Genomic DNA, 576,716 nt, shown 5'->3' on the forward strand with positions numbered 1-576,716 from the left:
GAGTGTGTAGGGGGAGAGTGGTCAGAGGGGGAGGAGTGGTGAGGGGAGAGTGGTTGAGGGGAGAGAGTGTGTGAGGGGGAGAGTGGTGAGGGACGAGAGTGGTGAGGGGGAGAGTGGTGAGGGAGCGAGTGGTGAGGGGGAGAGGGAGAGTGGTGAGGGGGAGGAGTGGTGAGGGGGAGAGTGAGGGAGAGTGGTGGAGGGGGAGAGTGGTGGGGAGAGTGGTGAGGGGGAGAGTGGTGAGGGGGAGAGTGGTGAGGGGGAGAGTGGTGAGGGGGAGAGTGGTGGTGAGGGGGAGAGTGGTGAGGGAGAGTGGTGGTGAGGGGGAGAGTGGTGAGGGGGAGAGTGGTGAGGGGGAGAGCGGTGGTGAGGGGGAGAGTGGTGAGGGGGAGAGTGGTGAGGGGGAGTGGGGGGAGAGAGTGGTGAGGGGGAGAGTGGTGAGGGGGAGAGTGGTGAGGAGAGTGGGAGGGAGAGTGGTGAGGGGGGGAGAGTGGTGAGGGGAGAGAGTGGTGAGGGGGAGAGTGGTGAGGAGAGAGGGTGAGGGGAGAGTGGTGAGGGAGAGAGAGTGGTGAGGGGGGGAGAGTGGGGGGGGAGAGTGGTGAGGGGGGAGGTGGGGGAGGTGGGGGGAGAGTGGTGAGGGGAGTGGTGAGGAGAGTGTGTGAGGGGAGAGAGTGGTGAGGGGGGAGAGTGGTGAGGGGGAGAGTGGTGAGGGGAGAGAGTGGTGAGGGGGAGAGTGGTGAGGGGAGAGTGGTGAGGGGGAGACCTGCGTGAGTGGTGAGGGGGAGAGTGGTGAGGGAAAGGAGTGGTGAGGGGGAGAGTGGTGAGGGGTGAGTGGTGGAGGGGGAGAGTGGTGAGGGAGAGAGTGGTGAGGGAGAGAGTGGTGAGGGGGGAGAGTGGGAGGGGGGAGATGTGGTGAGGGGGAGAGTGGTGAGGGAGAGAGTGGTGAGGGGAGGAGTGGTGAGGGGGAGAGATTGGTGAGGGGGAGAGGTGGTGAGGGAAGAGTGGTGAGGGGGAGAGTGGTGAGGGGTGAGGGTGAGGGGGGAGAGTGGTGAGGAGGGGAGATTGGTGAGGGAGAGAGTGGTGAGGGGGAGAGTGGTGAGGGAGAGAGTGGTGAGGGGGAGAGTGGTGAGGGGGAGAGTGGTTGCAGGGGGAGTGGTGAGGGGGGAGAGTGGTGAGGGAGAGAGTGGTGAGGGGGAGAGTGGGAGGAGCGGGGTGAGGGAGAGAGTGGTGAGGGGAGAGAGTGGTGAGGGGGAGGAGAGTGGTGAGGGGATGAGTGGTGAGGGGAGAGTGGTGAGGGGGAGAGTGGTGAGGGGAGAGTGGTGAGGGGGAGAGTGGTGAGGGAGAGAGTGATGAGGGGGAGAGTGGTGAGGGGGAGAGTGGTGAGGGGGAGAGTGGTGAGGGGAGGAGAGTGGTGAGGGAGAGAGTGGTGAGGGGGAGATTGGTGAGGGGAGAGTGGTGAGGGGGAGAGTGGTGAGGGGAGGAGTGGTGAGGGGGAGAGTGGTGAGGGGGAGAGTGGTGAGGGGGAGGAGTGGTGAGGGGGAGGGAGAGTGGTGAGGGGGAGAGTGTGAGGGAGAGTGGGTGAGGGGAGAGTGGTGAGGGGGAGAGTGGTGAGGGGGAGAGTGGTGAGGGGGAGAGTGGTGAGGGGGAGAGTGGTGAGGGGGAGGAGTGGTGAGTGAGGGGGAGAGTGGTTGAGGGGTAGAGTGGTTGAGGGGAGTAGAGTGGTGAGGGGAGAGTGGGAGAGAGTGGTGAGGGGGAGAGTGGTGAGGGGGAGAGTGGTGAGGGAGAGAGTGGTGAGGGGGAGAGTGGTGAGGGAGAGTGGTGAGGGGGGAGAGTGTGTGAGGGGAGGAGGTGGTGAGGGGGAGAGTGGTGAGGGGGGAGAGTGGTGAGGGGGGAGAGTGGTGAGGGAGAGAGTGGTGAGGGGGAGAGTGGTGAGGGAGGTGTGAGGTAGGAGAGTGGTGAGGGAGGAGAGTGGTGAGGGGAGAGAGTGGTGAGGGGGAGAGTGGTGAGGGGAGAGTGGTGAGGGAGAGAGTGGTGAGGGGGAGGGAGAGTGGTGAGGGAGGGAGAGTGGTGCGGGGGAGAGTGGTTGAGGGGGAGAGTGGTTGAGGGGAGAGAGTGGTGAGGGGAGAGAGTGGTGAGGGGAGAGAGTGGTGAGGGAGAGAGTGGTGAGGGGGGGGAGAGTGGTGAGGGGGGAGAGAGTGGTGAGGGGTGAGAAGTGGTGAGGGGAAGAGTGGTGAGGGGGAGAGTGGTGAGGGGGCGAGTGGTGGGGGTGAGAGTGGTGAGGGAGAGAGTGGTGAGGGGGAGAGTGGTGAGGGGGAGAGTGGTTGAGGAGAGAAGTGGTGAGGGGGAGATTGGTGAGGGAGAGAGTGGTGAGGGGGAGAGTGGTGAGGGGGAGAATCGTGAGGGGGAGAGTGGGAGGGAGGAGTGGTGAGATGGGGGAGAGTGGTGAGGAGGGAGAGTGGTGAGGGGGGGAGAGTGGTGAGGGGGAGAGTGGTGAGGGGGAGGGAGAGTGGTGAGGGGGAGAGTGGTGAGGGGGAGAGTGGTGAGGGGGGAGAGTGGTGAGGGGGAAGAGTGGTGAAGGAGAGATGAGTGGTGAGGGGGGAGAGTGGTGAGGGGGAGAGTGGTGAGGGGGAGAGTGGTGAGGGAGAGAGAGTGGTGAGGGAGGAGAGTGGTGAGGGGAGAGTGGTGAGGGAGCGAGTGGTGGGGGAGAGTGGTGAGGGGGAGAGTGGTGAGGGGGAGAGTGGTGAGGGAAAGAGTGGTGAGGGGGAGAGTGGTGAGGGGTGAGTGGTGAGGGAGAGAGTGGTGAGGGGGAGAGAGTGGTGAGGGGGAGAGTGGTGAGGGAGAGAGTGGTGAGGGGGAGAGTGGTGAGGGAGAGAGTGGTGAGGGGGAGAGTGGTGAGGGGGAGAGAGTCGTGAGGGGGAGAGTGGTGAGGGAGAGAGTGGTGAGGGGGAGAGTGGTGAGGGGGAGAGTGGTGAGGGGGAGAGTGGTGAGGGGGAGAGTGGTGAGGGAGAGAGTGGTGAGGGGGAGAGTGGTGAGGGGGAGAGTGGTGAGGGGGAGAGTGGTGAGGGGAGAGAGTGGTGAGGGGAGAGTGGTGAGGGGGGAGAGTGGTGAGGGGGAGAGTGGTGAGGGTGAGCGTGGGAGGGGGAGAGTGGTGAGGGGGAGAGTGATGAGGGGGAGAGTGGTGAGGGGGAGAGTGGTGAGGGGGAGAGTGGTGAGGGGGAGAGTGGTGAGGGGGAGAGTGGTGAGGGAAAGAGTGGTGAGGGGGGAGAGTGGTGAGGGGGAGAGTGGTGAGGGATGAGAGTGGTGAGGGGGCGAGAGTGGTGAGGGAGAGTGGTGGTGAGGGAGAGAGTGGTGAGGGGGAGAGTGGTGAGGGGAGAGTGGTGAGGGAGAGAGTGGTGAGGGGGGAGAGTGGTGAGGGAGAGAGTGGTGAGGGAGAGAGTGGTGAGGGAGAGAGTGGTGAGGGATGAGTGGTGGTGAGGGGAGGGAGAGTGGTGAGGGGGAGAGAGGTGAGGGGGAGAGTGGTGAGGGAGAGAGTGGTGAGGGGGAGAGTGGTGAGGGAGAGAGTGGTGAGGGATGAGAGTGGTGAGGGGGAGAGTGGTGAGGGGAGAGTGGTTGGTGAGGGAGATGTGGTGGTGAGGGGGAGAGTGTGTGAGGGGGGAGAGTGAGAGTGGTGAGGGAGAGAGTGGTGAGGGAGAGAGTGGTGAGGGGGGAGAGTGGTGAGTGAGAGTGGTGGTGAGGGGGAGAGTGGTGAGGGGGAGAGTGGTGAGGGGGAGAGTGGTGAGGGAGAGAGTGATGAGGGAGAGAGTGGTGAGGGGGAGAGTGGTGAGGGAGAGAGTGGTGAGGGAGAGAGTGGTGAGGGGGAGAGTGGTGAGGGGGAGAGTGGTGAGGGAGAGAGTGGTGAGGGAGAGAGTGGTTGAGGGGGAGAGTGGTGAGGGAGAGAGTGGTGAGGGAGAGAGTGGTGAGGGAGAGAGTGGTGAGGGGGAGAGTGGTGAGGGAGAGTGGTGGTGAGGGAGAGTGGTGGTGAGGGGGAGAGTGGTGAGGGGGAGAGTGGTGAGGGAGAGAGTGGTGAGGGAGAGAGTGGTGAGGGGGAGAGTGGTGAGGGAGAGTGGTGGTGAGGGGGGAGAGTGGTGAGGGGGAGAGTGGTGAGGGGGAGAGTGGTGAGGGAGAGAGTGGTGAGGGGGAGAGTGGTGAGGGAGGAGAGTGGTGAGGGAGAGAGTGGTGAGGGGGGAGTGGTGAGGGAGAGTGGTGAGGGAGAGAGTGGTGAGGGAGAGAGTGGTGAGGGGAGAGTGGTGGTGAGGGAGAGTGGTGGTGAGGGGAGAGTGGTGAGGGGGAGAGTGGTGAGGGGGAGAGTGGTGAGGGAGAGAGTGGTGAGGGAGAGAGTGGTGAGGGGGAGAGTGGTGAGGGAGAGTGGTGGTGAGGGGGAGAGTGGTGAGGGGGGAGAGTGGTGAGGGGGAGAGTGGTGAGGGAGAGAGTGGTGAGGGGGAGAGTGGTGAGGGAGAGAGTGGTGAGGGAGAGAGTGGTGAGGGGGAGAGTGGTGAGGGGGGAGAGTGGTGAGGGAGAGAGTGGTGAGGGAGAGAGTGGTGAGGGGGGAGAGTGGTGGGAGGAGAGAGTGGTGAGGGAGAGAGTGGTGAGGGAGAGAGTGGTGAGGGAGAGAGTGGTGAGAGAGAGTGGTGGTGAGGGAGAGTGGTGGTGAGGGGGAGAGTGGTGAGGGGGAGAGTGGTGAGGGGGAGAGTGGCGAGGGAGAGAGTGGTGAGGGAGAGAGTGGTGAGGGGGAGTGGTGGTGAGGGAGAGTGGTGAGGGGGAGAGGGGTGAGGGGGAGAGTGGTGAGGGGGAGAGTGGTGAGGGGGAGAGTGGTGAGGGGGAGAGTGGTGAGGGGGAGAGTGGTGAGCGGGAGAGTGGTGAGGGGGAGAGTGGTGAGGGGAGGAGAGTGGTGAGGGGGAGAGTGGTGAGGGGGAGAGTGGTGAGGGAGAGAGTGGTGAGGGAGAGAGTGGTGAGGGGGAGAGTGGTGAGGGAGAGAGTGGTGAGGGAGAGAGTGGTGAGGGAGAGAGTGGTGAGGGGGAGAGTGGTGAGGGAGAGTGGTGGTGAGGGGGAGAGTGGTGAGGGGGAGAGTGGTGAGGGGGAGAGTGGTGAGGGGGAGAGTGGTGAGGGGGAGAGTGGTGAGGGAGAGAGTGGTGAGGGGAGAGTGGTGAGGGAGAGAGTGGTGAGGGAGAGAGTGGTGAGGGGAGAGTGGTGAGGGGGAGAGTGGTGAGGGAGAGAGTGGTGAGGGAGAGAGTGGTGAGGGGAGAGAGTGGTGAGGGAGAGAGTGGTGAGGGAGAGAGTGGTGAGGGAGAGAGTGGTGAGGGAGGAGAGTGGTGAGAGAGAGTGGTGGTGAGGGAGAGTGGTGGTGAGGGGGGAGAGTGGTGAGGGGGAGAGTGGTGAGGGGGAGAGTGGTGAGGGAGAGAGTGGTGAGGGAGAGAGTGGTGAGGGGGAGTGGTGGTGAGGGAGAGTGGTGGTGAGGGGGAGAGTGGTGAGGGGGAGAGTGGTGAGGGGGAGAGTGGTGAGGGGGAGAGTGGTGAGGGGGAGAGTGGTGAGGGGGAGAGTGGTGAGGGGGAGAGTGGTGAGCGGGAGAGTGGTGAGGGGGAGAGTGGTGAGGGGGGAGAGTGGTGAGGGGGAGAGAGTGGTGAGGGGGAGAGTGGTGAGGGAGAGAGTGGTGAGGGAGAGAGTGGTGAGGGGGAGAGTGGTGAGGGAGAGAGTGGTGAGGGAGAGAGTGGTGAGGGATAGAGTGTTGAGGGAGAGAGTGGTGAGGGGGAGAGTGTTGAGGGAGAGTGGTGGTGAGGGAGAGTGGTGGTGAGGGGAGAGGAGTGGTGAGGGGGAGAGTGGTGAGGGGGAGAGTGGTGAGGGATGAGAGTGGTTGAGGGAGAGAGTGGTGAGGGGGAGAGTGGTGAGGGAGAGAGTGGTGAGGGAGAGCGTGGTGAGGGGGAGGAGTGGTCAGGGGAGAGTGGAGTGGTGAGGGGGAGAGTGGTGAGGGAGAGAGTGGTGAGGGAGAGAGTGGTGAGGGGGGAGAGTGGTGAGGGGGAGAGTGGTGAGGGAGAGTGGTGGTGAGGGGGAGAGTGGTGAGGGGGAGAGTGGTGAGGGGGAGAGTGGTGAGGGAGAGAGTGGTGAGGGGGAGAGTGGTGAGGGAGAGTGGTGGTGAGGGGGAGAGTGGTGAGGGGGAGTGGTGAGGGGGGAGAGTGGTGAGTGGTGAGGGGAGAGTGGTGAGGGGAGCGTGGTGAGGGGGAGAGTGGTGAGCGGGAGAGTGGTGAGGGGGAGAGTGGTGAGGGGGAGAGTGGTGAGGGGGAGAGTGGTGAGGGGGAGAGTGGTGAGGGGGAGGGTGAGTGGTGATTGGTGAGGGTGAGGGTGAGTGGGGAGGGTGAGTGGCGGTTGTTAGTGGTGATTAGTGAGGGGTGAGTGGTGAGGGTTAGTGGTGAGCATGAGTGGTGAGTGTTGAGCGTGAGTGGTGAGGGTGAGTGGTGATTGTTGAGGGTGTGATTGGTGAGGATGAGTGGTGAGTAGTGAGGGTGAGTGGTGAGGGTGAGTGGTGAGTGGTGAAGGTGAGTGGCGGTTGTGAATGGTGATTAGTGAGGGGTGAGTGGTGAGGGTGAGCGTGAGTGGTTAGGGTGAGTGGTGAGGGTGAGCAGTGAGGGTGAGCAGTGAGGGTGAATGGTGATTGGTGAGGGTGTGATTGGTGAGGATGAGTGGTGAGTGGTCAGGGTGAGTGGTGAGGGTGAGTGGTGAGCGGTGAGGGTGAGTGTTGAGGGTGAGTGGTGAGTGGTTAGGGTGAGTAGTGAGGGTGAGTGGTGAGCGTGAGTGGTGAGTGGTGAGCGTGACTGGTGAGGGAGAGTGGTGAGGGAGAGTGGTGAGGGAGAGTGGTGAGGGTGAGTAGTGAGTGGTGAGGGTGAGTGGTGATTGGTGAGGGTGAGTGGTGAGGGTGAGTGGGGAGGGTGAGTGGCGGTTGTTAGTGGTGATTAGTGAGGGATGAATGGTGAGGGTGAGCGTGAGTGGTGAGGTTGAGTGGTGAGCAGTGAGGGTGAGTGGTGATTGGTGAGGGTGTGATTGGTGAGGATGAGTGGTGAGGGTGAGTAGTGAGGGTGAGTGGTTGTTGTGAGGGTGAGTGGTTGTTGTGAGGGTGCGTGGTGAGGGTGAGTCGTAAGAGTGAGTGGTGAGGGTGAGTGACGGTTGTGAGAGGTGATTAGTGAGTGGTGAGGGTGAGTGGTGAGGGTTAGTGGTGAGGGTGAGTGGCGGTTGTGAGTGGTGATTAGTGAGGGGTGAGTGGTGAGGGTGAGCGTGAGTGGTGAGGGTGAGTGGTGAGGGTGAGCGGTGAGGGTGAGCAGTGAGGGTGAGTGGTGATTGGTGAGGATGTGATTGGTGAGGATGAGTGGTGAGTGGTCAGGGTGAGTGGTGATTGGTGAGGGTGAGTGCTGAGCGGTGAGGGTGAGTGGTTGTTGTGAGGGGTGAGTGGTGAATGGTGAGAGTGAGTGGTGAGGGTGAGTTGTGAGGGTGAGTGGTGATTGTTGAGGGTGTGATTGGTGAGGATGAGTGGTGAGTAGTGAGGGTGAGTGGTCACGGTGAGTGGTGAGGGTGAGTGTTGAGGGTGAGTGGTGAGGGTGAGTGGCGGTTATGAGTGGTGATTAGTGAGGGGTGAGTGGTGAGGGTGAGCGTGAGTGGTGAGGGTGAGCAGTGCGGGTGAGTGGTGATTGGTGAGGGTGTGATTGGTGAAGATGAGTGGTCAGGGTGAGTGGTGAGGGTGAGTGGTTGTTGTGAGGGTGAGTGGTGAGGATAAGTGGTGAGGGTGAGTGGCGGTTGTGAGTGGTGATGGGTGAGTGGTGAGCGGTGAGGGGTGAGTGGTGAGGGTGAGTGGTGAGGGTGAGTGGTGAGGGTGAGTGCTGAGTGGTGAGGGTGAGTGGTGAGAGAGTGGTTAGTTTTGAGGGTGAGTGGTGAGGTTGAGTGGTGAGGGTGAGTGGTGGTTGTGACGGTGAGTGGTGAGGGTGAGTGGTGAGGGTGAGTGGTGAGGCTGAATGGTGAGGGTGAATGGTGAGAGTGAGTGGTGAGTGGTGAGGGAGAGTGGCGAGTGAGAGTGGTGAGGGTTAGTGGTGAGAGTTAGTGGTGAGAGTGAGTGGTGAGGGTGAGTGGTGATTGGTGAGTGGTGAGGGTGAGTGGTGAGGGTGAGTGGTGAGGGTGAGTGGTGAGGGAGATTGGTGAGGGAGGTTGGTGAGTGGTGAGTTGTGAGGGTGAATGGTGAATAGTGAGTGGGAGTGGTGAGTGGTGAGGATGAGTGGTAAGGGTGAGTTGTGAGTGGTGAATGGTGAGGGTGAATGATGAGTACAGTCAATATGCACTGCTGTTATCATACCAGGTACCACCACCACAATATGTACTCCTCTCATCATAGCAGATACCACCACAGCAGTATGCACTGCTGTAATCATAGCAGGTACCACCACAGTCAGTATGCACTGCTGTCATCATAATAGGTACCAACACAGCAGTATGCACTGCTGTAGTGATAGCAGGTACGACCTCAGTCGGTATACACTGCTGTAGCGATAGTAGATACTGCTATCGAGTTGGTAGATACCGCTATAGTAAATACTAAAACAGTCAGTATATACCACTACAGTCAGTCAATACTGCTACAGTCAGTATATACTACTATACAGTCAGTACATATTGCTACGGTGAGTAGCTACTAGAGTCAGTAGATACTATTATAGAGTGAGTAGATACTGCTATAGATTTTGTAGTTACTACTATAGTCAGTGGATACACTATAGAGTCAGCAGATACTATACAGTTAGTCGTTACGAGTATATAGTCGGTAGATACTACTGTAGGCCCAGTAAATACTACTATGGTCAGTAGTTATTACAGTCACTAAATACTACTACACAGTCAGTAGCTACTACTGGCTCAGTAGATACTACGGTACAGTCAGTAGATACTACTACAGAGTCAATAGATACCACTTCCTCTGTTGTATGTAAGGTGTTGTTAGTATATATACCTACGAGGGGTAAAGATATTTTTTGAGGGGGGGGGGGGGAGACCACAATTTTCGGAAACATTTTGACATCAACTATTTACCCCACACTTTCTACAACTTTTTGGACTTGTGAAAGCCTCTTATATATTTGTTGGTGGAAAAATGTACAAACAGCCCACCGGGCTTTGACAATACCTTAGTATCTGTGTATATATATGTAAGGTTTTTAAGAAAGATATTTTTCACCCGGGCAAAGCCGGGTACTTCCGCTAGTGAGATATAAAAGTGCACGTCAAGCCATAAGGCTCGAATCCAGTGAGCCCAGCCCTGCATGTCATGCTGGATACACACCACTGTGCAAAAACAATGCATTGTTTTTGATGATTTTGTATAAGTAAATAGTAAACAGATTTTGTACACTATGTTGAACCCCACCGACGATATTTCATGCAGCTGTGGTCCTAAGAATAGATGCCCCCAGAATTCTAAAGCAGACTTCCACAATTGCAATATATGCACAACCAGCTGAACACGACCTAGCTTCTAGGTAAGGCCACTCTGTGGAAGGATACACTTTTTACGGAGACAGCAGATTGCAATAACTCTATCATCAAAGCATGTTATATGCTGTAAATGTTATTTGATGTAAATTGGATGGATAAATATAGTTTGCGAGCCATTTCAAAGTGGTAGGCCTCATGTGGCTGTGGGCTATATGAAACAAAGTGATATGGGTCATCTATGGCCTACGGGTGCCAAAAGGTCCCCCTCTCCTGCTTGGAGAAAATGCTACGATGTCAGACGTGTGATCAGTCCTCCGGCCTTATCGCAAATGTTATCCTTTTGTATTTTTTTCGAATGTCATCACTTGTCTTGAACTATTTATAGGTTGTGTCGAAAGCTAAGAATTATGGTGAAGTAAGCAGCTTTGTTTATGTTATTACTCAATGCAATTACTGTTGAGCAAAATTTATGGACTGTAAATAGCTCCGACTCAATTAAATGCATTCCATGGTGAACTTTAAATGCAAGCCTCCATATGCCCCACCCTGCATGTAATTAAGCCTTGCTTATGCATCCGATGCTCCACACCATCACTCATTGCAAATGAGGAATGGCATGTCCAGATGTGCTATTGTGGAATATTGAATCTAACTAAACACGGCTTGAAGAAGTGAATACTAACAATGCATCTTAAATGTCATAAAATTGACAAAAATACTGTTTAGCACGAGAAGGAGGTGACTAATTCCATTGGCAGGACATTGATCCAGTCCTACTAAGGTCTTGAATATGAGCCACAAGTGGCTACTTGAGATGAAAGATAAAGGTTCGGAGATGTGACATTTGTTTAGTCTCAGCTCAGTCACCAACGGGTGTAGAAAACAGCAAAGAAGTGTGCCATTGAACCTCTTGTTTATCCCCATTGTGAAAGCTCACAAATCAAAAATTATTACTCACGCACATGGTGAAAGAGCACAGTCAGCTGGCAGGAAGAACCAATTATGAGACACTGAATAAGGCTGATGATTTCACTTCCGGGTCATGTACACGTTCTATACGTGGTTTCACATTCTGCAGAGGGCATCTAAATTTAAAACGCTTTGCCCTGTAATTATACATGAGCGATTGATCATTTGGATTGAGTTACTAAAGAAGGCAAAGGAAACACATTTGAAATCTAACATTAAAAAAATAGTTCACTGAAAAAACATGGATACCATGGATTTAGTTTAGCTTCGCCAAGAATAAAATCCGATTCTAAGTTACGGAGTTGTTGCTTCCTTTTCAATAGAAGAAAAAGGGATGACTCAATGACAACAGAGAAGCAAATTTATGCCTGTGCTTTTCACTGCGTGCATTCAATGGTTGGTTTCATGCCAAATTTGAAAACATTAGCATAGTGTTCCAAAAGGGAGAAAAAATGGCCTCTTGCTGAACAAGCTGTGTGAATAACAAATGGAACCACAGGAGTAATTATATTAAAAATAAAACATATGCTCCAGTGTTTTGAAGGGAAGGTGTATTGTTCTTCAATAACAAAATCCTATTTTGCAATGAGAAACATTTTCTACGACCTCTTAATAAGTATTTGTCTGCATGCAGGTATCGAAGAATGATGTGCTCTAACTGCTGAAAATTAGATTTAACTCGAATGCAATTGCATGGTTATTCACTATGCAATGCTCTGAACTTCAAACCTCATGCTGCCTGCTTTTGAACTAAATGCACATATAGTTATGTTTTTTTTTAATGTTGTACTTAATTTATATATATAATTTTATAAAAAATACTTTTATTTAAGCACAAGTGTAAAAAAGACACATTTCCTCTGCGAGGCTTGATGTCTTTTTTCATCACATTTATTATTAAACAGCAGTTGCAATTCATGTACGGGGAATAATGTTCCATCTCGGCGATAATAGGCTACATGGACACAAATGTATTTTCCTCAATCATGAAGTTCGGTGCAAAAGCACGACCTAATCAAACGGATGCATCTTCGCTCATTTCAAGGTAGCAGCAGTAAACAACATGCATCAAGGCAGATACAGTGCTATTACACGGATGATTGAGTGAGCATTACATTGCCTGGAACACCCATGCCGTGCTCTATAGCTCTAACCATCATAATTTTAAGTCTGCATAAGCAACTTACCATAAAATACAATATTTGTCCTATGTGACTGCTGAAAGTGCAGGTTTATGCAGAATCGAAATGTCAAAATTCATAGGATATTTATTTTATATATCCAACTGAAATTGCAACAAGATATTTTGAAGTGAGGATAACCACAAAAACCAAGCCATGGTCAATTTATATCGAGATCAGACATTGGCACCGGCTGGCTAATCTCATCTCAGTTTTCCCTGAAAAAGCACGCAGCCGGTAATCGCAATTGCAATGAGCACGGTTCAACCAAAATAATGACCCGCGGAGATTACCTGCTCGGGGTCATACTTGGAAAGGATTCCACCCTCCCGGAACTCCCCAAGGACATCCTTCACTTTCTTGTTGGTATCTGTGGGAGACAACAGAAGACACTCAGCAACACACTGGTTGACACAGAGGCTATCTCCGTTCTTTTTGAAGCAAAGCAAGGGAAAAAGGTAATAATTCTCCCAGTCAGTTTTTGTTGCTTCTTTGGTCACATTGAAGGGGCGCCCCTCAAATTCTTGCTGGAGATTTTGTAAAAAAAAAAGATTTAAAGCACCTGGCCTTTGTACAATGTGAAGGTCTTGAGGGAATTCTGGATGCTGACCATATTTGTAAGGAGTTATAACTTCACTCCTTGATATTACTGCACGCCCTCCTATTATGCATTACATTCATACAGACAACAACAACAACACTCAGACATATTCTTTTTAAGCCTCGAGGAATAAAAACCTTGTGGCACACAAGTGCATGCTAAAGTGGAATGTAAGCTACTTTCACCTTGAGAATGTAAAATCAATGTTATGTGACCGGAGATCACAAAGGTGAAACTACAGCTCAGGTCTGACAAATAGATATTGTATCGTAATGTGTTCTCAGCTGGATTTATGAAAAATAATTCATTGATTGTGTAGCATGGACTTCTGAGACCCACTTTAAACTGAAAATGCCAATTATTTTCCCTTGTCATTTGAAAAATATTTTTTCTTGGTGGAACAGTTTGAATGTAGATAATTAACATGCAGCCTAAATATTAAACAATGCACACAGTATTCGGCATTATTGATCAATTACAGAATGTATGTGTGCCTTGTCTCACAAAAGGCATGTGAATACAAGAAACTATGTCGGCATTGGCAGTTTGAATGTTTAATGAAAACACCACATGACTTATGCAACATCAATTCTGGTTCATGTCCCCAAATTCTGAAACGCCTGGTTAAACATGTGATTCATATTTAATTTTAAATCGACCAGTAGCAGAAAACATAGCAAGTTAAATGTATTTTACAAAAATGATAAAAGGAGATGGATAAAACTTGGCTTATTTTTGTTATTCACTTGACAATAATCAATGGCTAAAACATGCCACTAATGTAAAGACCATTAGGTGTAAGCAACACAATCACGAATGAGTGTTTCAAAGTTATAGTTCATAGACCAAAACATTATTCCAATTATCCAATTCGTTTGTATGCTCACGACGTTTCGGCCACAACGCAAGCTGCTTGCGTTGTGGCCGAACGTCGTGAGAATTATTTTATTATGTTTTATTTTTATTATTTTATTTCTTCCCTTCTACGTGACTTTACCGAAAGAACCAAAAAGATGAATCCCTGCAGTCACGAAAGCTTTAAATCGAAATATTGTATTGTTAATGTAAAAAAATACAATCCTTTAAACAGTTGATGGCTGGTAATTTGAATACAGGATATGCATGTCTATAGCCATTGCCTTGATAATATGCACACACTGAACAGCCCATTAGAGTGCATGTTTACTTCTGTCAATGACTATGCAAAGGCAATATTGAGTAGAAGCATCATAATTAAATTAGAACAATGGGTGCTTGGGGCATTTCCTTGTTTTGCCTGCCACAGAAATCGATCTGTTTGCATACCGTATATTGGCAAGATTTGAATCTTCCATTGGAAAATAAACATAAATCAATTAATATTGGAAACATGCAAGTGGTGTCATATATTACGAACATTTCTACGAGGAAAACTAATTCCAATTGTTTACAAACAAGCAACATCATTATTTTGTAATTTAAACAGATGGCATGCAGTTAGATTGCACTATATATACACACACACACAAGTCTGGGGATTGTGAGGTGGGGAAGGAAGCGTGGATGAACTCCCACTACACTCACAAATACCGTTACATCATTCACACCGCACAAGTGAATGGTACATTTTTGCTACAATTGACAAGATTTTCAAGTTTCCTCCCAACTTTCATGTGACAATGCATTGCTGCAAAGACCATCTCGTACCTTGGGAAAGTGTACCCTTGTGAGAACACCAAAATCCACATGAGCAGGATTACACCCCCCATTGCACAGTTGTGACCCATTTTACCACTGATGACGCGATCACCCAGTGGACATTCCGTTGCCTCCACTCTACCACCAACCTGCCAATTCAGTCAGCCGTGTGGAACTGCCCCCGAATTTGGGGGGACCCCCCTTCAACTTAAAAAGTAAAATGGCAGTAGAGAGATGTTTTGAGACAAGAGAACAGAGATGCAGACAAGATAGAGAATAATAATTGACGTTTAATGTTAATCATCTTGCTATGTCTGTTAGGATTTTCATTTGAGCTGATATTTGATGCATTCCAACATTTTTTTATGACTGTGTAGCTCCTTGAGCAACTTGGGCCCTTACATGCTTGCTAATGGTTGCCCGAGCCCTTAGCCCCTGCCTCTACTGGTACATCCAACATTGGTCATAATGCTTTTTTTCTCTCCATGATGGCGTACAGTGAAAGCTGATCATAAAAGATAACTTATTATTCCTGGGTTTAATTCCCTTGTGGGTGCACATAAATATCCCAAACACACTTTGTGCAGAATAAATAGGTCACTTAATGTGAGTGGTAGAGCCAACATAACTATCCAAAAAAGGTACTCACTCGATGAATAAAATCGCACTTTTCCAAGTAATGGTGCAGCGGATACAATAAAGCCATGAGAAACAGTATGCAGAGTTTTCATAAAGAACACAATAACAGAACGCATTACAATTGTAATGGTTCGTTAGAGGCGCACACACTGTTATAGGGAGGCAACAGTATTTATGAACACAACTTGTAATTAGACTACACATAGGGTGGTGACCACCGACCTATCGCTAACACTGACACTCGGATAACAACTGGCGTGGCCAAGTCAGGAGGGCTACTGCTTGGCCACGCTGACTTGAGGCTTCTCTTCACTTCTTCATGAGGCATCTTCATCCCGGACCCGAGCAGCCCCGCTCAAGGTGCGGGGCCCCCTTATATGCGCCTCGGCGTGGCCAGGCCACACCCAGGCCACGCCCACCTTCTCGAACCCTCGAGAAGGCTCTGCTCCTGGCCACGTGGCCCCCAAGGTCCCCCCTGGGGCCCCCACCTTGATCCGGTCACGTGTCCGGCCGGGTTCATACAGAGTGCCACGGCCTCACACAACCCCCCGTGGCACTGACCGACAGCCTCCAGACACCCCGATCCGGCCGTGACGTCATTCCCACACACACACATACGTAGTGACGTCATGTGTGTGTACAGACTCGCACGGTTGTGACGTAACAAGTCACTACACAATGATAGTTTAGTCAAATAAAACTATCTAAACTGATTGCAATTGAAAAAACTCTAACATCCGATCCCAAAAAAATATATAAATACATTATGGTTTTATTCATCCGTGATCCTTATTAAGAGGTCAGAAGTGTGGCTAGCTCCTGGTTCAGGGTACATGTATATATATGCCCCTTGTTGGGCTTGCATGGTGCTGTCTATATATTGTTTTACCATGTGTACACGTGTGGGTATGGCCCTTTCTGTTAATCCACATCTGACTGAGCCCCCCCCCCCCCTCCACCGCGTGGCTTGTGGGGGTTGTTTGATCATACTTCACCGTGCTGGTCAGTGATGGCAGGGGAGCCATGACTGGTTCAGATATCACTTGATACGAATGTTACCCATGACCAGGGAATTGAACTCGGGTGTGCAGGTGGCCGAGTTCACAGCGCAGTGTACTAATCACTGTGCCACCAGATACTGGTCAGTGTGGGTTGGCGAAGGCAGGGAACATAGACACGGGGGCAAAGTATAGTATGATATTTTTCTTTACTGCCTTCTAATGCCTGTGTAGGGGTTATTACGGTAGAAACGGCGGACAACAAACACAGGGCTGTCGGCACTCACATACACGGGGGGTCACACCGACGTCCGCATCAGTTATTGCCCACGCCCCCAGCCCTCGGAGGCGATCCCTATAAAAGGTGGAACCCAAAGAGCTCGAGTTCAGTTCGACACGAAGCTGACCAGTGAAGATCCAAGACTCGGAGATTAGGCCCTGGGACTCCCCGGTCTCGCCGTCTTTATAAGGGCCGAGCCGGGTAAGCCAGTGGCGCGGCCCAAGAGCTTCCAGACCGCTGCCCTTATCAGGGCAAGGCTGGTTAGCTGGTGCCGAGATCTGTGCTTGCCAGGGCCAGATCAGTCAGCCTCCCGTAGCCCAGTAGAGGAGGACTGGGGGACAGGACAGAGGGCTTAGTACTAGGGTGGGTTTCCCATAGTACGGGTGAAGGGGCCGATACCCCTTCAACTATTGTGCCTGTCCCTGGGTTAATAAACAGTGTGTCTCAACTTCGACATCGTCTCCTCCTCTACTTACTACATCTGGTGTTGGAAGTGGGCCAAGCATGGATACGAGACGGAAGACTCGTGCCCAAGACCCAGGAGAGGATGACGACGAGGGAGGGGCAGTGCAAGACATCGCCGCCGACGTACCTGCACAACAGCTGCCGGCTCCGACATCGGCGGGGTCGTCGGAGAGGGCCGGGACGTCGACTGACGAGTTGGCGTTGGCTCACTCGCGGCTGGCGGAGCTCTTGTATGCAGCGGCCGCTATGCTGGAACAAATAACTCGCCTGGGGCCGGGAGGAGCGACGCGGCGGGAAGATGGACAACGCCCGCCAGAAACTCCCGCCTTTACAACAGCGGGGCGACTCGAAATTCCCGCCACGAAGACAGTAGGGGCGAAGGGAGGAGTCCCAGCTCGTCACGCGGGGGACAGTGCCCAGCCAGCAGCCGCCACGTCATCGGCGGAGGCGGGTCGCGGTGGCGGCCTATCAGGGGTTGCAACGTCACCACCAGCGGACGCCAGCACCGACCAAGCCCCGACCAACACGTCACTGACGGCGCGACACCCATTAGAGTCCGCCATTACTCATACAGTACGGGGACGCGCTACGGATGCTGCAAGAGGATCGGAGACGGAGCCGACATTCCAGCAACGCCTGCCGGCCCTGCAGGTATTTGTTGCAAGCGACGGCGATTGGGGGGGGTTCCAGCGCCGGTTCTTGGCCCACCAAGAGATGGCAGGCTGGTCGGACAACGAGGCGATGTGTGCTCTCCCGGCGTTACTGGACGGCGACGCCCTGGGCACCCTCACTGCTGCACCCAAGTCGGCTCGCTCCACCATTCAGTCGGCGCTGCAGCTGCTGGCCACCGTTTATGGGCCGCCCTCCGATTGTCGCCAGCTCTTCTATGAACGGCAGAAGGGTGACAAGGAATCGCCACTCGCTTATCGCACGGCCCTGCTGTCATTGGCGAATGACGCTTTCCCGCGTATGGATGAAGAGGGGATCGATGCGATGGTGGCCGAGAAAATTTTGCTGCTGGCTGACGATTTGGACTTCACCATCTTAGCGCAGGACGATGCGGATATGTCATCACTGCGGGCTGCAAGGCACATTCACGCCAATCTCATCTCCCAGCGGAGGAAGGCGAACAAAGCAGCTGCACGACACACCGTGGCGGCGACCTCTTCCGGAATGGAGGGAGCCTTCGCTGCGGATCGTTCTGCAGGATGGCGATCTGCCGAGCGACCGGCTCGGGACGTTCCAAGCCACCGAGACCAGCCCAAGTCCTCTGGAACGCTCGTCGTCTGCTATAATTGTGGCCTCCGGGGCCACGTGGCGTCCGGATGCCGGGCTCCTTGACAGCGCGGTGCGAGACCTGGAGCTGCGGATGGCCCTCCTCACAAGCCTTCGCAACATCCTCGGGCAAGTCATGGCACCCCACATGTTCGGCCTGCACACACACCCACTTTCCTATCACAAGGTCCGACACACGATTCTCGGGGTTTGGGTGCTGGTGCGTCGGGTCGCGGCATGTCGGGGAGGGCGCTCCAACCGGGCCAATGGTCCGAGTTGGCTCACCGAGTTGTGGCTGCATCGGCGGGGTCGTCCGTTGTCGCGGGGCATATTGACGGGGTGGAGGTACGGCTATTGGTCGATACGGGAGCTTCGGCAACTATCATTTCGGATTTGATTTATAATATCCTGCCCGTTCAGAGTCGCCCGTTGCTCCCTGTCGATATACCGTTTTACGCTGCGAATGGGGGCTCGTTGGGTATTATCGGTCAAATTCGAGCGCAAATTTCGATAGGGGACATTAAACTATCTGGCCCGGTGTTCGTCTCCTCCTCGCTGGCTATTCCGTGCCTGTTGGGGACAGACTTTTTGGCCAAATTGCCCATCAAAATTCTGATTGACCAGCAATGCATCGAGCTTCCATCGGGCCGACATATGACGTTCCTACCTGCCACCCCTGCCTTGCGTGTTGCCTGTGCTACGGTACAGGCGCTTGTTGCTCGGACGGTGCATGTACCCCCGGGGGCACAGATGTTGGTACCCCTGCGCTTGCGTCGACCGTTCGATAAAGGGGTCTCTGACCGGGGCGTTATTTTGGGACCATCTAGAGCCGGGGTGAGTGGGCCAGATCTGGTGACGGCCCAGACTATTGTTAAAGGGGATGGGGACCCGTTTATCGCGGTCCTCAATGTCGGGACACGGACGGCAGTGGTTTCGCAAGGTACCGTGTTCGCACATGCGGTTTCGGTACCTGCGGAAACGCCGATCATTGGCCAGGTGGCCACCGATTCTCAAACGCGATTAGCCTCAGACGCTGACGAGGGTTGGCTGGATGCGTTGTGTGCTGAGTCACCTGACCTGTCCGACGCACAACGTGCTAGATTACGCGCCTTATTGCGAGAATTTTCCGACGTCTTCAGTAAACACAAATACGATATCGGATGTACCAAATTGCTACGCCACCATATTGACACCGGTGACAACGCTCCTATCCGCCAAAATCCTTTTCGGTTAAGTCCCGCCAAAAAGGATCATGTCAAATCGGCTGTAGATGACATGTTGAAATCGGACATCATTTCTCCCTCGACCAGCCCTTGGGGTGCACCCATAGTGTTAGTTAAAAAGCACGACGGGTCCCTAAGGTTCTGCATTGATTTCCGGCGATTAAATAAGATCTCGGTGGCCGATGCTTATCCGCTTCCTCGAATGGACGAATCGCTGGATGCCCTCGCGGGATCGCGATTCTTTTCCACTTTGGATTTGCTCTCAGGATTTTGGCAACTTCCCTTGGACGACGAATCTAGGCCCAAAACAGCTTTCCGAACGCCGCACGGCCTCTTCCAATTCAATCGCTTACCCATGGGATTACACTCTGCTCCCGCGACGTTCCAGCGCCTGATGGAATTGGTCCTCGCTGGCTTGCAATGGGAGGTGTGTTTGATTTACCTGGATGACGTTATCGTATTCAGTAAGACGTTCGAGGAACACCTTGATAGGCTTCGGGCCGTCTTTCTCAAGATGCGCGCTGCTAATTTGAAATTCAAGCCACAAAAGTGCCATTTGCTGCGCGAATCTGTTAAATATTTGGGTCACATCGTCGGCCGGTCAGGTATCTCAACCGATCCCGCCAAAACGCGTTGTGTCAGCTCCTGGCCTATTCCCACCTCGGTGGGGGAGGTTAGAAGCTTCATCGGCTTTGCTTCATATTACCGCCGGTTTGTTGCGGACTTTGCTTCCATCGCTAAGCCACTACATGCCTTGATGTCAAAAGGGGTCAAATTTCATTGGGGGCCGGTGGAGAACGCCGCTTTTGTCTCTCTTCGGGATGCCCTGGTGGGGGCCCCGCCATTAAGCTACCCCGATTTTTCCATGCCGTTCGTGCTCGACACGGACGCAAGCAATACCGGGATTGGAGGCGTGCTGTCACAAATTGTGGGTGGCGTGGAGCGCGTTGTGGCTTATGGTAGTAGAGTACTGTCCCCGGCCGAGCAGCGGTACTGCGTCACCCGCCGCGAACTGTTGGCTATCGTGTTCTTTATCCAACAGTACCGGCCATATCTGTACGGCCGGCATTTCACCGTCCGTACAGATCATGCAGCGTTGCAGTATGCCCTACGAATTAACCAGCCATCGGGGCAGTTGTCCCGATGGCTCGAGATCATGCAGGATTTCGATTTTGAGACAACTTACCGGAAAGGGATTCGCCACACCAATGCCGATGCCCTATCACGCCTGCCGATCGCCCCGGATTGCACTTGTTTCTTGGGTTCGGGCCGTTGCAAATCGGCAAGTGACGGCCAGGATCGGGTTCTTGCGGCCGCAGTTGATACTCCTTCGGACGCTGGTCCTATTTCGGAGGGTGGGAGTGATTCCCTACTTGGCTTGTCGAGTGCTGAGTGGGGTCGCCTCCAAATGGAGGATGTGACCCTCCTGGCACTACGTCGCGCGGAAGGATCAGGTCAAGGGAAGTCGGGCGTTGACTTATGGGGGTGGTGCCAGGGCTTACTCATGCATTGGGACGGGACGATCCGCCGTCACAGGCTGGTGGTGCCTTCCACGTTGAGGGGTAGGGCTGTATGGGCTGCTCATGTACGGCTCCTGCACCTGGGTACCCTCAAAACACTTGCCATGCTCCAGCTTAACTACTTTTGGCCGGGCATGGCAAGAGACGTGGACGATCTGCTGCGGTCCTGTACCCAGTGTGCACAACGGAAGCCGCCGGCGAAGGGAGCCAGTCCACCGCTCCAGTCCATTTCGGTCACCCGGGTTAACGAGCTGGTCGCCCTTGATATTTTGGGACCGTTTCCTTCCACGCCGAGGGGTAATAAGTACCTGCTGGTTGGCGTGGAATATTTCACGCGATGGCCTATGGCTTGGCCCCTCGCCAACCAGTCCGCAGCGGCCGTTGCGGAGGCTTTTGTTCAGGGCTACGTCCTCGACAAGGGCGCTCCGGAACGGTTGTTGACCGATCAGGGAAAGAATTTCACTAGTACCCTTTTACACGAGGTATGTGGCCTTCTGGGTACAAAGAAAGTTCGTACCTCGCCTTACCATCCACAAACGGATGGGATGGTGGAACGCTTGCATAGGACTCTTACGTCCATGCTATCCCACCAGGTATCTGAGTCCCAAAACGATTGGGATCTACGGATCGGGGGAGTCCTGGCGGCATACAGGATGGCTCCTCACGCGGCGACCGGGTTCTCGCCATTTTTTTTATGTATGATCGCGAGGTTGACCCGCCTGTCGCGACTCAGCTGATGATTGCCGCGCCTCATGCTAAGTCGAAAATCGCCGACCATGTTAAATTTAACATCCTTCGCTTGGCGGAGGCACGGCAGGCAGCCATGCAAAACTCTGACTCTCGCCAGAAACAAAACGAGAGATTGCGGTCGCGCCGGACTCACACGCACGAATGGCACCCGGGCGACCGAGCATGGTTGCACTGCCCCCAGGTGCCATTGGCCACCTCGGCTAAGTTGTTGCGACCATGGAGGGGCCCCGTTGAAATTGTGCAGGTTGTGCGGCCTCAATGTGTGCGCATTAAGTGGGGAAAGCGTCGGTGGTTTGTGCACCCTTCACGGTTAAAGCCATTTTTTGCTCCGCACGCTTCCTCCCACGTAAATGGCCGAACATGTGGGGAGTCCTCTGACTCCGGGGGGGCGGGATCGATGCCAGCCTCTGATCCACTAATGACTGTCCCGTCTTCAGGAGCCCCAGGACTGAAGCCCTCTTGGCTGCCAGCCTCCCCCGTGGGGGGCGGCGCTGGCACGTCCGGGAAACCGGACGACCAGGCACCTGCTGATGCGACACCTGCCACCGACTCTACCAAGCCGGCCCCTTGTGACGGGCCCGCTGCACGGACTCGCGCCAAAACGCGCCGGTTGTTATGATTAGCTTTCCGCGCGTGTTCCGTTGCTGCGGAACCCGCTCATTGTATATATGTTTTTTTTATGGTTGTATGTGTGTGTAATAACGATGACCACGCTATCTGCTTGTTGCTTGCTGTCCATGTAAGTGTGTGCGTGTGTTGGGAATGGACGGAGAGTCTGCTGTGGTTGCTGAGTTTCAAAGGGAGTGTGTGCGCTGCTGCGTGGAGTTGTTATCTTGATGGTAAAGTTAATTATTAACGTGGGAGCGTCGGGTATCCTGTGCTGTACCATCTCGTGGGTCACCGTGCGCGATGGGCTTAATTGAAATAAAAAGAAAAACAATTTTTTTTTGGGCTGTATTGTGCTGCGAGGTGCTGTGTGCGATGCGGTCGTTGCATGAGAGGGAATAACTGTGTTGTGGTTGAAAAGTTACGACGGGATTGATGGTGTGTTGGTCGCCTGCAGATTTTCTTGCTATTGTGCTTCAATGTACGCGTGTGATCGCGATATGCTGATTGCATGTGCTGTTATACCGTTCTGTATATGTGTTGCGGTTCTGGGTGGGGTTTTTTTTTTTTAGGGAACCATCGGTTGATGTTACGCTTGTTCTTGTTATTGTTACTGTTACGAGGCACACGTGTATTGACGGTGTTAATCTTTATTCTTGGGGGTTGAGGGATTGTTGCAGCCGGGACGGCTGCGAGCTGTACAGGGGGGGGTGATGTAGGGGTTATTACGGGAGAAACGGCGGACAACAAACACAGGGCTGTCGGCACTCACATACACGGGGGGTCACACCGACGTCCGCATCAGTTATTGCCCACGCCCCCAGCCCTCGGAGGCGATCCCTATAAAAGGTGGAACCCAAAGAGCTCGAGTTCAGTTCGACACGAAGCTGACCAGTGAAGATCCAAGACTCGGAGATTAGGCCCTGGGACTCCCCGGTCTCGCCGTCCTTATAAGGGCCGAGCCGGGTAAGCCAGTGGCGCGGCCCAAGAGTTTCCAGACCGCTGCCCTTATCAGGGCAAGGCTGGTTAGCTGGTGCCGAGATCTGTGCTTGCCAGGGCCAGATCAGTCAGCCTCCCGTAGCCCAGTAGAGGAGGACTGGGGGACAGGACAGAGGGCTTAGTACTAGGGTGGGTTTCCCATAGTACGGGTGAAGGGGCCGATACCTGTCCCGGAGTTAATAAACAGTGTGTCCCAACTTCGACATCGTCTCCTCCTCTACTTACTACATCTGGAATGTAGCTGGCAGCAACCTCCGACACCTGATTAATGCACGGTGGTCACCAACTGAGCACCATCTCGGCTCAAGACCACTGAGGTTCCGAGATCCGATGAGATCGGATGCAATCTGGGTGATTTGATGATTGTTTTACTATGCAATGATTTTGTATGTTTTGTCTTGACTCGTGCTTGCACATTTTATTTTACGTGAATTTCTACTGATTATAGAATATTCACCCTTTGCGGGTACCGTCAGAGAAACCGCCATATTAATACAGTTTTTGTTTAGTAAGTTAACTTCATTGATCTAAACATGTACTTTGCCTACTGAACTTAAAAAGCATACTTCTCAGTAAGTCCTGGAGATGTCAATGACACAGTTAAATGTGATCGTATTGTCACCAGCACATTCTAATTTGTTATTGTTTAGTGTCTCGCTTTGCAAAACCCTCTGAAAAAAGAATCCCATGGAACTCAGTGAGGCTCTTCCTTTGGTAAACAAGTGTAATAATATCATAGTAATGATATCTTGACATTGCATGGTGAACCAACTGCCCCACCTCCACTTCTTGACTACAAGCCCATGATAACCAGCTGCTGTAAATATTGGGGCTTGTCCGCTTCTTTGGCAAAGTAGCAGTCTTTGCCAAATGAGCTCGTCTGAATAACATTTAACTCAATGCAACAGCAAAGCAAAGTGTAATGACGACCTAATACAGCTAACAAAGAGGAATCTTACACTGTAAGGGATGTTCACTGACACATTTAACATTTCAGTGTTTAACGAAATACGGAAAGCAAATAAATGTAGCATTCAGTACACAACTATTTGATTATTTGTTGATTCATGGCAATCATCAGCCAATTGATATTTCCCAGTAAAATGTACAATACTGAATTTAAAATGGTCAACCTCAGACAGGTTTCGACTGAATTCAATCTCATCAGCAAGTTAAATATGTTAAACCAGTGTTATATGGGAAGTCTGAACGCTGTGGGTGATAGTTACTAATATTTAAACAATTTGTCTATCGTCCGTTCTAAAACTCATATTCGCCCGGTATCATTCGTTTAAACAAGGCACTCCATTCACAGGGTCACGAGCAATGGGAGACATCGCTCACCAATTAGCTTGATGATGTTACAGGGAAATTGACATGTGTGTGCTACGTCCGTGCAGACAGCAAATCCACACATTTATTCAGCGCGAGCACAGCACTCGCCTTAATGCTGTTCACAAACTGGATGGGGCAATTGTCCTACCTTCCGCACTCGGCTTTCAAGCAGGGTCAGCGGTGACGGTTTGATTTCGATAACCCAGCGGGGAATTGCTGTGGGTTTAGTACCACCAGTACAATCTGCACACAGTGAATGCAGCCTAATGCTACACACTCACTCATGGGAAATGCTCGATAAAAAAAAACTAAAAAGGCATTTATTGTATATTTTTTTTCCTCTGCTTGTGTTCTGCATGAAATATATTGAAATTATAATAATAATAAGCATGATGTTTATGTGCGTTGTGTGTTGGAACAAAGATCCGTGGTTAAAGCAAATGAATGTTCGCATTGGTGGTAGACTTTGTAGGGTGAATGAATTATCGAATTTTCCCGCATATAACCCGCGGGGTATACCACTTTTTTCAAACAAAACAAAATATTTTACACGTGTGACATGTCATAACTCGTTTAATGTTTTCATGGTAGGACTATCCACTACGCAACACTTACCTTTGACTAAAGCACTGCTGTTATGATTTTAATGTAAACTTCGTATTAATATGATGGAATTAAGCTGCGGTAACGACGTTCAATATATGAATGCATGCGGGGTATATGGAGGTGCGGGCTATCTGAAATTTGTTTTACACAAAACGCTATTTTTGCGGGGTATATGCGGCTGCGGGCTATATGCGTGAAAATACGGTAAGTGTACAGGTCAGTTGTGAATCTATTTCCCCACAACGCACGTGAGAATGAAAAATGTCATATTTATTTGTGTTTTGGGTTTCATATTTGTATGAACATTTTTCATCAGTGTGTGTGAAATTACAGATGCCATGCATGGACACAAATGCCGTCCCGCCTCAAGGTGCTTCGGAAGTCACATCAGGTGGGGCTGAAAGAGTTGATTTAGTCTGTATCGGCACGCTGTCACACTTTACATTAAAAATACCCCCTGCAACTGGTACACGGACATAGGACTACCCAACTGGGATTTCTCAAACACACATCTCAGCACCCCCTCTTGCCTATTAACACATTAGAACTCCAGTGCTTACATTAAACTACTCAGTTGGGTTTGGTGGGCCCCATGCTTGCAAAATAATTGACGTGCCAATACTGACCAAAAAGCATCGGCAGCTCCATGGTTGAGGAGGGGTTGACAGACATACACAATCGCATACGCCCACTTGTTATCTCAAAAGTGCACTGTGCACCATTTAATCCACTGTGTCAGCACACATTTTGCTATTGTGTGCATTTGCCTGAGACATTATTCACTCGCCATTTATATTTCTTAACCCCTTGTGCCCTTCATTCAGTCAAATTGTCCTGTATCTCAATGAAGCCTATGAGTAGTGCTAAATTCTTCTTGGTTCTTTCGGTAAAGTCATGTAGAAGGGAAATAATAAAAAAATAAAAATAAAACATAATAAAATAATTCTCACGACGTATTGGCCACAACGCAGGCAGCCGTCCTCAGTTGAAGAACAGGTCTGTCGGAAAGACAGCGTCTGAATAATATGACTTTGAAACCCCCCGCCCACCTCCTACGCATTCCACAAGTAGTGACTAATCCCATATCTGAATTTCCCATAAATATGCTAAATTCCTCTTGATAAGCAAATTATTTTGTCAAGGCGCTCTTCCCCCTCCAACCCAGCTTAAATATACGCTGCCAAGCCTTTGTGGTGTTCATTCAGACGCTGTCTTTCCGACAGACCTGTTCTTCACCTGAGGACGGCTGCTTGCGTTGTGGCCAAAACGTCGTGAGAATTATTTTATTATGTTTTATTTTTATTATTTTATTATTTCCCTTCTACGTGACTTTACCGAAATAACCAAGAAGATGAATCCCTGCAGTCACGAAAGCTTTAAATCGAAATTTAGTGCTCAATTCTGTCAGTGGCCCTAGGCTTGTAGTGGAAATTCAACATTTCCAAGGTTTCGATTTAAAGTTTTCGTGACTGCAGGGATTCATCTTCTTGGTTCTTTCGGTAAAGTCACGTAGAAGGGAAGTAATAAAATAATAAAAATAAAACATAGTAAAATATTTTATTATGTTTTTCGGTAAAGTCACGTAGAATGGAAGTAATAAAATAATAAAAATAAAACAAATAAAACATAATAAAATATTTTATTATGTTTTTCGGTAAAGTCACGTAGAAGGGAAAAATAAAACAAATAAAACATTATTATGTAATAAAAATAAAACAAATAAAACATAATAAAATATTTTATTATGTTTTATTTTTATTATTTTATTACTTCCCTTCTACGTGACTTTACCGACAGAACCAAGAAGATTTCCAAGGTTGTGTGCAAAGCCTCCACAGGATTTAAACCGTTGAGTTACCAGAAAGTAATAATGGGATATTCATTCTAGATCGAAATTCAGTGTGTCCTTCAATAGAAGGGCACTATATACTGGACAAGCAACCATTTGCAGAATGAATTCAACTAAGCAAAAACGCTATGCCTTGCTTGCCTTGCTTAAACTTGATCTTGCTTGGAAGAAAACAAGGACATTTATCAAACAGCCTTGTGTACAATTTGGCTATTTACAACGACTGTACATTACATTGAGGTCTTTCGCATTTTGTGTGTGAGGTATTTAAAAGCTATATATGAAATAATTTCTTCATCAAATCCATGTTTAAGTAGAGGCAAACATTTAAAATAGAAAAAAATTTCTGTCACCGCCTTTGAGAGGCCCAATGAAACCATGGGGCAGGCATCACTTTGTCTGAAATTTAAGATACGCTTTTGAACTTCTGCACTCCTTGGGAATTTCACACGATGCCCTTCTACTTTACCCCGTTGTTTAAATGCCACTGAGAGAACAGGACTTATGACTGCACATTAACAGTAGTGGGGTGAGTTCAAACACATTTACACAGTACATATAACAATTCCAACAGTAAATGTTACATCTGTGTTTACTTTATATGGGCTTGAATTGTGTTTTTATTAAGTCACTTAATTGATTTTACAACATAGTTAGATCATGCAAAACGTGGATTAAAGGGTGCTTATATTGAGGATATTTCCTACGAAATAGCTAGGTGGCTCTAGTAGCTGAAGAATGTGTTAAAATATTCAGCCAGTTACCCATGAGATCCTAAATTCAAGTCTCGAGTGGGTGAAATATATAAAAATGGCATGACCTTTTGATCTCAGAGACTTCTCATGCACAGTGAGTTTTATTATATCCACCCACTCACAAAGGCCTAACTGGGTGGCACCGTGTTGGAGCCCTTGACCTGCACTTGGAAGGGCACATTTTCAAATCTCGGTCAAAGGCCAAGAAATCCCATCATCTTCTTGGTTCTTTCGGTAAAGTCACGTAGAAGGGAAGTAATAAAATAATAAAAATAAAACATAATAAAATAATATGTTTTATGTTTTATTTTTATTATTTTATTACTTCCCTTTTACGTGACTTTACCGAAAGAACCAAGAAGATGAATCCCTGCAGTCACGAAAGCTTTAAATCGAAATCACATCATCTTTACATGGTCACTAAAATAAATATCACTTTGTTGGAAGTCAGCAACTGCTCTTATATGGAAAGACTCACTGCCATGGGAATGTGCAATGTTCACCACTAGCTCAGGACTGCCAACAGAGATGAGCATCATGCCGTGCTTGTTTCGGCACGGAGACACTATGACTTTTGAAATGGATAGTGGAATGTGGCCTCATGTTATGAATAATGTCTGAGTGATTACAATCACTTCATGCTTCAGCAACTGGCTTCTTTGGTGATCACTAGGCCACAAACTTCAGACCAAACAGCAGATAAATATAATCAGTGCTGTCGCACACGGGGACTCATTTCGAGCCAGAAAGTTAATATTTTTTCTGATAAGGAGTTTCAATAAATTACAAGAAAAAATCTGTATTTGTGCGCCCAACATATTGACGTAATAAATAAGCGACTCAATGAATGGAAGATAAGCGTGCGTTTGCTTGTGAATGCGTGTGACTGAGGCAAGATGGTGCAATCTTTAGTACAATGCACTACGAACCTGATTACCTGGGTTCAATACCCATCTATGAATATGACTAGTAGCATGTAGTATCTGAATCTGTCCTGGACTTTCCCTAAGTTCATTCAGCCTTGAACAAATAGAGTAACACCCTTATTTACGCCCTGCCGCTTTATTAATTTTCGCCATAACGTGCTCAAATTATTGATACCAAATCCCATTTAACGTACTATGTACCTCGCCATCACGTACTCGAGATTTACAAACTTTGCCACTCAGCCCTAATTTTTTAACGTTTCACGGAGAACATTCAGATGCCAGATAGTGCCCAAGCGTTTGCGTCCCTCACTAGCTATAGTCTCTTTCATGTGTACTCTTAATATTTTTTCCCCAAATACTGTATTTATGGTAACTATTTTTTTTCAAGTATAAACTATTTGTAGATCATAAACTAATAATAATACCTACAGTATAATAGACAAGGTCATATATCTTAATATATCAAGAACATACACTTATTTGTTTAAACCGATGGTTGAACAGTATACATGCGCAATGGGTGACTGAGCATCCCTCTGTTTAGGTTCTGTACCACATTATGGATCCACCAAAAATGCTTCGATTTAAGAACTTTCGATTTATGTTGTGGTTTTCTGAAACACATCCTGGCTATAAACCTGTACATGGTAGATTTTTTAAAATCAGCACTGAGGAAACAAAGTTGTGGTCGTGGACACCCCTCTATAGCTGCCCTTAATAGGTGCTCACTCAGAGAGCACTTGCCCCAGCAGTCCACAGAAAGTTTGTTGTGAGTAAACTGTATTCGGGAGAAAATGCTTCGACAGTATTTTAGACTAACTTGGCAGACCCTTGTCTTTATGTGTGTGCTTGGGGACGCATAACAAATACAAATAAATAAATAATCACATGTTTTGGTTAAACAACCTAAAAATACTCTGTTAAATGCAATTCCCTTATAAGTACATCTATTTTTAGATAATTTCACAACTCTTTCCTTTAGGATGCAAGCAGTTTCTCACCAACACGAGACTGAACATGCAGATCTAAACGGGATAAGTTATGTATTTATAGTCAATACTCCCATTTGAAAGTTGAACACGACTTGGAGGTCTCTACAGATTTTGGCAAAAAAAAATACACAACAGAATGGCCGAATTACAATGCAAGACCGCATGTTAACAGTTTATCAATCTGTTTATACAGTACTCTCCCTGTGTTAAAGTTTTCAAAGTCCAGTATAGGAGTCGTCAGGCTACGTGGAAGGTTGAATGCAGCATGGTGACCAGATGCACACGCAGACTACATTGCACAAGCAAGCTACATTGCACAAGCAGGCTACATTGCACGAGCAGGCTATATTGTGAGGCCCCTCAGACGGGCTCAGGCAGGTGTAGACAAGAAAGACATCCAAACCTCTGCACTTATACCGTGGGAAGCTGCTCAAAGCACATACACGGGCAATGCACACCTGCCGTTGTGTCCACCTGTCACCAACACATTTGGCAATGCTTCCATACATTACATGGAATTGTACCTTACAGACTTTTATCATTTTTAAACGTGAGTAAACATCTATTTTGTGTGTACTTTAAATAAATAAAAAACTGGAAAATATTCTTTGCCTACAAGTGGTGCAGGACCAGCTTTAGTTTTAAAATATACATTATTATATCTTGACTTAAAGCTTTCGTGACTGCAGGAATTCATATTCTTTGGGTGTTTCGGTAAAGCCACATAGATATAAAAAATTAAAAAATATCACGACGTTTCGATCGCAACGCAAGCAATCGTCATCAAGTGAAAAAAATTGCGAGAGAGCTGCTGAGGCAGGTTGTTATAAAGCAGCGGTCGAGAACCTATGGCTCGCGAGCCATATATGGCTCTTCCGGTGACGGCATATGGCTCCCAGATAATTTTGAGTTGAAAAAAATTAAATTAAAAATCAGTTTGGAACTGATTTTAAAATACTTGTGATATTGCTTAATAATACTGTGTCATTTTAAAGTAAACAGAAATTAGTTTTGAAGATAAATGTCACGGGTCACGGGGCCTCAACGCCTGCATGAAGCTCAACCTCAACACGTACGAACCAGACTACAAGGCCATCAGCAAAACCATGCAGCACCAGAAGTCGCATTAAAAGTAAGACATATTTAATTTATTATACGTTAAAAATACTATATGGCTCTCAATGCAATATATTTAGAAATATTTGGCTTTTATGGCTCTCCCAGTCAAAAAGGTTCCCAACCCCTGTTATAAAGGTTTCAGATGGGTGTAGCCCAAGGGTCATAAGTCAAGTGGGCGGGGCTAGTGATGACATTTGCATGTAAATGTAAGATCGCAGAGATCTGGGCTGAGGTATTGGTCCTACCGTGTTTCATATCTGAAACACGGTAGGACCAATACCTCAGCCAGAACCGGCCCTAGACCTTTGGGGGCCCTAAGCAAAATTTTATTTGGAGGCCCCTTTGATGTATGATTTTTTTCACCCACTAGCTAGCAGTGACTCTAGGGGGCCCTCTGCTGGCCACGGGGCCCTTTGCAATTGCAAGCGTCGCTTAGTGGCTGGGCCGGCTCTGACCTCAGCCGTGACTGATCATTGTTCTAATGCTGTGGGCATACACGAAATAGATTTTTCCAAGATGAAGGTACTCTGCAAACCCACTGGCTATCAACAAAGATTCGTTCATGAAGCCATCCAGATCTATAAACACAGACACAATTTCAACTGAGAAGATGGGTACAAACTGAGCAATCATTGGAAGGACGTTATTAATCAGGTTAAGTCATAACTGGCTGTGATGTTTAGTAGTTATTTTAGACTCTCTGGTGTTACATTAACAGGTTAAATGCCTTTGCATTAACAGGTTAAATGCTTCACTAACATATTTGTTCGTTTTCCTTGATGTGGCGGTGGCTCTCCAATCTTACATTGACATGCAAATGTCATCACTAGCCCCACCCACTACGCTTATGACCCTTGGGCTACACCCATCTCAAACCTTTATAACAGCGGTCGGGAACATATGGCTCGCGAGCCATATATGGCTCTTCCGGTGACGGCATATGGCTCCCAGACAATTTTGAGTTGAAAAAAATAATAATAAATAATGAAATCAGTTTGGAACTGATTTTAAAATACTTGTGATATTGCTTAATAATACTGTGCCTTTTTAAAGTAAACAGAAATTAGTTTTGAAGATAAATTTCACGGGTCACGGGTCCGTGACCAGAAGTCGCATTAAAAGTAAGACATATTTAATTTATTATACGTTAAAAATACTACAGTAAAACCTTGGATTGCGAGCATAATTCGTTCCGGAAACGTGCTTGTAATCCAAAGCACTCGTATATCAAGGCACTCGTATATCAGTTGTGATCACGTGACGCTCAGCAGACAAAGCATATACACGTACTACTCGTATTGCAAGACCTCGCTCGTTGATCAAATTCAGATTTATTTATTTTTAAATTGCTCGTCTTGCAAAACACTCGCAGACAAAGTTACTCGTAATCCAAGGTTTTACTGTATATGGCTCTCAATGAAAGATATTTAGAAATATTTGGCTTTTATAGCTCTCCCAGTCAAAAAGGTTCCCGACCCCTGCTTTGTAACACCCTGCCTCAGCAGCTCTCTCGCTATTTTTTCACCTGATGACAATTACTTGCAGTGCGATCGAAACGTCGTGATATTTTTATTATTTTTTCTATCTATGTGGCTTTACCGAAAGACCCAAAGAATATACATCATGTTCGTGTATACAACCCATAGATACAAATACAGAAATATCTGTTTCCACAAATAATTAACATTACAGGGTGAAAGCAAAAATAAGCAGACAAAAAAAACACACACAACTCACATTCAGTGTATGTTTGGAGCTGGGAGAACTCGGCAGGGCTCAGCGTTGTCCATTTATCTTGACTCATCTTGCTATCTCCTTTCAACACTGTCCACATAAATTGAAGGTGGCGTGATTACACTGCACATACAATGTCCATCGTGTCGTCAAGAAGCTATGCTCAGGAGCAGCCCGCCGATAGCGCCACTCAATGCAGACTTGACTTGAAAACCCCCACGGTTCTTCGTGAACCGCTCCCTTTCACCGAAGAAACCACAACCACCCCCGGTGAGCAGAGGGGATATTGACGTCGATTCAATGCTTTCGCCGCAAGGAACCCTCCACCGACGATTTTCTGTCCAGAAACTCCCTTCCTCTGGTCATCCACGCACCGAATGCAGACTCTAAAGAGACAAGAGGGGGAAGGAGGGAGGTACGGGGTGGGTGGGGGCGTTGGGTTTGAGGAAGAGGGAGAGATACGTAATGACATAGCAATGAAAAAAAGGGAATGAATTACTAATGAAGGCTGCTCACAACAATATGCAGCAGAGGAGGAGCCACTGGGATCCCCCCCCCCACCCATCCAGAAATACCGCTGGGGTTTATTTACAGAAAATATGATCAGTAAAATAAATCAATTGAATTACATCGACATTGTAAATATATTTCACACCGTGCTTAGGTCAATACACCTTTGTTACAGATGATACATTAGCCTTCCTTTTTAAACCCTATTTTTAAATCTATGCGACATATATCCAATGCTTATTCCATATCGTATAACCATCGGTCTTCACGTACTGTGTATGCGATGTGTGGCTTGGACATGTGCTTACATATGCAGCGTAATTATATATAGATATACAACCAACATAAACACTGATAAGAGATGGTAAAGGAGTTTGACACGAACAATCCCAACGCAATAATTTAGTGTCTTAAATTGACGAGGCCAGACTCATCACGAATCGTCAGCACATCATCCCTTGAGGGATCAATAAACAAAATACTAAACAGTGGTTGTCACGTACTATCAAATAATATAAACCGCTGGCTCAGTGCAGATATTACCGAGGTAAGTACTACCACGTGTTTGTTGACACACAAGGGGAAACCGCGTTGATTGTAAATAAGAAAATAAACACACGCCAATTATGGATACCTTAATCAATCTGTCGAGTAACAAAGTAAGGATGGCGAGGTTCAGGTGCTTCACAACACAAGCTGTACAATAGGAGGAGGAGGAGGGCTTTTATTGGCTGTTTGCTCACAAATGAAGCTTGATGGCGCGAAGGGGCAAGTGTTGTCTAAACATTACATGCTTAAAATAACCGGGGCTCCTCTGCCAAGCACGGCTCGTGTGTCGCTAAAATATTTACAAAGTGCAACATTTCCATGGCCATTGCTTACAACTGCAGGTGATACAGACAAATATGTTTTGGTATATTTGGTATATGCTTATACTTCAACATTCTTCTCCATCAGACAAACGTTCCATATGGTTGATGCATTATGAAGGTATACAATACCACCAATACGGTTCTAAATTAAATCCAAAGTCAGTTATTGTACCTCTGGTACAAAAATATAAAAAAATGGCAGTCCACATACAGCAAGTTCAATAACCACATTCCTGCCACTTGATTAAAACGCCAATGATAACATGAAGTATGAAATAATGATAAACATTTTAAGTCAAGTTCTGTGAACCCCCGAGGTGTCAGATAATACTCACTCATCGCATCGTGTTGAAGCAGGGCATAGTTATGTTATAATTAAATATATGGCTTCACTCACTGCTCTAAATGAACAATTTTCTGTCTGAACATGCAGCTGCAACTCTTAAAGCTCTAACATGCATAAACTGGGTGCTGACCATATCACTGACAGCCCAGAAGAGTCAGTTTATTGTACTGGAGTCTAATAGGTCATCATTTACTCTTGAAATTATAATATACTAGCTTTACTACCCGGCTTCGCCCGGGACTTGGATTCACCATGGCCCGGCCGCCTTTGTCTCCCCAGTGGCGATGTTCACACACTACACCAGTTACTCGTTTGAGGCCGAGCCGACCTAGGGGAGGCCCAGGACCGGTTCAAATAATCGTTACCGGTGGTGGCCGTGAGCGGGATTCGAACTCGGGTCGCCGGGTTCGTAGCGCAGCGCGCTAACCGCTACACTACAATGAGTTACGCTTGCACGTGCGCGGGTGACATGACAGATGTGACGTCACAGCTCACTTGGCGTGCAAAAAATATATGCATTATTGCGCCCCCCCCCCCCCCCAAAAAAAATACCAAAGTCTATTTTTATAATTTTTACATGGTGTCCAGTCTGAAAAGTACCCACATGGCAAATGTCAAGTTTGTTGCATTTCAGGAAGTACGCTAAACATTTTGAAAGGACACACATATTCACAAATTTCCCTTTTATATAGATATAATACATACAAATACATAAAATAAGGGGACAGTCAAATATCTCACCAGCCTTCTATAAAAAATGTAAATGTCCCCTTGGAAGGATCTGTTGGGACCTGTTTGTATTCTGCTACGCTAACGCTGCACTAATATACCATCCACATCACAGAGATGCTCCACTTCAAGGTGTTCATCCCCTCTTTCCAGCCTCAAGTCTCTGCTGCGCTCTAGGTAAGTCAATCATAAGGCAATCACTGTTCACTTCACAGAACGTGGTAATAATTGTATCAAAATGGGATGAAGTTCATTATTGACTAATCTAACTACTATACCACCACAGCAGATACTGACATGAACAAATAATGGTAACACACAAAACTCGACTATCCACAGTGATATGAGGGACCAAGATCGTGGATCCTATTTTCCACGAGAATATCTGCAAATTTACTCCTCTAACCATGGAGTAGAAAATTGTAGAAAAACCCTGCGCATAATATGAATAATTGCATCCCTATCGTTCGCTGTGCATTATGGGTAACATTTCTCGGGCTGCAGGTAAGATGAGTTCTGTTAAAATATATATTTCAGAAGAGTTAAAAAAAAAACATTTCACAGCTTTGTCCATCTAATGCTGGATGAAAGCATTCCCACACTGTCAGCCATGCTGGTCAGTGCAGTAATTGAAAGGGGCAGCATAGGACCTGTTCAGATATCACTCATGCTAGTAATCGAAATAAGGTCACTGGGATAACAGCACAGAGCATTAACTATTGTTTCACTACTCTACCACGATTTATGTTATTATCTCAGTGTCAGGTGGAGGAGCGTCTTAACATTATAACTTTGGTCAGATCACAGATCATTGTGTGGCCCAACCCAATAATTTATCTTGAATCGATTGATGATTTAATTGAATTGTAACATTCCATCGAATTGCAAGGCAAGGAGGCGGGATGGGAAATCACTACGGCATACTGACTACAGGAAACTGCAAAGGAAGCAATTCCTCATTTCCAATTTGCTGATATATAAATGTCCAGATTGGGTACTGTGGAGGTTCCCAATGTGCATAGGACATTTGAGTGGGGACTTAATCATAGAGGCTTGAGAATGAGATGAGGCCATTCAATGCATCAGGCACTGTGTTCTGCAGATCAAAACATGGATGGGTATGGATAACAATCATTCAAATAGTGTCCAGACCAGTGGTGAGAAAACTGATATTTACGAAAATCTAAGAAAACGGTAAATTATATTTACTGCTCAGCACATTTTACGACACCACATTTAACGCAGCTCTATGCATCGACTCAATCAGAAGGTACGGATGGCACAGTTTTTAATGCAGCACACTTTGAAACATTATTTCGATTGTATGAAACCTCACGAGAATCTTCAACGTATGCATAACATGTTTTAAATTCATTCTATTCTATAAGATGTAATGATCTGTGTCGCATTTTATGCGTAGGTATTAAAATGTAGCAAATTATTTGGGCGGTGCTGCGTTGGCAGTGGTGCACAAGCACAAATAACAAAAAAACTCAGCACGTTTGTTAATAAAAAATATATAAAAGGTATATAAAATATTGGATTCAAATGGAGGATCATCCTTTTTCAAAAGCTTTACCAAAAACAATGATGAAAAGGCGGGTGGTGTGACATAATTCCCATACCTGTACCACATGTTTCGGCTCAAGAGAAACGTATGCTAAATGAGGTAAGTGCGTGTGTGGATGGTTTGAAACACGAGCGGAGAACATAGACAACGGTTAACCTTATTTGACAGGCTTTGGAATAAACGTGTTCATTTAATTACACGTAGCATTTCAACAGGAAATACGTTTTACATACTTATGGACAAGGCCACTGAAACGGGAGCAAAAGGGAAGATTGGTCCTGGGCCACATACAATAGAGGGCTCCACAACTACCTTGTGTTTTATTGTTCTGGCCGACCAGACCTGAACCTCTGGACTCAGCCTTCCAGGAATCTGTGGCCAGCCCTGCTTATGAAAATAAACCTGGAGACCACTTTTCAGGGACAAGGTCCAGTATGCATATTGTTAATGTTTAAAATAATACAATGATCACATGAGGAAGTAATACGTGTGCTGCAAATAAATGAACACGATTATAGCAGCATATAACAAAATATGAAAAGGTGTTTGATTACTTCAGGTTAAACATTACCAGTGGCGGCTCCTGCAAAATCTCTCAGGGGGGGCAAATGTCTCGATGATTGATAAGGTCCACCCATGCAATGGATAAATTAACAGCTTAAGCATGTAAAGGCAACTTCACTTCTTTAATATTAATGAAAAATAAAGTGACTCTTACAATACATCTTGTTTGTTTCTATACTCACTATTACTACAATCCACTCAGTTTATTTTATTAAAGATTCCACTAGGTGGCGACAAATAATATTGTTGGATGAAACGTGCTTACGTATGATGACGTAAGCACGTTAGTGCAAGCCCTCCCGGAAGCCATAGAGAATGCATTGCAGCGCCCGCCGTTCGAAAAAAAACATCTTTGAATGTAAGTCTATGGGAACACTCTGGGCGATTCTCAGCCGGAGTGAAATCGCCCAAAAAGAGGCGGTACTCCACAGAACGTGACATGACGCTGATTGGACTATATCCAGAGGCACAGTAACGGCTCGCGAAACTCTGTGGTTGAATGACATTGGTGGTGCGTCGCCCAATCGCCCTAATGAAGAAACCGCCCCTGATTACATTACCACATGAATCTTATAGTTCTACAGGCATACCCACACACACGTAGAAACGTCATACCAATGGGGCTGTACATTAAAGGAATGATGATAAATATGCCTCATTAAATTAAACAATGCAAGCAGACTTTAAAGAACAAAACGTATATTTGAATAGCTGGCATCTCTATGTTTGTCTCTAGGTCTTGTGGGATAGGCTCCGGATTTCCTGCGAAATTCGTGAGACCTCTTTAAACTCTGCATTGCAGCCCCCCTTTTAATGTGTGTGTGTTGCTCATTTTTATTTAGCAAAGCAGCAAAGGTGGACCAAGCATTTAACTCAAAACAGCAAGATTATGGCTGCAGTTTAGTTGTGATTTCTACCACATAAGTGAACAGAGGGCATCCACATTATATTAAGCAAAACTTATCTAATTTGTCTATGTATGTTGAACTTCTTTCGGAACATACGGAGCCAACCATGATAATCGTTACTCCTTCTTAAATCCCGTATAATTGCTGATTATAAACCTGGGTATTGTGTTGGGAAGAGGAAATACAAACACAAAATTGCTAAGATTGGGTTTGAATGACTTGCTTTCAAATGTTAATAAATGGCAACACTAGAGCATGTTGAGAGTTTACTACAATTATAATGCATGAGAGCTCATCAGCAGGCCTGTAAACATAATTGAAAATCATAATTATGGTATGGTATGATACGACACAAACACATGTCACGTAGACATTTACCCAAAGTATCCATAAGTAAATATACAAATTAATCAGAATTCAAGATGGTGAGAAGTAACATGTAATTCACAGATTGCTAAACAGAAGGCGCGCTAATGAGCATCACTTCACCTCAATGTGTACAATAATTTGTAATCAGCACAACCACTAAACACGTGACAGCCATAAGAGGCTAACATCATGGCACACGCTGAGAAGTATGCCCAATGGAGGGGACAGTAACAGAGAAATGTGTCGTGTAATGTAGTGAAACCAAATTATCACCACCTTCTCACAATCGTTGCAAGTGAATATTTAAAAAAAAACATGTTAAAGTTGAATTGGATTAAGGAAGGTATAAACATGCATAGAATAAAATAGCTAATTCCATGACCGTGGTACCATTACTGTAATCATATCAACAATATGATTATCTGCATGAGGAACACTGAAATGTGTGACTAACAACAAGAATATTGATGAAAAATAGACATTACATGAAAATACAACAAAAAAATACTACCATTGTCCAGGGTCATTATAAGAATAAGTAACTGACTATGTTGACCTGGGGAAAACACAGAGCAAAGTGGAAGTGAGCTTTTTTTTTCTCTTCAAACCTGAACTCTCTCTTTAAGAGAAAAATCATTCAACTGTTTAGGCAATAGCATACTAGTTTTTCCCAGGGCGGTCACCACAACCTTCTTAATTCATCCATAACATGGCACGGAGAAGTATTTGCAATGCTGCGACAAAGAAGATATATTACCAACGCCCACAGTTTCTGTTGCCTCCATGAGCATGTACACTTGTTTTGTTACGATATGCGGTAATCGCATTATTCTCCAACGTGGACTCTGCCCATACTTGCACAGTTTCAGGCACACCCACTCCCCTGTGGTCACTGCATCGTTGAGCTGTTACGCGATCAATTAACACGAACTGACAATTCTTATGGGAGCACCAAGCATCGGTCAATCAAAAGAAGGAGCAATCCATTGTGCTGCATCTCAGTCTTTGGTTTTTGGGGCATGGGTCACTGGTTGCTGAAACATTAACCCTAACATGACCACATGGATGGCACACTTATTGCCAAGGTGCTCAGGTTTGGAGTCAAACAAGTAACCCTATTCACTTAAATAAACAGTGACATCTGCTCAATGGAACATGAAGATAATGAACCCAAAAAAGTGTCAAGTTACAAAACATTATATTTTAAACACATAAATCAGAGGGGTTACATTTGAACTTCTATTTTGTAATATTATTTTAAAGGTTTAAAACTGTCAAAATGTGGTTGTGTAAATAATGATGACAAATGACAGCCAAAAAAAAAACATACCATAACTTTTTGGAATATTGCACTTAATGCTATTAATATTATAAAGTAATGCTAATACTGCCGTAAATAATTTAGGTAATTGTGTAAGGTTCGTGCCTTTCTGTTATTGTTGTTCGGTGTAGTGTTTCTTGGCTGAGCTCAAAGCCATCAATTGTTTGGTTTCATTCATTTTCTTCACTTGCACAAACCGGCTGATAAATGATCCAAGTCAATAATAATACTGAAATTAATTACACTGAATTAGGTCACAATGGAAAATAGCCAACGTGTTTATTACCAAGATTGAATTGAAACATATGTATATTTAAAGTTAACATTCACTGCATGATACATTTAAAACGTACGGCCTCAACATATTGATTACGTGTTGTAGTCCTACTTCACCTTAGTTGACTGCACATAACAGTCTATACAATTTACATATAAACTAAAGTTCCCTGTTGTACCATGTGCATTCAAATGTCCACAACGATATCACAGGGTTGGGATAATCGCATGAATCCCAGTGGGCACTGATCGTTCAGTGTTTACAAATGAATAACTTACATACTCTTATCGGGAGCTGTTTACAATGAACAAGTGTATCATAATAAAAGTAAATGCCGATAAAAATAAAACCTTTGTTGCAACAGTTGTAAGACGTTTGGGGAGAAAATAGCCGTGGCGGCATGCGGAGGTCGCGATGTTGCCAAAAGTGGCCATGAATGCCTTCGCAGGAGACATGCGTTGGCTTGCCGAGCAGATTCCTGTACGACCGAAAGCCAAACAAAGATTCTATCAAGTTGAAAAGTTTATTCTTTGAAACGATGCGTTACTATTTCGATCTTTGACACTATGTACCAAATATCAATGTGAATATCTAAGACAAATATATGTAAATATACAATAGTGATTTTTTATGTTTTGGGGCGCATGCTAAAGTTCAGAATGTACAAAATAAACCCGTTATAGCCGATATTTCACTTGAATATCTTCATCCAATCATATTTCTCTTCATGTCTATGCTATGTTTGTATTTCTTGGCAACCAGTTCAGCTCCTTGAAGTGTCACTAAAATACAATGAAACTCTGGCACAGGTTGAATAAATGCTACATGGTATGTATTCGACTATTTAATTCAGACTGATGTCTCCACATTTGACTGTCAACATAAGTATGGCCATTGTTGAAATATTTCATTTGACTCTTATAAAATATGCATTTTATCATTTGAGTAGAGTGATTAAATTTGGCCAATTGCACGCACTTGACATCAGTGATGCATTTCAATGGCAATTCTGGCCACCTGGAATTGGTCTGAATCGCGATTTTGGTCTGCTTGAGCCAGCAATGTTTAGATAATCTAAGCATAACTGAAGCTTCACTAAGTTACATGTGCGCAATGGAATCCCATTCCGCTGCACACATCGTCCATGTCAGAAAGCCTGTTAGAGTTCAATTCAAATGAATTAAAGTTTTAAAATGGAACTCATCCATAGGATAATCATCTTTCAGAAACATTATGACTTTTGAACTCAAGACTCTATCGAGACCTTCAGATTCGGGCAGCTCTCATTCAGCGTGGAACTGTTCAACTCCAATATGATTCGTGCAGAAGTCTGCCAGTGGTATAAGGTGCATGCTGCATTAACTCGGGCTGCTTCGAAGACAGCATATAACAAACATTCCTTCTTACAGCTATGAGCAGATCCTTGTTCGGTCCTAGAAAATGCAAACATTGCACTTGCTTTATCCTTGCTAGAAGCATTACTCCAGATCGTTCTCAATTATTTTGGACTCATCGTTTTGAACAAGTCGAACATAAATCATGAATTCCCATGAGAGATATAACTGATGCTGCATTATTATTATTGTTTATAGCCACTGCAGCCTGTCATTATGGGTGGGTTTTTTTTTGTTATTGCTGAAATTACGCCTTCACTAAGCGAATTGAATGTATATTGACTTTAAAAAAAGGAGCTTAGCGCTCGATGTTAGAGCACAGCAGTGTGTTAACAGTGTATTTGTTTGCAATCTGCTGACACCAATGCATTTCAGTTGGGCGCCCCGCCGCCACCACGATTGACTCACAGATGAGCGTACACAGCAGCTGTGCGACTGAACATTCACGAGGATTGTTCAGCTGCAGATGGGCGGGGCACCAAGGAACGTACAGGTGAGTCAGAAAGGTCCCAGGCTCCGCGTTACAGTCCTCTACAATGTTCTTCGCCGAAGGCAGTCTCGTCCATTGACAGACGCAACAACAAAAAATGCAGCCGGCTTGCGTTGTCCTCTTCTGAAGGTGTGGATAAAGCAATGAGTCGTTTATTGACCAAGTGTCGAATGAATCACTGTTCACGGCAGTTGTATGATATCACATGGTACATCGGCACAGTGAAATTATAATCATATATCACTGTAGCCAAAATGTTAAGGATGACAAAGATTTGTTTTTAAGTCTTCCAAATTGCAAGCGTGTCTTTTTGTTTAGTTTTCACTAAACATGCTCAATGGAGAGCTGCATGACTGTTTGGGGAGAACAAAGTTGAAATCCATAAACAAATCCTGGGTTAAAAGCACTGGATTTGTTTATGGTTTAACTGCCTCAGCCTTTAAATGTCTCTGTTAAAGGCTTCAGTGTTAACTGTCTGAGGCTGAAATCCAATCACTGTACAAGTCAATGAGTGTTTTGTCTGTGTGCAATAACACGTTAAACTGTCCGTATTATTGCCGCTTGTTAATTTATTACGGGTGATAGTTGCATTATAACGCCAACTGAAGTGTATCTGTTTAAAACAGCAATAGTTCCCCTGACCGCTGCTCTAGCGCCGGTAAACATACCTGACCCAGGTCACTCAGTAGTCGATCTCAATGCAATAAGTAACATTTAAAAATACTTCTTTTTGAAAACACGCTTTAATGAAATGTACCGTACGAGTAATGGAAAAACTCCACGACTCGAGAAAGTGTCCCCGAAACTTGCCATAACGTAAGGGTGCCGTGATGATTTAGAGCCAACGTCAGTTGAGCGTGGACAATTAGACCCAAGCCGTAAAATAACATATAAAAAATAATGTTTAAAAATATTTTTTTAATGATAGAATATAGTATTGTCATCAATATGACATTAGTATACCAAATTTGCAGTCGATACCACATTGGGAAGTGGGTTAAAATTAATTACAAGATTTGAGGATACAACGACAACAGAATGAGTTAAATATACTGGTAGGAACCTCCTGGTTACACCAGCCCACAGGGGATTATTGTGTCCGTCCGTCGTGCAGGGAGAGGCTGGGTGGGGAGAGAGGGGCTGGGTGGGGAGTGGAGGGTGGGGAGGGGATGGGTGGGGAGGGTGGGGCTGGGTGGGGGGTGGGAGGGGTGGGGCTGGGTGGGGAGGGGAGGGGCTGGTCACCCCGTGGTGCCCTTATAAAACTCAACGTTTAACCTACTCACGCCGGCTTGTGCCCGCCCTCACAGTCGGGCATATTTGCGGAATACACCACGCTGCCGTTGACCCTGGCCATTGACCGAGCAACCCAACGTTCCTACCAGCTCCCTCCGCAGGAATGTGTTAAAAGCGTGTAATAGAAAATCCACACCTTCACAAACGAGGGTGTGCCCCTATGGGGTGGAGTGTGTCTACACGTCAAGTGTATCCTGTCCACGCGTTCGTTCTCCACGCACGATATTGGGGGGGGGGGGGGGGGGGGAATTCGCCGGACCGGTGGTGTGTTGCACTCGAGTGCCACGCACACGTTGCGGCGATTTCTCAATCCACTCATGGATGAATGATTCCTCGCACTCTGTGTTTTCGTAACGGGAGTTATTTGATCATACTTCCCCCAAAAGACGCCAGGGCAGGTGGGTGAAGGCAGGGAGCATACAAGTCCGATTGTACAATATAGTATGGTTGCCGTACCTCGCCTCTGCTGGAGATGTACCATGTTGCACATGGTTTGTGTGCACGTGTCGATGTACGTATACTGCACAGATGATGTTTGGGTTAGATTTTATGCAAGTGTGTGGTCGTGTTAACACGTTAAATTGAATTTGCACTGCCTTAAATGCATTTACAGAAGTCCACAAAAACACCCAATGAAAATGTGGTGTATTTAACTACCTACAGCATCACAACTGGCCATTGTGAGAACACGTCATTATTACACTCTTAAATAACTCCAGTCATTCGAATTCTAGACTCATTTACACGTAAGAGATGTATGACATCTGCAACAAAACTGGCCACTTCTGACAATGCCACATACATTGCACCTCACCCACCCTCAATTCGACATATTTCGTGGTGCATGAACAAAATCCAACCCATCCTTTGCAGAATAATTAGGATAACTTTAGGCTCTCAACCATACTCGTTCCCAAGGGTCCAGTAAAAAAAAACCACGCAGACAATACTGTTTATTCTTACCGATCTGTCACAGTATTTTTGTCATATATTCAGTCACGTGGATGGCCATGCCCCATTATTAGTGAAGTAGACGAACCTGCTGTACTGCATTGGAATCAGCCTTAGCCTCACAAAAAGCACGTCATTTTCTAATTCTCCACTCAAACACGGCACTGCAAGGGGTGCACAGAACTACAGTAATCCATGAGAAAAGAAATAACAATCACAAATAATGAAATCACATCTTACAGCTCGTTTTAACCCACTGCTCAAGAATGAAGGGCGTGCCGATGCCGTATCAGTCATGGAGGGGTTGTTCCACCACACTTCATTCACCACGTTGGCGAGCGTCGGTTCGAGAAGGTGCGATGGAACCAGGTCTGGTCCAGTTGTCACTGGCCACTGCTATTCGCCGTGGCCGGGAATCTAACTCAGGTCCCCGGACTCGTAGGTCCGTATGCTAACCACCGTGTGGCACCGCTTCACCAAGCAACACAAAGCGTGCTCCAAGCAGATCCCATTATCCACAGCTATTCCCAGAAACTATCTCCTGCCAGATGTAACTTGGCTAAAACAATGAATTTGCCACTAGCTCTGGGTCACTCCTCTTATCTGTGAAAAACAAAAATGCAAATAGAGAAAATCCAGTGCTTTCAGATCGCCACTTATTGGAAAAGATGAATTTGCTGACGTTTGGGGGGGGGGGACTCATCTGTGAAATGCATGTACAGTAATATAAAGAGTCCATCCATGTGTAGTGACATCGGGGATGTCACTGTATGGTGCCGGCCCGGGAGAATTGTGGCGTGCGATGTTCCTACGTCACGGACAGCACCGTGTGGGTTGCTGTGTGAGGCCGGATCTAGCACAGCACCAGCCCTAGCGGGGCTTGGTGAGCGCTGGCATCGCGTGGGCACCACGCATAGCGTGTAGTGCGGGCTCCCACAAGGGGGAGCGGGAGAGTGTCAGCCCAGAGGCAGGGTTGCCCCAGGCCATGGCACTCTGGTTGACCCCGTAGACACGTGATCTGGAGTGTCCACAGAGAAGGCCCCAGGTGAGGGGGCTAGGGGGTTATCACGTGTCCGGGGAGAGCTCTCGAGAGGGATCGAGAGGGAGCTAGAATGCTCGAGAAGGCGGGCGGGGCCGAGGGCAGAGTCGGCCCCGACCCCCGAGGATATAAGGTGGGTCCCTGAGAGGGACCAGAGTCTCTTCGTTCTCCAAGCTGGAAGCTCTCCATCTACAAGCTGGAAGCTCTACGTCTACAAGCTGGAAGCTCTTCGTTCTGCAAGCTGGAAGCTCTACATCTACAAGCTGGAAGCTCTACGTCTACAAGCTGGAAGCTCTACGTCTACAAGCTGGAAGCTCTACGTCTACAAGCTGGAAGCTCTACGTCTACAAGCTGGAAGCTCCACGTCTACAAGCTGGAAGCTCTACGTCTACAAGCTGGAAGCTCTACGTCTACAAGCTGGAAGCTCTACGTCTACAAGCTGGAAGCTCCACGTCTACAAGCTGGAAGCTCTCCATCTCCAAGCTGGAAGCTCTACGTCTACAAGCTGGAAGCTCTACGTCTACAAGCTGGAAGCTCTCCGTCTACAAGCTGGAAGCTCTACGTCTACAAGCTGGAAGCTCTACGTCTACAAGCTGGAAGCTCTACGTCTACAAGCTGGAAGCTCTACATCTACAAGCTGGAAGCTCTACATCCTACGAGGCATCAACACGTGGCTGGGGACCTGAGTGAGGGTCCGACCCTTCGTAGCTGTAACTCCTACGTATAGAGTAGTTAGCTGGGTGGTCACCACCCCAGGCTGTATCTGGTAAAGAAGCAGTTACCCCTTTGTATATACGTGTTACAATAAATGTGTTGCCTCTAAAAAATAACGTCTGCGACTCAGTTGGACTCACTACACATGGATATTTGCTGCGGACTGAAAACGCCACGGATAATAGGAGTCATGCTTAATAGGGCTGTGGATATGAGAAACTTCATTCAATTAACTTGCAGTTTACCTAGAGACTCTGAATCCACCTACCCTAAGAATAAATTAGAATGTGTTTTCTTAGAATATCTACATCACATAAATGTGTATTTGAGTATTATTAGGATTCTTGCTTGCTCAATTCACTTGAAGACGTAGTAAATGCTGTATGTTACATCCTAAGACACATAACCAGATATATATCTTAATCAATGGATTAACCAGAAGCACACGTTTTTTACGTGGGCACATAAGGAAGTAGTGTATTCTCCCAACTCAGCCAAGTCGTATCCTCAAGAGGAGGGCAGCAAAAGCACTTCCAGGATGTCCTGAAGGCCAACATTAAGCACTACAATATCAACACCAGCTCGTGGAAGACTATTGCCCAGGATCGTCCCAAATGAAGGAAGAATCTGCTGCAAGGATCTAAGCATTTCGGAACCCGACAACGACGAGAACAAGAGGGGGGGGGGGGGGGGGAAGCGAGAGCGGCAGAAACCCAGGGGCCACCCATCCCACCCAGACCCACAGATAAGACAATGGTGGAAGACAATCATCCTCGACTGCACAGGGTTGCCGAAGAAGAATAAGAAGATGCGGTAGTAGTGAGCAACCCCAGTAGTCTGGGGTTTAATTCCTGGCCGTGAGCATTGCAAGTGGCAAATCATATTGGAACTTTGCCTGAGTGTTCAACGAATCCAGTATGTGAGTGCTGCGATGACAAAGGGCACTCAGCAGTGCATGGGTCTGGTCACACCTCAAACCCTCGTGTGCCAAAACCGGCTCTAATTGGAGCTGTAGGTTCCCAAACAGCCTACAGAACTAAAACTTTGATCTATGTGTGTTGCGCATCTTTTGTATTGCACCCATTGCCAGTACTCCGTGTATTTACAAATCCCTCAATGTGTCTTGGAGTGATGTGGCGATGTGGTGTGAGGCTTTACATCAGTAGGGAAGGTGTGGAAAACTGCTGCTGCTGATTCATCCACCTCCTGCGCTGCAACACAGTGGGCAGATGAAAACCAAATGACAGCTTTTTATCACAAAATCAATACCCTGACAGGGTTGTTATAATGCTATTAGCTGTCCACAAACGTCATATTCAATATTATATAATCTGAAAGTGTAAAAGATCAGGAAAAGACCAAAAAGATTAGATGTAATGCTAAATACCCCCAGCAATTGGATGAATTGTCACAATTCATGGTCATAAATTGATCCCCGATTTTTTTTATTGTGGTCAGTGTAATATCCATTATACATATATAAATAACAATAATATAAATATCAATTATAGTCGTAATTTGTAGCCCTTTTGGTGGTACAAAGCTGGATGAAGGCGTCCTCACACCATATTGGTCATGAGGGTGATTTAACGATACCTCACCACGCTGGTCAATACAGATTGGTGAACCGGTCCAGATATCACTCCCCACTGATGTTAACTGTGGCCACAATTCAACAGGCGTATTAATAGCACAGTCAACTGACCACCGCGCCACCACTCCGCCTCCTTCCCCACTGTATATATGCAAACCAAAAACATTGATTCTTCACGAGCGATTTGGTAGCGTATCGTGCACTTAAAATGTTGCACGAATAAGTAAATCTTTGTATCACTGCTAAACTTGCTCGCAGTGTGAGATTGTGTCTATATTTGAATCCTGAGAATAGAGGGGGGGGGGGGTAGTCGGCAGCGGTAGAGTTCCCCCCCAGATCACACGACATTGTAGTCTACAGGCCGGATGCTTGACAAAGTAGAAGCATGCGTAGCTATTGTATGTTACTTGATTATGCATTATCTGGGAAACATTTTAAAGTGGGCACACTTTTCAAGGGGGTAGTGCCCTGGCTCAAAAGTTTAAGCGGGCACCTGCCCAGGTTTAAGTGTACGCTCTGCCATCAGTGTGTGGCATATACCAAAAACTAACGTTTATGGTAAATGTTAGTCACTTTACAGTGTGGTTTGGGACAGTTTTAAAGCTCATGGAGGACTGAACGAAATGCTCGTTTCTACTCTTGGGTTCTTTCGGTAAAGTCACGTAGGTGAAAATAAAAACAATAAAAATGAAATGAAAATAACAAAATTTAGTTATTTTAATTTATATTTAGTTATTTTTATTTAAATTTTTATTGTAACAAAATTTTCTTATTTGCATTTTTATTTTATTTTTATTATTTTTATTTTCACCTACGTGACTTTACCGAAAGAACCAAAGAGGATGGATCCTTGCAGTCACGAAAACTTCAAATCTAGAATGCTCGTCTCTATTGGAAGTCCAGAACTAAAGATGGAATTCCATGTTCATCTGGTAGGGGCCAGTTGTTCCACAGGCCAACCCTTGTTAAATTCCCATAAAATATTGCCCATATGCGGTACTTACTCTATGCCGGCTGTTATTTGGGGGCCAATAGTGGAAAAATAAGCATAGCACAGTATTGCATAAACATCTCTTCATATGTTAACGTTGAAGAAGTGTGTTATATTTTTAGTAATTTACCACGTATTGTTTGTTACGATGGTTGTGTCACCGGACACCCACAGCAAATATTGTCAGTCTACATTTCTTTCTTTGTTACCACTTTGAACACGCAATTAAAAAAAATCATAAAATATATAACGTGAAGGCTGGATCGCTATGTGTAATGTGCTTATCGGTCGAACGGGATTTGAAGAAAACGTTTGCACATGCCACTGACTGGCTTTTGTGGGAAATTTTACGACTCCCAGTTAGCTCATTCAATTAATCTAAATGTCGTTTAAGTCACGTACTCACCTTCTTGTAGTCATAAAACGGTTCACTCGATGCAAACTGGCTCGGTAGTAAAACATGAAAATAAAACGAAGTACAGACACCCAGTCCTATGAGGCCCTAGCAAAGGCTTATTTTTTTAATCACGATTCTGGAGTAAAGTGATATATCTTCTTGGTTCTTTCGGTAAAGTCACGTAGAAGGGAAGTAATAAAATAATAAAAATAAAACATAATAAAATAATTCTCACGACGTTTCGGCTACAACGCAAGCAGCCGTCTTCAGGTGAAGAATGAGACACTGCCAGACACTCACCTGAAGACGGCTGCTTGCGTTGTAGCCGAAACGTCGTGAGAATTATTTTATTATGTTTTATTTTTATTATTTTATTACTTCCCTTTTACATGACTTTACCGAAAAAACCAAGAAGATGAATCCCTGCAGTCACGAAAGCTTTAAATCGAAATTTAAAGTGATATAATTTTCAAGAATGTTTTAAAATAGTATGAAATCGATTTAACAAATGTCGACTGTATATATCATTGCATGGAGGCCATGAGCCTATAGGTAATGGTTTTAAGACTTCATATTTAAGTAAAAAATACAAAAATACCCTTAGCTACTCAACAGACCATATCAGTAGTCTACGTGGCATCTCCATTTGTCTCTCCCCATCTCTGTATCTCTGCATCTCCCTTTATCTGCACACCCCCCCCCTTTTTCTCTCCGTATCACCTTCTCTCTCTCTTTATCTACATCTCTCTCAATATCTTGTGAGACAGAGAGAAAGATAAGTATGAAGTACTTTCAACATGAATTGTTGGTGGCAACTTTCATTAAAAAGGTGTGCCACAGCACATTGGAACATGTGAAAAAAGGTGACATCAAAGATGTACAATTACATACTACAGTATATCACATTTTTATTGTAAAATCTGTAGGCCTGTCATATTTTTGACAGGTCGATCAAAGTGCCTATTTATTTCACTAAAATTATTTGATGATATTGCAATAAAATTGTCAAGTCCATAAATATGTTTATATACAAGTTTCGATTAAAAACAGGAGAAACAAATGTTTTTTAAAGCCCACAAAGAATCCGTTACCGATTTAACAGGCACATACTTGGCTTTGAAACCTACATAATGCTATCTATAGAATGTGGAGCATAGAATGGAATTCTGAGGTCACGAAATTCAGTGCAAGGCACAGCAGCTGTGTTTACACGATGAGTCCCCTCAATTCTCACAATTTTAGAAGAAAATGACAAAAACCTATCAAGAAATAAACAAAGATATGCAATATAATGATACAGAAATAAAACTGATATGATGGTTCCCAAGCCCATATTACATCTAAATGAGAAACATCAATGTATTTTAGTTTACGAGATTACCATATTGAATTAAGTTCAGAAACCGCTCTGTTGCAATTTAATAAGCTGTATTCGTAGTTTAAAAGGTATTGCATGATGACAGTGCTCTTTAACTGCATAATCAACAGTGTTCTCTCATTTAAATGCGTGTTTATGCTCCTGTCACAACTTGTTTCCAGATTGAGACGCTCTGATTATAACAATTATCTCACATCTCAAGCATTTTCAAGCTTCATTTAACAATTTAACTAGGACAAGAAGATGATTAGTGCTGTCAACTTACCGGAAAACAATTCAAATGGGTATAACCATGTCACCCTGCTCATGTGTGCAACAACACATGAACAACACATGAGCAACACTGCTATTTCCATGTTGATGGCAATATGTTAATGATTTCATGGAATGTGTTTTAGGCCATTCATGTTGTTGAATTTACTCTTACACAGTCTAGCACAATGCATATGTGGATTCATATAATGTTGCACATGGAATATAAATAGCTACTGATACGATGGTTGTATTATTGGTCCTATGCCATTCAAGGGTTGATAAGCATATCAGAGGAATGAAAATGACGTTGATAGTCTGGTTAAAACCATGCTTACTAGATATGACAGAGTTGATTCATAGTTTAATAACGAGATGGTGCTATGCACATTGTCGTTAAGGACACCATTGCCAAGTTATTATTTTAACATGACATTTTTGGAATAGGTGCAAATGTCTATGTAATGTGCATATGAAGTATATACAGCTTTTACTGTGCACGAACAAATTCACGAAACCAATTTCAATGAAGTTGCATAATACTCACTTTCTTATTATTGTAATGGCACTTAATTCATGCTCGTACAGCTCACAGTAAAATATACATGTTCACCAATTACAGTCATCCTTTGGAAATGCAATAGACGCATACAGTAGTAATGATGCCGATATATGCCAAGATGTTAGTGATTGAGTGGAAAGCCTGCTTTCGCAAATTAAATGTAATTGAGCTCACCTGGTGAATGTAAACACCCCCGATTGGCCCAGCTTTGGAATGATTTCCATGAACTCCCAGAGTCCCACAGCTACTTGAGAAGTGTGCTGAGGTAGCCAGCGAGTGCATTTGGGGTTCCCACCTCTCAAATACCAAAAATTGGGAGATATCATGGGAATAATAATAATATCTCACACGACCAAATGTGGAGAGCACTGCATGTAAATGCATCGTCTTGAGTGGTGTATTAATGGTTACACTCCTGACAAAAACTGGACCTGTTAATGTCCCGGGAAAACTTATGAGATTTCCAGGAACAACGACCTCAAAAAGAGGACATCCTGAGAAAACCAGGACAGGTGGCAGCAACCTGCATGTGTGTACCCACAATGCCAGATGTCACCACTCTTGCTTGGGAAACAGACTATAACCCTCACATAGATTGACTTAAAATTCAAACAGTTATCAGAATACATTTACGTATTTATATAAAATAATGGTGAGGGGTAGGGAGTTTGGCTATACTATGCTCAAGCACATTTTACCGCAGTTTTTCAATTTAGCAATTAGGGTTATGGCACAGTCGGTTTCCTGAAACGCCCACCCCAATTGTATTTTGTCTTTGATCCCTCGTCGTCTTTGGCTTGGTTTGCAATTTTTGAATGTGCTGTCATTTGTAGCACCGTCCATGCTGATGTTCCACTGGTGCTGGGAGCTGTCATTACCTCTGCATATTTGATGCGTCCTATTTGTCATGAAAACCAGACCAAAAAGACTCCTCCATTGATTTTCTAAAGGTTAATTGTACCACCTGTTTACCTGCACATATATTAACTTCGCATTGTGTTGCATTTATCACATTATTGTTTATATATTTTACTTCATGTAAGCTATGGATAACACATCTGTACAAAAACACTTCAATGATATATTTACCAGGTCTCATTCAACTTTGTGAATATTAAATTGCCCTATCCAGTGGATGACTAAGGATATACATTTTTTGCCAAGCTACTGCCAAAATGACTATGTTAAACATCCATATAATAAATAGGCTCATTATATTTTCCCAAAAAACAAAACGTGAATGTTATTTTTAAAGGCTTTTTAAAATGGCATTCAAGAGACTTGCAGACACCTGCAAATTCAACAGAAACAAAATGAAATGTATATTGTGCATATTACACCACGCACATTACACGTGTAAATAAACAATGGACACTGTAGGATCTAAAGCAATATACAGTTATACATACTGTATACATGAATAACATATTTGCCCGATTTCAGTGGGAGCAAGTTGCCTAAGCCATACTGTACATGGTATTTAAAATGAATGGGGTGGTGTGTTAATGTCTATAAAGGGACTTGTATAAATGCTCAAATACGCACGGCAGGAAGGAGTGCTACTTGTAAGAAATGTTATCTGAAACACTAAAACCCCTAGTCTCTGGTGTCCCATACGTCACTCAGCGCTGCCATTAGAGTCGGGCTGTAAGTGAGATGCCGCTTCTCAGTTGTGCATCATGGAAACTATTTTAACGTACGGTTTGTAAACAAGGACATACAAATATATATTAAACTATACTGTAGTACATTAAACGTAATCTCCATGAGTCACGTTCTTTTGTTCTGGAAAAGTTGAGAAACATATACTTGCACAATAAAGGCATAATCTGGTTAGTTTCATACTTCTAGATTTGAAGCTTTCGTGACTGCAAGGATTCATGTTCTTAGGTTTTTTTCGGTAAAGTCACGTAGGTAAAAAAATAAAATTAATAAAAGTAAAAAAAATTACGACGTTTCGGAGGCAACACAAGCTTCCGTCTTCAGGTGGAACCGTCTCACTTGATACAGCAATCGTGCTGTGACGGTTCCACCTGAAGACGGAAGCTTGTGTTGCCTCCGAAACGTCGTGATTTTTATTTTACTTTTATTAATTTTATTTTTTTACCTACATGACTTTACCGAAAAAAACCTAAGAATATAGTTTCATACTTGTTTACCCAGGAAAGTCTCCCTGATGCTCAATACAATTTTCCAGGAGGGTGCTGCAGGTTATCCCAGTAGGGAGCGATGTTGCAACGTGTAATCCCAATCGATTAATTCGCCGGTATTTTTTCAACTTTGGGATGTATTGCCAATGCATTATTTTCAGCTTTGGAAGCATGCCCGTGCAGAACATGGGGAAAACGTGCAAACTCCACACAAAAAGGCACCAGAGTTGAGAATCGAACCCAGGACTGTCAAGCAAAAATGTCCCCAATGTGTCATCCGGTCGCCCAAGGCGTAAACGCCAAATCACAAACGAGAAACGAGTTTTCGCAAAGCAGCTGAAAATAATAAAAATAAACATTTTGAACAGCAACCACGTTCGTTTACGTTCAACGAGACGATGTATTTGACAAGATAAATTCAAACATCGCAGCCCTTATCGGCCATCGGCTGTCTGACACCGTTCACCGGTGCCCAATGAAGAGGGTTTACGGTAACATTTCAGGGAACACTGCAAACTTTACAAAACAATACATGTTTACATTCTCCACGTGAGGTGACAGCGGTAGGGGTTTCTCCTAACACCTTCGCTTCGTTGTCCTCTACAACAACAACAACAAAAACCCCGTCTTGTCCTCACAATTCACAGATTAAAACACAGCAATCAATGCGCCACCAAAAATGTCATTGAGCAGCATCGTCCATTCCACCGCTTCGCACACCTACAACCGGCGTTTCTCAATCACAATTTAAATTAAGCTTCGTTTATTCTCTCTCTCTCTCACTCACATGTAAGGTATAAAGTACCGCATTTATCGCGCTACGGCAATGCAATGTCAGAGCGTCGTCCCGTGCGTCTGCTCGCAATAAACGTGGGCAGCGTGCACTTCAATTGCACCGTTGCAGAAATGCAACCCGAGGAGAGGTTTGTGGTCAGACACGGGACACGTGAAAGCTACGAGGATTCTAACGCTCGCGGACGTACACAGGAGGGGAAACAGATGGAAGGGAATGGATGAGAGAGGGGGGGAGGGAGTGAAAGAAGAAGAGGAATGGGAGAGAGAGAGAGAGATGAAAAAAACTCCACTCACCAACGATGGCACGGGAGACCAAAGAGCCGGAGAGCAGCACTCCAGCGAAGGTAAGAAACCCCCAACGGGGGGATGCGAATCTCCACCGGCGACGTCACACTGGGGCGGAGCACGTGGGAGCCCTTTAAACGGCCAAGTCTTAAGGATGACACGCGGCCAAGCGCAGAGCGAAGCGCTGCAACAGACCACAACAAAATTAACCCGTAAAAACAACGTTTTTCACTATAAATCCTTTATATGCGTGGCATCGGTTTTATTTTATTATTCATTTCTGTTTTTCTTGAGTAAGAATTTCATTTTTATCACATTGGTATTTTAAATAAAATATGGAATTTATTTTTTCCTAAAAAGTGGAAAACTTTGGGGAAAAATTTTCACGACAATAAATTGTCACGCACAACGAGTCTGTGTGCAAAATGTCAGCTCGATCGGATCACGGGAAGTGGGTTAAAAAACGACCGAAAGATTTGCACGGTCGTAAGCGCGCAAGCAAGCAAGTGAACTTAATATAAAGGATTTAAAAATTAACCCGTAAAAACAAAGTTTTTCACTATAAATCCTTTATATGCGTGGCGGCTAGAGTCCTCTCGTCCTCTGGCTTGAGATGGCTGCCACCTATGGGTCAGATGATTGTCTGCCAGTATTAAGCAATTGGTAACTAAATATTTAATTAGTTTTCCCTAAACAGTGTAAAATTTAGGAAAAAAATTTTCACGAAAATAAATTGTCACGCACAACGAGTCTGTGTGCAAAATGTCAGCTCGATCGGATCACGGGAAGTGGGTTAAAAAACGACCGAAAGATTTGCACAGTCGTAAGCGCGCAAGCAAGCAAGCAAGTGAACTTAATATAAAGGATTTAAAAAGCACCACCGTTCTCCCAAATGCTAGTCCATCCCTTTCGGAATGTGAGCGATTGAATGAACACGTGGTAAGGCGTCGACGCGGGCGACGGTCCATTCTGCGTCGTCGTGCGAAAGTTCACGGCGATGTCGCACGCGCGCTCTAAGTTTCATTGAGAGTGTTCTAGTCTTCACAAGTATAGCGGGTGAATAAAGAAGTAAAATATTTTTTTTACGTATAATACCAAAGAAAATTGTGAAAATGTAAACAATTACAATGTTTAGATGTTTATTTATAGCGTACAGTTAGTGGCAAGACATCAATAATATCAATTGTTTTTATAACAATACATTTTCCTTTAATTGTGTAGAACTGTAGATGAATGGCACTATAATAATATCGAATTATATTGAAAAATATGCAACAGATTAGTCAGTCCTTTTTATCTCAAAACCAAGGCCGTAATTATAATATATTAGGGGGGGGGCACATCCCCCCAATAATCAAAAATGCTCAATGTCCCCCCCCCCAATATATTGCTATCAAATAATTGCTATGCTATGTAAATAAAAACAACAATTTGCTGAACCTTGGCCACAATATCTGGACTTGTCTTCATATAAATCAATGCGTAGTTTTCTGTTTATATGATTGTGGTTATGGTTGTACTTTATTACTCCCTAATCTCTGTCATTACATACAATGAAACAAGAAATGGTAAAAAAAAAGTAAAAACAGAGCAAAGTAATACAATACACCATTAGACATTATCGTAAAAAATAAAGTCCATCCCATGTGTTAGTGATTTTTTTAAATATTTTAGACAGGGAATGAGTTTTAAAATTTATATATTTTTCTGGGTTGGGACCCCCAGACACCCTGTAAGATTTGGTCCCCCCCCCAATGTTGACTCCATGGCTACGGCCTTGCTCAAACCTGATACAAATTCGCTCAGATGGCCAGGTTAATGAATACAAAAAAACGAATTCAAAGTTGTCTGTGGCACAGTGACATTGTGGAAGCCTCTGTCATGCACATTGGCGGAGGACATTGTTTCCTCGCCAGCGGTGTCACCTTTCAAGGAGGTGCACGATGGGAGTAACAGGACATACAAAGAGTGGATCGTGTGTGTGAATTGGCTCGCGCAGTGTGAGTGCTAATAACAACGGGCTTGTTTACATTGTTATTATGTAAGGGGCCGTCCATAAATGACGTCACTCGATTTTGGACGATTTTACCCCCCCCCCCCCCCGTCGTCATACGGCGTCAGACCCCCCCCCTCAAATATGACGTCACAAAGCTCTGCCCCCCCCCCCCAAAAAAAATAAAACATGCTTCAAATCGCTTTCAACTATTGTCATTGTAGTGCGTATTTAATGTGGCGCTGCACTCTGATGTTGTAGGAGAAAACATTTACTAAAAAGTCTATTTAATTAAGTAGAACGTGTTGTCTATATTTATTTAAAGTTGCGCATTTTGATGTGACGTCACATTTCTCAACCCCCCCCCTCCTCGTCACACATCGTCACAAATGTCTGACCCCCCCCCCCCCTAGGTGCGTGACGTCATTTATGGACGGCCCTTGATTATCCGTGCATGCGTGGATTATCTGGGTTTTTGAGAAACAGCGTTTGTAAAGAAACATATATTTGTTGAGCCCTGGTTTAATTATCAGTTGCTTCTCACTCATTGAGAGCCACTAAGTCGGTGACAATGTGACCACACACACGGATGCAAGTAAATTGAATCCTTTCGGAAACAATACAAATAACACGTGTTTTATATCTTCACAACAGCAGCGTAATGAGCCTGGGGGCAGGGGGTGCCTTGCCCCCCTTCCCACCCCTGGTGGTCAAAGCTATGAATTGGGGCCCTCTTGACAATCACCATGAGAGACAAACCAAATGTTAGGGCCCTACCTGAACGATTGCCGCACCCGCTGACATGATAATGAATGTAGTCACGACGCTACCGCTTTACACTCACTGCATTGACAACCGTCTCTCCTCTCATCTTGCCCATAACTGCACAGCCACTCACCTTCAGTTGCAATGCAGAAATTTGAGCACACCATCATCATTGCCAAAAGACAACGTGCGTCTATTATCGCACGCTCGGTGAATCACTTGTGCCAGTGGTGCTCTACGTTATAAAAAGAAAAATTACCCATAGATCCCATCATGTTGTAAAATTTAATGGTAAATTATAATCTGTAAAACCGTCGCGGGACCCCATCTTCCAAGTGAAAGAGGGCCCAATTAGTGCATTTTCTATTTAAACCAATGTCTAATTAAACTTATTTTAGTGCAATAATTTGAACAAAAGCCGAGGGAAGGAAAGAAAATCAATTTTCTTTGTAAATACAACTAAATCTCATTAAATTGTGAGCATCAACACAGTTATATTTTTGCCTCTAATCACTAACTTGGTGTTTGCGGTGATTTTTCACATATATTCCAAACGTTGGGTAAAAACTAAAGTAACTTGAGAATAATATACCTTTGCATTGCCATACAAAACGAGTAAACGTGCACAAATCAACTATGTATGCAAGACTGAAGTGGTTATCCGGGCACACCTGATTGTTATCTTGCATTTAAAAGGGGAATTTTCCTTTGATAAACTACAGAAAGCGGTGGCGCAGGCAAAATCCACGCTTTTGCTAAAGAAAAGCTGAAATAACTCATATTTGCAAGCATCCTTAAGGCCCACCCACATAGACCGGATTTCCCTGACTCGATCACCCCACCCCGCAGTCCGGGCCCAACAACAAATAGGCAGTGATGACGTCAGGCTTGTGAGAACCATCCGTCACATTTGACTTGTTGGGGAATCACCGTGGCTCCGTTGCTACAATATTAAACATCTCTCTACTCTGCAGTCACCTTATCCTGGCTTTTGACGGCTGCAGTGTAAACGCTGGAGCATAACACAAGTTAAACAAGTCGGATGGATTTTTGCCACCATCACCCCCCAGTTACTTCCTTGAATTGGCTAAAAATATAAAAAGATGTGTATTGCTGCAAGGTAAACTGTACAAGCCTACAACATACCGTAGAATGTATATGCGCGGTCTGCATATTTTGAAAAATGTCTATATACGTGATTTGCCACGTCATACCTATCAACTACAGCGACATTTTGTTCGTGCTTGATATTTTATTTCTATATTTGTACAGCCATTGCAGCAGTAGCAATGTATTTTACTCTACACAGTACATTATACACCTGATTAAAGACCCATATGTTTTCAGTTTCATGTATTAGGTGTAGCCCTGTAAGCCATGAGGCTCTTGACTTGGGTGCAACCGCAACAAACAAAACACGAACAAAGAACATCTTAACGTGACGAAGCGCAACAGAAGCATCCAAGGAAAAAACAGTAAAATCTTCCAAAAAAAAGCACCGTATATCAACGCTGTGTGCAAAAATCCCAATGGGATGCAAGTCGAACAATAACAACCATAAGACAATTTAGATAAAGTTATCAGGCTAACTCCGTACTTCAACAAACAAACATGGCTTAACCATACGTTTTCGAATATCACCAAAATAAAGCTATAAAAGCAATGTAACAGCGATCATAGGAACTGTGATTCAAATTGAACAATAAACGATATACATAACATGTCCGACTAAACTTTGCAGCCATAGCTGGCAGCATGAGTCACTCCATAACAGCAGGAGTATCAGCAGGAATATCAACATTTTTCAATGCACCTTTAAAGATCAGCACACTATAATTGAAGCTCAAGAGCATACTTTGCAGCGGACATCCGGAGCGGTGCATTTGATTTCAGGCCACTCTGCATAGCAGTGGCAGCGGGGGGGGGGGGGGTGTTTGGAGTGTCACTCCATCACATACGGAAAGTTTTCCCTGGCATCCTGGTTTCCTGTTCATAACCAAATCACCGACAATCTACCCCATCTTATCAGATCCCGGAAGCTAAACAGAAAAAAACAGGTGACCACTATGCAAAAAACACGTGTTGTAGGCTACTCTGATGAGACATTGTCAGCAGTGCAACAACATCTCTCACTGCTCAAACAGATATGCTCACTCCCGTCACCAACCCGAGCTGACCAATATGATCAAATAAATACATCCCATGTCCCAGATAAGAGGGAGGGGCCCTCATCCAGGAGTAGATGAACACATTTTTTTTACTGTACATGTATAATAATCATGATAAACTCTGGTTTCTATTGCACAATTCGCACATGACCTCAAAGCGCTTTGCATAAAGCCTAAGTTTTGGACAAAGCCTGTAGTAAAAACAGGTGTGTACATATCTAATACACTTTCTAGTACACCATATGAAAACAGTTGTTGCCGAAGATTTCCGCAATAGATAAAATACACCCGAGTGACACAAGCAGAAATGTCAAGTTTCTGAGATCTCGTCGAATCACAGAAGCTAAGCAGAGTTGGGAATGCAGTTTTCGGCACTCCGCACTTTGGATGGTGACGGTTTGCCAGGTGTTGTAGCATACCTGTCAACCCCTTATCGGTGCCTACCTTATTACAGACCAATTCAGATCTTATTGGTCACCCCGTGCCCTTATAAATCTCAACGTTCATCCTACAAAGTCCCATCAGAAGGGATAAACACAAAACAATAGTGTAGATATTTGTGCCCGTATAGAAACGGCTGTACGCCATTTCGACCTGAAAACTAAATTTCCCTGCACAAGAATACGGGGTAAACCGTATGAGTTGACAGGTATGTTGTAGGCGAGCGGCTGCAGCGTAGTAGGTGGTGGCAGTGCTGATCGTCACTCCATCACATACGGCAAGTTTACCCTGGCATTCTCGTTTTCCTCCCACATGAATCCCAACACTCAATAATGGCAGTCACCAAACATCCCAAGGCAGCAGCCTCATAAAAAATAAATAAGTTTGAGGCTTTCCTGGGTAAATCATCAACATTCCTCTTATCATATTTTGGAAATTTTGGGAAAATTCTATTTGTCTCTGAGAGGGGAAACATTTGTTTGTATTTACCATGTACTATACTGTCCTCAAAAACATTCGAGCATACACATTACATACCATCATGATACAGTATTTGTAAGGTATAAACCATACCTTACAAGTGCAGTATTTAAAAAAATAACATGGCATTCCTTTATTTTTATGTTAAAGGTTATTGAACAGTTAATTGTGCATTATTTGAGACAGTGAATATAAATGGCAATGCTTTTCTACGTGTGCACAATAATGGTAATTACATCGAGGCTACTTTGTCATTTGCCAATCACTGCTGCTGAACAATAACAGCGTTCTTGGAACAGTGGAGAAACATTCGACCCCAGGCGTGCACGAGCAGTAACCAAGTAACAATAAATAAAGCAGTTGTCAGTGGGGTTTGGCATAATTTTATTTTACGACCAAGAGGACCAGAGCCTCTGCATGTGGAGTGTTAATTGAAGGATGGTGCCGAGGTTGCACTTCGAGTGCCGCGTTTTCCAGTAAAGTCGACGTTCGCGATGCAACTCTGTGCACGCGAGGAATGAAAGTAAAGTCACGTGAACATAAGTGATCATTTGTACATTACATGGGCTTACATTTTGGCCATCTTTTCGAAGTAAAATAGTATAATAGTATGATCTTCAGACTAGTGGTTATCATTTGTCCAGTTTTACAGATATTGCAAAGACAAACAGAAAATGACAGGCTTGAGCAGCGTTCAGATATCTGACGTGAAAAATACTCACAGACAGTGCTTCCATCACACATTCCTTAACATGTTGTCAAGGTAGATGAAATATCTTGACATACAGGGCAGATGATACATTTTCCACCAATTTCTCTTTCGTGATCATTTTTTTCTTCCTCTGCATTTGACCAGGTTTCCATTACAAAAAAACATTCATTGCCTGAATTATCACCTGCTAAAATGCATAATTAAACCTGTACTACAAATACTTGCATATAACAATGTCATTTATACACCCTCACTGAGTTGCAAGCCTCTTTTCAAGAACCCCTTCATCGTCTTGGTTCTTTCGGTAAAGTCACGTAGAAGGGAAATAATAAAATAATAATAAAACATAATAAAATAAAATTTTCACGACGTTTCGGCCACAACACAAGCAGCCGTCCTCAGGTGAAGAACAGGGCTGTCGGAAAGACAGCGTCCGAATGACATGACATTCGGACGCTGTCTTTCCGACGGCTGCTTGCGTTGTGGCCGAAACGTCGTGAGAATTTAATTTTATTATGTTATATATTTTTTATTTCATTATTTCCCTTCGACGTGACTTTACCGAAAGAACCAATAAGATGAATCCCTGTAGTCACGAAAGCTTTAAATCAAAATCTCTTTTCAAGAAGTTCCTGCATTATGATGTTTTGACAAAGTCTTAAATATAAATTTGCATGTGGGAAGAATCCGGAGTATATATTTGTTTATCTCAATAAGACATTGTATTAATACACATTGTTTGGAGGATAGATTGCTCATGAGTCAGAGATCTGAGCCAGCACTGCTGAGACCCTGTGTTCGAATCTGGGCAGCCACCTGTGATGAAACCGGCCTCTAAAGTGTGGCAAGTTGATTTTATAAACTCAGTAACCAGTTATACATTTGAATTGTCCACTTAATTTGGCTAATTTTAGCTCTGATATAATTATGTTTTTGATTGCTATGTGCCAAATATTTATCTGTTGAAAGCCAAGTGGGAAAGTGGCTTTCTTCGTGTGTGGAAGAGAGATTAGAAGGATGTCACAGATATCTCCTTCAATGTACAATATTCACCTCTTTGCGAGAATCCCAAATGAATTCTTCACCTTTTGATACGATGCCAATAGCACACTGGGAATAACATTTGGTATTTTTACATAACACGATTCATCTTATCATGGTAATCTCAACATCAAGTAAATATACAATTAACAGCGTTTCTGTCTGATCGTTTTATCTAACAAACCATGTAAAATTCTGCAAATATATCTGAATAAGAGTTTAATGCAATACATTGTGTGAGCAGGTATCAGCAATTAAAAGTTTCTATTCGTGTTCCATTTTTTTTCATCAAACACAACAAAAGGGCAAATTGTGCAGGAGGTGACCAGTTCGAGAAACAAGGAAGTATGGTACTGTATATGGAAAAAACCCACTTTGTTTTCTTTATGTTGCGACATCGCGCTATGAACAGGGCTACCTGAATTCAGTGACTAACAATGGCTAACGTGAGTGCCGAATCATATTTCTAGATTTGAAGCTTTCGTGACTGCAAGGATTCATATTCTTAGGTTGTTTCGGTAAAGTCACGTAGGTAAAAAAATTAAATTAATAAAAGTAAAATAAAAATAAAAATCACCACGTTTCGGAGGCAACACAAGCTTCCGTCTTCAGGTGGAACAGATAGGTGGAATTCCTCCCCGTAGAGGGTATTAATTCTAGATTTGAAGCTTTCGTGACTGCAAGGATTCATATTCTTAGGTTTTTTTCGTTAATGTCACGTCGTGATTTTTATTTTTTATTTACTTTGATTAATTTAAATTTTTACCTACGTGACTTTACCGAAAAAACCTAAGAATATGCTGAATCATATCTCAACCGGTCCTGGGGATCCTCTTCACCAACCAACGTAGAGCAGAATAATTGAGTATCTCAAGGTAATCCCCATGACTGAGACGGCATGGGGAAGGAAGCGTTCATCCAGCAGTGAATTGATATTTTTTTTAATAAATTCCAGAATGCTGTGGTATCGGCAATGATAATGCATTGGAATGTTTACAGAACGTCTGTCAATTCACTGCTGTATGAAGGGGTCCCCATGCCTCTTGGTAATAGAAGATGTTTGACCATATGATACTATAGTGGGTCAGCGAGTTTCGATTTAAAGCTTTCGTGACTGCAGGGATTCATCTTCCTGGTGCTTTCGGTAAAGTCACATAGAAGGGAAATAATAAAATAAAATAAATATAACATAATAAAATAAAATTCTCACGTTTCGGCCACAAGGCAAGCAGCCGTCGGAAAGACAGCGTCCGAATGTCATGTCATTCGGACGCTGTCTTTCCAACAGCCATGTCATGTCATTCGGACGCTGTCTTTCCGACAGACCTGTTCTTCACCTGAGGACGGCTGCTTGCGTTGTGGCCGAAACGTCGTGAGAATTCTTTTATTATGTTTTATTATTATTTTATTGTTTCCCTTCTACGTGACTTTACCGAAAGAACCAAGAAGGGTCAGCGAGTGTTGGTGAAGTGGGTGTTGTCCAGGACCGATTCAGATATCCCTCAACACTGATGTTAACCGTGGCAGGAAATCAACCTCCGATCACAGCGTTCATAATCCAGTCTGCTCACCGACTGCACCAGCACTGCTAAAGCACAGCACAGTTTCATATTGTTTCAACACAACGAATGGTAATTGTTGCAAGTGTGAGCTGCAGGGCATAAAAGTTAGTGAAGGCATTACAATGGCAATTATTGATGCATACAAAATATCAATTACGTGTAAGATCACGTGTTATTTAACCATGATCATAAATAATCATTCCTCAGATTAGACTGAAACTTGTTTAGTATAACATTTTACGAGAGGCGTTTCAGCACGCAATTAATTGTACAATGCATAGGCTCTAATAATTGAGAACTGAATTGAATAATGATCATTTATACTTCAACAATGCAGAGAGATTCTAATATTTTTAATCTAAGATTAGCTAACAAATTAATGTTTTGTGAATAATAAATATCCATAAAACATAAGACATACGAGCAATTTGGACCGCAGTCCCTGGGTAGGCACCAGTAATCACCAGCAGCTATGACTAATGTACCCAGAATGCATCACACTGTTTTTTGCTCCCAGTATTTAACATAATTACAGCAGTAGGGCTAAACACAAGTACTGTATTCTGCTCGCAGAAGAATACAAAATTGGATATTTCTCACATTGTTTTCCTAGTACTGTAATTATAATGATTAAACTTCATGCTATTCGTTTCAAATTAAATATATTTCTTAATGAATTTGGCTAATTTTCAATTAAATCCACATTAGCAACATTTGTTTCACTGTCATAATGTCTTTAAAACATACACGCAAGAAAGCAAATGATTACAGTGTCGGTAAATTAACATACATTGTAGGTATAAATAAAATAAAACAAATCACGACGTTTCGATCGCAACACAAGCAAACCTTATCAGGTGGAACAACCACAGCAATAAAATGCTGAAGTAGTCGAGAGAGCTGCCGTGGCAAGAGGTTATATAGTTAAGAAAGGGGGGAGACAAGGGGAGAGAGAGGGGGGGTAGGGGAAGGGGGGGGGGCGTGAGCGTTAGGGGAGAGAGGACGTGAGGATGGGGGAGTGGGCGGGGCTAGAAGTGGAAGCTGAGTGTGGGACACGGGGGGGGAGGGGAATTGTACTAGTAACCACAACCAGTAAAGGCATTACCTGGTTAATAACATCCTTCCAATGGTTGTTCAATTTGAATCCATCTTCTTGGTTGAAGTTATGTCTATGTTTATATATCTGGATGGCTTCATGAACAAACCTTTGATAGTTGCCCGAAGGTTTGCAGAGCACCTTGGTCTCGGAAAAAAACAATATCATGTGAGCCCATAGCGTTATAGCAATGGTCAGCCACGGCGGAGGTATTGGTTCTGCCGTGTTTCAGATCTGCCTTGTGTTCACGAACACGGTCCGATACATGTCATTTCGTTTCCCCAATGTAACTGCTACCGTAGGTACAAATCAGTTTGTGAACTCCATGGTATTGCATGTCAGGAATGACCTCCTTCACAGATGAGATTAGATCACGGATTTTGTGTACTGTACTGAATCGGACCTGGATCTTGTGTTTTAGATTTTGGAAATCTTTTTGGTATGGTAAAGTGATGTTTTTGATTGGCTTCTCAGGGGATTGTTTCTCCATGGTTGTAGAAACAGCTTTGCGAATAATGCAGTCCAAATAACAAAAAATATCAATAAACTACGTTATTATTTTTTATTTTCTTTCAACCTATCTATGTGACTTTACCGAAAGACCCAAATAATATGAAAAAAACGAATTTAACTTGCGCTACCTGCACGCCCCATAACCACATTGCACAATGCCACCTTCAGCGTCCATCCAAACTCGTCAATAGCTCCTGCTGAATGCACAAATTAAACGCTTGCAAAGACTCGAGGGATTTTGTTTGCAATTACTCCATACTGCACCGGTAAAGTAAAATTGCTTTCAAACCACCCCAATCTCGTCTTTTTACCACGTATGATTACCACGTATGATTGCATTACAACATGTGCCAATATCCACCCGTGTCAAAGACAGCCCATGTGCGAAGTGGGATCAATGAGCACACAGCCTAACAAGATTAATGTAGTCTCTATACTGCCTGGGTGGAAGCAAGGTGGGGTGAGGGCATAACTTGTCAGCGCTCTCTGTCACTCCAACTGATTGGGCGCCAAGAGCTATAAAGGACAACTTAGTGGATGCTCCCCCCTTCAATCTGCCACGTACCACTGATCTTTTATAGCCTCCCAAAGCACGATGGCATTCTCTACTGAATTGCATCAGGCCAAAGCACTATAACTCGAGGCATTTGTGTCCTTCTATTATCAAAACCACCAGGACACAATCCAGCCTTCATTTTGGAATAAGATGCAAAGCACACAACAGCATTCGTCGTGTGGCCTGTCTCCTGCTGTATGGGTGACATCATGCATTGGGAAGCTTCAAAATAGCTTGCACAAGCAAATCGAGAAATGTAAAGTGTAAAGGCCAATGGCCACTTTCAAAATAGATAGCAGCATTACTGGAATAGTACCATGGCAGTTACTTTTAATATGAAGCCAATACACATATGCACTGACATCAATTACGATATTAGACATGAGAAATCAAAGCTTTGCAGTTGATGTAGCCTGCTGGCACGGTGTCGAGCTCGAGTTGCAGCAAAACAAAATCTCAAAAATGAAATGTAGCAGTGTGTGGTGTGAGATGTAAATGTCGCTGTCTTACCACTACGGCGTTTGTTGGTATGGCTCGTCTGAGCATGAAGCCTGGACACCACAGCGTTACAGTGCACAAGCAGCTGGTGGAGAATGTAGATGAACCACACAATCCAGTTCTCAACAGGAGATCTCAGGGGCTGGCCTGCATGATATTCAGGGAAGGGAAGGGCTGGGAAGACACGCACAGGTGGGGGGGGAAAGTTGGCATGAGGAAATGAGAAAACCACAAAACGGTAGTTTCCACAGATATAAGATAAACACATATACACTGTAACCCTTTTTTGATTGATATCATTGATGCCCAAGGAGCTCCGCAGTAACGTGGGTTTTTCTCAATTTTTATTTAAAAATACATTGCCATTTCTTGAAAAATGCAACAGCTCTGGTTTTTCTAAAACATCAGGCTCAGCACTCACGACAAATATTTTTTTATGAATCTCGAAATATTTTGTGTAACAACGCCACTAGTGTAATAAAAGATGTGGGTGTATATGTGCCTAAAAACACACGTTATTCTGTATTATAACCCTGTGGTTACGCTTAGATTTATCATGAATATCTTATTATGCCGCTGATAAACTTACATTTTGGTTGCTCAAAAAAATTTCTTTTTACGTGACATTTGTGTTGAGTAGAAAAACGCCACAGGAATTTTCCACAACAACGGAACGGACTAAAAATAACACAGAATTGCACGTGAACTCTAAACTCTTAAATACTGCCACGTGGCCAAGCCTTCACAAACAGGAACGTTTGCATTTCGTTTTCTCATGCGAAAGGCCTCACCACTGAGTACCTATGCACAAAATAGCAGAGGTGGGACAAAGTCATTGTTATGCAAGTCCAAGTCGAGTCTCAAGTCATCAAATTCATGACTCGAGTCTGACTCGAGTCCAAGTCACATGACTCGAGTCCACACCTCAGAGGTGGGACAAAGTCATTGTTATGCAAGTCCAAGTCGAGTCTCAAGTCATCAAATTCATGACTCGAGTCTGACTCGAGTCCAAGTCACATGACTCGAGTCCACACCTCAGAGGTGGGACAAAGTCATTGTTATGCAAGTCCAAGTCGAGTCTCAAGTCATCAAATTCATGACTCGAGTCTGACTCGAGTCCAAGTCACATGACTCGAGTCCACACCTCTGCAAAATAGTAATAATTACCTATGACAAATATAACACAAAATCAGTAAAGTAAAGTTTTTAGGATAATTTATAATTCTAATGTATTGGTTATTGTACACATGTAACCAATACTTTTTAAAATAATTTCACAGCAAATGTATTTGAGAATGGTACTTTTTAATGTGCCCGATCATCTGTTACCTAGGTCATATACGTGCTTTATATTTCATGTGGGTGTTATGTTACTACTTTTAATAGCATACATGTGGCCAGCGAATATGAATAATTGATTAGGCAAGCAAGGATACGGGAAAGAATTGCTGGGTAATTAAAGGTTACACGGCATCATATTTGGTATATTTATTTTTCCACGCTTTCAAACATTAACGCTGCTAGGTTTGGTAATACGAGTATTACATTCCTTGGGAAATATTTTTTGTAATTTCAGAATTATACATTTTAGTTTCCCTCAAATATTTATAACCATCATGACTCTGACTAAACTGCAATGTATTGAACAGAAAATCATTCTGCATTGAGAGCTTGAAAACAAATAGCACGGACATTCGTAATATTGCCTCTTATCCTCTTGAATTTCAGGAATATCTAAATCAGTGCAGCTTGCAGATAGTCATGAGGGAACACTTATCAGCTTTTAACTGAACTACAGAAGGGTTTCTCTTTTCTCCATTTTGTTTATGCTGATATGCTGGCTGCACAAAATGGCACGATTACGTGGACCAGATGAACCACACATCCTTCCAAACTACAGGGTTGACATCCATCCCGCACCCAGAAGCTGAACCAGGCGCAGGAAAGCATATCCGTAGTGACGTACACACAAATCACATTATACGTTGAGAAAATTACGCCGTTTTAAAAGCATGACATTCGATATTTATTTGTGAATGTGGCATGCAAACATATCGTATTGCGATGCTCTGACCCACAGCACGCAGCAAAACATTTAGGCACGTCCGCAACATAATGTTATTAAAGTGCCAATGTTTACAATACAATACAACGAAATACAATCTCATAAAAACCTGAGCTACGAATGACAATAATATACTAAAGAGTACAGACAAGTGTAACACCGTGGATGGCGAAAAATATATCTACAAAAAATATTACGCTCCAAAAACACGTCCCAGAGAACTAAAATATTCCATCGAATCCCAGACACATGAATGAAAAATATAATATCGTGCTTTACAGTTACAAATATGAAAATACTGTACTCTAAAATACACATTAACATACTATAACTTAAAGCGTATGCTAAAACAATGAGTCATATTTGGATTGTGGGTTAGGTCACGACGATGCATATTCCAGATCAGAGAAAAAAAATAACCTTCTCTTTGCACGTACAAATGTTCTCTGAATATTATGGGTAAATACATACGTATACCATTACTGCATCGTGCACGCGGCGACGAAGACATTTCAATTGCACTTTGCTACCTTTGGGGGATGAAATACTTGTGCGACAACATTTATGTTTTCAAGACAGCAACAATCTCACGAGCACAACTCTTGCGTGGGGTGTTTCCGTGGCATTGAAAAGCCACGCACATAACAAGCCACCTCGTTCCTGGTTTCAAGACCGCGCATGCCTCACACGTGGCCTTTAAAATTCCAGCAGTTAAAAGGGAAATGTTCTATTTCAACGTGAACCGAGTGCATACCACCACAATGTGCGCACAACTCACAGTGCGTGCTTGCTTGAGACAACAGTTTCTTAAAGTAATGTTGCAGTTTAAAGCGCGTTGCTGCTGTAAATGGGTCGTAATTATGATTGATTTATTGGCACGCCGACTCTACACGGCAATGCACGAGAAGAGTTTCTTAATGAAAGGAGTGCTGAAGTCGTTCCAACGTAGGGGATTGAAAGTTTCCCTTCGCTCATTAAATGCCGGTTTGGACAACTGCAATCACGGAGAGTGCACTACATGGCTTCGTTGTGTGCAGCAGAGGACTGTCCAGCTACACCCATCGTTGTACTGTAGTGTGCTTCCACGTCTATGCTCCCCACATTCACTAAGCTGCAATGGACCAACGTGGTATAAAGTGTGGTCATCAAATAACCCCCACGACCCTAACAGCATGAGAAAGGCCCTTATCCAGCAGTGGTACAAGGGCTGTACATGTGTAGTGAGTCCAACTGCGTCACAGACGTTGTTCGTTTTCGAGGCAACACGTGTATTTGTAACACCGTACCACAAAGGGGTAACTGCCCCTTAACCAGATACAACCTAGGGTGGTGACCACCCAGCGAACTACACTATACAGAGGAGTTACTGCCACGAAGGGTCGGACCCTCACTCGGGTCTCCGACCACGTGGTCTGGTCCCTCTCAGGGACCCGCCTTATATCCCTCTACGGTCGGGGCCGCTCCACCCTCGGCCCCGCCCGCCTTCCCGAACATTCTCGATCCTTCTCAAGAGCTCTCCCCGGACACGTGATCACCCACTAGCCCCCCCCCCACCCACCTGGGACCCCTGTATGGACATTCCCAATCACGTGTATACGGGGTCAACCAGAGTGCCAAGGCCCGGGGCAACCCTGCCCCTGGGCTCACACTCACCCTCCCCTCCTCGGGGGAACCCCCACCACACGCTGTGCGTGGTGCCCGCACTATCCCAGCGCTCACCAAGCCCCGCTAGGGCTGGTACTACACACAGCCACCCACACCGTGCTGTCCACGATGTAGGAACATTGAACGGCACGACCCTTCCGGGCCGGTACCATACAGTGACATCCCTGATGTCAATACACATGTTAGCTACATTTGCTACATACAGTACATGCTTATGCTAATAGCAAACATACACGTACTGAAAACTCAACACATTTGTCAATAACGCTGCCTTAAAAGGGAAATATATAAAGGTAACGTCATGGGTAATGGCCATTGATAGCAAATAAATAGAGGCCAGAGAGAGTGTGGATAAGAGTAGGAGACATGGAGTGGATTGGCAGACTTTCGTATTTTTTTCTGAAGGTCCAATAGTCAGGACACAGGGTTATTATTATATTATAAATTCGAACTAATCACCTAACAAAATTTCAAAACTGACTGCCACTAACATTAATGCGTGTGTAGCGAGCAACTTCCGACACACATCTAGTAGAAGGCTTAAACTTCGTAACGCGGCTACAGCCAGGCTGTCAAAACACGCAGCCCATCTCTGTGCTGCGATACGCTGGCTGGTTGACGGATCCAGAAGGGGTTAGCACTTAGGGTTGTGGTTTAATTGTGTCTGTGAAAAATTAATGTTGGATAAAATGCGGCTGTTGATGGTGGTAATGACACCAATCCATAAATAGGAAACAAACAGCAAATAATTCTCATTTTGAGCACAGCTTTCATGCATTTTGCACTTAGTTTTATTTATATTTGCCTCTGGAGAGGGGGTCACTTTGAAAATAAACATTATTACTGTGTATGTGTGCGGTAAGCTACTAGCTCTCCAGAGTACATAAGCAGCTTACCACCATCCACAGGAGTAATCTTTTTATTACTATTAATCCATACAAAACCCACCATAAAAATACATACGGGTATTGGTGCCTTAGTCAATCATGTCGCACGAGTGCTACTGGTAAATTTGTGGAAAGCACACCAGAGCTTTGCCGTTTGAAGTTTTAATAATGGAAACCAGTGGGGGAAAACTTGGCATTTGGCAAACGCAGAATAAGAAAGGGTGTGCCTTTTTAAAACATCGTAAACGATTAAAACTGAGAATTAAATTGTATTAAATGAATTCTTGAAAGATATGCGGTTCATCTTCTGTTGAAAGCTATGGGCGTGCAGAGGCACATTATGTGCAATTTTTTTTTACAAGAATTCTCGCTGCAAAAGGACAAGCCCAGACTGGCAAGTCTACTCGCAGAGTTACAGCATTCATAAGCAGTAAAATACAGACCTTATACCTCTGAGATCCCTTAAAGTGACCTCTGATTCAAACCGTAGAGGGCATCACTTTCCCCACCTACTCTGCATATGAGAGCACAGTAATGTATGTCACAGTCAAACCAATCTTTTACTCTTTCAGAGAGTTGGAATTTGCCTCCATTAAGTGCCGAACCAAATTTAATGTAATGGTGTTTTTTGTGCAATCAACAGTGACCAGGCTGAGCCCATGAACTTGAAAACCCGGTTTAATCTGTATTCAAACTCAGGGCCTTAACAGTGGCAGCTCAGTACTCTGGTCTCTCAGCCACCAGGCTATACCTAAGAATAGATTTGGTTTACAATGTGGTGATGCAGTAACCTCTAGTGGATAGACAGCTCTCATGAAAGCATTACATTCAACACGTATAAGTTGAAAAATACGCAATCTTACATACATGATCAATTGCTTGTGTCATGCACAAGCTTAAGAGTCGATATTAGATGAATTAATTGACGCAATTGATTGGAAAATACTTTTGGAAAAAATACATGACAATTTTTTACCTTGACGATTATAAAGTACTGTACTGATGAATATAAATGTGATATCACAATTTACATTTCAAGTAGGAATCCTTGTATCTGCGTAGATGTGAAGAGAGGCTATTTGCAGATCTTTTTTTCCGAGAAAATCGCTGCCCATATCTGCGCGGACACCTCCGCATGAACGCAGACAATCGGATGAATGTTTTGCTATCCGTGAAATAGCTGCGGAGAATCGTTGGCAGCAGAACATTTATCCAGCCACGGACGAAATGCGAATAATAGCAACATTTTGGCACGCTACTCCTCTTATTAGCCACAAACTGGTCCCAGGTAACAGAAGGAATCCATCCCACACCTTTATAGGAATTTACCGAGACAGATTCCACCCGCGTGTAAGAGAAACGGTAAATAATAGCACAGATAACATGATTCCCACGGTATACAGCACTTCAACAGTACAGTGTATGGCGTCAATTACCCTACATTGCAGCACTTGTTAAATCCATGACAAATGTCCATCATGTGATTGGTGCCGATGGTTTTGGTATTGTTGGCTGTGAAATATAATATATTTGTCTAATTTTGAATAGAATGGGTGAAAACAGGCCATTCGTAACTTTCTCAAAGCCTTTCCATTTGCGTACAGACCTTTGTCACGTAACTTATTTTATCTGTCACGCAAAATACCTGCACATTTATGAAGGACAAACATACACTGCACGATGGGTGTGCTTGTGTTCTGAACTACATACTCTGCCATGTTATTAGGAAGCCACTGCAGCTATGCACTTTGAAATCTAGATTGAAAACTCATTTCTTTAGAACTGCTTTTTGTGTTGAGTTTGTTATCCTTCCCCGCACCTTCAAATTAGCACGGTTGGTTTCGTACTGCGCGAAAAAGAAGTCCAAAATATTGTACATACATACACGTTCTTTACCAAGAAACTACTCCCACACTCGATCAATGCACCATCAGGGCTTAGTTAAGATCAATCAATTCATGCTCAGAAGATCTTACAAACACTGTAACATTTTGTATGAATGGGCTCTAACCTATTTCCCAGTACTGTAAAAGTGTTACGTACAATAATTCATGTATAGTGTTTTTAAAGTTAAGCACAACCCATCCGTGCATCTTTGTAAAGTCACCAGTGACTAAGCTGTGATCATATAAATCACTGCCAGTGAGAATTGTGTTTGACACAATGTGCACATCCAACTGCATTCCTCTGTATCCTAGGGCCTAGAGGGATCCAACTCAGAATTAAAGCGGAATAATACATCACGACGTTTCGATCGCAAGACAAGCGGTCGTCCTCAGGCGGAAAAAAATAATTCAGCAGTGGAACTGCTGAACCAGCGAGAGAGCTGTTACAACAAGAGGTTATATATGTGGTGAAGAGCAAGCAGGCGGGGTCTGAGCTGGAAAGGAATTCCATCCCCGGACGCAAGCACGTCAGTTGTGTTAATGGGAGAGATTAGGGAGAGAGAGATTAGGGAGAGAGATTAGCATGAAATGAGCTTCCGTCGCCGCATAAGAGTATCGTCCCCACATTTGCGCGCAACAGCAGTGTTAATGGGAGATTAGCACTCTGGTGATGTGAGAGATTAGGAAGAGAGATTAAGTGGATTAGCAAGTTAATGTCATGTCTATGTGTAATACAAGCTGCGGCGCTGCCAACTGCGCTGTGAGAGGCAAGCACGTCCACGCAAGAGAATCACCGCAACGGTGGTCGCGCCAGTGAGACACACAGCCCATCACACAGCAGCCAGAACCATCGATACATCGAGGCTAAGGGAAAAGAGTGGCCATGTTAGTGAGACCCCAGCCCGTTAATGCAGAGGCACCCAACAGGAGATAACAGCCAAACGGCAGGGAAGAATGGAGGCACCACAGCAAGTTACGACTCTGCTTGGTTAATAACGTCCTTCCAATGATTGCTCAGCTTATACCTATCTTCTCGGTTGAATTTGTCTCTGTGATTATATATCTGAATGGCTTCATGGACAAATCTTTGATGGTAGCCTGAAGGTTTGCAGAGTACCTTGGTCTCGGAAAAAAACAATATTGTGCGAGCCCACTGCGTTATAACAGTGATCAGCCACGGCAGAGGTATTGGTTCTGCCGTGTTTCAAATCTGCCTTGTGTTCGCGAACACGGTCCGAGACATGTCGTTTCGTTTCCCCAATGTAACTGCTGCCGCAGACACAATTTAGTTTGTAGACACCAGGGTATTGCATGTCAGGAATGACATCTTTCACAGATGGGATCAAATCACGGATTTTGTGTACTGTATTGAATCGGACCTGGATCTTGTGTTTGTTTAAGATTTTGGAAATCTTTTTGGTAATACCTGCTATATATGGCAATGTGATGGTTTTGATTGGGTACTCAGATGGTTGTCTCCCCATGATTGGGGATACAGCTTTGCGGATTGTGTGGTCTGAGTATCCATTAATCTTGAGGGCTTGGTGTACGTGCTCCAGTTCACTGGCTAGGTGGCGCTGGTCGGAGATGAGGGAGTTCTTCTGGGCTGGATGGTGGTGGGAGTCAGGCTTTAGACAGGAATCCGTGTGGGTGGCTTTCCTGTAGACGGATTGTCCCAACGAGCCATCAGGCCTCTTCTCGATCAAAACATCCAGGAATGGTAGCTTGCCATCATTTTCCACTTCCATGGTGAATTTGATGGATGGGTGTATGGAATTGATGTGGTTGAAAAATTGGTTCAGTGCTGGCTGGTCATGTGGCCAGATGACGAAAGTGTCATCTACGTATCTCTTCCACAGGGAAGGATGTAGGGTGGATGTGAGGATGACATCTGTTTAAAAATTTTCCATGAAAACATTCGCTACCACTGGTGATAAGGGAGAACCCATAGGGGTACCTTCATTTTGTTTGTAGAATATACCATTCCTCTGCCGTGGCTGATCATTGTTATAAGTAGTGGGTTCGCACAATAGTTTTTTTTTTTTTTCCGAGACCAAGGTACTCTGGTTCTGGCTGTGTGATGGGCTGTGTGTCTCACTGGCACGACCACCGTTGCGGTGGTTCTCTTGCATGGACGCGCTTGCCTCTCACAGCGCAGTTGGCAGTGCCGCGGCTTGTTTTACACATAGACATGACATTAACTTGCTAATCCACTTGATCTCTCTGCCTAATCTCTCCCATCAACATAGTGCTAATCTCCCATTAGCACTGCTGTTGTGCGCATATGCGGAGATGATACTCTTATGCGGCGATGGAAGCTCATTTCATGCTAATCTCTCTCTGCCTAATCTCCCCCATTAACACAACTGACGTGCTTGCGTCCGGAGATGGAATTCCTTTCCAGCTCAGATCCCGCCTGCTTGCCCTTCGCCACATATATAACCTCTTGTTGTAACAGCTCTCTCGCTGGTTCAGCAGTTCCACTGCTGGATTATTTTTTTAAGCCTGAGGACGATCGCTTGTGTTGCGATCGAAACGTCGTGATTTATTATTTTTTATTTTATTTTATTTTTATACCTACGCGACTTTACCGAAAGCTTCAAATCAAAACATTTCGGTCGGTTAGGATTTTCTTTTTCATAATGACATAAAATAAATGGCATTTGTGGGGTGGAATCTGGGAGTCATTCAACCTGTTAACTACTTATTGTCAACGTGGTATTTCCAAGAACCACATTTGTGCACGTTTGTTTTCTGTGCAGCATGCGGCAGCTCTGGCTACTTGTAATGGAGAGTGTAGGAGATTTTTCCAACAGGCACAACCAATAACAACACCAGGGGTTTCCCCCATCTTGGTAGCCACAGCCTGGCAGCTGCCTGCATTATCAGATAATCCCCATCTGATTAATGCCATAACCTCCCATTTGCCGGCTCGATGGAAAAACAAAACAGGCTGTGATATGGAATTGCTCGCCCGCAACACTTATTTTCTACAAGTGTTACCATGCTGAGCGTGCACGCTATACTTGCTTTTTAATGACAAAATATGTCGATTCCCATTAGCTGCATAATTCATAATCAACGTTTTTGGGTTTAGATCGCGTTATTTATAAATGTGTCGTAACCCTCCACCACCCGACACGGCCAATCAGTAAAAATGTGTCACGTTGACAAAAGACAAATAGTTCACTGCTTTAGCCCACCGGTGTGTTGAAGCCACAACATTTACAATTCAATTCAAATTGTAAATCAGGTCTGTCGAGGCGACAGAGTCTGAATGTTGTCGCCTCGACAGACCTGGTTTTCACCTGAGGACGGCTGCTTGCGTTGTGGCCGAAACGTCGTGAGAATTATTTTATTATGTTTTATTTTTATTATTGTATTACTTCCCTTCTACGTGACTTTACCGAAAGAACCAAGAAGATGAATCCCTGCAGTCACGAAAGCTTTAAATCGAAACAAGATGGCCTCACAATAGATGTACAGGGTGGTCCAGATGTCTCGTGACCCCGAATTAATCGACCCCTAAATGTTGTTTTCCTTTGCTTTTTAATTCCTGTTTTCACACCCACTGGTATGCAAATACATTACGTTTTAGAGAATTAAATGGTGGGGTCACAAAACATCTGGACCACCCTGTACACGTCAGGCCAATGAAAACCTTGAGATATCTGAACCTGCGCTTCTCTGTCATGCTAATGATGTCAAAGGCACCATTATGTCAGATATGGAGGGCTCAAAACGTGACATTTTTATCAAAGGTGTTCGATATAGAATCATTTCAGACAAAATGTTTTCGTGAGTAGCATACATACATATATATTTGTTGTATGTTCCTTTTCCTACACAAATTTATATGCCATAACCATTGTAATCTAAAACCGGTATCAACTATAACCTACTCTTCTGTGAGAACACCTCCCCATATTTTCAGCGCAGTTTCGATATGATTTTTGCATTGTACAGTGATCATCTGCCCTTACCACCCCCGTTTATCTGTCGTTGTTGTATCATGTTCCATCTCCCTTTCATATCTCCATTTTCTGCAACCTTTTTACTCCATTCACATTTTGTAGGACCATTCAGAAACGTTCATGTAGAATCACTAACATGATTTTTTTTTTTTTTACAATTTCGTACAAAAACCTGAAAATGCAATTTCAAGATAGCATCTCTCCTCGTTAAAAACAATTGCATTGTATTGGTTGTGTCAAATCAGAAATCTTAGAAAAAATCATTGTATTAATTAAATCTTTGCTCTCTAAGTTGTGCACATCACCCATCTAAAGCTACATTTAAATGTTTGCTTAACAGAAATATTACAACCATAGAGGTGAGTAAAATAGTGAATTACTGTACACTATGATGATAGTAGTGGTGAGTTAAAGCTTAACATTTTAACTTAAGAGCTCTTGCAAATTACTTTTTGCTGATATTTGATCATTTCTGGTCTTACACATATGGTAGTATTTGTAGATGAATCATTTGTTTTATCTCAGTAATGCTCACCTATACAATAGCAATGTTAAGAAAACAATGTTGAGCTTACTATTAAATGGTAACGTCACAAGAAACTGACTAATTATGTCAAATTGTTCAGGGAATACTTTTACATTTGATGGTAAATATCGTCTCATTCACTGGTGCACTGCTAAAGTATTACCTAAAACCGGACAGGAGGCTTAGCAGGAGAGCGAGCAACTCGCAATTGGAAAGTTCCAAGTTCAAATTCTGCTTGTGGGTTTAATACGTCTATCATCCCTATCGGGTCAATACAATAGGTATCAATTAGTGGTGCAGTCAACGATGGTTGCCCAATGGTTAAGACTCAGTCTTGCTATGGGAAAGTTGAATTTCCACCACCCGTTCAGGTCTGTAAAGAGGAGCTGTTGCACTGCCTCAATGTTGATTTGGGCAAGACATCTCTTTAGCAGATACATTTGTGGGCATTTGGATACTTCAAGAACTTCTAGACTTGAAGCTTTCGTGACTGCAAGGAATCATATTCTTAGGCGTTTTCGGTTATTAATTTTGATGTTTTACCTACGTGACTTTACCGAAAACACCTAAGAATATACTTCAAGAACATTGGTTTACTCTAGCGTGGTTACTCCAGCGAGAGTCATTAGATCTATGAAGAATAAAGGGCGACACAGGAACATATTCAACTCGCTGATTATGTATTGAAGATGATGACAAGAAATAATAGAAGCTACATATACATGGAGATAATGTTTCATCCATATTTAATGGTTGGATCAATGCAATACCTAGAATAAGGTAATACGCACAAACAGGAACAAAATAAATAGCTTCAGTCAGATGTAAAGTCATAGTCTATATAAGCAAAATAACAGAAAAATGATTTAGAATAACAGTTGTTCAGTCATAAGAACAACACATATATTATAGCAAACATTACGAATCAATATGGGCTCTTTAGTATAATTGCAGCATATACAAAAGCAGGAGTCTTTTATTGGTTCAGAGCAGACACCAGTCATGCTACTTTTGACAATGATTAACCTTGCAGCATTGATAATGTCTCAAAAAGACAGGACACTTAGAAAATTTGTTGTGCGTTGTGAAAATGTCATTTGTCTTTGACATTTCAAGGTAATTAATGATGACATGTCACATTAGCTTAAAGACATACTACGCACATACATGTCTTCACACCAAGGCTACGATTTTTTTCATCGAGCATCTATCCAGCCACCCTTCCTCCCTTAGCCCCCGCCCTCAGCCTCCCCCATTCCTCCCTCCCCCCACGGTCGCCTCGTATTTTCAGAACAAGACGTACGGTAGAGTCTTTGTAATGCAATAAAGGAAGCGCCTAATCTACAGTGCAGTGCCGTGTTTATGCAGCCATTCCCAAGATTTCACAGACATTGTTCAAATTCAGGATTTTGGCGACCACTTTGACATTTGCGACAATTAAGAAAATACAATGCGGTCAGCTTGTAAAAGCCCATAATCCACTACTGGATGGAGACCTGCCCAGGCCTTTCAGTTATGGGGGTTGTTTTGACGAACCGTCATCACGCGGGGTCAAATCGAGTTGGGGAACGGCAATAATTGCTGAATATAATGCTTAAAATATCCTGAACGCAGTCAACTATTTGTTTTGGATTGCAAACCCACAGAATACGGTCATATAATTATCGTGGAAAATGTAATATTCAAAGACGCGGTACGGTACAGTACATCGAGGAACAAAAATGATGGGATGTGCTGTATACTTATTGAACAGAAAAAAAGTGGGATTCTTATGTTTTATCTCAAAGATAATGTTTAAGCAATATTTTTTTCAAACAGTAAATATATAACAACTCTTCCACATCTTTAGTCTCATAATGGCCACCTAATCATGAACTGCACGTGAGATCAATCAAACTGCAGAGCTACATTTGATGACCGGGAGCTCTTGACAAAAGCGCCGTGTGTAGGGAACAAAAATAAATACATAAATGTTAACAATTATACATAATTTTCAGCAAGGGCTTCTTTTCTCTGCAGTCATAGTCCTCGACCCTTATAAACGTGCAACATTTTTGAGAAGAACAAAGTGAAAGAACATGTGACTTCTCAGTGCGCGACATGATTTAGGAAAGCCCCAGTACAGCACTGTACCACCACCAATTCTGTCAATTTGTCCAAGAAACATTTTACAAAGCACGAATTTAATTGACGACAGCTCCTTAAAAAAATCGTATTATTCTGAAGCAGAACCGGCCCTAGACCTTTGGGGGCCCTAAGCAAAATTTGGTTGGAGGCCCCTTTGATGTATGATTTTTTTTTCACCCACGAGCGAGCAGTGACTCTAGGGGGCCCTCTGCTGGCCACGGGGCCCTTTGCAATTGCAAGGGTCGCTTAGTGGCTGGGCCGGCTCTGTTCTGAAGTAATAGGCAAAGAGAATGACGCCACTAAGGTGGTGACCGTGCAGCGCCCACCAAGGCCCTCCCCTTTGTGACGTCACCGAGGACTCCCCCGCCCCCTCCCCACGCGCGCCTCCAACGTGATTCTCTTGGGGTTACTGTGACGTCACGCAGACGTCACGCGTACACGCGGAACTTTTGCTTTTGCGCCTCGCGTCTTCGAAGTGACTAGTCGCGTCGCGTGAGTCTTTATCGAAACCAATTTTTGTTCTTAGTCAAACAATTACGAGTCTGCATTGATATTTCCTCTAATTTATTAAGCCACATTTCTCTTTAGGATTGCTTCATAACATAAAACAACGTAGAATAGGCTAACTTTTGGGCTCTGAAGAAGGGCCATTTCCTAAAACGTCAGAAATATAAATACGTATTTACATACTTTTTTTGTTGGGGAAGTGTTATCAAGTTGTTATTAGTCAATCAACCCAAGTGGCCAAGCGCACGTTCAAGCCACATCATCGCCTCCACATCCAACTCCGTGCCGAAGTCTGCGCCAGGGAGAGATACAGCAGTGGCATTAAACAGATACGGACGGCACGGTGAGGAATGCATCATCACAGGAGACCTGGGATGAAACCAATGCAAACAAGTGGGACCCGATGCGATGGAGCCCAATAAGGAGCGAGAACATGCAAAAATAAGGCGCTGCATTGGTAGTGGTGATTGAGTACAACTTAATGGTGAGAAAGATAATGGAGGAGATAGGCAGGAGGATACAAGCAGCTGAGAGATAGTGTCAGATCTTTCATATGACCTATAAAGGAGCAACTGTTAGAGATTAACTTGTAAGTGTTTGAGCTATTTTATTGCTTTGTCTAAGAGATGGTGAATTGCGCAGTGTGGAGTTATATGGTCCGTGTTTAGGAGTTCATCACCTCAGTCACACCCAGGAGAGTCTTTTATTTTCCACTGAGGCATTAACTACATCTGTTTTTTTTTGCGGCTATAGTTAAGTGCTATCCATTGTTTCCACGGAAGATCAAAACGGGATAGTGTGGCAGTGGGGACCCTGATCAGATCTTTGTTGGGCATGCAGCGAGCCCAATCTCCCATGGAGTTTATGTACCCCCCACCGCCCTCCCCACCACATCACGGGTTGTGCGCTGCATCGAAACCTACTGAAATATAACACAAAACATAATACATATATTTGTTGGGCACGTGACTTAAAGCCCATGAGTTAATACATGCCATTCGGGGCCACCCATTTAGTACGTACGCAAAAATCTGTCAAAACTTGACCCGTCCCCACCTCCCTGTACGCACGTGTACTTTTTACACACCCCCCACCCCCCCGATATTGAATCCACGCATATTAAATATCGGTCTAGCTTTACACACAGCTTTGTACAAACAGTTATACTTGACCGTGTTATCCATCCTGACTGGTTATTCAAAAACATGTCTATTATGATTTTAAAACAAAATTAAAACTCGGTGAACTAGTCTCTATACGAAGTGCGTCGACTGAACATCTGCTGCAACAGTAGAGTGATGTACAGACGAGTGTTAGTACTGAAATCAGGGCAGCAGCAGCACGAACAGAGCGCCGCGGCAGCTAAAATCTTGAGCCAGCACAGTCTGCAGTGAGGCCAGATTGAAGGATGTGTAATCATCCACGGGGCAGGCCGCCAGATTATGTCAGACTCACTGCTGAGCTGCGTGATAGCTCGCAGTCAGGGGTATGGTGGCATACAAGTGACACCTCTCCCACAGTCCTACGTCCCCCAGTAGTACTTGTCTGACAGCTGAAGAAACTGAACTGTGGCTCATTTGAAGGCTAATGTAGACAAATTATTATCGAGGCTTCACCCCCCCCCCGCCCCGTTTCCTATGCGTACGTACATTGTCAGTAGACCCCCCATACACAAGCGTACGCATTTGGGTTAACCCTCTCCCCACCCATGCGTACGTACTAAATGGATGGCCCCTTTCCATGCAGAAATTTGTCATATGCAGAGGTTGTGCATGTTTTCAAAATGGCTTTATGGATCTGTCGGGGTCATGGGATATTGGTCCACTTCTGATAGGTGCAGCTCAAAAATTGTTACAGCATCATGATAGACATCTGGTGATATATGACAGTCCAGTAAACCAAGGCACTGGCATAGATTTTAAAGATCATGTAATGCTCCACATCGTAATGTTCAGTTGGGTGTCGATGAGTCAAAAGTGGTGGCTTTTTGCCGAAACCTGGGTGCGGTTGAGTATGCCAGGGCAATGGCCAATGTCTGAAGCATTCTGGTCAACTTCAGCATGAAACCTTAGTTGCAGACATGTCAATGAATCAACCCAAGTGGCCCAGTGCATCTTCAAGCCACATCATCGTTTTGACTATTCTTTCAAAGCCAGCTTCGATGTTTGTTGTAAGAACCAGGACTATATCACAGCAGCTTCAGTGCGACCTAAACCCAGTTTTGATGATGGCCCTGATGCTTCCCAGCATCAGGCATTCCAGGAGAATGTAATTCATGCACAGAAGTGATATAGGCCGATAACTCACTGAATCATCCCCAGATTTCAGAAGGGCGAGTCTTGAGCATGGTAAAAAATGTGGTCAACCATCCCCTGCTCTTGGACACAGGTTTTGCAGAAGTTCCAGGAACACGCCATCCTTGCCATGGCCCCAACGGCGGCATGGGGTTCTGTGTGCACGAAAAGCGGCCGATAGCGGCGATGATTGAGGGCATGTGTCGGACATTGCCTGGCAGAGCTGCTGCTTTACTTGCCACCTGTGGTGTTGGTTAAGAGGATCCTTTGAGTTTACCACGAGCTTCTCAACTGTGTAATTTGCTCTCAATTGTGGATTAATCTTGTGTCGGACTTACATTACCCAGGCGCCTGAGCAAGGCAAAGTCTTTGCAACTTGAGTGTGTGAAATCGATGCTTTCCGCATAGTCAATCCACCACGGGCATCTGCGTGAGCGCAGAGACTCAGGTGAGATAGGTTTGTGAGATAGGTGATGTCCTGTCTTGTCTAGATCGCCAAGCCATACTTCAAGTGATGGTGGCTTGTTATGAGCTTGTAGCCATGCATTTGATGAGAGCATATTTGTCCATTACTGACGTGTGTTTCTTGGAGAGCATGGACGTCCATATTGTTAATCTTCATTATCTTAACGAGATACTCACACTTCTCCCAAAAAAACCCTCAACGTTGTGTTTACAGCTCTATACATTGGGGGAAATTTGATGAAAGGTATAGCTGTGAGAAGGACCTTTTTGATTACTTAAAACGTTGCTCTTCTGACCGATGAGGTTGATGACCGACGTTCGGTTGCATTGTGCGACGGAGTAGTGCTCAAACATGTAGGCATTACATGTAATGATGAATGTGGTGAGTACTCTTTAGTTTTACAGGTAAAGGAGACTGCGTCAATGAGAGAAGGGTAATGGAGGAGGGATGGGGAGTAGGGAAAGAAAGTAGATCAAATATACACGAAAAAGAGAGGTAGTGTTCGACAGAGAAGGAATATGGAGAAGAGGACAATCCACAAGCAGGGTAAACACACCGGATAACTGGATTTGAGCATCATCCTTTAACTGGAAGAGCGATCCGTGCTCTGTTGACCCCAGATAACGAGACCACGGATCATAGTGGTCCGGTGGTCTGTACAAGGCACATCTACTCAAACTTGCCTTCTCATAAAATCTAAAATTTTAAATAAAAACTGTCTCTTTGCTTTTCATTTATTTTATTTATATTCATGTACTACTTACCTTTCTAATGTTATTCATTGCACACGGTTGCACCTTATTGCAATTTACTTTGCTCAGTTGATGTTAGCCACTGAGGGCTGACGGGTTTCTATTTTCATTCCTGTTGCTGTACGCCCCCTGTACTGTTCCCGTTCCGTTGTAATGTGCACCGATGCCTACTTTATTGAGGGCGATATTGGCACGTTAAACAAAGATTGAATGTCCGTAGTTGTGATGTAGATACATTCACTTCTTGTACTGTAGATACATATCATACATTTGCCCGGCAAATGAGACGTGGCCGTGTTATTGTAATATTTTTAGGTTTTTTCGGTAAAGTCACGTAGGTAAAACATTAAAATTAATAAAAGTAAAATAAAATAAAAATCACGACGTTTCGGAGGCAACACAAGCTTCCGTCTTCAGGTGGAACGGTCACAGCCACGACAGCTGTATCAAGTAAATGAGAGATTGCAAGAGCTACCACTCCGTTTATATAATGGTTGGAGAGGGGGGAAGGGCCAAGTACGGCACACTTTTTATTCATATGGTAAGGTGAGGCTTAAGAGGGTGAGCCTTTGTTATGGAGAGGTACGGGTTGTGACTAATTGTAACACGTTCTCAACCTGGGTGCCCGAACACAGCTCAAATGGGAGTCAAACTGTCGTGGGGTGAAAGTGTTCTCAACCGGAATGAGATCTCATGCCTCATTTTTGCATCGGCAACGTTGAACTCGGCAATGGGGATCGCTCCGCTCGGTCACCGCTCGCGTTTTATTGGGAGTCGCTCTTTTGCTGATTTCTACAAATTGGGAATTGCACCCCGCAGGTTTTCTGCTGCCATCCAAGTGGACGCAAGGGTTGATTAATGTTACACAGGGCACGCTGGGCTCGCTCGTTCCAATGTAGTCCTTCAAGATACGTTAAGTGATTTTTTTTTTTTACAATTCACGATATGACAATTATCGTGATGTCAGTTCGCTTAACCCTCTCACAATATTTCGTGTTACAGTGTTTACATTACGATTATAGACTGATTGCACATTCTGCAAGTGGAGTTCACTCAATATAATTATCATGCCATAAGCCTTCCTCATCATTACAATTTAGAGCCCGAAAACGCTTATTACCACAGATTTAACACACCTTCCCTCCTATATTCCAGAATTCTCCATCAGCAAATGACTGTCCCCTGCTTCCCCATTAGTGGTGGCCTTGATTCTCCTAGCGAGTGCATGGTGCAGCGGCACATTTTGGTTTTGGGGCCTGGGGGAGGATGTGTGCCTAATTAAAACACAGCACTTGCCCAAGATGCCCTTCTAAATAGGTCACAGCTAAGGCAAGTTGGTAGGCCAAGAATAAATGTTGACCCCAACAGTCACCCAACCCCTGATGTAAGTGAAGCCTCTTAAGTGCCCCTTAAGTACACCCCATTAATAATGTGTGAAATTTTCACAGGGATTATTATATAACCTGCATTGCGTTCACAGTCATGCAGAAGGTATATTTCTTATTGGGGGGCAAACTAGAGCACAGCATTTCCATTAGAAGGCCACTAATTAAAGGTGGATGAATCATCGTACGGCACCATAATCACTCGTGCTCTACAAAAACACCATACAGTAATGCAATAGCTCACTGGTTCATGCATGCTGTAATACAACTGCAATTATCCCACGTCTATATATGAAAGTGTTATAGTATCATGGTCACAATATATTATCATGGACAAATGTAAACACTGCTAAGCAGACAATTTACCCTACATTTGTCATTTTGTGTAGTAAACAATATGTTCTTGAATGAATACATATTCTTGTTTGCCATAGCAGATGGGTCTGAATAATCTGGACTTTAAAACAATGTAAAGTTTAGAATTAGACATTTTAACCTTACTTAAAATGTATCGTTTAATGTTTTCATAGTTTAAGGTCCATTTATTTGAAGTACATGTACTTTTTGCATAAACTGTATTGTACCAACTCATCGCAGTGGCCTTCACTGTCCGCGTGGGCTTCTTGTAGTGCAAATACATTGATGTTTTGGATCCTCCGTAGCCTGGTGAGGTGTTGGTACTCGGCGTGGAACAGGCATTCGATGGTGAGCAGTGGCAAGTCGAACAGGTGCCCTGAACATGGTCATTCACGTTGTAATCATCGTTGCTTTTCTGAGCAGTAGGTCGATTAAGAGCGTTTTGTCGCCGATTTGAAAGTATTTGTTCCGTTTTCACACCTAACACGGAAGATGACAAGCAATGTGTCGTGTTCTTCCATGATTAAACCTTGTTTTCAACTATAGTGAATTGATGGCCCCAGCAAAAGTCACCAATTAATTTGGTTTAGCACTTGTTTTGGTAAATTTTCCACCTCTGAGAAAAAAAATATTAGTTTTTTTACTTTCAATCCCCTAGCAAGAGTATATGGGTAAGTGCATTCCTTACTTGTGTAAAACATAAAAAAGCCAGTTGAAGATTTCCAAAAGAAGACCTGTCAAATCACACTTATCGCATAGATTTTACCCTACAAAACGTTCAGGCCTATCAAGGTGTTTAAACAAAACTGCATTTACGGTGGGCTCCAAAATTATTTTGTCCACCTCTGAACTAATGTGGTTGACTTTCACCAAGCACGGCATATGAACACGGAGTGCTACAGAATATGCAATGCACAGTGAATATGAAAGAAGTGTCTCAGCAAACATCTCCTTCCTATTTCTCCAGCGGCCCCTCTTTCAAACGCTCTCCACCGACACTTTATAATGAAATCTGATTCTTATCACTCAAGTGCGTATTTGCATATCTATACACTTTCATTTTGGTTTGTGATTTTGTTTAAAAAAAAACATCTAGTATTTCCAGAATGTCTATTTCCTTCTTGATTTGAAGCTTTCCTGACTGCAGGAATCCATACTCATTGGTTCTTTCGGTAAAGTCACATAGGTAAAAATTAACCCGTAAAAACAAAGTTTTTCACTATAAATCCTTTATATGCGTGGCGGCTAGAGTCCTCTCCTCCTCTGGCTTGAGATGGCTGCCACCTATGGGTCAGATGATTGCCTGCCACCATTAAGCAATTGGTAATTAAATATGAAAAAAATTCCTAAAAAGTGTAACATTTTGGAAAAAAAAATTCACGAAAATAAATTGTCACGCACAACGAGTCTGTGTGCAAAATGTCAGCTCGATTGGATCACGGGAAGTGGGTTAAAAAACGACCGAAAGATTTGCACGGTCATAAGCGCGCAAGCAAGTGAACTTAATATAAAGGATTTAATAAATACGTGACTTTACCGAATAAACCAATGAGTATGTCTATTTCCTGTTCAATGTTTAGTATCGTTGGCTATGTACGGCGCGAAATAATTTCAACATACTGAATGACAAGAGCCTGTAAGTGGCATAGCATGCCATTCTGCAAATTCCTCCCTAATGGATAATAGAGTTCCAAAGACCTTGCAAATAATCAGCCATGCAATGTGACAGAAAACAGCCATGCAATGTGACAGAATCGTTTCTTATTTTGTTACCGAGCAGTGACTGTTGTATGAATAATCTCCATGTGACTTCAGACCATCAGTGAAATGCGAGACAAAGATTCACTGGAGTTACACGTAGCTATGTCGCCAGTATTATTGCCGAATATGATTATTGTTTTCTGTGCAATTTTACATATACAGTACCGCAATTTTGAAAATAATTTAGCAAACGCCACATTTATTTTCATTTTGGAGTACAATGCTGAATTCGTCTATGGTTATGGCAGCATAAAGGGACGGCTAAAAGGGCAGCTGGAGTATTGAATGGCAGACACAGTTGGGACATGAGATGGTTTGTTGCGCCAGGAGCAACGCTAGTTACATCAACGGAATGGAGACCTTCATCCGACATTACGTTGAAAATGGATGCCGGTGATGAGACTAATTACAATTATTTTGTGTTTTGTTATTTCACAAGCTTTCAAATCAAGTCAAACTTTACTTATAAAGTAACAGTTCGTGCATAAAATTCTATATAAGACCAATGAAAAGCGACTGACAATTGAAACAACACTAAGATTAATACGTAAAAAAGACAACACGTCATAATTAACCAAAAGTATACTAAAAAGCAAAATAAGCACACAATCAGGGCATCCTAATCAAAAGCCAACCTAAAAAGGTACGTTTTAAGATGTCGTTTAAAACATTCACTGATTCTCTTGCCCTCAGATCCTCCGGCAGGCCGTTCCAAAGGCCAGGACCATAGCAGCAGCGAAAGGCTGCCTCCCCATACTTTTAGTCCTGGCCCTTGGCACAACCAAATGGCCATTACAGGAGGACCTGAGGGATCCACTCGCCACTAGGCTGCCTTAGTTAGCATTCTAATTGTACATTCTTCTGTAACAGGGAAACATTTTCAAGAGCACTTTGGTGAGTGGAATCGTTTACAGCAGTTCTGGGTGTTCATTTTTCAAAAGGTCTGGGAGAGTGGAAGTATTTCTCTCATGTCAAATTAATTGGGTCCAGTGTTACACAGATGTGCCAGATCACAGTTACGTATGGCACACAATACAATTTCTATCATACGGCACTATTGTTCGTTCAGAAAATCAAATCACCACATTGTCCGTTTTAATAAAGTAATGGATTACATTGATTTATTGTGTGAAACGCTTAAAAATGTATTTTTCTGCACTGACATACATTCTGTGCCAAAAGTTGATAATTAATGGATTATAAAATTTGAAAGTAATGCCCTTTGCACATAGTGATTCATGAAGCCATAAAGTGTTAAACTATACAAAAATTCAGACTTTCACAAAGTTTCATGACACCAGTAGAGGCTTTTTGAATTCAGACCATGTGGGAGCTTTAGACTTGTGCACATGTGTGCACATAAAGTACTTGACTCGATTTCAGATCGTACCGTGTTTTTTTTATCGTACTTTTTTTGTCAGTGACATGATGACAAGTGCCACAGCTAACATCAGAGACAAGCGATATGTCGACCAGGAATCGGTGACTAGCCTCAGATCAACTCATCACACTTGAAAATGTGGTTGAACCAGGGATTGGCTGCCTGTATATAAACCCTGGTATGTACCTTATAAAAATAACTTTTTTCTCAACGTGCGTAGCCCTAAAAGTGTTCATCGAAGGTGCGAGGAAGTCCAACAAACGAAACACAAAAAGCAGTTTTACAGAAATTATTCCTGAGTTGTGCCAGCTGTCCCATGTCATTGTTTTGATACCTGCGGCAATTGGCCCCCTACCACGGTAATGCTACACAGAGAGGCACATGCAGGCCCCACACCCTGACTGTTAAATGTACACCAGTAGACCATTTAATGAGATTTTTCATAAATATGAAATCATAATTCATTCATGGATATGTACAGCATGCTACATATCGGATACATGTCATGTTTTTTCATGAAAACTTAAGTTATATGCAATACATTTGTTTCCCAAAGATTTTGAATCATTTTTTCCCCCTCCACGAAATGTACCTGGCTGCGCCACTGAAAATGTCGCCCACAACTGTCAACATAACAACGTTAATAACGAACGATTCGTTTTAATTGTTTTACAGTGTAATTAATTTACAATACCATATGTACTTTTTTAACTCCATATGACAGAAGAAATAAGCAGACAATGTTTCCTTCACATATTCCTGTCTGCACATTAATTTGTTTTAAAGTTATTTCCAACACAAGTGGCCGATGATGACTTGTGTAAGACATACTTTTATTTTTATGCGGAGAGACTGACATATAAAGGAGACACATTGCCTCCTTATTTATTTTGCTATTTTTATACGGCATATAGTATTACAATATGGTGCCATCATATTCACAGGTTGGACATTTCCCAGTGCATCGAAAGGCCAAGAACTATACAGGGCTTTAACAACACAGCTGGTTTGAAACGTGCAGCCCTACATCACTGCTGCTTTGCTAGTGTGGCCTGAGAGACGGTCGCGGCTGAGATAGATGAGATGGCATTAAGGGGACAACGATTCAATGGAAACCAAAGCAGATTGCATTTCAATTTTCGGGATCTGTTACATTGCCTGTCACACGCTATTCCCAAGAGCCGTTCACACCCTTCATGGGGTTGTAACCAGCGATGCGTTGCCATGCACCGCAACACTGTATTCGGGGGATATGCCATCTAAGTGAGCGATAACCTAACGTACATTGCAACAAGGTGTGTGTTTTCCTTGCAATGCTTTTAATGAATCGCATCATAGGACAACGCTGCGTCAAATATAAACTGACGGGCATTGGAGACAAAAAAGGGCGTTTTCGTCACACACTTATTTGTTATCAGATCCAAATATCTATCTGTGGATCAGAGGTGGGTCATGTTATTTTTAGTTTCTTGCTCATAGTACCGTACTGATTATTAGCACGGTTGACTATGCACGATGCGAAATTAAGTTCAACATGCATACATACGAATAGTAACATCTCATCCTGTGTTCTTTGGAATCTGAATTACTGGACTAATCAGAAAACATGCAAACAGTGTTAAGAAGGCCTCTCAGTCTGTGCTCGCGTGAGCTGTTGGACGAGAGGTGGTCGGCGTCGCTCGATTCAGCTCTCGGCATCTTCAGCCACGATGGTCGTGGCTTGCAAGGGGGCTTCTTGACTTGGGCAGGCAGAATGTTGAGGTGGCCACCATATTTAAAGCGGCCAGAGCAATTGATCGCATAGAAGCGGTCGATTACAATTTGTAGTCGATAAATAGACGGGAACGTGTAATTGACTATTGTTTTGTTTTCTATCATGCCCACGGGGTAATTTTCACCGTGAAATTTGTCCACGTCCATATCTCACCACCCGAACTTAAGTGACCCCTTACTTTATCCGATGTTTCTACAAGGCTCTTACAATATTGTTCATTTGTAAATATATATTCCTATTTTATTAGTACGGTATTATTCAACCGCACCTCCGATTAGAACGGTTGGCAATGTACGGTGCTAAAGAAGTTCAACATGCATACATAAATCCATGTTAGCAAACACATCTCAGGTGAATAGATGTTATAAAACCTGAACGGGAAATATTATTGTAAATCGACCTCTCTTCACTCGCAAAGGTACAAAGCAGTGCAAGGTCACGGGACGCTCGGTGCAGAGAGGAACTTTGTTGGGAACCGCTCGTGTTTTACGCAGTGGAGTTTCTGCAATGAGGGCGAGTGTCGTATCTGGCCCTGTTTTGGAAACTGGAGTGTGTCAGGAAAAAGTAAGAACAACAAATACGCATCAGATGAGAATGTGGCGTTATACCCACGAGGAGCTTGTTCAACGATAACGACATTTCCACATCACTGCCAATTGCGGAATAGATTTAGATGTTGGGGTTAACCATTTTTCAACATTATGAAGTAAATCACTTGATACATTACTCACCTTACAAGACAGTAATGGAGAATTTATACGACTATACTTTTTTGTGAAGAATATTAGGGCCGGTTAACTCGTTCACTGTTTTCATCAATGAGCTTGAAGAGATGCATGCTGAGAATTACACTGAGAGACCAAAATAGGAACGCGTGGATAATAGAACATTACACAGCTTAATGGTATCCTTCAAATTTTGAGGAAAAGTAGAGTGGACTTGGGCAGAACATTTCACGAGAAGAGATTATGGCTCATGATCAAGAACAATAACAGTGGCAGTCAAGGGAAAACGCATATCGTGGAGATTGAGGGATGAAATCAGCTCATGTGCAGGTGCTACGTAATTACTGAACATCGCAGCCTGGGAAGGCCTTAATTCAGCAATTGATTGATCATGGCTGATGATGATGATCATCCAGATCGCATTGAATGTGCAATTAAAAATAGGCCATCTCAGCTTAGTGTCAGTAGCTTTATGAAATGAATAAGTTGTCATTTGTTCGGTGTATGATGTGCTACCCTTTTTATACATACAGTAGGATTTGTACTTATTATGTGGAAGTCGGAATAAACTGTCACAGATTACACTGAAATCATGGGTAATCCGATCACGAGGAAGTGCACATTAATCGTAATGTGATAGGTAATCCAAAATGCCACACAAATAAATTACATTGAGATGAAGGGTGCATTATCAGAACACATTAAAACTGCATATGTGGCCTTGACAATACATGTCAGCTGGAGTTTTATATCAGAGTAAAGTCAAGAATGGTCTTCAGAGATTGTTGCAGGCTCTAGCATGAGTCACTGGTGATATTCCCAGCATACAAATTATACATAAGCATCTGTTCTTTTTTTAATTTGAAATTTTCCATTTCAGCTTCAATCATAGAATAATATTTCATATAATGGCCACAATTTAAACAATGCGAGCAGCTGATAGACTGTTACTGATGGGATGTGAGGGGGAGTATGCTCACATTTAAAACGTTTCACTGCCATTTCTGAATATCCAGGAAGCAAGAAAAATGTGTTGAAAAAGACTGGAAAATTTTAAATTCGTTAACACAACAGTTTAAATTGAGTGCTTCTAAATATGACTTTTAAAAAATATATAGCTTCAAAATTGGTTGTGAAATAACACATTTAAAAATAACACAATAAATAAACATTCAAGTTGAGGACCAATTGTGGAATGAAAATCGATATTTTGCTAAAGTGCCCCAGAATTTAACATCTGTGCTGCCCTTTGGAAAGTCACGTCAAACTTGAGGGACAACACAGTATCTACAAATATCTGCAGAGCTTGAGGGCGGAGCTAAATCTCTGATTATTTTTAGAAACATGGCCTCAATTTATTATCAACTGCTCAATGTCATGAAAGGTTTCCCAGGGAACGATGACATCAGACTGTGTGCTCCCCTCTCTGCAAGTTTTACAGTCGACTAGTTTGCCCTCACGTTGCAGTCAAGCGTTGCCCACGCGTTGTGCCTTGCCACGTTTACCGCGCGATCAGCAGGCTCGTGAGGACGTCCCATGTGTCATAACAACTTTGGAAGAATGCATCTGTAATCGAGTTTGCTTTATCATCTAATGGGGTTGTATATTTTGCCGTGTGTACTGAAGGGTGAAAAAACTTGTTAATGTGAAAAAAATAATCCCGTATAATTTAAAAACTATGTTCGGCGTCAACCAATGACTGATCCACTGTTTCTAGATTTGAAGCTTTCGTGACTGCAAGGATTCATACGCTTTGTTTTTTTCGGTAAAGTCACGTAGGTAAAAAAATAATTAAACGAAAACAACTAAATTAAATGAGTGATTTAATTTAGTTGTTTTCATGTATTTACCGACAAAACCAACGAGTATTATCCACTGTTGTATGAAGAACCTCCTGCAGCCGTCACCATCTCTCACATTCTCTTAATGCAACAATCTATGAAGGTCCTGCACCACCAGCTAATATCGTTGAATCTCCTCTCGGATGCGCTCCCTCCTTTGGCTGCCATTCTGATATTAGTCTCGACCACTGGGCGTCATCACTTCTACTGACATGTCCTGCCCAACTCCACTTGTGTTTTTTTTAACGGTCATTACGATGCCTCGAACTTATCTGATCCAAGTGTTCCTCTTTCAATCTCTGAGTGGAATTCCAAGCATCCACTTCTCCATGCTTCTTTTCACACTTTTCGTTGTTTTCCATTTCCTTTGACATTGTCCATGTTTCTGATCCATGTTATGGCAAGTAATGTAATAACTATGTCATCAGCAAATCTGACACGGTTAACGTATTTCTTTCCATTTATGTCCACTCTTTTATTTCTCAACCAAATTATTGGAATTTTCAGTTTCTCACGTCGCTGTGAATCACTTTGGTGAAAAAGTGTCTGCTTGTCTAACTCCCATGCCAATACATATATTGAGACTGCAAATGGTCTTATTATTTCGATGGGGCCCTTTTTGCTGGTATCAAAGTTATGAAAAACAGAAAAGGCTTTTGCCCTTTCCAGCAATAATACAGGTGTTATTATTCAAATGTTTTTTTATGTAGGCCTTGCTTTGTGGAAGCTTGGATGACTCTGCCCATTTCAACTGAGTCAAATTACTTTTCGTACACTACAAAGGCCAGGCATAATGGTATTTTCTGTTCATTTTAGCTTTTTTTTGTTATCTATGCATACGTTCGATAAACTAGTTTCGGTATTGCGAAAATTGCATTTTGCATCATTATTTTACAAAGAAATATAAAAAATAAATACACTGAAATCGATAAAAATGTAAACATCCATCTATGGTGCTATTTTAATAAGAATAAAATTACGTTTCTTCACTGTTTCTTTTATTTGTCAGTTTTCAATTGTATTACTGTACAGTATAAAATATATTATTTTCAATATAAATTGTCTTTGTTTACAATATGAATGTAAGTTATGAAGGATGTATAGTATGAAATGGTACTAATGTACTCCGGTGGCGAGGTGTTAACGTTCTTGCCTGGTATACAGGAGGACATGGGTTCCACCACAACCCTGACGCCTGTATATTTGGAGTTTGCATGTCTCTCTCCCCGTGGTCGTATGGATTTTTCTCCGGCTCATCCCGCAACATTTAGAAACATGCGTTTCGAGTATTTGGCTGCTATACATTTCCACTTGATAAGCCACTTCGTTGGACTATCATTTGTGGCCAGGTCGCTTCTGAAAAGAGCTATATAACTCAGTGGGCTTCACCTGGCAAAATAAAAAAGTAGTTAAATAGTTTAGTTCTAAGTTATTCAATATACGAAATTTCAATGCATGAACGAAGCTGTAGGAACTTCGTATATCGGGGTATTACTGTACTGTACATGGTCAATGGTAAAGGCAACTTTCCCCTAAACGTACCTAGTCCATGGAGCTGGTTGTCATCTTCGTTTTCCCATTATTCCGTTCAAATTGATCGTCGTAAACATCTGTTATGTACACGCGTTAAGAGGCTGACGCCACCGCATTTCTTCAAGCCAGTTCCATCACCTTTTTTTGATCCAGCGAGTAAGATATTGTTACATGATTGAGGCTTTTCATTTCTGTGTCAGCATTTAAAATAGGTCTCATATTTGAGTTCAACATCTGGTCCCACTTTTTTGATTGTCGACTCTATTACCATCTCATTCGTTCAGCGAAAAGCAGCCTTGACTTCTTCGAGTGTAAAATTAGGAGCATACTCTTCTTCATCTGAGAAATGGCTTCAATCCTTAGATGTATACATTTTTCTCCACCGATATCCAGAACATTCCCTCCCACTCATTTTAATATTCTGTCTCTATAATGAGTTTTAGTTCCACCTTTCTCTGATCGGGTTCCCATTTGTGAATTGACAACCATTAACCTCCTTGTTGCTGCTGCTGCTTTTCTGCTCTCATTGTTTGCTATGATGTCTTCAATCATGGTTGTGTTCTCTGATTACTTTCTCATTCTTTAGCCAATTTTTTACAGGGTTTTGTATGTTAAATCTTTTGTTTAGCTCCTCTGTCAATTTCATATCTCTCCTCTTCCACAATGTCTTTTGTGCTTGCAGATAATACGTTCTCCGCTTATTAGCAGATAAGAATTAATGGAATGAAAATCGTATTGTTTACCCTGTGTCCATTATAACGACAGCTATTACAATACCGAGGTGTTTGAATCGACACCACTGGTATGAATAATGATATCTCTATATGCAATATGTTCAATCAACATTTTAGTGACAGTACAATTCTATTTCCAGCCAAGTCCCCCAGGCCTGATTTACCTTGACAGAGCAAGGTGCAGAGACATTGTTAGAAGCTTCATATCCCCACCGGATTTCTCTAATTTTCCCAACTCGCAAAGGAAATTACAATTTCTTTCCTTGTCTGCATCACGTTGAAAACAAGGCTTCCCGTCGTTATGGCATCACGCCATCAATAGCAGTTAATGCTCATTGTGAAAAAAATCGGGGCTATATTTAACATGTAAATATATATATTTTTTATGGCCAGCTGCAGTTTCCTTTATACAAAATTACATTGAATACAATACCCCTTCCATTACACTATGCAATCAGATGTGTGGAAGAAATGCAAGGAATTCCATTGGCTGCTTACTCCTAGGGGTCCCCAGTAAGGGTATTAATGTGTTTTTTTAAGGAATGGCGTAACGGAAACTGGGCGAGCTACGTTAAGTAAACCTTGAATACCAATAAAATTGGGCACTCGAGTGTTCAGATATTCTGCTCAGCATCATAATAGACATAAAAAGGTTGGTGATAAATCTTGTACGTGCACCAAGTTTTTTTTTTCTTCTGAAGAAAACGTTTTAATGGCTTGAGACCACTCTGTTCCTGGCCAAATGGTCACCTCCCAAAAGCACAGTTAGAGCGCCACTCGTCGTTGAGATGCCGTCTAGAATTTCCCCAATTATTCATGAAAACAAAAACAAACATGGGCGCAAATAAACACTTGTGTAATTTCCAAAGCAAAAATGAGCAGCATTTAAAAATACACAATTTTCCATTCAGCGTGGCGAGCGCATTCGTCTTAAATAACCATTCACACAGAGCTTAGCGATGTGTGTGTGTGTAGCTGCACGCCATGGAATCCTATGGGGAAGCCAGCGCGCCTTCATGGGGAAGAAAGTGGCACGTCAAAGGTCAAGTTCATTAGTGACCAGCAGGAGAGGGCCCGGGTCAGATCCAACCTGCTGAGGAGCCCTGGATGCACACGAAAATGATAACACTTTCTTTTTACACCTTGCTCTCATGTGACATTTAACCAATCAACTTGCCGTTCAACAACACATTCATTACAACCAAGAGTTATATTACATGTACAAAAAAACAAGCATTTAGACGTGTGTAATTACTTCCAAATGAACATGTTATCACATATTCTTGGTTCTTTCAGTAAAGTCACGTAGAAGGGAAATAATAATAAAATAAAATTAATTTTATTGCCTTATTTTTTTTATTTCCCTTCTACGTGACTTTACCGAAAGATCCAAGAATATGAATCCCTGCAGTCACGAAAGCTTTAAATCGAAATGTTATCACATATTTTATATCGCCGGTTCCTTTCAGGTCCGTTTGGCTGAAGACCGTTGAGTATATTAAGGTGTCCAATGAGCTCATTGCACTCGACTATGATGCCACGATTCGAGTACACAATACCGTAATAAGTGTACCTCTGTAGCTGGACGGCACCATCTGGATGAGATCATGTAAGGGCTGTGGTGTCCTTGGCCAAAGCTTTTTTAAAAACAGTAATTGAAAGGTTCTGTTTTGTTACGTGCACTGGCAGCACACCGTGAAAGCACATTAAAAGGGTAAATTAATATGGGGAACAAATATGAAAAAGAAAAATGAGCCGTGATGTCCAAGTAATTTTTCTGGTAAAAACATTGAGTTTTTTTAGATTTTCAGCGTTGCTTATTTTACATTATTTCCTTGGGTGTAAGATTAAGTGTTTTTCTAATTGTTTTTAACAAAATAAAATTGTAAACATCTGGACTATCAATTAGAGTTGAGAAATTGCCCACATTCTACATACCATATATCTTCTGGCACATCTGTTGTTATAAACTGTGCAAACATAATACTCACTCACGAACTGATATTTAATGTATACTTTTCACGACTACATTCCTCTAGAGACTCAAATCTAATCGAGTTTAACAAAAAGATTCAAACAATTCTATAGGAAAAATAATACAATACAGTGTAATGAATACGTTTCACTGTTGATTGATTCTATTTTCTTTGCACATTTATGCTTGGAATTTTTGTATTTTGGGTCCTCCAATGACCTGTAATACATTAACAGCAAGCTGTGTGGAATGTTTCCTGTTCAGCACACATGGACAAAAGCATTACAAATAAATAGTGTTCGTGTTGTAAAACCCAATTCAAGCGGTGAATTTTTGGTTCTTAGCTAATCTTCAAATAAACATACCTGAATAGAATTTGCCACAAAAAGACAGACGCTTAATTCCACAGAAATGCACAAAATACAAAGGCGGTATCTTCGTGCATTAAACCATTTCCAATTATCGCACACTGCACAACAGCAAGTTTATTGAAATTATTGAAACATTAGTTGCACAACCGAAATGTGTGCAGTATTGTCACCCACAGCAAAGCAATATCAGCTTCTAGTGCCATTGTATTCTCGAAGTGTTACATTTAAATTTGCAGATAACCCCATGGTTTATAGGATGTGATAATTGAACCTTATGGCGGTACCCGGGGTACCACATAGTACCACAGTACTCTCGTTTAATGTTCGTGATGCATATTCTTGGGTTTTTTCGGTAAAGTCACGTAGGTAAAACATTAAAATTAATAAAAGTAAAATAAAAAATAAAAATCACTTTTAGAAGAAAAAAAATCCTAAAAGTGATTTTTCTTTTATTTTACTTTTATTAATTTTAATGTTTTACCTACGTGACTTTACCGAAAACAACCTAAGAATATGAATCCTTGCAGTCACGAAAGCTTCAAATCTAGAATTAAGTTCGTGATGCAGTCATTTTTAGTCTGTTGATGGTCGACGATGCGGCAATCGACTCATCTCGACGAGCTGTACACGGTGCACCGCTACGGTGCGTACGCGAGCGTTCAGTGTTTCAGCGCGATCGTCCTCGCTGCGTTTCGACGTCGCGGAGTAGCACCACCGATTTCGGATTGATTGGTACCCCAGTCGCGGGGTGAAGTAACACCCCTGGATAAAAATAGTGTCCCAGAAATAAAATATTTAATTGCCTCGGCTATTTTGTATTATTTGGTACTCCGGGGTACCGCCATAATGATCAGTTGTTTCCTACATCACTGCAGATAACAAGCGTTCCCTTCTGTACATTCCGAGTATAAATCTTACATTCCTTAGTTTGTTTTGTACGTAAGATAGATATATGAAAACATCCCGGTAGTAAACACGTACTTGACAAAATGCCTTTAGGCCATGGTGTTGACACTTGCATTTCTGTCGATGTTAAACGCATATGGCTGGAATGTGCAGTTTTTCTTTTGTGCTGGATGGGCAATACATGAAATAATAAAATGATTTTTTTTTAATTGCCCATTTTTTTTATTCCACTGCCTGCATAGTATTGGGGCGCCACGGTGGCAAGGTGTTAATGACCTTGCCTGGTATACAGGAGGTCGTGCGTTCGATCACGACACTGGCGCCTGCTGTATATTTGGAGTTTGCGTGTTCTCCCTGTGGGCACGTGGATTTTATCCGGGTCCTCCGGTTTTCCCTCCATATTTAAAAACATGCATTTAGAGTATTTGGCTGCTATACATTTCCACGTGATAAGCCACTTTGTTGAGCTGTCATTTGTAGCCAGGTCCCTTTCTTTTAAAAAGAGCTGTACAGCTCTGTGGGCCTTACCTGGTAAAATAAACAAACAAAAAATTTGTATCTCACAATTCTATGAAAAGGTGAATTTGACAAACTTGCGGGCTGCAGTTTCAGCAAAAACAACAACACATGCAAAGACCGTTCCATAGTTAGCCATGTTTTAATTTTATAACTCAAATGAATGCTAGAATTTTCACACATCACCAATTTCCAGTTTTAAAAAGCTGATTTTTTTCGGATAACATATCCTCTGGATTCCACAGCTTTGCATGCCTGTGTTGTATGCATCGAGGTTAACATTTGAGTCACAGCTACAGTTGCAGAGGTCGTCAAGAGATTTTATTCTGTTGTTGCAGCAAAATTGCCTAAGTGCGGAACTGAATATTGGTTTCCAATATTTATTCTGATACCTCCTGATTGTGTTTGCTCATTAGAGCCTTTTATATGATATAAGCAAATTACATTTAATAACCCATTAAATTATTACAAAGAATCACCAACACGATTGTAGTAGAATTTAATGTCAACATTGAAAGCCAGGATACAATATGCAACCCATCCTCACATAAACTCTTTATACAAATAAAGTATGCATTATATGGGGCGATCCATTTATTGATAACCCATTTAAAGGGGGCATTATAGAAAAACTTAATTTTATTTAAAATCCCCTGCACGTCTCCCACCAATCTCAAGACACATGTTACACGTTTTACCACTCTCCTCTGTCGTATATGGAGCCATCATTTTTACAAAACAGTCTTCACTCAGCTGTTGAGAAGAGAGAGTATGAGGGTCACTGTAAATCAGTGGGGTGTCTACAAATGGACCACCTAAAATATCGTTGTAACTGTTCGAACTTCGGATACACCGACTGTTCATTCAAATTACTGACTCAACCCTTACCATTTGGGTCAGAGACAAATGACACGATTGGTCCAAGAGCCCAGGCCAACATCAGTACCACGTTGAGGTGGCATAACTTTAGCGGTTCCAATTTCATCGTGGCCAATGACAGTTCAACATGTGATATAATTCACTATTATTAGCCAAATAAATAAATGTGTATGACTCGTGTTTGCTCTGGCCCATGGACTCTATGTCGAATGGAAGTCATAATTGCCATGCAGACAACATGAATCGCATCTCTGTCAACGCACATTTATTTTCCTGCTCCTCCCTCTTCAGAGGCCGTGGTAGGTTTAGATGGGAGAATCATGTGCTGCACCAATGCAACACACACATGATCACGTGCGCTATTCCGTCCCTTGCTCCATCCTACTTTCTCTTCCTATCTCTGCACATTGTAATTTCCTAAGGGCAACGCTGGATGATTATCTGGCAGTGTAGAGGGACAGCATCTTCTATCCATCACAAACAAGGGATGTCAGCGATAACCCTACGACCTCTGCAGACCAGTTACACACACACACATAGAAACCGGGTAGTTCGATTGTAATCGTCCAATTCCAGTATTCCATAGGTTCCCACAAAACAACCATTTGTGACAAGATTAATGCGTCCTTCATCAACATTTTGGAGCAGCGGTGTTGTACAGTAGTTCCAACAATTTGAAAACGAACCCGGCTACCTGATTAAATTGCTGGCCAAGACCGACAAGGTGTGGAAAGGCCTTCAATCCAGCAGTGGCTTGAGAGGGCTGTTAATAATTACACTTTGAATTAAAAATGATGGACCAGAAGGAAATGTAAAAAAAATGGGACACCTTCAATTCCAATGACCGATTAAGTAGATTTATTTGTATGAAGTTGAGTGTGCTTTTACACAAATGCATCACTGCGTTTATAGTCGCACATATCGTTTGGCAGTTGTAAACTGGCACAATTTTGTCTCTTTTTTATTGTTTCAACTTCATAAATCCCTAAACGACAGCACGGAGGGGAAGTGTGAGTAAATGTACCTTGTTGTGAGCACGATTAGCTTTGAAGATGTTCTTCATTAATCTGCGAGTTCTGCTTCGTGGAGACCTCGTAAATTCAATACAAATTCTCTGAAAGGGCCACTTTAACAACCGATTCTTGTGAAGCATCAGTATTTCTACAGCAGAAACACAGCTGTGCAGGTGGTTTAGCTGCATTCGTCGGGACATAACAAGGCATTTCTCAAATCGTGACTGCCCTTGGATGAGTCATGCAATCTGAAAACCACTCTGCATGGATGGCTCAAAATATTCAACTCCAAATGGATGATAAATATTTCAAAGGAGGGACATTCGCGGCAGGTGCAGAGATATGCAATCGTGCGCCAATTTTGATAACAGTTTACACTTTCATCGTAAACATACACCTTTCAGTTTTGTGACAGGTTAACAGGACACATTGTTTTTGTCTCGTGAAAAGGAAGAATTGCAAAAACGGACTCCGTGCATTCCTATATTACACATAAATGTGGCCCTTCACATGAACAAGATGTTTCTGCTTTCCTCCAGAGGAAACCATTCCACCTCAATATAGAATTCCTCCCTCTTTAAATCACTTGTAAGTCTGATTGAGGTGCGTCTTGCAGGCCCGGTATAGCTATTGTGCCGTTTGCCTTTGCTTCTATCCAGTATATTAACCTTGAGTTCAGGCATTTTTCTTCCAAAGGCATCCAAGTCATTCGTGCATTTGTTACAGCATTGTGGATCATGCATAAATTTCATTTGTATTGTTACCCCTTAACTACAATATCATATTGGGGCTTAAAAGAAATCCAATTTGGTTTCCATCTGTTCCATCAATAACCCTTTTAGTTATGTAGTACATTGCATTTCCTGTTTCCAATTAAGTGGGCTTGTGGCGATATGAATTATATCTGGAAAATCACTTCATGTTTATACTCTTTGGTTGTTTCGGTAAAGTCACGTAGGAATCAAATACATCACGACGTTTCGGGTGCAACACAAGCGTCCATCATCAGGTGGGGCTTTCCCAATCTATCAGGTGTGGCTTTCCCACCTAATGATGGATGCTTGTGTTGCGCCCGAAACGTCGTGATTCGTTTAATTTTCTACCCACGTGACTTTACCGAAAGAACCAAAGAGTATGGATTCCTGCAGTCACGAAAGCTTCAAATCACTTCATTTTTACTCACATCTTATATTAAATTACCGTGTATTGCTAAGCTGTGTATATTCATGTCCACGTGACCGGTGACACGCACCTTTAATCGAGTAACTTGGAGACCAGGTTGATAGATCACGTGGGAATGTTGAGTCCTAAATCAGCAGAATAATCTTCCAGAAGATACTCTTACAAAAGATGATTCTGCAATATACTCGCCACTGGACAGAAGACACCACCATTTTCAGAAGCCACCTCTCCACATTTTAAAGCGGAGCATTCATAATCGTCTTCTGGAAGACACTTACCGTAGTAGCTTTTTTCTCACAATCATAATACACCCTTTTTTGCAAATTGACCGCAGATTTAGGGGTACATATTACTTTCCAGAGAATTATATATAATCCGGGGATTACGGTCTGCATTTTTCCCCCCCCGCATATTTCAATTTTCCACACTCAAAAATGAATTGCCACATCTCATTCAGCATCCTGCTTACAAAACCAAGCCTTTAATTGCAGAGCAAAACAAAAAAAATGTAATCTCTTTTTTCTTTTCAAGACAATAAAATAATGTCTGCTTGCTTGCATTCATCTGTAGACAAAACTGAAATAACTTTCATTGTCATAGTTAATATTTTAAATTATGCTACCATATACATTAGTTGATTTGACACGTCTTACACAGTGTTCCAAATGATGATACAATTATATATGCCAAAATACTCATCTTATTTATACAATGGTTTTCCCTTTCCCCCATAACTAAACACATCCCTTGAGAAAGTGCTTGCTTTGGCAACAGTCATGCGATGCACAACATAAACCATGTTACCATAATACTCTTTTGGTTTCCAAAATATACACCAGAAGTTTATTGTATTATACAAAATGTATGTTTCACCTTATCAACAAAATTCCGTGTATGAGCGATGCTACGGGAAGAAATTCGTCATCTTTTTAAGCCGAACATTTATTTTGAAACAGGCGGGATAGAATACACTCCTTAGCAATTTGTTTTGGTCTTACATCCAAAATAAAACCACCACTACAAAGTAAAAAAACAACAACGGTGATTTCAACAAAACTTAACCGACGTACTACATTGACTATAAATGCATACTCTGCTTTTTCACAATCGCAAACACACGGCAGTGCGTCACTCAAATAAACACAAGTTATCGGATTATAAAATATTACAACATAAAGTGCCGTAAATTGCACAAGAGTATCCAGTTTTTATTATGCGCACTGGTGTAAATTTACGTGCCCTACTTTGAAAGCGAGAATGAGGTTCTCTATAATTGCTCGTCAATTAACAACGGTGACAAGTCACTGCTTGTGTATCCACACCTTAAAGAAACTGCGCCAAAGTGACAACAGCTGGCACTGGGACACAGCAATTCTGCCATCTGGTGGCCATATAGCTACTGCGTGTGTACATTGAACTTCTTTTGCACCCTACGTTGCCAACCGTGCTACCCGGAGGTACGGGGGGGATGGATAACAAACTCAAGACACAAATCCGTCCTAAATAAATTTTTCAATCTAGATTTAAAAGTGCATAAGCTCCAGTTGCTTCCTAATATCGGAAGAGCGTTTCAGACGGCCGCACAAGCGCATCTGAAAGCGCGCGATGCGGTGATGGCAAGCCAAACGACGCTGCGAGGATAACTAAGAGTTCTCGTGATGGTTTATGGTGTATTGTTTTCCTTTTAAGGCAATGTTATTGACCAATGTGTTGAGTTTTTTTTGTATTTGTGCACCACTTGCCAACGCAACGGCATCACCCAAATAATGTGTTCACTACTCCTGCGTTTTACAGGAATAGAACATTCCAGTCGTCACAATATATAAAACGCCTATGGAACAACATCGTTGGGTATAATGGGCATAGAACTAAGTATAGTTTCGGCCTAAAGACGGCTCAGATTTAACCCAGACGCAGTGCCTATTAGTCTCATGTGTGGCAACAGCGCGATTACTCAAACCCTGATTCTCCCATGAGCGCTCATTCCCAAAGGCAACGATGGAAAATTGGAAAGCAATACAGCTCAGTGGAGAGCAGCAAAGGCCTCTCACACCTGCCTACTCTTATTCGCAATCTCTACGGTACACCCGATCGTGTTTGCCACTTTTCACCCTCCCTGCACTTCCGTTTCAGACTCGGGGTTTTAATCACATTTTTTGGGTGATCGTTTTTTTTTAATATAAAAACGAAACTTCACCTAACCTGAAGTAGTCTGCACGATCTTACCTTGCAGAGAACTCAGACTTGAATTGCTTGTGCTGAAAAAGTTAAACGTTTCAACGGCACAGATTGCGATTCAGAGACTTTGGGGCCATGATGGTAAATCCCCGTCTCATAACCAGCCATGAATTCCCCAAAACAGTGGTTCATAAACCTTGAATGCAGTCTTTGCACCCTTTAGTTCTCAATCGTAAAAAAAAATTATGTTAATACACAGGTTTGATAAAACAAAGTAGTTGTACTTACGTGCGCGTGCATCATTTGTTTCGATGATTTACCTTCTAAAGAAATCCGCCATGCCTCGCACCCACAGAAAGGACATCTCTCTTATCTCCAGGGGATGCGCGCACCCCAGGTTAAGAACCACCGGCCGAAACCGTTGTCCCAGTTTGCCTTCATCGGGTCTAGATTGCCATGAAAAGTTGTCGTCAGAAAGGAGGCTCCCCTCTTGATATTGCGTTTCATTATTCCGGGGACCAAACGCGTGTGTACGAGCACACATTGTTCATTCACAATTGCCCATGCAAGATTGACACTAACCCCTCCTCCCGAGTGCCCCCCAAGGTGTTGGATAACTGGTGCAATAGTAATAACACGGCAGCCTTCCAGAACTATGTATTGTACAGCCTTGATGGGGTTTTTTTCTCATTCTCTGCAGTCACAGGACACCCTGACCTGGGGTCAACTTTCACGAGTCAATGGTGAAATTCTGCAAGCCCACCTTGTGACTGCTGCACACGGCAGTGCGATGAAGAGCACGTGTGGTTTTATGATTTGAAGCATGCATCACGTTATATCTAAAATAGACAACAAAACCATCCGGAACAAAGCAATCGAGAATATTGTCCCCCGAGCTCTTGAGAATTGTATACTGCAGGTAGTTTATAAACAGCTGCAACATCGGTGGCCTCTAGCATTTCCAGCTTCATTAGGGTCGTACATTTTTGTACTACCCGAGTACAACATAGATCAGTTAAAAATGGTCTCGGAAGTTTAAGTCCCGGTTAACAGTGTAAAAAAAATGGTAGATATTAAGCTAAATTGTAAGCTACTTTGCAGAGATGTTTGGAGCTAATATACAATGTTTATTGGAACGCAGATTTTTTTCAATCACTTCAAACACGTATGTCTGTGTTGCAAGATTGGGTGAGACGGCTAAAAACGGAGACGCAAGAGTAGAAATTCAGACAAACGGAGACGCAGACAGTGGCACCGATTCGTTCATTTGTTTCCCAATCTGCTTGTCCTTGTAAGGGTCACACGGCAGCAGCATATTGAGTAGGGCGGTCCAGACCTCCCTTTCCCTGGCAAATAACTCCAGCTCTCCCTGGTGAATTCCTAGGCAGTCCCGTCAGTGTCCTGAGCCGGCCCTAGGGTCTTTGCCCAGTGGGACATGCCCGGTAGAGTTCCAGGGACAGTCTACCGGTGGGCATCCTTACAAGGTGCCCAAACCACCTCCACTGGCTCCTCTCGATCTAGAGCAGCGGCTCGACTTTGAGGCTCTCCCGGATTACCGAGCTCCTCACCCAATCACGGAGTGAACCCGACAAGCCTGCGGAGAATCCTCATTACGGGTCCTTGTGCCCGCAATCTCATCCTTTCGGCCATTACCCAAAGCTCATGGCCATAGGCGAGGGTGGTACAGTGCCCACATCACTGCAGATTGATGGAACTGCAAAACAATATCAAGCCTTCACTATTTCAGCGCTAATTTTACCGATAAGATCGATAACGTTTTCATATTTCGTGTATGCATTTTTGCAAACGCTAAAGTACATGTTCAATAATGCACACAAATCAATAAACGTTCAATATTGCAGTTTATAAATTTTACTTTCATTCGTAATTGAATGTCTGTTGTCGGTAACAAGTTAACCCCTTTAAAATGTAAGTCAAATATGCAAAGTTTTTATCCAATGCAATATTGTCACTCTCCAGATCGTCGTTTGTCGAGCTTCAGTGCGTCCACATCACGTGACCATCTTGTGCCAACTGCTGAGCAAAAGTTGTCTCGGTCACGGGGGACTCGTGGCCATTTTTTACTTTTAACACCCCAGAAATAAATTTCCACGTTTTTTGTTACTTTTCATTGCGGCAAAAAAACATTTTATTTGGTTTTCAGCTTCGATTCTAGAAAATTAACCGTTTGTCCCGATTGCCAGTTCTCTGTTCACAGACTAGAAACGTTCAAGTTAAATTTTTTTTTACAAAACTAAGGCCCCTCCATGACCTGCACGGCGTGAAAATGTTCTTATCTTGAAGTGGTTGACGAGAAAAGGTCTGTGCATAAAAGGGCACCACCTACAATATGGCAACAAAAACCACGCTGCTGCAACACGATGGAGAATGCTGTACGTTAACATCACAAATGAGACAAAAGTGGATGTCAGCAGTCTATCCCACACTCACATTTTTATTGTTCCAAGGTGAGCACAACAGCTCATTTAAGCCATTTAACTTGCTGTTTATAACACAGATTAACTGCAAACATACGCATAACAGTCTGCGCAAACAACCAAGTCCAATATCAATACCAGCTTCCCTAAAAAAAAGGTTCGCGTGGAGATTAAGATCCACTAAATTTACGATTGTAGAATTAAGAAAATTGCCCATTATATACAGGAATCCGTCACCAACCGCGGGATTCATGTATACACGGTTTATTATGTGTAGGACTTGAAATATCACGCGCCACGCGTTCTGTTGTTCTGTTGCTATGCAAGCGAGCAGCGTACAGTGGGGGGCATCTGAGGACGGGGTTGTTGTTGTCGTGGCATTGAGGGAGACGTCGTTAAGAGACGAGACAGGTGTTAGGGGTAACCGAGGACGCAGGCCGGTGATTGGTCAGGAGGGTGAGTGGCTAATGACCAGGCACCGGCCTGGCGGCAATAACATGGTCACGTGAGGCTGGGGGCCTGGGGGGGGTGAAATAATTGATTGGGACTGATTGGTGCGGGGATAAAGGGCACAGCGTAACGGAGAGACGACAGTCTTGGTTGGGGTTGGAGTTGGAATGGTTGGTGCCCGGGACAGAGACGGAGCAGCAGTGAGCAGGCATAGATACGATAAGGGTAGACAGAGAGAATACAGAGTATGGTAGCAGTGGATAGAGAGAATACAGTGTACGGTAGCAGTGGATAGAGAGAATACAGTGTACGGTAGCAGTGGTAGCAGTGGACGGAGTGAGTACAGAGTAGGGTAGCAGCGGAGTAACGGACCTTGGGAGAGAGGGATAGAGAGCGAGCGAAATCGCGGAGCGAGCGAACGGGGAGACATGGAGTGTTGTTGATGACGGGTGGTGCATCGGAGCGAACGGAGAGACACGGAGCGATGGTGAGGAGGTGTGAACTCTAAAGCGTGAATAAACGAGACGAGAAAGACGAGAGTACGAGTCCTACATCTGTATACCATATTCTTTGATTCTTTCCGTAAAGTCACATAGATAGAAAATAACAAAATAAAATATATTACCTGTTTATTTTTCTGCCGGCGTGACTTTAACGACAGAACCAGAGTATAAAATGTATATAATAAATAAAAACCAAAAACTCACGACGTTTCTCGATCGCAAAACAAGCAGTCGTCATCAGGCGGACAGAAAAGGGGGGGGGATAAAACCTCGAATGCAACCGTTTATAAAGGTTTAGAAGTGGGCATAGCTCAAGTGTCAGAACTGAGTGGGCGGGGCACAAAAGTCTAGGCTAGCAGTGGATAGAGCAAGCTATAGCCAGTAGTCTAGTTTTAAGTCAATTTATCTGCATACCAATTTACCAAACGCAGCCTGGTCCGCAACAAGCTCCTGCGGAGGGCTTCTCAGCGCTTCACCCCCATTATGTCCTCTTCTCACCCCGCCCCCCCCCCCCCGTGTGCACATACTACTGGGTCTATTATATATAGGGTGTGTAGGAATATATACCTACAAAATAAAAACAAATTGGGGGGGGGGTCGACAATTGTTGTAAACATGTTGGATTAACTTTTTACCCCCACATCTGGTGGGGGTCCACTTTGTGTAACTTTTTGATTCAGGCCTTTTGAAAGGCTCTCATAATTTAGTTGGACAAACGGAATGCAAGGCTTTTACAACACATTTTGCGGGGCCGTGGTTCTCCTCCAACGCCACCGCACCACCCGTGGCTCTGCGTAGCTCATCAGCCGTTCCGTTTGTTATGTTGCGATCGTCGCAGCGCATACACTGCGTCGCATCGCAACAATACAGAGGTGTTCCGAGACTTACACAAAAAAAGGCTTCTGCCATCCATCCTTACTTTTGTTTCAAAACCAGCAACCACCAATACAGGCAGCAGCGCCACTGTGCCTGCCCCCCTCACCTGTCCACTTGTCTGTCATTGATAACCCGGAGGATGAGGATGGGCTGAGCCTCTCCTCCTTCTAACCACCCCTTCCCCCATAATCTCAATGTAATTAACATCACAACCATGGATTTCTACCCTCAATATTAAAGGTATGTAAAGCGAACGTAATGTGTATTTGTTATTGTGTAATGTACTGTATTAGTGTTTAGTGAACAGGCAACTTAGTTCAGCCATGACAAGTCTGACCACAGCCGTGGCTCCCCTCACCCCCAATATCTCCCCCATAGGCCCTGCACTTCACCAACCACGGATTTGCTCTACCACAGCCCTTTTACATGAACCGTAACCCCCACGGATGGCAAGGGATTACTGTACCTTCTTCATATGACATACAAACATTTCTAGGGAGGAAGGGCGAAATTAATCGACAAGAGCCAAGATAATTTTAAATGGGACCTGTACCAGCTTTGACGTTCTGTGCTGGCGACCAGAATCCTGCATTCACAGGTCGAGTTCCTGCGGGTCACTTATAAAGCCGGCCCGGTTTCGGGTCGGTCCAAAAACTTAAGGATGGCGGTTTCCGGAACACGTCGGGAGTCACCGTTCATCGCGGGTCGGCGGTGACCCGCGGCTGAATTGGGCAGAGCGGTTTTCATTCAGTGGGCAGAACCACGTGCTCAATTGAGGGACGGTGTAGGGCTTGTATGCCAGATTGTTGATATTAACAATGTCTTCCACAGTCATTTAACATTAACTTAATACAAGTGCATATTCCCTTTAGTTTTTGTGAAAATGTCTGTTTGTCTCATTGCTACATACACACAAATAGACACCTACATACACACAGGTACAAAAACAGACACCGATACAGACACGCAAGTCGCCATGTAAGTAGCGGTGACATCACAGCGCTTGTGCCACGCTAGATGCACTTTGAGGTCATGCAATGTGGCGAAAGCTCTTGTAGCTGGCAAGAACCTTGGATACACGCACATAAGAAGATTCCCCATATAGCCTTTACCAGACTTATGGAAAGTGCTGTTAAAGAGCAACTACGAAAGTTGGCACGGCGCACAAGGGGGTGGGTGGCCAACACCAAGCCCGGCCGCCTTTTACACACAGTACCAGGTACTCATTTGATGCCGAGTCGACCTAGGGGAGGACCAAGACAGGTTCAAATAATCATCACTGGTCTTGGCTATGAATCGAACTCGAGTTGCTGGGCTTGTAGCGCCGCAGCACGCACACAGCTACACTTTACACGGTTACAGGTGAACATCATCCACTGATGGACACTCACGAAGCTGCTGCACGTCACAGGTCCCCGAAGACGACCCCTGCATGACAGACCGCGTTCGTAGCACTGCGCTACCTCTCCCCTAGAGACACAGATACACATCGAGATACATACATCTAACAGACAGGATGTACTATTCGTAAAGTATGTGCGCCATGTGGTTAAACGTTTTTCAAACTTTGTATTTAGATTTCATACAAATTCTGGAAAATTTAGATTTTATTCAAAAAAATCAAATTGAGGTATTTTCAAGTTAGGGTCGTATGTCTAATGAAAACGGGATGGGTCGGGGATGTAACTGCACCTCCGATTAGCACAGCTGGCTACGTGCAGTGCGAAATAAGTTCAACATACATAACAAGTGGATCCAGGTTGGGTCAAATTGGGGGTCTAATTAAAGCGGGTCGGGTTGCAGATAAGACAGCGATGTTGAGAAGAAAGGTTGCGGGGTCGGGTTGGGTGAGGCAGTAGCGGGGGTGGGGGACAGGTCTCAAAGTTAGAGACCTGCGCAGGACTTGACTGGTGACTCGGGGAGGTTAGCTAGCCTGGAAGCCATTGATAGTCCAACGTGGTTCTAGGTGAGGTCATTGCCACCAGCTGCTCACTAGCCCAGCACACCTTCTGACACCAGCCCTTCTGCACCAGCCAGCAGTTGAGCTCCTGTTTGTGGCCGTCGCACTCGATGTCTGCGGTGACGTACACGACGTGCAGGGGCGACACGCTTTCTACGCGGGCAACCAGTGCTCTGTCAAGCACCATGTCCCTGAAGATTGACCTGTGAAAACAAACAAAAGAAAGCCGGAGTTAACACTTTCCTGTCCCGATGACGTACACAAAACTGGAAGAACTAAAATATAATCTGTACCGCGGCTCCCACAAGGCCATGCGGGACGGCGTGTGACGGTTTGGCGCCAGCTATCATAGGGTGCGGTTGTGTCGTTAGAGTTCTCTGCAGTGAGTACAATGTCTTAATAAACAACGGCGCTATGCCGCTCTAAATAAAATTCATGTCAAGCGCTTGCACGTTCCGAGATTCAGTGGTGAACGGGACATCCACACTGCAACTAGCAGATGTCTCGTAAAGGGAAGAGGTTTAGGCTTTTCTTTAATATATTGCAAAATACAACTGTGGAATCTTAAACCATCTCTGGATTTTACATTATTAAAGTGTTGCTTTTTAAACAAAGTTGAAAATATAAAGCCAAAGTCAAAGCTATCTTCCATGCTGAAGTGAGATGTAGTGAAATCTTCAATGGCCAGTGAACCAATGGTGAGATGTTCAGATTTGTATTGTAATGACCAGCTTATACACAGCAGAGCCACTTGTGACCTCTAACTGGTAGTCTAATTACAAAAAGAGATAATTAACCATTTGTCAACCCATGACAACCTTTTTAAAAATGTTACGACATTTTAACCGTAAACACAATCCACGAATGCACAACAAATATAAATTCGTAGCTTAATTTTATATATTGATAAAAATGTATTAGTAATTTAGAAACATATTACAATGATACCAATAGAATTACTTAATGTTTATCTATAATATAAATATTTGTGTGGTCACCACAACTACGCCTCTATATAAGGAACGAAAGTTAGACTTATCCACAAATCTGGCTGTCGCCTGATGAAGCTAGTTGTAATTACTGGCGAAGCGTCGTACTTAGATTGTAAATGTTTGTGGCTTGGCTCTCCAACACACCGGTGTGCTGTACTAGTGACAAATTGGCATGTTCTGTTTACGTGACAACTCTTACTAGTTGGCTGTCGGGTGGTGGTGGATTTTAGCGACACTTTTATATATTTACGCCATCTAACCCAAAAAAACCTCTTATGGATATTGGTCGCGAAAGCCTCCGTATTAAACCGACTAAATGTTTAATTACATACAATGCAACATATATCCTTCACAACACGACTCATAAAAAATGAGTAATCTGCCTTTTCATCATTATTTGTTACGGCTTTATAACTCATCGGTGTAGTTCTGCTGCCATTTACTTCGCGAGGATCGCTTGTCCCTTCTCGAGTCAGAGAAACACCGTGCAAGCTACATTCGAGGGCCTGGAAAGGCACGTGAAGGAACTCGGGCTTCATGGCGTGCACCTGCGACTCGAGGACGCATTCCATCCTGCCCTTGTCCACGAGGAACACCTCCAACGCAAACAACAGTTGCAGCAAGAAGATCACAATATGCTCCTCTGACACCACAACACATATGGAGGGGGGGGGGGGGACACTCAACAGGGTCTGGGAGACTGCAAAGCAGAAAAATCACTGAGACTCCAGACAGCAGAAAGGACTTTATGTATGTTGAACTTCTTTCGCACCGTACTTAGCCAACCACGCTAACAAGGGGTGCGGGGGAAGGGGTTGAGCTTGATAGAGAACCATCGCTGCATTTCCCATTTACATCGATTAAAACACGCATCGTTACACCCCGACCAACTTGACTAGATACAGTGGTTGCCACTACAGGGAAGGTTTACCTCTTGAAAGATAGGTCTCCAAAACGAAATGTCCCCATCCCACTAACCACGATAATCTGGGCACACCATTACTAGGAGCAAATTTTACAAGTGAATAATGACGTATCAAAACCATCTTTAACCAGGCAAACAACCCACTGCAGGAGGTGAAAATGTACAAAGGCAAGCGTGAAACATCAGGAATTAACAGGAAACAGTGCCAAAAAGACAAAAGTCCAAAAATGCTAACAAAAATAAATCACATAAAAAAATATACAGATTTTCCATAAAACACATTATCACTGGTAAATCAGTTTGGAGTTGCGATCGCCAGTATGTGGAAGCACAGTGAGAAAGGCCCTACAACTTACCTTGACCTGAAAGGGCGCTGGGTGAAGCTCACACATGCGAGCGCGATAGAACTGGTTATTTGAGCTCAGGCGCACCACCACCAGCTCGCCCAACGCTGGCAATGTCGTGGTGGCCTCGTGGAGGCTATACTTGCTGTAATGCTCTTGCAGGTCGGCTATCATCTCTTTGTACGTGTCTAGGTCATACTGGTGTGTGACCACAGCATCCACTGCGCCTTTGCTGTGCTCGTCTGCGCGAGTAAAATCAAGGCGTAAAAAAGAGGGGAGGGAAACTTTTAAGGTGCAGTCCAGCGGTTTCTTGGTTATGCTACTGATGGCAAAGGGGCCCACCCACCACTAGAGACACCTCCAGACGGAATATATTTCACACCTAATGCGAAAATGTATTTTATGGTGTACAGTAATTTAAAGAAAACCCTTGGAATTAGATGGACAATATAATTCTGAACACTTAACTTTCAATTATTTTGAATTATTGCATGGAAACGTCTAAAATATGAGTGCATAGGCTCCTCAAACTTAAGTAGCATGAGTGAAACGTTGGTCTTTTTAAAGAACCCATTCAATCGTAACTTAAACAGACTCCCATGCATTTTTCTGACTGCCAATCCATTTGTAAACCTCAGTATATTATCAAAAATTTTTTTTTTAAATGCAATTCACTTTTTATCAAAACCAACATCAACATAACTATTATCACCACTAATAAAAAAAGGCTGCCCCTCTTCAGAATTATGGGGTTCTCTCTTTTCCTTGCCGATAGCAACCGTCCCAATTTATGTCTCCAATTGGACAAAGTTTTAGTCTGTGTTGTGCGTAGGGATGGTCAAATCCTGGAATTCAGGTGTCCTGTTCATATCGAGTGATAATTAGCTCCCCTGGTCCTTTTCACCTGCCCAGATATTGCCGTGGCTGTTGAATCTAGATCCGCTGGTGACTTGAAAGCCGTGGTTTAGGTGCGTCGATCATGGCGGGAGGGTTGACCATACTTCACCATGCTGGTCAATGTGGGTTGGTGAAGGGAACACATTTTGTCTCACCTCTCACCGAGTATCTAACTGATACAGGTGCCCATATTCAGTAGAGCTACTCAGGTCTGAAAGGTGCTCAAAGCATCTTTGCACCAAGCAGTGGTTCAATGAAGTAGCTTCGAGTTTCTTTGGGCATTTCAATTCCCTCCCAAATGCAAAATGCTCCTCAGAAAGGAACTGACATTATGTCAAAACAAGACCCTCTTCAAAAAAAGGTCTTAAAAAGTGTCTAAAAAAGCAGTAAGGATTTCTCTTCTTGGTTCTTTCGGTAAAGTCACGTAGAAGGGAAGTAATAAAATAATAAAAACAAAGCATAATAAAATAATTCTCACGACGTTTCGGCCACAACGCAAGCAGCCGTCCTCAGCTGAAGGACAGCTGCTTGCGTTGTGGCCGAAACGTCGTGAGAATTATTTTATTATGCTTTGTTTTTATTATTTTATTACTTCCCTTCTACATGACTTTACCGAAAGAACCAAGATGAATCCCTGCAGTCACGAAAGCTTTAAATCGAAAAATTCAGTGAGGATTTCCTCAATAACCAAATAATATTTAATGCTATGTTTCAATAAACTTAGCACAGCATAGGAAAACTCACTTGTGACCATCGTTGTGTTGTGGGACACTTTTTCAGGCGTTAAGTAAGCCCAAAAGCGACACACGTCCTGGATGTTAGTGATGAAAAGTGACACCACAGATCCTTCTTGGGGCAGCTGCACATTGAAGGGTTTACAGTACACCTTCTTTGTGCCTTCCATCAGCGCATCTGCAGTTCAGGACGTGCAATGCAAACGACAGCAGTGCTGTTACACTCTTGTACAAATGGCAAAGAACCCTCTGTGGTCAGACTGTTGATGGTTGCTGTTCACAAGCGCCTGTTAAGTGCAGCACAATACATGAAGGGGGTCGTGTGGCCAAGGACACATGCCTTTGTCTCCCAAGGGCCGGCGTTTACACATTGCACCAGGTACTCATTTAAGGCCGAGTCAACCTAGGTAAGGCCCAGAACCAGGTCAGATATTCGCCACTGACGTTAGCCGTGGTTTATGAGGGCAGTGCGCGAACCACTTCTCCACCACTCCCTCAACTCTTACACATTCACTATTCTAACAACAATTCCAATTCGAAAAAGACCCGTCACATTCATCTCAAATCATCTTACAACCAAACGCTTTGTGCATTTTCACTGTAAATAAAGCTTGTCCAAAAAACACACAAAGGTGGAAACTCTCATAACTGCACCAATGTAGACAACTGTTCTGGTTTGATAAAATGTGAAGAAAACCTCAATAGTTGAATCACTGCATTACTTCCTTAAATCATTCCTTTAGATATGAATAAAAATGTTGCACTTTTAACATTTAGACATTACGCACGATTCAACACAACTGCGATAAATATGCAAACTACGGATTATGGAAGACAGAAAACTCAAAAACTAAATTCGAAATATACAAAAGGGAGCTGCTGTAGATAAGACCACCCGCAAAAACGGTTTCCCCGACCAACTAAACCAAACTCTAATGATAATTATGGAGCTTTCGTGACTGCAGGAATTATTCTTTGGTTCTTTCGGTTAAGTCACGTCTAAAGATAACCGAAAGAACCAAAGAACAAACTCTAATGCCCACAATGTCCCCTGGTGCGCCGCTCACCGCGTGACATCGGCGTGCAATGCAAGTAGCGGCAGGTAACCCCAAACGTGCACGCTCCACGCCGCCACATTCGACAGAGTTCGAGACTGGAGGAGGCTGCCTGTCTCGGCGAGCAATGCAAGTAGCGGCAGGTAACCCCAAACGTGCACGCCCCTCGCCGCCACATTCGACACAGCTCGCGGCTGGTGGAGGCTGCCTGGCTCGTCATCGCCACACCAGGGTCGTCCGGCGACACGGCATAGCTATTCCTTTTTGAGAGGAAATCCTGGGCGCGTGGATCCCAGCTGTCCAGTGCGCGGCGGTCGTCCGCGTCTCCCGCGCGCTCATCGCCCGCTTGCACTGCTCCTTCCGTATTGAAGTGGGAGACCAAGGCCCTCTCCGATTCTAAACAACGGCAGAGTGGTGCAATTGCATAATTTTGTTGGCCCACCACCGCCGCTGTTTGGTGCGAATCATTAGACTCATCAATGCCTTATATTTTTCGATTTAAAGCTTTCGTGACTGCAGGGAATCATCTTCTTGGTTCTTTCGGTAAAGTCACGTAGAAGGGAAATAATAAAATAATAAAAATAAAACATTCTAAAATAATTCTCACGACGTTTCGGCCACAACGCAAGCAGCCGTCCTCAGGTAAGAACAGGTCTGTCGGAAAGACACTGCCTTCTATTTTATTCCTCAATAACTTATTTCATTAACTAATATAAATTTTGGATATTGAAAGGAATATCACGAACCTGTGACTGTTTTTGACAAACCCTCCATGCTCTTCTCTGCACCTGTGCCAATATAGAACAAGGATAAACATTTTATCGTGGCAAATGAATTCACCCGAGTTAGGTAACTTTAAAAAACAGCAGTGCAAGTTTCATAATCACTCGCATCTTTGCACAGAGCCAAACGGATGAAAATGTTGCGTGTAGATGTTGGATGTATGGCGAGTTTATTGCACAGGACATTCCATCCTCTATAACAGTATCAGATGTCCCTCAGGCTCACGTGTGGTCGGATAGTCTTATTGGAGGACGTTTGCCATCTCATTATGTGGTCTATTTTCTGAATCTACACATTTTTTTATTTAAGTGGCTCAAAAATGAATGAAAGCAATGTAAAATTGGTGCAAAAAATAACACTTTTTCGATAGCCTTTGTAGATAGATATTTGCATGCGATTTTAAGTTAAATGTCCAGTAAATAGACGACTTGCATCCCTTACCAGAGTGTGAAGTGTGAGCGGAGCCACTTCTCCTCCTATGCTTCATTACTGTGCCACTTTTGTCAGGCACCTTTTGGATTCCTTCGGTTGGCTTTTCATCCAATGTTGCACCCTTGCGCCTCGCTTCTCCAAGATTTCGGTGACTGTTGCACGCGTTGTATTTTGACAAACCCTGAAAAGCTTGCGTGTGACCGTGTGTCTAAGGAGTTGCTTGAATTCCCTGTGGTTGGTGGTACAATGTATGTAGCATACCCTGAGAGAACCATCAACTCATTCACATTGATGAATTGGGTTTCTGAGCTTTCCAGCAGCACAATGTCAAGTCCTGTTGAAGCACTAGTGCACGAGATGAATAACAAAGATTAGCCACATGCAATGCCACACACCGATCTAGATTTGTCCAAGCCTAGCTTCCAAGGGATGCGTTTTGTCAATGGATTATCAAATGATTCAAGTAAAAACTATATTTGAAAATCAGTAAATATTGTGCTTTACTAAAACCACGTGAAAACATGCAAGTGAATACTGAAAAACAAACAGATCACAAGTCACGGCAGTGCATGAGCAAACATTAACGAGTAGACAATTGCCAAGCCTGAGATTATCGAGTTCAGCAGAGAAGACAGACAGTAAGACCCTGGCTTAAACAGAGTTCAACACATGCTCAACACAATGAGTATCATTTTATATATTTCGTGAAAAATTTCAAGTTACACAGCATATCCACGTACCACCGTACAACACCCGGGGGGGGGTCCTTAACTTAACTATCAGCACGACTGGACAATTAAGAGTGGCTCGTGCGGAAATACTTCATGATGGGCAATTCATGTGAATGAATTTCATTTTACAGGGCAGGGGCGCCAAAGTTAGTATCTGAAAATGTTTAGTGTAAACATCACGGGGTAATTGTGTGCCTATGAGAAGCATTGTTAATGAAGAGGGTAAACTTTCTGTACTCACTTTCTGTTGCAGATTTTTCCCATGAAGCTTTTATTGTTGCTCGTTAGTTGGAGAAAGTGGTATAGACCTTCTTGGGACCACTTCCTGCCACTGCTGTAGAACGAGTGACTGTGAAACATTGCTTATGTGGACCTTTTGTGTTGCTTCCAACACGAAAAAGTTAAAAAACGTAAAGAAAACGTGCACAGCATAACACTAAATATCCACAATCATATAAATTTGAATAATATAAGCAGACACAAAAATTTCCATTGTATCCACAGACTTAATACATTACATTACCCTTTGGTTCTTTAGGCAAAGTCACGTAGAAAGAAGTCACATTACATTACATTAGATCATAGCCGTCGGAATAACCCACTCTTTTGCAGAAATGAAATGCACGTTATGTTTCACTAAATAAATCAAATGGCAGGCTAAGCATGAAAATGTTAGAAGTCAAATGTTAATTTAGCAAACTGCTCAAAACACCAAATAACTCCTGTCTCACAGATATGTATGCTAGGCTGTGTCCTGGGCTCTCCAACATAAGCTCACGTGTCACTGTGATACCACTTGCAGAGTTTAATGCACCAAATAATTGTGACGTCGTTGCAGAGTATTATGGCAGAGACATTTTATGGCCATTTAAAGTGGATTTTCTCATCGCTGAAGCTTAAAACTCCGAGTGACCCAAAACCAGGACACGCAGCCTTGTATCTGCAAGCGCCATTTGTATTTTGGGTTGAATATTGTATTTTTTTATATCCATGCGCACAATTTAGTTTTATGGTAAGTGCCCATGTATGCAGGTCATTTAGCACACATGTAAAGCCACTGTGATGTAAAAGATAGCGCACAGGACTTGCTGGACTATTAAAACATTGGACATTCTTTCCCACAGACTTAATACGTGAAGCCAGCAAGCATGACGAAGGGAAACCCCTTCACTTGGACAAACAAAATCTGTACTTAACCAACCACAATCATCATATTATTGAAGTATATAAACACTAAAAGAACAGTTGAATAAAAAAAATTACAGCAGGCTAATAAAACCGTCACCAAGAGTAAATCCAGTACAAATTGCTGGCTGATGATCGAGGACCGAATGTAAATACTCGACTTGGATTCCACAACTGCTTCGTGTGGTCAAAGGGACTGTAACACGGATGCGAGACTTGGCACAGTAGAAATGGATACCATCTAAAGGACAAAAGCACTTGAGAATTGTGGTTTTGGGAGGGCGTTGAGAACAGGACAAACTAAAAATGGATGCAGTGCGAGGCTCACAGGGGTGCGCCCGACTGCCGTGCAGCCTCCTCGGAATAACCAAAGGCAGAACGGCATGGAGGAAGCCAAAGGTGGCAGCGGAGGTGAGAAGCATCGCAAAAGCCCGTGTCGAGAGTAAGTGCTGGCATACGTTGACCTCCGAACCCGCAGTTGACAACGATGAGTGAAGACAGAGACAGAAAACGACTACGATGGAGAAACTCGAAGAAACGGATGTCATAGTTGACACAAAGTGTAAATGAAACCAGACAGAATACCAAATTTGGTGCTAAATATGAATCTTGATGGAACATGGAAAGTAATAAGTCAGAGAAACAGATCAAAGACATAGTAAGGACAGATCTGAAATAATAAAGTCTGGAGGAATCCTCTTAAGCAGCAAGACTGATTCAAGGCAGGAAAAAGTGTGAGGCATTCGTTACTGTGAAGCAGATGAAATATGCAACTGAAGAGAGGAAAGTGTGAGTGATCTTAGAGTGCAAGTTATCTTTTTAATCCCTCAGTTAAGGCTGAAAAACAACAGTTCTTACATGCAATTAACTTATTCTAAATAGATTTACTGCAGCTGCTTGAGAACATATCGTGTATTAAAATTATTTACAAATTCCTGTCCATAAAAAATAAAGCCTTCTTTACAACAGGCATCACTTACTCATTTTGTTCCGTGGGTTGGATGTTGAACAATGAGCATCTCTGAGCAAAAGCTGGATATTTCTCAAATTTCGGAAGAAGTATTTTCACTTCTAACCTGTAGAGATGCAATGGATTCATCTCAGAAAAGCATCAACACAAAAGCATAACAAAGCACAATAGTGCAACAAACCTACATAGAACACCATTTCTTTCAATTTGGCACCAGATATATTTGAATAAAAAGGTGTATATTTTTTTTTACATTCAAAGCAATTTTTATAGTTTAGAAAATAACTATACAAGTGAATATGTTAACCATTATCTATTTAAATGTATTTAAATACTGCTGTTAAAAAACACTGCATAGTCTCACTCCGGTAATGTTTAAGTACAGTAAAAAACATTGGATTGCGAGTAACTTGGTCTGGGAGTGTTTTGCAAGACGAGCACATTTTTTTTATAAATATTAATTTGATAAACGAGCGAGGTCTTGCAATACGAGTACTACTGTAGTACGTACAGTATCCGCTTTGTCTGCCGTGACATGATCACAACCGAGCCGATGGTTCTCTCTCTCGCTGCGGGATTGTGGGTAATCGTCTCCCATGCTCGGTCTCAGTCGGCGTGCCTCACTCGTAGTCACCATCCATGCGAGCGTTTACTGTTTACTACAGTATAGTGTTGTGACCACGTGTGTGTGCGTAAAGCATTTTTTTAATTTTGTATCCAAGTGTAGTGACTGTTCTTTAGTAACTGTACTGCAAGTGAAAGTCGACCTACACAATAACCCTCCTCTCCTCTCTCGTCTCCCTCACACCAGCCACAATAAAATGTAATTGTTTAATTTGATAACTTTATATTAAATTTAAATAATTAAAATATAAAAAAGGTATTTGTATTAATCATTTTATATGAATACAGTATTTTGGGTTTCGATTTAAAGCTTTCGTGACTGCAGGGATTCATCTTCTTGGTTCTTTCGGTAAAGTCACGTAGAAGGGAAGTAATAAAATAATAAAAATAAAACATAATAAAATAAAATAATATAATAATATAAAATAATATTATTTTTTTTTATTATGTTTTATTTTTATTACTTTATTACTTCCCTTCTACGTGACTTTACCGAAAGAACCGAGAAGAGTATTTTGGGTTGTAGAACGAATAATCTGAGTTTCCATTATTTCTCATGGGGAAATTCGCTTTGATATACGAGTGCTTTGGATTACGAACACGTTTCCGGAACAAATTATGCTCGCAAGCCAAGGTTTTACTGTAGCTTGGAAGTGCGCAAACGAAAAAAACGTTACCGTGGGAACCAATCGGCTTGGCCGACATCCACCAGTAGCACCTGCACCTGCTCTGGGGAGTACTCATTCTGCAAGCTGATCATGGTGACCAGGCCTCGGTACCAGCACTGCCCTGGGGAAATGCACACGCAGCAACTGTTCCCAATAAGATCCTCCGTCGCACCACCTGAAAGGACAATCCCAAACACGGGGCAACGTTAATCCACACATGGCGGGCTCGCCGTGGGCACAAGCTAAAACGCATTGTCGCAAGATAATCTTGACTCACCCAATTCCAGGTTTTCTGTTGAAGTGCTGTAGATTTGATGAAGATCTTTAAACATCTGCTCCATATCAGAGGCCCAGTCGTTTTTGATGTGCACGTAAAATTCTCTTGGCGAGACTGAAAATGGTGTTAAATACTTTGAGGTATATTTTTTTTTAAGGAAAAATCATAAATGCACTTTAATGAAACTGAGTGAATTAAACGAAGGTTAAACATTGCTTTTTTATGGAACGATGACAAATTAACCTTACATTTGGATATTAAAATATTAAAATACAGTACAGGCCTCCCTCGCTTAACACCCCACCCCTCCCCAATAGCGCGCATTTGCAATTACGAGATTAAGCTTTTCGGGACATACTTCACACTTACGCTATGCGTTTCACAGTTATATAAAAAATAGCAATGATACATTTTTGTAAATAAGAAAAGAAAAATATATATTTGTGGAGGTGCTCAGTGTCACGGGCTGGGCATATGGACACAAGGCAGTCAGTGGCACCTGAACTATTGCCGTGCAAGCATCATGGGGCCAAAGACCACCCAACCTCCACACGTATATAGCCTGAACAGACTTGGGCGAGTGCGATTAGCGAGCAGCTATGAAGGCCGGCACGGCACACGAGGGGTGGGTGACTCGCATCCCGCGCGGCCACCTTTTGTTTCTCTAGTGGCGATGTTTACACATCACATCAATTACTCATTAGAGGCCGAGTCGACCTAAGAGAGGCCCAGGACCGATTCAGATAATCATCACTGGTGTTGGGCATGAGCGGGAATCGAACTCGGGTTGCTGGGTTCGTAGCGCAATGCGCTGCACACTATCGCTCCCTACTTGCGGGCAAACGCGCACACACACACACACCTGCTTTTTATCATCTGGAAATTTAACATTTATACTACTAGTTATTGTCTAAAAATGTTTTCTGAATAGGGTTTTTACATGTTTATTCAAATTATTTTGTTTTTAGTTTATTTTGCATAGAGTACTTATTTGAATTGTGATGTCTATTTTTGGTTGCCATGTATCTAATCCCGTTATTTAGCTAAGGTCGTAAGCTTATTGCAGTTTTGGCTTTCGCGGTACTTTTCAAGAAAGTAATCCCCGCGATATTCAAGAGTCTCCTGTATATGTACATTTTGGAGGAAACCTGAATACTCAAGACACCTAGACAAGTAGCTAACACCTAAAACCACATACAAATAAGATGGTAATTGAAAAACACAATTTCAAAGCTTCGTGTTGTTATAAATGGAAGCTATCAGGTGCGAATAAAGGAAATCTAGGCCTAATCAAGCAGTTAAAATTCACAACCATTACCATCCATTGCTTAAGCAACTGTATACAGCCATGTGACCCAGACCGAATGACCAGAGTTCACGCAAACTCCGATCATCCTCGCAGCGGCTTCTGACTAGCCATTGAACAATTACCATCACTGCATCGCTCGCTTTCAGATGCGCTTCTGCGGCCATCTGGAATGCTCTTTCTACTTTTAAATCGACATGTAAAAATAATTTCGTTCAAGCTGCTTTTGTGTTTCATGTTGTCCCCCCCCCCCACCCTCGGTTAGCACGGTTGGCTACGTACACAGTGCGAAAGAAGTTCAACATATGTAGAGGTGTAGCACTGAAACAAGCGTATCCACATTAATTGCTAAACAACATGCAACCACTGGAACATGCCTCTCACAAATTAATCTTTGCAGAGTATGTATGTCACATATTCGTTCTGATCACTTGACCATCTACAACCGGTGGAGTACTTATGCATGGAGCAACTATCATTTTCTACAGATGTTCACAAATGCGACTTTCCCACGCAATGCATTCATTTAATCTCGTGTACATTCGCTTGCTTCTAAAGTACAGTAAAAGCAGTTTCAATGTTTAAAGCGGACCATGCTTTAATATATGTCTAGTGACTTCTTTGATCTTTTCACACATCTTGCCTTCAAACCCAAGTATCCCCTGCGAATTGGACGTGCGAAATTGCACCCTGGTATTAACTCACCTACACAGATCAAGGTGCACAGGAAGTATTCCTGTGAGGGTGAAACAAGCTCCACTTCTGGATACACAGGAGTGTCACGACCTCCACCTGCCGCGGACGGCTCTGTTAATAGACAATTACTCACAACGTGTTTTTACGCACAGAGAAACGACGACATTGTAATGCAACTCTTCTCCAATGATTCATTGCACATTTCATGGTCACGATTTAACGAGGTTTTTTTTGTATTTACAGTCTAGACTGCATTGGTTTTCTTTTTTTGTTTCATTTGTAGTTTTATTTGCGTTCTTAACTTAAAAAAATCAGAAGCCTATTACATTTGCAGAAAATTTAAGTGTGCTTCGAGAAAATACATTTCAATTAAAACATGCAATAATACTGACAAAGTGAAACATTTTGGGCCGTTTTCACTAAACATTGTAATACTAACACCATACAAAAAATCTCTCAGTAGCCCCGAGAGAAGAGATTGGCCAGGAAGCCTACAGGCCTGCACTATCCCCTTGGAAAATGCAAGGAATGGGCAGGTCTCAAGGATTCATATTCGTGGGTTTTTTCGGTAAAAGCAAAAAAGCAGGTCTACATGGCAGGGGCTTGGTCCCATTAACAGCAGTTGCACTTTAACAACTCTGGCACCCCCCCCCCCTCTCAGCCAGTCTACATAACAAAGGCTCAGTCTTTTGTTATGTAGACTAGCCCGTAGTTTCAGCCGCACCAACCTTACCATAATAATAATGAGAATAACCCGTAAAAACAAAGTTTTTCACTCTAAATCCTTTATATGCGTGGCGGCTAGAGTCCTCTTGTCCTCTGGCTTGAGATGGCTGCCACCTATGGGTCAGATGATTGTCTGCCAGTATTAAGCAAATTGGTAATTAAATATTTAATTAGTTTTCCCTAAACAGTGTAAAATTTTGGAAAAAAATTTTCACGAACATTAATTGTCTCACACAACGAGTCTGTGTGCAAAATGTCAGCTCGATTGGATCACGGGAAGTGGGTTAAAAAACGACCGAAAGATTTGCATGGTCGTAAGCAAGCAAGCAAGCAAGCACGCAAGCAAGCAAGCTTAATATAAAGGATTTAAAAAGGAGGCCTGTCCTGGTTCCTCCCCCCTCAACCAGTATATATACGGGGTAGGATCCTCTTGGAATCTCTCATTTACTTGATACAGCAAGCGTGCTGTGACGGTTCCACCTGAAGACGGAAGCTTGTGTTGCCTCCGAAACGTCGTGATTTTGATTTAATTAATTTCAATTAAAAAAATTTACCTACGTGACTTTACCGAAAAAAACCCAAGAATATGAATCCTTGCAGTCACGAAAGCTTCAAATCTAGGTGTCAAGGAGGGTATGACGCAGGCCCCGTCTCCCTTCTTGTTACAGCCGGCAAGTTAAATCTATATATATAAAAGGGAAATTTGTGAATGTGTGTCTGTTCGAAATGTTTAGCATACTTCCCAACATGCAACAAACTTGAAATTTGGCATGTGGGCAGCTTCCAGACTGTACACAATGCAAAAAGTATAAAAATAGACTTTTGAATTTTTGGGGGGGGGGGTGCAATAATGGGTATATTTTGCACGGCAAGTGAGCGGTGACGTCACATCTGTGATGTCACCCGCATGCGGCAGCGTCACACAGTGTGCCTGCTGACGCCACGCATCCCCCCCCCCCACGCTCCGCGTAGGCCCTGTATTAATCCAAGACAAGAATCCAAGTCTCGGGCGAAGCCGGGTAGTGTAAAGCTAGTAGTAAATAAAGTTGTATTCTATTAACATGGTATTTATGTTCTTTGGGTCTTTCGATAAAGCCACGTAGATAGAAAAAATAATAAAAATATCACGTTTCAATCGCAACACAATCGTCATTTTTTCCACTTGATGACGATTGCTTGTTGCGATCGAAACGTCGTGATATTTTTGTTATAATTTTTTTCTATCTACGTGGCTTTACCGAAAGACCCAAAGAATATGAATTCCTGCAGTCACGAAAGCATTAAGTCAAGAATGGTATTTATGGGTGGGAGACCATTTAGTAAACCACTGTAGTCTGATGCACTCCTTCAACTCTCTCCTCAAGACCTCATGTGGCTAGCTCACACTGACAATGGTATTTAGCTCTTGAATATATTGCCTAGGCAGGAATGGAACATGTATTGATACCGTCTGTCGACTGCAAATAACAATTTGCATGGCGACAGAAATTCGTGCAGTGTAACTAACAGTTGGTTGAAAGGCACCATAAATGACATTTTATCTTAAGTAGAAATTAACTTCTTGGTCAATCTATGACTGACCTTTAAACATCTTTATCATAAGCGTAAGCAAGTGTTCATATTAGATGCAATACCTTGGTCTCCAGTGTACTGTTTAAGGAACTGATCAAGTTCTACTGCTACTTCATCATCGATATCTTCTGAAAGCCTGATGCTGTCCTCAGAATCCATGCTTTTCGGATTGCTCAGTGCCCCCGGAGAGGTGTCCGTTGCAGACTCCGCTTGATGTTGACCACTTTGACAAATGCTGTCGATGCTACTTTTATGTATATCCATAGCGACCACTCTTCCTGAACTCTGCTGTTGGACTTGCATACAACTACTTTCTGACGATGGCAACCCATATTCTTTGGTCGTAGACTTGCGATCTTGAGCTAGCTCGTGCTCATCAGCAACACCTCTTTCCAAGTGGCTGTCACGAGGACTGCATGGATATTTGAAACTGAATTCAGACTCCAAGCCAACAGGGGCAGGCCTTGTGCTTTCCACGCATTTGAAATTGCCATTGAAACCATTAAAATTGTAACAATGTGAAATATCTGCATTATCCTGCGACGCTTGCCTCTCGCCATTAAAATGATGACCTCTTTTGATTTTAGGGACATCAGAACAACCGCCAGGCTTGTTCCCTGTCAGCGGCTCGCTGTCCTCCAAGTTGTGTGATTTTCTCACTGCTTTAGTGGCATCTGGGTCACCAACAGGCATGTAATGGTTGTTCCTGTCCTTGTCTTTACCTGCTGTCAATAAATGCTTAGCTTTTCGCTCCACTTCCAAGTCATTTTGGCAAGGCATCCCTGCAGGCACTTGCCCTTCATCCTTGTAAAAAACAACATGAACATTGTTAGTTACAAAAGAGTGCATTATTCAACTCTATTTCATGAAGGAAATACAGTATAATAAATATGCTAACGATTCACAGGCACAAAGCTAGGGGTTAAAAACGCCCCATGTAATGCATGTGATAATGCGGTGTGTAGTGGGGTATCACCTTTCCAGGGAAGATGGTACGGCGACATTTTTCCTTCATGAAACTATTTTTGCTGCTTTGTTGCAAGTGATTCAGATACTTAATAAAAGTACGACTGACTTTAGTCCTGCTTGGATGACACTGAGGGAGACCTGTGAGCAATTTGTTAATTAAAGTTCACAATCAAGTTAGTAACACTTCAGGATGTTATTGCTTACACTTTGATAGACAGCCCCACTATCTGCTTGGCAAAATACATTTTTCGAAACGTAACTAAATCACCAATAAACGGCTGATCTAAAATGTTGAGAAGGTATAGACATGAAATGACCTAAGGTACTTCCCAAAATAATGTATATTTTCAAATTCTACATGGCTCCATAGTAGATTAAAAAAAACATTCTTAAAGATATATATTGTGAGTCCTCGCTTAATGCGTATTCACACAACGCGTGTTCGCTATTATGCGGTTCTACCATCAGGGAACACTTTTCGCACAATGCGGAACGGACCTGTTACAACACAGAACGCGCACCGTTATACCGCGGTATCCGAGCGGTTGATGACCAACTAATTTCTTGAGCTGCGCACCTGAGCGGTATGATAAGAGTATGCGGAATGCTACAGTAAGGCGGCGGCATTCCCCAAGTGTACGACTCCAATATGCTAGCAACTGACGTGCACGCCCTCACCTGTTCCACCTAGGCCTCGGCAAGGTAAGGTAAAAGTTAAAAAGTAAAAACGAGCCTACCTTTAACTTACCTTTTACCTTACCACAAAACAATCACTCTACCCTACCTTTTACCCTTTAGCAGGTAAGGTAAAATGTAAAAAGCAACGAGCCTACCTTTACCCTACCTTTTACCCTTACCCCATACAAATAACCCGATTACAGGGCAATTACTGGGGTACTACTACACATGAACAAGGTTTATAACGGTAAATGCTAGGTAGAGCGCTTTAACCATGTAGAATACTCCCGATGATTCCAATTTTATACGCTTGTTGTCATTGTTGTTGTCGTCGTACCCTCAAATCTTGTAACTCAATTTTAACCCACTTCCCAATGTGGTATCAACTGCAAACTTGGTATACTTATGTCATACTGATGACAATATTATATTCTTGGCTGTAATTGGCCACTGTCCCTTACGTTATGGCAATCTTCGGGGCCACTTCCTGGAGTCGTGGAGTTCTGCCATTACTAGCACATTTAATAAAAGCGTGTTTAAAAAAAGTTTTCAAAATATTACTTGTTAAATGGAGGCCACGGACTGGGCCACGGAGCTGTTAGCGGTAAACAAGGTACCGTATTTACCGGGTAATACTTCGCACTACCTTTACCCTACCGGGTAATTCTTCTGAGCTACCTTTACCCTACCGGGTAATTCTTCTGAGCTACCTTTACCCTACCCGGTAATTCTTCTGAGCTACCTTTACCCTACCGGGTAATTCTTCTGAGCTACCTTTACCCTACCCGGTAATTCTTCTGAGCTACCTTTACCCTACCCGGTAATTCTTCTGAGCTACCTTTACCCTACCGGGTAATTCTTCTGAGCTACCTTTACCCTACCCGGTAATTCTTCTGAGCTACCTTTACCCTACCGGGTAATTCTTCTGAGCTACCTTTACCCTACCGGGTAATTCTTCTGAGCTACCTTTACCCTACCGGGTAATTCTTCTGAGCTACCTTTACCCTACCCGGTAATTCTTCTGAGCTACCTTTACCCTACCGGGTAATTCTTCTGAGCTACCTTTACCCTACCCGGTAATTCTTCTGAGCTACCTTTACCCTACCGGGTAATTCTTCTGAGCTACCTTTACCCTACCCGGTAATTCTTCTGAGCTACCTTTACCCTACCGGGTAATTCTTCTGAGCTACCTTTACCCTACCGGGTAATTCTTCTGAGCTACCTTTACCCTACCGGGTAATTCTTCTGAGCTACCTTTACCCTACCCGGTAATTCTTCTGAGCTACCTTTACCCTACCGGGTAATTCTTCTGAGCTACCTTTACCCTACCGGGTAATTCTTCTGAGCTACCTTTACCCTACCGGGTAATTCTTCTGAGCTACCTTTACCCTACCCGGTAATTCTTCTGAGCTACCTTTACCCTACCCGGTAATTCTTCTGAGCTACCTTTACCCTACCCGGTAATTCTTCTGAGCTACCTTTACCCTACCCGGTAATTCTTCTGAGCTACCTTTACCCTACCCGGTAATTCTTCTGAGCTACCTTTACCCTACCCGGTAATTCTTCTGAGCTACCTTTACCCTACCGGGTAATTCTTCTGAGCTACCTTTACCCTACCCGGTAATTCTTCTGAGCTACCTTTACCCTACCGGGTAATTCTTCTGAGCTACCTTTACCCTACCGGGTAATTCTTCTGAGCTACCTTTACCCTACCGGGTAATTCTTCTGAGCTACCTTTACCCTACCCGGTAATTCTTCTGAGCTACCTTTACCCTACCCGGTAATTCTTCTGAGCTACCTTTACCCTACCGGGTAATTCTTCTGAGCTACCTTTACCCTACCCGGTAATTCTTCTGAGCTACCTTTACCCTACCCGGTAATTCTTCTGAGCTACCTTTACCCTACCGGGTAATTCTTCTGAGCTACCTTTACCCTACCCGGTAATTCTTCTGAGCTACCTTTACCCTACCCGGTAATTCTTCTGAGCTACCTTTACCCTACCGGGTAATTCTTCTGAGCTACCTTTACCCTACCCGGTAATTCTTCTGAGCTACCTTTACCCTACCCGGTAATTCTTCTGAGCTACCTTTACCCTACCCGGTAATTCTTCTGAGCTACCTTTACCCTACCGGGTAATTCTTCTGAGCTACCTTTACCCTACCGGTAATTCTTCTGAGCTACCTTTACCCTACCCGGTAATTCTTCTGAGCTACCTTTACCCTACCGGGTAATTCTTCTGAGCTACCTTTACCCTACCCGGTAATTCTTCTGAGCTACCTTTACCCTACCCGGTAATTCTTCTGAGCTACCTTTACCCTACCCGGTAATTCTTCTGAGCTACCTTTACCCTACCCGGTAATTCTTCTGAGCTACCTTTACCCTACCCGGTAATTCTTCTGAGCTACCTTTACCCTACCCGGTAATTCTTCTGAGCTACCTTTACCCTACCCGGTAATTCTTCTGAGCTACCTTTACCCTACCGGGTAATTCTTCTGAGCTACCTTTACCCTACCCGGTAATTCTTCTGAGCTACCTTTACCCTACCCGGTAATTCTTCTGAGCTACCTTTACCCTACCGGTAATTCTTCTGAGCTACCTTTACCCTACCGGGTAATTCTTCTGAGCTACCTTTACCCTACCCGGTAATTCTTCTGAGCTACCTTTACCCTACCCGGTAATTCTTCTGAGCTACCTTTACCCTACCGGTAATTCTTCTGAGCTACCTTTACCCTACCCGGTAATTCTTCTGAGCTACCTTTACCCTACCCGGTAATTCTTCTGAGCTACCTTTACCCTACCCGGTAATTCTTCTGAGCTACCTTTACCCTACCGGGTAATTCTTCTGAGCTACCTTTACCCTACCCGGTAATTCTTCTGAGCTACCTTTACCCTACCGGGTAATTCTTCTGAGCTACCTTTACCCTACCCGGTAATTCTTCTGAGCTACCTTTACCCTACCTTTACCTTAAATCCTTGGCATGTTGATACCTTTACCTTTTTACCCAGTCAAAAGGGTAAATTACCTTACCTTGCCGAGGCCTAGTTCCACCTCACGCTTGCATTAGAGCTCCCTCTACCGGATCCTTTAGAAAATAGCAATACCAACTGCCAAACATACATTTACAGAACCAATAATCGATTTATTTCTTGGTTCATTATGTATAAAACATCGAGGCACATCAGCGACATAAATGCCGACACCTATGTTTTTTTTAAAAGCCGATTATCGGCCGATAAATCAGTTAAACCGTTGCATCAGTTGGGCTCTTAGATATTACTTCTAAACACATTCTCTACAGCCAATATATATTCATGAAAATGACTAACGAAAAACGAAAAGCATTATACACAAATGTAGGATGCACCACCTGATGATCCATGCAGTCCGTTTCTGCTTGCTATTCCATCACAAAGCATCATGTCAGATATGCTCGTTCCATGTCTGCAACATTAACAAGGACACGTTTATTTCCATGACACCTTGCTTACAACACAGAGCAATATACAATCAATAACGACTTGCGCAATATGCCACAAGATTATTTTCAGATGACACCAGTAATGCCCAAAGCTGACTGACACCAACTCACTTGTACTTCCCGTTCACCTTGGGTGCAGTATAGAGTTCAACAGAGGTACGTCCTTCGCTGTGATGGAGGAGAGCATGAAAGGTCTTATTTTTCACTTGCTCAGCAAACCAGGTTATCTGTGACTTTGTCCACATCACCTCTTCTACTGGAGACACCTGTAGAGAAACACAGAAGCCACTTTAATATACTCGAATCGTAAAGAAATGCATGCCGCGGATGATATAAATTAGGCTACTGAAAAAAACAGCTTTTGTAAGTTACTACGAATCCCATTGACAGCACGCTAACAACTTTCAGCTACCATTATACAAAGAAAACTGCAGTCCTTTGGCAATATCAATAGATCTGGAAAACTATCTAAAAACATCCTACAAGGCACCAGGTGAGGGGACCAGACAAATAGGGCATCCAAGACACATGCCCCTTCACCACTCGCAGAGAGGTTCGCAATTCAATGATTCATACTGTGGCCGTTAAAGATCCCTCGACATTATTAGAAAAGTAAATGATTGTGTGTCGGTGTCATGGTCCAACATTTGAAAAATGAATTGCAAATTACTTAATTGCATAGCAATTACTTTCCCCGACCGAGACAAAATAGCAAGACCATCCTGAAAACAGGCGTGCAACTTAAGTTAGGCTTTCCTGGGTAAAGAAGTGTATAAATAACGTACGTAGGCGAGAGACACACGGATGGATTGTTGTGGCAGCTGGCAGAACTCAGACTTGAGGTGGCGAATCCTCGACACTGGCAAACGATCACGATTCCCGTAGTCAACAAACAGCACATGCACCATCAGCTGCTCCAAATTCAGCGGGTGTATATCTTGCATGGAAAGAGACAAAAATCAAATGTTTATTCTTCAGTATGGTTTCTCAATTACAATGCGCCATGTTTGATTTACAAAGCACGTTTACTATGAATTCTTAAGATCCTGGACAGTTGAGGTTTTTTTCACTTTCTTGATTTTACACAAGCCGTTTTTAAACCAAGTACTATCCTTCAATCTGCTCACATCATACTTAAAGCTGCGGCAGCAGAGGGAGTACAGCCAAATGCAGTTGTACTGTTTCTATGCTCCTCACATTCACCATCCCACTGACCAGCATGAAGTGCCCCCCCCCCATTAACTCCCATGACCCACACGGCACGGAGAGACCAATGGGTTGCACCTCGCGCCTCCAATTAGCACGGTTGGCTACGTAGTCTGAACTAAGTTAAACATACAAACAAAAATTACTACGGCACTCAATGTTTACATTTTGTGACTTGCTTATCTTTCCTATATTTTGCGCAATCGGTTTTCGTAGTTTTCTCCTGCAACTTTCTGACCTGCACCAACTGGACATGTGAAAAAGAGCTTCAGAGCTCATTGGATTCCCTCCAGGAAAAATATTCTGATTCATAAAGACTGAACTGACGTACTGCTTGGTGAAAATTACTAACCGTTATTAAACATTAATCATATTTCTCCTGCCTCAGCAATTCACCTGCTGTATTTTTTCACCTCAAGACGATTTGCTCGTGTTGCCATCGAAACGTCGTGATTTTGTATTTTTCTATCTATGTGACTTTACCGAAAGGTTAGCCACATTCACAACCAATTAAAACACTTTAATGAACCGTGAATCACACTTCCAACATTTCGCCAACATCAAAAAATGTTTCCTCTCAAAATAGTTCTCCGCTCAAGCGAAGTGCAGTGTTGGTGGTGTCGGCTAGTGGCCCTCGCCACCGCTGCAAGTTCTACTTGTAGCAGGGACCCATTTCTCATGAGAACCACCTTGCCAGACTTAAAATAAAATCACAAAATTTTACCCATCAACAAAGGATGACACTCATCGCCTTACCCAACACAGAGACGTTCTGCATGTCAGTCACGTTCATGATGCGAGCCCTGTACCAATAGTCATCTTCGGAGTATTTTGCCAAAACGTACAACCCAACAGATGGGTAGATGCCCCCTCCAAGGTGTTCATTCTGCTGGATTTCCCAACTAACAAAACACACACATGTACATCAATATCTTTACAACCTTATAAATCCTATAATAGTAAATAATTCCGCAATACATTTGCACTTTTACAACATGCTTAATAAGTTACAGAAAATACAACAGGAAACACTAAACACTTGTGAATTACAAAACTGTTACTAAATATCCATTAGAGGGGAAATGTACATTTTTCCATCTGCTCATGCATCTACTAACCAGTTATACGATTGGCTGTGTGATTGTCTGCTTGCATGTATATATGCATGTGTTTTTGTGTGTCTGTGTTTGTACACGAGGAATTCAAGGTAAGTTGAACAATAGACTCGCCCACTCAGAGCAGACAGGAAGTACGAATTTCCTTTTGGAGTATGTAAACTGAAACGAGTCGTATATTAGCGAAGTACACATCTAAACCACTGTCGTTAGATTATATATTTCACAAATACATCTCGCAAAATGTTTGAAATGGTATAGGTTAAATACTTATCCCATCATTATTTACTTCAAAACCATCATTATTTACTTCAACAATCCCAGAATATTTGCACAGTAGAAAACAAGATCTGGAATGTTATATTATAAACTGTTTCTAATTTTGGAAGAATGTTTACAAAAGTGTAACCTGCCAACAGAAACAGGGGTGAAAGTGGTCTTTGCAGTAATAAACTAGGCTAGTTTATCGTCTCCTTCATTTAACTGCTTTTACAACAGTGAGACTGCTTTCTACGTAGCCTCACTCATGCTCCACCCACAATTAAACTAAGTTACAAATCATCACTATATAAATATCTTGTGTTCTGCATTGCTATGAGGGGAAAATACTAATTATATGGTAAAAGATTTGTCTCTATGAAATGTATTTACAGGGGTGAAACAATAACAATAAATTAACATAATTTAACTCACGATACATGCACTTATAATAATGAATCAATGTATTTTTTTTCCCTAGGTTACATACAATGGGTTAATGTGACCGCTGCAGCCACAAGAGGTGCTACACCATTCAGTTTATGGGTAGAAATGCTGAAAATTGCACGCACTTGAAGGCTTCCATCATCTGGTAGAGTTGGGATCCACAGGGCTGGATGTAGAAGAAGGATGGGTTTACGAGGTAGCACACCGTGACCTCCATCTCGAACTCATCCTTTAGGAGAAGAGGCTGGATTTCTGCTCTGTGTTGAGTGTTGGAAAGCAATGACCTTTCTTCCCATATAACACCTGGCCTGTCCAGATCCAATTTGTCCATGCTGGCCGCAGCATTGCCAACACATTCGCTAGTGACACTGCTGTCAATGTTGCTTTCGATGCTTTGATGCTTCACCATTTCACTTGTGTACCGATCACTGCTGTTGTGTTGAACTGCATTTCGTTTGCAGGACTCCAATCCTGAAATACTCTGAAATCCCATAGAGCCATTCTCATCATTGAACACCATTTCCCTTGAGGATGAGCCTGTCGCACAGCCTCTCTCACTACAATTTGCATCACTGTTTTTAACAGGACAAATATCATGTTTCCCTTTTGATGAAATTGTCTTGCAAATTACATAATCATCCCAAATCTCGCAATAATCAGAAATTGTACACTCTACGCTATCTGAAGACGAATTGCTCTCGATCAAAACATTTGAATGTTCATTGCACTGATTTGCAGTCTTAAGGGATAATGCTTTATGATGTTTCTTTTTCACAGGGTTGGATGCACCAATTCCTTCTGCAGATATAAAATTCAGTAAAAACACAAATCATGTAGATGAGTTACGAGCACCACACGTAGACTGCACATACCCACAAATGTTGCACATGTGCATACGCACACTAAATACAAACAGCTCCAACACAAAATGAAAAACTATTGATATAAGCATATTTTGATTTAAAGCTTTCGTGACTGCAGGGATTCATATTCTTGATTCTTTCGGTAAAATCACGTAGAAGGGAAATAAAAAAAAATATTAAACAATACAAATTCTCACGACGCTTCGACAGCAACACAAGCAATCATCACAGGTGTGAATCCACACCAATAAAAAATTTAAATATTTTTATTATGTCCCTTCTCCGTGACTTTACCGAAAGAACCAAGAATATAAGCATATCATGTTCATAATTTGCAAGAGCTTCATTACTCTTAGTGCCAATGTGTGCGTGGACAAGTTTTAGGCTAAAAGGGATACGACTCTTAGTTAGCTTTGGTAATGGGGTGCATAGATGCATTTGGGGTGTGAATTGTGTCAAGTTCTTACCCGTTTGTCCATCAAGCCACTTCAAAATCTGCTTGAATATTTCAGAGCTTCTCTGCAAATTCTGAATTATAGCAGGATACTGTTGCCTGAAGCGGAAAAGTTCCTTCATTGGCAGAGAAACTTCGTCCACCACCTAAAAAAATAGTTCCGTAAAAAAAAACGTATTGTACTGAAAAACATTCCTCTCTAATGACCACAAGCAGAAATGTTTTCTTGGCACAAGAGCCATGGTTCTCAACTTTCCAAAATAATTCTACACGGTCAAAGTTCAAAGGTGAAAATGCATCATCGCCTGAAAAGTGTGCAGCGTCAACATCATCAAATTATGGCAATGGCTAATTTGTTTTGGCACAGATTGAGATCATTCACAAAAAAATATTACTTTGGCTCTGGGCTTTCCGCAGTTGAGGGTGGTTTGGATTCACTATGAAGAAACTACACTTTCCTTCCTAGCAGTCCTAACATTGATTGTATGTACCACACCATGAGCAATATTCATAATTACCATATCTGCACTGCGGCACACCTAGCTCATGCACAAGAGCTGATTTCATTGCTTGACATCACCAAGGGCATGTTACATCCTTTTAATGCCACTACTGTTATTTGTTTCAACCACCGGTCATCATCCCTTTTAGCAACAGGTTCTGCCCAAACCTCTAAATTGCCTTTGCTCTCTGGTCCACATTCTTTCTGCCTCTCAGTGAAATTACAAATGGAGGAATGAAGCTGTTCATGATTCTCTTCGTACTTTTGTGTGTGCTAATTTTCATGTTTAGGATGCATCCTATTCACATGGCCGTTCCGTGCAAGACACATTTCGCATGTTCACGGTGATTGTCGGAGCCATGCTGCGGTGACAAAACACACACTAATACACAACATCAAATACGCCTTACTAACCTCGCATTGATGACTATAAAATGTGGACACGTAACGTCTCCTTGTCATGTGGCCTGAGTAACCCAAGTTGTTTTGGCGGCTGGGAGGATGGCACAAGGGACCAGTGGGCTTGATTTGAGGTTGAGAACCACTGCACTCCTACATACTGTACCCTCTCGACTCCAGGTCTCTTCATCGCTGGTTTACCTTCCTTTCATCTCAATAATCATGTCTCACAGCAGGCCACTCGAAGAGTCTTCAAAGTTCAAATATGTACCGTACTCTGCCAGCTTAAGAACCCTGATATATTCTAGATTTGAAGCTTTCGTGACTGCAAGGATTCATATTCTTAGGTTTTTTCGGTAAAGTCACGTAGGTAAAAAATTAAAATTAATAAAAGTAAAATAAAATAAAAATCACGACGTTTCGGAGGCAACACATGGAAGCTTGTGTTGCCTCCGAAACGTTGTGATTTTTATTTAATTTTATTTTTATTAATTTTAATTTTTTTACCCACGTGACTTTACCGAAAAAACCTAAGAATATGAACCCTGATATACATCGCGTATAACGTAGGCCGTCACGTTCAGTATTGCAGCAAATTTAACTGCGAAATTTTACGACAGTATTACAACACGCTAAAAGCTCATGCAATGGAGATGTTTACTAGGCGGTCCAGTTACTGAAAAACAAAATCCACCACGTATATGTAAACACTCACAGGCTGCAGGATATTGCAGAGTCTTGCAACGATTGCCGTTTGTAGCTCCTCAGCCTGCTCCAGGTTTGAGAGGACGTGTTGTACCATGCTTTCCAGATCACCTTCACGGCACAAAGCTAAACAAACATGGCACATACATCATTCTAGACCCAATGCGGTGAGTGCAAAAAGCCAAAACACAAAAACATTTATATATCAATAATGATTGCATTAATAATAGTAAATATACTATCGGCTCGTATTTAGTGGTAGTATAATAATAACGTGCCTTTTAACAAAATCACATAATGGTAGGAGGCCCTCATCAACCATTTAATAAAACAATGGGCTGTACATGTTCATAGTCCTGTACAGTAAACCATATTAACAATTAATCGAAGCTGTAATGATTACACGAAATCAGATCAGTTCCGCACACATTTCTACGTACATTTAAATTGTGTCCAGTTGGGCACTGGTATTGTCTATTATTTTTGTACTTTTTCCTGCAGCATACCTTACTAATCGAGTAGTTTAATGTGATTACACACTGGGGGTGGCCTCGCGTGACGATAAATACTGGACATCTGTGAAAAAGAGCTTTATAGCTCATCGGATTCGTCCAGTATAAATACTCCGATTCTGAAATGCGCAAATAAAAAAACAGTAAACGGCTCTTGAACAATAAGTGTTTACTAAACGACTTGGGGAGCCACAACAAAACGCTACCCCGTCCAGTAGCCGATCAGCACTATTGGCTACGTACGATGCGAAATAAGTTCAACATACCATACATATTTATTCTAGATTTGAAGCTTTCGTGACTGCAAGGATTCATACTCTTAGTTCTTTCGGTAAAGTCACGTAGGTAAAATTAATAAAAATAAAACAATAAAAATCACGTTTCGGAGGCAACACAAGTCTTCACCTGAAGACGGAAACTTGTGTTGCCTCCGAAACGTCGTGATTTTTATTGTTTTATTTTTTTATTAATTTTACCTACGTGACTTTACCGAAAGAACTAAGATACCATACATAACCGTATCTCGTCTTCGCGTGGCTGACGTCGATGTAGAGTAGTCCAGATGTCTGATGACCCCCAATTAATTGACCCCTATTATTTTTCCTTTGCGCATTCATTTCGGGTTTTTTTTTATATATACACATTACTTTAAAACAATATTACATTTCTGATAATTAAATTGGGGGGGCGAGGGGGGGTCATAAGACATATGGACCACCCTGTAGATTGTAGAACTGTGATCTTCATCTATTGTGGAACGTGCGCGTGTCCTACTACAGCGTCCAAGCGAACGCGACCAATGCACGAACACATGCTATGTTGTACGAATGTATGGAGGTTCGTGAAGGACGCTACTGGTCAGTTGGGAGGCAGTCGCCCTCCAACAACAACGGAGGGGGGAAGAGGAGCGACGCTCACAACAACGAGCGGAGGGCCGGGCGGATAAAATTCAGCAAGTTGGCACAGTAAGAGGGCAGGGGGGCACAGCTGTTGCACCTGCCAGTCATCTCAGCCAGTCAACCGATGGCACCTCCTGGGTCTGTCCCGTGACCTCCTCGAGCTGGATGCCTTCCGACACTTCACGTGGCCTCACGTGCACTTGGCCTGGCACGGGCATCGTGGCGACGTCACCGTCACTTAAGTGGCGAATGGCGTGTGTGTATGTACGTGCCGTGTGTTGAACTTCCTTTGCACCCGTAGTACGTAAGCCAACCCGTGTTAATCGGAGGTAACCGTGTGACCGTCACACGGTTAACTTCAGATGACGGCCCGCGAGAGAGCCGTGGAGAGACAAAGCGGCCACATTTCAAACGTGAGTCATTTTCGTCACCTCCACTTCAACGCGCCCCTACAACAATGTGGCGAGACCAACATTCGCAGCGGATTTCCAAAACCCGATGAGCTCACCCGTCCCGTGCCATCCCGGGCACTGTCCCGGGCACCGTCCCGGGACCCCCCCCCCCTAATTCCGAGATTCAAAGACGAAATTAAAACCAATTTACAATGCGCGTCCAGAACTGTCCCGACCACGAGCTTGCAGATTACGGGGCCAAACACGAGAGTGACCAGAGCATCTCCCCCCCCCCCGTCCCGTGTGCTGTAGGAGACCTTGTGTCTGTGGTTCAGTCACTCACGCACCTCCCGTTCTTCTACCTCGATCTCCACGAGAGTGAGCGAACACTGCGTGGCGTGTTACACGTTGGCTTGAGTGAGACGCGGAGCCTGTTGTTGTACTAACATTGTTGTTGTACTAACATTACAGCAACGTTCAAACCCGAGTACTGTTAAATGCGGCCGTTCCGGAAAAATATCCCAACGTTGGCATTTGTGGTTGTAAACTTCGACTCCCACGTTCTTCAGTGGGTTCCGTCTTCCTTATCAAAGGGCAGCGTTCACAACGCGGTGGCGAGATGTCAACAACCTCGCCAGGAATACAGGAGGTCGTGTGGGTCCATTCCCGACCCCGACGACCGCCGTATATTGTGGCGTCTCTCGCCCCGTGGTGGCGTGGATTTTGTCTCCGGGTCCTCCGGTTTCTTTCCCCCCCTCAACATTTGCGAGTCAACAAACGCATGTGGTGATAATAAGCCACGACGTCGAGCTATGATTTGCTTTCGCCAGGTCGCTTCTGAAAAAAAATTGCTTTATAGCAGCTCTGTGGGCCTTACCTTGGTGAAATAAACGATAGTTATTGCGTGGTATTTGTATTTTTATATATATACAAAGTGCGTGCGTGTGCGCTGTACCCGTCGCTGCCTTGCCGCCAGAAGCCATCGCCGCTCACACCGCCCGCCACGTGGTCGTGCGCGCCACGTGTGTGCCGGGTCCCGCCACGCGCATGCGCAGCCGCGACAAGCGATCACGTGCTGTCCCGTGCGCAGGGTGGGAGGGGGGGGAGGTCACGTGGCCCTTCCGAGCACGCGGTCTTCTACGTCGACGCGAACATAGACAAATCGAGGAAGTGGAGGCGGAGGGGATGAGAATCGGAATATGTATTTATGACTGGAGGAGGAATACGATGAGCTATGAAAGCTATTTTTCAGAGACGTCCGGTCGGGGCGGGTCAGAACGTTCCAACAACAAACGATACAAAACACGATAGGGGTGCACAGTATAGGAAAGGTAATCATATCGCTTAAAGATATACAAATACAACTTAAACTATATATATATATTTTATCTTACTAGGTAAAGCCCACAGGTATGAATGTATTGCTCAGAAGTGACCAAGCCACGAATGATAACTCAGAAAAATTAATGTTTCTACAACGTTCTGACCCGCCTCTAAAGAGCTTTACAGCTCATCGAATTCCTCCAGGTATAAATAAATATTCTGATTATGAATCTTTATTAAGACTGGAGGAGGAAGCATCTGATGAGCTATGGAAAAAACGTTATAACAGATTTCTAGTAAGTGGCGGGTCAGCAAAGTACATCGATTCAAAAATACAATAAAGAAAGCTAGAGCAAGATAGATAAAAATTAAACAAGTAACTTAAATAAATAAATACAATAGAAATTACACATGGAAGTACAAATTGCACGAGTACGTACATTCCAAGTGCAAGACTGGGCAAGGCAGCAAAACAACAAGAAAGTTGCCCAGAGGTCGTCGTTTCTTTAGAATCGAAACGCCGACCTTCTGGATTGCAAGTGCAGCGTGCTAACATTAAACCACTCTAGGAGCTCCATTTGTTTCGGGGGGGGGGGGGGGGGGGGTTAAGGTTAAATTGTAATATTTATTGCTATGCGGTTACCGGTAATGAAAAAAAATCAATTTTAACCCTGATTCACAACACGGTGACGTGGCTTAGCGGTAGCACGTTCTTTGCTTGTTGCAAGAGGCTCACGGTTTGAATCCAGTGATCTCCCTGAATAATACTGTGGGTGGATTCACAGTAAAAATGCGTGCCATCTGCTTCACAGTGGACGTTAAATATCCAGTTACATTATGGTCCAACATTGCTACATTTGAGAGAAAAAAATACCTGCAAATTACTCAATTGGAATAATGTACACGAATACAGTACATAGCAAACACGATGTCCCCATATTGACAGACGAATGCTCGTTTGTCGGCAATGTGCTGCTGTCACTGGGGGTGCCCTTTCAAAAGTGTTGAGATGCCGTGTGATGCAGAGCACGCTGAGACGCTTATAAGTCGCTGTATTAAACAAATCGTTAACCATGCAAGAGCTATTTTAACTAATAATGCCAACACTCCCAGTATTCACTCAGTCTCGAGGACAGCGGACGAGCAAGAAGGCAAGCCACGTGGTGAGCAGACGACAATAATTACCCAAGCTCTGCGGTCCTCTGTATATGAAGGTGTTATAGGCAAATTCGTGTTTTTAATGTGGGAGGAAACCAGAGCACCCGGAGAAATCCACACGTGCGAAATCCACACCATCCTGCACAGGCGGAACAGGTGGAGTCCACTTTGTGGCTGTACCCCCAATCTCCTGGCAAGCCAGGGGGAATGGCACCTCCTCGAAGCCCACGGGAGGTTGAGTTTCACAACGTGCGCGTGTGTGCGATTACCCACCAACCTATAATCTTGCTGCTCTAAAAATTCACACGATGAGCCACTTCGTTGAGCTATCGTTAATGGCCAGGTCGCTTCTGAAAAAGAAACTAATATTCTTGGTTCTTTCGGTAAAGTTACGTAGAAGGGAAATATTTTATTATTTTTCTTTCGGTAAAGTCACATAGAAGGGAAATATTTTATTATTATGTTATTACTTCCCTTCTATTTGACTTTACCGAAAGAACCAATAATACGTTCAGCCCTAGTTATGTGTGTGGTTGTTTTGCGGCGTTCGACCCACCCCCCAATTCTCTCTGAGTCATCGCTGTCACTGTGGGCAACCGACCCCATCACAAACCAGCCAGCATGGCAGAGGACAAGGTGCGCCGCTTGGCTTCGCTTGGAACAGAGAGGCTTCCCTTGGTCGCCGATGAAGTCGATTTAAGCTCGAGCCTCGCGTTAACGTGGCCAAGGGGTTGAACGCACGAGACGAGACACAGCCACGACGCTTTATCTCGATGAGTATCCGCTTACACACGGAACCACTGGCGAATTGTCAAACGATGCCCAAGGGCATTACGGGGTGGGGGGAGCGGTGGCGCAGCGGTTAGCGCCTTGCGCTACGAACTTGTGGATCCGAGGTCGATACGCGCTCACGAGCCATAACTGGCGAATATTTGATTGAACCCGTCCTGGGCCTCCTCTAGGTCGATTCAGCCTGAACCCGTTATGGGCCTCCTCTAGGTCGACTCAGCCTGAAACGGGTACTTGGCGCGGTGCCTGAAAATGAGTACAGGGGAGGCAAAGGCGGCCGGGCGTGTTGCCATGATGGCCTTCATAGGTGCTCTCAACTTGCTCCAACAGTCTGTTAAGGCTATAGGGGAGGGGAGGGGGGGTTCTTTATCTTCATTATAAATACGTGCGAAGCCGGTCAGCCGAGTTCGACTCACGGCCACGACGCACATCAACAGCGAGTGGTATCAGAACGTGTCTTTGGTGTCATCTCGGTCGACTCAAGCCTTTTAAATGAGCGCGGTGCGTAAACACCGCTGCGGAGACGAAATTTCACCACGATGGTCAGTGCAGGGTGCTAAAGGAAGGGAGGTGGTTATGCAGGACCGTCTCAGATATCATTCGCAAGAGGTTAGCCGTGGCCGGGAATCGAACTTTGGTGGCCAGCGTCATAGTTCAGTGCGCTATCCGCTGCGCTACCGCTCTGTGTGCATATGGTATACGGATTTGTGTACATTACGTGTGCATGTTGCACTGCATCTTCAAGATATACGTGATATGGGTGGTGGCGTCAATTCAGACACGATTTAGGAAAAACTCAACACCGCCAATAGCTTGACTTAAAGCTTTCGTGACTGCAGGAATTCATATTCTTTGGGTCTTTCGGTAAAGTCATGTAGATGGTTGAAAGAAAATCACGTAGATGGTTCAAAGAAAATAACAAAAAAACTACGACGTTTCGATCACAACAATAGTCCATGTAGGTTTGTGGGGCAGTTTGTACGTGTTTAATTCCAATTGTAGGATACAAGATACTGTTGCATTGAGATACGACGTGCATATTTATTGTACGGCTAAACATATCAAATGTCGATGCAGTCTTAAAAAGTTTTTGTATATTCAGTACGAGCATTAACTATACGTACACCGCATGTTTTGAGTGAATAAAGTATGTCATGGGCTATGCAAGCCAAGCCTTAGCAGCGCAATTGGAGGCTTGGACGTGGCAGTTATCATGGAGACAAAGGTGATTCGTATCGAGTGTGCCATACAAGGCCGCGCAGAAGTACCTGATGATAACGCATTTAAAGTACATGTAATGCAATTGCAGTCTGAAATTCATGCAAAATTGTGACAGTGTCAGCCAATTATAAAGTGAGTTACGGTATTGTTTCGAACAATAATTGCTATGCTGCACAGTAGATATCACAAAATGACATTGTAAAATTACAGTAGAGTATGTAATTTTAACAATATTTCCTTTGTAGGAAATTGGTGATGAACTGAAGAGACAGGGGTTTAAAAAGGTGGCAGATGTGAATGAACTTTGTCTGTCGCACAAGTAAGTGAAAGCGTGAGACATTTCCCCTCTTAATGAGTGTGTGATTGACAGTTACTTTTGCAATAGGTCTGGAGCAAGCTCAATTTGTCAAAATGAGGGTTTTGAGCTGAGTAGCTAAGCGGTGCCAGTTCAGCTCAGTTGACACTCACCATGAAGCAATATTTAAACATGAATGAAATGGATATTAATTCTAGATTTGAAGTTTTCGTGACTGCAAACCAAAGAGAAATGGATATTACAAACAGTAACTCCACAGTAAGCAATGCTAACACTGTACACTATTTTATTGTGTGTTTAGAGTATTTGGCTGCTATACATTTACACATAAGCCACTTTGTTGAGCTGTAATTTCTTCTGAAAAAGAGCTATACCGTATACATCAGTGGGCTTTGCCTGGTAAAATATATATTGTTTATAGTATTGCAATGGTACATGCTAAATATGGTGATTGGGGTTGAGTTGGAAGAAGCATTGGTCTGCCCCATGGTTTATTAACTTACTGTTAGGTAATGTCTATATCATACTTTTGAGTTTTGAGCATGGAACAATGGAACTCATTTAATGTGTATTGTCTACGCAGAAGTTTGACGCATTTATCTGATCTATCAAGATTCCACAATTTAAACTATTTGTGGCTGAATGGAAATAAGGTAAGATATACTTACTTATTATCAGTTCAGTTTTCTAAAGCATTTCAAACTGATCTCATGTATTTCATAATTTTGATAATTTACCATCTTAATTGCCCTAAACATATATATGGCTATTCTTTGGGTCTTTCGGTAAAGTCACGTAGATAGGTTCAAGGAAAATAATAAAAAAATAACAAAAAACTACGACGTTTCGATCGCAACGCAAGCGTTCGTCATCAGGAGGAAAAAAGAGGGAAGCTGCTGAAGCAGACTGTTTTAAAGGTTTGAAATGGGTGTAGCCCAAGGATCATAAACGAAGTGGGCGGGGCTAATAATGTTAATGTTAGAAATTAGCATGTTAATGGGAGATCCGAGGACGACCTCCACGACAAGCGCACGGAGGTGGCTCTGTTAATGTCAGAGAAATTAGCATGTAATGTAAGATCGCAGAGCCGCAGCCACGTCGGCGCACGAGGTGGCTGAGAAATGTAACCTGTTCATGTAAAATCAGAGAGCCGCAAATAAATAACATCGGAAGGTAGGATGGAAACATCACAGCCAGTTATGACTTAAACTGGTTAATGACGTCCTTCCAATGATTGTTCAGTTTGTACCCATCTTCTCGGTTGAAATTGTGTCGGTGTCTATAAATATGGATGGCTTCATAAACGAATCTTTGTTGATAGCCAGTGGGCTTGCAAAGTACTTTCGTCTTGGAGAAATTTTCGTGTGAGGCCATCGCATTAAAACAATGATCAGCCATGGCCGAGGTGTTGGTCCTACAGTGTTTCAGATCTGCCTTATGTTCACGAACACGGTCTGAGACATGTCGCTTAGTTTCCCCAATGTAACTACTGCCACAGACACAGCTTAGTTTGTAGACGCTGGGGTATTGCATGTCAGGGATCACATCCTTCACAGATGGGATCAGATCACGAATTTTATGTACTGTGTTAAATCGCACCTGGATCTTGTGTTTGCTCATGATTTTGGAAATCCATACAATCTGGGTGGTATAGTAGCAGTGGGTTTTAAGGAAAACCGCTTGGTTGGTTCGATTAAAGATGTCGAATCAGTGATGATATTGTTGGTTTTCGTAACGAGGCGGTTGGTGGGATCTCTTTTAATGTTGGTATAGCTACCATCATTAAGTAAGTCCTGAATTTTGTTATGGTACACGGGCTACCCAGTCCACTGCTCTGAATGACCTCTCCACTCCCTCTAAAGACCCATATTTTGTGAGCTTCCTATGTCCTCCAGTTCACCTCCGATTAGCACGGTTCGCTACGTATGGTACGAAAGAAGTTGACCATAGATACATATACATTTGTAGCATTTATATTTCCTAACTTCGTGCATGGCGCACTGAGATCCCTGGATGAATTGCGCCTTAAAAATGCTAATTATTATTCACACCTACCCTCCGTGTACCAACGTGACTGGTAACAGGCTCGATTAGACAATGGAAGATACCCAGCTTAGATATTCATTACATTAACTGTACAGCATCTTGAGATGCGGGAGCATGTAGGCACTGTTTTATTTCAAATGTGTAACAAGAGATCGAGAGCTCAAGGTTAGTGGTGACTCCAGTGTTGAGTCCATTCTTTTCGAGTCGATCAGAGTTTAGGGAAACACACTTGAGCTGATCTCTTTACTGAAAGTGGATAGTTTTCTGTAAGTTTTTGCAATGTTTAGTAATGAAAAATGACAATAACTGTCCGTTTGTCTACAAATTCATTAATAAACACGTGTTTATTTCACAGCTGAAAACTGCCAACTTCTTGAAAACGAATTACAGACTTACTGAACTCTATTTGAATAATAACAAGCTGAAAGATATAACAGGTAATACATTTCAAAGTTGCAAGTACAATCGTGTACAGTACATTCAGTACGCAATCCATTTTCATCATTGCAATAACAATTGATCATTGATATCTATCAATTATGCTAAATTGTATAATTTCAGCTGCAATGACACAAGGCATTTACTTAACAACAGATACAGCATTGTGATTTGTTGCCAACAACATTACCAAGCAACAGTGGTGATACAAGATCTGACTCAATGACACTCTAACCACCACGTCTTTATTGTGTTTCCTGGGAGCAGGATGTTTGTTCCACCTTTCTTGCTTGCAAACTCTGTTCCTGAACAACAACCAGCTGACAAGCCTGGAGAACTCGCTGATGGAATTCCGCAGAATGACCTGCCTTTTGACACTTAGTAAGTATCATGCAACAAAGCAATATTCTGGCAGAAGTGTTATCAATGACAATACTGTAATTCAGGGCTATGGTCATTTTCATCTTTGAAGGAGCATTGCTACTGGGGATAAAATAGAATACTGGGAATATACAAGTGACGTGCAGTGAGGTCAATGGCTGGGGAGGCACTGGCTAGTGTCAGAGCCAGATTCACACACTGAGGGGACGTGTCCACACTGAGGGGGGCGTGTTAGACATGTCCCCCTCAGTGAGGCAGATGTGATAGCTGCCTCCCCTGGTGCTTTTTCATTGCAGTTTCATGACGAGACCAGTGAGCCTAAATATCTTTATACACGTACGTGAAATAAGTTACCTGGAGTATGGAAGGCGAGGACATGAAATGAAGGGGTCTACAAACATTACATTGGTGACACACAGAGAGATAGTAACAGGCACGTGCTTATTGCCCGCGCTCCATCCAGTTACTGAGGGGTTGCGCAATCAGAGGGGAGGCTGAGCTCGTCGTTGCCTCACCTCTCGTCTCTTCCTGTATTTGCAGCAGAGCTCCGCAAATTTGATTTTGACCATAAACATGATTGGAATCGTACAGAAATGACATTTATAACACAAATCAGTGGAAAAATCTTAATATTTATTTTATTTTATTATCCTTTTTTTTACTTTTCGTAACAGCTATTTTCATTGGAGTATGATAGGTGTGAGGCTTTGCCTCCCTTGACCGCACGTCCCTGGAATATACCATGTGCATTTAATAAATAGCAATTTAAGCTGAAATATATATTATCTAAGTATTACAACTCTTGATAATTGTTTTTTACCTTTTTATCTGGCAACAAAGCAGACACCTTTTTTACAAGGAGTCATGTTTGCATTGACCACAATACCTGCGGTCGGAGCAAACAAAAAACACAACTCTGATAATGTCCTTGAAATTGATTGGTCCACACCCGAGACAGCTTTTCTTAGAGCCTTGTCTCACATGGTGTTGGACCAGATGACGCCAAAAGGCGCCCTTGACTCCTTGTAAAAAAAGGTGTCAGTTTTGTTGCCAGATAAAAAGGTTAAAAAAAACAATTATCATATTTTTCTAATGGCAAAGGAAGTTCCATTGGTGTATTACAACTCTTCTCCAGCCGTTTCTACAAGCAGCAGTACTATGCTTACTAACTCGTACTTTCTTGCTAGTAAACGCTGTCAATTAACTTTGACTCCTATAGATCTGTTTCACAATCCACTTTCCCAAGAGCTGACCTATCGGACAACCGTAATTCACCACGTACAATCCATTCAGCTCCTGGACAGATGCGGTAAGACGGGTGTACAATTTTATTATTTACATTTGTACTGCATACTGAGTTTGACAAACTGGAGTGCGAGGATTAAATAATGGTCTTTAAAATAACAAATTGTTCTCTTGTTCTAGATTTGAAGCTTTCGTGACTGCAAGGATTCATACTCTTAGTTTTTTCGGTAAAGTCACGTAGGCAAAAAATTAAAATTAAAATTAAGTATCAAGTCAGATTTGCTGTATCACTTGATACAGCAAATCTAACTGTGACGGTCCCACCTGATGACGGAGACTTGTGTTGCCTCCGAAACGTCGTGATTTTTATAATTTTATTTCTATTATTACTTTTATTATTATTTTTTTACCTACGTGACTTTACCGAAAAAACTAAGAGTATGTTCTCTTGTTTTATATGAACGCATGGTGCTGCATCTCCCAGAGGTCAAAGAGGAAGAGAGAGCTGAGGCTAGCAGGCACTTCGAGGGAGAGAGAGAACGAGTGAGACTGTCGGTGGCTTTCGGCCGACGGGCAGAGTTGCCCCCCACTCCGTGCTGGCCGGCCAAGGCAGCCTCGACCGCACCAAGTGAGAATATGCGAGGGTTGCTTATCATTAGAGTTAAATGGCCACCATCTTGTTCCGGCATCCTTGTAGTTTTAGCAAAAGATGTTCACTCCCTCCCCTGGCAAACAGGAGCGTGTGGGTTCAATCCCAACCCTAATAATGCGTGTATATTTGGAGTTTGCATGTTCTCTCTCTCCGTGGTCGTGTGGACTTTTCTCCAAGTCCTCCGGTTTTTCCCTCGACATTTTGAAACCTGCATTTAAAGTAATTTAGCTGGAATATATTTCCACGTGATAAGTCACTTATTTGAGCTATCATTTGTGGCTAGGTTGCTTCTGAAAGAGCTATATAGCTCAGTGGGCCTTCCCTGTCAAAATAAAAGTTTAGTTGTACAGTTTAATAAAGTTAATTTCCTGGTCCACTTTGTGGACGTCCTGTTGTACACTATCTCAGGATGCAGTTGTTTTTGGATACATTACAATGCACGTTGTATAATAATTTGGTTTCGCAGCTGGTTGGGTATTAAGTGACATATTACGATTTCTTTGTCATTAACTCAATGTTAATTGTACCTGCACAACTATGAACATATGGATCTCCATATCATGGCAATAAAAAGCACAAGGAAAGCCAATACATATATTCTTTAGTTAAGGATCATATGAAGTATATTGCGAGTTATGAAAGTTATTAAATTGTATGCTAGATTTGTGTACATCTTAAAAATATTCTAATTCAACTTTTTGTTGTTGTAGGTTATGAGGTTGCTAACCACTATAAAAGGCAAGTAAAATAATATCAAGTGCTGTACGCATTTTCGCGCATTTTCACTTTTCAAGCACTCAGCCTCGATGTTTTTATACCATGTTCTACTTGTCAATCGCTTTGCTTGTTTTCAAGTGATACTGCAATTAAATGTAGTCGTAAACTTGTCCCAAAGTATGCTGCAAGTAGATGTGCTTTACCAAAAAGGTGTTGCATTGTAAAAGCAGGACATGACCTCTGAGTACTGTATATATGTACAGCATTAAAGTAATGCTGCACAAAAAAACTGTACGATATTCAAGGAAGAGTTTGTGCCTTCTTCCACATCTCTCGGCCCTGTACAGTAGATAACGAAATCAGAAGTCGAATCCCTCAAAATAAAAAATGTGCGATGCCCCAAAATTTCCAGCAATTCCCGTAATACACAGGGTGCAAAAATCCTAAAATCCACAAGTTTAGATTGTTGGTTTTTGTTGGAGGGCTGCTAGAATAATAAAACACCCAAGTTTGCCAAAAATGTGTGGATTGTAGCAACTCCCCCTAATTTTGTGAGATTCCACGATGAGATTTATTTTTAAGCACTCCAAGATGAAGACACTGCAATGCAGACAACGGGGCACAGACAAATACCTTTATCTATCTACTGCTCGATAAAGGCCTCCACAACCCAGCAATGCAAGTCGCGTTCCTTGGCTTTTTGGTTAAAGCACGATTGCATAACACAGCATGAAAATGTTAATTACCGAATGTTTTAAACAGATCTCCACGTGAACATCCAGAGGAAGCTGTTGTGGAGCGAGTCACCCAACGCTCATTGATGGAGCTCTCCCTGTTTGACTGGATTAATGTGCCCACAACTGAACAAAAGCGCCGTGATGAAAAGAAAGACCAGCCTCCACGCCTCATCGCAATACACTTTCGCTAAACACAATCAGCGTCCGCAGTGAACACATTAGCTGTACAGCACTTGCCACCTTCAAATATGTTCATCTGTAGCTATGGAGGTGAGTTCAAGTCACAAATTGAGGTGGGCTGCAGAATTGATTAGAATTGAATTTCAAGGACCATGTTTTAGAGATTAAAACACCTCAATGTTTCTGAATGAACTGTCATGGGGTATCGACACTGATTGCTGACAATTTCGAAAAGGCATTACATGTATTTAATTATTAAAACAAGAGTAACTTTATTTCACGTATTTTAAGTCAGTATATACATGGTGGCACACAAAACAACATGTACAATAGTTTAATTAGATGTGAACAAAATTTCAAGCACATATAAAAAAAAACTGCTTTTTGTGCTTAGTTCGTGGTCCTTCCCCTAGCAGTTGGCTCCGTATGTTGTTGGACTGCTTTGAAACCGTACATAGCCAACCGTTCTATTCGGAGGTGCGGGGAAGGACAACAAACTAAACATTAAAAAAAGTTCTAAAGAAATGCGTCTTCACTTACGGTGCGAAAGTTGAACATGAATACAAAACAAAGCAAAACGTATGCAATGCACGTGGGAACATATCAAATAATCACTGTCGTTTTGATGAAATCCCAATATAATATAGATCTCAAAGCTTTTTGTTTAAAGGCTAAATGAATTGCAACTACATCACAGCGTATTTAACATCTATTTCAAACAACACATTGATCAAAGCCAATGTAAACAAATATTGTCACTTTCTCTACAATGTCAAATTTATCATAAAATATTTTTTTATAACAACTACTCTTCCTGAATAAAATGTTTGAATGAGACAGGAGTCTAGTCAAATGTTAGAACGTCAGGAACATTTAAAAAAAGATTTCCACTAAAATTATCCAAATAAATTGCACAACACTGAAGAATACAAGTATCAGTTTTCATTTACAAAAGACCACATTGTACTTCTTCTGGAATCAATGGCCCTAAAAAATAAAGAACGAAATGGTCCTGCAACAATTGGCTGCTGGGAGAGGGAAAATGCTTCATCCTCATCCTGGAAATGAGACGTACTGTTAACTTTCACTTGCCTAGACGCAGAGATTGCATCTGCTTCATCATCCCCATTTTCTTGGGTATCCATTTTGGACCCATTGTTTTGTAAAATAGGGCTGTCATCTTCATTGGCAAGAATATAGTCGACAGGCACACTCTGCTTCAGGGGTGACATATTCTTTGGTAAACCATACAAGCTTTTGATACTCTGTATAGAAATGCTGCTTGACTGCGGCTGTGCATCTAGTTCTGTGTGGGAACGTAGCTTGTACCGTTTTGCAGACTGTGTGTTATCGGGTGTCTGGAAATCAATTGCTCCTCTGATTGAATTATCTGGATTGAGGTGTTTACCATGGAAACTTTGATCACCACTAAGCCCACTGTCATTTGGTCTTTTTCTTAGTCGCGAACTGTTATTCGAAGTTTCATTTTGAATTACTGTGTCAGCTATTTCAGAATCTTTTGGTAACTCATCAAGTGTTTGCTTTACATCACAATCCAAAGTTGTACCTGTTGACGTCTTCAACACATCAAGATTTGGAGGCGAGACATTTTTCATTTTCCTAGAAAGCAAATTTTTTCTCGATAAAAGAGCATTATTGTTCAACTGCTCTGCATGTGTGCTACATTTTGAAGGATCCAATGCTGACGACCTGATATCTAAGGCTACCTTGAGTATCTGCTGCCCCTCCAACTCTGATACATGCTGTCGTTGACAACTGTGCTCAGGCTGTATATTTGTGTCATTCTCAACTGAACATGGATCATTATCCGAGATGTTTAACAGAACATCTTCCTTCAAAGGTGCATTGGCAGTTGCCATTGACTCTCCAACAGCAATTGCAATGCCACTGACAGAAGTGTTCTGCTTGGATTTTTCTGCGCACTTTTTTTCTTCATCTGTTGTATCTTGTGACACTTCTTGGGCGAGTGTGCTCCGTTTTGGTGAATCTTCATGCTGCTGTTGACCGTGGATTTTGATTGAGATATTCTCATTCAAAAACCTCTGCACAGTCTTTTCTCCCAATTTCAGATTTCTGTGAACAGGAATTGAAACAAAATTTACTTCAATTAATTGACAACTGAACATATTCAATAATCTCTAGATGACTGAGTGGTAAGAGGGAGCGGCTCGCAATAAGATGGTTGCAAGTTCAAATCCTGATTTGGGGGTCGACTCAGCTTTATCCCTCCAGGGTGAATAAAATCAGTAGCCCTTTATGGCAGCCATAAGAATATGGAATTTCCACCACTGGCTCAGGGCTGTAAATAGATGAGCACCTGCTCCATGCTCATTAGAGCAGGAAATCAGACCTTTTTTGTATAAAAAAAATTGAAGGTTCAAACAGTTTGTGCAGCCCATCATTAAAAATGCACGTATTAAATATTTTGCTGTTAAGAAAATTAACATAAACAGTACCATTTAGTTACAAAATCTCATTACCAACGTTAGGTTGCTTTTCAAATAAAACTAAAGTTTAGCATAAATATCAATCAGTACCATTTGATAAAATGAAGATGAAACCCCCCAAAAAACAGCTCTTGCGTCCCATACTATCTGGCACGTGTCAAACATTGCAGAAAAAAAAGTTGACCGTAGTTTAAAAGTTTATTTTTGCTTGTGAACGAAGTTTAAAACGTGTGTCATGTGGAAAAAGCACCCTCGGTACATATATAGAACGACTTGGTTTTTTTCGGATGGAACCATCTTTAACGTTAACAGCACCTGATTACGTGTCATATAACTGCGATTTAGTTGTCATATTTTTACATTCACAGACGGCATCACAGAATCTTACAAAGGGTTATCTACAAATTATACACAAAATAGTAAATTCAGATTTATGAAGTGAATTTGTCTGCTCTGAAGTCAGATTTAACTTCATGCCATATATCACAAACAGGTGTTGTTACATCTGCAGATGATTTGAAGGTAACCACAGAAAATTGTACAATTGCAGAAAACACTTTGATATTGACAATACAGTTAGTATCCTCATATCTGTGATGGTTTGGGAGGACCCCCATCATGGGTTAACACATTCTTATAAAATAGCAATTTTCTTCCTGTCTGTAGAAAAAAAACTGTATCGTCTGAAATTATCTGTTAAAATCACAGATAAAGGGGATAGGATGCAGCAACTTACAAATGCAGTTGCATACGCAGTAACTTGGAAAACGTTGTGAAGATGACATCCTCAACGTTTTTAAATACCCAAAATCATAATAATCTTCATCAACATTACCATAACCACTTTCATCCATTGTCTTTCACCACCATCTCAGACCGGTGGCAATTGGCACTCCTAATTGTAATCCTTATCCAGGCTGTAACTGACCACAGCGACATAATATAAAGTAGTATTGTATTTGAATCATGTGTGGTCACTAACCTCTCTGGGTGCCCTTCTAACACTTGTCCCAGTAAACTGTCATAGCAGCAGTGACGTGAAAGCAGTGGAAATGATAAACCACCAGTAACTTACAACAAGTATTAATGCCAGCAACGACATTAGATGGTGGCTATGGTAGTGACAATGTCTAACAAAGTGTTCTTCACTCAATTTCAGAGGTGGGGGGGGCACTTTTGCCGATAAGACATCAGTGTGAGGGCTGCCAGACATTTGAAACTATTGGGTTTGACGGCACGAGGGGGTGTTTTTAAATGTGTGTATTGTTGGAGGCCGCACATCAGGGACCCCACTGAAGGCCACCAGGGGGCGTCAGTGGCCCGTGGGCCTGGCAATAAAGAACTTTGGTCTCTCGTCTTCACATCTTTGTCCTTAATTATCCAGTTGCCATCATTTATATTATCCACAAATAACTATAAAAAGGAATGTTAGCTGCTGTTTGATGCTTTCATTATCTATGGAAACGGTTAATGGGGGGAATCTTGCAGTTGTCAAAGGTTCTTGTTGGTAAAAATTCAAATGAAAACTCATTGGTAAGCAATAGGAAAGATCGTGGTTCAGCCCCACTAATAGGAAATGCAGATAGGGTTGTGCACAAGACAATGTTTACTCTATTTAGAAAATCGACCGTTTTAAAACATAACCAAGTTAAATCAAATATTACATGTGATGGCAAAATTACTTTGTTCAATGGACTTTACCTAAAATTAACAATGCATACCTCTTCAGGAAGACAGCACGACTAATGAAGTGTATCCTTTTGTGCCTTGCCTTCAGCTGGATGGACATGGATGTATCCCGCAGTCTCTTTGACACCTCATCCACACTTCTATTGTGAATACAAGTTACAAAGCAATAATGCAAAGGAGATAAATATTAATATGGCATGCAGAACATTTTAAATAAATGTTAATACGAGTGCATGCACAATTTGCATTTAAATCGTTAAATAAAACAAACTTACTGCAGTATTTCAATTGTGTGACATAGATAATTAACAAAAATGCGGTTTAATTAAAATAACAGGAGACATTAGTTTAAATCAAAACTTAAATGACATTGTTTTTTAGACTTACCTTCCAGAATATTTCTGTCCAGAATAAGGAAGTTTGGGTTTAATCAACACCCACTGATCACAAGATAAATCACTGGGATCTGCAAGGTCAAAGGTTCATAAAGAGTCACAAGACACTGAGCTGAAGCTGAAATTCACATTTAGGACACTCCAAATTGTTCTTGAAATTGAAATGATAAAGAGATAGCCCACAAATTAAATCCCTTATGTTAAACATTTGAACATTTTGTTGCATTTGCTTTGATATTACTTAAGGGTGCACCAAATAAAAAAGATCCGATTGAATACTGAACATCTTAATTTGGTGTCAACATGGTTCTTAAGTCAAATACGAATAGTAAACTTTTAAAAGGCAGACTCAAGACACAAATTTTCATTAATGTCAAACAATTCCATGCATTACACCAAATAAAACTAAACATTGATTATTGAAGGGTGAGATGCACAGGTATATTCCTTTTTCAAAAAAATCCACAACTAAATTAACATTAAATCTTGACTTAAAGCTTTCATGACGACAGGAATTTATATTCTTTGGGTCTTTCAGTAAAGTCACATAGACAGGTTCAAAGAAAATAACAAAAATATGGTATTATTTATGTTGTTTTGTATGTAATAAATCTATAAAAGGTTAAACAATTTACTGAAACCACCAAAAATCACGAGCCAATTCTGGAAAGCACAACCCAATGGTCACAGTACAGGTATCCCTAGATTTACAAACGTTCATTCAACGAATTGTGGACGAAATAGAATTTCCATGAAAACGAAATTTCGTACCCAGGAGGGTGTATATACCTACTATAATCACCAAGGAATGTCCTTAACGCTCGTGACGTCACTTCACATCGACCATCCCCCCTCATTAATATTCATGAGTAGGTGACGTCCTCCAAATGGACCCCCCCCCCCCCACCATTAATAATAATTAGCAGGTGACGTCATTCCACATGGGGGGGCCGGGGCGCCTCCTCCCCTCTCCTCGGCATCAACTCACAACCCTCACTACAAAGGCAGAACCCTCACGTCACGCGATCTCCGTAACGCTGTTGACACATCAAAGTAAAAAGGACGTCATGATGAACAAGAGATTATAACCTTAAAATTAATTAGGTCTGTGTCACCGCGCCCTTACAAGTTGCACACGAATTGATGCTTTTCGCTTGCAAGTTTCAGATTTACTGCAATACACCCGTCCTTGGACGGGCAAAAGGCTAGTTATCCATAAGCGACAGCGTTACGGTATCCCTTCACCATTGCAGTTATTCCAACATGCAGATCTTTTGCGAGTTCCCCGTTTTAAATTATTATTCAATCCTTTAAATATTTGTTCTATATTATATTTTGTATTGTGAAAAGTCATATCCGTATATTTTTAATTGAGTAGAGCTGTGAAAACTGTCCGAAACGCATCTCTAAATTTAAAGTCTTAAATTAATGGGAAAAGCCATTTCGATGTATGAAAATCTCGTTTTACGCATGTTTTTGTTTCACGCATCCTTTCTGTAAATCGAAGGATACCTGTAGTGACATCACACCAAGCAGTGAAATTGCTCGGTCAAACTGTCCGGTCAAATGTACCATCCTGGTAGAGTATATTATATTTCTGAGCATCATGGAGACAATTCTGCATTGCTTTGCATACTGCAATTTTCTTTTTGAGGTCATCCCCCACCCCCAAAAAAAATCCCTATTAGTGTGGTATGTGGTTTATCGCCGACGTGATTTAGAGGACACGCTCTACCGGAAATCAATTAAAACAAAAGTGGACATCTGGTACACCCCTAATTTAATGTCAACTTTTATGGCACAACTCCAGTTGGAAGTGTTCATGATTGTACGCACGACAAATTAACATTATTTTGCTTCAGATGATGCAATCTGTATGAGAGACCATACCATAACTGCTTGCTGTTGAACCATCACTGCTTGGACGAGATGCAATTTTATCTTGATTTGTTTTCAAAGGGGATCCATGCTGTTTTTTTAAATGTTCTTGTTTGGTCACCTTTTTCAATATTCTAATCTTTTTTTCTTTAGGAGATTCAAAATCTTCATCTGAACTAAACTTCTCAATGTAGTCTACAGTTTTCAAACATCTCTTCGATCTCAGAGAAAAGCTAAACAGTCTATCAATTGCATTTTTCACAGTAGATCTCCTTAAATTAGTTTGTTTTCCAGTGGATTGCTTTCCAGATTTTATTTCAAACTCCCGTGACACAGACCTTTGAGTAAACTTCCTACGGGGTGATGCATCGATCTTGCTATTAAGCCTCTTTGCCGATATTTTTGCATGCATTTCTGTATACAAATCGATATTATGCTTTGTTATATGCCTAGCAATGGCAGATACTCCGGTAAATATGGTGTATTTAAAAAATATGCAGCTCCCAAATTAAATGTTTAAATTAGAAACTGCAAAACTATCTCTGCAGCCTTTGATCCTTTTTGTAGAATATATGTGCACTCGTATTAACTTTTTCACCAGCCAATTATTTTCTGAAAAAACTTAGCACATTAACAAGTTCTTGTACGAGTAAAACATTGGGTTTCCTCAAATAAAAAGTATCTTGAACATGTCAAAATCTTATGAATGGACATGTACAATCTTCCAAAAAAAGGTTTCCCGTTTTCGTAAATTACTTCAAATCAATCTTCTCGGCATCAACGCCCAGCCTTGTGCTTGTCTAGTAGAAGTCTCTTATGTTTGCACTTAATACGCTGCTTTTTTGCTGGATTACAGTTTTGTTAAAATGCACCCATTGTCTCTCGACGCGTTGACGAAAAGCGGTCTGTTCGTGCAGCTCTTGCAATCTGCTTCAGATGCCAACTCCTCTTTGCAACTGTCGAAGGATCTGGAAAGTAAAAAGGCCATAATGTATTAGAATTGTGAACAATTTAAGAATAGTGACAAATGTTGGTCCCACACGTTGTTTGTATCCTCTCATACAATGGTATCAGAGTGCGAGCTGCACTGCACGTAAAGTCCCTTGTCTACGTTTAATAGCGTCACTTTATCACGAAAGCACACGATGCAAATGCATTGTATCTACAGATACAATGGGAGGCTGATCGATGCCCGGGTACGGTCAAGGGATGGCTCCCTATTGCTCAACCATGTTATGTATGCCGATGATCTGGTAATTGCTGCTCACTCGGAGGAGGAGTTGGAGGCGCTGCTGTAGAACCTGGAGCTTGCCACGGAGGGGTGGGGCCTTACCACCAGCCCCACCAAAACTAAGCACCTGCCTGGGTATTTTGTACCATCGAACACTCCACAACTCACAATTAGTGATAGGGCAGTTCTGGAGAGAGTAGAGAGTTTCCCATACCTGGGCAGTGTGCTCATGACCGGTTCCGGTTTAACAGTGGAGGTCTCACTCCGAATCAGTCGAGCGGCATTATATTTTCATCGGTTGCATAACGCTGTGTGGAAGCTACCTGGTCTGTCGCTCCGCACGAAGCTTCAGGTCTTCTCGGCCACGGTCATTCCCTTCCTTCTCTATACTTGTGAAACGTAGACCCCCCTAAGGGGCCGTCCATAAATGATGTCACGCACCTTGGGGGGGGGGGGTCTGACTTTTTGTGACGCCGTGTGACGAAGGGGGGGGTCAAAAATCGTCCAAAATCGCGTGACATCATTGATAGACGGCCCCTAATGGAACATCTTCGCCAGTTGGAAACATTTAGGCTGGCCTGCCTACGATCCATCCTGGGTTTAACCAGGCTGGATTGTGTGAGGAGCTCACAAATCCTTGAAAGATGTGGACAAAGTCCCATCGGTGAGCTCCTCCGGCAGGCAAGGCTGCACTGACTGAGTCATGTAGCTCGCATGCCCCGCCACCGCATGCCCAGCCACCGCATGCCCAGCCACCGCATGCCCAGCCACCGCATGCCCAGCCACCGCATGCCCAGCCACCGCATGCCCAGCCACCGCATGCCCAGCCACCGCATGCCCAGCCACCGCATGCCCAGCCACCGCATGCCCAGCCACCGCATGCCCAGCCACCGCATGCCCAGCCACCGCATGCCCAGCCACCGCATGCCCAGCCACCGCATGCCCAGCCACCGCATGCCCAGCCACCGCATGCCCAGCCACCGCATGCCCAGCCACCGCATGCCCAGCCACCGCATGCCCAGCCACCGCATGCCCAGCCACCGCATGCCCAGCCACCGCATGCCCAGCCACCGCATGCCCAGCCACCGCATGCCCAGCCACCGCATGCCCCGCCACCGCATGCCCCGCCACCGCATGCCCCGCCACCGCATGCCCCGCCACCGCATGCCCCGCCACCGCATGCCCCGCCACCGCATGCCCCGCCACCGCATGCCCCGCCACCGCATGCCCCGCCACCGCATGCCCCGCCACCGCATGCCCCGCCACCGCATGCCCCGCCACCGCATGCCCCGCCACCGCATGCCCAGCCACCGCATGCCCAGCCACCGCATGCCCAGCCACCGCATGCCCAGCCACCGCATGCCCAGCCACCGCATGCCCAGCCACCGCATGCCCAGCCACCGCATGCCCAGCCACCGCATGCCCAGCCACCGCATGCCCAGCCACCGCATGCCCAGCCACCGCATGCCCAGCCACCGCATGCCTAAACAGCTTTTGTTCGGCCGGATCGAGGGGGCTAAACAGGCGCAACACGGGCTAGAGAAGAGATGGAGTGATGTGGTACAGGAGGACGTGGAGCTGAGTGGACTTGCCGATGACTGGTACCAGCGGTGTCAAGATCGGCCTCTGTGGAGGAGGCTCGTGAAGGACGCTGCTACTGGGCAGTTGGAGGCAGTCGCCCTCCAACAACAACGGAGGGCGGAGAAGCGACGCTCACAACAACGAGCGGAGTGCCGGGTGGCTAAAGCACAGCAAGTTGGCACAGTAGGGGGCACAGGTGGTGCATCAGCCAGTCGTCTCAGTCAGTCGACCTGTGGCATCTGTGTCTGCCCCGTGACCTCCTGCCAGCGGGCGTTCGACACTTCACGTGGCCTCAAGGTGCACCTAGCCTGGCACAAGCGTCGTGGTGACGTCACCGCCACTTAGTGGCGAATGGCGGCTGTTGTTGTTGTTGTGTGTTGACAGTTTCATTGCACGTGTTCACGTAAGCTATTACTGTATAAACATGGCCTAATCGACAATGTCCGAGCAAAGTTTAACGTTCATTTGCTTCTTTGGGTAAAGTGACGTAGGTAGATAAATAGATCACGACGTTTCGATCGCAACACAAGCAATCGTCTTCAGGTGAAAAAGACGATTGCTTTTATTGCGATCGAAACGTGGTGATCTATTAGTTTATCTACCTACGTGACTTTACCGAAAGAACCAAAGAGTATCGATTGGTGCAGTCACGAAAGCTTCAAACGAAAACTGCCAATTAGGCGATAACGCGCCGACCTTACACAGAGACACTAGCACAGTGTTCCTCGAGCAACACGAGGACGATACAGATGAGCACACGCGCTCGTTACTAATATTTTGCCACAGTTAAACGAACGTACTGTACCTTGTTTAAGTTGCGAAGTTGCGATGTTGAGTCTCTGAGCCCTCGCGGCTCCAGCTCTCTGTTCAAACTGGCGGGGGAGACGCCCGCTACGGATCGCGCGCAGGCGCGGGTGGTGGTGGGGGAGGGGTCAAACAAAACGCGATTTTTAAATAGAAAATTCGAGATTTGAAGCTTTCTTGACTGCAAGGATTCATACTCTTGGGTTTTTTCGGTAAGGTCACATAGGTAAAAAATAAAAATAGAAATAATAATAGAAATAAATTGAATATTAACGCGATATTTATATACTCTTGGGTGTTTTCGGTAAAGTCACATAGGTAAAAAATAAAAATAGAAATAATAATAGAAATAAATTGAATATTAACGCGATATTTATATACTCTTGGGTTTTTTCGGTAAGGTCACATAGGTAAAAAATAATAGAAATAATAATAGAAATAAATTGAATATTAACGCGATATTTATATACTCTTGGGTTTTTTCGGTAAGGTCACATAGGTAAAAAATAATAGAAATAATAATAGAAATAAATTGAATATTAACGCGATATTTATAGTGGTTCTTTCGGTAAAGTCACGTAGAAGGGAAATAATAAAATAATTAAAATACAACAATTACATTCTCACGGCGTTTATTTTATTTTATTATTTCTCTTCTACGTGACATTACCGAAAGAACCAAGAATAAAAGCATATCATGTTCATAATTTGCAAGAGCTTCATTACTCTTAGCGTAGAATTTTTTTATTTTTTTATTATTTACCTTCGACGTGACTTTACCGAAAGAACCAAGAATATGAATCCCTGCAGTCACGAAAGCTTTAAATCGAAATATAATAACGCGATATTACTATAACGCGGTGCTCCTCGGGAACGCAATTACCGCATTCTAGGAGAACAGATCCAAAGCAACAACTGCACTTTCACATTCTCGACTAAACTAAGGGGACGTCCATAAATGACGTCACGCACATGGGGGGGGGGTGATAAATGTGACGTCACATCAAAATGAGCAACTTTAAATAAATATAGACAACAAGTTCTACTCATATTATTCGTTCTTTCGGTAAAGTCACGTAGAAGGGAAATATTAAAATAATAAAAATAAAACTATCAAATTATCACGACTTAATTAAATATACTTTTTAATAAATGTTTTCTCCTACAACATCAGAGTGCAGCGGCACATTATATACGCACTACAATGACAATAGTTTCAAGAGATTTGAAGCATGTTTTATTTGGGGGGGGGGGCAGAGCTTTGTGACGTCATATTTGAGGGGGGGGGTCTGACTTTTTGTGACGCCGTGTGATGAGTGGGGGGGGTCAAAAATTGTAAAAAATTGCCTGACGTCATTTATGGACGGCCCCTTACTCTAAAACACTGCGCAGTTCCAAAATACAAAAAAACTGTGACAATTGTTTTTGCTATGATTTCTATTTGATTAATTTTCTGGACTGTTTTGATTTTGGTGACCCATGTCCCTAGTACAATGTAAATGAGATTGTCATGGTTTCTTGGGTTCTCATCACCTGGTTAAACAAAATCAACTTGATACTTGGGAGTTAATCTTGGCTCGCGTTTCAAATTAGGGAGATTTGAAGAACCACCACGGCGCCTCTGAAGGAACCCACCAGCCCAGACAACACAGTGTAAACTAAACTATTTTATTTACCAGGTAAGGACCACTGAGCGACATAGCTCTTTTTCAGAAGAGACCTGACCACAAATGATAGCTCAACGAAGTGGCTTATCATGTGGAAATGTATAGCAGCCAAATACTCTAAACGCGGAAAGATAAACCAGAGGACCCCGAGAAAAATCCACGCGACCACGGGGAGAGAGACCTCCAGATTACAAATATACAAGCGTCAGGATTGAACCCACTACCTCCTGTATCCTAGGCGAGAGAGTTAACATCTCACAACTGTGGTGTCCAGTCACTGTCACTGACTGTGTCTTCCTAGAATCCCCCCCAATATTCAAATATGCTCAAAATGTCCCCCCCCCCAATATATTGCTATAAAATGTATTTCTGTTTAAATGATTGTGGTTATGATTGTACTTTATTAATCCCGAATCTCTGCCATTACAAACAATGAAACAAGAAAAGGTAAAAAAGAAAAAAACAGAAATGTAATACAATACACTATTAGACATTATTGTAAAAAATAAATAAAAAGTCCATCCTATGTGTTAGTGAATTATTTTTATATTTTAGGCAGGAAATGAGTTTTCAAATTTATATTTTTTATCTGGGGGGGGGGGACCCCCAGACTCCCTGGAAGATTTGGTCCCCCCAATGTTGACTCCATGGCTACGGCCTTGAATCTACTTGATAAATAAGATTGATTACGAATATGCATGTATATCTGCTTTTAATATGTAACTAAAGATAAACCTGTCAAAACAATACAGTGCTTAGGGCAATCATCAAGGCAAATATAATCAACTAGCCGAGAGCCCGTCCAAGGACGGGTGTATTGCAGTAAATCTGAAACTTGCAAGCGAAAAGCAGACCCCGACGTGATATTCATTGCATCAATGCGTGTGCAATTTGTAAGGGCGCGGTGAAACAGACTATTTCATTTTAAGGTTATAATCCCTTGTTCATCATGACGTCCTTTTTACTTTGATGTCTCAACAGCGTTACGGAGATGGCGTGACTTGAGGGTTCTGCCTTTGTAGTGAGGGTTGTTAACGCTGAGGAGGGGGGAGGAGGCGACTCAGCCCCCCATGTGGAGTGACGTCAGCGGCTAATTATTTTTAATGGTGGGGGGGGGGGTCCATTTGGAAGACGTCACCTCTTCATGATTATTAATGAGGGGGGCTGTTCGATGTGGAGTGACGTCACCTGCTCATGATTATTAATAAGGGGGGGTGCTACATGTGGAGTGACGTCACCCGCTCATGATTATTAATGGAGGGGGGTCCATGTGGAGGACGTCACCTGTTCATGATTATTAATGAGTGGGGCTGGCCGACGTGGAGTGACGTCACGTGCGGGACACAGACATTCTTGACTCATTATAGTAGTAAATTATATTCTTTGGGTCTTTCGGTAAAGCCACGTACGTAAATAGAACAAATAATACAAAATAATAATATCACGTTTCGATCGCAACACGAGCAATCGTCATCAGGTGAAAAATATAGCGGGACAGCTGCTGAGAATATATGGTGGGAGCACTGTTAAGGCAGGGAGTTATAAAGGTTTGAGATGGGTTTAACCCAAGGGTCAGTGGGCGGGGCTTAATTTCATCTCTAGCCCCGCCGACTGACCCTTGGGCTAGTTATTTTTTAATTTTATTATTTTTATGTTCATCTACGTGACTTTACCAAAAGAACCAAAGAGTAGTAATCACGAATTGAAACATAATTCGGAGGAAACAGTCATGTCAAATGTATATATTCGGTTCTAGCAAAATAATTTCAACCATGTTTAACATTTCCTGTCCCAGTAACCCTGATACCCACATTTGCCAGCTAGGTAGCCCAGGGGAACAACGTGGTAACATGTTCGAAGAGATGCAAACAAAGTAGTTAAAGTAAAATGCTAAATACTGTTCAGGAATCAAGGAAATCAAACAGGCTCTCTCTTGAGCAAAGACACTTCTGGTAACACTGAACCCCATTTAAGAGTTAAACTATAGTGCTGTTCAAGGCTTGGGGAAATCAAGCAAAGTTTATCATAGGCAAGGGAGCAGCACTGACAGATAAATCCCCGGACAGTGATGGGGAGGTGGTAGGGTTGAGGAGTGAGGATGTTGATGAGAGGTCGGGCAAGGGCCAGGAGGCAGCATGGGGGTTAGGTACAGCGATGGCGGTGGGGACAAAAAGAAACGAGGTTGAGAACAAAATAACAAAAATGTGAGTGGCAGGCAGGGGCGGTTTCTTCATTAGGGCGATTGGGCGACGCACCACCAATGTCATTCAACCACAGAGTCACGCTAGCCGTCACTGTGCCTCTGGATATAGTCCAATCAGCGTCATGTCACGTTCTGTGGAGTACCGCCTCTTTTTGGGCGATTTCACTCCGGCTGAGAATCGCCCCGAGTGGCCCCATAGACTTACATTCAAAGATGTTTTTTTTCGAACGGCGGGCGCTCCAATGCATTCTCTATAACTTCCGGGAGGGCATGCACTAACGTGCTTACGTCATCATACGTGCTAACGTCATCATACGTAAGCACGTTTCATCCAAAAATATAATTTATCGCCACCTAGTGGAATCTTTAATAAAATAAACTTGAGTGGTTTGTTTTAATAGTGAGTATATAAACAAACAAGATGTATTGTAAGAGTCACTTTATTTTTCATTAATATTAAAGAAGTGAAGTTGCCTTTACATGCTCAAGCTGTTAATTTATCCATTGCATGGGTGGACCTTATCCTTATCAATCATCCAGACATTTGCCCCCCCTGAGAGATTTTGCAGGAGCCGCCACTGGTGGCAGGGACGTAGAGGGGATGACTCTTGAAGCTTTGGGTAGGACAGCTGCAACCTCATTGGACATATCAACCCAAGGTGAGGTCGGCAGTGCTCGATAGACACCATACATGATCCGCACACTAGCGAACACTAGCTACTATCTCTAACCAATGAGCAAACCATCCATGAGTTAAACAGTGCTTCGCAACCAGTGTGCCGCAGCACACCAAAGTGCAAGGTGTGTCGCGGCAATATTGAAATGATCAACGCAAACAAAATAAACGCATAGACCCCCAGTCATCAATGTAAAACAATTACATCAACACAACACCGACATTGGAATGGACACAGTAGACGGGCATCCAAATAAAACCACGAAATAGACGGAACAGATGGCCATCCTAACAATTACGAATTAAACACAAGACACGCACAAAACACACAACTCCCCCCCGACCCCCACTTGATTGGTTGAGCAGGGTGAGTGATGAAACCCGAGCATCAAGTGTCTGCAGTTGTAATTGAGTAGCGTCGAGGCATGGTGGAACACGCGGTCATTGAGGGCAGAGCGATTCAAGCTCTTGTGGAAATTCCACACTTCCATGACGTGTGCACGTACACATCATCAGCCATGACCAATGCACTGCTGGATGAAGGGCCCACGATGATGTTTTGCTTGTTTGGTGTGCCACGAAGATCGAGCAAGCTCGAGAGAGTTCAGTGGATTGAAAAAATGCTGAGAAGCACTGCACCAGTACCAGCCCTGCCACTGAATCTCAACGTGTAAACTATAAACCCACATCTGGCATGATGCCAAACTCCCTATTCATTCTTGTAAACTTTTCTAGACACAGTTCCTTTCACATGCTACCTGTCCCGTTGCTCTCAGTTTTAAATTACTGCAAAATGTAACTTTCTATTTTCTTTAATTTGGAAAACAATGCACAAGGACTCTTTACTTCTTTTATTTTTATTTCCTTACCATAACCAGGATTTAGCAATGTTAAAGTTTCAGCAAACGTACAGGAATTCCTGCATAATAAGGGTATGCAATCTAACGTCCCATGCATTTTTGGGGCATTCCCAGTGGAAACGTGAAGCAGGCTTCGTTAATGCAGTTGTAACCGGCCCGCCCTATCTCTGTCCTCCCGTGTTCGTTACGAGGGGAAAGGCCGGTTAATAAGTACAAAAAAAACCAACAACAATAATAGATGAGTTCGGAGGCAATGAGTGGATACTCTGGGTTGTGTTCTGCCCTCCTGAGAATCGGATGACTCCACCACCAGAGGATTGTGTGACTGAAACTCTTTATTTCAAAGTGTTCTTCTGATGAGCATTCGTGCATCCGTAATTGTGACCAGACGCACAACAATCAACCCCAATTCACACCATCTCACTTCTCAACCCCTGTACTGTACAGCGTCCACCCGAATCTGAATCGGTGCTCTGTACCCTGAATTGATTACTCTGCTGGTGGGCGTGGCCTACTGTGCACTCACGTGACCCTATGGGCACAATCCATGGTCATTATAACTTTAATTCACAATTATACTTGTGGTTCATTTACATTAAGCCCATACTGGCTGCGCAGTCAAGAGCTAGAATATTGAATTCATCACTATCTTTAAGACAAAGGTTATTGGAAGTGTATTAGTTATGCCAGAGCACAGCTCAAGTTTAAACAGGTACACCGATTGTGCAAATTTGCAGTTAATGGACAATCGTGGACACAAGGAAACAAATATAACTAACCAATCAACTTGATAATGAACAAAAGTGTTGACTCAGGTGCTGTTTGCCACGAATATGCATGTACTTCAAAGATCAACTAAAATCACGGAACCTAATAACATCCAGTTCAAATTAATAGTTATTTAACCTTTATAATATATATTTTAAACATATATTTTTCACATTGCAAGAAAATCATCCAAACAGTGCAATACAGTAGTTTAAAATCTGTAAACTTTCAAAACATACATACATGTAACATCTATAACAGAGCAAGCAACGATCAAGCAGGTTTCTGAATAATGCATTTACCATCACGATGACTCAGAGTATTGCTTCTTTATGCAATACTCTGAGAAGTCAAAAGGTTCCACGCTGAAGGGAATCTCTATCCACTTCTTGAAAAAAAGTGGGCGTCCATTGGAAATCTTCAGCAGAAAGTTTTCAACCGACAGACAAGGCAGTAACTTCCCCACAAACAACATCAAAGATGTCCAAGGCTGTTGGGGCATTACACACAAAGCAGTGCAACCATTGGTCAAGCAACAAATACTGTATAATCACGATCATCATCACTTAATATGTACATCGTGTTGCCCATGCAGTAATCTTGAGGGGTACCCTGTGGCAATGGATCCCCGGTGCTGTCTCTGTGAGGCACACGGAGAACAGAGCACGAGCCAGCAAGTGGGCATTAGTCTGCCAGTAAGGGCAATGCTGCTATGTATCTTCCCAATTAAGCAAATTGTCAAATTTTGCAATTTGAACCACAGCGCCTCGATGGACCTGGTTTTCACCTGAAGACGGCTACTTGCGTTGTGGCCGAAACGTCGTGAGAATAATTTTATTATGTTTTATTTTTTATTATTTAATTACTTCCCTTCTACGTGACTTTACCGAAAGAACCAAGAAGATGTGGCCTACTCTTTTACAATGACGTCATGGCATCTATAGCGTCTACTGTGAAGCAGACGGCGGCGTATTTTAATGGTTAACCAGGGCAGTGACTGGGCTTGATTTGCAACCTCTGCAACGAGTTGCAAACACACCAGCGCTGGGCCCTGTCACCGCTGGCTCGAGTACATACTTAGATATTAAAAAAAGAAACAATGTCACAATGCTTCTCGTAAACGTAAACAAAATATGTAAAACAAGCCATTGAAAAATTATAGAAGCTTTGTTGTAGCAAAAAATAAGTTGTGAGGTAATGCTCTTGTTAATTAATCAATCCATCGTCCATCAATTTGCTTGGACAGCTGGGGTGCGTTGCATTGATCCCTGACGAGCTCTGCGCATGCCCAAGTCTCATTGACAGCGGCAGGAGGGGAGTCATTGGCGAATTGATGTAGCCGGGGTAGTAAGGATGACTGCAAGGTCTGACCAGGCTAATGAGGGGACATCTGCTTTGCTTTGACGTCGATGACGAGACCCTAGGGGCTTTAAGAGCGGGGGTGGTTTCATCCAAGGGTGCAACATGCTCATGGCACCCTGAGGTCCTCGTGGGAATTTCTGATCGCTATGACAGGGACAATCTAAATTTGATTTCATCACCACATAGCACTCATGTATTTACTGACATTTCAGACACAATAGGTTAGTTTCTGAGAGATTGCATGATATTGCACTTAAATACCCAATGCTTTACTAACTAACTGGCTTATCATCACAATAGTTAATGAGACAATAATATTATTTTTGAACATAATTTTAATATTTTCCAGTGAATAACATGGGATTAGGTAGAGTCAACATAATTATGTTTTTAAGTGAGAGCGACACACTCACAGATTTGCAGTTGGGGCATAAGATTTGTCCACCGCCGTAATTATCTCCATCGCTTGGCAAAGATGCCTTGTTTGCACATGTGCCATACCTGAGGAGAGAAAGTGTTTGACCTCAATTTAAAGCTTTCGTGACTGCAGGGATTCATCTTCTTGGTTCTTTCGATAAAGTCACGTAGAAGGGAAGTAATAAAATAATAAAAATAAAACATAATAAAATAATTCTCACGACGTTTCGGTCACAAAAGTGATAAACGTGCAGCATTTACGGCCTATGCACTCGTCTGATTAAAAACGATACAGTAGTTATTATACTCACGGGATGGTTCGCACGTTGGTCCAACACGGTCTTTCACGCTACATTCCAATGTATTGTTTTAGGCGGCATCCACGATAGAACTCACCGCAGAGTCACTGTTAACGATGCCAGTGCCAGTGTTTCGTACTTCTGGATTTCCGTGTGCTTCCAATGCTGGAACTACAGGTTCACATTCTCTTTCAGGCTTTTTGGTCAGTTGTATTAGAACCTAAAGAAATAAGAGACGTAAACTAAAATGTATATCATTACCACGAAGTCAGTAGAGCTCATGAATGCTGTGCCCACCAAAATTGAACTTTTCTTGGCTGGGGCTTTATTGCCTGAAAATATTTTGTTGGTTTTAAAAACAATGACAAGTAACAATGTACGTGATTATAACATATTCATAAAAGTGAAGACTCGTTTAAACATACCTGAGTCACTTCTCAACGGATATATGGCGAGTTATCTGTGGCCGTTACGGTGCAGCGCATTGATAAATTTGTCAAACCATCCTGGTGGCTTGCGCACTAAAATTGCGAGAAACTTCCTTTTTGGCCCTCGTCTCGGGTTCAGCCAGAATCTACGGAGACAAAGAGCCATCAGCAGCAATTATACTGGTAGGAACCTCCTGGTTACACCAGCCAACAGGGGATTATTGTGTCCGTCCGTCGTGCAGGGAGAGGCTGGGTGGGGAGGGGCTGGGTGGGGAGGGTGGGGAGGGGCTGGGTGGGGCTGGGTGGGGAGGTGGGAGGGGTGGGGCTGGGTGGGGAGGGGCTGGTCATCACGTGGTGCCCTTATAAAACTCAACGTTTAACCTACTCACGCCGGCTTGTGCCCGCCCTCACAGTTGGCCATATTTGCAGAATACACCCCGCCGCCGTTGACCCTGGCCATTGACCGAGCAACCCAACGTTCCTACCAGCTGTCGCCTCGACAGACCTGATCTTCACCTGAGGACGGCTGCTTGCGTTGTGACCGAAACGTCGTGAGAATTATTTTATTATGTTTTATTTTTATTATTTTATTACTTCCCTTCTACGTGACTTTATCGAAAGAACCAAGAATATGAATCCCTGCAGTCACGAAAGCTTTAAATCGAGACTTAAACGTTGTGAACTCGTACTCAAATTAAGATACGGCACATTTGCTCGCCTTTACAATAGGCATAGCACTAAGAAAATTTGCACCTTAATAATCAAAAGTTATTACTTGATCTGATATTTAAAAAAATACTTCAAAACTATGTTATCATAAGCAATCATTTATTTTCAACCACAATCTACTTTAAATATTACTATTCCATACCTTGTGTTTTAACAAAATATCCATCTTATGAAATGTATAATGTTATCTCCTCCCACAACTATCACAAAGTTAATATTTTCTATTCTATAACACATTTTACAAACCCATTTATGCCAGTAATTTGCAAATGTGTTAGCCTGTGTGTGACAAAAGCATTTCGTACCTGTACCATAGCCGTTTCGTTTGTGACCAAGCTGTAACGAAAAACAAAATTGTATTCTTTGATGTCCAGGCCTTCCCCAGACACAGCGATGGACACCAGCAGATTTAGTTGACCCATCCGGAATATTTTTTATGACATCTTGTTGTTCACTCTATTAAATATGACAATGAAATAAAAAAAAGAGTAGCCAACTCAATTCAAAAACTATGTATAGGCTTTTTTATCTAAAATTTAAACAATCAAAGCACAGTATAATAAAGTATGCACTGCAGAATACCTGTGTACCACCGAAAGGATTGTATGTTACAAAGATGTACATATTAAAAAAATAACGGTCGCAAAATAATTTTGAGTCATGTATCTGGTAAACCAACAACATGCAAGTAATGTGGTTTTACACACTATTGTACGCCACATCACCTTTGGCCGTTTATATTCAGGTGGTGGTACATGCCATATGACTGTGTACCCTGCTGAGTATACGACTTACTAACCTTGAGGATATGGGTCACAGCCTGTTTTGTTTCTTGGCCCCCAACAACGCCAGGAGAGAATGTGAGGCCCAAAATCTGCGGAAGATTCTTCTTCTGGTGTTTGAGTTTACCCTCCAAGTAGCGATACAACATCTGGTACTGGTAGGAACCTTCCTGGTTACACCAGCCCACAGGAGATTATTGTGTCCGTCCGTCGTGCATCCAAAAATCGGAGGGGTGGGGCTGGATGGAGAGGGGAGGGTGGGGAGGGGCTGGGTGGGGAGGGTGGGGAGGGGCTTGGTGGGGAGGGGAGGGTGGGGAGGGGCTGGGTGGGAAGGGTGGGGAGGAGCTTGGTGGGGAGGGGCTGGGTGGGGGGTGGGAGGGGTGGGGCTGGGTGGGGAGGGGTAAGGTGGGGAGGGGAGGGGCTGGGTGAGGAGGGTGGGGCTGGGTGGGGAAGGGAGGGTGTGGAGGGGCTGGGTGGGGAGGGTGGGGCTGGGTGCGGGGTGGGAGTGGTGGGGCTGGGTGGGGAGGGGCTGGTCACCCCGTGGTGCCCTTATAAAACTCAACGTTTAACCTACTCACGCCGGCTTGTGCCCGCCCTCACAGTCGGGCATATTTGCGGAATACACCACGCCGCCGTTGACCCTGGCCATTGACCGAGCAACCCAACGTTTCTACCAGCTCCCTCGGCAGGAATGTGTTTATACACAGCCTCCTTTTGTGTGTGGTGGTACTCGTCAATGATGAGCAGGGTAAACACTGTAGAAAGAGAACACTACATTTGTAAAGCTCAAGCATATACTCGCTTTTGTCTACAGACCAATGCTATCCAGCAACATTAGCTTAATCAAATGCTGCTGAATAATATTGGTCTGGAAAGCCAAATGGCCAATTAACTTAAATATATTTATATTTGGACACAGATAATAGAGTTTTGCTTATAGGTTTTTACCAAGATTTGTCCACAACAACACCTAATGCGTTTTTATACAATAAAGCATGTGGTAATTTTAGTATACAAGTGTATGAAAAATAGCTACTAGTTACAGTACATATAATGTACAGACTATTGACAGGCAGATGCATACCTGATATAGAGCTTTCATGTATCCGTAACTTCAAATCACAGGATTTTGATTTAAAATACCGACGTTACAATACTGCCAAGCAATACCCACAACACATCCGATGAGTGAATATATGTACCACTGATGTCGATTCCATCATTTTCCTCATTGTCCAATTTACAAAGGGAATTTTCCAGGGTCTGCGCAGTGCAGACGAGCACGTCACGTTGCCTCACTGTGTTATCCAGTGGTTCCTTGAGTGGAGGGTCCCCACTCGTGGCTTGCACAGTGTAGCCTTTCAGCGGGGGCTTGAACTCATTTTTGACAGCTGGTCCACCAGTGCCACCTGAACAACACCATCATGAAAGTGAAACGTACAATCTGCGTACAATAAAGAATAAAGTATAACAATGCATCAATGCATTAACTAATATGGACCCTTAAGCTCACAATAATACGTTAAATAACATACACAAAAATAGTGCAGGTCAAAGCACTTATCTTTCTCCGTCTTTCCTCGCACTGCTCGACTTTGAAATGCCCTCCCATTGTCTTTTTTGACCAAGCTCCTGTAACCTCGCTGAAATCAAGAAACGTTTTAAATGTTATCGATGTCAACTGTCGTGCTGTTGCCAGCCATTTGATGTTTTTGAGCCTTTGGGCCTGTGCTCAGGAATTGTGTAATGGGTTTAAGTAACAGCTGCAGCCACTAGCTTCAATCGAATCGCGACCCTGAATCCTAACAATTTTTATCAAATTGCCAAAAGGTCAATCGTTTCACCTCTGATCAGTACAGTATTATGACACATCATAAGTCATAACTTAACACGTAAGTATGAATGACCCTACAAGCATCATAGATAGTTTTAAGAACGGTGCTTCTTTCAGATTGTAATGCATCTCTAAATAAACCAACAACAATTTACTTTTGTAACATGTATTGAATGTTTAATGCCCACTGATAATTACCCTGTTCACGAGGACGATGACTTTTCCTTTGCCCTGCAGTTTGTTCAAGTGATATTGAGTGATGTACACAGCCACCCTGGTTTTCACACTACCCGTCGGGAGGCAGATGTGAACATTTTCACCATGAAGTTCCAGTTGCGCCACCTCGCAGGGTTATCACATTGGATGACGAGCCGGCACCTTGTTCATCCTCTTTTAATTCTGAAAAGGAAACACCGTATCACAATGCAATATGGCCTTTAGTCTCTATCTGATGCTTTCCCAATGCAAACTGCTTTTCCTTACCGATATTACACGATTTTTATCGCAGTTTGCCTTAAATCGTTGTGTCCCTCCAACAATTATAATATTATCTTCCGTGAACTTTGTTGTGTATGAATGTTGTTTTGCTATATGTTATCTTTAGCCAAACCCTGAAGCCTATCTTTATTAAGATAAAAGACTCAAACATATTATTCAATAATGCTGCCTTAATATGAAAACTACATATGATAGGCGACGTTTCTGGCATTTTGTTGTTGTTAATTGTGCTTCTGTACCACTGCCATCGCAGCATTACTAAATAACTTAAGACGAGACGAAATATCTGTGGATACCATTAAATAAACGGGACCAGCTGTTGGACCAACATTTACAGACCTGCTTACAGTATTAATTGTTTCCACAGAAATTAAATACCTGACATGGGACGATCTGTACCTCAATTGATAACCTATTCAAACTGGGAAATAAGACTGATAATTATAATAAGAATGACAGCCCTATTGGCATTTTATCACACGTACTCCCCATACATTAATGATGTATTTGCAATAAGATGATACAGTTGTTGCACTTAAAAGGCATGCTATTGTTTTCCAGTAACAAACACAATACAATAATTGTACAGCAGTTGCAATAAAAAAAACATCAACAAAAGTATTTTACTACAAGTATTTGTTGACATGAATGGCAGGCATCTGGTGCTTACATCCTCTACTAGGACAGCCTCTGATCAGCGATGGAAGTTGAAACGAAAAAAATTAACCCGTAAAAACAATTTTTTCACTATAAATCCTTTATATGCGTGGCGGCTAGAGTCCTCTCGTCCTCTGGCTTGAGATGGCTGCCACCTATGGGTCAGATGATTGCCTGCCACCATTAAGCAATTGGTAATTACATATAAAAAAATCCTAAAAAGTGTAAAAATTTGGAAAAAAAATTCACGAAAATTAATTGTCACGCACAACGAGTCTGTGTGCAAAATGTCAGCTCGATTGGATCACGTGAAGTGGGTTAAAAAACGACCGAAAGATTTGCACGGTCGTAAGCGCGCAAGCAAGCAAGTGAACTTAATATAAAGGATTTTAAAAAAGTGATAAACGTGCAGCATTTACGGCCTATGCACTCGTCTGATTAAAAACGATACAGTAGTTATTATACTCACGGGATGGTTCGCACGTTGGTCCAACACGGTCTTTCACGCTACATTCCAATGTATTGTTTTAGGCGGCATCCACGATAGAACTCACCGCAGAGTCACTGTTAACGATGCCAGTGCCAGTGTTTCGTACTTCTGGATTTCCGTGTGCTTCCAATGCTGGAACTACAGGTTCACATTCTCTTTCAGGCTTTTTGGTCAGTTGTATTAGAACCTAAAGAAATAAGAGACGTAAACTAAAATGTATATCATTACCACGAAGTCAGTAGAGCTCATGAATGCTGTGCCCACCAAAATTGAACTTTTCTTGGCTGGGGCTTTATTGCCTGAAAATATTTTGTTGGTTTTAAAAACAATGACAAGTAACAATGTACGTGATTATAACATATTCATAAAAGTGAAGACTCGTTTAAACATACCTGAGTCACTTCTCAACGGATATATGGCGAGTTATCTGTGGCCGTTACGGTGCAGCGCATTGATAAATTTGTCAAACCATCCTGGTGGCTTGCGCACTAAAATTGCGAGAAACTTCCTTTTTGGCCCTCGTCTCGGGTTCAGCCAGAATCTACGGAGACAAAGAGCAATCAGCAGCAATTATACTGGTAGGAACCTCCTGGTTACACCAGCCAACAGGGGATTATTGTGTCCGTCCGTCGTGCAGGGAGAGGCTGGGTGGGGAGGGGCTGGGTGGGGAGGGTGGGGAGGGGCTGGGTGGGGCTGGGTGGGGAGGTGGGAGGGGTGGGGCTGGGTGGGGAGGGGCTGGTCATCACGTGGTGCCCTTATAAAACTCAACGTTTAACCTACTCACGCCGGCTTGTGCCCGCCCTCACAGTTGGCCATATTTGCAGAATACACCCCGCCGCCGTTGACCCTGGCCATTGACCGAGCAACCCAACGTTCCTACCAGCTCCCTCCACATGAATGTGTTTATTCATTAGGTATCGGCAACCAAAACAAGATAAAAAAAAATTTCGGTGTAAAAAAACAACAACAATATTTCAAGAGCCGCAGGCTGCCGTTCCCTGCGCTCGTGTCTCGAATGGCCACGGAGGCTGTTTGGGGCAGAGCATCCCACGCCTGGGCAGCCCTCTCAGAGTCGAGTGTGATACATTACGTTTAAAAACACATTCCTGCGGAGGGAGCTGGTAGGAACGTTGGGTTGCTCGGTCAATGGCCAGGGTCAACGGCGGCGTGGTGTATTCCGCAAATATGGCCAACTGTGAGGGCGGGCACAAGCCGGCGTGAGTAGGTTAAACGTTGAGTTTTATAAGGGCACCACGGGGTGACCAGCCCCTCCCCACCAAGCCGCACCCTCCACCCAGCCCCACCCCTCCTATTTTTGGATGCACGACGGACGGACGGACGGACACAATAATCCCCTGTGGGCTGGTGTAATCAGGAGGTTCCTACCAGAAAAAAAAGTAGTCTAAAGGCTGCAGCAGGCCTTTAATTGTAAGATTGGAGTGATGCCGTGGGCTACATTTAATGTGTCGTTGAGCCATTGTCATGGCCAGAGTGCCTGATTGTTATCGCTGAAGCTGTGATCAAGTCACGGCGTTGTCCGCTGCAACAAGGGGCAAACACAACCGTTTAGACCCCGTGGAAATGTCTGACAAGAGGAGCCAGGATAGTGGCGTCAAAAAAAAGAAAGGCATCAATTAAAATGTCCTCGCAAGGACCATGTGAAAAATAACACTGAAGCTAACAAGAGATTGTAATACACCAACAGCAATACATCCTAGAGGTGCACTAAAATATGCCACCAGCCGCAACCTATTAAATATTTCATTAAAACACACCTGCACATCATTATAGAGTAAATTATCTATGAGCTTGCGATGTGCACAATTAAATTATGTATTTACTTCTTTATTTACATATCTGGGTGTGATATTCATTGCATAAATGTATACCGTGTTCTGAACAGATCTAAAATGTTTGTCATTACGTGCTTGCTATGTATGTCAATCGACACCCTTGCAAATGAAATCTTCCACCTCAAGGGATTTTTCATGTCAATTTTAATTGACTAAAACAATAGTGTTGCAATAAGTTGCGTGTTGAAATTGAAATATTCGCAATCCATACATCGCATTTAAACACCAGAACTAAAATAAACATGTTACCTATCAAATTAGTGTTTGGCTTTGGGTATGGGTTAACAGCCAAACAGTCCCAGGGAATTAATTATTATCCTGTACTGCACAAAGAGGGCATCCAAAATTATAACAGCACTCAGCCCTCAAATACTTAATCCAGTGCCGGCCGTAGTCTGTGCCAGACAAAACACAAAATCATTTTTTTCTAGAAGCCATTCTTAAGCAAACTATTGTAAAAATAGTGATTGTTTACTGCACTGAACTGAAAACTTGAAAAGTGGCTTTGTTCAATGACAGCCTCACAAGCCGTAGACCATGACAAGATGCACAGCCTATACGTGACAAATTAATACCTGACTGATGTCTTCATCATCAAACACATCATACATATCCATCATCACTTCATAGTACTTCATTTGTTTTATGATCGTCGGAGCCAAAAGATTAATGAGCTCGACTTCCATCTCATAAACGTTCTCCTCTTCGGGTGGAGGAAGGTCGACAGCCACCCGAGCAGGGGCGGTTTCTTCATTAGGGCGATTGGGCGACGCATCACCAATGTCATTCAACCACAGAGTTACGCTCGCCGTTACTGTGCCTCTGGATATAGTCCAATCAGCATCATGTCACGTTCTGTGGAGTACCGCCTCTTTTTGGGCGATTTCACTCTGGCTGAGAATCGCCCAGAGTGTTCCCATAGACTTACATTCAAAGATGTTTTTTTTTCGAACGGCGGGCGCTGCAATGCATTCTCTATGGCTTCCGGGAGGGCTCGCACTAACGTGCTTACGTCATCATATGTAAGCACGTTTCAGTCAACAATATTATTTGTCGCCACCTAGTGGAATCTTTAATAAAAGAAACTGAGTGGATTGTAATAATAGTATTGTAAGAGTCACTTTATTTTTCATTAATATTAAAGTAGTGAAGTTGCCTTTACATGCTTAAGCTGTTAATTTATCCATTGCATGGGTGGACCTTATCCTTATCAATCATCCAGACATTTGCCCCCCCTGAGAGATTTTGCAGGAGCCGCCACTGCATCCGAGTCGTCAGCAATATATGCCGCCACGTGCAATTGATTCGTTACTCGCAGGGGCATCAGGAGCTCGGCAAAGCAGCGAGATTCTCCGACTTTCATCTTAATATTCTTAGGTTTTTTTCGGTAAAGTCACGTAGGTAAAAACATTAAAAGTAAAATAAATAAATAAATAAAATTAAAATCACGACGTTTCGGAGGCAACACAAGCTTCCGTCTTCAGCTGGTACCGTCACAGCCACGACAGCTGTATCAAGTAAATGAGAGATTGCAGGAGCTACCACTCCGTTTATATTAATTATATAATTATATAAACGGAGTGGTAGCTCCTGCAATCTCTCATTTACCACTCCGTTTATATAATTATTTTACTTTTTTAATGTTTTTAACTATGTGACTTTACCGAAAAAACTTAAGAATATGAATCATTGCAGTCACGAAAGCTTCAAATCTAGAATTTCATCTTAATCTTGTCAAAGAGGAGCTTCGCGGCTTTGTTCTTACATGTTTTCTCCACGCTCTCGACCTGCTGGCGTTCTTACTCGCTCAATGTGACAATTAAAAGAGGCAACACAGGATGAGGCTTGCACGAGCTTTTGTATTTCTGGCATAAAGCACTCGATCAGGTAGCGACGAGACTCTGGCGAGCATCCCTCCAGCTCCATTGCTTACGATGGAGGCATGGAAACGCAGGTACATCAACGCGCACGATTTGCAAACACATTGTCGGAAACAAATATTGTTGGCAGCTCAAATGCTCTCTACATCTGGTTGCAAACCCGATCGTTATCCCACAATGACGAATGACTGGCTCACACAGAGCCGGCCCAGCCACTAAGCGACCCTTGCAATTGCAAAGGGCCCCGTGGCCAGCAGAGGGCTCCCCTAGAGTCACTGCTAGCTAGTGGGTGAAAAAAATCATACATCAAAGGGGCCTCCAACCAAATTTTGCTTAGGGTCCCCAAAGGTCTAGGGCCGGTTCTGGGCTCACATTTACGACATTCATTGCTGCTCTGTTTCGAACGGAAATGTTTGCAAAGAGGCACGGCGGTGTGCATGCTTGGGGTTACACTGGGAGATGAAAAGCGGAGCACATTAATGAGAGAGAACCCGCAAGGTTAGAGACAATTTGTACTGCTAGGAAAAGTAAGTCCGTGGGCTTGGCCAGGGAACAAGGCGAGGAGTGACGATGGCCGGCGGTCAAGACAAACCACAGCGTGGCAGCCACGTTAGGGAACATTGCCCCTGTGCAAGATGGACCTTTGAATGAGCATGGCTGCTGTTGTGATAAAGCCAGACAGGTGACAGCTATGAGTCAGCTGTAGCCACACAGGTGACAGCTATGAGTCAGCTGTAGCTAGACAGGTGACAGCTATGAGTCAGCTGTAGCTAGACAGGTGACAGCTATGAGTCAGCTGTAGCCACACAGGTGACAGCTATGAGTCAGCTGTAGCTAGACAGGTGACAGCTATGAGTCAGCTGTAGCGAGACAGGTGACAGCTATGAGTCAGCGATAGCCACACAGGTGAGCAGCTATGAGCCAGCTGTAGCGAGACAGGTGATAGCTATGAGTCAGCGATAGCCACACAGGTAACAGCTATGAGTCAGCGATAGCCAGGCAGGTAACAGCTATGAGCCAACTGTAGCCAGACAGGTGACAGCTATGAGTCAGCTGTAGCCAGCCAGGCAGGTGACAACTATGGGTCAGCTATAGCCACACAGGTGACAGCTATGAGTCAGCTATAGCCACACAGGTAACAGTTATGAGTCAGCTGTAGCCACACAGGTGACAGCTATGCGTCAGCTGTAGCTAGACAGGTGACAGCTATGAGTCAGCTGTAGCCACACAGGTGACAGCTATGAGTCATCTGTAGCTAGACAGGTAACAGCTATGAGTCAGCTGTAGCCACACAGGTGACAGCTATGAGTCAGCTATAGCCACACAGGTAACAGTTATGAGTCAGCTGTAGCCACACAGGTGACAGCTATGAGTCAGCTGTAGCTAGACAGGTGACAGCTATGAGTCAGCTGTAGCCAGGCAGGGGAGCAGCTATGAGTCAGCTATAGCCACACAGGTGAGCAGCTATGAGTCAGCTGTTAGTGATCGCACGGCACAATGGATAGACAGTAGTAAAATCTACCCTCCGAGTCTTATTCTCAGGACAAGGTGCCACGTCGTTTCTCACACACGCACACTTGCACGTGCGTCTGTCTGTCTGCTCTATAAACCGTCGCGTTTGCTACTTTCGGGACTCGTGATTAGTGTCCTACGAGTGTTTCTGAGTGCATGACGTGGAAGACGAAGAGCTGCTTCTCCTGCTGCTGCTGCTGTCTGTCTGCGCCGGGGTTTCCCAGCAATGACCCCTTCCTCCTCCTCCATCGCGCCGTCACTTTCTGGGCGACTCGGTTGTCGCAGTCGTCATTTCGCTGCCACGCAGCAAACTGATGGGGGTCACCGTGGGCTGTGCCACCACCAGAGGTCGCAACCGGGTACCCGATACCCGTACCCTACCCGATACCCGGCTACCCGTACCCGGCCGGGTACGGGTACCCGTTTGCGACCCTGGTGCGGCCGGGTACAGGTAAGGAATCAAAACCCCATTGGAACCTCATTTGCCAGTAGCAAAATATGATTATTGGTATTTTACCCTTTTATCTGGCAACAAAACTGACACCTTTTTTATACAAGGAGTCATGTTTGCATAGACCACAATACCTGCAGTCATAATGCGTCATCTGGTCCAACACCATGTGAGACTAGGCTCTAAGGAAAGCTGTCTCGGGTGTGGACCAATCAACTTCAAGGACAGTGCATACATTATCAGAGTTGTGTTTTTTGTTTGCATTATGACTGCAGGTATTGTGGTCTATACAAACATGACTCCTTGTAAAAAAGGTGTCAGTTTAGTTGCCAGATAAAAGGGTAAAAAACCAATAATCGAATAAAAACCCGTTTGCGACCTCTGGCCACCACCAGCACCGGCTACTTCGCGGCTCACGTCAGTGGCGAGTAATGATGATGATGATGACGGTGGTTGGTGGTGGTTGGTGTATAGCTGTGGACCTATACGAACTACCCCGTATTCTTGTACAGGGGAAATTGGGGTTTCAGGTCCATGTGGCGATACAGCCCGTATCAATACGGGCAACATTTTTGTTGTCCATTTGTGTTTTTCCCTTGTGATGGGACTTTGTAGGATGGACCCTGAGATTTATAAGGGCACGAGGTGACCAATAAGGTCTGAATTGGTCTGTAATAAGGTAGGCAGTGATAAGGGATTGACAGGTATCAGTGATGCAGTATGGTAATGATTTGTAAGGCCTATTGCCTATTATAGTATAGCATTCCTACTGTTATTTGGCAGTGTTGATTATGACACTACCAATGCAGTCCATTGATCAGTATCACTGAAACTGTATTACATGTAGCCTTGGCATTAAGTCGAAGCTTTTCAATATTTCACGAACAAACGAGACCTCTTTGCTCTTACATGTGACCTCCATGTTCTTCATGAGCTCCTTCACTGGGTTGACAGGTGTGGTAAAAAACGGTGTCAGTTTTGTTGCCAGATAGAAGGGTAAAAAAAAACAATTATCAGGTGTGGTGATATTTGAACCGGTTTTTAGATTTGAGGGGCTCAATAGGTCAGAGTGCTGAGCTTGCACGACCGAGCTACGTGGGTTCAAATCCAGGCCAAGCTGCTTGTGATGTAAACTGGGTTCTCAGGTGTGACGACTTAATTGTCTCAGACTGGTCACACTGCACGAATACAAAAAAAACTCTATTATATTCAAGTTTGGACTTCACTTGATGTGGATAAATGCCAGCTCCGAGAACTAAAATATCTGGTTGACTGTCGAGTGACGAACGCTATTTTTGCATGCAGGGCGGAGAGGAGAGGTGCTTCCCCCGACTGAATCCAAGGGATAGAGTTACCTCTGTGGTGTTCGTTTCATTGGGTCGTCACCTGACGAAGCCTCACAATGCTCTCAGATCTGATGGACATTTCATCTAATGACATGATGCTCCGATAAGCACGGTTGAATATGTTTCGTGCGACAAACGTTCAAAATGCAGTGCACACCAGTTGACGTGCGGTGAGGTCAATGGCTGGGGAGGCACTGGCTCGTGTCAGAGCCAGATTCACACTGAGGGGGGCGTGGCCTCAGAGAGGCGTGGCCTCACTGAGGGGGGCGTGTTAGACACGTCCCCCTCAGTGAGGCAGATGTGATAGCTGCCTCCCCTGGTGTTTTTTCATTGCAGTTTTATGACGAGACCAGCGAGCCTAAATATCTTTATACACGTACATGAAATAAGTTACCTGGAGTATGGAAGGTGAGGACATGAAATGAAGGGGTCTACAAACATTACATTGGTGACATACTGAGATAGTAACAGGCACGTGCTTATTGCCCCACGCTCCATCCAGTTACTGAGGGGTTGCACAATCAGAGGGGAGGCTGAACTCGTCACTGCCTCACCTCTCGTCTCTTCCTGTATTTGCAGCGGAGCTCCACAAATTTGGCGATTTTGACTATAAAAATGATTTGAATCGTACAAAAAGAACATTTATAACACAGATCACTGGAAAAAATCTTAATATTTATTTGATTTGATTATTCTTTTTGTTTTACTTTTCGTAACAGCTATTTTCATTGGAGTATGACAGGTGAGGCTCTGCCTCCCCTGCCTGTACGTCCGTGGTATATACATACTGATAGCACATTTGTAAAATTAGGGTTTTAAAAAATTTTGTAACTATTAGTTTAAGTGACATGTAAAGAAGCAGTTTCTTTTTTTTGCAGACATCACATTCATGTGGTGTGTGGATAGTCACGTGCTAAAATCTATCCGCACAATGCTACTACACAAAAACAATCACTCTACGCAATGAAACACAGTACGGTACTACAATTGCAAAAAAAAACATCCACCACAACCAATGAAATATTATTTTTATTCGTTTTTTTTTGTTGGCACAGAGTATTTCACTCTGAGCTCCAAACAGCATTAACCCCCACAATTCTACAGCAAAGTCATTTACCATCAGCGTGAAAATTCAAAAAATCATCCAAAAGGGGCACTGATACAATTCCCACTGGCAAGTCCAGGCAGCACAAACACAAATTAAAAAAACAAATCATTCACTCTTGTGATCATATACACGTATCTCATTCTGTACAAAAGGCCTTTCTTAAAAATTATACTTTTGATAATTTAACATCTGTCTACATACGACAGTGGAAGCTGCTCTATGTACATAAAACAAGACATGGTGGAAATGGTGTATTGTTCGTAAACAACAAAGTCGCATAATTTAAAGCAGCATCAATGGGTATGTTAAAATATTTCTAATAATTACTTTAGTCAATGTATTTTAAACTGCATATATCCAATATCAATTCATCTATTCCACATTGCAAACGCGGTGAATGTGGCTATGGTGTTGCGTTTATTCGAATCGGCCAGCTTAACCAATCGATCTGTGACTAACTGGCCATTGAAAATATAGCAGCATAAATTGTAGAGCTTTAAAAAGGTAATTTGACATTTACAATCGAACACAATGAGCAGGACAATTTGCCCATTCTTTAAAGAACAGGGCAATGCTATCTGGATAGGCAGCCACATGAGAAGCACTTTCCAGTAAAAGCACACCTTGCAGACTCTCCACAAGTTGTATTACCATCATTGCTCCTTGGGATATACTCTTTTCTGTGCAACAACATCAGGCTTGCTTTAAAGACGTGCCCACATACACAACTTCAAACTCATGAATGCAGCGCTTACAACCACGTGCCCATTGTGACCACGCAAGCTGCCGACATTGAAGAAACAATCTGAGGTAGATATCATCATCTGCATCTCCTGGTACAAAGCAGGAGGTATCCCCACTGGAAGACTTAATTCCCAGTAACCCTTCCAGCTTCAAGCATGATGGAAGCCTTTGCATATTCCAAGGGAACAAACCTGGGAGAGACTGCCCTTTAACTTTCAATAACTATGGTGCACACACCAGTTTTTTTTATTTGTTTTAAGCCTTCATTTAAATGCACCTAGAAAGACAAAAGCGCACACTTGCCCTGCACATTCATGCCAAAACAAAACCAAAGATTTTACTTAGCTACGAGAACATCCAAGTCTTTGGTTAATGACCCAACCTGACCAAAGCATGTTCCACAACTGCAACTCACACAAGTGCTATTTTCTCCTCTTCTCGCTGAACAATCCTAATAATCGTGTCCTCATTGTTGTTTTCCAGAAACAAGTGACAGTCTGATTCCATGCCAGCACACAGCCCTTACACGTTCAAAACTAATATATATTATTACCATTACTGTAACGTTTTTTTAATGCATTGTTAAAAACATCTTTATTTTGAAATCAACTAAAGTTTGTTGACCGTCTTCTTGCTGTGAAGGTTCAGGAAGTATTCAACACAAAGATAAACCTTATTTCTATTAAAATTAGTCTCGGATTGGTTCAAAATAACTTCTCAAAAACATTCTCACTTAGATTATCAGCACTCGTATCTAAACATACAGATGTCCACTCCAAATCCCGCTTCACAAAGGTATTTTTAGGTTTTTTTGTTTTGCTTTTTTGTTGTTTTTGTCGTTTTATTTAAATAGCAGTATCTTTTTTTCATAAAATCTATCCTACAAGATTTCAGAATTAGTTTTCCCATTTAAAACAAGTATCAAACGTTAAATCAGAAAAATCCATAAATTTCCTTTTGTAACAAAAACAATGAAGGAAAACATCTTCTAAGAACGAAGACCGCAATGACGTAACATACTATTACATCGAAAACATTACCTACAGCACGGCAAGAATATACACCAATCACCAGCAATTCGCATGTCCTACAGTCTCAATGACAGAAATTTTAATTGCAATCAATATTTCAAAGGACACACAAAAGCCAAAACTATAAAATAAGGCGAAAACAACTGCTGATCATTTTCTTTGAACATTCTTTGAAAGATTTACAACACCAATGACAAAATAAATAAATACAAATCACAAACACCATTGCCTTAAAGCCCCACCGGTTCCCACAAACAAAATGACCCAGAAAAGTTCTGATTATGCTATAAATGGATGTAGCAAAGCCAAAGACTGTGCTGTAAATGTTCCAGGATGTTTAGGAAATCCTGGCAGAGTCAATGTAACACTGATTTTAAAAAAATCAGTTATCACGATAATATAAGCACCATCAGAACCCACAAAACAAAGATTTTATAAAATATATCTTTTGATAATTTCAAGTTTTTTTCTTTAAATGACTTTTGGTAAAATAAACATGTTACAAGTACAGATGGTGTGAAAGTAGGGATGTGGAAAAGTTATTTGAATTGACATTTTGTGGATATTAAAATTTAACCTTTCCGTAGTGAACAATAATAATAAAATTGCATCCATGCCAAAAGCACTTCAGGTTGAAGGCAACTTTGATCTCTTCATCAGCCAGTTTTCAAGTCAGGCTTCATCTGAAAAAAAAATACCGTACTTTTAATAGAAAAAAAAAATCACGCTCAATATAAAAAAAGAAACAGCTATGATCAAACAGTTTAATTCCAAATTTCGGGAGTGTGCGATGTGGTACAAGATCTCAATACAACAGTATATATTCATACCTTGCATCACTTTGCTTGTTGGTATGAGTACTGGGTATGCTCTGTGGCCTCCATAGAGACTCCTTGTTGCTGCCCGCTAGAGTCCTAAAAGAGAGAATTCCAATGTAAAGAAATGCATAAAATTGTATTTTATTTTCAACCAAAGAGTATGGATTCCTGCAGTCACGAAAGCTTCAAATCAAGATTGAAATGCATATTGTTATAAAGAAAACAAATCCGAAAGGAACTCAGAATCTAAAGAGGCTTAAACAGACACATGGCCCTCTTCTTGGTTCTTTCGGTAAAGTCACGTAGAAAGGAAATAATAAAATAATAAAAATAAAACATAAAATAATTTTCACACGACGTTTCGGCCACAACGCAAGCAGCCGTCCTCAGGTGAAGAATTCTTCTTGTGGCCGAAACGTCGTGAGAATTATTTTATTATGTTTTATTTTTATTATTTTATTACTTCCCTTCTACGTGACTTTACCGAAAGAACCAAGAAGATGAATCCCTGCAGTCATGAAAGCTTTAAATAGAAATTTAGGCACAGCCCTGCAAATGCTTGCTCCCACCACTGCTGGCGGAAGGCCTCCACTAGATGGAGCTTTATAGAAAGCCTCTCCGGAGGGCATTTTGAAAATTCTAAAGTTCACATTTTGGGGAGGGCGGCGAATTCTTCGTAGAATTCGAGAGACACTGTGGTGATGGGAATGAGATGATGGGATATTTTCTCCATTTAGGTTTTGGAAATAAATAGTGAAAATCCGACAATTTGTAATATTCTCACGACATTTGGAGTCATCTTTTTGGTTCTTTCGGTGAAGTCACGTAGAAGGGAAGTAATAAAAAAAAAAAAAAAGTATTTAAAAATAATTATTTTATTATATTATTATTATTTTATTACGTCCCTTCTACGTGACTTTACCGAAAGAACCAAGAAGATGAATCCCTGCAGTCACGAAAGCTTTAAATCGAGACATTTGGAGCGTTTATTAGTCACATTCCATGCAGTTCCTTTAATCTGCAAATGTTTAAATTTTGACTTAAAACTTTCGTGACTGCAGGAATTAATATTATATGTTTCTTTTGGTAAAGTCATGTAGATAGAAAAAAGTAACAACAATAAATTTTAAATTAAAAATAAAGTGAATTCACTTTATTTTCATTTTTATTGAATTCACTTTATTTGTATTTTTATTGTTATTATTTTCTCTATCTATGTCCCTGCAAATATTTGTTATGGATTTTTTGAGTAATTACCACAGTTTGTCGCAGATTACAGGTTCCACGAAAAAAACATCCGCATATGGCCGCAGAGTTCAACTGTATAACCAAGTACATTTGAGATGGTTTTTTGAGTAGATGACAAGCAACCTCCCAGAAAATATCACAATGTTACGATTTTGTAAAAGACAATAAGTACACAGTAGTTAGTGTACTTAATGATTCTTGATAGGCAATGTCAGCATATGTGTATTATTAAAGTCCATATCAAATAATCTAAGAGTCAAAGGTAAAACTTACATCGACTGATGAGGCATTGATAGGGGTGTACTGGGGGATGTAAGTGCCCTGGTGTCCGGTTGTCATGTACTGTCAAAAAAACAACATGGGTAAATATTTAATCCACAACAGCCCACATTAATCATACAAAACTCTCCATGTAGTCTATTACTTATGTAGCTATACCTGCAACCAAAGAGCCGTGGTTCTCAACTGTCACAACCTTGTTGATGACCTTTGTCTCTGACCAGCATATCTCTACAGGTGCTGTATTAAGATGGTGCACCAGGTGGCAGTCTTTGATACAGGTGTCAAAGACATGTCTTCCTGCTTTCAAAAAAAGTCAATTTAACCCACTCAAATGTGAAGCCATTAGATAAATTCCAGCATGCATAAATTATTGATTAGGCTGTGTGCCTAATAACTAGAGAACAGAATAAATTATTTGGTTAATGTATAATTAGCTTAAATAGATACATGGATTTGCTTATGCTGTATGATGGCATTGTTAGAAATAACATGTAGTGTGGGAAAGGCAGATCACAGGGATTTTTAAAGATACTGCACGTTAAATTAGTACTGCTTAGTAATGCATTGACAGTGTGTTATTAATTGTAAAAATGAAATAATATTTTCACAGGTAATATGGAAAAAGTAAAAAAAAATAAAGGTATATTTTGTTGCATCTTTACAAATTAGATGTCAACTGCGGAAAAACGAAACATTATTTGTGATATGTGACCAATAAACATAACAAGAAAATGAATAAAGGGTAGCTTTTATTCATGAAAGGTTTTTTTTTTTCATCTGAGCTCAACGCTGGCTTTCTTAAGGCCATCCGCGTCTGTGCTTTTATCATGATACTTACGGTGGGTGTGCTGCCCAGTGACAGGTGACTCATCTGCTGGGCGAGGGGTCCCATCATTCCTGCCTGCTGCAAGGACATGGTGTGATCCAAGGAAGGAGATATCACAGCGCCCTGGAGGCCATACAAGCCACACAGTGCAGTGTTACGCTATCATGACAGGAAGATGGAAAACATGTTTGCGTGTAGCAGTATGCACAGGAGATGTTACTGTCCTTGATTAATTTATGAGGACACGAGAAATGGCTCTTCCATGACCAACCTTGATTTTATTATTAAAATAGTATCAATAAATTATGTATTGACAGCTTGAAAGCTGCAGATAAATAAAACATATACGTGGAGAAATTAATTTAAGGACATGTAGTGGAAAAAGAAAATGTCCAGCAAATAAACATAATTCGATAAAATAAACTATTTCCACACAATTACTTTTCATGCAAAACATATTACTTTGACTGATATGCTGTAAACAAAAGTATACCCACTGGCGTTACATTTAAGGGATAACTTGGCCTAGTTTAGTGAATGTCACCTGTGATGTTAATCCATTAAGAAATGCCAGTGTGCCTCAAGGAGGGCTGGTTGGGCTCTGTGTGCCTGTGCCCTAATTGAGGGAATTATTGCACCTCTGTTCCTGCTGATATGGCTTACCGCTGGTGGCATTACATACTGCTGCTGGGGCATCCAGGACGTGCTGTGAACCTGCAGAGCACATTCACCCACCATGTACATGCTCATTAAAATACTCGCAGTCACACACCATGTATGTAAACATTGCAACGCTCGCGAGAGAGTCACGTACGTACACATTCATTTGGCTATTTCGATGCCTTGCTTCCCACTTACCTCACTGTGAGTATGAACATTTCATGAAAAGCATGCATCCCAGAATTCCCAATGTGCTAATTAATGGTTCGTGTTGCTAAGCTTAGAGCGTTGGTATATTCTACTCATCATTTCACCTTTGGGTAATGTCCAACACCGTGTTGAATACTACTGGATTTGAAGTGTACATGCAGGGTTTTTTTAATAGGGAAACAGATACTGTACATTTTTAATTATGAGTGTGTAATGAATTTGATTTGGAATTATTTGTATTGTAGTTATGTAAACATTTGTTTAGTAAACATTTGTCTTATTTTAGCTTTTTAAAACACCGATCAATAAATTAATCGTTTTCAAGCAGACCACATTACCCACACCTATTAGCACACTTGTACCCTGTGTCCATGGAACAACCAACTCAAGTAACCCTGCGTTGGACTGGGTTGACCTTACTTCTCCCAGAACTAAAGTCGAGTGACAACTCAAGTTAGCAAATAAAGATTGGCGTTTTCATGATTTGCTGAGCAGGTCGAGTTATCACCAGTCGGGGAAATCTTTCCCAGAAACACTGCCAGATTAAGACTTCCCACAGGAAAAATGTCAAGACCATATCACTGACAAAATTAAACGTAAATTGTTTGATGTTAAAATCAATGTAAAATTATTATTCTTATTATGCCACCGCCTACAGCCTTTTAGTCTTAAAACATGTTTCGTGGTGTGTGTTTCCGTTCAGTTAGAATTCCGACTTCGGGAATTCAAGCCAAACCCTGAAAAAACCGTGGCCAAAGACAATTCTGACCACGCCCTAATTAACAGCCAACTCCAGTTGACACAAACAAATTGCAACGTGCTGGCAGGACACACATTTTTTTTAATTCGAACTCGATTTACATGGCTCCTGGAAATGAGAATTGCGTAATGCAGTCTCGAGTGTAGGTGTTGTGGTACCTGATATGTTGAGATGGGGCTAGCAGCCAGGTACGGTGCCATCTGAGTGTGGGACACCATGCGGTTAGCTGCCATGCTGTACGGTGTAGAATAAAACCTATGACACACAACAAAGTGTAACAACTCCAATCAGGGTTATGATTATACCAAGAGTAAAGCTGTTGTTTAGCATTTTAAAGTTTTCATTTTACTTGTTGAGTCGGGATTTGTCATCAATTTAACTTCATTTCGATTTAAAGCTTTCGTGACTGCAGGGATTCATCTTCTTGTTTCTTTCGGTAAAGTCACGTAGAAGGGAAGTAATAAATTATTTTTATTATTTTATTACTTCCCTTCTACGTGACTTTACCGAAAGAAACAAGAAAATTTAACTTCACTTTCAGAAATAAGAATTGACAATGGCATGATAAAGCTTTGTTTACAATGTTTTGATATATTTTACACCATATTCAACACGATATTCAACACCATTAGTAAAAATTAGGATTAAGAAATTTAAATAAATGAAAACACTGCTAAATTAGAGGTAGGCACAGAATTTCAAATATGTTAACATTCGGTAAAAAAAAAAAACTGAATTTGCATGAACCACAAGGGCATAATTTCATAAAATGTGCACAATTGGTGCAATTAAGCTTACCCATTATGTAAAGCAGCTGCAGGATCATACGTTAAGGTCATCCCAGTCTGTGGTTTAAAAAAGAGGGCATCAATACAATTTTATTAAAAATCTCAGATAAAACAATGCAAGTTAATTATTAGACAAATGGCAGCAGTATAAGATAGTAATGTGTTCCTTACTTGCTTTAATGACACTAATGCATTTTACGTTCCATTTCACTCTCAACGTTAGCTCATTTGATGTGTTGCAATCGTTGCGTGTGGGCATGAGAAGTGAAAGCCAGAATGACTTACGATGCGGCCCTCAGCTTCGCGCTGCCATGCCCGTCCATTCTGCAGGTATTTGTTATGGCTTAGCCTCTTTTTTTGACCCCCGTCTGCAAACTTGCACAGCAGAGGTTCACTGGGCACTGTAAGAGGGAACAGAATACATACATTTCGATTTAAAGCTTTCGTAACTGCAGGGATTCATCTTCTTGGTTCTTTCGGCAAAGTCACGTAGAAGGGAAATAATAAAATAATAAAAATAAAACATAATAAAATACAATTCTCATGACGTTTCGGCCACAACGCAAGCAGCCGTCCCCAGGTGAAGAACAGGTCTGTCGGAAAAACAGCGTCCGATTATGTTTTATTTTTATTATTTTATTATTTCCCTTCTACGTGACTTTACCGAAAGAACCAAGAAGAAGGATACATACACTGAATTTGCATGAATCGAAATCTTTTATGCAGTTGCTTTTGCCTGTATCCTACAATGGTTAAGTTAGTCGTCACCATCACTGTTAATCTCACGGTAAATCTCTTACAGCATGTGACCTTGGTCCACGCTCATGTAACCACTTCACCAGGCTCTTTGGTTGCACCTTGGCTGAACTCCTCAACCGTAACCCCAATTTCATCCAGCCTCCAGCATGCCTATGTATCTGACAAAAAGTTGCGATGTACAAGGGTGCAGGGATGAGGTGGAGTTGTTCCCTGCCTTAAAGAACCTTGCTTAATTGTAACACTGAAGAACATTGCCCGATCACCCGAGGAGTGGGCTATAACAATGCAATGTTCTTAAATACCAGTGGGAGTGCAACCTTGAGATTTATATATCTGTCATACGTTTCTACGTGGTTTTATATATATATATTATGTAAATGTAATCCTACCCTGGGATACTGCATAAATGTAGGTATTTTAATATCGTACTAAAGCCCACAAACATTATGTAAATGCACAGTAAGAACAGGCTGAAGAGAGAAAATTAATGTATATACTGAATGGGATTTTTTTTATTGCTGCACTCAGAGCACTGTTCACCTCAAAATCATTACTTCTCATGCTGCCGAATGCCGTAATAAATCAAAAAACAATTCAATATTGATGCCAAGTAGTTTAATTAAGTATACAACCATCATTAATAACAGTAGTGACATCAATATATTAACGGCCTAATAACAAACTTTTCAGCATTACTATTCTAAAATGTTCCAGTTAAAAGGCGGAATTATTATAGCATACATGCACTGTACATTATTGAAGCACATATTTGCTAACATTATTTGACAATGGCCGTAGATGACACACAAACAATACGATTGTTCATAGACCAGCACAATATTCACTGCAGTGGCCGCATAGTCAAATTGAATGTGAATATTCAGATAGATGCACATTGTGTCTTTACATATTTTTATTTCTACACTTTATCACCAATGTACATTTATAAAATTACCACGATCAAAATGTTTGTATTTTGCTTGTTTTGAATGTTATGCAATATGGTGTTTAATTGTTCAAATTTAGATACCACAACTACCCACAGACCTTCACTTCCATCCCATGCATATGGTGGCAATAGGTGGGTAAAGCATAAAAGGTAATGCGAGAGGTGGAGCGTAATAGTTTGGTTGGAGATTAAGCAAATGCATCCTCATTTATTCCAGGTCAAGCCACAAGGGCCAGGATGTGGTTACCTCAATTTCCTGGCAACTGGAATATCCAGAGCCCCAAGGGAGAGTTGCAATCATTAATGTGCATTTCCATACACTAACTCTGCATTCCCTATACATATGTGCTTGATATAATCTAAACAAAAATACACACTGGCGAAATATGCAATAAACCATATACAATATGACCAAGAAAGATGTCACTGAAGACATGCATGAAGTTACAATAATAATAATAATAATGATCTACAGCCTATTGTCAATCCACTGCTGGATGGATGCTGTGTCAGCCCTGGAGGTTGTTTGAGCATATTTCACCGTGCAGATCACTGCTGGTTGATGCAGGAGGAGGGTTTGCTCAAAATTATTCAGACATCACTTGCCACCCATGTCAGCCGTGGCCAGGAATCGAACTTAGGTGCCCATGTGTGCGAACCACTGCACCACCACTCTAGTGATATTTTAATATATGCAGTAGCCTTACTATGAGTGTATATTTATTTAAAACTTAAATTTGTAATGCCATTATGTGCAGTATTTATAAGTAATATTACAGAAGGATTATTCGCATGGGAAACTAGGCACTATTCTTCTATATGCTCGCTAACCAGTGGAGCACAAGTATTGACTGAGCTCTACATTGCCTCAAGGTAGAGATCCATGCATGTGTTAATGCTTTTATCTGCTATGCCTTATCCTGTGCTGTAAATAGTAACAGAGAGGAGCACATAATTGATCCAATCAAATTAATTCTGGAAGGAGAGATTTTAATGGGAAGTAGGCCAGTAACATGCATACGAGTATGTCTGGTAACCAAATAAGTAAAACATAAAAAAAATAAAGGTATACAGTATTTCATTAAACAGGCCTATCACTGTCAATGTGCCATTCAGCACAGCAGAAGGCAACTAAATATTCTAACAAAGATATTAAACAATAACTTTTTTTACATTTTAGGTTGCAAAAATAGTTACGTATTGTATATGTCGCAAATATGCAGAACACTGGGGGCATTTTTCTCTTACCCTTGCTAAGCCACAATTCTCTCTCTGATTCCGGCATCACTGATCAAACTATCTAAAACGGAAATACATCAATTTTGTATGTACAAATGTTGAACTTCTTTCGCAACATATGTAGCCAACCGTGCTAATCGGAGGTGTAGCGGAAGGACAACAAACTAAGCACCAAAAGCAGTTCTAAAGAAATGAGTTTTCAATCTCGATTTAAAAGTGCATAGCACTCGAGTCAGGCAACATCGACCAGTTCCAGTCCATAAAGCTGCCGCTGACCTTATGCAGCCGTTTCCGCAGCGAGACTGCCATGTTATGGATGCCAATTGCTTGCTTTTGCATGGCCTGGCGACCACTCTCATAGGGGTGTTACGGGCTGTCAAGGCATCGTTTTACAGACCTACTGGCTCCTCCACCCAACATTGGAGCCAGACGAGTGCGGGTTTTAAGCATGTGCTGTGTTTGGTGCACAAGTACATGCCTACTAATGTTTTACTATTAAGTCCTTTCTTGTATTCAGGTTAGTATACTGGTAAGAACCTCCTGGTTACACCAGGAGGGGATTATTGTGTCTGTCCGTCCGTCGTGCAGGGAGGGGCTGGGTGGAGAGGGGCTGGGTGGGGAGGGTGGGGCTGGGTGGGGAGGAGCTGGGTGGGGAGGGTGGGGAGGGGAGGGTGGGGAAGGGTGGGGCTGGGTGGGGGGGGGCTGGTCACCCCGTGGTGCCCTTATAAAACTCAACGTTTAACCTACTCACGCCGGCTTGTGCCCGCCCTCACAGTCGGGCATATTTGCGGAATACACCACGCCGCCGTTGACCCTGGCCATTGACCGAGCAACCCAACGTTCCTACCAGCTCCCTCCGCAGGAATGTGTTTCTGTAAAACCATTATTAAGTGGCAAGCAGAACCCACCTGGTACCCCAGGAGGGGAGGTGAGAAACTTTCCATTAAACCGCTGAATGACAGCCTCACACTTTTCAGTAGACTCCATTCTGCAGAGATATAAATGCCGGACATAGAACGTCGCATATTGTGTTAACAAGTTGTCATCAAAACATTCTGATGTTAAGTACACAGATATACGCATGTCAAAGTGGTCAAGTTGGTAACCATGAGCTTGAATCTCAAACTAAATTCCAAACACCAACATTACAATATTCTATATCTGGTATTTTTTTTAATGATTGCGTTGACTTTATCATTAGCTATGTCCTCCCAATTATCCACAGAAACACCAGAAGTGGCAAAAATATCAAGAATAAAGAGATATTGATAACATTGATTGGGAACCACTCCTGTGTCCATTGGCCATATATTTCAATGGCATTTCTGGTGAATAGGCCTTGAATGCCATGTCAGTTTCCACACAGCCCGTCATCCCCATGATTCGATGATGTTGCCGATTCCACAATCCGACTGGGAATCATATTAGATTCTGATCATAGAATTGTGATTCCAAGCTAGGAGTAATGAGACTTTCCCAGTTCTACAGGCCAAGCAACGTAACTTATTTGTCACGATTTCCACATTGTTACTCTATCCACACCGCAACATGGCACTGACGCTTTGCACTATCTTAATTCCCACTGAATAATGCTGTTTAACACGTAGGCTTTCCTGACAAACCTTACACTAATAGGTTGTCGGGCGGTGGTGGGTATAATGACACATTCACATTTACGCGATCGAACACGAAAACAAAAACCTCCATTATGGATGAATAAAACTGGTTGCGGTTTTATTTTATTTTCCAAAACAGAGACGAAGCCTCCACACGGCTCACCTGGCAAAGCCAACTCCCCGGCTGGTACCCACGATGTCACGCAGGATACGAGTGGAGATGACGTGGCCAAACTGCTTGAGCATCCCTTCCAGCTCCTGTTCATCGATGGTCACTGGCAGGTTGGAGATGTACAGGTTTGTTGGATCCTGTTCCTGTTGCTGCAAAGAATGTGGAAGAAAAGGATAAGGGGTGGGGTGGAAACAACCCAACAATCTCAGAATCTTTATTTAGAGTGGAGGAATCTGATGAGCTATGAAACTCTTTGTCGCCGTTGAGACACGACATTTGAGCTCTGTGACAGCGTGATACCGCGTCGATGTTGGCAGTCGTGCTCCATTGCTCTCCAAGGTGCTTTCAGTTTGCACCGCGTGTTGTTCAGCACCATGCCAAACAACACACGGGACAACCCCAAATGACATCACAGAGCTAATCTCGGTATATAATTCTCCATCTTCAATGATGGTATTTAGTCATGTCTACGTGGCTTTACCGAAAGAACCAAGAATGTGAATCCCTGCAGTCACGAAAGCTTTAAATCGAAATAAAATTCATGTCTAAGAACTTTAATAATAGTATAAAATGGTTACGCTTAACAATGTGCAAATAGTACCACAACATTTGCAGTCATTCTAGCAATCCATTGTACTTCTCCATGCTGGTCAGTGTCGGTTGGCAAAGGTGGGGAGCAAAGACATGGGAGCATAGTACAGTACAACGGTGGCTTAAGTCGCATGGTCCTCTGCTGCCCAAAAGGAAGCCCAGCAGCGGAACACAACACGATTTTGTTCACAGCGCTTGCCCATTCCAAGTACTACGCAAGCTCAAACAATGCCTAGCTCTGAAAATCTGACACAACTGGGCGCATTCCACGTGATATGCTCATGGCCAGTACCATAGCCACTTATAATAACCCGTGTGAACATTTCCTTCAGCGTCTTGGCATACATGGAAGCGATCCTCAGCAATGAGATCACTAAAACGTCTCATTATTGCCTCGTTATTTCCATGCACAATTGTTTTTGTATTTTCTCATTGCTTTGGTCTCTGTTGTTGAGAGCCCGAATTACACTTTCAATTAAATTTCTTTACTCCAAGATTTGTGTTTCTTTCAATTTTTATTTAGTTTTCTGTTCTGCTGTTATGTTTGACCTTCTACAATTTATATTATTTTATTATTATTATTATCTGATGCAACATTAATAATTGCTGTAATCTACAATTGTTATGCTTGACGTAGTTTGACTCAGGCCTCCCTTGAAAAAGTCTCAATGGATTCTCACCTGGTTATAAATTGCATTGTTACTGTAGATGACATTCATAGTATAAAATATTGGCCGAGTGTTCCATGTGCTCAGAACTTCTGTTGCTTTTATTGTGTTGTGTAGGTTACTTTAAAGGTTATACACATTATAAGAGTATGTGTATATTCACGTCTAAAATGCATTTTACAAAAATAAATGTATCACACAATTTACAGCACATTTGTCAGGTCAAATATGTAAATAGAATAAAGTCCACCTTTCAAAAAAAATGAAACAAAAATGCACCCACACATCATGCATTCCTGAATGTACGAAAGCATTTTTCACCACTAACAATGTTATTAATTTATTTTGTATAGTGATTAAAAATAACCATAAATGTTCACCATAACTAAAACAATGTAAAATGTCTGCTTTTTCTCCCACTGATCTGTCTGCAATTTGGAATCGTACTCGCCACAGTGGTTGGAGTGGTGGTAGAGTGGTTGGTGCACTGCGCTATGAATCCGGCAACCCGAAATCAATGTATGCACTGACCAGCGTGGTGAAATATGGTCTAATCAAATTATCCCCCCTGACCGGAATGGCACAGAAAAGTCCCTTAACCCATTTGCCGATTGATAATGGCTGGATTTATTAAAATAGAATTTTCTATTGGCATCTAGTTGCACTGAACCTTAATTTGGAGTTATGCTAATCAGGAAAAAAAACACATGTTATGAAGAAGGGTTATTACCCAAAAACTATTATGTGCGTATCCTTTTAAGGCAGCGTCATTGATTAGTGTGTTGACGTTTTAGGATACCCATAGCAGAGCGAGGCACACACAGTAGGGAGAATTTTGCTCAACAACATATCACTCCGATGGCAAATGACAGGCTCTGGAAATTGTTGTCTAGCCATCTTGGTTTCACGGAACAGTGTGCCCCTTGTAAATGGTAAATTCTCAGAAAGGTCAGAATAATAGCTTCTTAAGATTTGTGGTATATAAAACCCATGTCCCTGTGGACCTTCATGGCATATTTACATCTATGCCTTAAATTCTCGACCAAATGTCCCTCCCATCCTCACGCCTAATTTGAAATGGGTCCAAAAATGTTCTTAGAACACGCAGTAAATTGTATTCAACAGTAAATGTTACATATTAATTCTGTGGGAAATAATGTAATATTTTAATATAGTGCAGGTATGTATGTTTGTCTTCTGCGTGTACACATTATGCATAGAGTACGTAATGTGTATGCTATAAATAAGTGTGATTCTATAATTGTAGAGCATAACCTGTACGTTATGGGGCATAAATTGTTACTCGTTAAGTAACCCACTTGCTCAATAGTAATACGAGATCAACTGTGGTAGAAGTCGTTATGGTGTGCTTGATTTTTTTCAAAGTGTCCTCTAGCATAGGAGTATGATCTGTCGGGGCACACCAGATTTAAATAGGATGAAGGAAACGAATATCAAAGAAGCAGTAGGCAATGACAGTTGAAGTCTAACACGCGAGTCGCAACCTCCCTTCAAAGAGATGAGAGTGAGGGCAGAGGAGTGACACTCAATATATAATTTTGTCATCATGCCGAAAGGTACCTTTTGGTCTAAGGATAACAGATGATTATTTGGCCTCTTTTTTGTTTAAACATGTTACAGACAACACTATACCAGCAATAAAAAGCATCACTCGTGCTTATCACAAACAACATGCAGCTGGGGATATTAGTTTGTAAGGAAAAATATAACAAAATTAACTGTATACTAATGTGAGTACTGTGCCTATTTGTAACAGGGTGCGGTTTCCATGAAGAGTATTTACTATATTTACTTTCAGTGTCAGTTTTATATTTCGTTGGCATGACATTTAAGCAAACAGCAGAGTATTTCTTCAAGTATTTAGAATTCCCTTGGGTACTTCTAACATTTAGTTTTAGTAGAAGAGAGCTGTGTTCAACTGTAAATAAACAGGTACTGCACTCTCCTTTGATGCAAGGAGCAGAAATTGATAGTTTCCATGATTGCCTAAGTTTTATGATTGCCTACATTGGTGTTCATCAGTTTAGAGAGATTTATGTTAATTTATTTTCAACAATAAAAATGTCAAACTGCACAATGACACGTTAAAGCTCTTTGAACGTATATTTAATCTTGGAATCCTCTCTACACCTTATTTTTTTGACGCAGCATTTCAATTGATGTTTCCCCATTGCCGTCTGCATTAAATGAAAAGCAACACCAGTGCCGGTTTGTGCCACAATGGTCATTTCCTTCTTTCACCGAATGGCAGGTATTGGTCAGAGTGTGTTAAATTGCCTCTCTTCTCTTGACCGCTGGAGAGCGTGATAAAAAGGGGTGGGTGAAAGGACATACGATAGAGTGGGCAGAGGCTGCCCATATTTAGAGGCAAAGATATCGGACTTAAATTTCGATTTAAAGCTTTCGTGACTGCAGGGATTCATCTTCTTGGTTCTTTCGGTAAAGTCACGTTGTTGTATATGTTGGTTATGAAATTTTTTATAAAAATAATAAAAATTAATAATTTTCCGAAAAATGCGCAAATCGCATTAATTATGATAGTGTGTGTATTAACATGCATAAATTATGACAATGCGTGTAATTATATGCATAAATTATGATAATCGTAGTAATTTATGCAGATGCTTGCGATTATGTTAATGTGTGCAGTTATGTTAATTAGGCTTGGTTTCGTTTATCCAGGGTTATATCAATCAGGATAACACGATTATCGTCGATTAAACATTTACTGATTATCTTAGTGTGTTTATATTATTTTAATTCTCCAGGTTCAGATCTCATCACAGGATACAGTTGTCAAGAATAAGACAGTTTTGCATGGACTTGGAAAGAAGCACTCGAACAGTTGGTGTTAAGCAATTTTAATTCTAAACAAGCACATGACACTCTAGTATGCGAAAGCGAGTATACGTCAATAAATTCATGGGCAATCTTATGCAATTAACGAAATTGAATGACTAAAAATACTTCATCATTGGCGAAATTATGCAGTTAACGAAAATGAATGACTAAACATTTCTTATTCATGCAGCTCGACGGCAGCAACTGCTTTGCACGATCAGTTGATATTGAACGCACCACCTCGAAATGGCAACCCTTTTTGAAACGCAAAGACAGTTTTTCTTTTAAAGTCTTATTCGTGTGCGTGCTGTGTGTGCGTTGTCCCCTCGTAATATTAATTGTGTCGTTAGCTTGTGTGGTGTAGGAGGATACAAACAGCGGCCAGGTGTTCCTCTCGATTGGGCGTGGCCGCCGCAAGCTCCTGCTGCTCCCTCGCTCGGCGTGTCGCTCGGCTTTTGCTCTCTCTCTCTCTCTCCACTGCTGGATTGAGCGGCGTTGGCACGATGTTCTCCTTGAAGATGCTCGGTCGCTCGTGTCGCTCGGTGTCGCTCGGTGTCGCTCGGTGGCGCACGGTGGCGCAGGGTGGCGCAGGGTGGCGCAAGGTGGCGCACGCGCTTTCTTGGTGGCAGCCCCCGGCTTCTCCACTGCTCGATTGATTGTTGAGTCGGCACGATGCTCGCTTGGTCGATCTGGACGTCTTGTGTGTTCACACTGGTCGTTGGTCGGTGTGCCCTCAGGCACACGGCGCATTCGATGGCGCTGTCCTCTCCCTCGCAGCCGTTTGACCAGGCTTCCTCCACTGCTTCGCGCTCTCTGCTTTGCTCGCTTGGTCGACGCTTGGCGATCTCCGCCCTTTTACAGGTTGATTGCTTGTCGTCACTCGTCACTCTCTCTCTGCTCCGTGCTTCCCCTTGTTCGTGCGGCTGCCAGCTTTACTCGCACTTAACTTCGTTCTGCGAGAAGCGACATCTGCTATCAGCATCGGTGTTTCGTTTCCTCACGACGCTCCGCCAGCCGGAGCACGGCTGAAACCCAGCCCCGACCCAGGTTGAACTCAGACTTCTGCGACTCGAACGACCCCTCCTCGTTCCATCTCTCCTCGAGGCACGATCTGCCCCAACTCTCTTGCGAGCCCCGTCGCAACGCTGCGTCGCACGCCGAGTTGCGAGACTGAGCACGACTCAACCCAGACTGCCCGTTCGCTGTGTGTGTGCCTAACTTAAACGTGACTCCCTTCTCTCTCTCCGCGTCTCTTGCGAGAGAAAACAAACAACAAAACAGATGTCTTTGGAATGTCAGGCACCGATTCCCCCCTGTGACCTTTTTGATCCCTCCTTGCTTGCCCTGCGTGGGTCATTCTGAGGTCAGACACCGCTGGAAGACAAAGGTGGTCGAGGAGATGTATGCAATACATTATGTGGTCCTGTATGTTACATTTATTCTTGAGTTATATTTTAATGTCCTGAGGTTAAGTGCAACTAAGTTTCCACTTATGCTTCCTTAACTGTTGGAATTCGTAATTATTATTTTTTTGGTCAGGTAGATAGAAACATACAATACAAAAATAATATATATACGGTGAATACGAGAAATACAAGGGAATTACTAATAAAAAAGCCCCTATTGTTTGTTGGTTCATTCTTTCTGTTAAGTTTCTACTTTTCGGTTAGGAAAACGCCAAGAAAACGCGAAGCTTCAACCGTCATTCACTCTGCACCTTATCTGTACATCTCCAGATGTCTCGGGAGGTTTAGTCCATACATCTTTTTGTCCGTCTGGATGTCTATGACCTTTTTGTGACCGAATTCCTATCATTTCAACCGCCCTCCATGTCTCATGGACTCCCGGTGTGCCCGTGAGTTGTTTTCATTATTTAATTTTAAAAAAAAAATAGATGTTAAAAAAAAATATTTTTTTCTTAATTATTCTTAATATTAATAACGGAAAACAGGGCATAGATACAACAGTCCGCCCTTTTGAAAATTATCAGTGGTTGATTCGGCCACTGGCGAATTTTCAAACAAAGTAAATGCCCTGTTTTTTTTTGTTATAAATCCATCAGCCGCCCTCACTCTCGGCGGTTATTTCTTACGACGCGCGTGCACGTATTACAGTCTTGATATGGTTACATTTGAATTGAGTAAAGAAAATTAAACAAACGTTAAACATCGATATTGCGTTACATCGGTTCTCATACATCATAACTCTGACGAATGTTCATTTTTGTTTTTGCTTAACATGGTTACATTTGAATTGAGCAAAGAAAATTAAACAAACGTTAAACATCGATATCACCAGTTACATGGTTCTCATACATCATAACTCCGACGAATATTCATTTTTGTTTTTGTTAAATCCTGGGAAACGCTAGGTAGCGGTTTCGAACGCATTTATGCGTTACCTTCCTCATGTTGCCTCGTTTACCACTTATCACTTTGATAATTCGATCACGGTTTTCGGGTTCGTTTTTGTAGTTTCCTCTCTCACTCTCTCGCGTCGTGGGAGTGTGTGGTGAAAAATTGTGCTGCACGTAACCAGAATTCGCGCACACGACCCATTTTGACACTTGGTTCGTGGCATTCGCTCTCTCTGCGATTACATGCACATTTGCCGAGTCAGTGTGTCGACTTAATTCTGTGCCTCGTAATGTTGCCCTCTTTGTTTTTACGAGTGTGTTAGATTCCAACACCATTCCTGATATGTCATGAACATTCGTCTCCATTTTAGCACTCCGATCCACATACATTTTGGTTTCCCTTGGATATTTTCCATTCAAAGGCTCACGCCTGCGCTCCTCAGGGCGTGTCTCTGTGTTCTCTCTTTGTCTCTGCTGTCTGCTATCCACCGTCCGATCACACTTCAATTCAGCCCTGTCACTTGCAGCCTGCTCAGGGTTTAACACCTCGGCGGGTGGGGCGCGTGTTGGCCGCTCGCTCGCACTCACTGTGGATGGTTCATCACGTATTTGGACCGCATTCTGTGTTATTCCTCTATTCCCTCTTGGTATAGCCGGTGGAGGAATTGGTCGGAATTGGATCGATTGTGTTTGACCTCCCATCCTGCGATTCTCCTGAATGTTCGCATCCATACCTCCGCGGTCTGTGTAACACCTTCCCGCTAGGTGGTTATCTTGCCATCTCTGTGCGTAATTTGAACCTTGCGTGTGTCGTGGGATGGGGTGTTGATATGGTTCTGCTCTGAACCTCTCCCTCCTGCGATTCTCGTGCATTTTTAGCCCAGTATTTCTCCCATTTGGGTGCCAAATTTTTCCTGGATTGTTACCTCGCCATCTTTGTGGGTAATTTTGATCTTGTGTGTGTCGTGGCATGGGGTGTTGGTATGGTTCTATTCTGAACCTCCCCCTCCTGCGATTCTCCTGAATGTTCGGCTTTGTGCCGCTCTCATTCTCGTGCCAACCTCTCTCTGGGTTATTTTGCCATGGGTGCGTGCGTTTCTGCTCTGTCCTGCATTGTGGGACTGCTCGGTGATTTTTATTCCTCTCTGAGAGGCTGGGTTCCTCATCCCTCTCCCTGTGTTCTGGATCCGAATTATGATTCTTAGCTCTGTACAACCATGCCATGTACGCCTTGCTCTCTATGCGGCGTAAGGATGCGGTTTCTGGATTCAAAACCATCCTCACCCTTTCTGTAATCTCTGGGCTCAAGGATTCAAAAAACATAATTTTGAACATTTTATCTCCTTCGTGGTATTGATTCACATCGCCTGCATAATACGCTCTTTTAAATTGGACGAGGTAGTCACGTGGATCTTGGTCCATGCCCTGGGTCATCGATTTTACAGCATAAAACCCCTCAGTGAGTGTCGAATATTCTCCAAACTTCCGAATCACTGCCAGGCTCAATTGTTTAAAATCATTTCTAACCTTGTGTGGTAGTGACTTTACCCATGGAATAGATTCTTTATGTAAGGTCCGTTTCAACAAACTCGCTTTTTCATCCCGTCTCCTCAGCCCTCTAATCATTGCCTCCTCTTCTACGGTTGCGATATGTGTGTGGATATCCATAGTCTTATTGTGGGGGTCAAAATCGGGAATTCTGACTAGAGCCTTGTCCATCAATTTAAGGGTTTTACTGGTGAATAGGTATTCCGAAAGTTGATTGCCGACAGCGTCATCATCAAACAAGTTATCATCAGGCAATCTGTCACTTTGGTCTGTGCTGTGTCGCTTGTGTTTAAGTGGTGTGCATTTTCTGTGTGCGCGCCCAGTGCCGTGTCGCTCGTGTTGCCATTTCCCTTCAGTTTTTGCCTCTGCCCTTAGTGTACCATGTCCTGGCGATTTTACTTTAACATTTTTCCTCCCTCTATCTGTGAAGTTGTCAGTCTCACATGTTTTTGTTTGCATATGTATCTCTCCATCCCTTCTCTCGAATTGTGAGGGTTTCCCTTTGTCAATGATTTTTTGTTCGATATCCATAATTTTTGTGCGATTAGTCCCTGGACTCTGTCCACGTACCCAAGAGTGTGATTTAATGTTACTTCCATATTTATTCTGTGGATCAACGTCTGTGAGTTTCGCTGGTGTCGCGAGCACTGATTTCTCTCCCGTTTCCTTTCCAAATTTTCCCTCATTCCACAATCCCTGTCTGTATGCCTGTGTGAGAAGGCATGAGTCCTGTCCTGCCTTTCCTGCAGTTTTTACATCGTGTTCGCCTTCGTTACCTTTTATCCAGTCAATTAGTTTCCCCCGAGGTGTGTTCGTGTTATCGATACAGCTCCCTTCCCATATGTCTCTCTGACTGTACTGCTTTGTAACAGATTGGTCGGTACGTTTAAATACGAGCTCCCCGTTTCCCGTAACCCATTCAAAAATTATTCTTAATCCTAGCATCTTAGGTATGGCGGAAGTTACTTTGACATTTCTTTTCAGAGTGCATATAAACAATTATCTCACAGAGTGTAGTCAATTCGACTCGAGCTATCTGTTATTTTCCGATTCAGAGTGCGTACCTCTAACACCATTTATCACAGGATGCAATTGGTTTGATACGATATTATCTTAATTCCACTGTCTCTGTTTTAACCTGCTATTCTGGGTTTTAACCTTAGAGGGCGGTTTTTTGTTTTCCGCCCGTTCACAATTACCATGCAATGTTCGATCCTGATATTCTGGTTAACACGAAGTGATTCATTCCATCATCCATGCAAAACACTGTCTGCGAGAGATCCCGGACGACGCCACCCATTATGTTGTATATGTTGGTTATGAAATTTTTTATAAAAATAATAAAAATTAATAATTTTCCGAAAAATGCGCAAATCGCATTAATTATGATAGTGTGTGTATTAACATGCATAAATTATGACAATGCGTGTAATTATATGCATAAATTATGATAATCGTAGTAATTTATGCAGATGCTTGCGATTATGTTAATGTGTGCAGTTATGTTAATTAGGCTTGGTTTCGTTTATCCAGGGTTATATCAATCAGGATAACACGATTATCGTCGATTAAACATTTACTGATTATCTTAGTGTGTTTATATTATTTTAATTCTCCAGGTTCAGATCTCATCACAGGATACAGTTGTCAAGAATAAGACAGTTTTGCATGGACTTGGAAAGAAGCACTCGAACAGTTGGTGTTAAGCAATTTTAATTCTAAACAAGCACATGACACTCTAGTATGCGAAAGCGAGTATACGTCAATAAATTCATGGGCAATCTTATGCAATTAACGAAATTGAATGACTAAAAATACTTCATCATTGGCGAAATTATGCAGTTAACGAAAATGAATGACTAAACATTTCTTATTCATGCAGCTCGACGGCAGCAACTGCTTTGCACGATCAGTTGATATTGAACGCACCACCTCGAAATGGCAACCCTTTTTGAAACGCAAAGACAGTTTTTCTTTTAAAGTCTTATTCGTGTGCGTGCTGTGTGTGCGTTGTCCCCTCGTAATATTAATTGTGTCGTTAGCTTGTGTGGTGTAGGAGGATACAAACAGCGGCCAGGTGTTCCTCTCGATTGGGCGTGGCCGCCGCAAGCTCCTGCTGCTCCCTCGCTCGGCGTGTCGCTCGGCTTTTGCTCTCTCTCTCTCTCTCCACTGCTGGATTGAGCGGCGTTGGCACGATGTTCTCCTTGAAGATGCTCGGTCGCTCGTGTCGCTCGGTGTCGCTCGGTGTCGCTCGGTGGCGCACGGTGGCGCAGGGTGGCGCAGGGTGGCGCAAGGTGGCGCACGCGCTTTCTTGGTGGCAGCCCCCGGCTTCTCCACTGCTCGATTGATTGTTGAGTCGGCACGATGCTCGCTTGGTCGATCTGGACGTCTTGTGTGTTCACACTGGTCGTTGGTCGGTGTGCCCTCAGGCACACGGCGCATTCGATGGCGCTGTCCTCTCCCTCGCAGCCGTTTGACCAGGCTTCCTCCACTGCTTCGCGCTCTCTGCTTTGCTCGCTTGGTCGACGCTTGGCGATCTCCGCCCTTTTACAGGTTGATTGCTTGTCGTCACTCGTCACTCTCTCTCTGCTCCGTGCTTCCCCTTGTTCGTGCGGCTGCCAGCTTTACTCGCACTTAACTTCGTTCTGCGAGAAGCGACATCTGCTATCAGCATCGGTGTTTCGTTTCCTCACGACGCTCCGCCAGCCGGAGCACGGCTGAAACCCAGCCCCGACCCAGGTTGAACTCAGACTTCTGCGACTCGAACGACCCCTCCTCGTTCCATCTCTCCTCGAGGCACGATCTGCCCCAACTCTCTTGCGAGCCCCGTCGCAACGCTGCGTCGCACGCCGAGTTGCGAGACTGAGCACGACTCAACCCAGACTGCCCGTTCGCTGTGTGTGTGCCTAACTTAAACGTGACTCCCTTCTCTCTCTCCGCGTCTCTTGCGAGAGAAAACAAACAACAAAACAGATGTCTTTGGAATGTCAGGCACCGATTCCCCCCTGTGACCTTTTTGATCCCTCCTTGCTTGCCCTGCGTGGGTCATTCTGAGGTCAGACACCGCTGGAAGACAAAGGTGGTCGAGGAGATGTATGCAATACATTATGTGGTCCTGTATGTTACATTTATTCTTGAGTTATATTTTAATGTCCTGAGGTTAAGTGCAACTAAGTTTCCACTTATGCTTCCTTAACTGTTGGAATTCGTAATTATTATTTTTTTGGTCAGGTAGATAGAAACATACAATACAAAAATAATATATATACGGTGAATACGAGAAATACAAGGGAATTACTAATAAAAAAGCCCCTATTGTTTGTTGGTTCATTCTTTCTGTTAAGTTTCTACTTTTCGGTTAGGAAAACGCCAAGAAAACGCGAAGCTTCAACCGTCATTCACTCTGCACCTTATCTGTACATCTCCAGATGTCTCGGGAGGTTTAGTCCATACATCTTTTTGTCCGTCTGGATGTCTATGACCTTTTTGTGACCGAATTCCTATCATTTCAACCGCCCTCCATGTCTCATGGACTCCCGGTGTGCCCGTGAGTTGTTTTCATTATTTAATTTTAAAAAAAAAATAGATGTTAAAAAAAAATATTTTTTTCTTAATTATTCTTAATATTAATAACGGAAAACAGGGCATAGATACAACAACGTAGAAGGGAAATAATAAAATAATAAAAATACAACATAATAAAATACAATTCTCACGACGTTTCGGCCACAACGCAAGCAGCCGTCCTCAGGTGAAGAACAGGTCTGTCGGGAAGACAGCGTCTGAATTCAGACTGAATTCAGGTCTGTCGGGAAGACAGCGTCTGAATTCAGACTGAACTCAGACGCTGTCTTCCCGACAGACCTATTCTTCACCTGAGGACGGCTGCTTGCGTTGTGGCCGAAACGTCGTGAGAATTATTTTATTATGTTTTATTTTTATTTTTTCCCTTCTACGTGACTTTACCGAAAGAACCAAGAAGATATCAGACTTGTATGAAACAAAGATGGTCTCTGCCAGAGCTCAGACACAGATAATCATCTCTCCGTTATGATGCAGCTGTTAAGAACATCCAAAACGTGATGAAGCTCAAGATCTGGTAGTTTTCAAGGAGCCATGCAAAAATCTTACTTTTTCGCAAAGAGTCCTTTACAAGAAATTGGGAAATGTGGATGACAGCTGACACAAGCAAACATTTCACTAATCATTCAATATTATATTACACACATGTGCACAATACTGCAATGGTCCACGTAAATGCATTCTAAATTCTTCAGTCTGCTGCATTGTCCAACACATGCACAGAGACCTGCAGAGGAGATAGCTCAGAAGCACCTGCAGAGTATTTGACATGTTCCCTTGCACCTACAATGTATGCATTCACAGGAAGCTATACTGGCTTCAAGGCTGGATTGTCCACTGTGGGGTCCATGCTCAGCGGGCTCCCAACCCCAGCCATCAGGAGATGGCTGTGGACGTAAACACATTGCCCTGGTCATCCTTGTAAAGAGCACTTCAGCTCAATGGGCCTCAACAACTGAAATAAAGTCTATGTGAGTCTGGCTTCAAACGCAGGCAGACTGGATAGCAGAAGCCTTGGTAACAATTCACTGAACACGCTGCATGAGAGCTCCATGGGATAGATATTTTCCTAGGTGGATTTTACCGAAAGAACCAAAGAATATTATCAACCATTCTTCATTGCGTGCACGTGTGGAATGTAATTCTGCTGTATGCTAAGCAATGTGTTATAGGTTGTATGTGGCAAAGTATATGATGCTGTTAATACAGTGGGGCATTTTTTTATTTACTTCTTTCTTGAACACTTTTCCTTATTTTGCATGACATCACAGCACTATGCAAATTGTGTCCAGTACTAAAATACTTACATTTGTTACCAGCATTGGTGCTTTTATCACGTAAAAAACATCTTTAAAACAGCATTTGAAAATTAATTAATTAAATTTTGCAGTCAAGTACTTTGCACAAAAAATAAAAATGTCTACCTTGCCCAGCGAGTCTAGAAGTAATCTCAACCTGAAATCAGTTGGATGAAGATATTAACACTATGCAATTTAGTAGTCTAGATCACTGTGTGTTATGCATGAAACTCTCTTAAATACACATGTTACAGCCTGGCATATAACAAACTATATGGGGCTTGCTTGTCTGCATTGATTCCAGTTATAGCATGGGCCTAACCAGATCATTGTGATGTACTGGTTATGCCTTCTAAAAAAGGCTCTGATGTAAATGCTATGAATTGTTTTGCAATCAAAGCGTTGACGAAAATAGTTGTATAAGAAGAGAATGCACCACAATTACCTCGAACATTTTATTACTAACTAACTTGTGAGCCCTATGAAACGTATTAATACGTTTCTCTGAATAATGGCACTCACATGTTAAAACCGTGCTTTAGTTTAAACGTTTTTTAAAGATGAATACAGTACTGCAAAAACACACAAGTAGAATGTTATAAATGCACTTCCATCAACCATTTTTCCCAAACCAAGATTGTCATTTTTACGGCACAACAGTGACGATGACCTTCTCAATAAAGCATTTAAGCATTCATTCTTTTCAAAGATAATCTGAGCGTGAATGCAGCAGTTAAAGTGAAAAAAAACTGCAGTAAAAGGAGCCTGGGACGGAGGTAAGAACAATGCCAAAGGTATAGGTGTGGCGAGGCGCGTCGTGGAACCGAGACCTGGGGGAGGTCCGGTCACTGCCTGCCTGGGCGCACTCGAGCGGCTTCTAATCACATTTCCCTGCATTCCTTGGGAGCCTCAATAGTGCTCTGTTCCTATATGCTACAGGGCTTTGTCCCTGGCAAGGCAAATGTTTGCTCAGCCCCTCGTCTAATCCACATGCATTTGAAAGCCCAGTGTGTTGGTTTCCTCTCCCTCACAAAGCTTTGTGTTTCTGCCATTGAAAATAAGGTTTCTAACGACTACCACCCACCCACTCACCCACCCCCACCGTACCTCAAGCTGTAATTTGTTTATACAAACTGTTTAGGAGTTCGGAGCACAATTGACTGGTTAGCCTGAATAGGTAAAGCAGTGAAAATAGATTTAGGACATGAATTAAACTGGACATAATGACAAATGACTGCTCGGCTGCAGCCAGGCAGAGGAGGCTTCAAATCGACAGCAGTCGAGCTCAGGTGTGGCCCACTGCATTTCATTTTACTGCATGAATAAAGGACACGGTGCAACACTATCCTATTTTCGCGTGCTTTGTTCGTTACGATAACAATAACATGGCATTGTATAGCTATCCGGACACAATGGCATCTTAAGGAAATACGACTAGAATATAGGCATTCATTTTACCATTATAATAATCATCATCAATCACGGTTAATACACTGCTGGATGAAAGCCTCCCCAAGCCATTGCAATCTCTCGTGATCCCACAATGCAACAAAGCACTCATTTAAAGTATATCATGTGAAATATTTTCATCGATAATGTTTCACGGAACAATGTTGGCTAGGCACTGTAATAAGCAGAGGGTTTAAGTCACCCACATGCAATCGTAAATAAAAGGCAAATACATTGCCAATGTATTTGATGTATCTTCTTTTGTACTGGATAAACAGGTTGATATTCCGCACATGCTTGAAACACGATTTAATGGCCCAATGGAAACGATGTTGGAAATGTATCACCCGACCAGATAGGCTAACCGTGATGAGAGTCAAATCAGATTTGACCAAATGTGTACAAATCATTTGGTGGCTCAAGGGAGAAATGAGTTTGAGTTTAAACTTTAGGAGAAAAAGATTGCAGATCTAATGGCATATGCATAATCTTTGGGCGATTATAAAAGCACTGACTGACATGTGAGTAATCATTTCTACATGAGAGCATATCTGGATGTCTTTGTGATGCAAAGGTTGCTTTCAGCAGGCAGCAATTAATAGTACATTTTTCGAGCATCGAAAGTGGTCATTACAGCACTGTTACAGCTCCACATTTAAGTGTTATAGATTGGAAAGTGAAGCATCGAAGTACATTGTGGATAGTTTCCAATCAGCAGACGGTAAGATGGTATTGTGAGCTAGGCTGTGTTAATATCCGTCATGAAAGATACCATTTATGTAGGTTTTCACAATATTAGGTGCATATGCAGAAAAAACTAATGAATAGCTCCAGCTGAATCTGGCACTAAAATATATTTAAATAACAGTGGTGGAGTAGGAAGTTGCATGCAAGTAAATGGAAGCAATGCCTAATTCCAAGTTCACATTTGGGAGTCTGATTGAAGGGCATTGCTATGGGTTTGATTATTCATGAACTAGACCCAATTATGGGTTGGGAAATCATGAATGTTGCATAATAGGACACTGCAAAAAAATCGTTGCAAAGGACTTTCTTGAAAAACAACAAAATGAGAGCATGGCTTGGCTGCACGAGACTGACAACATGTGTGTGCATGTGTAAAAATAACCACAGCACAATGTATATTTACGCATAAGGACACTGTCATGAGCAAACATTTATTAGTTTAAGGAACGTAGAATAAACGAAATCACTGAAATATCCACATTGGTATTCTAAGCAGTCGCGGTGATCACATTTTATCGTTGAAAACCCATTCAGGTTTGGGTGGGGTTTACATTCTTACAGGGCTATGCAAGAGAAATAACACCGCAGTGCAACTGACGTTGGAATGTGATTATTGCACGCACACACGTACACATGCACACACGAACATAATCCACAACTGTCACCTATGTAATCTCCACCACCAACCACAGAATGACAACAAACTACAGGGGCATGTTATTCAGAAGTATTATGGAAAAAAAACTGGTTTTTAATGTGCAAAACATTCTTCTGCACACGAATGTGATGGATTCTGTATGACGATCCATTGGTTATATCTTTCAAAACATCTATCAACCACTTGTGAAAACAAGTGTCTGATTTTGTTTGTGAACAAGGGGGGGGGGGGGAATATCCAACTCTACGGCTAATCAAAACTCTGCCAGCTTGGCTCATACCAAGAAGCATGCAACTGAAACAAGTATTCACAGGCAAGTCACAAACTGCATAAATACCGTAGGATAAGATCTGATAATGCACTGGTGGGCTTTGTACATTCGTAATGGAAAAGTGTTTCTTGATCTGTGCGCAAGTTGCTGTGAATGCAGTTTTATTAATTGAGGTAGGGGGGAGCTGGGCAAGATTTCATTAATAAAACATTTTACATTTTAAAATACTTCTATGACTTCTTTTGATTCTGTGTGACGGAAGTGATGTTCCATTTATCCCTCGGATGTATTTAGTTACACCTCAGTACACTAGCAAATGCCAAGAATGTGATCTCACTATATGCTCATGTATTAATATGGCGGATATTTTATTCTGATTATACATTAATGGTGACCTAAAACTGTGGTGTTTGAAAAATATGGCAGTGTGCAACATATTTATCACATTCACGTGTTCTTTGACAGTGTTTCTGACACAGATGTCTGACACAGATGTCTCAAGATGTTTGGCCAATTCCAATGCCATGAGAGTTTGGTTAAGTGTAGAAGGAACCCGGAGAAAAGCCACCACACACACGAAGGGGTCACATTCAAAGCCTCGCAAACAGTTTTAAGAATCCATTGCTGCTGCTCTTGACCACCTCCCAAGCCTGCTCCAACCCTACAGCAAGCAACCTGTTCTTCCCAAGCAGTGTCCTACTATTCAAGTACAGTTACTGACTGAGCACAACCATGTGAATTAAACATTATTTCACCTGGGGAGGGATTAAATGTATCCCCCTCTAGATTTGAAGCTTTCGTGACTGCAAGGATTCATATTCTTAGGTTTTTTCGGTAAAGTCACGTAGGTAAAAAATTAAAATTAATAAAAGTAAAATAAAAATAAAATAAAAATCACGACGTTTCGGAAGCAACACAAGCTTCCGTCTTCAGGTGGAACAGTCACAGCACGATAGCTGTATCTACCTACGTGACTTTACCGAAAAAAAACCTAAGAAAATGTATCCCCCTCCCCAGGGATGACAACTGAACGTGCAGTCCCAGGCGTGAAAAGAGCCAAGTCAGTTGAATCCCACACATCCCTAACCCATCAAATCACTCCGAGATCTGGATAAACGGCCGGCGATTTGTGAAAATAAAAATAAATAATGTCACCTAATAAACTTAAATAGCAGTGCAGGGGCTTGTTAAAAATTAAAGGAGACAGAATCGAATTTCTGATACATTGATATTTTGCAAGTAGAGTAAATTGTGATGATTTATGAAGGACCTAATCATTCCTGACTTGCCGTCTGCTCAGTTAGTGAGATCAATGCATGGAGAGCTGGAAGGAGCGTAATGTAGGTGGCTGGTTAATTACACTTCTCCACTACTGTGACTGGGAGACACTGAACCAATGCAACTTTAAACAAGGCTGTACATACTGTATAACACATTTTCCATTGAGGTGTCGTCAGCCAACCGAAATTATGCAAGCAAACTTGGCAAGATGTTGCACGTAATCTAATGGAAGTGACCGTTTAAGATACATTTGGTGATTGGTTACATTTACAAGGAAACTTGCTGAACATTTAGATTCTGAAATGAGGCAATTAGTTTGGCATATATGGTTAAACGTATAGCGTATTTATTTACTTTAATGGAATTACAGAAGTAAAAAGTTCATACATCTTCTTGGTTCTTTCGGTAAAGTCACGTAGAATGTAAATAATAAAATAATAAAAATAAAACATAATAAAATCATTCTCACGACGTTTCGGCCACAACGCAAGCAGCCGTCCTCAGGTGGAGAACAGGTCTGTTGAAACGTCGTGAGAATTATTTTATTATGTTTTATTTTTATTATTTTATTATTTTATTACTTCCATTCTACGTGACTTACCGAAAGAACCAAGAAGATGAATCCCTGCAGTCACGAAAGCTTTAAATCGAAAGTTCATACAGTTTTAACTTGATGTTTTTCCATTTTAAAGATGATGGAGCGATGAAATCAGCTGTTGGGTGGATTTTGACATCTTAGGAGAACTCCAAAGGATGGCGGCACCTTGGGAACACCTTCATCCAGCAGTGAACTGATCATGGCTGATGACTGTAAATATTTTTTCCCAATAGCTCAATTTCTGCCTCTTCCTGTGCTGAACTATCAGAAACGCAGGCGGACTCTAAAACTATCAGAGTATACCTGTGATTTTATGTATCATCTTTGAATGTTACCATTTAATGTTATCCGCATCACAAGTAAAACTGTGAAAAACAAAAAACAAATGGTCTATGTTCGGTCTTTCCCCGGTGTCTTACAAACATTTCATAGCATGTGTGCGAGGAGCAGTCTAATTTATAAAAAAAAAAATGCGTAAAGATGTACATATTATCAGAGAAATAAAAACACGTGACTTTTCGGGCAATGGTCCTTCCTAATTTGTACATGTTATTACAATCATGCGTAAAGATGTGTGCATGCGCATAGCGCCATGCATCACAAATGTTGTACTGCGGTAGCACGCACGCATTCGGCTCTCTTGCCAAAGTTTAATACTTTGGACTGAATACTCCATGGACCCTTTCATAAATTAATTCAGCAACGCTTCAGTGATATTGCTATGATCGTTTAGATTTCAATGTCTCCGTTCAAGTTGACGATATTAAATTTTCACTGACACACCATCTTTCGCAATTAATAACCGTTAATAAAAAAAAACGCGTAGTCACAAGGGCGACGGGACCTGATTTCGCAGCAGAGAAAACCTCATTATCACAGAAGCGCATGAGTGCTTCACCCACTGACGTCCAAAATGATATTTCAACACTTTGCACAGAGTTCAAAACTCAATTATGCCTTAGCATCGTATTATACTTAGCAAAGTTAAAATAACACATGATACAAAAAAATCACGTGTTATATAGTACAGCAACATATCTACGTGCGGTAACTTTCATGGTGCAAGAAAATAAGGGGTATCATTTGTTCACATTGCGTCTATGTTTAATTTATTAACTTAATTTATATAAGTGTTCTACGAAGTAAATCCTTATGATGTGATTATGAAATGTATTTTTGTTGTAGGGAAGTTTTCACACAGTATTTATATATACTGCATCTGCTGATACTGATTTAATGACCAAGCGGTATGCCTAAAGAAGATATTCCTATTGAATTAATGGTAAATAATGAACTGATAGTGTTTAACATTTTCTAATATAGATATTGAGTAAATATATGTATGAAAACACTCATGTGACGTTACAATATATTTCAAACTCTCAAAATGCAAAATATTATCAATCATAAATGTCACGTACCACGAGCACCACCATATATAGATGAAATTAAACATCTCACAAATAACACGCCTATCAAAATTCCTCATTTTACTGCCTCTGGCATGGCAAATCAAAGTGGGCCAGGCTTTTGACCGATTACCGCCATTGAAATCATATCTGATGCTTACGCGGCCCTGGTAAGTGTGTATGGGTGTCTGCAATCTCTATGTAAAAAATCCAGGAAGTATTTAAATGCTCACCGCATCACTCACCTTGGCCATCTGCGCCTGGATCCCACTGGCCTTGAGGGCTGCCACAGCCTTCTGTGCCGCAGATGGGCCGTCAAAATCCACAAATCCATAGCCTGGAAAAGAGGAATGGCACGACATGAAATCTCCTTTACATAAAGTCAAGTGACTTGATGTTATTGATAATACTGAACTCTAGAAACTGGAACCTAGACCTTGAAAGAAAATACATCGGAAGTTAATACAATTTTATTTTGGTAAGCGTTCAGAAAATAATTCACACATCTCGACGAGGTGCAAAAAGGTCAGGGCTGAAGGGCATGCAACTGTTGTGGCATTCGCTTATTATTCTCGATCAGCAAAGGAGATGGCAGTGACTAAACAGCCACCTTCGAGGTTCCGGGAGTGTGTGACGATAATAATATACACGGGCAATGTTCTTGGGTAACTGGCAGAGTAGCACTGGATTTGGCAAATACAACTGTACAGTATTCCCCATTGAGTATGGGGGGTGAGAGCAAAAACGTGTTATTGTTCTGCTATTTCACTTAATAACACTATATATTTTGAGTAAATACGCATGTTATACTTATGGTCATGCAAGTTAATAAAATGAAGTCTAATTAAATGCTCGTTTTCCACAAGGCACTATTAGAAAGTTGTTGGTTTGTAATAAGGCACACAACTAAGTGGTATATTCTCAATTGCAGTTGCTATGAAGCTTTGTGTATCATACAAAGGTCAAACTATGTCATAAAACATTTCCACCTAAATACAATTTTAAGTGGACATAATAATAATAATGACTCGAATATAAATGTAGGCCATTAAATACTTGGGCTTCCATCTCATAATCGAAAGGCGGTCCTGAGTTTGTACCACTGTACATACAATATAACAATACTACACCATGCAATGCATCAGTAAACATGAGCAGGCTAAACCAAACGTTGACAAAACATTAAATCATGACCAAAGGTTGGTTAATGTTGCAAAACATTTGACGAATATCAACGTTAAACTCATGAAACTAAACTGATCTCACTTGCAGTAGAGCATTTCATGAACACAACCACCTATCAGTTTTGATAATAATAATAATAATGTGTCTTGACAAGTACAGATTGCATTGGTATTGTTAAGCTTCACCTTAATTCCCATCACAAAAGTGAAAGTAAAACTTGAAACATTTTATGAACATATAATTTTCATAGTGGTGGCTTTGAGGTACACCGATTAATTTCAATGCAAACTAGACAGCAATTAAGCATCGATACAATATGTACATTAAAATAAAGTGTCAATAAAACTGTGCCCATAGAGACTGGTTCTAACGGTTACCAGCATTATTAGTCGATAGAAATAACTCGATACAATGTTATAGCATGTATGCAACATAAATATAATTTAGTGTCATTCAATTTGTTGACGCAATTATGCCCCTACTCTGTATTCTTCACATTTCAAAGCTGGCGACAGAAATGTGAAAGTACATTTAACAAAAATGTATTTCAATTCACATACTGCACTCTTGGGCCTACGCCAATCAATTGTGCCATTTCACATGCAGTTCCAGTACCATCAGCCTGCCAAAGACTTAATTGTCGGATCAAAAATAAGTGACTAACAGTGTTCCTTCCACTTGCACCTACCACCCATTGCATAATGTTAGTTTTTGAAGGCCATCAGTAGTACAACTACCACTTTCTAGCCAGTTTTGTGCAATCGCAAGTGACCGGCCTTAAACCACGTTAGCCACGTAAATAAATTACTTTGAACCAAGGAAACGTTTGTGCTTGGGCTCTCGAACCAGTGGTCTGAAGCCAGAGGTGAAGAAGGAAGGTTCGGTGTTAGTATACAGCACAGTAGATCCCAACAAGGTATCGAGATACCATCTTGATATTTGTGTTTTGGTGGCAATTTATAATCATAAAATTAAATCCATGCAGTGTCAATTTAAATACGATCTGAGAATTCCAGGAATTCCTATATAAAATACAGATATTAACATACCCGGGACAATTGACCTGCCACATCACAAGCGGAGAGATAGCAGAGACAGGAGGAGAAGGAAGGGAGCAGGCAGGATGGGTATACAGCAGCGAGGGTGTTGGCATGTCGAGGGCTTTATTAATTTACATTAGTGAGGCCTGACTCCACCGAGCAGGGATATCGATTCTTAATTGTTAAACTTCTTTAAAACATAACAATTGTTATCAAGGCCTGTGAGAAGAGGTAAAACGATTAAATATTTACAACAGATGATCTGCCGACTATTTTGACACATGCTGGTAGGAACATGCAAAATAAAAGTACGACTGAAATTCTGTGTCAAAGATAGTGGTGCATCAGAGAGTGAGGGAAATAAAGGATATCCTCAGAAACAAAAGGAGTGGCAGATAAGAAAAGGTTGTGACAGCTGAGATATGGCTTTTGTGAGTACCCTGCTATCAGTGCATGTCATGGCAGAGCCAAGCCTTGCTCACACGATCAGCCATGGCCATTGCACTCAGACACAGCAGCAGAGCAGAAGCTATTGTAGAACAGAGAGGGACGATTGTGATAATGGTGAAAGACACTTATAAGGGGTACCATGCACAGATAACCCATGTTTGTGCTGATATATTGGGGAACCATATTGTCACAAGTACAATAAGGGCTATTCGCATAACCACGTAACATCGATAGGTGGCCATTCATATTTGGTGTTGAGTTTAAAGCCGTGTTTCTAAAAACTGTTTTGTGCCCGAGGAACACTCAGCCGATGCAAACATTTCCCTGGACCACCCAGCCCCCCCCCTCCCCCACCGCTGGTGACAAAACGCATTAACTTATCTCTGAATGGCAGTTATACAAAATAATTAATATTACCAACATATAAAAACCAAAGATATAAGGTTTTTTTTTTTAGGAGGAGGCATGTAGATCTTAGGGTAGTTTCATCAGGGTAGTTTACCTACATTTGTTTTATTACATATCATGAATACAATATAAATTAATGTCCAAAACGTTAAGATTATTTCCAGATCGACCTGTGTTTGCATCACAGCCCCACGGCCCACCTGGAGGACCGTCGAGTACCACTGGTGGGTCCCAGGACCACACTTTGAGAACCACTGGTTTAGGATTATTGTACAAGCAGAAACTAGATGTAAGCATATTCTTAGGTTTTTTCGGTAAAGTCACGTAGGTAAAACATCAAAATTAATCAAAATAAATAAAATTGTTTTATTTTATTTATTTTTATTAATTTTGATGTTTTACCTACGTGACTTAATTTTGATGTTTTACCTACGTGACTTTACCGAAAGGTAAAGTCACGTAGGTAAAACATCAAAATTAATCAAAATAAATAAAATTGTTTTATTTTATTTATTTTTATCAAAATAAATAAAATTGTTTTATTTTATTTATTTTTATTAATTTTGATGTTTTACCTACGTGACTTTACCGAAAAAACCTAAGAATATGAATCCTTGCAGTCACGAAAGCTTCAAATCTAGAATTAGATGTAAGCACACATCTTGAGAGCAAGGTCTATGCGTGCTTAAATCTTAAGTAGTGTGCTTGTAACAGAAGTTGCCCTCTGCATACCCCCCCCCGCCACCCCCATGAGTGGAATGTAAGTGATAACTGTTCTTATAACAGTTGATTTGGTGATACTGCATTGGCAGTGGTGCACAAATAACAAAGCGAGATTGTATGTCCTATGGAAAAGGGCCACTTCTCGAAATGAATGCCTATGTTCTTACAAGCAGCTTCAACTGTATCCATTTTCAAAATGGTTGTAATTTATTTTTAAACGCATGTTATCCAAGTAAATGTCATCTGCAATGTAATATTAAATTTGTAATAATTGTGCCTTGATTTAAAGGGCACATTAAAATAATCAAGTAAATTGAAATGGTTTACTTTCATAGATGTGTGAGAACTCACCTTTGCACTGGTTGGTTGTTTTATCCAGGATGGCCTTAGTGGATACAATTTTTCCATATCTGAGAACATAAATGTGGTTAATGCAATGTAGTGTTGTATTAAAACACATTACAGTACTAATACACACAATAGTCGAAACCCATTTGGACCGACATGGAAACTGCGTTATTGCTGTCCTTGCCTTGCAATAGAAAGTTCATGTAAAAGCTTTACAGACACAAATGTCCTCTTTTTTTCACAATACTAATTCTTGCAAGGGCTGGCTTGTTCCACGTTTAAAAAGGATTGAAAAATTTACAAACAAGAATTCAACAAGACAAATTAAAAATGCATATAACATTAGAGGAAAATCTACCCGGTCCAAGTTATGGTTTGTAATTTGGCAGATATTCGTGTTATATGGCATGCAAATCAAATGTCAATTAAATATGCATGCATAAAGCAAATGTCAATTTAAACATGTAGAATCAGAAATGCAAATTTAGAATTCCGAGCTGAAAAAACCCACAAAAGTAGAATAAAATCCATTCGCCATTGTGAAATTTGTAATTTTTCAATCCTTTTTAAACGTGGAACGTCGTGGGTTTTTGTTGCTTTTATTTTTTATTCATTTTTAGTTTTATTTTATATCTACGTGACTTTACCGAAAGAACCAAGAATATTTATGACCTATTTGGAAAGGTTTAAATTTTTGCATTTCAAAAAGTGACACATCAGCGTACATTTTTTTCTTAATGACACACAGTGCTGCCTCCGCTAACTGTATGCACAGCTATTCTTGTATTGATTACATATGCATTTATCATTCTGAGTCAAGTCATCACAGATATTCCAGAAATAGTTGTACGAGTGAAGCCAAGAATGGATTGGACTGGACAAATCTGCTGAGCACTTGAAATGGTCACGATGACCCATGTAAAACAAACCCATATTATTAAAAAAATGCATCACGCGCTCTTATTACCAATACCAAATCCAAGGTAGTAAAATAGGTATGCTTTGTTTAAGTATTAAACTAAAAAAACATAGGACGCTTCATTATTTAATCTGCCCAGTCTTCTAGTTGAACATATATATTTTAACAGTTTCTTACAATGTTGAAGCCAGAGAAAACATGTGGTAGATCAGGTAGAATAATAAAATATTAAACATTATTTCAATGTGACATCAAAACTGCGCTCTTCAGTTTTTGTTTAAATGTGGCAACTGTCTAACGAATGTATTAATCATATCAACGATTACCTTTCCTATTTATTTAGATATTTGCATTGATTTTTGCATTTCAGAGATGAAAATGTCCTGATTGAGATATTTAACAGACTGTATATACAAACGCAACTGCTTTATTTTCCAGGATTGGCATATGGTATTGTGCAATCTAGTTTATGGGGGAGCTAGTCAACTGGCAGGTCACATGTGGTGGAGTAAAGTTTGGGAACTCCCATCTCTTGGCCAGCATGGAAGAGTAGGCCAAATACTCTCTAGGCCTTTCCGTCAGCAGGGGCATTAGCGGGACATTTCAGGGCAACACAATCACCTAATCGTTTTATTTCCGCGTTCATACGTCAAGAGGTAGAAATTAAAATATCCACTAAGTTGTTTTGGGATGGCCTTTCGTTGATACTGAAATGTGTAGAAAAGTATAGATGCACTTGGGCCAATGCCAACACCGTTTCAGCAGAAGCCGAGACCGCGGAATCGTTTTGCACGCGCATCACGTGCATCCACAAAAAGCCGCAACTTTCTGTGCCCCCAAACAGAATACCTGTTTGTATCACCTTCTAGACCTTTGTCTGGCTTAGCGTCGGCCTTGTCGTGAGAGGCAATCCCTTCATTCACGGGGCTCAAGGTACTATCAGGTTTCAGGGATGAACTAAGAAAGACTTGGCATTCAGCTTGGCCATACTGAGGTAGGGCGCTAGGGGCACGATGCAAATGAGGGACAGTTTGACCTCCAGTCTTACAGTAGGTGTGCAGACCACAAGTTGCTGCCAGACGAGGGGCAGTTTGACCTCCAGTCTTACAGTAAGTGTGCAGACCACAAGCTGCTGCCCAAGAGAATGATTTGTCAACGTTGCTTGCTTTAAAAATACATTACTTGTGTGAATTGACAATTTTAAAAAAAGGTGTTTAGTTGCAGTGTGCGAATGTGTAGCTTTACTTGCTTGTGTGTCTGTGTAGATCTTGTTTACGGATAATTTGCAGACGTCCATGAACAAAACTTTAATTTAAACAAGCCTAGAATTCTGCAAGCTTTTACACAGCTCCAAATACCTTTTGATTAAAATGTCAAGTACAGTTTCACTGGAATGGGGTCCATTTATAACAATCTAAAGTGCTCTAATAGTGAGCATAATGTGATTGCACAATGTTTTGTATAACGTTGGCTTGGTGGGTCATTCACCGTAAATCCCATTTCCCTTCCACACGTGTACCCTTTCCCCCTCGCTCCTTCTGCTCGCTGGCGATTCACCCGTGATAATGTGCCTCTCGGGACAGGCTGTGTGTTGGCGAGCAGATCAATTGATGGATCTCATCAAATGACATGGCATAATGTTGGCGGATCATCCCCAAGAACTTACGCCACATTGATATATTCACAACATTCATTCACGTGACTTCTCTGAATTTGTAATGACAATTTGTTTCTGCAAACTATTGGTTTTAACTCAACGAAAATTTATGAAATTTTACTTTGATTTAATTACGTGCAGATTGTTTTAAATTGTTAATTTACAATTCAGCTCTTTAGAAAATGTCCTCCATTCTTCACACGGTTTCAGATATCTTATCAACATCAGTCAATATAGTGTAAATAGCAGAGGTGGGACAAAGTCATTGTTATGCAAGTCCAAGTCGAGTCTGAAGTCATCAAATTCATGACTCGAGTCTGACTCGAGTCCAAGTCACATGACTCGAGTCCACACCTCAGAGGTGGGACAAAGTCATTGTTATGCAAGTCCAAGTCGAGTCTGAAGTCATCAAATTCATGACTCGAGTCTGACTCGAGTCCAAGTCACATGACTCGAGTCCACACCTCAGAGGTGGGACAAAGTCATTGTTATGCAAGTCCAAGTCGAGTCTGAAGTCATCAAATTCATGACTCGAGTCTGACTCGAGTCCAAGTCACATGACTCGAGTCCACACCTCAGAGGTGGGACAAAGTCATTGTTATGCAAGTCCAAGTCGAGTCTGAAGTCATCAAATTCATGACTCGAGTCTGACTCGAGTCCAAGTCACATGACTCGAGTCCACACCTCAGAGGTGGGACAAAGTCATTGTTATGCAAGTCCAAGTCGAGTCTGAAGTCATCAAATTCATGACTCGAGTCTGACTCGAGTCCAAGTCACATGAACTACAAGTCGCATATTCGTACCTTAAAAACATGCAAAGGCGATGCAAAACGAACTTATAAATCTATTTAACTAGTCACTTTATTCCAACGCCAAATGAAAATTATTCTCTTTGAAAAGTAATCACCGTGCACCCACCTTGATTGATTTTGCGTGCGTGTGTCACCACTTATGAGTGTATGCTGGCTGCACACATGTTTTGTTACCCTAAACGTGCAGAGGGAACACAGCTTGTGCTGGTGCAACGTATCCTTGAGTGTCGTGCATGCGCCCCGGGTCTCGTGGGGATCAACCACACGCAGTCAATCACGACCCATACACATCTGCTCAGGGACAATAATCCCCAACACAAGCAAGCAATTAAAGTCTCAACAAAATAGGAGGGGAAAAATTACTTTCGTAGCAACATGCCTCCTTGCTTCTTAACAAGCAAGAATTAATGAGAAAAAAACACATTTATTATTGCGTATTAACTTATCAGTTGTGCGGAAATGTTCTCGAGTCAAAAAGTAACGCACACAAATTGTGCAGTCTGCTTTGCACACAAAGGCATGAAATAATCACAAAGCAGTGAACCATGGCCTTCAGATAGCACGCATATGACTGTAAACTACCTTTCGCCCTGGTAGGTATATTCATGGAATAACAATTTTTTTTAAACGTGCAAGAATGTATCAGACAATTGTGTTCTAGATTTCCTATATGAAAATCTATTCAATTAACGAAAACTTAAGTGAGGTTATAAAATGTTGCAGTATTAAGATAGAGCTAACACTTTGGTCAGTAGATGTATGAGTCAACGTCAATTTGACAACACTGTACATGATACCAGTGCACAGTAAGTCTTCCTTTAACGCGGTAGATGCATTCCTTCAAAGTGTCTTGTTGAGTGAAAACTATTTCCCCATGAATAATGTCACGATAACGTTTGGCAAGATACGATGGACGCACACACAGACGGCGGGACAAATAAATGAGGGTATATGCCACCGTGTTACTGTGTCATTCCGCATACTGTCTCATACTGCTCAGCTGCGCTGCTCAAGAAAATACAGGTAGTCCTCGACTTACGACGGAGATGCGTTACGACGACCCCATCGTAAGTCAAAAAAGTAACCCGTAAAAACAAAGTTTTTCACTATAAATCCTTTATATGCGTGGCATCGGTTTTATTTTATTATTCATTTCTGTTTTTCTTGAGTAAGAGTTTCAGTTTTATCACATTGGTATTTTAAATTAAATATGAAAAAAAAATTCCTAGAAAAAATTGTCACGCACAACGAGTCTGTGTGCAAAATGTCAGCTCGATTGGATCACGGGAATTGGGTTGAAAAACGACCGAAAGATTTGCACGGTCGTAAGCGCGCAAGCAAGCAAGCAAGTGCACTTAATATAAAGGATTTAAAAATATCGTAAGTCGAAGATGGCCTAGCCTACCCAGGAGTCTTAAAGAATGGTGATAGTTTAGCAAAACAGAGCAATCTACAGTACCGTACTGTATAAACTATATACTGTATGTATTTAATAATTGAAATACTGTATTGCACAGTAAAATGTAAAGTAAAAAGAACAAGGTAAATTCTTAGCCTACCTATAATGAACTGCAATTTAATAGAACGTTTTTTGAGGAAACAATCCTATCTGCTATAAAAACTTTTAACATGCATTGAACGTATCGTATCGTGGTAACCCTAAAATGAAATCGCTAAAGCTACGTATCATACATACAATTTTGTCGTATCGCCATCGTAAGATCGAAATATCGTAAGCCGGACCATCGTAACTCGGGGAATATCTGTAGTTAATCGTCAACCGCTCAGAAAACTGCGTTATAACGGTGTGCGTTCCGCGTTGTGTGAAGCATTCCATGATGGAAGAACTGCGTTATAGCGAAAATGCACTGTGTGAACACACGTTAAGTGAGGACTTGCCCTACTTTAAGGATTTTTTTTAATATAAAAAACTTAAAATGTAATTAATTTTACATTTATATATTTCACATCAAATCTCTTTTTTCGATTCAATTATATCTGTAAATGATCCATTGCACGGTTGCTACATTTCTGGTCACAGAATTACTGCAATACATAATTAAAATTGTAACTATTGTAGCGAAAAATCAATATATTATACTTTATTGTTTTAGATTTATGTATGCATTTTAAAATTCCTGTCCATACTGGGCAAACTGTTTCACTGGTGAGATTACCACTCAGTTTTAATTAGAATTTCCAAACAAATTGCATCCAATGGATCAGGAAAGCAAACAACAGTCATCAGTTGGCTATAGCTATTTTGCAGCCATCATCATCCATGTAGTAACTGATAACTTGGTAAAAATACAACATAAGTCATTCGGGAATTTAAAATATTTCATACGCAAAACATGTTCATTCAACTCCTGTATGCAAGTGATACAATAATTTAAATAAATACTGTGAACATCAATTCCTGTATTACTAGTCCAAATGACTTATTGGCACTCGCATGCATTTCCAATTTCTGGTTTGCAAGAGAAGCTACGAGTCATATCATCTCACAACGCTTAACCCTGCTCATTACAGAATGCATTTGGTGACCAAGACGAACGGCATTATTGTAGTTTACACATTAAAACACACAAACGCAGTACCGTAACTGTGCGGTAAATAGTATTTCGTGCATTTTTTAAAAATCATTACACGCGACTAATTAATGTGTTCAGTTAGTAAAACTGGTGCTCGTGAAAGGTCGCTCGAATAAAAATGTCACCTCGGCATTATAACAAGCAAAGGTACTGCGGTAAGAAATATTACTTCACTAAATATTCCCATAGTCCTTGAATGGCCAAAGCACTCTCACTTGATAGGAGTGTTTATTGTGGACTTCAAAGTGACCATTGCCAAAAAGGTGAACCTTTTATTTGAAAAATAAAGTGTCTGATAAAGAAACGAGAGTGGGGGTGGGGGGGGCTTCCAGATGAGGGGAAGAGATGAATAGTGGCTCTATACGTTGACAGCTTAACAGGGATGGTGGTGGCAAGGCAGTGTTGGTTCTGTGCACTCATGTACGTATTCCAAAAATGCACCATTGGCACTAAGTTACTCTCACATTAATACTGGTAGGAACCTCCTGGTTACACCAGCCCACAGGGGATGATTGTGTCCGTCCGTCCGTCGTGCAGGGAGGGGCTGGGTGGGGAGGGAGGGGCTGGGTGGGGAGGGTCTGGGTGGGGAGGGTGGGGGGTGGGAGGGGTGGGGCTGGGTATGAGGGGTGGGGCTGTGTGGGGAGTGGGAGGGGTGGGGCTGGGTGGGGAGGGGCTGGTCACCCCGTGGTGCCCTTATAAAACTCAACGTTTAACCTACTCACGCCGCTGCCCTCACAGTCGGGCATATTTGCGGAATACACCATGCCGCCGTTGACCTTGGCCATTGACCGAGCAACCCAACGTTCCTACCAGCTCCCTCCGCAGGAATGTGTTTCACAGAGCCTGCAGTCATTTAATCACAACCAACCACCATCAGCTATAATTTATCAAGTATAAAAATGTATATATATATTTCATTGGAATAATCCATTGCATTGATATTTATCCTGTAAATTTGCATTGTGATGAAGCTCTACCCCAGCCTGCACCGCTTCTTATGGCGTTGCAATATAACAAATCCATCGAGCTGCTGAACACGACCGGTATTACTCTTTGGTTCTTTCGGTAAAGTCACGTAGATGAAAAAATTGAAAATAACTCAATTAAATCACGACGTTTCGGAGGCAACACAAAAGCTTCCGTAATTTTGCTGTGGCTGTTCCTACCTGATGACGGAAGCTTGTGTTGCCTCCGAAACGTCGCGATTGAATATAGTTATTTTCATTTTTTTTATCTACGTGACTTTACCGAAAGAACCAAAGAGAGTATGGATCCTTGCAGTCACGAAAACTTCAAATCTAGAACCGACCGGTATTCATCGATAGACCTCCCTTGCCAGCGTGTTCCCTCCTTTGGCAGTCACTCAGTCGTTAGTGTCACCCACCTGCCCATCACCCCTTATAGTGACGAGTCCTGCCAAAGTCCACCTATTTTTCTTCGCAGACAAATCGTGTATTTTACTTTCTTGTGTTCTCTAATTCAGTGTAATACAAACAAGCGTGCACCCTTTCCATGCTTCTTTGCACACTTTCAAGTTTTTGTTTCATTTTCTTTGTCAATGTGCGTGTTTCGGATCCAACGTTATTCTTTAAAAAAAAAACTGTTAGGTTTCTTTCATTACCGATTGCACTTTTTCAAAAGCACCGGCACCCACTCTCATCTGCCTCTCATCGTAGTTCGCCACCCTGCCATCTAGAACGAGATATGCGTACTCTGATGTGGCCGTTTAACTGTCCCTCTTACTTACATATTAAATTACTTCTTATTATACCTTTTTTTTTGCCAACAAAATTAACACTTTTTTGTTTTAGACAAAAGAATAATCGCCTATGGTATTAAAGTTGGCCACCTGTCCAAAGGGTCCAGGTTTATATTTCCTCTAAAGAAAAATAAACATATCCCTGTGCTGTTTTCACAACATCAAACTGCATATATATGACTTCTAAAGTTGCAACGTATTAATGATACATCGGTAATTATTCATTTTATTGAAAAAAATAACGAATTGTTCATCTCAAACATTGTACATAGTGCATATAATTATTTTATTTACGGGAGAAAACCTTTAGAAATGTGTTAAAATTGTACACTTAAACCAAAATGCTAAAACCACTTCATATGTCTGTGCAGGCAAGGGAATCAGTGACGTGTGCTAAATCTCTCGAATGCCTCTCATGCTTGCCCTTTGCATGCACGAATGAGGTGCACTGACCCATGTGCTCTAGAATTCTAATAACAAAGTCTGCTCCTAGACACACTGAGCACAGCTCTTTTAGACTGACTTATGGCATGAAGGGGAAACCAGCCCGAGGTAACTCTGAGACTAATTTGTTATCGTATCCATTACAACGTTTTTCAGATGCATAGCAGGCCTTCTCGCCTTTTTAAGCGCCTATATATATGCCACACATACACCGGGGGCTATGCAATATTTGAAAAGATAATAAATAAAAGCAATTGGAGAAAAAAGCCAATGCAGTTGTTTATTTAAACTGTCAATTCATTCATTTGATTTACAACTGAGTGATGGGTCTTTAAAAGGAATGGACTTCATTGTGAGGAAGATCTGTGCGCATGTGGATAAATACTAGATTTACTTCAAAGCTCAAAACTTCTGCAAAAATTTGGAATTAAAAAAATTATGACCAAAAATATGTATTCCGGATGTGTTATTTTTCTTTCCCCACAGGCACTTTGCACAACTGTTTCTCAAACGAGGGATTTTATTTCCATGCCGTTTCTGTGCATTTCCTTTTGACCAGTTTCATCTATAATAGTACCTGCAGGGATTTCTGTGACATCGCTTACATGTAGAGTATGTGCGTTTAATGTTCTATTCCATTTTCAAATGTGAAAAAGCGGGAAAACGGATAAAGATTAAAGTAAATGCTGCATGTTTTTTTTTACTGTACTATAATGATGGGAAAAAAAACATTACTGACACACAATGTCAAACTTATCCTAACCGACTCAATCACAATCTAATCTTCAGACACATCCTTTCTAAAAAGCATCTTTTTGGAATGTTTTTTTATGATGAAGTGGCTTTGTGTAATACATTTTCTAAACTCCTGGAAATGAATTGTCCTACATTGGAGGAACATGAACTTATTTATATTCATAGTCAAATTCTGAACGTGCATCCTTTTTATTATTTTTGTCATATGAAATGAAACCAATTTTTTTCAGTCATGCTCAGATAAGGTAAACAGCTGTAACATAGTGCTCGACTTCAAGGAACAAAATGTACTGTTGCTGCCGAGTTAAGACAAAGCGACCTGGAAGGAAGCGTGGGTTTATACTGCAGAGTCAGCGTCCAATGAGGTTAGCGCAAGCATGACAAAACAGGTGACCTGGTGCTGTACATTTGTTTTGTGTTTGGTACATATTTAAAGTAAACTGCAGACTTGGCTAAAGTGCATACCCGAATAAAAGGTAAAGGTCAGCCATGGACTTGGTACACATGCCAATCCAGAGGCAAACAAAAGGAAAGAAGTGACCAGTGCCGGCATGAGTAGGAAATGGAACTATCGCTGATGATAGCCATACCTATCACCGAATTAAACTATGTACGGACTAGTGGCGCGATTCGTTGTGTTCCACCTTTCCCGCTTGCTGGCAAGCTGGAGAGCTTTCTGCACGCTTGGCGCCAAGGGAATTAGGTACTGCGACGCACGCAAACTTAGCATGCGCTCCATTAGTCAAACTAATAATTATGGATTCCTTCCGAGTATGGATTTGTGCAGCAACTCATAAGTCCATGTCCAGGTTCGGTAGCTCTGAAATAGCCTCGGGGGAAGCTGAATGGATGGCTTGGCCAATATGATGACATTAGTTTGCACTTAAGAAACAATCATTCTGCTTCAGTTGTGAGTGTCTCTTTTGTAGACATAATTCTAATTTCCTTTATGCATCCAAGTCATTGGATATTTTTGCGTGAATGCTTTCATTTATATGTCTGCCGGACGTTAAGAAATTCCATCATTATTAATGTAATTAATTAAGTCCACATACATCATAAAGAAAATAGATTATTTGATATTAGTGCCAATAGTTTTTATGTTCCTAGTTTAAGTAATACAAACTATTCCAAAATCTACTGAATTTACATGAATGGCCTTTATATTGATACAATTCAATCACGAACTTTCTGAAACTAGTCAAATAGTAGTCTACATTGGTCCACAGTCGAGCATACCACCAACGATTAAACAAATGTCTGCAACACAAACCTTATATGCTTATGTTGTACTATAAATATGATGCATTCAAAAACATAGGACATCATAAAACAATAAACGTAATGATGAAAATGGTGAACACATTGTGTAAATACTGTCAAAAAATAATAATAATAATAGAAGAAAAAAAAATCACATCAATTTTTTTTATCATTGAATGCAGTAAAATCTAGCCAATAAATAAAAAAATATACAGGCCCGAGAAATATCTTAAATGGGTAATTCCTGGATACTCATAGAAGATGCAACAGAGAGGCGAGACTTGATTTCTTGAGGGTTTAGCATGCGCTCCATTAGTCAAACAGTTCAGTGGGGACAATTGGCACAGACAGTTTAAGGTAAAATCTGCATACTTCATGAAATAACATGCAACTTGATTGCGTGGGCAGCGGAGATTAGAGTACAGGATTGAGAACACAACCATAAATACAAGGAGAGAGTATACTGAAGGTAGATTGGGGATATTTAGTCTCAGATTTTACTAAATGTGTCTTACTGCACCCATTAAAATACATTCAGTGTACTGCTTTTTCAGTAAAATAAACGGTAATTACATTTTCAAACTGAGCTCAGTTTTAAAGTCATGTTTTAATGGTATTTAAGGACCCTGAAACCCCCACCATAGGCGATTTGAGGTATGAGGGTTTAGAACACCACCACCATGTGCACGAGACATGCCAACAATTGCTCCTGCTGGCAATGTACTGACTTGTCAAGATTCAAGGTAATGTTTTTTTTATTCAAGAACCGATCTGTTTTTTTGTCTTTCTTGTAGCATCTAATTCACATTTTCAAACTCATACACAGCCCCAAAACATGTGGCCACAATATTAAACACCACACTTTTTAGTTTTCAACCCTTCCTCGTATACATATTGGCTGAGAGGTGGAGCGGAGTGCATCATACTACAAAAATCAGGTCATGGCATTACTCATTAGCACTGCTTTAAAGATCGTTTCACACGGACTGTGCCGTGCCCTGCCTGAATTTTTTTCTTGACTGCCCCTTTAGTCAAGCTCATGCTGCGGGGTTGCTCATATTTCTCCAGGATCATTTTTCTTTATTGCCTTGATATTACTGCATTAATTAATTGCTCTGTTTACATGAGTGTTTTCTATTAGATTATGATTGTATGAAAGTGTTTACACAATTTGTTCACCATTTACATAATTACACAGATTGCTTTACCATGTCCTATGTTTTAGAATTTCTCCAGGGTAATTAACAATTCCGATTCTGATATTTCCGTCATTTGTTGTCTTGATCTTTCGATTCACCTTAAGGAACACACTAGTGATAGTGCACTATGCACTGCAGTATAAGAGCAATTTGCATTAATCAGAAGTATTTATAAGATGCACTATTGCACGCATATGTCAAGAGCTTACACAACTGTTTTATTTGGTGAATCGTTACTTGCCTAAAGCAAACAACGTTTTTCGAATTGCTTTAAATGTGCATTCCAAGTACAACCATACAGTGGATATAGCTATATGACACAGCAGATTGTATTCGTTAGTTAAAATTAATTTAAGTGTGTTGGTCTGGAGAAGCTATGCAATGCAACTATCGAATGGATATGGCTAATAGTACATTTGCATTTGGTTCCTTACTGAAGGTAAATACTCAAAATTACTTACATTTAGAGTCAGCAAAGGGAACCACTAGGAATGTCCTCTGCAGCACGAGCCGTCCCATCATATTTAACACGGGAACATTGTGTGTAGGTGGCTAATGCAAATCATTAAAAGTATCAGAGCAGATCGTGCATTACGTGTGTGTCAACTATCATGGAAAACAATAACGTACAAATAAATTATTGAAAACAAAGAGTCTTTAATAAAATAAAACACTCACGGCTGGCAGAGCTTGACAAGATCCTGGTCGGTTGTGCCGGGTGGAAGCCCCCGTATGTACAGGTTTGTCTTGCTCAGCTGCTCACCACTGGTGCTGTTAGCACTGCTGTGTGTACTGGGGCTTGGAGCCATTTGATTGGAAGTTTGTGTGTACGACTGCTGCAACAACAACAACAAAAAAAGACAAGCAAATATTGTGATTAAAATACATTCCTATGCAAATCTCTGAAAGTGTTTTTTTTATCACAGCAAAGAAGAACTCTGATTGGAATTACTGCACGAGATGCAAAAATATTTCTCCAGGCACCATCTTCTTTTCCACTGGAATTCTGAGCCTTGCCAGCACAGGGACCCCGCCGTACACTTGGTTTTCCACTGGCTATTTCCCGTGCCAAATAGGAAACACAACCGTGATATTCTGGCCTCGCAGTCAAACTAGGCCAACGGCGGGCCTAGAAACAAGTACATTGCATGTGATATCAGTCGGTAAAGTGTGAGGACACCGCGTTACCCCGTCCGTCGTCTACGTACAACTGAACTCGTTCAATGCACGCGACGTCAGCAGCACGCTTCGGGTCCTGCAGTGGAAAAACAACCTGGCTCAGGTGTACAGTAGATAAGGGAAACGTGGTTCCCTATTCAAACCACGAAATGGTCGATGTCACTCTCACGGTCGAGGGTCAGTCCCGTAATAAAATAACTTATCACAATCTTATGCTCATTATCAACTCCCAAGATCGATTTGAACCCATCGGGGATTTTACCTCACAATATTCTAATAGAGTTGCTCCAATCCATCTATAAATGCTTAAAAATAGTACCCATAACTCACAAAGACAAAGGTCCCCCAAGTCTTTTGGGGCAAGTGTTGTTGGTATATGAGGGGGTGGATGTGGCCAACTCCACGCCCGGCCGATTTTGTCTCCCCATTGCTGATGTTTACTACACATAGCACCAGGTACTCATTTAAAGCTCAGTCGACCTAGGTAAGGGAGGGTACAGGACAGGTTCTGGCATTTGCTGTCACTGATATTGGTCATGAGCGGGAATTCAGCTCAAATCTTTGCCAGGTTTGTAGTGAAGTGCTGTGCAAACCACTGTGCCACTGCTCCCTACATACACACTCTCACTGCAGAACAGGGGAAGAATATACAAACGCCACACTTACACACCCACACTTAGAATACTGTCCGCAAAGAATCACTGTTGGTCACAAAACCTCGTTTAACTACAATGGATAAGCAGCACCACCTCAGCATTAACAGCCTCAACATCACTTGCCTAGCACATTCATCAAGGGTGCCCTTGTCGATAAATGAGTAGAAGCATGAAAACTTCTTTGAATGTTGAAATGACTCTGAGGAATTACGCTCCTCAGGGCTAGAGACATGCGACGCATCATCTTTGATCATTTTGCACAAACACCACGAGCATATTTCTGGTCTAAATGAGCCGAATGCATGAATATGAGCTACTGTACTTGAGCTATATTTGCCATTCACAGTTATGTCTGTGAAACAATGGCTCTATGTTTTATATTGCTGTATAAAATATATTCTTAGGTTTTTTCGGTAAAGTCACGTAGGTAAAACATCAAAATTAATACAAATAAAATAAAACAAAAATCACGACGTTTCGGAGGCAACATGTTTCGGAGGAAACGTCGTGATTTTTGTTTTATTTTATTTTTATTAATTTTGATGTTTTACCTACGTGACTTTACCAAAAAAACCTAAGAATATGAATCCTTGCAGTTACGAAAGCTTCAAATCTAGTATAAAATATAATTTCAAATTTCACTGCATAATATTGCTTCTTTTTTTTTTAATACGATATACAAGCCAAATTCAACGTTGGGATGTCTGGTATATCAGTGATGTTTGGACGCATTAACTCAGTTCCATTAATGAGTGATCAATTGTGCTTCATTTGAAGAACGCCTCTCAAAATATGTGCACACACAAGTGCAGAAATGTAATGATGTGTATAGCATATACTGGCATGCTGGCATGCTTGCTTTTTCACAGTACAATCCTTCCCATGGGCTTCTGGCTCATTAATATGTGCTGATTTTATAAAAACAAGTATAATGGGTTTCTTGGAGTTATTTCACATCAACAAAGCATCGTTGCAATGCATTCTTTTAATATGATTATCCCCAGAATAATTGATAACGCAAAGTCATTGAATTTAGTGCATGCGCATATTGGTGTAATATTTGAGCAAGTAAAGATGTATTTAGTTTCAGATGTTGTACTTTGCTGCCTCCAGAGAGCTTTATTTGTGCGTGTATCTGTGCATGTCTTCAATTGGTCAAATAATCCTTAAATTACATTATTTAAGCAAAGTCCCCCTTCCAATTATTCAAGAGCAAAACTTAATTATTATGACAGTTCAGCCTCACAGCAAGCAATGGCTCGTTGACATATCAGTTTTCTGGTATCACACATTTCTAACCGTCGACTATCGTGGAACCCATCAAAAAACCTTCATCACCTCCGTAATGCACGAGGTGCAAGGATAAAGGAAGCGTAGAGAATTCCCATGGCTCCTCCACACAGACATGGTGCCATCTCACTCGGTATGTGAACTTCTTGGATCCATTATCAGATCGGACAGTTCTACCACATTGCAGCATTATCCCAATTCATATATTTTACGGCAGAAATCAGGTCAATGCCACGCACATTTAACGTGGTTTATAGACAACATGAGTATCAGTTAAAATATGCAAAGCCTTAATTCTATGCAGTTTAATTATGAGTTACAATTTTGTTACAGTACTACATTTTAAAATTATATTTTGTGTTTAATTCAGAATATAAATAAAACATTCAACCAGTCAGTCTGTTTCCTCATTCTCATTGATCCTCTCTATCAAGCCAAGATTAGACCAGTAATTGTGCTATGTGAATTTTCCAAACTGTTTGAAATGGAAATGGGGTTATTTCATGTTTGCTCTGTTGTACAGGGGACTCGTTGCTCCTGCACGCTCTTGTTTTCGCACGCGCCATTTGGCCAGCAAACGCAAAGGCATTGTTGTCAGTTCCAGCAGTGCACTGACGTGAGGTCTGACAATTTTCCGTGCAACGGTAGCATTCGGAAATGTTATCCGTGACGAAGGATGTTTTGGTTTTCATACCGTCTGATTCTAAAGCACGTTATCATTCCAGCGCACGTAAGTTAAATATTCCAATTTTATAGACCTCTGTTGTTCCAAGTGCATGCCTTGCAAACACATGAATGTGGTTGTGCCTGGACGTGCCAAACATTTATGTCTCTCTGATGTTGGTTTCAGGTTGTACCACGTGCATATTGTTCAGATCATGTCCAACGTTCTGCTCCACGACCTCTTGAGAACTGCTTCAGGAGCTGAAATTCAATTTGCTCCACATTGGATATGATGCTGAATTACACGTGGTATAATGAGAAAACACATCCGAGAGCTTTGCATTTTAACCGTGAAAAGCTACACAGTAACCTTCAGAACATTCAGCGTTTCAACCAAACTAGATTCTCCTACACCAAAAGTCTGTCTTCTCAACCTCAGGAGCAGTCACTCTGTCTCCAAAACGTCCAAACGTCAGTGGAGACAGCTACAGATTCACTGTGCCGCCACTGTGAGAGGCTCGCAGCTTTAAACGATCAGGAACAGCATATTATGCTGACAACTGCACATGGGGATTAATAAATAAGATGTACTGTACAATGCAGCTGCAACTGGAACCCCTGGGATCTGCCATAAGTGGAAGAGACAGATACATTTAGGAGGGTATGGGAGCGCTTCTTGCACACACACACACACACATCGCTTGATAGACTCGGCCACATGGAGTGCAGTGTAACAACACATCGCTGTTGTCCATCACTGTTGAGTAACACCGAGAATCCCTTTGATTTGTTCTCTCCACCCCCCCCCCCCTTTTTCATTCCCCTCCCTTTTTTGTCAATTATTTTTTTTTACCTTGGACGTGAACGGAATGTTGTGATTTGTTTTATGTTGAACTTCTTTTGCACCGTGTGTAGCCGACGTGCTAACGGGCAGTGCGGTAGTTTTTGTTGTTGGAAAATAAAGTTGAAGAAAATAAATAAAGTACTTTATATGCGGTACAGCAGCTAATTTACATATATAAGTTTATAGAGTTGAAAACCACGAATCGACTTTGCCAAATTAAAAAAAAACATCCATGAGCTAGCTAATAAAACACCACTTACAATTACCACTTAAAATTAATATCACTTCACATTACTGTTTTAATTAAAATAACTCAAAAGCTTTAAACATTTTTAAGACTGCCCGATCTGTTGCTTAGTCATAATACAGATTAATAAAGCCGTAAACAATACATACACGGTATCATCTTTCAGTGCTTAATAGCAATATATCTTATAGTTTAATCAACTTATAACATACTCACGTGGGCAATGCAGCAAATCACCCAAATCCAGTAGCATAACTCCTATGTCATTGAGGCAGTTATCACATCATTAAATTTGTGTGGGTGCTTTCGTAATTTTTACATCTTAATTTTAATCTTCAATATTAATTTAATGTGGCAGGTATCATTTTTATTGTCCATTTCGAAGATATTTCTCATGATACGTTGACTAAAATATCATGACAAAGAAAGTCCCCATTGTTATTAACCGTATCTCCGCTGCATCTTTGAGGCAATCTCAAAGGAATTTCAGTAGTGGAACTGTGCTGCCTTTGATCCATTCTTGGAGACAAACACACGTTGAAGAAGTAATGAAAGCTGACACATGCTACGCCATGAAAACTGCGCACCAGGCTGACTTTAGCATCTGATTCACCAGGGCAGAATCATTTTCTCCCCACAGATTGACAGTTTCTTGCTTCCCCCTCACTTGCCATATGCTGACCCAGATGAACACCATCTTACGAAAAACAAGAATGCCTGGCTTTCCCAGCGCGGTGCCTGGATGAAGCAACCTGCAAATCGGCTGCCTCTTGCCCTGTAATTACAGACACAGGTTCACTCAAAACCAAGCCACCCTTTCCCACCATTGGGAGGATATTGCAATCTATATATTTTGCACTCTTGCACGAGAGACAAAAGTGTAAAGATACGTATCTGAAAGGTGCCTCTAAAAGACGTTGGCACTGCTTAAGGTGGGGCTGGCGAGCCGCGAACACCATTGGTATGTATACGTGTGTATGTGTGTGTATGTAGGTGTGTGTGAGTCATCTCGGTCATCTCAGTCAGTCGACCCGTGGCACCTGGGTCTGCCCCGTGACCTCGTGCCAGCGGGCGTTCGACACTTCACGTGGCCTCAAGGTGCACATGGCCTGGCACAAGCGTCGTGGTGAAGTCACCGCCACTTAGTGACGAATGTCGGTTGTTGTTGCGTGCTGTTTGATGAGAACATAGTCTACGTAGTGAAAGCAAAACGAGTGAATGTCTCCCAATAAAGTGGAAAAGCCCTCTCGTTTTCACACAAGACTTCTTGACTATCAGCAAAGCACGAGGCTCCTCCCTCGGCCAAACAAGTGCTCCTCTGTGAGCCATTAAGAAAGTCGCCATTGTTTTGCCAGGCCCCTCCCTGCTATTAGGTCTCTTTAATGGCTGGCATTTGCACGCGGTCATTACAGGCAAGCAGGGCAAGAAAGAGGGCTCAGATCGGGCTCAGATCGGTCGGAAGCCAAACAGCACAAAGCCACAATTCAAGGTTTCCCTTATCACAACACACGCATGCTCACACGCACAACCGACACACACTGACATGTGCGAGCTTGTAAATATACAATTTTACAGTGCCATGTTTCTAGACACCATCTCCTTAGCCGTGGAGTCAGATGTTGAAGAAGTATGGTAAGTTTGCCTCATTAATTAACTCGCCTTACAATATTAAAAATAAGCTTCAGAAAAGTGCTAGTCACAAAAGTCAGCACGTGTCGCCCATACTCAAATGAGCATTGAGCAGTACTCATTTCCAATGGTGATCCTGACCTATAGATGGAAATTCCATCATTCATATGGAAGGTTGTCAGTCTTGCCATATGAAAATCTTTTGACTCTCTCCAAAGTGTTACCCACAGAATGATGATGGGCCTACTTTGACTCTGGACCAGGATTTAAATTGACAGCATTTCTGTACTTTGGGCTGCGTAGGTTTTTGTGGTTGTGCTGCATACGAACTCCGATGCGGTTTTCACGTCGGTGTACTGCATGTGGAGAGAATCGTTGGACCCTGTGCCGAACGGCACGTGGTCACGACCCCGAAAACTCATCGGAGAGCACTTGGTACACTGCCACAGCACCACCCGGTCAGATCAATGTCCTACGTTGTATTCTAGAATTGCACTCCTTGTTCAAAATTAGGCATTCATCTGATAGTTTGTATAATACTGGTAGGAACCTCCTGGTTACACCAGCCCACAGGGGATTATTGTGTCCGTCCATCGTGCAGGGAGGGGCTGGGTGGGGAGGGGAGGGGAGGGTGGGGAGGGGCTGGGTGGGGAGGGGCTGGTCACCCCGTGGTGCCCTTATGAAACTCAACGTTTAACCTACTCACGCCGGCTTGTGCCCGCCCTCACAGTCGAGGATATTTGCGGAATACACCATGCCGCCGTTGACCCTGGCCATTGACCGAGCAACCCAACGTTCCTAGCAGCTCCCTCCGCAGGAATGTGTTTGTGCCCGAGCATCTCTGATGGCAGCATTCACCAGGGGCTCTTTTGTTTAGGCCGGTCTCACAACTGACGTGAGCACCTCGCCCAGCCACTGCCTTGCAGGCCAGTCATATGACCGCATTAAACGCATCTATACACAAGGAAGCAAGCATGTGATCTTCCGAAAATGTGCGTCGCAGTCATCGCGCTTCCAGCTACAATTATTATCACTGTCGTTCACAAACTTAGCCGCTCAATTACACTGTCATCTGCATGTCATAACGAACGTGTATATTTCCAAGTAATTGTACATGTAATCATAAATTACTGAAAGCCATTCCAAAGTTTTATTGATATAGATATTCTCCTTTAAAGCAATGCCCAAGCACAAAAGTAGGGTGTATCATGCTCTAGGATGTGCCGTGTATTGCCCGATAAATTTAGCCATGTCTACCCTTGAATATTAACCATGCTTTGGCACGCTTTAATAAAAGCATCTCAACATCAGTTGTCCCGGCCTTAAAACCACAATGCAGCGCAATGAGACCAGTGTCCTGACGAAATGCTTCCCCTGTGAGGAACGTAGAACTCATTATATATAACATGTAAGCATCTCAGTCTACATACGGTAGTAATAAAATCTAAAATGTACAGCCCCTTGTCAATCCACTGGCGGATGAAGGCTCCTCACATCGTGTCGGTGAAGAGAATTGTCTGACCACACCTTTCTGTGCTGATGTGTGGGTTGGAGAATATGGTTCAGATATCACTATTCATTTTAGCCTTGGCTGGGGTCGGTTATTAGTGCACCACCGGTCCCCGCCGCCTCTGGGAATACAGCCCCACATTATGGGAATGTTTGAAATAAGAGCAAGGGAATAATACAGCAGTGTCATGATGATTCATGTGTTGTTTAAATCTTGTACTTGCATTTATTAAATAACAGTACTGGCTATGAAGCATAGCTAAATGCGATAGATCAGAGATGAAGAGGTCAGAGGCCAATGTTTTTGTGATATCAAAAAAATACATGCACGTGTACAGTGTATCCTACTTGTGTCCTGCTCATAATGTATATTCAGATAAAATAAATACATGTCATCTAAACCACAGTGTTTGAAAATGCAAACGTTTGCTGAAAGTGGGATATTAAAACAGACTTATACATTTTCATAAAACCCAAAAATACTGTTTTAAACTTGTTCATTTAATGTCCTGCAGCATTGGAGTTTACACAAAAGTATCCTTTTGGGAATACAGAAAATGTATTGAAATGTATCATAAGAGTTCACTATGTTACCTCTTTAGGTAATTCGTAGCCATGTGCTACTCAGCCACCTCTATAATTAGTCATTTAAAAGGGCGGCAATCTGCATTTATATTTTACGTGCATAATATATGTTTAAAAATAGTATTAACTTGAAAGGAACACACAAGTAGTCAGAGATAAAACACTGAAGATTATATTATATTAACTTCCATTTTAGTCTTGCTCATCCATTCCACTGTCGTTTATATTATTAAACTCAATTGGGATCCATTCTAGATTTGAAGCTTTCGTGACTGCAAGGATTCATACTCTTAGTTCTTTCGGTAAAGTCAAGTAGGTAAAAAATGAAATTAAAATTAATAAAAATCAAACAATAAAATCACGACGTTATTTTATTGTTTTATTTTTATTAATTTTAATTTTGGAGGCAACACAAGTCTCCGTCATCAGGTGATGACAGAGACTTGTGTTGCCTCCGAAACGTCGTGATTTTATTGTTTTATTTTTTATTAATTTTAATTTCGGAGGCAACACAAGTCTCCGTCATCAGGTGATGACGGAGACTTGTGTTGCCTCCGAAACGTCGTGATTTTATTGTTTTATTTTTTATTAATTTTAATTTCGGAGGCAACACAAGTCTCCGTCATCAGGTGATGACGGAGACTTGTGTTGCCTCCGAAACGTCGTGATTTTATTGTTTTATTTTTTATTAATTTTAATTTCGGAGGCAACACAAGTCTCCGTCATCAGGTGATGACGGAGACTTGTGTTGCCTCCGAAACGTCATGATTTTATTGTTTTATTTTTATTAATTTTAATTTCATTTTTTACCTACGTAGTGACTTTACCGAAAAAACTAAGAGTATCAATTGGGATCATGCAGAGTAACCCCTGTCCCCTCCTGCAAAAAAAAAACGTGACAGGATCCTCCCAAACAGTCGTGAGACTCCGGGAGGCATGCCTGGATAAACACAAGTGGAGTGATAAATAAATACACGTTGCCAAACAGCGTTCATACAAACCAGATTCGTAAATAACAATCACAATTGACATTTACCGTCACATAATGCGTGATTAAATAGAGTATATATTTGCTATAATCTTAAATATGAACGCATTCCACCCACCATGACAACAGCATACCCTTGCAATAGCGTATGAATCTTCTTGGTTCTTTCGGTATAGTCACGTAGAAGGTAAGTTATAAAATAATAAAAATAAAACATAATAAAATAATTCTCACGACGTTTCGGCCACAACGCAAGCAGCCGTCCTCAGGTGAAGAATGCTTGCGTTGTGGCCGAAACGTCGTGAGAATTCTTTTATTATGTTTTATTTTTATTATTTTATTACTTCCCTTCTACGTGACTTTACCGAAAGAACCAAGAAGATGAATCCCTGCAGTCACGAAAGCTTTAAGTCGAAATATAGCGTATGAACTTGATAATCGCAGGGCCAGCGTGGTAAACAGGGCTACAGGTTAAGCTGTAACTCAGAGAACACATGCCGTTACCATTTCACCTACAACGTTTCTTTTTTTTTGATCTCCTCTCCGTGAAAGGCAGAGAATCGCGTGGCACAAACCGCTGCCAGCAATCTTCACCCTGGCTAACTGCATCGCAGTAACTGAGGAGTACCAATTCCAATTAGCACTGCTGTAGCAGACACTCCACGGAGAGTGGCTGAGCCCCCCCCTCCCCGTGTTCATTAAGCACTTCGCTCCCTCCCTGCCATACCCACACGAGGTGTTTTTCTTTGCATCTCACGTGTTAGGTTCCAATTTGTCCTCCAATAGCTGCTTGTGCAATGTGCTCATCTCAGTTTGCATGACCCGAGTTTCCTCGCGGGAAGTACAAAACAATATTTTTAAAATTATTCCAGCGCAGTTACAATCCAGAGCCAGTCAATTAGTGAGTTGTGTTTCGCAATTACAGGAAAAAGGCGATTAGTTGCGCTTTAAATTTTTTGTTATTCGCACATCGTTCAGCATAATTTTAAGGAAAGCGTGCAAGAAATGTTAGTTTATGAATGCAAAGGCTACGTATGATATTGTTCTAATTGTACTCGCCAATTTACACAACTAAGACTAATCGTCAAGTCAACAGGCAACGTATTCCCATCGAACGTAAACGAAGTGGAGTTGGGTTTAAACCTGTACCTAGGGTTGGCAGCTGTAAATGCAGAACATGGGTCTGAATAATGGAACGTCCAACTTATAGACATCCATTAGTCTCTAATTGTCACAGCACTAACATGCAGACACAATAATTAGTACCTGAACAGTAAATACAAAATAACATCTGTACTTGCATATTACAAACATTAACTCTTAACATCAGAAGCATATGGAATACAAGAGTATGGTGTCACATTTATTTAAAATGTGTTCTAACAGTGAACATTTGAAATGTTGTTGGTAGATGTTCCCTGTTTACCAAGTAAATGACAATTACACACAGAGTTTAGCACCAGCATACGAAGCAATGGAACTTTGGGCATTAATCATCATCATATTTCTATCACAGCTCGGCATTATATTTAATTTATAGTAACTTAGTATATTTGGTATTCGCACCACTCTCATAGCATAAGGCTATCACACGAAGGCGCTGTGTTTCACAGTAGGGGCGAATGTTGTTATGTGTAATCCCAATTGAGTAATTTGCAGATAATTTTTTCAAATGTAGAACAGTTTGACACAGGGACACAAATTGCCTACTCTTTTCGAATGGAATTATGGAATATTTAACGTCCACTGTTGAGCAGACCGTGCGTATTCATGGTTAATTTTGGCGCAGTATGAATCAGGGCGACTGGTCGGATTCGAGCCACGCACCTCTGCAACAAGCAGCATCACTCTCTCTACTGCTGGGCCACGTCACCGCCTCGTTACATGCACTCTGTAGTTGGCAGGAATCGGGCTACTGTAAGCATAGGCGTGTAATCTTGATAGAATCCTACCACGCTGTATTATAATCAATACCCACAGCAAGGCAATCTCGTGTCTGTGAGAATCATAAATACTGCATTGTATTTGGAGACGGCTTAGGCTAATTTTTCCTATGGACACCAATCACAATTTCCCATTCTCTATACAGTACTGTTTTTTTTTTCTTCAAACAAAGCATAAATACGCAAATCCAAGCAAAGCGTGTATTTGGAGCTGAGGATTGCAGCGCCGGGTGTGGGATGGTGCAAATCCCGCACTCCGGTGCATTGTTGGATTGCAGATTTGTGCAACTCTCAAATCCACTGGGCTGTCGCACGCTGACCGGTGGGAGTTGGCAGTACAGCAAACGGGTTCGCCAACCTCTCTGCGCGCACCTTCGAGTGCGTCCCAATAATATGCACGAGAGCTTTGTGCAGGCATTCCAGTTTCCTTCCACATGCAAAATAACTCCCCTAAAAATGGAATTTTACAAACATCCGAATGCCACCACCCTCCAGACAATGAGTCCCAAGACTCGGGGAGACTTATCTTGATGAATAAAAATTGCATTATTACCGGAACAATAATAATTCAACGATACATTCATTTATGTATGATTTCTTTTTGTGTCCCCTTTGTTGTGCTTCTCTGCAGCACCTCTGATTCGCGACGGTCGGGGCGATGTACGGTGCGCGAAAGAAGTTCATCGCACGCACATCAGAAAACACAAGCACAACGTTGCACGTGGGTTCAAATGTTAAAACGACGTACGCTGACCTTTAACAACCGTGCAAAAGAGTGCCCACCGCACACTTTCACCACGATATTTGCCCCGAGGGGGGAGGGGGGGAGCGCATTGAAGATCGGCATCAAGCGCCGTCTCAGTGCCCTCCTCACTGGGAGCAGCAGCAGCAGCAGCACTCAACACGGTTGAGGCTCAGGGTGTTTTCATTGCACCCTCCCCCCCCCTTTTCCTGTCACGCAAAGCTGAATGTAGGCAGCTGTGGCAGACACTGAAGCATTGTATGCAGGAAGGCCTTGGGGGGGGGGGGGGGCTTGTTGCACTTATCTGAATGTGTCCGGTGCCAGCCAAGACACAAAGACAAAGATCCCCCGTGTAGCCTTAACAGACTGTTGGGGCAAGTGCCGTTAGCGAGGAGCACCTATGAAAGCCGGCACGGCGCACGAGGGCGTGGGTGGCCAGGACCACGCCCGGCCGCCTTTGTCTCCGCAGTGGCGATGTTTACACACCGCAACCAGGTACTCATTTGATGCTGAGTCGACCTAGGGGAGGTCCTAGACCTGTTTAGATAATCATCACCGGGTCGAACTTGGGTCGCCGGGTTTGTATCGCAGCACCCCAACCGCTACACTACACCCACACGCACCTCCCTTTCCCCGTAAACGCTCCTTGTAAATGTGTCAATTGGCAACGTTTTTGGCTGCTGCTGATGACACGGCAAACTCAATGTTGCACACATGGCACATAGAGTACACATTACACAAAGGCCACACATCGCACACCAGGGCACACATTGCACACCAGGGCACACCAGGGCACACATTACACACCAGGGCACACCAGGGCACACATTACACACCAGGGCACACCAGGGCACACCAGGGCACACATGGCACACCATTGCACACCAGGGCACACCAGGGCACACATTGCACACCAGGGCACACATTACACACCAGGGCACACCAGGGCACCAGGGCACACATTGCACACCAGGGCACACATTGCACACCAGGGCACACCAGGGCACACATTACACACCAGGGCACACATTGCACACATTGCACACCAGGGCACACATTACACACCAGGGCACACATTACACACCAGGGCACACATTGCACACCAGGGCACACATTACACACCAGGGCACACATTACACACCAGGGCACACCAGGGCACACCAGGGCACACATTACACACCAGGGCACACCAGGGCACATCAGGGCACACATTACACACCAGGGCACACATTGCACACCAGGGAACACCAGGGCACACATTACACACCAGGGCACACCAGGGCACACATTGCACACATTGCACACCAGGGCACACCAGGTCACACATTGCACACCAGGGCACATCAGGGCACACCAGGGCACACATTGCACACATGGCACACCAGGGCACACAGGGCACACCAGGCCACACCAGGGCACACAGGGCACACATGGCACACCAGGGCACACCAGGGCACACAGGGCACACCAGGCCACACCAGGGCACACATTGCACACCAGGGCACACCAGGGCACACAGGGCACACCAGGCCACACCAGGGCACACCAGGGCACTCATTGCACACCAGGGCACACATTGCACACATTGCACACCAGGGCACATCAGGGCACATCAGGACGCTCAACCAGAGGTGCTATGTCGATGGTACTCCCGGCGTATAAAAAGCCTCTCTTGCCGTCTTTACTGCTTTAAGTGACACGAGCATGAGAAAAGCTTTCGAATGTTCTGCTGCTCATGAAAATGGTGTGCGGTAACTGGGCAGGGAATATCGCATCTGGAATGCTTTACAGTCTTACAAATCACGATGAATACCATTAAACGCAGATACGTCTGGCTAAATGTAATACGGTATATTAAAAAAAAAACACCTAGTGAACAGATGACACGGAATAGAATTCGATAACTGTTATTAACAACATCTGCTAAATCAAGTTTCACAAGAAAGGGTAAACCTAAATTCGTTTTAAAAAGATTTCAGCGCAAAACTGCATTCAATACATTAATACTTTAACGCCCATCACTCACATAAGCGGTCGGTAACGTTAAAAACCAATGTTTCAAAGTCGTAAATAAAATAACATCACATTACATTAAAGCACACCAAAACGTAAAGCGACGCCTTCGTCCTACCTGTTTACTGGCCGATGCCCTCTTAGGACTCTGTGGCAGGATCATCTTTGTGGCGACAGCGTGGAAGGGTGAGTGGCCTGTCAATAGGAGGTGGGCACGCGGCGTCGGTCTAACGTCTACGAGCCCTGTCCCCCCCCCCCCCCCCCCCCCAGCTGCTCAACCTCCTCCTCGCAGCACTAACCCCCCTCTCCACTCGAAGAAGCACAAAGAGAGGTGAGTGGTGGTGGTGGGGCGATCGACAACATAAGCCAGTCGTGGGGGGTGGGGGTGCCTCCGATGTTGCGCTGCGCTCACGACGCAACTTTCATTACCGTGCCTTGCGACTCCCATTCACCCCTTCCGAGGGTCTCTGCGCGAGTCGGAGCGGAGAAACTCGCGCACGTTTCTCAAACCCTCCCCCCTCCTCTCTCGCCGCGGCCTCTACCAATAGCGGCCGCGAGAGAGAGAGAGGGGTGGTGGTGGTGCTGGAGGAATTTCGTCCCAATGTTTTTAAAGTCCATCAAGTACGCGTGTTCGTGCCTGCCTAACGGTGCCACTCGATTTCGACGCAGCACGTTGAGATTTGTCAAATGAGCGTGGCAGTGATTATTTAAGAAACGAGTTGATATTTAAAGCGAAGGGGCTTTTCGCCACAGCCCTGTGTAAATATCAAGTGGTGGAATCCGAATGCATAGATGGAATTCCTATGGTCACATGACCTGCAATGGAATCATTAAAGCTTTGGCTGGGAGACTGTTTTTAGCGAGCTGAGAGTGAGTCCATCGTAAACGTTAAAAATAAAACAATGCTCCGATTACATATGCACCAGTCAGAACACTGATATTTTCTTTAACAAATATAACTGTCTGTTTCGAACTTTACGTTGTTAAGCATTGGTATTTCAGAGGACGATAACAATATGCGTCATCTTCTGATATGATGAAAAAAAAATTGTCATGAGCCTATGTTTTTCCACTGCTGGATGAAAGCTGAGCTAAATTGTTACAATTCCTCCGATGCCACAATCCATCCCACTCCTACACGGGCTCACCTCGTCGCTCCGTCACCACACTCACAACCACTTGTTTGGCTGTCATTCGACCATCATCCCATCTAGCGATGTGATTACTCAAATCCACGAGCTTTCCTGCAGAGCCATTATGCCTCTAATGTGTTGATCATGTGTCCCTTTCATCACCCAAACCTGTATATCTCTTTACTTCTTTGTGAACTTATCAAATGTTGCTCCATTGTTTTGCCAATGTCCATGTTCATGGTCCATTGTCATAGGTGTCAATATACAATTATTGAAATACTAGCTTGTTTGCCCGTCCAAGGACGGGTGTATATTGCAGTAAATGTGAAATATTAAATACAAAATTGTTCAGCTCATTAATATTAATGAGGGGGGTGGGCCTCATGTGGAGTGACGTCACACGGGGTGGGCCTCATGTTGAGTGACGTCACGCACGGGACACACACATTCTTGGCTCATTATAGTAGTAATGCCTCGTCAGCCGCAATACTGTAGTTTGCTGGTTTCCATTACAGTATTAATTCACTTTTCTAAGAGCACTCAGTCCTCCTCTTGTGTACCTCTTTATTGCATTGTTTTAATCACAATCCACTTTCAACAATTGACTTAGGTATATTTATTATGCTGCATGTTCCAGTTATATCCCTTCAAAATGTATTTTATTTATGCGAGAAAACTTGGTATGGATTGCTTTGGTTTTTGCTCACATTTATAGCGTCTTTGACAATGTGTTTTCACATTCACGAGAGACACAATATTTATTTTGTATTTTAACGAGTTGGTGCACATACTGGTGAAGGACTGTACAAACAGAATATTTGAGCCCGACGCCGATTAATAATCGGGTAACCTTGAAATCATAATCAGTGCCCACCACACCTTGAGCTGTATCCTCGGTTGAACACTACACAATCTTTAACCACACGCTAGTTGCTTGCCTGTGAATGGAAGTCCAGGTTTCCAATTACCCCTAAGAGGGAGCCCAGTGACACTCAACCCGGCCAAAGGGAACGGTGAAAGCTATTTGCAGGGCTTCAAGAGTCGCTTTACCGACTGGGTCGATAATGGGATGATGAGTGTCTCTGATCTGTCTGCCCACTGTGACCTACGTCAGCCCTATGCCAATATTATCGCTTCATCAGAGAGCATGCAAACCACTGCCCGTGCACATTCAATCAAGCCGTGGGTTTCTTACAAGGGTAAGCGGACCAGCTTTGAAAGATATATCGTAAATACAAGGAGTAATTTTAAGCCTCTTATTCTTTTGCCGGTTCTTTCTTAGCTCATTTCGTTGTTTTGATGTGGTTTCATATTTTCAGCGATACCGTCAATATCCATTTTCAACTTTTCCAAGTAAAGTTGAAAGCATTCATACATTAGCTCTGTCGTCAGTCTGTCTGCGGAGGGTGGTCATGATAACTCTCATAATGATAACCCAATATGATCTCAATTTTATTCCATGACTATGCATTAATGAATTGTATCCCCTGTTATATAAATAGTTTTGACAAAGTTAAAGCCAGAGTGAAACCTGGAGAATGAGTATATGCTCTGTATCGTGGAAATATCTACATATTATCGAACCATTTCAGTTCAAATGGTCACCTGAATTTGCTAGAGATATAATTAGAGGGAACGGGGTATATGGAAGCCCCAACGTAGGTTCAGATTACGTAAGTTAACATGGAAAGGACCTCTTCCAGGCTTTCACATTCTCTACCTAGGCTCAAATATCCTGGGTGCTGATAGCTTTTGGAATGGAAACTATATATACGCACCAAATGTTAATATATTATTGGGATGGTAGCAAAAGTTGGTATTGCTATGGTTCGCACTTCTAATCGGTGACATAAGAGCTGTTTTCTGTAGATTGCTAAAAAGGTGACTGCTGGATTTGAGTCTTCTTCACCAGCATCGGTATCTGTAGTTGACGAGGGTTATGATGTTTATACCAGGGCGAATGTCAAGTATTTAATCTGAACATCCACCACAGACATGTGGAATGTTCATCACCAGCTCAAGGTTGCCAATGTTAATAATTGTTGCCAAACGCTATATTGGACTTTCACTCATTAAACACTGTTTGCTAAAAATACAGTACCATCCCCTTATTCACAAAGGCAACTTTCCAGTATGGACTGATTTTTGAATTAAATATTCATTAAATCAATGCTGAACATAAAATACTGAAGGTGAATCAACTTCCTGATGATAATATGTTGACGTTCTATCTTGGATTTTACCGTATTTACGGTGATTGCAAACATCAGCCTTTACCAAAAAACAATATTCTAAGGACATATGAGTTCTTAACTGTGTCCACATAGAACTGATTAAAAGAACAATAATTAGAAAAATAATTTGTCGTGCAACCTTTATAAAAACACTCCAAGTATCGTGCAAAATAAAAATGCTTTGCAATGGAAACAACATTATTTTTTGGCGCAGTTCATTCCAGCTATCACGAGAGCAGGCATGATACTCGCCCACCCCTCTGAATCCCACAATGTCTTGAAATGAGATCAACACAAAATATGCTGAATGTAAAATTTCAAAAGTTATTGGACTGATGTTTAAATAACAAAAACATAGGCGCATAACAATACACTGACTGCAATAGCATTGGAGATGCGGTAATTGTCTGCAGAAAAATGAGCCTACCATGTATTGTGCTTAATATGAGATCTTGGCACACAGCCAACGGTATTTACATGGCAATTTTTGTTATTAACCTAAGTGTAAGAATGTCTCATCTGTTGTGGCAACCACTGTGTATGTTAATATAATGATAACGGAGATATTTTGTAAAATTAATTTTAGTTTAAACTTGAGAACACGAAGTGTATTATTTTGCCAACACATTGCAGATTGGTAAAACATTTAACACCATTTTTCGAGATTAAATATTCATACTGCAATTAAAAACAAATCTTAACGCCCATATACGCTGCATTTCATATGTGCCTCCTTTCAAAACTGCACTACAGTAGTTTATAAATCACTATAATTAGACGTTTATCTTGAAGCATCACATTTCAACGTCACATGAAAATGTTACATCATGTGTATTCATTAGGAGCTAGTTCTTGGTTCTGTTTCGCACCCAAATTATTTGCCCTATTTATCGCCCCTTCTTCAGACAGTGGTGCTACATTACTAAGGCACCAATTTAAGAATGTGTGAATCGCGAAGATTGGAAGAATAAAAAATATATTTGGCATAACAAAGCTGTAGAGGATGCTAATGAGCGGCCTTGCGGTGCAGAAGTAACGACTGCACCTGGCTTCTGAGGGCTGCCAGGGCATCACATGGGCAGCAGCTGCTGCTACGCAGTTCTAGGTCACTAGCAGCAAGCACACTGTCAATCTCAGTCTGCACAGCAATGTTCCAAAAACGATACATGCAAATGTGTGGAAGTTTAGCACACACACACACACACACTGCAGCTTATCCAGCAACAATATTGCATACGCTCACACACATATGTGCAGCACACAAACACAAATTTTCCCAGGTAGTGCCGGTGGCATCAATCACCATTGTGGAGAGGTAAATTAACATACTTCTTACTTCTCTTTAGTATCACATGAGTACAGTACCTATAATTGTGTCAAATCCCTTGGCTTCATGATAATCTTAAAATATGATATTCACGTGGACTATTTCACCAGTCAAGTTAAGACCAGCATGCTGTACCGTAAGAGTAAAACATTAGTACACGTGATCCTAATGAGGCATTCTTACTGAAAACCGTGAATGCTATCAGTTGCTGCTCACTGCCCCAAAGTTTGCCTCTGGAAACCATATATGTAGAGTCCCCACTTCCACAATATGGGGCCCATTGGCTTGGCTAATGCCAACAACAATCACATCTGTAAATGAGCATCGGTGATTCTCCTGTGCCGATGAGTCTTAATAAGAATAACAACTGGACCACCACAGGTGGCTATCTCTGCTGCTGCTGCTGTCAGTTGGCACATTTGCTGAAATGTATTTTGATGGTGCCCAAAGACAACAGGAAGGACCACAATGCACTTCTTCAGAAAATCCTGATGTTTTTCTGCTGCATATTCGCAGTGGCCGTGTGTTCTTGGCACATTTTAGTATATTCTTTGATACTTGTGGCTTTCCAGCCTGCACTATTAATTCTGTCAGTTTAACACGTAGGCTTGCGCAACCAATATTATTAATAAAAAAATGTTTTATGGGTTTAAGCGCGTAAATATGAATGTTGTTAACACACCACCAAACACAGCCGATTAGTGAAGGTTGTCACAGAAATGAAACGTGCCAATTAGTTACGACTAACTAATTATTACTACTCTTTGGTTTTTTCGGTAAAGTCACGTAGGTAAAACAATCAATAAAATAAAATAAATAAAACCAACTAAATTAAATCACGACGTTTCGGAGGCAACACAAGCCTCCCTCATCAGGTGTAAAAAAGGCACAGCAAAATAACTGTCGTGAGAAAAAAAACGCTGTGCCTTTTTTACACCTGATGAGGGAGGCTTGTGTTGCCTCCGAAACGTCGTGATTTAATTTAGTTGTTTTCATTTAATTTATTTTATTGATTGTTTTTCCTACGTGACTTTACCGAAAAAACCAAAGAGTATGAATCCTTGCAGTCACGAAAATTTCAAATCTAGAATTAATTACTACTAATTGGCTGCCAGGTGATGGTGGGTTAAGGACACATTTATATTTACACGATTTAACCCATAACACCATTATTATGAATAGGATTACGTCATTTACAGATTTGATTATTCCAAAGGTTCTCGTTCAGATGTAACTTTGTAATAAGTCATTTCATACCATAATGAAATGGCATTGCTGCTAGAAACTGTAGTCTTCTTTTGGATTTGCTCTTTTTTGGTGGCTTGCTGACAAGACCAGTTCTTTTGTTAAATATTTTAACTGTTCGGATACAATGCTCCGAAGCAACTGGTTGAGCCAGGATTCATGAATAGTCCACCAAACAATAAATAGGAGTTTGGCCAGTGTAAAGTGTGCCAGCATTTGAAAAAAAGAGTGAGATATTCCTGCAGCAAAGCAATCTATTTCCATAAGCCTTTGGGGGATAGCTACTTTTCATATGCTGCACAGTTCCCTTATCTTAAAATAAAAATTATACTTTTAAAATCTCCATACCAGTAAAGGGAAAAATATATAATTAGTTAACGTCGGCTCAATTCCCAACGAGCACATTTACTGGAGTTTGAACTTCATGGCACAGACAGTTTACACTGACATGTGATGCATCGGTCTTGAGCCAGTTTTTCGAGGTTGCCAATCAACATCATGAATATGGCTGAAACGTCTTCAACGTTGGCTCAGGGGTCTGGGAGTGTATACTGCCTGTGCCGAGACAATTTAATCCATGGCAGATTTTTTAATTTACAGTATGCAGTCACATTAACTAAAATACTGTACAGCATCTTCACCTGAAGTTACGTAATGCACCCAAGGAAACAACATACGAATTAATTTAACAGTGGTGGAAATTGGCCAGAATGCTCTGGAATTCCATGGTGGGCATGATATTTTGAACTTGACTGAGTTCTGGAAGGAATCCAGGATTCATCTTCTTGTTTGGCCCACAGATAGACCCCTAGACTAAAAGAGAACCCCACATAAATACACAGAGACCCACAGACACGCACAGAGACCCACACGGAGCAAATCTCTTCCTCCTCAGATCGAGTGGAGGGTGTGGGGAATCATTTATGGGTTCCCCCAGTAATTTCTTCCCATTTCCAGCCCTGGAATTAATTAAAACAGAACCCTTTGTTACAGAGTCAAAGCTGCAATTTTTGTCCATGGTCGATATCAAAATATTGGAGACAGCACTAGCTGTGTAACAGTTTTACAAATGAGGCATTTAATGTATAACAAGACAGTAATACAATACTGTATTGTACTGGTAAAATTAAGTAACGAGATACAGAACGTGTATCTGAAAGGGTATCAACAATGAAGTGTTATTAATCCAGTGTAATGTAAGGCCAACATGGGAAAACAACAACAACAACAGTGATATACTACTCATTAGACAATAATATCATCTTTAAGCCAAATTCATTTTCAACGTAAATATGACAATGGCATATCTGGGTCTATAAAAGGAGACCATATCACGGATTCTATAATCCATGGCACGCCACAAAGGTTAATCCGGAAATCCACAAAAATTCGCACCAGCGCAGTGCGCTGCGGATTACGAGAGGAATCAGCCGCTCCCGAAATATATAGAGAATTTCACATTTTGGTGGATTTCAGGATCAATGGTCCAGCGGATTTCTAGAGAAACCGCAATCTGCGGGTAATTCACGAATTTCATGAATTTGCAGATTATTGCCGCACGGATTTTTGGAGGAATATTGGCGTTTATTCTTACTTGCCTTCTTCAGGAATTACAATATTGATATTTACACAGAGATGGTCTTAAATAGTCTTGGTGAATGAAGTTGGATAGTGGGTTTTGTCAGATAATTTATTTAGTGTTGTGCATCGAGTAATTATTTTTAATGCATTCCAAAATGTAATGTTTAGATTGTCTGGCTGAAGTGAAATAAGCTGTCATTGTGTAGACTTCGTATTCAGTAGGAGTAACAATTAGCCACATGTGAATAATTATTCCTGTTCTAATGAACATAATTGTGAATTTGAATTTGCCTTTTGAAATACAATAAATCTGCACAGTGTGGAGTACATTCCTGCATGTGTGAATGGTGCTATGTGGAATGCTAACTGCTGTATTTTTCTTATTGATATTATGTCAAAGGTGTAGACGCACACACGGGTGACACGTGCACTCAACTTGCACGTGTGTATATGTAAAGGCATCAACGGTACAGGAAGTTAGCAGAGGTCAAGTCTTCCATTGAGCCCAGAATTCTTGCTGGGTCCAAGGCTCAATACGAGTCTTGCCTTCACCTCTGAGCTAAATAATAAATCGGCGAAGTTCAACAAAAGAGCAGATAATGGTCATGTCAGAAGCGATGCATCCAGTGCATATAAATTGTGTGTTCTTGTTTAACGGGGATTTTAAAAGGATATACATTGAACTATGCATCTGAAAAGAGCAGAAATTAAAGACAAAAATATTCCAAAAGATAAAATATACTAACTTGTTTTACACTACAATATTTAAAAAGTATAAGGTGGACAAAATAGTGAGAGTTTCCTCAGTATATTGTGAGCAATGCCTCAAAGGCACGATCGCACACATGTTAGAATGTCATCCCTCTCTTGTGGAATAAATATCACAGGTAAAATGCTCCCAAGGCTAAAACCTGCCAAAAAGAATGTTTAGGGGTATCAATATCCCCAGTTGAGAATTCCAGCTGAAGCTCAGAGATGAACGAGAAATAAAGTTAAACTTTTAAAATCCTCAGTGGAAGTATCAAATAACTGAAATTCTCTATTGGACTGCCCATCAGAACCAAAGTTGTCAAATCACAGTGCCGATATTTCTCCATGAGCTTTTGGAGGCTTGGGATTCAGTCAAAGTGGCAACGTGCAGTATACATCATATTTGGAGAGTAAACCACAGAGGAGCAATCTGCTCCATGCTCTGCCCAAAACGTACATTGTGACTCTTAGTTTAAGTGAGAATAGAGTATTTGGTATACTTGCAAGTTTCAACGGATTTTCACCCTCAGGCATTGTCAATTTTTACCAGTTATAACTTTAGAGAACATGTTATATTTAGAACCACTCTGCCATAAACATCAGTTAGTGTTTACAGTAATTGGCTATCGTATATATAAAACATATCTATTGTATTGTGTATTCTGTAAAAATAATCACGTAAAAATGTGTAATGTGCTGCTTGGTATTCATTTACTCTCAAAGACAGAGACTTATTCAGAGGCCCATGCAGTGAGCTGTCACCTAAGATTGCCCAAGCTCTGCAGTCCTCTATATGCTAAGGTGTTATCGGGCAATTAATGAGTGTGTACACGTGGGAGGAAGCCGGAGCACCCGTAGAAAAGCCAAACTTGTGAGGGGGAAACTCCGTATTCCATGCAGACGACAGCACAGGTGGAGTCCAGATTTATTGTTGTACCGCATTCTCCTGGCTAGCCAGGGTATAGCACCTTGACGCGCACGGGAAGGGAGTTTCACAAGATGCAACAACCCTCGCCTCCACAATGCTGGATTACAGGCGTGTACCACCACATCCCAGCTATATATTTATGCATTGATGCATTAATGTTATATTATGTAAAAAAAAGCCTGAGGTTTCATGTGTGTTTGCTCCATAACATTCCAACTTTAAATACCACAACAATGCAATGAACATCTCGATATATTGAGAAGATAGGCAGTGTGTGCGTGCTGAGGTGCACTGCTTGTGTGACAGTTCCAAGAAACAACTATTTCTGCTGTTTAGCTTGACAGTATTCTCCAGATGGGCAAAATCTCTCGGGCAAATACCTCAGAAATATGCTCACAATGCAAGTAAAGAGCGACTGGAGCTTGCTTGACCCCTACCCATGTCAGCGTGGCTATATAATGCAGTAATGTGAGCTGTCGTATGGACATGCACACCGCTGGATGAGGGGCCTCCCCACGTCATGCCGGTCGGGGTCACAGGGGTTATTTGACCCCAATGCAGGAGCAAAGATGTCGGAGCACAGGAGTACAATACAACTTTGGATTTTTGCTGTGCTGCCCTCTGCTACCTAATCACATTATTTTGGTACGTAAAGAACCAACATAATGTAACAGTGATATTTTAATTTATTTGTAAAACTGAAACATACAGAAGTCATATTTATACCATCAGCAATGGCATTCTCATAAAAAATAAGGGATATTTCCCAATCATCCCCTTGCCTCAAGCAACCCCTGATTAGGGAGACTCCAAATGACAAAAATGTGAAGATAATAGCAAGCGAAGACTAATCTGTGCCCAACCAAGGCAACACAACACTCCTGCCTGCCTGGGCCTGCTCCATGTGACCCTTGTTGAGCCTAGCAATATAATCTGCCAGCATGCGTCCCCACTAGAGGCCAGAGCTAGAGATTGCTATTTCTTGGCTCCCTCCAGCCCGCCCAGTACAAAAAAACATTTTTTTTACACCCATACCTCAATGACCTTATGAATTCAGACTCAGTCACATGAAGAACATTACTGTGCATACAACTCTCATCAGGGGATGGGGAAAATCTGCATTTTCTCATGGATTGGAAAAGAATATCACATTATAAACAGACGTATAGCCAATCTTCACATTTCAGTATTTCATTGGTTAATAAAGTGTGACTAATTCATGCCCTACAGTGGGATGTATACATATGTATTCCTCCCAGAGGGTGGTGTCCAATACGTTGGATTATTCATGAGCAACTAATAACATGTAAAATCAAAGACACTTAAACTTTCACAGCGTTTGTGGATGTACTGAATTTATCCAAAATAAAGAAAAGACTATGTGTTAAACGTACTGAATTTATCTTATCTGTGAATGTTTTTACTAAACACCTTCAGTAAAAAAAAATCCCTTTGTACTCACTCAACAGCAAAAATGTACTTCGAGGCTTAGTTAACCACCTTAAATGTAACATATAGAGTGTTACCTAAACACAAAATTTATTTAAACCAATATTATCAACCCTTAAGGGTTTGGGACATTGCTGCAGATGTGACAAGATCTGAAATCGCTGCAATCCTCAAAAGCGCCAAGATACCAGTCAGCAACATCAGTAAGGATAAACGTTTTGAGTTATCTCCATTGAAAAAGAGGGATGATATCGTCATCCTCTCAGCCGACAAGGGCAATGCCACGGTCATCATGGACAAAACCGTGTACAACAACAAAATTCAGGACCTACTTAATGATGGTAGCTACACAAAAACGTAAAGAGATCCCACCAACAGCCTCGTTACAAAAACGAACAGTATCATCACTGATTCAGCTTCATAAATTGAACAGAACAAACGGTTTTCCTTAAAACCTTCTGCTGCTAGACCACCCAGATTATATGGCTAACCATAAAGAAGGTACACTTCTTCGTCTCATCGTCTCCACCATTGGCTCACCCACCTACAAACTGGCCCGATATCTGTCTGCGACATTGCAGCCATTCACTGGTAAGACCACCTCTTCTGTACTTAACTCAGCTCACCTGGTATGGTCAATTAAGGACATCTCACTGTACCCAGGTGATTTGCTCGTTAGTTTCGATGTAGTTTCTTTGTTCACCAAAGTCCCTGTGCCAGATACCATTGCAATCATTGAAGATTTGGTCCAACAAGGATTGGATGCTGATGTACCGGCCCTGGTGAGACACTGCCTCACCAATACATACTTCACCTGGAATGGAACATTCTACACACAAACTGAAGGCACCCCAATGGGTTCTCCCTTATCTCCGGTTGTTGCCAATATTTTCATGGAAAATTTTGAGACGCACGCCATCCAGGCATGCACTCTATGCCCATCCATGTGGAAGAGGCACGTGGATGACACGTTCGTCATCTTGCCACATGGCCGACCGGCTCTGAACCAATTCCTCAATCACATCAATTCTATACATCCAGCCATCAAATTTACCATGGAGGTAGAAGAGGATGGCATGCTACCTTTCTTGGATGTCCTAATCAAAAAGAGACCAGATGGCTCAATGAGCCATTCTGTCTACAGTAAAGCAACCCATACTGATGCCTACCTAAAACCTGATTCCCACCACCATCCATCCCAGAAGAATGCCCTCATCAAAATTCTACACCATAGAGCTCAATGTATATCCGACCATGAACACCTAACCAGTGAACTCAAACACATACACCAAGTTCTCAAGGCGAATGAATACTCTGACTACACAATCCGCAAAGCCATCACCCCAACCGTGAGAAAGAAGCCATCTGAGGATCCAATCAAAACCATCAGCTTGCCATACACAGCAGGGGTAACCAAAAAGATTTCCAAAATCATGAACAAAACACAAGATTCAGGTCCGATTTAACACAGTACATAAAATTCGTGATCTGATCCCATCTGTGAAGGACAAGATCCCTGACATGCAATATCTAGGCATCTACAAACTAAGTTGTATATGCGACAGCAGTTACATTGGGGAAACTAAGCGACATGTCTCGGACAGCGTTTGTGAGTATAAGGCAGATTTGAAACACAGTAGGACCAATACTTCTGCCGTGGCTGATCATTATTTTAATGCAGCTGGCTCACACGAAATTTATTTCTCTAAGAAGAAGGTACTTTGCAAGCCTACTGGCTATCAACAAAGATTCGTTCATGAAGCCATCCATATATACAGACATAGACACAATTTCAACCTGGGTACAAACTCAGCAATCACTGGAAGGACGTTTTCAACCATTTCAAGTCATAACTGGCTGTAATGTTTCCATTCTAGACTTGGCAGCCCTTTACTTTGTGGAAGCCTACCACCAGGACCATCAATTCCCACTACTACCATCACCACTAGCCCTTTATTGGTGGAAGCCCACTACCAGTACCATCATTACGCACTACTATCATCACCTCTAGCAGCAACCTCCAACGTCAACAGTGTGAGTGTGTAAAGCGAGGTGCAATGGTTACCTGGCAGCCCTTTAATTGCTGGAAACCCACCACCAGCGCCGTCGTTGCCCACTACAACCATCACTTACATCAACATTAGCTGCCCCGCCTATGCTGCTGATACTTGGGCTATGCCCATTTTAAACCTTTATAAACAGTTTACCTTTAGAGGCTAACCCCCCTTTTCCTGACGACGGCCGCTTGTGTTGCAATCGAAACGTCGTCGTTTTTTCTTTTTTTATATCTATTTTTTTACTATTTTTTTTACTTCACCGAAAGAACCAAAGAATAAGTCTACATTATAGACTTCCAGTACGCTCACTCAGGTCAAGAACCAGGCTACAGTCTACATTATAGACTGCCAGTACGCTCACTTAGTTTAATAATCATTGCTACAGTCTACGTTATAGACTTCCAATACGCTCACCAAGTTTAAAAACCAGGCTACAGTCTACATTATAGACTGCCAGTACACTCACCGAGGTTAAGAAACAGGCTACAGTCTACATTATTGACTGCCAGTACACTCACCGAGGTTAAGAACCAGGCTACAGTCTCCATGAGTGTTTTTATACTTTTTATTCACTTTTTTTTCTATACGTGACCTTACCGAAAGAACCAAAGAATATGAATTCCTGCAGTCACGAAAGTTTTAGGTCAAAATTTATTATCGACAGCTAATATTACCTAAACAAAAATAACAGTAAACCAAATATACCTGAATGTAATTGAAGTTACAAATAGCATCGAATGCAGGCGTGCACCACCATCACTACAAGCAACAACCCCACCTCTCAAATTATGTAAAATAAATGTCATTTTTTCAGTTAAGAATAAAAACAGTAACGTAGCCATAACTGTCATGTTCACTTTTCACAAACTCATTAATTATATATCGAAGTATGTTGTGGGTGCTATGGAAACGGCCATTATGGAGCTCCCAAACAAAAATACCCATTAGCTTAATTAGTTGAGGCCAGTCCTTGTGGAAATTGGCTCTCCCCAGAGAACCATTGTCCTCTATGGGGGGGGGGGGGGGGAGGAATCAACAGGGCCAAGGAGACTCCATCTCCAAAGGGCACGCAGGTGAGCATGGCTCGCCTCTGTTCATGGCGGAATAGCCATAAGGAGTTAATTCTGTGTTAAGAACACTGCCTTGTGTTTATTCAGAGAGAGAGACTCGCTTTGTGCAGTCATAATGTCAATGTATGCTGCCAGAGAAGTAAAACGAATTAATATTGATGATGTGTATGCCATTTCAGCATGCAAATTACGCTCTGTGCACAATTTGTTACGTGGATGTTTAGAAAGCGTCTATTTTGACTTCCGATGATATAGAGTAAAACAATTTAAGACGGATAATACAGTAGTAATAATGATTCATTCGAATGCAATGTTTAAAACGCAACATATTTCATAGAGGTAAGTTACAGTGCTTCCACAAGGTGAGCAACAGTGGGCAGTCGTGTAAAATCAATGTTATTGTACTTACATGCTCCGTGCCTTCAAACGGGTGAAGTATGATTTTTAAACCACATGAACTACGCTGTGTAGGAAGGCTGTCATCCAGCAGTGGGTTTACAAATGACGATACACAATACAGTATAATGCGTGCTGAATGACAGTATAAGCAAATGCTTTTAGGCCCTAATTTTAATAATTGTTGCTACTGTGTTGATAATTGGATCCAATGTGTGTTATATAACATTCTGCTTCATAATATTGCGTGTATTTAAACAGAAGTCTAAGCCACCAATGTGCCTTAATTACATGTATATACAGTGCTGTATATACATGTAGCATTACCAATGTACTTCAACAAAGTAACAGTTACAGGGTTATATGACGAAGACAAATGAGCAAAACAAGTTTGTGAAACAAAGCAAAAGAATGATAGTTCCACGGCTGAAAAACACAGCAAAATATGTATAGCAACGGAAATTATCGAGGGTGGATCGATATCAAAATTATGAAACAAAAATGCGAACGAGATAATAAAGTGCTTTTGTAGAACTGAATTAGATTATTAAAGAGCAAGAATGTAATGTGCCTGAATAGGGAAGCTCTGACTTGCTCCTTATTTCCAATTATAACTCGCGGATGAAAAGCATTGACACTGACAAACAAAAGTAACACAATCTCAAACGTGTGCCAAAAGGCTGAGAGCGATGCATGCGCGGAATTACACTGCGAGACACAGAGGGGCACATATGATTCGGGGAACAAACACAAATTAGAGATGATACGTTGACATTGGGCAGAATAGAAGGGATGAAGGCCGATGAACAAGACTGGTGATGGAATGGCAGCCAAAGGAGGTAATGCGTTCAAGAGGACAACCACCGTGGAAATGGATGGATAGAAATAATACAATTATAAAAATAAAACATAATAAATAATTCTCACGACGTTTCGGCCACAACGCAAGCAACCGTCCTCACGCTGTCTCCCCGACAGACCTGGTCTTCACCTGAGGACGGCTGCTTGCGTTGTGGCCGAAACGTCATGAGAATTATTTTATTAAGTTTTATTTTTATTATTTAATTATTTCCCTTCTACGTGACTTTACCGAAAGAACCAAGAAGATGAATCCCTACAGTCACGAAAGCTTTAAATCGAAATTTAATGGATGGATAGTTTCGATTTGTATTGTAGGAGTCAGTTGGGATTCAGGAATCACAGGGGGCACCAAGAATGGTGATGGCATTGGAAGTGGCCTTCATCAGTGGAGATGACAATAGCTGATGATCATGATGATGAAACATTGAATCTCCATACAGATGTCATAACCACAACGTTAACTTTCATTGTACTTATGGATTTAACCATGAACAGTGGACGATAACACCACAGCGATACACCTGTAATAAAACTAAACTAGCTGGGGCTCCGTCAAGCCGTTTTCACGTTTAGAAAGACCAATGTTGGCAAAACAATAAATAAATAAATAATCGCGCAAGCCTCCTGCGTGGCCACCTCAAGCACATGGATGCAGTGCACGCACCTGCACAGTGGGTGGCCACGTGTTTAGTCTGTCTCCTGACCAGAGGTCGCAAACGGGTTTTGATTCCTTACCCGTACCCGGCCGCACCAGGGTCGCAAACGGGTACCCGTACCCGTACCCAGCCGGGTACGGGTAGCCGGGTATCGGGTAGGGTACAGGTATCGGGTACCCGGTTGCGACCTCTGACGCACCTGCACAGTGGGTGGCCACGTGTTTAGTCTGTCTCCTGACATTCCTCCATTTTCGTTCCTCTTGCTTTCTTTCACTCTGTTTGGGGTATATCTCACTTTCCTACATTCTGAGATGGAGTCAATGCTTCAATAGTGAATATATATAATTCTACATAACCATTTGGTGCATTACAAAACACACACATACTTTTATAGCGCAGTGTTTTTTTGTTTGATATATGTATTACATGTTTAGCCTCGAGAGAATGATACATTTACTTTTAAAACAATTTTCAATAAATTGTACGTGTGTTTTAAATGTGATTTATGATGTAAAGGGTTGTTTAAGTCTTATTATCTTTCTTTTCATTACATTTGTAGCAAGCCGGTCTTTCCAGCCATCCAAATGAGGGCTCTCCGCTATTAGTCTGGCTAGCCAGGATTTTACTGCATCTCCAAATGTCCCGCTCCTCCGATTAGCACGGTTGGCTACGTGCGGTGCGAAAGAAGTTCAACATACATACAATGAAGTATACTTCTAGTTGAAGCTATTTCATGCAGTAAACTGCACACAAACGCCATTAATAGTTAAATATGACGCCACCCGATGGACAGTGTTTTTATTGTCTTTGAATTTACTACCTTTAAAATTATCTTGGAATGCGTGGCTACGTTTCAGTTTCCAAGCAGTGGAATAAGTTAAAGAAGCTGACTGGAAATGCTGCTTATGGAGGGGAATGGCCAAAGCATAGAGAATGCTCCTCTTAGCCTTAGGGGCTGCCATATAAAATGTCAATTCTATTCAGCCTGTGGCAATCTTTTTGTGAAACTTAAAGTAGGAATGTTCATCTTACAACCTTAACTGGTTCAGCCTTTAATGTACATCAATGAACGCATTTTGCTCCAAGTATATACAGTAGTTGATACTTGTCATTATCAAACATGAGCACAGCAATTTTATTTGCAGCATGATTACGTTCAACCAGCAAAATGCTCAATTGTAACCATATTAGGCAGGTTGGGGTAATGAAAATTCTGTCTTGCCAGTTGCTGCCTTCGGCATGGTTTTCATGCAGCATGTGGTTACAAGATGCAATATTTGTAGCCTTTTATGGTCATTTACAAAAGGCTGCACCAGAGAGCATCTGATCTGAGCGGGGCAGAAGGAGGGATGGCGTATAATGGAGTCCAAGAGTGATGACAGTGCTAAGACAGTAAGCCTCCAAGCTGTCAGTCCTCTGTGGTCTTACATTCACGAGAAAATCGTGCATTTAAAAAAATATATTCCAAGTGCTTTAATGTTGTTGCTTTTAAATTGTATTGAAAGAAACAAGTACATCTTCTTGGTTGTTTCGGTAAAGTCACGTAGAAGGGAAATAATAAAATAATAAAAATAAAACATCATAAAATAATTCTCACGACGTTTCGGCCCTGCAGTCACGAAAGCTTTAAATCAAAAGAGAAACAAGTACAGTTTAATGAAGGCCTTGAACAATATATATAAAAACAAGAATGTGGCCTCGTCAAACTGAACACCAGCTCCCACGGTGCACATGTTCAAATCGTTACATTAATTGAAAATCTGTGATGTAAAAAATACTAATTATTTGCTGATACAGTACAGTACTGCATTGGCAGTAGTGCACAAAAAACAAGAAAGTATGTAGTGGGTGATATTTCGGGCAAGCACACTTCTTCACAGCACAGAGGCCGTTTAGATACAGCCATTCAAACTGCCCATTTAGAGACACTGTCACTATTTCTCTTGCCTATTATACACTATTAATGATTTAGGCAGTGTTATTAATGAATGTGTTGAGTTTATGTGTGATGTAAATATATATTCATCCCTTCTGCAATAGGAAGCCCACAACTCTGTGTCCTCGAAGCTTTGCTTCTGCAGGTGATTGGGAAAGCGGAATTTGAGCCATTGACAGTCCCACTATTGATTTAAGGCGTTGAATTGTGAGCAACTTTGCATCATCAATACATTTGATGTCAAACACAAACCTTGTACAAATATAGCATTCTACCTAATTAATCCCACAGGCATTGGGCGATTATGATCTTTACCATTTCTGCATTACAAATCGTGATTTTAAGTGTCTTCTTTTTAACCACCCATTTTTGTTAGGAAACACTGCAATCGGAATGATTTTAGCCTATTTGTGAACATGTTTTTAAATGTTATTTTGTTTTCCAGACAATTAACATTTCATATACAATTTGAGTTCATAAAATTACAGCCTCATTATAATCACAAGTACATTTTTTTTTATTTCCGTGTAATAGCAATCTCCCAAGTGCCCAGTTGCTGATGATGTTAGCTGGAATGTCACATGCACATGGGGTGTTGCTTCTAACTCCCCGTCCATGTTTTGGATAATTAGGTCACGGAATTGTGTGCATCAGAGTGCCTCTAAAACTGATTTCAACACTACTTGAGAAATGCAGGTTTATTGTAGGTACTTTGAATGGTGCTATAGGCAGGGAAAATCCATCCCGAGTGGTTACTACATCATCTGCGGCACTATACATTCTCACAACCGTGACTGTGTGTATAACGTACTTCTTTAACCCACAATTGTATAACTTTATTCAGTTATGGATATGTAATATGTAGAGTAGAGCATCGCCCCTATACACAAACAGTATTTAAAACAACAAAACCACATAATTGAGTTGAACATATTAGATGGAGCACAGCAGGGGTTTTTTTTTTACTGCATCACCGATTAAATTTGGCAGGCACTTTTTTTCAACGTCCGAGTTCCACATGTCAATGACAGTGCCATGGAAACGGGCTTATGCTGTTCTAACCTTCAGGGGGGAAAAAAACTAATTGAATGTTACCATCTGGGCCACAATCACGTCTCGCTTGCGAAGGAATGTATGGCAAACAGTGCGAGCTAAATATGGATTAAAACATCTCCACACTGGGCTTTTTCTCAGACAATAAGTGAGCCTCCCCGCACCAGGGCTGATCTGCATTTAATCCTTTTGGAAATTCTTTCGTTGTATTGTGAGCTGCTGCAGGCAATTCCATCGTAAAAAAAAACACTTCAGATTTTTTTAAAGGCTTACCCAGCGCGCAACATTTTCCTGAGATTTAATTTCTTATATCATTGTACTGTCCAGTTGATGTATTTTTCAAACACTTTTTTTTAGACATCTGTTTTAATCAATGTACCAGTGACTTCATTTGGTTTTTGTTGATCCATGTGACCCACTTAAGAGCCATTAGAATTGTTTTATTCCAATCCGGAAAGTTTTTTGTTTTTGTTCATGTTTAACATGGCCATTCGGGCCCTTCACAAACATTTCCATATAAATATGGCTTTGCTGGGTGAATACCTGAGATACAACGCACTTTAGTGCATAAATCAATCACAGATAAGATCACAACAAATGCCCCTATATGTCCATCGACTTGGCCACCTTTGTTGTTGGTGGTGGTAACAGCGTGAGGATGATTCGCCTTATTGGGCGACGATCCTCATAGCAAATATCCACTTTTAACACCTCGGTGAGAGCCATGCTCTACAAGAGTCCTGCTGCTCTCATGAAACACGACGGTGGCCTCAATTTTTGCCGCATATTACCCAATCCTGAATAAACCCTGTAAATCACTATGGGGATTACACACCGCAACATCGCCCAATAATGGCAGGGGCCTTCTAAAACGATTCTTGAGACTCAGCGAGGCTTTCCTAGGTAAATTAGTGTAGCAGTAATAATAACAAGCACTGCCATGGAACAGCATGTGCATTTGATGTAATTCCGACTGTGAATTATTAGGTGGATCAATGTTTACCAATACTGCTTATGTTTTATTGCTTTAGGGAATTTATACAAAACCTTATGAGTCATATTGTAGCTTCTCTGAATGGCAATACAGGTGATTGGCTTTAGGGAACACACAACAACCCAATATGAACTCCAATGAAGAATTATTAGTCACGGGAGGACTGTCCCATGCACAATAACCCAATTCTCCAAATTGACTAACCGCCAAAATCAATGTACAGCAAACGAGCTAACCAAGAACCTTAAATTCCCATGGCATTGACCCTGGACTCTGTTATTGTTCTGGGCTCAACAAGCACCAACTGAACCTCTATCATTTTTGGATCAAAGTTCACGGCGAGTTCCGACCGTGTTACCCCTAAATATGGCCAGGCATGCAGCTCGCCTGCAGATTTGTGTGACCATTAAACATCCTCACGGCAGTGCACTCACATTGCCCAATGGATTAGCTGTCCTCTTTTATTCTGGAACAGCGGTCATTTTTCCAAGATAAATGACTGAATGAGCATTGTTATAAAAATGTATGGTTCCCTACAATGTATGTTGTTAACATTTGAAGAACATTCAGAAGACCAAATTGGGTCACGGTTAAATTTCTAAGCACGTCGTGCATTTTCTGCAACATGTTGAGACTGTGAAATTATTTTCTGTAATGAAAAAGTATGACTAAACTAGGAGTTTAATCAACTGTAACGAAAGTTTCAGTTGATTAAAGACTGACAAATCACAATTTATATCGTAACCTTGCGTATAAATGCAAGTCTTTGATGCACCGTCAATAAAGTTGTTCGTATTTACGTCATATTGAGCAATACATCACCATCGTTTATTATTACCACTAAAAGTTAGGAAGTTAAACTAGAGCCATGAAATAAATTCAAGTGGTTTGCCTAACTTTAAAAGTCATTCAAAGTGGGCCAATAAAATAATTCCCAAAAGACTTGAACGTCATAGTATGTACCTGCCAATTAGGGACGAACTGATTTTATGGCAGGGAACAGCAGCAGTGTGTCTTGTGATCATTACACACACACGAGATCCAGTTAGCTGCAGTGATAAAAATCTATGGAAGTCGTCTGACTTAATAACCTTTCACCTCCAGCAAGCAATTTCTCTCTCTAAAAAGGTGTAGCTAATTAAAAGTGAAAATGCTCTAAATGCACTTTTGCCACCTTACCAAATGCCACCTAAAAAACTAAGAAAATGTATTAATGCTCACGTGACATTAATTTTTCCAAGACAGAGGTTCTTTGCAAGCCATCTGGCTACCATGAGAGGTTGGTTCATGAGGCTATTCACATATACAAACACAGAGACAATTTCAACCGAGAAGATGGATTCTGGCTTAGCAATCATTGGAAGGATTTAATCAACCATTTCGGGTCTTAATTGATTGTGTTCACGCTTACGGTGACTTTCAGACCGCATTCCATTTTCTGCTCCCCCCTCCTCTTTTCCGAACATAGATGGACTCGTCCATCTGGCAAACTGCCAAATCGCTGTCTGTGGTGCTGACGTCAAGAAAAACTGCCATTCTTTTCAAATTTTCTTTCTGTGGATTTCACACCTGATGATGATTGCTTGTGTTGCAGTCGAAACGTCGTGAGAATTTTTATTGTTTATTATAAATATTATTTTATTATTTCCCTTCTACGTGACTTTACCGAAAGAACCAAAAATATGATTATGCTGTTGCTTAGCCACTCAAAATGGTATAGTGAATCGCTTCCTCGTGTTTTGCAGTTTGTTAGTTTTCTATGCCTCTTGTGAGGTTTTCAAGTCGACTCTGAAGAATTAAAATAAATAAAATCTTACAATACAGTACTAGGAGTTTTATTTTCATTTCGGTGATTAGCACATGCTGTTTTAGTTGAAAATTATTAATTTCTAAAAGTATCTTAGCATGCCTTCATTCTTATTAGTATTCCCCATCGCCAGAGGCACAATTAAAGTGAGGAGTGTAGAACATGGTGCGGTTGACTCTCTACACAAGATTGCAGTTCGAGTAACGAACACAGAAATATACTCTGCCAGTTTCTGTATCAAAAATAATTGCCATTCTTGTTTAATAGCAGAACAATTTGCAGTGAAATTCCCAGTAAACTAATATCTTGTACCATCTTTTTTTTAACCTTGTAAAATTCAAATTTAATTTCTACAGTCAAAATAATTGATGTTGCGTTACCCAAAGTAATAAAACGTATGTATTACACCACACACACACACAAATTACATTGAGTACTTATCAAAATTACCAGATTCTATACAACTTAAAATGTGCTCTGGTTCAGTAGTCTTATAGAACAAGTATGGAGTATGCATTAACATATACTATAGTTTTGAGGTTTTGTGTGAATGAAAATCATACTGGACACGTTCAGAAACTGACAGTTTAGTTTAAAGGAGACAGTCCTGCATGAGCGAATTGAATAGTAATTTATTTGCATGTTTATCAGCGTACACAGGAATCTCAACACGAAAGCACATGCACTCACTCCCTGGTGGCAATATGCATATGAAACACTAGTCGCCGATGCCACTTCGACCCGACGTTACATTACTCACATAACAAGGCCAAGAAGAAACGAATGAGTCAAAGCCCTGCGAGTAACACCAAAGTTAAAACCCAAAACCCAGTGGCAACCCAAAAAACCAGCACCTCACAAGCAGCCGTGAAGCACACCCCCGCCCCCCACCTCCCTATCCACCCTTGCTCCCTGTCACAATTGAACAACCATGGGGAGGAAGAGTGGGAACAAAACGTGTCAACTGACGGCCACCTCACGAAAACGAGGCTTGACGTACGCACCGACGGCCCAGTTCACCTGCTGCTGCTGCTGCTGCTGCCCGTTGACACATTCCTCACAATATGAAGCCGTACCAAACTGACGTTAGTGGAGGAGGCACGCAATCAAGCGATGATGGGTGGAAGTGACGTAGAGGCATAGCGATGCACAGCAAGTTGAACTTGTAACGCTCACCTCTCGAAGATAAAATTACTCTGAGGCACGAGGAATCACAGACAAGCAGGAAAGGCAGCCAGCGCCTAATTCCCCCTCCCCTCTCCACCCCAAGCTCTGCGGTCCTCTATACATGAACGTATTGTCGGCCAACGAATGAGTGTTTACACATGGGAGGAAATTGGAGAACCCAGAGAAAACCCAAACGTGCGAGGGGGCAACACTCCATCCCATACAGAAGAGGCAGCTGGAGTCACGTTTGCTGTAACGCCTTCTCCTGGCAAGTCAAGGTACGGCAGCATGATGCCAATGCGAAAGGGAGTTTGATGATATTTGTCGGATCTAGCAACCCTCGGCCTCCACAGTGCTGGATTATAGACGTGCGCCACCACCTCCTGGCTATTCTCACGGAGCACGTGTGTGTATTTGTGCGCCTATACTTCTGGAGTGGAGGGCCACTCGATGGCGTTTATATCTTGAGGAGCTTGTCAGAGGGCCACATGCGGATATCTGGTTTAACAAATTACAAATGTAGCAAGAAAAGACGACGGCCACTTCTAATAAGTGTTCTAATGACTTCAAACTGTCCACCGCATCAGATAATTATGCAAAAGCAGTAAATTCACCTATTATTTATGAAGCCGCCCCGCTTTCTAGTGTGCTTCTGTCAATCCCGCCTCTCCCATGCTTGCAGCCATTAATTATTAAGAACACAAACACACCCTGTCAGCACATCGCAAGCAACGATAATCAGCGTTAGGCCCTGCCAACACGTTTTTACAAATTTGGCCGCTGAAATATTTATTTGAGAACCACGAGCACGGTCGAGCACACCATCGCTACGACCACCAGGGATGTCACAGATGGCAATCGGGGTCGCTCAAACAGACGTAAACAGCTTAACTGCTGCAAGCATGCCTCTCCGGGGACTGAGCAGACACCAATCGCAGTAGTGTTACAGTACATCTTTATCAACTTGCCTTTGCATAATGCCCAATGACTCCACCTCATAAAGGCAATTCCTGTAAAGACATTTTAAGTTTAATTCTTTGAAAAAAAAAATCTGTTGAATTATTTGCACATGTTTTGGAAAAATCATACAGTACTGCAGTAATGCCCTGTGTATACGATATGAATATAAATATTTGATTTTACCAGGCAAGGCCCACTGAGCTATGTAGCTCTTTTCCAAAAGCGACCTTGCCACAAATGATAGCTCAACAAAGTGGCTTATCACGTGGAAATGTATAGCAGCCAAATACTCTAAACGCATGTTGATTCTAAATGTGGAGGGAAAACCCGGAGGACCAGGAGAAAAATCCACGTGACCACGAGAAGAACATGTAAACTCCAAATATACAGGCATCAGGGTCGGGTTCGAACCCACGACCTCCAGGAAATCAGGTGAGGGAGTTAACATCTCACCACCATGGCATCCCTCAAAAGTGAAAAACATAGTTCAGTGTAATTTAAGAATCAAGCTTGTTGTGGATGAAGTAAAAACTATTTGAACAAAGAAAAGTGTGAATATTTAAACAAACAGGCCATTCTAATGATGTAATCTACACACATATAGTCTTCATCATGATCATCAGAAGCCAGTGTCCATTCACTGCTTGTTGTATGAAGGCCATATTCCCGCAAGGTCCCAAAATGCCACGATTCAACCCACTCCCACAAATGAGCTGATCTCATCACTGCATCCCAGCGGTAGCCATCCTCACCTCACACGGCGCTGCTCGTATGATTTCACGTGTTTATTATGTGGCTTCACGAGCACCAAAAGGGCAGGATTTACGCAAGACAAACGCATTGATCATGTCAAGTAGAAGCTGATGTGCCAAAGAGAGGCCGCACAGCTCTCACGGTAATTGCACAGCTTGGGAATAGGCACGTTCCGCGAATTGAGTTAAATTATAAAATCAGGGATCTCTCTGCCATTTAATTCCCTGAATTAAAAGCCCCAATTAAGGCATCTTTAATCAAGGGTACTGCACTCATTTATATTTTAAAGTATCTATTCTGATTGAAACCAAAGCCAAGAATTGCTCCAATTTTTTTAATAAATGGGGAAATTGTAGAATACGCATTTTCAAATAATATACTGGTAAAATATCCTTATTTCAAATAATTTGTTTTAATACGAGTTAGAAATTTCATAAAATAGATGTTGAAAATTTGTGTTCGGAAAAAAACGTTATCTGAAACAGAAATATGATTGGCAACCCTCACTCCACCAATAGCACATAGCATTTAAATTCACATTTGACAACACATTTAAAATGTGCTGTCAAAATAATATTTATGGCTTGCATCAAGGGTCACAGAGATGACAGGGGAGATATCTTACAAACACCTGGTGTCAACCATCGAATTTCACCAGCTGCTCTCTTCCAGGACAAGCTCAGCGAATGGTTTAGTGAAGGTGATAATGGCGACGCCTCACAAGTTATTCCATTCACCGTCCTTCTCTACATTTGATTAACATTCCTAGCGAACGTTTCTGCACAAGACGCAGTACATCTCACTGGTCGTGGCTCGCGTGAACTCACGTCCGAGGTGGAAATGTTCCTTTGGCCTCTACACGAAGGTGGAGCTGATGATGTGTGTATACGTTTTGCAGCAGCTGTGGTGGCAAAATCTTGTCCTGGGTTTTGTTACTCTGGAGAGAGAACTGTGAACCAATGACCTGTATGGCTTTGGTGGACAATGGAAGGAATATTATATTCTTGGTTCTTTAGGTAAAGTCACGTAGAAGGGAAACAATAACATAATACAAATATAAAACAATAAAATTATCACGACGTTTCGACTGCAACACAAGCGATCATCATCAGGTGTGAAATCCACAGCCAGAAAATTTAAAAAAACACCACTTTTTCAAATTTAAAAAAACCACCACTTTTTCAAATTTGGTGTTCAAGTTGGCTGAGAAAAAGCGACAGGCCCACTCTCATCGGCTACAGCATCCCATGTCGGAGAATGAGGTTTACCGTAGCCTTCGCTCGGAGGTTCAGAGAGACAACGCCTCTGGGTCGAGGCCTTAAATAGAGAAAGAGTTGTGCGGAATTCCTGCCCATAGCGGACGGAGGAGAGACTATGGACTTAGAAAAAACAAGCATGGAGTTAGCATCTACATCATTAGGCCTCCTTTGCCAGTACCAAAATATAAGAATAGAGTTTTTCCCCTGAAAAAGGAGAAAACCCATATTCTTAAGCATGGAGTTGTGTGGAGTTCCTGACCATAGTGGCTGCAGGAGAGACAATCTATATATATAAAATCGTGCATGTCTGTCTGTCTGTCTTTGTGTGTGTGTGTGGATTTCGGACCATACGCACTTTCATTGGACGGCGGTTGCCCCTGACAACGGCTAGCGACGCCTTCGCCGCTTTCATTGGACCTGGCAACGGCTAGCGACGCCTTCGCCAAGGGCTGCAGTTTCATTGGACGGCGGTTGCCCCTGCCAACGGCTAGCCACGCCTTCGCCACTTTCATAGGCTCCGTAAATAATTAAATAATAGCCATTACACAGTATTGTTCGAGCGCTAGGGGGGGGGGGGAGGAACGCCACCCGTACCCTGCCTCTGCCGGGTGGACAATTTAGGCGAGGCCGCAGGCTCTGCACGCTACTAGACCTCGACACCCACCACGCCACTCTGAGGTAAATTCAACAAAGTTTTTCCTACTCTTCACTCCACCCCCACCACAATGTGTGCAATTTATATTACTTTTCAACCCAACGCGCCAACAATCGATTACTTAAATGTTCACTATACAAATAGTCATTAAGCTGGGTCAGCGTACTGCCAGTCTATCATGTAGACTGTAGCCTGCTTATTAAACTCGGTGAGCGTACTGCCACTCTATCATGTACACTCTAGCCTGCTTATGAAGCTGAGTGCGTGTACTGGCAGTCTATAATGTAGACTGTAGCCTGGTTATTATAATCGATTCTTTATATGTTCTTTGTACAAATAGTCATTAAGCTGGTTGAGCGACCCCAGTTCCATTCCTACTCACGCCCACCACCGCTGACGATTATTTGAAACGGACCTGGGCCTCCCCTAGGTCGACTCAGCCTCAAACGCGTAACTGCTGTCGTGTGTGAACATCGTCACTGGGGAGACAAAGGCGGCCGGCCATCGTGGATCCAAGTCCCGGGCGAAGCCGGGTCATGTGTATGTGTGTATGTGTTTATGTGTATGTCTGTCTGTCTCTATGTATGTGTGTATGTATGTGTGTGTATGTGTTTGTGTGTATGTGTGTGTGTATGTATGTGGGTTTTTTTGTATGTCTTTATGTGTATGTCTGCGTGTCTCTATGTATGTGTGTATGTACGTGTGTGCATGTGTTTGTGTGTATGTATGTGTGTGTCTATGTATGTGTGTGTATGTGTTTCTGTGTATGTATGTGTGTGTATGTATGTGTGTTATGTGTCTGTCTGTGTGTCTGCATGTATGTGTGCGTGTATTGTGTATGTGTTTGTGTGTATGTATGTGTGTGTTTGTGTGTATGTGTATGTCTGTGTGTATGTATGTGTGTGTATGTGTGTGTATGTGTTTGTGTGTATGTGTGTGTATGCATGTGTGTGTATGTGTTTGTATGTGTTTGTGTGTTTACGCTCGTATTACACAAATGTGTTGCAGGTCTAAGGCGTTCCTCGCGCAGCATTGCCGCTTTATTTTTTCTGTCGTTTACTGCCGTACGCACCCTGACAGTCGTGTGTGTCTGCAGCAAGCGCGTGTATGTGTACCTATGGACGCGCGCGCGTGTGTTGTGTAGGGGGAACGGTAGTGTAGTGCTTAGCGTGCTGTCTGTGTCTGTGTGTGTGTGTCTGTGTGTGTGTCTGTGTGTGTGTCTGTGTGTGTGTCTGTGTGTGTGCGTGTGTGGTGTGTGGGGAGCGGTAGTGTAGTGGTTAGCGTGCTGTCTGTGTGTCTGTGTGTGTGTCTCTGTCTGTGTGTGTCTGCGTGTGTCTGTGTGTGTGTCTGTGTGTGTGTCTGTGCGTGTGTGGTGTGTGAGAAGCGGTGGGTGTAATGGTTAACGCTACGCTGCGCTACAAACCCGGCGAACCGAGTTCCATTCCCGCTCACGGCCACCACCGGTGACGATTATTTGAACCTCCCCTAGGTCGACTCAGCCTCAAACGAGTAACTGGTGTGGCCTATTAACATCGCCACTGGGGAGACAAAGGCGGCCGTGCGTGAGTGGTGAGGGGAGAGTGGTGAGGGAGGGACAGTGGTGAGGGAGGGACAGTGGTGAGGGAGAGTGGTGAGGGAGGGAGAGTGGTGAGGGAGGGACTCAGCCGCAAAACGAGTAACTGGTGTGGCGTATTAACATCGCCACTGGGGAGACAAAGGCGGCCGGCCGTGGTGGATACAAGTCCCGGGCGAAGCCGGGTAGTACAGCTAGTGGACTTATAAACAAACAAGCACGGAACAATGAGAGAGTTGTGTGGAATTCCAGACCATAGGTATGTTTTCTCATTCATTCATACCTGATGACGGTTGCTTGTGTTGCAATCGAAACGTTGTATTGTATTATTATTAAATGTATTTTCTTTCCCCCTGATTTTACCGAAAGAACCAAAGAGTAATTCCTGCAGTCACGAAAGCTTCTAATCTAGTTTCAGTAGATACTGCTGCAGAGTTAGTAGTTACTACTATAGTCAGTGGATACTACTATAGAGTCAGCAGATACTACTATACAGTTAGTCGTTACTACTTTAGAGTCGGTAGATACTACTGTAGGGCCAGTAGATACTACTACTACGGTCAGTAGTTACTATAGTCAGTAAATACTACTACACAGTCAGTGGCTACTATTGGCTCAGTAGATACAACTCTACAGTCAGTAGATGCAACTACAGAGTCAATAGATACTACTTAATCCGTTGTATGTAGGGTGTGTAGGTATATATACCTACGCGGGGATACATATTTTTTTGAGGGGCGGGGTCGATAATTTTCGGAAAATTTTAGATCAACTATTTACCCCCCACCTTCTATAACTTTTTGGACTTCTGCAAGCCTCTTATAATTTTGTTGGTAGAGAAATGGACAAACAGCCCACCGGGCTTTCACAATAGCTTCGTATCTGTGTTTGTATATGTAATGTTTTTAAGAGAAGTTTTGAAATATGAAAAGTATGCTTTTTAAATAAGTGTAACCAAGAATCATTCTGTTTTAATTATTGATAATCAAATTAACTATGCAATTTGACAGATGATGGTTATCTCAGAGGCAATATTTTACAGCAATCAAAAAAATAATAGTTGACATTCATGCACTCTTCCAGCAAACTTAGAACAGCTCATAGAATAAGAAAAAAAATCTTCCTGTGAAAGTTATTGTTTAATTCATTGTTCTCCCTCTCAAAGTAATTTAGCAAACTGCCAGTCTTCCATATCGAGCACATTCACAGTGCAGCAGGGCATGTTAATGAGGCTGTTAGCAATAGCACAGGCACAATCAGCTAATTGTAATAAGGGTGAAAGCGGAGTCAAGTGGTTCTGACAGTCTGAAATTAAATGGAATAATTTCAGAATTTTTATCTACTTTTTCGTACTGAAGGAATTCTTTATGTTTTTAAACTACCACGAGTGATAAACATACAGTACAGTATTCCCTCCTTATTCACGAATTTTCTATCCGCGATTTTGGCTATCTGTGAATCGCATCTGGAACTCTACGCGACCGCATCAAGAGAAAGAAAATTATTAGATAAAGTGATGAGATAATTTAAGGTAAACTCATTTATAAACTATTATTTAATACTTTAACATTTATCTACTTTACGCTTATTATAACACATTTTTATTTGTGTGTTATTATGATAATGTTCATGTATTGAATAGCTTGTTTATGTATTTATTTAAGGTAATTCATTAAAAGATAAGCTTTTGTAGACCAATATCATAATCCACGAAATTTGCTATTCACAAGCATCTCAGGAACACATCTCTAGCAAATAACGAGGGAATGCTGTCCATCAAAATACACACCACAGGTTAGAGTGATGCCTTTTTAAATCCTTTATATTAAGTTCGCTTACTTGCTTGCTTGCGTGCTTGCTTGCTTGCTTACGACCGTGCAAACCTTTCGGTCGTTTTTTAACCCACTTCCCGTGATCCAATCGAGCTGACATTTTGCACACAGACTCGTTGTGCGAGACAATTAATGTTCGTGAAAAAAAATTCCAAAATTTTACACTGTTTAGGGAAAACAAATTAAATATTTACTTAACAATTGTTTAATACTGCAGACAATCATCTGACCCATAGGTGGCAGCCATCGCATATAAAGGATTTAGAGTGAAAAACTTTGTTTTTACGGGTTATACTTATTGAAAGTGTATTTGTGGGCGTCTGTGCACCACGTCTTCACGACTTGCTTTAGCGGTCACCAAGTTGTGCGTGGCACAATTCGTTCACCTGAAGCCGCTGACAAACAAGCAGAGCTTTGTCAATCTAGTTTTGGCACATCAAGGTTACCCAACAAAATGTTAATTTCATCCTGGCGTCCGAAAATGGGGCAGTAACATGATACGCGATGTAGAGTTCATACTCAGTAAATGCACAACCTCTTTTAGCCTGGAGCACAGACTGTTCGTGATCACCTATGGCCTTTGGTGTTCACTAATAGCCAGTCTGCACAAGAAACAGCTGGGCATGATGCCAGCATCACGCTTGTTTCCTTTGTCTCCATGGTGCTGGTTTTGACACATACGAGGTACTAATTTTCAGTCAAGAGAGGCTGTCCACACCAGGTGTGGATACATTACTATTTGTTACAAATGTACATAACCAGAAAATCTGGAATCGGATACGTTATTGAGGTCGGAGGGCATGCGCACACAAATCAAAACCCATGCACAAATGAGCATTGGGGCGCCGCTTGTCGCTGTTGGTTGCCCTGAGCCAGCAGCAGAAACGTGACATTGTTATGGCAGGGATCCGTCTCTCCATAGGACAACCACTGCTGACCTCCCACAAAGTAGCAAGGCAATCATGGATCCACCTCTGACCGAATTTAAACTCACAATATCCAATTCCACCAAACCTGATAAATGCAAGACCACACAGAACATGGAATTGTCCTCGTAAAGATGGTATTGTAGTTTTCTAAGCCAAATAAGTTTGCTGTAACTGGAAAACAAAAGATGAATCTCCAAACATATCAACAATTTCAAATGTATTAAAACACATTAAGAGACAATGCTGTCGATGGGGAAAACAAAGCTCTTTGCACAAAAGGCTGCAATGAGCATTAACCCTTTCCCATTCCGAGATGCCTGCAAGTTGCAGGGTAGGTCCCTTTCACTGCTGAACCTCGGAATGCCCAAGTGGTTCAGCGTTACTTTTTATTTAGAGGAGGCCTAGCACCGTTGTTTTTAAAGACATTGTAATCACCGCAGAGAACTGTAGCGACACAACCCAACTCTCAGATAGCTGGTGCCAAACTGTGCCACAAGCTCTCCCCCCCATTGCCTTCTTCCAAATCCGTTCCAATGACGTACATGTTCGAACACGTACGTACGTCATCGGAATGGGTTAAGAGTGAGTTTACGTGTAGAACAGCACAGTCGTAGCAGGCCGGCCACTTGCTTATGATTATGGTTGTCAAGAATCTGGGACCATTTCAAAATAGTATTTTTATTCTTTGGAAAGACACCACATCCTACTTCACCAATGTGGGCAAAGTTTCCTTCAATCCTCCTGCTTCTGTCGAGTTCCCACTCACCCTCTCTACCATCGCCTGAATCCTGCACTGAGCTAAAATAAAAACAAAAGATGGTGTTATCGGATGCCTTCCTAAGCCCACAAGTATCCTCAGTTTCTTCTGCTTTGCCAGGATACTTTTTTTAAACATCTTTAACAACACCACCTGTGTCTACATTAAAACATACACCCAAATCAACACAAGCTAAATTAGTAAATGACAGTTTAATATAATTAATACTGGTGTAAAAAAGTGTCAAATTTTTAAATAAAAATGTTGACGTAAAAATATATCGTAACAATGGATGAGCATGTTGAGATATAATGGGGAATCAAGGCTTACATCTGATGTGATTCGAATGGTGGAAAGTGCTTACAGTATCTACATATGTTACGTATTATTTTTCCCTCACATTCCATTAAGTCTCTGTTGAAGCATTCATCAAAATAACTCTGCTGATTATCACCGAAAAACCTGCCATGCGGTAATAGTTCCTAGATGAGTTTCTATCACACATTTTTACGTTTGCTCACTCTACTGGGAAGCTTTCTGTGGGGTCAAGTCACAGGCGGTGGCGTGACCTGAAATGGAATCACAAGTCTCCCCACATCCTTCGCAAAAACATTCCAGAAAAAATACACAAGTGGTGGAACCAGGCAGTTGCGCGCAAACCTTGTGGAGAAGGCAATGGGAATAGCAGTTAAAGTGTTCATATTCTTAGGTTTTTTCGGTAAAGTCACGTAGGTAAAAACATTAAAAAGTAAAATAAAATAAAAATCACGACGTTTCGGAGGCAACACAAGCTTCCGTCTTCAGGTGGCTGTGACGGTTCCACCTGAAGACGGAAGCTTGTGTTGCCTCCGAAACGTCGTGATTTTTATTTTATTTTACTTTTTAATGTTTTTACCTACGTGACTTTACCGAAAAAACCTAAGAATATGAATCATTGCAGTCACGAAAGCTTCAAATCTAGAAGTAAAAGTGTTGTGGAAACAATGACGCCTTATTCCACAGTCCATCACTGGCGATATGACAACAATAACAAACATCTTTTGAGTTTGTTTCAAGATGTCCTCCCCCCACCCCCCCAAAGAAACTCTTGAAAGAGAGCCAGACCACATCGCCTTATTCTATTCCATTCCCATGGATATCACCAAATGACAGAGAGGTAAGAACCTCTCTATTCCATGGAGTTTGCTGCACACACGAACGAAGCCCATTTTGGGCACATTGACCAGCTACGGCAAAAATGGAGACTGGGCCATCTACACCGGGCATGTCATGGACACACATTGTAATTAACGGCTCCTTAATTGCAACAATTTCCATACAAAACCCTACAGGGATATTACAATCAGGCAGCGGAGCCCGCGTGTATGTAAATTGCTTTTAGTGTCTCAGGTGACGCGATCGCTGGTTTTAAATTTCCTCCTTTCAAATCCTGCTTTTGAATATTTCGCTGCAAGTGTAAGCAAAGCCATACAACTATACAAAAAGCCCTCTGAGTGTTTGGATGGCCTCCAGGAGGGTCAGCAGCTTCCCATCGTCAGCCACAGTGAATGGGGGAAGGGGAGTGCGCAGACAGAGTTTCATCCACAACACACACACAACCCTTCTCGCTGGGAAGGGCCGCTCAGGGACAAACGGAGGGCTCGGACAGATTTGCATGAACGTGTTCATACACGCCCCAATTAACGAGCACGTGTGAGCAGAACGTGCACGAGCGCGCACACAGGAATATGCTTAGATGCACATGCAATCGCAAATAAACTATCAGCAGGACCAAAAGTGATTTACTGTAGATCATGTACAATTCAATCGACGCATTTTCAATGATTTTCTATAAATATACCGTCGATAATTCAGAATTGTCCTTAATAATATTTATAATGCTCCATTTCTAAAGTACCATATCCTGAAAAATCACGTGACCATTTCTTCGTGTGTGTGACCAGCTCCTGCCTTCCCAAGACGTCATGATGATTTGAGAAATGTAAATGTACCAAACATAGGTAATGGGTGACAAGCATGAGAACAGGAACATCAATAAGGGGTAGCCAGCCATGACTAAACCAATGTCAAATGATTGAGCAAAAAGACAATGATCCTCCGTATAGCCTCAGATCATTGGAGCAAGTGCAGTACCGAAGCTGCTAGCGCGCTGCGCTACGAACCTGGCCACCCGAGTTTGATTCCTGCTTATGGCTAACGCTAGTGACAATTATCTGAACCAGTCCTTGGCCTCCCCTAGGTCGACCCAGCCTGAAATTAATACCTGGTGCAGTATGTAAATATTGCCACGAGGGAGACGAGGGCAGGCCGGGCGTGGTGCTGTCTACCCACCCCCTCGTGTGCCACACCGGCCTTCATCGGTGCTGCTCACTAATAGCACTTGCTCCTATGATTGAACAGGACAGTGTAGTCATTCACACATCCCTAGCCACTAAAAAACACATTCCTGCGGAGGGAGCTGGTAGGAACGTTGGGTTGCTCGGTCAATGGCCAGGGTCAACGGCGGCGTGGTGTATTCCGCAAATATGGCTGACTGTGATGGCGGGCACAAGCCGGCGTGAGTAGGTTAAACGTTGAGTTTAATAAGGGCACCACGGAGTGACCAGCCCCTCCCCTCCCCACCCAGCCCCACCCCTCCCACCCCCCACCCAGCCCCACCCTCACCACCCAGCCCCTCCCCACCCAGCCCCTCCCCACCCAGCCCCTCTCCACCCAGCCCCTCCCCTTTCCACCCAGCCCCACCCCTCCCATTTTTGGATGTACGACGGACGGACACAATAATCCCCTGTGGCCTGGTGTAACCAGGAGGTTCCTACCAGTAACAACCTTTGTTACCGAGGACAATAGGTGACGCCGAGGTCACCAGGTGGCTCAGAGGTCACAGTGCTGAGACAGCTCTGCGGAGGTCCTGGGTTTGAATCCAGACAGCAGCATGTAATTAAACAAGTGCAGTGGGTCGTTAAGTGTAGTGAGTTGATGCTGTCAATTTGGTCACCAATGCCTGAACAAAAAAACCCATTTACATGAAGTTTGGTTCTCCATTTCATTTGGCAAAATTCGAAGAAATAATATTGGTTGTACCGTCGAGCCACTAACATCACTCTTTGTAGCAGCTTGGGTGGGAAAGTGCTGCCCCCTACGATGTAAACCAGAGGTCAATTAAAGGGATATCAGAGGTAGCCCTGTGATATCCGCTTATATGGGCCGATCTCTAACAGGAAGGGTTGCACTGCCCTGGGAGATTCTGAATAAATTCTTTGTCAAGACATGACTGGCACAAGAGCACAATTGGGATAACATTTGGAAAACATTTCCATATTTTTCATCACCAAGCATTTATGACTGAATATAACTTTGAAAAGAAGAGTATTACCTTAAAACCCATATCAGAAACTGATAATAAATGCCCGTGTTAACTATTTTATACGGTAGTTCAATGTATACACTATAAACAAAATACTGCACTACATTTAAAAATAGTTCACATTATAGGGGTCCCTCGCAAGACGCGCGACATACATTCCTGAAAAACAGCGCACACGGTGAATTGCGCTGCATGAAGCATATGTTCCCATAGACATACGTGTTATAAGGGTCGGTGTATTGCCAAAGAAAATGTAAGTATAATTTCATTGAATTAGTTTAGCCCTGCATTTACAAAATATGTATAAATACTTCATAATATTAACAGAATACGAACTAACAAGGAGTTTAATAACAAATAATAATTGATATTAAAAAAGATTACTACTTACAAAGATTCCTTAATAATGAGTAACTTCAGGGTTTCTTGACCGATTCTGTGAGCTGTTTGCAGCAGCAGCAGCAGCACACGTGATACAAACAAAGGCAGCAGATCTACAATGGCTACGCTCAGACCGTGACACTAGGCACTGCCAAGACGAAACGATGACATAAACAAAAAAAAATGCTGTACTTTTTATAAGTTAAGATTATTTTAAATTTCGAAAATGTAAAATTTTCTACCTTTTTTTTGAGCGTGTAACTGAAAGGCAGAGCGTAGGTGTAGTATGAAGTACGTCCCCAAATAATGAATCTGGTAACTGCGAATCCACGTTATGGGAGGTGGGGTGTGCTTTACGCGAGGGACGCCTGTACTTTATATGGAATGTACACCAAGGGTTGCCAACCTTTGAGGTATAAAAAAATGGAACATGAGAAGAAAAATTATATCTTGCAACATCAGAAAAGGGTAATTGACAAAAACTGAGGTTTCATGTCCTGGGAAGACTTACGGACTTACAGATTCCCAGGGCAGCAACTACCTCACAAATATGGTCCTGGAAAAAAATTGGATAGGTGGCAACTATATGTGTGGCACATGTCATGGATGTATTGTGAGTATATACAGTAATTTGGTTGTGGTGCAATGAAGGATTATTTTTGGGCCAAGACAAATGATCAATTTAAGCACAGTTTATATCCCACTGGCTGCCCCAGTGCCTTCCTGTAGTGCAGAGGTCACATGGCATGGGTTTCCCTGCATTATACAATGATATTACAGCAAAAAAACCAATCATCTGCGTTGATATGGGGGGGACCATATCGTGAATCCTGTAATCCGCGGTACATCATGGAGGTGAGGTATTACTTTAAAAATCATTATCAATTTGCATTCACATTAATATTATTATCATATATTGTATTATTAAATATGCTCTACTAATGCATTTCTCAGTATTTCCATTTTTACTCAAAGCCATAATGAAACCCATGACTACACATTTGTATTAATGATATCATACTGCACTACATTTCCTATTATGCTGTAAACCTATCAAGTTATACTTTTCTAACTGCTCAATAACGAATGCTTATTTTTCTTATGTTTTTATTTCCTGTATTTATATCATTTGCATACGACTTACATCATGCAGAAATGTGTAAATATATTACCATCTTGCTGTTGTGGCATCCGTATTACATTTTATTTCCTCTATGGCTTTAAAAAGTTCCACCCAACATATACATTATTTTGTATGCACCGCAGGTTGTTAAGTATTATGCAGCACTGGCATGTATTCATAGAATCGATTACGTTATTGGGCAGACTTATTCAGCCCAGCCTTCTCCTTGGAAGTAGGATAACCGAGCCACTTCTCATTGTTATAACTGAGTGGCATGACTCACTACATCAGCTACTGCATGCTAAAGTGTATCACAAGCCACAGAGAATTCAAAGCATCACTGCCACGCCATGAAATGTAAAGTGGAATTTTATACATTAATACATTTGCTTGATGCAACTGACAGAATTACCAATATATGACTGCTCACACAATATATATGTGCCCAATATTTAAGACTATGTGCAAATGCAAAATTCAGGAATAATGAAACATGCAGCAATTCCCATGAGAAAGCAATGTGGTTTCGTCATATCTCATGTTTTACATGATTAAAGGCTCTCATTGTAACACCAACATATGTGCGCGGCTTTTAGAACAATTTGTCTTTGACGACACTCTAATGAGAAGAAAAAGGTTGCGTGTTCATTTTTTGGAAGTGTCTCGTCGAAATGACCCATGGACACTTACAGAAGAATTATATATCTCAATTTCTGCCTTTGTAAAGGTAGCTAGGGACATCATTAGCTCATTATAAATACCAGGCACTATCAGCAAACAACATTTCTACCAACCTTGAAAATTATTGGCTTTTATATGCTGCATACACCTCGCTGCCTGATTGCAATAACGCTGCAGTAATTAGGAATGACATTGCCACACAACCATTCATTGTTGTATTTTAAATCAACTTATTAATGCATGTTTTTAATAGAAATAGTAAGTTAAAAGAGTACCAGTAATTTTTTGTTATCAAACAGTACTGCGTATTCTAAAATGTAACAGAAAATAATGAATTATGCCCATATCATTAAACTGTATTACACACAAGTAAAAAGACATGTCCATCCTTAATTGAAGAGTTTTTTTCATTACCTTAATTAGCCACTTACAGAGCACTTAAAATTCTGACCAACTATGATTTTAAAAGCATAAACCATCAATTGTATTACCCACTGCATAGTAAGCGAGCTAATGACAATAATAATATACTCGAGAAACACACACTTACCACATAGGTCCTGTGCACGAACTCTCATGCAGAGAATGAAATGCTGCATAGCACGAAATGCAAGGCTATGTCGTTACCTTGCGGAACTCATGCATTGTTTATGTGGCACAGGAAGTAGAATTACATATTTGTTCTCATAGATATTCTTATTCATATTCTTAGGTTTTTTCGGTAAAGTCACGTAGGTAAAAAATGTAAATTAATAAAAGTAAAAAAAAAATCACGACGTTTCGGAAGCAACACAAGCCTCCGTCTTCAGGTGGAACCGTCACAGCCACAACAGCTGTATCAAGTAAATGACAGATCACAAGAAATACCACCCCGTATATATAATGGTTGAGGGGGTGGTATTTCTTGTGATCTCTCATTTACTTGATACAGCTGTCGTGGCTGTGACGGTTCCACCTGAAGACGAGGCTTGTGTTGCTTCCGAAACGTCGTGATTTTTATTTTGTTTTATTTTACTTTTATTAATTTAAATTTTTTTACCTACGTGACTTTACCGAAAAAACCTAAGAATATGAATCCTTGCAGTCACGAAAGCTTAAAATCTAGAATGTTCTCATAGATTTCCTTTCCATAATCACCTCTCCCACCATTTATATTTTCACTGCAACTGGCCCGGCAAGAAATTGACAGCAAATATGCAAGAGGTGCAACCAAGCATTTAGAGATGAAATAAGGATTTTATCTTTTTCCGTTTCACAAGTTGTGCAATTTTTTGAGCAACAACAAAAAAGTGACGAGTAAAGCCACGTTGATGAGCATCATTTTGTATACATGTGGAGCAAACGAGCATCCCCGTATTCTCAAGAGTACAGTATAACATGTTCTGGAAGGACGCATCCGATATTTTGTGGACATTTTGAAAGAAAAAAACCGTGCGTTTTATATTCGGCAGAATAGGACATTGCGACGGACAGCCATCCTCTGGAGGAAGATTAGATATACATTGCTTTAAAAACGGGAGAGGGGTTTTCTGGAAAATTTGTCGAAATGGCTGGTGTCTTTTATCCTCTGGGTAGTAATGTATTGCTATGAAGATGAATTTGAACAATTAGATTAAAATACATCTTCCAGAAGGCAACGTTTTATCCAGATTATAATACGCACTCCCAAATGATGCTTTATAATAGAGGGTAAAACGTACATATTATAATATGGAGAATAGAGTAACATGCACAATAAAAGCATACTTTTACACTGCAACTTTACCTAATATAATGAGCCGAGTGTTGTTGGGCACAAAGTCATAAGAATGATCATTATTTTCATCATCATCATCATCACCACCCATGGTCTATACATTGCTGGATGATGGCCTCATCAAGATTCCATCGCTCACAGTTGAGTAATGTCACATTTCATCTCGCTCCTGCACATGAGCTAATCCCATTGCTCTGTATGGCGGTTGTCCTCTTAGGTGTGCTCCCTCCCTTGACTACCATTACATCTCGATTTAAAGCTTTCGTGACTGCAGGGATTCATATTCTTGGATCTTTCGGTAAAGTCACGTAGAAGGGAAATAATAAAATAATACAAAATGTTACATTATAAAATTCTCACGACGTTTTGGCCACAACACAAGCAGCCGTCCTCAGGTGAAGAACAGAGCTGTCGGAAAGACAGCGTCCTAATGAACACTGCTAAGCATGGCAGCGTATTTTAAGCTGGGTAGGAGTAGCAGAGCGCCTTGACAAAGGAGTTTACATATCAACAGAGGAATTACATTGGCCAAAGTCCCTTTGAGAAAAGTGCCCTACCAAGCCAATTTACATTCCTGATTTGAAGCTTTCGTGACTGCAGGAATCCATACTCTTTGGTTCTTTCGGTAAAGTCACGTAGTTAGAAATAAAATATCGAAACCAATTAACATTTTTCAACATTCAATAGTAAGTTGATATGTTGTGTTTGTTCTCTAATCTGTGTGTTCCTCTTATAGAGAAATTGTTAACCACGTCAGATTTTATGATGGCAGTTATCATAACAAGCAATGGACATGAATGGCAGAACATTACTGAAGAACTTAGCAAAGGAGGATGTATAGTTTGGTGAGAGATAACACGAGAAAAGCAAAAGCCATGCAGTGTACATTTACGTATTTAAAAAAAAATACTTTGCCAATGAAAACAACTGGAAATCACACCTATAACTATTATTGAAATGGGACAAGGAGCAAAATGAATAAATAAACACGCCATTAGAAGCAGGTTGGGAGCATTATGGGAAAACTGAACTTGATATCGAAGACCAACAGTCCACTGTGCCCAAAGAAGAGAGTGTTCCATCGATGCATATTATCTGCTTTGACACATGGGTCAGAAATGATGACACTGTCAAATAAAATGAAGCAATATCTGAGAGACAGGAGGAAGAACACAGGTATCAGAGAACAAATACACATTAGATGCATCATATGAACTGTTATTAAATATTAGTGGACTTGGATATGCATTGCTGGAAGAGATGATTGCTGATGATCAGCAGTGATTCTAGATTTGAAGCTTTCGTGACTGCAAGGATTCATATTCTTAGGTTTTTTCGGTAAAGTCACGTAGGTAAAACATTAAAATTAATAAAAGTAAAATAAAATAAAAATCACGACGTTTCGTGATTTTTATTTTATTTTACTTTTATTAATTTTAATAAAAATCACGACGTTTCGTGATTTATATTTTATTTTACTTTTATTAATTTTAATGTTTTACCTACGTGACTTTACCGAAAAAACCTAAGAATATCAGCAGTGATGTTGGAGTAGCAGCCAAAGGACAAAACATCTCTGAGACTACGATGAGCACAGAGGTAGAGCAAGGAGACCAGCTCATGTGCAGGAGATAAATTAATTACCAAGTGTGATGATACATCCATAAAATGACCAAAAATGTTAATTGTGAATTAATTTAATGTTTCTATTTACATAACCATTTATTCGTTGGTCATACCATTGCAAAAAAAAACCTGTTACTTGTCCCAGTATATTATAGCTACTGTTTTTAATTTACAGAAAATATACAATAAGCATTGAATGAATGAATGGATGATTTAATGTGAAAGTCTTGAACATTAGATGCCACATATTTCAGGCCATATGAATTTCAGTGCAGATTCAATGTCATTTTCCTTTTTTGGCATCATTCAAGTAGCATAGAGCATGTAAATACAATATGTGTAACCTTTGGCTCTTATTCGACAAGCCTATTTTTTTTAGTCACGCTTACTCTTGAGAGATTTATTGCAATGTTAAACTGGCCCACACAATAATGCGCAAGCTAAACAGGGCACAGCTACAAAAAACAAAATCAGTTTCCCAGAGTCACTGTTTATAACGAATGAATACCTGTTTCATCTTTGAGATGTGGCGAGGGATGACAAGAAACTTTAGTTTTTTTTGTGAACTACAATTGTGACTGATTTCTCACACTTGCAACCTCGTAAATATAGACAACATTGGCTACTCTTAATGCTGTGATTCACAGAAGTAATGGTTATGTTACCTCCCAAGTTATGTGATGTGCAGTGGAATAATGAAGACAATTAAAGTGTGTCAGTGATGGGACGCTCATCAGATTTCACCACATTTTTGGCTCAGATTTTGAAACATTAATGACAAGAGCAAAGTGTAATACAACCATACTTTTTAGAGCCAACCCCTTATTATGAACACGATAACGCCACTGTGTTCACAGATCATTGCAATGCAGACGAAGGGCTCAATATGGAAACACAAACCCATTGAATGAAAGCTCATCTTCTTATAGAAATGGATGATTGGCTCTAACAAGTGTGTCAGGGCTCAGCTACCCATCACAACAGATCGTAAATTGAGACTCACCCAAGCAGGGCTCTGTAAATGCTTGGTCCTGTCAAGTGAGTGTGGAACTATTAACAAGAAAGGGCTCAGTGTCAAAACGGTTATTATGGGTAGATCATGAAAATGGTTATAATACTTAATCAAGTATCGTGGTAATTGATGATTTATGTTGAAAAATACTCGAGCTAATAACCATTAAATAACATTACATTTTATGTTAGGTGTGTAATTAAGCATTACATGCCTATCGTCAAGATTGTGATATCTTTTTTAACCCTGATGGAATAATTATTTTTATTACATGGTAATCATGTTGTGTTTTTTTCGTGAGCACTGTAATGTCTAAGTAGGTCTTCGAGATTGATTCAGTGATCAGTGACTCCTATTTAAATACACATATAATCAACAGCTTACCGACCCTGGTGTCCATAAGCCATATCCAAAACAAATCCACTCCCAAACACTGATTGTCCACTGGTGCTCCATCTCCAAGCCCTTATAATTTGGGCAATAGGGATGCGAATGTGGTGATGCCCTTGGTAATACATCTTGTGGGCATGGATTTACTGCCACATTTTATGGCCTGTGAATTAGGGTCCTTTAAAAAAAATACACCCCGTCTGCTTCACAGTAGACTCTAAAGATCCCAGTGTCATTTGCAAGAGTAGGCCATTGTGTGCCGGCATCATGGTCCAAAGTTGCCATTTTTCTTTTTAAAATACCCACAATTTTCTCAATTGGGATTATACGTAGCAACCATTGCTCCCCTACTGCGAAAATCTTACAGGGACCATCTGAAAAAGAGTCACGAGACTCAGTGAGGCTTTCCTGGGTAAATAAGTGTAATACTAATGTAAGAATGTATAATCATACAATGTGCACAGTGAAGAGGGAGGTAAGGGAATGACTGCCACGGAATGTTTTGGATGATGATCATAGGAATATACTTTCATTTTTTGCTCACATGCCAGGCCACATGACCCTTCACCACATTAACTCGACTCATCAAACAAAGCCCCCCAATGTCATTTCATAGCCTGACATTTATACAGCAAGACATGCATTTGAGAGAATGGTTAAGTAATTTTAAAACGGTGCTGCAAAAAAAATTAATAAACCACACAACCTTTTATTTCCCATGTAACAGCACATAAAGCAGGCCAGTATTAACTTCCATACATGCAGCAGCAAGGGCTGTAAATAATCTATAAATCCATATGCAATTAAAACAATGATCATTCAATGTCATCTTAAAACCCTCAGCTGTTGTAACCCTTAGCCACTCTTTGTGAATCATGGTTAACTCCAGCTGACCTATTGCACTCAGTATGGGAGCCAGAATGGGGCGCTTAGTCACAGGCCCTAAAGGAGGCTGACAAGAGGCAATTCCTAATCATGTGAACACAGCTTGTCCGTACTAGGGGATAAAACATTCTGAACCTTTTAAGACCAATCTCTTCGTGACTTTTTGCGTTAAATATATATATTTTTCATAAACATGATGTCAGCATGGTCATATACTATGAATGGGTTAACTGTGAATATGCTTGTAAGGGCTTGAATTTAGTGACGTTCAAACAATTGGGACGTGTAACCATTGTTTGTTTGTTACCTATCAAGATCAAGATGTCATCATGACCGAAGTCTTGGATGCCACCACATCTCGCCAACGTTTCTACCCCTCTGCCGGATCCTGCAGCTGCGGCACAGTAGACATGTGACCTCCCAGATCTTACCTGACAATATCCCACCATCGGGACTGAGGTCTTCTTCTGGATGTGCCATGTCCAAGCCCACTATTTACTTTTTGTAAATCGGACTTGCCCATGTAGTTGGTTGGCCTCTAAATTGACCATAAATCTATTCCCAATGATTTTCGTGAACAATTTATATACGTGTAATACTAGGCCTATCAGTGTGTCATTACTGAAACCAGTTGTTCCTTTTGTTTACAAAGATAAGCGAGGAATCGTTCAACGATTGAGATCATTTCTATGCATACATTTAGAAAAATGCACTTGTTAATTTTGTTTCAACAGCTAGCTTCTTCAAGTGTGACATCTACAACCATTTCTTGTTAATTTGAAACAAACATGTGTTTCCTGGGTTGTGTGCATTTCACCATATACCATATTAGAAAACTGGTTTTGCTGGCTGGCTTCCTGCCTGGATTCAGTCCTGCCTGCCTGGCTGTCGCGCAAGTGTGTGGACGCGGCAGTAATGGAACCGCGCACATCTGCGTGATGATGTCACCCGCCTCCCACAGCTTGAAGCCGGGTTCATGCGTGATGATGTTACACGGCTCCCACAGCTTGAAGCCGGGTTCATGCGTGATGAAGTCACCCGCCTCCCACAGCTTGAAGCCGGGTTCATGCGTGATGATGTCACCCGCCTCCCACAGCTTGGAGCCGGGTTCATGCGTGATGAAGTCACCCGCCTCCCACAGCTTGAAGCCGGGTTCATGCGTGATGATGTCACACGCCTCCCACAGCTGGGAGCCGGGTTCATGCGTGATGATGTCACACGCCTCCCACAGCTTGAAGCCGGGTTCATGCGTGATGAAGTCACCCGCCTCCCACAGCTTGAAGCCGGGTTCATGCGTGATGAAGTCACCCGCCTCCCACAGCTGGGAGCCGGGTTCATGCGTGATGATGTCACACGCCTCCCACAGCTTGGAGCCGGGTTCATGCGTGATGATGTCACACGCCTCCCACAGCTTGGAGCCGGGTTCATGCGTGATGATGTCACACGCCTCCCACAGCTTGGAGCCGGGTTCATGCGTGATGATGTCACCCGCCTCCCACAGCTTGGAGCCGGGTTCATGCGTGATGATGTCACCCGCCTCCCACAGCTTAGAGCCGGGTTCATGCGTGATGATGTCACCCGCCTCCCACAGCTTAGAGCCGGGTTCATGCGTGATGATGTCACCCGCCTCCCACAGCTTAGAGCCGGGTTCATGCGTGATGATGTCACCCGCCTCCCACAGCTTAGAGCCGGGTTCATGCGTGCTCTCACACGCCTCCACTCACCCAAGCTATGGATCCCGCGTACGCAAATGCAGGAGGGGAGGGGGGCGCGTACATGGTATATGCAGAATGCTAGTTTATGATTAAAATTATTTATTGGACTGGGATCAAATTCCCTTAAAATTCCCTTATAATTCACACTAATTTCTAATGCGGTCCTGGAAAAACGGCAGCAGCACATAACCGATACAGTGAGGGAAAAAAGTATTTGATCCCCTGCCAACAAGGGTTGTGCTACCAATTACTAAGTCATGTTTTGCAGAGGGGTCAAATACTTATTTCCCTCATTAAAATGCAAATCAATTTATAACATTTTTGACATGCGTTTTTCTGGATTTTGTTGTTGTTATTCTGTCTCTCACTGTTCAAATAAACCTACCATTAAAATATAGACTGATCATTTCTTTGTCAGTGGGCAAACGTACAAAATCAGCAGGGAATCAAATACTTTTTTCCCTCACTGTACATATCAGACCAAAATAAAATAGAATACATTAATGAAATAAATCAACAAAAATCAACAAGTGTTACAACATGATGAAAGAAATGTCAGAAATGTTTATGAACTAAAGTGCATGGAAGGAAGCCAAATGGGGCACTAGTGGGTACATTTTTAATCTTGTCGTAACGTGATCTTTAACCTTCGTTGTAAAGACATGAACTGACTCAATCAAGTCTCACACTGGGATTTCACCAGTTGCAGTTGGATGGTGCTCAGTAAACGAAAGCTGGATAGTTCCAGACATAGCTGCCAGAGGGGGTCTTGCGTGTGCGAGACGCCGCCGAGCTAAGAGCCATGGAGGGCGGGGGGGGGGGAGACGTCAGGGGGGCCAGACATGAAGGCAATTTGCCATGAACACTTTCAGGCATATAACTTGCCCCTGGAATCAACCACGACTTTCCAAATTCACCCAGAGACTGCAAACATGAATGTTGCCTTTGGCACTGAAGATGCATAAATCCAACTACAATTTACTTTGCTGCTCAGTCATTGATCGGTGATTAATGTTGCGTCACCTTCACAGTAGTGATAACTTTAAAACTTCAATAACTTTCGTGAAAACTTCTGCTATCGAGATCTGCATTCGATTTTTTTTTACGATGGTGTCCCCATCATGCATTGCAATGCCTGCTTGCTCTCAAAGGGCTCCCAATTTGTGATTTTCCAGTCATCGACCTTCTTTTTGCTGCTTGCATGCTCCTGTTTATTATGAAATGTTAAATCACTTTTGTGTTGTCTTCTCTTATCTCGGTTCTCATTCTTTGTTTAGTTTTCCATTATCACCTCGTTGCATACCCCTTATTCTGTTTGCCACACTGTTTGGGGTTACAGAAGTTTGTTCTCGGCTTGCTTTATTACCTTTGCCCATGGGTAAACATAATATATACACATCATAAAAATAACATAACCACTAAACGTAACATGTACAGTACTTAGCAAAAGTAAATAAACTAATGAATGCGCTGCAAGATCCCGTGCTAAAGCATAGTTGGTGCTCGCTACATGCATGTACTGTAATAATTTCTTTACAGCACTGCAGGAGGGCAATGTTCAGCCGTGCATGGGAACAATCAATTAAGTGCAACACTCTTTTCAGGGGGAAAAAATATACTTTCAACAATAAATAATGCATTGGCCACAACATCAGCACGAGGTGGCCTACGCCTACAGAGAGTAATTGGAGATCCTGAAATATTTCAAGTGAACAGGACCACGTCTTTTTCACGTGCGTTAGGAAGGTTGCGGAGGGCACATTGAGCTGTTTCGGTTGATGTCACAAACACAACCGGCGCGTTTGGTTGTGGATATTTTAGGTTGTGGATATTTTAAGTCGTGGCTTTTGAGCTCGGAGTCAGCCACTTGCATTAAATCCACTATTTTTCTAGCCAAATCTAAAAATACGTTATTTTGGCCTAACTTCATGGATGTTATTATTAATTTTGATTTTTTTTATCTACGTGACTTTACCAAAAAACCTAAGAATATGAATCCTTGCAGTCACGAAAGCTTCAAATCTAGAATTCATGGATGTCTTCTTCGCATTTAAAGTCTTGAAAGAGGGTGAGCTCAATAGATATGCGTCTAGCTGTACACACATACTTTTCAGTGAATAAAAAAAATGAAATTTTTTCATCTTCACATAACACTTTTTCACTTTCGCTGGGTGACATTGTAATGAATAACTTATTAGTTTATATATCAACATAATGGCTTGTTTGCGCTCAGCATTAAAAGCACAGTGTGGTCACACTTTATCTTACAATTAACACGAGCAATCTCATTTATCCCTATGCAACAGATACATATACAATGCAAAACAACGTTATTACGATCTATTTTTACATATGTGGACTTGATGTTACACGTCTCTAAATTATTTTTCCATTACGTTTAAGACGTGGTCTCTTATGTTTTGCTTTGATCTTTCTGCACGGACCCTGGTTTGTTTTCGCTCAAATCGCCACGTTACCAGCTCAGGTCGATTCCACTCTTACCACAAACAGTGGTGACCCCGTGCTAAGCACGGTTGCCCTTGCGAGCTGCCCGGTTGCATATCTCCGCACCGTTGCACCGATGCTTGTGGAACACTGTGTGCGCTGCGGGACATCAACTGGCTTTGGCAGACTTTCAAGAGTAACCCATTCCTCACTTGGCTTACCTGAGCTGCCTTCATCTTCTTGGTTCTTTCGGTAAAGTCACGTAGAAGGGAAGTAATAAAATGATAAAAATAAAACATAATAAAACAATTCTCACGACGTTTCGGCCACAACGCAAGCAGCCGTCCTCAGGTGAAAACCAGGTCTGTCGAGGCGACAGCGTCTGAATGACGCAAGTAGCCGTCCTCAGGTGAAAACCAGGTCTGTCGAGGCGACAGTTTTCACCTGAGGACGGCTGCTTGCGTTGTGGCCGAAACGTCGTGAAAATTGTTTTATGTTTTATTTTTATTATTTTATTACTTCCCTTCTATGTGACTTTACCGAAAGAACCAAGAAGATGAATCCCTGCAGTCACGAAAGCTTTAACTGAGCTGCCTTCCAAACATGGTGAGAGCCGAATTAAGATAGGGTGCTTCTCTCTCACTCTACCTCTCCATTTGCTCGGTTATTTTAAAGTTCGTAAGTGTACGTTTTTGTGAACAGTTGAGCTAAAGGCTACCAAGATATCACCAAATATACGTCACGGTGTAGAAACATACAATCGTGGTCCTCTCCAATAAGATTGGTACGAAATGAAAGGCAAACATTAAGTAATATAGAAATACATGATATTGGACAAAATGCAGTAGTTTTTGTATAAATTTAACACAAATTAATAAACGTTTGATTTAAAACTAAAATATGTAATTTGCCAACTTCCCTTCAGCTTTAATGATGATCTGGCAGCTAAAACATCGAATTGTTCCTTTCAAATAAAGGTGTTTCATTTATCAATTTTCATTATCGTTCACGGTGCGTTTCTAAACGTATATAAGTATAGTTCTTCACAGTTAAGCTTGGATGAAATGTATTACCAAAAAGATGTACTCTAAAAACATAATTATAACAATATAATACAAAACCAGTGGGGTAGCGATGAGAGCTCATCTAAAGAGCAAACACCGTCAATCGTGCACACGCTGGCATTTGCTGCTGAGCAGCACACAGCCCATTCACAGGCAGCGTAGGCAAATTATAGCAAAAATCCGTTATTTTACGTGAAGGTTACACAGTTCAAGTAAATTGAAACAGAAAAGGCTAAAAAGGAATAAATCTGTGATTTCCTGGTATTGCTTTAGGCTCATATAAAACATGCACGTAAGAATCCACGCCCCCCCACGATGCAATGCATTGTCACAATAATTATTTTTGCGCATTGTGATGCATATCGAATCCCCAGCAATTTCAACATTTCCATGAACCCACCAGGTTTCCACGCGCCAATTAACAGCCAAGGTTCATTCAACGTTGTACTTTGGTCGTGCGTACAATACAGCATTGAATTGCACCAATAGGCGGTGAATATGTGAGCGATGAATAATTGAGTCTGTGCAAGCTTTGAGGCATATATTGTGAGTGCAATGGAAAACCTCTGGGACCCACAAAGTCACTTGCCCTTTAATTTGATGGGAGAGCCCTGTGATAAGCTCCACAGAGGTGCACTGTGAGCTTCCACTAGTGAAGCTCTTCTCCCGGCAGGGGCATGAGCAAAGCTATTGGAAGGGCTGCACCTTTACCTGATATGTAAAATAAAAAATTTTTTAGACTTTGTAATGACTCAATTTTACAAAGTAAAGTATTTCATCATGAGGATAAAAAAGTTAACAACTAACAATTATCATTAAAGGCAAGCTTATGTATTATTAATTACTTTAGTTATTTAGCTGTGTGTGATTGTCATCCCATCTTGGGACTATGCCCCCAGCACATAACAGTCGACATTTGTGAATCATATTACACGGTCTGTAAGGTCTTCTTTATGGCATCATTACATGCATACTTTCACACCGCAGCCCAGCATTACCAAGGACAGTTGCTGGCAATCAAAGTGTCTATCCCATTCAGACAGACCGAGTGACAAAGTATGCTGAATTACATAGATTTTGATTGACATGCACGCTTACATTGTAACATTGTTATTAAATTAACGAACTACTGGGTCTGGAAATTGCCACCTCGGTTATGTAACCTTTCCTGAGACCTTGGTGAAAACTGGGGGCCAGGGTGAAATTAGAAATGTTAAAATGATCAATTTGAGCGCAGTCATGCATTTCAATGCTATATAACGTAACTAGATGTAAAATATGATCAGCAATTGTTAAATCCTTTATTACATAACAATAACGTATCGAATACAACGTTAGTAACAAGTCTCATCATCAGAGATTTTCGACTTGTGTGTTTTACCTCCATACAATATGTTCCACTCATTGGCTGCTACTCTGTTATTATTCGAGACCATTTGGCCATCATCTCGTGACGCGTTGTGCCACAAGCCCACTAACTTTTCTGAACAGTTTGAATTCTTTCATTAACCTGCGTTTGTTCTCTACTCCACGTGTTCCTCTTGTTGTCTCTAAATTACAATTCAAACCGTGCACCTATTCCATGCTTTTTGATGCACTCCTCATATTTTTTTCATATGTTTTGTTTATCTTTAACTACCGTGTTTCAGAAGCATACGCCATAGCAGTTAGCACACACCAGAGGTGGGACAAAGTCATTGTTATGCAAGTCCAAGTCGAGTCTGAAGTCATCAAATTCATGACTCGAGTCTGACTCGAGTCCAAGTCACATGACTCGAGTCCACACCTCTGGCACACACCAATTAAAAAAACCCATTCTTTTTAGGCACAGCGGTATGCTAGTTTTCATTATTCTCCAGCAAATATCATTTGGGAGCACCACGGTATTACCAACATATATTAACCATTTTTTAATAAGGTCATTTTAATTTTATATCATGGAATTTAGAAATTTGCCTACAATTAATTGATATCCCAGTCGTGCTAATGGAGTGGAGGCATGCGGTGGAGGAGCATTCACGAGTAACTCCACACAGCTCGCACTTATGATCATGTTAGGATTTTTATTTTTTAAAGGGGTGGCACCTCCTTGGTCTGTCAAACAGACCTTTCACCACAGCTTCAAGATGCCACTGCCCCACACAAAAAAAAACACACTGGCATTAGTAAACATCCAATTTATTTACTGGTGCCATATTTACATCAACCAGGTGTCATTAAGCTGCATGCAGCTCGTATGTTTGTAAAACTTGTCGACGTACGGTGAGGAGGAAGGACAAGTACCTGGGGATAAAGTAAACCTCTTTTTGTAAAGTTATTGTACAGTCAATGTGGAATATGATGCTACTGTATTGGTAAAACATCCGGATCACGTGACAGCATTTGCAAGCCTGTAGGTGCCTCAATGAAACAGACAAGGTGACCCATGAATGTGCAATTGTTTTATAACTTTGCGTAATTTCCAGTTATTAATTCTGCCAAGCTATTTTTGTCTTCTATGTTGTGTGTAATGGTTGGGATTCTATTCCACACAAAAAATCCCACAGCCAATCAGTAGCCAGGGCATTACCAGCTAACACATGAACCACAGTAATGTGACCTTCATCAGGAAAAAATACATCGATCGCATAGATTTTTAAGTGTTGCTTTTGTCTAGGTACTCAAGATTTCTACCACATGTGGGAACACATTAAAAAAATATATTGGTCAGACATCCCAATGTGGGACCCTGCTGAAAAATAATTTGTGAACTCACCGAGCCTTTCCCGAATAAAGGAATCTCATCAAATAGTTATTTTAAGCACAATTTTAGGCTGCGCCAAAACACACAGCAGATATAAAATTAAACAAGCACTGATGTGCATTGTCAGGACTTGGGATACTGTAATTATTGCACATTATCTATCTAGCAAGAAGTCAGCATGTGCTCAACGTTAACCTGCTCATCAGGTGATGACACCCAGTAATAATTATACTAAATATGTTCGTCTTATGTTTATGTTGCAAAAAATATCTTTACTGCCAGTTAAAAAAAACTGTGCTCTATACAATAAAACTCTTTCAACTAGCATGTATACAAGAAAATGAACTCGCATACCACACAAATATCAAAATGAAAAGTAGTTGCAAAGCACTGCTATAAAATACATCGGACATCAGAGGCAGAATTTTCCTTAATATGCTGCCAATGGGTCTTTTTACATCCACCATGCTAAGCATTGCTTTGTGCTCCACAACATTGATGTACCAGATAACGAATGAGTGTCAAAAACAATCTCTTGTAATTTCTCAGCACAACTACTGGATGAGTTGATTTAATTGTAGGCCTTAAAGCTGTGTGGTTGCAGTGCAATCAAACAAATCATTTGCTGCTGGCAAGGCAATGAAAAAAGCTCAGAATACTTAATGTCTACTTGGCGGCGTTGATGTTGTAACCACACACAGGGAACACTGCAGACTGCCACTTTGATTGGCGCAACGCCCTGCACATTTACCACACTGCATATCCCCTGACGAAGAAAGTGATACTTTTATTTTGAAGTGCTTTACAAGTGAGATATAAGTAGCTTGCTTTCAAAGTTTGGAGACTTAAGAATCTGCGTTAATTCCAAACTGATACTTTCTATGAGTTTGGGCTCAGGCAATATACATTCAAATGACAAGATACTGGTATCATGTAATGTTTATACAAATCACAAAGTAACCGTTTCTCGTGTAATAACTTAGTGACAAATTGCCAATTACATCACAAATGTAATGCCATTATATGTTAAAATTACATATCATTTGGACACTGCCCATCTCTTGACTATGTACAAAGCGATTCAATGATGCTATCTTCTAGAGTACGTTATACAATAAAAACATTGCAGTGATTTGATAAACTTACCATAAACACATTGGTGCGAATTGGTACTGCTGAGTTTAAGTAGATTAACACAATAGGTAGACGTTATGAAACATCAGTCTAGGTTAAGGGACACTGCACCACAAGGTCAAGCCAGTGATTAGTGACTCATTCTCATATATGACAGTGAGGAATGAACTCTCGCGAACTACACAGCTGCCCTATAAGTATATTGTGGCAAATTTTTTACGCTGATACCGGGACACATTAGCCTCCTCTTGCGAATCACGTCACGGGATCATTAGCGTCCACTGTGAAGCAAACGGCGAGTATAATGACGGTATTCTTAGGTTTTTTCGGTAAAGTCACGTAGGTAAAAAATTTAAATTAATAAAAGTAAAATAAAAAATAAAATTAGAAAATCACGACGTTTCCGAAGCAACACAAGCTTCCGTCTTCCTCCGAAACGTCGTGATTTTTTTTACTTTTATTAATTTAAATTTTTTACCTACGTGACTTTACCGAAAAAACCTAAGAATATGAATCCTTGCAGTCATGAAAGCTTCAAATCTAGAATATAATGACGGTTATTACACATGCAGTAATAATAACCGGGGGCAGGCTGCACGATTCGAACCGTGATCCTCTGCAACAAGCGGTGAACGCGCAACCGCTGGGCCGTGGCACCACCCAATGGATGGAAGCGCTGGTGAGAGTGGCGGCCACAGGAGAGAAGAAACCCAAGAGATTGACCAGCACAGGGATGGAGGAGCAATGAGACTGTGTCATGTGACAAATTGCACTGGCGTAGGGGAGGCCTTTATCCAGCAGTAGATGTACGTACGTTGAACTTCTGTGCTAAATCGGAGGTGCTGATGATGATGATGAATGTAATGCACCAAGTCAGCTGAATACTGGGTAGTTATTAGATACAAGGGCAAAGAATATGATTGCAGACGTAAAAAACAACTGCAGACACCAAGGAATAGGTTATGCTTGCAGACTACACATCGAAGCAAATACTGTTTAGCTAATCGTACTTATACAGAAACACATAAACACAAGTAGAAATTTGAATTAATGTCAACCTGGCAAATCATTATACCTCTGCACTTACACTAACGTCTTTTTTCCAAATGAAGTGGTTTTGAATATTAAAAGCAAATATTATTTAAAAAATCACTTATATTTTCGAAGGTGTAACTGTGACCTTCGGACAAGGTGTTAAATATACCCTGCTTTATTTTAATATCTTTTTTTTAAAATACATACATTCTCGGAAATATTAAAAGTAGACATGTGTGCAATATGTTATGGAAAGCTCATGCATTTTCACACAGCATGCAGTAGCAAGCCGCTAACTCAAGTAAATTTCAAAGTGCCGGGCAAATGAAAGTCAGGGTCGTAGAAAGCAGGTTCCATAATCGTGGCTACGGGAGGAATGTATCGGAGGAGGTGGGAGAGGTTGTGTCTAACACAGCATGTCTTCTTACAAAGGTCATCGACTAATGTAAAATCTGTTAACTCTCACTTCACTTATCACCATCGTCACGCTCATTATGTGACAACCTAACAGGCCTTCTAGTTTAGCGCCATAAAATGTTTACTATATTTCATCATTAAATGAGGGGGGGGAGGTGTGGGGAATCAAAGTGTGACGACGAACGACAAATGCTTATCATTTAACGTGAGAGTGAACAATGTTTTAAAGGTGGTTTTCTGTCTTTTTAAGATAAGCAATTTGTATAAAGGAAAGGATTTTCGAAACTGATATATTTATTTATCAATTATTAAAAGCTGATCACACATTCTGTGTAGAGAGAGAAATGTACATTTTCTTTCCTTTAATTTTCCTAAAGTACAAGACAACATATACTGTATATGGATCTTTATTTATAAAGCATACATGTGTAATGACAGGGTGACACCTGCTGGCCTGGAAAGGGAATCACGGGTACCGGCACAGTTAAGGAGGTGTATCTGGGGCAAAAGTAACAGGTGACCTAACTAGCCGAGATACTCCGGGAACCTGCTCGAAAGTTCCACAAGAGGGCGTGGCCGGAGGCGGGGCCTAGCCACGCCTGGGGGGATGTAAGGGGGAGCGGACCCCAGGGCTCGTGTGTGGGGTCCTGGGTCCCGGCTGCGTCGCTGCTCGCCGACATCCCTCTCCGTCGTCTGGCCACGTGGAAGATCTCCTGCGAGGTTTCTATCGTCGTCATCATCACGCCGCCAGCCAGCGGCGTGGCCGAGTGAGGGCGATGGGAGCACACCGAGTGATCGGCTGTGTGTGTAGCCAGTAGAGGTGTTAGTACCTAGAGTTATACTCGGTGTGAGGAAGAACAAGTGTTAGCCTGTGTTGTGCCCAGTGTGAGTAATAAAGAAGAAGTCGCTCATTACACATGCTTGAATGCAAATGAACACTGTAATCTTCATTGTTTTGGCCGGTAACCATTCATCGAGAAATGTATGTAATCTGAAGCACAGCTGCTCATGTTTACGTAGTAAATACATAGCCTAAAATGGCACTGAAAAGCTACGTTATTTTGTACTTGTTTTTATTTCATGGCAGTTTATCCTAAATAAATTACTAAATGGCTTCAGTTATTTGACCTTGAATCCTAAAGCTTAACACAGTATTTGTGAAGCAATAATATTTTATGCCTACGTAAGGGACGTCAGGGGAAGGATTCCCACCAAAAGGAGGGGGACAGTGGGACGGTGACGAACCCCCTGCAACCTTGTGTCGGCTCTCCTTTACATCTGGTGGCAGTGGTAGGATCGACAATGGCTACAAGGAAGAACCTCCGTGGAGCCAACAGAAGAGCCAACAGAAGAGGAAGCAGGGGCCGGGGATCCCCTACGTCCAGGACAACAAGGGGGCCTGCTACCAGGAGCAGCAGCAGGGGGCCCGCACCCCATGGAGGACCCCATGGAGGACCGCATGGCCCACGTGGAGAGGGCGCTCCAGGAGCTACTGCCTTGGCTCCCTATGGGAGGACCCGCCCACGCCGGGACCCCCTCTCTCACTCGTACTATGGGAGGAGGTGCCACGGGACCCGGCGGCCGCCCAGCCAGCCAGCCGGGCACGAGCCGCAACCAGCCCCGTCACGCAAGACGCCTCCGCCGCTCCCGCCAAAGTCGCCAGGGCTAAACACCCAACGGGGGGAGCAGGTGGCAGGACGGGTGCACCGGCTTGGGCCCGTCGAAAAATTTGCGGCCAAGGGAGGTGATTGGGAGGCGTTCGTCCGCCGATTCGAGGCTGCCTTCCACGTTCTCGAATGGTCAGATGAAGAGGCACTACGAGCGCTGCCATTTGTTCTGGACGACGATGCGCTTTCCACTCAAGAACCTTGTGGTCGAGCACCTCATCGCCTAAGCTTGCCACACCGGCATTGTAATGCCGGTGGTGACGCCGGATGAACGTACCTCGCTGTGGGCCACCCGGATCATACAAGCCCACGAACAGGTCATGGGCCGGGCGCTACCGTGGGCCAGGTGGCTGGCGCGGCGGGGGGGAGCAGCCGGGCCGTTACCGCGGCGCTACCAGGGCCAGCGACGCCAATCGCCGGACCTGCACTGTCACCGCATGCTGTCTACGTGGCAGCTGGGAACGGACCTCCAGCATCTGAGCCGGAGCAATCGCTGCGCGAAGTCTACGCGGCGATTCGGGGGCTGGTGGAGCAGAGAGACTACCGCCGGTTCGTACCCAACTTTGCAACCATTGCGAAGCCCTTACACGTGTTGACGGCAAAGAACCAGAGGTTTTATTGGAGACCCCTGGAGGAGGAGGCATTCCAGCTGTTGCGCTCGTGTCTGACAGACGCACCACCATTGGCCTTTCCGGATTTCGGCCTCCCCTTTATCCTGGACACGGACGTCAATGATGTCGGCATCGGCAGCGTCTTGTCACATATCCAGCAGGGTCGGGAGGTGGTTATTGCCTACGGCAGTCGCGTGCTGTCATCAGCGGAGCAGCGGTACTGTGTCACACGTAGGGAGCTCTTGGCGGTCGTCCACTTCGTGCAACAATTTCGACCCTACTTGTATGATCGCAAATTTATGGTCCGCACTGACCACGCGGCCTTGCAGTATTCGCTTCGTATCGACCTGCCTTCGGGCCAGCTAGCCAGGTGGATACAGCACCTGCAAGAGTACAGGTACCAGGTGGTGCTTCGCAAGGGGACAAGACATGCCAATGCGGACGCATTGTCCCGGCTGGTGCCCCAGGGCCCTTGTGCATGCACCACAGGCGCGGCATGCTGCAAGGAGGCAATGCCGAAGGGAACGGTCATTGCTCCCGTAAACACGGCAGAGGGCGCACAGGGTGAGGTCCAGCTGACCAACCACAACCTGGGGCTAACCTCGGACGATTGGAGACGTCTACAGCAGGAGGCCCCCCTGCGAGTGCTACGCGCCTCAGCGGGGGTAGGGGGGGAGGAGTATGTCATATTAGAGGACCTCCTCATGCGATTGGACACGGCGGGACGCCAGCGATGCCTGGTGGTTCCGGAGTCGCTGCATCGACAATTGGTCATGGACGTGCACTGCCGCCAGCTGATACACCTGGCTGGGCAGAAGACACTGTCCACATTACAGGGTCGGTACTTCTGACGTGCACTGATGGGTCGCAACCTGCGTCGAATGCGCACCGGAAGGCACCACCCCGGGTAACCCGGGCGCTCCTGCAGCCTATCATGGTGACCAGGGTCAACGAATTAGTCGCGTTGGACATCCTGGGACCGCTGCCGGTCACGCCACGGGGAAATAAATACCTGTTGGTTGAAGTCGAGTACTGCACGAGGTGGCCGATGGCGTGGGCCCTCCCGGATCAAACGGCACAGACCATTGCCGATGCCTTCATGGGGAGCTATGTTCTTGATAAGGGGGCACCGGAGTGGTTGGTCATGGATCAAGGCAGGAATTTCTCCTCACAGCTACTAAAGGACGTTTGCTCTATCCTGGGCACTAAAAAGGTCCGAACATATCCGTATCATCCCCAGACCGATGGGAAGGTGGAGCGGCTTAACTGCACCATAGCGGCCATGCTGTACCAAGTGGTGAACGAGAACCACTCTGATTGGGACCTCCACATCCCGTCGGTCTTTGCGGCGTACAGGGTGACCCCGCAAGCAGCGACAGGGTTCTCACCATTTGTCCTGATGTACGGACGAGATCCCGTCCAGCCTATTGAGCTGACTGACATTCCCACGAGAGCCGACGCATGGCCAAAGGCACTAAAGACCTCCCTCATTTATTTGAGGGAGGCCCGCCAAGTAGCCGAGGCCGCATCGGCCACCAGCCAAGGGAGCAATGTATGGATACGGGAGAGGACAGCGACAGCCAAGCCCTTCAAAGTCAGGGACCAGGCATGACTACACTATCCTCAGGTGCCGGTCGGCCTCTCACCAAAACTGCACCGACCCTGGAAAGGGCCGGTCAAGGTCATTAAAGCACTCCGACCACAGTACATCCAGGTCCAACTGGGTAAGCGACGATGGTTTGTGCACCCCACCCGCCTTAAGCCATACATCTCTCCACCTCCATCACCGCCATCATCATCGCCATCGTCACCGCCATCATCATCACCCCTACCCTGGCCAAGGTCGCCAGCCACCACTCACCGACCTGCAGGGGGTTCGGTGCCCTGTGTTCCCTTGTCACCTACAGCGCCCCATGTGAGGCCTGTCGGAGAGGCGGCATGACCGGGGGTCGCAGGGGATGGAGAGACAGCAGCACCAGACAAGGCGACACCGGCGCCACCAAACCGGGGACCGTGACCAGAGGGCCTCCGACGGAGGGAGCCGCCGCGGTCATCTGCAGCCTGTGGATGCCCGGGCTGTTGCAGGGCTCTGGCTGGAGACTGAAATGGTTGATGTATGGTTGTGGGGGGTTAAGGGCTGTTGTCACTGTAAGTGGGGGGGGGGGGGGCTCATGGGGAGACTGAAATGGTCGATGAGGTAGGCAGAACCGAGGACTTTTTTTCCGGTGGGGGGGGGGGGGGGTGTTGTCAGGGATGTCAGGGGAAGGATTCCCACCAAAAGGAGGGGGACAGTGGGATGGTGACAGTGGAAAGGGGAGGAGCAGGTGAGGAGAGATAAGAGAGAGGACTGGCGGGAAAACGGGGAGAGAAGGCTGGGGACGAGTGCGGACTCGGGGAAGCAATAAAAGACGAACCCCCTGTAACCTTGTGTCGGCTCTCCTTTACACCTATAACCAAATCATGCAGACGAGGCAATTTGACCTCAGATCCTGGGTAGTGCTTGGATGGGCGACCACACTGCACAAACAGGTTGTCATCATAGGGCTTGTGGGGCCTTGCCTGGTGGGCGGTGAAGCAACATCTATTCTCGCACTGTGTTGTGCTTCCATGCTCCCTGCCTTCACCAACCTGCACTGAACGTGGGAAAGTATGGTCACCTCCACCCCCACAGATTATATGGCATAGGGAGGCCCTCATCTAGCAGTGTATTGGATAAATAACGGTACATGCACTGTTTCATGGCTGAATACGGATTAAATTTGATGTCTGAACCTGAAGAAATGCATTTACCCCAGGCAAGCAAAACCTATTTGACTTTCTTCAGGATAGCATCTCAGGAGAGCATCTCAAGCTATTAGGGTTTGACACTCCATCAAATGTCCTTTCAATTACTTTTAAATGTTTACTTTTTAGACCGTGATAAACAATGTGAATAGTATATTGTTCTCTACTTGCATTTATGCATATATGCATAAACCGTATATAATTATCGCGAAAGCCCTTTTTCAGAGGTCATGGTAAATTTGTTTCATCTTTGCGAATTAGTTCTGGTTTGATTGTAATTGTATTCAAGTGAGTAGTGCCCACTTCATGATCACAGAAAGTCTTGCTTTCTGCATGCGATTAATAATCATCATCTGCCATGTTCAATCCACTCCTGGATGAAGGCCATATAACTTGTAGAGTCTTTGCAGTCTCTAGCATATTATACACCAATAAAAGCTGCTGTCCTCAATGAAAGTGCCTTCAATTTGATGAACAACAGAAATTGGCTGCCAGGTTATGTTGGAAGGCTGTAATTAGCGGAGATGGAGCAGTAGTAGTAGTAATGATAATATTGCTGAGAAATTAATTCCCCCAGGCCACTGGTCTCGAGGTAGTGGTGTGAGCAGTGGGGTTTTGCATACATATGCAACACTTAATGTGGGTGGCAATTAAAACACAGTTGCTACCACATTTGTGAGGCATATACATTGATTAACCACTTCATTACACATTCCAGCAGTATTGTTTAGCACTGGTATTATACAGCCTAATCTGTGCAAACACACAGTGTGGTAACTTGTGCTATACACGAAGTCAATTGCAATTAAATAAGTATATTTTATTCAATTAAAGTGCAGCAGATCATAAAGTATATATACACCATCACATTTAAGCCTCAACATTGAAAGTAAAACAACTATACATAATGCATTTTTTATACTAACACAAACAAGCATTTATATAGTACACACCAGGTGAGTGTGCCTTGAAATGGTTATTTTTCACCATTTTTCTCAATAAAAAATAATCATTTGTAATTTGCAGCACATAACTGCATTGTAATCTGCATTATCATTCACACTAATTAAGCCTCCTTTGAACATCCTGGTTATGCCATATGTTCACCTATGATTGTACAGTAAATCCCAAAAGTACTTGCAAGTTAATAAAATACCTTTACAAAATTACGGCGTTTAGAATAAATACTGCATGCACACTATATGCAGTGCTGTACTGGGAACTAAACAAAACACCACCACAACACTAGCATCATGTAATTGGCCCTTTCAGTTGAGGTTTCCAAAAAAGGGCCACAATATTAGCCGAGAGAATAAAAAATAAATATTTGCAGTTTATTTTTACTTAAAATATATTTGGACCACGAGGAAATGCAATGAAAGGTAAAGAAGTCGTCACACTGAAGAATATGAAATTACTTATGCTAATTATACAAGAGCAACGGACCGTCCATTTACTATCGAGCTGTCCTTTTGCTCAAATTGATTTTTTTTTAGATTCCACTTCAAAGATTTGTCTTTTGGCTAACATAGTAATATCCTACTTTAATTTAAATTCGGTATTCGTCATACTGGCTTCCGACGCATCTTCTCACATTACGGATGCCGTGACAATACTTGCAAATGAACTTCATCGTGTACGAGTTTAATTAAAAGTAAAAATATATTACGTAATCGGTTTCTCCCTGATCTACGAGTTCCTTTTTTTGCCTCTCAGTGCAAATCCAAGCATGCACCTCTCCAAGCTTCTTTGTGCACTTTTCAATGTCCATGTCTCTGATCCATGTCATATCAGGTCATATAAACTGATTGAAAACGTGATAATTTGTTTTTTGACCCTTTTATCTGGCAACAAAACTGACACCTTTTTTTACAAGGAGTCATGTTTGCATTTACCACAATACCTGCGGTCGGAATGCAAACAAAAAACACAACTCTGATAATGTATGCACTGTCCTTGAAATTGATTGGTCTACACCCGAGTCAGCTTTCTTAGAGCCTAGTCTCACATGGTGCGCCTTTTGGCGTCATCTGGTCCAACACCATGTGAGACTAGGCTCTAAGAAAAGCTGTCTCGGATGTGGACCAATCAACTTCAAGGACAGTGCATACATTATCAGAGTTGTGTTTTTTGTTTGCATTCCAACCGCAGGTATTGTGATCAATGCAAACATGACTCCTTGTAAAAAAAAAGGTGTCAGTTTTGTTGCCAGATAAAAGGATAAAAAACCAATTATAATATTATGGTACTTTCATTCAAAAGAATTCACGTTCAAAGAGTACAGTACTTCAATAGTATTACAAGATAGAGGCTGTTAACTATGAGTGTTGGATATATACAGTATTTCTATCCTAAAACAACTATGTTCATGAACATTGCAGTATTAATGCAATTCCATCACAACGTTGTATTTAATCAGAAACCCGTTAATGTATTAAAATTAGTACTCATTGTTAAAGTTGGAGAATAAAATCCCAAAAAAATATTTTATGACAAAAGCTTTTCTTAAAACAACAAGGACCAATACCGAAAGCAGTGGCAAATGGTTTAACCTAAGACGATGGGAATTTGCTGATTAATGCCCCACTAGGAGGGTTTTTAATCCCTCTACTAAATTACCCCCTTTGTGCTGAGCGGTACTTCTAGGCATTTAATGGGTTGCCACATCACAGGAAAAGTAAGTGCTAAAAAATGACAAGGACACCTAAAAGGACATTTCATATCAAAAATTGTTCAAGTTAAAACTTTTACTCTCACACATCTGACATTTCATTTCACTGCAGAATTGAAATGAGTCATCGCAGCTCTCTTGGAAAATCCCCAACCAATAGCATCCCCATTTGTCGCACGAGATAACGTTGCTGGCAGGACCTCACACTTGGCATGTGTTCACGCATACGTGCAATGGCAGAGATCCTATAAAATCACGATCTTTACAAAAGTAATGGATTGAAAATGTTTGCCAAAGATAGACACGTAAACATAACTCGCTTTTTAGGATGAGTTCAGCCTGGATTGGGTGTGGAGCAGTGGCACAGTCGTCCGTGCACTGTCCTTTGAAGGCAGTTGCCCCAGTTCTCGGCTAGTTATTGTCAGTGGCGAGATGTCTGAAACTGTCCTGGGCCTCTCCCCCCTTCACCAACCCACACTGACCACCTTGGTGCAGTATGGTGAAAACAACTCGAGTGACTGACAAAATGGAGAGTCCTTCATCCAGTGGAAGGGCTGTAAACCATCTTCCTGTTATTACAATTTCAGTAAAACAAATGTTAATGGACTGCAACTCTCCTGTGCTTTCACACCGATAACACAATAACGCACGGACATCTGTGCAATGAGCAAACGTAATAGTGAACGCAAAACAGTCTGTATGTTGAACTTCTTTCACACCGTATGTAGTCAACCATGCTAATCGGAGGTGTAGTGTTGAGTCTATGGGCAGTGTTGAGTCTATGGGCAGTGTTGCGTCTATGGGCAGTGTTGAGTCTATGGGCAGTGTTGCGTCTATGGGCAGTGTTGAGTCTATGGGCAGTACGTATGGTATGTTGAACTATTTTGCACCATACGTAGTCAACCGTGCTAATCGGATTGATGATCGAGCACTCACTCATTCACTCCAACCCTTCGCTCACTCACGAGCAGCCTGTGGCTTCCTTGTCACTCTTCTACTGCTGCTACCATGGGTTACGATTACCGTGAACTTCACTCACCGATTCCTCTACCTATGTTGAGGACTTGGTCTACAAGACTGACAGTTTCGTCCGATCCACACTGTGTCCACTTACCACACTGCAAGTCAAAACTCTTCTATTTATGCTATGAGACCTCCTTTACCAGTGGCAACATATAGTAGTAGGTTTTTACCCTTTCAACTGGTACAAAACTGACACCTTTATACAAGGTACGCCTTTTGGCGTCATCTGGTCCAACACCAATGGAGACTAGGCTCTAAGAAAAGCTGTCTCGGGTGTGGACCAATCAACTACAAGGACAGTGCATATCATTATCAGAGTTGTTTCTTTTTGTTTGCATTTTGACTGCTTGTGTTGTGGTTATTGCAAACATGATCCCTTGTATAAGGTGTCAGTTTTGTACCAGTTGAAAGGGTAAAAACCTACTACTATACTCTTCTATTTATGCTTCTTCCCTCACACTGCTGTACTTTGGAATTGCCCTTGCTCAAGTCAAGACATGTGGTTACTGTTACCGATTTAAACTTTGATAACGCTGTTTGTTGCTGGCCGTTTAACATTTTGTACCTATGCTTAGAAATTTTGTAAACAGAACTATGTGCAACATTTTGTGGGTTCTATTTATTTATTTATAATGGACCCACTTATCCCTGTGGGCAATCAGGGTCCACGTTTGGGTTTGTTAGCCATAACCTTTTTCTTATTTAAATGATTGTTTTCTCCAAAAAGACCCCATTCTGCTCTTTTGTTTTAGTTTTTGATTCGAGGCCACCTTAAATAGCTACTCTAGATATAATGATCTGTTGTGCTTTACATACGAGTTCCTCAGACAATTATTTTATTTAGTTGAGAAAAGTGAGGTTGTAGACCATGACTCAAACAGTGTTTATTTTCAGCCACACTTTTCAGCCTTTGTATTTGGGTTCTTCAATAATTTCCTGTAATGCATTGCCATTTGTTGTTCTACTGCGATGATGTGGTTATCAGAACATCTGATATGGTTAATACTTTTTAAAAATTTGTTTTATTATATTTCAGTTGAAGCCCAATACAGTGCACAAACCATGACGTGGGGGTGGGGGGGTACAACCGTTGTGTGCCTGAGTTCAGGAGGATAGGGGGGAGATTGGGCTCTCAATGTGGTGAACACTTTTACTAGTTATATTTAAGCCTTTTTTTGGAAAGTATCATCTCGTGTCACCGTGAATTGCCTTGCTGAGAGCACATCTCATTTGCCTGACTCCTCTGATAACTATTTGTTAACTTTCTACATGCAATTTCATTTCAGCTGTTCCATCTTTATAAATGGCTTCAAACGAAACGCCAAGTACCAATGAGCCTAAATAATAACTTCTTCAATCACGCGTATCACCCGCTGAGAGACATACGGATCGGCAAACATGCACGGTTACAATGAACACGGAGCAAGAGCTAACACGTCTGCATTGCATGGATAGATGCACATTAGGAATTACACTAAAATGACGTAAACAAGGAAACGGAGATCAGAAAAAGAATGTAGCTTGTTCAAGTAAAGTATAAGTAATGTAGATTAGTTGTATTGTGAAGAAAGTGGGATCGGGCAAAAAAGGATGACAGCCGATCCGATGTACGAGGTTGGTGACGGAGTGGCAAAAACACGTTCCTTCGGAGTGGGCAGGTAGGAACTTGGTTGGACAGTGCATTCGTGCACGACAGAAAGCTCGCGGTTACGTGACGCACTTCAACAAATCCGGGAGCGTACTACATGTTTGGGAGGGGCTATGCACGACAGACAAATAATCCCTGGTGGGCAGTGTGGAACTGTTGTTCCTACCTGTAAAAGGAGGTCATAGGCCTGAGAGGACCGGCCACCAGAGGTCGCAAACGGGTTTTGATTCCTTACCCGTACCCGGCCGCACCAGGGTCGCAAACGGGTACCCGTACCCGGCCGTACCCGTACCCTACCCGTACCCGGCCGGGTACGGGTAGGGTAGGCGCGGGTGGGTTGATTCTAGGAACTTGAATTGTGAGAAGAGACAAGACGTTTGGAAATGAGTGACAAACAGTTACTCACCAGTGACTCACGGTCTACCCGTACCCGTACCCGGGCCGCACCAGGGTCGCAAACGGCTACCCGTACCCGGCCGGGTACGGATAGCCGGGTATCGGGTAGGGTACGGGTATCGGGTACCCGGTTGCGACCTCTGGCGGCCACTGCAGTGATAAAGCGACGATACGAGCTCGAGCGCAGGACGGAGATGGATGGTGGCATCGCAGCTCCGTGAGGGATAACACTGGTCAACACACTTTTTCTGGCATAAGGTATTCCAACGGTTTTGAGGTAATTTTGGGGTGCTGATTCCACATCTGGCATCAGTTTTTGTCTATCACATCAGGTTTTTGAGATATGAAATATTGCATTTTCAATAAAAACTGCAGAAGAAAAATATTAAATAAATGTGGATATCTACATAAAATGATATTATAAACACACTATCCTAAAAATACAGCACCATATTTTAACACTAAAGCAGTCACTGACTCGCAACAACTTGCAATCATAAGTGACAGAGTTAATTTCGGGTAAAATAAATGAAAATGGGGTATGCCGATAGCATAAAAATGAGATGTGATGGAGCAAATCTGAGATCAGATTTGGAATCAGCGCCCTGAAATTAGTCTAAAACAGCTGAAAAAGTCCAGGCCAGAAAAATAAATGTGTTTTTTTGTTGACCAGTGTAATGACAATGTGCTGGACTGTGCCTTTATCGAGCAGTGGATAGATATCTAGTTGATAATGATGTGCAAGGTAGCTTAAAGGCGTTACATTTTCAGCAGTAACTGTGACTGGGATTCTCTTACAGAAAACACTTAGTGAGATCATAGTGATGTGGCAGATGGCACAGCACACAATTGAGGATATGCCATCAGGGCTGCATACTGCTGTGTTGGTGATATACATGCTTGATTAGAGTGGTCGAATTTATGGTTCACATGGCACCGATTCAAGTTGCATAATGAACACAGTTGTACGGCACTGGGAGGGTGTTTTCCCAGATATTAACAAATAAACATCAAGATCCCTTTTATATATTTTGTAACAGCGCATTGAAACATTGAACAGTCTCTAAAAAGCTGAGAACTGAAACCATTTATATTTGGAAACGTTTTGGATTCGTAGGGTAGTAAGTACAGCATAAGAGGAAATGGGCTGGGATTACAGTAAGCAAGATGTGTGATGAATCAGAGGTGATGACAAAATTACGGGGTTTTCTAGTTGGATTGAGTTAATCTCCGAAACAAGTTGGTCCTTAGAAACAAATACTAATCAACACAGTTCTGGTTATATTGTGCAATACAATGTGCAGTTTTATGAAAGAATAAACAGATATGCATTTACATTTATGAATACTCGACTTTATTTTGGGTTAGGCCACATTAATTAACGATCAATTGTGAGTGGCAATATTGTTGAGTAACAAAAATGTACCTGTTAAGTTAACACATTGTTCATCACACATCATCATTGCGCCTGGGTAACAGCTATCAAAGCCAATGTTGATGTCAGCTTTCATTCCATTGGTTCACCATAATCAAATTAACTTTAGTGGTTGCCCTATGAATAGACTGGCCTCTGCCATGGGAATAAAGAATATCCATGGCTAGCTCAGGTCTGCAAATGGCAATTCATTTTGTTTACGAACAATCACATTTGCTATCAAATATGAATTAAAAAAAAGCCAAACATTGTAACGTTTACGAAAAGACAGCAGATTAATTGTAACAGAATCACACATCTTCATAGGTGCGGTCACACAGAGAAGGGGTTAATGGTGCCGAGTGGCAGGCACTGACCGTGGCATTGGTGTGCGTGTGTGCGTAGCCGTGGTGCTGCTGCTGCTGCTGCATGCCACCCCTGTAAGACCCTGTGCCCGTCGCACCCCAGGAGGTCTCCATACCGTGCCTGGGGCCAGCCAGTGTCCGCCCTCCACGCACAGTGCCTCCTGGCTGTGCACACACAGGCCAACGCAAATAGACATTCGTACCCCACGGGGAATTAATTAGACCCCACTTTTATACCAAAATAAAATTAGCCAACACAGCTATTCCAGAGTAATAACTGTGAGTTGCTTATACATTTTATTTTTTTCTTTAACAGTGTTACCACATTGTGATGGTCATCACCCTGGATCTACAATCCAGAGGTCGCAAGTTCGATTCAATTTCCCAGTGCGGCAGTTAAAATAATGGTGCAAGTTTATATTTTACAAAAGACTTGCCTCTGTCCACTCAGCAGTAGCACGGGTAGACCAGTCAGGAATCAGCAAGTGGACTAGTAAAGTGGTGGGTACGTCCACCTCTCCCGAGGCATCTAATAAGTATGTGTGAGTAGGCCAAATACCATCCCGCCACACAGTTATGACTGTATTAACAAATGAAAGCACTTTGTCAAATTCGAGCTGGCTCATTTTGTTTCACGAGCCAGCTTAGATATATACAAATTAAATCAGTTAGCTTTTCAATGTGCATAATTAGTTGCAGCCTTGTTTCTATGAGGCCGTTTTGACAGTGTAAAGATGATGGGGAAAAAATTATAGGCTTTACCCTTTCTTTACAACTGCTTTTTGTCTTTAGTTTGCTGTCCTTCTACATCACCTCCTATGAGCACGTTTGGCTATGTACGGTGCGAAATAAGTTTAACATACAAACAAATATGGTTTGATAATGTATGCATTTTTTCAGTTGTATTAGTTTGTTTAAATATTTGTTTATTATACACTTAACATGTATTGCTACATCCATGTGAAAACTGCAGAGGAAGGGGAAACAGGCTTATTGTTCTCGTGCTGAAAAGAAAACTGGAATATTCTACAACACAGCACCACTCGGGCCCGTGTTAGGTCACGGACTTGTTGGGCTCAAATGTGAGAGCTTTGAGCTTTTAAGCTTCCAATACCAATCACATAATCATCAACACAGGTTAATGCAGCACTCATCATCAGTAGAGTATAGATTAGCAACCATTTGTTGATATCTTGTACTTGGCAAATTCTGCTGGAGGCCAGCTGTCAAAACACGCAGCGTAACACTCCGTTAAATGGTAACGTGAGCACAGTCTGTAGGCTTGTAAAATAAATAAATATGAACTATTTGTCTACAGGATCTACATCTCGTTGACGTGTAAGATATGTAAAAGTGCAAAACAGGCTGCAAAGCATTGTGGAATCATCTCAAGACGCCAGCATATCTTACGACTCGATGTTGATCTGGATGTTTGCCACTTAAAATCATACATTGCTGACATAACCTTTTCAAGTAATTTGAACCTACCATATACAATAACCCCTTCTTTGAGTATTAGCTCATTGCCATAAGTTAACTCTCTGTGTACATTTGTCGATAATTATCAATCCAAGGGACGAATCACAACTGTCATCACGAATTTTTTTAATTTTTAAAATAAAACTCAATGCAGGAAAGTCCAACTAAATAAAACAAATACTGTACTTTTTGTTCCATTCAGCATGTACATTGAATAATTATGTAATTGTGCATGCGCATACTTTATCAATTATAAGCATGACTTCATGTTTTCAATTAAATGACACATCGTCCTTGTCTGAAGGTCACCATCATGGAACAAATTGGAAGACTTGCGTGGCTAATGTGAATCTCACGACCTTCAGCAAGTGCAAATTTAACTGCCAATGGGAAATCAGAGGCATACTCGTTTTTAATCCAGCTTCAGTGGGTTATCAGCAAGCCACGCAAGTTTGTCAGGGCTACTGTGATGCCCATCACACAGTTCACCTGTGTAGCCGGATGTGAGCTTACCTGGTAAAGAATCGCACTTAGAATTGTGCCCTCTGCTGCTACACGTTGCTGTAATTGGTACGGAGAGCCACGTGCGTTTTTTTTCATTATAAGTGAAGTCAATGATGATTAGAGAATTGATCCCAAGCCTTGCGTGCACAGCAGGGCACGCCCAGCTGTGTGTAGACTATTGGGAGTAGAGAGCGCACCAATTTAGATTTGGGGTGGACGACGTGCCGAGGGACTGAGCCGAGGTGTTGTGTAACGTGGAGGTTGACGAGGGTGTGTCTGGTCATGAATTTCAAATGATGCAAATGCCCCTTGGAAGAACACTTTGAAATAGACCTTTGCCGTTTCACGAACCTCTGTTGCGCTCATTGTTCGTGGCGTCGCCCACGTCTCAGGAGGACAAAACACAACGCAGAACATCTACTCATCGTCACCGAAACTTTATTATTGTTGTTGTTGTCTATTTAGCCGACCTGTCCCCCCCTTTGTTATGATTCACGGGAGGAGAGGGGGGGGGGGGCGGACTGGCTACGCCTGCAAATCTGTACAAAGCAGTGACCCGCCAAAGGATACACTACGAATGCACACAGTGCCAGAGCTGCCGAGTCACAGCACATCTTGCCCGACTCCACACCGCTCAGCTGTAGCTATTACCATGTGGTAATTGAAACTGTATGCTTGTAAAAAGATAATGGTATGATTTTTCTCCAAGACAGTTAAACCGTGTCACAATTTCGATTATATGTTCATGTTTTCATCACAATGCTGTGAATATTATTTTCGGGATCCCTCATCAGTAATGGAATGTCAGCTGGCCTTTGACATATTGCCCTGTATGGCCTGGGCAATACCCATAAAGTCGTTTTTGCATAACACAACGATCGTAACTTTTAGAGACAATAAATGAATTTAATTAAACATGACCTACATAATGTGGTAAATATCCATAAAAATTCACCAAACAGGAAAACGGAGGGTCTTTTATGAAGCAAGAATTATATTACAATATACTTACTGCTGTGCACTTTCGCTTGATGTGGGATGGGATTTTTCTGGCATAATACACTAAAGCACTCAGTTTAGCTTTCTTTATGTAATAAATATCGTGAGCACATTTTAATTTCACCGAATACATTAATTTTGTATACAACGCAGAGACGGTTTCAATCAATGAGATTTCCCCAGCAGTAAAGTGCACAACTGCCACTATACAATAATGATTAATCCTGCATTTAATTAGTCAAGAAAGAATACCAATCGTAGCGCCATAAATGACAATTATGGTCATAAGGTTGGGTACGCTACATAAGATGCCCATGTAGCGTGCCCAAATCAATTCTGCATCTGCATACAGCAAAGGTACCTCCCATTGAAATGGAGCCAGCCAGCTTCGCAGCTGTGAGCATTTATTAGTTGCTACTCTATAAAAAAACAATACTGTGCAAAGCAAATGCAATTACACTAAATGAGCAGAGAGGAAACGAATTACTTATATAGCTAAAAGGCTTTCTCATAAGTATTCAGTTTCTGCTCTTTGATTGTGATTCAAATAACTTGTTACACCGAGCAAGTAGCTCAATAGGTATTGACTGGTGGATAATGCAGACCAGCCAAGGTTACACGAGTATAGAGGCAAGCAGTAAATGTAAAGCGTTAAAAAAAGGTGCCAAGAAAAGTTACTAAATTAGCATTTTCTGCCAAAGGGTTTAACAAAAATAATGAACTGTTATATTTTTTACACAGCCTTTCATGTCACGAATGTGTCACTGCATTGTACATTAGAGTCTCCTACCCAGAGTACTTGTGATTTGTATATCTTACAATATAAAGTAGTTACTTCTGGCAATAAAATAGTTTGGAAGCATAAATATTGCATACTATAGATTTAGTGATTCGTTATGTTGTCTAGGTTAAAATATCATCGGTCATGATCCATCTACCTGAGGTGTGGACTCGAGTCATGTGACTTGGACTCGAGTCAGACTCGAGTCATGAATTTGATGACTTCAGACTCGACTTGGACTTGCATAACAATGACTTTGTCCCACCTCTGAGGTGTGGACTCGAGTCATGTGACTTGGACTCGAGTCAGACTCGAGTCATGAATTTGATGACTTCAGACTCGACTTGGACTTGCATAACAATGACTTTGTCCCACCTCTGCCATCTACTGCTAGATAAAGATGGCTTGGCAATAGATTAAACACACAGAACTCTGTAAAGCAATTGGGAAAAGGATGAGAAAAATCGAAGAACAAAAATGATGGAAGACGTCATAGCAAACATGAGGGCAATAAAGCAGCAACAATTGTAGACAATTAGCAAATTAAAAAATGGTCGTACCCATTTTGGGAAAAATATGGAACCATAAATTATGATAGAGACAAAATTGGAAATTCACAATTTTATGCTCGTCCTTACGGAGAAAGATGGAATCGTTGCACGTGACAAGAGATATAATCTTGAAATTTGTATAGAAATGACACTTTTTTGTTATTGTAAAAAAGAAAATCTACAAATATCCCAGGAATAAAATCATTTTTCAAATTCAAAGAAGGAAGTTCCAATGTAAAACTTGAATTAAACACGCGGCCCTTCACAGTATAAAACAATGGAAAGTTCCTGGACTGGATGGTATAACTTTGGCCATCAAAGGTGTGAGATGAGTTTGAGCCAGAATTTGGGGATGTATTTATAAAATATGTATAAAAAAATAAAATAAATTCCTCAATCATGTAATGACGCCTCAAACTTTATCTGTAAAAAAAAAAGTTGATGGAAGCGATTTGAAGAATTACGGAACTATTCGCCTATAAATCAGTTTCTAATAAACACATTTATTAGAAACTGTTTGTGGTCATTGGGAGCAATAATGTAACATTGAGAGGCCAAAAAAACTACTTGAGCAATCCGAGTTTAGGAAAGGTTCCTGTACCATGGATCACACACAGTACTATTAATCAGATTTTACAAAAGACAAATTATGTAAATTATCATTATGCCTTGCCTTGTAGACTATGAGAAGGTATTGATTCAGTGTACATCCAGGCTCTCACAGACGCCCAAATAAAATATTCAGGAATCACAATAATAATTTATAATAATAAATGGAACAGCTGCAATGAGATTACATAAAAAAAAACAACAAAGCACATATTAGAGATGGGATCAGACAAGAAGACATGCTTTTGCCTATATCATGCACAGTGACAGTTTTTTGTAAATAAAATTGCACAGTAGTTAACAAATAAAAATGGATAACTGTAAATACTTAACATGTCATCCATGTCAGATGTATTGATGACATTAAAATAACCAATGGAAGTCAAGTGCAGAAAATGAAATAACTGATTGAGAAAAGCTGCAAAGTTGGGCTCATATTAGCAAAACAAGTTTAGTGATGTTTAAAAAAATATATTTTTTGTTATTCAAATGCCACAAAGATAAACTTAATGCGATGTTTATCTGGCTTAGATCTATGACTTACGATAAATACAATCATAAAATGTACAGTGTTGTTGCTAACTAGTACGCCCAACGACAGCAAAGTTATTTTTTTAAAGGGAATGTTCCTTTTCCACCTACAAATGTTTTTTTTTCTTCCAATTTTGGGCATTCCATCCTGTCCATGTAAAAACCTACATTTTTTTATCTGCTGTTTTGTACTGTACTGGAATTCTGAGAATGATAAATTAATTTGCATAACAGTTCAACTTAGACTTAATCTGTAATAAAGAAAAAAGTATTGCAGCCATCAATATCGGAATTTCACACTGAATTACAGGACATTACACAATTACATTTGGAGTGATTTGCAGTATGGTGGAGTTTAAGCATTTTAGTTTCGGTTATTTAAAAAAAACTATTACAAAATGCAGTATTGCAGTATGATGCCTAAAAATATATGAATAATCACAATTAGGGTGATTCCTTTAAGGCAACATATAGTTCCAATTATTGTATATACAGTATTAGAATTGCATTTAAATTAATTTGCAAAACTTGTAAAACGCACATATTTAGGTTATACTTGTAATGTGACAAAAATGCGAATGTATGTTTGGTATGCAAATGTATTTATATTTACAACATTTAATCATGGAATTGATAAAGACTAGTAGAAGAGTCGACAGCATGCTGGATTCACAATTCGGAATGCAAATCAATATACACGCGAAACTGTATTTACTCTATCAAGCTGTGATGCTGGTCTGAAATCCAGTGCTTTGGAGGCAAAGGTTGGTAGATCGCATGAATTGTTTTGAGTGACACTGCCAAAACTGTTGGGCTGTCAGGTGGTCAGGAGGTGTTGGTATAAAAGTGGGTTCATGGACCCATGTGTGAACCTTTGAGTTATACCCAAGTAAAATAATAATAATAAACTCCGTTTTATCAAGCGCCTTTCAAATTGTAATCTCAAAGTGCTGTATATCAGAGGTAAAACTTTTTAAAATGAAACACTGATACACCAATAAAACCCCAATCATAATACAATAAAACCAAAGATAAGACAAAAATAGAAACATGGGCAACTGATAATAGGTGGAACCCAGCCAAGCTATTTAAAAAACTGATTTAAAATGTCACAATCTCGATAAAATCCAATCAACCAGCAAGGAAAGCCATTGAATAAAACATATTTTATAACACTTAAGACTTTCGCGACCAATATTATCCATAAGAGGTTTTTGGGTTAGATCGCGAAAATATAAATGTGCTAACGGCGGGTTTAACGACACATTTATATTTACGCAATCTAACCCAAAAACCTCTATTACGAATACAAATATTTTTAAAGCTTCATTTAAAAGTCCTGAAGTGGATGGAAATAGTGTTCCAGAGACTTGGCGCACAGCGGCAAAAGGGCATAGTCCCCTCGTGTACAACGCCTCTTGGAGACTAGGCTAGTATGTATGATTTCGAAAACGTTTTTTGGTTTGGCCATGTTTGTTTGTTGTAGTACGGAGTTAGAATGATGGCTTTAATCTAAGATGTCTTGTGGTGGTTGTTGTTGTTTGACTTGCATCCCACTGGGATTTTTGCACAGCGTTGGTGTACGGTGATTTTTTTTCTGGAAGACTTTGCTGTTTTTTCCTGGATTTTTCTGTTTGCACAAAGTCACTTTAAGATGTTTTCTTGTTGATGTTTTTGTTTTTTGTTTGTTGTGGTTGTACCCGATTCAAGAGCCGAATGGCTCACAGGGCTATACCAAATAAATGAAACTGAAACTGTTTAATTACTCTGGGTACTCCAGGCTTCCTCCCACAGGAGAAAAATACTCACGAAAGAAATTTGTCAAACATCCCAATGCAAGACCCTCTTGCATTAAAGAGTATTAAAACTTAGTGAGATTTTCTTGGGTAAATGAAATAACTTTTTTTTTTTACACTTCACAAAATTGTATCTTAAAACTATTTATGTTCTCATTCAAATCTAAAAGTATTGCACGACACATCATTGAGCAACACATGTCATATTCCAATTGATCGCGGTCAGATTGGATTGTGTGGGATTGGATAAGGGCCCAATCTGAACTGCATCATTCGGTCCAAAGAGACTCAATAACTATATACACACTTAATATGAGAAGATATTACAAGAGAAACCCCATAAATGTGATATTATTAACTTTATGACTGCTGACAATTTAACGGTGCAAAATACATGCACATTTTTGGTGACGTCTCTTGTTTGAAAATGTTATTTGTGACATAAACAATTTCGTGTTTTTGTAACCTTTTCACTGAATGTCGTAATGTGTGAAAATGTTACATTTTCCCATAAAAAATTCCTCCACCAGAAAAAAATAATCGAAGTCATTATTCTTGCCATTCAGAAATGTTTAGGACTTAATCTCTGGGTTTACAACGTGACAGATTAGACAGATTTGTTGTAATTGCATGTGTAAACCAAATGTTTGTTTTCCAGGTATATAAATATGAATTATATTTTTAAAATGTCAGCAGATCAGAAAGGGCTGCATGACTGTAATAGTGTACAGTATATCTGGAAATGTCACAGGGACATACAGTACATATAAAGGGCATTATTGGCACCAGCTTAGACCACAAACAACCAACGTTTTGCTGGTCACATTTTTATTGCTTTGAAAAATGAATGTTTTGCATGCCCCAAGATGCCTCAAACTTCAGCGGAATCTAAACTTTAGATGCCAAGGCAATGGGCAGATACGTGTCTCTGATTTATGGTCAACGCTGCCTCCAATAATTAATTCTCTACGAGCTGTCTGGTGAGAATATAGTGGAGCTGACTGTTAAAGGCTTTATTACTACAAATACCAACATCAGCACTAAACGGACTGAACTCTTTAATAGGTAAGACAGAGTTCTTTGCTTATCCAGCGGTGGATTGTTTACACCACTGGTCCAACGTTGGTTCACAACACATGCCAACATTGACCCAATGTTGGCATGTTTACTGTGAAGGTTCTGGAATATGTGTTGTTATTGCATTAGGTGGAATGGCCATGTGTAAATGGAATAAGAATACCTCGTTTTAGACTTAGTATTCCAATTTGTTTGCATGTGTGGCAGTTGTGTAGAATTAAATGATTCACACGCTTTCTTATGTATGTAGTAAGACACAAAAGAACACGTTGTGTAAACAGCCACAGACAGGTGTGTTCACATATGCACGTATCATATTCAAAACCTGAACGATATTTCCTGAAAGCGATCAGTTGGAAAGGACTTAATGTAAAACAAATTCTTAAAAATGTGACTATGGCCGACAACTCAATGTTATGTATGTTGAATTTAGTTTGCACCATATGTAGCCGACCATGCAAATCATTATCAAACCTGAGCAATGAGCATATTGTAAGTAATTTAAAATGCAATTTCATGCAGCCTCCATTTCAGAGTTTGCTAGGGCCCCCTGAACCTTACACCCAGGGATAATAATTACTGTTAGCAATGGCCTACTAGGTTCCTGGCTACTAAGTGCTTAGCTCACATCACATTGTATGATATGCTTCAATGTGGTTTTGGTCTTTGATAACCACAATATCAGCAGCACATGGTCAGCATGGGGGTTGACAAATTACATGGATATATAATTGCATTTGAGACTGAGAATTAAATATTGGCTTGAGGAGGTCCTGGGATGATTTGTTTTGTAGTAGCGATACCTCTCGAAGCCACAGTCATTGGAGGGGAGGGTTTTTCTGGTTATGGAGGATGTCCAACATATGGAGAATGATTTAGCAAATAGACAATTACGAATGTGTAATCAGCCAGTCAGTTTATTTGGGGTAAGGCTCACTGAGCTAAGAAGCCCTTTTTAATGATGACCTGGCCAAAGTGGTGAGCACGTTACATTGAAAGGGAATGTTTTCAGAGGTTGCATCGTACAGTACTATAGCACGAAAATGGTATAAACATTATCTATATAAAAAGCAAGAATTAATAACCAACCATAAATATGTAAAATGGAAAAGTATCAATCAATCCAAAATAACATATGGCATTTACACATTTTAATCATATTTACAGGTCATACATTTAATTAATACTTAACTGATAACTTTTGGCAATTCAATGTTTACAACTTAATAACACTTAAATATTTACTACAATATAGTTTAATCCGAGTCTTGAAGCACAGCTGGAGGGCTGATGCTCACGGACTTGAATATCGATTTAGTTTTGTTGTAAAACAAGTCTCAAATAAATGTGAGAAATGGGTTCACCGAATTTCATGCAACGGATAAGTGCCGCGTGTGCATACAGCTTTAGAATGTCTAGTCCACATACACGCATTATTGTCTTTGACTGAGCAACGCTAATTAATTAGTACGCGAACAGTGTTGCGGTTTGAGGTTCAACATTTTGGAGTTATATTTATTCATTTATTTTGGTTGGCTTTGAGAGATTTCTTGGTTTTAAAATTTTCTAATTTTCATATATATGATTTAAAAAAACATCTGAGCAGCATGCGACAGTCAGCCAAAATGCCCGATAGAGCTCAATTTCGTGGAAAACTCTCATCCAGCAGTGGCATAAGCAAACAATTGCAGGCTGCACATGTATATGTATATGTTATATTCGAAGGAGCACAAAATGTACAGTGATATACGCAGAGAAAACTGCATTACTGAAGTAAGTAAATAAGAGTGTTAATCCAGCAGCTTCCTAATTGTGTGCACAGCATGGGAATGTTCGTTGGCCCAACGACCATCGCAAGAAGGGAGGGGGCCTTGCAAACGTGTGCAGGGCTGACATTTCCATTTACAAACCATATTTATATGCAATATATTAAATGCATAACCTGCGGGAAGCAATCTCAAACACTGTCATGTCACGAAGGTGGAGTGTACATGTAAATATTAATGAAAGCACGGCATTTTGGGAACATTTTTTAAGATGTATTTGCATAGTTCACGTAAATGTGCATGGTAAAACATATATATATGTGCGAGTTACATCTCGATATGTTCGTGCACATTTACAATATGTATAAATATGCTTGTACATTAATTTTATATTAGCAAAATAACATTTGAATGTCATAATCTGTCACCCACTTACTTTAAAGCAATGAATGCAATCCATGTATCCGTCAGCCTGGCAGTCAGAACATCTGGAAGAAGGAACGTGCCTGTGGGTGTAGTGCATGGTGCTTCCCCCTCGTGTGTGCTCGTGTGCTAGGATTAGAGGCAGATCCTTTCATATCAATGACCTGACATTTCAGCCATCTTCATCTGCGTGAGCCCGAGGGTGGGAAAGCCTGCCACGGTCGTCATCTCCACCAGTGATGGCTGTGGTGTCATGTTTGGCCTTTCCCAAAGTTTTTGTCCTTGTCCAGCTTCCATGCCGTTTAATTTGATGTGTGTCAAAGCTCTTCATTTGAAAGATGCTCGGTAAATTTACACCGTAAGATGTGCGAACACTGCACACTCAATTTTACTTTCACAGATAAGAGATTAGGGGCCCGATTTACGTAGAATTTGGTTTCATGCTTTTTGCAGAATGACGTTGATAGGTGGAAATCGATTGTCACAGACACATTCATGTACGAGGAGATTCAGGCCGAGTTCACAAAGCAGAAGTTGTGAAGTCTCACTTCGCACAAAATCCTGCAGCCAATCACTTGGTGGGGGATTATGAACGGAGACTCAAGGCTGTGCATGCTGATGCCATCACGCTCGCTCTGTTGATGAACCAAGTTCGTTCAATTAGTCTCCTTCCACCTCTCTCACACTTGCTATGCATGTGCGAGTGGCTCTGCCATCCATTAAGGTGTGGTGTTGTAGCTCCATGACAAGAAAAATACTGTGCTGTTGAGAAATAATTCACGATGATAATGAATCGTGATCATAGTGATGATTATCACGATGAGGACGAGGATAAAGAATTAATATTATGCAAATGCTGACAGTGATAACAATGATATTGCTTCTGACAACAGGAGTTGATGGCAATCATATTGCAATGACGATGATAACTATGATGACAAAGGTCCTACTGCTCTTGCTGCCGCTTCAGCTGACGATGATACGTCAACCCCCAGTCTATCGACCCACACCAAGCCCTATCTCATGGAAATTCACCAATTCTCGTCTCCAAAGTGTCGGATTACCAATGTGTACCTACAATTTATGCGCACTACCTATTTAAGGCCGACTTGTGAGCCACCTTCAGGAGGCTCAATACAGGAGCCACTGATGTTTCCCAAAATCAAATCAACATCGTTGGGTTGCGAGCACAGTGCCGCACACAGCACCCCAGCCCATGACTTATGTCAACAGCCTGAAATACTACACTTGGGATCTGTGGCTTCGCACACGTGTGCCAATGTTACCTGAATTAATGGGTGTATATATGTAATGGAGAGCGGTGGCACAGTAGTTAGCGCACTGCACTACCAACCCGGTGAACAGAGTTCGATTCCCGTTCATGGCCAACACCAGCGGCGATTAACTGAACTGGTCCTGGGCCTCCCCTTGGTCGGCTCAGCGTCCAATGAGTACCTCGTGTGGTGTGTAAACATCGCCACTGGGGAGACAAAGGCGGTCGGCAGTGGTGCTGGCCTCCCACCCCCTTGTGCACATACCGGCCTTCATAGGTGCTTGCTAACAACAGCACTTGCCCCAACAGTCTGTTAAGGTTATAAGGGGGATCTTTGTATTTGTAAATGTGTATGTGTGTTTTTGTGAATGGCTGTGTGTATGAAATGTGAGGAGTGTGGTGCTTCATACACTCTGGCATGAACCCAACGACTTGTTTAAATCCAGGTCCACTGCAATAATTAGCGAGTGGTCCGTGAACCTGCCCTGAGCCTCTCCGAGGTCGACTCGGCCTCAAATAGGTGCCTGGTGCAGTGTACAATGGTCATTTGCAACTCATTACTTTGAAAGCAAAGTTACGTGGATTGAGTCATGATTTATGAAACTCTCATAGCCACTGGGCTACCAGATAGCCAGAATACAGTACGGCAAGTGGATTATTGAGTTTATTTGTGCAGATGATTGGGAGTTATCCCCTATAAGATTGGGTTTTCTCTGGATACTCCAATTTACACCCACATGCAAAACACTCAAAAGAGAATACTGTATTCAGACTCAGGGAATCTTGGGGACACTACCTCTTCCGCATCATCACCATCATCGTCCAACGTAGCAGAAGTAACAGTGGTAAAGGGAACATTGTCCTTTTTTCCCATCTTCTTAATCTTTATCATCAGTTGTATTCTTTATGTACATGCATGGATGCCTCCATCCCACTACTGCAACATCACTGACTTTTCAATATGCACAATGGGTCAGATTCGATCTCAAAATAGCTAATTGTGTGATTTAATTATACACATTGTTTAGAGATAGTGACTTAAGAACATGGAGTTATAGTGATGGAGGTAGCTGCTGCAACACAAGATAATGTAAAAAAATATATATGAATTACGAATATTCTTATATAATAATTTAAATGTTCTGTGCATCCGTACAGATTTGTTATGTATGTATGTACAAGTATGTTGAACTTCTTTCGCACCATACGTAGCCAACCATGCTAATTGGAGGTGCAGGGGAAGGACAACAAACTAAACACAAAAAGCAGTTCTAAATAAATAAACTACATGTAAACAGAAGTTCTCTAAATTAAGCCCAGAAACAATTTTAAATAAATATACCATCAACATGTCGTATAAACTCATATATGGTAGTGTCATTCGCCATATAATTACAGAGTTTGAGGCTGTTATATGCAGACTCAACTGTGAATACCAAGTAGAATGTGTCAAGTTTGTCTTCATTGCCTTATTCATGCACACAGATGATGTCTTGTACTCGCACTACAGAATCACTTGCACCTCCGGGCACAAAATTGCATCGTAAAATGTGATGTCCCGATTCTATCTTTACAGTCATTTCTCCCAATTGCATCACAACATGAAGAAAGAGTTAACACTGTTGCAAAGGTCCACACCAACCAATTTGCATTCAGCTGTAATAGGTATCATTACAGAGACATCAGAGACACACACAACGGCTTGTTGTCCTGGTTGATTTGTTAAAGTATAGCGGTGGTTTTCTGGCTCATAGAATGCCAGCAATTGATTTTGATTTCGCACAAAACTCAAGGTTGATTCAAGGTAATTTGGATAAGTGACATTATATTTGTGACTGGAAACATGCCTAATCTGAATGCGCAAATGTCGATCACACGATCCCGTGTTAAAAATGCTAATACAAAATTAAATGTGCTGGGACACTGTAACACGGCTGCAGCTTTTTCAGTCACACAGGAAGATGCTGCCAGAAGTGAGTTTTCCCTGACCTTGGTCCCAAAAATAATCTTGCTAAAGCAGGCCATTAACATGCATAGGGAAAGCAGGCTCAAGGCTGAGCTATTCCCATCACAGGCGGATTAGTGTGAAGCTACAGTATCACGACCGCTAGCAGGCTACAATAAATGCAGAAATTGATTCCAGAATGGGTGCAGCACCGGGTTCTGTGGTCAAGCACACGAAATACCATGAAGGAAATATTACTAAAAGGCACTGCAGGGAATTCACATCGGTTTCCGGAAACAATCCCTACAATTCATATATGCAGAACTCTCATACAACGTACGCAATTAAATACAATTTTGATCGCCACGCCATTGTTTATGGCCCAATATAACTTGCGGATTGTACGCGCCCTTTTTTATTAACTCCACAGCCCTGTTCGAGAAATATGTTCAAAACCAAGTTGACGGTGTATGGAGAAAGCATATTTGAAAAAGTGACATGTACCTAATCACATTCTCTGTTTATGATGCAACCACATGTGCCTTACCATTACCAAGAGGGGCACCTCTAAAGACCACCAAAAAAAAACACATCTGTCACGCACAAGCAGATTTTAGAATTGCATTGCAATGACTCATTACACATAACTTTCTCCACACCAGAAATGTAAAATGGGCAAAGTAATTGAAAAACATTTGCATGGAAAATACAAGCAACGGTTACAAAAATGGAATGCCGGGGAAAAAAATGTACAGTAAAATTAAAGAAAAAAAAATACGCGACGAACGCTAAAACCTTATTTAAAATGCGTATAAATGTATTTTAGTACGACTGTATATTACTGTAGAGTACTTTAAACATACATATCTGAGCAAGAAATCCCAAGTGACAATCTCTTGGTATTAGTCCACTCAATAACACTGCTCTGCGGGTATGAGATTCCACGAGAGAAATCGGTGTCATTTCCATGCCGTATTCTCATAGAGATGGACCCACAAAAATACACTGAATTTGCTCAGCTTCATAAAACTACCAAAACTGTATTTAAAAAAACGGTTTAAAATGTATAGAGATACAGCAAGTAATAACCAGTCTGTTACAGCATTAACTACAGATGCCTAAATCTAACAATATATTTTGAATTAATATTATGTATAGTATCAGCATTCGCATCATCATTCATTTGGTCAGGCATTACATTGAGGTGTATTGGCCAGGAAGGCAATTGATCTGACTTAGGTCATAAGATTATGGAAAGACATAAATATAATCGGTATTTTCTAGTAATTCTTAAAAAACAATTCTGGGACATAGGAATATAATAAAGTATTCTGCGCTTTAAAATTACTGGATATTGGAGGACATTATGAAGAGGTTAAACATCATTTACATAGAATCAAAAACCGGAGTTGTACAAGTAAATATGCTCTCACCAAGGCTATTAACAGAAATTTGAGAATATGTTTTTTTATTAAAAGTTTGATCGGAGAAAATGGATGAATTACTTATCATCTCAGAGTTACGGATGGTATAGCCATTATAACAAATGATGATGGGCCGACGTTAGTCCAACGGTTTCATTCACATGCGAACGTAGATCCAACGTAGGCATGGTTACTGGGTTAATAAAATCTGAAATGTTGGGCTCACGATGAATGAGAAAAAGCAAAGTACTCTATAGCAAGTTCTCTTTACAAAATGAAATATTATTTGGAGTGACACCATTTGATATCACAGGGTACAGAGTACTGTGTGTACATATAACTAGAACAATTATATATTTGAGGCAGCTCAGGAAGCTGAAAGATGTACAAAAGAACAAATGTAAATGAAAAGACTGAAGAAAAGTGGGCTTGGGCAGGACACATCTAAAGAAGGGATAATGGCTGGTGGTTGAGATTGACGACGAAATGGCAGCCCAAGAGGAATTCATTCATGGAGATGGAGCTATGAAATAAACTTATTTATTAGAGTAAGATCCATTGTGGCATCAGAGACCAGCAGATAGACCATTGGCTAATGATGACAGAATTTGCAAACATCGCATTCAATTGATACAATACACTGTAAAAGACTACGATGCATTTGTGACAAGTTCGAAAACAGCGCAAACCTTTCCGAAACAGTTCAAAGAAGACATATTACCCCCAGGAATATGTTGAACGCAGACTTGTTATATATTTTTTTACTGTCGGTGATCTAAGTGAATTGTAATTTTAAATTGGCTTTTGAAATTAAATTAAATCGTTTCGTAAAGGGTAGTACACATTTTGATGAAAAATGCTCCACCTAAAATATCCCAGTCAAAATTGCATTACGTTTAAAAATATACACACGTAATGTACAGTCGGTTCACAAAAGGCAATGGCTACATATGTATCGTCATAGTAATTTATGTTTACAATATGGCATTTTGTGATTCACATCTCCAATATCCACCTCATACTTGAAATATATGCAACCATTTTACAATTATACCTCTCAGGACACGGATTGGATATTTTAAAAGTTATTGATTGTGGTTGTTGCAGTTATCAAACCCTGGCTTAGTGGCATGGTGGCCACGAGTACATCTACAGCATTTGTATAGACAGTGTGCTGTTTCTCTGGTTACATATACAGCCTTTATTTAATAAAGGCAAATCACATTTTCAGAACACAAATATTGGTATACAACCTTTAACCCATCTTCTTGTGATAATAATAACTCTGTCTACTTGACAGACCTGTTCTCCACCTGAAGACGGCTGCTTGCGTTGTGGCCGAAACGTCGTGAGAATTATTTTCTTATGTTTTATTTTTATTATTTTATTATTTTCGTTCTACGTGACTTTACCGAAAGAACCAAGAAGATGAATCCCTGCAGTCACGAAAGCTTTAAATCGAAATATAATAATAATAGTTCAATTTGTAATGCGCGCAAATTTGCAGACGCAGTGGCCGCAACTCAGAGGCGCGGAGCCAAGCTCAGAGTCGCTCAAAAGCGTGATTGTAGAGGTGAGTTTTTAAGTGATATAACCTCGTATGTTGTCCCTACAGTGGCTAGAATAAGCGCGTCCTGGAAGGTGGCCAGGCGACTCCGGGGTCAGAGCACAGAGCCGGCAACGCTCAGATCTTGGGTTCACGTCTAGGCAGCTGCCTTCCACAATGTCACGCGTGTGCAATTGACGGGCTCACCCCAATCACCAATGACAATACAGTATTGCATTTGGGTGTTCACTTCATTTGGCAAAAAAAAAAAATACAGCTCTGAGAATGATAATTGTTTAGTTTGACTGTTACGTGACGAACAGCTCTGTTATAGAAGTGTGTGGCTTGGTGTGGATAAGGGGTTACATGAAGGGCTTTCAGAAGCAGTCTTCTTGCACAATGTGATGAGCTGCTTTGTGAGAGGTCTCAAGAGTTGTGATTCAACATTTATTCATCTCAGAATATGACGCCAGGCATGTACTTTCATATGCTTGGAAATACAATCGGGGGTAAAAGTAAACACTCTAAACATGCTGATGTCTTAATTTTCTCTTGAACATATTTTGTTAAGTGAACCAGCAGACGGCACTAGCAGTTTCTATGCTAATGCCCAGCAGCATGTGACATCAATGACTGCTGAAAGCATACATTTGCCAATAAGCACACACATACAAAAGGCTCCGTCAACATTTCTACATGTTGAACTTCTTTTAAAACACGTCGGCTTTTCACGACCAATATTATCCGTAAAATAAAAATAATTGTTAGCTCGCGTAAATATAAATGCGTCGTTAAAGCCACCACCAACCGACAGCCAATTGGTAAGGTTTGTCACGTAAACAAAATGTGACCATTCGTTACTACTGCTTCAGCACACCGATGTGTGTTCGAGCGTAAACTCACAACATTTGCAATTCGAGTACGACGTTTCGCTGTTGGTTACAGCCAGCTTCATCAGGCGATTAGCCAGAATTGTGAAGAAGTCTTCCTGTTTTGGCTGTAAATAGAGTAGTGACCGTCTTTGTGCAGATCTCCTCAAAGAAGACGCAAGTCCCCCCAGGTGATGTTCATGCAACAGAACAAAGGCAATGCAGTTGTCCAACAACTACGGGGAATAAGAAGCGATTCAAATTCAAGACACTTTGAAGTGTATCGCTTACGTCAATTGCATGAGCAAACATTGTATAACGTATAAAAAAAATTCAACAGCACCAATTTAACGCCAGCGTATTGGGAATGTATATTAAGACCAAAATAAAGTAGTATTCCTAAATCCTGACACAAGCTTCCAATGCATTTGCAATCGAGTACTCATTAGATAATGGAATAACCAGCAAGCAATGTCCTGAAACTCTATGTGATTTCGTCTGTGTGTTGTGTATAAGCACAATTAGGGTTTAATGAGATGTGTGCAGCTGTTTGAGATTTAAAATTTTGTTCATCTGGAATGCTGCCTTGTCCTTGTTGTGGCTGCCTTTGTCAAAATGTGCACACAATGATGAGATGTACAAAATGTGCACACAATACTTAAATCCGCTGCATTGGTGGCACACTGGCTCAGAACATTAATTTAATCAAGACTGGGATAATCAAACTCATTGCAATTATTAAGTAAAAAAAAAGCTTGGCCCATGCAATTGTTGTATATTAAAACAATTACATCCGCAGGCAAACATTTATAATACTTTTGTAATATTGTATGTGTGTTTAGAATTAAATAAAATAGCCATGGGATTAAGCTCTTTGCAATGAGCATGCATTACTTTTAACTGAATGAATACTTTAAATGCAAAAGCAGGATCCTTGTGTAACAAATGTCAAAATATTCCATGAATTTCCTAGTATGAATCCCAAAATGACAAATAAGTAAAAATGTTCACTTATACAAGCATCATCATCCTTACAAGAGAAAAGTTTGAAAGCAGAAACTTATTTTCCTGTACCAGTATTAATAGTAGTAAAATTATGAGGGAACGGTAGTTTATCTAACTTAACAATGAAGTAACATTGTGCTGTAAGTTGAAAATCCACACATATTTAAACATGAAAAATGTCACTAAATGAAAAATGTCACTAAATGTTATTTATTTGTTGTGAGCTACGGCTTGTGGTTATGATGTAGAGAATGTAAAAACAAGATTCTTGTTCTTGCGTGACAACAGAATTTGTTTTTGGAAATGGTAAGCACTGTGTACAGCCACTAATTGTAGTTAAAGTGTAAAATTACATTGCATTAAACCAACATCAAATGTATACCCAGTGGTCTCATTACATGACGGTAAACATGTAGAAATATATGATTGATTATGCTTCCTCCACAAAATATCCTTTTCACACATACAACGGTCAAAATGTTGAGTGATGTAAATTAACAAATAAGTAATAAATGCACAGACAAATGATAATAACGCTGGTGCTGTACCGTAGTCATGCCAATAATAGTCACGCCACGATAGAATGGTCAGGACAATTGATTTGCCAATCCGGAGGTCGCCAATTTGATCTCCCGGTGTGGCACTTTAAACAATTGTGCAGATTCCTTAACTGCCCCCCCACCCCACCTCTGTCCACCCAGCAGTATAAACGGACACACCACAGTTAATGTATTGTGTGGTGGAGTCAAGTGTGGGTACTCAAACCTCTCTTAAGATGCCTGGCCAGCGTGCGTGGAAGAGTAGACCAAATATCCTCGCCGCTTGAGCTTCCTGTCGGAGATTCTTTCGCCAGCTGTGGCTTGACCAAAGAATCGCAGAGCTGCGCCGTTACATTACAGCCACGACATTCATCTTTCACAGCAACGTGTTTGGCTTCGCCCTGTACTGTGGTATCCAGGAAGGGGAGTGCTCGCCTCCCAGGACGCCGCTGGGAGGGGGCCGTCACACCTGTGCGGCAGAACAAGGTGTACGGAGCGCTCCGGCTCTCCTGGCGTGTCGACCGGCAAGTGCCCCCAGCCTGGATACGTCTTGCACCACCGCCGCTACCAGCCAAGCAAGCGAGCGAGCGAGCTCTCTCTCGGCACTGCTTACTTCAACTTTGAATATCACAATGCAATCTAAATAGTGTACAAACCCACCAAGAGTAATGGTTATAATGAATCACATTTAAAATACGGAATAAAAACGCGAAAGTAAATACTTCTAAAACAAAAAATAAATAAAGTGTCCGTATGTAAAGTACGTAGTGCAGTGCACTGCATAATTTACGAGGTATACAATTCGGTTTTTGCTCCCGTTAGCCACAATTTCTTCGTGGATAAGGAGTCACGCATACAATTAATCCTATTATTCATGGATGTATTCATGCTTGTTACCCCGTGGATAACAGAGGAGTCAAATTTCGGATAACCCTGTGGATAGGACCCACAACATTGGTCCCCCATATCACCGCGAACAAGACAAGTTATCATGTATCACGTCAATGTACAACGAAATCCGTAGATACTGTCCAGCCCTATGCAACTGACATCATCACTGCTCCCTCTTCAATAGTCAACACATGGGGAGTGGAAAAGTAACCATTCACCCTCACTCCCCTTAGCAATGATCTGATGAGTCGCCATGATTCAGTTGTAATTTCTCATTTGCTCTGTCTGACCTGTACAATCTCATTTATCCCATTAGCCTAAAGGTAACATTTGCATTTCATCTGCATAACTCAGAAATAATCCGTTTTTACATGCATGATTCAATATATTTATCATGAGCGTAAGAACCGAATTAATACATTAATCAATGAACAGTTACATTCTAAAGAGGCAAGGCACATATGCTATGAGAACATCTTTTATTTGATTTATTGTCTTACTGTTTAACTGAATCAGCACCAACATTTTTTATGCACGAAAATTTTTCTTCAAAACAGATTTTTTTTATCAGTTTCCAAAAATGCACTGCATTAATACAATTATACATTTTATTCAAATGAGAATTTAAGTCACAACTCTATTAATGTTTAGCGCCCTAGGAATCCTTTCAAATACCACTGTTTTGCTTATTATGTGTTCTCAGGTGCTTTTAAATGATGGTTTATTTCAACATTAAAATTTTGTCACCATGGCAATAATGCCACACAACCCTCCAACCATGTATGTAATTTTCAAGATCACGCTCAAAATGCAAACATTTTCAATAGCTATATTTACATTGAGTTAAACGTATCCATTCCTCTACGATAACATTCAAATTTTCCTCTACGAAATATTCTCCTATTCAAGTAAGTTTTGTTTCCCTTTCCGAAATGATGACTGATTGAGGCATAATCCACGATTGAGGTTATTGGATTTCATTTCTGTGCAAACAATTGTAAATAGGTTTGTTAATGTTGTTCCAAAAACAATCAGACCCAGTAGCCTCGTATGGCATGTATATACATGTTCACAGATTGATAGAAAATGCAGGTGATAAGCAACCACATGAGCAAGCAGTGTTTAAGTAGGGTTTCTCAAAAATCTATAACATACAGACAGTGCTCACAATCCAATTCTGAGACTCATAAATATCAAATACCTTTTGTGGACTATAAAAATGATATTTGACTTGGTGTAAATTGATGCAGTAACTCTCTAAAACCAAGGTCGAATTATAAAACACTTTGAAATAATACAAATGCCTCGCCGAATGCAGAGGTTGCCTTTCTGGAAAATACAGTGTTGAGCAAAACCGCGTTTGACAAATAAGATCTTACGGGGAAAATCAGGTTGTGTTCCTGGGTCCGAAATTATCAACCCCCTCTCTCGTTCTTTAACCAATTCTACAAGATTTCCCCCCACTTGGTATCCCGTACCAATAGACGCAGAATACATGGGAGTATAATTAAATAACATATATTAAAGTCAGTTTACTGGACACCTGTGAAAAAGAGCATCATCGGATTCCTCACGATGTGTCCTGCCCCAAGTTGGCTTGGGGCAGGATATATCATGCGAAAGAATGATGGCCAGTGGTCGAGACTAACGACCAAAGTGGTAGTCAAATGAGAAAACGTGCCCAGGCGACGTGCGCAGGGGCTCGATGGATCGTGACATCGTCGGCCCGTAAGAGATGTCAATGGCTTGGGTCGGCATGGCTGATGACAATGAAAGATGTCCTTCCAAACCCTCAATGCCAAAGATCAACATACAGTGTTCTTTCTTTCCTAAGCACATGTCCTTACATCGAAGCATAAAAACATAACATTTAAGAGTTTAGCAATCTGATGTTACAGCAGAGGTCGCAAACGGGTTTTGATTCATTACCCGTACCCGGCCGCACCAGGGTCGTAAATGGGTACCTGTACCCGGCCGGGTAGGGGTAGCCGTTCCCTACCCGTACCCTACCCGAAATGAGTGACAAACGGTTACTCACCAGTGACTCATGGCCTACCCGTACCCGTACCCGGCCGAACCAGGGTCGCAAACGGCCGGGTATCGGGTAGGGTACGGGTATCGGGTACCCGGTTGCGACCTCTGTGTTACAGTGACCGGCATCAGTTAATGTGGTGAGTTGTAGCCAGACTGCCTGTATTACAGTGTGTTCGTAGACTCCTCTAAGGTGACCCTGTGTTCACACACTGTGTATTGACAATTTACTTACCGTCCAGATGAATGCATTTTGTCAGTTTATTCAACAAGACATGAATCATTAGTTAGGACTTAATAATGTGTGGCTACACATATGACAAAATATTGTTGGTTACATCTATATTCATGATCATTACTTTACGTGGCCGATGCTATTGGATGTGACAAACATATCTTTTTCTCCATGAATTTTACATTAACCTTCATAAGAATCTATGTTTTTGAGGTTAGACACGAATGCAATGGGTATTGAGAAGGATGACTTTAGACCACAATCGGTTAACATTTGCACGCAAAAAATATGGTAGTAATTATGAGTTGCGTCATATTATCCAAAATCTATCCACTGTTAGACAGAAGCATCCATGCATATTTACCACCCCGTGCAACAACCCTTCTTGCTCCTGCAAATTAGTGAATCTCATCACTCTATCTCCATGGTGATCACCTTCTCAGACATCTTTCCTCGGTTAGCTGCCATTTCCCCATCACTCATCCAACGGCCATCATCTTCCTATAGCAGTGTGTACTGCCAAAGCCAGAGGTGTGGACTCGAGTCATGTGACTTGGACTCGAGTCAGACTCGAGTCATGAATTTGATGACTTCAGACTCGACTTGGACTTGCATAACAATGACTTTGTCCCACCTCTGAGGTGTGGACTCGAGTCATGTGACTTGGACTCGACTCAGACTCGAGTCATGAATTTGATGACTTCAGACTCGACTTGGACTTGCATAACAATGACTTTGTCCCACCTCTGAGGTGTGGACTCGAGTCATGTGACTTGGACTCGAGTCAGACTCGAGTCATGAATTTGATGACTTCAGACTCGACTTGGACTTGCATAACAATGACTTTGTCCCACCTCTGAGGTGTGGACTCGAGTCATGTGACTTGGACTCGAGTCAGACTCGAGTCATGAATTTGATGACTTCAGACTCGACTTGGACTTGCATAACAATGACTTTGTCCCACCTCTGGCCAAAGCCCACATATACTACTTTTCTTAACAGCCAACATGATGCCTGTATTTTCACTCTTGTCTCCAAGTGAAATTCCAAGCAAGCATCTATGCACGGCTTCATTTTTGCAAACTCTTAAGCCTTTGTTAGATTTGTAATTACCCATTCTTTTGGAGCCAGTGTATAGAACAATTTACGACATGGTAGCAATGTTGTAAGTTTGGTTGAAGATACGATTTCTTGTAACTTACGAATATTCAGGACTACTCATAAGTCAATTGTAACAAATACGTGGATAAATAGCGTAATGGATGACAATTAGTGACATTGATAATAACACAAGCTAGCTGAAGCTCACAGAGTGATGTCATGCCAGCCACGTGACATGGGGGTTGTCTTCCTAACAGGTGGTTGACTGGTGCAATGGGAGTGATGATGTAATCCATAGGAAGAGCCTTACAAGAGGCACAACCTCACTAAAAGCACCCATATGTACTCTGCCTTACAATTAATTTTCTTTTACAGCATTCAGGATTGTACAGCAATCATAGATTGCCGGACTTAACAAAATATGTAAGAGAACTTTATGTGCTCTGGCCCCTGATGTATGTCATAGCAGATGCTAGGCACCGATTGAAAACTTTCTTCTTCATACACATGTATGTTGCTGTTCAGTGTGAAGTACATACATCCAAAAAAGCACTCCAACATGTTCTCGCTTGCCTCCTTAGTTTCAGAATGTCCATCCGTGTCTACCTTCAATAATTGCCGGAGGTAGACATACTTTACTTTGTTTTACAGATGTCTCCAACATTTGATTTCCATTTGTTCAAGAAGCTTCTTATAGACATACAATATATTTTGTTTTTCTCATCTTTGCTTTATTGCGAAACTATGCCATCAACACATCTGAAATGGTTAATACTTTTTCGATTATGTTTAAACTGCACCTCTATTTCTCCAATACATTTTTGGAGAGAAAAACACATCTAACATTGTGTTTAGATCTCGAAAGCAAACTATTTCGTACAGCATAGTAAAAAAGAAAATCGGATGAAGAGGAGGATGCTCTACGCATTACACTTTAAGTCGTCAACTCTGCCCTTCACAATATGAAAATTAAAATAAGAAGATTCGGCATCAGATGTAATCACTTTAGACTTCAAATGAGCAGGACCAGCTCTTGGATTAAAATTCGGGAACTTATTTATCAAATTATTCGTGCAATGACGCTTCAGCCATTAAGTTGAAATCAGAAGGATATTTCGTGACAGACGATTGTTTCCCCTCAAAATTGGAGTGGGATAAGTATTATTAATTGGAAAGCAAATTAATTCCTATTGCAGCTACATGGCAGATGTAGTCTTATGTGATAAAGACTACATCTGTGCGAATCTGATCAACATAAGACTGAATCTGACTGAATCTGTAGTGTCCACACGAGTCTCATTTAACAAGTAGTTTGGTATTCTTGGTTCTTTCGGTAAAGTCACGTAGATCACACCTGATGATGATTGCTTGTGTTGCAGTCGAAACATCGTGAGAATTGTATTGGTTTTTGTATTTTATTTTATTATTTCCCTTCAACGTGACTTTACCGAAAGAACCAAGAACATTAATTCCTGCAGTCACGAAAGCTTTAAATCAAAAGTAGTTTGGTGTTAAAAAATATTACTAGCACGCATTTGTGTATGGGACTGGCACGTTAAATTGCAGCTGCTTGTCAATATCAGAGACAGTGCCATATTCCACATGACAACCTTTAAATATTTCCTAGGTCCGATGAGTGCATTAAATACAATGTCTTTAGCTCCCCCCGAGATTGTATATACTTCAGAGAACTATTCAATGAACAATTACAAGTGCTTTATTATTTAAGTTGTTGTTCATAAGTGTGTTGAGGTTATTATCATTTAGTTATTAGATTGTACAGAGTTACTGCAAATGTGTCAAAACATGGTTATGAGCTGTTACCAATCATAGGTATTGTAAGTTTGCGGTTCACTTCAAAATTGGCTTTAAAACAATGAGTAAAGATTACCAAATAAGTACAGACAAGATGTATAAAATACAAGTAAAGTAGTGTACAGTACAAATGCCGGGCCAATAAAATAATTCCCTATCAACTTGTACCCAAATACTGCTGGATGACCACCACAACACGAACACGACTGAATATCTAGGAGCCAATAGACATGACTAAAAACTGCACACCAGTAAATAAAAACAAATGAATGCACAAAATAGTTAGCATCGAGTGTATACGGGTCTGTGGCACAGTGATACAATACAGTAGAACAAAACCTGAGTATAAGAATATGCACACTCATCTCTGACCTGATCGGTGACCGTGAAGATTCCTAAGCTACGTACAACGTGTTACTACCACCACCGCATGCCATCTGACAGGCACGAGGGATTGGCTGTGACATCATTCACTAAAATACACACACACACAACACTGTAAATTGAAAAAGTACCCAACCAAATGATAAAAAGTACTGCACCATGAAAACTTTCCTGGTCTACTTCATAAAGGAGCGAGGTTCGTGCTGTGAAACCTCATGTGGTTGACTATGGATATTATTTGGGTCTTTTGGTAAAGCCACGTAGATAGAACAGATTATACAAATAATAACAATATCACTGTGATATTGTGTGATATAAATGTGATTGTTATTATTTGTATTATTTGTTCTATTTACGTGGCTTTACCTAAAGCTTTAGGTTAAGATGTTAGACTATGGATGGTAAAAACGAATTTAATTCGTAAAAAAGTGGCACCAGAAAAAAACCAGCCATACAAGGCCAGGGTTTAATGTGATTATATTACCAATGGTTTTACTACAATGACAATTGAACAATAAAACAGCTGTTGAAATATTGCAGTTGCTTTCTTTGATTTTACAACAAACACTGGGTGATTCCGGTTGGAACTTTACTGAAACATACTCCTCTTTGGTTCTTTCGGTAAAGTCACGTAGGTATACAATAAAATAAGCAGATACGTTAGAAAAAAAACAGTTCTAGATAATAAATTACTTGTTGGCAAGCAAATAATAACTTTGTGTTACATATTTTTTTGGTCAATCGACAGATGGACCAAGGCCTCCTCAAGCCACATACTTCACACTGGTCAGTACGAGTTGGTGGAGGAGGGGGGGGGGGGAACGTGGCCTGGTTTAGATGTAATTCCCCACTGATGCAAGCCATAATCGGAAAACAGAACTCCAGAGAGCAAACCACTCAGTCACAGCTCCATCCCATATGTATATAAAAACTGTTTTTATCATTATATAATTTATTTATTTAGAAATTACTAGATTATATTAGCGGATAGGGTGCTGCCATGGTATAATAATTGCTAATACTGTAAGTGTGCTTTTTTATCTGTAATTGTGGAATGCTTTCATGTTGTCTGCCGGCCGAGTTGCCCTTGATAGAAAGCTTTTTGGCTCAATGGGCTTTACTCGGGAAACAAACTTCCGATTTGATTCCGATTCTGAAATTAGAATCACACACTGGACTTCCAATCCAGAGGTCGGCATTTCCATTCGATAGCCCAGTGCTACAGATGAAACAACGGGTACATTTCCATAATCCCACTGCCTATCCAGCTACAACAGTATAAATTGGTACACCGTGGTTAGTTGATGGGCATGTGTGGTGGGGTAAAGAGTGAGTACTGGACTCTTCCAAGACATCTGGCCAATGTAAATTGTGGTGCACGCTACAATCAGTAAAATACCTTCGTGAATGTTGGCACACGCTCTCTAGCAAATGCAAATTATTCGTTGCACATTGTATCAATGTATGAATTGCCAACATTAATAGGTAGTGTTTGAATGAGCAATATCATGGCTTCACTCGAAACCATGCAATTGGCCACTTTGGTGGCAAGCGTGTCAATTACTCTGGTATATATACACACACTTGACCAAATCAACCAAAATGCATCAGATATAACCAGATCTCAGAAGCCGAGCAGGTTTATGGCGAGGATAGTGCTGCAATATGCGATTCATAAAACAGGTGCTGCTGGTAGAGGCTGTTGCTGCAGCACGGGCTATGTTGCCAGCAGTGTTGGTGGTGGTGCTATGCTCTAACCGTCTATTTTGCCAGACTTTACAACCCGCACTGACACAGCGCAGTGCGGGTCAAATAACATCCATGACCCGAGTGGCGAGGGGAGGGCCCTCATCCAGCAGTGGAGTGGCAAATGTGATGTACATACACACAGTACTGTGCACAAACACTGCTTATATGGGTATAGGTTGAAATTATAATGAATGTTTCCAACACCTCAAGCGTATAAAGAAGAACTCTTTGAATCAGGATACAATGTTATGAATATCTACAGCACGTTTCCTTTCCATGACGGTTTACGTATTCCAGCAGTGACCGATTTATTCAGAAGACACCTCTGTGTTTCACAGAATATTTGGTGATGATGCTGCTGCTGGGTTGGTAGTGGTGCACAAGCACAATGCATAAAAAACACTCAACACTAATGTGGCCTTAAAAGAAAAAATATCGGCGATGTTTCGGGCAATGGACCTTCTTAATTGCACATTAAAATCGGTCGCAGACGTAATACATTAGATGTAGTAAAAATGTTTCAACTGATAGTTATTTCTCAGAGATGACTTCAGAAATAATTCCGTAAACATTTTAACTCATTATTTTTAATAAGCATTGCTAAAAAAGTTATATTTTGTGCTTATTTATATATTGCGTATACATACACTGCTTTAGCCAATAATGCAACAAATTACCTGTTACATCACTCCTACAAGATGCGCAGTGTGCAATTTGCATCGTGTATAAAATATCATTTCCAAACCACGAACTTTATCGTCACGCCATCCAATTATTTTTATGTAGTAAGCACGATAAAAATAAACAATTCATTTGGTGGACTGCTTGCCTAAAAACACAGCAGTAGTTGCGTATTATCGTGCCGATCGTTTATACACTACAATGTTAAAATGGAATGACATTTTTCATTCCAAATAGAGATAAGTCAGTAAAAAAAAATAACCAATGTAATAAAATAATATGGATATTCATGCGTGGGCGTTCCATAATTTTTAAATAAATTGGCAATCCTTAAACGCGCATCTTGGCTGTAATCACAGAGGGCTCAAAAGACGGGGACACCCAACGAACACCGACTGGATGTCTGTAAAAAAAGAGATTTAAAGCTCATCGGATTCCTCCAGTATAAATACATATTCTGATTCTGAACTCCTCCTAACACAAACCAAGAGGATTGATGGACGAGTCACTCGTTCCTTATTCGCCCGGTGTAGTTGGGTAACAACCACCACCACCACGATCAATAGAATTCCATGTCGTGCGAAGCCGGTTAAACAAGTTCACGGTAACAAACAAACACAAAAACACCCCACAAAGCCGAGCTTCCTCATTCACGTGCTGGACAGCACGACAAACCGAGGTACAAGCAGCGGCGTCTAAAACTGCAGGAGGGCTGCGTGGGGAGCCGGTTACCGATTTCGGAGGGCGAGACGAGAAACCTCGAACATGGGAAGACGCCACGAACCGCAAAAGTTGAAGCAAACAACAATCGATGGGGGAACGCGACAACAACAACAACAAGGGGCACACAAACATCCCAGGTCCAGAACTGGGACGTGTTGCAACGTACCATGGCCAGAGTGCAGTGGTGACCGCGGCGTGACCGCGGCGTGGCCGCTGCTGCTGCTGCTGGATGAGAGCGGTGGAAGAGGCAGCTCTGCTGGGGCTTTGCGCTGTATGCATCCAGAGAAGGAGCTCACCCACCCAATCTCTCTCTCTCTCAAGCCCGTCTCTGCCTGCTGCCACGACTCCTCTCGTCCCTCCCTACCCCGAAAACCTTAGAGGCTGGCGGCTGGCTTCAGTGGCTTTTTGATGCTGACCGGTCGAAGCTTCTCCTCCGCCCACTCCCGTCCACACACCCCCGTCCACAACGCACAACCAGACAACACACCCACCTACACCCACACACAACACACCCACCTACTCCCACACACAACACACAGACCTACACCCACACACAACACACCCACCTACACCCACACACAACACACCCACCTACACCCACACACAACACACCCACCTACTCCCACACACAACACACAGACCTACACCCACACACAACACACCCACCTACACCCACACACAACACACCCACCTACACCCACACACAACACACCCACCTACTCCCACACACAACACACCCACCTACTCCCACACACAACACACAGACCTACACCCACACACAACACACCCACCTACACCCACACACAACACACCCACCTACACCCACACACAACACACCCACCTACTCCCACACACAACACACAGACCTACACCCACACACAACACACCCACCTACTCCCACACACAACACACCCACCTACACCCACACACAACACACCCACCTACACCCACACACAACACACCCACCTACACCCACACACAACACACCCACCTACTCCCACACACAACACACCCACCTACTCCCACACACAACACACAGACCTACACCCACACACAACACACCCACCTACACCCACACACAACACACCCACCTACACCCACACAACACACCCACCTACACCCACACACAACACACCCACCTACACCCACACACAACACACCCACCTACACCCACACACAACACAACACTCCCCACAAGACACCCACCCACACATACACCCACAACGCACACACACACACAACACGCCAAAACACCCACGCCACTCACACCCACCCACAACACAACCACACACAAACCCAACACACCCGCCCACAAGACACCCACAAGACACACACACACCCGCAACACACTCACGCCCCCCCCCCCCCCACAAAGCACTCACCCACACACACACACACCCACGCCACTCACACCCACCCACAACACACCCACAACACACACCCCCACACAATACACACCCACCACTCACACCCACAACACACACCCCCACACACACACCCACGCCACTCACTCACACCCACAACACACACCACCACACAACACACACCCACCACTCACTCACACCCACAACACACACCCCCACACAACACACACCCACCACTCACTCACACCCAGAACACACCCCCCCCCCCACACACCACCACACAACACACACCCACCAATCACTCACACCCACAACACACCCACAACACACACCACCACACAACACACACCCACCACTCACTCACACCCACAGCGCACCCAGGAGGACCCCACCCCGGGCTAGAGAACCGCGCACTGCCTACGACGACGACACCGACGGCACCGGCACCACGCGTGCAACAGCCCTGGGCTTGAAGCGCACCGAGCTTGGCACCAGACCACAAGCGGTGTGTGAGCAGGAGGTGGTGACTTCGGTGGCGATGGGTTTGGTGTGCGGTGGGGGGTGGGTGTGTTGGAAGAACACAAACCCAGCGAGACTCTCGTGGGTAGAGAGAGAGAGAGAGGGGAGAGCGCTTGGAGGTGCAGTGGAGGAAGGGGTGGGGTGGGGAGATGGAACGCGCGGGGCTTTACTTGATCAGCGGAGCTCTGTGCTGCTGGTGGTTGTGGTTGCTGCTGCTGGTGGTGGAAGGGGTGGAGGGGGAGACCATGAGGCACCCTGCAACGGGCAACCGAGACCCGCCGACGCCGACGAATGAGAAGAAGAGCGACAAGAAGGCGACCGCTTCCAATGACGCCAAAGCGTCTGTCACGCACGCCCGAGGGTGACCCGGGTTGGAGGGAGGGAGGGGCGCGCCGGCGACTGATAAAACATTCGGAGTGTAATTGAACACTTCCGATTTATCATTAACCGCGGTATATAAAGCGGGGAGTTACAAACGGCAGGTGGGGTGGGTTGGGGGTGGGTTGGGGGTGGGTTGGGGGTGGGTTGGTGGGTGGTGGGTGGGTTGGTGGGTGGTGGGGGAATTGCAGCGCGCGTTGTGCGCGGAAGCCCCCCCAGTGGTGCCCCGTGCCTGTGAGGTCTGTCACCTTGAGTTGCGTGAAGGTCAGTGCCGCACGTACAGTGCCTCTACTCTTAACCATGGAGCTGCTGCTGCTGATGCTACTGCTGCTGCTGCTGATGGTGGTGGTGGCGGTGTTGGTGCACGCCTCTTTCCCCAATAAACAAAGCGAACCCGCTTCACTGCCACCTCCTAAATATAGTGCCACTGTGATGACGCGGAATGCGGCCGGTAGCGGTGTCACCACCACCACCATCCTCCTCCTCCTCCTCCACCCTCTTCCTGCTGCTGCTGCTCGTGTCACGCTGGGCTAGGTGATGTCCTTGCTCTGTCATCCACCGTACGACCACCTCCCCGCCTTTGTGATCCCATTATCTACTTACTCGTGCATCTACTACGGCACTATTATTAGGGTGATGATGCGATTGGTTTAGATAGCGGACTGTCCACAGCTGTCGCTGATGTTGCACGTTGTTGTAAAAGCCTCTGCCGCAGTGAAATGCGCGTTCGATAACAGTAGGAACTTTGTGTGCGTGTGTGGAGATGTTATGTTGGTTGGGGGGGGATCTTAAAAGTTTGACTTCCATTGTGCTAACGCAGGTGTCTGAGAGGAGAGAAAGTGTTGGTTGAATTCTTTCAGGAGTGGCATTTGTGTGGAAAATCTTGGCACTTACCACGAGGCATGATTGTGAAATATAACTTTAACGTCTTGTTCGTATCTCTACAGGGCCAGGAATCATCGTCTGTGATCTGTGTGCTGCTTCTGTGGCGGGGACGTCTTTATCGCATCGACTCCCTGAAGACTTACAAACTTTATTTTGGGATTCGCTGCTGCTCACTCAGTTGGCAACAGTGCGCGTTGATGCCAACAATGTGACCTCTGAGAAATTTAAGAGTGTGATTGCATGGGGACAATTTCACGTTTGATACGCATTTCCTTTAATTATGAAATGCATATTAATTTACATGTAATAAATACCGTGTTATATATAAGGAAACGGAATAAAGGATTATTTTTTGGATATAGTTCGAGTTAAATTATTAATATGCCTCGCTGTTGAAATAATATATTTGTATCGGTTAAAACCATATTTCGTTAACCTGGGAATGTTATCTTTATTAAAATTACATTTGTGCTGCTGAGGTATTTCTCTTGCATATGAAGATGTCACGGACATTTTTAAAAATGCAAGAAGAGCTTTTAATGCTTTGTGGAAAAAAATTGGAGATGCTGGATCCAAAATCCGATATGACATTGATAATTATCCTTCAGAATATACAATTACTGTAATGTAATTCAGAGTGAGAGTAGAATGTGTTAGAACAGTCTTGCAAGCAAGATTTTTTTTAATTTGATCGTGATATTTTTTTTATTAACTGCCAACGTAATGAAATTTAAAACACAAACATTGTGTTTATAAAACACATGCACAAATGACAGTACAGAACTGAATAAAAATGAGCAGCAAGTAATGTAATGATGACTATGACACCCCTTATTTACCAAAAATGTATGAAGTCAACCCCATTATAGTTTCCAAGACAAACCCCTACACATTTCACACTAAACAGAGTTGATTTATGTAACTGAAACGAATACGGTGGAATATTTGTAAGGACAACAATGTAAACTTGTGTATACAGTATATATATATTTTTTTTTACACAGTTGCTGAGCACAGGTCCATAACAACAAGCGGAGGCAACAAACAGCAATATAAAAGTTGTAAAGTAATAAGTAAGCGCTAGCATGTTTCTTGAATTGAGTAAGATTATAAGAGCTTGGGAAAAGTTGAACTAAGGGAAGAATCCGAGAAGTGTTTGACCTGCGGTATGGTAGTTGAACACAGCATGCATGAGATGAAAGTCTGGTTTAGATGTAAGTCATAACCCTTTGAAAACTACTCTGATTATTTTAGTATCTGCAGTAATTTATATTTGCAACATGAAACTTACACATGCGACCATTACTTAATATCATATTAATATTTTTACATGGTAAAATAAAGTTTTCCCTTCAAGGTTTGGCCAATTTTTTATCTAAGTTTGACATGAAGAATTTATTTCGTCCATGAATACAAATCATTCAGAAAATGAGATGCTTTAATTGCTCATTCATCGTACATCGTTTGATTTTCAGCCAGCATACTCATTAAATCCAGGTTTTGTGACATTTAATAATCACTAGATGTCACCTGGAGGGGGTAAATTAAGGTTTACATTTGACATCAGATTCAATACGAATGAAGCCTTTTCAAACTAGGATGTCAATGTGAAAACCTACAGCTCTAATATGCTATTTTTAGTGTTTCATCATACTTCTTAGAGCCATTTGACGTCTTTAAATCAAGTACTACACATTTGTATGCAGGTATGTTCGCATACTGTATAAAGTATACTAATTCATAGCTTTGTCTATTCACTCCTGTATGAAGGCTTCACACCGTTTCAATGATGGCGGTTGTTTGACCATACTGCACGATGCCAGTCAGTATAGATTGGTGAAGGGGGTTCCAGGACCGGTTAAATATCACTCGCCAATGATATCAGCCCTGGTCAGTAATTTAACTTAAGTCGGCGGATTCATAGCAAAGTGCACTAACCACTGCCCCACCGCTATAAATGCGATGTGAAACAGAAAACCAGCATTACATTTGTTTACTGGTCTTAACCATTACAACATTGTTTTATAGTGTGCTTTTTCCAAGGCGCGTTACAGCAATTGTGCATAAGATAGTGGTTGAGATAAATTGGGGTTATTAAAAGTGGTGGTGTAGTTATGGTGACGGTAGAACAGGTGGGAGAGGTTATTGATGGGTTGGGGTACGCCTGGTCATAGCTTGGGGGCAGGGACAGGAACGAGCAGTCAGATTGGCTCTGGAGAAGAATGCCTTGCAGCCGGGGCGTTAAAGGTGACAATAGCTGCAATCCTTCGGCCAGTTATAATTGTTAAAGTTATCGCCGAGGATGCGAGAGGGCGTGTTAGCCGTGGTGGCTCCGTGTCTTGGTGAGATAACTTGTGCATGGAACTCATCACTCAGCAGTGGACACAAAAGTGACAAGAATACTATAAGGTGAGATGGCTACACTCAGACACCGCTAAAGGCATGCATACAGGCGAGTCTCGTTTAACGCGCGTTCTTTCTGCGAGAATTCGCTATAACAATCTATTTTAATTGAGACTAATTTGTTCCTAAAACGAGCAAAATGTTCTCTTAGCAAGGAGACTGATCGAGCAATATCCGTTCTGTGGCGGTAGGGGGCATACGGAGGCCCGCAACTGTTTACCAGATGGGCTGTCCTGAATGTCCACGTGTTTCGTCGTGTGGTGGAGGGAACCTCGTGTCGGCATGAATTAATTGCAGACGCTGAGGACAGGAAATTGCTGGGTTCGTAGTGGCGACGAACCCAGCAACCCTGGTTCGATTCCCAGCCACGGCAAACATCGGTGACGAGTGATGTTTGAACAAGCGGTCCTGCATAGTCCCTGCTGCTCCCTCCACCCACTAACACCTTACCCTTCAAATTACAAATGCCAGGCACCGGCAAACACGGTGGCTCTTCATGTGTAGTAAGTGTTACATTTAATACTTTATATTTTTTTAATCATTATTATTTCTCATGTTAAAAAAAGAGTTAAAGAGTGAAACATTTTGGGGCTGAAACGTATCTCAACTATTAACATGGAATGAGCCAAGAATGTCTGTGTGTAACGCGCGTGACGTCACTCCACATGCCGCACCCCCCCCCCCCCCCATCATTAATATTCATGAGCGGGTAGATTTTTACACTCACGCAGAAGGTCGAGCGGAATTTTTTTTTCTCGCAAATTTGCTTTAATTTTTAGGTTTCTTTATTGAAAGTGAATCTAGTAAATAATTATACGCAGCAACAAAGTGGATTTGGTGTCTTTATTTCTTCAGCACTTAAGACAAAAGGTAAGTCTAATTTATGCTTCTACATTAAGGCAGAATAGACATTTTTCGGTGATTTTCCAGATATTGTATGGAATTCCAATTTTTTTCAACCCCGGGGACAGAAAGCAGAAGAGAATAAAGTATCAGAGCAGTGAATTTGAACATCGAAGGTCAGTTATATACAATGCTACAGTGACATGAAGTGAGGTGTTTTATGACATAGTTTTTGTGCAAGATTCACTGCCATTAAATGTACACAAGATACAATTATATACTCTGCTAAAAAAAATCGTAAATATTACAGCTTCCGTCCTCGGACGGTCAAACAAGCTCGTGGGAAAATAATGATCATCTCACGAGTATTCACTTAACGAGCAATTTTCGCGGAACGTATCTCGCTCGTTAAGCGAGACAAGCTGGGAGGTACAAAAGACATTCACAAGAACAGACGGATAGAGCCACCAGTTATTGCTAATTTTATCAAATATATTTTATCACCATTATTTGACATGCATATATCTTTTTTTTATTTTAAGGGGTGAACTGTACAATTATCAACAAAATAATATAGGGAACAAAGTAGGCTTCACCTGAGGACGGCTGCTTGCGTTGTGGCCGAAACGTCGTGAGAATTATTTTATTATGTTTTATTTTTATTATTTTATTACTTCCCTTCTACGTGACTTTACCGAAAGAACCAAGAAGATGAATCCTTGCAGTCACGAAAGCTTTAAATCGAAAAGTAGGCTTGTTAAGCACTGCAATGTGTATTGATTTGCATGTGAAAAATTGTATGTACAGTACTATACTTTAGCACGTGCATTAATGCATTCACCGTAAGCAATCTAATCAGGAAATACACATTGCAACAGCATTATTCAAATATGCTTTAATCCGTGCACGAATTATTATGTTGTAGGCAACGATACATTTAACCCTTACGATGGAAAACATATTCCTGTAAAATTGAAAAAAACTATTTTTACGTTTGTTTATACAATACAGGAGGGCCTTAAATATCGCGGGAGTTACGTTCTTTGAAAGTTCCGCGAAAAGTCAATACCGCGATATTCAGAACTGTATCTCCATTGTCTATGCAGTTCTCCATGCCTCTTTTGTTGCTGTGCATCTCTGTATGTTGCCACACAGACATTGCACAATAGCAATGCCTACAATGTAAGCTGCTGCTAGGAGATCTTTGGTTTGTTGTTTGTTTGCTCATATTGTACAGTATGCAAAGTTGAACCGGTTTAAACTGTTCTTTACCAAATGGCTATCTTGTACCGAATATTTAGAGACCGTTTTGAACCAATTTACCCAGCGTAATCGAGTCAATATGGTTTGGTTAACCCTGTTTCCGACAATAGGTTAGATTCTCTGTAGCGTTGTATTGCATTCAAATGCAACTTTTCTGGTGTGTTTTTGTATAAGATATATATTGATAATATAATGAGACAAGAATGTTTGTGTGTAACGCGCGTGACGTCACTCCACATGCCGCACCCCCCTCCCGTCATTAATATTCATGAGCGGGTGGATTTTTACACTCACGCAGAAGGTCGAGCGGAAAGAAATTTTTTTCTCGCAAATTCGCTTTAAGTTTCATGTTTCTTATTGAAAGTGAATCTAATACATAATTCTACGCAGCAACAAAGTGGATTTGGTGTCTTGATTTATTTATTCAGCACTTGAGACAAAAGGAAAGTCTAATTTATGCTTGTACATTATGGTAAAATAGACATTTCTCGGTGATTTTCCAGATATTGTATCGAATTCAAATTTATTTAAACCCCAGCGACCGAAAGCAGAAGAGAATAAAGTATCAGAGCAGTGAATTTGAACACGGTTGCTTGTGTTGCGATCGGAACGTCGTGATATTTTTCTTGATTTTATATCTACGTGGCTTTACCGAAAGACCCATAGAATATAATTGAAGGTCAGTTATATACAATGCTACAGTGACATGAAGTTAGGAGTTTTATGACATACAGTATTTTTGTGGAGATGTAGAGACGTAAATAGCATATGCCAACTACAACTACAAATGGTAAAGGAGTGTTGCACATACCTCTCAAGGGAGCCAAGGGAGACGTGGCGGAGAAGCAGGCCCTACAGAGCAGGGTCCCGTCACAGAGAGAGAGAGAGAGGGGACGTGCCAACTCAGGGGAGTGAAGGGGGCCCGGAAACGGGGGCCCCGGAGGACATGTGACGCTGGCTCCGGTTCCGTCCCGAGAGACCGAGGAGGAGGCGTGGCCGGAGGCGGAGCGAGGCCACGCTCGGGAGGATAAGAGTGACGGGGGCGGAGCGATCGTGGTTGTCAGGCGGGGGAGCTGACCGTGCGGTGTTGCTTCGGGGTTCTGAGAGCGTCAGTCATCGGGGACTCAGTTTAACACAGAGACTCCTTGGGGGTCAAGAGTAACCCCGAGTATTGTTAACCCGTAGCCCTGTTCAGTTGTTAATAAATCGTGGTGCCTCCAGACTTCTGTGTGTGCCTCGTGAGACATACACTACATATGGTGTCAGAAGTGAAAATGCTTCATAGCTAGGTGATAGCGTAGGCTTAAAATGTACACGAGAAGAAGTCAACCTACCATGGCTTCTTCAGAGGAAGAAGATGAACAGGGGGTGATCCCCCAGACAGCCCTGAGAGAGGCGGCCCCGGAGACGGACCGCGAGGGGTTTGGGCCTGCGGAGCAGTGCCAGGAGCGTGACCTCGCCACGCCGCCAACAGCGGGAAGAGACAGGCGGGCGCGTGACCAGCGCTTGGCCGACCTACTGTCTGCTGCAGCGGTGCTCGTCGCAGAGATGGACCTGGATGAGCCAGCTGAACGAGCCGCGGGACGAAGACTCCGCCGCTGCTACGTCCCGCGCGCAGGAAACGCGGGAAGTGTGGAAAACGCAGCCCGTGCAAGCGGCCGCCATTTTGGGACGAGGTTCCCGCCATTGTAAGCGTCCCGCCAAAAATGCAAACGGAGGGGCCTGCTCTGAAGAGGCGCCTTCCCTTTGTGAAGGAATTCGTCGATGGGGGACTGGGTGGCCTTCAGCCGCCGCTTCACTGCTACATGCGACCTGGTGGGATAGACGGAGGGGGATGCGCTACGAGCTCTCCCAACTGTCTTGGATGACGCCGCCTTTGGGAGCGTTCTACTAAATACCAGCTGAGGATCGGGTGACGTTGACACAAGCTCTTACACAGATTTTCGACCCACCATCTAGCATGCACCATAGGTTTGCTGCGTACCCAAAGATGGACAAAGACGGCCTGGACGCTTTAGTCCTGGATCGCATGCTTGGTCTGACCCAGGACCTCGACAGTGTGCTACCAGCCTCCGACGAAGACGACTTGACGTCACTGAAAGTCGCGAGGTGCCTTCAGCCCCACCTCAACATCAAGCGCCGCTCAATGGTGGTGGCGGAGGGAGCAGCACCCGATGAGGTCGACTCGTCCCAGGCCTTCGCATCGCTCGATGCCAGCAGGTTGAGGAGGGCCGAGAGGGGACAGAGGGATGACCGGGATTGACAGACGGGGGCCACCTCCAGACCCGGATTTTCTCCTGTCGTTTGCTTCAAGTGCGGCCTTCTGGGCCACATCTCCAAAGGTTGCCGGACCGAGCGTGGGAGACCCTCCAGGACGTCGTCTTCCTTCGGCCGACCGTCGTCCGCTCCACAGGGCCCTCAGGCGAGTCAGGCTACACTGCACACCCGGCCCTCGCACTCACCTCACTCATCCGATTCGTGCAACGGTCTTGGTTTGAATGTGGGGCTGTCCGCTCGGGGCACAGGGCGGGTAGCTCAGAATTTGGCGGCCGACAGATGGCCGTGGCGACCTGGTCAGTGGTCAGCGTTGGGCCAATGCATTGTGGCCGCAGCCGCGGCATCATCGGCCATTATTGGCACCGTGCAAAGTGTGGAGGTGCGGATGCTAATTGACATGGGGGCATCTGCCACTATCATATCTGAAATTATTTTTGACTGTTTACCTGCTAAATTGGCTAACCTCCATCCGGTAGATGTCCCGTGCTTTGCGGCCAACGGCGGCTCATTGGGCATTATGGGGCAAATGTCGGCGACCGTGGCCATTGGCAATATTAAAATAATTGGCCCGGTATTAGTTTTCAAATCGTTGGCCGTGCCCTGCCTGGAGAATATGCCCATTAAAATACTAGTTGACCAGGGGTGCCTGGAGTTGCCGTTGGGCCGTAGAATGGCCTTTTTGCCCTCCCCAACTCGGCTGTGTAAAGCGAACGCTGTGATCCAAGCTCTCACTCGGAAAATGGTTAAAGTTCTCCCTGGAGTGCAAATGCTGGTGCCTTTGCGCCTCAGGAAGCAGCCATGGCCTTATGTTGGTAGAGGCCCAAACAATTATCAGGAATGATCAGCAGCTTTTAATTCAAATTTTAAACGCTGATCTTGGGCCCACGGTCATACAGGCAGACATGGTCCTAGCTCACGCATCGCCAGCAGATGGCGATGTGGTAGGGATGGACCCCGTCAAGATGGTCGCAGCTGCAGAGGGGGGGAGAGTTACGATGACGCGTGGTTGGACGCACTCTGCCCCGAGAGCCCTGACTTGTCCGAGGTGCAGAGGTTCGCATTGCGTGCACTTATTCAGGAAATTTTCGGACGTTTTCAGCAAATCCAATCATTGGTACACCATTATATCGACACGGGCGATGTGGCCACCCTTCGGCAGAACCCATACAGGCTGAGCCCGACTGAGAAAGAGCATGTCCGCCATGCAGTCGGGGAGATGCTAGCTGCGGATATTATTGCCCCTTCCAACAGCCCATGGGGGGCTCCAATTGTCCTTGTCAAAAAGCAGGATGGCTCCTTGCGATTTTGTGTGGATTTCCGGAAGTTAGACAAAGTATCTGTTGCTGACGCGTACCTACTTCCGTGGATGGATGATTCCCTGGATGCCTTGTCAGGGGCGCAGTTCTTTTCAACCCTTAACTTGCTTTCCAGCTTTTTGCAGTTATCCTTAGACGATAGCTCTAATCCCAAAACGGCATTTCGTACTCCCCAGGGCTTGTTTGAGTTTAATCAGCTTCCCATGGGACTGCATTCCAGCCCAGCCACATTCCAACGGCTTATGGAATTGGTTTTAGCAGGGTTCCAGTGGGACTCGTGCCTCATCTATCTCGATGACGTCATTGTCTTTGCACGTACATTCGAGGAACATGGTTGTGGGCAGACAATTTTAAATTCAAACCGCAAAAATGCCATTTTCTTCAGAGGTAGGTCCAATATCTCGGCCACATTGTGAGTTAATCCGGAATAGCGATGGACCCCGACAAAACGGCATATGGTGGGTGAAGTGCGAAGGTTTTTCGGGTTTGCCTCCTATAACTGTCGATTTGTGCCCGGCTTTGCGACTATCGCAAAACGCCTGCATGTCCTTACTGCCAAGGGCCGGAAATTTCGTTGGGGGGATGGAAGAGGAGGCGGCATTTGTCGCACTGCAGGAGGGTTTAGTCAAGGCACCTCCTCTCCGCTATCCTGACTTCTCCCGACCCTTTCTCCTTGACACGGACGCAAGCAACACTGGAATTGGCACAATGCTGTCTCAGGTTGTGGACGGGGTTGAAAGGGTCGTGGCTTATGGGAGTCGGGTGTTGTCCCCTGCAGAACAGCGGTACTGCGTGACGCAACAAGAATTGTTGGCCATCGTCTATTTCATCCAATTGTATCATCCGTACCTCTATGGGAGGGCGTTTGAGGTGCAGTCGGATCACAGGGCCCTTCAGTACGCGCTACGTATGGAACAACCATCCGGGCAGCTCTCGCGGTGGCTAAAGGTCCTTCAGGACTATACCTTTAAAGTTTCGTAGAGAAAGGGCGTTCGCCATAGTAACGCGGACGTACTCTCGAGACTGCCACCTTGAGACTCATGTGCGTGCCTCTCGGGGGCGGGACGCTGCAAACCCCATGCTGGGGAGTTGCCTCTGGCTATGGCGGGGTCCATGGACGCTCTGCCTCCGGACATGGTTCACATGCGTGATGGGACGCTCGGCCTCACGCATAATGAATTGGGGCGACTCCAGATGGAGGACGCCTCCCTGCTCAAGTTGCGGCACCGTATCGGTAAGGCAGGGGGCTAGGGTAACAGACAAGGGGTTGCGTCGGTCATCCTAGACGGGGGCTTGCGGATGAAATGGGATGAGAAATCCCATCAATACGCCACGGTGGTGCCATTTGTTCTGCGGGGGAAGGTTATACGGGCGGAGCACGAGTGGTTAATGCACCTTGGAAAGTTATACGGGCGGAGCACGTATAACCTTCTGGCCGGGCATGGCCCACGACATTTATAATGTGTTGCAAGGTTGCACGGAATGCGCTCGCCGCAAACCTCCGCCGAGAGCAGATCATCCACCGCTAAAATCCATCTGCATTTCCCGGGTGAACGAACTCGTCGCGCTCGATGTTCTCGGTCCATTCCCCACCACTCCGCAGGGGAATAAATACTTATTGGTGGGGGTGGAGTATTTGTCGCGTTGGCCAATGGCCTGGCCGTTACCAAACCAGTCATCTGAGACCATCACAGACGCATTTCTTCATGGTGCCCCTGAACGTCTCTTGACAGACCAAGGCAAAATATTTTCGTCCAAGCTGTTGAAGGAGGTTTGTGAGCAATTGGGTACCAAAAAGGTGCGCACGTCACCTTATCACCTCCAGACGGACGGTATGGTGGAGAGGTTACACAGAACCCTGACTTCAATGTTGTGCCAACGTGTCAATGAAGCCCAGTCGGACTGGGACTTACACCTTCCAGGCGTGCTCGCAGCATACAATTCTGCCCTGCACCCTTCTACCAGGTTTTCCCCGTTCTTTTAAATGTATGGAATGGAGCGTGACCCACCAATTGATGTGCAGCTCAAACCAAAGGAGAAGTGCACTAGGAAAGCGGACCCCATGCGGCTTACCCTACAGCGATTGGCTGAAGCTAGGGAGGCGTCTTGGGGGAACTCGGCCTTGCGGCAGGCGGCTAACGAACGGCTCGTCAAGCCTTGCCAGTCCAATACCGTATGGATTCCAGGGGACAAGGCATGGCTCCACTGCCCCCATGTCCCGATGGGTACCTCCCCAAAATGACATAAGCCATGTCAGTGGCCGGTCGAAGTGGTGGAAGTGAGGAGTCCACAGTGCGTGCGGATTCAGTGTGGTCAGCCCAATGAGCTGGGGCGCGCGTCGGCTGACGTCCTACCTCAGGACAGTTCTATTATTCCGCCCACAGGGTCCAAGCACCTAACGAGACCATCGTCACCAGTCAGACCGGCCCGGGGGGAACGGGGGAGTCCGGAGCCACCATGACCCGACCCCCTACCAGATGGGGGTTCTTCGGCTCAGGAGGTGCCGTGCTCGTCAAGCCATCTTCCGGCTGGCCCTGAGGCCTCCAGAGAACCCGCACCGTCCTCGCTTGACAGGCCGACATCAAGGACTCGGGCAAAGATGGCTCGATTTAAATGACCATCCTCCGGCGTCAAAGTGCACCTACACCCGTGGTCCGCGACCACCACTTGAGCCAGATGGGTCAATGGCTGACCCGGGCTCATCTTGTGCTCGAGTGCGGTGTTGCATGTGCGAGGTGTAGTCGTGGCCTCTCCGGGGGGTGGCTCGTCCATTGTAAATAGTTGCAACTAAGTTTTCTTTCTCTTCTCTCTTCCTCCCACTCTTCTTCTCTCCCTGGTCCTGTATATAGCGTATATATTGGTTCTTCCTCGTTCGGGATTATTTATTGTTGTTGTTCTCTTGTTCCGTTATAAATTGGAGGCCCACACGTTATATTGGTTATATGTCAGTCAGTCGAGATGGCTGAGTTTCATAAAGCGGCGGGGGGGGGGTGATGGAGAGACGTAAATAGCGTCTCTACGGCGTATATGCCGACTACAACTACAAATGCTAAAGGAGTGTGCACGTACCTCTCGAGGGAGCCGAGGGAGACGCGGCGGAGAAGCAGGCCCTACAGAGCAGGGTCCTGTCGCAGAGAGAGAGAGGGGGGATGTGCCAACTCAGGGGAGTGAAGGGGGCCTGGAAACGGGGGCCCCGGAGGACATGTGACGCTGGCTCCGGTTCCGTCTCGAGAGACCGAGGAGGAGGCGTGGCCGGAGGCGGAGCGAGGCCACGCTCGGGAGGATAAGAGGGACGGGGGCGGAGCGATCGTGGTTGTTGTTAGGCGGGGGAGCTGACCGTGCGACGTTGCTTCGGGGGTCTGAGAGCATCGGTCGTCGGGGACTCAGTTTGACATAGAGACCCCTTGGGGGTCAAGAGTAAGCCCGAGTATTGTTAACCCGTAGCCCTGTTCAGTTGTTAATCAATCGTGGTGCCTCCAGACTTCTGTGTGTGCCTCGTGAGACATACACTACACAAGAATCACTGCCATTAATACAATGCTACGGTGAACTGCAGTGAAGTGTTTGATGGCATACTTTCGTGCAAGATTCACTGCCATTAAATTTACACAAGATACAATTGTACTCTGCTCAATTTTTTTCTGTCCTAGGACGGGCAAACACTCGAGTATATAATAATTGCTTTGTTTAAATATGGATAATACAGAATTTCAGTCATCGAAATTTTATAAAGTCATTGTTGAGAAATATTTACAGTATTTTCAGTGCTTAATTTAGTGGCAGTGCCTTACATCCACAACCCCTACTCTAAGCCTGCCAAGCAGCTTTCTGGAATATCTATTGAGATATTAAACCCTAAATATTCGTATGGGCCATACAAACTGCATAGAATCCAGTACGAATTACTGTACTAAACATATGGTTGCTGTGAGTAAATATTTAGAAAATAATTGCAGATTTATACACGATATTATATTCGTTTTAATACATGTTCTGTATATTTAAAATAAATATCTGACGAACACAAACATAATACTTATATTCTTGGTTCTTTCGGTAAATTCACGACTTTACCGAAAGTCGTGACTTTTTGAAAGTTTTGGGTGAAAAATTGCAGTACTTAACAAATATTTTAAGAGTGAAAAAAAATCGCAAAGCCTGTCTGGAAATGTATTTCGTTTTTTTCATCAAAAAAGGGGGAAAACATGTCTTCCTATGTTGGGATCATATCCAAAAATGCACAGTGCATTGTGCATCTGTGTGTGGATTCAATGGTTTTGCCAAGACTCAGTGACCCAAGCTATGTAAAATTGCCAAACAAGGCACATTTCTGTTGTGTCCTGCTTAACAATTCAAAAATTCATGAAACTGGCGAAGCTTGAAACTAACTTTGCAACAACTGTCAGGTACTTATTTGCAACGCAATTACTACATCCCCTTAAAGACAGCCTCTCAATGCAACCTTTTTTACATCTACCTGTTAAAAACTCAGATACCATTACGATACTCATACAGATAACACGTAAATGCTTGTTTAGTTTTGTATGAATATTTGTTAGCGTCAGCATTAAAGATCATTTCTCGACACAATCACCCGATACTGAAACACAATTGTCCGAGCAGCCCGCAAGCTTCTTAATGCAAGCAGAAAATTAACATTTGGTTGGTCTTTAAGCCATGACCACACCACTGCTTTCATAGCCTCCTGTAACCCATTATCGATATAAGACACTTTCAGATGTGCACACAGATGGGAGTCCCAGGAGGAATAGGTCTGTGCTGGATTGTTGAATTAACTGTCCCCACATATCTCTATGACAGCTGAAATACTTAGATACTTAATTATTATTCCCATGCCATAAAAAATCACCTGCCAGACGAGCAATGTTTATTGAAGTTGAAGTATCAGCTGGCCTATTACTTTTTCCTGCAGCTCTTTCACCCATTTGTCAACATTACCGCATCATACACAGTTGTCACCATGTTGCAGCTTAATACTTCTATAAATTTCACTTGTTTTTACACTTTTAGAGGATATAAAGTAACACATAACAGCTTACTGCTCTTGTAAATGTAAGTTCATTCCATCTTTGATCACATAATACATCTGCCATCTAGCAGCACAATCTGGAACATATAGCACATGAGTACAAGGGTCATGCCCGATTCTCAATTGACATTTTTTTTACAAATGTGCACTGATTCGGGTTACAGTTTAGCATTGTATGTACACGTAGAAACACATTTTTTTTTATCTGCGTGCTTTCATGAGTGAATAAACTGTGATGCTGATCCCTGCAGATACACAAACAAGATCCCCCACAACAGCCTGAACAGGCTGCTGAGGCAGGATCTGTTTTACGTTGTGCCTATGAAGACCAGCACAGCTGATGTTTTCACAGCACAACAGATACGCGTTTAAGACTGAGTCGACCTAGGGGAGACTTAGGACAGATTCATACTTTCGCCACTGATGTTGACCATGAGCGGAAAATGTATTCAGGTGGTCAGGCAAAGCGCAGTGTAATAACCACTATGCCACCACCTCGTTATTCTGATGCTAAATTCTGGACTAAACCAAGCTTCTGAAACAAAAACTTCACTACTGCTCCCCACAGCTACAACAACAACCGCCATTCGCCACTAAGTGGCGGTGACGTCACCACGACGCTTGTGCCAGGCCATGTGCACCTTGAGGCCACGTGAAGTGTCGAACGCCCGCTGGCACGAGGTCACGGGGCAGACCCAGGTGCCACGGGTCGACTGACTGAGCTGACCACAGCTACACTTACATACATACACACACGTGCACGCATACGCACACTCACATCTTGTCGGTCACCAACAGATTAGGCGGACTGGATGTAAGAAAGTGCCTCTTTTCACATTTTGGTAAGAGGACATCTCTGGGCAAATTAAGCAATGGGTGGGCACACACTACAAGGATGAGTTCTGTTGTATTTATGGGACTTCATGAATGGCATACACAAGCATTTTGGAAACAGAAAAATGCATTTGTTGTAGTCGATACACATTTAAAATGTAAATCGGACGGATAGACACTTTGTATTCAAATATATGTGGCAGCTGCAGAGTAGAGTGGCTTGTGACTGACTAGTGCCTGATGACAACAAAGTGAGTTTTGCAATGTTCCATAGTTGTACAGCAAGTTGCTAAACATTCAGTGCAATAAAGATGAAGCTCCATTGAAAGTTTTTAAGTGCTTATTTTTTTGCCAGTTTTGCTGCATCAGAGTGCACGACACATGTGTAATGTATTGTAACTATTGCACAGGTAATTAACTATAACTGTTTATGTTTGAGTTGCTTATTTATAATTTTCAGTCATTGATTCCACATAATAAGTTTAGTAATCTCTACAACTATTAACATGTATGACACATTCAACCCTTTGTCACGTATTCCAGTGTTTTCACAAATTTCACTTCATTTAATAAACTGATAATATCACCACTGGCCCGTACAAATACGGATCAGATTGTCCAATTATCGACATTGTGCAAACGTTCATGGCAGCCACGTCTTAATTTTCACATCCATTGTTAAGCATAAACTCCCTCCCAAAACAGAATGTATACATTGGTGCAAGAATATAGGAGGAGTAGTGGCACAGCGATTAGTCCACTACACTATAAAACTGGCCACTTTGGGTTCAATTCCAACCATGGCTAGTACTACTTGAGTGATAACTTAACTGGGCGTGGCTCGAACACCCCCCCCCCCCCTTAATCAACCTGCACTGACGACCGTGGGGAAGTGTGGGTAATAAAAGTCCAATGACTGACAGCATATTAGGCCTTCACCTGGCAGTGGATTGACAAAGGGGTGAAGATTATGATTATTGTAAATAATTTATGTAGTGTCTGCACGCAAGATTGTTTGGTCTTACCTACCAAATTACAATGTGTACATGAGTTTTTTTTTATATCAGTGGGTCTTGGTCCCGGCGGAAGTCAATAACAATAAAAGAATGGATGCATGTTGCAGTGAGGTCTGAGTAGTCTTGTCAATAGCCCAAATTCCTTGTACCTTCCAATCAGGCACCAATCGCATGCACACCCATTCCGCAATCCTCATCATCAACCTCCCTATCTCCCAGGTATCACAAATGGAACACAGTTAATTATCGATCCAATGGATTGTCTGAATCCATACCATTCAAATTACGCGTTATTATTCCACTGGCAGCTTCCCATTTTAGCGTGGCTTCAAATGAATAACTTTATGGCACGAACGATATAATACATTACATTGTACACATACAGCCTGCTTGTCGATCCACTGCTGGATGAGGGTCTCCGCATGCCATGCAGGCAGTGGGGGTCATTTCACTAAAGCTCACCACGCTAGTCAGTGCAGGTTGGTGAAGGTAGGGGGGGGAACAGGACAATAGATGTTGCTGCATTTCCCTCTGCTGCCCACAGCACCTACAACAGCTGTTTTGTGTACTTGGTGGTCACCTATACAAGGACTATCCAGGCTCAAACCCGACTTATCTTCTGAGAACTGACGGAATTCGGCGACATTTTCGGTGATCCGGTCATCCTCTCAGCGGGTTTTGGCGAGCCATCGAACATTTTCAAATAACCTGGGCATGACCGTAGCACTGTAATATATCACTATAATTATTGTTCAAATTAAAAGTGTGACTTTATCTGAGCGACGAAAGAAGTAAAAAGCTAATTTTTGCAATTGAATTTATGACCAAATAGGTAGTTTGCTATTGCAACATTCTTACTAGTTTTACTGCAATATCTTGTTGAAATGATTGCTTTTCAATTCATTGATGTGACACGTAATTTATATAGTAATGTACAGCACTGTGTCAATCCAAACTTGACATGTTGGTCATAGCAGTTGTTTGACCATACATTACCATTCTGGTCAATTGATGTTCGTGAAGTAGGAGGCCCGGACTATTTTAAATATCACTCACCGCTGATGTCAGCTATGGCCAGGAATCAAATTCAGGCATCAAGGCTTTTATTGCAGTGGAAAAACCACTATGCCACTTGCCCCCGACATATCAAATTCATACGTTCTTTCTGTCAGCTCATTCATCAACGATAATAGGGCCGAATGATTTACTCTACAGTCTCATTCGCGAGACAACGTCCTTGCTTCATTCATTCTAACTCATTTTCCTCTCAATCTCTTACTCCGTCATGTCTCCATTTGCTTCTCTTCCCCTGCTCCTGTTTCCTTCTGCGTGTGTATGTGGCATCGCTAAGTGCAGAATCTAATCCCAGTTCATTATTGTAACATGTACGGACCACTTTAGTCTTATTTCCATCCGTCTGTCCGAGGTTGTTTTCACTTCCAGCCATTTTTGTTATTTAAAAATGTGTCAGTCTCTGCAGTGTAGAAATTCCCACATCCTTCTTAAACGGTCCATCGACTCGTACACCTTGACCTTGCTCCTTATCGATGTGGTTTTGTCTTTCCAGATATTGTTAATCTGCCAACAGTCACGGCAGTCAGACCGATCCTCTTTTATATCATTCTCGCATATTTCTGCCCACCATATTAGGCCTCTCAAGTATTCACATTTCAAGTACTTGCAGTTCACTATTTCCTTGCACTTAATCATGATTCTATTCTTCCTTTGCCACAGACACCACCTTTATTTTGTCTAGATTGATTCTCAGGCTTCTGCCTTCTCTGTCCATCTTGTCTGTTATTTCTTGCAAGTTTTTTTCGGCCACAATATTTACGTCACATGAAATTACCATTGTTATAGTGTTCATGTAGAGGGATGACTTCTTGAAATAGTCACACAGTGATGTCTTGATAGCCTTTCTACGCAGACACTGTTATTGCACTGTGCAGAATGCGTAAAAAAGTTCACATTCATTGCCTTAATTACCTTTCATGGTCCATTCGTTTTAGAAGGGCGCCCTTCAACAAGACTGCACTGGAAGTGGCGCCGCATTATTAAAGATTTTAAATGTTAAAATTCTCATTGATCTTGTAATACAGCTATTCTCAATCCAGTTAGATAATTGTTTTTTACAAAGTGGAACAATTGATATATCATCTTTCCAACAGTAAAACATAAACATGGCCTCTGCTAGTGATTTTGATGTTTCCCAAAATTGTGAGTTATTTTCACCGTTACATCTATTTTCAACCACATATAGCCTCCACAATTCATGTATTGCACAATCCATAACATGACACCACTGACATTTTCGATCGCAATGTTTATTATGGTTATTTTTTTTTGTCATGTGATCATGGTTTAATAATTAAAACGCGTGTTAAGCTTTTGTTAAATTAGATACATTTTACTATTATTTCACAGGTCCTGACAATCACAAATCAAAGAGGTATTGTAAGGGAGTGTTTACTATGATCCAAAATTGTGAAGCACACAATAAATACGGTAACATGCCCACATCCATTTTTGTAGGTCGGTGCCTTATGCACTAATATAAAATAGAGTAAAAAGCAACTCCCCAGTAAACATGCAATGGTTAGTCAACATTAATCATTGGTCCAATCTTTGTATGTGTACTGGACCTTTAGTGTGACCTTATTTAAAATAGGGGCATGCAAAAAATCAAGGGGGGCACGACACAAGCAATGTTAAACAAACATTAAAGAAATGTTAAAAAGATATGATCTGCCTTTGTCTATCTTGCATTCATGCCCTAGCCCTCGCCACCCCCATATGTATGAGGATAATCTGCCACTGGTGTTAAATATTGTACCAATTTTTTTTACTTGACTACGGCATAAGAATTTGTAAAGGGGCCTGAGTCTTCAGCAGGAGGGGGGCGTCGTCCCTTTGAATCCCTCCCCCCCGGGATGGTACAGGATTGGTAAAGCAAGAGTCAAATCTTACATTCAAAACTACATCTGCATTCAGACGCTGTCTTTCCGACAGACCTGTTTTTCACCTGAGGATGGCTGCTTGCGTTGTGGCCGAAACATCGTGAGAATTATTTTATTATGTTTTATTATTATTATTTTATTATTTCCCTTCTACGTGACTTTACCGAAAGAACCAAGAAGATACATCTGTTATCATCACCTAAAACCAAGAATTTGCATCCGTTATTTAACTGGCATAGTCTGGAGAGATGAAAGTTGTATTTTGATTGTGCATAACACAATAACATGAAAAGCATTGTTTAAATATTGTGACAAGAGTCCGTTTGTATTGATCCCTAAGGCAGGACAACTCAAAAACGGGGTTTCTCGTAAGCCTGGGAAGCAAGGGGTCACGTGAGCAAATCACACCGCCCAGTATCCACACTGCAGGACAACAGCAGGACCACATTTACCCGATAAGCACATTTTGATAACAATTTAAATGACGGTGTCCTCCAACAAGCATTGGGATAGTAGTGGGCATCTCCGTTAACGTCCCTGAACCGGCGGTATAAATTCCACATTTTTTGTATTCTGAGGACCATTACCCCCTTCAGGATGTTGCCGTATATATTGTGTTAGTCATGCTATATCCAGAGATATATGTGTTTTTTAGTACCTTGCCAATGTTGTTCATGGATATGCAGTAAAACGAATGTCAGTATTGCCAGAAATCTATAAACGAAATCAATCTAATCTCCTCAAAATATATTAAAACAGAGGAAACGAATGGCAATGCACAAGTAATAATGTTCATCTTGTTAATCGAACACAATGTACATTTTACCAGTTATCGTTTAACTGGTCAAATATGATTGTGCATGCCGTAATTTTAAATCGCAGTACCGTAATATTTGTAGATGTATTGGCCTCCCTGAAAAACTTGGGCACCTCAGTTACAGTAACTATTTTTGTAATTTCATGAAATCATTATTTTGTGTTGTTGTTTTTACACCAATGATTAATTACCCTATTAGATACATGATCATATGCATAACAATTATTGTATATGTATAAATGTTGAGTCGGATGATTAATTTTATGGTTCATGTAATGAAATACATTTAACATAGACAGTATTTGTATAACAGTAATTGCTTAGCAGAGTGTATAAAGCTACCATTCCAGTGCTACAAAGTAAAACTACATACATCGGGAAGTATATGTTTTCTACAGTGTTTACATATCCATAATACACATAGCTATAATCAATGACCTGCAGCACAAACTCATTAAATTTTCATACATATATTGAACATACTACTTTCATGCACTTACTTGAACTCTGAGGCCAGGCACTGCAGTGTGTACCATTGCTTTCAATTTAGAACTGTTAATTATTTACTTACAACTCTGGTAAACAATTAACTACTGTATTTTAAAACCATACATTGTACTCATTGTCCTATCTCCACACTGCACCGCTGCCTCCACACCACAATGCGTGATGACCACGAAACCTGAGTTCGAAACTTGGACACGTGTGTAGAGCGTCGCATTGAAACCGGTCCTGGGCATTAACCACGTTGGTGAAGTACATCCATTTTTATGCTCAAAATCAGCCGTGATCGATCCATTGGTGAATGAAGGCCTTTTACTCAAATCTCTACAATCCTACAATGCAGTAAGTGAAATATCCCGGGTGCATTTTTCACAAACTTGCGTATCCAAAAATATATTTCCTCTGAACCTACAAGGGGTAGTTTTATCAGATGTATCCTTAATAAACATCCCCTATACAAAAATCGTGTAAGTGGTGTTTATCCAATAAATACTCCAATAAACACCATAAATGGGTTCCTCGTTTCATTTGACATTATTCCAGAATTTATTAAATGATTATATGAGAATTTATTTGATGCAATAAAGAGTTGAGCCAGAGGAAGTTGAAGTGCTTTCGAAAAACTGAAATAAATTGTGGTTACCTAGGAACATATCAATGTGCCTAAAGACGAAAGTTTTCACTTAGTGTGCATTACCTGTTATGAATAAAGATAACCCTGGACAATTAGAAATAAACTGGGACTAAAGCTTAACAGTACGCAAAAGCACAGGAATAGGTGCACTCTTGAAATTACATTGAAAGAACGAGGAACACCTGACACCATGTTTAGTCTTGACTTAAAGCTTTCGTGACTGTAGGAATTCATATGCTTTGGGTCTTTCGGTAAAGTCACGTAGATAGGTTCAAAGAAAATAATAATAATAACTACGACGTTTCGATCGCAACACAAGCGTTCGTGTTGTTATTTTCTTTGAACCTATCTACGTGACTTTACCGAAAGACCCAAAGAATACGATGTTTAGCATTAAAAAAAAATCATGCATGGCCGCGACACATCAATGCTGGAAGAGATGGCTAATTATCAACACTGGTTATGAAATGGCAGACAGAGGAACGAACACATCCATCAGCTCTCGCATAGAAACCAGACTGCTTGTTGCTGCATTGCCTAACCATGATAAACGGTGACAGATTGTGGAAGACTTTCATCCAGTAGTGCACAGTTCGTGGACAACATTTTTTCAAAATCATTAAATAACTGATTTTATAGGGACTATAAGCTTAAACATGTACAGGGATTCCTCTACTTACGAACTTTCAGAGATACGAACAAACCTGTCCGTATGTCCAGCTGCCTGTTCGGACCGAGAGTCGTAAGTGCAACCGCCACGTAATAGACGGCGGTGGTGGCATCTACATCTGCAGAAAAATAAGAACCACTGGCATCTACATCTGCATGATATTATACAACGTTTAAAGCCATTCCCCGTGTTTAGTGTACATGCTGTACAGCATGTTCGGAATCGACGGGAGTAAAGTTGGACTTACGAACAAATCGACTTACGAAGAGACCTCTGGAACCGAACTCTTTCATAAGTAGAGGACAACATGTGTCCCTTTGCATGATATGAAAAGTGAAAGCACGACAAGCCCCTGATTTGTAGACATACACAGAGAGGAGTCGAACACTTCAAATACACTGAACATTTACATAAACACCGAAAATTCAGAAGCTCTATGTATAGTGTTCATTTTTCGATTTAAAGCTTTCGTGACTGCAGGGATTCATCTTCTTGGTTCTTTCGGTAAAGTCACGTAGAAGGGTAATAATAATAAAATAATACAACATAATAAAATTATTTTCACGACGTTTCAGCCACAACGCAAGCAGCCGTCCTCGGGTGAAGAACAGGTCTGTCGGAAAGACAGCGTCTGAATGAACACCACCAGGCTTGGCAGCGTATACTTAAGTCAAGGCGCTCTTCCCCCTCCAACCGAGCTTAAATATACGCTGCCAAGCGTGGTGGTGTTCATTCAGACGCTGTCTTTCCGACAGACCTGTTTAATTTTTATTATTTTATTATTTCCCTTCTACGTGACTTTACCGAAAGAACCAAGAAGATATAGTGTTCATGTCTGAGGTGTGATTGTGATACAGTGCAGTTCTTCATTACTGAGGAAGTTTAGAGTAGAACTTAATTTTCAGATTTACAACACAACCTCTTATACTCGGTCTGGAGTTTTCTGATTGGCAATTCATTGGCATATTCTTAGGTTTTTTCGGTAAAGTCACGTAGGTAAAATGTTTAAATTAATAAAAATAAAATAAAAATCACGACGTTTCGGAGGCAACACAAGCTATCGTGCTGTGACGGTTCCATCTGAAGACGGAAGCTTGTGTTGCCTCCGAAACGTCGTGATTTTTATCTTTTTTTTACTTTTATTAATTTTAATTTTTTACCTACGTGACTTTACCGAAAAAAACCTAAGAATATGAATCCTTGCAGTCACGAAAGCTTCAAATCTAGAATTCATTGGCAGTTTCATGACCTGTGTTAAGACTGTCCAGTTTAAGCCATTAACTATTGTGTTTGCGCTAAAATATTAATATTATTATTGAAGTGATTTTTAAAATGCTGGATTTATGCTAACACCCGACGTATATACGAGAGAGCCCCCTGTTGATAAAATAAACCAATAACAAGCGAAGAGATTAAAACCTCATCCACCAGTTCTGCAAATGTCAAAGTATTGTATGGAAAAATATATTTGACCCTCACATGATTAATCGGTATGAGTCTTTGGCTGTGTCTATGTGGACATAATCACTATCACGTAGTGTTCATCATGGTGAAGATGATTATTCAAGGGAAAGTGGAATGGAAGAGGAAAGAAACGGATCAGTCGGTGGGATAATGTGAGCAGTTGGACGTCACTCTCCATGAGAGACACTGAAGATCACGATGTATATGAATGCATCCGTCATGGACATCAACCCTGAGTTATGAGGATTACACTACGTAGATAAAAAGTGGTAATTTATAAGTAAAATTCCGATTTAAAGCTTTCGTGACTGCAGGGATTCATATTCTTGGTTCTTTCAGTGAAGTCACGTAGAAGGGAAATAATAAAATAATAAATATAAAACAATACAATTCTCACGACTTTTCGAAAATTTTCTTGCTGTGGTTTTCACACCTGATGATGATTGCTTGTGTTGCAATCGAAACGTCGTGATAATTTAATTGTTATATAATTTTTTGTTTTTTTTATTTCCCTTCCATACAAACGATTACTACGTGTTAAAGAACCTGTTATATTACACTGTAATATATATTTGTAACTTGAAGCCTTCATCAGTCAATCAACAAAAGCTAAATAAAACGATCACGTGCGTGCTTACATTTATGACACACAGGCACACCACTAAAGATCTGCTGTAACACGCATTAATATGCACGAGACAATGTCAGTAAAAAAATGTTACTTGTTACTTTTTTACTTGTGGTATTTTAGTATTTTAGAAAAGACACTGTACAATGTAATATAATTCCGTACATTAAAGTACATGTATGATGATGTTTCAAAAATATGTTTAATAATTCTGTAACCTAAATTTTTTTTAAAGGCTAGTAAATGGAGCATTGTCCTAGATGTCACCTGCTCAAAGATGGCCAGCTGCCTATTAGCAGAGCGACAAGCTATTCTATTTTATCATCTGTCATTGTAGAGACAAGTTAGATTTAACAAAGAATGTGATGTAGTGGCGACTGCATACTTAAGACATTTAAACTATGTGGGACATCTACAATCAGGATGTGAAGAATGGCATCGTTGTTAGCATGACAAAAATGTAGATAGATGAGTGCACGCCTCAAAGCCATCTCACTCTGCTCATGGTGAGAGGTTTCATTTAAATAATAGTCGGGTAGGAATTAATCACTTATCAGCAATCACAGGGGTAAGTATGGTGACATTTTACTCAATAATCCATGTTTTTATTTTTTTTATTGTTTTTTTTCCCTTCTACGTGACTTTACCGAAAGAACCAATAATATGAATCCCTGTAGTCACGAAAGCTTTAAATCAAAATCCATGATTGGTTGAATTTCTGAAAAGTTTGTGTCTTTTGGGTGCTAAAATGTTAATGGCAGACAATAAAGTAAACATAATTTGCACGCGCAACAATGGAATTCATGGGAAACCTTTTTTCTATAATATCCAACATAGTGCCCAGACCGAGCCTCTTCAGAATTCCATCACTGCCGACCTCTGGAAAAATGTGTACAGTGATGAGGCTGTGAAAAGAGTTATGCATTCTTGGCTTAAAGACAAAGTTAGAGTAGAAAACTGGTCAGGTGACCCAGCAGTAGAGTGAATGGCTTGCCATTGGAATCTTGCGTGTTAAAACAACTTTACTCATCCGATCATTCCTCTGGGATTGCTAAAATAAGTGTCACGTTTGTAGGGAAGTCAACAGACATACTAATCTTGATTTGAAGCTTTCGTGACTGCAGGAATCCATACTCTTTGGTTCTTTCGGTAAAGTCATGTAGGTATAAAATTTTATACTGTTGAATTTCTATCACTGGCTCAGACCTGTAAACAGGAGAGCAAGACATTTTTGACTTTGACATTAGGACGGTTGTGGGAAGTTGGGACACAAGTATTAGAAATGCATTACTGTGTGGAGAAAGTCGTGTTATGTTGATGCTAACTAAGGTTTTCTGAGTAATAGATGTTGTTTAGTTATTGAAACTGAACATAATTACCATACACGATCGTCTATATATGCAGGATGTAGCCAACTATATTTAACGACCATATGTTTAACTTAATTAACAAACTTTATTATGAAATGTAATCTACCACATACAAGTTTACCCACTGGAATTCTAGTTACTACAGTACATTGGTTCTAAAGTGACAACTATCAAAATAGAAACAGTTATACAACATCTTGGCTGATTTTGTCTCGAGCAGCAAACCTCGGAGGACAACCAGCTTCCAGGGCAAAGGTTCAAGGCAAAGTAAAGTTATGCAATGAACAATACAATAAAGTATGCAATGGTCTCTGATAACATGCCAGTGGGTACTTTTTCGTTGGTAAACAGATAAAGTAAACAGAACGTGATCGAGCACGCATATCTGTGGGGTGTGTAAGCAAATACCACTCATTCTGAAAAACCTTCCAAGCAACAACATTTCCAGCCTTTGATAATATTCCACCAATAGAATGAAGATCAATTGAACACAAACTGAAAACAACATCTAAATCACTGCAACGTGTGCCCTAAATGAATGCCATGAAGCCTTATGCGTTGTAAATATATATAATCAGTTCTAAAATAACCTGCCTAGAAAAACAAGTGTGCTGTTGAACACATTTACCGATAACTATCTACGATTGCATGTGCAGAGCTGTGATGTAACACAGCACGCACACTGCCATTGCCAGCTCTTGCCTGCAAGGGTTAGTATGTGATATCACCTCTCGGAGGCTAAATCTAAGCACCGACATAGGTCACTGACCAAACTTCCTCTGAAAGGGTTTTCCACAGACAGACCAACAAGCCACCTACCACCATTGGAACCTCATTTGCCAGTAAACAATATGATAATTGTTTTTTTACCCTTCTATCTGGCAAAAAAACTGACACCTTTTTTACAAGGAGTCATGTTTACATAGACCACAATACCTGCAGTCATAATGCGTCATCTGGTCCAACCCATGTGAGACTAGGCTCTAAGGAAATCTGTCTCGGGTGTGGACCAATCAACTTCAAGGACAGTGCATACATTATCAGAGTTATGTTTTTTGTTTGCATTATGACTGCAGGTATTGTGGTCTATGTAAACATGACTCCTTGTAAAGAAGGTGTCAGTTTTGTTGCCAGATAGAAGGGTAAAAAAACAATTATCAAGCCACCCACCGTTACACACGAGACGTAGTCCAGTCACAACTTGTCTGTCTATGAATGTATTATTACTCGAAACTCATAGATTACTATAATGGAAATTAATACAAAATAGAAACAGTTATATATAGTCTTGGCTGAATTTGTCTCAAGCAGCAGATCTCTCCAGAAAAAAAACTGATTCCAGGGCAAAGATACAAGGCAAGGAAAAAGTAACGCAAGGAACAATATAATTAAGTATGCAATGGTATCTGAGGGTTACTCAGCAATTACAAACACATGTTAAATCGACATAATCATAGCCAAACATACTTTGAGTTTGGATATAACAATATCAACAGGGCATGCAGGATAAACGACGAAAATCAAAAGGAGATCCAAGGTAAGAAGAAACATATTAAGGCTACTCAAGGACAAGATCTAATCAGGGCAAAGGTACTTCTGGTAAAATTTCTAATCCGCTTCCAGTTAATCGAGGGCACAGCCTCGAGCTCCGGAGATGTCTATCAAAGTCTAAATCATGGGAAAGAGGCTTATAGTTATTGGGCCAAACTAGTCTATAGAACTAAAGGGGCTAAAGCATCTAAGGTACTTACACTACAAGGTAGCCAGGGAGGTTGGACAATCCTCGACGTTCAGGTCCAAGGCACTCTTTCTTGCACTTCAGGCGCTGGGTCACGGGGGCAGACCCAGAGTCGCAGATCCAGGGTGCTGGAGACAGGAGGTCGGGAATTAAATTCCTGCTGCCAGATTGAAAGTGCAGTGCACTCACCACTGTGGCACTGCTGCCCTCACCACTGTGGCACTGCTGCCCTTCAATACAAGTAGCTTGAATATAATATAATGAAGATGATGTTTTCTCAACACATGCTCTGTATCTTAATAAATATCATATATCCAAGATGATGGGAATAAAGTGTTGTGGTAGTACATTTCCACATGTGAAGGTGCCATTTTATTAAACATATTGAATTCTATTTTTTTTACTTGCAAGGAAATAAGATTCAGAAAAAATAAGCCTCGTGTCAGTTTGTGGCATCTGATTTTACAGGAATATAAAATCTATGGCTGTTGTAAATCACAAAAAGGAAATGCCTTCTTGGCTTGTATGGAATCTTTTCAAATCTTGACTGACAGAAAATTAATTGGAACAACTGTGTGAACAATAAGAAGAGGCCTTTTTATGTGGTTAGTATTCTAGGCAGGATATGGAGCACTGGTGCTCGAAGGCATGCTGTGATGCCATTTAAACATTTTGGCAACACATTTGTCAATTCACTCCTGACCTATGTGCTTTGAAATAGGGCCATTACCCAAAACGTTGTCTCGTATATATTGTATCCTTTTAATGCTGTGTTATTGACGAATGTGCTGTCATTCGTATTGTTTCACCATCCTGTGCGTGTAAATGTTTTTTTCTCAGTTTGATTTAAGTCATGTATTGTGTGAGCTATTTATCTTCACAGGGAAGCTTTAAATGACGGTAGTTTTTCTAAATGTGGGCTTGATATTTTCCTCTGCATGAATTGTGATTGCAAATTATGGTTAACCGTTACCATATCATATTTATTTGTTTACATATTTATTCATTTTTTTTTACTTTACTGAAATTCTAAATTTCGTAGTGTTGACATGTTGCCAAAATGTAGGAAGCTTGGCTTCTATGGTACAAACGAATTCCATTTAACGTGCTTCGTATTTATATAATATACCGATACAGCACTGTACATGTATAGCACCTTTGTCAATCCACTGCTGAATGAGTGCCTCCCCATGCCGTGGGGGTTATTTTGTCGTACTTCACCACGCTGACCATTTCATGTTGCTGAAAGCAAATAGCACAGATGTGGAACAAAATTAAAATTTTTGTTCTATCTACGTGACTTTCCCGAAAGAACCAAGAATATGTACAGCAATCAATTATTCTACACTGACCTCTGCTGGCCACCACACAGTCGCACCAGTCAATAGCCTGCAACAACAACCAATCTCCAGGCTCACCCTGCTTAGCTTCACCAGATATATCGAGAGCAGGCGCGTTCCGGCTGCATCGGTCATAGGCAATTATATAAATACACAACTGTTATCGATCAAGCTGATTGAACTGCTATAAGCAAAGTAAAAGGGGCAAAGACGAGAGAATGATTGGTGGAATTAGCATACCAGAGGGGAACATCTATCAGAGTTCACAGCCAGTAAGATGATAATGACGATGACGAGCATCACTTAAACAAAAGTGTGACTAGAATATGGAGAGGTTAGATCGGGGGTCGGTAACCAACACAAAAATATTTCGAATTCGATCAAAAAAACCTCTCATAATCAACGTTTTTGGGTTTAGATCGCGTTATTTATAAATGTGTCGTAACCCTCCACCACCCGACACGGCCAATCAGTAAAAAAGTGTCACGTTGACAAAAGACAAATAGTTCACTGCTTTAGCCCACCGGTGTGTTGAAGCGTGAAAACCCTCTATATTTCAAGAGCCGCATGCGGCTCCGGAGCCACAAGTTTGCCGACCCATGGGTTAGATGATCTAAAATATAGTTAGGGCAATACTGTAGAAGCTATTTGGCTTGAGTCAGTTTGAATTGTTTTCGCTAGGGTCATTGTATTAGCATACAGAAGGTGGCTTCTTGCTCAAATGAGCACTGAGGCAGTGCTCATCCATATGAACGTGCAAATTCCACGTTCATATGGCGGGGGCGAGTCTGTCGACGGGACAACCACTGTTGACTTCCTCAAAAAGTGTTGCTTGTTTTTTTGACCCCGGAGGGATGATTGGCTGAGTTAAGATTTGCAACATTCTGATTCCAAGCAACTCAATACAATACGTGCCAACTACACTATTTGTTGCGATGGTTTTCATCAGGTTTCATTTCGAAAGCATTAGAAGATTATAGATTTGAAGTTTCGTGACTGCAAGGATCCATACTCTTTATTTTTTTCGGTAAAGTCACGAAGGTAATAAATCAATTAAATTAAAAATGAAAACAACTAAATTAAATCACGACGTTTCGGGCGCAACACAAGCGTCCGTCTTCAGGTGGGGACAACGCAGCGAAAGCACAACCGCTTAAGTGTGCCTAAAAAAAACAAAGAGTATGGAGCATTAAAAGACTCATTACAGATCAAGGTTGGGTTGAGCAGCGTTTTTGTTATACCCCAACTACCCCTGTACCATTGATGACGGAGACCCTGAGAATGTATGCTGGCACATTTAAATGAGTTATTCGCATACATCTCGACTCATGAAGATAGTCGTAGCAGCGTGAGGCAAAGTCTCCAAATAACAAATGACCAACGCGCAGGTCGACCTATAGATAACAGCAATTGGTCAGTCGTAATTGACGAGCAAAATAATTCACAGCGCTTGAGCATTTGCAATTATGTACGGTGACTCCTCGTTTAACGTCTCTCCCCCGGTTTGCGTCGCTGACAGCATCGTCCGTCCTCTCTCGTATCCGTCGCCTCGGCCTTCGCTTCCACCTACCCTGTAAACTGCTTTGATTTACGTCGTTTCGATATTCGTCGTCGCACCTTTTGGGAACGCATCCCCAACTTAAACCGGGGTATTGCTATAATTGAAATCAACACCGTGTGAACAAAAATATTGACACAATAATCCAATATACTTGAACGTAATTTCGTGAGTGCAACTCATACCGAATCCTGTAATATATTGTATCCACCAACTGGTGTATCAATGTTCCGTAGCAATTAACAATATCGTTTTCATAACTTTGTGTGTTGGCATGTTCTTATGATCGCTAACACTGCCATCCTTTCGCTGGTACGGCGGAGATGCATCACCCAAGCGACTTGACTAATGTGGAAATCTGTTAAGCTTTATAGCTCATCGGATTTCGTCCAGTATAAATAACTGATTCTGTCTGATTTAAATTTCGATTTAAAGCTTTCGTGACTGCAGGGATTCATCTTCTTGGTTATTTCGGTAAAGTCACGTAGAAGGGAAATAATGAAATAGTAAAAATAAAACATAATAAAATAATTCTCACGACGTTTCGGCCACAACGCAAGCAGCCGTCCTCAGGTGCAGAGCAGGTCTGTCGAGTAGACATTATTTATTATTTCAATTCTACGTGATTTTACCGAAAGAACCAAGAAGATGATTCTGTCTGCTTCCTGATCACTGCTCTGCCGCGGCTATCACCCTCGCCGACGCCTCATCACTAACACAAACCAAAGTCGTCCATGTGTGTGTAAGACAGAATGACCAATAATATACAAAAAGATGGAATCCATGTATCGTTTTAGTGTATAACGTGCATCCACTTTGAGAAATGATACCCTCAGATACTAACGACCAACAATAAGAATGCCGTATGCTGTCACCTTTATTTTGACCTGGAATCATTTCCAGAAAGGGTAAACGCATTTTATTTTTTTCTCTCATAATTTTGATACTGCCAAAAAAAAGTCCCATAGATATTACAGTAACGACAAACATTTGGTTAACCACAGAGAGTATTCTCGTCAGGTGTGGCAATAATACATGGGTAGGGCAGTTTGCTCATGTAAATAATACCTGCACGTGATGGTGATAAAACAATAATGGCATAGGTGTTGTCAACAGAAGCAGTCATGAAATGTACGGAATGGAGTTGGGGGTGAGGCGGTGAGCCGTGATGACCTGTGCTATCTTTTGAGCGGTTGCATTATCAAATGGGTGTTGCTCAGACTGTCATGCTCACTTTGTTTTCTGCCTTAAGATTGGTTTTCTGGAAATGGAAGTGGATGGTCTGAGTGTGTTCATGTTGGTGGATCTGTGGATATGTCTCAGTGTTATTGGTCTTTGCTGGTAGTTGGCCTGTTGGCCAAATCCAGGCTCAAGACTTGAATTATTTCCTGTACCTAAACTTCTTCCTCTCTCCTCTACGTGTTTTCAGTCGCACTTTTACAAGAGTACTGTAATCTAACATTTTCCTCACCTGTAATATTGTATCTCATTTTCCGCCCCTACATCCATTTCGTCAAAAAACAACCTTTCCACGAATTCCTCTTCAATCTATTGAAATGCATCCATTCTAACACGTGTACAGTGCGGTTGTATGTAGAGCCTTTATAACAAAAAAAACATTTGTTAAAATACTGTTGTGTGGGAGTGTGTTCAAGGTTCTGGGGTTGTAATTTCAAGGTGGTTTTCAGAGAGTGGTTGTCTAGGGATTGTTGTCTGAGTGGTGATGACAGCCCAGCAATTTTAAATACTTAACATGTACAGGGATGATTGTCAGGTCGTTATTTATGGTTGATGACCAATATTCAGTGATTTGGTGTGGTTGCTTCAGGAATTATCTACCATTATCAGCCATTGCCTATCCACTGCTGGACAAAGGCCTTCTACCCTAGCCGTTGCCAATGCCCTCGGGCATGCCGGGCAGTGGTGGGGCATGCCGGGCAGTGGTGGGGCATGCCGGGCAGTGGTGGGGCATGCCGGGCAGTGGTGGGGCATGCCGGGCAGTGGTGGGGCATGCCGGGCAGTGGTGGGGCATGCCGGGCAGTGGTGGGGCAAGCCGGGCAGTGGTGGGGCATGCCGGGCAGTGGTGGGGCATGCCGGGCAGTGGTGGGGCATGCCGGGCAGTGGTGGCGCACACCTGTAATCCGCACTGTGGTTGGCAGCGAGGGTTGGTGGGTTATACACCTTGTTGCAAAACGACCTTGCTGGAGGTGTCGAAGTCGCCATAACCTGGCTTTGCCACGAGGTGGTTTCAGTAAAGTGTGGCCTAATGTCTATCTGTTTCATCCAAAAAGGAAGGTGTTGCGGGTTTTTGTTGTTGTTAGGCTAAACATGCATTTTTATAATCTGTTTTAAACATTTAGAACTGTGTATACTATTGACTATTTTGTGTATTCCATATGTTAGTGATGTAATTCTATATTTACATTTGAAGCGCTCTGCCACGATTTTATTGTGAAGGGCACTATATTAAATAACGCTTGATTGACCTGCATCAGATATGAGTATCGACCGTGTGGGTTTTCTCCAGGTGCTGCAGTTTCCTTCCAAATTCATCAACACTCATTTGCTTAAACATTTTAAGTGAATCTACTGTATATGCACCTCCGTGTTTGTGGATTTATAGCGTTAAAAATATTGATGGTGTAGCGTTAAGAGATGCAGCTGGCATGGATTAGGCGATATACAAACACGAGTTATTAGTATTGGCCATCAAACCCCTCTGGCGATGTGCCCAGGCCCACTTACTTTCCTGACCAGAACACGTACTTATAATTCCCATGTGTTCCTTGATCCATGTGTTCCTCTTACTGACCCCTTGTAATTCCCCTTATTCCAAGCGTGCATTCCTTCATCCCTCCATGCGTATTTGTGTTCTATTCCACTTTTGTTCCAAACAAGTGAGTGGAAACTTAGTAACACGAAAAATAACTCAAACTAAAAGTCATTTCAAAGGTGTACTTTGAAGAAAGGTTATTGGCCAAAATGTCTTCGTCTTATTTTTTTTAAGACCACAGTGTTGTGGACAAATATGTTGACGTTTATTTCCATTGTTATTCGTGCTTGTGCACCACCGGCAAAGCAGCAGCACCAACTTCACCAAATAATTTGCCAAGGTGTGATTCATATTCTTAGTTCTTTCGGTAAAGTGACGTAGAAGGGAAATAATAAAATAATATAAATATTAAACAATACAAATTCTCACGACGTTTCGACTGCAACACAAGCAATCATCATCAGGTGTGAAATTTTTTATTGCTGTGGATTTCACACCTGATGATGATTGCTTGTGTTGCAGTCGAAGCGTCGTGAGAAATTGTATTGTTTTATATTATTTCCCTTCTACGTGACTTTACCGAAAGAACCAAGAATATGAATCCCTGCAGTCACAAAAGCTTTAAATCAAAATTCAAGGTGTGGTTGTTGGTCCTGGGGTGTTGATGCTCTCTCTCTCTCTCTTAGCAGGGGGTGGTTGGTCTGGTCTGGTCGGTTCTTCTGCAGCTCAATGCCATCTGCACCCACCCCCCCAAGCGCATACCGCGCATCGTTTACCCGGCTCACCGCGATGCTATGAGATAATGGGGCTTTAAAAGGCAAAGTGCCACTGCCCCGGCCAGCTTAGGGCGGGCATTTTGCGTTATGAGAGACGACCATCATTTGATTCAGCTGTTCACAACAAACCTGGAGTGATTCCACCGCGACATCACACATATATTCTAGAAGATTCAGGCTTGCTTGACTACTGTAATCTCGATAGAAGGTTTGCTCCATTGGTTCACTTACTCTGCACGCCCGATTGAAGACGTGGTGTGTTTCTTTCACCAGAGCTGTACTGCAAACACCTTACACGGAGTAACAACATCGGAACTCCTCCTTCAGTCAGAGGGGGACGCCGTGGCGCGTCGTCGATATGTCGAGGTGAGAACGGAGGAGCTCTGAGGCTCCTCCAGCCCAAGCTGCACCATAAACCCACTCACTCTTATTGGTGGTAACAGAGCTCATTCATTTCACGGATGATTTTGAGCTGTTCCAAAGAAATGTGTACAACAAATAAACGCTGCAATCAACTGGGAATTAAAGTGGTGCTATTGCAATGCGGAGGGTGGCTGAGAATGGCAGAAAACGGTGAGTGATTATATTTAAGGAGTGATGTTTTGTCTACATGTTTAATCCAATGAAAGGCGTGGATAGGAAAATAATGATTTGACCCATATTGCGATAACAGCATTTTCTGACAATAACCAGCAATTGTGTATTTTTTTTACAATGTCGTACCCGTAGTCCATACTGCACATGACTGGGTCAAGCCTCACAACACAGAAGTTTGTGCGAATGTTGCATAGGGCGAGTGCATGGCAGAGGGTGGCCCAAAAGTGACTTTACTGTGATGGCCACAGTTATTAATTGCATTTGATTTACATCAGCATGCCAGTTATGATTATTATGAAGTATTGTCTCCGTTTCGGATAACAATTGAAAGAAAATGTACAATTGAAAACATTAAATTCTTAGCATGTCAATTTGTAAATAAAACTGGTAAAACTGTACTGTACACGAATTGGCTACTTATTGTCTTTAAAATAACTTTACGCCTCCATTTCCCAAAGCCTCATGCTACAATTAACAAATGAAATGGAAAAGGTGAAAAGCAGCATGGATATGCAGTATGCAAGATTGGAAATTTCCACTGCGAGACATAAATAGGAGCACGGAGACACGTCACTAGCTTTAAGTCTCGATAGATAATTTTCGATTTTTGTGATGGCATCATAAAGGGACCCATTACTTGCATGCCTTGGGAAAAATAAGCAAAATATTACCTAACGCCAATGGCTCCGTGTAATTCACCTCGTTATCTCAAATATCTTTCAAGACCTTGCACTCTTACCTCTCTGACTACATCCCAGCTTTCAAAAGCACCGTGCTCCCCACTCCAGGCACCATTCACACCTTAGGGGTCACTCATCTGTTGCCTTCACTCTGGAGCTCGTCAATGGCCATGGACTTTGCTCACCACTGACTTTCCCCTCCATTTAAAAATTTGAACCTTCCTGTCCGCTGTGGACATTTTCATGTAGAAATGTTTACTTGCACATGAAACACATTTTCCTCACGATAACCTACTGTGTACAACTTTACCCCATTATTTGCAGTCAACGATTTCCACCTGTACCCTCAAAATACTTGCCTCGTGCCATTATTCAACATCACCAGTAAAGCATATTGGAATGGTTGTACTGAGAAGTACAATACTATACATTATGCTTGTGTGTATTTCCTTCCCTCGAGGAGAAAACCCTACATTTTGCTTCGTAAAGTATACAGTAATTATGGTGTGCTCTACTGAATGTATACACAGTATACTCTTGAATAATGTATGAATTCACCAATATACATCACACTTTCCGAGTACGGTTTATGGCGATACGGCGCTAACAATGTAAGGCTATCCTGTCAATAAAGGCAGAATTGAGAAAATCTGCAATCATTGAAGGATTTCACAATATTTTGACAGTCAGTGAGACATTTTGAGCCATTTATTTGGCTTCTAGCAGGTATAATTTTTTATGGATTGAGTCCTGCTGAAGTTTGCAAAGTGGGTTGTTATTCATGTCTGCTTTCTAACAGTTACCCGACTCGTCGTTATGGCTATAAATCCAGTATGTTATACGGTGCCGATCTTTGGTATGTGATTTTTTTTTCCCCGTATGACAAAACTTTACCCATATGGCGTAACTTGAAACCAAGTTTGCAATTCCTCTGTGCAGCCAAAAACTAGTGCAGAGTCTGAAGTTAACCCCTGAACCCCAACTAATACACTTTTCCCCTTTAAAAATTAAAGCGTCAACACATTTTATTGTTGTTCGGTCAATGGCCAGGGTCAACGGCGGCGTGGTGTATTCCGCAAATATGCCTGACTGTGAGGGCGGGCACAAGCCGGCGTGAGTAGGTTAAACGTTGAGTTTTATAAGGGCACCACGGGGTGACCAGCCCCTACCCACCCAGCCCCGCCCCTCCCTCCCCACCCAGTCCCTTCCTGCACGACGGACGGACACAATAATCCCCTGTGGGCTGGTGTAACCAGAGGTTCCTACCAGTATAAAATATATCACCCTATAAACTCAAACCTATAGTGCACGTTTGAGATAAACAATGCACCATTGCAAGCTAGAAATGAGCAACACAACATGTTTGGAGAAAAATGGCCATTGCCAGTTGATAAAAGTTACAAACTACACCTGGGTTACCAATAGCAAGTTTTTGCAGTTTGGATGTAAGCAGGACGAGCACTGCAGCCACGGAAATTGAGAAATGAGCCTTGTTTGATAGATTGTATTTCAGCAGCAAAGGCCCAATAAGCCGTTCGGCTCTATTTCGTGGGCATCCTACGACGGGTAAATGTGTTGTACAATAAAGATTAACTAACCATCATGGTTACAATACCGTGCAAACAGCAAGTATTGGCACGTGCTTTTACATTTCACAGAAATAGGGAACCGGTCACACACGTAAAGCTAAAAATATACAAATCACGACTACATTCTTTTTACAAAAAAAATAAAGGAAGGGGGAAAAATTACATTTTAACAAAACAAACAGAATCGATAACCGGGAACTTTAAGTACGACCCACATAGACTTGGGCTCATGCTTCTCTGCTGAATATTTATTACAGCTACATCTATAAAGGAACTTGAGTTTCAAGAGCAGTTGAAGGCTTCTCGTGGTCGGCAATGTTTGAATTCCCAAATCTAATGCAACGGCGTTCCAAAATGAGGGAGCAGCCACTGAGGCCTTCCCCCCCACCACAGACCGTATCAAACTTTACTTCCACAGACCGTTCGAGAGTGAAGCTGACACGCAAGCTGCTGGTTATTGTGTGCGAGTGTTGCAGGGCAAGCTGGAGCGATGACACAGGGCGTGGGAGAGGATCTGCTCAGGCACTGCTGCGAAATGGCTCCAGCTGCTCTAATTGCCACGACCTTCAAAGTGTCTGCGAGAGCTTGAATCAGCTCCTTCAAGAAAAGGTGCTTCAATCGGCCTGTGATTGGGGAAGGGTGGGTGCGGGTGTGGGACAATAGCCTTAGAGCGAACATACTCAATCGCTAAAAACAACTATTGTCACTTTAGTAATTCAAGCAAAGTGTTAAGAGAATGAGACATCTCGGACAAATGACAATCTTAATGAAAACATTTGTCTTGGGGAACCATTAAAGCGGCAACAGTGTAGAACGAATTTTCACAAACAAACGTGAAACTTCTTCTTAGTTCTTTCGGTAAAGTCACGTAGAAGGGAAATAATAAAAATAAAACATCATAAAATAAAATTCTCACGATGTTTCGGCCACAACACAAGCAGCCGTCCTCAGGTATTTCCCTTCTGTGCGACTTTACTGAAAGAACCAAGAAGATGAATCCCTGCAGTCACGAAAGCTTTAAATCGAAATTTAAAAGTGGAACTTGTTGGCCACCGATTACTCAATTGCATATAAATGTTATGGCCACGATTGACTGGTCAGGCTGGGGTATAAACAACTGCCATTGCATTCACTGCACAACAGCTACAACTGGTCGATATTCAGAAATGCCTTGTACTGTATTTTTCCAGAATTAACTGTATATATTTTCATGGACTGGCAGTACAAAGATCAGTAACCTCTATTTCTCTATGCGAGTTTCACATAACCATAATTTAAAATGAATATTTCATGTTAAACTGAAAAAACGCTGACACAAAGTGCCTTCCAATTTAGATATTTCCCACATTCAAAATAGAAATGGCAAACCTTGATGAACTTTGAAATCCCTGGACTGTATTCCAAATAAAAAAAAACATTCTGCATCCCCAATGAATATGAAGAGAACATTTTAATCACAAGTTGGATTAATTGCCATGAACTAGTTTTGCAAGAGGGCAACTCATTGACCTGAAGGTCAAATGGCATGATTTAATCGTGGGTATGCACATTTAAATCACATAGCCATAGTTCAGACATTTAAAGTAATTGGGCATCTGTTGTTTAGTCGCACCAAAGTGGTATGTTTAGTCGCACCAAAGTGGTATGTTTTTGGAATTTCAATTGGACAAGATAAATGTATGGTAGTCGGTCACCGTATAATGCAGCCAGTACTGTAATTGCCTAGCCCACAGCTCAAAGACTATGATATGATTGTATGATGCCATGACTCCAAAGTTTAATGAAAACTGCATAAATAGGCATAATGAGATTTACAAGATGCAATAATTAATAGCAAGAAATATATGTGATGATGATGAGTTAAGAGAGGCGATGTTGTTTTCTTTCAGACGTGATCTGAAAAATTGTGAAGCAAACTAACAATTAGATTGTTTGTAATAATAAAATAATCACCCATTTGATATATTTGTGTCACAGACTTGTGAAAGCATTTAATGAAATGGCAATATTGTTCTCTTGTTTCTTTTTAATTGTACCTCATTATAGGAATAGCGACAATCGAAAGACATTTGTCAACTGATACTATGATGATGGGGGATGATGTCATGGCGTAATGGTTAGCGCACTTGGACTTGTAATCCAGAAGCCAGCTGGTTCAATATCCTGGCACCTCGGTTAAAACAGTGGACAAGTTTTATATATTTGAATCCCCCGTCTGTATGAATGCGTACACAGCAGTTAGTTGATCGGCAGGTAGCGTGTGGTGGGATAAAGTGTGGGTATGCCCACCTCTTCAAAGACGTTTAACCAGTGTGGAAAAGTAGGCCACAAATGGCCCTGCCAAGGTGTTCTCTCGAGTCCCTCTGGTGGAGGCCCTGCCACGAACAGTGGCATGAGAAGGTTATTGTAGGGCTGCTAACTTTACCTTTTCACCCTGAAAGGCAATAAAATTGTGTCTTGCTCCATGCATGTTCTCGGGATAGAAAACAAACACACGCATGTGATCTGGCAAGGATGAGGTTGCACTGTCCTTGTTTTTAAAAAGACAGTTGCAGTTGTTTGTGTAAGTGAAAGGATCAGATTGCGTATGTAAATGGTTCTTTTTTTCTGTACACAAACTATATTATCTAAAACATGTGAGGTATGTGATTAAAAAGCCATTGTAGTGCAGATTAGTACACGTCCACAGCTAACTTGGCTTTGGATTTAAAACTTAGAAGTGGACATTCCAGTTTCTAAGAACGTTTCAAGTACAGGAAATGGCCATTAAACTCCACTCAACCGCACCGTTAATCTTGCAAATGCTTTTGCTGACCTTCTCAAACTGTGAAATAAAAAAATGTCTTTTATTCCAAATATGGTGTAATATACGTGCACATGTCGTTACATAATTTCACAATATTCTCCAAAAGGTACCAAAATAATCAAATGGTTATTCATGTGATTATTTTAATCTCCTGAAGTACAGTATTTATTACATTATCTTACCCAGATGGCTTGGTCAATGGTTTGACCACAATCAATTAATTATAATGGGTCTAACTTAAACAGATATATATGTAAAATAAGTCATATAAAAAAAATACTTTTTTTCAAACACGCTTTAATGAAATGTACTAGTAATGGAAGAACTCCACGACTCCAGGAAGTGGCCCCGAAGCTTCCCATAACGTAAGGGACCGTGGTCATTACAGCCAACGTCAGTTGAGCGTGACTAATTAGACCCAAGCCGAAACATAACATGTAAAAAAGAATGTTTAAAAATACTTATTTTTTATAATACAATATAGTATTATCATCAGTAAGACATACGTATACGAAGTTTGCAATTGATACCATATTGGGAAGTGGGTATAAATTTAGTTAGAAGATTGTTGCGAATAAAGCTCGTTGGTTAACTAACATATTGGTAAAACGTGAATGAAATATAACAATATACGCTGCCAAGCTTGGTGGTGTTCATTCGGACGCTGTCTTTCCAACAGCCCTGTTCTTCACCTGAGGACGGCTGCTTGCGTTGTGGCCGAAACGTCGTGAGAATTGTATTTTATGTTTTATTTTTATTATTTTATTATTTCCCTTCTACGTGACTTTACCGAAAGAAACAAGAATATGAAATATAACACTTAGTTGGGTGAAACCGAAAAACCCCTCAATCACCAACCATGCAATTGCTTCATTGGAATGCGTGCAGGAGAGGCAGGTGAAGCTGCTGGAGCGAGACTTGGAGGTGCAGAAGAGCCTTAACAACAAGCTGCTGGAGAATGTCTGTGAGCAGCAGGTGGAGATCCTAAAACTAAAAGGTGAACTGCATGAAGAATACAAATGTTTAGGAAGGCATTGTATTGTGTCATGCTGCATAAAATAAAATGAACAATGACCACAAGTTTAGATTACATGACCTATGTTGAATACTAAAACACTGCAAGGTGCTGCCACCTGCTACTTTGCTATATGATTCAAATACAACAGTTACTATTAACTACAACCATTTGTATAAATTATAAGTATTTTAGTCAGCCGTTAAATACAAACAGCATCCACGTGTTGAACAAAAATCAAAACTATCTTCATGCTGAAACGTGCAGTGGTGGTCATCTTTGTTGGTGGCTCTATACAAGTGAGATAAATTATATATCCCTGTGGAGAGCAACCATTATTATACTTTACCATTCGTAATACAGTTGTAAATAGCTAGTGGTAGATGGTGTCTTATCCGTAGCAATTTTGTAGGTTATCGTAATAGCACGAGCACATAATGCTCAATATGGCAAAGACAGCATTAAATCTAAAAATGTCATTCTGGGAAAAAGTTTTAAATTATATATAGTTTGCTAAATGTGATTTGTGAATACTGTACAGTGATTTCTCAATATTTGTCCTGTAGGTGATAAAACAACAACAACAAATGAAAGCTATACCCAAATGGAGAAATATGAAGAGCCGCGTTTGGAGATATATGAGCAAGCCGTCGAGGTAAAAAAAACTATAATCCCCACAGGGGATTATTGTGTCCGTCCGTCGTGCATCCAAAAATGGGAGGGGTGAGGAGGGGCTGGGTGGGGAGAGTGGGGAGGGGCTGGGTGGGGAGGGGCTGGGTGGGGAGGGGCTGGGTGGGGAGGGGCTGGGTGGGGAGGGGCTGGGTGGGGAGGGGCTGGTCACCCCGTGGTGCCCTTATAAAACTCAACGTTTAACCTTCTCACGCCGGCTTGTGCCCGCCCTCACAGGTCGGCCATATTTGCGGAATACACCACGCCGCCATTGACCCTGGCCATTGACCGAGCAACCCAACGTTCCTACCAGCTCCCTCCGCAGGAATGTGTTACTTCATTATTTATACAATAGATTGAAGTGGCCATTTTTGACCAATTGGTAAGTGATGCAATTAAATTTAGATTTAAAGCTTTCGTGACTGCAGGGATTCATCTTCTTGGTTCTTTCGGTAAAATCACGTGACTTTACCGAAAGAACCAAGAAGATGATGCAATTAATTTGGAAAAAAATACTCTTTTCTCCAGGACTGTACATAAGGGTCAATTAAATGCACACCATGCTTGATTTAAACTTAAAGTCAGACCTATCACAATGTGTATTCATGGTCAGTCTACAAAAGCAAGGTTCAGTTCGTGTCTTGCACACCTGCAGTTGTATATTTGTGACACATGTAAGACTGACCAGTGTGACCTGCTGCTTTTCAGTCTTCCAACTCGGTGAAGACAATATGCATTCGCAAGCATGAAAACGGGTACATTGAAGCACCACAAGACAATGATGCTTCTCACCTTGAAGCTTCGCGAGAAGCTGAAGCAGCACATGGAGAATCCATTTACGCTACAGATTTGGAGAGCGTTGTGAGCAAAGAGCACAAGCGGAATAGCTCTACAATGTCTGACTTTTCCATGCAGTCGGTCGAGACTGAACATGCAAACCATGTTTCGATACATGGCAACTCTAGAAGGGCGTCTTCTCAGTCAGATTCACTTGCACCTCGTCGCGGTCAGGTGAATGGCTCTGTTCAGCTCATTGAAACTGAGATCCTACACATGCAACAAAATCCAGAGAAGCCACCCCATCGACCAGAACGTTCAACATCCCTTGGGCTGGCCGGTATGGTTCAAGCTGAATACATCGACGAGGCTTGTGTGACCAGACTCAATGGAGAAATGACCCCACGCAGACAGGTCATTAATGGGGAGCCTTTGGCGAATTATCCTCCGGTTAAAAAAATCACGCTCGTTAATCCGATCAAGAACCTTCGTTTAAATCTGCGTCACAAGGTACATTTCACAGCCTCACGTGAAGGACCTACCTGCTTTATATTTAATTTTCAATACATTTTTCTTTTACCGTGTCCTACTGTTTATAATCACTTAATGCAGAAAGTGGGTTTTTAAGAGGCATGTAAAACGACAAATTAATTTGTGAATGTCTTTTCTTACATTTAAGCATCATTGTATAAGACTATTTACAATGAATCCTGTAAAAAAACAACATGCTGTTTTTGTACAAACGACACGCAAATGAGATGGTAAATAGAAGAACTTTAATTGATTCTTGAATCAAGTCATGATATCAAATATTGGCAAATCAACAAATTTGGAGATTAATCGATACATATTTTACGTGTATGCATATTAATACATGTACAATTTAAAAGGTTTGCGTCTTAAGTTCATGTAAAACATAACCTGTTAGGTATTGTCATTTTGTCAAGGCACTAACAAAATCCATATTTGTGCATTGAATTGGTAATCTGAATTGTTAATCGGCTTTCTGATTAAAGGTGAAGGTCATGATAAATGGAATACACTACGGTATACACAATTATCACTTCAGTACATTGTATTTTGGAATGTAAATATGTGAATAGCAGCGTAAGTTCAACGCAGCTTGAGTTTTATGACAGGAAAATAAGTGGATGGAATACAGCAAAAATAATCCAATCTGCAAAATTCCAGTTAAACTGTAATTTGCATTTATCTGTGGCCAATCTTCATTCTAAATTATGTAAGACCTAGATTTCATGAAGTGGCTTTGAGAAGCCTTCATCCAGCGTTCGATTAACCACGGTGGCTAATGATGATAGAAAATGAGCATATTGAAAAACGAAGACAAAATGATCCTGATGAAATGTCAATGTATTTTGAATTTCTCTTTTTTTGTACAGAAACAAGGGGCAGGCTGCAATGGTTTTGTCCCGCCAAACCTACTGCGCGATTGCCCTGTCTGCCACATGAGCTTCCCTCCACATAACAGCGAGATTGAGAGGGCACATCATGTCAACAACCACTTTCTGGACAACTGACAATGACATGCTTCACTGCTCGCTCAGAGAAGCTCGTACATGGAATGTCATTGTTGTTATCTGTGCGAGCAGAACATGAGCAGTTTGTTTGCAATGTGCACAGACAACTATAGTGATTTTTTTTTATGTTTTAGTTTTGCCTCTCTTTTTGTTGTTGTTCGTTTTTTCATAAATAGAAATTCTTTTATACAGTTGTCACCAACATTCATGTTGGGGCATCCTATAGTATTAATTGCACCAGGTATTTTCACCAATTTTAATTTAAGTGTTTATATTTTGTGTAAAAAAACATTTCGGCCAAGGTACAATTCGATTTGGAAGTCGTTATTGTAATGCTGACTTGAACTACACACTGCTGGTGATAAAAGTAATAATACATTCAAGTTTTTGTATCGTGATGTATGGCATTTTTTTTTAAAGTTTCGCATTGAGATACAGTTAGAGATGCTTAATGAACCCAAAGTGTATTGTATTTCTGTCATATAAATTGTAGCTAAATGCCTGAAATCTAAGCAAAACCAGTTTCTTTTGTTTTATGCCTAAATATATGCATTATATTAAATGCAAAATTATCTAATAAAATATAAACTGAATATAAGTTAAGTGTATGTGGGCATACAATTAAATACAGCATAACATCTGAGTTTTGATTCCTGTTTTGACAAAAACGATGTTTAATGTAGTAATAGTACAACAAAAACATAAAACAAACCTCATTAAAACAAGCATTGTTTGTCAGCATACACATGAAAAATCATACAAACATGGATTGCATTTTTTCCAGCGTGCGAGTGTCCTTGGAAGTATTTCAATAGCAACATGACCTTTCAAACCGCACAATGAGATGACACATGGGTGCATGGTGTGTGTCATGTCATTGCCTTGACGGAAAAGGCTTCTCCATCATTGGTTTTTATCCAGGTTTTGGTGAAATTTGCCAGGTTTCTTATAGGGTGAGTCTAATACCAACACCACGCCTAAAAAGTATAGCGGATCCTTTTCAGAAGTTATCGTGACTCAATGTTAAACGCAGACGGATGTTTTTGGTACTATTTGTTGATCAATCCCATTGAAACCATGAACAAAATAATCCAAGGTTGAGTGTAAGGGGCCGTCCATAAATGGCGTCACGCACCTAGGGGGAGGGGGGGGGGGTGAGAAATGTGACGTCACATCAAAATGCGCAACTTTAAATAAATATAGACAACACGTTCTACTTAATTAAATATACTTTATAATAAATGTTTTCTCCTTCAACATCCGAGTGCAGCGCCAGATTAAATACGCACTACAATGACAATAGTTTAAAGCGATTTGAAGCATGGAAATATGGTTGGGGGGGGGGGCAGAGCTTTGTGACGTCATTTGAGGGGGGGTCTGACTTTGTGACGAGGGGGGGCGGTGTCAAAAATTGTCCAAAATCGCGTGACGTCGTTTATGGACGGCCCCTAAGTTTGTATTGGTTCCAGTGCATAATACACAACGTTATTGGAAGCGCAGCTAAGTGGTTAAGACATCTGTAAGCTGGACTAAATAGGGGCAAGCCTCCGGGGTTGTGGGGGATGCCTGACATACAGCAAACAATTATACAGCGGAACAATTACAATTTAGTCTAAGTCACTTTCTCCTCCAGTCCCCCCTGCCCCGGATCCCCACCCCCCTTTTCTCTATTCCCCCCCCCCAAGCCCCCCCCCCCCCCCCCCCACTTCTCTCCCAGTCCCCCTTATTACGCCCCTCTTCTCTCCCCCCTCAAGCCCCCCCTGTTCTCTTCCAGTCCCCCCCCCCCCATTACGCCCCTCTTCTCTCTCCCCCCAAGCCCCCCCTCTTCTCTCCCAGTCCCCCCCTCAAGCCCCCCCCCCCAAGCTCCCCTCCTCTCCCCTAGTTCTCCCCTAAAGCCTCCCCCCAAGCCCCCCCCCCTTCTCCCCTGAAGCCCTCCCCAGTTCTCCCCTCAACCCCCCCCCAAGCCCCCCCTTCTCCCCTAGTTATCCCCTCAAGCCCCCCCTCTTCTTCAGCCCCCCCCCAGCTCCCCATGCCATCTCACCAAGTCCACCCCCCCCCCACCCCTTCCAGCCCCCTCCCCCAGGATGTGGGGGGTTGGTGGTGGTCTGGGGCGGTGTTATTCACTCTTTTCAGAGGGGGGCACTTTTTGGTTTGACAGCATTGACGGGCTGCGTTCTGGGCCCCAGGGCGTGCCTTGCAATGAAGAACTCCGCTGGTCCGAGGGCATGAGCGGACCGTCCAGCGAAGCGATGGTCAATGGTTTTTGTGTCGGACCAGTGGTGGGGTGGCGAGTTGCCTGCTCGTGTCATGTATCGATGTACATACAAAAAAATCCGCAGACTACCTGCTGGATCTCCTCTCTGTTTCGAAGAGCAAATGTGACCTAAGGTCTTCGCTCATTTACCAGCTTCACATTCCTTATTGCCTTACAAATACTGGAGGAAGGGCTTTTGCTATTGATGCCCCCAGGGTCTGGAATGTGAGATATATTCTTGGTTCTTTCGGTAAAGTCACGTAGAAGGGAAATAATAAAATATTATAAATATATAACAAAAACATTCTCACGACGTTTCGACTGCAACACAAGCAACACAAGCAATCATCATCAGGTGTGAAATCCACGATGATGATTGCTTGTGTTGCAGTCGAAACGTCGTGGGAATTGTTATTGTTTTATATTTATATTATTTTATTATTTCCCTTCTATGTGACTTTACCGAAAGAACCAAGAATATGAATCCCTGCAGTCACGAAAGCTTTAAATCAAAATTTACCTGTGAGATCTTCACTCAAAGCTGCTCTAGAGGATAATAATAGGGTTTTTACCCTTTTTTGGCAACAAAACTGACACATTTTTTCAAGGAATCATGTTTGCATTACCACAATACTGACCGCAAGTATTGTGGTTAATGCAAACATGATTCTTTGAAAAAAGGTGTCAGTTTTGTTGCCAGAAAAAAGGGTAAAAAACCTATATTATTATATTTTCTACTGGCAAAAGAGGCCTTATGATGCTCTAGAGGAGTTGTACACCCCCAGCTGCCACTGCTATTCAGTGGTCTGAAATCAAATGTTTCGCTCCGGATGACCGCTGCAAAGTATGATCTTGTGTTTGATTACAGTGTGCTGATCTTAAAGGTGCATTGAAAAATGTTGATACTCCTACTGATACTCCTGCTGTTATAGAGTGACTCATGCTGCCAGCTATGGCTGCAAAGTTGGTATTACGTGTTATGTATATAGTTTATTGTAAAATTTTAATCAGTTTCTATGATCACTTGTACATTGCTTTTATAGCTTTATTTTGGTGATTTAGAAAACGTTTTGGTTTAGCCATATTTGTTTGTTGTAGTACAGAGTTAGATTGATAACTTTAATCTAAATTGTCTTATAGTTATTGTTTGACTTGCATCTCACTGGGATTTTTGGCACACAGCGTTGATATTCGGTGCTTTTTCTGGAAGACTTTTCTGTTTTTTCCCTGAATTTTTCTGTTTGCGCGTAGTCACTTTAAGATGTTTTCTTGTTCATGTTTTTGTTTGTTGCGGTTGCACCCGATTCAAGAGCCGAATGGCTCACAGGGCTATGCCAAATAAATGAAACTGAAACCGAAACCGTGACAGGTCAAGCTTGCAGCCTTGTTGGTGGAAGACCCAACGCTAGAGGGCGCTGTCTGGAACTCTCTCTCGTTCCAATATCCCTCTTGTCCAGAGTGCAGTACCTGAGTCTTCCTGCCACGCTGTGGCTGGACGTCTTGAAAGAGGTGGGGAAGTGCCCACGCTTTACCCCACCACCTGACGATTTTCATCACTGATCGTGTGCCCATTTACATTGCCGGGTGGAGGACAGCACGGGGTTATGTTGAGAAGCTGCCCAATGAACGTCCACGCGTCTTTTCATGTTTTATATCCGTAACGAGGGGTAATTTGCATGAATGACGTTTAAAAAATTACATGAGTACAACTGCATTGGGTCGCAGGCCTTTCCGGGAGATCGAAATGGCAAGCACTTGTGAGTGCAGCGTGACACCACCATGTCTACACCACGGTCGGCACTCCCAAAGTCTTACAGTAATTGTATCGCTCCATCTGATGACCATTTCAATAATATAACAAGATGGGAGGGATGGGGGGGGGGGGGACTTAAAATGACGATTGGGGGGCAACCTAACATGAGGATGGGGGGGGGGCAACTTAACATGACGATTGGGGGGCAACACAACATTAGGATTGGGGGGCAACTTAACATGAAGATTGGGGGGGCACGTTAACATTAGGATTGGGGTGGCAACATAACATTAGGATTGGGGGAGGGCGATTTAACATTAGGATTGGGGGGGGCAACTTTACATTAGGATTTGGGGGGGACAACTTAACATTGGGATTTGAGTATTGGGGGGGCAACTTTACATTAGGATTTGGGGGGGGGGACTTTAAGCGAGACCTACGCTCATCTATGTTCGTCGTCCCCGCACCAACGGTGGGCAATTCCACATTCCTATGACGGGCATCGGTGCAAGTTGACAGCGTAGCATTGTATCGCACAGAGAAGATGGGCCTTGTTAGAGGCTAACACAGGGTGGGGGGGGGGGTCTTTGTCTAAACTTTGTGGGGGGCTTTCTTCACACGGTTCCTCTTCACAACTCGTAACCCCGCAGACAACACCAGTGACGATTATCTGAATGGGTCCCCTGGTCCTTTCCCTAGTACCTGGGGAGACAAAGGCGGTCGGCCGTGGAATTGTCCACCCCTTCGTGTGTCACAGTAGCGGCGTCCTTCATCGGTTTGCTACTCGCTACTAACATCAACCTGCCCCCCCCCACTACGGTCTGTCACAGGCTACACGTGGGTGGCGGTGGTGATCTTTGTCTTTGTGTGCAACGTGGGGCGTTTTCTTCACACAGTTTCCTCTTTACAACTCGTGCTGTTTGCTGCTGCTGCTGGTGGTGGTGGTAGTTTGGTTTGGTGGTGGTGGTAGTTTGGTGGTGGTGGTAGTTTTGGTGGCGGTGGTGGTCGTTTGTTGGTGGTGGTGGTAGTTTGGTGGTGGTAGTTTGTTGGTGGTGATTTGGTGGTGGTAGTTTGGTGGTGGTGGTAGTTTGGTGGTGGTGGTAGTTTGGTGGTGGTAGTTTGTTGTTGGTGGTGGTAGTTTGGTGGTGGTGATTTGGTGGTGGTGATTTGGTGGTGGTAGTTTGGTGGTGGTGGTAGTTTAGTGGTGATGGTAGTTTGGTGGTGGTAGTTTGTTGTTGGTGGTGGTAGTTTGGTGGTGGTGGTAGTGTGGTGGTGGTGGTAGTTTGGTGGTGGTGGTAGTTTGTTGTTGGTGGTGGTAGTTTGGTGGTGGTAGTTTGTTGGTGGTGGTAGTTTGTTGGTGGTGATTTGGTGGTGGTAGTTTGGTGGTGGTGGTTTGTTGTTGGTGGTAGTTTGTTGTTGGTGGTAGTTTGGTGGTGGTAGTTTGGTGGTGGTAGTTTGTTGTTGGTGGTGGTAGTTTGGTGGTGGTGATTTGGTGGTGGTGGTAGTTTGGTGGTGGTGATTTGGTGGTGGTAGTTTGTTGTTGGTGGTGGTAGTTTGGTGGTGGTAGTTTGGTGGTGGTAGTTTGTTGTTGGTGGTGGTAGTTTGGTGGTGGTGATTTGGTGGTGGTGGTAGTTTGGTGGTGGTGGTAGTGGTGGTAGTTTGGTGGTGGTAGTGGTGGTAGTTTGGTGGTGGTGGTAGTAGTGGTGGTGGTGGTAGTTTGTTGGTGGTGGGGAGTTTGTTGGTGGTGGTTTGGTAGTGGTAGTTTGGTGGTTTGGTAGTGGTAGTTTGGTGGTGGTGGTAGTTTGGTGGGTGGTGGTAGGGGGGGTGGTAGTTTGTTGGTGGTGGGTAGTTTGTTGGTGGTTTGTTGGTGGTGATAGTTTGTTGGTGGTGGTGGTAGTTTGTTGGTGGTAGTTTGTTGGTGGTGATGGTAGTTTGTTGGTGGTGATGGTAGTTTGTTGGTGGTGGTAGTTTGTTGGTGGTGGTGGTAGTTTGTTGGTGGTGGTGGTAGTTTGTTGGTGGTGGTAGTTTTGTTGGTGGTAGTGGTAGTTTGTTGGTGGTGGTGGTAGTTTGTTGGTGATGGTAGTTTGTTGATGGTGATGGTAGTTTGTTGGTGGTGGTAGTTTGTTGGTGGTGGTAGTTTGTTGGTGGTAGTTTGTTGGTGGTGATGGTAGTTTGTTGGTGGTAGTTTGTTGGTGGTGGTAGTTTGTTGGTGGTGATGGTAGTTTGTTGGTGGTAGTTTGTTGGTGGTGGTAGTTTGTTGGTGGTGGTGGTAGTTTGTTGGTGGTGGTAGTAGTTTGGTGGTGGTGGTAGTTTGGTGGTGGTGGTAGTTTGGTGGTAGTTTGGTGGTGGTGGTAATTTGGTGATGGTGGTAGTTTGTTGTTGGTGGTGGTAGTTTGTTGGTGGTGATGGTAGTTTGTTGGTGGTGGTGGTAGTTCGTGTTGTTGGTGGTAGTTTGGTGGTGGTGGTAGTTTGTTGGTGGTGATGGTAGTTTGGTGGTGGTAGTGGTAGTTTGCTGGTGGTGGTAGTTTTGTTGTTGGTGGTGGTAGTTTGTTGGTGGTGGTAGTTTGTTGGTGGTGGTGGTAGTTTGTTGTTGGTGGTAGTTTGGTGGTGGTGGTAGTTTGTTGGTGGTGATGGTAGTTTGGTGGTGGTAGTGGTAGTTTGCTGGTGGTGGTAGTTTTGTTGTTGGTGGTGGTAGTTTGTTGGTGGTGGTGGTAGTTTGCTGGTGGTGGTAGTTTGTTGCTGGTGGTGGTAGTTTTCTGGTGGTGGTGGTAGTGGTAGTTTGGTGGTGGCAGTAGTTTGGTGGTAGTGGTAGTTTGGTGGTGGTGGTGGTTTGCTGGTGGTGGTAGTTTTGGTGGTGGTAGTGGTGGTAGTTTGGTGCTGGTGATGGTAGTTTGCTGGTGGTGGTAGTTTGGCGCTGTGGTGGTAGTTTCGGCCGGGGAATTTCCCCGTGCTATTCTGGGCGGCGGCAGCGGCAGCAGCACCACCCCGACCCACCCCCAGCCACGCGCGGCCGGGAATACCCCGGGCCGGGAGGGGAGGGGAGGAGGCCTCACGCCGCCTTCACTCGCGTCCACAGCTCCCTCCACGACTGCCAACAACAGCAGCAGACAACAGCAACAGCAGCGACGACCACCACTGATCTACCCGTCAGCTGAGCCCCCACAGCGAAGGGAAGAGAGAGAGAGAGCGAGTGGACAAGGACGACACCGTCGAGAGGTGGACGACTCCGTGACCACCACCCCGGGCCCTGCGTGCAGAGGGCCCAGCCAGGAGGGCCACGCAGAGGGCCCAGCCAGGAGGGCCCAGCCAGGAGGGCCACGCAGAGGGCCACGGCCGCCCGGCTAAGACGACTGTCGGTCAATCATCCAGCCAGACAACAACCCGGGACGTTGACGTGAGCTCGCTCACTTGTTCGTGTTGTGTTGTGGGGTTTTGTTTGATTTATTGTGTCGCTGTGTGAGTGTCAGCGAGGCGGTGTGGGTGGGTTTTTTTGGTGGTGTTTGGTGGCTTTGGAAGTGAGGTCACACGTGGAGTGGTGGTGGTGGTGGCGTAGCTGTGTAGGCCTACCGGCACTGCGGCCTCCCCTTGGTGGACTCGGCCTCAAATGAGTACGGTGTGTAATCGTTGACCACCGGGGAGACAAAGGCGGCCGGGCGTGGTGCTGGCCACCCACCCCCCTCGTGTGTGTCTTGCCGGCCCTCATAGGCGCTTGCTACTCGCTAACAGCACTTGCCCCTACAGTCTGTTCAAGGTTATAGGATGGGGGGATCTTAAGTGTTTGGCAGGCCCGGGTCAAGTGCATTACTCAAGTGAATACGGTGTAGCAGTGGAGTGTCGACTTTAAAGTCCCTACTGCGTTTCTACAACGAATGGCACCGTTTGGTTAAGCAGTCAACCAAATACCGTATTGGGATATTATGGAGGAATCGCCCTTCGTGACTTCTCTCTGTTGTCTCTCGCTATCTCATAGTCGTCTTTCTCGCAATCGCTTGGTCTTTGTCTCTCATTATCTCTTCCCACTGCGATGTGGGTCATGTTGTGTGTGTGTGGGGGAGTGATGCTATCCCCGGATATGATAAACGCAAGTTAAGAGAGAGAGAGAAGTTGTGTTCAGGAAAGTACTGTAAGTGAGTTTCAGCAGGACACGTCGCCACTAATTATGGAAGGAAGTATGCCCGGGGACAATGTTCACAGCAGAGATGGGGCGATGTCATCAGAGCTGCTGTGCAAGCACTTGATGGACTTGCATTGTAAAACCGTATGTTGAACGTGATTGATCCGGATGGACATCATCCTGCAGTGTTTAGATCATGACTTATGATGATTTTTTTTGAATGGCTGTGTTTTATGTGAGCTTTGTGATGTTAACCTAAGATGCTGTCGAGGATTTGAGTTGGCTGAGAGAACTTCTCAATACACGCTGCAGGTGGACTGTGCAATGACGGAGTTCAACAGTGAGGCGTACGTTGGAGTGACAACGGAGATGGATTTCCGGGCACGACACAGATCTGGCGAGGTTGACTGTGGACCACAGGAACATTCAGAAACGGAATTGTTCACTCAGCAGCCAGGTGCAGCTTCTCACCTGGCCCAGGGAAAGCCCTTTGGAGATGTTGTGGTAAGGCATCAGAACCTTGTGTGATAAATCTATTTAAACACAACAGCTGATTGTGAATTAAAACATGTACTGTGGTAGAGAGAGGAGGCAATATTCTTAGGTTTTTTCGGTAAAGTCACCACCTTCTCCAACCATTATATAAACGGAGTGGTAGCTCCTGCAATCTCTCATTTACTTGATACAGCTGTCGTGGCTGTGACGGTTCCACCTGAAGACGGAAGCTTGTGTTGCCTCCGAAACGTCGTGATTTTTATTTTATTTTACTTTTTAATGTTTTTACCTACGTGACTTTACCGAAAAAACCCAAGAATATGAATCATTGCAGTCACGAAAGCTTCAAATCTAGAAGAGGCAATGTTTTTTTTATTCTCTTTTTTATTCTTTTTTTTATTCTTTTTTTTGTGTCTCCCCCCCCCCAACAAATATATACCAATTGTGCAATGTGCTTCATGCCGTGAGACAACCTACGAAAATCACAGGGCAGCGTGCACCACGTGTGAACGAACAGTTCTTGGAGACTGCGTGATATTTCAACCAACATTTGTAATTCTTACAGCTGGAATGTATCCAAATCGAGTGCAAAAACAATGCTTAATATGATGACTATTTCTGACAGTTATTGGTGATCAACTAACCAGTTTAATCACAGACAGCTGGCAAGATTTGAACCTAGGGTCATAAGCAATACTGGCTTATTGCGCTGACCTCTTGAGCCATGCATGTGCTTTCTCAAGATGCAGTGATGATTAAACTGGAAATTGTTTCTCCATGCTGGTTTTCATTTTAGTTATTGAACTTTTATGAAAGTACACTTACTGGGAATACGTGGTTTGCCTTATACAGTATATACATTTAAACAGAACCTGCTTAAATTATGGTTAGCTTGTGTGCAGTCTTGGAGCACAACTTTAAATACAAGACTGCCAGCTACATGTGACAATCGTATCTTTGTGGAATAGAATCACTGCAACCACAAAGAAAGCATGGACAAGGTGGTGAACGATGTCAATCTCAACAAGGCATACCAGGCATACAGCGTGGCCTGCAGAGAGAGAGATTGCTACAAGGAACAACTGGAGAAAACGGTAGGTATTTTCGAATGTGCACCGATTATAGTTTGCTTTGTTTTTCGTTCAATGATCAAAAGACAAGTTTGTTAAGATACTGAATGTAAAAAAGCAGCACCTTAGTCTCTTACATGATATCACCTGCAGAAAAAGGATTTTCATTTGTACAAGCAAGAGGCTGGGAGGCTACAGGCACAGCTGAATGCCAAACAGGAGTTCGGTAAACAATTGAAGCATCGTGCTGAAGAGGGTAATAACACAGGTATGTATGCATGAGTAAAATTATATTGTGATATTTGTCATATGAGCTTGATGTTTTGGTGTTCGTTAAATTAGTTTTAAAATAATAAGCCAACTTGGCTATGCTATTCTTGTGTATGGCAGCAATGTGTTCAGGTTCTAAATGCCAATGTTAAGGTAGCTTTGCTCTCCCTCTGTCGAAGGAACACATAGGCATTCGCGACCAATAATATCCATAAAAAAGGGTTTTTTTGTTCAATCGCGTAAATATAAATGTGTTGTTAAACCCGCCACCACCCGACACCGCCATTAACCCCCCTCTGGTCTTCGCACTTGATAGGCCTGCAGTGATGACATCATCTTTCTACTTCCTCTATTTAAGACTGAAACAGGAGGACTTCTTCATAATTATGGCTATCGCTTGATGAAGCTGGTTGTAATCAGCAGCCAAACGTCATACTCGATTTGTAAATGTTGTGGGTTTACTCTCCAACACACCGGTGTGTTGAAGTAGTAACTAATTGGCGCGTTTTGTTTACGTGACAAACCATACTAATTGGTTGTGTCAGGTGGTGGCGGGTCTAACTACACATATTCACGTGATCTAACCCAAAATAAATACATTTATTACAGTGGTTTACTCTATAGTTCATGTAGTATAATTAAATAATAGCAACATCTTTATTCCACAAAGAAACAAAAGAAGTAGTAATGTTGCTGTAAAATACAAAATGAGCTTCACCAACTTGTACTGACCAGTGTGGTGGGGTATGGTCAGATTAACCCCGGACTGACATGGCATGGTTAGGCATTCATCCAGTGGTAGGTTAGCAAAGGCTTGTAAAAAACGGTTTATAAAAAATATTTACTTGGGCATTGAATTGAATGTGGTGAATGAGCAACAATTGTGAAATGAGTGGGCAGCCTGTTATGTGACACTTGACTGCACACATGGACTGCCTGTGATGTTTACAGCCTGTATGACTATACACATGCAAATTAGATGTTTGTATTGGAAGTGTTTATGTTAAAATCTGAATTGTTACGTTATAGGATAAAGTATTAATGCTTCGTCATGTTTTTTTCAATGGTATATTTTAACACGATGGAACATTACTGCAAGTCCATTATGCTGAGGACAGGCCATATGAGCAGGTAATGTACATAACACAGCTGCCTATAATAACATACTCGATCTGTCATGTCCTTGAACATGCATTTTAATATTTTGTAAAAACTGAAACGTGGTGTTATGATGTATACTGTTATGGGGGCTTTCATTTGATACAACATATTACATTTACATTAATTTGAATTGTGTTTAATCAGGGGAAAACATTGTAATGGACACATATGCATTATTAAAACACAACATGTTCACAACTCTGTACAACCATTAGGAAACTAATGAGGAAAGAAATTAGACGATACAAAACTAAAATGTATTAATGGTGGGATCATGAAATCAGAAAAACTAAATTGATTGGTCAATTTCAAATAGTATTGAAGATTATTCGAGAGAAAGATGGAAGTTTATAATGCATATTACAGACAAAAACTTAGGAGGAATGTAATGCAGATGATTATAGCATCAAATAAATATGATATACCCAGCAAACAATGTGTTTGGTGAGGAGGATGTTCCAAATGTCACATCTGAAGAGGTGTAACCACTTCCCTCTCTAGTATGAAGATGCACAATCTCCCAAGCCAGATGGGATAACATAAGAGGGACCAGACATTTTTACTAAATGTTTAGATAGAAATTGGATACCTCAATCTTGGAATGATGCCTAAATCATTATTTAATTCCAAAATGGAGACAAAACACATGAAGAATTACAGATCCACGTGCTTCTTATCACGCAGAAAGTGTTCCAGTTTGTAATTCTGAATAATAGTTAACATGGCCAAACTCACGTAGTCGTGATCTCTCTTTAAAGGCACTCTTAATATTTTGTGCAGGTGTATGATGTCGTATCGACAGAAGTCTCACAAAGAAAGACACGGCCAGTTCAAGAGAGGTTTATGTCGAAATGTTCCTCTCCAGGTGAACGGTACGTGGTTCAATTGAATAACATCTATATATCCAACTGCATATAATCCACAATACAAGTTAATGCCTTTTTAACTCCAAATAATTAACAAATGCAATGAAAATATATGAAAAGATTGTTGTTTTTCCCATAGTTACTGTATATTATATACTTGAACTCAGGTGAATTTCCTGTGTACAAATTGATGATGGGTGTAGGAGTGAGCTGGAGGTTGCCTACCAGGATCTGCAGGAGGAGTTTAAAAAGCTGCACATGGTGGTACGGAAACAGTCCAACCTGCTCAGGGCATTTCTGAGGCCAAAATCTCCATTGACTTGTAAGTGTTGCCTCAATGACATGCACTCACCTTTTAAAACCTAAACACATTAATACAGTTGGACATTTATTATATACGTATACGATCACTTGTTTTTTTATATTCAGTAAAGCATTTCATATTTTGCCTTCTTTTTTCACAGACCCTGAATCCATACCTATACAGTGCACGGACATGGAAGACTCGATCCAGGTCACTGCCCATACAAGGCTACCCCGCCAAATGGCTGAAGGCCTGGCAGCTGTTGTTAATTCACAGGATGTTACGGATCACCGTAAACAAACACTTGCATCATTTGGAAGCAGAAAAGGTACTTCGCCCAACAGAGGTCACGAACAAGTGCCAACCGAATCTAACATGGAATGCAGAACCCCTCTGGCTGTGCTTGCTGCAGTACCACAAGCTGATGACAGCTTGCTAATGACTGTGGAGTCCCTGTCAACGCTTGGACTCAAACGTCCTCCTGCTGACATGGAGTACCTAGAGAACCTCATCAGCGAGGATGATGATCTGACCGGCCGCCGGGGGGAAGGACGTGCTCATGAGGTGGGCAACTTTGCCTTAGGGGAACACCACTTAATCACGTCCATGGAACCTCCGACTGATTCTCCTGCAGCAGCAGCAGCAGGGGTAGTGCCAGGTGTAGCACACAATTTGGGTGCGTCTCCTGTGAATGCTTTTCCAGGCTGCAATGTCCCAAAAGATGACAATAATCTGCGTAAGGTATAACAACACACATTTTGCAATTGATGCGTACAGAAGTAGGATAATGTAGTAATAACAACAATACAGGACTTTGGCATGTTGTTTAGACCAAAGTTTCATGTCCTTGGATGTCCTCTTTATTGCTATTTATATTGACAGATATTAGCATATGGTTCATTACAACACTTGATGAAAACATTCAATGATCACAATAAGAAATGCCTATTCAGATTTCAAAAAAATATGTTTTTATACAACTGCTGTTACATGATAGTATGTCTGCTCTAAAGTGTGTATTTCTTTCTGCACAGGTTCTACATTGTAATGAGCTGGAAGAGATGCGTCTGAATTCCCAATCAAGTGACGGATCACAGTTTTTCTTCCCTTCTCAACAGCTCATGGGCAGCGATTTTTTATACACGCCTCCTGATGATAATCTGAGATGATGCAGCTTTTAAAGCTACTCTCAGACATACAAACCAGAAATAACATTGTAAGTGGAAATAATTGCTTCAAAACAAGAATCGGCATATAAAGTGCCTTTAACCAAGCCTCAAAATTTTTGTTTTTATTTTTTATTAAGAGAGTGTATTTTTTAAAGTTTACTCTGCCATCACCATCCTTGCTCCATCGAAACACGATTTCCAAGATGCCAGTACAGGAGAACCAAATGGAGTGAATGCATGTGAAGAAGAAGCAGCTTGATTGAGAGCAAGATGCCAGAGTGCATTATTCGGGCATTTGCATTTGATGTATAACCTAAAGTAATTGATGCAGATTTAAAGCTTTCGTGACTGCAGGGATTCATCTTCTTGGTTCTTTCGGTAAAGTCACGTTTCGGCCACAACGCAAGCAGCCGTCCTCTATTACTGCTAACCCTACTCCCTCCCTTTGATGCTGCTAATCCTGCATACTGCATAATGCACGGGCATAATATGACTTTGAACCCCCCTCCCCAACCTCCTACGCATTCCACAAGTAGTGACTAATCCCATATCTGCATTTACCATAAATATGCTAAATTCCTCTTGATATGCAAATTCCTTTGTCAAGGCGCCCCTTCCCCCCTCCAACCCAGCTTAAATATACGCTGCCAAGCCTGGTGGTGCCCATTCAGACGCTGTCTTTCCGACAGACCTGTTCTTCACCTGAGGACGGCTGCTTGCGTTGTGGCCGAAACGTCGTGAGAATTATTTGATGTTTCATTTTAATTATTTTATTATTTCCCTTCTACGTGACTTTACCGAAAGAACCAAGAAGATAATTGATGCAGGTTAAATCCGTTTACAACCATTACTACCAAGATCATTGATTATCTTTAAAAATTGTATACGCTGCAAGAAAAATATATATGGTATGTGTAGGCCACATTCTTAAAATTGTGATATAATCAAGATCAAGATGTCATCATGGCCAATGCCTATGTAATGCCACCACAGCTCACCAACTCTTTCTACCCTCCGCCAGATCCCACAGCTGCTACAGAGTAGGCACAGAACTTCCACCACCATCTGGTCTTTGGGGTTTCTTCCTACTCGTAGCCAGATTTGTAGAGACCACTCTTAATTGCCTGTCTTGGTAAACGGCCCTCCTGCATTTTACACGCGTGTCCCTCTCAGTACTCTCATTTCTGCATAATCATATCCAAAACACCTTCCTGTCATGTTCTCTTCTTGACTTCTGCATTGCTCATCCTATCTTGCCATGAAATTACGGGCACCCATCTCAGACACTTGGGCTCATAAATGAGAAACTTATTTCCATGCTGCTTAGCATCAAGCTCTGATCCATATAGTAATAATGCAGATAGCATTTCTGCCTCAAATGTCCCTTTACACTCAGACTAATCTAAGCAATGCCAGCACAGCCCATTTAAATATACTTCTAAATGGTCAGTGTCTGAAATAAGACAACCTCCCAGTCGACCTGTGTGTGACATTGGGCAGATCTGATATTTCACAACCACCTGAAGAAGACAGCCAAAACCGGAATGATGAACAACCTCAGGAAACTAGTCGGCTCAACCTATAGACGATTCGCACAACTGTTATCACCCTTTGGTAGTCAACTGCCAAGTATTGGACACAAACCTGGTTGACATCCAACTGCATTCAATCGTGTGCACACCCAGGGATGCTAAGTGCTGAGCAGTATCACTTCCCATTACAATTACGACTGTCATTACAATTGTCATGAGGCAAAGGCCAAGATTTGTGAAAATACTGTACGCAAGTCTCACAATACACCTGGCCATAGTCGACCCTCCATGAGGCCGCTTGTCACTGCGGTGCCCGTAAGGTCCAAAATGCCACACCGAGACTCGGCGGTGGCATCAATTGCCAACTCCACTGTATTCCTGACTGCAAACTGGCATGTTGATTATGGGCTCTTTTCAACAGGTTCTGTACCACCAGGGTATGTGTGCAACCAACCTGACAACCCACTCTGGATGTGGTCAGCGTCAGACTGACGAGTACCGCCTTACTCGACTTAACAGTGGTCTCAGCCCCCCACACTGCTGATGAAGCGGGTATCTTCTGGCTTCAGCATAATGAGCGTACGATAATAGATACTCGTCCAAAGTGGTTTTCATATTTGTAAAAAAACCTGGCCTACTAAAGCAATATGCCTACGTTGCATTATGGACATAACTGCCGAAATAGTCATCTCCCAGTCTTTTGCTACCATAACTTGTGAACCTACCACAGGAGCCTCATTTCTTACTACTGCCATTAACTGTCTCAGGAAAGTTTATCTTCAGACCCCAATGTCCAGCCTCTGGCTAATGTCATCAACAGCCGTATGGCTTCAGCCAACAAACCTTCATCTGCATACAAAAAGCCCCGTACATGCATCTTCGTCCTTTTATTTACTCCTGGGGTTTCTCCTGTGCTGATTCCATGGATGATCATGAATACATACTAAAGCACAACATTAAATGAAGTGCTAAACAATACAACCCTGACATACCTGCCCCGATATGAAATCATGATGTCTATACTTTGTCTACACAGGCACGTTTTTAATCAGCTAACTTATTCACACCTCGCTTCACAAAATCATTGGCTTGTTTAAGGTCTACAAGAAAATCGAAAATTCCCCCCTACTCCCAATTCTTCTTCATCAGCTGTTTTACCTTAAATAACTGAGCATAACAAACCCTCTGATTTAAATCAAGACTGATTTTCCCTTAAGGATTATTCTGGTTTTTTTATTCAATTTGGCAACATTCTGGTAAATGCCATAATTGGAATGCTCAATATACTTATTCCTTAGAGTTACTGTACTCCATATCCCCCTTTGCAGTGCTATGATTATTGCCTTTTCCAGTCCTGTGGCAGCTGTTTCCTATTTCAGGAAGCTTTGATTATCTTGTGCAACTTCAACATGCTTTCACCCCCTTTCAGCATTTATGGAGTAATACCAAATTCCTGCTGTCTTTCCTTTTTTCATCTGCTTCACTGTTTTTGCCTGACAAGACATTTCTAAACGAGAGAAGTGAATGTTTAGTAAACATAAGGGCTTCTATTGTAACTTATGTGCCTAAAGCAGACCACAGTCATGTCTCCTTTTGGACCAAATGATAACCAATAATGTATTTCTGGAAACAGTTGACAAAATTACACAATGCTGTAATATTAAATCAAGATAACGTGACGATTAGCATGCTTGGCTATGTACGGTGCAATAGAAGTTCATACACATTTATACACAAGTATAGTTTTGTAATATTTTGTACTTTGCCAATAACGTTTGTCGATAGTTTTATTATATGTGAGATATATATGAGTGTGTACATGTGTGGAAAGTTAAATATCTCAGGTCCGAGTTGAAATATTGACCAAATATTTTTGTTAAACTAGTGATTTTTTTGGGTAGGTTTTGCATGTACAGCAGAACTCTATTAATCCGTCTTGATATGGGGACCATATCACTTAACCTATAATGCGTGGGACACTGCAGAGGTTAGTCCCATAATCTAACATTTTTTTGAGGAATTGGCCGCTGTTAATCCACGTGGCTTACAAGGAAACGGGTCGCTTGACTCACCGCACCATCAATCCGGGATATATTTCTAGATTATGCGGTTACGATTGTTTTCAACACCCAAATGGAGCAAATCTGCTATATGGGTCAAGCGTATTTTCTTTGTCGCATTTTTTAGGCTTCGATATTCCGTAAAAATCAGATGCCAACAGTTTTTCTATACTGACAGCTTGTCTGTGCTGATGCAAAACCCAAAAATCTTTTGCGAAAAATATTATATTCCACCAACATTTCTGTCTGCAACTCTGCGTTTATTTCTGCAGCACCTTTTTGTCTAATTGCAGTTCCCACGTGTTTCTATCTGCAGTAATACAGCTCTGCGTTTCTGCAACTAAGCTTTTCAAACACTGGAGTGTGCACTTCATTTATTTCGCAATGCAATGATTTGCGGATTCCGCAGCTTATGATTATGGGAGTAGTCACGAACTGCGGGTAATCCGCAAAATACTGATTCACGGATTATCAAAGTGCTGTATAGTACTATATTACATTTTTACAAAGAGCAAAGTTTAATGAGCATCCTTTGTAAATATAATACTTCGTCAACATGTGACATGAAGTTTAAGTTAACCCTACTTAGGAAAAAGCAGACTACATATCAGCTAATACATGTATTTGGTTGCAGTGCAAGAAACGTAAGAAGTTAATTATGGAGTAAACTCCAAACACATAACTGCCCCATCTTAACCTTTTATTGTAAGTGTATTACAGTAATTGTGTTTGTGACTCATTTATCCTCGTTATAATTTCGCCTTAGTAAAATATATATTGCTTTGACAGTGCTTTTGCTTGTATGAAGTTTGTTAAAATGGTTTTAACAATCATGTTTGTTGACTTAAATGTAAATCAATGTACTGTATGTCAAGTAAAGTTAAATAAAGGACACATTTACACTTTGAAAGTGGCATCAATTGAAATTTAATTATAAAACATCCATAAAAAATATTTTACAATTTGTGCAATTCACAGGACAAATCTTGAGAAATTGAGCCTCATCTGATGTCATAAAGGCAGAGACATAACCAGGCAAGAGCCCGCGATACTATACCAACACAATTCTCCTTTTGCAGGAAATCCTGGGTCAAAGACTTAACATAAGGTCATCCTAGACCTGATCAAAATGCAATTTCTATCACAAATAAATGAACAGGTGACAATGGTATTTACTTTCTCGGCACCAACTTTCACAGTTCAGTCCAGATCTGTTGGCTCGTCCAGAGGATTGTGTGTGGTTAAGGATGTCCATGTTGGAACAAGTGGCATTTGAACAACAATCTTGCGCCTGGAAATAGAGCATTCAGGAAGATGGGAATCACGTTCAAATGTATTTTTATTTTGTTCCTCCACGTTGGTAATTTTATTCAATGCTGAACTTGTGCGAATAACTTCTAGACTTTCTTCAAGAGCTTGATCAGCACTTTTATCCCAATGACCCAGCCTTGGTTGAGCTCTCACTTCAATCAAACTATTGTTATTTGATGACTTCGCATTATATTCATCCGTTTGTTTTCTACAACAAAACATACACCCAGAGTGACCCCATGCCTTTGAACGTAATTTGACATTCAAACGTAAGCCATTTGCAACGCCTATTTTCTCACAGGACACAGGCTCGGCACGTTTGTCCCGCACACATTGTGGCCCAACGCTAGTCTGCCCAAGAGTTGGTAAAAACCCATTGGGACATTTCGTTCCCAACAGACCACCATTGCCGACACCTCTCATGTCATCGGTGCCAACGCGAGCACGCCTCGGTTCTTTCACCATGACCACGCCGCCGCCGACGGCTGGAAATCCGCCAAATGTTTCGGGCAGCCGTGTGCCACGTGTGCCCGCTGCCACATCATTTGCAAGCCGCGCAAGACTTCGACGCGAGGTGTCGCGTTCGATGCGTAGGAGGACCCCTCCTGGTCCCACGCGGTGGCACCCACGCTGCTCGCCAGGTGGCAGCAACGGCTCGTCTCGTGCCGATGCCCCCCCCGGAGCGAGGTGGCAGCGGCACGCGCGGTGGGGGGTGGCCCCCCACGTGGTGGGCACGGCAAACATCGCACGGCCATCGTCGCCGTGGGTGGCACGGGTGGCAGGGGCTGTGGGTCGCTGCGGTGGCCGCCTCGCAAATCTCTCGAGTGGGGGGCGCTGTTGGCGCTCCTGGTGGAGGAGAGGGGAGCGCATCTCGACGAAATGGGTGGTCATCACCGAGCCGAGACCACCACCACGACGATGATGATGGCGCCATCGCCGCCGCATCCTCCTCCTCGTTGTCGTCAGCAACTCTCCACGCCATCGTGGGATTGATGTTGATGCTGATCAATAAACCACAACGCAAACATGGCACGGCCATTTGAGTGCACGGGTGGTCCAGATGTATTGTGACCCCGCCGCCACCCCCCCCCCCCCCCCCATTAATTGACCCCTAACATTGCTTTCCCTTTTCATGTAAATTTATGTTTTAAATAAGCCTTAATAAAAAAATGTTAAGTTTTGGAGAATAAAATCATACAAATCTAGAACGTTTTGGAGAATTAACATGGAGGGGGGGGGGGTCACTAGACATCTGGACCATCCTGTATAATTGTCTGCACTGTTGCGAATCAATATTTCTAAAGTTTAGCATACATTTACAACTTGTTCTCACCTACATTCCACGTAAGTGTCATACATTCTATACGATAATCGTTAATCCAAACGATTTGGCGATCGATGGTCCAGCATCGTAAAATATCGCAATACTTTGATGCGTTAGTTCTGTGCCCACAATGGGTCACATTTTACCACTCGTAAATACACTCCCGCGACTCGTGATAGAGGCATAAACACTTACAAACACATGCAGTACGTACGTAGTGAATAATATGTAAGCATATAAAACAAATTCAGTTGGGGCCTAGTGCCCCATGGGTCGGTGCCTCCCTTTCCTAGTTTCCCTGCCCGGGATCGAGCGCTTCTCCAGGCAAGGGGATCGAGGGTGAGGCCGGAGTAGGCCGGAGTCACCTAGGTAAAAATAAATAATAAAAATAATAGAAATAACTTTATTATTTCTAATAATTAATAATAATTTTATTTCTATTAAATAAAAAAATACAACTAATAGTAATGAAATTATTATTTCTAATAATAATTAATAGTAATTGTATTTCTATTATTTAAATTTTTATTTTGACCTACGTGACTTTACCGAAAAAACCTAAGAGTATGAATCCTTGCAGTCACGAAAGCTTCAAATCTAGAATCCATTGATTATCTCCACTGCTGGATGAAGCACTATAAATTGTTGCCTGACACTGCCAAGCATGCATCATGCAGTTTATCGTCGTCGTACTCTATCCACTGCTGCATGAACATCATGCATAATATTCGTGGTGCTTTTGGTAAAGTCACATAGAAGAGAAATAATAAAGTACATTTTTTATTTTTATTATTTCCCTTCTACGTGACTTTACCGAAAGAACCAAGAATATTAATCCATGCAGTCACGAAAGCTTTAAATAAAAAACCATGCATAATGTACGTTGCCTCAGTAATTCTGCCCCCCATCATCGTGAAAGAGCGCAGAAGTGTGGTCAACACATCTACGCAGGTGGACTTCTGGTTGTAATTACTGGCGAAACGTCGTACTATGCTTGTAAATGTTGTTGCTTGGCTCTCCAACACACCGGTGTGGTGCTGTACTAGTATAATACACTATACACTACACTATTATACACAATACACTACACTGCTACACACTACACTATACACTACACTATACACTACTATACACTATACACGACTATACACAATACACTACACTATACACGACTATACACAATACACTACACTACTACACACTACACTATTATACACTACGCTATACACTACACTGGTGTGCTGTACTAGTGACGAATTGGCCACGTTCTGTTTGTGTGACAACCTTTACTAGTTGGCTGTGTCGGGTGGTGGCGGGTTTTAACGACACATTTATATATTTACGCGATGTAACCCAAAAACCTCTATTATGGATCAAAACGATGCATGTTAAGTTGCCTGTCTTCTTCAATCTATGTGCCCCTCGATGTGTATCTCAGTTGTACATCCAAGTTCACATCTCGCATTGTGGGTTATTCGCTATTGTCCAATGTTTAGCCAAATAAATGGGACCTTTTTTGCCAGATTCCTTGCAAAAGCTTTCTATTTGGTGTTTGAACATCTTAACACCTGTTTTATCGCAAGAAAAGTTAAAACCGACACTTATTGCTTAGCCATGTCGGCAGGTACTCAGGAATTATTTGAACATTGAGCCAACGTTGGCCGTACGGATCAAACCATTGGCCAACGTCAGCCAACATTGCATGCGTATTAGGTAATATGCATTCATTGGTTAACAACAACAAAAATTATCAGCAGAAAGAGATGGTGAAAAGTGTTTCAGCATACCATACCTGTCAACCCATACGGTTTACCCCGTATTCTTGTACAGGGAATTTGAGTTTCCAGGTCCATACGGCATGCAGCATTTTTAATACGGGAAAAATGTTTTGTTTATTTGTTTGTTTCTCCATTGTGATGGGACTTTGTAGAGATTTCTAAGGGCATGGGGTGACCAATAAGATCTGAATTGGTCTGTAATAAGGTCGGCACTGATAAGGGGTTGACAGGTATGGAATACATGGGTATGCATATATATAAACGTTCCTTCTTAAAGACACTAGCTAAGAATTGTGCAGCACACAATACATGTCACGAAGGTCACATTTCAAAGAGGATTATTTTCAAGCATTAAATGTACATAACGTACAAAGTTTGGTGAAGAAACGTTTGTTGTGAAGCTGTCAAGTGACTTTTAGCACATTCACAATCACGGAAATATCAAAATAGCATCACCAAACTTTGCCTTCTCCCGAATGAATGCACAATACGTACTATACAGAACACATGACAATGTCGGAATTAAGACGAAACGTTCTACAAGCAATATACAAGTTGTACTATTACTACAGGAAGATTTCAAATAAAGATAAACTGTTTTGAATTACCTAGAAAGACGTTCCTTAGACGATTAACAAAATCGGTGTACCTCCAATTATCACGGTTGGCTACGCACAGTGCGAAATAAGTTCAACATATTATAAACACACATTTACCTTTAGTTCCCTGTGGGTGCCCTGAATAAGGCGAACGTCGTAGTGCGTTGCACGAGTAACTCCGCACACAAAAACCACACTCCTCCACTCAGCAGGGCAGAGAGAAAGAGTGGCAATGTCAAGTAGAGGAGCTGTCCATTGCCTAGTGACAGGCGGTGTTCACAATACTAAGAGGGCCTTTGTGTGAAGTGCACAGGACCAAAAGTGACGTCGCTTTTTGCAAGATATGTCTACGGAAAGTTTTTTGACTTCTCTTTTTTGTTACCGAAACATGCGTTTTAAATGTTCACGCGTCCCAAACGTTAATATTCAGCTAGTTACACGAACACTGTCAGTAGTACATTGAATTTTAATTATTTTTTGTGTAAAATGTTTGAGTAAACAGTTTTACATTTCCTAAAGTAATAACACAAATCAGCCGCATGACCTTATGGGAGTGCTTAATTTCAGCAGCATTGATTCAATACAAGCAAATTGGACCAGTTTCGAGTCTCATCAGCAATCAGCCTTGTGTTCAACTTCTTTCGCACCGTACGTAGCCAAACGTGCTTAAACCATTGCGAGTGACCTAACGTTTACAAATTAGGACTCTGTTCGATGGGTCCATATTCGACAAAAAAACGATACAATAAATAACACAATAACCAGTAGCATCATTGTGGAGAAAGTGGAAGACCCAACGACTGTGGGCAATGATTGAAAGCCAACTCAATCTCCCTGTTTTATGGTTGCTCTTTGATCATCCTGTGGAAGACTTGAGTACACAAGCAACGACATGTCATAGCATGTTGGATGTCAATATCCTTGTGGACATGACCCTGAAGGTAATATGCCCTTTTAAAGGTTTGGCCTCCTTATTGAAGAATGTAGAGCATGACTTTTCAACTTCAAACACTGCAAGAGTACAACACTTAAGATCCTTTAAGGCAGCTGCAACAGTAGACATTTGACCGAAATGCCAATTGTGTTGAATTCTATGGCATGCATTTATTGCCCAAAGCATCTGAAGTTTTAAAATGTATTCAGAGTTATTTTTAAAATGTATTTGGTAAGGTATGTTGAGGAAGAGAAAAACCTCGATTACTAATAGCTTCAGTTCACCATACACGAGTTTATCATCACTTTATAATGCAGCCTATAAAATTATTAAATGTAGACTATCACTTTACTCTGCAAAGCAAATCCTATAATTAGAAACACAAAAACCCAACATTAATCAATAACACTAATTGTGCCTGTTGACGACTGCCAACGCAGAATCACCAAATAATTTGTATAATTGTAAACACTAATTCAAAGCAATTATGTAACTGTAACACTCGTCAATTGTATTTTATGATTAACCAGTTATTTTTTATTGGCACATTGCACACAAAGTAAGTTGAACATAACCTTTGGACCAGCAGCAGTGAACTGCTTCCAAATACTTTCACTGAATGCTGCAGTTTGTGAAGCATCAAGGCACTAGGCCCTATCAGACATCTTGGTGTGGCTGAACATTTTCTCAAACTCCATACTGTTAATCTGTATTAGGACAAATCCCGTGAAGATTATCACGCAGCCTCTCCTGATTTAACAGCAATAGTATTTACCGACTGATTAAGAACATACAATTCAGGTGGACATCATTTGTGGACTGCTGCTGCATCTCATTTCGATGCAGCAAGTCGATGCGACACTCCTTAAATAAGCATTGGCCCACACTCATCTTCTTTGGCGACTGAGCAAGTCGTGCACATTACACCTTTTATGCCAAGTCTATATGCAGGTTGATCACGATTGAATTCCCACAGTCGATCTCAAATTCATAAACCCCGGAGGGGTAAGAGGCAGAGCTGACCTCCAACCAGGATTTAAACTCGCCATATTTTGAGTCAAAATTGGCAGCATCTGTAAAATTACATTTTACAAGTGTTAATTTATAACTCCAAATGGGTGATATAAAAAAAATCTCGTAATAATGCAAATAAACAATGTAGTTAACATGACCTTTTTATTTGCAAGTTAAAGCAGAGGCAAAACTATGCAACTTCATACATGTCAATTGTTTCAATTCATATAACAGTAAAGTCAAATGTGAAATCCTCCAAGTTTCCACATGTTGGTCGAGGACTATCAGTTTTATAATTATCAAGCAAGGTGACACCCACACACAAAGTTCAAAGCTAGTCAGCTGACTAATAGTACACCAATGTATGAGCTACTGAAGTCATACCAAAGTTTTGGTACCTCTCGATCGATATAAACATTGTACACGATATTTTGACATGGCTTAGACGTCAGAAAATGTACATCACATTTCCTGATAAGCTTGTATGGAGTTGATATAAAAATATAGCAGACTGCATTTTTATCTTATTTTTTTTCATGAGATAAACTCGGTTTCAAATCATCCTGCACATTGCATTATTTGGTCGCATAGTGGTTTACTTTATCCAATATGCTATATTCTTCAGAGCAGGTTCCAGTGCAATCTTTTTGCTTAAAAAGACTGCATGAAAGTAAATATGAATTGACGAAATGAAGAGAGCAGCACAACAGTGTTAATTCAATTAAGATGGTCACTGTACAACAAGATGTAGAGGTGGAACAGTGCGTAGTGTAATGTATAACGAAACTTTAACACACCCAGGCCTCCATGTATCATAGCAAGTCACAATTGTGTCTCAGCATCATCAAATAAACAGCAATATACAATATATAGAGGGGTTACGTTTTGCATCCTTAGTGCCTGCAGATCACGCAAGCCTTTCCTCCTTGCGATGGGAAATTCAATAAGTGTTATACAAATAAAAAAATACAAATATTTTACAATTCTAATTTTACTCTATACGTTGTACGGAAATTTACAATGTGTACATAACCTGTGTTATGTACGTACCTAGTATCCAAGTAGCCAAAAAAAAGTAATATCATAAACAGGGCAATATTTGCATAGCATGCAGAAGAATCGCTATTGCACATCGAATGCAGTTAAGAACCCAGAAAAGCACAACTTTTAAATTTAAGGTATGCCTAAAAAAGTTTTAGACCCCATAAAGTGATCACTGTTCAGCAAAAACTAAAGGTTATACATGGGTAAAAAAGAAGTGCAAAGCCAAACGTAAAACTACAGTAGATTGAGACAGACCGATACAATTTGCGCAACACAAATCCAAGTGTAGCTTCTGCAACTATAAAATCGCATCGAAATCAATGTTTGTTACAATAACATTTAACCATATGTCTATGTGCAAATATAATTAATTCCATTCCAACCAGCACTTGTATTGCAAATTTGATGTTAAAATAGGGCTTCATTATAGCATGTATAATTTTTTATGACAACCTGTTCACATCTCTTGCCTTACATGAATGACACATTGTCAACAAACATTACACATTTGGGTGTATGGCATTGCAAGACTTAAGCACAATCTGTACATAAGGAGACATCCAGATGAAACTAATGTGTTTTTTTAACCGAGCAACATCAATAAGTCAATAAGCCAATAAGTGCACACTGGCCAATGGAACACGTACAGAACGAAACGACAGGTGAACAGAACGAAGAAATAGGTTGATATGCTCAACAAGCAAATGATCTTAACGCCTATATTTTCATCCGAATATTTGTTGTTATTATACCTACACTAGCATGAAAATGTTGTTACTTTTTTTTGAAAGCTATGCTGTTTATTTTCATGTAGTTAACCACGATTTTTCTTCTGCGTAGAATTAAATAATATACTTTAGCACTTCCATGCATGCCTCATTTTTGTGAGCCATGAAAATAATACACACAATGCAATAACATTCTACGAAGCAGTTTTTTCACAGTTACTAAACAAACAATAACTGACGCTGCTTTTAAAATTATATTCATGTTTAAAAAGATATTTTTTATGATATCAGTAAATGAGGACAAGCCATTATGGCAACAGGATATTACATTCACTATTTTAACTATGTTGAGGGAATTCCACATTTCCATACATACCAAAGAAATGACACATCACTAATGAGCCTCCTGAGCTCTAAGGATACAGGTACCTCAATTTCCTGAATGACAACCAAACAAGTTACTTAACCTGTCACTACATGTCCTCAAACAGACAGCAATCACATTATAAAGTAAACTTTCAATTCCATTCACGATTACCTGAACTTTTGATTATCCAAAACCTCCAAGGTCTAAGTCGATTTTTGCTAATGCATCACTGTTTTATTTCTTAAATATTAAATAAAATTTCACTAAGTGCTGCAGATAAAGGCCGTGCCTGTCACAAGGGATAACCAGGCAAGGTTTACACCATGCTGCCTCCAAATGACTGTGGTACCATTGGGCCCCCATCTTCTGCCAGCAGCATTGCAGCTACTGGGGCCTTGGCTCCATTCAGGCTGCCCAGCGATCGTGCGGGACCGCTGGAATCTGCAGATACGACCCAGGTAGTGGGACGCCACTGTTTTATCAAGTAAGGCGTCTTCACGCGTCTCTTGATCTTTTCACCGGACAGAGGCTTTTCTTCACCTGGGCACATGTTATAAAAAAAATAATGCAAGTGTCATACTAGCAAGATTATAGCAAAAACATAAATGCAATGTGATGAACACATGTTCCGTTTACTATAGTTAAAAGTAAAAAACGTATTCTTACATTGTTTTATAAAGCAGCATTTATGTAAAAAAATAAAATCTTAAAACTAAATTTTCCTACATATAGAAATAAAAAGGATATATTTATGAAATGACACGCCAGTTATACTTTTGACAAAAGGGAATGTAACCAGTGCTACATTAAATGGTGAAAAAAATACATTAAGCTTACATGTCAGTCACCTGAGCTAGATGAGTTTTCAGCATCTGCATCATAGACGCTGAGTGTGAGAGACTGGGGCCTCTCCGACGTCGCTTCAACACCCAGGGAAGCGCCTACCATTGTGGAGGCACTTTCCACCCCGGCCATGTTGCTGTTATTATTGTTGCTATTAAGGTGCACGTTTGGGCCTGATGGCAATGCTGCAACCCTTTCATCGGCTGCCAAGTGCTCAGAGCTCTGTTGATCCCTCCCAGAGCAGGAGTCCCTTACAGGGCAAGGTTGCTGTTCTTTCTCTGGCCGCCCAAGTAATGGCTGGCTCTCATCTGGACTTGAGTGTTGGCTGCTTAGGCCATTCTCTTCTGCATGTTGTGGTTGAAACTTTCCGCCGCTCACTTTTGTGCTCGTGGAGGGCTCTGCAGTTATCTCAACCATAAGTGCTTGCGTTGCTGTACCAAGTGCTGCTTCATTCATGGCAGGTGCATTTACAGCAATACTGCTGCAAGAAGGGATGACACCATTGACGCGAGGAGCGTTACTATTAACCATCATGACCACTGCTTGTGCCTTGGCCACCTGCTGCAGTTCCATCTTGGCCACACCCGTTTCCACCTGCAGCAGATTGCATTTCCCACTGCTTGAGGCTCTGCCACCAGCTCTGTCTCCATGTGGCATGGCTCTGGCTTTCACTAGACCAGTAAAAGGTAGACTAGTAGGGCGACATGGCAGGTTGGGTTGCTTTGGCAAGGGCTGGGATGCCTGTTCTGCACTTGCATTAGGAACCTGACACACCTGAGGCTGCAGCTCAGCTGGAGTGCTGGACTCTGATGCAAGCCTAAAAAGTGGATAAAGCAAATTCGGGTTGCTGCTGCTTAGTGGATCTTTCCCACTAAACTGTTTGGATGAGGTCTCTGTAAGGTTTTCATCTGAGCTTTCCTTCAGGTTTTTGTCTGCCTCCTTAGGATCAATCTTGATGGCTTTGAGGTCTGCTTCAGTAAGATGCAGGCAGGCAGGGTTCGGCACATGTGCAACAATGGGTGAGCGTGTGACCTGACCAATGGCACCTGGTGCCACCTCGAGGATGGGATTGAGGCATGTGGTGGGCACGCCTGGTGTTTGTGTGTGTGAGGCCGACAGGCTGGTAAGGCTGGTGTCCGGGCTGAATGCTCGTGACTGTGCCTGCTGCCGCTCATAGTTTATGGAATTGCGATTCTTGGCATCAATGGCAGGCTGGGTGCCTGAGCTGGAATGATCCGAGGGTAGGTTTTTCTGGAATCCGTCCGAGGGCTGCCCTGCATCTTCGATGTACGAAGATGATGAAAACTCCTGGAAAGGCCCGAGTCGTGGGAAACGCCACATGCTTGCCAGATTCCTGGAAAACAAAACCAACTCATTGGGCATAAATAAAATAACAGGCATGACATAGTTTTGTAACGTGGTAACATTCCTAATTGCAAAACGCCTTGATATAATCAATTAATAAAATATTAGAGCACAAATATCTCATCTGTGACAAGACTGGACTTGCTACAAATACAATAAGACACACACAAGAAAGCAAAACAATATTCGTAATATTTGATTTGAAGCTTTTGTGACTGCAGGAATCCATCCCCCCTTTTTAACCTATAACCCTCTTGCCACGGTAGCTCTCTCGCCTACTTCAGCATTTTTCTTGCTGTGGTTGTTCCACCTGATGAAGATTGCTTGTGTTGCGATCGAAACGTCGTGATTTGTTTTATTTAATTTTATTTCTACCTACGTGACTTTACCGAAATAACCAAAGAGTATATTTGTTATATATTGGCATACGTCTTTCAAAGCACAATTAGGGAAAGCGCAGAGAATTCATCATGTGCTATCAGATTCTCAAATCCACTGGGTTGGGATTCATGACCCATCTGTGTGAACTTTTAAGTGTCATTCTCTCATGTGTGGGTTTCTCCAGGGACTTTAGTTCATTCACATATGACATACACGGCTTAAAAATAAATTGGACAAATATTCCAATGCAGGATTCTTCTGATTATCTCTTGACATGTCGTTTTTTTTGCTCTATAAACACCATTCATATTCATTTCTGATACGGATAGTCATTATTTCAACCAATAACTAACTAACTAGTCTTCTTGGTTCTTTCGGTAAAGTCACGTAGAAGGGAAATAATAAAATAATAAAAATAAAACATAATAAAATACAATTCTCACGACGTTGTCTTTCCGACAGACCTGGTCTTCACCTGAGGACGGCTGCTTGTGTTGTGGCCGAAACGTCGTGAGAATTATTTTATTGTGTTTTGTTTTTATTATTTTATTACTTCCCTTCTACGTGACTTTACCGAAAGAACCAAGAAGATGAATCCCTGCAGTCACGAAAGCTTTAAATCGAAATTTAACTAACTAATGTATATTAAGTCTGGAAATTATTAAACATATTAAAAAAGGCTACAAAGTTGGGCTCATGATAAATAGGAGTAAAACTAAAGTTAAGCACACCTTAACAAATGAAGATATTTGTTTCTGGAACCCAACTGGAAAACTCTTCAGAGTATGGATACCTATGGCATTATTGAAGGCGGACTGGCATAAAAATTTGAAAATCAAGGAGCGAGCGAGGGGACATGTTGAAGTGCTTTTGGAGAAGTGAACTTCATAATGAAAGCTACGTAACAATGTGCATGAATAGTCTGTTCAATCAGTGAATAAGAACTGTTACGATGTATAGATCAGAAACATTGACAAATAAAAAGGAACGGAAGCTCACAAGTGTGAACAGATGCACGGTGAGAGATGCACTCTTGGAATTACACTGAGAAACAGAAACACGTATATTCAAGAACACATGCAAACTAGACATATATCGATGGTTAAGTTATTTATTTTTTGTAATTGTACTATTTAAAATGTATAATTTTTATTTTTTCTTAGATTTTTGGTTTTTTATTTACGTGACTTTACCAAAAGAACCAAGAATACAGTTAAGAAGATTAAGCGGCTTGAACAGAACACTTCAAGAGGAGAATTGATGGCCAATGATCAAGATTGCCGATGCAGCGGCAGCCAATGAGATAACAAGAGCAGGAGACTATCACCACTGCAGAGATGGAAGCGATGAAATCTGTTTTTTTGTCGTCACTAAAACAGTGTATTACAGGACTGCAAAGGATGGCAATTACTTGGCGAGGCCTTCATATAGCAGTGGATAGAGTATGACTGCTGCTACTGACGATTTATTTCTATGCCATACCTCTCGTTTTGGACAGCAGTCGAGCTGGCCTGGGCTGTGGAGTTCACAGTGGGGCTGACCGAGCGGTTGCGGTCCCAGAGCATCATCAGCTCGGTGATTCTCTCCTCTGCGCACTGGGCCGTGAGACGTGCCTCGGCGTCCTGGTCCCAGCAGTCCTCCATCGTCTCCTTCAGAGAGCGCACCGCCTGCACGCCACACAACCCGCCCGCAAACATGCGCAGATAAGACTCAGAGAGTTCTGAACAGCGGACGCAGGAACAGTCAGTCACATGGACAATGTCATAGCGAGGTAAAAACACTTTTTATTACCATTGCTCAAAAAAACGCAATTGAATTTCGTAATATTGATAATAGTTTATAGCTAGATTAAATACATGTTATATATACATTTTGTAGATAGAACTGCTTTTTGTGTTTAGTTTATTGTCTTTCCTCCGTCCCTTTGATTAGCAGTTGGCTACATACGGTGCGAAATAAGTTCAACATACATTTTAATTGGTATTTTTTTGCATCCGTGCATCACCATCTTTGTTCCGGATAAACAAAGTTTGTAAATGTTAATGAAACGTGGATTGGATATGGGGTTGTGCATTATGCAAACATTGGAAGCAATAAGCACAATATAGACTAAGAATGTCCTACAGGTGATGTAAAGGTGTGTATTGACAGGCTACCAAGCAAAATACACGCAGCTTAAATGAGAGTTAACAGCAGATAACTAGCAAGCCATACTTATCCCAGAAAAGGAACAAAAGATGACAATTTCTTGCATGTATGTTCATGATTAAATATGGTTAATAGTTTCATGGTGCACATTCCCACATTTTTTCTCTATTTAATGCTTTTTGGAAAGAACGTAATGGGATCCAGAGTTACTGGATACAGATTTATGGCATCTTATCAAACAAAGCATGGTATGCTAGGTTGAATGCTACTTCCACCACCTGACAGCCAATTAAATTAGTAAGGGATTTGTCACGTAAACAAAATGCCAATGAGTTACTACTTCAGCCCACCAGTGTTGGAGAGTAAATCCACAACATTCACAATTTGAGTACGACGTTTCGCTGGTAATTACCACCAGCATCATCGGGCGATTTGCCCTGGTTGTTGGAGAGATGTTGCCACATGGTGTAATGAGCACACCGGACTTACCAACGACCTCTGGGTTTTATTAAGTCGTTGTTGGTTCGATCTCCCAGTAGAAAAGTTGAATTGGGTAAATTTCCTAAATCCCCCCAATGACCAAAGCCAATATTTAAAGACCGCATAAAATTATTTCCTTAACCTGAAAAGCAACACTGGTCATTCCCATATCCATATTTCTATATACTTTGTATGGTAGTAAAGGCTATTATTATTGGTCGATACCATTATTGAACAGTATATAAATAACCTCAGCTCTTCACCTACTAAATTAAATGGTACTAAATTAAACAGTACATGTACAGTAGATGTAATACACTAAACGAAATCTTAAAAACAAACGTCAGTCATCAATCGCTCGCTCATATTCCAGGTTCAACTCACCACTGTCGTCCCTTGGATGTCATGTCAGTTGATGATTATGGTGAAGATGTCTGCAGGATTGTGTTCTTTGTAAAAGAGGGACCATGCGCTAACCTAACATCGTTTAACAGGTTGTAGTCGCACGATGCGTAACAAAAACACAAATGGCTGCCCGCTCCAATGTGTCGTTTCTCACAGCATCCCAAACTAGTCTAACAAGATTTTACCGAGCACTGCCTGGTTCATCAAATTACGACCCTCAGCGCTTGTTTCAATCCTAATGTAAGATTGTTGTTCCAAAATCAGTAATACTTTTTTTTATCAGAGGCTTGGTTTATTTGTCCTAATCTCTCATCTATAATTATTCAACCAACACGAAGACAACATATATCATCACTGTTCATAAAAAAAAACACTCCGCAGAAAAGCAAAACACGGGTCTCTCTGTGCGTGCTTTCTGATGACGAAAAGCCCAACCCAGTTAAGGTGTGGCTAACCACAGGCAAGTGTCATCACCTAGTCGTGCTAAAAATGTCAGCAATAATTTCTGTATGCAAGAGGAATAACATGAGCACATTCGTAACTATATTTAAGAAGTATTAAAAAAACAGTGCAACATCATTCTTGAACTTCCATATTCATTTTTACTTGAAACTGATCTAAGTATTGTGTTATAATTACAACCTTGCAATGTTACTTACGAGAAAACCCTCAACACAAACGTGCCAACCAGTTATTGCAATATCTCCCTGTTGGCCTCACAGGAAGAGTCAAAGAATGGCTCCCATTGGCGTTCCTATCTCCATCATCCAATGCACACAGGGCACCAACACCACCCACCACGCCAATCCCCAACCCCCACAACGCGTGAATGCATGGGTTGGTTTGTATACAAATTAATACCCCCTCCCCACCTTGTCCCTCCTCCTCACCCCTAAAACACAATAGCTTTTCATGTGCTTTGGAAATGCTGGCAGCCTTTCACCCCCACCCCAGCTCCTAAATACAGTGACTACATTGTATCATGCCAACCGCCAAACACGTGTATTCTGGGACACTGCATTGCCCAGTGAGTGGTACGCATTCCTAGCCAAGTGGCATTTGGGAGGCTCAAGGAATTACCACCCCATTTCACTTTGAACATCGCGTCACGTGGGCCCTATGCTTTGGCAATGGGAAGCCTTTTTGAGACCAGTTTAACACTGTTAATGTTATACACAATGTACAGAATGTGACCGATCTCGTCAGATCTCAGGGGTGTGTGCATAGTGCTTGGGTTGGGCGACCACCACGAAACGCCAGGATGTCATCGGCAGCTACTAGGCTGTGCTATGCGGTGGTCAGCAGAGGGAAGTACAGCAAATTCCATTATTATACCATACTTCTATGCTACCACCGTACTTCTATGCTACCAAATATATGCTCCCTACCTTCACCCACCCCCACTGACCAGTATTCAGCAGTATGAAGTATGGGAAAAATAACCTATTTAAGGAACGAAAAAGGAGGATTTCTCCACAAATCTGGCCGTCCGCCTGATGATGCTAGTTGTAATTAGTGGTGAAACATCGTAAGCAGATTGTAAATGTTGTGGATTTGCTCTCCAACACACCAGTGTGCTTTAGTAATAACGAAATGGCATGTTCTGTTTACGTGACAACCCTTACTAATTGGCTATGTCTGGTGGTGGCGGGTTTAACGACACATTTATATATTTACGCGATCTAACCTAAAAAAACCTGTATTATGGATAATATTGGTCGGGAAAGCCTACGTGTTAAAAGAAAATAACTCCATGACCTGCACAACGTCTGGGGACCCTTATCAAGCAGTGGATTTATGTAATGGCCTCTTATCAGATGTCTATTACACAAGGTTAATGCATTTAAATAATTTCCTTTCATAAAAATAACACGTGCTTAATAAAGCGTGGAGATGTACAATTATTAAATAAATGCAAAACGTCATCGCATATGTTCTGCAACCAAGGTTATAAAACCTAACAAACATGGAACATAACAAGGAATATTTATCGGCATGTTCTAAGTTCATAGATAATCAGAGAATATAGTTTTCCAAGTCCAATTTACGAATTTATGTTGTAACACCACACGGCCAGGCAAAGTGGTTTAACCGTTTAATGAACGATCATGCTAAAAAATTGTGCAAATAAAGTCACCAAACCTAACTTAATGGCCAAAAGTACTCTGAAAATGGTCCCACAATTGGTTAATGGAACAACCACATGGAAAGAGAGCAAAAGCCTTTCAACTTGAAGCATTTTTCCCCCCAAGTTATAAAATACACAAAAGAGAAACTTGGAAAACAAATAACAGTCTTAGAATCACTAGTTTTGGTATCAAGATTTAATCCTATCACTTGAGGCAGCTAATGGCATCGAGCACCATTCAGAGCCCCTTTTGCTAATGTGAGAAAACCAGCAGGGCACGTCTAGACCATCACAACCCACAACAGCCCCATCCCCCGCAGAGTCACACAATGGGGCTGGGTACCGCTCTCTCCATACATGTCTGCGGCTGTTAGACGATGAATGGCCAGTGTGTGCCACTCATGCCTGGATACGGGTCAATGAAACTATGCAGACGGAATTGTTTATTGCTATACTTGCATTCTAAGTGTTTCTCAGGCCAGAAAAGAGGCGAGAGCGCCACCCAATTTCAGCAAATGTTCCTGGCATATTTCTGTGCTGTTACAAAACGAACCAAGTTTGCAACGCATGTATAGACATTTATTGTGTTCTTGTAAAGCAAAATCATTGCAAGTGATAAAGAGAATGCAAACACGGGGGAAATCACATTTTCTCTTTAATTGCCTCTTTGTATATATTGCCTTTTGGTATATATTGCCTTTGCCCTTCTGTAACAAACTAGAGAGCAAAGTACAGTCATGCCCGAGTATTGCAACAGCTTTGACACATTTGCAGCCTAAGAAACACACACCATGAGAAAGAAACTGTGAAGCAATCGACAATGCACGTCACATGAGATTCCATACCAGGCTGTTCTCCTTCCACGCGTCAGGAAATTTTGGACGTTGCTTCTCACGGGAGACCAGCACCTGCATGTCCTCGATTGTCGGTTGGTTTCCCAGCTCAGCCTGAAATGCCGCCTGGTAATCGGAGATGCTCTCGCCTGCACACACAACAGCACGTCATGATTAAAACGCCAAAACACTCCCAAGGCTAAATATTAGGTTCAAAGAAAAACTCGGGACTTAATTTCTACACATCTTTTGAGTAGAACGTTGTGACATACTTTAAGCAATATATATATATATATAAAAGGGAAATTTGTGAATATGTGTGTCTGTTCAAAATGTTTAGCATACTTCCCGACATACAACAAAGTTGAAATTTGGCATGTGGGTAGCTTCCAGACTGTACACAATGCAAAAAGTATAAAAATAGACTTTGGTATTTTGGGGGGTGGGGGGTGGGCGCAATAATGGATATATTTTGCACGCAAGTGAGCGGTGACATCACATGTCTGTCATGTCACCCCCGCATGCGGCAGCGTCACGCAGTGTGCCTGCTGACGTCACGCATCCCCCCCCCAAACCCTCCGTGTATCCCGCACAAATGCGCAGCTGGTGGGGGGGGGGAAATAATGGATATAATATACTCGGCTACAAACTTTAAATTTGCCATGTCGCTAGCTCCCATACTGTACACAATGTAAAACGTATAAAAATAGACTTTTGTATTTTGGGGGGGGGAAATGACCATGAAGTGTATGGCGTCAACCCGCATACAGGACTGGCAAGAATTGATATCTGCCGAGCGTTTGTGGTATCGATTAAACGGGAATAGGCTGATTCTAAATAAATCTACAACCTTCGCTTCCTTTGCTCGATTTAAAGAATCGAATCTTGGCGCGCGAGCATAATTTTTTTTTCCACCGCGCGTTGGGTTTTATTTTAATTAATGAGGTAGTAATGATCAAAGTTTTATTTGCATTTGTGTACGTTATGGTTTTCAGTTGAGAAGTTTTTAAATTAATTTTCCCCCCGGGCAACGCCGGGTACTTCCCGCGAGTAGTGCACAAGTGAATCAACTTGAGATAGGGAGAGTAGATCGCTGACCACTGGATTGAACCAGCATAAGTGTGGGTGGAATCTTCATTCAACACCAGTGTCCTACCTGGGAATAGGTCGGAGCACCTCATGTATATCTCCCAGTAGATAAGGCCTAGCGAATAGACGTCCACTTGTTTGAGGGCTGACTCGCAGTCGTGCAGGTTGACCGCTCCCTCCAGGACTTCGGGCGCCATGTACCGCACCGTGCCCACCTACACACAGTGACCCGGCCACAAACAGAGAATCAATCCACAGTGAGATGAGTTAAAAATCATTTGTAAGTTATGGACAAAGCGGGACGGATATTGTTTTATGAACTACAGCCAATCTATCGGCGGACAAAACACCTGCATTTTACACTTTACAGATTCACACATTTCCAAGTATTTTAAGTTGACGATGATCATGCAGTAGCCTGAGATTTAACATTTCCATAAGCATAATAAAGTACATAAGAGAATAATGTTTACATGACACTTAATTCTCACAATAAGCAGATGCAGAATCGGGCAACAATGGAGATGTACATTAAGTTCCCCTTTAATTAGATGCATTTTTGTTGTGTTTATTAATGAAGAAGGATGTACCTCATTTAGCGCAGCTGTGTCTTCCTCCCCTGGGCGGACGAGCCGCTGGCCCGTCAGCCGCATAGCAAAGCCAAAATCGGCCAGCACGCACGACCCATCACTCTTCACCATCACATTGCGACTGTTGAGGTCCCGGTGTGCTATTGCTGGCTTGTACTGGTCTGTACATCAAAGTGCACGCAAAACATCAATGGAGTCTCCAATATTGTCCTTTGATCAAAGAACATTATTTTTCTCGTGTCGACAAGAAACAGAAGACATAACACATTTAGTAAAAAACTTTGTTTTAAACTTTTTATTTTATACATAGTTTTTTTTAAAGTAAATATTCTGGAGTAAAATATTTAAGTATTTACTATTGTTTTAATCATTAATATTTATTTCTGGTGATTCATGTAATTATGGATTAGCAATTAACTTTATCCTTCATTGTCAAGACTGTGTATACGTGACTAGCCACCTACCATTCCGCTGTAGCTCTGTGTGCAAGTATGCCAGGCCTCTGGTGATGGAATAAGCCAGCTTGCTTGCTGACATCCAGTCGCTTGTATGGTGGGTAAGATAATTACTCAAGGAGCCCTTTAAGAATAAAATATGAAACAAACCTCATTCAAAATCATTATTCTCGACACTTTTACCCCAGTGTAATAAGGGAAGCCAATTACAAATAACAAAACATATTGTGAAATCGATTTCTGGAAAATACACAGTAAACACTATCCCATGTCATGTGATTCACAAAATCATCTGTTTTAAATTTTAATGTAGATGTTGTGAACATTTCATATTTTGTCTCTCACATTTGAATGAAATTCATAACAGATGCAAGAGAATGACCGTTACTACGTAGGTATTGGTATTTGTGCTTCATAGCGCTCTGATGTGTTTTTGAGCGGTACCGTGTTGGACATTATGTCCAACATTTTGCTTTACGTTAGTTTGTTGTCCTTCGCCCGCACATCTGATTAGTTCAGTTGGTTATAAACGGTGCGCAAGACGTTCAACATACATGTTCTATATTCACTTCCTTAAAAACTGCCAGCAAATTGAACAACACGTCAGACATTATGCCAAACAACATGCTGCAAAACCTAAAAACACAAAGAACTAAAATTAGTTTTCAAAGTTTATTGCTAAATTCCTTTTTTTCGTGTCAGACTGCAGTTTATCGATCCTATGGTCTCATTATTCCTTCTGAAAACCCCAAAGTCTCCCACTAACCTTGCAACACGTGTATACTACCATAGTTTTGAACATGACTGCCATGGAAATTGTTACATGTCACAGCAATACAAAACTCACTGTGTGCTGGCATGAGTACACACCAAACATTTAAATGTATATCATCTGCAAGTGGATCCTTACATGAGAGTAATACTCGAGGATGAGCAAGTATTCATGGTGGCCCTCGGACGCCACCCTCTCTTCGGCTGCCACAAAGCGCGCAATGTTGTCATGCTCCATGAGTGGCAGGCGGTATATGTCCTTCTCGTTGTGAAAGTACTGCCGGTGTGCAACGGCGACAGCCTTCACAGCAACAGGGAGCTCATCCAGAGATCCTCTCCATACCACACTGTACCTGCCTCGCCCCACCACCTGCAAAAACGTGCAGCGCTTCATGAGCCATTCCAAAACCCAGCCACCAATGGGCTAACACGAGAGGCGAGTGATATCAGAATGGGTCCCGGGCCCCACATTCACCAACGGCCACCGATCAGTGTGGTGAAGTAAGGCCAATCAACCCCCTTGACCGACACTGCATGGGCAAGACCTTTATCCATAAGCAGTTAAAGTTCAGAACATGTATTCAAGATGTTCAATTTAAACACATAATTGGTAGTTGTTGCCGTAAAGTTAAAATAAACGTTTATCATCAAGAGTAAAAGCGGTGTTCCTCTTAATGATGGTCCATAGCAAGAGGTAGAAATTATACATTGCTGTGGCTAGGCCCATTCTCCCCATAGGATCACCACTAATTTTATCAACCCTTCAAGGGATGATGGGCTAAGCTGACCACCACACTGGAATTTGCAAATCTTTGATTTGAGTCGAGGGCTATGCCACAATGCCATTCAGCTAAAAAGTTATTGGTATGAAATGTGATCATGCTAATAGCTGGCAATACAAGTAACACAGCTTATGACGTTTGATTATTCACAAATGTGCTTTAATAAAAAATGAATGCTTAAATATTTCTAAAATAAAACCTCAGCAGTTTACAAAAGACAAAACCCAACTACCAAAAACTGAACAGCATAGAGATGCTGCAAGATATGTAAGAGAAATTGAATAATTGGTCGGTTTTAGGAATATCTTTGTGAACCGATTGAACTCATTTAAGTTTTTCAAATACCCATGTTTAATGAAATTTTATCTCATGCTTTTTTAAATAAATTAACAATATCTTCATAAATTAACAATATGTAAATATATTAATACACCCTAAACAATGGCTGATAATGGGAATTCTACATGTGAACTATTTTAATTAAATAAAATGCATATTATTTTCAATGCACATTCTCTCATGTCAAAATGTTGGCACAGTTGAATGAAAATACATTTCTAAATGCACATGTACGAGCATTCCAAGAATAGTTGCAACAATACAGCTGCATGTACGTGTGATGTTCTAATGTTTAAACATTCATGCTCCATATCTGCTGCGTAAGCAGAGGTTTTTCTCAGTAAAATATAGATCCTATAAAATGCTTTGCATGTAAACATCAGTCCGGTCAGAAAGACATTTCATGTTCAATAGCCAATTATTTTAAAACTTACAGTGTACATATATGCAACAATAACCACTTTACATTTTAAAAAGGTAAGGAAAGAATGCCATTACACTGCTAGTATGTCCCCATGTTCTAAGTGCTCCTCATTTCTCCCTTGGGGACTGATTGGCAATTTGGTTTGCAGTTCCCATGAATTATTGTGCAAAGGCAACGGAAGGACACGACTGCAGCCAGTTGATTTAATGCGGTTCATCCCAATCTTTGGGTCAGCAGCCCTTATAGGACAGCAACAATCTAAACCTTCCAAATCCATTATTATTTTGTTACAGGCCACAAATATTAACAGCACAGAGCATACGGAGCTCAGCATGTCAACAGGGGCACACTTAATGGCCTTCATTGATATATAGAAAATGCATCGCAATGTTCCGTTATCTTAAACGATACACAAACTTGAATAAATAGCTGCAATGGAGCAAAAATATTTGTTCCAGAATTCAAGGAGCAATATGAAGTTCATGTTATACACATTCATTACTTTAATCCTGTGACAAAAACAGCAGTACATAAAAAAAGTACATTTAGTAAAATGGGAATTTAAATTGCCACGAAATTATACAACTATGGAGAATATTAATAATACAATGTTTTGTATTTACTATATTGAAATCTAACCCTTCATAAAAAATGCTGTGAATGTCAATAGTCACAATTAAATGACAATGAACTACAAACAGGGACTTACTAAAAAAAAAATTCGTCTATGTCATTCATTAAATATAATACACACACTTAATGCATTTCATTTTTCAGACATGTGCAAATGACAATGTACTGTCACGTAACAATTTTCATTTGCACGCCCAATAGAATCATTCAAATTAAGAAGAATAAACACCAGGCAGCTTTGGTGATGCAAAAGCACATTTTTTGGAAGGTTAACACATGACATTAGTCATACATTTGGAAGAGGATCTTGTGACTACCAAACAATTCCAAAGAGTGCTTGTTGAGGGCAGAGCCTCTATCAGCCACTTTGCGGCCCTCACAGCAAGCAGTCATGGAGGTGTTGCCCTGAATGTTAAACGAATTAACTGTATACAAGTTTCAGCTCACAAAATATACACACGCACACACATCTCCTAACGCATGCTTGCAAAACACATGTTGTAACAGAAAGAAAAAAAGGTCAGTAAAAGTTACAGCAGGAAAACGTTTTTAAATTAGTACCAGCCATCACCACCACTGGTAGCCTATCGCTGCAACTCTGACAAAAAAAACATCTGAAAATTTGGAACAAACAAATTGTGGGGTTTATTCTGGTCTAAGAGACTGGATCTGAGTGGAAAATTCCTCCACTCTCAATAATGTGTCTTACTTTACAGCAGAGGTCGCAATCGGGTACCCGATACCCGGCTACCCGTACCCGGCTACCCGTACCCAGCCGGGTACGGGTAGACCGCGAGTCACTGGTGAGTAACTGTTTGTCACTCATTTCCCAACGTCTTGTCTCTTCTCACAATTCAAGTTCCTAGAATCAACCCACCCGCGCCTGCAACATGGCTTCATCCCAGAGGTCACAATCAGGTACCCAGTACCCGTACCCAACCCGTACCCGGCCGGGTACGGGTAGGGTACGGGTACGGGTACGGCCGGGTATGGGTACCCGTTTGTGACCCTGGTGCGGCCGGATACGGGTACGGGTAAGGAATAAAAACCCGTTTGCGACCTCTGCTTTACAGACAATACACACCTGCAGGAGCTTGAGGCTGTCCAAGTCAAATGTAGACTCTGGCTGTGGGGCCTCGATTAGACCAATGTTATGAAACCCTCCTTTTCTGTTTCCTGTGAACATTTGCAGACAAATCACATTTGTTTCAGTTGAAAATTAGTTTATCATACAGGCTTAGTACATTTACATTCGTGCCATTATATTGCCAAAGCGAAAAAATTATCAACCCTAAAATGTTAACTCAACTAAACCAGTACAAATGCTATATGAACCATGCAATCATTAACATCAGTTGCAATACCAAACTATGCAAATACAGCATTTTGAATAAACACTTACAGAGAAAGTCACAACAAGTCTACATTTGCGTGCATCATCACTCAAGAGATAGCGATACTCCGATGACGTTTCATCCCCAAACCTCATTAGACAGGCAGATGAGTCACCAGACCAACCTAAACACTTGGCCTGCCCTCATGTCAGCTCTTGTCCTCCCCTAATTTACCAATTGACAGAGAATCGAAAGGAAACACTGGCTGGAATACTGCAGTCCCAACGTGACAGTAGCATGTCTTGCGGCAGGCTAGATACCGAGGATTCTGAGGTCTGCCCTACCAAACTCATGAGGTTTGAGGAAGAAACAACACGGCTGTAATACCGTATTTGAGTGACAAACAATTGCAGTCTCCTGCTCTAAAAGTTTTTGATAGTAACCACAATTATTCTTTTCATTATTTAAAGAGAACTGTCAAAACATGTTTGTCAAAATACCCTTCTGTATACTGCCGTTTTGATACTTATCCAATATTTGGGATATTCAATGTTTATGTACGTGTTATGATTCTTGCTACAAAACGAATTATAATGTAAAATCGACTGTATGTGAGCAGGACACTATTATATCAGTTGGTAATATACCTTGAAAGGTCTCATTAATTTTTTCACCTGATGACGATTGCTTGTGTTGTCATCGAAACGTCGTGATATTTTTATTATTTTTCTATCTACGTGGCTTTACCGAAAGACCCAAAGAATATGAATTCCTGCAGTCACGAAAGCTTTAAGTCAAGAGGTATCATTAAATCAGAATGTCAGTTTTATAACATTGGACTGCAGTTCATATTCTTGCTCCGAAATGTTATCAATTGCACTCATATTTTGGTGTTACATGGCGAGGTCTATAGTATGGAGTTAAAATGTGGTTAACTACATTACATACACGAGTAATTACAAGCGGGAGAAAAGCCTTCACTTCAAGGTAATGCTGTAGAGTTACTGTACTTATGAATGATGCTCAATAAATAATTCGTTAGTGAAATAATATAATAAATAGTGCATCATACCTGTAAACAACCTAAAGAACAGGAAGGCAGCCGCTGTAAGGACGGCCACAAAACAGATGGCAGCCAATGTAAATATCACCATCTCTTCCTTGCTTTGAGACACTGTTAAAACACACACAAATTCGTCTCAATGGAGAATGTCATAATTATATTGTAATGTATCTAATAACTGGTTGCTATGTTACACATTGGAATAGACAGAGTTGGAATATAAACCATTTGCACTTACTTTTTGCATGGCAACTAAATATGGTTCTCTAATATCATCACAGTGGCTTATTGCAGCACAGCAAGTTGGTTTAAGTTATATAATAAGTTATATAATAATAATATAATAACTTAGACCTTTTATGAATGCACTGCTGAATGAAAGTCTTTCCAAGTAGTGTTGTCATGGGATTGTTTTTGCCATACTTCACTATGTTCGTCAGTGTAGGTTGGAGAAAGGAGGGTGGGGGGTGGCAGGACTGGTTCACATATCACTCAACCCTTATGTTAACCATGGCTGAGAATTGAACTTAGTTCTCTGGGTTCAAGGTGTAGCGCGCTAATCACCGTGCCACGACTCCAACCCCACCTACCAAAAAATAGTCAAGAGTACTGTATTCCAAATTTGTATTCTCGTTGGCGAGTTGTGAAAAATTTACATGTCATTTTTTTTGTATAAGGGTAAACACATTTTAGCCTGCCTCATACAATATGATGTTTTCATTCCCTAAATTGTGCTAAATAGCAGTAGCAGAATTTAAAATGCCCTTGAACCAAAATCATTAGAAGTGGCCTTGTGTGGCATCTATGAAATGTCCACAATTTAGCTAATCTAGTAAGCAAACACAGCACACATCATTGTGCAGGAACATGACCTTGGGGCTCGTGTGCCTGACGCAGAAGCTGGCTGAAAGCTTGGGCCTTTACACAGTGCCGTTTCTCACACAGACAATGAAACCGTGCAGGCACACTGCAAAACAACACTACCCAAGCAAAGGAGGAAATTCTAGAAAGTGCTTCATTATGAAATAAACGTCACACACAAAGCAAGCTTTATAAGTTACACTAATTTAAACAGAGGTTACAGCAAGATGTGTCGATTAGAATGACTTGAAATTACATGTGTAAGATGTTAGTGTATCGAGGATTAATTGTTGATACTAAATGTTATGAATTGTTGATACTAGTAAAATTTGACGACACTTCACCACACTGCTCTATGTGGGTTTGTGAGAGGAGTGGGGATGGGGGGGGCAAAATCGATGCAGATGTTTTCCGTGGCTGGGAATCATACTCGGGTGCACAGAGATTAAGCAATGGAGTCAGCTCTTGCGCAGTTACTAGATGGATTGTTGCACTCCAAGATGATGATAAATGGTGATGGCTTGCGAAGGCCTTCATCCACCAGTGAATAGATAATGCTTGTTGATGATGAAATTAATAGCTGTTCTTAGCAGATCACAAAAGCTTACCAGGAAAAAACGGTAAAGCAACTGTTTAATATATAGAACAGGAACTTTTGATATCCTAGTTAAGTATGATCATTACGCACACAGTAGTAATCACTGGAGATAAGGAGGAAAGCTATATGTTTCGAATAACACACATTGCATTTCCTTAAGTGTAAGTGGTCACATTGCCCAAGTATAAGTTACATTAAAGAAAATATATTCCAATAATTGAAAAGTGTACCTTTCTTCACTTATACTTTTATACTACCACATTAAATAACTACAGTAGTTGAAATGAAAAGCTTGTTTATCAATTCAGTGTACATACAGAAACACTGCAGCGTAACTTTTAAAAAGCAACGGTTCATAACAGGGTGTAGTAATGACCACTCCTAGCCATTAAAACCCCTCCGGGCTTACAGATCAGGAAAGCTCACTTGAGCACACAGTGGTTGAACAGAGCACGATTAAGAGCAGCCAAATAAGCATTCCTTTGAGATACCAGGAGGGAAACACCTGAGCCTCTGTGAGCCGCAGGGCAGGCATGTGGCCACCTGTAGTCAATCGCTAAATGCACTGAGAGCCATGCCCAGGCATTACAGAAACACACACTTCCAGAGGAACACTTCATGCCTGTTAGTATTTTTATCCGATATGTTTTTATCCCCCACATTGATGTAAAAAAACTAAATTATATAGAAACTGTAAAAATGTGCTTCGCAATTTTATCACATATATTTTGTCAGTGAACAGTTACATGGGCAGTTATTCAGGGATATGGAATAAACGGTAAATTCACAACCTGTCACTGAAGAAATCCCAGATACATGTTTTCATCAACAGTAACTATTTTATTGAAATGACCACCGCAGTAATTCAGATGCAAATGAGAATCAATTCTCAAAGGAGACAGTGTGGAGTTGCATGCGAAACAAACGTATAATGTAAAAGAGTATGAAGAGCCCCACACGCACAGACACACACACGCGTGATACCTAGCTGGCTGGGGTCTGTGGGTAGATATGGCAAGTCGGCAAAGTCCTCTGTGAAGTTGGTGTTACACATGTGTGCATGACAGCAGCAGAAGCGTGTGGTCCCATTGCGCACAAAGGCTGGAGGCGAGGTGACCCTGCACGCATCTTGTGTGCACTCTTTTGACTCGCCCGTGTGATACCAGCAGCCTGGAGCATTCCGACCATTCCCAGACAGGCAAAAGACACATGGTTGGGAAGGAGACTGTAAAATATGGCATGCATTTTCTAAATGTACTTTTATGCAACATAAATCACCGTGCTCTTCAGCTAATGTAAAGCAGAGCAATTCCAATACTGAAATAACAAATCTAATCAACATAACATAGAAATTCAAAGCTGCACTTCCAAAATTAATTATATTGAGAGCGAATGATAATTGGATTTTAGACCATATAAAAGAGTACCAGGGCAGAGATGGCCGAAATGTTCATGAACTGTGATCTGTGTAAGATTGCCCAGCCATGGACAATACCGGTGGCGTGCGATATATCTGAACTTCTCCTGGCCATCCTCGTCAACCGACACGGAGCAACGTGGTTTGACCATAGTCAAACAACACCCAAACGGTGTGGGAAGACCATCTATCTAGCAGCGGCTTGACAAAGCCAAATTGCTGTACACTATTACCGTTACAAAAAAATTGAACGATGGGATTACATAGTTGGCTTGCAAACGCCAACAACGCAGGTAGGAGGAGCTGTACCTTGTTTGAGGACTTGCTCTCTCCATTCTCTTCCTTGGCCCACAGCCCAAAGCAGTTGCTGGTGCCCTTGCACAGAACCGTGCCGTTCTCAGGGAGAATGAGGTCATCGTCTTTACCCAGGCTAATAGGGTTCTGGCTGGGAATGGAGTCGGACCATGCGCACACCGTCTCCAAAGCCCCGCACAGCACTGCACGAGGAAAGAACAACAGATGCATAGCAGAGTCAAAATACACTCTTATTTTTACAATATGCAAGCCAATACATCATAATATATTCAGTGTTGGATAGATACATTTAAATATTTTATACAGCTGATAAATGTGCCACTAGCCTAAACCAGAGGAGTTTTGCTTTAGTAAAAAAAACTAAACAAAAAAAACTCTGTTATGGCTAAAATAAACATTTGCAGTCAGAATAAAAAAATGCAAACATCATGGAAATCAGAATACAAAAATGGAAGTGGTAGGATGGGAATGAAGCAGTGGCACTGTGGATTGCCGATTGTGCACATAACCTAGGTGTTCCCTTCAAAGACCCTGCACTGACCAGTGTGGGAAAGTATGATCAAACGAACCCCACAAAAATATAAAAAACATGCCCGAGCCAAATTTTGATTTAAAGCTTTCGTGACTGCAGGGATTCATATTCTTGGTTCTTTCGGTGCGTTTTTCACACCTGATGACGATTGCTTGTGTTGCAGTCGAAACGTCGTGAGAATTTTATTGTTTTATATTTGTATTTTTTATTGTTTCCCTTCTACGTGACTTTACCGAAAGAACCAAGAATATGCCTGAGCCAGTTATTACATGATTTTTAATGAATGCATATTTAGCCTTAGGGCAATCTTTTTAACAAATTTTACATTTCCCTTTCATCTTGGCGAAGATTTTAACACTGTTAAATACATTAGCACTCACTGTATACACAGATAGCATTTAAATATGTATACATCTTGGAAGACACACCGCATATGGTAACAAAAAATTAATGTGTGTTCTACAAAGTTGTAGTTAAGGATCATGTCCTACATTGTAAAGGACAGTCATTTGAACGCATTTGTTTTAACCACAAATTTTAAACAATATCCATCAGAGACAATGGAGTTCACACATCGAACCTATATATTTTTTTCAATATTATTTTATAGTGTTAATATATCTTAGTTTAGTTAAATTCACCTGTCAAGCACCGGGTATGTTATGCAGCTAAAATGACTTAAAACACCTTGTATACACATATCCCTGCTTGCGATTCTCACATACAGTAGGGGACATGCGGCAGACACTTCATTTATCACTGTCTGACATCAATGCATAACCTTGACATTTAACTGCTAATAACATTAGTCTGTGAACCTTACCTTATTTTCATATACATGCCTGTCCTCTTCTGTTGCACAACCACATTGAACTGATTCAATAACCAAATTCAATTTATAACAGTTGGATTAACTTGTCCAACACCAACAAAATATTTATGTTTCTGTGCTATGTGTGTTTCAAAAAGGGCCAATACTTGCCCTTGAATGTGCATTCAACCATATGATTACAATCTGGTTTTACCAATACAAATATATAAATCTTATTCGTTATTAGAGCTGATATCTTAAACAATACATGCATGCATTACAGTAACATGTATTTTTAAATACTGTTTATCCCATGCCATAAAACATGCATTTTAACTCATTCCATCTGTCTGGCAAAGCAGTGAAAAACTCTCTCGTAAAAAATGATCCCATTATAACAACATTTTTGTAAAACATTGGGTTGCTATTGGGGACTTATGCTATTGAAAACCAGCTGAATTGATCAAAGGGTTGCCGAAAAGTCAGTGAGCGAAAAACTGCACTGAAGGTAAAAAAGCCTTTTCGGCTAAGGCGATGATGCCACATTGTGCCTCCCCACGTCATTATCTGTCAAAAGCATCGAGAGGCGAGCATCTTCGCTCCCGACGTCAGATCATGTGCTGTGTGACATCATCTTGTCAACAGCCATGCTCAATTTACTGATGGTTGAAGACCCCATGCTGTCACCATCCCTCCACGATCCCATGATCTAAAAGTTCACATGCACAAGAGATGATTTCATCGCTCCATCTTTGTTGATGAACGTACTCTTGAGCACGTTACCCTTCCTTGGCTGCCAATCATCGTATTTCTTGACCACCGACAAACCAAGGCCCTCTTACTTTTCTCAACGGTCATTATATATTTAACCTGCATATGTTCCTAATACACTTGTTTATCTGCGTCTCTCAATGTCATTCCAAATGTGTCCTCTGCATGTTTATTTGCACACTTTCCAGATAGTGTTCAATGTTGTCAGATAATGCCCATATATCAGTCGTGTCATTTCAGGTAGTATAAATTCATACATAGCCAGAGGAATACGAATATTGGAAAGTATTATATAACCCATGCATGATTTCCCTTTCTTGTTACAAGAGCATTATAGTTCAGCATTTGTAAAAATGTGTTGTACATACACTAAACATATTTTAATTCAAATAATCACAAGTGACATTGCATGTTTGTTTCCATAAACCTCTAAATGTATACACACACACTTTTTTTTATCACAAGCACACTCTGAAACAATACAAAAGCGTAGCCATCAGGTTTTGTTTGTGGCACTGTGTGGAGAGACTGCAAAACAGCATCGGCAACCAATCGTCCCCTGAAAGAACCCCATGTTGGCCGCCTTCCAACAAGCAAGCTGGGCTAGTGCCTGCTTTAATCACTGGTTGCCAACGGTTTTAGAAAACTGCAGCACTGCAGCATTCCTTTGGCTATTCCCAAGCCCTTCCCACAATTCTTCTGGACCAATGCCTACGCAAAGATTAATTATTCTAATGCTGAGCGCATCAAGCCGCTCTGTCCTCCATTCTGACAGCAGCAAGATTCCCTTTCCGCCATTATAATTCCATTACTAGATCATCTACATTGACAAACCTGCCATCAAATGTGATGGAAAAATCATAGAAGCACCCCATGAAAGCGGAAACCAGACATATCCTTGCCAAAGCCATTTAAGTACAAAACGTGTAAAGAGTTCAATGCTTAGTCGTGTTCATCAGAGAGGTAGGTGTCACTTGGAAATTTGTTTGACAAAGTCATAACCAAGGTAATAAGACAGTGAACAATATAAATCAATGGTCTTATTACGATATTTTTCCTAAAAGCACGAACAATATCAAAAAAGTTTAAACTCATTAAGTTGGAAAAATTAAATATTTAAATTTTTTTTACTTAGCTATGAAGTTATAAGCGTACATACATCATGATTTAAGGGTTGTCCCTAAAGTGAAGCATGTAAATGTTCACTTGTTTGACTTTCTTGTATGATCTATGTATATTATGCGGAGTGCTGTCAAAAAACATCTATCATCAAGCATTCCTCATGCGATGTCCCCTTCCGGCGGCAGCAGCAAAGAGAAAGTAATCAACCCTGAAGCTAAACACCTGGGCATTGGCGGCAAGAATTCAGCACATGCCCGCCTGTGTTTTCATGTATTTGATCGTGTGGCAAAAAACAGAGCCAAGTCAGTTGCTTTTAAATTTAAATCTATTGGCTAATATAATGCTACAGGAGATGTTTTACCGCGATGCCATGCGTATTTAAAACGTGCATTTCGTTTTGTTATTTACAGACCCCCGCAGTTATGGGGACACGATGCGTCTTGATCACTTTCATTTCAAACCATCTCAAACATTTTAACCAAGCTAACAAATAATTATCAATAATCTTCTCCGTCTTGAACAGTCACATTATTCACGTACAGCAGCTAAAACCCAAAGCAACATCAAATCCCCCAAAAGTTAATGGTTTTCAATGCAAAAGTATCAGCGTTTCTTACTTGAATATAATGATCTATGTTTTATTGATACGAGCAGTAGTTCTCAAAACATTTAATTTAAACACAGCCTGAGTATTGTGAGCATGCACTTTGCACTGGTATCCTATCATGAATCACATATCATTGTCATTTGTAAATTACATTTTGTACCATCATTAAATCAAAAGGTTTAATGGAGAGGAAACTTTGCATAGAAAAGCAATGCCTCTCATGAATGGGAATATATTTTTTGAAGAAGCCTTCTTGGTCAAGTTCCAAATAAAACAACAATAACATGGTGATTATTTACAAAGATATGAAACGAAACAAATTATAATCATAATATTAAATCAATAAATGTTATAAATACAAAGCCACTATTTTACTACGTCAGAAGACAGTGTTTGGTATAGTCTGGAGTACTTATATGAACAAAATAACGTGTATTTCCTATTCCTGTTTGATCATAATCTAGTACAGTACACAGGAACAAAATAATTCCAACACATTAGGATTTTAAACAATTTTCACATTTAAAAGAGCAGGTCATCCACATTTAGTTGAACAGGTTCATTCAGTGCCGAACAAATTATGCACATAAATATACCCAATTATTATCAACAGTCATTTCATGCGGGCGGAAATGCATAATGTGCGGTAAGGTTATGGTATAGCCAATCCTAGGCAAGTAAACACATATCCCCAGGAAGGTAATTGGCCTGAATAATGGCAACTGCTATTCCAGCACCAAATCTGTGAAATCCAACAGCTATGGGTCAAACGAGTTTATACTGTATAGTATATGATTAAGTGCAAATCCAGTGAAATTACCAGCAGCCCTCCAAAACTGTAGATTTTTTGTTGGCTAAATTAATGCAAAACTTTACAAGATACGAACAACCCCCTGAAGTACTCAACATTAAAATCCGATATTGTACTGAAGATTGCTGCCAAATGAAGTAGATACTTTTTATTCAGCCATTTACCAAGCCACCGTTAGCAGTCATTAAAAATACAATCCAGCAAGCAACCATCGGGCACTGCCGAATTTTACCGTCACCATCCTATAGTAAAATAATACAATATTTAAATGAAAGCTGTTTCTTTAGTTATCTACAACACAGATCCAACATTTTTCATAGGTGGCCTACATTTCATCAATGGCCAAATGTAACAGAAATTGAGTAGCCATGTGACCATGACACATGGCTACTCAATGTGACCATGACACTAGCATGCATATTTAATTTAAGTATCCACCAAACCTGTGATTTTTGCAATACTACCATCCTCAATTCATATATATTACATTAAGATGCCTTAGGGCTAAACACTTGGACCTCATATCCTGACAAACCACCCTTTTACCTGTCAACCAAAATTACTTTTGCAATTTAAATCAACGTTAATGTATCTCAAACAGGATGTCTAGACAATGGCTTCAATAAACCATACATTTAAAGTGAAGCAGGTGCCGATAATGGGGTAGCAAAAGCACTCCATGTGGTGTTAGGATCAAATGATCCAGGCCAGGATTGCAAAATTGCCACCAGTCAATCGAGAGCATGCTCTACCTCATTGAGAACGCCATGGAAACCCATGGATTTCACAACTGTGGTCTCATTATTATACAGCAGATGTTGACATGGAAGAGATCCACTATGAAGCAAATTTCCTGAGTCCATAAATGTATAAACACGTACAGATTGTATCACCGTTAGAAAGCACAAAAAGGTCTGACATTTACATATTGAATATAAGCGATTGTTTCCTGCTGATACATTCGAAATGCAATGTATGGATGTTCATCGAAAAAATGTTTGTTGTTGTAAATATCACCGAATGGCTTTTAAATGTAAATCAATAAACATTGTTTTGGTCAGTGTATTTAACAGTGATTTGTAAATATTGTTCACTACGTTATGAATGAACACATAAATTACTTTAATAAAATATTATTTTGCACAGGAATAACTACGTATAATCTTGATTTTAAGCTTCCGTGACTACAAGAATCCATACTCTTTGGTTCTTTCGGTAAAGTCACACAGGTATAAAAATAATAGATCACGACGTTTCGTGGGACAACCACAGCAGTGTTTTCTTGCTGTGGTTGTCCCACCTGGTGACGATTGCTTGTGTTGCGATCGAAACGTCGTGATCTATTATTTTTTCTACCAGCGTGACTTTACCAAAATAACCAAAGAGTATAACTACGTATAGGTAGTTCGCTGAAACTTAATAACAAAATTCAGGACTTGATAATAGTTAAATGTGTAAAAAAAAATCACTCTGCATTTGTACATTATGCAAAAACCATTACAAGTCTTGACTTCAAGCTTTCGTGACTGCAGGAATTAATATTCTTAATAACAATCATAAGACCCTGAACAACTGCAGTCATCATCTTATCTTAAGTCACAATCAAATAAAATGAGCAAATGTGACCCATTGAAACGTATCGTTTTCCGACGTGTAATAATTATCTAAAGATGAAACCTCAAACTCCTGGGTAGAAACGTTATGATTTGAAAATACCAAAATGCAATCATTCAAACAGCTGCAAGGCAGCGTGATATGGAAGCTGCTGCTGCTATTTATCTCCCCAGACAGTGGGACTGTACTAACAGTACGAGTGTTGAGACAGTTTGACCTGCATTTAAAGATTTCTTATAAGCCACCATTTTCTGCCTTGTTCAGTGTTTGCCAGTTCGAATGTCATCAAGTCCCGCATGCAGCATATTCCATCACGAAAAAAAATCCTAATTATGGCAAACTGACAAGCATTCTCAAAAAATCTGGTTTCTTATTCTTTAGAGAATTCTCTTCATAATGAGACACCACAGGGAATCTGGTGCATACTCAATGGCCTTCTCTTAACCGACCTCCAGAAGGTGCTCTCATGCTGAGGGGGAGATTGTAGGTTTTATTCAATAGCTAACCCAATGTAAAGATGGTCGAGCTGGATGCAGTTACAGCAATATTTACAGCCTGCGGTGGCAGGATTGAAGATATCCATTTAGCTGTACGTGGGAGACATTTTCACTCTCGCTGGTAACTTGATATCAGAAACCAAGATCTCAAAAGGTATTGGCAATTTTCGCAATGTAATGAACATCTCAAACGTGTCATAACTTCAGATTCATTTTAACAATTGTTGTGGACAACACTGTATATTCAAAGACTTAAAATAAACCCCTTTAAAAATCACGGGTGTGCTTTTGAAGGGGTTTATTAAAATCACTGGTACGATTTTCCCGACAGATGATACTTCTGTATGTTTTACATCGTGTTCTAAATGTTGTGATTTATACTCCTGAAAATATTGCACTGAAAATATTCAGTCGCAATGCCAAACCAGTAATTATATTGCTCTTCATACGATTCTAATAAACATGACTTTCTCTTACAATAACTCATACCCTCGGTATAGTATTTCCTGTATTTGAAGAATGGTTTTGGCCTCAACCCCTTACTGCAAAAATGAGTGTCAATTTTCGTAAATATTTTGCATTCGATGTACTTTGCTTATACGTGGCAAAATCTGCTGCCACTCAAAACCTTGGAATTTCACTAATAACACTATACATCACTGAATGCACCACACGTTCACAGTAAATCAATACACATCGGTCTTATAATGTAAAGTACCTCCACAGATTCCAAAGCCCACTGTATTGACGGGCTTTGTGTGCTCCTAACAGTTTTTGTATATTATATTGCTGGACTTCTTCCTTGTAGAATTGTTACCTGTGGTGCAGGATGTCCTTTTAAGCAACTGGGAGCTCTGCACTTTTAAACCATCTGGACTGAAAACTCATTCCTTACGAACTGCTGCTTCAAATCGTTCAGTGTCCCCTTCCCTCCCCCGCACCTCCGATTACCACGGTCGGCTACGTACGGTGCAAAGGAAGTTCAACGTACATACATGCGATTATGATCGTGGACATTTTGTTATTGCTAGCATTGAAAGTCAAACAGAAGTCCACCATCATCACAATCTCCCGTGAACTCTTAAAACCCCCCCAATTGCTCAGACACACAAAAGTGTACCGCCGACCGAGACGTGCAAAAAAAAACACCCCAGCATCAGCGTGCGTCACATCGTGCGCACACACACACAGACATATATACACATACATAGCTCAAGTGCACTCAACCATTGCCCGGGGTTGAAGCACTCTTCCCCACGGACACGTCTGCACACCAGCAATGTCTTCGAGAGAGACGCAAGGACAACAAGGCTGGGAGGGACGCGTGCCCACGAGGATATGCACCGCGTGCATTGCCGAGCTGCAAGCTTCTACCAAACGACTCGGAGTTCACAACGCAGAGCGAGAGAGGCGACGTCTGAGAGTGACCACCACGACTGCGTTTCGGTGCGAGGAAGATGATGGTGGTGATGGTGGTGATGATGATGATGGTGGTGGTGATGATGATGATGATGGTGGTGGTCGTGATGATGATGATGGTGGTGGTGATGATGATGATGGTGGTGGTGATGATGGTGATGATGGTGATGGTGGTGGTGATGATGGTGATGATGGTGATGGTGGTGGTGATGATGGTGATGGTGGTGGTGATGATGGTGATGGTGATGATGGTGGTGGTGGTGGTGGTGATGGTGGTGGTGGTGATGATGATGATGGAGGAGATGATGATGGTGATGATGATGGTGGTGATGATGGTGGTGATGATGATGGTGGTGATGGTGGTGATGGTGGTGGTGATGGTGGTGATGATGATGATGATGGTGGTGGTGGTGATGATGATGATGGTGGTGATGATGATGGTGGTGATGATGATGGTGGTGGTGGTGATGATGATGATGGTGGTGATGGTGGTCATGATGGTGATGATGATGGTGGTGATGATGATGATGGTGGTGGTGATGGTGGTGATGGTGGTGGTGGTGATGGTGGTGATCATGATGGTGGTGATGGTGGTCATGATGGTGGTCATGATGGTGGTGATGGTGGTGATGGTGGTCATGATGGTGATGATGATGGTGTTGATGATGGTGGTGATGGTGGTCATGATGGTGATGATGATGGTGTTGATGATGGTGGTGATGGTGGTCATGATGGTGATGATGATGGTGTTGATGATGGTGGTGATGGTGATGATGGTGGTGATGGTGGTCATGATGGTGATGATGATGGTGATGATGATGATGTTGATGATGGTGGTGATGGTGGTCATGATGGTGATGATGATGGTGTTGATGATGATGGTGGTGATGGTGATGATGATGGAGGAGATGATGATGATGGTGGTGGTGGTAATGATGAGGAGGATGATGGAGGTGATGATGATGGTGGATGATGGAGGTGACGATGATGATGGTGGTGATGATGATGATGGTGGTGGTGATGATGAGGATGATGGAGGTGGTGATGATGATGATGATGGTGGATGATGGAGGTGATGATGATGGAGGGTGATGATGATGATGGAGGTGGTGGTGATGATGAGGATGATGGAGGTGGTGATGATGATGATGGTGGATGATGGAGGTGATGATGATGGAGGTGGTGATGATGATGGTGGTGATGGTGGATGGTGGATGATGGAGGTGATTATGATGATGGAGGTGGTGATGATGATGGTGATGATGGTGGATGATGGAGGTGATGATGATGATGGAGGATGATGATGGTGATTATGATGATGGAGGTGGTGATGATGATGGTGATGATGGTGGATGATGGAGGTGATGATGATGATGGAGGATGATGATGGTGGTGATGATAGTGGATGATGGTGGTGATGATGATGGTGGAGGGCTTCTCCGTCGCTTCATCTCATCCAACGCATTCCTGGCCCGAGCGCCTCCGCAAGGGCGAACAGATGGCCGCGGCCATGCAACACGCAGCAAGCACACAGAGAGAGAGACACAGACACACAGAGAGACACAGAGACAGACACACAGAGACACAGACACCCATAGACGAGACGAGTCGGCCGTGTTCCTCACCGGGCGGAGGCGACCCGAGGCCGGCGAGCGCCACCACCACCAGCAGCAGCAGCAACGCGGCCACGGCCATGTCCGCTCGCCTCGTCTCCTCCTCCTCCTCCCCCCTCCCTCCTCCTCGTCGTCTTCTCCTCCACCACCACCAGCTCGTGTGGGAGAGCTCACACCTCGTCACACCTCGTCGCCACAGCGGCGCTTCTCGCTCAAGGTGGACCCGCAGCCCGGGGCGCACAGCCGCGCCGCGCCCCCCCCGGCCATTGCTTCTCTTCGCTCGCTCCCCTGCTGTCCAAGCAGCGATGAGATATCCGCCTGAGCTCTTGTTAGTGATGGTGATGCTGCTGCTGCTGCTGTTGTGATGGTGGTGGTGGTGTTGATGACGAGGCGGGTGTTGTTTTGGTGGCGTGAAGGCGAGACGCGAGACGCCGCTGTGAGGCGGCGGCGGGGTGGGTGGTGGGTGGGTGGGGTGATGGCGGAGCCGAGAGGGGAGATGGCGACAGCAGCCCCACCCCCTCACCCCCCTCCCCCTCCCCACCCCCTCACCCCCCCTCCCCCTCCCCACCCCCTCCTCCCCTACCCCCAACCACCACCCCTCACCCCTCCCCACCCCCTCACTCCCCTCCCCCCTCATCCCCCTCCCTACCCCCCTCCCCTACCCCTCACCCCCCTCCCCTATCCCCCTCACTCCCCTCCCCTACCCCCTCACCCCCTCCCCGCTCACCCCCCTCACCCCTCCCCTACCCTCAACCACCTCACCCCCCCCTCCCCTACCCCACCCCCTCACCCCCCACCCCCCTCCCCGCCAGCCTCACCACCCCGCAGACCCGCCCGGGGTCTTAGAGGGACCCCGTTACTACAGCAGGTCTCTCTGTTACTACAGCGGGTCTCTCTGATACTACAGCAGGTCTCTCTGTTACTACAGCGTGTCTCTCTGTTACTACAGCGTGTCTCTCTGTTACTACAGCAGGTCTCTCTGTTACTACAGCGGGTCTCTCTGATACTACAGCAGGTCTCTCTGTTACTACAGCGTGTCTCTCTGTTACTACAGCGTGTCTCTCTGTTACTACAGCGTGTCTCTCTGATACTACAGCAGGTCTCTCTGATACTACAGCGGGTCTCTCTGATACTACAGCAGGTCTCTCTGATACTACAGCGGGTCTCTCTGATACTACAGCAGGTCTCTCTGTTACTACAGCGTGTCTCTCTGTTACTACAGCGTGTCTCTCTGATACTACAGCAGGTCTCTCTGATACTACAGCGGGTCTCTCTGATACTACAGCAGGTCTCTCTGTTACTACAGCGTGTCTCTCTGATACTACAGCAGGTCTCTCTGTTACTACAGCGTGTCTCTCTGTTACTACAGCGTGTCTCTCTGTTACTACAGCGGGTCTCTCTGTTACTACAGCGTGTCTCTCTGTTACTACAGCGGGTCTCTCTGTTACTACAGCGGGTCTCTCCGTTACTACAGCGTGTCTCTCTGATACTACAGCAGGTCTCTCTGTTACTACAGCGTGTCTCTCTGTTACTACAGCGTGTCTCTCTGATACTACAGCGGGTCTCTCTGATACTACAGCGTGTCTCTCTGTTACTACAGCGGGTCTCTCTGATACTACAGCGGGTCTCTCTGATACTACAGCGGGTCTCTCTGTTACTACAGCGGGTCTCTCTGTTACTACAGCGTGTCTCTCTGTTACTACAGCGGGTCTCTCTGTTACTACAGCGTGTCTCTCTGTTACTACAGCGGGTCTCTCTGTTACTACAGCGGGTCTCTCTGATACTACAGCGGGTCTCTCTGATACTACAGCGGGTCTCTCTGTTACTACAGCGGGTCTCTCTGTTACTACAGCGGGTCTCTCTGTTACTACAGCGGGTCTCTCTGTTACTACAGCGTGTCTCTCTGATACTACAGCAGGTCTCTCTGTTACTACAGCGTGTCTCTCTGATACTACAGCAGGTCTCTCTGTTACTACAGCGTGTCTCTCTGTTACTACAGCGTGTCTCTCTGATACTACAGCGGGTCTCTCTGATACTACAGCGTGTCTCTCTGTTACTACAGCGGGTCTCTCTGATACTACAGCGGGTCTCTCTGATACTACAGCGGGTCTCTCTGTTACTACAGCGGGTCTCTCTGTTACTACAGCGTGTCTCTCTGTTACTACAGCGGGTCTCTCTGTTACTACAGCGTGTCTCTCTGTTACTACAGCGGGTCTCTCTGTTACTACAGCGGGTCTCTCTGATACTACAGCGGGTCTCTCTGATACTACAGCGTGTCTCTCTGTTACTACAGCGGGTCTCTCTGATACTACAGCAGGTCTCTCTGATACTACAGCGTGTCTCTCTTACTACAGCAGGTCTCTCTGATACTACAGCGTGTCTCTCTGTTACTACAGCAGGTCTCTCTGATACTACAGCGTGTCTCTCTGTTACTACAGCGGGTCTCTCTGTTACTACAGCGTGTCTCTCTGATACTACAGCGGGTCTCTCTGTTACTACAGCGGGTCTCTGTTACTACAGCGGGTCTCTCTGATACTACAGCGGGTCTCTCTGATACTACAGCGGGTCTCTCTGATACTACAGCAGGTCTCTCTGATACTACAGCGTGTCTCTCTGTTACTACAGCGTGTCTCTCTGATACTACAGCGGGTCTCTCTGTTACTACAGCGGGTCTCTCTGTTACTACAGCGGGTCTCTCTGATACTACAGCGGGTCTCTCTGTTACTACAGCGGGTCTCTCTGATACTACAGCGTGTCTCTCTGATACTACAGCGTGTCTCTCTGATACTACAGCGGGTCTCTCTGATACTACAGCGGGTCTCTCTGATACTACAGCGTGTCTCTCTGATACTACAGCGTGTCTCTCTGATACTACAGCGTGTCTCTCTGATACTACAGCGTGTCTCTCTGATACTACAGCGTGTCTCTCTGTTACTACAGCGTGTCTCTCTGTTACTACAGCGGGTCTCTCTGTTACTACAGCGTGTCTCTCTGATACTACAGCGTGTCTCTCTGATACTACAGCGGGTCTCTCTGTTACTACAGCGGGTCTCTCTGTTACTACAGCGTGTCTCTCTGTTACTACAGCGGGTCTCTCTGTTACTACAGCGTGTCTCTCTGTTTCTACAGCGGGTCTCTCTGTTACTACAGCGGGTCTCTCTGATACTACAGCGGGTCTCTCTGATACTACAGCGTGTCTCTCTGTTACTACAGCGGGTCTCTCTGTTACTACAGCAGGTCTCTCTGTTACTACAGAGTGTCTCTCTGTTACTACAGCAGGTCTCTCTGTTACTACAGCGTGTCTCTCTGATACTACAGCAGGTCTCTCTGTTACTACAGCGTGTCTCTCTGTTACTACAGCGGGTCTCTCTGTTACTACAGCGGGTCTCTCTGTTACTACAGCAGGTCTCTCTGTTACTACAGCAGGTCTCTCTGTTACTACAGCGGGTTTCTCTGTTACTACAGCAGGTCTCTCTGTTACTACAGCAGGTCTCTCTGATACTACAGCAGGTCTCTCTGATACTACAGCAGGTCTCTCTGTTACTACAGCGGGTCTCTCTGTTACTACAGCGGGTCTCTCTGTTACTACAGCAGGTCTCTCTGATACTACAGCAGGTTTCTCTGTTACTACAGCGTGTCTCTCTGTTACTACAGCGGGTCTCTCTGTTACTACAGCAGGTCTCTCTGTTACTACAGCAGGTCTCTCTGTTACTACAGCGGGTCTCTCTGTTACTACAGCGTGTCTCTCTGATACTACAGCAGGTCTCTCTGATACTACAGCAGGTCTCTCTGTTACTACAGCGGGTCTCTCTGTTACTACAGCGGGTCTCTCTGATACTACAGCAGGTCTCTCTGTTACTACAGCGGGTCTCTCTGTTACTACAGCAGGTCTCTCTGTTACTACAGCAGGTCTCTCTGATACTACAGCAGGTCTCTCTGATACTACAGCAGGTCTCTCTGTTACTACAGCGGGTCTCTCTGTTACTACAGCGGGTCTCTCTGTTACTACAGCAGGTCTCTCTGATACTACAGCAGGTTTCTCTGTTACTACAGCGTGTCTCTCTGTTACTACAGCGGGTCTCTCTGTTACTACAGCAGGTCTCTCTGTTACTACAGCAGGTCTCTCTGTTACTACAGCGGGTCTCTCTGTTACTACAGCGTGTCTCTCTGATACTACAGCAGGTCTCTCTGATACTACAGCAGGTCTCTCTGTTACTACAGCGGGTCTCTCTGTTACTACAGCGGGTCTCTCTGATACTACAGCAGGTCTCTCTGTTACTACAGCGGGTCTCTCTGTTACTACAGCGGGTCTCTCTGTTACTACAGCGGGTCTCTCTGTTACTACAGCAGGTCTCTCTGTTACTACAGCAGGTCTCTCTGTTACTACAGCGTGTCTCTCTGTTACTACAGCGGGTCTCTCTGTTACTACAGCGGGTCTCTGATACTACAGCAGGTCTCTCTGTTACTACAGCAGGTCTCTCTGTTACTACAGCAGGTCTCTCTGTTACTACAGCAGGTCTCTCTGTTACTACAGCAGGTCTCTCTGTTACTACAGCGGGTCTCTCTGTTACTACAGCAGGTCTCTCTGTTACTACAGCGGGTCTCTCTGATACTACAGCGTGTCTCTCTGTTACTACAGCAGGTCTCTCTGATACTACAGCAGGTCTCTCTGATACTACAGCGTGTCTCTCTGTTACTACAGCAGGTCTCTCTGATACTACAGCGTGTCTCTCTGTTACTACAGCAGGTCTCTCTGATACTACAGCGTGTCTCTCTGTTACTACAGCGGGTCTCTCTGTTACTACAGCGTGTCTCTGATACTACAGCGGGTCTCTCTGTTACTACAGCGGGTCTCTCTGTTACTACAGCGGGTCTCTCTGATACTACAGCGGGTCTCTCTGATACTACAGCGGGTCTCTCTGATACTACAGCGTGTCTCTCTGTTACTACAGCAGGTCTCTCTGATACTACAGCGTGTCTCTCTGTTACTACAGCGTGTCTCTCTGATACTACAGCGGGTCTCTCTGTTACTACAGCGGGTCTCTCTGTTACTACAGCGGGTCTCTCTGATACTACAGCGGGTCTCTCTGATACTACAGCGGGTCTCTCTGATACTACAGCGTATCTCTCTGATACTACAGCGGGTCTCTCTGTTACTACAGCGGGTCTCTCTGTTACTACAGCGGGTCTCTCTGATACTACAGCGGGTCTCTCTGATACTACAGCGGGTCTCTCTGATACTACAGCGGGTCTCTCTGATACTACAGCGGGTCTCTCTGATACTACAGCGGGTCTCTCTGTTACTACAGCGGGTCTCTCTGATACTACAGCGGGTCTCTCTGTTACTACAGCGGGTCTCTCTGATACTACAGCGGGTCTCTCTGATACTACAGCGTGTCTCTCTGATACTACAGCGTGTCTCTCTGATACTACAGCGGGTCTCTCTGATACTACAGCGGGTCTCTCTGATACTACAGCGTGTCTCTCTGATACTACAGCGTGTCTCTCTGATACTACAGCGTGTCTCTCTGTTACTACAGCGTGTCTCTCTGTTACTACAGCGGGTCTCTCTGTTACTACAGCGTGTCTCTCTGATACTACAGCGTGTCTCTCTGATACTACAGCGTGTCTCTCTGTTACTACAGCGTGTCTCTCTGTTACTACAGCGTGTCTCTCTGTTACTACAGCGTGTCTCTCTGATACTACAGCGTGTCTCTCTGTTACTACAGCAGGTCTCTATGATACTACAGCGGGTCTCTCTGTTACTACAGCGTGTCTCTCTGTTACTACAGCGTGTCTCTCTGTTACTACAGCGGGTCTCTCTGTTACTACAGCGTGTCTCTCTGATACTACAGCGTGTCTCTCTGTTACTACAGCAGGTCTCTGATACTACAGCGGGTCTCTCTGTTACTACAGCGGGTCTCTCTGTTACTACAGCGTGTCTCTCTGATACTACAGCGGGTCTCTCTGATACTACAGCGAGTCTCTCTGATACTACAGCAGGTCTCTCTGATACTACAGCGTGTCTCTCTGATACTACAGCGGGTCTCTCTGATACTACAGCGGGTCTCTCTGATACTACAGCGGGTCTCTCTGATACTACAGCGGGTCTCTCTGATACTACAGCGGGTCTCTCTGATACTACAGCGGGTCTCTCTGATACTACAGCGGGTCTCTCTGATACTACAGCGTGTCTCTCTGATACTACAGCGGGTCTCTCTGATACTACAGCGGGTCTCTCTGATACTACAGCGTGTCTCTCTGATACTACAGCGTGTCTCTCTGATACTACAGCGGGTCTCTCTGATACTACAGCGTGTCCCTCTGATACTACAGCGTGTCTCTGATACTACAGCGTGTCTCTGATACTACAGCGGGTCTCTCTGATACTACAGCGTGTCTCTGATACTACAGCGTGTCTCTGATACTACAGCGGGTCTCTCTGATACTACAGCGTGTCTCTCTGATACTACAGCGTGTCTCTCTGATACTACAGCGTGTCTCTCTGATACTACAGCGGGTCTCTCTGATACTACAGCGGGTCTCTCTGATACTACAGCGGGTCTCTGATTCTACAACGGGTCTCTCTGATACTACAGCGTGTCTCTCTGATACTACAGTGTGTCTCTCTGATACTACAGCGGGTCTCTCTGATACTACAGCGGGTCTCTCTGATACTACAACGGGTCTCTCTGATACTACAGCGGGTCTCTCTGATACTACAGCGGGTCTCTCTGATACTACAGCGTGTCTCTCTGATACTACAGCGGGTCTCTCTGATACTACAGCGTGTCTCTCTGATACTACAGCGTGTCTCTCTGATACTACAGTGGGTCTCTCTGATACTACAGCGGGTCTCTCTGATACTACAGCGGGTCTCTCTGATACTACAGCGTGTCTCTCTGATACTACAGCGTGTCTCTCTGATACTACAGCGGGTCTCTCTGATACTACAGCGGGTCTCTCTGATACTACAGCGGGTCTCTGATACTACAGTGGGGACTCTGATACTACAACGTTCTCTCTGATACTACAGTGGGGACTCTGATACTACAGCGGGTCTCTGATACTACAGTGGGTCTCTGATACTACAGCGTGTCTCTCTGTTACTACAGCAGGTCTCTCTGATACTACAGCGGGTCTCTCTGTTACTACAGCGGGTCTCTCTGTTACTACAGCGTGTCTCTCTGATACTACAGCGGGTCTCTCTGATACTACAGCGAGTCTCTCTGATACTACAGCAGGTCTCTCTGATACTACAGCGTGTCTCTCTGATACTACAGCGGGTCTCTCTGATACTACAGCGGGTCTCTCTGATACTACAGCGGGTCTCTGATACTACAGCGTGTCTCTCTGATACTACAGCGTGTCTCTCTGTTACTACAGCAGGTCTCTCTGATACTACAGCGGGTCTCTCTGTTACTACAGCGGGTCTCTCTGTTACTACAGCGTGTCTCTCTGATACTACAGCGGGTCTCTCTGATACTACAGCGAGTCTCTCTGATACTACAGCAGGTCTCTCTGATACTACAGCGTGTCTCTCTGATACTACAGCGGGTCTCTCTGATACTACAGCGGGTCTCTCTGATACTACAGCGGGTCTCTCTGATACTACAGCGGGTCTCTCTGATACTACAGCGGGTCTCTCTGATACTACAGCGGGTCTCTCTGATACTACAGCGGGTCTCTCTGATACTACAGCGTGTCTCTCTGATACTACAGCGGGTCTCTCTGATACTACAGCGGGTCTCTCTGATACTACAGCGTGTCTCTCTGATACTACAGCGTGTCTCTCTGATACTACAGCGGGTCTATCTGATACTACAGCGTGTCCCTCTGATACTACAGCGTGTCTCTGATACTACAGCGTGTCTCTGATACTACAGCGGGTCTCTCTGATACTACAGCGTGTCTCTGATACTACAGCGTGTCTCTGATACTACAGCGTGTCTCTGATACTACAGCGTGTCTCTCTGATACTACAGCGTGTCTCTCTGATACTACAGCGTGTCTCTCTGATACTACAGCGTGTCTCTCTGATACTACAGCGGGTCTCTCTGATACTACAGCGGGTCTCTCTGATACTACAGCGGGTCTCTGATTCTACAACGGGTCTCTCTGATACTACAGCGTGTCTCTCTGATACTACAGTGTGTCTCTCTGATACTACAGCGGGTCTCTCTGATACTACAGCGGGTCTCTCTGATACTACAACGGGTCTCCCTGATACTACAGCGGGTCTCTCTGATACTACAGCGGGTCTCTCTGATACTACAGCGTGTCTCTCTGATACTACAGCGGGTCTCTCTGATACTATAGCGTGTCTCTCTGATACTACAGCGTGTCTCTCTGATACTACAGCGGGTCTCTCTGATACTACAGCGGGTCTCTCTGATACTACAGCGGGTCTCTCTGATACTACAGCGGGTCTCTCTGATACTACAGCGTGTCTCTCTGATACTACAGCGTGTCTCTCTGATACTACAGCGGGTCTCTCTGATACTACAGCGGGTCTCTCTGATACTACAGCGGGTCTCTGATACTACAGTGGGGACTCTGATACTACAACGTTCTCTCTGATACTACAGTGGGGACTCTGATACTACAGCGGGTCTCTGATACTACAGTGGGTCTCTGATACTACAGAGGGTCTCTCTGATACTACAGCGGGTCTCTGATACTACAGCGTGTCTCTCTGATACTACAGTGGGGACTCTGATACTACAGCGGGTCTCTGATACTACAGTGGGTCTCTGATACTACAGAGGGTCTCTCTGATACTACAGCGGGTCTCTGATACTACAGCGTGTCTCTCTGATACTACAGCGGGTCTCTGATACTACAGCAGGTCTCTGAACCTTGGAATTTGAACCCCAGATCTCAAGGGACTGCTGCATGGCTGGAACTTTAGAATGTGGAACCTTTGGCACCTGAGGCCAGGAGTTTGAGACGCTTCGACCTGGGATCCTGGTGACTGATAATGTTGTACCTGGAACATAGGAACCTGGGACCTTAGAATCCGTTGAAACTGTAACCGCGGGGCCCAGAGATTGCTGCATGGCTGCAATCCTGACACGTTGAGCACTGGAATTGGGACTTTGGACCCTGGGGCCAGGGATTTCAGCCATTTGGCTCAAACTCTAGAACTTGAGAGCAAACCTGAGATCCTGGGAACTAGGCCCTGAGACTTAGGCACTTGGACCTGGGACCCTGACAACAGAACAAATAGAAATAAATGCTTTGAGAACGAAAAGCCAGGTATAGTACATGGAACCCAAGGACAATAGGACCCAGAAACTGACACACTGACACAATGGGGCCCCGAGACCTGGGATCCAAAGACCTTTATAGCCTGAGACACGTGGACCCTAATAAAATAGGATACTGGGACCATATATCCAATATCATGGACTCCAAGAACCCGATACACCAGTACATTGACACCAATACACAGGACCAAATACATTGCTACGTTAGTACTTCGAACCCTGAGAAACAAATACAGTACAGATGCCTTGGGATGATACACGGGGGCCGTAATACACGAACCATTGATACCTATGATCCTTTAAGCAGTGTTTCCCAGCCCAGGACTTGTATAACCTTGGTAGGCGGGCACTCGATTTCAATACAGCTTGGCCCAACAACTTGTCCCCAAAACACACTCAACCAAACCTCAGCTATCTCAGTTCAGTGCTTAGATTGCTCGCCCAGAAAACCAACCACTTGGATGGTACTTCAACCCTTGGACATCTGTATTGTTAAACCAAACCTACAAAACCTTTCCAAGTATTTTCATCTGAATCTGTGATGCTGCTGCTGTGGGGCTTGGCAGAATGAGCATTCCTCCATAATCTTTCCGTTCGGCAAAAAGTATCACTTTGAATACAAATATCTGCAGGCGGGAGACATCTGGGGTTGATCATCTTGAGTTTAGAGCATCAGAGCTGAAGGTGATCGCTCTCAACATGTGTTTAAACTCATCAATCGAGGTGATCAAAGCTTCTCTCGTGACATTTTCGTGCAGGGTTATTATTTACCCTTTAATTCCACGTTAATCAAAATTCGGCCAATGTTGTTGATGCATTCTTATCCAAAACAGTAGGCTTCCCATGTGAAGGCTGGGAAACAATGCTATCTCAACCATAACAAATTCGGATTCATACAAGCTACTATGCATCGTGTTTCAGGCCCGATTAAACCATTATAATTGTTGAAATAACATGCTGTCGGGTATGGGAGTGGTACAGTATTGGTGTTCTACAGTATTTATAAAGGCGGTGGTGACATGGACAAGCGGTAGCGCGTTTGCTGCTTGTTGCAGAGGTTCACGGTTCGAATTCAGCGGCTGCTCTGGTTAATACTGCAAGTGTACTAAACAACAAGATACGTGCCGTCTGCTGCACTGTGGATGTTAAATATCCTGTGCCATCCGCAAGAGTACGCCATTGTGTGTCGGCATCATGGTTCAAATTGTAAACATTACCCGCAAATTACTCAATTGTAATGCTATACTCTGTACCGTACAGAACAATAATCGCCCCCTACTGCAAACGTTTGTCAGACCGCTCCAGAAAAAGTAATGAGACCCAGCAAAACTCTCCACAGTAAAGATACGCAGTGGACCAATACATAACATATGCACATACGGTATTTGTTTTAAGGTAACAACGTAACGAAGTAACACAATGATCTGCGTCGTTGTGGAGAAGTATAACAACATAAATACGCAGACGGGTTGTCTCTCTTTCTCTTCCCATGTCTTGGGAGATTCGAATTTATTCTTAAGTGACGGCTGGGCTCTGGCTTGAGCGTGGTAAAAGATGTTAACTTCCTCGCCTGCTATGCAAGGTTCGACCCAGACCCTGACGCCTGATGTTTATTTGAAGTTTGCGGTGTCTCTCTCCCCGTGGTCGCGTCTTCGGGTCCTCCGGTTTTCCCCTCCACATTTAGAAGCATACATTTCGATTATTTGGCTGCTATACATTTCCACATGATAAGCCATTTCTCTGAGCTATTATCATTTGTGACCAGGTCGCTTCTGAAAAAGCCCGACACAGTTCAGTGGGCTTTACCTGGTAAAATAAAAGTTGGCTCAGGCCATGGCTGGGGCTCATGGAAAATCCTGGAAGCATAAACTCAAAGCCAGCTTAAGTTCAGAATGGAGCTTTGAGCCGGCCAAGAATTGTTCCCTGGGCCGATGCGTAATTAGCTAAAAGGGGCCTCAAGTACGGTACATACACTCCGGTGGTCCACATGCAGGACACGCAAGGGAGGTGGCGACCTCTGGTGGTAAATATTTCTCAGACTAAAGAGGATTTCCCGACAACTGCAGAACATCCTATCTTACAGGGTGGTCAATGTCTTATGCCCCCCATTGTGTATTCTCTATAACGTAATACAGGAAATATTTAAAGTAAGGTTTATTTAAAACGTAAATAAATATGCAAAGGAAATAACATTTGGGGGTCAATTAATTGAGGTCACAAGACAGCTGGACCACCATGTAAACGTCAGCTTTTCTTGACGATCCACTGACGGATGAAAGCCTCCCCCCCCACGCTGTTACAAATCATGGTTATTTGACCATACTCTTTGGTTTTTTCGGTAAAGTCACGTAGGTAAAAAATACATTAATGAAAAAACAACTAAATTAAATCACGACGTTTCGGAGGAAACACAAGCTTCCGTCTTCATACTTCACCACTCTGGTTAGTACAGGGATGATTCCAACGAGTTAGTTGAAAGTGAAGTCATCACTTAACGACACCAGTTTGTATGTATCAACAGAGCCGTCCCTAGGGTACGGCGGATCGGGGCGATCGCCCCGGGCCCCGCGCTTTGGGGGGTCGTGCGCTTCGACCCATCACAAACGATGTCAACAAGCTTGCAATAAAAGATTAACTCAAAATAACCATTGGCGTCCTTTTGGAGAACATTCATAGCAAATATGCATCACAAAATAAATAAGGTGACTTTGCCTAATTATATTGTGGATAGTCTGCACGCGAAAGCTGCTTATTTTGAGTTATGCTGTTATTGCAGGGTCGTCGACATCATTATTGTTTTCGTTATCGGTAACAGAATTATTGCTGGACATTTAGAAATGTCGAGCAATAAATATGACATTCCTTAAAACCTTTTTTTTTAAACGGTGCTGGCACCAACGTGCACTTGTCCAGCCCGCACGCCAGCAAACATAACTTTTTGTTAAACAGGACTCAATGTAACAACAATAACAAAAACGTTGTCCAACGCAGCGTTATCAAACACGTGTTTCGCTTATACGCCGTTTTCCCCGAACGCGGGCGTTGATGTTTCGGCTGTACGTGACTTGGCACCCGCACAGATTCTTATTTCGTCGTCGAAAAGCAGTCCCCTGCGAGTGCTGCATCGACCGAGAAGACAATTCATTTACCATGTGCGTGTGTTTTGTGTGATAATGTAATTCGCTCCAAGACGCACAACGCAAATGATCACACATTGCAGCATGCATGTAGCCGTCCACTCGTTGAGGACGTCAGCCAGACGGACACCTCGATGGTGAATCATCATCAACACGTTCAAGTGCGGGAAGAGGGATGGAGACGACAGTTTTGTGTTGTGGACTTGAAAAATACAGAGGGTACACACACAGAAGGAATGCAGAGCGACTCGGCATCCTTTAGACAATAACAAAAGTGGCAATCATGTAGAATGAGTTAGAGATTGGGTGATAATTTTGGACCCAAGAACACAACCCTAGTTTTCCCTTAAGGTCTATTATTTGTCGAACCCGGTTTTCCCCAACACGGCATTTTCCAAGAACGTAACCCCCGCGTTCAGTGCGGTCTGCCTGTAGCGTGTGAAACGGAAGCTTCCAGACGCTTAAATTGTCATTCAGACGTCACCGGTTCGATTCCATCTTCCGGCGCGTTAGTTGAAGCAATCAAGATTCCGAAATCCCATACCCCCTTCCCCTGGTCGTCTCTCCAGCAGTATAATTGGGGTCAACAGTTGTTTGGTAGGTCGCGTGTGGTGTGGGTACACCCACCTCTCCCAACACGTCTAGGTCAGTGGGAAAGTAGAATAATTACCTCCTGTAGCGCCATCAAGTGGAGGGTTCTCCGCCAGCAGTAGCATGAGCGAATGTACCTTTAACTTGATCACTGAGAAAGCAGGACTAATGTAACACCGTGCTATTTGTATGTTCGTGCATGCCAAGAGGCATTAGTTAAATTACTTAAAAAATACATTTTTAAATCTGTAATCGATTCTGAAAACGGTTACCGGTTGTCGTTAAAGAGCTCGACTTTCATGTATATGTTGTGTTGGCAGTGGTACTCAAGCACATCACTAAAAACCACACATTCGTTAACACTGCTTTGAATGTAAACATAGGAAACGTTGTATGGCCCTTTGTGCACTCATCACCAATGTGCCATGGAAATCCATTGCCCCAAACATCTATTGTCCTGTACATTTATAATTTTAAGGCAGTGTTATTGACAAAGGAGGGGGGTTTTCTTGGTAGTTGTATGCATGGTGGTCAAAGCTCTATCCAGGAGCGATGGAGTTCGGGTTAATTTGAGATGATTTGGTCATGAGGCGCATAAAGTAGTTTTGGTTATATCAGCACTGTAAAACTGCGTGCTTCAATGTAATATACATGAGCCACACTCTTAATTGATCAATATTTACATGTTAGTACTATGGATAGATAATGAATCAGCAACTTTCCATTAACTGGCCATCATTTCACGTACAGTACAAATTTTATTAATGTAAAAGTTTGATCGCACATTCGATTAAGATGGTTGGCCATGTAAAGTTCAACATACATATATACACTACAGCCTACTTCATTTAAATGTATAACAAGTTGTAAAATACATGGCTTAGATAATTGTACGGTGCACCACCAAAAGCATGAATGTTGTTGCATCGCTTTATTCAGAATCTTTAACAGACCTGTAATGGGTGATACCTAAATCCATCACATACCAGTGTACATATGGTAGAATGTACATGTAATAGCCAGTCTGTTTATATGGAATCACTTATGGTTGAACTTTATTCAAATTTAAAACACTCATGCTTCACTCGTGAAGAAAACATATTCAGTGGCTTAAATCCAATCAAAACGGCATAAGAGGAGCTTAAAATAAACTCAAGGCTCTATTATTTACCGATTAAAATAAACGTTGTCAATGCTGGCTGATTGCTGAAGGAAAAATAATGCAATGGCTCTTACCCACCATATTTACATTTGATTGACATCTATTTAATACCATCATTGATGAACAGGTTTCATACCATCCAGTCCTAGCTGTAGCATTTGGGCATCTGTGGCTTCAATTGTGGTCAACGGAATCTAATTATCAATGCAGTAAATAAATGAAAATTTAGCACTGTTTTGCTTTTTCAAAAAGGTAAATGTCTTCTTCTTCTTTAATTTCTAATCGTCAACATCAAGGTCTTCAAGTTCCTCATCCAAGTCCTCCAGGTCATCTCCAGTGAAGAGGTTCTCGTCCACAGGCACACCATCAATCTGACCGCTGTCCAGTGATGGCTCCAGGTGCTCTCCATTGCTGGCATGATCCTCAGAGCCACCACATGCCTCTGCAAGTTTGTGGCTTTCTGTATCGGAACCACACATGAATAGTTAATAAGACAACCCCAAGCCGAGCATGATACAATGACTTAAGAGGACAGTTATTTTGTATCCTACATTACGTGTCAAATAATATTTTCTGCGGGATACAATGTGGCCCTTTTGTGTTTAATGAGAACATTTTCACGTGCCAATGCTGGAATAAGACTTCAATTTGTTTTGCGTCAAAAGGTATCTCAATGAATACCGCTAATCGGTAAATATTGAAAAAGGCACTCAGAATGACACAAAAAACATATCGTATTCACTTGCATAACTATTACATTGGGAAGATAATGGCGAGTTTGGAAAGGTAATGTGGAGCTATATCTTCTTGGTTCTTTCGGTAAAGTCACGTAGAAGGGAAGTAATAAAATAATAATAAAACAGAATAAAATAATTCTCACGACGTTTCCTGGTCTTCACCTGAGGACGGCTGCTTGCATTGTGGCCGAAACGTCGTGAGAATTATTTTATTATGTTTTATTTTTATTATTTTATTACTTCCCTTCTACGTGACTTTACCGAAAGAACCAAGAAGATGAATCCCTGCAGTCACGAAAGCTTTAAATCGAAATTTAATGTGGAGCTACTCGACTGAGTGCTATATTGCCATGGAAAGATTGTTAGATAGAGCACCAAGAGTGTTTGGGAATATGGGAAGTCACCTCACCATCCAATAACTCTTCAAAGCTAAACTCTACTGTAATTTATGCACTTGCAAAATACAAAAACATATTAAATAGATGTGTGTGTGTATATTGCACTCTTAACGCACCCTGATCAGCAGATACTGCATTTCGGGATGGCACGTTGTTGAACCTGTCCTCTTTCCGAGAGACCGATATTCCTGAAATGTCCACCTCCTTCTCCACAAACCTGCTCTCGTCTATCTCATTCACATCCCCCTCATCCTCCATCTGTAAAAAAAAAATCAGCAAAGCTTATAACTTTCAATGGAACGTTTAATAAAACCATTTTGTTGACGTATAAAACCATGTGCTTTTTAAAGTGTATTTGTGACTAAAATATAACTCGACATACCTCTTCATCTGACTGTGGTGCATATTCTGTCTCATCTGCCTCTTCATCATCAGCATTGACCAGATCTGGATGAAACTCAAACACCTCTCGTCCACTAATCTGCACACGCATAACAAGACCATTAAAACACTCGTAATCACCGTAATACAAATTGTAGATTTAAATACCATCTCATGTCTATCTATACACACCCCAAGTGTTTTTCCAGCTTTGTAATCTGCTTTTCTCTTCTCCATAGCTTTTTGAAATTTCACGACCTTCTCCTCTCTCTTTTTCATTTTCCACTCCAAGAAGGTTTCCAATGTGATCTTTGTCACATTTGGACCGAGCGCATTTCTCTGAGAAAACACAAAAACATCCAAACCAATTTAGACATGCCATTTTGTTTGTAATGTGATGGAAAATAAAAGACAGCAGTTCTGTTATCACAAAGTCATACAATCATGTGAAGGTCTTTAAATGTTAAGAGCTTGCTTCTAAATGTTCAAACAACACTCTGATGGGGTTTCCGGTTGTAGAGCTTGTTTTACAACTCAAAACACGTGGTACGAGTAGACAATATCATAGATATACACCACAAAAATAGTAAAAAAAGAAAATCCAAGTGGACCAACTCACGAAAGATTACTTGGACAGTTTGTAAAGCTAAGTTTAATGTAACAAAAAACTCCTTGGCAATGGTAACAGCAATGCAAATTTTGCATCTTGAGGTTACAAGTGTTCAGTATGAATATTGTAGGTTTTCAAATCTCTACTTCTGACTCATGTCTGCCTTGCCTCTTTTTCTATGAGGTCCTCCAGTGAGATTTCCTCCTCTTTCTCATCTGTTTTCTTTTCTTTCTTGAGAACAAATCCAGGTGGCAAGGCATGTCGGTACATGCAGCTTGGGCCATTGGGGCAACTCCAGAACCAGCCATACTTCTGGCTCTCAATGGCATCCAGGAAGAATTTGCAAACCTGCAGGAAAAAAATTACATGCAGATTAGAGTTAATCAGACTTACTTGTCTTTTACAGTAAAACATTGTAAGTCATGTAAAAAATAAGAATAATCCTATCTTCAAATAGCACACATTTTAACACCGTAAAACTCAACTGCTTTCTATTAATTACTGAAGCTCATACAATTTCTGTTTTGGTTTTCTGCAGCTCATCTTCACCATGCTTCTTATTGATGACCTCTTCCAACTTTGCCTCATCCCAGTTCTCCATGTCATCTGTTAAATAAAAGTGCCATTACAACGTTGCATTTCAATTGTGTTCATTCACAAAATGCAAAGTATAATCCAACTTTCACTGAAGTGGATAAATGAGTCGGAGGCCACTTACCTTTTTCAAGATCATCATCTCGTGCATCCACATACATGCTGCGCTTCTCTGCCTTCCTTTCCAACGACAGGTCGTGCGAGAACTTACATTTGTCTCCCTTTTTACACTGTCCTTGTTTGTAGAAGGCACAGACAACTGATTTGGGGTCCACACCTGTAAAGAAACAGTTAAGGTTCAGTCTCAATTCTCCAGAATGCTGAATAAAATGTCATCAGACCAAATCAACAACAGAAAAGTTCAATTTATTTTTTTAGTAAATGAATATTGAGACATGATAAAAAAAAAACGCATGAAACATTTAAGGCTTGTTATTACCTTTGCTTACTTTCTGAGCAGCAACTACTGGCTTGAAAAGTGCATTCAGTTCCTCGATTTCTTTCAGCTTGTCATCTTTTTTACCCTTCTTGTCATCTGCTGCTGGTACCTGGAATAATCAGACGTGTTTCCGACTGACACAATGAGCGCGTTTTGCACCATTTTACCCTCGCTCATTTTAATTTCACATTATTTAATTGGAAGATTACTTTAATTGGAAGATTACTTAAATGTTCCACTGCACAAGGTTGGCTATTTTTAATATATCGAATACAGTACAGCAAACATTTGTAATTGGCGGAGTGCATATAATTGAAACATGTTATACATACATATTTAGAAACAGATACCATACCACTTTGGTTCCTGGATTTTTCACTTGAGTAACAACTTGCTTGATGAACTTTTGTTGTTTGGCTCCTTTTTTATTCTTAAGACCAAAGGTTTTGTCCTAGGGGGTAAGAGGATAGACACATTTCAGTCAATATTTCCAAGACAGGGATTATAAATCTTGACTTAAAGCTTTCGTGACTTCAGGAATTCATATTCTTTGGGTCTTTCGGTAAAGTCATGTAGAAAGTTCAAAGAAAATAACAAAAATGTTCTTTCAACCTATCTACGTGACTTTACCGAAAGACCAAAAGAATACCGGGATTATAAGTTATATATGTTATAGTCAAAGCCACAATTGATAAAAATAAACAGGATAATTAATTTGATCACTTTATAATTTGAGATTATATTGGATGGTGAAATTCCACTATTCTCAGAAAGCTGCACACGGTTCGTGACGAACCTACAATTCAACAACACAAACCTCATAACAAATGACAGGCAGGAGACAGAACATGTCAAGATGGCCAGAGTTCCCTGGTGTTGGTGTTCCACTTGGCTCAGTAACAAACACATTAACCCGAGAGCCTCATAACACAACCGGGGTTATGACATACAAGGTTATCACGTCACCCAGAGACATGCTCGCCATACGGGGAGCTCAGCAGCATCACACCCTGCACACTCCTGAGTCGATGCATCTAAATCTTATAATGAAGACTTTATAATGCAAAATGAAGATCCTAAACTGCAGGCCTAGAGCCTAGCCTACAGCCTCTACATTCAAGATCCTGGACTGGTGACCCCTTTAAAAGACTCACACAGGCTACTCTATAAGGGAGGTAAACTCTTGACAGGAGACGACAATTTAGACTGCTTAACCACTATAGACTAAGGACTGCCTTTAGACAGTGGATTCGAGACTGACACAAGCACAGAAGCAAAGACATGCGAATCTATCCAAGAGACGATACAAGATACGAATTGGGACATTGCACAACGTTTTCTACTTTTCCACGTTTGACACTGCTGAGAACATTTACAGAAGCCTCTATAGAGTATAGACCCTGGACAGCCGACTCTAAAGAAGACGCTAAACAGGATTGTGGACGACACGAGACTCTATACAGGAGACTTTACATAAGAGACTACTTTACATAGGAGATTCTACACAGGACATACTCTACACAGGACATAGACTCTACATAGGAGGTTACATAGAAGACTACTTTACATAGGAGATTCTACACAGGACATACTCAACACAGGAAAGACTTTACATAGGAGACTCCATACAGGAGAATACTTTACATAGGAGATTCTACACAGGACATACTCTACATAGGACATACTCTACACAGGACATACTCTACACAGGACATACTCTACATAGGACATACTCTACATAGGACATAAACTCTACATAAGAGATTACATAGGAGACTACTTTACATAGGAGATTCTACACAGGACACACTCTACACAGGACACACTCTACACAGGACATAGACTCTACATAGGAGACTAGTTAACACAGGATACTCCATACAGGAGCCTACTGTACATAGTAGACTCTACACAGCAGAGACTACACAGCAGAGCCTACACTCGCCACTCTACACAGCAGAGACTCTAGACTCTACACAGCAGAGTCTCTAGACTCTACACAGCAGAGACTCCAGAGTCTCTAGACTCTACAGTGCAGAGTCTCTAGACTCTACACAGCAGAGTCTCTAGACTCTACACAGCAGAGACTCCAGAGTCTCTAGACTCTACAGTGCAGAGTCTCTAGACTCTACACAGCAGAGTCTCTAGACTCTACACAGCAGAGACTACACAGCAGAGTCTCTAGACTCTACAGTGCAGAGTCTCTAGACTCTACACAGCAGAGACTACACAGCATAGACTCTAGACTCTACACTGCCACAGCTCGCACTGTCAGACACACGACGACTCCTCTGGACGAGGCCGCCGCCGCCGCTGGGCCACGCGTCCACAATGGCCAGGCCCGAGGAGCCGCTCCGCTCCGGGGGTCGTCCGTCCTCCCTCCCGCGCTCCCCCTACGGGTGGGCCTCCACTGAGGCTCCGCAGCCACCACCACCGCCGCCGCCGCCACGACTCACCTCGATCACTTTCTCCTTCTTCTTCTGATCCGCCTTCTTCCCCGGAGCCGCCGGCGCGGACACCTTCTTGGGCGGCATGGCCGGGCGAGGTGGCGGAAGCGGGGGGGGGGACGCGCGGTGCACGCCGGGGGAGGGCCCACTCCTCCTCCTAACCCAGAGCACACCGCGACACGCCGCTTCCGGCGCGGAGGGGAGGGGGACGACGATGACGCAAGGGGGGTAAGATGTCAGTGCAGAGGTTTTCCCTCTCTCCCTCTAGATCGCGTGGGTGTCAATGCAGAGGTTTTCCCTCTCTCCATCTAGACCGCGTGGGTGTCAGTGCAGAGGTTTTCGCTCTCTCCCTCTAGATCACGTGGGTGTCAGTGCAGAGGTTTTCCCTCTCTCCCTATCTAGACCGCGTGGGTGTCAGTGCAGAGGTTTTCCCTCTCTCCCTCTAGATCACGTGGGTGTCAGTGCAGAGGTTTTCCCTCTCTCCCTCTAGATCACGTGGGTGTCAGTGCAGAGGTTTTCCCTCTCTCCCTCCCTCTAGATCACGTGGATGTCAGTGCAAAGGTTTTTCCTCTCTTTCTCTACCTCTAGATCACGTGGATGTCAGTGCAGAGGTTCCCCCCCCATCTCCCTCTAGATCGCGTGGATAGAAATAATTCTTTAATTTCTATTATTATTTCAATTTGAAATAATAATAGAAATAAAATAATAGAAATACTTATTTTATTTCTATTATATTATTTCCATTATATTTATTATTATTATTATTATTTATTTTTACCTACGTGACTTTACCGAAAAACCTAAGAGTATAAATAAAATAATTATTTCTATTATTTTATTTCTATTATTATTTCAATTATATTTATTATTTTTTTACCTACGTGACTTTACCGAAAAACCTAAGAGTATAACGTAATAAATAACATCACCAGCAGATGGCGCTATAGGCCAACCTACCTGCATTCCACTAATAATACAACTTACTGCGATTGCAAAGTCGGCTTAATGTTGTTCTCGAAGCAATAATGATATCATTGGAAAATAAAGAAAATACACAATAATTATGGCCGAAGATGTTATAAAGGGGAGCCTAAAATAAGCAAAGATATTGTATTGGTAAAGTGGAAACACTCTTATTCCATGGGTCTTTCGGTAAAGTCATGGTAGATAGAAAAAAATTACAACAAAATAAAATAAAGTGAATGGAAACACTCTTACCTGATGGCCTTTTGATGGGAAGATGGAACCATAGCAAGATGACAATTAAATATTGTAATATTTCGCTTGTTTACCCAGGAAAGCCTCGGTGAGTCTGAAGACTATATTTCAGGAGGTTCTTGCCAAAATGTTGCAGCTACTACGTGTATGATAAAAGAAATTACAAGTAGATTTTTCAGCATTGCGATGTTTTTCGCGAATACCTCTTCCATTGTATATATTCTATAGCCATCGGAGCAGGGGGAGAAGATACAAACCCGACACAGATAGGTGTATGAGTCAGGAATCGAATTAAATACATCCTTGCTGTGAGGCACACGTGTTACCTTTATGCCAACCCATCATAGAGATAATCATGGACAAGTGGAATAATTATACGACGATTTTCTCGCCAAAAAACGGTATATGCTCGGTAAAAAGAAATGTTTCAGGTAAGGAGGAGGATTTTCCATGTCACATCTGAATTGGTAAGGAGTGCCCTTTATGGTATTAAAAAAGAGAAAACTCCTGGACTCGACGAATTAACTGGATATCATCAAAGAAGCGTTAGATCAATATCAGTGGACCTATTCACAAAAATGTTTGCACGTAAATGAAACACCGTGCTTCAGTCATGATATGATGCCTCAATAATTATGAAAAAAAGGAAGACAAACTGATGCAAATACTTCTTGATCCATGTACAAGTATAACCCGTAAAAACTAAGTTTTCACTATAAATCCTTTATATGCGTGGCGGCTAGAGTCCTCTCGTCCTCTGGCTTGAGATGGCTGCCACCTATGGGTCAGATGATTGCATGGCACCATTAAGCAATTGGTAATTAAATATAATATTTTTGTCCTAAAAAAATTTTCACGAACATTAATTGTCACGCACAACGAGTCTGTGTGGAAAATGTCAGCTCGATTGGATCACGGGAAGTGGGTTAAAAAACGACCGAAAGATTTGCACGGTCGTAAGCAAGCAAGCAAGCAAGCGCGCAAGTGAACTTAATATAAAGGATTTAAAAAATATACAGCAGTTACACTGACATTGCACGAAGAGAGGAGTAAAATATATCCTCATATCACATGCTTTTAAATTGTTCACAATGCTATCTGAAACATATTCCATAAACACCAACAATATATCGATTTTTTTTCTGTTTTATAAATTTGCATCGGTGTTCTGTAAATACAGCATCGATATGACATTGTATGATTGTTTTGAATAGATTAGTACAAATACTAGTCTGAAGAACATTGACAGTTTTACTGGGCTATGTTACTATTTGGCCATATGGTTTTCCATTTAATTCCAATGCGCGGGTTAAATTCACGTGCTCTCTGTTGGACAAATATGGGTTGGATGTGTACTCTACCTGCCTGAGATTTCTATCAGTCTTGAGTCAGCAGGGATGCCATTATAAGATAAAAGCAATGGGTCGGTCCTCTTTGATTACGAGTTAAGAGTGGGTGTGCATTGGGTGGACTGTGTTCATCCCCCATGCTGTGCTCGATTTAGAGGTAATTTCTGACCAACTCAGCGATCTGTGCAAGGTTTTCCAGATGAACTCTCCAGATATTGAAAAAATATAGGTGACTTCAGAGTGGGTTCATAACAGTGATTTATCATAAGCCGTAGTTGCCTCAACTCATGCAGGTAAGATGACAAATCATTGGGTATTTTACAATATTCATGTAAGTCTGAGCGAGTACCACCAATAACGTGAAACATTTTGTCCATGATTAAATACGCTAAAATAAAATGCAAGTACTGTATTTAAAACACGGATTTAGATATGCTCCAATTCAACTTCTATTGAACCTCCCACACTTTGACCATCGTCATGTAAGAAACAAATTTAAATTGAGATAAATGGTTTCTATAATCACAGAGGTGTACATGTAAAGTATGGCAGACATTCCTTAAAATGATGGCATTACAAATTAAGATAGAAAAATAAGTTAGTGTTGAACTTAAACACAAGCTCTTAAAATATAAGTGTATCTTTACATAGGCTATATTTTCATTTTACTATCATCTAAAGTGCAATAAATCATAATCAGATTAATCATTAAACGACTTTGCAAATGTCAAAGTCATTTTGAAACATGTAAAAAGTCACTGAAATTTTAAATTTTTATAAATCCTAATATTGTAATGTAATAATATTAATGCAGTTCATTATAAATCATTATTTGGCCTGATTTGCATCTGGTTGCCACGAGAAATTTAAATATTTCACCCAGACACCCATTTAGATTTACACTCGTAATTATGTTTATATTTATCTCCTCATTCTAAGATTTTAGACAGCTTAATGAGATGAGCAACATCTTCAGACACGTTTATATTTAACGGCTATGCCAATAAAAAAATGTAAGTAACTCTTTGGGTCCAAAGCTTTAAAATATGAAGCTGATGATTTAAATATATCGGTAATTTGGTTTTAAATTCTTCTTTCATGAAATACATAACGAGAAAATGGTTAACTTTAATAGAAATTTTACTCTACAGAGAATATAACACTGCAGCAATTTATCCATTTGATACAGTTTATCCTTAAAACAGTTTGCTGACGTGAAAAGTTGCATCATCATCATAATCAACTATGCTCTATCCACAAGTCATTACCATTATATGAAACAAACAAAAACATTTTTCGATTTGAAGCTTTCGTGACTGCAGGGATTCATCTTCTTGGTTCTTTCGGTAAAGTCACGTAGAATGTAAATAATAAAATAATAAAAATAAAACAATAAAATAATTCTCACGACGTTTCGGCCACAACGCAAGCAGCCGTCCTCAGGTGAAGAACAGGTCCGTCGATAAGACAGAGTCTTAAGACAGAGTCTTATCGACGGATAAGACGTTGTGGCCGAAACGTCGTGAGAATTATTTTATTGTTTCATTTGTATTATTTTATTATTTCCATTCTGCGTGACTTTACCGAAAGAACCAAGAAGATGAAACAAAAAGCATGTTAAATAAAAGGAGAGATAGGAATAGGGATGAAAATGGAAAAAAATCGTATACGTAGAAAGTGTGAAATGTTCATGAAAAGACTGGACGTAAATTAGTGACCAGACAACTAAAATGATTTAGGATATTAATATTAACTTTTACATGCTTCTCTCATCAACATACATATGCTAATCCTACATGCTAACCTAAGCTCTTATGCGTTACGGAAGGTCATTAACTTTGCACTATAATCCAACATGCTAATCTAAGTTCATTTCCTTTAACATGCCACGCTATTTATTACCTTTACACTATAATACTCCATTAACACTACTTCGGCTACCTTTGTTCTCAAAAACGTATATCAACTTTTGCTGGTAACAGCTTCTCTTCACAAGGCAGCAGACATCGTGCTGCTCACAGCAGACATCGCGGCTGTCGCGATTTTCACCTGAAGACGATGGCTTGTGTTGCTATCGAAACGTCGTGATTTATTTGGTTTTATTTCGATTTAAAGCTTTCGTGACTGCAGGAATTCATCTTCTTGGTTCTTTCGGTAAAGTCACGTAGAAGGGAAGTAATAAAATAATAAAAATAAAACATAATAAGACAGAGTCTATCGACAGACATGTTCTTCAGCTGAGGACGGCTGCTTGCGTTGTGGCCGAAACGTCGTGAGAATTATTTTATTATGTTTTATTTTTATTATTTTATTACTTCCCTTCTACGTGACTTTACCGAAAGAACCAAGAAGATTATTTGGTTTTATTTCTACCTACGTGACTTACCGAAAGAACCAAAGAGTATGATTTAGGATATCCTAACAAGAAAATAGCAGCATGAAAACTGAAAAAAGAAAGTTTGTGATTGGTACATCACAAATTCCATGATGTGAATTATGATATATGCTAAAATAAGAATGCATGAGATGGAATCATAAAATGAGTCGAGGAATTGTTTATGGAAAATTCATATTGACTACAAAAAACTTTTTGATAATAATACTAAAATTTGCGTCCATTGCGGACAAAGGTCTCGCCATGCCGAGTAAGTCATGGATGTTGTCTGACCATACTTCACCACGCTTTTTAGTTTATTATTAGGAACTCACAGCCGGCTTAAGACCCCACCAACCTTTCAAAAATGCCTCTTTTTCTCTCTACTTCTCCATTTGGTCTCTTTCGTCTTTCTCTCCCCAGTTACTTCTCCCTTATTTTCCTCCTCTGTATGAATGGCACCCTGAGATATATTGTTTTAGGTAGCCTTATACTTAATAATTATTATTACGGCTATTTACCAAAGAAAGCCTCAGAGTTTCGACTCTTTTTTTGGGCGAGTCCAGTTTTTTTGCAGCATTGCTATGGGTATTCCGAAATGTAGCAATTTGCATGCAATATATTAGCATTGGGATGTTTGGTCAATACCAGTTTAGCTATGGGAGGAAACGGACACGCTGGAGGAAACCAATGCAGAACAGGGGGAGAACATACAACTCTATATCGTCGAACGCAGGTTCTTCCTGCTCTGAGGCAGAGATGTTGCCACTGCTATTGCTGGGTCAATACGAGTTGATTGTGTGGGGCCATGACCGGATCAGATATCACCCCCGTCACTGATAGTAACGGTGACCTGAAATTGAACCCAGGTCATCAGGTTCATAGTGAGGCACACAAAACACTGAACCACTCTTTACCCATAGTGCAAATTAGAGAGATTATATTGAGTGCAAAGGAAAATAACTGGGCTTGGATGAAATGAGCCAATTTAGCGGTACATTATCCTGACCATTAACCTGTTGTAATTTTGTGAATGAATAGCATTTTAAATAATATTTTACAGGAAAAATATCTTATTTTACAGTGTAAAATAACATATGAACATTCATTTTTATGCAATGTGAAATTAAAGCAGCAGCTCGCAAATGCACAATCCTTCATATTCCTGTTCAAGGGCAGCGTGACAATTATAACGATACATCTTTTAAAGTATTATGCACTCTTTAAATATCTGCTGAAAAGCTGAGCACCTGCTTTTCGCGTGACCTGATTTCAGTCTTTCACGTGAATAATGTTGAGCAGTTGGAGTGGAGCCATTCCAGTGCATGGCAATAGCAAAAACAGCTCGGAGGCATTGAGCTTCACAGATGTGCTGACTCTTGCTTGGCTGCACTCAGTCCATAGGGTCTGAGCATGCCCTGTCAAGAGTTGGGTCAGTGCTCAGTGAAATGAACCTAATGCCTTGCTCTTCAGCCAGGGGGCATCATGCTGGGACAAAGCAAAGGGGCGGAAGACTAAAGAAAAAAGTTAAAATTGCATTGTTATTTTAATAAATGAAAATGACATCATAATTCTTTATTTCATTTTCAGATGCTTATATAGTTTTTTAGGTGTTAATATAGAATGCAATTGTAAAATAGATTTCATGCTCAAACATGCAAAGTCTTAGTTTTTTTTCAATTCAGAAGAATAGCATCAATACAGCAGACTACTTGTGAACTTTTAAAATCTCTCCATCTATAACACAGGCATGTGGCTTTAACATGAAATGGAATAAAAACTGCAAAGTGCCAAAAGGAAGCATAGAGATATGCATGCTGCCAATTATTGCACTGATGGACAGAAAAGATAATGCTTGGAACACAATCTAGAGACATTACATTGAATATTAAGAAAAGCAAGTGGGTTCGCCAGAGACGATGTCCACTGCAGAGATTGAGCGACAAGATGAGTTGTCTGCAAGAGGTAGAGAGCCCTTGATGCATCGCAAGCGCATTTGCGTTTGCGATGGTCTGGGAGGCAGCCTTCATCCCGCAGTGGATACGTCATGCCTTATGATGATGCAATGTAAAATATATTTAGCTAATATTTACTACGACCACCACTTGACATTTCATTGCATGTATGTTTGGTGGTGTAAGCGATTGACAATTACATGCTTTGTAGTAGAATCTACATACACAAATAAAAAAGGATCTCAACAGCTACGATTGCCTATACGTTGTGCCCAGCACAAGCAAGACGTGCGTAGAAGCCAATACACACGTGGCTCGCTAACAATGTAATGACAACGCTCCCACAAACGAGGCCAGCCAGCGAGCCATTTGAGCATTAGTCATGCACACATTCTGCGCCCCGAGCATCATCTCCTCTCGCAGGATTTTTTTGTTTCTCCAAACAGAAAACCAGGCAGCTGCGGTGCTGCGCAATGTGTATTGTGATTTTTTTTTCTTGGCAACAATGTAATGTTGCATTCCGTAGATTTGGTGGCATTTATCAGTCAAACAGAATCAACTTTCGTGGGAAAAAGTTTCTGGCATCCATACGCATGTAGGCATATTTTCTCAACTATTGTAAGACCATGATAAAATGTAAAATTAACGTGAGGGCTATGGATCATGCAAGCACAATACTTCTGAGAATCTAACCAGCTAAGTATACAACTGCATTGTTAATTTCAATATTGACTTAGTTAATTGAATATTCAACCAAATATGGTATTTAGATTTGAGAAAACTGTTTTGTTCAAATATTGTAACGGTTATCTTTCCGTACCAAAAAAAAAAAAATCTGAACCCTAAACGTTGCTACAGTACTTATATTACATATGAAAAGCTTGCAATATTGATTAGTGGCAAAGGTTAAAGTAGTTGAGGGATTACATATGGACTTGGTCAATATAGTGCCAAAGGGGCCTGGTCAATATAGACAGGTAATTTGATGTATGTACCCTAAGGGTGACAGAGATTGCCTCAGGTTACACGAAAGAACTTGGATCTGTGCAAACTAACAACTGACGTGAATTATGGGTTTTTGCACGAAAAATGCATTTAAACTATGTTAGCCCAATTTAATTCAATATTGGGTTGGATGTTTTAGTGTATGGAGGTATGGATTTATGTCTAGGCTTTATCTGCTCTTAACAAATTCTATGCAGTCTTTTCCACTTGCTCATCAAACAAACTTTACATATAATAAAAACACATTTTAATATAAAATGTATTTTGAGTGCAGGCGTTTTACTTTTGTACAAATTAAAGTCGGTGTCATATTTGGCAGAAACTGTAAAATAGCTTCTTGGGAATGACAAGAGAGACATTTTCAAACAGTGCATTATCAGTGGATATTGGCTGCTATTACACGTGGATTGTAAACCTGGACATTGACAATGATAATGGAACAAAGACCGCAATATACACAACAGACACACGTATGACAGCAATTACGCCGAGGGACAAATAGTGACACACATGGATCGGAGAACTAACACAAACTAGAAGCATCATATTGACTGTAAATAAAAGTAAATGGCCATGGGCAGGATACATCATTTGAAGGGATAATGGCCAATAGACGTGACTGGTGACAGAATGGCAGCCAAAGGAGCGAAGAAATGTGCAAAGGGTCGTCCAATTTCAGAGGTGAAGCGATGAGATCGGCCCAAGTACAGGAGCTCGATGGATTGTGGCATTGTGAGAACGTGAGAGAAGGAATGACTTTGGGAGACCTTCATCCATGGCTCATGGTGGTGAAATTTCGTTTCGATAATGAGATGTACTTTTATTGGAGGTCCTACCAATTATTCATTTTATTGTATTCAACAAATAGCATGTTGTCTTTCTTAACGGTAATTAAATCCCACTCTTTAAATACGTTACCATAATAATATTAAATCCCAATTACCATTATAACAAACTTAAAAAATACATGTTTGCAGCTTGCATGATTACACCCCAAAGTGCTCACCGTATTTACATTTTCAATATGGCCATGCCTATACCAACACAGCCTCTGTCATCATTATCACCATCCTGCAAAGTAAATCCACTGCTTGACATTGTCGCCAGCTCTCATTGCCTTACAATATCATAATTCACGAGATAATCTCTTTCAATCACCTCTGTGGCGGTCATCCTCTTGGGGGCCCTTTTTTGGTTGCCATTCCACCACTACTCTGATCATGCCCACATGTTAAACTTTTTTCACACCTCACATAGCCAACCTTGTTAATCGGCTGGCTACGTACTTAAAAGTCAGTATGGTGTCTCTATATTCCATTTGTTTTCAGATCCATGTGCTTCCCTTCCTATGTGTCATTGTTATTTAAAGCATGCACCTCTCCAGACTTCTTTTGTTGCATTTCCTTTGTCAGTATCCACGTTTGTAGTCTACGTCATGGCAGCCAATTATGCATTTGTTTAAAACTTTACCCTTGTAATATTCAAAATAAAATGTACATGTTCTACTAAATAGTGCATTGTACATTGTGTTGAACACACAATATATCTTACAGGTGTTGCATGCGAAAAGATGTTGTAACCATATTGAGTTCTGCATCTGGGTACATGTAGTAGTCAGGTTGGAGGCACAGCGCAGGTTCCTGGGGCTTGGCAGCAAAGTTTATGACTCACAAGTAGATATGCTCGTGATTGCTTTATAGGTATATGAACATGGCCCAATGATCATCTCTGTCGATAGTCAGGGGAGGGAGGTCAGCTGAGTGGTACATTTCTAGTGACATCGGGGATGTCACTGTATGGTGCCGGCCTAGAAGGGTAGTGCCGTTCGATGTTCCTACATCGTGGACAGCGCCGTGTGGGTGGCTGTGTGTAGTACCAGCCCTAGCGTGGACAGCGCCGTGTGGGTGGCTGTGTGTAGTACCAGCCCTAGCGTGGACAGCGCCGTGTGGGTGGCTGTGTGTAGTACCAGCCCTAGCGTGGACAGCGCCGTGTGGGTGGCTGTGTGTGACACCAGCCCTAGCGTGGACAGCGCCGTGTGGGTGGCTGTGTGTGACACCAGCCCTAGCGTGGACAGCACCGTGTGGGTGGCTGTGTGTAACACCAGCCCTAGTGGGGACAGCGCCGTGTGGGTGGCTGTGTGTGACACCAGCCCTAGCGTGGACAGCGCCGTGTGGGTGGCTGTGTGTGACACCAGCCCTAGCGTGGACAGCACCGTGTGGGTGGCTGTGTGTAACACCAGCCCTAGTGGGGACAGCGCCGTGTGGGTGGCTGTGTGTGACACCAGCCCTAGCGTGGACAGCGCCGTGTGGGTGGCTGTGTGTGACACCAGCCCTAGCGTGGACAGCGCCGTGTGGGTGGCTGTGTGTGACACAGCCCTAGCGTGGACAGCGCCGTGTGGGTGGCTGTGTGTGGCACCAGCCCTAGCGTGGACAGCGCCGTGTGGGTGGCTGTGTGTGACACCAGCCCTAGCGGGGCTTGGCGAGCGCTGGGATAGTGCGGGCACCACGCACAGCGTGTGGTGGGGGCTCCCCCGAGGAGGGGAGGGTGAGTGTCAGCCCAGGAGCAGGGTTGCCCCGGGCCGTGGCACTCTGGTTGACCCCGTAGACACGTGATCCCGAGTGTCCACACAGGGGGCCCCTGGTGGGGGAAATAGGGGGTGATCACGTGTCCGGGGAGAGCTCTTGAGAGGGATCGGGAGGGAACGAGAATGTTCGGGAAGGCGGGCAGGGCCGAGGGCGGAGCGGCCCCGACCGTAGAGGGATATCAGGCGAGTCCCTGAGAGGGAACGGGGTCTCTCTTCGTTCTACAAGCTGGAAGCTCAACATCTACAAGCTGGAAGCTCAACATCTACAAGCTGGAAGCTCTACGTCTACAAGCTGGAAGCTCAACATCTACAAGCTGGAAGCTCTGCGTCTCAAGCTGGAAGCTCAACATCTACAAGCTGGAAGCTCGGCGTCTCAAGCTGGAAGCGCCTCGTCCCACGGGGGACCACGTGGTCGGAGACCTGAGTGAGGGTCCGACCCTTCGTGGCAGTAACTCCTCTGTATAGTGTAGTTAGCTGGGTGGTTACCACCCTAGGTTGTATCTGGTGAAGGGGCAGTTACCCCTTTGTGTTACGGTGTTACAAATAAATGTGTTGCCTCTAAAAGGAACAACGTCTGTGACTCAGTTGGACGCACTGCACATTGATGTGTTCTAAATGGTACATCTAAGACGAATCTCAATGCAGAATGAAACACTGGACTTAGCTTAGACAGCACGGTCACAGGAGCATCGTTATGAAATAGTGTATCAATAACTGTCGTGGATGTTCTGTGATTGGACCAGAAACCAGACGTATATAAATTAAACAGATTATGTTCATTTATGGACTTGATAATGTGGTCGTTCACACATTTTAAAATAATTTTAGGAAGAACAGAGAGTATGGATATCAGTCTATAATTATTTGGATCAACGGGAGTACCATTATCAAAGGGCCTGATGGATACCGTTTTTCAACCTCCAGAAACCTTTGCTTTTAGTAGGAAAAGGTTGAAAATGTTGAATATGTGAGTTAAAGTTTGGCAGATGAATTGGGCTGCCATACTGAGAGCAAAAATGGGGAATCTTATCAGTTCCAAGAGATGAGGGCTCTTTAAGGCTAAGGATATCTTAGCGAATATCCAATTCAGAGATTCCACCAAATGAAAAGTGAACCTCGCTATCTGCGGGCATAGCAGTCATACCAATAGCAAGTGAATTGGTCGTACTATTATTGGGAATGTTTTGTTGTGCCAAATGATCATGCTGAGACAAAGTGTGTCTTAAGCCCATTGATTATATTTTACCTTGTTTGGCATTGAGGCTTTTGTAGTAGGTAGCAAACAAGACTTTGGCTACCCTCAATGGATTTTTAGACATTCAATGATTTCTTATGGTTGTACTGTGATTGTGAAAGTAGATTGCAGAAACACTTTGACTTGGAAATTCTGACCATTATAACAGAACGGTTACATTCCTTTCATATTTCTGCTCCAATTGAGCTAAGTTAATGAAGATCACCCAAAGCCATGCACCTTTCTACGATAGAATTAAAAGATCTGTAATCACGTGGACTCATTTGTAAGTCGTATACATTAAGCCTAAGTGGTACATTATATAATGTTGCCCCTCAGGGCACAACTTTCTATGCTGTCTTGATGAGAAGTTATGAACTAATATATCCCCTTCTATTACGTTTCAGCCTTTGCTATCTATACAATGTACATCCTTTTTCAAAGATTGATAAATGAAATAAATAAAACTGACTGCAATTTAAAAAGGATTTAATAATACATGATCTGATTAATAGATTTTGAATCCGTCATTTGTGAAGGTCTTGTCCTCGTATATTATCATACATGAATTTGAAAGCATATTTGAATATAAACTTCCCACACCACTTGCCTTACCATGCTACTTTTTAATGGAACTGTTCGTGAGCCAAATTGATAGAGCAAAATTATTTAATCATTTTTACTTTTGTCACTGTTTTCGTTTAATATTTTAAATATCACATACATAACCATTGTCACTTTATATTTTGCTCGGTCAATGGCCAGGGTCAACGGCGGCGTGGTGTATTCCGCAAATATGGCCGACTGTGAGGGCGGGCACAAGCCGGCGTGAGTAGGTTAAACGTTGAGTTTTATAAGGGCACCACAGGGTGACCAGCCCCTCCCCACCCAGCCCCACCCCTCCCACCCCCCACCCAGCCCCACCCTCCCCACCCAGCCCCTCCCCACCCAGCCCCTCTCCACCCTCCCCTCCCCACCCAGCTCCACCCCTCCCCACCCAGCCCCTCCCTCCCCACCCATCCCCTCCCTGCACGACGGACGGACAGAATAATCCCCTGTGGGCTGGTGTAACCAGAGGTTCCTACCAGTATAAATATAGTGCCTTTTACTCCTAGTGTCTCTGAGTGCGTCACTACACAATTACCCAGAGTAATGTACTACTCTATTTGCTCGTTAATTGCAAACTCAAAGCTGAAGTGAAAATTATTCTTGTTTTATAAATTTATAAGTAATTCTCATTTTATAAATGAGTACCCCACCGAGTTCCTTTATTATTTAATAATGTATTAAATCTTGACTTAAAGCTCTCGTGACTGCAGGAATTAATATTCTTTGGGTCTTTTGGTAAAGCCACGTAGATAGAAAAATAATAAAAAAAAATCACGACGTTTTGATCGCAACACAAGAAATCGTCACCAGGTGAAAAAAAATAGCAGGAGAGCTACTATTTTTTCACCTGATGACGATTGCTTGTGTTGCGATCAAAACGTCGTGATATTTTTTTCTTATTTTTCTATCTACGTGGCTTTACCGAAAGACCCAAAGAATAATAATGTATTATTTTTATTTAAAACATGCAGATCATACTGGCCTCTGTTCTTATTTTTTCTAGGCAATATTCTTTCTACATGTATTGTGGAAAAGCAATAGAAAAATTCCACTTTTTTGCAGCAATTGTTGCAACAACAACAAAAAAATAATAGGACACTATATTGTTAGGCCACTAGTCTACGGTGTATGATGACCATCCAATTTCATTTTTCCCTTATATCACACTATTTCCATTCCCATTTTGCTTTCTGCCTTGGAATTTGTCATTCTGTTCTTTTCTACATCTGTTCCTTCATCCACCCATCTCACCTGCAACCCACTCCACTACCCAATCACTTCCTCCCCATCCCTTTCCATTTTTTCTCTCTCCATGACCCCCCCTGCCCCTCCTTCCACAATCACACAATCTCTGTCACTTTATATTTTGCTTTTCCCTCACATCATTCAACATTTTGATCCTCATACAATTCTTTTGAAACGAACAGGTGTTAAGATCAATTGTATTGGGCCAATATCAAGTTATTATTATTTCCAGTGTTTAACGTAGAGAAAACACAAAGGGATGAATTTCACTGGAAAAATATCTTCTTGTTCTTCTTAATTTCACTGCATTGAGTAGATGCTTCATGTACAATTCCAGTGAAATTTACAGAATAAACAAACGCAACCCTTTGCCGTCAAATAATGAGATGAAACGTACTGATAAAGGTCACACATTAAACACGCATATGTCACCTTGTACCATCAGGTCGAGTACAACCTATGGAGACATCCATGACCCCAGCACCTTCCACATCCTATCCCTCACTGCCCGTCGGAGTTCCGGAGGAGTCGAACTTCAGCTTGTCCAGCCAACATACACAATGGGGCCAGTATTTTAGGTCTCGTTCAAACCATGATGCTTACACACTGCATAGTATATGACCCAGTCTAAAATCGGGTTAGGTGAGCCATAGGTGCATGTTTTAATTATTTTCTGTGTTTTTTGTTGCGTTGCTAAAAATTATTTCCAAGTCTCAAAAGTACTTTCCAATATATGAAACATTATTTTGACTTGAAACTAAATATTGTGTTTTTGTAAGAATTTTCGCACAGTATGCATGAATTTGATCCAAGACGTTTACATTTTATTGTACAGCAAAATTAATATACAGTATACATATCTTGGTGTATATTTTTTTTTACAAAGTACAGCAACGTGTACTACAACAACACATTTAATTGTATTTATTCCGGTCAACAAAAAAACACCCACGTGAGAACACACCAGTGAAAAATCACTTTACTTTATGTTATTATAACATACATCAGAGGTACAAATTTGCCATCATATCCACACATTAATACAATAATAAATCAAACACTGCAATGAACTCTCGTAGGTTTAATCAATAAAAATATAATGCATGGCAACTTTGTGATGTATGGCACCATTAGTGACCACCTACATTGTGCTCTGTAAAGACAGAAACGGGCTCGTGTCCTTCCCCAAGATCGAGCCACGGTAGAAACGGAACTGCAACTCGCAACGAATACAGCCAAAGCCATTAAGCCTTCACGGATACATTGACACGAGTTACAACGTTGACATCAGCTACTGCAATTACTCATCCTGTTTGCTGCATTAAGTGATCAAATATTACATCAAACATGCAAGAGAACAACGTTCATGACATGTGCAGTGATGGTAACATACTAGCCTCTCTCAGCTGATGCATATGTAACCAGCTCAAGTCACTGCATGGCTGCAGGCTGACAGTGCAAGCAAGCTCTGTAATAATTTATCGCACGCTTGCCACATCTAACACGTGTCATCATCAGCGCGATCATTATCTTTATCATAAACTCTGTCTTAACAGCAATCAATGTACAAGATTGGGCATGCGTTTTCTTTTCTATTCCAATTTTCAGTTCAAAATCAGTTTCAAAAGAAGTGAAATTGCCCTTATCTTTTTGTTGTTATTTTATCCACAAGGTGGATATAAACAGAATATGCTGGCTGTTCAGTATGTGTCACCCTAGGGAGTAGATTAGAACTCATCTTATCCGTGGCGATGTGGAGGGTGGCAGGTGGAGGGATATCGCAAGTCCCATTATCCGCAATGTTATCTGCAAATTTACTCCAATTATCCGTGAAAACGCAAGTATAATTAGATGAATTTGCTGGAGCGACTGCTCTTACGTAAAATAAAATGCTGATAATCCAGTACAGCATACTGTGTAAGCAATGAATCTGAGGCGTTGCAATCATTATTATCGTGAAAAATAAGTTGACTTTGGCTGGAACAACATGGCCACTGTAATGACAATTGATGAACAAACTGAGTTATGGAAGAGGACTCTAACAAAACCCCAAAAAATCGATGGAAAACCAGAAGATGCAGTGATTAAATGAAGGCACCCAGGAGGGCATGTAACTGGAGGGGATGGTGTCAGCAATACGACGTTCGTAGACGAGTGGATTGATAACGGAGGCAGCATCTTAAGAGCACCCACACCTATATGATGAAGCGTACACATTGATGCAAAAAATTTTCCGTAAATGTCATTTTAAAACGAAAAGAACACCCACAGGTGTAAAGAAATGTCCAGAAATGCGATGGTTGAATTCGGTTGTGTACACGAAGCAATAAACAATGTTGAAATTATAATTGATGGTTCAAATAAATTAAGTATGTACTTGACTTAAAGCTTTCGTGACTGCAGGAATTCATATTCTTGGGTAAAGTCACGCAGATAGGTTCAAAGAAAAAAAATGTTTTAATTATTTTCTTTGAACCTATCTACGTGACTTTACCGAAAGACCCAAGAATATAAGTATATACTGTCATGTAATAACTTGATGTAATTTGGTTGACGTTTGCTCTTTCAAGGTATCGACATTATTTATTATATAGTACGTAGCAATTTAATGTCCACATACACCACAGTATTTTAGAGAATAACATGTGTACCTCAACACACCGTGGTGACATAAATTTCCACATACTGTATAAGTTATTTACAACCAATTTACGAGTTTACAATAAATACGAGAGTACTATTATTTTATTTAAAAAATAACTCTATTTCAATTAAAAATTTCACTGGGCTTACGTGGCAGCCAAAAGCACACACACCAAAGTTCACACTCCTTTCCATACCCAGACTTCAAAATATAAAGATACTGCAGTTTATGGAATAACAAAAAAACAAATACCCATTACTAATTACAGACAGCTCGTCTAAAAGAAACGATGGCATTGTGGGGATGGGATTGGACTGGGGAAAAGCTTTTTTTTTATGACAGTACAGTACAACAATTATATGTTCACTCATGCAGCTTTAATGACTAATGTATAAGTACATGTACAGACTGTGTGTCAATCCACTCCTGGACGAGGGTCTCCCCATGCCGTGCAGGCAAGGAGGGATATTTGACCATACTTCACCACACTGGTCAGTTGTGTGTTGGTGAGAGTGGGGGGGGGGGGTGTACAGAACAACATAGATTTCGCTGCACTGCCGAATTACAAGAGTACAGTACAGGATGGCTTAAATACTGGAAAATAAATGTTTTATGTACTTACTATGAATTCAACAAAAACTGTGCATTTTTATATCGGTTCAAAATAAATGATGAAATGTCATTTAAATAATTGGGCATGTACAGTGTATTTTTGACATAAACAGTGTCACTCGAAAAGCATTGCACAGTAAGCATGCTTTAAATAAACATTACTTTGATGGCTTAAATATTTGCTTAAACTGAGCTTAAAGTTCAGTACGGTGGTTGAAAAGATTCATACTTTATCTCGTTTAAGAATCTGTAAATACTCTTGAGTCTTTTCAAATAATTTGGTTTAAAAAGAACATATTTTGTTATGAACACATTAATTTCCAAAAACCTGGCATTTACATATGAAGCAAGTAACAATTGATTGACAAAACATTCACACAATGTGGAATACCTTATCATAAACATAGCACGTGTCTCCCATACAGTCAGGTGAAATTACCTACACATGTTTTTATTTACATATATTCTACATTAAAGATAATGGCACTGCAAAGGTCAAATATTTTCAAACCATGCTATAAATATTCCATAATTCATAGTCTCAAAATCACAACCTTGTTATACTCCTGGTTCATTTGAGGGTGATGAAATGTGAACACACCTTTGAACATGGTTTTTTTATTTTATGGAATTGCGTGATTCTAAGCCAAACTTGTGGGAATATATTAAGTTAATTTCATAATTAAATACCACTTAAACATTTTCAACAACAGATTGAATTCATATATTCTGTGCTTTTTCCTTAATATCTTTATAATGGCAGTACATTTGATCATAAAGTGAATTCCAGACTACCGGGGGCATTAAAACCTAAGCTCGAAGAATAACCAAACACATGACTAGCTTTTTTACATTGAGGGGATTTGTAATCAGTCTGTGATTTATGTATCAACTTTTAATGCAAATATGAAGTTTGACATTTGATTGTTTCATGTAAGTTGAAACTTCAATCAAAGCTTCAGAGCCATTTAAAATATTTACAATATGAAAAAATATCAAACAATACAATTGCGAAATCACGTTAAAAACATGTAGGTTGTATAAGTCAATTTAAAAAGTCAAAGTAATTTCTTGTTCGAATGAGCCTAACAGGCATGAACCAATGGCCTAAAGTCCCCATTCCTATGACTGTTGACTTCTCCACAAAGTGGTACAGTACTTATTTAATGATCTCGGATAGCTGATGGGCTGAGCCATTCCCCAACAAGGATTTGAATCTGCAATCGTCTGACTGCGAGCCACTCAATTTACCCATGTCCAACCTGGTCGTTAATTTTGTGCGTAAATATCTTCAATTGACAATGACTCTGGAATAATTTGTCTCAAGAACATATACAATTACATTGCCGGAAGTCTAATGTACATCTCTTGTCTCTTGATGTCGAAATGTAGCAACGAATGTGGTTGATGATGGACATCCTGCCTTACAAATGCAGGGTGCAACAATGGGTGCATGGAAATGCTGTCATGGGTCAGGCCATGTATAGTGGGGCACAGAGACCCTATTGGATGGATGTTGAATATGGCTTGGCTGAGCGTGTTAGAAGCTGGGATGAAGTGCAAAGCAGGAGTTGCCACAATGGCTTGGTGCGGTGATACAATTGCTGTCGGTGCAATAGAAATGCGTGCCACGTTTTGCTGAGGAATTGCGTGCAGTTGTCCCCAAGGCTGCATATGAACGAAGGGCTGAATTTGGTGTATATGCCCATTGGAGATCGGAAACTGTGCTGTGTAAATCAATGCCTGATGTTGCAAGAGGGTTTGATTCACGTTGGAAAAGGACGCTGCTATTGTTTGGGGCACTGGCGCCTGGTAGTAAACAGGATTGTGACAAGGTGCTTTGAGAAATTGCGGCTGGGTATTTGAAGCGATGTTCAGTCTGGGAAACAACTGTTGCTGAAAGTGTAGATGAGCCTCATGTCGCAAATGTCCACATTTTTCTGTTTCTTCAACTGTAAAGGAAATTGTGTCGGCAGAATATGAATGGCCATTCACGCTATGCTCTGCTTCCAGTGCTACCCTGTTATTTGTTTGGGCTATGGAGCATGGGAATGAGTTGTTTGCCATTGCCAAATTATGTGAGATTGCATTTTGAATGGTTTCCATTTGAGCAGGCTCATTTTCTAAACAAGGGTTGCAACTTCCAGCCCTGTTAGTTCCATCAGCAATGTAGGTATTCTTAGCTGGACTTAATTCAAGAGTATTTGTTACCCGGCATATACCGGGCTTGTTTGAAACGGTTGCTTTAGCGTCAGTCACGCTGCCTCTCTGGGACACAATGATGTCTGGATTTACTTCTTTTGTTGTAAGTATACTCACATTCTGTGGAGTTCCAGTGGTCATATCTTGTTCAGCAACGTGTTGGATCAAATACGATTTTCTGGACATATCTAAATCCAAATTGTCTGCACCATGTGAAAGAGTCTGTCCACAATTTTGTGTAGATACATCCATTAATGTAAATTGTGATTTGAGCATTGAGATTGTACATTTCTCAGTTTCATTTGTATTATTGTGGGAATCCACATTTTTTGTCTGAATTGTCTCACAGCTTTCTTTTTCGATGAAGTCCTGGCTCTCACAATTTATCTGTGGCACGTGGACAGGCACGTTGGCGTTTTCCACGTACGGACCATCCACCTGAATGCTCTTCTTTTCGGACATTTTGTAAACTCCAAAATGGGAATGAGATTTGCTGTCATGAAGATAATGTTGTTTAAACAAGCTTTTCTTATTTATGCCGGTGTTCTTTAGATGATCATGACACAAACCGTTTTTTCTCACTTTCGAGGCAAGCTGTGTTTGCGTTGGACACTGGCAGGCGTGGCTGATGCTGATGGGTTCCTGGCAGCCCGAGTTACAAACATAGCTCAAACTCTCAACTGTGGCTGCGCCTTTTCGCTCGGTCCTATTGGCAGTGACGCAGCAATGCCGATTACGTTTGCTCCTCCAGAAATGGCTGCCGTAACATTCATTGGCGTCATGGGTTCCGTTTGATGTGTGGTGTTTCCTTCCACATAAATTATGGCTGCATCGTACAGATGAGTTCGAGAAACTCACAGATTTGTAACTGCTACTCCAGTTTTCTTGCAGCATTGAGTGAGGGCTGTCATTATGCAGAGAGTAGCTGGAGAATACAGAATGATGCATCATGCCATTGGGTCTCTGACAAATGACATCATCAAATCCTAATGCTGATCTGCATGCAGAATCGTTGCATTTACTTTCCACCTCCCTAATGCTGTTATTACAGTTAATATCAGCATTGTCGGTAGACTCCTTTGAATGAAAACTACAGACTATAGCTGTTTGATTTTGACTCTCAACTTTCTGCTGTGTGTTTTCCTCCAACTGTGATTCTGTTTTACTTACCTTTGATTTCACATAATGCTCCATTGATTTTGTATTCCTATTTCTGTGCTTGTATGCCCACCATTCTTTAGCAAAACCCGAATCCTTGTCTCTGCTCTCCCCCGGGAGTGTGCATTTTCTATCAAATTTTCTTTTAAAATTGTTTTTCAGCTTTGAACGATTCTTTTCTTTCCAAAAACAATCTGAAAGTTCATTTTGTATCAAATTACCTCCCTCGTGCCACAAAGGGCGATCTTTGGCGCTGCTCGTTGTACCGTTTGTCTCAGAGTCCTGTATAACGTACGGCTCCGGATCTCGGCTGTGGCCATGTGTCGTTTCAAGGCAGAGTCCTGTCAGCTCGCACTTCTTGCTGTCCTGTCGAGTGTGTGCTTCAATACTGATGTCTGCCATGACAGATGGATGACATTGCTGACAATCGAAGGCTTGGCTTAGCCTCATTTGCTCAGGAGGAGACTTCAAGGAAAGTGGATTACAGCTGAAAGAGAGAGATGGCTCTGTCTTGGTGAACTGTACAAGTTCTGCTGGCCACTGCAAGGTGGCGGATTCGTCCGCATTAGTTACAGGAAAAAACATCTCTGGTACTTTTTTCGACGCTTCCTCCAGAAGGCAGTTCTTGTTGGGGAAAACTTGATCAGCGTCTAAATCCCGTGGGGCGCCAGCTTTATGGCTTTCTGTCGGAGCTTGTTTTCGATGCACATTTTTGTTTCTGGCAGGATCATTATTATAATCAACTATTTGTTTGATGGAATTTGAACCACTGCTTAAAATGTTATCTTTAGTTTTGTCTGTCAAATGTTCCTTTATTTTGATAATTTGCTCTGACGACGCCTTGGTAATATTCTTAACAGACAATGTATTCTGTATGTTTGATGCCGTTGAAGAGCTCAAGACTTGACGCTTCTCTGTACACAGGTGTGCGGTTTCTTTTTGGCAATTTTCCACGGAATTTTTCTTTCTTTCTGACTTTGCAAACGTGTGATCCTCAGTGATATTTAATCTGCTTCCAGTTTTAACATCCGCTTTCACCAGCCCAGGCACCGATGTGAGTCTGCCATTGTTTGCAAGCATCCTCACACCCCTATTTCCGACGACCTCCTCTGTATCTTCGCTAAACACGGCTGCCGACGATTCCAGTTTCGCGTTAACTTTTCGCGCAAACGAGAACGAGAGGCCAACCCTGTGCGCAGAGACCGCGGGGCAGCGCGTCACAGATCTCAGCAGCGTAGATTCTGGCATCCGCAAGCCCTGAACTGCGCCCTTTGATCCGCTCGCAGAATCATTCGTGGCTGAATCTCCCTGTCCTCCGAGGGCACGGGGTTCCGCCGTCTCGTCCGTGCAGCCGGTCCCTTGCGTGCCCCCAGCTGCCCGCGACTCGCCCTGCAGGACCGTCTCCCCGCCTGGTTGTCTGCACTGGGCAGCAGAGTCGCTCCCAGGGATACTGCAAGTTGATAACAGCAGCAGCAATGAAATGTCACCGCACGTACACGACACGCCTGGGTCAATCGTCCGTCTTAGCACGACTTGAGTACGCGAGCGCTGATTGTGTCTGTTTTTGGGCTGTATTTAAGGCAGACAAGCCATCTTGGTGGAGGGGGGGGGGGGCATTAATATTGTTGTTTACAAATGTACAGAAGTAAACTAATTATGGTCGAATTGCATAACTCGCCGTTTAGAGACTATATGAACACGTTTTTAAATTGGACCGTTATATGTGAAGTCTTCTAACTGTTAATACAATCAAATAACAAAGACCTATATACTGAAGACAAAAAAAACCACGTTATCCAATTAGCAATTTAATACAATGTGAATTTATAGAGAATCTATTCATAGTGATATCTGTCGTAGAGATAATTTCATCTGCAAATTGAATCATTCTCCTGTGATGAAAACAGACAATGCAAATGTTAGAAGGCCCCTGTGGTTATGCAGGCAATATCTAATTTGAATACATCTGTGCGCCAGTGTGTGTGCATACGCATTATGAACACAGCAGTTCAGTCTGATAAAGCGTCAACTCCTTTCCTCCTCCGTGGCAGAAAAATAGTTTTATTTGGCATTAAAGTTACTCTTTTTTTTTAAACCAACGTGTGTATGAACTCAGAAGAAAAACTATTTAATACTAGCTTCTTTACCCGTCCTAGTGTAGTGTGTTATTACAGAGGCGTACACACTATTGTTTGAGGCAACGCGTTTTAAAAAAAACAACTTCACTAATCACTGAGTAAAGTGTGGCTCTACTATACTCTTTGGTTCTCTCGGTAAAGTCACGTAGGTATAAAATAAAATCAATTAAATCACGACGTTTCGGGCGCAACACAAGCGTCCGTCATCAGGTGGGACAACCACAGCAAGAAAACAATTGGTGAAGTGGGCAAAAGGGCTGCTGTGACAAGAGGCTATATAGGTAAGAGAGGGGGGAGGAGGCAGGGAGGAGAGATAGAGAGGGGGGTGTGGGGTAGGGGAGCGCTGCCAAGTGAGGCGCTGCTGGAAGGGATTAAAAGGCGAGCACGGCAAACTGCCGGGGTTGGGGGGGGGAGAAGTGAGCGGGGCTGGGAGTGGGAGGCTGAAGACTGGAGATGCGGATATGAAGGCAACACCATGAAGCAGTTAAGGTTTTACCTGGTTAATGACATCATTCCAATGATTGCTCAGTTTGTACCCATCATCTCGGTTGAAGTTGTGTCTGTGTTTATATATCTGGATGGCTTCGTGAACAAACCTTTGATAGTAGCCCGAAGGTTTGCAGAGTACCTTGGTCTCGGAAAAAAACAATATCATGAGAGCCCATAGCGTTATAGCAATGGTCAGCCACGGCGGAGGTATTTGTTCTGCCGTGTTTCAGATCTGACTGGTGCTCGCGAACACAGTCCGAGATATGTTTTTTTGTTTCCCCAATGTAACACCCACCACAGGTGCAACTTAGTTTGTAGACTCCAGGATATTGCATGTCAGGAATGACATTCTTCATAGATGAGATTAGATCACGGATTTTGTGTACTGTACTGAATCGGACCTGGATCTTGAGTTTGTTTAAGATTTTGGATTTTTTTTTGGTAACGCCTGCTATGTATGGTAACGTGATGGTTTTGATCGGCGTCTCAGGGGGTTGTTTCTCTTTAGCAACTATTAAAGATAAAATGCATTTGAAAATTTCAAAGGGTAACTTATGCAAACACTGATAAAAACAAATTCAGAGATAGAATGATTAGTAAGTTTGGCATTGGAGTGAAGAATAATAGAAGTGAGCATCTGCTCATGTTTGCAGCCAGCAAGCTGATTGGGATACAAAAAGATATATTGTATTTTTCACCAGACCCAAAATTTGTAGTTTCCCTCTGAAGTAGAAACAAACAATCTTTACAATTATGACATAAATAAATTTCTGTGTTTATAAATTAGATTTTACACCAAATGAACACTGATCCACTTTCACATTAAGAATAAAATAAAGTGTAAGTTCAATTCCAATATGGTTACAAAAATGTGTTACAACCTTGACTAACAAAATGTATTACAAAACTTTAATTCAACCACTTTTACGGAGTGCATTGAGTTTTATCTCAGAAAGTGCTTATTGTTGCCTAACAGAGGAGTAATATTCTTTGGTTCTTTCGGTAAAGTCACATAGAAAAATAAGAATAAAGTGAATAAAAAAATAAAATAAAAACCACGACGTTTCGATCGCGACGCAAGCGGTCGTCATCAGGAAAATGGCGGTTAGCCACTAAAAGGCAAACTGTTTATAAAGGTTTAAAATGCGCGTAGCCCAAGTGTCAGCAGCATGGGCAGGGCAGCTAATGGTAATGTAAGTGAAGGGAGTGGTCGACAACGACGGTGCTGGTGGTGGGTTTCCACCAATTAACGGGCTGCCAGGTAAAGGTTTAACATGGGCGTAGCTCAGGTGTCGCAGCAACGGCGAGGCAGCTAATGTTAATGTAAGTGGAGTAATGTTGCAACGTGCATAATGTGTGTAAGAGGAGTAATGTAGCAACCTGCAGAATGTGTGGTAGCATGGGTGATTGATTCTGCTTACATGATAGTTTCCATTTTACCGGGTCACTTAAATGGAAATAAAATGGGCAAATCATTCGCAGAATGTGAAGTCAAAGACCAATTGGTGACATCCATAATATATTCTAAATTCACAGGATCCCAATTGAAACAAGGTATTATTATTAGTATTAGGCCAAAGATAATCATAGCCAGGCAGAGGGCATAATCACCTATATGAGACATAACTGTTGAATTTCGGTGGCATTTGTTCATTAGATTAATAACTGTCCATTCAATAACCCAATTGTGTAAAATATTAAATCAGTGACGGGCTGTTCACAATTAAGTTTTTTCTCACCCTCCAGAGTCTATAAAAAATGCTCATTTGCATATTATGTCACTAATGCTATCATGCGATCATATGGTTATGCATTATTTCCATGCGAATATTGTATGCAGTTTTTTTTTACACAACAGGTGAAACAAGAATGCTTTTTTCTTTGTGTAAATACTGATCAATTATATTAACTCTTGATCACGTGCAAAAAAACATAGGCCTAATTCACACGCAAGATAAAAAATAACTTTACCCTAATTTTAGGCACAAAACCATCTAATTTCTGCTCCTCCCTGCCCGTATTTCTGACAATCGGCAGAAAAGGTTTCCGGGAAAACAGGTGAATCAGGCCACGTGTGTCCGGCGTTGCATCCTGCATATGGCAAGGCGTTTGAGCGGCCACGTAGATGCTGCTTGGAACCATGAGAGAAGACACACGAAGCTGTGGGCTGTCGCGTGGGTGATCTGCAGCTGAGGTGGCTAGCTGCGAGGATGTGCTCACCAGCGCAGCTGTTTGATTTCCGCCAGGCAATGCACACGCCGAAGGGCTCGTCCCCGCCGTCTCTCCTCCCTTCGAGAGCGAGAGAGGACATTCCGCGCAAACTCCCGCTGCTTCAGCTCCTTCAGCCTCTGTGGTGGGGGACATAGGCACGACAAGCAGAGCCTTGCCTCTAGAGTTTCAGAAGTGCACTTCCAGGGAACAAGGGATTATGTTTTCTATCATGGTAAGACAAACACATTCCAAGTAATTCTACAATAAATGTTTTACCAAAGTGTAAACTGCATACAAGCGCACCTTATATAAACAAGATTCAAATTAAAGAAAACCTCCTTATGCTATATAACAATTGTATACAACATATTGTTTGTCCCTTTAAGCCAATGTTATTGATGAACGTGTTGGATTTATTTTTAAAAATAGTTAATTGCACCGGGCAGTATAATTATAGGGGGAGGCCGAGGGCAACTTCTGATATAAGCACACCATTTCAGATATTGGCCCAGCATGCCTTGCTGCCAAGGGGTGAGACTACTGGACATCTGTGCAAACGAGTTTTATGGCTCATCGGATTCTTCCAGTATAAATATTCGGCTTTTTTTATACTTTGATAAGTGAGTCGCTATCCGGAGTGGAGCTTTGTGCACAGTCAGTCGCCAGCGAGGCTGTGACGGACCTGCTTGTGTGCGTGGTCGTAAGAGTTAATGTGGTTGTCGAACTCGCGATGCTTGTAGTACTGCTTGTCACACAGCTTGCAGTAAAAGTTGGCCTTTAGATCCTCAAGGGCCCTTGTGACCCCTTGCTCCTCACCCCGCTCCTGCAGAACGGAGACGGCACTGGATTACAGGAGAAAGCATTTACGTTGAAGTGACCCCGGCGGCTCAGAGGTCGGAGTGCCGTGTTGACATCTGACCCGCCCCTACTGGACATCCGTGAAAAAAGAGTGTTAGAACTCATCGGGTTTCTCCAGGATGAATAAAGATTATGATTATGAGATCATAGGTATGAATGCAGGCAACCAACAGCCTGTAATTAAACAGGGTACCTAAGTGTATTGAGGTGATGGTCTCAAGCGGTCACCAATGACTGCACTCAAAAACGCATTCCTGCAGAGGGAGCTGGTAGGAACGTTGGGTTGCTCGGTCAATGGCCAGGATCAACAGCGGCGTGGTGTATTCCGCAAATATGCCCGACTGTGAGGGTGGGCACAAGCCGGCGTGAGTAGGTTATGACCAGCCCCTCCCCACCCAGCCCCACCCTCCCCTCTCCACCCAGCCCCACCCCTCCCTTTTTTGGATGCACGACGGACGGACACAATAATCCCCTGTGGGCTGGTGGAACCAGGTGGTTCCTACCAGTAAAACCATCACATTCAATTTGGTGCTGCACTTTGGTTAAATTCCAGCACTCAGAATTCAAATATCAGTTTGACTGTCATGGATATTGCCCTCAGAGTGTTTCCCTGTATTACGTGGACAATAAGTAACTTTGAAGTGACCTCAGAGGTAGCCATGTAATAGCCACTTCTGTGAGCTGCTCCCTAACATGCAGGGTTGCATTGCCCTACGAGCGGTCTGAATGGATACGCGACGATACTCGGGATGGGACTGGAATAAAAAATACAACAAAATGTTTGTTTAAAAGAAAAAATAATGAAGGAGAAGAACGAATGCGTTCGAAGAATATAACACATCGCCTTAGATCATTTACGCACGTGCAAAAGCAACATACGGAATTCCTAACTTCCAATAGGATGAAGTATTTGTTTTACTAATTAAAATAATGATGTACAACCCCTTTGTTAATTCACCTTGGGGGGGGGGGGGGGGGATAAAGGACTCCCCACGTTATATCAGTCACGATGGTCAGTGTGGGTTGGTAAAGGATGGTACATAGCTAACACTGATGTTAGCTATTGCCAGGAATCATACTTAGATGTCTGTCATGCGACTCCCAACAAATGCAGTGCTGTATAATAATAGCACCAAAATATATGTTTTACAGCTCTTTGTTAAACTCCAAATATACGAAAACACGCCCACTGTCAATAGCGGGGCTTTATTGACCATACTTCACCACACTTGTCAGTGCGGGTAGGTGAATGGTGGGGAGCACAGGATCAATTCAGTTATCGCTCGTCACTGATGTTAGTCATGCCTGGGGGTCGATTTCAGGCTACTGGGTTCATAGTACGACTTCAGCACCCTGCATACCCTCTTCCCGCAGCAGTATAGTATCAAACTCATTGAATCCTCTATAAAAAAAAACACACTTGCAAACTTTTACTGGAAATGTCCATCAAACAGTGCAGTGCTGAGACACATCTCAAATAAAAGACAATATCGAAGCAATACAGAATGTGGTAAAACCTTGCTGCTTGGGATACGTTTTAAAACCTGATATTTTTAGTTGTTGTTCGAATATTGGCAGGAGGCACGAGCAGTCCATCCACAAGACGTTCCCTGGAGAGCCGCGTGCAGGTCGACACGGCGAGCAAGTGGCAGCCAGCAGCCTTGCACGGTTGCCAACACATCAATCGTGCATACTCTTTTTTTTCTTCCAGAAATGTGCATGAATAAAACATTACATTCTTGTAGAAAATAATGCAGATTCATGTTTAATAAAAGGAAGAGAAAAAATACTGAATTAAACATGTATAATAGATAACGGCACGAAAACTTACTTGTGCGCCATTGAGTTTTGTTTAATGATCGGGAGTTTGTTGTGGTGGAAACGCACAGCGTACATGTCGACGGCAACGTGCCGTCTGCGCTGCAGCACAATTGTCAACGCATGTACTTTGTACCGCGTTTACTTTGCGTGATAAGCGTTGCACACGTATCACAGTCATGGGTATACTGTTGTTTACCAGTTTGTGACTTCTTCTTGGTTCTTTCGGTAAAGTCACGTAAAAGTGAAATCATAAAATAATAATAAAAATGAAACATAATAAAATACAATTCTCACGACGTTTCGGCCACAACGCAAGCAGCCGTCCTCAGGTGAAGAACAGGGCTGTCGGAAAGACAACGTCGTGAGAATTGTATTTTATTATGTTTTATTTTTATTATTGTATTATTTCCCTTCTACGTGACTTTACTGAAAGAACCAATAAGATGAATCCCTGCAGTCACGAAAGCTTTAAATCGAAATTTAGTTTGTGACTTTATAGAAAAAAAAAACTCTGCACAGATATATATTCAGATTTGTCTTGGCAAGCTCGGGGACAATTTCATGAGAGTAGAGCATTTTATTTTCAAGTTGTATGCTTCCATCTGTAAATATACCCTGCATAATGGTTAAACATCGTATGCATAGAAAGAGGAGTCCAAGATGCATGATACTGCATTAAAGCAGCGAGCCATTCATTATGAAGTTTTCCATCACATCAACTTTTTGATACAATGGAGAGCCACGCTGTTAAACTCCACCGTGAATTTCTGTTGACTTCCAATGGCAGTGGGGGAAAGGAATGGTATGCAACACATAGCTTAGTGTGGAATTTATTGTGCTTCCCAGTGCCTCTGAGTGTTTCCAGATAGGCTCAGTGAGATGCTTCCCGAAGGGACATTACCATAGCGTTTAATGGGCTTGTCAACAGAAACACTAGTTTAACACATAAACACCCCCCCCCCCCAATCCACCCCTGCTGATCTCCAGAGTGCTCTAGATCTAAACAGCAGAAGAGACCACCCCTCCCGCTGCCCTCTTTCCCGATTGATTTCAGGAGTTACAACAAAAACTGTGTGCAGTACTCCACCAGTGCGTAGATTCTCCAATGCTATTCTACATTCACAACTACCTGCCACCACACTGCGTGAGTTATGCAGCCCTCTCTCCATTTCCATACACTGTATTGACCTTTCACTTTTTGCATCTCAGTGCCGAGTGCAGGGCAGGTTTGACATGAGTAATGCTGTTATTATTGTAATCCACCAGTGATAAATAATCGCTTTGTTCGTAAGCAGGTGGGAACATGTAAAGGAGGCCAAAGCTATTTATTTGCGAACTCATGACTCAAACGCTGGGAAGACAGAACATGCTGCCAAGTAATTACTTCGATAGAGACTAGCGCCACTTCGGAGAATATAATTCCAATGGCTGGCATGGCCACAGAGGCCTTGGGGTTTCAACGATTCAACAAAAGAGAATACATTACAACGCCTAGCGAGGCAGATTTGGTCTCGGCCATAACCTGTGCTCACTGCAGCCTTGCTGTTATTCATATTCCACGCACACCTAAACACAAAGTCAAATATTCCCGTAAAGCCTTTAACAGACTGTTGGGGGAAGTGCAGTTAGCAAGCACCTATGAAGACCGGCATGGCACACGAGGGGGGTGAGGTTGGGCAGCATCACGCCCGGCCGCCTTTGTCTCCCAAGAGGCGATGTTTACGCACCCGCACGAAGTAGTCAATTGAGGCCGAGTCGACCTAGGGGAGGCCCAGGAATCTAACTCCGGTCGCCGGGTTTATTGCGCAGTGAGTTAACCACTGCTCCACCACTGCACCTAAACATACACACACTATCCACAAGCATGTACTTATGTTCATAGTTTTAAATTACACAGATTCGCATTAACATGTGTTTAGAAGAACAGTCTTCACGTATTGAAGACATAACAGCATATTGCTCTCTGTGTTTATGTTGCTAAGGCTAATTTGTATTTATTGTACTATAACAACAAATGGACTGAAATGAGTGCAAAAGTGTTGTGAAGCAATTCTGCATCCCCATTTGCTGATAATTTCCTTCTCATTACGTTGCACATGCGTTGAGGTGACGATGGCAACTAATTTATTTCAATTTAATTTTTTAAAACATCATGAGTAAAGAGAAAATGCACTCTACAGTGACACAAATTGGCTTAATAAACGGACACGTAAAATATATTCAAATGGTGGCATGAATCAGACTTAAAAATACAGAGAAAGCCACTAAACACAATTTGCTTAATTGCGTTTTCTCTTGTCAGTGTCAAAGGAACAAATGAATGGAGACACGTAAGAGGTATGCATTGTCTATGAATTTAATGTGGATGAAGAAGTAATGTAAATATTACATATTTATCTATACAGTATGCAGTACAAAATATATTCATTAAAATAGTATACATATTTTCTATGAATATGCTAATGCATGAATATATTTTTTTACATTTGCAATTTCATTCCTCTATTGAACAAATACTGGAAAACAGCATTAATTGCATTACATACTATGTATATTTGCAGAATTAGATGCTATTTGTGTGTATTTAAGGATGTTCATGTTTTACTGCGTAGACTAAAGGAATGGCTTTTACAAAAGGTGTGTCGGAAACCCAACAATGTCAACTGAATAGCATTCAAATAAATGTGTTCAATGGCATACCTTTAATCATTTCAGATCCCAGCCTGATTTATTTGAATGCGTCAATAACGGATATCAACAAGTAATTGTAAGTTGTGATTCCGAGGAGATTGTTAACGTGCTATGTGACCAGACAAGGCGGTGCATTTTTTTTGTTCTGTTTGGCTGGAGCAACTTTTTCTATCCTGACAAGAATCTGGCAGGCGAGGTTGTGGTGTACTGTTTTCTTGGCTCGCCAGGCCCTCTGCGACCACCCCAGTGGCCATTAATCAATTAACACGCTGCAGATGAGAAGGAGGTGAATTGATCTTCTCGAGAAGTAATAAATACTGCAGAAGAGACAAACAAGATAACCATTATATCCATTGAACGGGTTGATTCATGCTACACTTTGTCGTGCATGCTAATGCATAGACTGTGTATTTGTGCAGTGCATATTAAAATGAAATTGCAAATGCAGTCAGGAGATTTCTGCCTGACATAATTAGATAAAGACAGATTTATAGCCTGGCTAGGCTGTTTGTTTCAAGCAGTAATAGGAAATATCTATAATGGATATTAGTGGCACCTGAGCGTCATTGGTTAATACATACACATGTATACATGTTACATATACTGTATAAGCATATACACATGCAATATATGCATATTCGGTACTCACATACATGTACATACTATAATAATAACAACAACAACATAATTCACTCAGGTACCTAGGAGTGTTCACTAGTAAACATATAACATGCACTGTATATTACATGCACACTTTGACCACGTATACCACAGACAAATGTAAAGCCAGACAAAAAGGTGCGTATGCTTACATGTTAGTTTACAGAATGTAGAGTTGACCCCGGTGGTTCAGGAGCAGTGACCCCCTGTCAGCTTTAATAGAAACATAAATCTGGTGGCCACCGGCTGCGACATGACACATGGCACTGACACCTACGCTCAGCGCGCCCCAAAACAAACCGCGTGGCCTTGTGAATTCCCGTTACATCCCTGAGCCCAATGAAAAGGATTGTGTTGACGTTACACGTTGGCATAATTTATTGTCATATTTTACACCGCATGTGCATGAGGCTGTTTGAACAGCAGTAAAATATAATCTTTGTTGTATAATACAATTTTAGCTTTTAATATGGTGGATATTGGTATAAATGGTATATAGCTTTTCTCCAAGGTGCTATTGCAAATTGCTTTAATAAGAATACGTACTATATGCCAACTATAATTATATTAAATGCCAACTAACATTAGCAATGTTTCTATCCAGGTGTGTGGCTATCAGCTGCATTGCTAATTATGAAATTTCCGAAAGCATATTACGCGTGCCTTTAGATGCTTCTTATGTGCACGCATAGGTTGGGATAGCAAGCTGGACGCTCATCGTAGGTTTATTATCATTAGCGTAAGCTCGCCTTGCTGAGCCGGGCAACAGCCGTTTCATCAGCAGGATGGAGGGAGGGCCTTGACACTTCCATAGAATCCGATCAGGGGGCACTCATCAACAATAGGTCACGATGATCAGTCGCTGACCACACTTGTGGCGTGCGTTGTGGTCACGTTGCCCCCTCTCCCCCCTCTCCGCCATCTAATCATAACAATTAACTGATTACTAATCTCCATATATAAAAGGTAAAGTTGTGATTTTGTGTGTCTGTTCAAAATGTTTGGCGTACTTCCCGGCATGCAACTGAAATTACCATAATGTAGAAGCATAAATTAAACTTTTATTTTGCCTCAGGTGCTGCAGAAATAAAGAAAGACACCAAATCCACTTTGTTGCTGCGTATAATTATTTATTAGATTTGCTTTCAATAAAGAAACGTCAAACTTAAAGCGAATTTGCGGAAAAAAAAATTTGCCCGACCTTCCGTGTGAGTGTAAAAATTCACCCGGTCATGAATATTAATGACGAGGGGGTGAGGCATGTGGAGTGACGTCACGCACGTTACACACAAACAGACATTCATGGCTCATTATAGTGGTAATGGAGAAGCTTTAGTTTACATTCAATAAACTTGAAGAAACTTAAACCACTTTATAGTATTAATAGTGCTAAAATGGCATCTGATTAAGAAATGCATTTAAATATGTACTTTAAATATTTAACAGGTCTCAATGAAGTCAGAAAGTGTAAATTTGATATTTTGGATTACACCTGTTCCTGATCATAAAGGTCAACTGGCATTATGACCACAAAGAATGTGAAAAGCAACATTAAATGAAAAAAGCATTCGTTTTTAGCGGCTGTGCTATATATGTGTGATTTTTCAATGTTATTTTTAATATAATTGTATTCGTGAATAAATGAGTAGGAGAGGAAACAGAGTATTATGGATTCATGATATTTCTTATTTTCTAGACCCTCAACTCAACTTTGTATTCCTGAACCTTGAAAACGTTTCAGATTCCCTTATGACGTTCTATTATAAGAAGACAATGGTACAATTGGTGAGAATAATCTCTAGATTTAGATTTTATTGTCTTCCCAAAAATAGCATTTTGCCACCAACCTTAACTGTACTTGTCCATAAAACTGTTTAAATCAACAAAAAAGCAATGCATCATGTGCGTCACAAACATTTTACTTCATTATAATTTTCCTCTGACTTGCGTGAATTATCTGCTGGGCTTTGATCATTTTTGAAAATCTATAAAGCTTCAAGTGGGTTTGAAAGAAGCCGCACACATTACCAGCCCACACAACGACCATATATGTGGTTACGTTAGGGGATACACAAACAAACCCCATAGAACTATGCTACCTGATAACTTCAAGTCTCCTGAATTAAAGTAAATAATACTTTTCAAAGTGCAAAAGTTAAATACCAATCCTTAAACTGTTCAGTAATTTCATGGGACCTCCTTTGCCAGTACCAAAATATGAGAATAGGGTTTCCCCTTTTTTCTGGCAACAAAACAGGTGTTAAGATGTTAAAACACTAAACTGAAACCTTTAACAACGAATCATATCTGCATTAACCACTATACTGGTCAGAATGCAAACAAAAAACATACTTTTCGATTTAAAGCTTTCGTGACTGCAGGGATTCATCTTCTTGGTTCTTTCGGTAAAGTCACGTAGAAGGGAAGTAATAAAATAATAAAAATATTATATTATTTTATTATATTATATTATTTTATTATGTTTTATTTTTATTATTTTATTACTTCCCTTCTACGTGACTTTACCGAAAGAACCAAGAAGAAAAAAACATACTCTGATAATATATGCATTGCCTTTTGGCATCCTCTGGTCTAACACCGTTTTGAGACTAGGCTAAAGAAAAGCTGTCTCTGGTGTGGCCCATTCAGTTTCAAAGGCAATGCATATATAATCAGAGTATGCTTTTTGTTTGCTTTCTGACCACAAGTATTGTGGTTCATGCAGACATGATTCCTTGTGAAAGGTTTCCGTTTGGTGTTTTAACATCTCAACACCTGTTTGTTGCCAGAAAAAAAGGGGAAAACCTATTCTCACACTATCATCGTCTCAATGTAATGACAGATCACTCAAAGTTTCATGATCCATTAGGCTCCTGTAACAATACCATTGTCTGCAACCACTTATTTTTTTAGCTTACAGTTCCAGAGCATATGACCCACTGATTTTATACGTGAAAAAACACAGTTCTCATCAAATAACCAGAATAAAAAACTATTTGAACGCAAACAGATGGTTTCTGAGTATTGTATATTCGTTCTCGCATGCTGACGTCGCGGTACACTCATCCCACCAACGGACCAATCGGCCTCCATTCTATCAATATCAATAACAACAACCGCCATTCACCACTAAGTGGCCGTTCTGTCACCACAGCGCTTGTGCCATGCGAGGTGAACTTTGAGGCCGCTGGCAGGAGGTCACAGGACAGACCCAGGTGCTATAAGTTGACTGACTGAGTTGACTGGCAGATCCACCACCTGTGCCCCGACTGTGCAAATTTGCTGGATTTTAGCCACTTGGCGCTCCGCTCGTTGTTATGAGCATCACTCCATCTACCTAGGTGCAGAATTGTAGGGCTAAAGCCAATGCGGCTCATTTTCAGAAGCGACAGGTCCATACTTAATAGCCCAACGAAATGGCTTATCATGGGGAAATTCATAGTAGCCAAATACTCTAAACGCATGTTTTTTAATGTGGAGGGAAAACCCGGAGGACGCGGAGAAAAAATCCACGTGACCAGGAAGAGAGAGACACTGCAATATACAACAGTTATCAGAGTCAGTCTCATGGGGATCCACCAACTTTTTTGTCCAATTCGCACATTGCACCAGGTACACATTAAAGGCTAAGAGTTGATTATGAAGCAAAGTTTACGATCTTACATTGACATGCTATCTCTCACAATGCAATGGCCACCTCCGCAGCTTCGTCGTTGTGGAGGTAGTTCAGCACTCCGATCTTACATTTACACGCAAATTTCATCACGAGCCCCGCCCACTTCGCTTCTTCACAATACAATGGCCACCTCCACAGCTTCGTCATCGTGGAGGTTTCTGAAGAGATGCCGCGACACTAAGGTAATACTGATCGCCTTTACACGGACATCTGCTGCTGTCACTTCTCCTAATGCTAAACAGATCTTGTTCAGAGCCGGCCTAGCCCTGATCTCAGAGAGAATAAGATTGCTCCGATTTGAACTAGACAACTTAGACAAGACTCTCTTAAAATCACACTTAACATTGACAAAAACATGTCTACATCTGATTGGGAACAGGTAGATAACATGACTGCCTCGTCAGCCGCCTCAATGTCAGCTAATTGCAAAGATAACCTGATTGCCAAGTTCAACCTCATGTCCAAGAAGTAGCCAGATCCATATGTTAAAAAGTTAGACGGTGACAAGATTGTTATCAATCAGAGTAACAGCCCAATTTCCGACAGCCTAAAATCGGTTCTAGCTAAAGGGTTGAATTTCGCAGTCACCCTTAAACACATCGCAATTGATGATATCATTGCCCAGGTCGACGTAGCCCTTAAGGGGTTGGGACACATTCTTGCAGACGTGGCAAGATCGGAAATCACTGCAATCCTCAAAAACGCTCAGACACCTATTAGCAACATCCGTAAGGATGAGCCCTTTGAGCTTTCTCAACTACAAAAGAGAGATGACATAGTCATCCTCTCAGCCGACAAGGGCAATGCTACTGTCATCATCGACAAAACCACATACAACAATAAAATTCAGGACCTACTTAATAATGGTAGCTATACCAAAATCAATAGAGATCCCACCAACAGCCTGGTTACGAAAACCAACAATATTATCACTGACTCGACATTTTTAATCGAACCAACCAAGCAGCTTTCCTTAAAACCCTCTGCTGCTAGACCACCCATATTTTATGTCTTACCAAAAATCCATAAAGAAGGTACACCCCTTCGGCCTATCAGTCTCCACCATTGACTCACCCACCTACAAGCTGGCCCGATTTCTGTCTGAGACCCTACAACCATTCACTGGTAAGACCACCTCAGCTGTACTTAACTCGGCTCACTTGGTATCGTTAATTAAGGACATCTCACTATCTCCAGGTGATTTGCTCGTCAGTTTCGATGTGGTCTCTTTGTGTACCAAAGTTGCTGTTCCTGACACCGTTGCGATCTTTGAAGATTTGGTCCAACACTGTATATTTTTCACCTGATGACGATTGCTTGTGTTGCAATCGGAACGTGATATTTTTGTATAATTTTTTCTATCTACGTGGCTTTACTGAATTACCCAAAGAATATAGAAATCCTGTTCAACACTTAACGTAGAAAGGCAAAAGAATTATTGTGGAATGCATGACTCCAATCAGCGCCATGTCCTCTCAGTGTTCCACACACAAAAGCCGCATAATTGCAAGCATTTTTGCCAGCTTTCGCTTCACCATAACTCCACCACTCTGGGGCATTATGCCATTGTTGTATTGACAGTGGCGCAATGGGTACCTTTTTCAATGGAATTGCCCTAAATTTATCATTTCTGAATGGAACTGTTTTTATGCAAAGATGGCTGTCAATCCACCAAAATGTAATGGTAAGATAATGGCCAACAGAGCGATATGAATGGGGCCCAGAACTTCATATTTTATACAAATGTACTTATACATTTTATTTTGAATGCAATTATACATTACATTTTCAACAAAGTCACAAATATCACAGGTGCATTCCAGTCATTCAAGTTGCCAATTCCAAGAAGGGTTTTAATATCAGCTATGAAAAATTCCTTGCGTGTATTTCAAATGGCCAAGACTATGGGGATATAGATAATTTCAAGTGTTTTTGCTACTGTGTTTTATCTGATGTTTAAGATTAATTACTCGTAATTCAAATGTATCAGTCTATGGAAATGCAGAGTTTGTTTGCACTGATTCAATGCTGCTGAAATGAATAGCTCCCTAAATGCCATGGGGCCGATGGGAAGTGTAAAGAATATACTTTTATTTTATTACGTGCAGACATATATAAAGGAGATATTGCCTGCTGTTGTTTTTGTTATGAAAATACAAAAACCTTGACATTTTTACTCCTGCTTAAAAAAATCATTCAAACGTTTCAATATATAAAGGCTTGGTTTCAAACTATGTATCCAGTAAAGTGTTTTGTTAAACTTTCAACTCACTCTTAATGACAGGAGTGACCCTACAATATGCTCATTGTTTTTTTTTCTTTCCAAAAGCAATTCTATTATGGTCTCATCCCAGTATATTTGGTTCTACGAATTACTTGAACCCTGAAACCATATCGCTATAACACACAACGTTGCTTTGAGGCAAGCCATTAATGATTTAATTGATATAGTATTTTATTATGTACATTACCTGCTTGTGTGTTTTGCAGTCTAAATTCAGTTGCACTGAATAATTTCCAAAGGACTAATATGACATAAAACACTCTCATAGATATGACTAAGGGAGCATTTTAGTGGATCTGGTCAATCGGTCTACATTTTTCATTTGAAGCCATACATTGGGTTTAATGGTCCTTGTCACGTTCTTGAATTTCTTTTGCTCATCCTTAAATGGGAGGTTATTTACTGTAGTCTCCAGGTCTGTGACAGTGCCATGAATCCAAAGTAAATGACACCACTGAGCCATGAAAAACAGATTTTCTGACAATTTACGATGCCATTGTGAATTGAAAATACCAGCGCTAGTAGGGTCAGAAATCTCAAATTCACGACAGCATTTAACTTACTACAGTAGTGTAGATGCATGTCACAAAATGTAATGTGTCAGCTCTGCTGCTTAAGACGTGAGATCCTGCACTTGCAAAGGCCAACAATGTAAGAATTGAGGGCTCTTGAGTGGACCTGTCAAGCAAAATTTGTGAAGATATGATGTATAAATTGAATTTTTTCAAAAGCTATTACATTTTAACGTTGGCACATGTGTCAAATTTGCAAAGGCAACAAATACGTTCAGAAAAAAATTAGATCAACAAAACGTTTTTCATGTTATAAAACGGCACCGAAGAGGAGACTGAAATATTGTTTGACTAAAATGTGCAGTGTTGACAAACGGTTACATCATAGTATGCACTTTGTTTATTCAATTGATTATAAACCAGTAAAAAATTATAAACAATATTAATCCAATTCCCTCTCAAATATATCATTATTATTTTCTATAAAACCGTATGTTGAGTTTTATATTCTGGCCTTAATTAGCTGACCATACAAAAATGCAGTTTTTAATAATATATAATATATCTTCAGATAAAAAAAAGCACACACACTTGGATAAATTCCAATGAAAAAATAGTGTTCACACTGACATGTATAAAGTATGATAATTATTTTTAATTAAATAGACTTATCAATGCCACACTTTGAACATGTAAGCTGTTTCAACAATTTTGTTTGAACAAACTAATAAAAGAGAATATACATAACAAAATAAATAAGCAATGTCTCCTTCACATATTCGTCTCTCCACATAATAAAATAAAAGTATTTATAACACAGCCCATCTGCTGCATGGCCTTCTGGAAGTGCAAAATTTGGGCAGCATTGATTCAAAACAAGCAAACTCTGGACCGGTTTTGACATACATCAGCAGTCAGGCTTACTTGAATCAATGCTGGTGAACTGCCCGATCTTGCAGGCAAGGGCTCTCTCTCTCTCTCTGGATTGTACGGGTCCTAGTTCGAAGCAAACTTGTAATACACAGAAAAAAATAATAATCGGCGTAGAGGTGGAGAATATAGAGTGTTGCTGGTCTTTAATCAATGCTGTTGAAATTCTGCACTCTCAGAAGGCCGTGTGGATGCCGAGTTGTCTAAGAAATATGCTTACTATTTTACGTGGATGGATGGATGGATATATGAAGGAGACATTGTTTGCTTATTCATTGTGTTATAAAAGATATATGAACAACAGTAATGACTTTTGTACAGTGTTGTATTTTACGATATTTCATGTGTAACTCATTGATGTATTAAAAACCTTAATATAATTGCTATTAGAATAACTCCAAATTATACAAGAGCCCGAATTATGTGTTTTAAAATGTGTGTCACATTCTCAGAATGTAGGTACTAATATGACATAGCTACCATTTCTGTTACATACAGTCTGAACATAATAGTCTAAATGGGATAGTTACATCATACACAGGTGGACGTTAAGATGTGTCAATTCTGTCTTGCAAAGGCTAATGGACTTTACACAGAAATCTGGTATAGCATCCAAGCAGATCGTGAGATATTGATGATACAAGTTGTCAAACATGTGAAATCAAAACACACAAAATCAGAAGGTTAATGTATTGGTAAAAATGATCTGCACATCTCTGGGTTATCACCGTTGCTTCATTCAGAGTAGCAGGAGGACACATACGAGGTGCAGCCTGATTTATCACAGTTCATAGAAATGCTGATATCGATCTCATACTAATTCAAGTTTCATCCTAATAGAAAATACATCAAGTTCAGGAGCTATTGGTTAATCACCCCAATGATACATGAAGGGGGGGGGGCGGGGGAAAGATTTCATTTGATTGGTAATGAGTTGCCGCAGCCTTGTCTAGTTCATGTAGAGCCAGGGACAGATATTGATGATTTGATTTGATTATCGTTATAGTTCCTGTCCTGAGAATGGCCTGGTAAAAAAAAAAAATCTACTTTAACACATTTTATGCACAGAACAATAGTTCAGTTTTCAGTTCTTGTTTTATTTCATGTATTTAACCAGACACTTGTTTTAGAACACACATTTTGAACAGGCAATAATACATTTTGTGTTTAACATCGTGGGGAATATAGTGGCCACTGGTGGTTATAGGGGACACGTGAACCCATTACACACTATATATAAATAATAAACACTGATTCTTACAAAAGCAATTCGATTTATGTATCGCGAGTTTGAGGATTGATATTCATTGACACGTTCATGAATAATTTCACTTCTGATATCAAATAACAGAAAAGGTTGTTGAGTTTCTAGGGTTTAATCTTTACAAGAGTTTGTTCATGCATGCACATGCAGATACCTTGACAAGCTTTAGTAATTGATCTGTTTGCATGCTTTTTGCACAAATCACATCCCATTGTGGAGTGATTGCTTGTTCTTCAGAGCAGCATGGATGTTTGTGCTTTTAAATTCTGTCTTCTTTTCCCCCACATGTACAGTCAATTCGAGAGTTATGTCCTGAGCTCTCTTCACAAATGCCAGGCTTCTTGTACAGGACAGTGTGGATACGCTAAGGAGGCCACTTAGCAACTAAAAACCACCAGATTCCTGAGAAATAGTGATGATGACTGTGCCAACCCCATCATTCCACTCTCCATATACCCTCTCCTGCCTCTTTTATGTTACTGCCAATCCCTTCCATTTGTCACCAGCCAGTAAGTCCCAGCCAGATTCAGACCATGCACACCTCGCTTCCCCAATTCAGCTCCCTTATGCCAAAACTGATAGCGCACCTCCAAATAGCACAGTTGGCTACATACGCTGCGAAAAGAAGTTCAATATACTTACATGCTTAGTGGAACGATGCATTAATATTGATTCTTAAGCTCATTACGTATGCATAGAATCGCACGTCTAATGGGTTCACATCATCTCTGCAGCCATGACCATTCGTGGAAATGTAAAAAAAAAGTATCGAAGGAATTACGAAGACCATGAATCACAATTCATCAAATAACTGCAGGGGCAGGGGGGAGAATCTTCACACCCCTGCCGAACCTTTATGACTGCCACTCAGCCCTCTCGCTGATACTCCACGCAGGCTCTTTACCCAAAGCTTACTCTGAGCCCCACCTCATCTGCCCAAGGTCTTGCTTGCCCCAATGCCATTATTATCCAGGTCAGGAACGAGTAGGGTTAAGCATAGTTTCAATTTACTCCGGGTCAAAAACGCACAGTTACAGGGCATTGCAGCCCTTGGGGAGGTGTCTTGAGTTTTGTTTTGTGATGATAAATATTTGCACAGTAACTCCTGCTGCCATGCGGTGTTTCATGAAATATGATTTAAACTGAACTCGGTTATGTAACCATGGTGCTGCATCAGCTTCTCAGTGTGGCATTACAATCAAACAATCGTTTTATTTTACTCGTACCTGTGGGATTTGATGACTAACATGTCAACTGGCTATAATAAAATGGTTGTCTGTTATTTACTTGTGGCAACCTTCACCATGGTTTTTCCTGATATTATGTATAAGTCAAGCTTATGTATAAAAGTAATAGTTTAGTACCTTACCCTGTATGTTTTACTGATGGGCACGAATTAACATTGTTTGTAACTGCAATGTCTCATTCGGCAGCTTTCCTTTACCACACGTGCATCAAATTTAAAACTTTACACGCATTATTATTCAAACGTTGTTCACATCAATATTCATGCGATTGAAAGAGCACCTCCTGGTCATATATAAACATGAGCAGAAGCTTACATTGTGCCTGCTGTTTGTTATAATGCCACACCGTTGTTAAAAAGTGAAAATAAGTATACACTTTCAAATCAATGACCTAGCATCGTATGTTTAAGGAAAATAAGTTTATTTGGAAATCCATGACTGCCAATCTTCCGCTAGCTGATTATCTTAGTCGCATGGTCACAGTCAAAAAAATATTAGTAACGGCATAGCAGTCAATGCAAAGCACAGCAAAATGAGAATTGAGGTCAAATCCATGTCTACCCAATTTAAATTTCAAACCTCCTCAATTTCCATGAGATTTACTTAGACACCTAGCTTCATTGAAGCCGCCCTAGCGCAGCAATGCATACTGGGTCAAGTGCCCATTTTAGGACATTCGCAAACTTGAGGGTATATCGCAGTGAGGGTCAATTTAATCAAATTTGAGGTTACTGTGGTTTCAAATTTGAATGGGATTAGAATAGGAGATTGTTCATGCTGATGGGCAGAGCAGCATATCAGCTGTATAAACAAGTTGGAACTCTCTAATTGCTCCCACAGAGTTATATTTCCACCAGTAATCTTCTTAACTTTAAGACCTACCAATGAAAAAAAAATCCCACGCTAAAATGCGGTTAATAACCCAAACTTGCCATGACTGAAAAACATAATTCACAGCACTAATACTTTTAAAACAAAATTCCATATTCATGACCCAAACAAATGGAAAGTAAATTCATGTTCCGTTGCACTTCTGACTACACAGAAATAAACTTTTTCAATCGCAGTATAAATGTGAAACTATTAATTGCCATTTCAATCATCCCAGCATTAGAATACATTCTTTGATGTCAAGTATCACAAGTAATTTACCGCACCGCACGTGAATTCCCCTGTATCACACGTTGGGGGTATAGATGGATTAGGTCTATTTCACAAAAGTCGTGCACCTATTATCAGCGCAACGTGCTACCCGTTTCTTTATAAATATATAAAAAAACCTCCACTGAGTTTGGGCAGCAAATTCGAAAATAGCTTCATTAAATTAAAGCGCGCATTGTTTATTTTCCAGCTTTAATTTTATTGCATTTTACTTTGTCCCTTCTTTGCCAAAGGTCTGTGCAGACTCACCTTTGCAGAGGAAGCAGCTGCTGCTTGCATCACCGTGAGGGCCATGCTGTCCTCTACCATTGTCCCTATTCACACCCATTCGTCACCTCCCCACCGCTAATCAGCACAGTCATTGTTCCAGTCCTGCATGGCTCAGTGATGCGCAGCCATGAGCTCGATACGGTAATTTGGCAGCTGTTAAATGCGTCGGCCTTTTGTTATTAAACTTTTGTTGTCACCACCGCCCATGTACGTTTCATACTTGTCAAAATTTGGCAACCGACTTAACTTGAAAGGGGCTGAAGATTGCAAAAACAAATCAAGCAAATCGCGGTCATTTACCCAACTTCTGGACTGCACATGATAATATTTGAGAGGCAAACGGTCTAACAATATCTTGTAAGGTTGGCAGGCTGCAGTGTCTTTAGCAGGCTGAGCTCATTTAAACAAGGATACGGATACATATGTTACAATAATACGAATTATATAAAGAGATATAATAAATATTAACGATCCCAGACGTATCAGATCTACAAAGTATAAGTGTATAGTCTAGAATAGTTCAGGCTTGACTGGTGCGTGAATATTGCCTTGTTGAGTTTTATTAGGGTTATGTATTAGCGGGTGTCATGTACGTCATCATCATATGCTTGACACATAAAAACCAACACCTGCAGTTTTATGATAAAAAAATGTAATATATATTTTCCTTGAGCAGGTACATATTTGACCTAGTGGTTTGATAGAAAAGTCAATATTCATTGGCATTACAATGTATAGCATAAATAGTCCTGTAGCACTGATACTTTATGATAATTAAAGGCGTTATAATTTATTACTGTCAGAAAAATCATTTAATGTTATTATGTAAATTATAACCGTGTAAAAAATAATGGTATAATATAAATAACACTTAAAGCTTATAGCAGGTTATCATTGCTGCTTTATTATATACTATGAAAATGGAAAATAATAATTTAAAAGTAATCTTGAAATATAGTATCCCATTTTTAAATGAGTTACAGGAGGGATAATGTAGGTATACAATTGAGATAGGCTGGATTGAAGTTATTTAAATTTGTAGCTGACAAAACAAAAATGCTAACTAAATTCTTCATTTCTGCAGTGCTGATAATGTAAATCTGTACATGTCCTTGGGATAAAAAGATAATCCACAGAAGCAAATCCTATGCTTTAAACATTATCACATTGACCTTGCCACATAAGGCGTTACTGTTTTATGCATCAGACAGCATATTAGGTGCCAATATGTGACATACACTAGAAGTATTGAGTCTGGTGTGTATGACAGAAATGGTCGTTCATTAACTGGATCTCTGACACTATTCAGGGATTAAACTGAAAAGTGTCCAGAATCCTCTATTGACTTAGATTTTTTTCAGGCCCTTTGCAAATCCACTGTTGCATGAAGGCTTTTCCATGTCACGTCAGTCACAGGGATTGTTTGACCATATCGACCATACTTGGTTGGCGATTCAGATATCACTTGCCGCTGACGTTGGATGTGACCAGGAATTAAACTCAGGTCGCCAGGTTTATAATACGGCGCAGTAACCACGACGTCACCACTACCCCCATTGACTTTTATGCATAATGATGAAAAACAAACAGAAGCAATAATGAGTTCAAGTGTCATTTCTTGTCTCCAAATGTTTAAATTATACAAATAAAGGGCCAAACTGAGAATGATTTTAGAGTAACAAATAAAATGGAGGTTATTTTTACTGCTGGAAGTGATGCTTATAATTGTGGTATAGCTTTTCCATACGGAGTAAGTTTACAAAACAAAGACATAAAATGCGCATAGCCTTATCATCTGCTGCTGATAAGGATACCATATTCAGGCTCTCTGCAGGGGAACAGCACAGCTCAGCAAGCCATCGCATTACATTTTTTTTACCTTACGGCCCTTAATTGAATGCACCGTTGCATGGTGGTGTGGAGCTGGGTTTGCAAATGTGGAGAAGAGTAATGTGACCGCACATCTATAGACGCAACATCGCTACGCCTTTGCACGGCTGCCTAAGCAAATTTACTTGGTTTACCATTTTATGCAAGTTCTCACGTTTCCAGTTTGTTGAGCAAGGCTTTCTAAGTAAGAAAATGTTTGGCAATTTTTTTTATGGATTTAATACATTCACAAAAAAAACCACAATCTGTTGTGTCAAACCAGGACGCGTAGTCTCACTAAAGCATGCGGTGGAAAATTTGAGTTCTGACACAGCATTTAGTAATACTTTGCGATTGTTAATATCATGCACATCGTCCTTTTACATTTCGAGAATTGTTTCCACCAATTTAATAGCACATAAACACCAGTGCTGTAATCGTATATTGTCTCGTTAATAATGTTATTTATCATATTTTCAACTGATTTGCTTACTTAATACTCTAATGGCTGCCGGTTATAAGGTTACCAAGCAAGTATAAAAATAATAGCAACACTGCTAACATTTTACTTTTAACACCACGGGAGGCTGAATAGGTTTGTAAATCGGGTGAGCGAGTGGGTGGGGTAAGGATATGTTAATTGTTAAATTGCAATGGATTAGCTTTCACTGAAAACATTGGGGCGTCTTGACTAATTATTTTCTGTGCTCGCTCCATCTTCTCATTTCATCCCCTCCCGGTTGACTGCAAATATTTTGAGACAGGATTTTCACGTCAAATAATCTGAAAATGGTGACTCATTTAGCTTTAGATACTCAGAACTGTTGTATGAAAACAAGCACATTCCAGTTTATTTTAAAATGTCATCACATTTAACATTCACTTCATATTTCTGCAAAAAGCTGATGCAATAAATCTTGAAAGGAATATTATATGAAACTACTTTGGTATCTTTTACGATCCCACGGCATGTGGAGGAGCGAACTTGATGGCTGTATAAAAGTTAGCAGATAGCAAGTTGCACGAAGTGAAATAGCAGTCTTTTCGGTTTGACATTTCATTTTTAGATTAATGTATTACGATTCTAAAGCAAAAATATCCAAATCTCTAGAGAATAAGCAGACCAAAGCATGTTTAATATAGGACACAGCAAAACATGTATGGACCCTGTATAAGGCTGACAACTGCAATGATTATTTGCGACAGCAGCAATGTGCCTTGCATGGTAAGCGAGCATTATTAAAAAAATACCCCTGCAGACAATTCAGAGGTCAAAGCTACGAATTTCATTTTAGATATCCTCTGAAACGTCACATTTATCGTTTTTTTTTTTTAAATGGTCAACATTGCTTATTCTCTTTCAGTCAGACAACTTTTGAATGTCAATTCCTGTCGACTTGTTCTTAGGACATTTCCCTGCACTTTTCGCTGGCCTTGTCACCCAGTGCAACCCAAAACAGCCTCCCTCTATCTAAGTGAATATCATATCCTCGTTGTTGCACCTGGTTGCTGGGGCTATACAGAGAACACAATAGATTCCAAGTCTCCAGCAATGCTCTTCAACATTGCACTTGTCCGCTTTACAGAACATGCCTTTTCCAAACAGATTTGCGTATTCTATCAATGCTAACATACGACTGCACAAGCACACACCGGCATAGCGAGCATCGTTAATTACCAACCAGTGCAGCCATATCACATTCAGTCTGGCCTTCAGTGCGATCGCACTGAGATGCCACCTTGTACCATTTTCACATGCCAGATACCCCCCTAAAACAAAATTGTTATGCCACCTCTGCAGACCGGTGTTTGGATTATCCTGGGGCGGAGAGTCGATCAATCAGTCGTCGACTGAACGTGGATAATGATGATGAATAGAATGCACTTGGCATGGAAAACCTGGAAAACCCTGGCACGCTTCACTGTAGGTACAAGTCAAGTGCTACTAAGGCCTGCATGTGTTAATCGCTTTCGTACAAGAAACGTTTATTTTTATGGACACTGCTATGATCAGTTTTCTATTTACAGTGTGGTCCTCTGAATATGTCTTGTCAGTGATAATATCTAGGCTTGAATAGAATCCGGGCCAATAAACACTTCTCCACAACTCTGCCCAGATACATCTTCTTGGTTCTTTCGGTAAAGTCACGTAGAAGGGAAATAATAAAATAATAAAAATAAAACATAATAAAATACAATTCTCGCGACGTTTCGGCCACAACACAAGCAGCCGTCCTCAGGTGAAGAACAGGTCTGTCGGAAAGACAGCGTCTGAATGATGACCTTACCGAACGTGACTTTACCGAAACAACCAAGAAGATGAATCCCTGCAGTCACGAAAGCTTTAAATCGAAAAATTCTGCCCAGATACACAATCTATTATGGTAAACTAATAAAAAAAGCCGAAGGCAGTTCAGTACATTTTATAATCCAAGCATGGATTCATTGGCCAGACATACCAATGCATTTGTGAATACCACTGTCGAGGTGTCATTTTCCGAAGCCAGAAGATGTACAACAAGGTCACATGAGGGCCCACAAAGCAGACGTGAACACAATGTATTGCTGAGGCATGATAAATTCTTCCAGTCTTCGACCGTCAAAGTCGCTTTAATGTGACCACATGTTTCTAAGTGGTGTACAGTAGGCCAGACACATTGTGCAATTCACCATCAGTGCCTTGTAAGACTGTCGTTTATAAATTGAGAAGGATATTCAGTTTGATGGGTCCACATTTTTTTAATGATCTGAAAAGTAGCTAATGCTCTTCACATGTTTACATAACCATAAATCCTCCACGACATTTACAATGTATTTTAATATCAATATATTCTGTACACTTTTTTCCACAAGTAATCATTTTATTAGGCAGCTGATCAAACCCTTGGAGGAAAATAGTCGAAACAAATTGTGATATATATGAAGAATACATGTTTTATATCTTTAAGCGTTTGCTACATTTTTTAATTGCACGCTGCTCAGCAGTTTTTACATTTTCCAAGTTGTAAGATAAAAGGCTTGGGGAGCATATTAGTGTATATATATCATGATTGTCGATGTCATCTTGGAGCCTGAGGGTCGGCAGATATATCTCTACCCAACAGTGTATCAAGTATTTTGCCGACTAGATTATTTGGACGAATATGACCGAGAGCCCTAGGACAACCTTAGCTCAGGAACAATGGAAACGAAATGCAGCCTCACGTAATATTCCAATAATAGGCATTGCAGACATTATAATTAGCGAACAAAGTACAAGTTGGGCTGCTGGCTCAATGAGCGACTTGCACAGATGTCCCCGGAAAACAAATTTTCACTATACTTACATTAAATACTGTAAATACTGTAATCGATACTCTTGAAAGAAATTACTCAGAGGCGCGAGGAACCGCAAACAAGCCGGATGGCACTCATGCAGTGAGCCAGCGCTCTAGCACGAGAAAATGAGTCCGTGAAATTTGGGGGGGGATTATGCACGCATGAGCCGAATCAGAATATGTATTTGTACTGGAGGAATCCGGTAAGCTATGAAACTCTTTCTCACAGATGTCCAGTAGGGGTGGGTACAAATGTAGCAACAATACAAAAACACGATAGTAGTGCAAAGTACAAGAAAGGTAAACGATTAATCCAAAAACATACAAATAAAACTTAACCATCCCCATCCTACCATGCAAAGCCCACTTAGGTATTAACTTATTTTTTAGAAGCTACCTGGCCACAAATGGTAGCTCAACAAAGTGGCTCATCACGTGGAAATGTATAGCCATTGGGGAAGCAATGCCACCACCGTTTGCCCAAGCTCTGCGGTTCTCTATTTTTTAAGGTGTTACGACTCAATTAATGACGGTTTATACGTGCAAGGAAACTGGAGCATCCGGGGGAAAAACCCACGCGTGATAGGGGTCAACACTCTGTTCCATACAAGACCAACAAATAAACGCGGATTATAGAATGAGTATGCTGCTTGACTCCATCTGCGACAAATACTGTGAATAAAGGAAGCCGTTCCCCAATGGAGGATAGGAAAAATCATGGATAATCAACTCGAATAGGAGGAATAGGAGCACGGTTCCACAGACCCTGGAGGTCCCATAGAAAATATGAGTCGTGGGTAATACTGCCGTGGATAAGAGTTCTGTACGAAAACGTTAGAATTATTAATGGGAAAAACATTAGTTTTTTGAACTCAGAATATAAACAAACACAAAATTCATAATTATCGAATTGTACACCCTCACCCCAGACCAGTAGATTTCCTTGAATGCAATTCTAATGCTGTCAGACAACAACAGCTAGTCATTCTAATGGGTTGGCTATTTTAGCCAGCAATGAATCCACTGAGTAACTGGTATTGATTTGTCAATGCTCCATAGCATTAGAAAACTAAATTACATCTTGGGGAGCACTTTTTTCTTAATTGGTGATGAATTTGCAGCTGATTAACTCTATGATTTGAAATCTGTGACTAAAATGCCGAACAAAATCACCAATGAGCTCAACTGATGCGTTGAGCTATAATTTGTGGCCAGGTCGCTTCTGGAAAAGAAATACTAGCTCAGTGGGCATTACGTGGCAAAATAAGAAATGTTTTAGTTTTCTTTATTTATGTTGAGTGATTTGCTTACCTTCCATATACTTTGCACTCCTATCGTTTTTTTCGTATTGTTTGTTGTTGTGACTCTCCGACTCATCCCTACTGGACATCTCTGAAAAAGAGCTTCATAGCTTATCCGCCTTATCGGATCTCTCCAAGATAAATAAAGATTCAGATTTTGATAAATAAAGAGGAAAAGGCGACTGTGAGCGTACAATCGCACAAAACTGGGATACAACGCTTTTATATAAATGTATACTCTGCAGTTATATCAGAGTGAGGCGTATTGGCTGTTGATTAATGTTGTTATTTATATTTCCACAATAACGTAAATTATATTTGTGCTATATATTATAAGGGGAGGAAGAGTGCAGCGGTTAGATAATTGTCACCAACACCGGTGACGATTATCTGAACCAGTCCTGGGCCTCCCCTAGGTCGACTCAGTCTCAAATAAGTACCTGGTGCAGTGTGTAAACATCGCCAATACAGAGACAAAGACAGTTGGGCATGGTGCTCTCCACCCACCCCCTGATGTGCTGTGTGTGACCTTCATAGGTGCTAGCTAACAGCACTTGCCCCAAAAAAGTATATTGTGGTTATATAGATGATTTTGACTATATATTATAAAGTTTATGTAGAACCAGGATTCATATATAACAGGGAGCGTCCTTGCCTATAAATACTTTTGCAGTTCACCAGCATTGGTTGTCTTTGATGAGACACTGCATTTCGAATCCATATTCTATGGGTATTTCAGTGAAGCCACGTAAATAGAACAATAAAATAAAAATCACGACGTTTCGATCGCAACACAAGCAATCGTCATCAGGAGAAAAAATATAGCGAGAGAGCTGCTGAGGCAGGAAAAAAATCTAGTGGTAGAGCTGTTGAAGCAGGCTGTTATATAGGTTTGAGATGGGTGTAGCCCAAGGGTACGTGGGGGCGGGCTAGAGATGAAATTTGCGTGTAAATGTAAGATCGGAGAGCTGAGCTACCTCCACGACGACGAAGCTGTGGAGGTGGCCATTGTATTGCGAGAGATTAGCATGTCAATGTAGGAAAAACACCGCAACGGTGGCTGTGTTAATGAGACATTTAGCCTGTTAATGTAAGATTAGCATGTCAATGTAAGAAAACCGGGCGCCACCGTCACATTGAGGAAAACAAAGCTGTGGAGGTGGCCATTGTGAGAGATTAGCATGTCAATGTAGGAAAACCACTGCAACGGTGGCTGTGTTAATGAGACATTTAGCCTGTTAATGTAAGATTAGCATGTCAATGTAAGAAAACCGGGCGCCACCGTCACATTGAGGAAAACAAAGCTGTGGAGGTGGCCATTGTGAGAGATTAGCATGTCAATGTAAGAAAACCACCGCAATGGTGGCTGTGTTTTGAGCTTTCTCAACTAAAAAAGAGAGATGACATCGTCATCCTCTCAGCCGACAAGGGCAATGCCACTGTCATCATGGGCAAAACCACATACAATAACAAATTCAGGACCTACTTAATGATGGCTGCTAAACCAAAATCAATAGAGATCCTACCCACCACCTCGTTACGAAAACCAACAATGTCATCACTGATTCGACATCTTGAATCGAACCAAACAGGCGGCTCTCTCTGATATTGGTTGCTTTCGTGACCAATATCATCCATAATAAATGTTTTTTTTGGGTTAGATTGCGTAAATATATAAATGTGTCGTTAAGAATCTGGCTGTTGCCTGATGAAGCTAGTTGCAATTACTGGCGAAACGTCGTACTCAGATTGTAAATGTTGTGGCTTGGCTCTCCAACACACCGGTGTGCTGTGCTCGTGACGAATTGGCCACGTTCTGTATACGTGACAAACCCTTACTAGTTGGCTGTGTCGGGTGGTGGCGGGTTTTAACGACACATTTATATATTTATGCGATCTAACCCCAAAACGACTCTATTATGGAAGATCAATAAAGTTCACAAGCTGCTGAATGGATATCGTGTTTTTATTTACACAGGTTCTTTGAAGCAACTGCATTTGTTTAGAAGTTGGTGAATAAAAAAAATAAAGTCTAGCACAAGCACGATTACACCCTTGAGAGTGCACCGTCAAATGTAAAAATAACTTATTATTTTGACATGCAATATTTGTTGAATAATTTACATAATTTGTTAAATTAACCATTGCAATAACTTATCATGCTCCATGTTTACTTTAAAAGTGATTCAAAATAGAACATAATAAACACACGTTGCAAGTAACAACATTTCATTCATATTCTTGGTTCTTTCGGTAAAGTCACGTAGAAGGGAAATAATAAAATAATGAAAATAAAACAATTAAATTCTCGCGACGTTTCGATAGCAAGAAAAACATTTCTTGCTATGGTTTTCACACCTGATGACGATTGCTTGTGTTGTAATCAAAACGTCGTGATAATTTTATTGTTTTATTTTTATTATTTCCCTTCTACATGACTTTACCGAAAGAACTAAGAATATGAATCCCTGTAGTCACGAAAGCTTTAAATCGAAACATTTTATTCATTTAAGAAATATATGAATTGTCATTTTTGGAGAGCTTGGGCATGCTCTTCCTTTCCATTGGTGCTGTCAGATGCTGGACTCAATGGGGGTGCAAAGAGTAATTGGCGCCTGCCACTTTTTGTTAACGCATTAAAAAACGTTATTATGAGGATTTCCTGAAATTGCAATGTTTTCTCAGTGTGTTGGACATCTAACATTGGCCAAATGTGATTGTTTAATTAAACATGTTTTCGTGAATAGAATGGTCAATGTGAATAAGCATGTTTAAAGAAGAAATGGCCTGCGCGTATATTCCTTCATGTTTGATTCGGGCTATTTGGAATGCGAACTACAGCTTTTATTATTAGTTTCAAGCCCAAATGATGAATACATAAGTCACCAACCATAGATGTATAACCCACAAGATATATGTGACATACGAACATGCATAGACATGGGATCTGCACTCAACCTGCAAGTGTGTGCCTCAGTGACGTGCGGTGAGGTCAATAGCTGGGGAGGCACTGGCTAGTGTCAGAGCCAGAGTCACGCACTGAGGGGGGCGTGACCTCACTGAGGAGGCGTGGCCTCACTGAGGGGGCGTGGTCTCATTGAGGGGGGCGTGTTAGACACGTCCCCCTCAGTGAGGCAGATGTGATAGCTGCCTCCCCTGGTGCTTTTTTATTGCAATTTTATGACGAGACCAGCGAGCCTAAATATCTTTATACACATACGTGAAATAAGTTACCTGGAGTATGGAAGGCGAGGACATGAAATGAAGGGGTCTACAAACATTACATTGGTGACACACAGAGAGATAGTAACAGGCACGCGCTTATTGCCCGCGCTCCATCCAGTTACTGAGGGGTTGCGCAATCAGAGGGGAGGCTGAGCTCGTCGCTGCCTCACCTCTCGTCTCTTCCTGTATTTGCAGCGGAGTTTCTGCAAATTTGTCAATTTTGACTATAAAAATGATTGTAATCGTACAGAAATGACATTTATAACACAGATCAGTGGAAAAATCTTAATATTTATTTAATTTGATTGTTATTTTTTTTTACTTTTCTTAACAGCTATTTTCATTGGAATATGACAGGTGAGGCTCTGCCTCCCCTGCCTCTCCTGACCGCACATCCCTGGTGTGCCTGTAACAACATGAACTGTGCAGTTAAGAGGAGGACAAACCGGCGCGGTTCGTCTACTAGGGGCGTGAATTTTCTCATGAAGATAACATTTTAGGTTTTTCGTATTAGAAACCGCTGCAAAACCAGTCTGATTTGTGCCTCGGGGAGGTCTAGGGGCGGCTGTGAAGGTGTCCGAGTGAGAGATGTCCCTTCTTCATTCGTTGCGATGAGTTTCTAGCATTGTAGCCCCGCCGTTCGAGACCCATTCCGGGCGGTGAAAAAGACGCCCGTGGCTGTAGTGAGACGATGTCACGACGCTAGGATGCGCTGTGCAAATATAACAGGTCACGGCTATTGGCAGTGTCAAAGGGGTTGTGTAGTGTGGACTTGAGGGTCATGGGGACAGCATTTGAGTGCTTTGTTGTTGGTAGATAAGACAGTGATATCACTTTCACGGGAAGGCCAATAACATAAACACATTCCTGCGGAGGGAGCTGGTAGGAACGTTGGGTTGCTCGGTCAATGGCCAGGGTCAACGGCGGCGTGGTGTATTCCGCAAATATGCCCAACTGTGAGGGCGGGCACAAGCCGGCGTGAGTAGGTTAAACGTTGAGTTTTTTAAGGGCATCACGGGGTGACCAGCCCCTCCCCACCCAGCCCCACCCCTCCCATCCCCCACCCAGCCCCACCCTCCCCACCCCGCCCCTCCCCACCCTCCACTCTCCACCCAGCCCCACCCCTCCCATTTTTGGATGCACGACGGATGGACACAATAATCCCGTGGGCTGGTGTAACCAGGAGGTTCCTACCAGTACGAGGTTTTTCTTAATTATAACGCCATATTTTCAGAGGTCATTCACAACAGCCCCACCTAGTGGAAATGTCATGAGCCGCTACTGATGTCAAGTCTTACATTAAGACAAGTCTCGTCTCTCTCTGCCTGTTTGTGAGAGAATACATCAGTGAAGTGGAACAACAGACCAATAAAAAAAGAGCGTTATAATTTCACGTATCCCCATCCAAAGTGCAGTGATATATTAGAGTACACATGCATTACGTGCGGCGTTTGTTCTTCAAAGCGCTTGTTAACGTCCACATTCCTCGTCATCACAACAGATGCCATCAGTTACATTTGAACAACTGTTAGATGTCCACAAATGAAAAAAAACGCCTTACACTTCCCTCAGACAATCCGGACACCCGTATTTATTTTTAGAATGCGTTAAACACATTAAAACGCTGATGACTTACTGCACCCCATCGTCCAACAGCACCCACCATCCAAATGCATTCATCTATCAGAACTATTTGAGGACTCTTCTGTTCTGTGTGTACACCTCGATATTTTCCGAAGAAGGTTAGTGGGCCAAAATGTCAAGATGTTCCTTTCAGCCTCAATGATGTATAAAGCATTTTTTTTAAGTTTTTGAGCATTTGCTATATTCTGTATACTTCGAATGAAGCAACAATTAGTTCATTTGTACGTTGTGTATAGCCAATGATGCAGCTTAAATGTGGTGTCAGTTTGAATAGTGGTTCCATCACTGCATTCTGCTGATGGCAATATAACATTTATTCCATTCCTGAGATACAAACACATTTATATACTGTATCTTGAAAAAAATAGCCACATGGACACATTATTACCTATCTTGTATCATAGATAAAGCATTGGATAACTTTTCATATGAAACATTCACAAATGTCTTCTTCCCAAGAGGCTCCTATTTCATTACTATGCCTGGCACAATTTTTGGAAACCTCGGCTCCAGTCTAAACTTGAACTGTGAGGCCACAATGGTCTATTTTGTGGCCTTTGAACTCTTACAACGAGGGAAACATTCTCGAAATGGTTTCTTGTGAGAAAAAAACATATACAGTATCTTTTCAGACATATTGAAGTATTGGGACCAGACATTTTAGTATTGTAGAAAAGCACCTAAATTCCCTTTAAGTGAAATAAATATCTTCTTGGTTCTTTCGGTAAAGTCACGTAGAAGGAAAATAATAAAAAATTAAGCATTTTTATGTTTTATTTTTATTATTTTATTATTTCCCTTCTACGTGACTTTACCGAAAGAACCAAGAAGATGAATCCCTGCAGTCACGAAAGCTTTAAATCGAAAAATGAAATAAATATATCATCAAGTGAACCTTAAAAACAAGACTAAATAGCAATTATTATATTAAAAACGAATGCTTATTTTATATAGTCAGCTAAAAAGTAATTGTAAAAAACGTACTGCCAAACGTATTTTGCTCATTTATGGCCGATGAGACTAAATTAGTTAAATAGTCGTCGTGATGCGTCATGAAACGGAAGAACATTCAGCTGGGTAACGTTTTTTTTACTTATTGGTAAACAAAATTAATCATCATAATGTGTAATATTTGAAGACAGAATGTGTGCATGCATGGTTAGTGTTATAATATTCAAATGTGGCAGTATGCATGCAATACAAATACGTAAAACTATCACGTAAATATACAGCAATAGAAAATCGTATGTACGTCTGTGTTGGCAATTGTGAGGGCTATGAGCCGTGAGCGATTCGCATGGTAATATTAAAATCTTCATTATGTAAAATGTCTCCTTTTTCATTTGTGTTCTACTTCAAGTTCTTTTAACCTTTAAAGCTGCGTCTCTCGAACAGATGAGAAGCAGTGGCTAAGAAACGTTGCACTGTAAATTTCCTATAGCCTATGATCAGAGGCGTAGTTAGGGGGGGGGGGGGCAGGGGGGTACATATGTCCCCGGGCGCCAAGGTAAAGGGGCGCCAAAATGAGGTTTACAACGTTACATTAGAACTTATTGCGGCGGGCGCGGCAGCCTGAAACTACTGCACAAATCTACACCTCAACCTAAAAGTTTCTATATCCCACCACACACAGCCTACATGTCACGTAATTACATTTTGGTATGTGATTAAACGGGGGGGGGGGGGGGGGCGCGCCAATTTTATAGTTCGTCCCCGGGCGCAAAATATCCTAGCTACGCCACTGCCTATGATTTCAGAAGACATGGGGGAGTACCATAATGCAACCCACAGCACGCGGTTAACGGTGGTGTTACCCATTTATATACAGCTGTAATGACAGTGCGGGGCGATAGCTGAACAGTGGTGGTTCCCCGGGACCAAGGTTATTAATGGCCGGGCTAATGCTGATTGTCGAGACAAGCATTGACAGGATCAGGTGTGGGGGAGCACGGGATCCATTGGTGGGAAAGTCAATAAGGGCGGTGGTCGACAGGGCCAGGTGCGGTGAGAATTTGGGCATGAAGGGCGTGGAGTTGCTTGGTGTTGGGGACTGCAGTCGTCGTCATCATAGTTGCCCTTGGATCGGGTCGTCTCCGTCGTCTGCGAGTTGTCTTGAGATCGGAAGCTCTGTTGTCTCAGAATAGAGTTGTGCCACTACCCAAGTGTACAGAGTCACTGGCGGTTACGTGTTGAGTTGTCATTGGACTTTATTTTTCTTAATAAATATACAGAAGACAAGACGGCGTCTCTGAGAGCTACATTACGCAGCTGTTATGTACAGCTGGGTGGGCAGAGATGGGGACGTTTGTGAAAACTTATCCATTGTTGCAGCTGCCACGCTGGGAGATTGAATAGAACCGGTGACCTCTGGATTGCAAGTCCAGTGAGCTAACCATGACACACCAAGGGGCAGTCTCCCCCAGCGAGTAGTCGCACCCTTTCACGGTTTTCACTGTAATTGGTTTAGCTTTGCCGCTCTGTGCACAAGGCCAACATTTTTTTTTATCTTTGTGTTCCTTTGAGTATCAAGGGTCGAGTGCCAAGCAGGGTGCAGGTAAAAGCTAATAACTTTGGGCACCTTGGCCAACACAGACACATTTTTTTGACTGAGCCAGTGGAGGATGCTCAATAGGTCGCTACAGACTTGAAATGTTACTAGATTAATTCATTATCATACATGAATGGCAAGTCGTGTAAGTTCTGCAAAATGGCTTGGAACGGGCAATGCATTTTCTCACATTTTTATTTTTTGCTGTGTAAGGCATTTTTCATAGAGACACTTTACCGGCACATCGGTTACTTCCATTTCAGATCTTTGTTTGAAGAATGGAATATAACGATATGCCATCATTCTTTGACGATGTATTACGAAGTGTATGTAGAACGAGGATTCATATATACCAGGGAGGGTCCTTGCCTATAAACACATTGCAGTTCACCAGCATTGACCGGGACCAATATCATCGTGAAGTCGCACACGCCGTTAGGCAGCACTAAAGAAGAAGAAGGTTCAAGCAAGCCCGTCTTTGATAAAACACTGCGTGCCGAAATCAGTCCGGAGTTTGCTTGGGTTGAACCAATGCTGCTAATATCCTCACATTTTTCAGTTTTTGCTTTGTAAGACATTGTTCATAGAGACACTTTATTGGCGCATTGGTTACTGCCATATGAGATCTTTGTTTGAAGAATGGAATAGAAAGATTTGCCATATTTTTTTGGATACATTTCCAACCTGAAATCAAGAAAGGAAGTAACGTAATAAATAGTATTCATACATCTTCTTGGTTCTTTCGGTAAAGTCACGTAGAAGGGAAGTAATAAAATAATACAAATAAAACATAATAAATTAATTCTCACGACGTTTCGGCCACAACGCAAGCAGCCGTCCTCAGGTGAAGACCAGGTCTGTCGGGGAGACAGCGGCTGAATGAAACACCAACACGCTTGGAGCATATATTTAAGCTGGGTTGGGAGGGGGGAAGGGCGCCTTGATAAAAGAATTTGCATATCAAGAGGAATTTAGCATATTTATGGGAAATGCAGGTATGTGATTATTTTATTATGTTTTATTTTTATTATTTTATTACTTCCCTTCTACGTGACTTTACCGAAAGAACCAAGAAGATGAATCCCTGCAGTTACGAAAGCTTTAAATCGAAAAGTATTCATTCAATTTAGTCCAGTGCGTTTTTTTTGTTATTTACATTAATAATGAGGAGCCTCATGTATCTGTGTACGTTGCAGTCTTGTACAGTATATACAGTCGAAATCCTCCCATTTCAGGTGAATTATAGAGACATCGGGAAGTCGATGCCTATTTTGAGGAAAATGAGTCACCGTGCGCTCCTAGCTGCGTGTACCTTCACAACAATAAGCTGTAATAGTCTGTGTTATAGTGTCCTATTTAATAAAATATACTACACGATTGTGTTCCCGACTATAATTCTGTAAAGCAGATGACAATTGTCTTGGATATCATAAAATGTTCATCATCATCATGCGCTATGTTCTATATACTGCTGGGAAACTTTTATTAAATGTGAATTTGATGTTTTTAATGAGTAAATTTGTTTCAACTATTGACCTTGCTCACTTATCTATAGTTACGTTTGCAAGTGAAATGTAATCAAGTGATTATATTGTCTTGGTCTGGTCTTGGACTGTTGTTGTTTGCCTTGCCCAAGCTTGCAGTTGATGTTGACAAATCTGCAGGTATTTATGTACGAGTACAAATTGCACTCGTACATAAATACCTGCATATTTGTCAACAATTTGTACTTACATTATTTATAATTATTCATGAGTGACTTGCTTAACTTTTATATGTTTTTGTTGTTGATGTACCTCGCTGACGAGCCACTACTGGACATCTGTGGAAAAAATAACTTCATAGCTCATCGGATTCCTCAGTTTAAATAAACATCCCGAATCCACTCCCCACGATCTCAAACGCTGTCACAATCCATCACACTCTTGAACGGCAGCTGATATCACCACTTCCAGCGGTCATCCACTCAGGCGTGATCCCTCCCCTGGCCACCACTCCATCTCCAGTCTCATCCATTGGCCAGCATCTCTTCGCGTGAATATGAATCTATAGTCGTTAACAGTCACAATAAAATCTTTTATTTGCATTTGTTCTCATATTCACGCGTCTCTTTTACGTCTCTAAATGTAATTCTCTTCGTGACTCTTTGTGCACCGTTCAGCTGTCTTCCTGTCCATATTTCTGAGCTATTTATTGCAGGTAAATGTTCCCAATTGAAAATGTTCCTCTTTCGGCACGTTAGTATGTTGATTTTCATGATTTAATTCTATTTTACAAAAGCACTCCAACTTGTTCCTGCTAAACGCTCTATATGTAATAATTTGTTTTATCATGACCGGCCTTCAATAACTGCCCCAGAGTTACATATTCTATGGTGTTTTTCAAATATATTCCTTCAAAACACGTTTTCTTTGTTCGTCGAGTCAAGTAAGAAAAAGCACAGAATTTAAATCTACTAACTTTTACACATTCATCCGCTGAATTACTGCAATTTGCCTCTATTTAGTCTGTCAATATTTAAGGTGATAAAAAAATTGTGTTTGAAGGCAGTATCTGTCAACCACACAATGCCAAGCACAAGGAAAGCCACTAAGAGTCAGAAGGGTAGCAATTCTTCCCGCAAGGGAAGGCTGTGGGTTCAGAGGATGAGTGGCCCCCTCAGTGATCTGCACTGAAGAGTGAAAGTGGTTGGATTGGCTGGATTTCCACAATTACAGCGTGGCGAAGCTGAGCTAGTGGCAGACTAAAATTCTGAAAGCTCTCAAAGCACGGAACTAGGTGCCCTATAACTTGACGGGAGAAGTAGTAGAAATTACGTGGAAAGGGAGGCAATTCAATATTACAGGCACCACACTACATTATGTTGTCCCCCTGGGAACATAAGTGGCAGACATCATAAAAAAAACATGCACTATCGGTAGCTATGCATTGAGGAAATCATAAACATGTCCTTGTAGTCTCTATCTCATAGAAAATGATATAGTCGAATGTCAAGTGCTTTACAAGTCACCTTAGGTTCTGACATTATTTTTCTGGTTAGATGTATGACCCGTGGTGTATTACCACTGCAACCTGGTAAGGATGCCCCCCGGTAGACTTCCCCTGGAACTCTACCAGGCCCGTCCCACTGGGCGAAGACCCCGGGGTGGCCCAGGATACGCTGGCGGGACTATGTTGCTCAGCTGGTCTGGTAACGCCTGGGAATTCCCCAAGAAGGGCTAGAGTCTGTCACCAGGGAAAGGAAGGTCTGGACTGCCCCACACAACATGCTGCCACCGCGACCCTCACCAGGACAAGCGGACTGAGAAACGAACGAACGTAGAAACTGAAGAGACCTGTTCTCCACCTGAGGACGGCTGCTTTCGTTGTGGCCGAAACGTCGTGAGAATTATTTTATTGTTTTATTTTTATTATTTTATTATTTCCATTCTACGTGACTTTACCGAAAGAACCAAGAAGATGAAGAGCAGCCCTCATGCTATGAGGCCTGTTTGTTGAAGATAAACAATGGTCTAACCAGGCTTCAAAGTAGGAAGCAGCAGTTGTGGTCGGTGAAGGTTCTTCAACAATTTAATGGGATTCACACAATACAGTACATTATATACTAATGGTCTGAAGCACATTCGGTGGCTCATTAACCTACATATATTTTCACAGCATTTACGTTCACGAGGGCATTCATTGAGCATTCAAATTGAACAGAATGCACAGTTAAATATTTGTTGGTCCTTTATTTATTTTTTACATAATTAGAAGTTGAAAGCATCACCAGCATATTTCAACTTTTATCAGTGACTTTCAATTTAATTTAATAAAAATTGTTTGGCACAAATTAAGTTTAACTTTTAATGATGGAATTGAGTAACATCATATTTAAAGCAAAAATCACATCGCTGTGTTATGGAAATGACTCAGAGTAGTTCGTGTCCAATCCTTAATGCAAACGAACCTGATATTATGCAAAAATAAACTCAAATTAATTCCCATTTGTAGCACAAATTACAGTTGAAGTTGAAAGGAATGTTTAATCTCCATATCTATAAAAGGCAAAGGTGTGATTATGTGTGTCTGTTCAAAATGTTTAGCGTACTTCCCGACATGCAACAAACTGGAAATTTGCCATGTGGGTACTTTCCAGACGGTACACCATGCAAACATTATAAAAATCAACTTTTTTGGGGGGAGAGGGGGGCTCAATAATGCATATATTTTTTGCACGCCAAGTCAGCTGTGACGTCATATCTGTCACGTGACCCGCGCGATTGGAAGCGTAACGCATTGTCGTGTAGTGTGGTTAGCGCGCTGCGCTACGAACCGGTCCTGGGCCTCCCCTAGGTTGACTCAGCCTCAAACGAGTAACTGGTGTGGTGTGTGAACATCGCCACTGGGGAGACAAAGGCGGCCAGGCGTGGTGAATCCAAGTCCCGGGCGAAGCCGGGTAGTAAAGCTAGTAACATATAAAGGGTAATCCGGTGTTGTCCATTTTTACCTGAAATTGTAACCTTTGTCTTACTTAGTTTACATAAATAACATATTACAAATTGAGTTCGTAATAATCACCTAGTTTACATGACTTTTAGAAGTAAAGTGCTGTGTGGATAAGGGTTGAAATTACCTCACGGAAGATGTGCAGCATTTGTGATGTCTATATACGAATTTAAAAATAACTGTGACATTTAAAATAACATCCTTAGCAGGTAACTCTGCTGTTCATAACGCCAGAAATGCACTGAGCAACTTAAACATAATTACGATTTAGAATTAATTACATTTTAAAATTTCATAGAACACAAATGTCTGGCCAGCAGATTAAACATATATTGGCATGTTTCAATGTGGTGATATATATTTTAATATAACTACCCAACATTGGATAGGGATCAGGTGCACTATTTTCGCATTATTAGTGAATAAAATATCAGAGTTCTTGAATTAAACCTTGAAATGCTCTATGTTTAGTGTATGGAATAATCTGTGTCCATTGAAATACAAGGATATGTTTGTTCAACCTCCAATTAAGGTTTTTTCCCCTCTCAAATATAATGAGCAGCATATTAAAAAGTTCATGCAAATACATTGAGATTACGTTTATTTTATTTATTGCACGGATAATCCCATTTAGCCAATTTCCTGGCTATGTTACAAGGCAGATGGGTGGTTTGTGAGCTCAGCAACGACAAAAACAAAAGACAAAAACATCATTATTGCAGATACCAAGTACTTAAGGAATATTGAACAACTAAAAACAAACAATATATTTGTCATATATCAATACAGTTTACTTGATCTTTTTGGAGACCTCAATTAAAATATTACATCTAATTCAAATAAAAATTGTACCCATGTACCTTAACAAAACGTAGAAGTAGAAAGTGTTGCATTTGTCGCCAAGTAAGAATTTGGTGTGAACTTGGGGAGGAGACTTCAAAGGATGATGGCTGAAGGCCAAGATAAGTGAAGGAATCATATCAAAGGTTGGAAACGCCGCTAAGAGACTGAGTAAGATGAATGGTGGCAACCTAAAACCGTCAGGGATTTTGCCAGCAAGGGGAGATATTCATTCCAGCAGTGGATAAAAAAAAGCTGATGATTTTGACATTAAGGCAATTTACAGATTTTTATAGGCTGAAGTGTTTACATACAACAAGATGGGGAGGCTATGTTTTGAGGTGATTCACAATAAAAAATAATTTGGATATTCATAACACAGGTGATTGTGAGTGATTGATGTTAATTCGAACAATTTTCCTGGGGGCAACACAAGGATTTAGTTTTACTGAGACAAAAACATACATTTTTCTGATCTTCAAGTGATTCAGAAAGTCATTTAAATATTTCAACATATCAGAAATAAACTTTATGAATAAAATGTGTAATCCTACGAAAGTTAGGTCTACTGAATTTATGTAACAATAGTATTATATATTGAAGCAATCATATTGTTGGTCAGTCAAATTTTTGCAAATGGCAATGTCATCAGAACTCACATAAACCCCAGTTTCATAAAAAAGTGCATCCAATAACAATTTTAACCATGTTTTTTTCTCACAATGGGAATGTGGAATTTCGAGATACAAATAATGAAGCCCCCCCCCACCCCCCAAGCCTTCACTGAGTAAGAAAATACTTTTTTTTTGTACATTTTTAAAGAAAAAAATATCAACACAGTCGAAGCCAATTACTGTAGACAATGTACAGCACGTAGCATGACAGATGTCATGTCATTAAGCCCATATCTGGAAATCTGTAATAAGAATACTCATTCCCCTGTGGCGTGCACAAAACACAAACACTGAAATAGTACATTTATCCATACAAATGCAGTACTTTCACACAACATGTGTTTGAATGATTGACCATGGACTTTAAAATTACATTGAATTTCCTTTGTTGCCAGGTACAATATATTCCACTGACAACACCACACACAACGAATGGGCAGTCGGCTTATCGTGCTACCATGGTCAGAAGAAGCAATGGACAAAATACATTTTATATTTATTATAGTCAGTCCCAAGCAAGTTACGTTGAATAATTATTTTTTTTATTAATGTTTTGTTTGCACACATCATTTGTTAAAAAAATGTAAAAGACTGAAATTTGCGTGATTTTTTCTGCCACAAAATTACTCTTCCTAGAATGTTTTGCGATGAAAACAATTTGAGGAAATGACGGCTTTCTTTCCTTATCAGAGCAATCCGCATACATGTTATTTAACATTTTGTTATATATTTTTTAGGGTTTTTCCAGCATCACCAGTAAGCAAATGGAACAGGCTGCCCACAACACAGCGCTGTACAGAATGCAGCAACTATGAGATCAAAACATGTCACTATCAAACACACCACATACATGCAATTCTAATCAGACTAGCACAATCTAAAGTCTTGACAAATAATAACATCCAAGACAAAGAGCTGCTGCTTCATAAACGGACAACTATTACATAATATTGCTCCTATTCAATATACAGGGAATCCTAAAAAAAATATACAGCCTGTAAATTACTTTTGAAACTCTTGAAAATACAAATGATGCATATGATGGGAAAAAGAGCAGATTGGACCACTGTTGATAGACTTGATTTAATCATGAAAATCAGCATTTAAATGTGCCTGAGGAGGACAATTTTCTACCAGTGCCTATTATCTGCTATGATATAGTTAAAAGAAATGTACATTTGACAGGGAAATAAAATTAAGTCTGATATGTGTGCAAACAAGTATGCGGAGATGAAAACCTAAAATGACACTTAGAGGCAGAAAGTGATACGGATGGATTAGAGAGCACATTGGAGGCATATTGACCGTAGGTTTGGGAAGGATACAGCACGTGGAGGGATGATCGTCAATGGACAAGACTGGTGACGGAATGGAAGCCAAAGAAAGGGAGGATGGCGACAGCGGAAATTGAGGGATGAGATCTGCTGGCTTGCAGAAAAGAGGTGGATCATGATCCATGATCCATCATGATCCATGATCCAGCAGTGGATCATGGCTGCTGCTGATGTATATTTTGCTAACGTTATATAAAAATAAAGTTTGACATTGATATGCAGAGATGTAGTCGCAAAATCATTTTCAAAAGAAAAGAGGTGTTTCAGGGAGAGCAAAAGGGAGAGGGTATGGCAGGTTTTTTTTAATTGCAATATCTAATAAACACAATTCTTCAAACCTCATTGATGTGTAATGCACATATATAAATGAAGGTATATATCATCATGAATTATCAACTCCACTCTTTCTGAAGAGATGAAGGCCTCGTGAGACCACAACAATCTGTTTCCAAATTGCTTTACCGATTTGCAGCCATCCAAGGTTGTTCCTCATTCACAACAGGGCTCTCTGTATGAAGGCAGCACTCAGCTCTGAATGGAACAAATATTTTAGGGGCCGTCCATAAATGACGTCAAGCAATTTTGGACGATTTTGACCCCCCCCCCCTTCGTCACACGGCGTCAAAAAATGCAGACCCCTACCCCTCAAATATGACGTCACAAAGCTCTGCCCCCCCCCCCCCTAAAAAAAAAGAATAAAACATGCTTCAAACCGCTTTAAACTATTGCTATTGTAGTGCGTATTTAATGTGGCGCTGCACTCTGATGTTGTAGGAGAAAACATTTATTAAAAAGTATATTTAATTAAGTAGAACGTGTTGTCTATATTTATTTAAAGTTGCGCATTTTGATGTGACGTCACATTTCTCACCCCCCCCCCCCTCCTCGTCACACATCGTCACAAATGTCTGACCCCCCCCCCCTAGGTGTGTGACGTCATTTATGGACGGCCCCTTATAAAAATCCAACCTCAGGGCAAACAGATTGAGAGTTATAAAAATTGTACTTATAATGCACATTATACAAATATCATCATCGCCACCATCATCACATTTTGGGGGGGAGGCGGGGCAGAAAGTGTTGCTGGGTCCACTTTCTGCCCCGCCCCCCCCTTCTCTCTCCCCCCCTACTGCCGAGGCCGACTATATAACCTCGTGCCACGGCAAATCTCTCGCCTACTTCAGCAGTTGTTTCTTGCTGCGGTTGTCCCACCTGATGGCGATTGCTTGTGTTGCAATCGAAACGTCGTGATCTATTATTTTTCTACCCACGTGATTTTACCGAAAGAACCAAAGAGTATGGATTCCTGCAGTCACGAAAGCTTCAAATCAAGATCACATGAGTACTGTACCCGTATTTCAACATTTGATTTCAAAACGTATGAAATACTCATCACTGCATGTATAGCTTTAATTTTTAAACTAAAAACAATTTGTAAAAATCTTACCAGGTAAGGCCCACTGAACTATATAGCTCTTTTTCAGAAGCGACCTGGCCACAAATAATAGCTCACCGAAGTGGCTTATCACGTGGACATTTATAGCAGCCAAATACTCTAAACGCATATTGATTCTAAATGTGGAGGGAAAAACCAGAGGAGCTGGAGAAAAATCCACATGACCGCGGGAAGGATCAAACCCACAACCTCCTGTATACCAGGCGAGGTAGTTAACATATCACCACCGTGGCGCCCCATATTTACCTAGAGTACAAGCAGACAACTCAGTGGTGAGGTGTTAGAGGCTCAGACTCGTCACTAAGAAGGATAACGCCTCGACTTGGGATTTATAGTCAAAACGCCACACAATTTCCAGACACTGCAAAGGCAAAAGAGAGAGAGAGCTGGGGATCTGGCTGTACGTTATTGTTTTTGTAAGACGCGCGACACTGGTTTTTAATTTTTTTACAGGCCAGCATGCCCAATAGTGCACAAGGTAATTCCCTGCATAATGCCACATTTGTGCTTCTTTGTACGCAATACGCGCAGCACAAAAGCCTGGTTTTTGTGCCTGAATTTTACTGAGAAGTATGCCTGCAGTTGGGCTCGCATAATTACATTAAAACAATTGAGAGTGCATTTTTATTTATTTTAATAGCCTTGCTTATAATTAACATGTAGTCTTCATATAGTACTCGTAATCCTTTATCAGTAAATATGTACATGTACAGCCCTTTGTCAATCCAATCGTGGTTTTAAAGCCTTCTCATGCCATGCTGGTCATTGGGGATATTTGAACATACCTCCTCATGCTGGTCAAAACAGGTTGGATAAGGGCATCATATTCATGGGAACATAGAACTACTGTTCAACAATGGATTATGATTTGAAGCTTTCGTGACTGCAGGAATCCATATTCTTTGGTTCTTTCGGTAAAGTCACGTAGGTATAAAATATATTTTATATTTATTTTATTTTAGATTTTTTTTTTTTACATATTTTTTATACCTACGTGACTTTACCGAAAGAACCAAAGAGAATGGATTATGCTGCACTGTTCTTTGCTGCCCACCATATAGCTCCGACAGTCTATAACACCTGTTAGGCACGGTAGTCATCCATCAAAGCACTATCCAGGCTCAACTCCACTTAACTTTGAAGATCTGATTAGAATGGTTGCATTTTGAGTGATTTGGTCATATTTGTATATACACGTGTCGTGTAATAGTGCCGGCTGGTGGACAGCAGCTGCAACTGTGGTGGATAGACAGCACACATACCGGTGAGGGTGTGCACGGGTGTAGGCAGAGAGGAGGAACTGGGGCAAGGGTCACGGAGGACCCCATCTGGAGGCCCCTGGAACCTGCTAGCGGGTTTGAGAAGCGAGGTGCAGTCAGGGTGGAGCCAGGCCACGCTGGGAGCATAAAAGGAGCCGAGAGCGGGGAGCTCGAGGCTGTCGGTTCTGGGAGTGGACTCGTCTCGTCGTCGCTGTCGTCTCTATTCGCTGTTGTCGCTGAACGTCTCCGCGAGATATTGCGCCATGAAGGATAGTAGTTGGCTATCTCAGTCAGCGCCGTCAGTGTTAGACGGCTAGTGCTGTGTACAGGCTGGGCTGAGCTACTGTGGAGAGTGTGCGGACGAGACCGTGGAAGTTGTTAGTAAAGAAGGTGCCTCCTATAAATTCTGTCTCTGAATCATTGACACTACACATGTGTATCATTCACAGTGACATTAGAATATACTCAAATGGGTGCGTAGTGGTTATCGAAGTCACTATGCGCTCGTGTATAGTAAATTATATAATACTAGCCTTTTGCCCGTCTAAGGACGGGTGTATTTAAGTAAATCTGAAACTTGCAAGCGAAAAGCAGACCTCGACGTGATATTCATTGCATCCATTCGTGTGTAATTTGTAAGGACGCGGTGACACAGACTTATTTAATTTAAAGGTTATAATCCCTTGTTCATCATGACGTCCTTTTTACTTCGATGTCTCAACAGCGTTACGGAGATCACGTGACGTGGGGGTTCTGCCTTTGTAGTGAGGGTTGTGAGTTGACGCCGAGGAGGGGGGGGGAGGCTCCTCGGCCCCCCATGTGGAGTGACGTCAGCCGCTCATGATAATTACGGAGGGAGGGGTCCATGTGGAGGACGTAATCTGTTCATGATTATTAACGAGGGGGTTGGTCGGCGTGGAGTGACGTCACGAGCGTTGCACACAGACATTCTTGGCTCATTATAGTAGGTATTAATAATGGAGGGGGGGGGGGTGTTCATTTGGAGGACGTCACCTGCTCATGATTATTACTAAGGGGGGCTGTTCGATGTGGAGTGACGTCACGAGCATTAAGGACAGACATTCCGGGTGATTATAGTAGGTATACCTAAGTGGGGGGGGGGGGGGGGGGTACAGTGGTTATCACACTGGATTGTGAACGCCATGACATTTTTCATTCCTTGTCACAGCTAACATCAGTTGTGAGTGATATCTGAACCGGTGATGTCCCTTTCCTTTACCAACCCAACTTGACCTTCGTGGTGAAGCATGGTCAAATAATCCCAGGAACAACACGGGCCTTCATCCAGCAGTGGATTGACAAAGGGGCTGAACTTCAGTATGATGAATGAATAGGGTATTCATTCTAGATTTGAAGCTTTCGTGACTGCAACCAGTATATATACAAGGACTGTTTTCTTGGATTTTCTCTCACTTGATACAGCTATCGTGCTGTGACGGTTCCACCTGAAGACGGAAGCTTGTGTTGCCTCCGAAACGTCGTGATTTTTATTTTATTTTTATTTAACTTTTATTAATTGTATTTTTTTACCTAGGGTATTCATGTTTAACATATGCATCCAGTGGTGCACATTGTGCTGTATAACCACTGCTGGCTGACTGCCTCCCACATTCGAGGGAAGTTGGACCTACTGTGGTCCAAGTGTAAGAACTCGGAGCGTCCACACTTTGTGCCATCACATGCGATGCGCGAATTGGGTTTACCTATTTACTACTGGGTAAACAGATGCTATGTCGGAGGAAAGGAAATATTTCAACTACTTTAACCAGAAATCAGGAATCAAACCTGATACGTTTTGTTTAGCAAGCCAGCTAACATGTCACTACACTCTCGTCATGCATAAGTGTAAGTAGACGTCATAATTGAAAATAGAATGTACCCACCACATACAGAAATTATGTCAAAGGATTTTGATAATTACCAGTAATTGTGAAATAATGTTTAAATTAAGGTAATGACATTTTATCATGCACACTTAAAATCAGGATGTGGATTGAAATGTGTAATTTAACTTTGTTCTCCCCATGACAACATAAGACCTCTGATAAATGAGACCTAATTATATATCAATACTTTCAGATGATTGTTTAGCCTTTATAACACGAAAATATGGATCATATTTTTCAACCAGCAATGTCAAATATATACTTTTTACGACAAATACACACAACACATCCAAAAAGCCTTGCTGATAAAAAAAAATTAAGCATGTAGACTTCTCATTGTCAGATTGTCCATACATGTGTTGAAAAAGAGAACAGTGTATTACCATTTCTTACTATTTACCAAATACATGTATTTGGGTATAATATGTAGAATATATTAAGGGGACGGTAACATCAGTAAAGAATTTCATAATTAGAGCTAAAGTGTTAGAGTTATTTGTGTGGAATGTATTCATGATCACATGACTCGTTATGCAAGCACACATGTGGCATGCAAAGCTATACTATTTCAGACAATGCATTCCACACTGCTTTGACAACAGTGGTTGCCCCATTCCTCCACGAGCCAAATCAGAATTGAGAACTGCTGAAGGCAGGAAATATTTAGTAATACCAGTTTATGTATATGACTAATAAAATATATTTATCATAACAACATACTGATTACATAACTCACTTTTATCGGTGATATAAATAAGTTGATACTACTCCAGTGTAGCCATCTCAGGTGGTACCAACAATTCAACATTTGTTTTGTGCCCATGACCTATATGGAAAAACTGGTGATTACCACCGTGATTGTATCTTCATCTCCACTCTTAAAACTCTTCTCAGAGTTTTATTTTAAAGAGGTCACTGCCTGCTTTGCAATGCACTACACTTAAACAAATAATTCTGCAATATAAAAAATTGTCAAGATGATATAATTAATTATAACAATCCACAGATGCTGTTGATGTGGTGTGCTGTGGATCCTTGGGGAGGAAATAGCCACTTCCGGTAGAGATCCATACATATATTTTTGCGGATTTCAGGATCAACGGTCCCACAGAGATCTGGAGGAGCCATGAACCATGGGTAATCTGCGAATAACAGAAATTCACTGATTATTGGAGCATCGAATTTCTGTTGAACTTTTCATTTAAAAGGTAGAAATAATTTATCATACTGGAATGTCACATAGTTAAACACATTACATGGCTGTTAAATTTAATTTAACTATGTACTGTATACCTACCTAAACTAAAATAAGTATACTTGGCATGCTATGTTTGTGCACAATATCTGTGACGTCAGATGCTGAAGACCATCACACAAGAGGACAAGGAAACTATTTTGACGAAAGTGTTTTTCGTTCCAACTTACTCCACTATTTTAATTGCACGTAAGTGCTACATAATAGCTATTTACATGCTATGTAGAAGGGTCATTATTGCCCCAAGCATCACCTATTGTACATTTTTCTTTTTCAGGAAGTGTTATAGTTGAATGTGTTGGTTTTTGTTGTGCTTCTCCACTGCTAATGCAGTATGACGAAAAGAATGCATTGAATACTCTTCTCATGTATGGCATTCCTTACTTTAACTGTGAACCTCTGTGATATATCACAACGCAATGTATGTTATGGCAGTATCTTATACAACATGCCATGATCACGGAGAAATGCCTAATTGCGTTAGCACAGCAAGAGACTGGTAAAATGAATATAGTTGTTACTACTGTAAATTACTATTTGTTGTATTCAACATTTCTATCAATATATTTCTGGATTCAAATAATTAACTTTAAAATATTAACAGTTAATGTAATATCCGAAAATATTTCATCTACACATGTTAGTTCATGTGATATTCAAATGATCATGTATCCAAATATAATTCTGTAAAACATCAAATATTTTTCTTGAACATGATAGCCTCTTCATTATCATCCATCATGTTTTATTCACTGCTGGACGAAGGCCTCTCCACATAATGTTGATGTCGCAATCTAAATCACTCCTGCACATGAGCTGATCTCACTCGATCACTGGAGTGGTCATCCTCTTGGCTGCAATTCCTCTATTGGTTAAACATTCCGTCACGAGCCTCATTCAATGGCCACCGTCGGTGAATGATATTTCCTGCCAAAGCCCGCTTACTTTTGTCGTAATTCAATATCATCTTCCTAATGTGTGTTGGTTCTCTAATCTGTGTGTTCCTCTATCTCTGGCGACATAGTGAGAGCAATTATTCTTTGGATACACACGATGTTATTCTGCGGGCTGTAAATAAATCACTAACAGAGGTACTGTTAAAAACTGAGAAAATAAATAACTAGGACCAACAAAGAAACACTATTCTCCGTACACATAAATAAAAATAGTACAATTACCAGCATCCTTGCACTTTTAGCAAAACACATTATCAGACTGTTTGAATTAAATATTTATGGCAATAGTTTTCTTCCGCCAACAACCTCATAACCTGCAATGATTGGCCCGACTCTGTCATTAGACCAAATGTCACTCTGGCATCTTAATGTGTGGAGCTGGCCAATTAAACAGAGCGGGTGCTAATGCTCGCTTCTCTCGGTCCATGGTTTTTAATGAGCGCCCTGGTGTTCATTGAGGTTTCAACCCTGACAATTTTTTTTGTGTGGGTGGCAGAGCATGACATCAGCGAGACACGATCAGCGCTCAAGCTACTCTCTGTTAATTTGTCATAAAGGGAGGCTGTGGTGCAGCACCTGATTGCTGCCTTCTGTACCCGAAGAAGGTGCTCTGCAGCATTAATTACGCCTAGCAGGCAACATAGATGATACATCTACCTTAATTAGACCCTGAAAGCCAGTTAAACTGTGTCAGACAGTCTCTGTTCATCCTATTAATGATGCACCAGAGGCACATTGCCACATCTTCCCATTAATACAGTGTTTCTTGTTTTATATTCTGTATTTCTCATTTATACAATTTCTTTACAATCGTTTTTTGTTCTAATTTTTCCACTTCATCATTTTCTTCCATTAGAGAATGAAAAGAAGCTCAAACAAAATAGTTAATAATTAATACAAAATTAATTTGGCAAGATTGGCCGTTAGAAGGAATACAAATGTATGCATAAACAAGCCAGTGATTAAAACAAGTTTATAGCCATATATGTAAAGTTTGGTGGTGGCTCCGTGGATAGATTACCATCCAGCAGTAGACTGAGAATGGCTGACGGTAATACCTAAAAATGTAATCGACTGCCTAGTTTACTTGCCTATTTTTTGTATCTCTGTCTTGTAGCCAGCTTACAACGGTTCACATGAATATATTAACATGCAAAGGATTTTTCATTTTAAATCTCATTACACAAGCAGTGATTACCCACCACATGTTACACAGAACTGTGCAGTGCAGATAAGGTGCTGTGTGAATGCACACTACAGCGGGACATTGATCAAATGCAGCTTCTCGAACCGTAAGGAAATAAAGTTGCAGTTTTATTACTTTTTCCTCTCCCTAACGATTCCTCACAATCTTACAAAGTAAATTGCATTTTTGGACCTTTGCACCAATGTTGAAAAATTGCAGAGTAACACAGACCTGCGAACGAAACAAAACGTTTCAAAGGAATAGGAATTGTGGATGTTCTGCTGTATGGTCTCTGGCAGTGCCAAAACAGTTGCTGATGCGGACCGATTTACTTGTGCAAATACATTGTGTATCCATCAGGTACCCTAAGCATGGCCAGTGCGAATCCCATCTGTAGAGAAGTCACTAAAGCAAACTAAATAAAGAAGAGCAAGAAGTGCTAATCCCTTAATAACACTGCCAGCGAGGCTGGGAAAGCGATAAGGATACCTGGGATATATTGAATGTTTTCCTGAGACATTGATCTCTCTTTTAAAAAACCTACTGCAAAAGCCACTATTATCTGCTGGACAGAGATAAGAGGAGTAATGTTGGTGGCCAGCCTTGTGATGTCATGCGATTCATTATTTTTTATTGCTGTCAAAAGCAATTACAATTCATAACACACTCTCTTCTAACTACACACGCAAACATTGCAATTAATTGAGCAGTATTTGTCAAGATTTTATATCAGCCATTAAGAAGTGGGTAATAAAAAAAATCCTCCCAATAATTAAACAGTAATTTGGCAGGATAAAAATGAAGAATAACAATTTAATCAAGTTGTCTGTTTTTAATAATTCATTGTGTAATCTTTTTCAAATATTTTTTGTTCTTGGGTAGTAAGTGTTATTTTCTAATTGCTTATGCCTCAAAAGTACAGAAAATGGCAATTATTTCCCACAAACTTTGCTTTTGTGACCAGGACACAAAAGCAAAGTTAATAATCCACTCCATTAATAACAGTGGAACTGTGTGACATTTTTTAAACCTATTTTGTTCCTGGGTAATAAGTGTTATTTCCTAATTGCTTATGCCTCAAAAGTACATACAATGGCTATTATTCCCCAAAAACTTTGCTTTTGTGACCAGGACAGTGATCTTTAAAAATTTACCTATTTTCAATGGGAAAACGTGTGCATTTGTGTCGTTCCTTTATGTAAAGTCATGGTCACAAAAGCAACGTTTGTGGGGAATAATAGCCATTTTCTCTACTTTTGAGTCATAAGCAAATAGAAAATACACTTACTACCCAGAAACAAAAATCGTGTTACATATATAATGATGATCAGAATCTAGACGTGTCATGCCCACGTTACTTCGCTCGCTCATGAAAAGGGAAAACGACTCACACGTGGTGAGCCGGTGCCAAATTCCACCCCCAAGCTTTTTGGTCCTCTATATATGAACGTTTTATCGACCAATAAATGAATGTAATGGATGTTTATATGTAGGAGGACACAGGAGCACCCATAGAAAACCCACACGTGTGATGGGGCATGTTGTGTAGGTTGGTCTTATTAATGTATTATTCTTCCTCAACTAAGGGTATGGTTTTTTCTATGTTATCAATTATAAGACCTAGTGGCCATAACTTAATACATCTTATCAGTAGGGTACAGATTCAGCATCGAGTAACATAATATTTCAGATTAACATTCGGTACTTCACACACACGCAAACACACACGCAACACACACACGCAACACACACACGCAACACACACACGCAACACACACGCAACACACACAAGCAAATACACACGCAAACACACAAGCAAACACACACGCAACAATGGTAAGATAGTGGTGTCCAAGTTTGTGTGGAGTTGAGGTGGCAAGACACCAACATGTCCTTCAGTGAGATGGTTAAATGAAAGATAAAAGTTGTGATTTGGTGATTTCGTATGGATAGCAGAAACCTGCTGGGATTAGGAAGGCAAGATCTTCTCTCTCTATGCGAAAATACCTTCATTATCCATACAAGTGATTCCTTCTTGTGTGAAATCTCTTTCTCTGCTGTTTGAAGACCATGACCATCCAATGGGGCTACAGTTGGCCACTCTGTCCCCGCCTGTGCTGATGGATGGCTGTTTCACGTCTGTCCAGCTCACAGTGCCTCTCAGTGTTGCTTCCGGTGTCACGCACAGAGACTCCTTTGTCACATTCAGTTAGACATCACATATTGCTGACTCAATGACAGGTTCGCCTTACTTCAGACTGGTACGTTCAAAACAAAATCGGTCTCGTATGAATGGCATTGAGGTATGCACACATTTGTGTGGCACGCTCATTGATAAGCATGCCAATCGCAACGCCACTATTTACAGAAACTTAATAAAACACACACCCTGTGATGGTAGAAACCAATGGCTTAATGCTCCTCAGCGGAGACCCCCAAGCGTGGTTCAATTACCAGCTCACCAAAAGGGAGAGAGGTGTTCAAAGCCCAAAAGCGTTGTTACAATTACTGTTCAATCAATCTTAAGGTAAGGGATGCCTCAGTTTGAAGTCAGCTTAGAAAGAGACTTTCAGATAGAGAAGCATGAATTGGCATGAAAGCCAAGTTAGCTTACGATCAGTCTTGCTCAGAGCTTTACGAGGGCCAACAGCTTTGTTTACTTCACTAGCAATGCATTACATGTGCTTGTGAGCAATTACCCTCTGAAGAAGCCTTTGACAAAGTCTTATTTTACGAGCAGAGCAGCTTGGAGCTTGTCTGATGCAAAATCTTATTTTTTTTACTTTTTCTAAGCAAGTATGCTCGGACCCTGCCTGGTAGCAAAAGACTGAGTTGTTTGCTCTGGGTTTAAGCTCAAACAGGGTTTCTGCACGTCAACCTCCCAACATGTTTAATTATTTACTAATCAATCTTGATTTGAAGCTTTCGTGACTTCAGGAATCCATACTCTTTGGTTCTTTCGGTAAAGTCACGTAGGTAGAAAAATAATAGATCACGACGTTTCGATCGCAACGCAAGCAATCGTCTTCAGGTGGAAGAAAGAGGGAAGCTGCTGATGCAGGCTGCTTTTAAAGGTGGGCATAACCCCAGAGTCATAAACGAAATGGGGGTGGCTAGTGATGTTAAAGTGAGAAATTTGCATGTAAATGTACTGTGTAAATGTGATTAGCGTGTCAATGTAAGCTCGCAGCGCGCCTTCACATTGAGGAATGCATGTAAATGTAAGATCAGAAAAAGCTCGGAAAAAACCACAGCCACATCGGAGCAAGCACACGATGGTGGCTGTGTTAGTGAATGTAACTCAGAGAGTCGCAAATAACTGCTAACATAGGTAGGTAGGAAGGGAACATCACTGCCAGTTATGACCTAATCTGGTTAATAACGTCCTTCCAATGATTGCTCAGTTTGTACTCATTTTCTCGGTTGAAATCGTGTCTGTGTTTTTATATCGGGATGGCATCATGAACGAATCTTTGATGGTAGCCCGAAGGTTTGCAGAGTACCTTGGTCTCGGAAAAAACAGAAGTATTGGTTCTGTCGTGTTTCAAATCTGCCTTGTGTTCGCGAACACGGTCCGAGACATGTCGTTTTGTTTCCCCAATGTAACTGCTACCCCAGACACAACTTAGTTTGTAGACACCAGGGTATTGCATGTCAGGAACCACATCCTTTACAGATGGGATCAGGTCACGGATTTTGTGCACTGTGTTGAATCTAACCGGAATCTTGTGTTTGTTTAAGATTTTGGAAATCTTTTGGGTAACCCCTGCTATGTATGACAAGGTGATGGTTTTGATTGGGTCCTCAAATAGTTCTCTACCTATGGTTGGGGATACAGCTTTGCGGATTGCGTCGTCGGAATATCCATTCATCTTGAGGGCTTGGCGTACGTGCTCCAGTTCACTGGATAGGTGGTGCTGGTCGGAGATGCAATGGGCCCTATGGTGTAGTGTTATGATGAGGGAATTCTTCTGGGCTGGATGGTGGTGAGAATCAGGCTTTAGATAGGAATCCATGTGGGTGGCTTTGCTGTAGACAGAGTGTCCTTACGAGCCATCAGGTCTCTTCTCGATCAAAACATCCAGGAATAGTAGCTTGCCATCATTTTCCACTTTCATGGTGAATTTGATAGATGGGTGTATGGAATTGATGTGGTTGAAAAAATTGGTTCAGTGCTGACAGGCCATGTGGCCAGATGACGAACGTGTCATCTACGTATTTCTTCCACAAGGAGGGATGTCTGGATGCATTTGTCTCAAATGTATCCATGAAAACATTCGCTACCACTGGCGATAAGGGAGAACCAATTGAGGTACCCTCAATTTGTTTGTAGATTATACCATTCCAGGTGAAGTAAGTGTTGGTGAGGCAGTGCCTCACCAAAGTTTGTACATCAGGATTCAGTCCCTTTTGGACCAAGTCTTTAATGATCGCAATGGTGTCAGGTACAGGTACCTTGGTGAACAGGGAGACTACATCGAAACTGACAATCACATCATCTGGAGACATTGAGATGCCCTTGATTAGAGAAACCAAGTGAGCTGAGTTAAGTACAGCTGAGGTGGTCTTGCCCGTGAAAGGAAGCAGGGTCTCAGACGTAAATCGGGCCAGTGTGTAGGTGGGTGAGTTAATGGTCGATGTGACAGAGGACCTGCTTCACTGCGTCACTCGTTGTTGCAGAGCTCATTTTATTTGTGCATATCTTTAATAATGAGCATCGAATGCATCTCTTGTCACCTGCTTAATTAGGTTGTGTACGAACAGCCTAATGCTCTGTATTAAAGGATGAGTCACTTTGTGTCATAGAGTGTCACTGCACTGAAGATGCAAAAGGGTGTTGTAAACATTGCAAATAGCCACAGTTAAAAATAATACCTCGAGTGTGAAATGGGAGGTTACATAAAATACCTGTGCCTGTTTCGCTACCAACCAGCTCAGTAATAGCACATTATTTGACAAATTCACAATAACTACAACTGCTTTCAAAATAAGTGGCAATAAAAAATAATCCTAACATTTATTCAGTTGACCGGTGCATTCAGTGTGCAGCGGGTGTTCACTATTCTGTACAGTGTGTATAGCAAGACGATTCATCCTAGTTAAATGCTGCAATAAGTCGATGGAAAAGGTTGTGCAACAGATGTAAAATCGTTGGTCAAGCTATTATGCACGTAGGTTTTCTGGGTTTTGGAACACCATTGCCTTTTTGAAAGGTAACCCGTCCTGTATGCATTGAATGCTACCTTTGCACATGCTCTCAAAACACAGTTCAAGGTTTCTCTTGGAACAATAATGTACATTGTGGGAATATAGGCGGCTTAGTAATTTACCATTGTAGCCAATTCCCTTGCTGTTTTTTTTTCTTTTTTAGAATTGTCCTTCTGATTTATGATGGACTGTAGTGTTTATTGACCTTTTTACAATATTTTTGGTGAGATCCCAATTTGGTGAGATCCCAATTTTGGCAATTATGTCACAACCTACATTTCTGTTTCGATTTTTGTTGCGAAATCATTGGAAAATACTTATTTTGGATTACAAAAAGTACTCAACCTCAAAAGCCTTTTCTGAATGACTTTTAAAAATAGGACAACATCTCAGGTGTTATTGATTTTGATGACTTATAATTGAACTAAAGGTTGGCGACAAAATATAAGCAATAGCAGTAATTATGTTTTGATGCTGCACAATGCACTTCCGTGAAGCTAAATAAATGAAAAGCAATTACTACAGCAGATACCAAAAAATGAAAGCAGTCCATTGTATTTATATACATGTGCAATATAGGAACATACTGTATGTAAAAATACATAACCTCAAGTTTGTTAAAGACATTCACGCAACATATAAATATACATACTCATTGTTTCACCATAAAATATCCAACATGGACACAAGGACACATTGCTTAATTATTCACAACATAATAATATGAATGTATCTGTAATTTTTCTAAAAGATATAACGATATAATTTAGATGTCTGCTTATGAGAGCTCTTCAATGAAATGCAAGTTCGGTTAATTCCGTGGACTTTTTCATTTATTTTGACAGCAATGGGATATCGAAGGTTCATGGCTTTCTGCTATTAGCCTGGTCACTGGAGCTGGAAATTGATACAGATATTCACAGTCTCATGTTGGATTATCCCCCATATTATCTCAATGAAGACAGTTTTTTTCACGAGTGAGAAATTAACAGTAACACGACTTTAAATGCTAGCAAGAAAAAATGTAAACGATCATAATAGCATGTATGTATGTTCAACTTCTTTCACACCATATGTAGCCAACCGTGCTATTAATCGCTGATGAATTAGAATTCCGACAACTGTTATTATTATTTCATCCTTCAATCTTACTCACTGGTCAATATTATGCCTGAAATGTGTGTTTGTTCCCTGATCCATGTAATGTTCTGTCTCTCAGTGTAAATCCATGCATGCACCTCTCCATGCTTCTTTGTGCACTTTTCAGCTTTTAGTCCATTAACTCTGTCAGTATCCATGGCACCAGCAGATAAAAAAAATTGCCGAGAATCAGAAGATGCTCTTTAAAAATAGCTTTAACACCATGGAACATTCATCACGATCACTAACTCAACTAAATAAATGATGAGTACATCATCATCAAAGCAAAATATGATTTCAGTGCAAGGCAGCTCAATTCTAACAAAGCAGTCTGTGTGGTACTCACGAACAGAGTGCAGCATTTTATCGCACCAAATGGTACCCAGTGCTGTTGTGTGTCTTAAATATAAAGGTCCCCCATATAGCCATAGCAGACTTTTTGGGAAAGTGCTGCCAACGAGCACCTATGAAGGCTGGCACAACACACAAGGCGGTGGGGGGCCAGCACCACACCTGTGTTGTCTTTGTCTTTGTCTCCCGAGTGGCAATGTTTACACATCGTACCAGGTACTCATTTGAGGCTGAGTTGACCTTGGGGACGCCCAGAACCTGTTCAAATAATCGTCACTGGTGTTGGCCATCGACTGGTAATCGAACTCGGGTTACTGGGTTCTTATCTCAGAGCGCTTACCGCTACGCCACTGCTCCCTACATAAACACTCAAACAGACATAGGCTCCAGGGATAAAACATAAATAGAAAGTGTTCTTTGATCCAACTTAAAAATAATAATGTTACTGATGTTTCCTCTTTTACATCAGATACATGGAATTGCCAAGCAGTCAAATATATACTTTATGGTCGAGCTGAGGGAACAATGATGAGTCACCTCCATATTCTTGGGTCTTTCGGTAAAGTCACGTAGATAGGTTCAAAGAAAATTCCAAAAATAACAAAAAACTACGACGTTTCGATTGCGACACAAGCAGTCATCTTCCTGAAGACGTCTTCCTGAAGACGACTTCCTGAAGATGACGTTTGTATTGCGATCGAAACGTCATAGTTTTGTTAGTCGTTATTTGTTATTTTCTTTGAACCTATCTACGTGACTTTATCGAAAGACCCAAGAATATGAATTCCTGCAGTCACGAAAGCTTTAAATCGAGTCACCTCTAATTTCATCCTAAAATTAGTGACTTTTAGTTTATACTTGATTGCATTTTAGAGACTGGTTAGTGTACATATAACTTGGTAGCGGGTATTTTGCGATAAACTACCTCAGGGCGTGACGGCCCTGCCTTACGCGAGTCCCAGGCACAGCTGTCCTGGCTGTTAGTACCTGGCAAGGACCCCTCTCCCAGGGTTACGCGGCTTTCTCACTGCCTTGTGAGTGTCTCGGGAGAGTCAATGGCTAAGGGAAGTAAACCCCGACAGAAAATCAGGAGTGGAGCCCTTAGGCGGTTTTGTGATGCACAGCGGCACATTCCTGGCAGCCCCTGAAGCCAAACCGGTACCAAACGTCGTGCTATGCACACTTTGGACCTCACCAGCAAGGCCGAGGGGGAGATCCTGACGCATGGGCAACCCAGGATTTCCAGAGAAACCGTTGCGGCCAACAAGAGGTGCAAAAATGGGGAGAGGGCACTCCTCGGCCACCTAATCGTGGCCAAGAAACACGGATGGCAGCAATCACGGGTTATAAGCTCATTTTGGATTGGCGTACAAAATGGGCGCCACGGGTTGCCATTGTCGGTGGGAGGGGTCATTGAACCCAAATGGATAGCTACCGCCCGCCTCAAGCTGGGCAGCCCCCGGCCAATCAGGTGCTTTCCCGCCACGGCTCACCTACTCCAATGGGTGCTTGGAGCTTATGGTTCATCACCAGACAAGTGGGCTTCAACACCTGCACCAGACAAAAGCAAAACAAAAGGAAAGAAGGTACCAGACCTTCGTTTTGCAAGCTGGAATGTACGTACAATGTGTTCTGAACTCTCCGAAGATCTATTGCAGATTGAGGACATCCGCAAGACTGTAGTTATCAACAGGGAGCTGGCGAGACTCCATGTGGATATTGCAGCACTGCAGGAGACTCGGCTTGCTGGCAGTGGCTCACTACGAGAGAGTGACTACACTTTCTACTGGCAAGGCAAACAGCAGAACGAACCAAGGCAACACGGTTTTGGGTTCACCGTCAAAAACACACTCCTTGGCATGATAGAACCACTAACCGCAGGTTCTGAGCAAATTCTGCTAATGAGATTGCTCACTGCTTCTGGCCATGTAAAAATCCTGAGTGTCTATGCCCCAACACTCTCCTAACCTCCGGAGATTCATGACGAGTTCTATGAAGTGCTTCACAATATTATTAGCAAAATCCCCAGCTCTGAGCACATGTTTCTGTTGGGAGACTTCAATGCAAGGGTTGGGGCTGACCACGACGCATGGCCCACATGCCTTGGCTATCATGGCATCGGAAAAGATGAATGCCAGTGGCCAAAGACTACTGGAGCTCTGCTCATACCACAATCTCTGCATCACAAACGTATTCTTTTTCACACAACCTTGCCATAAAGTGTCATGGAGACATCCAAGGTCTCTTAATTGGCACCAACTGGACCTCGTCATCACCCGACAAGCCCTCCTCAACTCAGTACTCATCACACGCAGCTACCACAGTGCAGTCTGTGACACCGATCACTCACTGGTATCCAGCAAGGTCAGATTACACCCCAAAAAGATACACCGCCTTAAACAAAAGCGCTACCTACGCATCAACGCTGCCAAGACCTCCCTCCCAGACCTCACTCAATCATTGCAACACAACCTTGAGCAGCCTCTACACGACACACCAGATGGAAGCGTGGAGACAAAGTGGGCGTATATCAGAGACGCCATCTTCAATGCAGCCATCAATACCTTCGGCAAGCAGACAAGCCAGAACACAGACTGGTTTGAGAAATACCTGGCTATATTGGAACCCATCCTCCAAGCCAAGCGCTTGGCACTCCTGAAGTACAAGCAAGTCCCAAGTACAGGATTATTAAGGGCTCTGAAAGCTGCCCGCAGTGCAGCTCAAACGACCGCCAGATGCTGCGCCAACAACTACTGGCTGAACCTCAGCAGTAGGATCCAACTCGCCTCTGACACTGGTAATATCCGTGCCATGTATGAAGGCATCAAGACAGCCTTTGGTCCAAACATCAGGAGGACTGCCCCTCTGAAATCGAGCACAGGGGCCATCATCATTGATAAACAAGAGCAAATGGCCAAGTAGGTAGAACACTACTCAGAGCTCTACTCACGAGACAACGGTGTGTCAGAAGCTGCCCTTGCTGCTGTAAAGCCCCTACCAATGATACACGAACTGGACAATGTTCCAACCTTAAAGGAACTTGACAATGCCATCAACTAACTAGCCAGCGGTAATTCCCTGGGACAGGACGGCATCACACCTGAGGTACTGAAATGTGCAAAACCCTCCATCCTCACAAAACTCCATTAACGACTCTGCCAGTGCTGGAAAGAAGGAGCAGTGCCTCAAGACATGAGATACTCCAACATCATCACCATATATAAAAACAAGGGTGACCGTGTGGACTACAATAACTACCGTGGCATCTCCCTGGGGAGCATCATGGGGAAAACCATTGCCCGTGTGGTCCTCAGCAAGTTACAGATACTAGCTGAGAGGACGTATCCTGAGGCTCAGTGTGGCTTCAGAGCAGGAAGGTCCACGATTGATATGCACCTTCTCCTTGCGTCAGCTACAGGAGAAATGGTGAGAACAGAGAATGCCCCTGTACTTGGCATTCATTGATCTTACAAAGGCCTTTGACCTCATCAGTAGGGGAGGCCTCTTCAAACTCATTAAAGTGATCGGCTGCCCACCGAAGCTGCTGGCAGTCATCTCCTCTTTCCATGACAACATGAAAGGAACAATACAGCGCAGCGGCACCACCTCAGAGGCATTTCCTATACTCAGCGGTGTAAAGCAGGGGTGCGTGCTTGCCCCAACACTGTTTGGCATCTTTTTCTCAATTATTCTCACACATGCCTTTGGGACAGCAGAAGAGAGAGTCTTTCTCCATACAATATCTGATGGCAAACTCTTAAACCTTGGCCGTCTCAGATCCAAAACCAAAGTCCACAAAGTCCTCATAAGAGAACTTCTATTTTTCTGATGATGCTACACTGACAGCTCACACAGAACAAGGTCCGCAGACACTCATCATCCACCTTGCCAATGCCTGCAACAACTTTGGCCTGACAATCAGTTTGAAAAGGACCAATGTCATGGGCCAGGATGTCAGAGACACCCCTTCCATAAACATTGGCAGCTACACCCTGGAAGCCGTACAGTACTTCACCTACTTGGGTTCCACCATCACCTGCAATTTGTCTCTTGTCACAGAGATTGACAAGCACATTGGGAAGGGTCTACAGCTATGTTCAGGTTGACCAAAATAATGTGGGAGAACAAATCCCTAACGCTCAACACCAAAGTGCAGGTGTACCGGGACTGCGTCCTTAGAACCTTCCTCTATGAGTCTGAATCCTGGGCAACGTCCGCCCATAAAGACCATCGACTAAACACATTCCACCTCTGCTGTCTCAGGCGCATCCTCGGTATCAGATGGCAAGATCGCATTCTCAACATCTCAGTGCTCAACTTGGCCAACATTCCCAGCTCTACTTAGTCATAGGCGCCTGAGATGGCTTGGACAGGTGTGCTGCATGCAAGATGGCAGAATACCCAAGGATGTCTTGTACGGCGAGCTGGCATCAGGCACACGGGCCACTGGTCGTCCAGTCCTGCATTTAAAAGATGCTTGCAAATGGGACATGAAGAGCTGCGACATCAACCCAGGTGACTGAGAGCAAACTGCCGACGACTGCTGGCAGCAGGCTGTGAAAACAGGCCTCAGGAAAGGCGAGGAGAAAAGACACACTGCTTGGCAGACCAAGAGGGAACGACGTAAATAAAAAGCAACAAATACCTCTGGAGCTGCCACCGCATTCACTTGCAATTGCTGTGGTAAGGATTGCCACTCAAGTATTGGCCTCCTAAGTCATTCTAGGCGCTGCAAAACCTACAGCTGACCTCGTAAGGTGCAAAGGAATTGTCTCTCGAGACACACAAGCCTATTGAATTTAACCGTCTTGTGAACATGAGTACAAGCCAAATTATCGCATGTCCCTCTTTTGCCATCTGGATTATTTTCATGAGAGCATTTCAAATGACAGTTTGGTCAATGATACCATTTGTTAGTATTGATTATGGTTTTAGTGTTATTGTTTTTGAGGTATACAAAAGTACACAGCCCAGTATGTCAACTTCTGTACCTTATTTTTATGATATGGTTATACCTATTAAGTACCTATTTGATAATGAAAATTAAGTAGTTTTGTGATCATATCACAGATGTATCTCGAAAGCATAAGTGAGATATATTTTCACCATTAAAATAGAGTAAATATTGATACAAGCCGGCACTCATTCATTGTATGGTGATTTAATCTCAGCGTTCAATGCGAATAGCTTGTAGGAATTATATTGGAGAGGTGAAAAAGTCATAAAGGGGTGATACATTATAAACCCCATCAATTTGTCATATCTGACGCAAATATAACACTTCCATCTGTTCAGAAATAATGTTTGATTATGAAACGTTCCACAGGGATACGGCTCATCTGATGGATGGAATAGGATACATGTCACAGTTAAAACACTTAACTTTTGAAACGTATACAGAACATGAATGAACGTTTTTTCAATATTATAACATATATTTAACCAATATCAAGAATTCCCAATAGTGCTGTATTCATTGCATCGCAGATCCTTGACGTAATGTCTGGTCAGTAATATACTGTGTGCATAATATGTGGATGAAATTAATTACAGGTGTATGCTTCATTGGGCTTGTCTAAAAGCATGGCACAGTGCATCTGGAAAACTAATGGGATTTGGCATGCCTCATACACACAATGACTTTTGATGAAAAGTATATTTTATGCATTGAACTAAGGTTGGAAGCATTAATGCATTAGCTCTGTCCATCTGTCTCTGTCTGGAACATAGGATCATGATAACTTTTGTATGAATGATCCAATACAAATTCAATTTTAGTATAAAGATGTGTTACTATTCAGGACTTGCCTTCAAAAAATGCCCAAATTAATGAATGGGTTACCCAAAATCTGGTGATAGACAAGCAGCATTAAATGGGTAAGCTTCTTCAACCAAGAGAATTATGTCAAATGCCATGCCTCCACATGACATCAGTAAGTGGGATGCCATCTCCTGAAGTCACACGTCACACGCCATATGATATTATGTTGTGTGGCTTGGATTGAAATTATATATAAATATGACTGTGGACAAACGCATATTGAAAGTATTACAGAATCAACATGCTCATGCAAATGCTTGACTTTTCTTTTGTTTTACTTTTCTTATTGACATGTAAAATTATAGATATGTGATTCCTTAAATGCTACTTAAATTGTTGCAAAATAGTAAATACTGTATGCCATTTTTGTTGAAAGTTGCATAGCAATCAAACAAAATATGGATTCTAATTCAGAATATAATCCGACTCCATTGAACAAGAGGACTTAAAACAATGAATTGCATAATTTGTGGATTCCACAACTTTTACCTACGGTTAACAAGCACATATGCAGTACATATGCAAGTAGATGACAAGTACATATGCATACAAACCTCCACAAATGGTCTTGCTCACATTTAAACAATGTCTGCCTCAAGTAAAAGCTTTAATTAAGTGAGCTGCAGTGTCTCACACTTGTTTGACTGCAGATAGATTATACTCACATTTATGTTCAAATCACCTCTGCGAGGTGTCAGTGTAATGGCTATAAGCCACTGGCCCGTAGCAAATTGCTTGATATGAGCACACAATTATGTGGGAAATGCTTGCTTGTCCTCCGACTGCCAGAAAAATATTGCAGAGTTGCAAAAGTGCCGCAGGCAGTCTCATCCATGGCATCTGTGTCTTATTATCACTGCATTATGAAATATGGAGCCAACACTCCCTACTGAATAACAACATGCGGCCTCACTAGATTGAACCTTTTCATATATATCAGGCTGGTGGTAATGCAATGTGAATCACAGGCACAGCACACGCCGGACCAAATGTCACTTCCTTCATTTCACTTCTCGCCTTAAAAACGGACAACAAACTTGAGTTGCTGAGCCATTTCATTACCTTTCGCCTGCTCCGCTGATGTCACGTGGAATGCGGTTTGTGGCAGCACTCTCTTTTCCGATGCACGCTGAAGTGCACTCTTCCCGATCGCTCAGTGCGAACAACTTCAACTTCCATGAGTAGAATTACACTGTGTAACAATTTTTTTTGTTCCTGGGTATTAAGTTTTATTTCGTAATTGCTTATGCTTAAAAAGTATAGAAAAATGGCTATTATTACCCACAAACTTTGCTTTTGTAACCAGGACAGTGATATTTTGAAATTTACCTATTTTCAATGAAAAAACTGGCGAATTTGTGTCTTTTCGTTCACATAAAGTCAGAAAAAAACAACATATGAATACAAGTTAACATGTATGTATACTGAAGTAATACAAAAATGACTATAAAAGATTTATACACCAAGGCGCACAACCACAGGTGCGACTGGCCACAGCGGACCGAGTTCTCTGTGGGGAGGAACAACGTCAAGTTGGAGCCACTGGTGGACACCCAGAAGGTGCTGATGCCACCACTGCGCAGCAAATTGCGCCTTATGAAACAATTTGTCAGAGCTGTAGATAAGGAGTCGGCAGCTTTCAAGTACCTTCAAGACTTCTTCCCTAAGCTGTCTGAGGCAAAGGTCAAAGCCGGTTTCTTCGTCAGACCACAGATTAAGAAGATTCTGGAGTGCAATGAATTCCCCAAGAAGCTCACTAGTAAGGAGAAAGCGGATTGGAACAGCTTTGTCGCAGTGGTTCGTGGTTTCTTGGGCAATCACAAGGTTGAAAACTATGTGGAGCTTGTTGAGACTGGTGAAGAACTACGGCACAATGGGCTGTAGGATGTACCTCAAAGTCCATATCCTTGATGCTCATCTTGATCAATTAAAGGAGGACATGGAAGTGTACTCGGAGGAGCAAGGTGAGCACTTCCACCAGGATATACTGGACTTTGAACACCGCTACCAAGGACAGTTTCATGAGAACATGATGGGAGACTACATTTGGGGGCTGATTCGTGAAAGTGATTTACAGTATAATCGCAAATTTTGAAAAACTACTCACTTCTAAATCTTTTGTAGTAATTTTTTGTATTACTTTAGTATAAATACATGTTAACTTTTATTCATATGTTGTTTTTTTCTGACTTTATGTGAACGAAAAGACACAAATTCGCCCGTTTTCTCATTAAAAATAGGTAAATTTCAAAATATCACTGTCCTAGTCACAAAAGCAAAGTTTGTGAGGAATAATGGCCATTTTAAAAATACTTTTTAGGCATAAGCAATTACGAAATAACACTTATTACCCAGGAACAAAAATTGTGTTACATAGTGTTATCTTTCCCAGCAGTCGCTCACTCGTAAACAGCAATGAATCGTGCAGACAAATGTCTTTCATGCCAGATGACTCGCTTTTTGCAATGCACTTGAAGTACGGAAAGGATCAGAGAAATTCCACTTCAGTGCCTTTGACAGCCTTTCAGTCCTGGACCGCAGAGATGAACACCTTTATATCAATTGTTTCTATAAATACAAGTTAATTGTTAGATGCTGCTGTTGAATTTTTAAGTCATTGCTGCAAATGTATAGGATTCCAATACACAGTGGTATTGTTTATACCAGCAATGTCACTTAAATGTATACACAAAAGAAATGATCAAACACATGTAATTTATCAACATTTAAAGGGATATTCAAGCAGTCGGATAAGGAAAAAGTAGATATGTATGATAAGATTTGGTTAACATCTGTAAAGTTGTAAAGTGACAGTTCCAAGAGATGTAATTATTGCATATTAAAAAAAGATATATCTATGTACCTTACATTCTTGATATTCCTTATATAGCATAAGAGGTAATATACAACATCAGACTCAGTTTGAGTTTCCCTGAATATTTCCAATGAGGTTCTGAATTGCTGCACATAACGATCATATTTGCAAGAAAAATATATTGAAAAAAATGTGTCTTCTCGTACAAAAATAAACTTTACATTCGACTGCATATTATTTTATTATAACCACTATACTCTCCATAGACAAATATTGTGACGTTATTTGCAGACTTGGTATTGGCTCAGCGCTAAACAAACTAGTTCCTTGATCTCACTTCTCACCCTGCTTTGCCCTCAGTGCCCATCACTGTGAACTTTGTTGAAACTCTAATCAGCCTCCCATTGATGTATGCAGGAAAAGGCATTGTGCTATCGTAATCCTCAAAGTGTTATAAAATAAGTCTGCTAAATATCTTCCACATCATATAATCCCCAGGTCGTTTCCCATATTGTTAGAAACTCCTGCTAGTTCCTGCTCAAAGTCCACAAACGTGAGAACCAAACTCGGTTTAGATTCCTCTCATCTCAGGAAAAAATGAGCGAAAACGTTTGTGATTAAAACCTTACTATGCTTGTCCTCCGTTAAATCACTTTGGACCTCACATTTTCCTTCACATGTATGTACAATTGACCGCTCAACTTTGCAGATTTTATGTTAGAAATATATGTTTTGTATGTGATCCGTTCTCCCAGCTTTGTTGTATCCTTTATGCTGGTTGTATTGTGCTAATGCACAACCTTGGATTTCAAAACATGACCTTACACAGTTGTTTTTTGCTTATTTTATTCACGTGTATTTTCTGTACCCAGACTTCTATTGCGTAACAGGTTCCCATCGAAATTGAGCGTGCATTGCCCAATGGGTTTTACCTGCGCTAAAAATAAACAAACAAAATTACTAGTTTCTGAAAAGTCGGAGATGTTTAACTTCATCTCTGATGCATCTTAATTTAAGCAGAAGATGGTTCACTTAATAACACATCTAAATTTTATGATGCCATTTTATGCAATCATTGGTAACTGGGATGAGACCATTAATATGTTATGAAGGACTGTGTGTTGTCTTGGCGTGATCTGGGAATGTTTTTGTTGTTGTTTTTCTGCTTTGCCCAAGCTTGTATTTAGTGTTGAAAAGTTGGCAGAAATTGATGTACTTTTCCAATATGTACTTTATATATATTTATTTTGAGTGTCTTGCTTTCCTTTCTTCTACTTTGTACTCATATCGGTGTTTGTATTGTTTGTTTTTGTAACTTTCTGACCCGCCCCGACTGGACATCTGTGAAAAAAAGCTTCAAATGTCATCGGATTCCTACAGGATAAACAAAGATTTTGATTCTGAAACCGATGGCTTTGGAACTATGTTTATCTTGACTGGTCAATAATAGGCTTTAATCCAAGTGTGCTGATTTACCTAATGCAGAAATTGGTCTCTGGAGAGATTTAGCCACCAACAGTGTATTGTGTTCATATTAAATGTATGCAGACGCAATATGGGAAACTGTTTACTCTATCTCTCACATCTAAAGTTGTCATCATCATCATTAGTCTGTATTCCTCTCATTTTCAAGGGGCAGTTACAACCCTGAGGACAACACTTCCCATGCCATCTCCAAGCCCCACACCTGACTGCAAAAACACTTGGTGTATGACTACAGCACTGATTTTATTGCTTGATACAGCTACTTGGTAAACACGTTAATTGTGGGCGAAATGTTCACAAAGTGCTAAACATACGTGGATATGCCGCATTTATAATGTTATCTACTTATGCTTGTTTTTGTTTATTTTAGTGATAACATCAAATCCGATTTTACCTTTGATATGGCTGTGTTATATACAGCACAGTATTTTGTGTTTTATAAAATATTGCACGGGCATTTTTTTTTACCAAGGATAAATTACGCAATAGGTGAAGGATAAAACCCCAATCATATCACGTAAATAACTGAATAAGATATGCATAACTTTACCATTTCTGGCAATAAAACAGGTGTTAAGATGTTGATACTAGCAAAAAGGTATATATATAACTGCTCAACCCAAGCTATTAATTACTACTATAATGAGTCAAGAATGTTTGTTTGTGTGTCTCGGCGTGACATCACTCCACATGCCGCACCCCCCCATCATTAATATTCATGAGCGGGTGGATTTTTCCACTCACTCAGAAGAAGGTCGAACAGAAATAATGTTTTCGCAAATTCGCTTTAAGTTTGACGTGTCTTTATTGAAAGTGAATCTAATAAATAATTATACGCAACAACACAGTGGATTTGGTGTCTTTATTTATTTCTTCAGCACTTAAGACAAAAGGAAAGTCTAATTTATGCTTTGACATTATGGTAAAATAGACATTTTTGGGTGATTTTCCAGATATTATATCGATTTCCAATTTATTTAAACCCCAACGACCGAAAGCAGAAGAGAATAAAATATCAGAGCAGTGAATTTGAACAAATTGAAGGTCAATTATATACAGTGCTACAGTGAACTGCAGTGAAGTGTTTTATGACTTCGTTTTATGCCAGATTCACTTCCATTAATACAGTGTCACAGCGAAATGCAGTGAAGTATTTGATGACATACTTTCGTGCAAGATTCACTGCCATTAAATTTACACAAGATACAATTATACTTTTAGAAGCGAGTGCAGTACTTTAATACTTGCATTCCCGTTGTACTGTTCGCCTTTTGGCATTTTCTGAGTCTGGTGAGACAATACCATGAAGAAGGTCGTCTCTGAAGTAGGCCAATCAGTTTCAAAGACAATGCATATATTATCAGAGCATGTTTTTTTGCATGTTTTGCCACAAGTATGTGTGGTTAATGCAGACTTGATGTCTTGCAATAGGTTTCTATTTGTTGTTTGAACATCTTAACACCTCCTGTTTTATTGCCAGAAAGTGTAAATACTATTCTTATTTTTTCATCATATGCGTGACACTCTCAAGATCCGTATTATGATAACTCCTTTCTTTTCATCTATCTTCTCTTCCAGTTGCAAAGATGGGGGTATCTGTGATAGATTTAATAAAAAGCAAAAAATAGTACATACATTGAGGCATGCTAGCAGCCGCACATAATTCGGAGTGAATGGCACAAAAGGCATCCACATTGCATAACGCCACTTTCTGAGCAAGCTCTTGCCACTTAATGCTTGAAAATTGGTCTCGTTTTATGTGAACATTGGTAATACCCGAACACGCATTCTGAAATGTGATGTAACAGAATGCAGTCTTTTGTAATTGTCATTGAAACGACACTCTATATATATAAGCCCATAAGGCAGTGGGTGGATTCTAGTATTTACACTTACAGCCCTTTTGTCAATCCACTGCTGTTAGAGCTTCCCCACGACATGTGTGCCGTGGGGATCATTTGACCATACTTTACCACTCTGATCCTCTGCAGGTTAAAGGTGGGCAATGTAGAACAGTACATTACAACAATGGATTCTGCTGCATTGCCTTTGGCTGACAATATGGCCCCAAAAAAGCCTATTATACCTGTTTTTAATGCATGGTGGTCACCTCTCGAAGCACTATCCTGGCTCAAAATTGCATTGCTTCTGAGATTTTATAACATCCGCACATTCTAGGTGATTTTGTCACTGGCGATTGTACTGTAACAACACTGCTGGCTTATTCGAGTTGCTGAAAATGTTTTGCGAAGGGCGACTTGACCCGTTGCTATTCAACAGCAGCAAAATGTTGTGAAAAAGATGGTGTGAGAATGTCTGAATTATAATGTAACTCAGTATGTTTTGTTTTTACTATAATTGTAAGAGATTTGGCAACGCTCTGTGTTTATAGAATCTTTAGTGATTTATCTTCTATATAAAAATGCCTGGAACCAAGAGCGTGAGCACAGGTAAATCAAGAGTGCAATGATTAATGGGATGTTGCTAACTTATGAATGATGCACTCTTCATTTGCCCATACTGGCCATATTGTGCATGGGGAATTTTGAATTCTATAAAATGTGTCCGACTGGTCAAACACCAGTGTCTATGGGACCCTTTTGGTAGTTTCAAGACATTGGTGTCAAGTAGGTGTTCAAACACCAAAACCTATTACAAGGCATCATGTCTGCATTAACCACACATATGTATGGTAAAAAATGCAAACGAATTTGCTTAGATAATGTATGCCCTGTCTCTGAACAGCCGTGTTTTGTCTAATCTCTGCACACTTTTATAAGACTGCATTTTCAGTGGCGTACAAGCGTCAATCATACAAAATATATCATCATCACCTATTTCTAAAGGCTAATTATTGCCCAAACGTTTTTACCAATTACACATTTTCAGTCATATGGCTGTGTTAATGCCAGTGGTGGCACGGTTTTTGTCATTTTTGCAGCATATTTTAGTTTTTTGTGCCTAAATATATTCTGGTAGTACAAATCCTCACATGCAGTATGCAATTTAAGTAATAGCATGATGCAACTATGAGCCTCAAAATGTCGGTTGGATTTTGTTGAGAAGGCACCCAGAACTCGATTGATTGGCAACAGGCTTAAAAAAAGTGACATGAATTGTGGGCCTCTCTTGCCGCTTTGGCTATTGTGGCTATCGCACAGGGAAAGAGTCTCCACTTTGAGAAAAAGAGGAGCTGAATGGATGTGCTCTTTTTGACAAGCTGCACTCATCCAGGGGAAGATGAGTGAACACTTAAGAGGGCAGGTTTCATGGGTGTCCCATCAAGCAGCTGCCATTCAACTCTTGGGGCAAGCAGTGCCTAGCATAGTTCATGACAAGTCAATTTAGAATACACTGTACCAGTATCAAATCCATCACGCCTGCTGGTGGCCTTCATGTGACGTGGCTACACCTACTATATTAATTTTTTCCATTCCTGAAGTGATGGTGGCTGTCAGAACATGTCGTGTTGTGCTTCATAAACATTGGGCAGATATTCTTGTGAAAATGACTGATACTACAGAAGGTGGTGATGAATCTCAAGGCTGAAGTTATTATCTTTATTGAGGTCATCATGCTTGTTTTACTAATCCTGTCAATTTCCTTATCCATACATTGCGAGCGAGTGAAATACATGACACTAATGATGGTGTATTTTTATATTTCTAATCACTAAAGTAATGGTAAAACTGATTATACTCAAGGGAGTATTGATACTAATGTTAAGAGTAAGACTGGTTTAGATAAAAAGAGGAACCAGGATGTTGATACTAATTGTGATGGTTTTGATGGCTGTGGTAATAACTTAAATAATAACCTGAAATATCTTTGAATTGGTATTAACATTGTTATTGGTATGCACGGCAGGCTGCATGATTTAGAGTAAAATCCTCAATGGTAAATTTAAAAAAAACTGCTCTTTTTGGTTCTTTCGGTAAAGTCACGTAGAAGGGAAATAACGCAAGCAGCCGTCCTCAGGTGATTCTTCACCTGAGGACGGCTGCTTGCGTTGTAACCGAAACGTCGTGAGAATTATTTTATTATGTTTTATTTTTATTATTTCCCTTCTACGTGACTTTACTGAAAGAACCAAGAAGATTAATCCCTGCAGTCACAAAAGCTTTAAATCGAGATAAAAAAAACTGCTCTGTTTAAAAAGCAGTCACTGGCTCACAGAATGCCTGCACCTCACAAAACAAAGATGCAGAGAGACAAATTGATATGCAAAGAGACAAATGAACACATTTCACCGAGCTCTTTGCAAAGTGAATATACATTCTAGTGACTAAATACATATATGTATAAGTAATGTATAAAAATTTCAAACAATGATCATCTTAATTTTGACTCGTGAATTAAAGTGCAATCCAATGTAGTCCTTATTCAGATATTGTTATTGACATAGCTATTGTCCATTAATACATTAACATAAAGTGCATGTAATATAAAGCACAGAGGCTTATGGCGGAGCACCTGCCATTGTGCTAATTATGGATTAGTAAGCTCGCTGGAGTGAGGTAGGATTAATTTTGTTCCTTGACCTTGGCACTTGTACAAAGCTGTGCCTGCAATGCAAACGACATACCTTGCCAGAGCCACTATGCTAAAAGCAATGTAATATACATATATTGCTGCTGAAGCATTAATTTATTGTGACGCTGTAGTGCAGAGAGTGTAAATAATTCAATGTCAGTGTGAGAGTGTGTCCGTAATCACCAACCATCAAGTGTCTATATCTACAAACAAGTACCATTTTACTGGCAAGCATCATCAAGGGCATGGAATAATTAAACTGATTATTGCTCCAAATTACGTATGGAAATACTTATTGTGATGATGCAAACATCGTTGGTAACAGTTTTCTCTACCCCCCCCCCCCCATCTCATACAAAAACTGGTATTAGAGCAAATGGGCTAAGGAATATTTTCCAGCTGCATTCCAATTCTCATATCGGTGTCAATCAAATAGCATGACTTTAAATTATCGCCATGCCATCTTTCTCTTCTTCCCTTCCACCAATGCTGGTTACCTGGTTGAGAATAACTATTATTGTCCGATGTTGCTGAGCTTCTTAGTGTCTATTCAATTAATCTCTCTGAGCCATATACGGTAGGGAACCCTCGCTGTTCAGAAGACACATGTCTTTTTCTGCCTCGGATACTGTTCTTTATACCTCCGGAATTGGGAATAGCAGATTCTGATTCAATTACAATTCTTGGATGGGCTTTTTAGTGCAATCATTGTTGAGTCGACTGCGACCATGAACCTGGCTACACACGAGGGCACCTTTTACTCTGACCTTTCCCACGAGCCCAGTAAAACACCATGTGCTTTTATTGCGTACTTGTTCATGGCTCAGCAGACAAGATGGTGTGTGCCTACCAATGTGCACAACTGCGGATCGTAAACACACAAAAGCAATACAGCAATTGTAGATTTGAAGCTTTCGTGACTGCAATGATTCATATTCTTAGGGTTTTTCGGTAAAGTCGTGACTTTACAGAAAAAAACTAAGAATATCAATACAGCAATATTTGCGCATTCGCACAGAAACCAATTACAAACATCTGGATGAGTGACATTGTTTGCCACACTTAGCTGCGAGGTCAGCTGCTCCCCCCATACATCAAGGTCAGTATTTGTAAGTGGATTAACTAAAAATGGTATCTTTGAAGCACGCATTATTGAACTTTGTCCACTAAGGATTTAAGATATGCTGGGTGCAATAATTCATCACACCCACTAAGGCAGTTTTATTCTATATTTGCACTCCATAACTGCCGTATTAATTATGTGTGCTCTCTCAGATATGACTTTCACACATCTGCAGTGGCTAGAATTCCACATCTACTGTGCGTAAACCATATTTGTTTTGCGATTTAGTATGTGTGACATAGGTACACGTACAAGATGTACTCAAACCATTGACGTAACATTACAATCTTCCAAGAAGTTCCCACAACAGCTTCAATTGAGTTTAATGTGTAGCACAAATAAAGAGAAGATCTGGTCTGCTCAAGGAATCAACTGGGCATCAAAACGCATCAGCACCAACAGACAGTATCGGAGATGTGTCCATGCATTTACATGATTCAAGAGCCGAATGGCTCACAGGGCAATACCTAATAAATGAACTTGAACTTGTAGGTGGAATGGGATGAAATTAAGGTGGGCCATGTGGAAAAAAGGATACCAAATGTAATTGAAGGATTTCAGGAAATGTATTGCAGCAGAATTTGCTTATAATAAATTTTAACCCAAATTGTCATACAAATTCTGTTGAGAATCCAGGAAATTAAGGCAGTCAACATAATACAATTCTCAAAATTTCATGAACTATTTTTTATTCATTAATATACTGTGACCAATAATAAAGATTGCTACTGGTTATGGTGGAGTGATTAGCATTATTTTGTTATTTCACAATAATGCGTTGAATCAAACCAGTGTTGTCTCAACACCAAAGGGTTCCTTATGCATCAAATTTATCATGGATTATTTGACCTACTGTAATTGAGCCCCTGCCATCCGTTGACATATGCAAAACAGTCAATGTACATATTTAAAGATAGACCCATATATATGCTCTTCGTGGCAGCAGTAACTTGTGCACATTTCCTTATTGTACTGAATTGAATTCCAGACCTTTTGAACATTTCTAAAAAATGGGATTTTACACACTCACTAATTTCTCATGTCATACAATTAACCAAGAATTATTTTCTAAATACATTATTCGATGAAGAATTTACAGATGTATTTCCATATTAGTTCATACCATGCTGAATGTGCAATATACAAAACAATAATTTTAATGACTTTAAATGTGACACTGGCAATAAAAATACATCATCTCTGTGCATATCACAGTCAATTCCGTTGATATGTGTATTTATATCATTACCAATTGTACAGATACTTCAATGCCATAAGTATTCTAGATATGCTCGTTCATGGAATTGATTTACTCATGTACCTTCATATGAGCGTATTTTTTACTGTTAAATTAAAACCAAATAATAAATAACTATTCTATGTATTTTCCGAAATGCATTTTAATAATTTATTATGTTTAAATCACACTGTCTTTCAATTAAAAATAATTAGAATAGACACAGCAATGGCATCAAAGCAGAGTTGCATGGATATTGTATTCCGTAATGGAATTGAACTGTATCGGTGATGAGTGCGAGTCATTGAAAATAAAACAATAAAAATCCACATCTGTGTGGGTTCTTCTTTTGAAAACACAGTGTGCCCGGGATTAATATATTGTCTCACAGAGATAATATCGGACGCAAAGGGTTAAAGCTACAGTTACGATGTGATATAAAAACAAAATACATATTCTACAAAACTTGATGTAACAGCTGTTTTTATCCTGAAATGTTTTCCACCAAAAATGTCAAATTTTTTTAACCGTATAGCTAATCCAGAGAGACATCAAAGAGCAATGCAAATGAGATACTCAATTAATGGGATTGAAATCACGTGCACAATTCTATTCTTTATTTTTGCTCAATATAATAGGAATATTTAAGGAAGGCAAGTTATGTATTTAAAAAATGCAAGTTACATGCTTCATATCAGGAACATCAAATATAATGTTTCACTACTCAATGCACTGCACCCCACAATACAGTAGTACATCTCGGAAATAGTTGAATGACAGGCCAGTGAAGTATGTCCTTTCTCTACTGCTAACGCAAAAAGCAAAAGGCTTCTGAGATCTGATGGCATTAGGTTGCATTCCGGGTGACTTGGTCATTGTTTGGTTGTCTCCCTTCCACGTGTGATTAAAAGGGACCAATGGTAAGACCCCCCACCTCCTCCCCTTCCTTGTAGACACGTTAAAATAGCAATTAATTTATTATTCAATTTCAGCGGCTATCATTTATTACTGCTGGAAAATGTGCATTACTGCAGTGTTCAGGTCCCTGCCAGCAGTTGGCACTAGGAGGCATCCTCAAAGTGGAACGTCACTGCATGCAAGCTATTTGCAGCGTGAGCTCTTAGGTCGTAAGGCTGAACATAACCGTATTAATCTTTTATTGTTACAGACATTTTCCATAATGTGTGGCATCTGGAATAGGACCTGCCTAATCATCCCATAAATGTTACACACGCATGGAATGGGCAGCAACCAGCTTGTCGTCTGAGATCTTCTAAGAAGCTGATATGGCTGAGGGCCATAATTCTCGGCAGTGAAAATAATTTAGTCGCTACCAATAACCCACCGAATTGTTGTGCTTGCTAAATGATGCATGTACATGTAAATGTCAATCCACTACTGGATGAGGGCCTCCCTACATCATGCAAATGGTGGGAATTATTAGACCATACTTCACTATGTTGGTTAGTGCAAATGTGTTGCAGATGTGGAGCTTAGCCATGGGAGTAGACAAGAAGCGTATAATAAAACATGTTTTTCTGCATTACCCTCTGCTGTTATGCATTGTGGCTGGCAATCAAAGTACTATCTAGCTTCTCTGGGATCCAATAAGTACAGGAGTAAAGTGATTTGAAGATAGAAGTAAAATTACACGAACAAGATAAATTATTAATACTGGTCAAAACGTGTGAATTATCTGCCAGGACAGATTGTTCTGTAGGGAGATGATTGTTGCAGCTTTAACGCCTCATCGCAGACTTAATTGGTTCCCTATCGGGACCTGAGAAATTGGTGTAATTTACAGCTTCCGAAGAGTCACTATTGCACCGACCACTTGCTCAGAATAACACATTAAATATGAATTGGGATAAGGTGGTTGGTGAAAATAAGCATATAGATGTCATGGCTTTCGTAAAATGCCCAATCAGAAATTATTTAGGAGGGAAAGCTTTTCCTTTTCATGATAAGAATGATGCATCACATTGAGAAAATAATCACCATGACAATGATTTATCGTGGTTCTGATTGAACAAGAAGAGCTGAACATGAGTTTCACGTTATTACTATAATATAAGTGTCTTCAATTCCTCTAAAATCAACTTGTGAAGTTCTTTTGTGTGGGTATTGAGTGTGTTTAATTAAATTACAACCGATTTTGCCTTTAAGTTACGATGACTGTATTAATTTTTCACAAGTGGCATTAAATGAGTGTTTCATGTACTTACATTCTGCCTGAATAATACATTATCATACGTGCCCCTACGAGTTTTATCTGCAGATAGTTTCAATAACATATGTGCAATGCATACGACAATGTTCTTCTACATACAGACCAACAACTACATATTTAAAAACATTTCCATCACTTCAACACATCTTACAACATTGTCATATTCAAGCAATACAATCCCTGACTAATTTATATATCAATTATAATATATAATATATGTTACAAAAATTCACACAATCTATGTTGAACTTATTTTGAACCGTACATCGTGCTAATTTGAGGTGGAGAAGGCTTGTAAATTTGATAATAAAAACAAACTGTCACCAGTGTGCCTCACACTCAGTGTAATACACACTGCTGGATACAGATCACTGCATTCGTTTTAAGAGAAATGTATTAACAGGCTCAACATTAACGATAGGGGGAAGCATTAATAAAGGGAAGGAATGTTAATAGTCTGTAGCTGCAGTAACTAAACCACCACGTAAACAACTAAAGTATAAACTAGATAGTATCATCAGTATACTAAATATACTCTCCAATAAGCTGAGCTACTAACAGTAAGTAATACATTACAATTCTATGTCGCAAAAAAATATAATATGCTTCCAGCTTAACTTTATTCTCTTACATCACACGGGTCTACACCGTACTATATACTGCCATAGACAAACCAAAAATTGAATTATATATACGGTATTACTGGTAGGAACGAAGTGGACCAGCCAACAATAGATTATATCGTCCGTCCGTCCGTCCGTGTAGCAACATCGCCCCCTACTGCAAACACTTGGCATGACCCTACAAAAACCTTTAGACTCAGTGAGGCTTTCCTGGCTAAACAAGTGTAACATTCCCTTATAATTCCCTCACATAGCTTTTAATTAAAATATTTAAATTAATGAGGCTTTCCTGGCTAAACAAGTGTAACATTCCCTTATAATTCCCTGAGACAGCTTTTAATTAAAATTTTTAAATTAAAATTTAACTCACAGCGTCCTAAAGCCTACAGCTAGGCCTAAAGCCTAGAACTAGGCCTCAAACTCTCCCTTCGTATCGTACCCCCGCGTGTGTGCAAGGGAGTTAATGTTTAACAATGTTACATTCCCTGATGCTTTTAAATAGAAACATTTAAATTGAAAGCTTTTACATAAATAATAAAAACATTTAAATTAAAAATTAACTCACGGCAGCCTAAAGCCTACAGCTAGGCCTAAAGCCTAGAACTAGGCCTCAAACTCTCCCTTCGTATCGTACCCCCGCGTGTGTCAAAGGGAGTTAATGTTAAATAATGTTACATTCCTTGATGTTTTTAAATAGAAACATTTACATTTAAAGTTTTACATAAATAATTAAAACATTTAAATTAAAAATTAACTCACAGCGGCCTAAAGCCTACAGCTAGGCCTAAAGCCTAGAACTAGGCCTCAAACTCTCCCTTCGTATCGTCCGATTAGGTGTAGCAACATCGCCCCCTACTGCAAACACTTGGCAGGACCCTAGAAACACCTTTAGACTCAGTGGGGCTTTCCTGGCTAAACAAGTGTAATAATACATTATGTTTATATTCTTTGGTTATTCGTTCCTACCAGCCCACCCCACATGGTCCTGTTACTATACACCAGATTACACTATGTATTATTCTACCCACCCTACTGTATATCACACTGCTGTATATTCACTATACAATTACGATACTATATATTACTTTGTACATTGTATTAAACATTACAATTTTATACTATTTATTATTATACAATCCGCTATACACTATACCATTAACCGTCGCGTGACAGATACTAAGAGGAAGCAACGGAATATGTCAATGGGAGAGTGGTGGTAGGAGACTTGCAGCGGAGCAAAGAATCCATTCCCTGCGGAGAATCTATATATATAAAATCGTTCATGTCTGTCTGTCTGTGTGTGTGTGTGGACTTTGGCCCATACGCACTTTCATTGGACGGCGGTTGCCCCTGGCAACGGCTAGCCACGCCTTCGCCGCTTTCATTGGACCTGGCAACGGCTAGCCACGCCTTCGCCAAGGGCTGCAGTTTCATTGGACGGCGGTTGCCCCTGCCAACGGCTAGCCACGCCTTCGCCACTTTCATAAGCTCCGTATTTAATTAAATAATATCCATTACACAGTATTGTTGGAGCGCTAGGGGGGGGGGAAGGAACGCCACCCGTACCCTGCCTCTTCCAAGCCGACAATTTTAGGCGAGGCCGCAGGCTTTGCACGCTACTAGGCCTCGACACCCACCACGCCACTCTGAGGTAAATTCATCAAAGTTTTTCCTACTCTTCACTACACCCCCACCACAATGTGTGCTATTAATATTACTTTTAAACCCAACGCGCCAACAATCGATTACTTTAATGTTCACTGTACAAATACTCATTAAGCTGGGTGAGCGTACTGCCAGTCTATCATGTACACTGTAGCCTGCTTATTAAGCTCGGTGAGCGTACTGCCACTCTATCATGTACACTCTAGCCTGCTTATGAAGCTGAGTGCGTGTACTGGCAGTCTATAATGTAGACTCTTGCCTGGTTATTATAATCGATTCTTTATATGTTCTTTGTACAAACAGTCATTAAGCTGCTTGAGCGACCCCAGTTCGATTCCAACTCACGCCCACCACCGCTGACGATTATTTGAAACGGACCTGGCCCTCCCCTAGGTCCACTCAGCCTCAAAAGCGTAACTGCTGTCGTGTGTGAACATCGTCACTGGGGAGACAAAGGCGGCGGGGCATCGTGGATCCAAGTCCCGGGCGAAGCCGGGTCATGTGTATGTGTGTTTGTGTTTATGTGTATGTCTGTGTGTCTCTATGTATGTGTGTATGTATGTGTATGTATGTGTTTGTGTGTATGTGTGTGTGTATGTATGTGGGTTTTTTTATGTCTTTATGTGTATGTCTGCGTGTCTCTATGTATGTGTGTATGTACGTGTGTGCATGTGTTTGTGTGTATGTCTGCGTGTCTCTATGTATGTGTGTATGTACGTGTGTGCATGTGTTTGTGTGAATGTATGTGTGTGTTTGTGTGTATGTGTATATCTGTGTGTATGTGTTTGTGTGTATGTGTGTGTATGTATGTATGTGTGTGTGTTTGTATGTGTTTGTGTGTTTACGCTCGCATTACACAAATGTGTTGCTGGTCTAAGGCGTTCCTCGCACAGCATTGCCGCTTTATTATTTCAGTCGTTTACTGCCTTACGCACCCTGAAAGTCGTGTGTGTCTGCAGCAAGCGCGTGTATGTGTACCTATGGACGCGCGCGCGTGTGTTGTGTAGGGGGAACGGTAGTGTAGTGCTTAGCGTGCTGTCTGTGTCTGTGTGTGTGTGTGTCTGTCTGTGTCTGTCTGTGTGTGTCTGCGTGTGTCTGTGTGTGTGTCTGTGTGTGTGCGTGTGTGGTGTGTGGGGAGCGGTAGTGTAGTGCTTAGCGTGCTGTCTGTGTGTCTGTGTGTGTGTGTGTCTGTCTGTGTCTGTCTGTGTGTGTCTGCGTGTGTCTGTGTGTGTGTCTGTGCGTGTGTGGTGTGTGAGGAGCGGTGGGTGTAGTGCTTAACGCTACGCTGCGCTACCAACCCGGCGAACCCAGTTCCATTCCCGCTCACGGCCACCACCGGTGACGATTATTTGAACCTCCCCTAGGTCCACTCAGCCTCAAACGAGTAACTGGTGTGGCGTATTAACATCGGCACTTGGGAGACAAAGGCGGCTGGGCGTGGTAGATCCAAGTCCCGGGCGAAGCCGGGTCATGTGTATGTGTTTATGTGTATGTCTGTGTGTCTGTATGCATGTGTGTATGTGTTTGTGTGTATGTGTTTGTGTGTATGTCTGTGTGTGTATGTATGTCGGTTTTGCCGCCGTGGTGGATCCAAGTCCCGGGCGAAGCCGGGTCATGTGTATGTGTTTATGTGTATGTCTGTGTGTCTGTATGCATGTGTGTATGTATGTGTGTGTATGTGTTTGTGTGTATGTCTGTGTGTGTATGTATGTCGGTTTTGCCGCCGTGGTGGATCCAAGTCCCGGGCGAAGCCGGGTCATGTGTATGTGTGTATGTGTTTATGTGCATGTGTTTGTGTGTATGTATGTGTGTGTGTATGTATGTGGGTTTTTTTGTATGTGTTTATGTGTATGTCTGCGTGCCTGTATGTATGTGTGTATGTACGTCTGTGGATGTGTTTGTGTGTATGTATGTGTGTGTCTATGTATGTGTGTGTATGTGTTTCTGTGTTTGTATGTGTGTGTATGTATGTGTGTTATGTGTCTGTCTGTGTGTCTGCATGTATGTGTGTGTGTATTGTGTATGTGTTTGTGTGTGTTTGTGTGTTTACGCTCGCATTACACAAATGTATAATGCGGGTCTAAGGCGTTCCTTACACAGCATTGCCGCTTTATTATTTCAGTCGTTTACTGCCGTATGCACCCTGAAAGTCGTGTGTGTCTGCAGCAAGCGCGTGTATGTGTACCTATGGACGCGCGCGCGTGTGTTGTGTAGGGGGAACGGTAGTGTAGTGCTTAGCGTGCTGCCTGTGTCTGTGTGTGTGTGTCTGTGTGTGTGTGTCTGTGTGTGTGTCTGTGTGTGTGTCTGTGTGTGTGCGTGTGTGGTGTGTGGGGAGCGGTAGTGTAGTGGTTAGCGTGCTGTCTGTGTGTGTGTTTCTGTCTGTGTGTGTCTGCGTGTGTCTGTGTGTGTGTCTGTGTGTGTGTCTGTGCGTGTGTGGTGTGTGAGGAGCGGTGGGTGTAGTGCTTAACGCTACGCTGCGCTACCAACCCGGCAAACCCAGTTCGATTCCCGCTCACGGCCACCACCGGTGACGATTATTTGAACCTCCCCTAGGTCGACTCTGCCTCAAACGAGTAACTTAACTACTGTAGCGTATTAACATCGCCACTGGGGAGACAAAGGCGGCCGGCCGTGGTAGATACAAGTCCCGGGCAAAGCCGGGTAGTACAGCTAGTACAAGATATATAGTCATAGTCAATGCCAATGAGTGGACTGCGGTCTGAAAGTCACCGTAAACGTGAACACACTCAGTTAAGATCCGAAATGGTTTATTACGTCCTTCCAATGATTGCTGAGCCAGAATCCATCTTCTCGGTTGAAATTGTCTCTGTTTTTGTATATGTGGATCGCCTCATGAACGAATCTCTCATGGTAGCCAGATGGCTTGCAGAGAACCTCTGTCTTGAAGAAGTCAATATCATGTGAGCCCACTGAATTGTAACAGTGATCTGCCACGGCTGAGGTGTTTGTCCTACCGTGTTTCAAGTCTGCTTTATGTTCACGGATGCGGTCCGAGACATGTCGTTTGGTTTCTCCAATGTAACTGCTACCACAGAGGAAACTTAGTTTGTAGACGCCAGGGTACTGTATGTCTGGAACCACATATTTTACAGACGGGACCAGATCACGGATTTTATGTACTGTGTTGAATCGGACCTGGATCTTGTGTTTTATCAGGATTTTGGAGATCTTTTTTGTGACCCCAGCAATGTAGGGTAAGGTGATGGTTTTGAAAGGCTCCTCAACAGGATCCTTCTGGTCTGTAAAAGATGTGGTTCCAGACATACAGTACCCTGGCATCTACAAACTAAGTTGCCTCTGTGGTAGCAGTTACATAAGAGAAACCAAACAACATGTCTCGGACCGCATTTATTATCTTATTATTTCCATTCTATGTGACTTTACCGAAAGAACCAAGAAGATGAATCCCTGCAGTCACGAAAGCTTTAAATCGAAATATTTTGTCCAGTTTACTCCATTAGCTTTCCTCTTCACTTTCCTTTCCTAAAATTAGCCTCATTCACATTGTACCGTATCAATGTATCGTTAAATTATTCTAAATTTGTTAAATGCTTACCTTTTAAAACTATGCAATAGTTATTGATATAACCCAAGTCGCCCTTGCAAAAGAGACATTGCTGTGACACGTGTCTCAATAGGTTTGTTTAATCTCCTGGTTAAATGAAGGCTACAACAAGAATAGGGTTCATAAGCTAACGGTCTGCTTGCTCTGGTGCAGATGTTCTTGCTGACATTCATACACAGGTCTCAGACACCTACGTCCTCTCATCTCTACTGAAACTGCCAACACATTGGCATGTTGCATAGTTGGGTCTCGCCTCGACTATTGCAACTCCGTCCTAGTCCGGTCCTCATCTGGCAATCTAAAAAAACTTCAAAAACTACAAAACAACCTGGCATGCATTGTCATTGGCCACTCTCATCGCCGTTTCAACTCACTTGCCTGTCTCCGTGCCCTCCACTGGCTACCCATTGCCAGCAGGGTCACATACAAGATCGCCTGGCTCTGCCACCATGCCTTCCCATCTGCCTGCTACCCGTACCTCTCTTCATTATTATCGACTTGCAACACAGCACATGGCAGATGCCTTCGCAGTGCCACTCACGACCTCCTCTTGATACCAAGATCCAAGATGGTCACGTCTATACGCTGCTTCTCGGTGGCTGCCTCAACAGTCTGGAACGCAATCCTTCTGCACATTCGCAGCATCACCTCAATCGCCTCCAGGGAACGCCGTTCATGCGCTGGCCGATGTCACTGTGGAGATACCCCCGGGTACACAGATGCTCATCCCGCTGCGCTACCGGAAGTGGTTGGAGGCTGCGGATGGGGCGGCGGGTGTGTTACTGTCCCCGTCGAACTCCGTGGCTAAGGCCTTCTCCCTTGTCGCGGCTCAGGCTATCATTCGAGCGGGGCAGGCCCCGTTCTTACAAGTGTTGAATGGGGGCCCGGAACGAGTGGTCGTTCCAGCTGGTGCGGTATTGGCCCATGCCACTAACGACTAGCCTTGATGGGGACCAACCTAGAGTAATGGATGCCGGCGTGTCTCGGGACACTCATTCAGACGATCGATGGATTGCCGAATTGTGCCGTGAGAATACGTCTTTGTCATCCACGCAGCGGAACGCATTGCGTTCACTATTGTCTAAATACGCCGATGTCTTTAGTAAAGATGAATTTAATTTGGGCCACACCTCGCTCTTGTCCCACCATATTGACACCGGTGCGGCAGGACCGATATGTATGCACCCGCACCGCATGAGCCCTGCGGAAAGGGAGTACGTGCGTGGCACAGTGGACGACATGTTGGCGGCCGACATTATTTCGCCGTCCAACAGTCCTTGGGGCACACCAGTGGTGTTAGTTAAAAAGAAGGACGGCGGATTGAGGTTCTGTGTTGACTTTCACCGGTTGAATAAAATATCCGCGGCAGACGCATACCCCCTGCCACGGATGGACGATTCGTTGGATGCCTTGTCGGGGGCCATTTTCTTTTATACTCTCGACCTCTCGTCGGGTTTTTGGCAACTCCCCCTCTATGATGCGTCGAAGCCGAAAACGGCGTTTCGCACGCCGCAGGGCTTGTTTGAATTTAACCGCCTACCCAAGGGCTTGAATGCTGCACCGGCGACATTCCAGCGCCTGATGGAGTTGGTGCTGGCGTGGCTACAGTGGGAGATGTGCCTCATATTGGGACGACGTTATTGTATTCCGTCGCACCTTCGAAGAACACCTTCAACGGCTGGAGGCTGTCTTTCAAAGAATGCGATCGGCCGACCTCAAATTTAAACCAAAAAAAATTTCATTTGTTGCAACGTTCTGTCCGCTACCTCGGACACATCGTCAGCTCTAGCGGTGTGTCCACTGACCCTCAAAAGACGTCGTGTGTTCGTGAGTGGTCCGACGCCCACTTCCGTGGGTGACGTGCGATGGTTCATAGGCTTTGCATCCTATTATCGCCGGTTTGTTAAGAATTTCGCGACGTTGGCAAAACCTCTGTATGTCCTGACGGGAAAGAATCAGAGATTCAAATGGGGTCCGGAAGAGGAACTGGCTTTCCAGTCTCTCCGGGATCGCTTGGCCACCGTGCCGACACTCGACTACCCAGATTTTTCCCAACCGTTCATCCTGGACATGGATGCTAGCGACACCAGCATCGGTGCTGTCTTGTCGCAATGGAAGGATGGTGTTGAACGAGTGGTGGCATATGGCAGCAGAGTTTTGTCTCCCGCCGAAAAGCGCTATTGCGTCACTCGTCGGGAGTTGCTGGCGATCGTCCATTTTGTTCGCCAGTACCGGCCGTACCTGTATGGTAGAAAATTCCTTGTGCACACTGACCACGCTGCCTTGCAATACTCGCTAAAATTGGAACAACCGTCCGGACAATTGGCTTGATGGTTGGAATTGTTGCAGGATTTTTATTTTATATCACATACCGTAAAGGTACCCGCCACGGCAATGCAGATGCTCTTTCGAGATTGCCCTTGAACCCTCCCTGCGCCTGTTTGATGGGTACACATCGCTGCGCAGTGCCGCCCACCCCTCCCTGTCCGGTTATGGGTGCGCTGCCAATAGATGATGGCCGGTGTATGCCCGTTGGGGCCGATGGCACGCTGCATTTGCCGTACTCGGTGTGGCTGCGTCAACAAAGGGCGGATGCCTCGTTGGCTCCACTGCGGGATCTGGTTGGAAAGCCGAGATCTCACTTGTCGGGGGGGAAATCGCAGTTATATACTGACCGGGAAGGGTTGCTGATGTGCACGGATGGGTTGTCGAACCGTTCACGCCTTGTTGTACCATCATCCCTTCACCATGATCTTATCCGCACGCTGCACGCCGACAAGCTGATGCATCTCGGCGTGCAGAAGACATTGCTCACGATGCAGCAAGATTTCTTTTGGCCGGGTATGACGGCGGATATCACCAGGACTCTCCGGGCATGCCAAGATTGTGCGAAGCGGAAACTGCCACGTCAAAATTACGTTCCGCCCTTGCAATCGATCGAGGTATCTCGTATTAATGAGCTGGTTGCTCTAGATATCTTCGGCCCGTTTCCCCCATCAGCAAGGGGTAATAAGTATCTCTTGGTCGGGGTCGAATATTTTTCTCGTTGGCCTATGGCCTGGCCTCTACCTGACCAATCAGCTTCATCCATCACCGAGGCTTTCTTAAATGGATACGTGATGGATAAGGGGGCTCCTGAGAAATTACTCACGGATCAAGGACGTAACTTCTCCTCTAAATTGCTCCGGGACGTATGCGCTGCTTTGGATACGAAGAAAATCCGCACTTCCTCTTACCACCCGCAGACGGATGGAATGGTGGAACGATTTAACCGTACCCTTTCGGCCATGCTTTGTCACACAGTGATCGAAGAGCAGACCGACTGGGACTTGCACATACCTGGCGTTCTGTCGGCGTACCGCATGGTCCTGCACGCGTCCACGGGGTATTCGCCATTTTTTCTTATGTATGGGCGGGAAAATGTGCCACCGATTGATGGGCAACTCGGTACAGTGGGAAAGGAACCCTCCCCTTCCTTGCCTGACCACGTCCGTGACTCGCTTTGGCATGTTATGGAGGCGCGGGAAGCCGCTAGGAGTGCAACGGCCTATACACAGGCACGTGACATGCCTTGGACGGTGGGTGACGCGGCGTGGTTCCATTGCCCTCAGGTGCCTGTGGGCATGTCTCCTAAACTGCACAGGCCTTGGCGAGGGCCTGTGAGACTAATAGAAGTCCAGAATCCCCAAAGTGTTCGCATCCAGTACGGGCTGCGTCATTGGTATGTCCACTCGTCGCGTCTGAAACCTTATTTCGAACCACGCACTGGCCCTTCATCCCCACTTGCTGACCTGCTGGGGTCTGATGTGCCTGACGTGCCACTTGCCTCGCCAATTGATCCCCAGTGGGGACGTGTTCTACCCCCCGCAGACACACAGGCCTTGAAGAGCGTCGAGGCCCCTGACGAGCAGCTTCCGACGAGGCCTGTTCCATCTACGGAGGACGCCGAACCCGCTCCTCCTCCGCTGCCCCCTCCTACTGAACAGTCGGCGAGACGACCATGCTCCATGGGTGGAGAGGGACCGACGTCGCGCACGCGATCAAAGTTGCTCCCATTTCGTTAACACCGTTGCCATGTTTTACCTGTAACCCCTTCTGTTATGCCACGCTACAGTTGGCACCCTAATGTTGTATTGCTCCTACAGCGCACATTGTTTCGTGCCTTAAAATGTAAATTTTCAACTGCGCGTTGTTCGGCGCCCTACTAACCTTACCTCGTTACGCGTCATTGGCGACCTAAATGTTAGTCACAGGGGTTGGCCCATCGCCCTTTTCCCAGATGAGACGGCTGACTTTTTGCATGGGGTGGGGGGGGTGATGTAATGTGAGGTTACACCTGGATGATAAATGGGTTACACCTGGATGATTAATTGGTTACACCTGGATGATAATGATTGACTCTGCCGGCCTCAGCCCACAACCAATGGGGAGTCGAGTTAGGGGCGTGGCCCTGGGGCCGTTGAGTGGGCTCTGGAAGGTTCCAGGGATGTGGCTGAGGATTGGCTGCGAGGCATCATGTGGGCCAGGGATTAAAAGGGGCGGAGACGGACAGCACGTGGTCAGAACTCGGAGAAACGAAGGTGGAAGCCACGCTGGTGCAGAGGTCCGGAACCTGCCACGTGGTGGGCCACGGCAGTCTCTCTCTCCCTCTCTTCCTCTCACGCTGTCTGCCAACAGTGTGAACGAGCCATAGAGCAGAGGAACTAGTATAGTAAGAGCTGTGAAAGAAACTTAATAAAGAATACTGAATTCCAGACGTTGTCTCAACGACCTTTATTACACTATTATAACTACTTTAGAGCCCTTTGTCAGTACACTATTAGATGAAGGCCTTCCCACACCATGTCCATCATGGGGCTTATTTGGTCATACTTCACCACGCTCGTCAGTGTGGGAAGTGAAAGGGGGGGTGGGGATCCAGAGCAGTTGAAATGTCATGTGCCACTCATGTTAGCTGTGGCCAGGAATTAGACTCAGTTCACCGACTTCAAAGTGCAGTGTGCTAACCACTGGACCACCACTCATCCCACTGAGATATATTCTATCACTGCATAAATAAAATAAAATGTTATACACACACGTATACATATTCTACTTCGTGTACCTACTGGGTACTTTTAATTCAACCATTCTGGCACAGAGCTCAGAACTTGGCTTAGTAATAGGAAACGTTTAACATATATACATATTTGTTTGTCCCATTGTTACCTTTTGGTATGCACTCACGTGAATAAACTTGCAATGCTCAAAAGTCTTGGTCACGGCATCGCGCGCTTTTTACTGAATTAATGCTTTAATGCCTCCTGATACAGATCCAGTTTGTTGTGTAATTATTTTCTATATTTGGTCATATGAACAGCACAACATGTATTGCATGAATAACACGTCACCAGAGATAGCACAAGCACACATTGGAGATACATAATGTGAAAATGGCACAAGACGATAAATCTACGCTTTCAGTTTTTTCATTGGGGTACATTCATGGCTGTGCTTCAATACACTCTAAATGCTTCATGTTTGATCCACAACACACTTTTATCACCACTACTTTGATGAAAACATATTTTCGTGAAAATGTAATATTGCAGCACAGCTTTAGCCTGGTGGAGCCATCGTATTAATTTCCTGTCCTTTGTGCAGTGCTGTTACGTGATTTTTTTTTGTTTGGAGGCAGAAACCCCTTATTGGCATGCTGAGGGACAGACGGTGATTGTTTCAATCTACCCGCCAATGCCTTCATTTGTAATTCATGCAGAAACATTTCAAAATTACCCACAGAGTAAGTGCCTGTAAAAGAGGGGACGTGTATTAAAGCAAGATCATCCAATAGGTTCTCCAAGCTCGGCCTCGATGGGAATTTTCTGCTGAAAATCCATCATTACCAAATTCAGCCATTCACAGCCAAACAAATTAAGACATGCTCCTCTTGAGTGCTCACATTATATTCAGAACATTAGAATTACTGTCAATGAGATGCAATTATACAGTAAACTATAACTATGTAAACTAAGGCCCACTGAGCTGTACAGTTATTGTTTCTGAAGCGACCTGGCCACAAATGATGGCTCAACGAGATGGCTTATCACGTGGAAATGTATAACACCCAAATACTCTCAACGCATGTTTCTATGTATACTACATATATAGTCTACACTGTAATAACATTGTTTTAATTATAGTGGATCTATACACCTCTTGCCTTAAATGTATCAAAGTGTATGAAACGTTAGAGAGAAGTCGTACACCGTGTGGAATTCAACACGCTCAATATGTATCCACGCGCTGTCCAGTATACCACGAACGAAGGAGTACCTGCACACCAGCGTGCACACAATCACCAGCAGCGAACGCCACCTGCGTTTTTACTATACGGATGCTGAAAGAGATGCGCGGCAACTGGGTAAAGGTGCACCCAACACATTCCTGCGGAGGGAGCTGGTAGGAACGTTGGGTTGCTCGGTCAATGGCCAGGGTCAACGGCGGCGTGGTGTATTCCGCAAATATGGCCGACTGTGAGGGCGGGCACAAGCCGGCGTGAGTAGGTTAAACGTTGAATTTTATAAGGGCACCACGGGGTGACCAGCCCCTCCCCACCCAGCCCCACCCCTCCCACCCCCCACCCAGCCCCACCCTCCCCACCCAGCCCCACCCCTCCCACCCCCCACCCAGCCCCACTCTCCCCACCCAGCCCCTCCCCACCCTCCCCTCCCCACCCAGCCCCTTCCCTGCACGACAGACACAATAATCCCCTGTGGGCTGGTGTAACCAGGAGGTTCCTACCAGTATAGGTTGTCTCAAACTCTTGCCATATGAGTCTCAGTAATCAGAACCTGGGGGGGGGGGGGGGGGAGGTGCACCCCCTCTACCGCCACCTCATTTGGGAGCTTTGCCCACATTGGAACCGTCACACTACATGCCAGTGAGTGGGTAGTGCCATTGAAATGTTTTCCATCTGGGACTGAAAAACCATCCAAGTAACTGCTTGACATTGAACCAAACGTATTCCTCCCCTTGCAAAGTGCTCTTATGTGCGTATAATTAGGTTGCAGCCATCACCTCTGGAATGCAAATGCACTGTACAAAAGCAGGAGACACCATTCAAATATATTTTAAAATCCAGTGAATGCCTGTCTCTGTTAAGTCCCTGTAACCTCAATAAGGTGTCGGTGCCAGGCAAGTTGAACTCTTAAGGCCAAATAGTGTGGTGACAGCTTGCTGAGAAGGGGTCACAGGACAAACTCAGGTCTTGTAGACTTACACGGTGATGCAGCTACTATATGCATGAACTTAGCCCTATAAAGTATTCATACAATGTCCTATTTGAGAAGTCTGGCAGTACGCTCACGAGTGTAAGCTTTGCTATATATCTTCTCCCGTGGCTGCTGGAGGCAAACTGTTACCATCATCTCAGTGGTATCACTCAGAATCCTCTAATGAACCAGATTCTGCTTTTAGAAGCCAGCAACAGCAGATTCCCTCATCTCCAACCCCACTTGTTCTGTGTCTATCTTCTAAAGCCCTTTATTGTGTTCCCAAGACTAACAAAAATTCACATACACTGATGCTTATCTCTGTTGGGAGTACTTAACCGCTGGTGAAATCCTGCATTCCTATATTATAGTATCCATAAGACAACAACTGTTGACTGTCAACAAAGTAATATCCATTTTAGAGGCTTCAAAAGGATGATTGCCTGAGTTGATCCACACCTGGGATTTGAACCCATGTAGTTCTGATGCCAAGCTGAGTACGCCGCCACAGTCCTGTTATTCGAGCCCCTGTTTTGATCCGCTCGACTGAAAAAGCTAATTGGGCAAGTTGTCTAAAATAAATAACATTTCAAAATGTATTACCACAGCGGATAATGTATTTTTTTTTTACAATATGTTTGTAACTTTGTGACATCGTATGTAAAATGGACCTGTTGTTCAATAAATTAGATTTTTGTTCCAATATAACAATTCCTGTATCAGTTTGGACTGGGGAGCAGTGCAATGTGCCAGATCATCACCACGCAGTTACTTTCATCAGACTGTATTTATTTTTACAGCCATTTGTAAATGCACACATTGGTCATGGGGCTTGTTTGACCACACTTCACCGTGCTGGTCAGTGTTGGTTGCTCAATGGCTGGTCGGCCCAGAGAACCAGGTAACTAAACTAAACTATTTAACACGTAGGCTTTCGCGACCAATGTTATTCATAATCAACGATTTTTGGGTTTAGATCGCGTTTATTTATAAATGTGTCGTAACCCTCCACCACCCGACACGGCCAATCAGTAAAAATGTGTCACGTTGACAAAGACAAATAGTTCACTGCTTTAGCCCACCGGTGTGTTGAAGCAACAACATTTACAATTTGAGTACGACGTTTCGCTGGTAATTGCAATCAGCATCATCGGGCAATTCGCCAGAATGGTGAGGCTCTGCTGTGTCTCTATATAAGAACGGGAGACACAGGAGAGCCTCACCATTCTGGCGAATTGCCCGATGATGCTGATTGCAATTACCAGCGAAACGTCGTACTCAAATTGTAAATGTTGTTGCTTCAACACACCGGTGGGCTAAAGCAGTGAACTATTTGTCTTTGTCAACGTGACACATTTTTACTGATTGGCCGTGTCGGGTGGTGGAGGGTTACGACACATTTATAAATAAACGCGATCTAAACCCAAAAATCGTTGATTATGAATAAACTAAACTATATATATTTTTTTTATTTTACCAGGTAAGGCCCACTGAGCTATGTGTCTCTTTTTCAGAAGCGACCTGGCCCACAAATGATAGCTCAACGAAGTGGCTTATCACGTGGAAATTTCTAGCAGCCAAATACTCTAAATACATGTTTCTAAATGTGGATGGAAAAGCCAGGGCAAAATCCACGCGACCATGGGGAGAACATTAAAACTCCAAATATACAGACGTTAGGTCAGGATCGACCCACGACCTCCTGTATACCAGGCGTGGGAGATAACATCTCGCCACCGTGGCGCCCTTGATTCCAATTGTCACTGATGTTAGTCGTGGCCAAGAGTCAAACTCAAGTCAGCAGGTTCATAGCACAGTGCATCAGCCACCGCTAAACCCATTTATAGAAGCTGTTTTGTCTCAGCAAAATGTTTTGTCTCAGCAAAATGTACATTCTTTAATGTGAGAAATCACTTTCTGGGTGATTTGGACAGAGGCACACGTATGGAATTGGAGTGGAAGAGGTCATTAAGTAATGGCATTCTGTATTTTTGGTAAATTAACACAGAATAATGTTTCACCCCAATGAGTGAATATTCAGTGATAAAATATTTTTCACATTGAATTGTATCATATATAAAATGGCAGATAAGTTCAATGTATCGTTTAAAATGAAGTGAAATTAGAATCTTGCTAGCAGGAGTCATGTAAAACGTCACATTTAATTACAGAAGCTCTGCGACATTTACGAAATTCTTTAACGGCATGTTATGCCATTGAGTATAAGTTCATGGCAATGAATGGTTCATTATCTGCAGCAAACACACATTTAAACAATTTGAATGAACAATGCATGGATCACTTTATTTATTCCAATTTCTTTTACGCTGCAAATATAACGGGCCTTGGTTGGTAACAAAGTATTTTTGACATCTGTCGGGACAAACACAAAATTGTTAATTCTTTTTATCTGAGTGATCTGTTAGTAGATCAAATAGCTGAAGATCTGGAGGGGGTGTTTTGACAAAAGCTATAATTACTCTTAAATAATATTTACGCAGACTTTAATGTGTCTCGGGAAACAATGTGGTACAAACTGAGACACTTTAAGCAACACATGTTCGGCGTTGAGAGAAACACAGTATGAAGATGTATTCACAAACACATAACGCCATTTGCAAGCTGATCTTAAGGAAGTGTCCTTCAGAGAAAACTGTGCTCGTTATTCACTTCTATAATGTACTTAAATGCATTACATATTTCATGAATATCACATTGATAGTGGCTGATTTCATTAAAAAATCCAAGTCTTTCCTGCTGCGATGAAAGTGCTTTATTAAGTGTTTGGACCTTCGCATCCTGAGCAAGTTACATATTGCCAATCGGCGTGGCTTTAGCTCCTCTCGAATGGGGGGCAGGAGAGTTATTGTGAGAGAGGCTACCATACCAATGGTCGCTGAGCTGCATTGGCTTCCAGTTGCCGAACAATACATAAGGTCGTACTCATTACACACAAAGTGCTTGTCACAAATGAACCACAATACCTTTCTTATCTCGTCAAGGAACATAAAACATAATACGCAGAGGATTTTTGGCTCGTCATCTAACAAAGATGGTCATGGCATCGCGCACTTTCAGATGTGCTTCTGCGGCCGTCTGGAACGCTCTTCTGATATTCAGAAGCCACTGGAGCTATGCACTTTTAAATCTAGATTGAAAACTAATTTATTTAAAACGGTTTGTTGTGTTTAGTTGCTTGTCCTTCCTCAACACCTATGATTAGCACGGTTGGCTATGTGCGGTACGAAAGAAGATTAACATACATACCAGTGACAAACCGCTTAGGAGAGTGAACTTAGGAGAGTGAACTTGGGTGTACCGGTGGGGGAATTTGGATGGAGCAGGGAGCAACCCCAGCACCCCTTCTAGCCAAGCACTCTCCGTGATTGCCAATACAGTCGTCACATATTCCATATCAAGATGTTGAAACGTGGTGTGCTCATCCTGCAGTTAAGCGATTACCCCGAATGCAAGCACCGACACACTAACCGTGCATATCAATTGACTCGAGAGTACTCCGAAAATAAAGCGCCTTTAATATCTTTCATATGCAGTCTTTATTATCACCTTGTAAAAAGTTTACACCAGTGCTTATAATTACATGAACACTGTGTGCAGGGCAGACTCATTAATACTTATTCTAACCATCCCCTCCACCACTTCGCCTGTGTATGTACGTCTTATTTTCTGAGGTTCTGTCCGCATAACCCCCACGAGTAAGTGCCACCATATGGCTTCACAGATTGCATCAATTGTGCCAGCGTCACCAGTTTTGCCGTTTGCAGTGTCGAGTAGTGGTACTCGTAAAGCAAGTTCCTCTCTGTTCACAAGCTGAATCAATTCAATTAGCATGCAGATTACCAAAGTCACGCAGTGCATGTGGATCTCTTAAATCAAACCACTTTTCATCCACTGTCCCCAGACTGCCAAACATTATATCACACGCTTCGCAAAGCAATGTATATCAAAGTTAATTACATGGAAGTGTCACAGCTCAAGGATTTGCAAGGTTGTACGCAAGCTCATTTTATTGTTCTATCTTCATATCTACATTACTTTGATTTGTTTACTCGAGTGGCATTGCTCCACGGAACATGTACAAGTACAGCCCTTGAACGATCCACTGCTGAACAAGGACTTTCCCGGCCCATGCGGAGCATGGGCGCTATTTGACCATACTTCAATGTGCTGGTCAGTGGAGAGCATAGATGTACAGGACAACAATGGATTTTGCTGCACTGCTTCTGCTGCCAAAAGCGTCGCCACGCAGAAGCCTATAGCACCTGTGTTATGCATGGTGGTGGTTGCCCATTCAACCACCGTCCAGGTACAAACTCGCTTAGCTTTCAAGATCTAATTAAATCGGGCACTTCCTGGGTGATTTAGGTTCATCACTTTATTTCGCTCCATAATTATTGTATTGATAGGACATTTTGCTTTGGGTAGTTTTTTAAATGTTCTAATAGCAAAACGTACAAAATTGTAACGTGAACGATTTTTTTAAAAATTAAAATGTACCTTTTCAAACATTTGTAAGAATGTGCACATTTATGTTAAACTTTCATCGTTCTAAAAAGGGTTAACAGCACGTTCGACCAACCAAATAGTATAAGTACAATATCTGAGCATGCAAAAAAACTTTGATAAACATCTCACACACTTTCCAATTCATGAATATTGTAACATTTTACTTGCTTAATTTTGAGTTCAATTGTCCACGCACTTATTGTGGCCTTTATTAATAAAAACAGCATCAACACATACCCAAAATATCTCGATAATGTAACACTCACACACGCAGGATCTCAACAAATATGAATACACACACACGCGCACACAGGAAGAGAGATCATCGCTAGAGCGTTTACCGGCTCTCTGTTGCCACCTCTGCAGAGGGGTCCCCGGAACACCCCCTTGATGTTGCGGAAGTGGCCATTGCTCAGATGCGGGGAGCTGATGACAAGGTAGTAGCAAGCCATGCTGCAGGTGTGAAAATGAAAAGGAGCTGAGAAGACCGGGAAGGGCTAAGAAACACCTGGAGCGTCACACTTTAAACTCAGTTCTATATTTTGCAGCCGACGTAAACATCGATCGCGTAAATCCGTCAACACTGACCGAGTTGTCCTAAATTACATCGTGAGCAAGTATTAAGGATGTATGCTCACAATCCATTTCTTCGTTAAGCCCCTATCACTTAGCATTAATGCTTCCCAGAAAGTGACTCTCTCCCTCTCTCAGTTGCACGATCCCGGCTGTGAGCTGCCGCCGACTGGCTGTCTCGGGGACAACCGAGTCTCCAGGCAAATCGAGACGCAGCTGTCGATGTTACACGTCTGCATTCCCTTCACACATCCTGCTGCCAATCCCTTCAGATAGTCACTGTCACTCAACTCAATGCGTTAACCGTACACATGCCGGTAAAGCGGGCGGCTTCTGTTGCTCTCAGAAAGCTAATCTGCATACACTTAAACGCCCCGCAGCAGTTGAAAGTAATAACAGTCTCTCTCTACTGAAAGGGCAATGCGAGACACATTAAAGCACGTCCGGAAAAAAAGTGGTGAATCAAAGGCATACTCGCTTGGAATTCTAACGCTGGCTATTTTGCTCTTTTAAACAGGAGGGAGAAGCTTTCGACAGCCTTGCTATCTGCAGTGGCTCCCTGCCTCCGTCTGTCCGTTCTCCGTTGCGCGTGAATCACTGTGGAACGTACGCTGCAGGCTTCTTCTATAAGGGCTGCTGGTTTTTTTTTCAGGACCGTGAAATCAAGTTGCCTCATTTGCTGTGGAGATGGTCACATGGGAGCAAGCCCAGCTCAGCTAAACAGCCAGTCTGAGATACTGGCAATGCGTGGTCTGGGAGCATGCTGCTGCTGCTGTTACTGCTGTTGTTGCTGCTGCTGCCTGTGGACGTCTGGCACGTGGCTTTGCGTGTTCGCCGTGTATTGCGCGCAATGTGCGTGCGTGATTGCGCGCGCCTACGTGCGCGTGCGTGCGCGTGCGTGAATTTCATCGTCGGCATAGACAGGGCAACTTAGCTCCGATTCAATCAGATCTTTATTTATAAAGGTTAAAATAAATCTACTGGGGCGGGGGGGGGGATAGAAAGCAGAGCTTTTATTTATACAAATGTCTTGATTAGCATCGAATAAATTACGAATTGCAAATACGATTGAAATGTCATTATCATCACATGGTTCAACGCATAAGTGGCAATCTCCTGCATGACGCACTCGAAAATGTGAACAGACAACCGCGCAATGTAGAAATGTAGGAACCGAATTTGCCAGCTGCCTCAATCATAACAATGAGACACATGCTGCCCAGTAGTGGCCAACTGTGCTCAAAATGAACCTGACGTGGGCACAGCGTGTGAGCTCCCTCACATTACTGCGCAGATGGGGTGGGTAGGGGGACAGAGCAATGGAACGCGCGGCATATGCATAATGTGGTTATTCTAGTAAATAACTTTCCGCTCGGTTCGATAAACCAGCTGTAAAACATGGGTGGAGAAGTAGCATTGTTGGGTAGATAGATAATTCCTGAAGCCTTGCATGACAGACAGTCGTATATGGAATGGGGAGATGGGGGGGGGGTGACAGAGAGAATGAAAGTCAAACAGACTGAAAGGCAGGCAACCAAATAAACAAAACAACACGCACATCTCCAAGAAGCGCAATTGCATACTTGCGTTCGCACGTGCACACAAACACACTGTGCGGCAGGCGGCACAGCGTAATAATGGGAAAAGGTGGCGTTTCATGGCAGGGTTGAAGCGAGGGTGGTGACCAAAGCAGCCAAACCTGTTAAGCCCAGGTAATGAATTACATCCCAAGCCTGCTCATCTGCAACCACCCACATCTCCACTCCATCAGCCAAGCAAAGGCAGCCTCGCATACATCTTTGCTGTCAATCTCCTGGCCGTCTCACTCTAAATCCTTGAAGGGTGGTGGTGGGGGGGGGAAGTGTTTTACTTTAGCGGGACAAGGGGTGGGGAGCATATTGTAGAGAATATGTGCGGGGTGAAAAACACGTCGCCACTGCGATCATTAGCAATCCCTTACACGAGGACAGATATATTATCGACCAATCGTTTGGGCAAAGGTCCTTCAGCTGAGAAAGGCCGTTGCCGAAACATTGGCCTTCTGTATTGTCTATTTGTTATTAGGCAGTGTAAATGATGAAGGTTTATAGGCATTTGTTTTCGCCCGTATTTGTACATCACTGCCAGCACAGGCCCTGAAGTTCCATACGTATGTATGTAGAATTGTGTACATTTGGCAAAAATGCTGGTTTAAACGTGAATTTGAGAATTTTGCTTTGAACAATTTCAAATAATTAATTCCACGCAGATCAGATAATCGGATGAGTGAACATTGGTGACACATCAAGCCTTAACCACTTACACACTCGAACTTGATTGCATTTCAAATATCCTGCTTTAATTGTGTCAGCCTACATTTCCAAATTTAAAATTGCAATTCTGTTTCCAGAGAATTCACCATATGGTGGTGCACCATATAAACAGTGATGAGGATACGACACACAACATCCATGCTCCAATGCGACCAGAGAGCAACTGGATGCAACATATCGGGCATTGCTTCGTGAAAATTACCTGTATCTTCGCAACGCTGGGCATATGTGTATTTATATAGTGAGGAAAATCTATACCTTACACAGGATGGGGAGCACCAATTGCTTCACTGGTGGCAATGTTCCCACTGAGATAGTACACAGCTTGCTTGGGTTAAAAGTGTAAGGTCCAGACTCGGACTTATTACAGCACCTGGACACTGCACTTTGTCTTGGAGTGGGTAGAGTAAGAAATAGTTTGTGTCACTGCTACACAGACCTACTGTCACCACATATTGGCTCGACATTGGTAGATGTTTGTTTGCTGGTCTTGTGGCTGTGCGTCACTGTTGATAGACAACAATGTATCTACAAAATTGTTCAGGATGGCTTTTGTGTAAAGCTTCGGTGTGATGTTTTGCCTGGTATATCGTTACATTAATATACAGCACACAGATACGGTGCCACATTATTAACATTAATAGAAACACCGTGACTTTGCAAACGCGTTGCTATAAATTGTAACCTTTGTTTTGGACATGAATTCCCTGTTTAAATGTCAAGCGTGAGTGTGGAAGCAAATGGGAAAGTCCATACAAATGCTGCCCATGCACTCTATAAATTGTGGCGAATTCATTTGTTTTTACGTACTCGATAAGAAATACCACATGTTTCCTCCACAATATACACAATTTAACATTCCACTAACATAAGTAAATGACGTTAACATTATTTAAATTGATTATTTATACTTGGAAACATGTTATACCAGTGCCGAAAAAAATAACACCTCCGATTAGTACGGTTGGTTATGCACGGTACGTAAGAAGTTCAACATACACACAACAAGTAATAACACGTGATCTCATGAAATAACTAACAGTTCACAAAGTGTGAGTAACATATGGTGGGCCACTCATTCAATGTTCTGGCCTGCATAGCATGTGAACCAGCTAAATGAGGGATGTAACATAGTCAACAAGCTGCATAGCATGTGAACCAGCTACATGAGGGATGTAACATGGTCAACAAGCTGCAGAAGAGATGGAAATTTAAAGCACTTAACTACAGCACTGAAATGTGAGCCGAATGTACGGGCACTTATTAAGTAGCTTTATGTGTAACCACTTTAATGACATATTTTTGGTTCTTTCGGTAAAGTCACGTAGAAGGGAAACAATAAAATAATAAAAATATAAAACAATAAAATTCTCACGACGTTTTAACTGCAACACAATCATTTTTTTCAAAATATATTGCTGTTTTTTCACACCTGATGATGATTGCATGTGTTGCAGTCGAAACGTCGTGAGAATTTTATTATTTTATATTTTTATTATTTAATTGTTTCCCTTCTACGTGACTTTACCGAAAGAACCAAGAATATGAATCCCTGCAGTCACGAAGCTTTAAATCACTTTCATGACGTTTCAGAGCCACTGCTTGCAGGACATTTTATCGGACAAAATCGACAACACAAATATAATATTGTGAATGTTTGCACGAATAATACCATGGCGTGAGTATGAAACGCTTGCTAAAATATAAAATACAGAACCTTCCATTGACGCATTCTGTATGAATTATCAGCCTATTACGTTTTAAGTTTTCTTCACATGTCCACCTCCCCACCCACCCACCCCCCTCACAGCAGATGTCACAGGGACCTGTGCCATCGCACGTGATGAGCCAATCGCATGTGTGGCCTTTGTGACCCTATCGTTTGCTTGTGGAAATGATTGTCCTGCATAAAAAAAATAAACCGAGTAAAGCCCTCAATGTGCCGCCCATGTGTGAAACTGCATTTTTCATTGCATCCCTGAAGATAATTAATATTCAAAATGTCTTGACAAAAGATGGATATTTTTTGCAGATACGCCTGCAGATAGGTGCATAATTACCCGTTACCGCCTCAAGATGGTTGTTTACGTTGCATATTACAGGTTGATTTTGAATTGAGCCTGTAATGAATTACACATCAGCTGTCATCGGGATCCGTTCGTGTTCCACCGCAGTGGCAACGCTCAGCTCTGAGGCAAAGGGGCAGGTGCCCATCCTGAGAAGAGCACCGACCCCCTGTCACCTACCCCACTGAAGGGCCTTTTGATGCAGTACTTATAATTTTAGAGACATACTGTGCTCCCACTCTGGTCTCAACAACAAATAAAGCTTGGCAGAGGACAGGCCGAAGGCACCATACGGTTTCAGTGGACATGCATAAAACTCACTGGGCCAGCCTAAGGCATCCTGAGGAATCAACATGCCAAAGGCATACTAAGGCACCTTTTGAATTCCTAAGGTTCACTGACGATGTCCACGTTTCATTGAGCCAAACTATTCAACCCTTGGGCTTTCTGGGAAAACAAAAATACACAA

General features: G+C 42.1%; 10 protein-coding genes across 26 annotated transcripts in view; 3 read left to right on the forward strand and 7 right to left on the reverse strand.

The window, feature by feature from the left end:
* LOC133346230 (diacylglycerol kinase beta-like) overlaps positions 1 to 53,830 on the reverse strand; it is a 149,705-nt gene extending 95,875 nt beyond the window's left edge. The window contains exons 1-3 of the mRNA XM_061557769.1: positions 53,758 to 53,830; positions 32,001 to 32,087; positions 11,939 to 12,015 (exon numbers count right to left, since the gene is read on the reverse strand). Coding sequence (XP_061413753.1) covers positions 11,939 to 12,015; positions 32,001 to 32,067 — 144 coding nt within the window. The 5' untranslated portion in view covers positions 32,068 to 32,087; positions 53,758 to 53,830. The remainder of the gene's footprint in view (positions 1 to 11,938; positions 12,016 to 32,000; positions 32,088 to 53,757) is intronic.
* Positions 53,831 to 115,174: 61,344 nt separating this feature from the next.
* Positions 115,175 to 138,240, reverse strand: LOC133345763 (uncharacterized). Of its 3 annotated transcripts, XM_061556732.1 has the most exons (18): positions 136,961 to 137,069; positions 135,959 to 136,083; positions 135,463 to 135,578; positions 133,860 to 133,992; positions 132,655 to 133,327; positions 131,466 to 131,611; positions 130,289 to 130,440; positions 129,615 to 129,769; positions 129,393 to 129,466; positions 125,354 to 125,484; positions 124,440 to 125,181; positions 122,089 to 122,190; positions 120,078 to 120,191; positions 119,810 to 119,975; positions 118,519 to 118,614; positions 116,595 to 116,702; positions 115,632 to 115,967; positions 115,175 to 115,195 (listed from the first exon to the last, which is right to left on the reverse strand). In XM_061556732.1, the coding sequence occupies exons 3-17, from the start codon at positions 135,547 to 135,549 to the stop codon at positions 115,727 to 115,729; spliced, it is 3,120 nt and encodes a 1,039-aa protein (XP_061412716.1). In that variant the 5' UTR covers positions 135,550 to 135,578; positions 135,959 to 136,083; positions 136,961 to 137,069; the 3' UTR covers positions 115,175 to 115,195; positions 115,632 to 115,726. The 3 variants fall into 3 exon arrangements, with proteins under 3 accessions (XP_061412716.1, XP_061412715.1, XP_061412714.1); XM_061556731.1 differs by lacking the exons at positions 135,959 to 136,083; positions 136,961 to 137,069 and adding an exon at positions 138,211 to 138,240 and having other exon boundaries at positions 116,595 to 116,687; XM_061556730.1 differs by lacking the exons at positions 135,959 to 136,083; positions 136,961 to 137,069 and adding an exon at positions 138,211 to 138,240.
* A 2,099-nt stretch (positions 138,241 to 140,339) lies between these two features.
* Positions 140,340 to 152,281, forward strand: LRRC72 (leucine rich repeat containing 72). 2 transcript variants are annotated; one of them, XM_061557029.1, is made up of 9 exons: positions 140,340 to 140,372; positions 141,992 to 142,065; positions 142,646 to 142,715; positions 144,464 to 144,545; positions 144,814 to 144,927; positions 146,147 to 146,236; positions 146,657 to 146,800; positions 147,535 to 147,562; positions 148,304 to 152,281. In XM_061557029.1, exons 1-9 carry the CDS (start codon positions 140,358 to 140,360, stop codon positions 148,467 to 148,469), a joined length of 783 nt encoding a protein of 260 aa, XP_061413013.1. In that variant the 5' UTR covers positions 140,340 to 140,357; the 3' UTR covers positions 148,470 to 152,281. The 2 variants fall into 2 exon arrangements, with proteins under 2 accessions (XP_061413013.1, XP_061413014.1); XM_061557030.1 differs by lacking the exon at positions 140,340 to 140,372 and adding an exon at positions 140,941 to 141,026.
* LOC133345914 (uncharacterized) lies at positions 149,394 to 158,593 on the reverse strand. The gene is made up of 5 exons (XM_061557028.1): positions 158,506 to 158,593; positions 154,901 to 155,856; positions 153,003 to 153,081; positions 152,648 to 152,755; positions 149,394 to 150,552 (listed from the first exon to the last, which is right to left on the reverse strand). Exons 2-5 carry the CDS (start codon positions 155,298 to 155,300, stop codon positions 149,394 to 149,396), a joined length of 1,746 nt encoding a protein of 581 aa, XP_061413012.1. The 5' UTR covers positions 155,301 to 155,856; positions 158,506 to 158,593.
* A 21,639-nt stretch (positions 158,594 to 180,232) lies between these two features.
* LOC133345916 (RNA-binding motif, single-stranded-interacting protein 3-like) lies at positions 180,233 to 336,612 on the reverse strand. 10 transcript variants are annotated; one of them, XM_061557036.1, is made up of 15 exons: positions 336,195 to 336,612; positions 307,314 to 307,466; positions 227,980 to 228,137; positions 215,902 to 215,960; positions 211,978 to 212,081; positions 192,418 to 192,575; positions 191,547 to 191,626; positions 187,977 to 188,092; positions 187,702 to 187,748; positions 187,062 to 187,158; positions 185,937 to 185,987; positions 185,286 to 185,351; positions 184,439 to 184,507; positions 182,930 to 183,013; positions 180,233 to 182,782 (listed from the first exon to the last, which is right to left on the reverse strand). In XM_061557036.1, the coding sequence occupies exons 1-14, from the start codon at positions 336,195 to 336,197 to the stop codon at positions 182,936 to 182,938; spliced, it is 1,239 nt and encodes a 412-aa protein (XP_061413020.1). In that variant the 5' UTR covers positions 336,198 to 336,612; the 3' UTR covers positions 180,233 to 182,782; positions 182,930 to 182,935. The 10 variants fall into 10 exon arrangements, with proteins under 10 accessions (XP_061413020.1, XP_061413016.1, XP_061413017.1 ...); XM_061557032.1 differs by having other exon boundaries at positions 185,286 to 185,396; positions 227,980 to 228,134; positions 336,195 to 336,607; XM_061557033.1 differs by having other exon boundaries at positions 185,286 to 185,396; positions 192,418 to 192,569; positions 336,195 to 336,607.
* A 4,862-nt stretch (positions 336,613 to 341,474) lies between these two features.
* On the forward strand, positions 341,475 to 381,719 carry LOC133345918 (uncharacterized). 2 transcript variants are annotated; one of them, XM_061557043.1, is made up of 7 exons: positions 341,475 to 341,583; positions 371,679 to 371,771; positions 374,748 to 374,880; positions 377,966 to 378,074; positions 378,659 to 378,747; positions 379,470 to 380,048; positions 380,939 to 381,719. In XM_061557043.1, exons 2-7 carry the CDS (start codon positions 371,764 to 371,766, stop codon positions 381,074 to 381,076), a joined length of 1,056 nt encoding a protein of 351 aa, XP_061413027.1. In that variant the 5' UTR covers positions 341,475 to 341,583; positions 371,679 to 371,763; the 3' UTR covers positions 381,077 to 381,719. The 2 variants fall into 2 exon arrangements, with proteins under 2 accessions (XP_061413027.1, XP_061413026.1); XM_061557042.1 differs by lacking the exon at positions 341,475 to 341,583 and having other exon boundaries at positions 371,451 to 371,771.
* A 6,135-nt stretch (positions 381,720 to 387,854) lies between these two features.
* Positions 387,855 to 399,034, forward strand: TANK (TRAF family member associated NFKB activator). 4 transcript variants are annotated; one of them, XM_061557045.1, is made up of 10 exons: positions 387,884 to 388,339; positions 388,380 to 388,477; positions 389,510 to 389,701; positions 390,661 to 390,786; positions 390,916 to 391,030; positions 392,132 to 392,163; positions 392,974 to 393,065; positions 393,263 to 393,381; positions 393,524 to 394,104; positions 394,398 to 399,034. In XM_061557045.1, the coding sequence occupies exons 3-10, from the start codon at positions 389,522 to 389,524 to the stop codon at positions 394,530 to 394,532; spliced, it is 1,380 nt and encodes a 459-aa protein (XP_061413029.1). In that variant the 5' UTR covers positions 387,884 to 388,339; positions 388,380 to 388,477; positions 389,510 to 389,521; the 3' UTR covers positions 394,533 to 399,034. The 4 variants fall into 4 exon arrangements, with proteins under 4 accessions (XP_061413030.1, XP_061413029.1, XP_061413028.1 ...); XM_061557044.1 differs by having other exon boundaries at positions 387,885 to 388,477; XM_061557047.1 differs by having other exon boundaries at positions 387,909 to 388,477; positions 393,524 to 393,927.
* A 6,198-nt stretch (positions 399,035 to 405,232) lies between these two features.
* On the reverse strand, positions 405,233 to 436,738 carry LOC133345921 (bone morphogenetic protein receptor type-2-like). The gene is given in 14 exon segments (XM_061557048.1): positions 405,233 to 407,763; positions 408,072 to 409,420; positions 411,295 to 411,479; positions 415,819 to 415,955; positions 416,963 to 417,110; positions 417,486 to 417,646; positions 417,950 to 418,064; positions 418,851 to 419,081; positions 421,974 to 422,065; positions 423,296 to 423,397; positions 425,730 to 425,915; positions 426,472 to 426,486; positions 426,489 to 426,659; positions 436,287 to 436,738. Coding segments are annotated over 14 exon segments (3,186 nt in total). The 5' UTR covers positions 436,357 to 436,738; the 3' UTR covers positions 405,233 to 407,539.
* Positions 436,739 to 450,187: 13,449 nt separating this feature from the next.
* On the reverse strand, positions 450,188 to 456,202 carry ZC3H15 (zinc finger CCCH-type containing 15). The gene is made up of 10 exons (XM_061557049.1): positions 456,049 to 456,202; positions 453,948 to 454,043; positions 453,593 to 453,701; positions 453,278 to 453,430; positions 453,074 to 453,165; positions 452,728 to 452,907; positions 452,142 to 452,288; positions 451,951 to 452,049; positions 451,685 to 451,826; positions 450,188 to 450,893 (listed from the first exon to the last, which is right to left on the reverse strand). Exons 1-10 carry the CDS (start codon positions 456,124 to 456,126, stop codon positions 450,712 to 450,714), a joined length of 1,278 nt encoding a protein of 425 aa, XP_061413033.1. The 5' UTR covers positions 456,127 to 456,202; the 3' UTR covers positions 450,188 to 450,711.
* Positions 456,203 to 470,544: 14,342 nt separating this feature from the next.
* ZNF804A (zinc finger protein 804A) lies at positions 470,545 to 572,496 on the reverse strand. The gene is made up of 4 exons (XM_061557051.1): positions 571,638 to 572,496; positions 481,749 to 481,889; positions 481,076 to 481,203; positions 470,545 to 477,678 (listed from the first exon to the last, which is right to left on the reverse strand). The coding sequence occupies exons 1-4, from the start codon at positions 571,746 to 571,748 to the stop codon at positions 474,207 to 474,209; spliced, it is 3,852 nt and encodes a 1,283-aa protein (XP_061413035.1). The 5' UTR covers positions 571,749 to 572,496; the 3' UTR covers positions 470,545 to 474,206.
* Positions 572,497 to 576,716: the final 4,220 nt, after the last annotated feature.

The sequence above is a fragment of the Lethenteron reissneri genome, chromosome 23 (genome assembly GCF_015708825.2).
Source record: "Lethenteron reissneri isolate LAM-NWPU_2019-01 chromosome 23, ASM1570882v1, whole genome shotgun sequence".
NCBI lineage: Eukaryota > Metazoa > Chordata > Hyperoartia > Petromyzontiformes > Petromyzontidae > Lethenteron > Lethenteron reissneri.

Coding starts and splice junctions, on each gene's coding strand:
- LOC133345763 (XM_061556730.1), bottom strand. CDS start 138,238: ATGGCTTCTGGCGGCAAGGCAGCGACGG. Junction 125,182..125,353: donor GTACCATCTTCCCTGGAAAG/GTGATACCCCAC, acceptor GTTTTTTACAAG/GATGAAGGGCAAGTGCCTGC. Junction 116,703..118,518: donor CAACCCACGGAACAAAATGA/GTAAGTGATGCC, acceptor AATGTTTCACAG/TCACTCGTTCTACAGCAGTG.
- LRRC72 (XM_061557029.1), top strand. Junction 142,716..144,463: donor TGTGGCTGAATGGAAATAAG/GTAAGATATACT, acceptor TTTATTTCACAG/CTGAAAACTGCCAACTTCTT. Junction 146,237..146,656: donor TCAGCTCCTGGACAGATGCG/GTAAGACGGGTG, acceptor TGCATCTCCCAG/AGGTCAAAGAGGAAGAGAGA.
- LOC133345914 (XM_061557028.1), bottom strand. CDS start 155,300: ATGCATGCAAAAATATCGGCAAAGAGGCTTAATAGCAAGATCGATGCA. Junction 153,082..154,900: donor TTCAACAGCAAGCAGTTATG/GTATGGTCTCTC, acceptor TTGACCTTGCAG/ATCCCAGTGATTTATCTTGT. Junction 152,756..153,002: donor GGACAGAAATATTCTGGAAG/GTAAGTCTAAAA, acceptor TATTCACAATAG/AAGTGTGGATGAGGTGTCAA.
- LOC133345916 (XM_061557031.1), bottom strand. Junction 187,749..187,976: donor GCGAAGCTGAGGGCCGCATC/GTAAGTCATTCT, acceptor TTTAAACCACAG/ACTGGGATGACCTTAACGTA. Junction 185,397..185,936: donor AGTATGTAATGCCACCAGCG/GTAAGCCATATC, acceptor TATGGCCTCCAG/GGCGCTGTGATATCTCCTTC.
- LOC133345918 (XM_061557043.1), top strand. Junction 374,881..377,965: donor ATCAGCTCCTTCAAGAAAAG/GTGCTTCAATCG, acceptor GAATGCGTGCAG/GAGAGGCAGGTGAAGCTGCT. Junction 378,075..378,658: donor GGAGATCCTAAAACTAAAAG/GTGAACTGCATG, acceptor TTTGTCCTGTAG/GTGATAAAACAACAACAACA.
- TANK (XM_061557045.1), top strand. CDS start 389,522: ATGACGGAGTTCAACAGTGAGGCGTACGTTGGAGTGACAACGGAGATG. Junction 390,787..390,915: donor AGGAACAACTGGAGAAAACG/GTAGGTATTTTC, acceptor TATCACCTGCAG/AAAAAGGATTTTCATTTGTA. Junction 393,382..393,523: donor GCCAAAATCTCCATTGACTT/GTAAGTGTTGCC, acceptor CTTTTTTCACAG/ACCCTGAATCCATACCTATA.
- ZC3H15 (XM_061557049.1), bottom strand. CDS start 456,126: ATGCCGCCCAAGAAGGTGTCCGCGCCGGCGGCTCCGGGGAAGAAGGCG. Junction 452,289..452,727: donor AGGACCTCATAGAAAAAGAG/GCAAGGCAGACA, acceptor GTGTTTTCTCAG/AGAAATGCGCTCGGTCCAAA. Junction 451,827..451,950: donor CACCACAGTCAGATGAAGAG/GTATGTCGAGTT, acceptor TTTTTTTTACAG/ATGGAGGATGAGGGGGATGT.
- ZNF804A (XM_061557051.1), bottom strand. CDS start 571,748: ATGGCTTGCTACTACCTTGTCATCAGCTCCCCGCATCTGAGCAATGGC. Junction 481,890..571,637: donor GAGGTGGCAACAGAGAGCCG/GTAAACGCTCTA, acceptor TCCGTTCTGCAG/GAGCGGGGTGAGGAGCAAGG. Junction 481,204..481,748: donor ACGACCACGCACACAAGCAG/GTCCGTCACAGC, acceptor CCCCCACCACAG/AGGCTGAAGGAGCTGAAGCA.